General features: G+C 41.4%; 1 protein-coding gene across 2 annotated transcripts; it reads right to left on the bottom strand.

Annotated features, from left to right (window-relative positions):
• Window positions 1-129,653: 129,653 nt before the first annotated feature.
• ETV6 (ETS variant transcription factor 6) lies at window positions 129,654-429,749 on the bottom strand. Of its 2 annotated transcripts, none has more exons than XM_049882507.1 (8): window positions 429,491-429,749; window positions 307,370-307,496; window positions 197,365-197,529; window positions 179,523-179,657; window positions 155,074-155,619; window positions 138,932-139,074; window positions 137,492-137,592; window positions 129,654-133,560 (listed from the first exon to the last, which is right to left on the bottom strand). In XM_049882507.1, exons 1-8 carry the CDS (start codon window positions 429,521-429,523, stop codon window positions 133,455-133,457), a joined length of 1,356 nt encoding a protein of 451 aa, XP_049738464.1. In that variant the 5' UTR covers window positions 429,524-429,749; the 3' UTR covers window positions 129,654-133,454. The 2 variants fall into 2 exon arrangements, with proteins under 2 accessions (XP_049738464.1, XP_049738462.1); XM_049882505.1 differs by having other exon boundaries at window positions 307,370-307,499; window positions 429,491-429,748.
• Window positions 429,750-576,716: the final 146,967 nt, after the last annotated feature.

Genomic DNA, 576,716 nt, shown 5'->3' with positions numbered 1-576,716 from the left:
TTCACTCTGACTCATGGTGACCCCATGTGTCTCCAAGTAGAATTGTGCTCTCTTTTTGGGTTTTTTGGAAAAAAGATTGCCAGGCTTTTCTTCTGAGGTGCTTCCGGGTACACTTGAATCTTCAACCTTTCAGTTAGTAGATTTGTTCAATAAAACCCCTGAAAGCTTCTGGAATTGGAAACATTAGGACTGTGGAAAGGGCAAGGGCGAGGCACAGGGCGGAAGAAAGAAGATTGCTTGAAAATGTCTCTAAAGATCTATTAGATCCTGACGCCTGACTCACAGAATCAGGGGATGTCTGCAGGGAATTTCTGGAAAGCCTTTCCTTTCCTGATGCAAATGCAACCCTGTCCTCTTCTTTCCTTTTCCTCCTTATTCCTGCCTTGGATGTGGGTGTGATGGTTGGAGTTACAGTAGCTATCTTGTGCCCATGAGAAATCTTTGTCCTGACATCCTTGAGCGCCTGAAATAATGCCAGTCCAACTACCTTTCGACTTCTTGTTGGGAAAAAAAAAAAAAAAAATCCTAATTTGTTTAAGCTACTTTTTATTTGGATATTCTTTTACTCCTAATTTAATCATATTCCTGAATATAGAGAGAAAAGTTAAACAAACAAAAAAACCTAGATTATCTATTCAAGTGGTCCAATATTCAACTACTAGGAATTTCAGACAGAGAAAACAGAAATAATGGGTGGAAGAAAATTACTAAAGGGAATAATAGAGGTGAATACTACCCCTCCACAACTGAGCTTTCATATTTTGAAACAACACATTACCCCAACTCACTAAACATCAGTGGGAGGTAGAATGGAAGTACTTCACAGTTTGCTTTCAGATAAATGGACCAGAGGTCAGGAAATTTGCTTTACCAGAACAAAATAATGTCTAATATCTATAATATCTGTGGTGAAATAAGTTTCTTTATGTGGTCTTTTGCCTTGGTTCTGTGAAAAAGAGAGAAAAAGAAAACAGCTTGGGAGATTTTTCCCTGGGGTCCTGAGGTGTACTTACAGTTGCCCTAGCCCTTTGAAGAAGCTTGTTACAGTTACCCAGAGAAGAAGCCAGTCCCTGCTGGTAGAAAATGTCAGTTATTATGCAAATAGATGGAGCCACTTGAGAGGGAATTGGTCAGTTTAGTCCAGAGAGGGGACTGGTTGATTATTACACAAATAGGTTGTGTAAAATCCATCCAATAGGATTGAGCCACTTGCCTATATAAGCACCCAGCCCACAGAGGTTGAGGGGGACCTCACTATCACCAAGGGCCTAGAGTGGAGCCTGTCTTTTGGACCGGGGTCCTTGTGCTAAGAACCTTCTAGACCCAGGAGACAGAACTGTAACAAAGGAATGGTGGCAGCAGAACCAGGAGACCAGCACAAGACAGTGTGGTGGGCTTCCTGGCCCATGGAGTGAGGCAACTACAGTGGACTTGCTGACCTGCGGAACAAGGGAGCTGAGCGACTTCAGACAGGAAACTTTCTAACAGAGTGGGGTGCCTCAAGCACCTGTCAGTGGAGCTAAAAAGAGCTGTGACACTTGCCCTAGCAGAGCAGGGGCCTCGAGGAGGCCTGTCCTAAGGGGGCTGAGGCCAGGTGCTCGGAGGGGCAGAGGAGGCTAGGCCCGAGCATGGGCCAATACCATGCCCAAGAGGGGCTGAGAGGAGACCTGTCCTGAAGGGTTCTAGAGGAAGAGGCCTGCACAAGAGAGAGAGACAGAGGCAGAGAGAAAGTGAGAGATGGGCAGACAGACAGAGAGAAACAGACAGACAGAGAGAAACAGACAGAGAGAAAGAACTATCCTACACTAAAGAAGGGAGAGATGTGCTCTTCACTTTGGGGCAGTCTTCCAGACCTTGCCTGTGTGCTTTCTGACATTGAGTCTGTTCCTGCAACTTCCAAGTTGATGCCATGTTACTTCCCTAATAAATCATATAAATGTGAGTACGGTCTGTGAGTTAGGTGTGGCTACTGCAATGAATTATTGAACCCAGAGGAGAAGTAGAGAGTGCTGTCGGGAGGGTGGCTGGTGTCAGAATTGGAAAAAGGTTGGAGAGGTGAGGTATGTCCACTTTGTAGGAATCAGCTTTGTGCTGATGTTGATGGAGACTCTCATTCTCCCTGAAGGGATGACACTACCGCTACCCTGTTATAGTATCGCATAAATATTTAAAAGGTTTGTCAATAAACGCCAAACCAAAAAACTCTGTCCTTGAAAATGACCGGAACTTGTGAAAACATGGTACTGGAGCATGCAGAGTATCCAACACAGTGGTTTTATGCTGGGCTGTTGGTTCGTACCTGGAAATTGGTGTGCTTTATTTTAAAAGTTGGTTATTTTGAAAGATTACGTGTTCTGAAATGATCCTGACCTCGCATGATGCAGGCAGTTTTCTTAGTTTCTGTATGCCTATTTCCCATCTTCATTCCTACTTCAGAGGTTGCTGTGAGGGTAAAGGGGGACTCTGTATTAAAAACTCTGGGCACAGTGCTGGCATTTCTTGTGTTAATTCCCTGTAATGATGTCTTCTAAATTGAAATTCTACCTGTACATATACATCACAGTTGACCACCTTCCTCCATTTTAGTTCATAAGAGGTTGAGTTAAACCAGTTGTTGTTGAGTCCATGTGGACTCATAGCAACCCCACGTGTATCAGAGTAGAACGGGGCTCCACAGGGTTTTCAATGCAGATTTTTCAAAAGTAGATCTCCAAGTCTTTCTTCTGAGGCACCTCTCCGTGAACTCAGACCTCAGCCTTCTGGTTAGCAGCCGAATGTGTTAACTGTTTGTACCACCCAGGGACTCCAGAGTTTGACTTACCCTTAGGATTATCCAGTCTGTTGGTTCCCAAACTGGGATCTCCAGGCCTTGTAAAAAAAAAAAAGCCTGGGAAAATTATAACTCAAGTCTGTGAGCTAATATTCTATGAGCTCAATATTCCAAAAGCCTAACAGTGATCATCCATGTACCAGGGATCAAGATAAGAAGGAATCAAGTGTCTTTGTTTTGTCTGTGATGTAAACTCATTGTGGTAACCCTGGTTGTCTCGTGATGGTCAGAAAGCCCAGGCTGACATTTATAATTGGATCACTAAAGATAGAAAACTTATTAATGTTTTAGAAATGCAGATTTTTTTTCTTTTTTAAAAAAGGCAATATCTTTTTTTTCCCTACCAGCCCCTGATAAGCACTAATCTACATTAAAAAAAAAAAAAAAAATTTTGTTGTTGTTGAGAATATACACTGTAGGACATACACAAATTGAACAATTTCTACACGTACAATTTAGTGGCATTCATTATATTCTTCAAGTTGTGCAACCATTCTCACATTCTTTTCCCGAATTTTTCCTCCTCTGTTAACATAAACTCACTGCCCCCTAAGTTCCTATCTAATTTTTCAAGTTGCCGTTGTCAATTTGATCCCATATAGATAGTTCTTAAAAGACACAATGCTTAAGGCAGACATTCTTTACTAGTTAAGCTAAATTATTGTTTAAAGATTTCAGGGAGTATTTTTAGTTTAAGGTTCAATATTTAAAGCCTATTTTAGGCCAATAGTTTTGGGGATTCATCCAACCTCAGTGAGTCCAGACATTCTGGATTCCACCAGAATTTGAAATTCCAGTCTGCATTTTCCCTCTTTTGATCAGGATTCTTCTATAGAATCTTTGATCAAAATGTTCAGTAACCGTAGCCAGGCACCATCCAGTTCTTCTGGTCTCATGGCAAAGAAGGCAGTTGATCATGGAAACAATTAGCCACACATTCCATTTTTTCCTCCTATTCCTGACTCTCCTTCCTTTGTTGCTTCAGGTGAATAGAGGTCAATTATTGTAACTTAGATGGCTGCTTGTTAGTTTTTGAGACCCCAAGCACTGCACAAAAACTAGGAGGTAGAACAGATACACTAAATACCATATTAGGCCAATTAACTGGGGTGTGCCATAAAACCATTACCCTGAACTTCCAAATGAAGAAACCAAATCCCATGACGTGTTTGGTTGTACATAAGCAGCCTCAGCAGCAACTCTTTTTTTTTTTTTTTTTTAATTTTTGTTGTAGCACTAATCTACTTTTGTCTCTACACATTTGCCTATTCTGGGTATTTTGTGTAAGTGGAATCATACAATATTTGCCCTTTTGTGACTGACCTCGCCCAGCATGTTTTCAAGTTTCATCCATGTTGTCGCATGTATTAGCACTTCATTTCTCTTTATGGCTGAGTAAAATTCCATATATATATATACACACACATATATATGTATATACATATATAAACCACCAAAAAACCCAGTATAAATATACGTACATACCACATTTTGTTTATCCATTCATCTGTTGATAGGCTTTGGGTTGTTTCCACCTTTTGCTATTGTGAATAGCGCTGCCATGAACATTAGTGTACAAGTATCTGTCTGATTCCCTACTTTCAATCTTTTGGGTATATACCTAGGAGTGGAATTGCTGGGTCATATGGTAATTCTACGTGTAATTTCCCGAGGAATCTAGGCAATGTCTTTTAAAAACATGGAATTTATAGAGAAAAGAGTGAAGAGGACAGGAAAGCCGGGTACTAAGACCCAGAGAGGTTAAGTGTCTTGTCCAAGGTCACACAGCCGTTAGTACCAGAGTCAAGATTAGAACTTATTTCTCCTGATGCCTAGCATGTTCCACTACCTACTGTAGCTCTCCAGACCACCTTCCTTTCCACCACTGGTGTCCTTTAAGTTCACCAAACATTGCTTTGGTTGCTTGAAGAAACCCAGGATGCTGTGGTACCAGGGGCACTTTCAGCTTCCTGTATATTAGGATCCCTGGAATCATGGTAAGGAGAAAATACCCCTGGCAGCTCAATTTGTCATGATTTATAGGTACAGCCAGAAATTTTTCTCTTGCATCCCTTTGCCAGTAAGAGAAATTAGTACCTTAGAAGATTTTAAATGTTTTGTTACTTAAGAGAAAAAGAAAACTCTGTTGCTTGTTCATATTATTTGTGTCTGTGAAAAAACGGGACTTTCAGCCAAGATAAACCAAAGAGGTTGCAATTCCCATGAGAAAGTCGACCAGGTTTGAGAACTGAAGGTGTTCCTTCCTGTCTGGAAGCTGGAAAAAAAAAAAAAAAAAAAAAATTTTTTTTTTTTTTTTCCTGGAGCCTTTGATAAATACAAGAGGACCAGGAAGACAACTGTTTTGACAAGCTGTGATCACCAGGTGGCGCTACACCCACACTGTCAATGACAACAGTTTTTTTTCAGACCTGGGGGATTTTTCCTGATTTACTGGTGCAGGAGAAAAATATAGGTCCAGCACTTCAGCTTGAAACAGTTGAGCTGGAAAAAAAAAAAAAGGTGTTTGTTTTTTTTTTTTTTTGAGCTGAAAGGAGGAGGTAAAAACCCCTGAAGAGCTTACCCTCTTACAGAGAATCAATCGTGTGTGTCTTGGTTCACTGGGTTAATGTGGAGCTGAGTGAATAAGCAATCAGGAGGAAGTGAGTGGCTCCGCCCCAAGAAAGCCGGGAGGTATTCTCTGAGGACGGTGAACTTGAGGGTCAAGGCTCCAGCCAGGGCTGTGGCTGGACGTACTCCGCTCTACTGTTTTCTGTCAGACCGCCTGACCTTAAGGGAAAACGCAATTTCCATTTCTATACGGGAACTCATTTCCTTTGTTGCTTCTTTTATTTTATTTTCCTCCCAGGAACTGTGAATTGCCAACCCGGCTGGGGTCTGGGGGAGGGGAGGGACAGACTACGAACCAACTTCCTTCCCACCCCTCCCCCACGTCAGACCCTCCAGCAACTTAACATACTCCCTTCCTGAAAAGGAAAAATTCACAGGGTACATCCATACCCATCCGACGTCCTGGACTTTCCGACGTCCTGGACTTTCCGACGTCCTGGACTTTCCTGGCCAATCCTGATTTAAAATATCCTGAACGCTTGCCGAAAACAAACAAACCAAAAAAAAAAAAGCCAGTTGCCATCTACCACTCTTGGCGACCCCATGTGTGTCAGAGTAGAACTGTGCTTCACAGGGTTTTCAGTGGCTGATTTTTCAGAAGTCGATTGCCAGGCTTTTCTTCTGAGATACCTCTGGGTGGACTCGAGCCTCCAACATTTCAGTTAGCAGTTGAGCATTTTAACAATTTGTAGCACTCAGGGACTCCACTTGCTTTCAAGGGGCCACTTTTTTCTTAAAATAGAAAAGAAACCAAACCCCATGCCTCCAACCATAAAGCCTTCTCCTGATACCGTAAAAAACAAGCCAGCCATCAGCCCTCTGGCACCTTCAGCTCTAGGCTCAGTTGTGCAATAGTAACCGTCAATGTGAGGGGCCAATGCCAGGTCCCTCTCAGGCTCTGCGGACTCTTTGGTGATTCCTCTAGGCTCCGAGGGCAGCCCCCTCACAGTCAGAGCCATGCCTCCAGGCTTCTTGCCTTGCTGCAGTTTTGGGGGAATCAACCTTCAGGAGCGATTCTCAAACCTAGCGTGCAACAGAATCACCTGGGGGGCTTATTAAAGCACAGATTGCTGGGCCCCATAGAGTTTCTGGTTTAGCAAGTTGATAGCCCACTTGTTAAAAATGCAAGATTTCCGGTCCCAGTGGTCTGAGACTGGGGGCACTCTGATGGTCATGGTCCCTGGACCCTTTATTAGCCCAAGATTGGAACCATTCCCAGAGCAAACTCTCTAGACAGGGATTGGACTGGATTATAAAATAGACAATGATACTGGTGAGAAGTGAGCTTCTTGGCTCAAGTAGACACATGAGACTATGTGGGCAGCTCTTGTGTGGAGGAGAGATGAGAAGCCAGAGGGGGATAGGAGCTGGTTGAGTGGACACAGGGAATACAGGGTAGAGAGGAGGATTGTGCTGTCTCATTAAGAGGAGTGCAGCTACGAGGACATAGGCAAGTGTGTGTAGCTTTTTGTATGAGAGACTGACTTGGTTTGTAAACTTTCACCTAAAGCACAATAAAGAAAGAAAGAAACCAAAAAAAAAAAAAGATTTCCGGTCCCATCCTAGAGGTCTGGATAATCTGAATTGTTAACAAGTTGTTGAGGCTGCTGGGCTGGGGACCACACTTAACTACCGTTGGAGAGCTGGGGAAGAGCAGGAAAAACCGATGGCTGTGGTTTGACTGGTCTTTTCCCCAGGGTAGGGGGAGGAGTGTGTGATGGAATCCCCGGGGCACCCAGAGGGCCTGTCCTCTGGGGTTGCTGCAAATGCTATTTCTTTTTTCTAGACTAGTGGTTCTGAAGCTTGGCAGCACATTGGCATCACTTGGGAAGCTTAAAAAAAAAATACTAATGACTGGATTGCAACCCCAGAGATTCCAATTTAATTGGTTTGTGACGGCACTGGGTTTTTTTTAATATGGTTTGGGCATTGGAATTTTTAAAGGCTCCCTGGGTTTCTGATGTGCCCCTTGGGTTGAAAACCACTGTTCTAGGCTCTCCTCTCATTGTCTTCTATCTCATCCCCAGTGAGTGGAGGTGCTAATTACCAGTCCTGGAACCTGCCTCTCATACCTCGTATCTCTGCCCATCCTCAGCCTGCCATATTCTTGCATCAATCTCTGACTACTGAACTCCTATTTATCCTTCAAAACCAAGTTCAAATATCTCGTCCATTGTGGAGACTTTCCTGGCTTCCCCAGACAATTAATTGCTTCTTTTTCTATTCTCCTAAAGCACTTTGCACATGCTTGAATCGTAACCCTTATTTCACTGTATTGTCATTATTTGTCTTCATATTTCTTCTCTCTACTAAATGGTGTACCCCTCAGGGGGCTTAATCAAACTTTGTGATTAAATGAATCCTATAGTCGGAGAAAAGGTTTAAAATGCAAAATGTTCTGGTAAGGAAGTTTATGAATTTCAATTCTGTTCAACAAGCCAGTGCCTACTGGGTCAGACTCTGGGCAGTACTTGGGAAGCAAAGCTGAGTGGTCTCGTCATGCCCCCTGCTCTTCAAGAACTCCTCCTGAAGCTGGGCTCTCTGAAGCTAGTTGTGCGCTTGTCAAATCCAGTTTGGGAACCGCTTTAGAAGAGAGCAGCAACCCGGATCACAGAATGGACCTCGGCCTGCCTGTCTTCATATCCTTCCAAGGCACCCACTGCCCACAGCATGAAGTGTGAGTTTCTTGGCATGTTCATAAACTTGCCCTTGTCTACTTCTCTAGCCTTACAAACCCCCAACCACATTTAATGTGTGGATTGACGTTCCCTGTGCACACCATGCTATTGCCAGCTCACAGCTTTCTGTTCTACTGTGATGCCCTTCTCACCCTTGTTTGCCTGGCTAACAGCCATTGCCTTTGGGTCTTCCCTGACCCCCAGGCTGAGTGCCTTCTACTAGCATTTGATACATACCTCTACTGTTATGTTGAAATATTAGCCAATTTTTTATGTGCCTGGCACACTGTAGGTGCTCCATAAGTGTTGAATTGTATCCTTTCAAGGCAATTCTCAAAAATATTTGAGAGTATTTTTTATCTGTACACCATTTGGATGCAAAACACACTCCCATAGGTTACATCTCTCCTGGCACAATTAGGGAGGCCAGGCATAGTCAGAAACAATCTCCACTTGCCACGCTTGCCATCTATAGTCTAATATATGTTCTGCTTTCAAGTTGAGAGTCATTCAATTACTGTGGGCCAGGCAGTATACAAAGGAACCCTGGTGGTACAACGGTTAAGTGCTTGGCTGCTAACTGAAAGGCTGGAGGTTTGAACTCACCTAGCAACTCCACAGAAGAAAGACCTGGGGATTGCTTCCATAAAGATTACAGCCTAGGAAACCCTATGCGGCAGTTCTGCGCTGTCACATGGGGTCACTATGAGTTGAAATTGACTTGATGACACCCAACAGCAGTAACCATGGGCAGGGTAAGAGGCACTTCTAAAACCGGTTCTATAGTCCTCACAACAATCCTGCCCGGTAGTTATTATTAAGGGGAAGTAAGGTTTGCTTTACTTTCAAAGGGCGTCTGGAGAAGACAAAGTAAATATTATAATTACATGTGCAAAGAGCTGGAGATGGAAAACCAAAAGGGAAGAACACGCTCGGCATTTATCAAGCTGAAAGAACTGAAGAAAAATTCAAGCCTCGAGTTGTAATAGTGAAGGATTTTATGGGGAAAATATTAAACGACACAGGAAGCATCAAAAGAAGATGGAAGGGACACAAAGAGTCATTGTACCAAAAAGAATTAGTCGATGTTCAACCATTTCAAGAGGTGACATATGATCAGGAACCGCTGGTACTGAAGGAAGAAGTCCAAGCTGTTCTGAAGGCACTGGCGAAAAACAAGGCTCCAGGAATTGATGGAATATCAATTGAGATATTTCAACAAACAAATGCAGTGCTGGAGGTGCTCACTCGTCTATGCCAAGAAATATGGAAGACAGCTTCCTGGCCAACTGACTGGAAGAGATCCATATTTATGCCTATTCCCATGGAAGGTGATCCAACCGAATGTGCAAGTTATACAACAATATCATTAATATCACACACAAGCAAAATTTTGCTGAAGTTCATTCAAAAACGGCTGTAACAGTATATCAACAGGGAACTGCCAGAAATTCAGGCCGGTTTCAGAAGAGGCCAATGTCAGCTGGATCCTGGCTGAAAGCAGAGAATACCAGGAGGATGTTTACCTGTGTTTTATTGACTATGCAAAGGCATTTGACTGTGTAGATCATAACAACTATGGGTAACATTGCGAAGAATGGGAATTCCAGAACACTTAATTGTGCTCATGAGAAACCTTTACATAGATCAAGAGGCAGTTATTCGAACAGAACAAGGGGATACTGATTGGTTTAAAGTCAGGAAAGGTTTGTGTCAGGGTTGTATTCTTTCACCATACCTATTCAATCTGTGTGGTGAGCAAATAAGCCGAGAAGCTGGACTATATGAAGAAGAACAGGGCATTCAGGATTGGAGGAAGACTCATTAACAACCTGTGTTATGCAGATGACACAACCTTGCTTGCTGCAAGTGAAGAGGACTTGAAGCACTTACTAATGAAGATCAAAGACCACAGCCTTCAGTATGGATTGCACCTCAACATAAAGAAAACAAAAATCCTCACAATTGGATCAACGAGCAACATCATGATAAATGGAGAAAAGATTGAAGTTGTCAAGGATTTCATTTTACTTGGATCCAAGATCCACAGCCTTGGAAGCAGCAGTCAAGGAATCAAAAGACGCATTGCTTTGGGTAAATCTGCTGCAAAGGACCTCTTTAAAGTGTTGAAGAGCAAAGATGTCACCTTGAAGACTAAGGTGCGCCTGACCCAAGCCATGGTATTTTCAATCGCATCATATGCATGTGAAATCTGGACAATGAATAAGGAAGACCAAAGAAGAATTGACACCTTTGAATTGTGGTGTTGGTGAAGAATATTGAATATACCATGGCCTGCCAAAAGAACGAACAGATCTGTCTTGGAAGAACTACAACCAGAATGCTCCTTAGAAGCAAGGATGATGAGACTGGATCTTACATACTTTGGACGTTGTCAGGAGGGGTCAGTCCCTGGAGAAGGACATCATACTTGGCAGAGTACAGGGTCAGCGGAAAAGAGGAAGACCCTCAACGAGGTGGATTGACACAGTGGCTGCAACAATGAGCTCAAGTGTATCAACGACTGTAAGGATGGCTCAGGACCGGGCAGTGTCTCGTTCTGTTGTGTATAGGGTCTCTATGAGTCGGAACCGACTCAACGGCACCTAACAACAACAACAACAAGGTTTGCCTAAAGTCACACAAGTAAGTGGCAGATGGAATACAATGACCAAAGCTACACTGCTTTCTGATTTGTTTCTTTGACTCTTTTCCCAACTAGAATTGGGTATTTCTTGAAGGCAGAAACCTAGTCTTAGTTATTTTTTCACCCCTGCTCCTGACACACGGAGCCCCCATGGTGTAGCGGTTAAGAGCTTGGCTGCTAATCAAAAGGTTGGCAGTTCAAATCCACCAGCTGCTCCTTGGAAACCCTATGGGGCAGCTCTACCCTGTCCTGTAGGGTCGCTATGAGTCGGAATCAACTCAACGGCAATGGACTTCGGGCTGGCACCTGACACAGAGTCAATGATTTCTACAATGAATAGAATTACGCCAGTCCACTCCTCTGTCATTTGGCTACCAATGTTGTTTGGGACGAACATTTAGACTCGATGTTGCCGTGTTTCCATCCCCAGTGGCTTTACTTGGTCAAATAACCAGCTGTTTGTCCAACACATCCTACGAGAGCCCTGTTTTAATTGCTCTTTTCCCTATGGCCTATTAAAAACCTCATCAAATTTTAATTTTATGGTTACCTGCTTCATGTGTGTGATTATAACTTTCCTTTCTAGGTCCTCTGCCTTTACTTTCTTCTGTCACTCTGTATTTTCAAAAGACAGTCTTTTTTTTTTTTCTAGCAGGGCACTCTCTTCCTACCACATGTTCAGCATGAGCAGGTAGATTTTGAAACTTGTAAAATTGCTTAGCTCTGATTTTCTGGTTCCCCTCCTGTGGGGTAGACATCCAAGCCAAGTTCATGTGGTTGTTACACAAAGCCCAGAAAATGGTACCCATTAGCAGGACTCCATGCCCCACAGGTGAGAGTAGTACATAGCTGTGCATACCCAGAAAAATCAGCATGAGAAGGAGCATGGCCACTTAGAAACTGTTCTAATTTTCATTTCCCCAGGTTTACTTTTCCATTTCCTTAATTATTACCCTCCTCTCCTTCATCTTGAAACCCATTGCCAAAGCCTAACACCTGTTATAAGGGCAGCTTTATAACAGCGTTCCACTTTCATTATTTCCTTTTATTTTCACAACTCTGTGAGCTGGGCTGGATTTAAGTCTAGCATCTTGCTCTTTGTTCTTGATTTTCTGCATCTACTCCTTGTTCCTTTCCCCCCCCTTTCCTGTCTCATTTTGAATTAATCAAGTGTTTGTTAATACTGCATTTCATCTCCTCTATTGGCTTTTTGGAGTTCCTGGATGTGGTATAAATACTCGGCTGCTAACTGAAAGCTTGGCCGTTCTAGTCCACCTAGAAGTGATCTGCTTCTGAAGATCAGCCATTGAAAACCCTGTGGAGCACTGTTCTGCTCTGACACACGTGGGGTTGCCATGAGTTGGAATCAACACCATGGCAACTGTTTTGCTTTTGTTTTAATTGGCTTTTTAGCTACAGCTCTTTGTTTTGTTTTAGTGGTTACTGTTGTTGTTAGTTGCCTTTGAGTCTATACCAGCTCATGGCTGTAGGCATTTTAATATGCCTCCTTAGTTTATCACAGTCTGATTTGAATTAATATTATAAGACTTCATGGGTAATGTAAGAACTTTACGATCCACTTGCAAGAACTTCATGTGTAATATAAGAACCTTACAATACCCCTCTATTATGATGTAATTATTGTCATACATTTTACTCTACGTATATTATAAACTCTGAAATGCAGCATCATTTTTGCTTTAAACTGTCCATATATTTTAAAGAAATTAAAAATGAGAGAAAAGTGTTCTATATCTACCCTGTATAGTTTACCATACCTGGTACTATTCATTCCTTTGTGTATTATGGTTCTAATGTTTCGACCTGGTATCATTTCCCCTCAGCCTGAAGGACTTCTTTCAATCCTATAGTGTAGTTCCCGCTGGCGATGAATTCTCCCAGGTTCGTTTACCTGAATATGTTTTATTTTGCCTTCATTTTTTAAATAATTTATTTTATTTTTTGTTGTTGTAAATATTCATTGCCTTCATTTTTGAAGGACATCTTTGCTGGATATAGAATTCTAGGGTAACAGTTTTTTTTTTTTCTCTTTCAGAACTTTAAAGATGTCATTCTGTTGTCTTCTGGATTGTACTGATTCTCATGATGTCAGTGATATTTCCTATTATTGTGTCTCTGCCCACCTCCAGTTACTTTTAAGATTTTCTCGTAATCTTTGTTTTTCAGCAGTTATTATGCACTATTATGTGCATACGTGTGGTTTTTTTTGTATATTTATCTTGTGAGATTCTTTGGTCTGTGGATTGATACTTTTCATTATATTTATGTCACTATTTTTTTTTTTTTTTACTTCTTTTCTGCCTCGGTCTCTCTTTACTTACCTTCTGAGATTTTAGTTGTATGTATGTTAGACTGCTTAATACTGTCCCACATATCACTGAGGCTCTGTTTTTTCTTCAGCTGTTTTTTCTCTATGTGCTCAAATTGGATAATTTCTATTGCTTCTGTCTTCAAGTTTACTAGCCTTTCCTTCTGCAGTGTTCAATCTGCTGTTAAGCTTATCCAGTGAATTATTTATTTAAGGTATTTTATTTTTTAGTTCTAAAATTTTCATTTGGTCTTTTTTCAGTTACTGTTTTCTGATAAGATTATTCATTTATTCACCCTATGTCCATTTTTTTCTTTAATTCTTGAACATGTTTATTTTAGTAATTTAAAAATCCTTGTTTGCTAATTCCAACATCTGTATCAACTCTGGAACATTTTATATTGACTGTTTTTTTTTCCCCCTTCCTTATTACATGTCACATTTTCCTGCTTCTGTGAATGTCTAGCAATTTTTATTTCATGCCAAACATTGTGGGTCATATTATCTTCCTTTAAAGAGTGTTACTTTTTTTTGGCAAGCAAACTGATAGATCAACTTGATTCTATGGAGAGCTGATTTTTTGGCTTTTTTATTGTGGGCCTAGTGTACCCACCCCTCTCTAGGACTAGGGTGCCTCTACTCCTAAGATCTGGCCTTTCCTGAATCTCAGTTGAATGTCCAATGTTCATCAAGTTCTCTGTACCATGGCCACTGAGAACGCCAGTGTCTCCCAGCACTCTGTGACCTCTGGAATCTCTCTTAGTACACAGCCCCCAAGTACCTATTCTCTACCAGGCCTTGGTGCATATGTGCAGCTTTGTTTTCCACCAAAGACCCAGGTGGTCCCCTATACATATTTCTGTTCTTTTCTGGGCAGTTCCTTCCTCTCTAGTAGCCTGCCCTGCAAATTTCAGTCACCTCAGCAGCCCTAGATTCTGGTTTCTTTTTCTCTACCCTTGATTTAGGCTCTATTTCCCCACGCTGTGGTATGTAAAGCCTCTAGGCAGAGAGCCAAGATCAACGTGGATTTCACTTCTTGTGTTTTTCTTCTCTCAAGGTTCGTATGCCTGCACCATCTGTACACTAAAACCCTTTACTGTTGAGTCAATTCTGACTCATAGCGACCCTATAGGACTGAGTAGAACTGCCCCATAGGATTTCCAAATAGCACTGGTGGATTTGAACTGCTGACCTTTTGCTTAGCAGCCAAGCTCTTAACCATGGAGCCACCAGAGCTGTAGACTAGGACCTGGAAACTATCGTTTCACATGTTTTATCCAGTTTTTTTTTTTTTTTTAAATGGGAGGTTAAGTCCAATATCTGTAACTGTCATGGGCAGAACCAGAAGTTACTCTGAAGTTAGACAGATATTGTTAGCCTATTTTATAGTTGAGGAAACTGAGGCTTAGAGTACATAAGCACTTCCCTCAAGACTGCGTCAGAAGCAGTTGAGCAAGGGTAGAGCCCATGTCTCCTGGCTTCTAGAGCAGGGTTCTTAACATTACTTCCTCCTTTTGTTTCCTAGTTTCCTTTTCCGTCTTGTTCCTCTTCAAAGTAAATACAGAGGATGTACAGTAATCTCTTGTGCACCTTCATATTTTCATTTCGATCATATTTCACAGTCTCGTTTTCATGGCTTTTCACTTTGCTTCACCTTATCTGGCAAACTCTTTGTTTATTTTAAATATTCTCCCTTTCCTTTCTGCTTCTATTCTTATCAGACTATCCATCCGCATTTCCTACTTATTCTTGTATTTTCTCAGCATCAAGCACTTGTTCAATCCATAAGCCCCAAACCTACCACCACTGAATTGATTCTGACTCATAGAGACCCTGTAGCACAGAGCAGAACTGCCCCACAGGGTTTCCAAGGAGTGGCTGGTGGATTTGAACTGCCGACCTTTTGGTTAGCAGCTGTAGCTCTTAACCACTACACTGCCCTCTCTTTATGAATATTTGTGGACTGAATCAATGAAAAACTGAGTTTTTTTTTTCATCTTTTCACCTTTTTCCCTATATGCTATTGAAAGGAGTGCCCAAGGAGTTCAGGTTAGGAGTTGAAGCCCATAGGAGTCAGCAGGGAGACCTTCACACTCAGTTTGAAAATGCTTCTCTCTGGATAGGAGTTTTTGTCTGATAATTCATGCATTTAAAAAAATTATTATTATTATTCTTGGTACACTGAACTAGTGGAATTAGTCTACTGCCTTTTCTTCTCTTTCTATGCCTTTTCTTCTTCTGGAAATGATTTCAAAAAGATCCCCTTTATCATCCATTCTCAATCATGCCACTAAAATCTACCCACTTCTCTCTCTTAATTTTACCATTACTTTTTTTTCTAGCACACGGTAGAATTTTTGTATGCAATTTCTTTATTTTTGCTGTATCTTTGTCTTTTTTCCCAATTTTCTTTTTCTCTGTACAAACTCCTCCAGAAACCTTTCTAAGGTTTCATCACATTTCATCATTTCTATTCCAGTGTCTTCATCCTGGTGTCTCTGCTTGTTGCTTCTACTTGAGGAACTCCGATTTTCCCTTTAAATCCTTTGGTTTTAGGGCCACATTCCTTGAGCACTTCCTCATATCATTTTCCGACACACCCCACCACTGACACCCCGAGGTCAGAGGCCTGCCCTCTCCTTGATCTCTCCTCTTTTGTCTTTAATCTCTTTTTTTCCATTAGGAATTTTACCCCCTTCTTTATTCCTCTGCCAAAATCCTCATTTTCGAGACGTGAATTTTGGCTAGTAGTGCCTTCATGAAATAAAAATGGGGGTATCGTTTCTGTTCCATGTCATAACCTTTATTCTTTTTCATACATAAACAACGTCAACCCTTCTGGCTCACTTTTCCATTTTGGTAAACATGTAGCCAGCTGTTGGCATGTGCGCTTAAGCAAACATCTTTCAATCCTATGCTCTTACAACCTGGGTTATTTGGTTTGTTCAGGCACTTTTTCTTAGATCTCCAGTTTTATTCTTTTCTCAAAAAATCAGTGGAAATCTTCCCCTCCACCCCACATCTATACCCTTCTCACGGTGTTTAGGAAGTACAGTTTTATATGGTTTTTCTTTTTCAAAATTGTTTTGGGGGTTCTAGAAATTTCTTTTGGGGCATATACATATCCTTGAAGTAAAACATTTTGCTTCTTAAATTCACCAGCACCAGTATAAATCATCAGATTCAGATCCCATAGATCTTTGGAAAGTTCCCATTATAAACTGCAAACAAAAAATCTCACTCTTAAAATGGTCTGGTAAGGAAATCCCTGGATCCTGTTCTCTATGTTCTAGTGAATAATTTGCTCCAAACAGGTAATATCCAGACTTCTTCTGGCACAAATTTATGTCCAGCTTTTCTTTTCCTAGAGTCCTTTAAGTGGTACCTCTTGCTTTCTTTTTAGTTGTAATTTCTCATTTCTATTTTGAGTTATTATTTATCCTCTTTATATGGATTTAATTAGTCTTCGAAATTCTCTTTCTTTGCCTCTTTTTTTTCGGCCCATTTCTCCAGGGCCTAGGGTCCATCCACGATGAGTCTTGCCAAGCCTTTCTCTCTATCAGTTTCGATAGCTATTTCCCTCTTCTCTACTTCCTCTTTCATGGCCCTCAGAGAACTTTGCCCCTGGAGTCAAGCTACCTAGCTAGGTACCTTTTTTTCATTAGAAGCTATTTTCTCCTGGATATCTTCTTGTGGCAGTGATTGCCACACCCTGGCTTCCTTTCCTCTGTTTTTCTTTTTCCTTTTTCCCAATACCACCTGAAATCAATCCTTTTTATTTCTCCCTGCAGTTCTACTGACCACCTTTCCCTTCCCTTCCAGGCCCAGGTGGCTTCCTTGAATTCATTCGAGCAGATGTTCCCGGCTCACTTTTTTCATTTCCCCTTTCGTTCTGCACCTTTGAAGCCAGCCCAGCTGGTCCGGCCCCAATGTTATTATGACCTGCTCTTGTGCAGCGTGCCTATCCTCTCTCCAGTAAAGGCCACCCACTGCTGTTGAGTTGATTTTGACTCAGAGCGACCCTATAGGACAGGGTAGAACTGCCCCATAGGGTTTCCAAGGCTGTAATCTTTAGGGAAGGACACTGCCACATCTTTCTCCCACGGAGTGGCTGGTGGGTTTGAACTGCTGCACTTTGGGTTAGCAGCCGAGTGCTTTAAACACTACATCACCAGGGCTCCTTCCAATAAAGGCCACATGCTAGTTAATTATGATTTTATTCTCAACACCCAAGTGTTGGATGTCACATTCCGCTGATGATTTCTTGAACCTCATCTTTTTCATGTCTTTATTTCCTCTGCAAATGGAACGTACCTCCTATTTTTGCCTGAAGACTGTTTGATTTCATATTTCTCTAGTCTAAGACTTATAAGGGCCAACCATTGCTAGTGCTACCGAGATGGTTTGTACCTCATCAAACCTTATCAATTGACTCATTATGTCTTTTATTCATTTACCATTACCAGCTGCTGCCAGGTTGATTCTGACTCATGGAGACTCCATGTGTGGCCAGAGTAGAACTGTGCTCCATAGGCTTTTCATGGCTGTTACCTTTTGGAAGCAGATTGCCAGGCCTGTCTTCTGAGGCACCTCTGGGTGGTTAGAATCACCAACCTTTTGGTAGGTAGCCAAGTGCTTAATAATGTGCACCACCTATGGACCCATTGTCTTTTATACCCATTGTCATCTAGTCAATTCCCACCCATAGTGACCCTAGAGGACAGAGAAGAACTGCCCTATTGGTTTCCAAGGAGTGACTGGTAGATTTGAACTGCTGACCTTTTGGTTAGCAGCTGTATCACTTAACCACTGCTCCACCAGGTCTCCCTGTCACTGCTTTATTCTTTTTTTTTTCAATAATTTATTTTTCTTCTTGAGGATATACACAGCAGAACATACACCAATTCAACAATTTCTACATCTACAATTCAGTGACATTGATTACATTCTTTAAGTTGTGCAACCATTCTTACCCCCCTTTTCTGAGTTGTTCCTTCCCCATGAACCTAAACTCACTGCCTCCTAAGTTTCCCAGCTAATCCTATGAGTTGCTTTTGTCAATTTGATCCCATATAGATAGATCTTAAAAGAGCACAATGCTCAAGGCAGACATTCTTTACTAGTTAAGCTAAACTATTGTTTGGTTTTAAGAAGGCTTAAGAGACTGTCCCTGCTTTATTCTTGAAGAAAATGATCAAGGCCTTTAGATTTGACCTGCCCAGTGAAATTGCCAGAAAGTTCTTAGAGTATCATGTCCCATTTTTACTGATAAAGTCTCTGAAAACAAATTCAGTTGCTGTGATGGTCTAAACTTACATCAGACTCCTTACCACTCATTTCTAGGAAAGTCTACAAATCTGTACCTTGGGCTCATCCATAATGAATTGAAAATCTGGGTCTCTGTGATAGTCTCAGACTGCAGGAGACTTCAGAGGGCACTGCGTGGTTGCTGTTCCCAGAGTCTGACAGCATCTGAGTATCTCTTTGTATGTGCGGTTCCTACAGTATCTGGATCAAATCTGAGGCTTTAGTATGTAGCTATGTGCCCCTGTTTCTGATTCAGAACTTCTCTAATTTTGAGGCGATCATCTTTTTCAGTCTCTAAATCCACAAGATTGAGAATTCTTTGTTTACATTTATTGTTGGTTTTATGATTAGCAGAGCTTGTGACTAGTTGGTGGAGTAAGAAACTCCCACATTTCAAACTCACTGGGTCCTGTGTATGATTGCATCAACACATGTTGGTTATGGTTCCTTAGAGCACTGTTGGTGGGTGTGTTAGGCTTTGGCTTCAAGACACTGCTGTTAAAAAGCAAATGCTCCTGAGGACTATTATCAGATAATCTCTTAGGGAGGGACCTGACCATGCCATTGACTTTGGAGTCAGATGAACATGGATTCTCACCCTGGCACTTCTACTTACTAGCTGAAAGATCTATAAAGTTTTTGAGCCTCAGTGTCCTCATCTGTAACAATGGGTATAACAATACCTACTTCATTGGATTGTTCTCATAATTAAATGAGGGCATTGGAAAGGTGTTACTATTATAGAATGATATACTATATAAATGATAGGAATTTGTGTCTCTTTTGTTCTTTCTCCTAACCTTAACCTCTTGGGAAGGATGGGGGTTATAGCTAGGTCATGGTTCCCAGTATTGTATGATTGTCTACCATTTTGTCATCTGATGTGATTTCCCCATGTGTTGTAAATCCTAAAGTTATGATGTAATGAGATGGGTTAGTGGCAGTTATATTATGAGATCTACAAAATTTGATAGTGTCTTAAGCCGATCTTTTTTGAGATATAAAAGAGAGAAGCAAGCAGAGAGACAGGGGACCTCATACCACCAAGAAAGCAGCACTGGGAGCTCCTGCACAGAGACGCTCCTATACCATGGAAAGACTGACGAAAAGCACCTTCCTCCAGAGCCTTGCGAGAGCCTCACAGCTTTTCCTTTGAGTTCCTCTGGGTATGACACAACTTCTCCGTTAACATTCTTGTCCCTTCAGCTCACCAGTTTAACCCATCAAGTTCCGTTCAGGCTGGTTTCCATTCCCAGGCTGGTGACTAACAGGAAGATATTAAAATCAAGGATAAAACTAGGGTCAGCCCTAAGCAAAGTTGGTGAAAGTGCACAGTTTACCTTCAGCCATCCTCCCACCTACTGTCCACATTTCCATGTCTTATACCTCTGGAATCTAACACTCTACATTGTATTAATAGTGCCCTGACCCCTTCAAAAGAAAACACTTCAGTCAAAAACCCTCTGCTATAAACTACTGCCTGCATTACCATGAGACCAGAAGAAAAGGATGGTGCCCAGGATCTCCAACTGTGATGTGATTCAGTCTCAGAAAGCGCGTGGCTTCACCAGAGTTCATTTTGGTACCTGGGCAGACCTTTCTGATATCTGCTCTCTCCTTGGGCTCCAAAGGGCTTAGGGTAGTTGTATACTAGAGCTGGCTCATTCTGACTTGCAACAACCCAGTGTTAATTTTCAAGATTTTTGTGAGCCGGCTGGCATCACATTGGCAACTTGAAATCGACCAATATGGCAGTATTTACACTATGGAAATTGGCCTGTAAAAACCATTGCTATTGAGTAGAGCCCTACTCATAGTGGCCCTATAGGACAGTATAGAACTGCCCAATAGTTTTCCAAGGCTGTAATCTTTACAAAATTAGACTGCCGTATCTTTCTGCTGTGGACTGGCTGATGGGTTCGAAACACCCACCTTTTGATTAGCCACTGAGCACTTAACCACTGTGGAAATTGGCAAATACTACAAATCAGGGCCATTTTTCCTGGATAGCTGGTTGTTAAATGTTTATCAACACTAAGGTAACGCGAGATTCAGAATAGTCCATCGAAGTGGCTTCTAATCAAATTCCCAGGGGTCACCTGAGCTTCCCGAGAAGATCCAGTGGCAATACTCTAATTCATAGCATCCACCATCTTTGGTATTGGATACCTTGGGAGCGAGTGACAGAGAGAACCAATACTGAGCAATACTCTCAGCTGGACAGGGACTAAGTGCCTGCTGTCCCAGGCTCCTGGCCACCTTAGCCCTGGTGTGACTAGAGGGAACTGCTTTGGGGCAGAGTAGCCACATTCTTTAATGCGATGGCAGGGACAGGCCCAGGGCTCTGAGCCTACTTAGGACTTCATGCCAGGACTCTCCTCTTTCCTTTCCTTATCTTTGGATGGCAACCACACAAGATCCAGATGTCAAACTGTCACTAATTTTCCAACCAAGGCATCTGGTATTTGGCAGGTGCCCAGGCATCTGACTCTATGACTTTGAACTACCTTGACCTCCTTGTTTCATCAGACCTGGAGGCACAGTACATGGGCTTTACAATTTTTTCCCTCCAAAACTTTCTCTTCCAATCCTCACTAAAAAAAGCTACCACGAAACAACAAAAAATAAAAAAACAATCAATCAAACCCCCCTCTAAAATAGGAAACCCCAAGCAACATCCTCACTCACCACCCCAGGGGAAGCTAACTTGCTTCCTTCCAGAAATGATGGAAACACGATATATTCAGAACGCACTCAACACATGAATCATATATCCTCCCACTATCTCATCTGCATGAAAATAGACACTTCATCTGCTTCCATTTCTAGTTTTCCTGCCCAGAAGCCATTATCCTCTGATGACATCTGAACTGGTTGCTCCCAGGGATGGTTGCTGATGAGGGCAGCAGGCAGTGCCAAGTGGTACAGCGCCATTGTGTGCCAGTACTGCAATGTCGCAGGACAGGGGAAAGCAGATTGCTGAGCTGGGATATGGGAAGGCAGATGATACATTCTCAGAGATGACAAAGTCTAGTTCCCATGTTTGTACTTCCTGTGAGGGCCCAGAAAAGGTAATTAACCTGCCTAAGGTTGTCCTGTGAAGGGGTATGGGAATGGGACAGAGATGGAGGGCGTCACGTCCAAAAGTTCTATACGAGATGCTACAGTTGGCAGGGCTTGGACCAGGCTGTTGCCCTGGTAGTACAGGCACATTGTACTCAAGGGATGGGGACAACTGAAATGCCACTCTGCAGGGAAAGAGCACAACACTGGAATAAAAAGAGCTGGATTTTAATCCTTTGCTGCTTAGCCAATCTCTGCTTTCTTGGGTGTCAAATCTCTCACAGATGTAGGGAAAGGGTTATGCTAGATCAGGGGCTGGCAAAGTATGGCCCAAGGGCCAGTTCAGCCTCTGCCTGTTTTTGTATGGCTGCAGAGTTAAGAATGGCTTCTACATTTTTACATGATTCAAATATCAAAGAAAAAAAAAAAGAATGACACATGAAAAATTATATGAAATTCAAACTTTGGTGTCCATAAATAAAGTTTTATTAGGACACAGCTATGCCCATTCATCTTGGTACTGTCCGGCTGCTTTTGCACTAAGATGGCAGAGTGTGGCGGAGACTGTATGTGGCCTGTAAAGCTGAAAATATTTACTCTCTGGACCTTATAGACAAAGTTTGGCAACCCTTGAACTAGATGATGCTGTGAGGTCCTCTTATATTCTAGATGTTGTTGTTAGATTCCGTCAAGTGGTTTTCAACATGTAGTGACCCTATGTACAATAGAATGAAACACTGCCCAGTCCTGCACCATCCTCACAATCATTGCTATGCTTGAGCCCATTGTTGCAGTCACTCTGTCAATCCATGTCATTAAGGGTCCTCCTCTTTTTCGCTGACCCTCTACTTTTCCAAGCATGATGTCCTTCTCCAGGGACTGATCCCTCCTGATAACATATCCAAAGTACGTGAGACAGAATCTCACCATCCTTGCTTCTAAGGAGCATGCTGGCTGTACTTCTTCCAAGACAGATTTGTTCATTCTTCTGGCAGTCCCTGGTATATTCAATATTCTTTGTCAACATCGTAATTCAAAGGCATCAATTCTTCTCTGGTCTTCCTTATTCATTGTCCAGCTTTTGCATGCATATAAGGTGATTGAAAATACCATGGCTTGGGTCAGGCACACCTTTGTCCTCAAAGTGACGTCTTCGCTTTTTAACACCTTAAAGAGGTCTTTTGCAGCAGATTTGCCCAATGCAATACGTTGTTTGATCTCTTGACTGCTGCTTCCATGGGTGTTGATTATGGATCCAAGTAAAATGAAATCTTTGACAACTTCCATCTTTTCTAGATAGGACACTAAATTTGTCTTTGGGGTCTTCCCACCCCCTTTTCAGCATCAGTCCTAGCTGTGAATTCTCCATCTGTTTCTTAGTGCTTGTGTCTACCCCTTGTTGTCTGGGTTGAGGTTGGATTCAGCCAAAGGGAGATGGTATTCAGATCCCAAAGAAGATATGGCTTGAAAACTTGGGCTTCCCATAAAAGGTTTCTCAGCAGAAGGAGGGCAGGAAAAAGTGGGAGGAAGCTGTCTCTAGACAGTGAAGAGAAAAACGTTTCTTAGACGTCATGATTATGATTTTATCAACCAAAAATTTGAACCAGTGGATTGCAGCACTCACCTCCAAGCCTCTCAAAGCTTGGACTCATGGCAGAATTTCTAGTGGGGCTTGAGACAAGGGCCAACCCCTGGGAAGAACCTTTACTAGAACAGACTTTTAGGAAGGAAAAGGTCGTTTACCTTGAGTTGTCTCTTCTGATCCCTGCCTTCACATGTTGAAATAGATTAGGAGACACGAACATGGGAAGGTTTCTTCAGGCAGCCTGGAGGGGAGCCCCAGATGAAGCACTGCCCTGGAGTGCAGCGGAGTCTTATGGCCAGACCCCGCCCAGCTGTGTGCATCTGGGGTCTGACTGAGACCCTGGCCTTTCCTCTTGGTTCCCACTGTCCTGTGCTCTGTGCCTGTTTACTGCGGGAGAAGCTGCTCCACCTGGGGCTGTTTCTTCAGCCACAGAGGCTAAGCAGTTCTGGACACGATTCCAGCTACAACTTGTGGACAGCTTTTAGAACACAGCTGCTGCTCAGCACCTACTGACAAAGGAAAACGGACCAATAAATAGGTTTTGAGAGTCTACTGCCCACAAGACACGGTAATAAAGGGATGGAGTACGGGACCAAAAGGATACAGAACACTGCCTCCACCCCTGAAGCGGCAGCCAGTCTAAAGCAGATGGCATTTTAGAGCTGTTTGGACTGATTTTCTGCCCATTCAGGAATTCCCTCTGCACCTCACCTGACAAGTGACCTTGGGTCTCAGCACTGTTCTTCCTCTTTCATGACTGTTGTCATGTTCTGTTCACCTCCCACCTGGCCCTTCACACGTCTGGGTTTCTCCAGGCCAAACGTCTCACTTGTCGTGATTTCTAGACTCTCCACACTTCATTTGCCCTTTTGGGGACCCCCTTCAAAAGGCATCCCTGTGTAGTGGAAGGAACAGAAGCTTTGCCAGGGGCTATTCCTGGGTTTGAAGTTTCGGCCTTTAGCTGTGTGACTTTGGGGCTATTACTTGAACTCTGAGTCTCTGTTTCCGCAAATGCAAAATAAGTATAATAATCACATTATAGCATATTTGTAATGATTAGATGAGATAAATGTGTAAACTGTTTGGCACAAATCAAAAACATTTATATGCCCCTGAGAAGTTTTCTTTCCTTTTTTTCCTTTAACAAAGCGTCCAGAACTTAACACAATATTCCATATAAATGGCTGGAATAATGAAGAGTACAGTAGAGCCATTCCATCCTTTATTTAGAACAGTAAGTTTTTTTTTTAATGCAGCCTGGTGGAAGAAAGACCTGGCGATCTGCTTCTGAACTATCACAGCCACTGCACACTCTGCGATGCATGGTTCTTCTCTGAAACACATGGATTGCCATGAGTCAGAGTCGACTCAACAGCAGCTCGTTTGGTTTTTGGTTTTTCAATGTGATCCTGGCTGTTTTGTTGTTTGAACAGTCACTATTGGAAGAGCATGCTGGGTTGGGATCAAGATACCTGGGTTCTTTTCCAGTTCCTTCATTCATTCTCCCAACAAATGCTTATTGACTCCCACCATATACTATGTGCCAGGGACACAATGGGTGAACAAAACAGATGAAGGCACTCCAGTGAGGGAGCTGAGTGATGTACAAATAGCCAAACATATAGTACAATGCGAGAGAACGACAAAAACAATGATTAAATAAAGCTAATTTAATGGAGTGAAGGGTTTCAAACAATTCTGGCACTTACTAGCTGTGCTGCCTTGGATAGAGCAAAGAGGGTGACTCAGATCTGTTGTTTTCAAGTAGTGCTCAGAAGTCAGGAGTCTGGGAGGGTGCCTCAGGAGTCTGGGAAGGTGCCTCAGGAGTCTGTCTCCATAAGGTAGAAGTGAGAGGCAAATGGTAGGTGGCTGAATTTTCAGATCCTTTACCCCTACTCCTAACCAGAGCAAAAAAACAAAAACAAAAACAAAAAAAAAACCAGAGCAGCACCTTTTAAAATTTTCTTTTACCTACTTGGCCTCTGTGTGAGATTCTAACTGATGAAAGTGTTCTATTGTTTTTTAAAAAGATCCAGAGCTATCATATCGGACATTTCTAACTTCTAGCTCAAAGACTGTGAGAATTGTCAGATCTGCCTCACTGTTCTAGTGTGTAGTGCTACTACGAGTGCAGCATTTACACTTATGAGTGTGATATTTTATCTTCTTAAGTTTTCGTACATTGATCTAGTAGGCCAAGATGATTTTGGAGTATTGATCCTAGCATGCTACATATTGTCTATAGAAGCAGCAGTCAAGAAATCAAACAATGTATTGCATTGAGCAGATCTGTTGCAAAAGACCTCTTTGAAGTTTTAAAAAGCAAAGATGCACTTTCATAACTAAGGTACACCTGACCCAAGCCATAATATTTCAATTGTCTCATGTACGTGTGAAAGTTGGATAGTGAAAAGGAAGACGGAGAAGAATTGATGTCCTTGAACTGTGGTGTTGGCAAAGAATATTGAATGCACGATTGATTGCAAGAAGAATAAACAAATCAGTCTTAGACAAAATATGACCAGAATGTTCCTTAGATGCTAGGATGGCTAGACTTTGACTTGCTTACTTTGGACACATCCTCAGGAGAGACCATTTGCTAGATAAGGACATCACGGCTGGCAAAGTAGAGGTTCAATGAAAATAAAGGAAACCCTCAAGGAGATAGACTGGCATAACAGCTACAACAACGGACTGAAACATACCGATGGTCATGAAGATGGCGCAGGACTGGGCAACATTTCATTCTGTTATACATAAGGTCTCCAGGAGTCGGAGCCGACTCGATGGCAACGACCAACAACATCCTACATGTTAGTGATACCTCCTAACTTTGGATTATTTGCAAATCTGTTTTGTGTGCCTTTTGTATCTTCATCCAAGATGTTTATAAAAACATTGGTTAGGGATAGGGCCCAGGGCAGAGATTTGTGGCTCTCCAACAGAGACTACCTCCAGGCTGACTTAATCATTAATCAGTACCTTTGAATTTCAGATGTTCAAAATGACCATCTAAGTACAATAGCATCCAGCCAATGCTCTCCCTTCTTATCTCCTTTAAAAAGGCAGTGTTGGGTAGGAAACATAATTGTAGAAACAAAGTATAGCTTTTAAATCTAATATGCCCAGACCAAGACGGGTCTATGGGCCCTGGGAGGTAGTAGGGAGGAGCCCAGGCTGCCTCTGTGTGTCGTTGGACCCCATGGGGGTCACCAAGAACAGAGAGCTGCACCTCAGAGCAGAGGGGCTTGAGCGAAGCAGCAGGTGGGCAGCAGTCCGCTCAGCCACCTCTCCCTGGGGCTTAGTTAACGTAATGGAGAAATTTATCTAGCAATAAAACAAGAAGACACAACAAAGAATCAAGCAGGGCTCGCCATCCCTCAGACCACAGCTAGTCACATGCAGAAGTTTACTGGGAGCATTGCTTTTCCCGAGTGTTCTTTCTTGCCACCTGAGGACTCTGCTGCAGGAAGCTGGGGAAACAAAATAGCCAGAGCCACTGTCCTCTACAAAAAGCTCTGGGTCAGTAAGACCAAATGACGGAGGATATGCTGAGAGAAGTGGTCAAGGAAGGCATGTAGGGATTGCAGAAATGGCAAATGTTCTGTTACCTATATACTTACCACAATAAGAACACAATAATAATAAAAAAGAAGGCATGTGGGAGATTTTTACCTTTGTCTTCTCTTGCTGCCTCTACACACACACATCTCTCTTCATTTTCTTTATGAAGCATAAGAAAGTCTTTTGGGAAATCTAGTCCTAAATTTAGGAAACCCTGGTGGCATGGTGGTTAAGTGCTATGGCTGCTAACCAAGATGTCGGCAGTTCAAATCCACCAGGCGCTCCTTGGAAACTGTATGGGGCAGTTCTACTCTGTCCTATAAGGTCGCTACTAGTCAGAATCGACTCGAGGGCAGTGGGTTTGGCAGTCCTAAATTTACAGAATAGGCCAAATCCAGCAGCTGGCTTTATGCCCCTCCTTGCCCCCAAACACTAAATAGTTCCCACAGGGTGCAAGAAAGGGTTGTTGAAAACAGCAGGTTTTCTTTTTTTTTTTTTTTCCTTAACTTCAGCACTTCTGGTAAATCTGTGATCCAGCATCTAGTGGTTAACCACTGATACAGGAAATGACATTTAACGTTTTTATCACTCAGCCAGAAATGGAAGAACAAGGCAAGTCTGTGTTTGGAGAAGATGGACGGCTGCCCACTACCTTCATCTTAAAGGCACACGATCTCTTTTTCCGATCGCTTGGGTTGATAGGTGACTCACTTCCCCTCAGTCTACTTGCTTCACTGACAACAATAAGGCAGGAATGTTGGGAGAGCATTCATGCCTTGCTGTGCAGGATGGGAACTCAAATGCTGTCAGAGACTGAAAGGATTTAGACGAACAGCCCTGGGTTCCCCTTTTTCAGGAGCCCTTGTGGGTCAGTTGCACGCCGGGACCAGGACTCAGGAAATGACTTTCGATGCCCGCGGTTCCAGGCACTTTGAACCACAGCATCAGCCGGGAAGGCCACCTGGTCAGGATGAGACTTTGAACAGAATCACTGGCCGTCCATTGCTAAGCATAGGACAGTCAGTGGAGGTCTCATTAGCCCCTCCAAGACTCTCAGAAAACTAAGGGTATTGAACGCCACAAACCACAGTGAGAAACTACGTTCAGTTTCGCTTGCAGTTTTCTTTGGTCACTGAGCTCTTCCCCATTTCTTGTTGCCCTTTTGGGATGGGGGGTTTTCAGTGCAGCTGCTAAGTGGAGTCTTTGTAACAACAATAACAACATTAATAAGCACTGACATTTGTTGAGCAGTAAGTAGATTTCTATCTCCTGTATCTGGTCAAGGTCCTAAGCTGGTGTCAATAGCCTGCCTGGATTTGAACCCCGTGTATCCATTGCCAAAGCCTCCCTGCCTTACACGTATTTAATAGTGAGCACAAACCTGGGCCCCAGCCATTTGTCACCCCCACCCTCTGGGTAAGGAATTGGGACCCCGAGGATTAGGGAGAAGATTTGTGGATGCGCTGGTGGAACAGGGTGGGCGGGATCAGTCAATGCACTGTTGGCAGAGACCGCTGTCTTCCCACATTAATTAGGGTCCCAGCTCCTCCTGATAAATTTCCCCAGCCCTTTCCTTCTCTCAGCAGGAACTAACATGATCCTGTTTTATGAAAAGGGTCACCAGATGTAAAAGTGTCCTCTTTTTGCTCTCTGCCACATTATCTGCATGAATTCCTAGCCAGGCAAGTTCATGTTCATGAACACCAGGAGGCAGGATGGTACAGTGGGAAAGCCTGCTCTTGGCAGCAGGAGAGTGGGGTCAATGTCTACATTATCCATCTGAAGCTGACTACTCTTGGTGAGTCACCTGTGGATTTCTGCTCTGCCTTGTTCTTTGATGTGATTTGAGGTGAGGGCCACTCATGGTCTCTTGAATACTCAGTTTATTTATCTGCTTACTTGATCTGAAGATGTAATGAACTCTAAAGAGCTCTGAAAAGTAAATTTGTCTTTCCATGAAAGGGGAATAAGTTTTTGTTTGACATCAAAGCCTTTCTAGCATGATGGAGTTGCACATGGGAGTTGTGTCCTCAAGGGCTGTACCCACAACTCCAGCTGTGTGATTTTGTACCAGAACAACTGAAGGGTATGACTTCTACCCATGCTCTCTCAGGGGTGGGAGTTGGGTCCTCCCCAGGGCAAGCCTCTTCTTTTAGACCGATCTCATCTTCTCTATGCCCTCTCTGCAGAGGTTTTACCCTGCAGACCAAAGTGGAGTCATCAGGGACTGAGGGTGGTCACCTGTGCTAGGCACTGGGGAGCAAAGGCCAGTAGGGCATATTCTCCAAGCTCAAGAAACTTACAGTCTACCTCAGTGATGCCCATTCCTGGGCACCAGAATCGTTTAGGGAATTTACATAACATTGATGCCTAGAGCGTCTCATTTAATTGGCATTCATATATATTTTATAATAAGACCGCTAGGTGATTCTGATGTGTAGTCAGAGTAACAAATCATAATCTAGATGGAGAGACAGAGTAGTTAAAAACAAAACAAAAAGTACAACATAGTGTATTATATATAATACACTATGTTGTACTTTTTGTTTTTATATGCTCTGATTTTGACAAATACATGTAGTTATGGGAGTACACAGTTAGGACTACTTACCAGTCCTGTAGTAGTGGCCATCGAATCAAGTCTAGTAGATTCTGACTCACGGTGACCCCACGTGTGTTGGAGTAGAACTGTACTCCATAGTATTTTCAGTGGCTGATTTTTTGGAAGTAGGTCTTCAGACCTTTCTTCAGAGGTGCTTCTGCGTGGACTTGCACCACTAACTTTTTAGTTAGCAGCCAAACATACTTACCATATATGTACAACCTAGGGACTCCTAGGGCCATTTACCCAGCCTAAAAATTTTGTGAAGCAGGAAACAGTGCAGCTGAGATTTCAAGAGCGGGAATTAACCGGGTGATCAGGACAGAGCGGGCCAGGGATGAGGACAGGGGAGGTTAAGAGGATCTCCAAAAGTCCCTGGGTGGTGCAAACAGTTAGGTGCTTGGCTACTAGCTGAAAGATTGACAGTTTGAACCCACTCAGAGGCACCTGGGAAGACAAGCCTGTCAATCTGCTCCCAAAAGGTCACAGCCTTGAAAACCTACGGTGTTCAGTTCTGCTTTGCACACATGGGGCTGCCATGAGTCGGAATTGACCCGATAGCTACTGACAAGAGCAACAAAGAGGATCTCCAGGGAAAACAAGAAGCATTTTGAGAGTCCAGAAGTGAAAGAGGACATGGCACTTAAGTGAGACTGGAAGTAGTTTAGTGCGGCTGGAAAAAAGAGAGAGTGACAAAGCCAGAGATGTGACCAGAGGCCAGCTCATGAAGAGTACTGAAGGCAATAATAAGGACTTCACACTTTATCCTGAGGATGGAAGCGAGCTGACAAAGAGTTATGTTCAGAGAAAGGACTGTATCAGTTTTGTAGCATGAGTAACAGAAAGGGAGCCAGATGTAGGTGGGGAGAACGTTAGATCATGCATGCTTCAGAGATGGCTTCCTGAACTATGTTAGTGGTTACAGGGATAGCAAGAGGTGGGAGGATTTGATACATATTAGGAACTACAATCAATTAACCATAGAGAGTACAGTGAGGGAAAAGACCAGGATAACTTCAGGTTTTTGTGTTGGGTAACGGGATGGATGAATGTGCTATTCCTTGGGAAAGGCCATGCTGGAGGATCTACATGCAAGTAAGAGAGCCTCATGGCTGCTCACGCAGGGTCCTAGAAATAGCCAGACTGGGTGGGCCTCTGCTAGCTGCTCTGGGGCCCTGGGGCCATGCAAGTCTCCAGTGAGTGGACCAGAGCTCCTGTGAGCATTACAGAGGGGCAGGTGCATCAGTGAAATGACTGGGGCATTTATTGCATTCTTTTCAGCTTGCCAGCCTACTCAGATTTCTGGTATATACCTGCACTCAAGATGTTCATTTTCCCGATGAGACCAATCACAGATACTAGTGGAATCTCAAATATAAACAATAATAATTTCCATTTTCTGCGATCCATTACTTAATCCTACTTTACTCCCCTAAGTGAAATCTTAACACCTCCATCTGTCCATATAAGAAATCCTTTAATGACTCAGACACTTACAAACATTCTTTTTTATTCTCATTGACAAGTTCAGGTTCCTGTAGGCTCTTTATAGACTCCTATGTCTTTTCTGCCCCAGGGACATGCCCCCTCTAAAGACTCCCACTGATTTCTTATCCCACACAATTACATGTCTCCATTTCTATAACCTGTTGATGTCAACTTCAAAGGCCACCATTCCCTTTTCCCTGCATTGTGGGCCATTCATGCATTACTGACAGGCTATACCTTTCTCTTGTGACCCTTCATTTTGATTCTTCAGTCTTCTGGTCTTCCTCCCTGTTCCTCTGCTATCCACTTTTCTTGTCTTTTGTCAGCTTCTTTCCTTCCTTACTTGGTATCTTGTTTTCCACACATCTATAAAAAAAGTTATTCTGCAAAGATGTCAAAGTCTATCCTATGAGTTGAATCTTGATCATTAGGGTCATTTAGTGCTAAATATGACACTAAAGGAAAAATGCATTGTAAATGGAAAATCACCAAACAAATGTTAGATAAGGATAACAGTAACAGGCTTCGATGGTCTCTGCTTGTTTAAAGAAGTAGCGTAAATAACATCTAGAAGCAAAGGTTGAAACATATGAAATTATATTTCTAAACTCTCTTGGCAATTCAGTCTCCTGAACTGATTTTTCAAAATTCAGTTTCTAAACTGAGATGAAGCCCTGGAAGATTTATGCAAAATTTGGTTTACCTCCCAAGTGCCTCTTGTCATTCGTAAAACAAAAATTTGTTTCAGACCATATAAACCTTTGTGTCTTTTTCCCTGTTGTCCCCTTTACTTGAAATTCTTCAGTTCAACCAACAGTGAGCATCTCATTCTGTTCATTCATTCATTTTATTCATCCACCCTGTTCACCTAGTATGTGCCAGACAAGAACTGGGGATCCAATGGTGAGTAAAACTAGATATAATTCGTGCCCTCCTGAACTTAGAGCTTGAAGTCAAATGGGGGGAAAATACAGTAAAATAATCATACAAATAAAAGTGAGACTGAGTGCTGTGAAAAAGTCTGCAGTGCTATGAGAACATATAAGGGGGGCATGGGGTAGGATTTGATCTAGGCCAGGGGTAGGTGGTAAGTGGGTGGCAAGAAGATTTCCCTGAGGAAACGGTGCTTCAGCTCAGATCTGAAGGATGAGGAGGGGTTAGCTAAGTGAGGCAGGGCTTTGGAAGACAAGGACAAAGGCAAAGACTTTGTAGAGGGGTGAATACAACAGATTTGAGAAACTGAAAGAAGGCCAGAGGGTCTTGAAAGCAGAGAATGACCGGAGCATGGTGCAAATTGAGACTAGTGAGGGTCAGACCAGGTGAGCTTTGAAGGTTAAGAATTTTTAAATTTTTTATTTATTTTCTATTGAACTTTGGATGAAGGTTTACAGAACAAACTAGTTTCTCATCAAACAGTTAGTACACACATTGGCGTATGACATTGGTTAACAACCCCATGACATGTCAACATTCTCCCTTCTCAACTCTGGGTTCCCTGTTACCAGCTTTCCTGTTCCCTCCTGCCTTCCAGTCCCTGCCCCAGGGCTGGTGCACCCCTTTAGTCTTGTTTTGTTCCATGGGCCTGTTCAATCTTTGGCTGAAGTGCGAATCCAGTAGAGAATCTTGGGAAGAGAGTGTTCTCCTTGGCTTATTTCCCTATTTGAACTAGAGAACACGTGTCTGCCTTTTTAGAAGATGGAAGCACATCCTCTGACCCTTTATTTTATAGACTCTTCCCTTGGTACATATTTATATTTAGGCAAAGGTGAGAATGTGTGTCCACCCTGAGAGCTAAGCTTTAACTGAGGAGTATTAGTCAAGGGGTAAGCAAAAAGAAAGCCTCTTCTATGATTGCTGTGATGGAACAAAGTCCTTGAATGACTATTGGAAGATGAAGGCACTGCAAGGTACCCCATTTTTCTCTAGCTCTCTCCGGAACCCTCTATTGTGATCCCTATCAGGGCAGTCAGTGGTGGTAGTTGGGCACCATCTAGTTGTACTGGACTCAGCCTGGTGGAGGCCACGGTAGATGTGGTCCATTAGTCCTTTGGACTGATCTTTCCCTTGTGTCTTCAGTTTTCTTCATTCTTCCTTGCTCCCAAAGGGAGTGAGACCAGGGGAGTATCCTAAATGGCTGCTCACAGACTTTTAAGACTCCAGATACTATTCACCAAAGTAGAATGTACAACATTTTCTTTATAAATGATGTTATGCCAGTTGAGCTAGATGTTCCCAGAGATCATAGTCCTCAGAGCCCTCAGCCCAGCAATTCGGTCCCTCAGGGACTTTGGATGTGGCTATGGAGCTACCAGGACCCTGCCTTGTACAGGTTATTCTGGCTTCCCCAATATTGTGTACGGTCTTACCCTTCACCAGAATTACCACTTATCTATTGTCTGTTCAGTGTTTTTTCATCCCTACCCCTCCCCTCCCTCAAAACCATCAAAGATTGTTTCTTTTTGTATATAAGCCTTTTCATGAGGTTTTACAGTAGTGGTCTCATACAATATTTGTCCTTTTGTGATTGACTTATTTCACTCAGCATAATGCCCTCCAGATTCATCCATGTTATTAGATGCTTCACAGATTCATCATTGTTCTTTATTGTTGTGTAGTACTCCACTGTGTGTATGTACCACAGTTTGTTTATCCATCTTCTGTCGATGGGCATCTAGGCTGTTTCCATCTTTTTGCCATTGTGAACAATGCTACAATGAACATGCGTATGAATATGTCTATTTGTGTGATGACTCTTATTTCTCTAGGATAAGTTCCTAGGAGTGGGATTGCTGGATCATATGGTATTTCTATTTCTAGCTTTTTAAGGAAGTGTCATAGCGTTTTCCAAAATGGTTGTATCATTTTGCATTCCCACCAGCAGTGCATTAGTGTTCTGATCTCCCCTCAGCCTCTCCAACATTTGTTGTTTTCTGTTTTATTGATTCGTGCCAGTAGTGCCAGAGTAAGATGGTATCTCATTGTGGTTTTGATTTGCATTTCTCTGATGGCTAGAGTTCGTGAGCATTTCCTCATGTGTCTGTTGGCCACTTGAATGTCTTCTTTGGTGAAGTGTCTGTTCATTTCCTTTGCCCATTTTTTAATTGGATTATTCATCTTTTTGTTGTAGGGGTGTTGGATTTTCTTGTAGATTTCAGAGATTAGACCTTTGTCTGATTTATAATAGCCAAAATTTTTCGCAATCTGTAGGTTCTCTTTTCACTCTTTTGGTGAAGTCTTTTGATGAGCATAAGTGTTTAATTTTTAGAAGATCCTAGTCATCTAGCTTATCCTCTGGAGCTTGTGTGTTGTTGGTTGTGTATGTTAAGAATTTTGTTTTCATTGTTGTTTTTAGTCTTAAGGAGTAGAAATCCTTTGAAATATTTTAATCAAATGAAGTTAGGTTTGCAAAAAGGTAAATAAAAAACCATGGCACCATCATCTATCCTCCATGCTCAGGAGATCTTAGTTTACAAATGGAGTCAAGTTCATAAACCAGTACAAAGCAGTGGGTTCAATATTTTGATAGAGCTATATACAGAATGCTGTAGAAGCAATAGGAAGGGAGAGATTTTTTTCTGGGTCAACAGTGGTCAGAAAGGTGTTAAAAAGGAAGTAATATTTGAGCTAGATGTTGAAAAATAGTAATGGCTTTCCAGGCAATAATGGGTGGGGGAAAGGTTGGAAGCCTGGAGAAAGAGTACATTTCAAGAAGAAATTGCGTATTCAAATACACAAGTGTAGGAGCAGGGCAGATGTGCATAAAGACCAGTTACCTGGTGTAGATGGAGGACATTCTGAGTGCTCTGGTAGGACATTCCAGCCTCCTCCAGGGTGTGTGGTAGGGATGCATTTTCCAGCAGACTTGAGTTTAGATGTGGCTGATGAAAGTAAGCAGAGGGGAAGTATGTCACTTCCAGGAGGAAGGTTTAAGAGTCTGTTCTTGCTTTGTCACATTCTCTTTTGCCTTGGCCACTAGTAATGTTCCAGAGAACAGACACCTTGTCAGATTGTGTCCTAGAATGAGGACAGTATTGATGGGAGCAGAGCCACCAGCCAATCTGCAAACAATATGGAGGATGAGCAAGAAACAAATCTCTGTTATTGCAAGCCACTGAGATTTTGGGGTCATTTGTTACTGCACCATAATTTAGCTTGTCTTGACTGATACAGAGGCCTGAAGAACTGAAAATAAAACTGAGATTTTATTCAGTTTATAAGCTAACAAGCTGGCCTGCCACAGTTTCACAGATGCTGGCAAAAGACAAGACTCCTAAATCAGAGACAAAGGACTTTATTACTCACAGCACAGCAGACAGGATGAGCTTCACGTTTGCATAAATTCCCCTTTTCCCCCAAGTTCCACTAGGATAGTATGGAGTGGGCTTACATGCTCAGTAGTTTTGTTTCATAGCTGAGTAATTCCAAGCTTAGGAAACCCTAATCTTTTCTAGTGGACTGCAAGCAAACCAGCTCAACCTTTGTCCTGGATAGAAAACAAATCTTCCTTCTGCTCTGGAAGGAGTCACTATCTCTATCTTTGAAGGCTGCTCATGGTACATTCTTGAAAAGATAGTCCAGAACAAAATTATCGGTGCTTCTGTATGCAAGATGTGCAGAAACATGAAACTCATGGAGAATTATCTTCCAACAGTACCTTTGGGTAAGTGGAGGGAAATGAATGGTGGAAGTCGTTTGGAGCCAGATTAGGAAGATTTTGTGGGCCGTGCCAGGGAGATTGGATTCTATCCAGCAAGCAATGAGGAACCATCAAAGGTTTCAAAACATAAGGTGTGGAGAACAGTGGATGGATTGAAGAAAGGGACAGTAGAGCTAGGAGAAAGATGGGAACTTGGGAATTTTAACATTCTGAAAGAAAACCCTGGATAGTGCAAATGATTAACGTGCTTGGCTGCTAACCAAAAGATTGGGGGTTCGAGTCCTTCCAGAGATGCTTCAGAAGAAAAGCCTGGTGATCTACTTCTGAAAAATCAGCCATTGAAAGCCCTATGAACACAGTTCTCTGACACACATGGGTTTGTCATAAGTCAGAGTCAACTCACTGGCAACTGGTTTAACACATGGAAGGCAGGTGAAGCTACTGGATTTGATCTCTACTTGGATAAATTTTATAACCTTCAGAGCCCAGATCAAAGGGCATCTTGTTTGATTGCTAAATAAAATGTTTTCGTTTTCAAAAGCAGTAGCTTTTTGTCAAAAGAAGTCTTGTGCAAAACTTTAGCAAATACACTAATTAGATACTGTAGTAGGCAAGAATTATCTTAGGTGAAGGGAAGGACAACACACAATACAGGGGAAGTCAGCACAACTGGACTAAACCAAAAGCTAAGAAGTTTCCAGACACTTCGAGGGGCAGAGTAGCAGGGATGGGGGTCTAGGGGCCATGGTTTTGGGGGACATTTAGGCCAATTGGTGTAACAAAGTTTATTAAGAAAATGTTCTGCATCCCACTTTGGTGAGTGGCATCTGGGGTCTTAAAAGCTTACGAGCGGCCATCAAAGATGCATCAATTGGTCCCAATCCATCTGGAGCAAAGGAGAACGAAGAACACCAAAGATACAAAGAAAATATTAGCCCAAGACACAAAAGGGCCACATAAACCAGAGACTCCATCAGCCTGAGACCCTAAGAACTAGATGGTGCCCAGCTACCACCAATGACCGCCCTGACAGGAAACAGGTGGGATGAGAAGGCAGAAAGGGATAGGAGCTGATCGAATGGACACAGGAAATTCAGAGTGGAGAGGGGGAGTGTGCTGTCACATTGTGGGAATTGCAACTAGGGTCACATAACAATATGTGTATAAGTTTTTGTATGAGAAATTAACTTGAGCTGTACACTTTCACCTAAAGCACAGAAAAAAAAAAAAAAAAGAAGAACAAAAAGAAAGGGGACCACAGTCCAAATAAGTAACCTCTTCCAAGTTAATGTTAGAAGGTTGCCAGACCTTCCTCAAGTATGCAATCCATTCAGTCACCTGTATTTTTATCAGGTAAGGAAGGAAAGCCCTGTGTTTACTTGGCTAGTTTATGCCAGCAGAATTACTTTTGAGAAAATGGAATTATTAAAAAAAAAAAGTCAAAGCTGAATACGTTCTATCTAGCTGTTACGTATGTGTACTGTTTACAGGTGATTTGGTGAAAACAACAGTTCTTTGAATCCCTGAACACTTTGCGTATTCATGGGGCTTTATACTTGGTACTAAGTGAATCCTACTGACTTTTAATGAGAAAAACACAGGGGGTAGAATTTCCTGTCATCCTGGCCATCTTCTTTCTGTCTGTCTCTCCGGAAGAGGGTCAGTTCCAAGTCAGGGTGAGCAGGGAGAGAGGAACCCAAGATTCCACTGTGAAGGTGGATTCAGTTTGTAGGGCCGGAATTTAGATAAATTCTGGAGCCTTCTTTAAGTAAAAGAATATAACGTTCACATGTAAATGAATATTTATTTAGAATGAGAACAGAAATCAAAACAATAATATTTTTTATTATTCAACTACCTGACAAACCTTTAACATATTTTTACATTATTTTGGCTGCTTTGTACCCTTTGCTTGTGTTTTTATATGACAACAATTTTGTGATATTTTCTATTGAGAGAATAGAAGTTAATTCAGTCTTTTATCTAGCATGGGCAATCTAAAAATAATTTATTTTTTATTACGTCTAAATTCTTAGAAAAATTGCTTCTAGCTTCCCTGCTTGTGACTGGTAATGCCAAGAAAATCTTGAGAATTGTCAATTTGGGCAAACCACCATCAAGTTTCTTTCATAAAAGAGCTATAAGATTTCAGGGCATTTAAGGTTTTCTTGAGAGTTTCTACCTTAAATACTCTTTCAATTGATGACACTCATGTCCTCATTTTTGTGGTATATTACTAATTTTATGTTTTCATCCATGCCACTATTTTGTGTCAGTCAGGTCAGCAAGAAATTTAAATCTTTCCCCGGTTTATTCCGATGATTCACTTTTCCTCATTAATTGGATTATCAAATAATCTAAGAGTTTACTACTTATCATTACTTCTATTTGAATTGCATCCATTCCTCTTAATGAATTGCTTACTGCCTTTGGTATGGTCTAATTTTTTGTTATTGTTACAATTTGTTTCATCATGTTAGGGTAATATCTATTGATTTTATTACTCATCTTTACTGCCTTTTATATCTCATTATTTTTTAATCCGAATAAAGAATCTTGCAATTCTTTAATAAAGAAATTTGTTAAACTTTAATCAGAAGGAAAGCTGTACTTCCTCATTTGTTTTATTAAATCTTTTCAAAACATCTTTGGATGTTAGAGGGAGGGAGGAAGTAGGTTGGATTATGACCTTAATTCACCTGGACAGATAGAGTCAGAGAAAGCTTGCTGGATTTGAGCCCCGAGTGGGCCTTGGGAGGACCAGGTGAGGGCATTGGTGTTGCCTGTGAATATGAAGACTTGAAGGAGGTGGGGGAAGTTAATATGGGTTAGAATAACTATTACTTGATTGAACCAACCCAAAGAAAAGGAATATCGTGACCGGAAACCCAAGAAAGAAGATGATGAGGCTAGGACAGGAACAAAGTTGTTGTTTTTAGGTGCAGTTGAGTCAGCTCCGACTCACAGCAACCTGATGTGTAACAGAACAAAACATTGCCCGGTCTTGATCTTCCTGATTGTTAGTATGTTTGAGTCCATTCGTTTAGCCACTGTATCAGCCAATATTCTGTTGTGACCCATGGGGTTTTCATTGGCTAATTTTTATAAATAGATTGCCAGGCCTTTTTGCCCAGTCTGTCTTAGTCTAGAAGATCTGCTGAAACCTGTCTACAATGGGTGGCCTTGCTGTTACTTGAAATAGCTTCCAGCATCATAGCAACATGCAAGTCACTGCAGTATGACAATCTGACAGACGAGTGGTGGAAGAGCAAGATAGAGTCTCCTTAGACAGCTACAAGGCTGCTTCGGAGAAGGAAAGAGGCAAATGTCATAGAAAAGGCCTGGCTGGTCAGGAATTCATGGATGAACACTAGAGGGCCCAAGAGGGTGTTTAAGCCAGAGCATATTCCAGGTGGGAAGCAGGAACAAGATACCTGTAGGAGGCTCCCATGGGGCTGACAGCATTGCAGCCAGTGTGGTCTTGCTGATGGTTTGGTGCTGTTCCTCTCAGGAGCTTCTAACAGATGACTCCTTCCTTTCTCAAGAGCCCATGACTAAGTGAGAATCCCAGATTCTCCCCTCTGGCCCTCATGGCCTAGATTTTCTTAAGGAGATTGAAATATTTTGAAAAGAGGCCACAGTATATAATAGACCAAGAATTCTGGAGTCAGAAAGACTTGGATTTGAATCCTAGCCATGGACCTCTTTATTAGCTGTGTCCTTAGGTAAGGTCTTAAATGTCTCTGAAATCCAATTGCCCCTCTGCAAAAACCGGAATAATAGTACACACCTTTTGGGTAGATATTACATAAACCTTATAAAATACTATGATAAAGAGCATGATAAATTCCATCATTAGATAATCCAAAATACATGTGGTTGTTAAAAATGATATGGTTTTTAAAAATACCAGATTTATTTCCAAAAATTTGCTGTATTTTTGTTGATTTAATTCTTATTATCAAAATGAGGAAAATGACATCAGATTGACTTATCCCAGATCTTAGAATTCTTGATTTCTACCTAGTCAGAATCTTTGAAATAATTCCAGGATTTAAAGCAAAAATTATCTGAGCTCTGATCCCTCCAATTTTTTTTTTCTCTTAATATTCTTTTTTTTTTTTTTTTGGCATGTGATTATAAATAGATCTATTTTACTGATACGAGGATCCCTTGATTTTGGAAGAGAAATAGTCTGTTTTAGTTCTATGTGCACAGATGCTCACTGGCTATGATTTCTGGGATTGTTTTGTTGATATTTTTTGGATTATTACAGTATTTTCCTTTATCTCATTACTTGGATTTTTCTTTTGATGCGCTCTGTGTAATGTAATGTAATCGCATGTTCAGCTGTGAGGCATCAGGTGCTCCATCCTCTCGCAAGGAAGAGGCAAATTGGACCAATCCAGAGCATGTGCTCCTGGTAAGACAAGTTGGGATCAGGTGAAACAGAACCTCTCTGTCCCTTTCTTTTGCCCATTGGGCATCCTCACCCTCCATCTTACCAGGGTATGTGGGGGATTTCTTTGGGCTCTGTTTGTGATGGCCTCGCCTTGAGGAAGGAAGGCAAAAGGAACATAAGTGTCAGTTTGGGAGGATTTAGATATGTTAGGCCAGGAATTTCCCACAGAGTATTGTTATTAGACATCTGCTCTTGGAGAACAGTGAAGGAAAAGCCACTATGTTAGATGTAAACATTAAGTAAGATCAGGGTTTGAAATGAACAGTGACTTATTTAGCAGTTATTTGTCCTTACTTATTAAAACCCAGCCAGTTATGGACTGAATATGTCTGCCCATAATATGTGCTGTAATTGTGAAAAATCTCAATTCTACCCAAAGCAATCTACAAATAACGAGATGGAAAAACTAATCATTAACTTTATATGGAAAGAGGTGCTGGATAAGTAAAGAATTATGGAAGGAAAGGAACAAAGCAAGAGGCCTCACACTACCTGACCTCAGAACCTATTATACAACTACAGTAGTCAAAGCAGCCCGGTACGGGTACAACAACAGACACACTGACCAATGGAACAGAATCAAGAACCCAGATGTAAATCTATCTGTCTACGACAACCTGATCTTTGACAAAGGGCCAATGTCCATTAAATGGGGAAAAGACAGTCTTTAAAAAAAATGGTGCCAGCAAAACTGCATGTCCCCCCGTAAAAAAATGAAACAGTACCAGTATCTCATACCATACACAAAAATTAATTCGAAATGGTTCAAAGACCTAAATATAAAAGCTATGTGGAAGAAAAAATAGGGTCAATACTAGGGGCCCTAATATATGGCATAAATAGCATACAAACCGTAATTAACAATACACAAACACCAGAAGATAAACTAGATAACTGGGATCTTCTAAAAATTAAACACTCATGCTCATCAAAAGACTTCATCAAAAAAGTAAAAAGAGAACCTGCAGACTGGGAAAAAAAATTTGGCTATGACAAAAGTAATTTCTAAAATCTGTAGGAAAATCCAATACCTCTACAACAAAAAGACAAATAATTAAATTAAAAAATGGGCAAAGGATATGAACAAACACTTCACCAAAGAAGACATTCAGACACGTGAGGAAATGTTCTCAATCACTAGCCATTACCAAAACCAACCAAACCCACTGCCACTGAGTCAATTCCAGCTCATAACTAGTCATCAGAGAAATGCAAATCAAAACCACAATGAGATACCATCTCACCCCAACATTTCTGGCACAAAAAAAAAAAGAAAGAAAAGAAAATAACAAATGTTGGAGAGGTTATGGGGAGACTGGAACTCTTATGCATTGCTGGTGGGCATGCAAAATGATACAACCATTTTGGAAAACAATAAGGCACTTCTTCAAAAAGCTAGAAATAGAAATATCGTATGATCCAGCAATCCCACTCCTAGGAATATATCCTAGATAAATAAGAGCTGTCACATGAATAGACATAGGCACACCCATGTTCACGGCAGCGTTACTAGCAACAGCAAAAAGATAGAAACAACCCAAGTGCTTATCAAGAGATGAATGGACAAACTATGATACATACACACAGTGGAATACTATGCAACGATAAAGAACAGTGAGGAATCTGCAAAATATCTTATGACATGGATAAACCTGGTTGGCGTTTTGCTGAGTGAAATAAACCAATCAAAAATACTGTATTATAAAAATTCGTGAAGATGTTTCCACACAGGAGGAAACAACCTTTGATGTTTACAAGGAGAGGATGGGTAGGGAAGGAAAGACACTAGCTAGATGGTAGATAAGTCGTAACTTTAGAGAAGGGTAAGAGAGTATACAATACTGGGGAAGTCAGCACAACTTGACCAGGGCAAAGTCATAGAAGCTTCACAGGCACATCCGAAAGCCCTGAGACACTGAGCAAGCTACTGGGCTAAGGGCCTGGAGTCATGGTCTTGGGAAACATCTAGCTCAATTGGCATAACATAGTATGTAAAGAAAATGTTCTACGTTCAACTGTGCCGAGGTCTTAAAAGCCTGCGAGTGGCCATCTAAGACACATCTACTGGTTCCATCCTGGCTGGAGCAAAGGAGGATGGAGAAAACCAAAGATACACAAAGGAAAGATTAGACCAAAGGACTAATGGACCACAACTACCACAACCTTCACCAGTCTGAGCCCAGAACAACTAGATGGTGCCCTGTGACTACTACCGAATGTTCTGGCAGGGATCACAATAGAGGGTTCCAAACACAACAGGAGAAAAATGTAGAAAAAAATTCAAATTCACACACACAAAAAAGACTAGGCTTGTTGGGTCTGACAGAGACTGGAGAAACCCCAAGAGTATGCCCCTTGGACACCTTTTAAACTTAGTATTGAAGTCACTCCTGAGGTTCACCCTTCAGTCAAAGATTAGACAGGTCTATAGGGCCAACAGTAACACACTTGAGGAATTGCTTCATAGTTCAATCATGTATATGAGACTAATGGGCCCACCAACCCAAAAGTAAAGATGAGAAGGCAGGAAGGGACAGGAAAACTGTAGGAATGGAAACAGTGAACCTGGTGTGGAAAAGGAAGAGTGTTGACACATGGAGGGGTTGGCAAATAACATCACAAAACAATTCGTGTATTAACTGTTTAATGAGAAACTAATTTGCTCTGTAAACTTTCACCTAAATCACATAATAAAACAAAACAAACAAACAGAAAAGCCCAAAATATGTGTTGTAAATCCTAACCCCTATACAAGTGGATGTAATTCCGTCTGGGAATAGGGTTTCTTTGTATGTTAATGAGACCATATCAGTGTAGGGTCTTAACACCAATCACCTTTGAGATATAAAAAGAGCAGATTAAGCCCAGAGAAGTGAGCACAAATGGAGGGGAAGATACACGCCACATGAAGATCACCAAGGAACCGAGGAATAGAAGTTGTAAAGAGACAAGGACCTTCTCCCAGAGCCAACAGAGAGAGAAAACCTTGCCCTAAAGCCGGCACCCAGAGTTCAGATTTCTAGCCTCCTAAACTGTGAGAAAATAAATTTCTGTTCGTTAAGCCACCAACCTGCAGTAGTTCTGTTACAGCAGTACTAAGAAACTAAGACCTAGCCCTTCCAAAGATTCTATTCCTCAAGGTACAGGAACCTCAGTATAATAAACCGGTGTGGCCAATAGTAACTAGGTTCTCAGTTCCTCTGGTTGGATCTTAGAAGAAACTAGCCAATGAAGGGCCAGCCTTATTCTGATATCATGATCGTGGAAAGTGGACCAGCCAGAAGCTGGCCATGTCCTAGTCAACGGGTTGGGCTGGAAGTGTGAGCCCTGGCCAGGGTGAATGCTTTGGTAAACATTTCGTTTGGTTGGAAAATGCTTTAAGACCCAACCTTAGACTTTTAACTTCCCTTATAAAAATAAGGTAAGCGAAAAATAAAGAGATAGAAACGAGGGTCTGGCAGTAGTGAAGCCATAGTTTAAGATGGGTCATTAACATTTTCATGCCTCATCCACCCTGAGGGAGGAATACTGAATTGGAATACCCTGGGATTTAGAGTAGGATTAGATAGATTGACAGGTAGCTGCCACAAAGCCGACTTCAACTCATGGCGACTTAGTGTAAAACAAAACGAAACATTGCTCAGTCCTGTGTAATCCTTAGGATCACGGGCATGTTTGAGTCCGTGGTTGCAGCTATTATACCATTCCATTTCATTGAGGGTCACCCTCGCCCTCACTGATCTTCTACTTCACCAAACATGATGTCCTCTCCAGCAACTGATGCCTCCTAATGACATGTCCAAATCAAGAGCGTTGGTCAGTGTTCTGTTGTGACCTATAAGGTTTTCATTTGTTAATTTTTGAAAGTAGACCTACAGGTCTTTCTTCCTAGTCTGTCTTAGTCTGGAAGCTCTGCTGAAACCTGTTCACCACAGGCAACCCTCCTGGTATTTGAAATATTGGTGGCATAGCTTCCAGCATCACAGCAACATATAAGCCACCACAGTATGACAAACTGACAGATGGGCAGTGAAGGAGAATATAGTGATACTCTATGCTTTCCTTTTTTGTTTACAACCCTCGATAAATTGACTTTTTTTTTTTTTTTTAAAAAGTGGCTACTGTAGAGTGGCCAATTTAATTAAACCATGAAGGAGAACTAGGGAGGATTTGGATAAGCCATTCTGCAATTGTGTGCCACTGTCACCATGGGGGCCACATGGGAGGGAATGTGGATGGCTCATATCAAAACCCTCGATTACTGAGGGGAACAAACTCCCTGCCAATGTTGGGTCAATGGAATATTGACAGATGCATTGTAAAAAAATAGTTACTACCAAAACAAAAACAAAAACAAACCCAGTGCCATTTAGTTGATTCCGACTCATAGCCACCCTATAGAGCGGAGTAGAACTGCCCCATAGAGTTTCCAAGGAGTGCCTGGCAGATTTGAACTGCCAACTCTTTGGTTAGCAGCCGTAGCACTTAACCACTATGTCACCAGGGTTTCCAGTTACTACCAATAAGAATAAAATTAGAACAACAGTAAACAACACATTTGACTTCCCATCAGGATTTCTTATTCAGGAAAATAGATGTCTCTTACAGAAGACAGAATCAGACTGGAAGGAGTGCCTCCTCAGGTGAGACTAGAACACCTTCCTCAGGCATATGAATAGTAAGCACAATGCTTGGAAATTTAAAATGGACAAAAGGGAACATGTGGCTGTCCTCATGCTGACCTGTGGCATTTTGCAATCTCATGTCTTATCAGCCAGGCTGCTTTCTATTGCAACTGATAGAAAAAACAAAACAAAACAAAAACCCCTAATGGCTTAAGCAAAAGGGAATTTATTACTTATGTAACAGTCTCAGGCTCCAGGGGCCACTTGTTTCTCTCTCTGCACACCCCAACCTTGTTTGCCTCCATCATAGGCTTGTGTTTAGACAGCCTTTGCCCCTGGGGCTATAGGGGCCATAATGGCTCAGCAACTGTGGATCTCATATCTTTTCACCTGCAAATCCCAGGGGAAAAGACATCAGGTTGCTTCTCCAGAAGTCCTAGCAAAAGTCTCATTTCATCTCATTGGTGCTTGCTATTGGATTACATGCCCATGTGGCCAGAGAATGCAGTGCTTTGATTGACTAAGAGTGGGGGATAGGTGGCCATCCAAACAAAAATCAGAGGCTGGTGCCAGCAGAAGGAGGAATAGATGTTAAGGAGGCAAATCACAATCGTCCATTCTGTATGGGAACCCAGTGGCCACCAGCTCCTGTTGCTCTCTTGAGTCCTCCTGCTTCCTTGTCTGGGATAAATTCAGAGCACATAGGGTAGAAGAGGTTGCGCTGAGCTCCTTCCTGAAGGCAGGTTGGAAACCGGGCAAACTCCATATCCTGCTCCTGTCTTCAGTAGACAGCTGCCTGGAGGAGAAGGTTTGCGTAAACAGCAATTTCATATGTGTTGCTAAAACATGGGGAGAAAAATGAGTCTACAGATATTCCTGAACTACCAGTAATATAAGAATAATTAGTGTTCAAGTGGTCTGTGCCTCAGCAGGTGCTTGGTGGTTCATCAGAGGTCCCTGTTTTAGCATCGGACCATTCCCAGACCATTCTTTCCTTCTGATCTCTGTCCTCAGATGAAAAGCGTTAAAAAAAAAAAAAAAAAAAAACCGTTGCCTTTGAGTCGATTCCAACTTATAGTGACCCTAAAGGACAAAGTGGAACTGCCCCCCAGGGTTTCCGAGGAGTGCCTGTTAGATTTGAACTACCAACCTTTTGGTTAGTAGCCGTAGCTCTTAACCACTACACCACCACGGTTTTGCATGAAAGGCATGGGAGCTACAATACAGTGTCTGGTGGTGACTTCATCAACTAGGAATCTGGCAATGGCTCGTTTCTAGTTGGATAATAAAGTTTCAGGCCATTTGATTTGGTAATCACTGAAAAGCAAAGGGAAGTGATTTTTGCTCCCAGTTCCTGGGAGAGGGGATGTTACTACTTTCCCTTACAGTAGTAAGGGAATGTTGAGACAGGTTGGACCACTGGTAAAAAAAACCCACATATTTTTTCACACAGTTCAATTAGACTTTCTCTTGATTAATTACCTCTTAATTAAGTTCTCAATAGTCAGCTTGCACTGGTTATGGCAGAAGTGCATTTTCACTAGTGAGCTGCTGTGCTGGAATGGGCATACGGCAGCTGTTGACATCTTCAGAAGAACTTAGGGACAGCAAAGTAATCAAATTTTGGTGACACTTTAAATCTATCAGTTGTACAGCTGTTAGGCTCAACTTATCTACCAAACCCAAACCCACTGCTGTTGAGTCGATTCTGACTCATAGTAGCCCTATAAGACAGGGTAGAACTTCCCCGTGGAGTTTCCAAGGAGTGGCTGGTGGATTCGAACTGCCAACATTTTGGTTAGCAGTCAATTGCTTAATCACTCTGGTGGCTAATGTAAACAATGAGAAAGGTGCAGAATAGGAGGAACCGTTCTCAATCCTTCAGTCTACATCCACTTTGGGGAACACTCACCACTCCCTCCCACCACTAAGGATTGAATCACAAAGCACTGTTCCTGGCATTATTGGGATGTATGTGATGGCATGGGATGGCATAGCCAGAGGTGCTGTGTCCAGTTAGCCTCATGATGGAATGACTACAATACAAATTTTTTCCAGAAATAGAAGTGTAAAAATATTCATACATTAAAAATCAGTCAAAGAATCAGGCTACCTAGGAAACTTAGTGACTACAAAGCATCTCTGCAGAAGAGGAATTTATTCCATAACCTTGAGGGAGGCCTAATCTCTAGTTTATGTCATTCTAGAGAGAGAAGAATACATGGCATATATTCTTCAGTTTTAAAAACCTCCTTCAGTTTTTAAAATTCCATTTCCAAAATTAGAGAATTCACACATGTTCTCCATCACTAGGAAAATATAACAAAGAAGAAGAAAAAAAAATCTCAACACTTTTGCATTTATAAACCCTAATCTCTATATACCCATGGTTATAATCCCATTTGGGTTTTCTTTTTTATGTTAATGATGCAGGATTAGAGCAGGCTGTGTCTTAAGTAAATTTCCTTTGAGATATTAAAAGAATAGATTGAGCAACAGCCAAGCGATAAAGCAGAGATGGGGACGATAGATGCCACCCCACATGCAGATCACCAGGAACTGAGGAACAGAAGCTGAGAAGAGACAAGGGCCTTTCTCCAGAGCAGGTAGAGAAAGAAAGCCTTCCTCTAGAGCCAGTGCTTTGAATTCAGACTTCTAGCCTCCTAAACTGTAAGAAAATAAGTTTCAGTTTGTTAAACCCTCCCGCTTATGGTATTTCTGTTATAGCAGAAATAACTAAGACAATTGTATACAATTTTATGCAACTTGTTTTTCTCACGTAACAATTTGCTGTGGATATCCCTCCAGATCGAAATAGCTAAGTCATTCTTTTTAAGGTCTTCGCAGTAATCCATGACATAGGTGCACAAACATTTATTTAATCCCCATTTGATGGATATTCAGCAAGTTTTACCTCTAGAAAGAATGTTGAAATAAATATTCCTATAAATATATCATAGCAACCCTACCCTATAGGACAGAGTAAAACTGCCCCATATGGTTTCCAAGGAGTGGCTGGTGGATTCGAACTGCCGACCTTTTGGTTAGCTGCCAAGCTCTTTAACCACTCTTTAACCAGGGCTCATAGAAAGAATGCTGTGATAAATATTCCTGTAAATATATCATTATGAACTTGTGCTTTTGTTTCTATAGGATAGATTCCTAGACATGGGTTTGTCAGGTCAAAGATGATGTGTATTTAAAATAGTAGCTATTTCCAGCTTGTTTTCCAAAAAAGTACAGCAGTTCCCATTCCAACAGCAATATGTGAGAGTGCTTGCTTCTTCTCATCCTTCCTAGTACAGGATGCTATAGTTTTTAATTAAATTAAAAAAAAAATTGGCCAATCTGAAGGTTGGGAAAATGGCATCTCCTTATTTTTTTAAATTTTCACTTCCCTAACTACCAGTGAGGATGAGCATCGTCTTCTAGACTGATCTTTTCCCCTGGCCTCAGTGGCATGGCCCATGATGTGGTGTTTCTGGCACCCCCTTTGTCTCCAAGCATCTCTCCGGGTTCCCAGGATCCATGGATGGCCTACTCTCTCTAAGGCTATGTTTTTGACTGTGGAGAACTACACACACTCAAAGTGGAGCATTTGGTTGCCATCTTTGAGTGGGGCACCACTGTTTGTTTCCTACTCTTGTCAAAATTCAAAGGGCAACGGATTTGGTTGCTATGCAATGTGTACACTGCGCTTGTTTATGTAGGCAGTTATGAACTGTTCAGAACTGGTTCGAAGTCCTGGTTTGAACTGCCAACCTTTTGGTTAGCAGCTGAGCACTTTAACCACTGTGCTACCAGAGTTCCTTAGAATCCAACTAATGGGTAGAAATTATAGGGATAGTAATATGAGTTCAATATATATATAAAGGGAAATTCTAATAAGAGCTGTCTCAGAAGGTAGTGAGTTTCCTTTCATACATTCATAGCAATATTCTCGACAGCGATAGATGCTGAGGATGAGATAGCAAAGAAGATTTGGTTCCTGCCCTATGGCTCTTATAATCTAGTGAGGAAGACAGAAACTGATCAGATAATGACAAATATATATAAATGAATATTGTAGAATGTTACAAGTAGGTCTTTGGGCTCTGATTGCCGGAGAAGAAAAGGACAGTCAACATTTGTTAGCCTTTTTATAGAGAAGATTTGTGCTTATATAGGGTCTAGACAAATTACTTATGGTCTTTCTTGGCTTGTTTCTAGAGACGTACTTTGATGGAGTGCTGACCTGGGAAGAAAAGAAGAGACTCACTGTGGAGGGTGTTATGGATTGAATTGTGTCCCCCCAAAATATGTGTTGTAAATCCTAAACCCTATACCTTGCTCTTGAATGTTGAGCAGCTAAAGCAAATGGAAGAAATGGTGAAGTAAAAGAGTTGAACAGAAGATTTCAAAGGGCAGCTGGAGAAGACAAAAAGTATTATAATGACATGTGCGAAGACCTAGACTTAGAAAACCAAAAGTTAGAATACGCTCCGCATTTCTCAAGCTGAAAGAACTGAAGAAAAAATTCGAGCCTTGAGTTGCAATAGTGAAGGATTCTATGGGGAAAATAGTAGACAACACAAGAAGCATCAAGAAAAGACAGAAGGAATGCACAGTCACTATACCAAAAAAAATTGGTTGATGTTCAACCATTTCAGTAGGTAGCACATGATCAGGAACCAATCGTACTGAAAGAAGAGGCCCAAGCTGCACTGAAGGCATTGGCGACAAACAAGGCTCCAGGAATTGACGGAATACCAATTGAGATGTTTCAACAAAGGGATACAGTGCTGAAGTGCTCATTCACCTATGCCAAGAAATTTGGAAGACAGCTACCTGGCCAACTAACTGGAAGAGATCTGTATTTATGCCTGTTCCAAATAAAGGTGATCCAACCAAATGCAGACATTATTGAACAGTATCATTAATATCCCACAAATAAAATTTTGCTGAAGATCATTCAAAAGTGGCTGCAACAGTACATCGATAGAGAACTGCCAAATTCAACACAGATTCAGAAGAGGACATGGAACCAAGTGTATCATTGCTGATGTCAGACAGATCCTGGCTGAAAGTAGAGAATACCAGAAAGATGTTTATAAAAGCATCCAAATGTGTGTATCATAACAAATTATGGGTAACATTGAGAAGAATGAGAATTCCGGAACACTTAATTGTGCTCATGAGGAACCTGTACATGGACTAGAGGAAGTCATTCAAAAAGAACAAGGGGATACTGTATGGTTTAAAGTTAGGAAAGGTGTGCCTCAGGGTTGTGTCCTTTCACCATACTTACTCATTCTGTAAACCGAGCAAATAATCTGAGAATCTGGACTACATTAAGAAGAATGTGGCATTAAGATTGGAGGAAGACTCATTAATAATCTGAGTTATACAGATGACACAACCTTGCTTGCTGAATGTGAAGAGGACTTGAAGCAATTATGGATGAAGGTCAAAGACTACAGCCTTCAGTATGAATTATACCTCAATATAAAGAAAACAAAAATCCTTACAACTGGACCAATAAGCAACATCATGATAAACAGAAAAAAGGTTGAAGTTGTTAAGGATTTCATTTTACTTGGATCCGCAATCAACACCCACGGAAGCACCACTCAGGAAATCAAAAGATTTATTGCATTGGGCAAATCTGCTGCAAAAGACCTCTTTAAAGTATTAAAAAGCAAAGATGTCACCTTGAAGACTAAGGTGTGCCTCACCCAAGCCATGATGTTTTCAATTGCCTCATGTGCATGCGAAAGCTGGATGATGAATAAGAAAGACTGAAGAAGAATCGAAGCCTTTTAATTATGGTGTTGGCGGAGAACATTGACTATACCATGGATTACCAAAAGAACAAACAAATTTGTCTTGGAAGAAGTACAGCTAGAATGTTTCTTAGAAGCAAGGATGGCAAGACTTCGTCTCACATATTTCGGACATGTTATCAGGAGGAATCAGTCCTTGGAGAAGGACATCATGCTTGATAAAGTAGAGGGTCATGAAAAGGAGGAAGACCCTCAAGGAGATGGCTTGATACTGTGGCTGCAGCAATGGGCTCAAGCATAACAATGATTGAGAGGATGGGGCAGGACTGGGCAGTGTTTTGTTCTGTAGTACATAGGGTCTCTATGAGTCAGAATCAACTCGAAGGCACCTAACAACAACAACCTACTTATGGTTATAATCCCATCTTTGTTATTTTAATGAGGCAGGAATAGTATAGGATGCATCTTAAATCGGTCTCTTCTGATCAGATTAAGCAAGTAAATAAGTAAAATACAGGCCACGTGATCGCCAAGGAACCTAGGAATAGAAGCTGAAAAGAGACAAGGAAAGACCTTAGAGCCAAGAGAGAGAAAGCCTTCCCCTAGAGCCTTGAATTCGGACTTCTAACCTCCTAATTTAGTGAGAAAATTAATTTCTGTTTGTTAAAGTCACCCACTTGGGGTATTTTTGTTATAGCAGCACTAGATAACTGTCATGGATTGAATTACGTACCTCCAAAATATGTGTCAACTTGGCAAGGCTATGATTCCCAGTATTGTGTGATTGTCCACCATTTTGTCATCTGATGTGATTATCCTATGTATTGTAAATCCTACCTCTATGATGTTAATGAAGCAGGATTAGAAGCAGTTATGTTAATGAGACAAAACTCTATAAGATTAAACTGTGTCTTAAACCAATCTCTTCTGAGATATAAAAGACAGAAGCATGCAGAGAGACATGGGGCTCTCTTACCACCAAGAAAGAAGCACTGGGAGCATAGAGTGTCCTTTAGACCCAGGATCTCTGCACTGAGAAGCTCCTCAACCAGGGGAAGATTGAGAACAAGGACCTTCACCCAGAGCTGACAGAGAGCAAGAGTTCCCCTGGAGCTGGTACCCTGAATTTGAACTTGAAGCCTCCTAGACTGAGAGAGAATAAATTTCTCTTTGTTAAAGCCATTCACTTGTGGTGTTTCTATTACAGCAGCACTAGATGACTAAGACAATAACTAAGAAAGAAGATGAAGTGAATTTCAAATTTGTGAGACTTCTAAAGTGGACTTTCCATAGTAAGTCACCATGACTAAATCAGAGTGTGCTGATCTCTTGACTGCATATAGTAGATTGATTGAGACACATGTAAATCTAATGACTTAGAACTTGAAGATTTGAAATAATCATTTTGGGAGAAGTAGAGGCCCTCTAAAATATGTAAATTTTCTGAAAATAAAGGTTTTCCCACTGAGGACATTTTTTTCTTCTAAAAAAATCCGTTTTGCCCAAGAAAACAACAAAAAATAATATCATAAAGATCCTTTTTTTCCCCAGATCTCCCAATGTCTAAATATATCAATATATAAAACATGGTAATTTTATGAGTGAAACAAGTTATACATAATGCATTTTTATGTTCCTAAACGAACAGCGTGACTTTCTATCTGTAAAGGGCACTAAAAATAAGTCTTGCATGTATTTCAATCTCCTGCCCCTAAATTTTCTTTGAAGAAACATTGTTTTTTTGTTCTTCCGTGGTTTAAAATTTCTGAAAAGTCTATGTATCTAGTCTGTTCTTTTGTTCCTGCTACCATGTATCTTGTGTTCTATTCCTGTAAAGTTTAGGGGTGTGAAATAAATGGTTCTCTTAGCCAAACTGGTAATAGAAGTTTTAACTCTCTATAATAACTCGCATTAAACTGCTAGGTTGTCTAGAGAGCTAAGGACTGGGGATGAGTGTTCAGTCAATGGTTCTAACCAAGGTGGGTGCTTTATTTCATAGCTTTAATTTCCATAGGTGCATGCCACATACATTGATATGCAGTAGGTTTATCCAAAAGATGGAAGAACCTTACAGCTACTAGTAATCTGTCTTCATGACATTCCCAGAGGCATTCAGGCAGAAAAACTGTTACCAATGTGGAGCACTGGCAAGAGGAGCAGCCTGAAGTCTGGATAAGAAGGTTGGAGGCCAAGAGTTTTGAGCTCTGCCACTAACTGTGGGACCATGGGTGGGTCACTACACTCTCTGAAGCCTCCATTTGCTCACTAATGGATGAGGAGATTGGACAAAATTCCAATGGTCCTCGTAGGCTCTAACATTCTAGGAATTTATTATCCTGAGCCCCTCAACAGAGTAAGAAAGAGGATTTATATAATGTTATAAAATGGACTAACAGGAGAAATGCACTTTCTTGTTTCTGAAGGGCTTTGCAGTCTTTTGGATAAACATCTTCGCTGGTCACTCTTGGTTACTATGGGAAGGAGTGGAAATAAATCTGGGGGAAAGCAGAATTGAGGGGAGAGACAAAGTTCTCATGCCAACATGGCTCTGTTTCATAGCAGCAGTAATTTCAATACCTACTTTAGGTTATGTCACCCTGATATCTCCTGGGGAGTAGAATTTGGAGAATGAAAGGTACCTCAGTTCTGGTGTTGTTTTGTTGGCGGATGTCTTTCAAAAGCCTTCCCTTGAATGCCTGGATTAGGTAATAGTCAGCCAGCTTCATATTGGCTTTGTGTTATTCCTGACCAACATAATCATGCCTGGGCCACTCTCCCCTGCTGTGGCAATGGAGATGGGCAGAGGAGCTGGGTGGCATTTCTGTCCTCATGGCACTAAAGTCCATGGGGGCTCCTGTGCCCTTCCAGGAATGACTCCAAGGGTATATAGTTGCCAAGTGACGTTCAGAGTCTGGCCTGATTTTGTCTCCAGTCTGGTTGGCAGACCCAAGAGGCTGAGAGGAACATCTGAATTTAGGAGTGTTAATGCTGATTTGAAACTTGAGCTTCTTTCTGGAACTAACCTGTATGTATAAACTTTTGAGTGGACCACAATCACCAAGTAAAATGCATATACGTTCTTTTTGAAATATGACTAATCTCCACCCAGCCACACTACTTCCTTTCTTGATGCCCACATTCTAACACCACAAGGGTGGTTCTATTTATTGTCAATAAAGGCACTGCTTAGATTTCTTAGATCTGAAAATGAAATTAAGTGCATTAGTGTGTATATGAACTGGTGTGTGTTATTATGTATGCAGAAAGTAATTCTGAAAAATTGGAAATAACCTAAACTTCCATCCGTAGGGCATTGTTTAAATAATTTGTGGTAATTCATACATAAAATGATATAGATATGTCTTTGTTGATAAGGAAAGTTGTCCCGATATGTGAAATAAGGAGGTTAAAACTATATGTAATACATGATCCCAGTTTTGAAAAAAAAAATGTATATGCATATTCCATAGGCATGGAATAAAGTGGAGGACTCACCTAGGCATCTATAGTTGAAGGATGAGAAGAATTTCTGGTGTCCAAGTGACCTAGTCCCACAGCCAGCACAATGTCACCTTGATTTCTGATGTTCTGTAGTTGCCTATGTGTACAAAATTTGAACAGTGGCTAACTATGAGTGATGGAATTATGGGTGATTGTGTTTTCTGCTCTCTAGTATTGATTACTTTTCCACAGTGAACATGTATTGCCTCCATGATAAATTAATAAAAACAATTAAAATGGATTAGAGGAATGTTCTTTGCTTGGGGTGTTTTTGTGGAAATTAATGTGACCATCATATCTAGTTCAAACTGCTGAATCTACTTCCTCTCCTCACTCCCTTTTTGGCTCTCAGTTCTCAGCACTCAGTTATTTTGCATAATCATGTCCTCTTCCAAATAATGGCGGAGATGACTTTCACATACCATGTTGGACAAAGCTGTCCAAAAGAAAAGCTGTTCCTTCTCCTTGTGGGTGGATAATATTGACTTCTTGGCAATTTTGCTCACATTTTATGTACCAAGTATTGCCTGGGATGCCAAGGAGAAAACCAGAAGTCAGAGGTGGAAGAATTTGTTGATATACATGGCAGTTTAATCATCACTGTTGGAAATAGAATAACTGTTCTCAATTATTCCTCACAGAATTCTAAGAGAATTATTCATCAACACCCTTGCTATGGCCTCATAGTAGGTGGAGTGTATTTCCTGCCAGTTAATTCTGGGTTTGGCCAAAGAGATTAGTGGATGTGACAAGACAGAGGCTTGAAGAGAACTTACACATTAAGGCATGCTCTTTTTGTACACCAGTGATCCACCATGAGAAGAACTTCCCCCAGGTACCTGTTACCTGTTTAGCCTCAGCCCCAAAATGAACGCCTATGCCTATAGCCCAACCTACAGCCTAGAGCAGAGCTTCCTAGCCTTGTCCAGCTTAGATCAGGTGAACCACAGTCAACCTTACAGACTTATGTGTGTAAGAACAAATCTTTGTTGTTTTAAGCCATTGAGTTTTGGGGTGGCTTATTATGCAGCGTTATTGAAGCAATAGCTGACTGATACACTGGCCTAAGTTTGCTAAACAGACCCTCATAGGCCTGTGCTGGCTAGAAATAGGTTTTTGGCAACTTTCGCAAAATGGGTATGCAAAAAATTATTCAGTGAAGTTATGATGATAACCTGGAAAGGAAACAGTATGGTCAACCTGATTTCCCATTTTTGGTAACCAACAGCCACTAATTTTTAATTCAGGGCAAAGGTGGCTTTTTCTACCTGCTTATAAATGTGTTCCAATATCTCTTGGACTCCTCAAATTAAAGATTACATTGCTGTCATGGATTAAATTGTGTCATCCCAAAATGTGTGTCAACTTGGTTAGGCCATGATTCCCAGTATTGTGTGATTGTCCACCATTTTGTCATCTGATGTGATTATCCTATGTGTTGTTAATCCTACCTCTATGATGTTAATGAGGCAGGATTAGAAGCAGTTATGTTAATGAGGTAGGATTCAATCTACAAGATTAGGTTGTGTTTTAAGCCAATCTCTTCTGAGAAATAAAAGATAGAAGATAGCAGAGAGACCTGGGGACCTCATACCACCAAGAAGCACTGAGAGCATAGCATGTATTTTGGGCTTGGGGTCCCTGTGCTGAGAAGGTCTTCAACCAGGTGAAGATTGATGATAACAACTTTGCCCCAGAGCCAACACAGACAGAAAGCATTCCCCTGGAGCTGGTACCCTGAATTTGAACTTCTAACCTCCTAGACTGTGAGAGAATAAACTTCTGTTTGTTAAAGATCAAGATTCACAGTAATTCAGCTTGCTGTCAATGCCTGACCAATGAGCGAGTCACCATGAACATCTTACAAATGGGGAGGTCCAGATGGTCCCGCTGACTCTAGATTTTCATCAACCCTGTTTTTTTAAGGGCCCTCTCCCCTTCCTCCATTTTAGCTTTGCTCTTAGTGTGAAATGAAGTGGACTGCTGGGCAACACATAAGTCATTATAGAGAATGGTAGCAGAAAACTCACCAAATGGTGGCAGAAATATTGGCTGTATTTTGCTTTCTGTCCAAGAACTTTGCAATCTGGGTGGAGGTTTCCTTGAAGCCAGGATTGTGTTTGGATTTCCAAGTGGAAGCGTTGCCCAGAGCCACCTTCTCCTCTGTGCTAGGCATGAAATGCAGAACTCCTTTCTTGGATGCTTGCCTCACATGTATCAACTGATAAAGCTCATTAGAGAGCTGTTGCACAGACCCAGGACGGCATTCTAAGAGAACACAGACTTAGGGATATTAGTGTTTGAGAGGTCATTGAGTGATCTGACTCCTTCATGGTAACAACAAGGAAACTGAGGTCCAGTCAAATTCTCAACAGAAAGCACACCCAGAAAGTAGCAAGGCTGGTGCTGGAAGCCAGAGCAGCAAGACCCCGCATACACAGCTTTTCGACGGTGCCCAAGGATTTCTGTCATTCTCTTTTCTATGTGGAACACTCGCTGAAAGTGAACTTATTTGTGGGGCTATTTTGTTAAATTGATGCATTTAAAAAATTTATAGAAGTAGGGAGCACTGGGTTTATGTTATTGGTGGTGGAATGATTTAGAAAAGGAAAGCAATCCTGGTTGCACAACATGAAAAATGTAATTCTCGTCACTGAATTATACATGTAAAAATTGTTGAATTGACAAATGTTTTGTTATGTATATTTTTACCATAATAAAAAATATATGAAAATAATAAATTATAAGTCTGGAAAATACAGAAAAGCGCAAACAAGAAAATAAAATCACCTGTAATCCTACAACCCAGACATAATCATTGCCGAGCTGGTTTTGTGTTCCTGACCTAACAAACAATTTGGTATTTGACATACAGTTCATCTCATTTAAACATTTGTAGACATCATTTTTCTTTGTCCCTTCATATTCTTTGAAATCTGTCATTTTAATGACTGAGAAAGAATCCATCAGAATCTGTTTAACTCTTCCACTATTGATGAGTGTTATTTTTCTTCCAATTTTTGCTACCACAAAGAATGCTGTGAAGAGGATTCTTTGCTTAGTACAAATTTCTGGAAGAGGAATGGGATTTGCTTTGAAGAGTTCTCGTATTTTGTAGTGAGATGGGCATATTATATGCTGCTGTTACGATGCAAGTTGGTGTAATATTTTTGATAAGTGCTATGAAGATCATGAAATCATTTGATACCTTTTGACTACTTCCAAGGGAATCATTTGAAATGGGACCAAAAGTCTGCACTCAAAACTTTCTTTGCAGCATTTTGTTTTTAATTACCATAAAAGATTAAAAAAGATAAATGCCCTGTGTTAGGTAGATGAATTATGGTTTATTCCTTGGCTTGAATGTGACACTTTTGAAGAGTTTTAAATAATAATGGGAAATGCTGATGGTGAATGTAAACTAAGAATACAAAATTGTATGTATAGTGTGAGCTTAAGAACATGAAACAATGTACACAGGAGGGAACGTTACCAAATATCAGTGGTTATCTTTATGTGGCAAAATTGAGTGATTTTTTTTTCCACTCTTGTCTATATTTTCATGTTATCTTAAATATATTACTGTTATAATTGGAAAAAAAGAGTTGTTGTTTTTCTTATAAAACTCACATATCAGAGATGAAGTCACTTCCAGGGAAGGAAGGCATGGCTGGTCTGTGTGGGTTCTATTTCCTTCTTAGCAGGAAGCATTCTGAGCATGGTAAAAGTCATATCCAAGTGCTCTTACCCTTTTAAACAAGATAAGTGCCTTATTATTTTGTTCGACTTAACATAATCTGACCTCCGGTTTGGTTTTCCTGAGTGTATTTTCCCTAATTCAATTATTCTAGCTTTCAGAAATTTTGATGCTTTCTCCAGAATGAATGAAAGCCAGTATCTTGGATCTAACACCAAATTTTTTCTCTTAATTTTGTTTTTATTTCTAATCTCAGGTAATTTAGCTTTTCCAGTTAGTCTTTCTCTCTATATATACTAAAATATATACTAAAAAAAGTTTTTTTTTTTATGTACTAGATACACTTTATTCATATGTAATTCACATACCATGGAACCCATTTAAAGTGTACAATTCAGTGGTTTTTAGTATATTCACAGAACTTTGCAACCATCGTGACAATTTTAGAACATTTTCATCACCTCAGAAAGAAACTTACATCCATTAGCAGTCGCTCCTCTTTTCCCTCCCTGCCCTTCCCAGCCCTAGGCTACCAGTAATCTGCTTTTGTTTCTACAGATTTTTCTTCTCTGGACATTTTATATAAATTGAATCATATAATATGTGGGCTTTTGTGACTGGCTTCTTTCACTTAGCCTAAGTTTTCAAGGTTCATCCATGTTGTAGTATGTATCAATACTTTATTTCTTTTTATTGCCAAATAATATTACATTGTAGGGATATGCTACATTTTAGTCATTCTTCCATTGATGGACATTTGGGCTGTTTTTGGCTAAAATGAATAGTGCTGCTATGAACAATCATGTATAAGTTTTTGTATGGATATTGTTTTCATTCTTCTTGCATATATATCTAAGAGCGGACTTGCTGGTTCATATAACTCTATTTTTAACCTTTTGAGGAACTGCTGGACTGTTTTTCAAAGCGACTGCACCATTTTACATTCCTGTCAGCAACGTAGGATCATTCCAATTTTTTCACATCCTGTTTTTTTGATTACAGACATGCTAGTGGGTGTGAAATGGTATCTCATCATTGTTTTGATTTGCATTTCCTTATGGTAAATCATGTCGAGTATTTTTTCATGTGTATACTGGTCATTTTTATAACTTCATTAGAGAAATGTCTAGTGAAGTCCTTTGCCCATTTTTAAATTCAGTTATTTGTCTTATTATTGAGTTAAAGGTGTTCTTTACATATTCTAGATGCAACTCCCTTACCGTGTATATACATACATACACATATATATGTATATATATAATATTTTATTTCATTCTGTGTATTGTCTTATCAGTTTCTTGATGGTGTCCATCGAAGCACAAAACTTTTTATTCTCATGCCGTACAATTTATCTATATATTTTTTGTCACTTGTACTGTTGGTGTCATATCTAAGAAGGCTTTGCCTAACCTACAGTCATAAAGATTTACTAGTATATTTTCTTCTAAGAGTTTGACAGTTTTTGCTCTTGCATTTAGGTCTGTGATACATTTGAGTTAATTTTTGTTTAAAAAAAATTTTTTTTTTTTTGTTTATGCTGTGAGGTAAGAGTCCAACTTGATTCTTTTGCATGTGGCTATCCAGTTGTCCCAGCACCATTTGTTGAAAAGACTATTTTTTTTTTTTTTGCCATTGAATTGTCTTGGCTCCATTTACTCTTAAGCTAGCTCAAGACTGAGAATGGAATGTATCTAAATCACCTGTGAGAAGAAGAGAAACAGTGAAATAAATATTACCCCTCCCCTCCCCAATTCTTAACTTGTTGTTGTGTGCCATTGAGTCAATTCTGACACATAATGACCCTATAGGACAGAGTAGAACTGCCCCACAGGGTTTCCTAGGTTGCTGTGATGCTGGGTGCTATGCCACCAGTATTTCAAATACCAGTAGGGTCACATATGGTAGATAGGTTTCAGCTGAACTTTCAGACTAAGACAGACTAGGAGGAAGGACCTGGCAGTCTACTTCTGAAAAATAATTGACTAGTTAAAACCCTATGAATAGCAGCAGACATTGTCTGATATAGTGCCAGAAGATGAGCCCCTCAGGTTGGAAGGTGTTCAAAAGATAGTTGGGGAAGAGCTGCCTCCTCAAAGTAGAGTTAACCTTAATGAAGTGGATGGAGTAAAGCTTTTGGGACCTTCATTTGTTGAGGTGGGACTACTCAAAATGAGAAGAAACAGTGCAAACATCCATAAATAATTGGAGCATGAAAGGTACAAAGTATGAATCTAGAAAAATTGGGAGTCATTAAAAATGAAATGCAATGCATAAAGATTAATATCCTAGGCATTAGTGAGCTGAAACGGACTGCTTTTGGCTGTTTTGTATTGGACAGTCATATGGCCTACTATGCCAGAAATGACAAATTGAAGAAGAATGGCATTGCATTCATCACCAAAAAAAAATTTCAAGATTTATTCTGAAATACAACACTGTCAGTGATAGGATAATATCCATACTCCTAAAAGGAAGACCAGTTAATATGACTATTATTCAAATTTACATACTAACTACTAATGCCAAAGATGAAGAAATTGAAGATTTTTACCAATTTCTGCAGTCTGAACTTGATCAAACATGAAATCAAGGTGCACCAATAATTACTGGCGATTTGACTAGGAAAGGTGGAAACAAAGAAGGATTAGTAGTTGGAAAATACAGCTTTGGTGTTTCTATTGAAATAATGCCCCAGATCGCATGATAGAATTTTGCAAGACCAACTACTTATTCATTGCAGATGCCTTTTCACAGCAACATAAATGGCAACTATACATGAGGACCTCACCAGATGGAAAACACAGGAATCAAATTGACTACATCTGCGGAAACAGAAGATGGAAAAGCTCAATATCGTCAATCAGAACAAGGCCAGAGGCAGGCTGAAGAACAGACCATCAATTGCTCATATACAAGTTCAAGTTGAAGCTGAAGAAAATTAAAACAAGGCCATGTGGGCCAAAGTACAACTTTGAGTATATCCTGCCTGAATTTAGAGACCAACTCAAGAATAGATTTGACACATTGAACAAATAATGATTGAAGACCAGACGAGTTGTGGGATGACATCAAGGACATCATATATGAAGAAAGCAAAAGGTCATTAAAAAGACAGGAAAGAAAAAATAGACCAAAATGGATGTCAGAATAGACTCTGAAACTTGCTCTTGTGGGTAGAGTAGCTAAAGCGATTGGAAGAAATGATGACGTAAAAGAGCTGAACAGATTTCAAAGGGTGGGTGGAGAAGACAGAGTAAAGTATTATAATGAAATGTGTAAAGTCCTGGAGTTAGAAAACCAAAAAGGAAGAATACGCTTGGCATTCCTCAAGCTGAAAAAAGTGAAGAAAAAATTCAAGCCTCAAGGTGCAATATTGAAGGATTCTATGGGCAAAATATTGAACTACGCAGGAGGCATCAAAGGAAGATGGAAGAGTCACTGCACCAAAAAGAACTGGTCGACATTCAACCATTTCAGGAGGTAGCATATGATCAAAAACAGACAAAGGAAGAAGTCAAGTTGCACCGAAGGCATAGGGGAAAAACAAGCCTCCAGGAATTGACAGAATACCAACTGAGATGTTTCAACAAATGGATGTAAAGCTGGCAGTGATCACTCATCTATGCAAAGAAATTTGGAAGACAGCTACCTGGCCAAGCAACTGGAAGAGATCCATATTTGCGCATATTCCAAAGAAGAATGATTCAACAGAATTTGGAACTTATCAAAGAATATCATTAATATCACACACAAGTAAAATTTTGCTGAAGGTAATTCAAAAATGGTTGTAGCAGTACATTAACAGGGAACTGCTGGAAATTCAAGACAGATTCAGAAGAACCCACAAAAGATTGCCAGAAAGATGTTTACCTGTGTTTTATTGACTATGCAAAGGCATTTGACTCTGTGGATCATAAGAAATTTTGGATAGTATTGTGAAGAATGGGAATTCCAGAACACTTAATTGTGCTCATGTGGAACCTGTACATAGACCAAGAGGCAGTTATTCGAATAGAACAAGAGTATACTGCATGTTTAAAATCAGGAAAGGTGTGAGTCAGGGTTGTATCCTTTCACCATACTTATTCAATCTGTATCCTGAGCAAATAATCTGAGAAGCTGGACTATATGAAAAAGAACGGTGTATCAGGATTGGAGGACGACTCATTAACAACCTATAATATGCCAATGACACATCCTTGCCTGCTGAAAGTGAGGAAGACTTGAAGCGCTTACTGACTGATGAAGATCAAAAACCACAGGCTTCAAATCTCAACATAAAGAGAACAAAAATTCTCACAACTGTGGCAATAAGCAACATCATGATAAACAGAGAAAAGACTGAAATTGTCAAGGATTTCATTTTACTTGTATCCACAGTCAACGTCCATGGAAACAGCAGTCAAAAATCAAACAATGTATTTTATTGCATTGGGCAAATCTATTGCAAAAGACCTCTTCGAAGTGTTAAAAAGCAGTCACTTTAAGGACTAAGTTGCAGTCTGACCCAAGCCATGGTATTTTCAAATGCCTCATCTACATGCAAAAGCTGGACAATGAATAAGGAAGACTGAGAAGAGTTGATGCATTTGAATTATGGTGTTGGCAAAGAATACTGAATTTACCATGGACTGCCAGAATGAATGAATTTGCCTTGGAAGAAGTACAACCAGAATTCTTCTTAGAAGCAAAGATGGCAAAACTTCAGCTCACTTACTTTGGACGTGTTATCAGGAGGGAGCAGTCTCTGGAGAACGACATCACGTAGATGGTCAGCAAAAAGAGGAAGACCCTCAACGAGATGGACTGACACAGTGGCTGCAACAACAGGCTCAAACATAGCAACAATTGTGAGGATGGCCTAAGGACTGGGCAGTGTTTCATTCTGTTGTACTTAGAGTTGCTATGAGTCAGAACTTTCTCCACAGCACCTAACAACAACAAAGCTTAAGGGAGCAGATTGCCAGGTCTTTTCTCCCGAGGAGTGGCTGGTAGGTTTGAACCTCCATCCTTTTGGTTAGCAGCCAAGCGCTTACCCACTGCCCCAGCAGGGCTCTTCTAATTCTTAAGTAGATAAAGACATTCTATAGTTTTGGTCTGAAGCTTTGCCCATACTAAGTATGAACTTTTGAATCTCCCTTTCTTTGCCAACATTTGATAGTGCCTCAACAACCTTGCATCTGTTTCTGTTGGCAAGATAATCAAGCGATGTCAGGCACATAATACTTCAGCCCTTTATGAAGGCCATTCTAGCTTTCTGGAGCTTGGCTGATGCTCCTGGGAGGAGTCGGGGAGGGGAGGAGGGAGGAGGATCAAGAGTGTGCATGTGTATAAATGAACACGTGTTCAGTAATGATTTTAGTTATAAACCCATGGATTTTTACTGACATCTAACTCCCAAACAAGAAAGGCTTTGTCTATCCAGTTTTTTTCCCCCATCACCCATGGCCAAATTAAATTTCTGTTCCAAACTAACACTGAAAGAAAAAAAGAGAGAGAGAGGATAAAACAACAACAACAACAACAATGACAAAAACCCTTTTGGGCCCTGAAGCACACAATGGATTCATTGATGTGTGAAAAAGTTAGTTCAATTGCTTGCCTTACCTTGCTGCTAGGAAAAAACAAACACCTCCCATAAAAACATGGTTGTGGGAAAAGGTGGGATTACTCTAAAAAGCTTTTCTTTGTTTCTGTAGACACGGTACTCAACAGAGCTTGAGTTGTGCAGCAAGCAGGATACCTGGAAGTCAGGCGCACAGATAATTCCTGGTTAAGCTACTGACTCAGCCTGTAGCTCGGGCACACCCGGAGGTCTTCTCAAGTGACCCATAGGAAAAATGGAGATAAGCACAGCGGTTCCTCAGTAGGGCCACACTCTTCGATTTCTAACCTTCAGCTTCCCAGGAAACCACCATGATCTTCCTGGAGACATAGAGAGGAGGAATTTTCCCTCTGCCCCCTTCTCTATTCTTTGAGCTGAAGACAGAACTGAGAACTGGAACCAGCAAGGCTAGTAAGACTTCTCAGCATGCCAGAGATAGCAATGAGGCCAGGCATCCCCAACAAGGGGGAGGTTCTAGGGTGGATTCTTTGTTCACGTTCTCAAGACTGAGATAAAGTTTGCACAGAGCTTTTCTCCAGGGCATGGAATACAATTGAAATGTTTCAGGTCTTCACATGCAACGTGGATTGGCATCTTTAAGAAGGAATGTAAGGAAACTGACTGAGGCAGCCCTGGTAGGGTCTCTTCCTCCTCATCATGGGGGAAATCCTGGCTAAGTCTCCACTGCTAAACTCCTGCCCTGGATTATCAACACTGTGCTTGTGGAATCTGGTGGGGTGTTGGGCCCCAGCCTGCTATGAGAATCATCTTTGTGGGATTCAGTAGACCCAGGTTGTTGTTTTTTTTTTTTTCTTTTTTATTAAATTATATATAATTGGATGTTGAAATCAACTTTCCCTGTTGATTAGGAGATAGGTAGAGTCCCAAAAAGCTGAAAATACTGTGATAGGTGCTAATTAACTCCATAGTATAAAACAATATGAAGTTGAACTACTTCTCCAGGATGTGCTAAGAGGTGGCAGAACCAGGTCTGCTTGCACTAACAGTCACCCACATCCAACCTTTAAAAAGAGCTGAAATGAAGAGTCATATGAAGATTCCTTAGGAGGCGACTGTTACAGTGCTGTGCCACCTCTTCACCATAGAGAGGAATGAGGGGTACTTCTGCTCAATTTAAGCCAAGTGAGAGGGGCTTCAAGGTGACTTCCATGTGTTCCTTGGAGTATGAGGTATGAAGACTGGCAGGAGAAGGAGGCCTGAGGGAGAAGAGAAATGAAGAAAAAAAAAAGCGGGGAAAAGACTGAGCTGCAGTAGGTGAGAGCCTCTCTTTTTAGACAATGGTGAGGAAGGGGGTCTGTTTCCTGTGGAGACCAGATGCGAGCATGTGGGAGGGGAGCCAGCCTGGAGCCTTCTTGACAGGACTCTGTTCATAGGACTCCCTGAGGGATGAAGTGACCAGTAGGAGTGGACCACAGGAAGCCTACAGGGCTAGGGAGACATTAAAACTTGGCTGTTCATCGGAGATCTCTTCTGTGTTAAGTAGGGTGACTATATAATTTATTGTCGAACTGGGGCACTTTTGAGAAAGAAAGGGGGTGCTATTAACACGTATGCTGAGGCAATAGGTTTAAACTGGAACCGTGCCTGCAAATGGGACATATGATCACCCTCGTGTTAAAGTAACAAAAGGGTCAGCTCTGCATATTTGCCAATCCCAGCAGGCACCAACACCAGGTTGCCATAGTCCCAGGCATGTTAGATTGTTGCCTTTTCCTCTAATCCCCACTGCCCCTGAATCTGACAATGAATGGGTCACAGTCAGCAGTTGGTGTGGGAGGGTCCAGTAGAGGAGATAGGGAGGGAGATGGCCAAATACCCTTCCCTGACTGCAGGCAAAGAGTCAGGGCCTGACGTCCTGCCCAACTGGAGGAGGAGAGATCCTCTACATTAGATAAAAGTTCAGCAGTTTGATTATTACCACGGCCTGAACATTTAAAATACTGAAATCAAGCTGTTCTTGTGACAGAAAGCTACCCATGTGCCTAGGAAAGGCCAGAAAAGCTACTGGACCTGTCTGAGATCTCAATTAGGGGCAGAGAAAGAACCTTGCTACAAAGTGGGTTTGAGGGGTCAGAAAGAAAGAATAAGATTGCAATCGATTTCATCTGTCACATTCATTAGAAGAGGGCATGAAAATCTTATCTGAATTGTGCTCAAACAACTATTATACAAACCTAGTGTGAAGTTTTGCAGAATTGTCCAAGATGCTGATGATAACCATTCCTCAGGTCCTGAAATGATGCAGGAGTGTGTAACCACTCTAGCTCCAACCAAGTTAACTCAGGAAATGGTGTTTATCAAGGGCTTGGCATATGTCTGCTACATGCTCAACATCAATGAACATGAGCTAGTGTGGTGATTTACCGAACATCTCCTATGTGCCAGAGACATGCATTATCTCACTTAATACCGAAAACGACCCTATGACGTTTAAGGTCTAAGGTCCTACTCTTCAGTCGTAGAGTCAGAATTCCAACCCAGGTCTGTTAGCTGCTGTTGAGTCAGCCCCTGATTCATGTCAACCCCATATACAACAGAACGAGATGGTGCCCAGTCCTCTGCCATCCCCTTGATCAGTTGCAGATTTGACCTTTGTGATCCCTAGGTCTTTCACTGGCTGATTTTTGGAAATCGATCATCAAGGGCTTTCTTCCTGGTCTATCTCTCTTAGTCATCTAGTGCCGCTATAACAGAAATGCCACAAGTGGATGACTTTAACAAAGAAAAACTTGTTCCTGCAGTCTTGGAGGCCACGAATCCAAATTCAGGGTGTTAGCTCCAGCGGAAGGCTTTCTCTGTCAGCTATGTGGGAAGGTACTTATCATCAATCTTCCCCTGTCCTAGTTGCTTCTCAGCAGAGGGACCCTGGATCCAAAGGACACACTATTCTCCTGGCTCTTGTTTCTTGGTTGAATGAGGTCCCCCTGTCTCTTTGCTTTTTTTCTTTTATATCTCAAAAGAGAAGGATCTAAAACAACACAACCTACTCCCATAGATTGAGTCCTGCCTCATTAATATAACTGCCTCTAATCCTGCCTCATTAACAACACATAGGATTTACAACTTAAAGGAAAATCACATCAGGTGACAAAATGGTAGACAATCACACAATACTTGGAATCACGGCCTAGCCAAGTTGATGCATGTTGTTGGGGGACACAATTCAATCCATAACACTATCTTAGCCTGGAAGCTCTGCTAAAGCCTGTTCAGCCTCACAGCAACATGCAAGCCTCCACGTTAACAGATGAGGGATGGCAGTGCACAAGGAGCACTGCTGGAAATCGAACCCAGGACTTCTGCATAGGTGAGAATTCTACTCCCGAGCCATCGATGGCTCATTTCTTTCTGCTATACCTATTGCCATTCCAGGAGCTGCTAAAGTTCTTCTTAAAGAATTAGAGGAGAAGATACATGTTGCTAATCTTGTGGACTCTTTTGCAGTCAAGTATGGTGGATAAGAGCAGGAACGTTGGAACCAGATGGTCTGGGTTCAAGTCCTGCCTCTGAGCCTTTAGCAAGTTACTCAACCTTTCTGTGCCCTTAGAGGGGAGTGATAATAATAGTGCCTATCTCATAGGGCTGTTGTGAGGTTTAAATTACTTAGTACTTGCAAAGATTTTAAGAAGACTCTGATACTTTTTTAAAATGTTGACTGTCATTATTAAAATGCTCTGATTATTTAATTTCCTAGGTGCTTGGAGCACAAAACTCTCTGGCCCATGAGATTAATAAACAGTGCATCCCGATTTAAAGGGCTATAATTTCTCTTACCCATTTTTATTTTGTACAACTTTTCTCTTTGGTTGTCCAGGACCTTTCAACGCTCCTCCGGGAAGTCAGACACATCTTGCCTCTCCTCTGCCTGGGACTCCCGCCTCCCATCTCTGTGGGCAGCATCTAAGACAAAGTTCTTTCCAGTTTATTTAACCACAAAGATAAGATCTGCATCTGTGATGACCAATCTTTCGTCTTGTTGCTTCTCTCCCTTTTCATGTTGTTTGCTTTTCTTAGCAAAGGAAACTTGCAACTTCAGTTCAAATTTCCTTCAGCAAAATTTTCCCCAAAGACAAAGTCCTTCTCAGGAGGCTACTTGGAACAGGAATCTGGGAGCTTCCTTTTTCCTTTTGTTTGTTGGCAGAGTTTCCTGTTTGCCTTTAAGGTTGAGCTGGCTTAGCCCCCAAACTTTCTGGGGGAGGGAAGGACCCTCCAGGAGGCCTTCCCCCAGGACTTTTGTTAGAGATGCCCTACTGTGAACTCTCACTAGCCCAGGCCCAGAAGCTGCATTCCCCCCTCTCCCTGCATTCCCCGTTTTTACATTTTCAGTTTGTATCACCAGACTCAGTACTGGTTTCACAGCAGGCTGGAAGCCACAAGTAAAGCAATATATATTTAATCCTAAAACCGCTATGAACATGATCTAACTTTTTTGCCTAATGATTTAGAAGGCAGGAACTTTCTTAGGATTTTTTATATGTTTTTTTTTTTTATATATAGTTTCCCTGCTTTTTATACTGTTAAAGCACTCAGCTGCTAACCAAAAGGTTGGAGGCTCGAGTCCACTCAGAGGAACCTCAGAAGAAAGGCCTGGCTAGCTGGCAACCTGAATAACTTAATCTTAACCTTAAGTAACCTTAAATTACTTAATCTTTCTCTGCCTTACTTTCCTCATTTTTGAAATAGGGATAATACTAGTACCTACCTCTTAGGGGGAGTCCCTGGGTGGCATAAAGAGCTAATGCACTTGGCTGCTAACCTAAAGGTTGGTGGTTCGAGTCTACCCAGAAGCAGAAGAAAGTCCTGGCAATCTACTTCTGAAAAATCAGCCATTGGAAACTGCACGGAACACAGTTCTCTTTTGACACACATGGTGTCACCATGACTCGACTTGATGGCAACCGGTACCTCTTAGGTAGTTGTAAGAATTAATTGACACAATGCATCTTAAGTGCCTAGCAGAGGACCTGACACAGACTATGTACTCAATCCATAAATGTTAGCTAGTGGTAGTAGTTGGAGAGGCATCTACCGAAGTGATGTTTGGAATGAGCTGTTAGCCTAGCAAAGGGTAGAGTAGTGCTGAACACCAGAACTTCATATCAAGTTGGATTCATTAGTTAAGCTACGATTTCCCTCTGCATGGAGAGCTGTTGTTGTTATCTGGCGTTGAGATCAGCCACCTCCTCATGGCACACCTGAAGGAAATGCTGTCCAGTCCTGTCTTAGTCTGAAAGCTCTGCTGAAACCTAACATGCAAATCTCCACTCACAGCAACATGCAAATCTCCACTGACAGACGGGTGGTGGCTGTGCAGAAGTGCACTGGCCGGACTCGAACCCAGGTCTCCCGCATGGAAGGTAAGAATTCTACCACTGAGCTACCACTGCTCCCCATGGGCAGCTAGTATCCTTAAATTTCTTACAGCGTGGACAAGCAGATTTCTCTCTAACCAATCGATTATTGTGATAATCAACCTGGAGTAGCCAACTTCGATGGACATCAAGTTTATAGTCTGGACTGAAGAATCAACTTTAATTCCTTGGAAACAACTAGGGGGGAAGTGAGAGCCAGATGTGGGCATTTTTTGGATGAGTTCCTCACACTGCTTTTGTATTTGGATAGCAGGGATGTGGGGATGCACCGTAACACAGAGGTTAAGGGTGCCTGCTTTGAGCAGTGGTTCTCAGTCCTCAGTCAGCCCATCTCAAGGGCTCGTTAGACTACAGATTGTAGGGCCTTACCCCCGAAAGTTTCTGATCCTATAGGTCTGGGTTAGGGCCTGAGAATTTGCTTTTCTGACAAGTTCCCAGAAGGTGCTGATGCTGCCGGTCTGGGGACCAAACTTTAAGAAGCACAGCTATAGAGTCAGACAGGCTTGGTTTTAACTTTCCATCAGTGCCTAGTTTGATGACCTTAGGAAAGTTATACATCCTCTTTGAGCTACAGTTTTCCCATCTGTAAATAGAACAATAATAGATACCTCTGAAACTTGTTTTGAAGATCCCTTAAAATAATACATGAAAAGCACCTAGCACTCAAAAAATGGTAACTCTTAATGAGTAGATGTTAGGACTTAGCAGAAGTTGGAGGCTTAAGGATCTAAAAGAGCTGTAATTAAAAAGGACACTAAGAACTAGGGGCAGAGAAACTGTGCTGTTGTTTTCCCTTTTGTATTCTCTCTGGCATGCTGTCACGAAAGCAGGAAAAGCTGGGAGTTTGTCTGGGGCAGAGGCACCAAAGGCAGCATGGAGAACCTGGTAAAGCCAGGAGGACTTGGATGTTATTAGCAAAATAGGAATTTCTGGCTCTTTTTTTTTTTTTAAATCTTAGTAACTCAAGGCACAAAATCATATCTCAGACGTATTTTGAAGGCATAGAGGAAACCTCCAATGAGGGGCAGAGCCCCCTTCCCATCCAAAGAGGGGCAGACTCCCCTCCCAGAGCTCTTGGAACTGCATTTGGACTCTCAGAAGAACACGGCATGTCCAGGTCTCTGTGCTGTGGCTCAGGCAGTCTTCTCTGCTTGAAATAGTCTTCTCCTCTGGTCCGGTCTGTGGAATGTGTAATCACTCTCTAAGGTTCCTCGTCTCTGTGAAACCACCTCACTGACTCCTTACAGACTGATTCAACCTTTTTCCTCTTTTCTGGCTCTCTCTGTTGAGACTGTGAGGACCTCAAAAGTATGATCCATAACTTTTTTTTTTTTTTTGGGATGCCTTTTGTGGTCTCCAGCAAAGGACTGGCTCAATAAATGGTGAATGATGGAGTGAAGGAGAAAGGAAGGGAGGGAGGGAGGGAAGGAGGAAGGATACCCTCTTCTATCACTGGATTGGTAGGACTTCAGTTTCTCACATTTGGAAAGGCTGAGTAAAGAACAGTCTTTTTTCTGGAAAGATCATTCTGAGAGGGAATAAGATCAAGCCTATGAAATCATAAAGCATGTAGTGAAGAATCTTGGTCACTGTCTTAGCTATCTAGTATTGCTATAAGAGAAATACCACAAGTGGATGGCGTTACCAAACAGACATTTATTCTCCCACAGTTTAGGAGGCTGGAAGTCCAAATCCAAGGTGTCAGTTGTATGGGAAGGCTTTATCTCTATGTTGGCTCTAGGGAAAGATCCTTGCCTCCTTTCAACATCTGTGGGCCCAGCGTTTCTTGGAGATCTACCTATCCTTGGCATCAGTCTTCCCTGGATCTAAGAGGTCCTCAGCACAAGGAACCTGGGTCCAAAGAATGCTCTCTGCTCGTGGCTATTCTTTCTTGGTGGTAGTCAGGTTCCTTTTCTTTCTACTCACGTCTCTCTCCTTTTATCTCTTATAAGATAAAAGATGATGTTGGCCACAATCCAGGGAAACTCCCGTTATATAGGATCAGAGCTGTGACCTGAGTAAAGGTGTTGCATCCCACCCTAATCCTCATTAACATGTCCTAACCTTGCCTCATTAACATAATGGACAGCTCACTCCCAAATAGGACCATAACCATAGGCATAAAGGCTGAGATTTACAACACATCACAAAATGGAGGGTAATCAGATCACAAAATGAAGGACAACCACACAATACTGGGAACCATGGCCTAGCCAAATTGACACACATTTTTGGGGGACACAATTCAATCCAAGACAGTCACCAAATTCTGGAATAGTAGAATGAAGGAGAGTCAGATGGAGTTTCAGAGAAATGGTTTCAGACTTAACCATAGCCTGCCTGATCTCTTTCTCCACGCCTCCATCCATGCTCCCAGAAAGAAATGACATCTTTCTCCTTTGAACCTGAAAAGCACTTCATTTGTATTGATATAGTGTAACAGAGTGCTGGCAGTGCTCTCGTGTGGCCTGTGTGGGCAAAGCATTCATCCATGACTCTGAGCATCTCTGTCTTTCTTTTCTTCATCAGTAAAATCCAAGAGTTGGATGAGATTTCCAAGTTCTCCAATTCAATCTACAAACATCAGCTCCTGTTGGTTTAAACCAAAAAAGCCCAAACCCATTGCTGTTGAGTTGATTCTGACTCATAGCAACTCTATAGGACAGAGTAAAACTGCCCCATGGGGTTTCCAAGGAGTGGCGGTGGATTCAAACTACCAACCCATGATTACAGGGGTTCCAGGCCTTTCTGACTCTGGCTTTGGGCCCAAGTGGTCTCTCTGAAACTTTCATCCCCAACTGTGGACACAATGCTGGTCATGTTCTTCACTGTTTCTACCCCAAACTTCTGATCTGGTGCTTCTGCCTGCTTTCGTTCTCAGCTGTGGTCCTACACACACCCTGGCTCTTTTCACTCTTGATTAAGTAAACCGGTTCACACTTTCTCCTTCTCCCTGATTAGCACATTTGGGCTTTCTTATAGCACCCTCACCTTTGCCAGAGTATAGTGCCTCAGAAGATCAGTCAAAGGTGGTTTCCAGAATTTTCAATGGTTATTATTAATATTTGCATTAGGTTTCTAGAAGGCAGGATCTGTATCCTATTTGTTAATGCATCTTCCACACTTGACTCAGTACCCTGAAAACATCAGAAATTCAGGGAATAGTCTATGAATGTTCCTCCTTTCAACTAGAATTCATTTAGAATTAGAGTTCACACCATCTGAACTTTGATTTAAAGAGTACAGGGCTTTCTGTAACTTCTTTTAGTTTTCTTCTTTCTCCATGTGACTGTTTTCTTTCTTCACTCATTCTTTTGCTTTATTTCATTTCCTCCTTTCTCCAGAATACATCAATATATTGAACACATAGCTAGGGACATAACAAATTGCTTTCTATTTAAATTTCATTTTATTCTACTTTATCTTTTATATTTGCCTTAGTTTCCTAGGGCTGCCATAAACAAAAACACCACAAAGTGGATGGTTTTAAAGAACACATATTTATTTCCTCACTGTTTTGGAGGCTAGAAATCCAAATCAGTGCATTGGCCATAGGGGAGGATCCTTCCTTGTCAGTAGCCCTGGACGTTCCTTGGCTTGTAGGTGGTTACTCACATAGTCTCTTCTCCCTGAGTGCCTATCTATTTTGCTCTTTTTTATAAGCCCTTACTTAGAAGGGATTAGGTTTGGGACCCACCCTGCTCTGACATGACCTCATTAACATAAGAAAACATTTAAATATTTCCAAACACGGTCATATTTATGGGTACAGGAGGTAAGACTTCAACATAACCTTTAGGTGGATACAAACCAAACTATAACAATAATTACAGCATTAAATTATTTTATGAATCTGTCTATAGTGGGGAACTCTTCTTGCCCCAAGTTCTGTTTCAACCCATAAAGGAAGAAAATCCCACTAACAATATCACTCTCCTGGGGAACTGATATGCCTTGGTTGCTCTTCCCTACGGGAGGAGAAAAGGAGGAGTTATTGGATTGGTGAGTGCCTGACTCCCATTAGGCCATGTGTCTCGGGGCTGGGGAATGATTAAAGATTGGTGCTCCTGGTGCTCCACTTCCTGCTTTCCTGGCTTTCCAGGCTGAGGCTCAGTGGGCTGGCCTTGTGCTTCTGGGCTACACCCAGTGAGTAGGCCTGTGAAACAACTTAAGTGGCCCTAGCCAGACCCCTGCCACGTTTCTTCTGCTTCACAGCCTGCTGGTAGGCAGGTAAGTCTGGCTAGTGCTGTGTTATAGATCTGTCTGCCTGCAACTCAGGGAAGGAGTGGAAATGACCTCCACTTTGGTCCAAGCCATGTTCTCCAATCAAAGTTTGTGAGAAAACCCAGTACTTCGAGTTTTGAGTTACTTGACCTCCCTATTTTAAATTGCATCCCTTTATCCTATCTCTAAGAAGCTTTGGTGGTGCAATGGTTAAGCACTCAGCTGCTAACTGAAAGGTTGATGGTTCAAATTTACGTAGCATCTCTGCAAGTGAAAGACCTGGTAATCTGCTCCTGTAAAGATTCCCAAACTAGAAAATCATATGGGACAATTCTACTCTATCACGTGGGGTTGCCATGAGTCAAAAATCAACTCGGTAGTACCCAACAACAACATCCTAGTGCTCCCATTTCCTTTAAACCAGTTTCCATTGAGTTGATTCCAACTCATGGTAATCCCAAGTGTGTTAGAGTAGAACTGTGCTCTGTAGTATGTTCAATGGCTTTAAAAAAAAAAAAAAAAAATTTTTTTTTATTGTGCTTTAAGTGAAAGTGTACAAATGAAGTCAGACTCTCATACAAAAACTTATAAACACCTTGCTATATACTCCTAATTGCTTTCCCCCTAATGAGACAGCACAATCCTTCCCTCCTCTATTTCTTTTTGAGCCCATTCGGCCAGCTTCTGACCCTCTCTAAAAAAAAAAAAAAAAAAGTATATATTTTTTTATATACTCCTAATTGCTTTCCCCTAATGAGATTTTTTTTTTTCTTTAATGAGACAGCACAATCCTTCCCTCCTCTATTTCTTTTTGAGCCCATTCGGCCAGCTTCTGACCCTCTCTACCCTATCATCTTCCCTTCAGACAGGAGAAGCCAACATAGTCTTTTGTGTCTACTTGGTCCAAGAAGCTCATTCTTCACCAGTATCATTGTCTATCCCATAGTCTAGTCCAATCCCTGCCTGAAGAGTTAGCTATAGGAATGGTTCCTGTCTTGGGCTAACAGAAGGCCTAGGGACCATGACTTCTGGGGCCATTCTAGTCTCAGTCAGACCATTAAGTCTGGTCTTTTTATGAGAATTTGGGGTCTGCACTGCTCTCATGCTCCCTCTGGGGTTCTTTGTTGTGTTCTCTGTTAGGGCAGTCATTGGTTGTAGCCGGGCACCATCTAGTTCTTCTGGTCTCAGGCTGATGTAGTCTCTGGTTTATGTAGCCCTTTCTGTCTCTTGGGCTCATAATTACCCTGTGTCTTTGGTGTTCTTCATTCTCCTTTGCTCCAGGTGGGTTGAGACCAAGTGACGCATCTTAGATGGCCGCTTGCTAATGTTTAAGAGCCCAGGCGCCACTGTCCAAAGTGAGGTGCAGAATGTTTCTTAATAGATTTTATTATGCCAATTAACTGAGATGTCCCCTGAAACCATGGTCCCCAAACTCCTGCCCCTGCTATACCGGCCTTCAAAGCATTCAGTTTATTCAGGAAACTGCTTTTGGTTTAGTCCAGTTGTGCTGACCTCTCCTGTACTGTGTGTTGTCTTTCCCTTCACCTAAAATAGTTCTTATCTACTATCTAATTAGTGAAAACCCCTCTCCCTCTCTCCCTCCCTTCCCCCTCTCGTAACCATCAAAGAATATTCTTTTCTCCGTTTAAACTATTTCTTGAGTTCTCATAATAGTGGTCTTATACAATATTTGTCCTTTTGCAACTGACTAATTTCACCGAGCATAATGCCTTCCAGATTCCTCCATGTTATGAAATGTTTCACGGATTCATCATTGTTTTTTACTGATGCGTAATGTTCTATTGTGTGAATATACCATAATTTATTTATCCATTCATCTGTTGATGGGCACCTTGGTCACTTCCATCTTTTTGTAAACAGTGCTGCATTGAACATAGATGTGCATACATCTGCTCATGTAAAGGCTTTTATTTCTCTAGGATATATTCCAAGGAGTGGGATTGCTGGGTCGTATGGTAGTTCTATTTCTAGTTTTTTAAGGAAGCGCCAAATTGATTTCCAAAGTGGTTGTAGCATTTTACATTCCCAGCAGCAGTGCATAAGTGTTCCAGTCTCTCCACAACCTCTCCAACATTTATTAATTTGTGTGTTTTGGATTAATGCCAGCCTTGTTGGAGTGAGATGGAATCTCATTGTAGTTTTGATTTGCATTTCTCTAATGGCTAATGATCCTGAGCATTTCCTCATGTATCTTTTAGCCACCTGAATGTGTTCTTTAGTGAACTGCCTGTTCATATCCTTTGTGCATTTTTTAATTGGTTATTTGTCTTTTCGTAGTTGAGTGTTTGCAGTATCGTGTAGATTTTAGAAATCAGGCGCTGATCAGAAATGTCATAGCTAAAAACTTTTTCCCAGTCTGTAGGTGGTCTTTTTACTCTTTTGGTGAAGTCTTTGGATGAGCATAGGCGTTTTGATTTTTAGGAGCTCCTGGTTATCTTGTTTCTCTTCTGCATTGTTAGTATGTTTTGCATACTGTTTATGCCATGTATTAGGGCTCCTATTTTTGTCCCTATTTTTTCTTCCATTATCTTTATCCTTTTAGATTTTATATTTAGGTCTTTGTTCCATTTTGAGTTAGTTTTTGTGCATGGTGTGTGGTATGGGTCTTGTTTCATTTTTTGTAGATGGATATCCAGTTATGCCAGCACCATTTGTTAAAAAGATTGTCTTTTCCCCATTTAACTGACTTTGGCCCTTTGTCAAATATCGACTGCTCATATGTGGATGGATTTATGTCTGGGTTCTCAATTCTGTTCCATTGGTCTATGTATCTGTTGTTGTACCAGTACCAGCTGTTTTGACTACTGTGGCTGTATAATAGGTTCTAAAATCAGGTAGAGTGAGGCCTCCCACTTTGTTCTTCTTTTTCAGTAATGCTTTATTTATCCGGGGCCTCTTTCCATTTCATATGAAGTTGGTGACTTTTTTTCTCCATCTCATTAAAAAAGGTTGTTGGAATTTGGATGGGAGTTGCATTGTGTCTATGGATGGCTTTTGGTGTAATAGACATTTTTACAATGTTAAGCCTTCCTATCCATGAGCAAGGTATGTTTTTCCACTTATGTAGGTCTCTTTTGGCTTCTTGCAGTAGTGTCCTGTAGTTTTCTTTCTATAGGTCTTTTACCTCTCTGGTAAGATTCATTCCTAAGTATTTTATCTTCTTGGGGGCTACTGTAAATGGTATTGATTTGGTGATTTCCTCTTCGATGTGCTTTTTGTTGGTGTAGAGGAATCCAACTGATTTTTGTATGTTTGTCTTATATCCTGATAATCTGCTGAGCTCTCCTATTAGTTTCAATAGTTTTCTTGAGGATTCTTTATGGTTTTCTGTGTATAAAATCAAGTCATCTGAAAATAGAGATACTTTTACTTCTTCCTTGCCAATCTGGATGCCCTTTATTTCTTTATCTAGCCTCATTGCTCTGGCTAGGACCTCCAGCAAAATGTTGAATAAGAGTGGTGATAAAGGGCATCCTTGTCTGTTCCCGTTCTCAAGGGGAATGCTTTCAGACTTTCTCCATTTAGGATGATGTTGGCTTTTGGCTTTGTATAAATGCCCTTTATTATGTTGAGGAATTTTCCTTCTATTCCTATTTTGCTGAGAGTTTTTATCAAGAATGGGTGTTGAACTTTGTCAAATAATGGCTGATTTTTTGGAAGTAGATAACCAGGCCTTTTCTTTGAGGCACCTCTGGGTGAACTCAAACCTCCAACCTTTTGGTTAGCAGCTGAGCATATTAACAATTTTCACCACCCATAGATTCCCTTTACTCCTTTTCTCCAAAGCACTTTTCACCTTCTAACATTCCTCTGGCTCCTCCATAAGAATCATTTAATACAATTTCCAATGGTTTTCTGAAAAAGATACATTAACTGAAAAGTTATTGTATTGAGGAAGGTGGGGACATATTTAACTTAGGAAAAGCTATTTTTTCAGTGCAATGGAAGAGAGTTTATTTGGTTATCAAAAATCTAAAACATGGTTTGGAGCAGATTTGGAGGAAAGGAATTGCAAACAGGCTTTGGGACTTTAGCTCATGGAAGCTATGTAGGGAAATGGTGGTGATGATGGTGAGCATGGATGGAATCCTTCAGTGTGCCAGGCAGAATGCTAAGTGCTTTCCATGCAGTTTCTCTTCAAAGTATCCCTGTGATGTAGCTAAAACTGTTGATTTCATTTTATAGCTGGGGAAACTGAGGTACAGTGAAGTTACGTGGCTGGCCTAAGATTCTAACTCAGGTTTGCCTGATAACAGAGCCCATGCATTTGTTGTTCAATGTAGGAAAAGAACATTCTAACTATTAGAGCTGGCCAGCGATGGAATGGAAATGATTATCACGTGATTTCTTCTGGGCTATGAGCCTGGTCCCGGGGACACTTGATGACCATCTGTTAGGACTGCTGCAGAAAGGAGATCGATTTAGACAACTTCTGAGCTTCTTTCCAACTGTAAGATCTTATGAATACTTGAAGGGCAGTCCTGTGGGAAAGGAATTAGATTTATACTTTGTAGCTCTGTTCAATAGACTAGTCTTTCTCAGGCTTTTCCATCTAGAAATCCCCAATGTCAGAAGAAAGCGAATAGATACTCCTGGGAGATCTAAGGAATAGCTGCAAGTGGCTGCCTGAAGCAAAAATTCTGTGTCAAATCTGAAAAAGAAATCGTTTGAATTTTATAGCATACATTAAAACATGCTTGTTTGTTTTAAATGAGAAAATCTTTTTAAAAGCAGATATTCAATGCAAAGTTTAAATTCCCCCTCCCCAATAAATCTTCATTTAAATTTGGTTCATCAGAAAACATATCATATTTATTTTATGGGCTTACATATCCCCAGCACATCCCCAAGTCTCCCCAGGGGAACACTTACCCAAGTCTGAGAAGTAAAGCAGTAGCATGAAGAACAATGGGTAGAAGTTACAGGAAGGTGAATCAGATATTATCGAAATGCAAGGGAGATTTTCCTAAGAGCTGTGGTTATCCAACAGCGTAATGGGCCCTCTTGAAAACCACTAAGATTCTAAGCAAAGAATGGTCATGGGCCTTTGGAAGCTGACAGAGAGTTCCACTTAGCAACTATGAGCACCAGAGCAAATTCACAGCCATGAAAAAAGGAATGGACAAACACATGTTCTCCACCACTCAAAGAAGACTCCAGACTGATGGAGAAGCCATCATCAGAATAGTAACAGATAACACTTACATAATCTTTTCTGTGTGCCAGGCTGTATTCCCAAAGTTTTAACGTATCATTTAGCTCTTAAAATAACCCGTATTATTGCCACCCCTTTTTCCAGATAAGGAAATGGAGGCACAGGGAAATCAAGCAAAAGGACCACCAACTCACAGTTGCTGAGGAGCAGAGCTGGGTTTTGAATCCAGACTGTTGGAGTTAGGGCCAGAACTGCCTCCTAGTGCCCTAAGTACCCCTTCTGCCTGTCACCCACCATATGATGCCACATCCTCTGTTCCCAGCTCTGACCTAGAAGGGCTCTCCTACCATGGTAGGAGAGCTGGTGGCGAGTGGTTAGGACACCTGGACTCTTGTTCACACTCTGACACTAACCAGGTGACCTTGGGAAGGTTACTTTCTGTTATGGATTGAATTGTGCCCCCCGCCCAAAAGATATGTTGAAGTCCTAACCATTGGTACCTGTGAATGTGACCTTATTTGGAAATAGGATCTTTGCAGATATAATTAGTAACCATGAGATCTACTAGAGCAGGGTAGACTCTAATCCAATATGACTGATATCCTTATAAGAAGAGAGAAGAGACACAGACACACAAACACACAAGGAAAAAGCCACCTGAAGACAGAGGTAGAGATCTGAGTGATATCTCTATAAGCCATGGAACATCAAGGATTACTAGCCATCACCAGAAGCTAGGAAAGCACTGTGGAGCAAATTCTCCCTCAGAGCATAGATGGAATCAATCCTGCTGATACCTGGATTTCAGATTCTGGCTTCCAGAACTGTGAGAGAATGAATTTCTGTGATTTAAGCTACTGCAGTACCCAGCTTGTGGTACTTCATTATCACAGCCCTAGGAAAATAATACACTTAGCTTTTCTATTTTTTTCACACACTGACTCATTATTTTTGAGTCTGCCATGGAGACCATAGTTTTTTACATGGCTTTTACTAAATTGGGGAAACCCTGGTGGCATAGTGGTTAAGAGCTACAGCTGCTAACCAAAAGGTCAGCAGTTCAAATCCACCAGGTGCTCCTTGGAAACCATACGGGGCAGTTCTACTCTGTCCTATAGGGTTGCTATGAGTTGGAATTAACTTGATGGCAACAGATTTTTCTTTTTTTACTAAATTGGAGCCCTGGTGGCACAGTGGTTAAGTGCTACCGCTGTTAACCAAAAAGTCAGCAGTTCGAATCCACCAGGTGCTCCTTGAAAACTCTGTGAGGCAGTTCTACTTTGTCCTATAGCGTTGCTATGAGTCAGATTTGACTTGACGACAATGGGTTTGGTTTTTTTTTTTTTTTTTTTTAACTAAGTCTCAGGGAAATTGTGTCACATTTTCTCTTTCTCAGGGAGACCCTTCTGCACCAGTAGAACTGAGCCATAGTAAAACAAAACAAAGCAAAACAAATGACCAAAAAGCACATTTCCCACAGGGCACTGGACTCTGTATGGAGCATATCTCTTATTAGATCAGGGAATACCTACTAAGGGGTGTTCTTCCTGACTTCATAACCAACACTATAACAGGATTTTATTGGACTCCTTTTACTCACTGTGTATTTTCTGCTTCGTAAAAATATGGATAAATTGTGTCCAGATGGCTATTTGGTTTCTGCTTTGAATGGCCACACGATGTGTTGATGCGGGACAGTGATTTCAGTTATGACTTATTTCAGGAATCTCCACTGCTATGAGCTGGTAAGGAATCTGGAGTATCCCAGGGAATCTCTACTCTAGCCTCCGCACCCCCAACAAAGGGGATATAAAGGGTCCCCTGGAACGGAGCCACACTGACCACTGAGAGCTTTGTCTTGTCATAGCCTAGGATTGGCAATGCACTGTCAAAGGACTCTTTCCTGGGTGATTTTAAATCACAAGAGGATCCCACGAGGAAGTTGGACCACTGAAAGGATCTCGTCTGGATTTCTTCTTCAGAAGAGACTCATCTCCACACTCAGGCTTGGTGTTTTCAAGTATCCTGGAGAATTTGCCTGAGTGTCCTGAAGTTCTCACACTCTTCACATTCTGTGGGTGACAAGAGAAGGCAGTGTGATCTGGTGTCCCTGGCGATCCTTCCAAGTGGCCTAGCAAGACTGGAGCAAGCTTAGAAGAAATTCACTCAGTCGTTCCTCAAGCATGCCTTGAGTACCTACTAAACTCATTGCCGTTGAGTCAATTCTAACTCATAGCAACCCTATACGAGAGAGTAGACCCTATAGGACAGAGTAGCTGCCCCATAGGGCTTCTAAGGCTGTAAATCTTTATGGAAGCAGACTGTCACATTTTTATCCCATGGAGTGGCTGGTGAGTTTGAATCACTGACCATTTGATTAGCAGCCAAGCACTTAACCACTGTACTACCAGGACTCTCTTTGAGTATCTGCAAGGTAAGGATTAAAAAAAAAAAAAAAAAAAAAAAAAAACTCATTGCTATCAAGTCAATTCTGACTCACAGTGACCTTGTAGGACTGAGTAGAACTGCCCCATAGGGTTTCCAAGGAGCATCTGGTAGATTTGAACTGCCAGCCTTTTGGTTAGCAGCCGTACCTCTTAACCACTACACCCCCACAGTTTCCAAGGTAAGGATATATAGAGAAATAATACAGTTTCTTTCCTTCAAGGAGCTCAATGTGGCTAAGTCAATTACATAAACGAAAATGGCAATCTGGTGAGATAAGTGCAATGTCAGAGGTGGGTTGAAAGAGCTATGGAGTAAGGAAATGTTTATCTTAAGTAGGACTTAAGAAGAGATAAAGGGCATTCCAGGAAAAGTGCACAAAGAAAGTAAGGCCCAAGAAACACCAAAGAGTTTGCCACCACTGAGGCCTGGAAACAGTTCAGTGTGGCCAGCACAGAAGGTGAATTTATAGAGCAAGAGGGATACTTGGGGCCAGAAAGATAGATTGGGGCCAGATTATGAAGGCACTTGTCTGTCTGGCTAAAAGAGGTAAGAATGAAGGCATCAAAGAGAAAGAGATTGTGGTTGGTCTAGTGGATTGAAGGGCAAAAGGGGGTTAAAATGGGAGGTAATGAGTATTAAGAAATTTAAAGCCCAAAACCCATTGCCGTTAAGTCAATTCTGACCCGTAGTGACCTTACAGGACAGAGTAGAGCTGTTCCATAGGGTTTCCAAGGAAAGGCTGGTAGATTCAAACTACCTATCTTTTGGTTAGCAGCTGTAGCTCTTAACTGCTGCAGCTCCAGGGCTCCATTAAGAAATATATGGAGAAAATATTAATAGTATTACTAGCTGCTAATGTTTATTGCGTATACTTTCTACATGCCAGGCAATGTGATAGATCCTTCATGCACCTGTAATACTCATAGTCATCCGAAGACATGGGTGCTGTAATTACCGTTTATTTTACAGATAAAGAAACTGAGGCTTATGGAGGTAAAGTAACTTGCCCAAGGTCACACAGTAAGTGAGAGAGCTGGGATTTGGATGCTGGCTGTCCTATCCAAAGGAGAAATAACTCAAGATAAGTAATGTAAAGAAAGGAAAAGAAAGTAAATTTCTGTGTCTTGAGTTATTTCTCCAACCATTTAACTATACCCAGCACCCATTTAAAAATATTTTTATTTCTCCTCTGATCCCTCTTTCCAAAACCTTTGATAGAAAAATTATTTTCTCTTTGCCTATGCTTTTTACTTTTGCCCTCTCTCTGCCATCCTTACTGCATTTACACAGTTCATTGCGAAAATCTTTTGTGGGATGCAGTTGTAGTATGGAACCAAAAAAAAAAAACCAAACCCAGTGCCGTGGAGTCGAGTCGATTCTGACTCATAGCGACCCCATAGGACAGGGTAGAACTGCCCCATAGAGTTTCCAAGGAGCGCCTGGTGGATTCAAACTGCCGGCCCTTTGGTTAAGTAGCACTTAACCACTACGCCACCAGGGTTTCCGTTGTATGGAAAGCATAATGCAAAATAAAAATTAGCATTTAAAATATATTGACGGGGCAAGCAACAACTCTTTGCAGTTTTTCCTTCACAGGTGATTTGTTTCCCAGAGTCTGGGTTTGGAGAGGATATTCGCAGAGGAGATTCACAGTGTTTGTTTTGTTTTTCCACATTTCCTGAGCAGGACACCAGGCCTTTAGAATTCAAGCATATCCACCCATATCTCATTATAAACTGAGATGCAAAGTATTTAAACAGGACAACAACAACAGAAGAATGAAGTGTCTTCTCACCACAGTGAATCTGTTTTGTGAATCTTGATTTATAAATATAATAGGCCTTTTAATGTCTGAGTTTGTCTTTTTCTGTGAGTGAGGGCAGAGAGAGAAGGTTGCGGTAAGTACATAGATGGACAATAAAGGCGTCCTTTCACAGGCAAGGAGCTCTGGGAATGGTGTGTCCTCGTTCCTTCATGAGCCCAAAGTCCTTTCCCTAATGGGGATCTAAGCCTTTATTCATAGCCCCTTACAGCAAACTCCAACAAAGGTATGTTTTCAGGGGTGGCAGAGGTGGGGTGAAAAGCTATTCTTGGCCTAAACTACAGCACCTCTATCCTACTAGCAGCTAGAGACTTCTGGTTAGCTAAGTGTGGAAGCCAAGAGCAATTTGAGGGTAAACCAGTTGCAGTCGACTCAGTTCCGACTCATGGCGACCTCATGTGTGTTAGAGTAAAACTGTGCTCCCTGGGGTTTTCAGTAGATGATTTTTTGGAAGTCGATCATCAGGCTCTTCTGAGAAGCCCCTGTGTAGGCTCGAACCGCCAGCCTGTTGGTTAGCAGCTGAGCTCGTTAACCATTTGTACCACCCAAGGATTCCAAATCTGAGGGCAGGGCATCCTGAAAAGAGGCTCTTCCCTTTAGTTCACAGTGTTCACTAGGGAAGAAGAGCTCAAGGAAATGTTTATGCATCTCCTCGGAGTTGTCAGAAAAGCCTTCTGGAGTGGACATCTGTGTATGTGCAGCGTTCTTAAGACCATTAAATAGCAGAGGCAGCAAAATTGCCATCACCTTTAGGTAAGTAAAAAACCAAAAAAACAAGCCCACTGCCGTCGAATCGATTCCGACTCGTAGCTACCCAATAGGACAGCGTAGAACTGCCCCATAGAGTTTCCAAGGAGCACCTGGCAGACTCGAACGGCTGACCTCTTTGTTAGAGCAGCCATAGCACTTAACCGCTACGCCGCCAGGGTTTCCTTTAGGAAAGTAACCCAGAACCCAGTGCCGTCGAGTCGATTCCGACTCATAGCGACCCTATAGAACAGAGTAGAAAGCAGTCGAGTGCAAACCATTTGCCTACCTAGGAACCCGCAAAACAAGCAAACACACAAACAAAAATATCATTCTCATTATCAACAACAACAAAGGAATTCTCTCCTATCTGGATGATTTCAAATACAAATCTGCCAGAATATATGAGGTAGGGGTTATTATTCTTAAGGTCTTCTTTTCTATCCTCTTGGTGCTGTGAAAATAAAGTCATTCAATGCATATGTGTTGAGTGGAAAAATGTTCTGCTCCACCATGCCCTTTCCCACCATTAGGGGAATATTCTGGTATATGGGGTGATTGTGAGAAGAAGAATGGGTAATCTTTTTAGGATGGCTCATGTCAGTACAGTATACCTGTACCTTTTATGTGGAGCAATGTTGACTCAGTTGCTCAAATAATTTTGGAGGAGAAGTTAAGGTTATGGTCATGAGCTTGATCTGAGGAACATGTCTCTATCACTGGAAATGTAATGTTTATCCTTGTGGGTTTTACTTCTTACCTAATAAGCATCAAGAAGAAGGCACAACTTTCTGTTCCTTGATGTTCACAGCTGCTTGCATTGGCCTCTCCTGGCATTCTGTCTGTTATGCATGTGCCATATACGGCAATGAGAGAAGGTCAAGTGATATGAGAGGGGACACATGAGGGGCCACAGGAAAAGGGGTACACTGGAAAAACCATCTTAGAATTTATCAGGGTATGAGCCTAAGTATTCAACTTTTTAGAACAAGTCAGCAAACCAACAAACTAGAACCTTCTCTGGAGATAGATAAGGAGGATCTAGAAGGGAGAGCAGAGGCACCTGTTCCTCTTGTTTCTGTTGCCTGTATGCTGTATATCAGTGGGCCAACGGAAAAAAGTTCTACAGAAGTCAGTTTCCGTTCAATATAAGGAAGCCCCCATCCCCCCGCCCTCCAATAACTGAACTGTGTATCAGAGCAAGGGGCTGTAGTGGACTCCAGGAGGTTTAGACAGATGAAGCTGGGAGACCCTTTGTCCACGATGTCATGGGGCTGTTCAGATTCTCGTTTGGGAGGAATGTTGAACCAAGCCTAACTCCATGGGTGGTCTTATTCTTTAAAAAGTAGGGTCTCCCCCTCCTGCCCCCCACCTGGAAGGAGACCTTGTAGTGCAACAGTGAAGCACTCAGCTGCTAACTGAAGGGTTGGCAGTTTGAAACCACCAAGCTGCTCCACGGGGGAAAGACCTGGCAATCTGCTTCTGTAAAGATTACAGCCTACGATACCTATACAGGGCAGTTCTACTCTGTCACATGGGGTGGCAGTGAGTTGAAAACGACTGGACGGCACCTAGCAACAACTGACTCCCCCGTTTTCACAGTACTGTCTTCTTTTCCTACTGTTGCCACAGCATTACATTATCTCTGAGGACATTCTTTCTGAGGGTGGGGAATAAGAATGTTGCAATCTCCCCACCAGATACTGTGGGGATACTGCGTATGTGCAGATGAGGCAACTCTACATGATTTTGAATGAATTTGTTCTTGAAATTTAGAAGATAGCAGAACCAGTGAAATGATACTGGATGCTCACCCCTAGATATCGATTTGAAAATTACCTCCAGTCCTCTTTTAGGTGACTTGAGGTAACTAAGAAGTGAGAAAAAAGTCACAGTGAAGCAGTATTTATGAAACACCCCAAATTAACCTTTAAGGGCTGGGCTCTGTTTCCAATAGGTAAATGATTTTAGAGTTGGGCAGATAGATCAGTGGATTCACCTGTCACATCCATTCTGGTTGTTGAAAGAACTGAGATGCCAACCCAACTCTTCATGACCATCTCATCTGGAGCTCAGCAGCTGGCTGGTAACAGTTGGGCACACAGGCCTGGCCTGAGTCCACGATGGAAAGTTAGAGCGTTTGGCTTGAGGATTGCTCAGCGTGGAGCTCTTTGGAAGGACACCAGCCAGATGCCTAGGCCCACTCAGAAGGCTGGCCAGCTGCTGCTTTATGATTCTGTAACATGAAGCAGTGTTTCAGATCTGTGGGGCATAGTGGTCAGGACACAGTTACTCAGACACGGTGTCTGCCCTGGCCTCCGGAGACAGGGCCGAGTCACAGGGAGAAGCTTGGCAGGCAAAGACAGAGCTGGCAGCTGGGGAGGGTGATAGCACCTGGGGTGTCAGAGTACTCTTAATACATCTAAATACTTCAGGATTTCTAGTAAAATTTTAGAAATTCCTCCTTTCCCGCCTGGCTCTTTGTTAATGGAAATTACATAAACTCCCAGTACATGTTGGGCAATTCTCTGTCCAGAGAAGAGATGGGAAGAAGGAGCTGGCGTGGAAGGAAGCCTGACACTCATTTTCTTTGTGGCCTTTGCCTTTTGCACCACCACTGACCCTGCAAGACCAGAACCATGTGAGATAATGAATCCTTTACACAGTGGAGAAGGAGTTTGGAATATTCAAATGTTAATGGAGCCTCACAGATTGCTGAACATTCATACTATCCTGGGTTTGATCCCTTGACACGTAAAGGGATAATACAAACTAACATTTACTTAGCATTATTTTGGAAGCACTTTCTGAGAATCTCTCCCCGTACCTCTCTACTCAATAATATTCCTACTTACAAAAGAGAAACTGTGACTCAGTGGTTGAGAGGCCCACAGAAGTCAGATGCCTAGTAATGGTGAAGTCAGAACTGGACCCAGGTTTCCTGCCTTCAAATCCCTGTTCTGTCCATTTCCACACTAAGCTGCCGACTGCCTGTCAGCTCCTGGACACTCAAGTCTGGTGGGGCCTGCTTTGGTAATAGCTGCATCCATTGACATGGAAATGGCAAGAACATACGGGGATTCACCACCAAGAGCTAGTGCGTGGCCTGCAAGGCCTCCAGCACTGGATCTGCACCACACACATGGCATTCACCCCATTGTGGCTCCCAAGAGCAGTGCTTCGTCTCTGGTTTATCTGTGGATCCTTGGCACCTTGAACAAAGGCACTCAACAAATCCTTGATGTTGAATTAATTTGCTGCATTATCATTTGTCCTAGCAGATTGTAAAGAACCAAACCAAAACCCTGTTGCCATTAAGCTGATTCTGACTCATGGTGACCCCAGGTGTTACAGAGTAGAGCTGCTCCATAGGGTCTTCTTGGCTGTAATCTTTATAGAAGGAGTTTGTCAGGCTTTTCTTCCATGGCGCCGTTGGGTAGGTTTGAACCACCAACCTTTAGGTTAACAACTGATCACAAACCACTTGCTCTACCCAGACTCCTTTGTAAGGAACAGGAACCATGTTATGTTTAGTGCTGCATCTCCCATATGAATTATGAAGGAGAATATTATAGTGAATGTTTTGATGGCTTTTAAGAGAGAAATGTGCTTCAAGTCCTGGCTCTATACATTAGTAGCCTTGGGACCTTGGGTAGTTTACTTAAACACCTCTGAGCCTTAGTTTCGTTCTACATAGAGTGGGAAACACAGGGGTGCTGTGAGGAATAAAGAGGATGATGTATAGTAGACATTCAGCATTTGTACGTTTAACATTTTTGGTTCTCGTCATGAACTGGAATCATCTGGGCTGCAAGTCTGGCCACTGTGTAGCGGAAGAGTAAGCACAGCCTCTGTGTATGGTTTTTCGAAAGGAGCCTAAAAACCAAAACTGATTGAAGGTGAACTAAGAAAGCGATTATTCTTACATAGAGAATAGAAGCTTTACAGAAGAAACATAATTTCCCTACACTTTAGGGAATCATTCTTGAGATTTATTTCTCAGATATGGCAAGGCTCTATTGCACATGACACACACTCAGAAAGGGTATGAACATTTATTGGGGGAATGTATGAATTCTACAGGCACCCTCCCATCAAATTAATAACATTTAGTGGTCTCCCTTTTTTCTTATTGTTGTAAAAATATACATAACACAACATTTACCAATTAAATGCATTTCACATGTACAGTTTGGTGACATCGATTACATTAATCATGTTGTGCAAGCACCGCCAATATCTGTTGCCAAATTTCCACCGCCTCAAACAGAAATTCAATGCTTTCTAAACAATGACTCCCTTTCTCCCCCTCACTCCTGCTCCTGGTAACCTCTAATAAATTTTGGTCTCCATACATTTGCCTATTCTAGCTATTTCATATGAGTGAGACCATATAATATTTTCCTTTTGTGATTGATTTACTTCACTCAACACAATGTTTTCAAGGTTCATCCATGTTGTAGTGTGTATGAGGACTTCATTTCTCTTTATGGCTGAGTAATATTTCTGTTACATGTATGTACCTGTGGTGAAATGAGTTCTTTATGTGGTCTTTTGCCTTGGTTCTTTGGTAAAACAGCTTGAGGGATTTTCTCCCTATGCCCTGAGGAGTTACCTCTGCCCTAGTTTCTACCCCAGAAGGTTTGCTACATTTCCTGGGTAAGCTGTGAACAACTTGTTTGATATTTTTTTGTCTGGCTCTGGGCTGCAACCTGCCCTATGCTTGGTATGCACCTTGAGAGGATTGATCAATAAGCTATGCAAATGAGGTGAGTCGTAGCCTACTAGGCAAATAAAGCACCTGTGGCCTGCAGAGAGAGGATTGGTCAGTATGTGGCCCCGGTGGGAGCGCCATGGCTTGAAATTGATAAAGAGTTTGTGTATTTAAGCAGGCAGCCCCACAGAGGTTTTTCAGAGACAGACAGAAGCAGGAAGAGAAGCAGCAAGAAGACGCAGAAGGAAGAGAGAGGAGAGAAGGAGCAGAGAGAGGAGGCAAGGAACCTCCTAAAAGAGTTATAACACAGGTCAAGGGCTGTAACACTGAAGACGGCAAGAGGCTCAGAAGGGGCCCAGTAGCAGAGCTGACAGGTGACAGGACAAGATAGGGTCCAGTAGCGGAGCCAATGGCAACAGAAAGCAGGACCAAGAGGAGCCTATTCTGAGGAAGCTGAGAGGAGGCCTGCATGGTCTCCCACTGAAGAAGGGAAACTTTGCCCACATGCTTCCTGATCCTGATACTTGAGTTGTAGCCTGTTGATCCTGATCCTGAGTTGTACCCTGTTCCTTAATCAGCTACTTAACTGTAAATATGGTCTGTGAATTCTGTGTGGCCATTGCAATGGATTAACAAACCCAGAAAAGAAGTAGAGAGTGCTGTAGGAGGGACAGCTAGTGTCAGAATTGGTAAAAAAAGAGTTTGGAGAGTGGAGGTATGTCTGCCCTCCACCTCATGGGAATCAGTTTTGTGCTGATGATGGTTCTCATCATCCCCTCTGAAGTTAGACAGGTTCTGATGCTACCACTACTATCCCTACTTGCATTTTACATTTTTTTTAATTCATTCATCTGTTGATTGACATTTAGATTGTTTCCACCTTTTTGCAATTGTGAATAGTGCTGCAATGGACATTGGTGTACGTATGTCTGTATGTGTCATTGCTTTCAAGTCTCTTGGGTATATACTTACAAGTGGAATTGCTGGGTCATACGGTAATTCTATTCTTAACTTTTTGAGGAATAACAGTCCACATTTTAAGTGGATATGCTGCTGACAAACCAGAGAAAGATAAAATGCTATTTAATAACCAAAGGGATATTTGTGTAACTTGCACAGTGTATTTAAGTTGAATCATATAAAATTCCATTGGTGATTTCATATAGTTCAATCCAAATACCACAAAGTCTCTTTTATCTTATTTACCTTAATTCACTCAATCCATCCCAGTGCTCTTGCTGTTTGAACTCAGTTAACTTCAATTCTGATTTTTCTATAATTCCTTGCACTTGTTTTTTGTTTCTATAATTATTCTCATAACTCTATGATTACACCTACTAACTCTCACCAAAACGGTCACTAACACTCTCCTATTTAAGCCTCAGTGCAGTGCAATGATGTAAGCATACTTATTCCCATTTTATAGATGCAGAAAGGGAGGTTTGTGGATGTGAAGAGAGTTTGTCCAAGGTCACAGCCAAGAAGTAGCCAAGCCATTGAACGAGGGTGTTGTGACTTCTGAGTTCATAATTTCTTCCATTATACTCTAGTTGTCGTCTCTGTCACCACTGAAGTCATCATCATTGGGTATAGTATGATATTTGTATGAAGGTATCTACTTCTCTTTTTCTCTGTCGCCTCTTTACTTTCACTTATAGTTTTCCCTAGCTATTTCACCCATTTCTCCTCCCAAATCCTGCTCTAGTTGATTTATCTCATTAGTCCTGTGCTGTCAAGTCGATTCTGACTCTTAGAGATCCTATAGGATAGAGTAAAACTGCCTGATAAAATTTCCAAGGAGTGGCTGGTAGATTTGAACTGCCGACTTTTGGTTAGCAACTTAGCACTTAACCATTGTGCTACCAAGACTCCGTTTATCTTATTACATTCTCAAAAGGAGTATAAACCAAAAGACCTCAGCTATCACTTTTCCGAAGACCCCCAGTTCCCAGCTTTTGACCCAGTTATTTTCATCTTAGTAAAGATTACGATTTCAGAACTTGGAAGTGCCTCTTTGATTACCTGCATGTCCCCTGGCACAGCAGACAGACCATTTATGTAGGTAGAGTGCTTTTCACCTTAATTATAATAAAAATTTTAATTATTCATCAGTACAGTAGCTGTTAGACAAATGCCCAATTATTATTCATTCATAGCTAAGTAACCTCCTGCTCTTTTTTGGAGCTGTGACAAGCACAGCCCTTCCAGAACTGGCAGAGGGCACAGATCAAAGAGCTCTTTGTGTCTGCCTTCACCAGGAAAGGAAGGGAAGGTGGCGCTCCTTGTTGTCCCTCTGCCTCCTTCACAATTCCACTGGTGGAGCCCCTGGCCTAAAAGCCAGGAGGTAGGAGAGCTGGGAGTGGGGGAAAGTCAAGTCCTCCAGTCGTCAGGCCAGCAGCTGTGGAGGTATCTTGCATAGCTCCCTGGCTCACCTGGCCAAGGCTCTCAGCTTGGCGCACACAACAGCTGCATGAGGACTTTTACCAAAGGAGAAACTGAATTGCAAATGAGGATACAAAGAGTGGCTCTTGATTAAATCTACTTTGTGGCTTTTTCTTCACGGTCTGCGGCCCCATCCTCTCACCATCTCCTGCAGGCCCAGGTCACTGGAAGGGCAACACCAGGAAGGAGGAAGCATTCAGGGTTGCAGCCCCTTCACTTCCTGGTTTTCCTTTCTCCTTTCAACAACCCTCTCCCTGTCTAGCTGTTCCTCCCCACTCACCAAATCATCAGAACCCTTATGCTGACCCAGATCCCATAGGGCAGGGGGCTTCCCGGACTGGATAGCTTCCCAGGCTTCAATTATTCCCTCCCTACCTTTCCTCATCAAAACTTACCATGAGACAGTTCTTGGCCAGAACATTTCTTGCACTGCTCCTACTACCCAGGGTGCTATTCTGTACATTCTAAAAGATGTTCCAGTTTCTCCTATGTGTGCCCCAAATATGGTGGAACTCGAATCCTGTTGTTTTGACATTATATCACAGCTTGTGCCCAGAACTGTTCTCCACAGGGCAGCCCTTTGTGCCCTCTGCAGACCCCAGTGTAGCTCTCATTATGCTTCTGATTCCTAGCCCTATCCTGCCTCTGAACAGATCATTCCAGTCTGGTCTCTCACTTCTATAGTCTTGGGTCTCCAAGGGCCCACCTCCTGTCCTCCCTCTTGTTTGCTCATCCCCCTGTTGCTCTGCCCTTCCTCACACTGGCCTTCCCATGATTGACTGCCTCTTTACCCCACCTAACTCATTCCACTCAGCCCCTTGCTAACGAACATTGCCTTTTCAAACCACACTTTCTCTACAACTCCTGTAGCCCAGCAACCTGCCTTTCCCCTGAGGAACACCACACTGGTCATTCTCTCCCCTGTAGGTAGGTTTTTCCTGTTCACATATCCAGATCATGTCACTTTCTCGCTATTAATCTGAATGGCTTTCTTCCTCACTCAGAATATAAATTGAAGTTTTTACAATGTCCCTGCATGATTTGCCCCCTGTTTTACTCCAATGAAGGTAGCCCTGGTGACACGACCGTTGAGCACTTGGTTGCTAACTGAAAGGTTGGCAGTTGGAACCTCAGTGGCTCTGTGGGAGAAAAGACCTGGTGATCAGCTTTGTACAGATTACAGTCTAGAAAACCACATGGGGCAGTTTTACTCTCTCACATGGGGTCGCTATGAGTAAAAATCCACTCGGCAGCACCTAACAAAAACAACATGGAGTCCCTGGGAGTGAAAATGGTTAATGTGCTTGGCTGCTAATAAAAATGTTGGAGGTTCGAAGTCACCTAGAAGCACCTTGAGAGAAGAGCCTGGTGATCTGCTTCCTAAAACTCAGCCACTGAAAACCATGTGGAGCATAGTTCTACTCTGACACACTCCATGGCAACTGGTTATACTTTAATGACCATGAATCCTACCACTCTCCACCCTCTCACTCTCCCCTCGCCAGTTTCACAGGCAAAACCCAATCCTGCCTTGGGCGCTTTGCACTTGAAGCTCTCTCAGCTTCTAATGCCCCTTCACCAGATATTCCATGTCCCTATCTTTTTTCCTTCCTTCCACATCCGCTTTATACACAGTGGCACCTTGGCTCTCTCTACCATATACTTACCCTGACATATTATATATTTATTTTTGGTTTACTATCTGCTTCCTTCTACTAGAATATAAGCTCTGTGAGAATATGGATGTTGTTTTGTTCACAAAGAGTAGAGATTCACTATTTACTGCCTTGAATAAAGTCCCATATAGTAAGGAGCCAGGGAAGGGAAGCTGGGATTTTTTGCTATTGTTTTTTGTTTGCTCCCTGCTGCTACCTCTAGCTTGGAGTAAAAGTCCTTTCTGTTTTGAGGTTATTTCCACCTTGCTCTGTCTCCTCCTAGTTATTGTCAACCCCTGTCTCCCTGTCATTCCCTCACTGTGGACTTTGGAGTCTGGCTCCTTTCTTCCTCTTCCCCATCTTGGTTTTTAACATGCACATAAACGACCTGTCTCACAAAATGCTGCTTCTATGTCAAGGTCTCCTTAATGTGGCTGCACTTCACCCTTCCACAGGAGCATGTTATCCCCAGTGTGGTACACTGTGGTCACACCGCCTGTCCTTCCGGCTCCTCCGTGGTCACACTCCCAACACACGTGCTCTCTGACAGTGTGGAGACTTCACGGACCTCAGTGCTTCTATTTCTTCCCTGTCAGTAAACTCGGTGGCCACAAACGGCTGTGGCCTTTGTGTACTGCACAGAAATCTACCGCCTTCAGGGAGGGGGAGAGGGCTGAAACGGGTGGGGTGGTGTCCCCTGAAAGAAAGAGCACCTTTTTCTTCTCAGAAAGGACAGACAGCTTGCCAAGTCATGCTCCCACAGAATGGCATCTGCCCAGCAGGGCACATTAAAAAAAAACATTAACAGAGACATCTTGTGGGCCGGCCGCAGCCTTGATAGACGTTATGCTGGACGGCTGTCCAGAACCTCTTGAAGTCTTTCTCACTTCGTATACTTCTATACTTTCTATATTTTGTTGCTTCTCCACAGTGCAAATCCCAGTGGGGTATGGACAGGAGCAGAGACAAAAGACACACAGTTGATTTCTCCACCTCCCTTGCTCCCTTGCTGCCAGGAGGCAGATAGGTGATTTAGGTTGGTTACCAGCCTGATGCAGCTACATGAGATTTTGACTCAAAACGGAGTCATACATGGAAGGAAGTACAGGGTCGTCCATTTTGCTGGTGTGGCGTCTGTTTTACTGGTGTGGCTGGTGGCAGAGGGGATTTGGTTCCAGAGCTGGCATCCTGGTCACCAGTTTCAGAGTTAAAATTTCATGACTATTGCAGAGGCACGGCTCCTTTGATGGGCTAGTTTCTCAGCGTGTTGGGGGGTGCCGTTCCTGGAAACTCTACCAAGAGTCTGTTTCTTCCCACCTCACAGTGATTTTTTTGAGCTATCCAAAATTTTTTTTTTATATCCTTTTCTGCTTAAACTAGCTGGAGTGGCTTCTGTTCTAACTAGACCCCTGGCTAGCATAGCACCTTGCTTGCCTCTCTAGCATAAATCCTGGGACTGGTCATCTGAACTAGTTTCCTCTCATCACCTCAATGTTCTTGCCTGCCCCCACCCCATCCTTCCTCTGCACCCATCCAACAAAATATCTGCCTTGGGTGGTTATTACCCCACTGTCTTCTTCTACACCTGGGTGGCTGAGCAGTTTTGGAGGGACTCACACAACCATACAGGCTGCTGCCATTTGTGTCTCAGCCTCATCTGGGTCTTTGTCGGTCTCTAGTAATCCTTTTATTTCTCCTGTTGTCTCAGGGTTCTCTAGAGAAACAGAACCAGTGATATACATATACATATGTACATATACATAGAGAGAGAGAGAGATTTACTTCAAGGAATTGGCTCATGAGATCGTGGGGGACTAGCAACAGGCTGCAGATTTCTGCAGGCTTGTATCTCTAATTGATTACATTACATCATTGGTAGGTATGCCTGAGTCGGTTCCAACTCATAGTGACGCTGTGTACAACAGAACAAATCACTACCCAGTTTGAGCTCATTGTTGCAGCCACTGTGTCAATCCATTTCTTTGAGGGTCTTCCTCTTTTTTGCATTATCAAGATTACATTACATTATTGAAGGTGATCAATTAGATTACATTATGGAAGGTTTTCTGCCCTACCCAAGTCCAACTGATTTAATCACAAGCAACTCCTCTATGGCAGAAACTAGACTTGTGTTTGGTCAAACAACTGGGAACCATAGGCTAGCCAAGCTGACACACAAAATTAACCCTCACGCCTCTCATCTGCATCTTCCATTCTCGTCAGCAACCACTAAAAACATTCACCATTCTTTACATATGTGGCCTTCTTCACTTTCAGCAGACAGTGCTGTCACTTCTTGTTCTGCTCATCAGTGTCCCTCCTCCCTGTCCTCCCAGACAATCTATAAATGTATATACAGCTTTAAACACTCTTCCTGCCTTTCCTCCCATTTCAGAACACGGGGTGCTCCTTCTCCTATTTAAAGGCACTTTGCGGTGCCTCTGACCCTATCACCTCCACCTTCTCTGGGACCTTGCTTCACTCATCATAGCCTTGTCAGCAGTCATCTTCTGCCTTTCTTTCTCTTGTCAAAAATAACTCAAAAACACTTAGTTTGCATGTTGATTATTTTGCATGCAAATTGCTCCCTCATATGTGAGGTTAAACTGAGTTAAAGATTTATGAAAGAGACGGGGTTGAGAAAAAAACTGCAGAGTCTGTAAACAGTAAATTTTGTTTGTGCATTTTTTGGGGTAAACTAATTAGGTGACAGCCAGCTAAGGTGGTCAGTCTGGGCCTCCTGTCCTTGTACAGGCCAAAAAGGAATATCAAGGAGAGCAATGTCAGTTGTTTATGGAATCTCAAAAAACCTTGATAGTCTGGCTGAGGACCATATGTTCCAGGATTTCTGTGGGTAATGTCCACTAGTGTCCTTCTATCAGCAGTGCCATCTTGGTTAGGATTTCTATTGGATCTTTCCCCTGAGCCTCTCTTCATGCTCAAATATTATTCATCTTGAAAAAAAATATTTCCCCCTTTCCTCTCCCTTCCTAGCAACCCTCCAATTTCTTATTCAAACTTCTCTGAAAAGTCATCTCTACTCTTTGTCTCTGCTTCCTCATCTCCCTTTTGCTCCTTATTTCATTCTGGTCTGTCTTCCGAACCCTACTACTCTATCTTGAGCTAAGACCATTAATCACCTATGTGCCAAACACAAGCAACATTTTTCATTCTCTTCTTCCTGGCTTTTTCAGCTGACTCTGACACTTTGGATGGCCCAAGATACCCTGCAGTCCTGGTTCTTCATGTATAACCAAGACCACCATATCATGCATGGGTTTCTCTTCCTCACATCACAGCCCTAGAGGCTGGCATTCCCCAGGATTTTTCTTGACCAGCTCTGTTCCCTCTGGACTCTAAGTATCACCCACTGTCATTTTTGCAGCTAATGACTATGTGTTGGTGACTCTAAATTTGCCAAATGCTGCCAGAATTGTACAGAAGAACATTACAGTCTTGCGGGAGGGGAGAGGATTTGTTTTACCCTAAGATAGGAATACTAACACTTCACTGGACTCTTGCAATTTATTATTCATCTTTAACTGGGTAGTTACTCAAATACTTAAGGGAAGGTGATAAGGTTTGCTAAGGTGAGAGTGGAGTACCACTTTCCGTGAACTGTTCCTCCTTTCCTATGGCAGGGACCTCAAAATGAAGACTGTAAACTGGCTGTCTTTTTGGTTCATGCCATCCATCTGTTGTTTCTTGGGTTCCTCTATAAACATTACACTAGTTAGGCACATTAAAGACATGGGGACTATTCTCTGCCTCTGTGGAGCTGCCATCACTCAGATGGCCTGACCTGGCCTCGAGAATGGCATCTACCACTTATGTCCACAGTCTACTGGCCCAGTCAGGCTACCCATCAGCCATTTGTCTACCATTAAAGCATAATTAAGGGGTCCTATTTTGCAACTTCAGGTGAAAAGTCCCCTTAAGGGGCTCATGGTGCAGATTACAACCTGTGTACCTGAATTTGGTCTGGGAGCACCTGGCAGAATTTCATAGAGGTAGCTAAAGGGACATAATGCTTTACGAAGGGTATCCTTTCCCCACTGGCTAGCTCTTCCATCAAACTCTTTCCTCTACATCCTCACAACAGAAATTATCTCTACCACACATTTGGCACTCGATCACCCTTTGGTTTGGCATTTTCTTGTCCCCCACCATCTTGTATATATGACTTGCTCCTTGAAGGCAGAGGTCATGGAGGCAACATACAAATATGAAATGTTTCCATCTTGGAAAGATACAGAAGAAAGAGCCCAGGCTACAGAACAGAAAGAGCATGGACTCTGAGTTAGACAAATCTGTATGAGAGGTCTGTTTAGTTACAAACCGTGTGACCTTGACATAATTACTTCACTTATCTGAGACTGCACTTGGTTAACTTTAATATGGGAATAATAATTCACTTCATCACATGGTGGTTGAGAAAATTAGATGAGAAAGGACACGTAAAACATCTAGTATTTATTAAACACCCCGAAATGGCACCTGTTAACAGTAGCAATTAAAAAACAAAAACATAAACAACAACAAAAAAACCCAATTGCTCTCGAGTTGATTCCGACTCATGGTGGTGACCCCCCGTGTGCAGAGTAGAACTGATCCAGAGTTTTCAAGGCTGTGACCGTTTGGAAACAGATTGCCAGGCCTTTCTTCCCAAGTACCTCTGAGTGTGTTCAAACCACCGACCTTCTGGTTAGTAGTGGAGCGCTTAGTCATTTGCACTACCCGGGGACTGAAGTAGCAATATTGTTGTCGTGTGCTGTTGAGTTGATTCCGACTCATAATGACTCTGTAGGACAGAATAGAACTGCCTCGTAGGGTTTCCTAGGCTGTAATCTTTACTGGAGCATATTGCCATGTTTTTTTTTTTTTTCCTGTAGAGCCACTGGTAGGCTCGAACTCCCGACCTTTTGGTTAGCAGCTGAGGGCTTACCCATTGTGCCACCAAGACTCCTTGCAGTAGTAATAAAAAAATAGTATATGCTTAATAAATATTTCTTGCTCCTATTGCAGTCTCCTTTCTCCCTGGAGAATTCACTCAGGCTGCAGCTGCACAGTGGACGATTCCTCTTTTGAACTCTCTACCGACTGCACTCACTTGGGCATTTATTGTTGCTGGTGAAATGCATGTATTTTTATGTCTATGACTTTATGTCTTAAACTCTAGTGTAAGGTTCCTGAAGCAGGGATCCTACTTTACAGCTTTTTGAGTCCCAACTGGCTTGTACAGTGTCCCAGTCATAGTACATAAAAAAAAAAAAAAAAGTACATGCTCAGTAAATATTCGGTGACACAGCTGAATAACATTTCACTTTAGAATCAGGCACATAGTGATGTGAAAATCGACCCTTAACTTTCAGTCTATATTCCATCTTCTCTCCTGCCTTTCACATTCCTACATACAGTCCAGACACCACCCAAGCTGGGGCCTACTGTGGTAGCCCAGGCTGGAACTGAGTACTGTGATAATACTTGGCAAATAGTAATCTATTCATGCGTAACCAGGAAATGGCTGAATTCCCAGTAGAGTTATGTATAATAAATTTTTTAGAGTACTTTATTTGATTCAATACATGCTAAAAATATATACACCTCTTAGGGTTAGACAATTATGTCAAATAATTTTCTTCTCTGAATAATCTGTAGTCTGAACTGCTTAAGCTGAATTTTTAAAAAGGCAAATGATTTGCCACAATTTGCTGACGTACCTACTAGAGTTATGAACTGTCACTATTAATACCCATAAGTCACTAACTTCATGGTCAGTTGAGTGGTGTTTTCTACTAGGCTTATATGGCATATTGGATTAAAATCTCCACTGTCCCTCTGTCTGATCAACATCTGCTCCATTGATGTCACAGATGTTTAAATGAGCTTTTTTCTTCATGACCAAACACACAGGGGCTTTATGCAACCACAGGAGTCCACATGTGGATGAGGTCAGGGTATCAAAGAAGGAGTGTTGTTTTTTTTTTTTCTTTTCATGGCTTCCTGGTCAAGCTATGGTATGATCAGAGAAGTTGAGGAAAATTAGAAAGCACTGTCCCTTTGCATCTACTCCTCAAGTCAGATCATCAACCTTGTCTTCTGGAAACGGGAGGAGTAGGGCACTGGGTGAAAGGGTGTATGGGTGGAATGATCCTTAACTCAATGGAATTCCAGCCCCCAGAAAACTGAAGTTCATTGACCACGTGGCACCATTCCCATTAAGAATAAAAGAGAAATCTTTCAGGATCGTAACAATTTGGTAATCATTACGGCAAACATTTCTTTGAGTCTAATATGGGCAGGGCTCTGTTCTAGAAGCAACGGAAGATATAATTCTCTTGTTCTTAGAATATACGTCCCAGTAAGGGTATGCAGTCTTCAAAAATTACTTGAATTAGCCAACCAAAACATGAAAAGATTAATGCAATCATTAGCCACCGTTGTTGTTGTTAGGTGCTGTCCAGTTGATTCTGACTCATAGCGACCCTATAGGACAGAGTAGAACTGCCCTTCAGAGTTTTCAAGGAGTGCCTGGTGGATTTGAACTGCCGACCTTTTGATTAGCAGATGTAGCTCTTAACCACTGCACCACCAGAGTTTCCGATTAGTCACCGAAGAGGTGCAAATCAGAACTACAATGAGATACCATCTCACCCCTGCAAAAAATGGCACTGATTTAAAAAAAAAAAAAAAAACCCAGAAAATAACAAATGCTGGTGAGGTTGCAGGGTGATTGGAACGCTTATCCTTTGCTGGTGGGATTGTAAAATGGTGCATCCACTATGGAAAATGGTATGACAATTCTTCAAAAAGCTAGAAATAGAAATACCTTATGATTCAGAAATCCTGCTTCTATATATGTGCCCTAGAGATCTGATAGCAGTGACATGAATAGACATATGTTCATTACAGGATTATTCACAGTTGCAAAAAGGTTATTTATAATAGCAAGCTAACTGTCCAACAACAGACGAATGGATAAACAAAATGTGGTACATACATACAATGGAATGCTATGCAGCCATAATAATGATGAGTCCTTAAAACATCATATAACATCGTATAATGTGGACAAATCTGGGGGACATTATACTGAGTGAAATAAGTCAACCACAAAAGGACAAATATTGTATGAGCATACTTTTGTAAGAAAACAAGAATAGATACATGTACAGAGACCAACACTTATTGGTGGTTACTAGAGTTTGGAGATTGTATGGATCATAACAAATTATGGATAACATTCTAAGAAAGAGAACTCCAGAACACTTAATTGTGCTCATAAGGAACCTGTACATAGATTAAAAGTCAGTTGTTCAAGCAGAATAAGGGGGTCCTGCATGCTTCAAAGTCAGGAAAGGTGTGCATCAGGGCTACAGCCTTTCCTTTCACCATATTTATTCAATCTGTATGCTGATCTGAGAAGTTGGACTATATGAAGAAGAACGGTGCATCAGGATTAGAGGAAGACTCATTAACAAACCGTGTTATACAGATGACACAACTTTGCTTGCTGAAAGTGAAGAGAAGTTGAAGCACTTACTGATGAAGATCAAAGACCACAGCCTTCAGTATAGATTACACCTCAACATAAAGAAAACAAAAAATTCTCACAACTGGACCAATAAGCAACATCATGATAACCGGAGAAAAGATTGAAGTTGTCAAGAATTTCATTTTACTTGGATCCACAATCAACACCCATGGAAGCAGCAATCAAGAAATCAAAGGACTCATTGCATTGGGAAAATCTGCTGCAAAATATCTCTTTAAAGTGTTAAAAAACAAAGATGTCACCTTGAAGACTATGGTGAGCCTGACCCAGGCCACGGTGTTTTCAATTGCCTTATTTGCACACGAAAGATGGATGATGAATAAGGAAGACTGAAGAATTGATGCCTTTGAATTGTGGTGTTGGTGAAGAATATTGAATATACCACAGAGTGCCAAAAGAATGAACAAATCTGTCTTGGAAGAAGTACAGCCAGAATGCTCCTAGAAGCAAGGATGGTGAGACTACATCTCACATACTTTGGACATGTTATCAGGAGGGATCAGACCCTGGAGAAGGACATCATGCTTGGTAAAGTAGAGGGTCAGCAAAAAAAAAAAAAAAAAACTCCAGTGAGATGGATTGACACAGTGACTGCAACAATGGACTCAAGCATGACAAGGATTGTGAGGACGGCTCAGGATGGGGCAATGTTTCGTTCTGTTGTACATAGGGTCACTATGAGTCAGAACTGACCCGACAGCACCTAACAACAGAGATTGGTGGCAGGGAGGGGGAAATATCCTCAAGAAAGTAGACACTTGTGAGTTTTGGTGATGGGAAAGATAGCATTGAATATGGGTGAAGTGCACACAGCTTGACCAAGGTAAATGCAGTCACTACAAAGTGCACCATAGAAAAGCTTGTCTTTTGTAAAGGATATGACAAATACAATTTGGAAACAATACCAACAACAACCAAAAAAATTAGGGTGTAGTTACACAAATATGTGTATATGCATATAAGTACATGGATATGAATATGAGGCACATATGTATGCACAGATAGAAGTATCTATAGGCACAATATCTACAGGTATGTGTGTACACGCATGTATATCCACATACGTAATAATCCACACAGGGGACACAGGTACGGATACTTCTTAGACATAATCAAACAACTCGTGAGAGTGGTTTTCAGGATTTGAAGATTTAGGACCATGGTTTTGTAGGACAACTCAGTTAGTTGCATAACATAGTTCATGAAGTGTATATTCTACATCCCAATGTGGTGAATTAGTGACTGGGGTCTTAAAAGCTTGCAAGTGGTCATCTAAGATACAACTATCGGTCTCTACTTGTCTGGAACAAAAGAGAAAAAAGGAAACCAAAGACTCAGAGAAGAAAGTAGTCTACAGGACTAATAGTTTACAGGAAACTCAGCCTCATGCACTCTGAGACCAGAAGAACTAGATGGTGCTTGTCTGCCACTCCCGACCATTCTGATCAGGGCCACATTAGATGGATCCTTATAGACCGGGAGAAAAATATGGAACAGAACTCAAATTTTTAAAAAAGCCAAGACTTACTGGATTGGTTGAGACTAGGGACTTCCTGAGACTATTGCTCTGAGTTACAGTTCAAACCTTAAACTAAAATTATCCCTTGAGGTCACCTATATTAAATGTCAGCTAAATGACAGATTCACCCAAAAATTAAAGAATATCATCCATGAGTAATGAGCTTCTTAAAAAAAAAATCAACCTTAGGAGACCAAATGGTCAAAAGTTACTCTAAAGCAAAGATGAGAAGGTAAGGGGGCAGGGAAACTAGAGTACTGGAACTGGCACAACCAAAATGGAATGAATGAGAATAATGACACATTGTGAAAAATGTAACCAATATCACTGAATACTTTGTGTAGAAATTGTTAAATGGGAACTTAATTTGCTGTATAAACTCTTACCTTGAACACAATAAAATATTTTTTAAAAATTACTGGAATTAATTCTTTGTGTGGTTGGTACTGGATTTATATAGTTAGCCTTTTTTTTTTTTTTAATCTGCACTCAATTTTAGCTTTTTTTAAAAAAGTTTCTATGCCTATCGCTCTGATTCATACCCCTTCCAGTTCTTTTTCATTCACTCTTTCTAGGTAATCATTTTCATTTATTACTGATTTGTATTGCCTATGTTATTTTTTTGCAAAAATGATCAAATATCTAATACATACATATGTGCATTCTTATTTCCTCTTCATTCTTAAACAAAAAGTGGCATAATTTATATACTCTTCTGTACTTTGGTTTATTCACTAAACAATATATTCTGGAAATAATTTCATATCAATTCACAGAGATCTTTCACATTCTTTTTCATAGCTGCATACTATTCCATTGGGTAGATGTACCATAACTTATTCAACCAGACTCTTCTGGATGGGCATTTCCAGTATTTTAGTATTACAAATAATGCTGTAGTGAATAACCTTACACATATATATTTTTTATATTTATAGAACCTTATCGTCACTGATTATGCAACCTTCTTGGTGTCTTAGTTTTCTAGTGCTCTTATAACAGAAATACCACAAATGAATGACTTTAACAAACAGAAATTTATTCTCTCACAGCTTAGGAAGCTAGAAGTCTGAATTCAGGGCACCAGCTCCAGGGGAAGACTTTCTCTTTCTGTTGGCTCTGGGGGAAGGTACTTGTCATCAATCTTCCTCTGAGTCTAGGAACTTCTCAGTGCAGGGACCCCCCAGGTCCAAAGGATACGCTCTGCTCTTGGCTCTTCTTTTTTGTTGGTAGTAGGTCCATTTCTTCTCTGCTCCCTGCTCTCTTTAATATCTCAAAAGAGATTGACTCAAGATACAATCTAATCCTGTAACTGTGTCCTGCCTCATTAACATAACTGCCTCTAATTCTGCCCACTAACATCACAGCAGTGAGGATTTACAACACATAGGATAATTACATCAGATCACAAAATGGAAGACAATCACACAATACTGGGAATCATAGCCTAGCCAAGTTGACACACATTTTTGGGGGACCCAATTCAATCCATAACACCGGGCAAAAGTCATTCAATATTGCTCACTGTTTATAGAAAAAAAATCTATATTAGTATGCTGTACAAAACTCTTTATGATCATATCCCATCTCCCTGACTTAAGCCCTTCACTCCTAGGTACTTACGCCAAATATTTCTTTTTCTATCATGTCTCTAAACCTTTGTATATGCCATCCCTTCCCACTGGGATGCCCCTCCCCTTCTTCCCCTGCAAAACTCCTGTCCATTCTTCGAGGTCCAGTTCAAATATCATCTTATTGATAAAGCCTTTCTTAACTCCCTCAATAGAGCTAATCATCCCTCTTTGGTCCCATAGAACTTTGCAGCACTGACTTCTATAGCAGAATTCATCAGACTGCAGTATAATTATTTATCTTTAAGTGCATCTCTAGTACTCTTTGAGTCTAGGTACTTATTTTATGTATCTGCTCCCAGTTTTTAGTACCCATTATATAAAGCAAACTCATTGCTGTCGAGTCGATTCTGACTCACAGCAACCTTATAGGACAGAGTAAACTGCCCCATAGGGTTTCCAAGGCTGTAAATCTTCACGGAAGCTGAGGCTGCATCTTTCTCCCACAGAGCGGTTGGAGGGTTCAAACAGCCAATCGTTACGTTAGCAGCCGAGCACTTTAACCACTGTGCCACCAGTGCTCCTGCCAATTATATAATGAGTGCTAAATGAACGTGTATTTGGGTGATGAAAAAAATTTCATACATCCTGGTTTCTGCTGGTACAAATTTGATATTTTCTCTTTATCTCCTCTTAGCTTTCCTTTCTGTAGGTCATTGTATAGATTTAGGAGCCCTGGTGGCACAGTGATTAAGAGCTGGGCTGTTAACCAAAAGGTCAGCAGTTCGAATATACCGGTGGCTCCTTGGAAACCTTATGGGACAGTTCAATTCTGTCCTATAGGGTCGCTATAAGTAGGAATCAACACAACAGCAATGGGTTTTTGGTTTGGTATAGATTTAGCAGCTCAGTAAGTATGGCTAGGTTTGTGAGCATTTTACAGCTAAACACCACCCAATCTCCTAGGCTAACTTCCTTCAGCAAATGATAAGTCATTCAATTATTGAATCATAGAACTGGAAGTTATATTGGGAATCATTTGATCCTTCATTCTCCTTAAGGCAGGACTTGAGCTTCTGCTCCATGGTAAGCAGGAGTGAAGAGAAGATCTCAACATTATCAGAGTGCACAACTCTCCTTCCAAGTGTCCATCCATCCAACAGTGGTTGAGAGAGAAAAGCCATCATGATTTTGGGCAGGATGGACTGTAGGGGTGACAGGGATTGAATTCTGAGGCAATAAAGCAGATATTTCTTTCTGAGTTAGGGAAGTGCAAACACCTTGTTAGCAGCATTATCCTCACTACCTGCAGATTATTTGCAGATATCCAAAGATATTTTATGACTGTAAATATGCTTTTTGATAAAGATTATGGTTTAGATATCGTTAAAATGCCTGGAGACCACAGCCGAGGATATTTTAGCTGCCTATTTCTTTTTAAGGAGCCCTGGTATTGCAGTTGGTTAAGTGCTTGGCTGCTAATCGAAAGATTGGTGGTTTGAACTCATCGGCTGTTCCACAGGAGAAAAGGCCTAGTAGTCTACTACCAGCCTTTCAAACCCTATGGGATAGTTCTACTCTGTTCTGAAGTGAGGTTATGAGTCAGAATCAACACAATGGCAATGGGTTATCTCTTTTCAGGAATGCAAATTGTTAACGTGATCAGCCGTTAACCAAAAGGTTAATTATCACCCTCCTCCCCTATATCCTGAAACCCACTGCCCAAACCTAGCATTTGTTACGAGGGTTGCTTTATGAGAGTTCCACTTTCATTATTTCCTTATATTTTCATGACAACTCTATAAGCTGGGTTGGACTTAAGGCTACCATCTTGCTATTTGTTCCCAGTGTCCCCCATGGACTCTTTTTTCCTTTTCTCTCTCTTTCTTCTTTTTGGATTAATCAAGTATTTTTTTTTTTTTTTTGCTAGTATTCCATTTTACCTCCTCTATTGGCTTTTTTTTTTTTTTTTTTAAGGAGCCCTGGTAGTGCAGTGGCTAGGCGTTCAGCTGCTAACCAAAAGGTTGACAGTTCGAATCCACAGGAGAAAAGACCTGGCAGTTTGCTCCTGTAAAGACTACAGCCCTGGAAACCCTACGGGACAGTTCTACCCTGTCCTATAGAGTCGATATGAGTCAGAACTGACTTGATGGCACCCAACAACAACAACAAGGACTCAAAAAAGCCAATACCAAAAAGAAAAAACCAAACCTGTTGCCGTTGAATTGGAATTGACTCAAAGTGACCCTGTGTACAACAGAACGAAACACCGCCCAGTCCTGTACCATCCTCATAATCATGGTTATGCTTGAGCCCACTGTTGCAGCCACTGTGTCAATCCATCTCATTGAGGGTCTTCCTCTTTTCGCTGACCCTCTTAGAGTCCCTAGGTGGTAAAAACAGCTAATGTTCTCAGCGGCTAACCAAAAGCTTGGATGTTCGAATCCCAGAGAGGCCTCTGGGAAGAAAGGTATGGCAATCTAGTTCTGGAAAAATCAGTTATTAATAACTCTTTGGAGCACAGTTCTACTGTGACACACATGGGATCACCATGAGAATGAGTCTGAGTCAACTGAATCTCAACTGGTTATCTCTTTCATCCTCTGGTTTCCTGCTCTGTTGCATTATTATAATTTAAATTGTCATCATGGCAGCCAACAATGTGATTGAAATGAAAATTGGTATTTGACTTCCACTCCCCAAAGTCCATTAAGTCAGGGGCTCCTCCCTGTTATTTAAAGACTCATTGATGCATTTTAAAAAACAGCACTTTTCCCCCCTGAATCAACCTGTGTGTGTTTTTCCTGTTCTCTACTCCTTCACTATAATGGGGCTGTACCACAGTACCATAAGGGGTTTTCCCACTACAAGATTATAAAAACAAGTTCCCCTTGTTTTCTCCTAATATTTTTATAGTTTGATTTTTCACGTTAAAATCTTTCATCCATTTGGTTTTTACTTTGTTAATAGTTTTGGAGTACCAATTTAACTTTTTTCCAAGACAACAGACTAGTTGTCTTAACAATATTTATTGAATAATATAGATTTTCCTCAGTGACTTGAAATTCTATCTGTACATTGTACAAAACTCCCATATTAATATGAGTCAATTTCTTGATTTCGTAGTCTAGCCTGTTCATCTATTTATAGCCAATACCACATGGTTTTAATTAGCTAAAATATGGTAGGATAGATGTTTCATTACTAAATATTTTTCCAGATTTTTTTCTGGCAATCCTTGCATGTTTATTCTCCAAAGAAACTTTAGAATTACTTTGTCTAATTCTCAAAAAAATTCTGTTGACATTTTATTAGATTGACATACATTTTGCATTAATTTAGGAAGATCTGACATCTTTATGATGTTGAGTCTTCCAATGTAAGAACGCATTGTTTTTCATTTGTTTAAGATTTTTTTGGGGTCCTTCAGTAGCTTTTTCAAATTTTCTTGCACTCTTTTTTCCAGAGTTACCTCTAGGTATTTTCTTTTTTGTTATTATTATAAGTGAGATCTTTTCTTCCATTATAAATTCTAGTAGATGTTGCTTGGATACACAAAGACTTTTGATTTTCTAAATATTTTGTACCTAGAAACCTTCAATTTCTTATTATTTATATTCAATTTATAAATAAATATTTATATTTATAAATAATAAAATGTATATTTTTCATAAGATTTTATACTTAAAAAAAAATCCTTTGTTGTTGAGTCAATTCTGACTCTATAGGACAGAGTAGAACTGCCCCATACAATTTCCAAGGAGTGCCTGGCAGATTCAAACTGCCGACCTTTTAGTCAGCAGCTGTAGCTCTTAACCACTATGCCACCAGGGTTTTTTATACTTATCCATCTTTAGTTGTTATTGTTTATAATAGTTTTTTAGTGGATTTTTTGTGAATTCTCTGGTAAAACATCATAGTTTCTCCGAATTTTCTACCTTTCGTTTCTTTCTCTGGTCTGATTTGGACGCTTCCAGAATAATGTTAAACAGATGTGGTAATAGTTGACAGTCTTGTGTTATTTATGAATTTAACAAGGAATATGCATACATTGTTGTTAGTTGCTGTCAAGTTGGCTCCAACTCATGGTCAACCTTATGTTTAATAGAACAAAACGTTGCCCAGTCCTGTGCCATCTTCATGATTGTTGCTATGTTTGAATTCACTGTTTTTGCCACTGTGTCAGTCCATCTCGCTGAGGGCCTCCCTCGCCTTTGCTGACCTTTCACTTTACCATCCATAGTGTCATTTTCTAGCAATTGATCTTTCCTAATGATGTGTCCAAAGTAAACAAGCCAAAGTCTCATCATCCTGACTTCTGAGGAGTATTCTGATTGTAATTTCTCCTAAGACTGATTTGTTTGTTCTTCTGACAGTCCAAGGTATATTTTATATATATATATATATATATAAAGATATAGATGTCCCTCATTTCATATACATGTAATATATGTTTGTATGTAAATATGTATTTGTATATGTGTGTGTGTGTGCATGTGTGTGTAATGTCAAGGAAGTCTCCGTCTATTCCTATTATGGTAAAAGTTTTTGATTGATGCCTTATTTTGAAAATAAAATTAAGATATAAGTCTCTGTATTTTTTGATTGATTGACCAGATGGGAGATAATCCAAGCAATACAGAGGTGAAGTTGGTGAGCAAAAGGGATCTTACCCAGACAGTAGTGTGGTTATTAAGTTTATAAGAGGGCCGGGGGCGGGGGGGAACATTTTCAAAATGGAGCATGTTACAGTGAAACACATTTTTATTTACTGGTAAATGGTACCCATTTCTGAATTTCCCAGATAATCGCCAGAGAGAATGGCTGTTCATAATTGAGGGTTAAATCTAACATAGTATATTTTGGAATTACCCCATATCTTTCTACATACTTGCACTGATGAGATCTTCCTGGAAAGGAATACATTAAAAAAACAAAAAAAAGTAATGTTTCCTTTCTTGTCGCTACCCTTAAATTTTATCGATCCTTTTGTAAAACTCCTTTTTGGTGTGAAAAATAATAAAATTTCTGATTTGAAGTTAATGAAAGAGAAGAAGAATATAGAGGGGGAAAAATTGTGTTTTTTCCTTCTGGGAAAGGTTAATGTAGGCACAGCTATGGTAACTGAAGACCAAGGCCTCTTTTGATGGTGTTAGGTTTACAGAAGCAGTGTATACTATTATCACTCTAGTATTTGCAAAGAGGCTGCATTCGTGCTAATTTCCCCAGGTTTTGCTTTGGAGCTTGGGAGGCTGCCACAGATCTTTATGTTATTTTCTACTTCCTGGAGTGAGCTTCTAATGGACTTCAAACAAACACCAGTAGCAAAGAATAAAGAATGGCTGAACAAGGTTGAGCAACTGCTCCTAGGTGGCAAAGATGGGAGAGGAGGACCCAACAGAGTCAGTGTTGATAAGGATCCCATATGCATTACTGTAGTGCAAGCTTTTCAGGGAGTTCAAAGGATGTTACAAGTATGGTCTGATTACCTCTCCCAGCAATGCTGAACCATAGGTAATAAGTAGAAAGGAAGCTCTTGTCTTTGGTAGTTAAATGCTGGAAGTAGAACAATGAGAGCTCTGTTCTTCTAGCATTCCCCAGACCCTGCACAATGGAAACCCCAGTCTTCTCTGGGTTCCCTCTTCAGGTGAAGTGACACTGGCCAGGACTTGTCTTGCCCTCCTCTTAGTTGGGTCAGCTTCGGTTTCCCCCTTGTGTTGGAGAAAGTGAATCCCACATTCTTTTTAATCACAATCGACAATACTGGCTTTGTGGATTCACCTGTCCCTCCCATGCCTGCTCTTGATGAAGGGTGAAAAGTGATAAGTTAGAAACTGAACCTATTGAGTTGGGCTTGGCTACAAATCAATGACCCTAGGCAAACAAGTCTTATCAGCTTTCACTAGATCAATTCTAATTCCTGAACTGTGTAATTCTTCCTGAGCTAAAGTCCTTTCCACATTTCTAGATGCAAAGAAACATTGAAAAGTGACCTGCAGGTGTCTGGGAAGGGGAATTGGGGAGGAACGTGTCACTGATAGATGCAGGTTTGGGTGATTGTTAATAGTGACATCTATTATATAGTTTTGTTGATTCTTTCTATTGTCTTTCTATTCTCTATTTCATTTATTTCTGCTCTGATCTTTACTATTTCTTTCTTTTGGTGGCTGTGGGCTTCTTTTACTGTTCTCTTTCTTGTTCAAGTTGTGTGGTTATGTTTTGATTTTGTCCCTTGCTTCTTTTTTGTTGAGTGCATATATTGTTATAACTTGATATCTAAGGACTGCCTTTGCTATGTCCCAAAGGTTTTGGTTTGATGTGTTTTCATTCTTATTTGAATCTAGGAATTTTTTTTATTCCATCTCTGATTTCTTCTATTACCCCATGGTTTTTAAGCAGGGTGTTATTCAGTGTCTGTGCAATTGATTTTTTTCCCTTAGTCTTCCTCTTGTTAATTTCCACATGTGTCTATGAGGAAGTCAAGTTGGTTGATTGTGCAAACAAAACAAAACAAAACAAAACAAAACAAAACAAAACAGCCCTCGGGATCCCACCAATCTGGTGTTGCAGACCAAGGGAGTGGTTCCCCAGTCGAGCGGTGCTTCATAGTCTTTCAAGAGGAAGCAAAGATGGCACACGGAACCAGGTGTTTAGGAGAAAGGAGGGGGGAGATGGTGGGAGGCATGGAAGAAACCAGAAGAAATGGAAAAAATGGCAACAGACAAATGGCATTCAGGGAGCTGACCAGTGTGGGTGGGGTGAATCCAAGTGGCCAGGAGCTGAAGCAGTTGCCTCCAGGCTAAGAGACTGGCCAGTGGGAAGCAGAGGAGGACAAGGTGGACAGGTGGGAAAGAACGGCGGGGGTTAGGAAAGCATATATCACTGGTTACCGGGTGCTCTGTCTCCTACTGGGAACTTCGTGAAGCTGCTTTCCCACACTCTGTGTCTGCTGATCTCCAATGTGGGTGGCACAAATCCAAGTGGCATGGACACTGCATTTCCCAGCTGGCTGAGCCACCGCTGCCAGCCAGGAAGCACGGAGGTAGAGCAGCAGAGAGAGTATGGGGGGTAGGAAAATATGCATCACTGGTTACTAGGTGTTCTGTCTCCTGCTGGGAGCTCCTTGAAGCTGCTTTCCCGTGCTCCATGTCTGCTGATCTCTGACAGGAGTCCAAGGTGGTGAATTCGTGCTGTGTTAGCTGATAGGGTACCTCCTCACATATCTCTCCTTGGTCTCTGTTCTCTGTCAGTTTTTTATTCCATTTGTTGTTTGGCTGAGTTCTTTACCTCTTCATTTGACCCTTTGCGTTCCAGGATTGACATCTGTCTCTGTTTTACCTAGTTTTTTGGGTCTTGCTGCATGGTGCTTCTGTCCATGTTGGCTAGAAATCTCAATATGGACTTCTGATACTCACTTAGATGGACCAAGGAATAACAGAGTTATCCCTTAAACTTTTACATTGGAGTAATTCAATTACATTGTAGTAACTCAATGCAATGAATATTTACGAAAAACTAAGAAAAAGTTGGAGTCTAATGAAGTCTCTTTACCTTGTTGGATATGAACAGCTAAGATTTGTAAAAGATTATTTATAGGATAGAAAAGGGACTGACCAGTGGCAATTCAAATCCTATTTGGGAATGAATAAAATTAAATTCTTGAATGATACTTGCCCTTTAAAGTATGTTTATAATTTGGTTGATTCATCACTCTATGTGTAATTCATTGAAACTTAATATCATGGGCACTCTTTCCCATCATGCCTCCCTATGCTCCCCAAAGACTAGCAAACTTAGAACAGGGAGCAAAGCCTTTCAGTCTGCAAACAGAAAAAAAAAGATTGAATTTTCTGCTACTTTCTAAGTGCTGTACTGGACATCTACCATGTATTCCTTTAGTCATTGCACAGCAACTGAAGGAATTAGGTATTACCACCATTTTACAGAGAAGTTATACACCTGGAGAATTTCCAAACCAACTCCAAAGTTTACGCTCATTACCACTACATTATGTAAAAGATTTTGTAAAGGCGTCACCTTGAATTACACGAACTAATTTATTAAGTGGGAAAAAGGAAAAAATTAGTAGGATACTTCAATATAGGATTGTGGACTGAGGGTAGTGCGAAGAGCAAAGCAAATTCTAAAGGCAAAATTTACCTATTTAAAAATTTGCATAGGGCTATTTCTCTCTGGCAATACAAAATCTGAAAGCTGGGTGTTTCCAGGACCATAAGTGCTGTCCATTATAAGCTTGTTTGCATCTCAGTTGGGTGCAAATTTTCCGGTATTATGAAAAAAAAATTATGAAAAGGAGCAATGAATTCTAGTGCCAATTTTCAAAGTGTGATACTTTGGGCTAATACTTCCTAGGGCCTATATAAGTATTGTTGTTATTATTATTAACTGGATTTGGGATTTTTGTACCTAATTTGATGAATAAGAATGACCTATATTCCTATTTTTGCATTGCTTTATGTGGTTATTGGTATCAAGATTATGCTAGCCTCGTAAAATGGGTTAGAAAAGCATTAACTTCCTTTTCTACTTTATGGACAATTTTATATAAGATTGAAATTTGTGTTCCTTGAAGGTGTGGTAGAACTCTTCCATATGATTAAGCCCTTGTCTGCCTTCCACTGGGCTCCAGCCACTCTGGCCAAACTTCAATTTTTAAAAACTTCTGAGCTCTTTTCTGCCTATGTGCCTTTTCATACGCTGTTCCCCTGACCTCCCCACTCTGCCTGTGCAGGCTTTTCCTAAATGTCATCTCCTCAGAAGCCCTTCTCTGATTGTCCTATCTCAGATGGGTTTCCTCTCTCCTTTATTATTCTTTATCTCAGCATCATGAGTATTTTCTTTATAATAATTATTGTGATTTATAATTAGCTCAATGACTTTTTTTATAAATATGAGGTCAGAGGCTGTGCTTACATTGTTCATCCAATATCTAGCCTAGTGGTTGGCACATGGTGGGCACTTAATAAATATTTGTTAAATAAATGATTGATCATTCCCTATTTATTACAATTATACTAGAAAGTCCACACAGGTCAGTGTTCCCAAGTCTATGCTGTAGTTGAAGAGCCTATTTTTCTTTGAAATTTACATTTAACTTTTCCTAACCCAGGAAGTTAAGTGTGCTTGAATCAAGTTGTCCTAAATTATTTTCAGAATAAACTAGGGGGAATTTGGGGAAGTTGCTGTACATATTACATTATGTTTTCCCTTTGGCTTTTGTCTCTTTAAGTCATAGAGTCAACAAACTAATATCTATTTCCAGAGGCTTTTTTTTTAAATAATATTTTACTGTGTTTTGGTAAAAGTTTACACCGCAAATTAGGTTCCTATTTGACAATTTCTACACAAATTGTTCAGTGACATTAGTTACATTTTCCACAATGTGTCAACATTCTCTTTAATGGCTTCTGATTGTTCTGTTCCCAGTACTCTAGTTTCCCTGCCCCCTTATCTTCTCAGCTTTGCTTTAGAGTAATTGACCTTTTGCAGAGGCTTTTAAAATAAACACTTTATTTTTATTAATACATTTTGCCTTGAAATCTATCTATATTAATACAGCCATTTCAGCCTTCCTATGCTTACTGTTTGCATGGCATACTTTTTCTACTCATTACCTTACCTATAACTTTATATTTAACCTGTGTCTCATAGACAGCATATAGTTGTCTTGTTCTTTTATCCATTCTAACAATCTCTGTCTTTTATTTGGATTGTTTACTCCATTCACATTTAATGTGATTATTGATTGATTCAACTTAGGTCTATCTATTTGTATCATCTATTCTTTTTTCCAGGAACCCTGGTGGTACAATTGTTAAGCACTTGGCTGCTAACCAAAAGGTCAGGGGTTTGAACCTACCAGTAACTCTGTGGGAGAAAAGACCTGGTGATTTGCTCTGTTAAAGATTACAGTCTAGGAAACCTTATGGGACAGTTCTACTCTGTCCTATAGGTTTGCTATGAGTCAGAAATTACTCAATGGCACATAACAACAATGTTGTTTTCCCTCTGTTACTTCTTTCCTGGCTTTCTCTGGGGAGTTAACTGAATATTTTTTTAAATTTTCATTTTTAATTTATGTATTAGCCTTTTTGGAATTTTTTTAATGATTACTCTAGACATTACAATATATATTCCTAACTTTTCAGAGACTTAGCCTTAATATTGTATTGCCAAAAAACAAAAATCAAACCCACTGCCATTGAGTTGATTCCGACTCATAGCAACCCTATAGGACAGAGTAGAACTGCACCATAGAGTTTCCAATGAGCACCTGGTGGATTGGAACTGCCAACATCTTGGTTAGCAGCCGTAGCACTTAACCACTATGCCACCAGCGTTTCCAATATTGTATTACTGCATATAAAATATAAGAACTTGGCAACCATATAAGTCCATTTAATGCCCTCCTCTCTGTTATTTATGCTGTAGTTATCATATGTATTACATGTTATAAACTCTACACTCCAATATTATAATTTTTACTTGAATCTCAGTTTTGTTTAATGTTTTGCAGTTTTAGCATTAGTCTACCTAACCACTTTCTGGGGCAAGAGTGAAAACCAAGGCCTAGTTTAGAGCTTCACTGGACTCCTTGCTTCTGAAACTGTCCATATGCAGTTATGAATTACTGAGAAGCCTACAGAAAGCCACTTTATTGAAACATCCAATTGAAGACTTCACCTAATAAACTGTTTATTCATCCTCTTTTGATTTAAATTTCAGTGACCATCCAAGCCTTTTTCCTCTCACATAAACCAGGTTCTTATAACTTCTTCATGCAAAGTCAAATATTTGTGGCATACACTTTATTATAACATTCTGGCATCACACTGTCTATAAAATTAACCTTATCTTCATTTTTTATGTTCCCTTCTAGACAGTATCTTATGCCTTTTCTTCTTTCAGCATCTGTGTTTCCTAAGTCTACATTGTCTGCTCATGTGTGGTACCCGTCATATCTGTACCTATGCTTTCCAGAACATTTTCTTCTCTTACTTCATCGTTTTTTCCTCTTTCATGCTGTTGGTTGGTAGCTTTTGAGAGCTGGTTTCTATTCTTTGCCTCTGATATCTTGTGGAGATGTTTTCCTGACTCTTCACTCCAAGGCTGATGAAACATACAGAAGCATGCTAACTATGCCACTGAATAGCCGCATGACTTTAGGTCAGTCACTTGACTACTTTGAGGTCCAATTTACATTAAATGATGTAAGGTACCTTCTAGTTCTAACATTATATGTTCCTATGGCTTGAGCTGCATAATTAGTGATATATACACAAACACACACACACAACAGACACATGTACATTCAAACACACAAACATGTACTACCTCCTCTCTCACTATCCTCTGACACATGCCTCTGGTTTAGATCGTCCCCACTCTTAGAATCTACTTCTGTATATCTCCTGAATCTTAGCCCATATCTGGCTGTGCTTCAAACACTCCCAACATTTAAGTTTTTGAACCTGGTTTTTCACCCGTTTCAGCTACCTGGTAACAGTCATAGCTCTGCTCCTGGCCTAGTTCACCAGAGTTTTCTGGGTGCAGCTCCTCAATCCTTCCACCAGAGTCTCTCTTTCTAGCTGTCCTCATCTGGTCAGTAAATTCTACACTTTCATGCCCCTGGCCTTTGCTAGCATATGAATGAACTGGGGTAAATTCTTGTGTATAACCGTATTCCTGAGAAAAGGCCATGGAAAAAGTCAGGTTTATGAGGTCGTATAGTAAAGAAGAGAGGTGGGACAGGGCTAAGGTGAAATTATAACTTTAGGGAAATTCATTTTCAGTACTCTTCCATATCCCTTTCAGGTACATTTCCTCTTTGGTACCGACATTTCAAGAGATCCAATGCTCTCATACTACTCTTTGCATTCTTAGGAGACACCAATGGCACCCTCACCTAGCTTTTAGGACCCCAAACTCTTGATCACTGCTATGTCTAACCCTTCCCTCTAATCAGACTTGTCCTCTGTTCACCACTTCAGAGTTCTGTTTGTCAAATCAAGAAACATCTGTATCAAAGACTGACAGTGGTTTGAAGAGTTTCCTTTTCTAGATAACATGAAAAAAGGAATTGGAAGATCTTGGTTTGAAACCAAGTTCTGCTGTGTTCTATCTATGTGACCTTGACCAAGTAACTTAACCTCTCTTTAGTCTCTCAGTTTCCTTTTCCTTAAAATGAGAGAGATAATAATTCTCATGGGGTTGTTATGAGGATTTATAGTTATAGCACAAGCAAGTGCTCTTTGTCAGTACTGAGTAAGTATAAAGATTTTTACTTGAGGTTCAAAAATGCTTCTCAGCTTTCCTATTTCGCATTATTATTCAGAAAGAGATGAGTTCATTTGCAAAAAGTTCTAGAACAGTCACTATGCTGGAGTTGCTTCTTTTTTCTCCTTGAGTAATGAAGGCAAAAGAAAACAACATTGTGAAGAGAGAAGCTGGGTCAGATATGTTGACTTGATCCCATACCCTAACCATCTGCTTTCTGGAGAAAAGGCCAGTTCAGTTTAGTAATAACGGCTACTATTATTTGAACATCTACTATGTTCCAGGCACTTTACATACATTGCCTCTACTTTCAAAGGGACCCTGTAAGAACTGTAGAGAAGAAAATGGTTACTCAGAGGGGATGAGCCACTTTTGCAAGATGGAATGGCTACAGGTGGTAGACCCAGGCTCCAAACTCACTCTGCTTTGTCTGATTTCAAAGCCTGTGCTCTTTTCACCAGACCACCCTGATATTACTATCTGAGAAAGCTTAATAATGATCCTTTTCAGGAGCTACATACCACCCAGGTCACCCAGATCTCCTTCAAAATATGTTTAAAAAACAAAGAACAGACATGTTTCAAAATAATTTGAAGTTGATTAGCCTAAAAGCCCTTGGGCTAAACCTGTTAGGACTGAGCTGTGAGCTGAGTAGTCTCTCCAGAACCTGATCCTCCATGGAGCACCCAGTAGGGAATGTGCTTTGGCAAGTCTGAGCCCATTCAAAGGTTGAAATTCAAAATTATAAAGTGGGGGAAACTGAAGGAGTAGCTATATCATGACACCGTATAATCATTTTATATTGGTGTAATTCTTGCTTGGCTGCTGGTTAAGCCACATCGAGTGTCTGAAATGGAAGCCTTCATAGGTAAGGGTAGAGCTGAATGAGATATTCTTGACAGCAAAGGTCTCAGTCAGGTGCCCGACAAGCCAAGGAGTCCCTGAAGTCGTTAACTCTTCCTCCACCATGTCGAATTTGAGTCTGAGTTCACACTCTTAACAGGGTTGGGTAAGGACTCAGTGATCTTCAGAGTGGCTTTTCCTTGCACATGGTCAGGTGCCATGTCATCGTCGGGACCAAGGCAATATTTGAAGATGACCGTGGTGGTGAATACTGGGAGCAGAGGGACAGAATGAAGTATTCACTGGCAAGGGAGCTTTATTTGATTGTTTAAAATAGTGGCTACACCTAAGCAGGCCAAACCCAAACCAAAATTTCTTTTTAAATTGAAAATATTTGGTTTGGGAATAAGCCATTTCTAGAGTTTTTCCCAGGTCTCCTTAGTTTTCCTCAGCTTGGAACTGGTATTGGGAGCTGAAAGGAGAAGGAAAGGGAAGAGCTTCAAACTGAATTGCCCAAAGCAGATTTCAAATTCTTTGGAGAATTTGCATTCATCTACTGATTTGACTAACCAGCTTCCAAGCTAATGCAAATGGCATTTGCAGACTTTAGGGGGAAGAGGCTGAGGGAAGAGAAGAGCTTGGTGACTTCCAGTTTTGGTGGAGCTCCTCCTTTGAGAGGCTGATAGAGGCAGGATATTCTGACTTCCCAAGTTTGTTGAAAGGTAATCTACCTTGTTTTGGTCAAAGTCTTGACTGAGGGCCCTGTATGTCTTGAAGAGATAAAATGGCAATTCAGATGATTAGAAACGAAAGATCTCAGGTACTTCAGTAGTTGTCATTAGTGATTTCCTCTCTAGGAATTCTATAAAATCAGAAAGATAAAAATTTAGAGCTGGAAGGGCAGTGTGTGTGTGTGTGTGTGTGTGTGTGTGTGTGTGTGTGGAGGGGGGAACGAAGGGAAGGTTTAGCAGCCAGGAAAGAGGAACAGGAGCTAACATGGATATGCCACATTACACAGTTTCTTCATTTCATCCTTTCAGTGGTGCTTTGAGGAAAATAACTCTAAAGGAAGCTGTGGCCTGAAACTTAAATGAATTGCCTGAGATAGTGGTTAGGTGGAAATAGAATCCAGTCCAGCTGCTGCTCCTTCTATTGTTTCATATGAAGCTTCATCCCAGACTGGGAAGAGGAGATCCTCAACTGGGTCATGTGTAACTTTCCCTTTTCCAGCAAGGAAGCAGGAGAGCAGCAGCAGGGAGCAAGATGGTCAGGAGACTCTCACGGCTAGGCCTTCTGGTTTCCCAAACAGTTGAATTTCTAGGGCCTTACAACACAGCTCTCCTGTGCCCAGGGCTCTCCTTAAAAGTAATGCTCTATGGCCATCTAAGATAGAGCTAGTTGTCTTTTCCCATCTGGAGTAAGAGTAAAGAAAACCAAAGATTCAAGGGAGCAATTAGTCCAAAGGACTAAAAGGCCATATGTACCACAGCCTACATGATCCTGAGACCAGAAGAAATAGATAGTGCCTGGCTACCACTACTGATGGCTCTGACCAGGCTCACTGGCCTGATAGGCACTGGAGGAACCCAAAGACTATGGCCCTAAGACACCCCTGAGATTTGGAACTGCAGCCATTCCTGGAAACCACCTGCCGGTTAAACAATAGACAGGCCTATAAAATAAACAATAACACCCGAAAAGATCGTGTTCTGTAGAACAAACAATTATAGGCGACCAAAAGGGCAACACCTGCCCAAAAGTAAAGTTGAGAAGGCAGGCAAGGGTAGGAGAGCCAGACAATAGGAAAGGGGAACCCAGGGAGGAAATGGGGAGAGTACTGACATGGCATGAGGATTGCAACCAATGTCATAGAATACTTTGTGTACAATTTGTTGAATGGGAAACTACTTTGCTCTGTAAACTTTCACCTAAAACACAATAAAAAAAAAAAGTAATTCTCTAATTTCCCATCCCCTAAACACATACCTCCTGCGCAGCCACACCTGTCTGTGTATCGCGCTGTGGTAGCTTACATGTTGCTCTGCCACTGGTATTTCAGATACTAGCAGGGTCACCCTTGGTGGACTGGTTTCAGCGGAGCTTCTAGACTAAGATAGGTCAGAAAGAAAGACCCAGTGATCTACTTCCACACATTAGCCAATGAAAACCCTGTAGAACATTGTGTGAACCCCCACCGATCAGGGAACGGTACAGGACCAAGCAGCATTTTGTTCCGTGGTGCGTGGGGTCTCAATGAATTAGGGCCAACTCCACAGCAATAAATAAAAACTGAACCCAAATCACATCGTTTTATGCATATGTGAGCTAACACTTTCTTAAAAGGAAAGAAAAAACAAAATCAAGGAACCCAGCAAACCAATTTGAGATAGAATGAAACGGTCGAAAACTACATATTTTCTAAAGCTATTGAACTGGAACAAAACCAGATCAAAATACTCTCGGTAAACTTGAATCAAACCTGTGTTTCCCTTGTGTTGATTCCATCATCATAAGAAAATATCACTGAGTACTCAGATGCTTCTTGAAGCTGAGGACCTGGCCCCACTGACAGAAGTACGGTGAGGATGCCAGGCTGGGAGCCCTGACTCAGACAACCTCTGGGTCGGGGGACGGGGCGCCTGGGGTAGCTCCTCACCTGGCTGGGCCTCTGAACCCTCATTTGTAAAGTGAGGGAGTTGAACTAGTTCTATGATGTTCGAACTAAAACAAAATGAAACAAAAACAGTGGAAACTTTCTTTAGAAGGTTTCTTTTTAGGGATCCCAATGTGTAGAGCTGATAGAAGCACTGTTGCTCTGAATGAGGTAGCAGTTGGTGGCTCAGTAGATCCAGGTTAAAGATCCAAAAAATAACTGTCTGTACTTCATGTGCACCACCATCTGTCCGTTAGTTTATGGTGCTGTGGTGGCTTACGTGTTGCTATGATGCTGGAAGCTATACTACAGACATTTCAATATCAGCAGGGTCATCCATGGTGGATAGGTTTTAGTGGAGTTTCCAGAGTAAGACAGACTAGGAAGAAAGTCCTGGCAATCTACTTCTGAAAATTAACCAATGGAAACCCTATGTATCACAACAGAATATTGCCAAATGTAGTGCTGGAAGATGAGCTCCTTAGGTTGAAAAGACTCAAAACACACAGGGTTGAAATGATGGACTTGAGACCATTGTGAAATAGGTGTGGGACCAGGCAAAGTTTCATTCTATTGTACATGGGGTCGTCATGTGTCAGAGCCGATTTGACTGCAACTATCAACAACAGCAACAAAATATTTAGTTTGCCATGCACATAACTAATTTAACCTTCACAACCACCCCTCTGAGGTAGATTATTATGCTCTGAGGTAGGTGCTGTTATTATCAGCATCCTGCTTTTACTTTAGAGGAAACTGAGGCACAGAGAGGTTAAGTAGCTTGCCTGGAGTCATATAGCTAGTGAGAGGCAGTGCGAGGTTTGGATCCAGGCACTCTGATGACTGCAGATTATACACGTTTAAGCACTTTGCCTCTTTCTCCGGCCAGCTAGCCAGTTGTCTTGGGCACTAAATCAGAACGGAATCAATCAGAAACTTGTTGCTACTGAACTCAGGTCTCCATCTAGGACTCCTGATGTAACTGGCAAAGCACAAGTCAGCAGCCTGAGCCCTTAACCACTGCACCACCAGGGCCCCCACTAAAGCGTAAGTAGGTAGAATCAAAGAAAACCCCAATATCCCTACTAACGCCCCCCTTCAAAACTCCATGGCTATTGAGTCTATTCTAACTCATGGTGACCACATATGGTTCAGAGCAGAACTGTGCTCTACAGGGTTTTTTTTTTTACTGTAATCTTATAAAAACAGATTGCCAGGCCTTTCTTCTGTGGCGCTACTGGGTGGATTTGAACTATCAACTATTTGGTTAGTAGCCAAGAGAAGGCCATTTGCACCACTAGGGGCCTTACATCTCTGCTAGTACTGCCCTGTCTCTGATGAGTGTTGCTCTCCCACACATGCAGACCACACACTGAGCTTGCAGGCTGACCCCCAGCCCTGACACCATTTGTCTAAAAATGTTGCTTGTGTGTAGTCACAATAGGCTGCAATTCTGAGACCAAATGATTCAATGTATAATGCCGTTTACCAGGAATGAGTGATGTATTTTACTATCCGACTTAAAAACCCTTTAATACGCCTCCCAAGAGGCTGCTTAGTTCAGAAATTCACAAAAGAAAAGAGAAGCAGGAATATGAGCTATATATAGAACCGTGAAAAGTGTTTTGCCAACATGACAGACAGAAGAAATAATTTTAAAACACACCTTAAAGACAATATTACAATAGACATGTAACATACCTCTATCTTTTATGTGTGAGTGACTAACACTACCCACTGACGAATGAAAAGATAACTATCCTTCAACACAGCTTTAGAAAAAGTAGAAAGGTGAAGCTATGTTCACTGCGTGCAACAATTCTTTAACCAGTAATCAGTTGCCTTTGAGTTGGCTCCAACTCATGGCGATCCCATGGGTGTCAGAGTAAAACTGTGCTCCGTAAGGTTTTCAATGGTTGTTTTTTTTTTTTTAAATTTATTTATTGTACTTTAGGTGAAAGTTTACAAATCAAGTCAGTCTCTCATACAAAAAGCCATACACACCCACTGTGTACTCCCAGCAGCTCTCCTCTTAATGAGACAGCACATTCCTCCTCTCCACCCTGTATTCGCCGTGTCCGTTCAACCAGCTCCTGTCCCCGTCTTCCTTCTCATCTTGCCACCAGACAGGAGTTGCCCACATAGTCTCATGTGTCTACTTGAGCCACGAAGTTCACTCCTGACCAGTATCATTGTCTATCTTATAGTCCAGGCCAATCCCTGTCAGTAGAGTTGGTTTCAGGAATGGTTCCAATCTTGGGCTCTCAAAGGGTCCGGTGACCATGACCGTTAGGGTCCCTTGGGTCTCAGTCAGACCATTAAGCCTGGTCTTTTTACGAGAATTTGAGATCTGCATCCCACTGTTCTCCTGCTCCCTCAGGGATTCTCTGTTGTGTTCCCTGTCAGGGCAGTGATCGGTGGTAGCCGGGTACCATCTAGTTCTCAGGTCTCAGGCTGATGAAGTCTCTGGTTTATGTGGCCCTTTCTGTCTCCTGGGCTCATATTTACCTTGTGTCATTGGTGTTCTTCATTCTCTTTTGCTCCAGGTGGGTTGAAACCAATTTATGTATCTTAGACGGCTGCTTGCTAGCATTTAAGACCCCAGATGTCAATGACTGTTTTTTTGAAATAGATCTCATCTGGGTGGACTTGAACCACCAACCTTCCAGTTAGCAGTTGAGAACCTTAACCATTCTCACCAACCAGGGACTCAAATAAATTCCTTATTTTGTACATAAAATGTGGCACATCATTTTTATTAATAGAAAATCATTTTTCTCTCTGCCTTCACTGATAAATGTTAATCAAAAAGTTGAAGAGGAATGGTTCAAAGTTATGTTAAATTATCTCCCTGCCTGGTGCTCCAGCCCATTTCACTTTATTCAGACCCTTCTCAGCCCCCTACTTCATTCCTGAGGCATTTGTCACCTCCTTTCATCCCTGAGCCCCTCTATGAAGCCTCTCGGTCACTCAGAACACAGCTAAAAAACCACTGATCTAGATGATCTATATGTCCCTTTCCAGCTCTCAGAATCCACACGGTGAAGTTGCAGTGGCAAGTGGGCTTCTGATATCCTAGGCTATCAGTTCAAGTTAGGGCCACAATAGCCTGGAGCCATCTGTCCTGGTGGGGGATAGTCATCAAGGGCTGGGTGTTTCTGGGCTTTTTTTCTTGGGTATCAGTGGTTTAAAAAGTTTCTGAGAGTTGTGGCTCAGCTTAAAAAAAAAAAATTAGTTGCCATCTAGTTGACTCAGACTCTTGGGCCTTGTGCATGTCAGAGTAGAATTGCGTCACACAGGGTTTCCAAGGCTGTGATCTTTCAGAAGTAGATCACTAGGCCTTTCTTCCAAGGTGCCTCTGGGTGGACTCAATCTCCAACCTTTCAAGTTAGCAACCGAGGGTGTTAACTTTTGACCACCCAGGGACTCCATGGTTCAGCATGTTGATGTTTGTTGCCATCGAGTTGATTCCGACTCACAGTGACCCCATGTGTTGCAGAGTAGAACTGCAACATAGAGTTTTCAAGGCTGTGACCTTTTGGAAGCAGGTCACAAACCTGTCTCCCAAGGAGCCTCTGAGTGGGTTCAAACCACCAACCTTTCAGCTTGTAGTCAAGTGCTTAACCCATTGCACCATCGAAGGACTCTGTCATATCCTAGATACAAGTACTTTACCAGATCTACGAGTTGCAAATATTTTCTTCTGGTCTTTACCTGGCATTTCATTTCCTTAATGGTGTCTTTTGAAGAGCAAGTTTTAAGTTTTGATGTGTCAACTTATTTTCTTTTATGGGTATTGTTTTTGGTGTCCTATCTAAGAGATCTTTTCCCACCCCAAGGCCACAAAGATTTTCTCCTACGTTTTCTTCTAGAAATTTTATAGTCTTAGGTTTTACATTTAGTCTCTGATCCATTTTGAGTTAATATTTGTGTATTTTTTTTGTAAATGGTATGGTTGAAGTTTTTTTTTTTTGCATCTGGATATCCAGTTGTTCAGTCGTTTGTTGAAAAGAATATGCTTTCTCCAGTGCATTGCTTTTGCACCTTTGTTAAAAATCAATTGACCAGTCAATTGATCAAAGGACTTTTTTCTGTTTCATTGATTTATACTTCAATGTTTATGTGAAAACCACATTGTCTAGATTTTTCTAGCTTTATAGTAAGTTTTGAAATCAGGTGCTATAAGTCCTCTTATTTTGTTACTTTTCAAAGTTGTTTTGGTTATTCTAGGTACTTTGAATTTTCGTGTAAATTTTAGGATCACCTTATCAATTTCTACAAAAAAGATTTGGATTTTCACAGGGGATTGCATTGACTCTACAGGCTAATTTGGAAAAAATTACCATTTTAACAATATTGAGTCTTCCAATTCAAGAGCATGGAATATCTCTTGATTTGTTACCCATTGCCGTTGAGTTGATTCTGACTCCTGGTGACCTTATAGGACAGAGTAGAACTGCTCCATAAGGTTCCCAAGGAGCAGCTGGTAGATTTGAACTGCTGACCTTCTGGTTAGCAGCCAAGCTCTTGAACCACTGCGCCACCTCCCAAAACCAATAAAAACCCAAACCCATTGCCATTGAGTCGATTTTGACTCATAGCAGCCTTATAGGACAGAGTAGAACTGCCCTACAGAGTTTCTAAGGAGTGCCTGGTGCATTCAGACTGCCAACCTTTCGGTTAGCAGCTATAGCACTTAACCACTATGCCACCAGTGTTTCTTAGATCCTCTTTAATTTTGCAGAGTAGTTTTCAATGTGCTGTGCCAGTTATCTTTTTCAAAAGAGCAGGACATCTGAAACTATAAATATTTGTTTTAAAACTCTGCCACTCTCTAGCTATGTAACCTTGAGTTAATCACCGAATCTCATTAACATTCAGTTTCTTGATCTGTGAAATGGAGGATAATAATAATGCACCTGTCACTGGCCGTTTGAGAGTATCAGATGAAATAATACTTGTGAAACCACATTGTTAGCCATAAGGCATCACACAGCTACTTGAATTATTGTTTTTTTATTTTTTACATACACCCTCACTGGGTAATCTAGAATGTAGGTGGTATTTACAGAAAAGTTTATATATCCTGATATTAGGGATTCTTGTTCTCCAAGGTCTCAGCTTAATTGTCACCCCCCTTAAAGAGTTCCCTAACCCCTCTCTTAAAATTAACTCTCTTGTGTACTTCCCCTCCCCAGAACAGCACTTACTTAGTTCTTTAATAGTATTTATCACAGTTTAAAACTATTTGTTTTTAAAACTATTTGTTTTTTGTTTACTGCTAGACTAAAAGTAAGAGCCCTGGTGGCACACTGATTAAGTTCTCACCTGCTAACCGAAAGGTTGGTGGTTAGAACCCGCCCAGTGGCTCTGATGGAAAAGGCAGGGTGATCTGCTCCTGTAAAGATTACAGCTTAAAAACCCCACTGGGGCAGGTCTATTCTGTCACATGAGGTTGCTATGAGTCAAAAATCGGCTTTACAGCACCCAACAACAGACCAAAAGTACGAAGGCAGGGCAAACTTGCTGCTGTTGAGTCAATTCCAACTCACAGCAATCTGTAGGACAGATTAGTACTGCCCCAGAGGGTTTCCAAGGATTTTGTTTATTATGATTCTCCCTAACCCCCCAGAATTAACCCTATAAATTCAAGTCCTTGGGAATGCAGTTAGATTTTGTCCTGAGTCCACCAAGGATTCTGGTCTCCCTCTCCATAATTTTACCTGGAGCCTGGATCTTAACCAAAGCGGTGACAGTAACACTTCGAGATTGTGTAACAATTTATTACGCTTCTCCTAATTTGTAAGCCACAAAAACCTATCAAGTTAGTTGGGATGTAATTAGTATGTTATTTTTTTTAGATGAAGGACTCAGAGAGGCCATGTGGAATGCCCAAGATTACGCAGTGTTGATGGTGGAGCCAGCTCTAACATTTACCACCAGGGCTCCTAGCTTAAAACTCTTTCCGCTTCAACTAATATTAAAAGCTGTTTCAGGAGGACAGTATGCAGAGTGTAAGTCTTGGAGGGTAAGTTATTAATGTTCACAATGATTGGTCAGTTATGGGGCTTAGCTTCTGATACCTTTTTTAATGGAAAAGAGAGAAATGATTGGGTAAGAGTCTTTGCTGGCCTAGATAATTGGGAAGCTGAGACTTTGAATCACTGAAGTGTTTGCTGTCTTATTATAGTGCATTCTCCCTTAACAGTAAGAGAGGAGATGCATAAGAAGCTGACATCCAAACAAGAGGGCATCCTGAAGATGCATCTGGGATGAGTTTGAATTGCTCCTGACCTTCAGAGGCAACTTGATAGAGAATGCCAGCTGCTGGGTTCTTCTTCCTGAGGCTTCCGGATGGCCAAGGCAGGTGAAGGAAGTTGCTTTCTACACTGTGTCGACAGGGCTGCAGTGGAATGCCACGTAGCCTGCACCAGTGATGGAGCAGAAAACTGGGTTGTGAGGATGATAGTGACAGGTAGGCAGTGACCCATTTTTTACTTCAGTTTACCTCAATCCAAGGAAGGAGATAAGATTTCTCCACATTTCCAAATCACATTCCCCAGACTGTAGCTATTGTTATTGTCTCAAGTGCCTTTAGCCAAGGGAAAAAGATGGAGATTCTTCAGAGGTTAAACGCAATCTGGGATTTTTCTCTTTCCTGGCAGTGGAATGATATAATGTAGGGGGAATTCCCAGATTACATGGTAAAATTGCCTTGCCTTTAATTTTTAAAGAAAATACTGGCAAGAGAATAGTGCGTATATATGTGTATTATAAAAATCAGCAGTGATACATTAAGCTCCTAATTAGTCTGTGGTTGCTCCTGCTGATTAAACTCCGAGATACTGGCTGATAGCTAAAGAAGTAGAGCTGCCATGCCTGGCGTCTTCCACGGTAACTCTACGATGCGATACCTCTTAATGTCTTTTTCTTTTTTTTAATAAGAGGTTTTATTTATATTCCCTAATGATCTTTGAAGGATCCCTGGTAGCACAGCGGTTAAGCGCTTGGCTGCTAACTGAAAGGTCAACAGTTCAAACCTACCAGGAGCTACATGGGAGAAAAGACCTGGCAATCTGCTCCTGTAAAGATTATAGCCTAGGAAACCCTATGGGGCATTTCTACTCTGTCACATAGGGTTGCTGTGAGTTGGAATCAACTTGATGGCACACACAACAACAAGAACAACAACAAATGATCTTTGAATTCCTTGAACTGTGAAATACAGAACTAACAACTGAATGAATATTAAGTCCAGTTACTTCCCAAAGGTGTCCTGTGTGTGTCTGTGAATGGCAACTGTCCAGCTGGGTTCAGTGACATCTTTACTAACTAGCATGTAACTTGAGGGAATTGTCCAAAGGATGACTTTCTAGTACGCAGCAAAGTATTTTAAGTGTCTGGAATAGGAAAAAATTCCAGAGCTGAAGCTCCTTAGAGATTGATTGTGAAGCATGCTACATTGTAGATACTTAACTAAAGCTCTGAAGTGGTTTCCCTGTTCTACTGCTACCCCCATAATCCCTTCTCCTCAAAGCACCCAGGGTAATCTTTTAAAAATGTGGATCAGATAATGTCATTCTGCAGCTCAAAACTATTCGAGTATATGTACAGTAAAACCTGGCAAAGCTGGAACCTGTGTAAGGCAGAAACCTGTCAGAGAAGGAAAACTCACTGGGTGTTTATGAGGTGGAATTCTTAATAGAGAGTGATAGAAAAGTGGTAAGACTGCACCCTGTCAAAGGTGGAAAACTTGCAAGACTCGGAAAAGGCAGTCCCGTGGAGTTCCGGCTCTCACAAGTTTCACTGTATTTCCTAAAATTCTGCTTAAACTGCCCTGGCCCCTTCACGGCCCTCAGCAGGCACCCTCCTCCTTGCTCTCTACATTCCAGCCCAAGGGTCTTTCTTTGTTTCCAGAACATGCCAAGTTCATTCCCATCTCCAGGCCTTTGCATTTGCTATTTCCCCTGCTTGGGCTTCCTTTCTCCCGCACCCCCATCTTTGCAGGGACAGCTCCTTCAAGTCTCAACTGGGATGTCACCTTCTCAGCGACCTCTCCCCCACCACCCTATTTAAAGCTGCAGCTCTCTCAGACAGGATCATGTTACTCTGTTATACTGTCAAGTCCACAAAAACAGTAGCTGAGAATTATCGATGTCTCTACCAAAACCCACTCTGAAAGTTTGCAGAACGTGTCTAGCTCAGTTTCCAGGTTAGGGCTTAACTCCCTCATTCAAAAACACTAAGGATCTACCATGTGCACCATGCAAAGAGCTGATGGAGTTAAAGCGAATGAATACACTCTGCCTAATCTCGGAGAGCTCCAGCAGACAGAGGTGCAGGGACAATTCATTGCAGGGAGGCATCCAGTGCTTCTACAGAAGGGCTTGCAGTTGGAGCACCAAAGAGGGAGTGCTTAGCTCTCCCAGGGGTGTCTGAGGAAGCAAAGGTAAATCAGGTGGACTGTCCGATATGGAATCTCATGACAAAAACTCTGGTTGAGGGGAAAAGCACAGGGACCCTCTGAGGACTCCAGGAGTGTGTTATTGGGAGGGTTTGGGGAGAGGGAAGTAATTCTGTCTCAGAAGAGATTAGGCAGGATTTACTCAGTGGTTTTCTTTGGCAGAAATCTATCTCCTCAATCTAGCAGGGGCTGAGAGCCTTAGTTAAAAATAGAGAATTGTTTGTGAATCTTTAAATACTGATCGCGTAGACACTACCCCAGGATTGTCTGCCTTTAATGTCAACATCTCGGGCAGTTTGGGTGGAAGATCTGCTCTTCCGTCCTACTGCCTTTGGAAAATCAACAATGGCGTTGTTATCTCTCCATCTGCCTACAGTGATTAAGATGTATCTTCCGAGAGGCTGAGGGAGTGACTCTTGGAATTCTTATTTCTACTGTAAGGATGGAGCCCTGGTGGCACAGTGGTTAAGAGCTCAGCTGCTAACCCAAAAGATCAGCAGTTCGAATCCACCAGCTGCTCCTTGGAAACACTATGAGGCAGTTCTACTCTGTCCTGTAGGGTCGCTATGAGTCAGAATCAACTTGATTGCAATAGGGTTTGTTTGTTTGTTTGTTTACTGTAAGTGGTGGTTGAGGCATCTGGTTATGAGCTCCTGTTCAAGGTCCATACATAAGTAGCTGTTTCTTCACTCGGTGAAGAGGCTTTTGATCATGGTATTTATTCTTGTCGCTGCCTAAAAAGAGAACAAACAAACTTCTTGCAGAGTGGGACTGGACCCAGTGAGTCTTCCAGGGAGGAACTGGCAGAAAAATACTGTGAAGAGAGGCTAGCTCAGCTTTGCAGTTATGGTTAGAATCTCAGGGCTTGGCTCAAGATCATTGGTCTCTTGCTACCCAAAGCGTGGTAAGGACAGGCAGCATCATGGTCACCCGGGAGCTTGTCAGAAACACAGAACGTCGATCCTGACCCAGAGAGTAGGATAGAAGAGCAGTTCTTCCACCCAAACTTCCCAAGATGCTACCATTACTGAAGCAAAATCTGCCTTTTACCAAGAACTTCAGGTGATTCGCAAGCACTCTCAGGTTTGAGATGTCCTGGTTTAGTCCAACAGTGCTGGAGTCTTCTGCAGTACTATGGCTAAGTGGCCATCTGAGCTCTGCTTGACTAATTCCAGGAACAGCCAGCCAAGGTCAGTTAGTAGATGAGAATAATCTTTTTATTTTTCTTTTTGGATCAGCTGGTTAGCCAGGTAAGTGGGCGTAAATGGATAAATTGCTGTGCTCTAATTTGCAAGGGCAGGTGTTAAGAGTTGCCCTTTAAGACAGCTTGTCTTGATAGCAAACTGACTGCTAGAGGTTTGGAGGGAAAGAGTAAGACTTTGGTGTGCGAGTCCGTGTCTACTTAGCCTTATTCCACAGCATGCCTAGTATTAGGAAGAATGCAGCCTTACTGTGTGTGAGTGCCATTAATGCAAATTAGCCAGTTGTCGTCAATTGTTCTGTGTACTTAATTGGTTGAAACGCCACATGCTCTTTTTCATACTAGGATGAACGACTGGACGATAGCAGTAGTTCTCAAGCGTTTGCAGGCATCAGAACCACACAGAGAGCTTCTAAAACAGGTTGCTGGGCCCCACCCCCAAAGTTTTTAATTCAGTTTTTTGGGTGGGAACTGATAATTTGTATTTCTAGCAAGTTCCCAGGTGATGTTGATGCTTGTTTATAAAAATAGCAGCTTCAAATGCATTTTTACCACCACAGGAAATATCTAGACCCTTATTTGATACTGTGCTGTGATGATATGGAAAATGGGGCCAAATATCAGCAATCCATGGTCATGGAACACACTTGGCTGCTAATCGGAGAAGTCCACTCAGGGGTGTCTCAAGGAAAGGCCTTGCAATGTAGTTCTGAAGTATGAGCCTTTGATAGCCCTATGGAGCACAGTTCTATTCTGACACACATGGGGTCTCTATGAGTCGGTATTGAGGACAACTGTGTTTTTGGGGTGAGGGGATGGGGAGATGATCCTGGGAGACAAAGTACTGGGGGACAACTTAAATACAGAAATACTGTAACAACATTCCCTCAGGGGCCGATTTCCAATTTCTTCTTTACAAATCTATATCCAAGTGGCTAAAAAGCAATGTAATTGGCTTCATTTTCCACTCTTCTCCTTGTTTCTACCCACCTCTGATGACAGAGAGGTGGTCTAGTCAACTGCAGGATGTTTTAATCTCAAAATCATTAAGTGTCTGCTAGTTTGCACTGGACTCTACCAGCCATGTGGATGAGGCATTCTGATGACTGACTCTAAGCCTTTTAGGTCATTACAGTCCTGTGCTTAGTCAAGGAATCTATCCCCAAATTTACGTCCTCATCACCTGTAGGCTGAGACCTATGATCTGAGAATTAAAGAATAATTCTGTTGTGTGAGGACCCGAGGTCATTTAACCCTCAGCCTCCCTCAGCCCTCAGTGAACAATAAATCCTCGGCACAGCACAGGGCCCAGCGTCTTTGATTGGGGCTCCTTTGGGGAAATTTCTCTACCTGTGGCAGCTGCTCAAATCTGAACTGTTCACACTGACCTTTCTGGTGCCACTTGTCTAGAGACTGGCTGCAGACAGCTCTGTAATGAAGGCTTCCTGCCAGTGAAGCCATGACTACACTTTATACCATAATTGAGTGGAGACAGGATTTACCTCATTGGAGCACCTTGTCTGTCTGACTCCATTTCTTATGATTATGAACAGACACGGGACTACATATTTTTTTATAAAAAAATTTATTGAGATGATGTAATTATAGGCTTTTCTTTAAAAATTATTTGCAACTCACTGGCCCTGAGAAAAGGCATTTTTTTTTTGTTTGTTTTTTCTTTTTTGTTACATTCATTTGATTCAGTCCCTTATAAACCCCACACCTCATAAACAAGAGATTAGAAGGTAAAAAAGAAAAAAACAAAGAAAAAAGAAAAAAAACAAGAAGAAAAAAGAAATTCTAGATTCGTTCTGGTTTGCAGGTGGTTGCAGTCACAAAGAGAAATCTTCAAGAATGTTCACTTGGCATGTGTGTAAGATTCAGGGAGTTTGCACTTGATTAGTGTTGATGCAGATGAGGCCAAGAGAGTATCAGGTTAGTCTTCTGTGGTTTGTAGACAGGTGGGGATTATTGTGTGCCCACTCCCCACCCCTCCACCCCCAACTAGCTTCATTGTATCACGCCCTTTATTCCAGGTTTCTGCTCAGAAGAGGAACAGGCTGAGTGGGTGAAAAGCTTCTGTACTGAATGCCTGGGCAAAGAAACTGCCTTTGTTCTTTGTATATTTTACCAAATCTTTTGTCGTCAGCTTCCTGGGTGGGAATGGGTCAAATGGGGGTATGGCCAGGGCTGGCTCCCAATCCTAATTCTATCCCTGGCATGCTCTCTGCCCCTAAGGCAAGTCACATTACCTCTCTGATACTCAGGTTTCCTTTCTGCAAAAGGGAGTTCCTGTTTCAATGTATTCAAAGGTGGATCCTAGGCAGTGAAATGTGGGCATGGTGGTGACGTCGTCATTTAGGTAAATGCTGTCACAGCCATTTAAGTTTCAGCTAAAGCTACTTTCTCATTTGGACAAGCTATCAGTGTAAAAAGACAATGGATCAGGGAGTTCCAAATACACCATAAAAAAGAGAAAATCCACCAGTTTGTTATTCCTCTGTTCCTGTGGGGGCCCTTTCACCCCCAAAGGCTTTAGAATATTGGTGATGCTGTCTTAGGCTGGGCCAAGTTGCCTTGGGTCAAAAAAGATCTTACAGGTAACATCACCTTCAACATAGCCAGTCCAGCCAATTGTCACTATTTTCATCTGATGGAGAGGTGGTGACCTGGCTAATACAAGGTGAAGGGAAGGGAAGATGCCCAGGGGATTTCAAGATAAAATTGAGGTGTCCATCCTGACACATTCTAGGAAGCTCCCCTCTCTCTGCAGGCCTCTTCCTCTGCATTTCCCTTTCCTAGTGTTTCCTTTCCAAGAGTTCTCAGGATGGCAAGAGGGAGGCCAACTATTCAGAGGAGAGATGTGCTTTTAATTTGGTCCTGGGTGACATTTCCATCATCCCTAGCATTTAATGTTGAAGAAATTTCATGCCTGGTGGATTCTGCAGATCAAATGTAAGCTCCCAGAGGCCAGGAATACCACCTGATTCACCTTTGAATCCCTGACAGTATCTAGCAGATGCTTCACAAAGTTTTGCTCAATTGAATCTGAAATCTTTGGGGTCTGAAGTGTGCAAACACTGTAGCCCTGGTTTTAGCACTGCCCAAGCCTTCTCTCAAAGAATAGATGAGGAGGACTTTTGCAGTTAAGGGGATCAACAGAAAGCCATTATTGGTGATACCTGAATGGGAAGACTACATTGGAATTGGCACCTTCTGCTATTTCTCCTTCAAGTAGCTGAAGGTGTTATCCTAAGTCTTACATATACTTATAGGATATTGCTTTAAATACAGAAATCTTTGCAACAGATGGGCATTTCCTTCCATAATTCAACTGTAAGATTCTTTGAGTAAGAAGTGACTCATTCTTCTACTTGGTCAAGTGGCTGGAGTGAAATCCTAGGGAAGCAGCAGCATCATGCCCTTGTCTCTGACTTCAGACTCATACAAATGGCCTCAGTACAAACGCAAACTCTCTCTCTAGCCCTTAAACTCTGCTCTTAAGTAAAGACTCCATGAATTTCACAACACCCCAGGTATTAGGCTTACTATCTCCTCTTGATGTACATCATCAGTCATCTTACAGGCTGGACAATATATCACCGTGTGCTGCTGCAGGACACTTTTGAAATTCATCGGTGGCATGCTGGGATTCAGTTGAATTTCATCACCATTCAAGCAGATTGAGACCAAACTCTTCATAATGGGGCCCTTTAGCCTCACACAGAAGGTTCCTGACCTCACGGCACGCCAACATACCCAGAAGGTTAATGGGGGAGTGTTCGGCAGTGGGATTGGACTAGGCACCTCAGTGTGTCTACCTGTGGTCCTAGAAGAGGCAGGAACAGAGCAAGACTGAAGAGCCTTGATTATTAGCATCTCAATTCCAGTGTCCTTGGATCATAGTCAATCTACTTGCCACCCAGGCTGGTGTAACTGTAAGGCCAGGGGAGAATTCCTCCTGCCTATGTCTCCTCAACTCCAAAATGGCATGAGGAGAAGCCCAGTGTTCTGGCTGCTTCACTTGGGAAGGACACATTCGTACCCTGGAATAGCTGTAAGATTCTCCCCCAACTGGGTAGAGGAGATGGAGGCAAACGAGGAGGTGGTGCTTTATAAGGCAGGGCTAATCTTTTGGGTAAAAAAAAAAAAAGACTGTACTCCTAATACTGGATCTCTGGACCTATATTGGAAGAGTTAATTTAGAAGGCTAGAAAGAAAAAAAAGATATCTATAACAGCTCTCTGAAAATATCTGTTATCATCTAAAGCACTATGGCTGGCATTTCCCTCGTTTTATATTACCAACCTTAAGTTGAGGTGAAAAAGAGCCATGAATGGGTCCTTTCTCAAACACAGTTATGAAGGGAGGAAAGAAGGAAAGAATAATGTGTCTGAGGAACTTCCTGTCTGCCCAGGCTGGGCAAGCACTGGTAGCAACTGAGGCTGCACTCTGGAATCCTCCTCCTTCATATGTCCTGTGCCCAATGGGGAACAAGGAACTTAAAAAAAAAAAAAAAAAGGCTAGGAATGGAAAAAAAATCAAGTGAGGGCATGAAATTGACCACAAGATGGCCTTTGGGGTAGTGCAGAGAAGACCTTTCTTTCCTCTCAGTCTCAATAACCTGCTTTAGAAAAATAAATCCCCACAGCAGAATACTTTCACCCAGTTTCTGGACTGCCAGGCCTGTGTGGTCTTTTCATATTTTCCACTTTACAGCACTCGTAAGCTAATCCCAAGATGTTGGGGTCTTCCAAATATCTTGGACAGCCTTCCGTCCTTATCTTACATTCTGGAGAACCAGCAAGCTGAGTGGTCCTCAGCCATTTTCAGGGCAGCTTGTTGGACTGGCGCTTATCTTTCTGGAGTTCAGCAGCATCTGGGATGATTTTGGCCTCCCCCAGACGGTGGGCCCTATGCCAGGATATGGGTTTGACTTTGTGGTGCTGGTCACAAAAACACTCAGGTCATTGACTGGGTGCCAACGATTCCCAAGAGGCTGAACTCTGAGGACAGGCATCTGAAGCTCAATGGCAGCCAGGCAGGAAGAGAGGGGAGGAAGGGAAGGAGAGAAAATGAGAGAGAGAAAAAGAGAGCTCCCCTTTTTTACTTTATCTTTTTTAAAAGCAACTTTTTTTTTTCTTTCTTTTTTTTTCAGCCAAGACCCAACAGCAACAGGAATAAACCTGATCTACATGGCAGGACAAAGGGGAACCTGAACCTTTTAGCAAGTATTCCCTTTCCTGACCAGCTGGGCTTGCCGCACTTTGTGAGATTTGCAAAATATATATATATATAATAGATATATATTTCCATAGGAAAACAACATCAGATGTCTTCCCCTATATGAATGATGAAAAGTCAAACTGCGTGTTCTTAAAAAAACAAAACAAAAACACCATGAAACTAACAATAGGTGGAAGGGTGAGGAATTACAGATGGAGAGATTCCAAATGAGAAGGAAACGTGAAGCGTGAGTCCCAGGCTCGTGCCCTCGGCCAGAATTCCAGCCCCGCCTTTGCTGGGTGGTTTGTCTAAGGTGCTCTGGGGTCCCTCCTGATACGCAAGAGAAGTGTCACTCTGGTTTCGAGGTCTCTTCCTCTTCAGCTCTCCTCAGCCCCCTGCTCCATCACTCCACCAGCAGTCCTTTCGGGCAGGGTCTCTGCTGCTGCCAGCCGCCGCGGTGCTGGGTTGGCTCCTTCAGCATTCGTCTTCTTGGTATATTTGTTCATCCAGCTCCTGGGACTCCAGGTGCTCCAGACGGTCTGTCCGGCCACTCATGATTTCATCTGGGGTTTTCATAAACCTTTGGAAAAGGAAGTGAAGGAGTCAAGCAATTACACCTTCTTAAAGTTGTCTTTACCCCAACCTCTAACCTATCAAGAAAGGCCCCATCATCTCGTAGACAGCTGGAGAGCTACTGAACGCAGCCATTCACACTAACATGGTGCAAATTAGAAAAAGGTGCCCTTTCTTCTAACTGCCTGCAGATGGTGAAATAACTATCATCAAGTCTAGGGTGACTATGAGGTAGAGAGCTGTGCAGTGATTATCTGCATACCCACACGAGGAAACCCTGGTACAGCTCCCTTACCTGGATTTCTTATTTTTAGAGAGTTAGATAATACAAAGACCCGTGAAAGCTGTATATCCATTTTGATGCCAGACCGTGAGCCTAAGGAATGGTATTCAAAACTAGAATTTAACTCAAAGGATACAATTAAACTCTGAATGGAAAACTTGATAATAGGGCAAGTTAGTGGTGCTTTTGGAAAATTAGAAAGGCAAAAAGAAAGAGACTCTTCTTCAGTGTTATCACTGATCCACCCAAAATGCTAGCAATGAATCCCTTTTAGTCTATCTTCCTTTGTAGGTGGGTACGTATGGCAAGCCCTATTTTCTTGACCAACGGTTCACTTGGAAAGAACATCAGGGGCATGTTTTGACCACGATTTACATGGCCAAGGCAGGCAGCCTGATTGCAAATGTTCTGCTCTTACTTTGAGTGTGCCCTTCCCCAGCTCCATCCAACCTTGGCTCTGTGCCTGGACACCTTTCCCTGCCACATACTCTGCCCTGACCCAGATGAACTGTCCTAAAACATACATTTTAGTTCATCACTCCCTGTTCAGAAGCCTTTGATGACCACTTATCAAGTCAAGGATATACTCTTTGACTTGTCCATTAGGGTTTTCTATCATCTCTACCCAGAAAAATCTAATTTTCCACTTTTCACTGGCATGAAGCCCTCCACTCCACTCCACTCCGGCCAGTTTTTCTTCTATAAATTATGGCTCATGCCTTTCTCCAAATCTTTAGCTTTGCCTGTATCTTGAACACTCTTTACTCCTTTTCCTTATCAAAGTTCTACTCATGCTTTAGTTCTGCCTCATTGTTAAAGCATTGTTTAATGGCATCAGTCCACACTGACATCTTTCTTCCCTTAAGCAAACAAACAAAAAAACAAACCTACTGCCGTTGAGTCGATTCCAACTCCTTACCTTAATGCCTATACATTTTGTAAAAATTTAATACTTTGCTTGATTACACGCTGGTCTGATAACAAGAAGCCTTCATTTTGTGGCAAGTCTGGCTTCCAACCCTCATTTCCTTAGAAATTACCACTATTCTTTCCTCTTATCATGTTGAAAATCTTTCACCGGAAGCCTATGAACCTTCCAATAAAACTACTACTGCTTTTCTCTTCATTATTGGTGAATTTCTCCAGCAGTGTGATCTGTAACATCCACAGTCTGTCTGCTCCTCTCAACCCCTAGCTAAAACTTCTCCCTCAGCATCTGAGGTCACTAATGAGTTCCTCTAGGCCAAGTCCACAGATACGCGGTATGTGGCCCAATGAACTACCCCTTTATTCTTTGGACCACTTTTCCATATTGACCTTCTGGTATTCCTCACCAGGCTTGTCAAGAAATGTTAATTGAAAGACTCCACAGGGTATAAAATAGAATATAAAATATCATCCTGTACCTGCTAAGAGCTTACAATCTAATTGTGGGAAAAGGACTTTACACATACGTCTATCAGAAATGCAAAACACGATGTGTTAAGGGCCAAGAGGACCCAAGAAATGATGGAAGAAGATATTTCTCTGTGTAAGAGCAGTTGCAGAAGGACTCATAAAGGGCAGAAGACTTGAGTTGGGCCTTGAGGATGTACAGTATTAGAAAGGTGGAGGTTAAAAGGGATACATGTTTCTGGCATAGGGAATCATATGAGTGTTCTAGGGCAAATGGCAATGTATTATGAATTTGGGAAACCCTGGTGGCGTAGTGGTTACGTGCTATGGCTGCTAACCAAAAGGTCAGCAGTTCGAATCCGCCAGGTGCTCCTTGGAAACTCTACGGGGCAGTTCTACTCTGTCCTATAGGGTCGCTATGAGTCGGAATCGACTCGACGCCAGTGGGTTTGGTTTCTGGGTTTTATTATGAATTTGGGAGGCGGGGGGGGGGGTGGACCAGAGGTGGGTAGAGATTGTTAAATTATTCCAGAATCGAATCATGAAGTCTAGACATCAGCCTTCATTGTTAGAAAGGAGTAATAATGATTGTGCCTTTCTTCCATCTTCTAAACCTCATGTAAGAGTTTGTTGTTGGTAGATTCCAACCTGGGACCTACTGGCAAGAAATTCTGGGAAATGTAGTTCCCAGGTTTCTAGCCTGCAACATAGAACACAGTAGGAATGGTGCTGAATAGCCAATGGATAATCCAGCACAATGACTGACTTGAATATAGGAAAAGTCAAAAATAACCAGAGTTTCAAGATTGATTGCTTAAAACAATGTTGATACCACTGACAAACAACAAGAATTCTGGGTGGGATTTCCAGTTTGTAAGGAAGGCCCATTTTGAACACATGCTTGAGATACTAATGTGATATTCAAGTGGACATATCCTGTAAGAGGCTCTCGGAGATTCCGATTTGGAATTTCAGGGAGATTTTGGAGCTGGATATAGAGATTTAGGAGTCTAACGATTGATGTGATTAACAGAATCTGTGTGATAGGATCAATTCATCCAGGGAGAAGTACAGAGTTGGAAGAATAGGGAGCCAAGGACTAAGTAAACTTAGTGAAACAGGAAGAGAAAGTGTCAGCAGAGCCAGAGGAAGAGGGTTCTCTTTTTACTTCATTCTGTTTCCATTTCTTGAACAGTGTTTTCTGTTTCTTTTGAAGGTCTCAATTATTTTTACGAATCCTAAATTACCTTTCCTTTCCGACGTTAAAGTCTGGATACTCTGCTCTTTCCATAAATACTTATCCTGGTGAGCTCATCTGCTCATCCATGGTGTCAATCTCCACCTACACACAGATAATTCCAGATCCATGTCTGCAGCCCCATCTGTCACTCTTTCCTGTCTCACCTGCAATACTCAAGACCTTAAGTCATGTTTGTTGATTTCACCGATCTGCACTCAGACCGAGTCTGTGTCAGTGGTCTACTTCTACCTCCACTGACTGGTCCTTCAGATTCCTTCTTCCTCTTCTAACCCTTTCTCCCTTCTTGCATAGTACTTGAAATCCCAGTCTATGTGGTAGGTTAAATGGTTGGAAATCATTAACTGAGGAATTCTGGAAAGAGGAATGTCTAGCGTACAGTTTTCAGACTTTTTTTTGGCTATGATGCATTGTAAAAAAAACATTGTACATCATGACTAATCACGCACACATACACACACACACGACACAAAATTTTTATAAAGTCAGTCGCTCTTACGTTATGTGCTGCTATCTGATATTTTCCGTTCCATTACATTAGAAAAAAGTGTTAGTGACCCATTAAACTTATTTCATGACTCACTAATGGGTCATGACCCCAGTTTGAAAAACACTGGTTTAGAAATACCTCACAGGGTTGGTAACCTGGAAATCTAAGTTTAATTCTCGGCTTTGCCATTGACAATGAGACTCTGGTTCTCCCTTTAACCACACTGGACTTTAATATCAGATAACGCTATTTGATCACTGCACTATTTTAAAGGTGAGTCAGATTATGTATATTTAGTTTTGGTTTTACCTTAAAACAGATGAAAAAAATGGTTTTCAAAAGTTATTTTTTCTGAAATTTTAACAAACCAGTACCTGGTATCCAGTTCGTGGCAATGATAGCTTTGGGTATCAGAGAGGCAGGTAGAGCTCTTAATAGTCTTCCCCCTCCCTTTTATTTTAAAGAAAACAATATCCTCCCGGAAGAAGGAAAGGAGAAAAAGGAAGTGCTACCTGAACAAAAGCCTTTGTCCTGGCTCCTTCCTGATAATGTTTAGTTTGTAGTAGTGGCGCAGGGCTCTGGACATTTTCTCATAGGTCATGTTTGTTCTGTTCTGTTTGTTCAAAGGAGGAAGAGAAAAAAAAAAAAAAAAAGCACAAAGACACAATGAAATGAACCTCAGAAAAGGCACCGGGGGAGCTATTAAAATAAAAGCTCTTCAGCTTTCAGCTGCTCCATGAGGCCCTGCCCGCTTGGGAAAGCTACCTGCTAACCTGCCGCCTCCCAGGCCTTCTGGCTCCCACGTCTTGGCTTTGTGCTGAGGTGAATCCTCCTTTGTCAGAGCTCTAGCTAATAAAGCCCATCTCTCCACAATCTCCCTTATTTCCTTTTCCCAGGACTGCTCTCTGCTTTGCTTGAGGAATCTTCTGCATCTTTGGGTCATTTTCCCCTTTTGACCCACAGGATTTGGGGGTTTTTTTTTTTTTTTGTTCTAATGACCCTTCCCAAACTGGTGTTTCTGGTTTGTCATTTTCAGGAAGAACTTTTTTGTTTAAACGCTTATTGTAGATGCAAGAATGCAGCGGTTCCAAGCCCTGGGGCTCTGGTGCAATGTGGGAGTTGAAGAAGGATTTTTGTTAGTGACTCACAGAGTTAAGTGTCTGTCAGCAGGGCCTTGCCATATTTGGTCAGGGCCTGCATTCAGCTCTCCTCAGCGGAGCACCCCAGTCGCACTGTCTTCCTCGAAGGCTCCGAAGGCTCCGGATGGGCAGGGCTCAGCCATACCTCCTGTCCTCATTCTGACCTGGTGCCGGGCCACCCCCTTGCCTGGCAGACTTTGCCCAGATCTGTCTGTGGTCTGGCTTGGATTGTGGTTACCCGCTTTTTACATCTGCACACCTGAACAGCCTGCTTTACTATAAAAGACTTTCTTTTAAATTCCATTTCCTCTTCCCAGTTTGGGGCACTCATACTTCTTGCATGGTTTGCTTTTAAAGGATATGTTTTAAAGTCAGAATATAAGTAATTTTCCATGTCAAAATAGGCTTTCATGAATATGAAAGTTTCCAGCTGGGAAGCACAGACGCACCACTTCCCTAAGCTCCCCTGTGAGTCACAAAGTCCCACAGCGCTTCCCTTTGGCCCAGCCCCTAATGACTGATGGCAGTGGCAGGGCCAGGTCAAGGGGAGTGACGGCCAGGGTTCCTCACGACTAAGATCTATCCAACCAGGATGTGCTGAGTTAACAGGCACCTGGCATAAGTAACAAATAGAAAGCGGCATCTTTAATTATTTCCTTCCCTTGCAACTGTCTAATTGTTTGCCCAGTGAGGAATAAACTAAGTAATTACGGGCATATTTAGGAAGCAGAAGACAGACAATTGTCCTCCAATCGAGTGATAAAGACTTTATCTTGGCACTAGTTTATAGAGCAAATATCTGGTGCCCTTTACCTTATGGTTTCCCCACAGTCGAGCCAGTCCATTGGGATCCACTATCCGGAATATTTTGGATTCTTTGTCCTCCCATCGGATGAAGTTTTCGTACCGGCTGTCAGAAAGTAACTGATAGACGTAATCCCAAAGCAGTCTACAGTCTACAGAGGAAAAGGGCAAGAAAAGACTGTTGAAAATGTTTCTTGTTGCGGTACTAACGACAAGAACCCAAAATAATGTAGTAACCGCTTTTACCTATCTTGGATTGATTCTCTAACTTCCTCATTTTACAGTAAGAAAACTAAGGTCTAGAGAAGTTGGATAAGGTTGTGTTGGAGAAGTGGACCTTTGAGCTGTGGAGTCCTTAGAGGTCATCCAGGACAACCACCACTGCTTTTTATAGACATAGACACAATGACCTTGTCCACAGTCATGACTCAATAACCTAAACTTGTGCAGAGCCTATGTGAAAGACAGGGAACAAGGTTTACCCGCAAAGGAGCCAGCTCTACAGGTGGTCAAAAAACAAGCTGGAAGGCAAAAACATTGGGAAGAGATTCTTGATGCTCCAAAGCGAGAGGTGGTGTAAAAATGGTGGGGCTAAAGGATTACTTTGGAGTTGGTAGGTGGTGCTGAATGAATAAAAATGAGAAGACAGGAGTAGGCTAAAGAGTGGCAGGAGAAGCATGATGAGTGAACACTGTGGGAAAAGAAACCTATGCAGCTTGGTGACTTTGACTGTAAGGACTGTGGCTAGCATGGTTTTTAAAAAAGGTCCAGGTATATTCTCATTATAGCACACTTACAAAGTCTTTAAACGGAAGTGCAGAAAATCACTTTCTCCATCTGCAGAACTGAAATTCCATCATTTGGTGAGGCAACGACTATTTATTAGGTTATTTACTATGGACAGGACACTGTGCTAGAAATCCCTGGGTGGCACAAATGATTAACATGCTCGGCTGCTAACCAAAAGGTTGGAGGTTCAAGTCTACTCAGAGGCACCTTGGAAGCAAGGCCTGGCCATCTGCTTCCAAAAGATCAGCCACTGAAAACCCTGTGAAGCACAGTTCTACTCTGACACACGTGGGGTCTACACGAGTCATAATTGACTTGAAGGCAACAAGAAAGACACCGTGCTAGGCCAGGTGCTTGGCTGAGGACTGTCAAATTAAAAGAGAAGACATGTGACACATAGTTTTCTCTTGTTCTTTTGCTTTCTGGATTTGTGCCAAAAGGGTGTGGTTTGCCCTCTAGCAAAGCCTTGACGGGTAGGTGGTGATAGACCTTTAGGGTCCAGGTTTAGTTGAGGCTGGCCTGGTCTCCAGATGAGAATAAGAGGCACCAATTTCCAGGTGCTCACTGTATGAACCAAGGAGCTTTGAATGTCTTTAATGATCAGTTACTGACTGCCAGGTATGTGCTAGGCACTTTACATGCACTATTTCTAATCCTCAGAGATGTTAAAATAACCTGTCTGGGTTCACTGGGATTGGAACTCTGGGATTCTTGTACTATAGTGTGCTGTCTTTTTTATGTTGGGTGCAGCCTGGGCCTGGCACACCTGGGAGGGGGGTGTCTAATCGTGACTTGGAATATCTTAGAGCCAATGCATTTATATCCCAGAGAAGGAAACACATTCTTCTTTGGAGAATATTGACAAGGGGAATTCAGTCAGGTAACTTTGGGCAAGTTTTGTAATCTCCCTGAGGTTCTGTTTCCTCATTTATAAAATGGGAATAACAGCATTTACTTTATAGGATTATTATATGAGTAATGGTGTGTGTGAAGAGAAAGTAATAAAAATAACAACAATGATATTTAAAAACCAGTTGCCCTTGAGCTGACTCTAACTTATGCCAGCCCCATGCGTGTCAGAGTAGAACAGTGCTCCATAGGGTTTCCAATGGCTGCTTGTTTGAAGGTTTATCACCAGGCCTTTCTTCCGAGGTGCTGCTGGGTTAAGAGTCGAGCACATTAGTCGTTTGTACCACACATGGAGTATTTGCAGGTACTGTGTTCTATACAGCCCGGTTATGCTTGACCCTTACAACCCACCCTATGAGGCAGGTGCTATTGCTATTTCTACTTTACAGATGAGGGAGCTGAGGCTTAGAGGGCTTAATTAATAATTGACTCACTGAACGGGACAGCTTGTAAGTGACACAGGTAGAATTCTAGGCTCCGTGTGACTCCGAAACCTGTGATAAGCCATACTTCGCTATGTTGTCAAAGAAACTGGTTAATGGGTATGTATTTGTAAAATTTTCGGACTTTCCAGAGCAAGGTTTAATTAACTCTGTTTAGTGCATCCATGGTGAAATCCAGCTTTCCCTCTGAACTGCAGGTGGAACTGTCATAATACCTGCCATTTTCCAGGAAGATTTGTCTTTCAAGGAACTACTATTAAACTTAACCTAAACCAAGCCCGTTGCTGTCAAGTTGGTTCCGATTCATGGTGACCCCATGTGTTACAGTGTAGAACTGAGCTGCCTGGGGTTTTCTTGGCTGTAACCTTTCTGGAAGCAGATCACCAGGGCTTTCTTCCACAGCACTACTAGGTGAGTTCAAATCACCAACCTTTACGTCAGCAGTTGAGCATAAACTGCTTGTGCTAGTCAGGGACCTTCTTAAACTGAAAAAGGCCCTAAATATTTAGCATCCCTTACTGTATCTCTTTTCCCTCTATTATCTGTTTCTAAAGATTAATATGATACATGATTTGTTGTGTCTTGGAAAAGGTCAGTGTGGTATTGCTAAAACAATGTCACCATGCACCTAGAGTTTGAAACCCATCTTAACAACAGAAGCTGGCCAGCCACTTCCATTCCCACCCTTACCTGCTGGTTGCATTCTTTGCTGTCAGAGGGTGGGCTGTGGTGGGAGGAGAGAATGCGGGAGGACCAGCCCTGGCATCATAAATGCCTTGAGAAGTCACTTTTCCCCACCACTGCAGACCGAGAATAATCGAGCTCATTTTTAAGTCACTCTGAAAGATGACCACTCTAGTTTCTAGGCAAAGCAGTGAAGTAGGCAAAGTATCTAAATCCCTCCCTGCCTTGTATCATTTTTACTACAAATGGAAAGTAGAGAACTGAACTGTGGTTTAATTGCCCATTTTTTGTTCTAGCATCAAATGGCAGATACATTTTAATTTCCCACAATCTCTTCTAACTAGCAAACATCTGACAAACCAAAGATTATCGCATAAAATGCCAATGAATCAGACGGAACAAAGGTGGTTTGTGCATACCTTTCCTTGCTTCCCTACACAGGTACAATCACGTTTGCTACAAAGAGGCTGATGACACCTCTGGTTTCCTCTGAACTGGGACTGTGATTCTCTAGTGTATTCACTTTAATAAAATTTAATCATAAAGAAATTACCTGGTTGTCTTTTATACCATTGTCATTGAATCAATTCTGACTCACAGGAACCCTAAAGGACAGAGTAGAATTGCACCATAGGGTTTCTAAGGAGCGCCTGGAGGATTTGAACTGCCAACCTTTTGGTTAGCAGCCAAACGCTTAACCACTGTGTCACCAGGATTGTCTTTCATAGTCTGACATAATGATGTTTTGCCCATATGAAGGTGAGTGGTACAATGGTCTTCCTCTCCACTCTAGCCAAAAGGCATGCTACTCAGAGGCCTATTGTGGAGCCAGAATTTAAAGTAGAAGGTCCTTTTTCCAACCCATCTGCACAAGGATTTTCACTGCATTGTTTCTGTTGCTCGTCTTTCACTCTAGTGGTGTGTTCTGTTTCTCATAAATGGTGAAGCGTGAACCAGACCATTTCTCCAAGTAAGGCCTTAACCAGCACTGGGGTACCATGTTGGTTTTTCAGAGGCCTCAAACTGGGACCTTTAAGTAAACCTTTTACTGAAGATCTAGAATGTTATCTGCTCTTTGGATAGTAGATGAAGGCCAGGGCTTACCAGGGAACAAACTTTATCTATAAGCTTTAAGAACATTTGCATCTTGCAAACTTTTCCCTTTCATAAATGTGAAAATAACTGCAAACAAGCTGCCAACTCATCATTTTAAATGACATTTAATCCAACAAAGCCAACTTATAGCTGAGTAATAAAAACACATTGACATTCAAGAGATATTGAATTACTCAATCACTAACGGAGGTAGCAACAGAAATTTTGTGGTATAAAGCAGTTGTTTCCAGCTCACAGTATAAGTGGCTTTCATAACACTATTGATTGTTTTGTTTCTTTAGCTAAAAATTATGTCCAGATGATAAAAATAACTGCCCTGACCACACCACAGTTTTTTACAATTGAAGTTCAGGCTATGGGAGTTAGTTTTATCAATACTTCAATTCATAAAAGATAGATACTCTCTAGTTCTCTAAATCCTTTAGAGACTGTTACCATGGGCCACCTGGAGTTTTTCTGGATTTTGGTTGAAATCTATGTCTGAACAGACACAGCACTCCTTAATCATCAGTGAAAGTGCTTGGTACTGTATGCTAAAACTTATCAGGCTCTATAAACAAAGGTTCATCCCACTACAAAACTCTAGGACATGCATGTGAATTTTTTTTTTAATCACAAAGTATTCATTAATTCTAAGGCATTTTTCTTAATTAAACTAAAGGGCCTTCTACATAAAGGCATATGGGCATTTTATGCAAATGTTTCCCCTGGATGGCCCAGATGGTTAAGCACTTGGCTACTACCTAAAAGGTTGGTGGTTTGAAGCCACCTAGAAGCACCTCAGAAGAAAGGCCTGGCAATCTACTTCTGAAAGATCACGGCTATTGAAAACCCTATAGAGTGTAGTACAACTCAAACCGGCCTGCCAGCAACCGGTTTTTTTTTTTCCTAAATTCATTATGGGGATTGTCTCTGCTATGAAAGGAAGTATCTGAAAGGGTTTAGCTCCAATGAAGTACCATTTTTGAATTGAAGAGAGAGTTCTCTTTCCTGCTGGGTGAGGTACCCTGGTATCCACAGCTAAAAGGCATTGTAAAAAATCTCTTCCTGTGGTTAAGGAGAAACATTTTCACTCCCACGTCTGTCTCCGACCAGAGACTCATCGTATAAACTCACTGAGCAGAGGTTGCAAAATGATGGGTAATTCACACATAACAAACATGGTTTCTAAAGGAGAAAACCATGCTAGACAAAACTAATCTTTAGAAAATTTGAGTAGGCGAGTCAAGTTATTGATCAAGGAAATGTTTAATGATAGTGGTTAAGTTTCAGGAAAGCTTCTTAAAAAAGTAATTTTATGTTGTTTTAACTCTCCAAATGGAATTTTAGACAACTGATACCCTGAAACCCCTGAGTTCCATGGGTATAATCACCAACAGACAGAGAGAGTGGCTGAGTGTCTCTGGTTTCTTTAAACTATCTAAAAATTAGTAAGTGGATTTCAAGTTCAGCAACAAAACAGTTAAGTAACACACAGAACAAAAAGTAACTACTATACTTTTCCGCAGTGGTTCTAAACTGGGGGTGACACCCCCACCCCCATGATACTTGCCAGTGTTTGGAGACATTTTTTGTTGTCACAACTGGGGAAGTGGTGCTACTGGCATCCAGTGGGTAGAGGCCAGGGATGCTGCTAAACACCTTCAATGCACAGGAGAGGCCCCACAACAAAGAATTGTCTGGCCCCAAATATCAAAAGTGCAAGGTTGAGAAACCCTGCTTAAAGAAACCCTGAGTTTACTACATCAGGGGGCTATCTGTAGCTCTGTGTTTTTCTGTCCCCTCCCCACCCTCTTCCTCCACTCCTGGATAGGTCATTACCTAGAAGCAGAACGTTGATAAATCCCGCGCGGCTAAACCTGTGTGGATACCCAGAGGTGTGTTTACGGTGGGCAACTTCTTATGCTTTGCTGTGGCTTATGAAAACAGAAACCATATGCGCACAGTGGCATGCTGGCGGAGGGAGGAGCAGAGACAAAGGACACAAATCTGTGCTTTCTGGCTTCATCTCTGCCTGCCGAGGAACCGCAGCTGCAAACCAGGCCGGACCTTTTCACCCCTGGTTACATAAAGTATGGAGCAGGGCTGGAAAACGCTGCTATCTGAAACTCACACCGTAAGGTGGAGGTTAAGCCCACAGCTGGAACCTCATAATGCCCCAGCCTTGGCTTTGCTTAGGTTTGGGTGCAGCACGGGAATTTACATCCAGGAGAGCCAGAGGGGTCGGGACACTGGAGTCCAGAAATGTATACCCTGAAACAAACTGGAATTTCCAGTCTCACCAAAAAACCAGCTCCTTCAAATATTTTTCCACCCAGCCACCACGCTATTGCTGGTTTATCTTTTACAAACATTGTCCTGAAGCTTCCATCTCTTTTAGGGCCCTTTGATTTTTCAGTAGTTCACACTGAAAGTAAAGGGCATTGACTCCGGCAGGGTGGGAGACTTCAGAGGAATATTCCTGTCGGAGTGAAGGCTCCTTTTCTTCCACAGGGCTATCAGGCCCCCAAATCAAATCAAACCAGTTACCGTCGAGTTGATTCTGACTTCTGGCAACCCCATGTGTTGCAGAGTAAAACTGCTCCACAGGGTTTTCTTGGCTGTAATGTCTACGGAAGCAGATCACCAGGCCTTTCTTTCAGAGCACCTCTGGGTGGATTCAAACTGCACCAACCTTTAGGTTAGTAGTAGAGCAGAATTTGTTTCCACCACCCAGGGACCTTAATGAGGTCCTAGTTACCATCTTCTTTACTGCTTCCAAACAGAGACAATAGACAAAGCTTCAGAGGAGGTTAGAGGGGGAACACAAGGAAATAAAGAAACCAGAATGGCCTGAAGGGGCACACTCTGTAGGCCAGTATGCCTTGGAACAGATGGCCCAGAGACTGGCCTTCCCTATCAGTGCCCTGTGCCAGGTCCACGTGGAGCAGACGTATGGGCAGTCACTCTGAGGTCAACAGTACAGCAGCACCGGAGTAACGGAAAAAGGAGCAGAGGGACACTAAGGGTTAGTAAGTGACCTACCTGCACGTATATTCACACGCTCTCTCATCAACACTCACAAGTGTCCAGGAGTGGGCATCATTACTCTCAATGTTATAGGTAAGGAATCAGGCCTCGGAGACATTAAACACCCTTTCTTGGAGAGGAAGGAGCCCTGGTGGTACAGTGGTTAAGCGCTCAGCTGCTACCTGAAAGTTTGGCTGTTCCAACCTACCAGCTGCTCCACAGGAGAAAGATGTGGCAGTGTGCTTCTGGAGAGATTACAGCCTTGGGAATCCTATGGGGAAGTTCTACCCTGTCCTATAAGGGGGCTACGGATTGGATTGGAATCCGTTCAATGTCAGTGGATTTTTTTTTGTTTTTATTTTTTGGTTTCTTGGACAGGGGGAGCTAGATTCCAACCCTGAGTCCAGAATCCAGGCTTTTCCCTCTGGCCCACACTGCTTCCCAGGAACTTTCCCTTGAGTCTGCCGATTAGGACCCTGGGCCAGGAGCTCTGGGCAGTTCTGGGATGCAGGTGTCTGCAGAGGGTTATCTCCCTGCCATAGTGGGAGAGGAAATGACTCTTTTGGCTGATGCTAAAAACCTGAGACATCCACAGCCCTGTACTTTCTCTTTGTACACACAGACATTTGCACACATACGCATGCCTGTGTAGCACACACTCACACCCCATCACCCCCCCTCACCCTACACACACACCTTACCACAAAGGAGCCTCCTCCCTTCCATTCTAGTCTCTTTAGACTTCTCCTTTCCCTTCAGAGTTGCCCTTGAGGCTCATTTACAAAAGAAAAGAAGTTGCCCTTGAGCCTCATTTGAACCTAATCTCACCAGCATTAAATGCTGCTGGGCAGGAAGCAGAGAGAAGCAGCAAGAGGTAAGAACATAGTGTGACTCCCCTGGGCCTTGAAGCCCCTGAGGACAAGCCTCAAAGTACTTTCCCTGGAGTTTCACATTTCTTTTTCTTGATCTGGTTTAAGATTAGAGGCTTCCAGTATTGACTATTTTAGTTCTGTGTATATATAACTCATTCAGTCAATAAATCTAAATCGAGAAAATACATTATTCTAGTCAGGTGACAATAAGCAATACAGAGGACTCAATGTCTCTCGGATTAGAATCTTTTTCTTTCTGTTAAAGATGTAACCTTGATATATAATGAACATATATATCTTTTAAAAAACCCAAAAGGCTGCCTTTAAGGATCCAAAAGATTATGATGAAGTGTTATAAAAGAGTGTGGGAGTGAAGAGACCACAAACTGGAGGGAGTTCTGTTTCCTCTGTCGTAGGATCACCAGCCAGCCGCTCCTCGCTCCTTGAGAGAAAGATGTGGCAGTCTGCTTCTGTAAAGATTTACAGCCTTGGAAACTCTATGGGGCAGTTCTACTCTGTTCTATAGGGTTGCTAGGAGTCCGAATTGACTCGACGGCAATGGGTTTGGTTTTTTGGGGTTTAGGATCAACAAAAGTTCCCTGGGTGGAGCAGCAGTTTACAATCAGCTACTTTTACTAATCTAATGGTTGGTGGTTCAAATCCACCTAGTGGTGCAACAGAAGAAAGTCGCAGCAATCTGCTTCTGTGAAAGATTACAGCCAAAAAAAACCCCTTATGGAACAGTTCTACTCTGTAACGTGGGGTTGCCATGAGTCAGAATCAACTCAATAGCAACAGGTGTTTTTGTCTTTTAGGGTCAACCAACCAACGAAGAAGTTCACATTTGCAAAGAAAATTGAGAGATTTATGCAAAGGTTGTGGAATAAACACAAGAAAAGAAAAATTCTATATTTGGGTGGGCCATGGACTTTGAATAAACAAATACGTACAGATCTCTAACGTATAATACCTACCTTTGCGTGGCAAATGGGGGGCTCTCAATGGATTATAAAACAATTCTCAGTTTATCAATGAATCATGCTTCCTTAGCTGATGTTTGGACTAAGCCCAGGAAGGGACAACCAGACGACAAATCTGGTAGCTCAGGTCTTATCTGAATGAAGAACTTTAAGAGAAAACCAAAGTGTCTTAATTTTTTTTTTTTTTTTAAGACTTGGTAGGAGCTTCATTTGTTTGATGACATAAAGTAAGAGTCATATTGCCTTAGGTAAGCAAAGACACAAAATCTGGCATTTAAAGATGGTATACCTGGGTCACCGAGAAGAATGATGGGCACATAGTAGAATGAGTTATTTTTTTAAATAAATAAATGAGTGATTAACATATAATTCAAGTGTGCAAAGAAACAATTCTTTTTACTTAGCTGTATTTTATTCATGCTACTTATGTTATTGCAACTATTCTGGACTGGTTTGTGAACATACCTTGCAGCCCAGAACTTGTCCACTCCCTTACATCACTTGTTATTGTTCTGTTTCTCATGCATGTCTTAGACAGGCCTCATCACCCAACATGCAATAATTCCTTGAGAGCAGGATGGTATTTCCCACTTCCACCTCCTATATTGTACCAATGATTCCAAGAACACTGACCATACAAATACAAACACTCTAAAACAGGGAGCGGCAAGTTTCTTCTGTAGAGGGCCAGATATAGTAAATATTTTAGACTTTGTGAGCCATGTGGTCTCTGTTGCAGTACTCAACATTGCAGTGCATAAGCAGCCATACCAAAAAAACCTAACCTGTTGCTGTTAAGCTGGTTCCAACTGGTAGTGATCCTATAGGATAGAGTAGAAGTGCCCCATAGGGTTTCCAAGGAGCAACTGGTGGATTCGAAGTACGGACCCTTTGGTTAGCAGCCATAGCTCTTAACCACTGTGCCACCAGGGCTCCAAAGCAGCCATACCCAAAAACCTAAACTGTTGCCATCGAGTTGATTCTGACTTATAGCAGGACAGAGTAGAACTGCCCCATAGGGTTTCCAAGGAGCAGCTGATGGATTTGAACTGTCAACCTTTTGGTTAGCAGCTGAAGCTCTTAACCACTGTACCAAGAGGACTCCAAAAAAAAAAGCAGCCATAAAAACCAAAAACCAACACCATTGCTGCTGAGTGTTTCCAACTCATAGTGACCCTATAGGACAGAGCAGGACTGCCCTATAGGGTTTCCAAGGACTGACTGGTGGATTCCAACTGCCAACTTTCTGGCTAGCAGCCGTAGCTCTTAACCACTGCACCACCAGGGCTCCAAGCAGCCACCCACAGACAATAGTAAATGAATGGATGTGGTCGTGTTCCAACAAAACTTGATTTACAAAAACAGGTGGCAGCTGGATTTGGTCCGTAGGCCACAGTTTCTGATCCCTGCTCTAGAAGCCCAGACCAGAAAGAAACAAGCGTGATGGGAAGAACGCTGGACAGTGCTCCAGGCTGGATGAATTCTTGATGTGTCTGGTTTCTTCATCTGTAAAAGACCCTTCCAGCTTTGAAATCATCTAAGACTGAGAAAGAATTTCAATACATACTGAAAACATGAGTCACAGCATCACCAGTGTTAGGGACTGAACTGTGTCTCCTCAAAATAATGTGTTGGAATCCTAAGCCCTATAATGTCTATAGATGCATCTTACTTGGGAACAGGGTTTTCTTTACTGTTAATGAGGTCATATAAGTGTAAGGCGTGTCCTAAACCTAATCATGTCTGAGTTATAAAAGGAGATTAGACAGAGACAACTGAGCACAAATAGGGGAAGAGAGATGCCATGTGAAGATCCATAAGGAACCAAGAAACGCTGGGGCTACAGAAGCTGAGACAAGTATCTCCCCAGAGCCCACAGAGAGTGAGAACCTTCCCTTCGAGCTAGTGCCCTGAATTGGCACTTCTGGCTTCCTAAACTCTGAGAAATTAAATTCCTGTTCTTTAAAGCCACTCACTGCAGTATTTCTGTTAGAGCAGACTAGGAAACTCAGATATGTAGTATTATACCTCATCAACCTGCAGGTGCTTACTGCCCATATACTCTGCTGTGAAACACAGTGCGGGGACACAGGCCAGTAACACTTTTGTAGGCTGAGAAAAATGTTGGAAGATTAATAGATACTCCCCTATTCCCTGTCACAAGCAATCCTTTTCTGAGGATAATAAATGGAAAATAAACACAGAAAGGAGCAAATTACTCACAGTCACATACAACATAGGCTGTTAAATAAAAAAACAGACTCCAAGGATCTTGTCTTCACTCTGTCCTATGTTAAGCTCTCTCCCATAAACACTTGCCATTCCAACTTGTTAAATTCTTAATAACAGTCCTTCTTACCCTTTGAAGAGTAAGTCATACCTTTAAATATAAGCTAATGTTATATTTAAATAGATCTAATTTGTGGTTTGTATTTAAACTGTCAACCACCTACTAAATTTCCTTTATTGATTATTTTAGTTTTGCCACATGGTCAATACCTAGGCAAACTGTAAATTCCTAATTGTAAGATGCATACCAATTTCAGAGATATAAAAAGTGAAAAAAATGAGAACTGATGAAGAAATATGATAGATATTTAATGACCTGGATAAATTTTGTATTTATATTGCTACCTGAAATAGAAAAATATACTGGACCGTGTCTTGCCTTGTTCATGGGGTCTTCTCTGTCTAGAATGACTTCTTTTTCTCCAACCTTCCTGTGTCTGTCTTCTAAGCATTCATCAAACTCCTTGCTGCTGAGTTGATTTGGACTCACGGTGGCCCCATGTGTTACAGAGTACAACTGCTCCATAGAGTTTTCTTGGTTGTAATTTTATGGAGGCAGACTGCCAGGCCTTTCTTCTGTGAGGCATTCATCAAAGCCAGCTCCTCCATGCAGCCTCCCCTGACCTCCCTACTCTGACTTCCTACAGTATTATATAGGTGCCCCTCTAAGCCACCGATACATACTGCACTTTTATAGTTAACTCTGCTCAGCATTTTGGTGATAAAAAGTGTATCTTACACCTCCTTGAATGCCCTCAGAGAATGTACGACAGCACCTTAAACACAGATGGGGCCCAATGCATACATCCTAGTGCGCCTGAGCAAATGATATCTGAATGGATAAAAATTTGGCTTTGTTTTTGGATTCCCATCAGTAAGAAGCGTTTCCATCTTACCCTCCAGATACGGAATTCATCAGTGCGACATTCTGAGGCACTTTCATTTATTTTTGTGCTGTGCACATTTAAAATGCTTGAAGGAACTAAGTTTTCTTATCTAACAGCTGCTTTATGGAAATTTAAGGGATTTTTATGTCTGTTCAGTAGTGACAGAACTTTACATTGTACACAGGAATTATACAATCAATTTGACCTCCAATAAACAGACTCAATTTTACAAGAAAGTAGGTAGTCCAAAAACACACGGAATGGTTGGGGTGGAGAGGCAGGGGTATCTCGAAGAAAACAGAGAGCCCAGAATTGTGATGCATTCTCTCTGGAGGGTTACAGAATCAGGGCTAAGTGTTAAATCACAGAACTGTAGGGCTGGAAGGAATGTTAGAGACCTTCCAATATGATGCTGTTATTTTATCCCTGAGAAAACCAATGCCTTTCAGTTAAACTTGTTAATAAATAGTCTTGAAGATTTTTAAACTTTTGAATATACCTTTAAAGCATTAATAATGAACAGTTTTAGGGGACACTGTCATACTGAAAGAATTAACACAGTCTCGCCAATGTCTGGGTCCTGGGGACACTTTATGTGACTGTTCTGACTTCCTGGAGCCTACAGAGGGTAAGTTCAGGGGCAGAATTCTTGCCTTTCACGCAGGAGACTCAGGTTTGAGTCTGTCAGTGGAGGGTTATGTGTTGCTATGATGCTGAACAGGTTTCAGTGGAGCTTCCAGACTAAGATAGACTAGGAAGAAAGGCCTGGCAATCTACTTCTGAAAATTAGCCAACGAAAACCTTATGGATCACAATCGTCTGATCCCATTGTGCACAGGGTTGCCATGAATTGGGGGCCAACTTGATGGCAGCTAACAACAACAACAACAACAACGAGACTAAAGAAAAGTATAGGCCCTGGCCCCCTTCTGTGTGTTTTTGAGACGGGGGCATCTATAGGCACCCAATTTCATCACTTGTTGGTGCATTATTCCAAGGAGCTTCTTACTGATGAGACTGTATCTATCATCAAAAAATTCTGATGTTCAGGAATAAGATTTAAAAAAATGGTACTATGATTTTTAAGAGATTGATATTTTGAAATTTACAAACCTACTATACAAGGCAGAACTAACTCCATAAGTCTAAATGGCTAACTTTCTAGCTTTTATGGGCTTATCTTTGGTTCCCGAGGGGTCTGTGGAGAAGACAGTGTCACACAGGAGGTAGGCGTAACAAGCCTGAACACTGAAGTTTGGTTTACGAGGCAGCACTATGGACAGCAGCCACCGGGGCAGCAAGGGTTCTCCCTCCTGCAGATCCCATTACCCAACAACACCTATTGGACTTCGGGCGATGGCCTTTGGCCTCTCTGGGGCTGAGAGTTCCCTTCCACATAAAATAAATTTAGTAGTAATAACTAACCTAACTAACCCACTGCTGTCGAGTCAATTCTAACTCACAGTGACCCTATATAGGACAGAGTAGAAGTGCCCCATAGGGTTTCCAAGGAGTGGCTGGTAGATCTGAACTGCCAACCTTTTGGTTAGCAGCTGTAGCTCGCCGTAGCTCTTAACCACTGTGCCACCAGAGCTCCTTAGCAGTAATGAGCTATGTCAAAGAGCTGTCTTGAGAATTATAAACTAGTAAAAAGCATCTGCAAAATGTACACACTATGTGAGAAACGAGACAAGGAGGGTCCTGCCTGGATCGCACAAGAGAGGTCATGTCTGTTATTCACAGCAATATACTGACCCCTGCTCTTTCTGTAATCATCTGGGGGAATTTCAGATAATAAAGGGCTTTGCTGAGAGCTTTGCTTCTAAGCTACTTGCTTCATTATTCCTTGTTCTTTCTTTTCAGTTTATTTTTCTTAGAAAAATAAAACCTAATATATATGTAAAAGGGGGAGAGAACAATAATATGAACCCCCTGTATCCATTACCCAGCCATACAATCATCTGCTCACAGGTAATCTTATTTTATGTACATTCCACCCACTCCCCATCCCACCCCAGCGAGGTCATTTTGAAGTAAATCCCAGACATAAACCATTTCATTTTTCATGGTTTTCCTTCTTCAGAAAAAGCACAAATCATATTTCTTTGCCATATGAGTTTCTTGATTCCTCATCCTTGATATAATTATTTATAACAATAAAATGGAGGCAACATTGGAGGTGCTCTTGAGGCCAGAGAAAAATTTAGAAACAAATTATTTAAATAAAAAAGGGATGATGAGTCAAGACAAGTATATTTCCCCAGAGCCCACAGACAGAAAGAAAGAGAGAGAGAGAGAGAGAGAGAGAGAGAGAGGGGAAGGAAACAGAAACAAAGAGAGGGGGAGGGAAAGAGAGTCTTCCCCTAGAGCCAGTGCCCTGACTTGGGACTTTTTAGCCTCCTAAACTGTGAGGAATAAAATTTCTGTTCGTTAAAGCCACTCACTTGTGGTATTTCTGTTACAGAGACACTAGGAAACTAAGACAACTAGTATTACATCTCAGGTGCTTTTATAAAAAACAAAACAAAAACTCATTGCCATGGAGTCTAATTCACAGCGATCCTACAGGACAGAGTAGGGCTACCCCATGGGGTTTCCAAGCAGCAGCTGGTGGATTCCAACTGCCATCCTTTTGGTTAGCACCCATGCTCTTAACCACTGCACGACCAGGGCTACAGGTGCTTACTGCCAATATACTCTTTGCTATGAAACACAGTGCGGGGACGCAGGCCAGTAACACTTTTGTTGGCTGAGAAAAATGTTGGTAAAGTAGGAGTACCTGATGTTATGCTGTTACTGGCATTGCTCCACATGCTTAGCTGAACCATCAGCTCATGAAGGAGGGGCGTTTTTTGCTTTTCTCTTGACAGGCCTCTGCTCCTGTGACCTCCTCAGCCTGGCACGCCCTCAACGCCCACTAATAAAAAGCACAACTTCCTTCAGCTTAAGTTACCTCCCTGCAAAGCCTTCCTCAGTTCCTCCAGTCAAAATGAACCTTCCTTCTGTTCTGTTTCCACAGTACTTTATTATCTTGGCACACAGTGGGTGCTCAATGTGGCTTGCATATTCAACCAACAGGACATGGGACTTAAGTCAGTCTGCTCTATATGTTAGCCAGTGCTTTGCACATTCGTCTCTCCTACCAAATTTTAAACTCCTTGAGGGAAGGGATTGTGTGTTAAATCCAGCTCTGTATCTCCTACTTCCTAATGCATTGATTTGTACACAGTAGGTGCTCAACAAATGCTTCCTGAAAGCAGAGACACTCTAAGAAAAGAGCTAACCTTGCCAAGTGGTGGGAGGATTTAGCTTTCTGGAGGGATGGCTCCATGCAAATTACGGGCAGGCCCGCAAAAATACAATGCATAGATTGGCTCACTGGTTTCATTTCTTCCTTTAGGTAAGCAAATTGGGGCTTCTCATCACAAAAGGAAGAGTTTGAGAGTGGTTTACCCAGCAACACCTGCCTCAAATGCGATCATCCTGTTTTCTCCTCCGATCTCCTTCCAAGGTGAAGGCTCCACTGAGTTACTGCCCACAGGATGAGATTACAGGCCTGAATCTGAGACAAAGGTTCTTTATGCTGTGTCTGGTCATTAATTAGCTGCTGGGAACTTCAGGATGGGGCCGTTAACATCCTCATAAACCTTTTATTTTAAATGTTTTCGGTTAGCCATGATTCTGATGTGACACTCCTTGTCAGCTGAATGTAGGATATTTGTTTCTTAACATTTCTGAGGTTCACTGACTACTCCATCCCAGTGGTTCATTAACCATCCCACTAGGGATTTCGCCTCATCCAGGCAGAAGCCTCCACTTGGCCTCACAGAGCCCGTGAGGGCCCCTAATCGGGAACAGTGTGAGGCTAGTGACAAAGTTCTACAGAGATAGTGTGAGGAGCCTGAGTGGCACAAGCGGTTCATGATCGGCTGCTAACCTAAACGTTGGTGGTTTGAACCCATCCAGTGGCTCCATGGAATAAAGACCTGGCAATCTGCTTCTGTAAAGATCACGGCCTAGAAAACCCTATGGAGCACAGTTCTACTCTATAACACACAGGGTCACCATGAGCTGGGGGCTGATTCAATGGCAGCTAAAAACAACACGGAGAGAGTGGGACCTCTTCAGGTCTCCCCTGGTGCTGAGGTGGCGGTGAGATGGGCGTGCACTCACCTGCTATTCTCCCGATGGGCATGGCATGCTCCTCAGGCGGGGAGACAGAGACCATGATGTGGTTCATGTAGGCCAGGTCTTCCCGGTGAGAGAGGTTGATGGGTTTCCCTTCCCTATGCAGCCCATCCTCGGAGAGCCTGGACTGTTTGAAATCCATGGAGTGTCGGGGGTTCAGGATCAGGGGGTGCATGATAGGACTGGGCATCAGCTGGATCACTCGTGTGCTCTCCTGCCGGGGGCTGGATGGCTTCTGATGGGACTCTGAGGATGGCGGGCAGTGATTATTCTCCATGGGAGACACGGACAGAGGGTATGACTCCTGGTGGTTGTTCTCCTGGTGGAGCCTCGGTCCCTGGGCCCGCTCGGCGGGGGAGAGGCGGCGGATCATGTTGTCCAGGGGGGACCGGAGGGGTCGCTGCTCGGGGTCGGGAGAAGGCCGGTGATTTGTCGTGATGGGGGACCTGGACCTGTGCAACAGTTCAATGGTGGGTGGGTTATGGTGTACATTCTCCACGGATGGCCTCGGGGTCCGCTGGACACAATTATCTGTGGAGGAGAGGGAAGATAATCACAGACCCCTGTGAATTGTCAGGAAAGGGAATTCACTGTGGTTATAAATGTAGCAAACAGTGGAGTATGCGTGAGTACAGGGTAGCATCTTTCTTTCCAGGATGAGGAGTGTCTCTGCTTAAAAAAATGTTCAAGTATCCATACTTGAAATTCTTTTCCTACCACAACACAAGCTAGGCATGTCCACAAACATGCCATTAATTACCCACTAGTGGCTTACAATGAGAAGGAAGCCAAACTTTCATTGTTTATCTTTTTCTCACTTGATTCTTGTACGTGGCTTTCAGAGTTATTGACTTATATTTCTTACAACAAATTTTCATACTCTCTACCTCCAAGAGTTGTTGATGTTACTAAGGATAATAGCAATGATGATGGTGATTCAGCAATGACTCTGTATCCTAGGTACTGGGTTGCATTGTTTAAAACCCACAAGACATCTAAGCAAGTGACGCTACTATGACTCCTATTTTACAGGTGATAAAACTGAAGCACAAAGAAGTAACTTACTCAAGGCCCCATGGCCAAGTTAGGGGATTAGAACACAGACTCCAGTCAGATTTCAGAGTCTACGTGCCCACTACACTATGCTGTCACTTTGCTATGAAGAAATCAGGGACCAAAGCCATGCCAACACCTACTCTAAGTATGAACAGTAGCCCTGGTTTACAGAATGACAATCTTATTGTACTTGAAAGACCATTTAGTAGCACATTATTCCTGTACTCCCAGGCCCGCCAAATGCTCAGAGACAGGTAGCGGTAAGTAAGGATGGGGATGGATGGACAGCCCCAGCAATACCCCCATCCCTTCTACTTCAACTTTCAAACTGGTGACATCTGAGCAAGGACAGCATTAGAAGTGTACGCAGCCGAGCAACAGAAGTAGCTCTGGGGCTGGGTTGAGGGAGGGACCGGCACATATACCAGGAGTCCCTGCTAAGGCTTTGAAGGATAGAAATCTGCCCATGACAGTGGAATTTTCTCTAGAGTCCCACAAATCTGTTCCCAAAGCTGTCTCATCAAAAGAATGAGCATGGCTTCTATTCCTGTACTGGCCAAAGACTTATTAACCACAGCTCTACGTAAAGCAAGTCAAAGATATCACCTTTGTCCATTAAGACTATATCTACATGAACACCATTAAAATGGATTTGGGAATCTGATAGGGTCAGTAAACAGAGTCTGAAGTGGCGGCTTCTTAAAGTTTTACACAGGATTAACAGAGCTAACAGGAAAATGGACACTTTTTTCTTTTTTTAAGCTCCGCTAGACATTACCTATCAAATGAGAGAGTGAACAAAAGAAATATTGTTTGTGATCATTAAAAGATCATCTGCTTGAAGGCAAAGGGCTTATTTTGTGACTATTATATAACCTGATGCCAGGAACTCAAAAGCACTTAGGCATTGGAGTAGTTATCAATAGGGAACTGGTTTAATAAATTATACTATCTCTAAACAATGGAGTACTATGCAGCTATAAAAAGGCATATCTTAATACTCTACTAAGGACTGATCTCTAGGCTCTATTGTGAGATAATAAAAGAAAGATAGAGGAAATGTTTATGACAGGCTACCTTTTATCGAAGAAAGGGTGGATTTCCTAGTTTCAGTGATGGCAGAATGGCTCGTATTAGACTAACTCTCCCACAGATAGCACCTACAGAGTCTGGAGAAAATACATTAAAAAAAAAGTATTTGAAGGTACTTGAGAGTGACCAAATGCACGCAAAAATGGAAGGGGATTTAATTCTTGAAAGAAAGGAACTGCATAGAGTAAAATCCGTATTTATACAGCTTTTCTCCTGAGGGTACTGCCCAGTCCACGCAGTGTGGGGCAGCTAGAGAATTAACAGAAAGTTGTTTGAGATATCAGAGGATTGAGTATGGAGCTGCCAGAATGGCAGGGAATTGAGGAGGCAAATCCCATAAAGGAGGTAGTCTCGAAGGGGTAGCCACCAAACCTGCATATAAAGTTTCCTGAAATCATTGTCTGATTCCTGAACAACACATTTGCAGGGAAGGCCGTTAGGAACTCAGTGAAAATCAACAGCTGTATGGTTGAAAGAGTGAGAAGAAATCTCAGTTACTGGCCACTTAAGTAGAGACAGGGTTCAAGGTGTGAGTCCCATCAAGTTACAAGGGCCTCGTAGACACCTCAGGCTTTCCATTACCCCAGAATGGCCACACCTTAGTAGTAAAAGGCTATGCTCAAGGACTAAAGGGATTTGCCTCAGGAAAAGGCAAAAACTAAAGGAGATTTGTCCTAACACAGTGTTAAAAACAAGCCTCCAAAAATCCAAAGTGACTAGCTAGTAATTTAACTGCCTGCTAAAACAAAAGTCAACACTTCAACCAGAAGAACTAGGTGGTGCTTGGCTACCACTACTGACTGTTCTGACCAGGGACACAATAGAAGGTCCTAGAATGGGAGAAAAATGTAGAACAAAATTCAAATTCCTAAAAGAAGTTAGACCTACTAGACCAATAGAGACCAGAGGAACCCCTGAGACTATCGTCCTAATCCACCCTTTGGACTTGGAACTGAAGCGATTTCTGGAAGTCACCTTTCAGCCAAATAATAGGCTGACTTATAAAATAAACAATACCACCCATGAATATGTGCTCCCTTAAACAATGAAGTATATGAGACCAAACGGTCAACATTTACCCAAAGGCAAAGATGAAAAGAAAAGGAGGGAAAGGGAAGCTAGATCAATGGAAACAGAACAAACAGAATGGGAATAACAAGAATGGTGAAAGAATGTGAAAATTATAACTAATGTCAGGAACAATATGTATAAAAATTGTTAAACGGGAACCTAATTTTCTGTGTAAACTCTCACCTAAAACACAATAAAATATTTTTTAAAAGAATACAATGATGAGCAAAGGATGTGGATCCTGCTCTCATGAAGCTTAAATTTTGGTGAAGGATACAAACATTAATTATAAGAATAAATGTTGTATTATTGTTCCTTCAGAGGAACAGAACACGATTCAGAGTCTTAACAATGTATTATCAATAATATTTTTGTAAATGTGCAAAGAAACAGAAAAATGTGATCCATAATCAAAAGGAAAGGCAGTAAACAAAAACAGACCTTAAGATAGCCAAGATGTTAAAATGAACAGACAAGGACTTTAAAGGAGCTAGTAATTTTTTAGTATAAATAAGTTTAAGAATTTAAAGGAACCGATGATTGTAATGAGTCATAACAGATGGGGAACCTCAGAGGAGAAATGGAAACTTTAATAAAGAACAAGATGAACATTTTAGAACAGAAAAGTACAATATCCAAAATGAAAGATTCACTGGATGGACTTAGTAGCAGATTAAAGACGACAGAAAAGAGGGTTAGTAAATTTGAAGACAAATCAATAGAAATTTTAAAATATATAATAAATTTAAAAAGGAACAGATGCTCAGTGGTCTAATATACATATAATTGGTGTGCAAGAAGGAAAGCAGAGAGAGAATGCAGGGGGGGTAGTAAGAAAGAAAGGCCAACGAGTCCCCAAATTTAGTAAACAAAACTAAACAAAGCAAAAAAAAAAAAAAATTAATACAAAATAATTTTTAAAAGCCCTTGGAGATCCAAGAAACCCAGCAAACCTCAAGCTAAAAACTACATCCAGACATATCACAGTCAAACTGCTTTGAAAACCAAAGATAAAGTGAAAAATCTTGAAAGCAATCAGAAAATAAATGTTATATACATACAGGGACAATAACATAAATGATGGCTAACTTCTTAAAAATTGACGACGACAACAAAACAACCTGAAAGTCATAATATAATGAAATAATGTTTTAAAATTTAAAGTTTTGAAAGGAAAAAAAGAAAACCCAGAACTCTATGCCCAACATTCAACTACATGCTGTCTATGAGAAATGTACTTTAAAAGATACAGGTTGAAAGTAAAAGGGTAGAAATAGTCATATCATGCAAACACTAAACATAAGAAAGCTGGTGTGGCTGTATTATCAAAGTAATGATCAACGACAACTGCTAACATCAGGAAGACACAACCAGGAATCATGTGCTGCCTCATGAAGTACCCCTCATTACCTACGACAACATATTCTTGCCAAAACACAGAATATGAACCTGATCAAGTCTTTAGATCTAACTACTAATTTGCAGGAAAGATGGGGGTCAGAGGAACATGTTAAATGATACCACAGGGATGCAATCAATAAAATTCAGACTGTGAGAAACTCTATAGGACAACCAACCTGGTTTCTTCAAAACCTAACTTGCAAGAGAGAAGGTGGAAGGAGGGAGAGAGTAGAGGATGGTGTGTGTGGGGGGCAGAGGAGGGAGGGATTATATGGAGGGGACCTATAAGCTGAAAGAGACTTAAGACACATACCAATCAATTACACTGCAGAGACCATTGCCTGATTTAACAAACCCTGATTCAAAGAAACTATAAAAAGCATTTACAAGATAATTGGAAAAATGTGAACCCTAATAAAACATTTCTTGATATTGAGGACTATTAGTTTTTTAGGTGATGTGATGGTTCTGCGATTATAATTTTACAAACAGTGCTCATCTATTCAGACATACTGAATATATACTGATACATTTACAGATGAAACGATATATCTGGGAATTGCTTTAAAATAATCTGGGATGGTGAAGGAGAGAGTAGGTGGGATCACAGAGGAAACAAGAATAGCTGTGAGTTGACCATCAAACGCTGGGGAAGGATATGTGATATTTATGTGTAGAATTCTCTTTATTATTATTTTTTTTTATTGTACTTTAGATGACAGTTCACAGAACTTTCATTAAACGGTTTGTATACACATTGTTTTATGACTGGTTAACAACCCCACGACATGTCAACACTCTCCCTTCTCAACCTTGGGTTCCCTATTACCAGCTTTCCTGTCCCCTCCTGCCTTCTAGTCCTTGCCCCTGGGCTGATGTGCCCCTTTGGTCTCATTTTGTTTTACAGGCCTGTCTAATCTTTGGCTGAAGGGTAAATCTCGGTAGTGACTTCATTACTGAGCTAAAAGGGTGTCCAGGGGCCATACTCTTGGGGTTTCTCCAGTCTCTGTCAGACCAGTAAGTCTTTTTTTGTGTGTGTGTGTGAGTTAGGATTTTGTTCTACATTTTTCTCCACCTCTGTCTGGACCCTCTATTGTGATCCCTGTCAGTGCAGTCAGTGGTGGTAGCCAGGCACCATCTGGCTATACTGGACTCAGTCTGGTGGAGGCCATGTTAGATGTGATCCATTAGTCCTTTGGTTTAATCTTTCCCTTGTATGTTTAGTTTTCTTTATTCTTCCTTGCTCTCGAAGGGGTGAGGCCAGTGGAATATCTTACGTGACCATTCACAGGCTTTTAAGAGAATTCCCTTTATTTTTATATACCAAATCAAAACCAAACCCACTGCCATTAAGTCAATTCTGATAGAGGCCCCATAGTTTCCAAGGCTGTAAATCTCTATGGAAGCAGACTGCCGCATTTTTACCCTGAGGGGCCACTGGTGGTTTCGAACTACCAACCTTTGGGTTAGCGGTCGATAGCTTTAACCACTATGATATAAAGTTTTTTTTTTTTTAAGTGTTTAATCAATTTGGAAGGATACAGTTTGGGATGACAAGCACTAACTTCTTAACTTCACTTTAACCCAAATGCAAATAGATGCTTACAGGGTATTCACTGGGTAAAGGCAGTTGTTTAACAAAAAAAAAAATTTTTTTTTTTTTTTTGAGATTATTAATGTGATCAACAAGCTCTTGGGGATGAAGCAAATTTTCTTCTCAGAGCTAATACGGACCTCAATTCTGCTGCACGTAAAAACAAATTTATCTTTTGTCTATGGTTCATTTATTTGCCACAGAATATGAAACAAGATCATTGCAAACCACTATATAAGACCTTCATATATATATATTCTTTATACCATTTACAGACTGTCTATACTTACAAACTTATTATAGTTTAAAAATACTTGAGGACGATGAGGACCATATATTGAAAAATCCTATTTCCTGAATCCATTTCCTGTCTTACAAATTTCAAAACGGACGTAGGCGTTGGTCAGTAATCTGGTTACCTGCAGGCTTTCTTTGATGTCCTAAGCTTCAAGGCTCCGTGTGTGGGTGTACACTCAGAGCAAGCTCTAGGAAGTCTGGGAGGACTATGAGAGGAAGAACTTTCATGCCAAGGGTAAAAGAGGAACTGATGTAATGTCCTGGAGAGATTTCACTCTCTGTTCCTGCCTAGATCTTTGGGAACAATGAAGAAGGGAGAGACAGTGCTCTGGATAATCCAACTCAGATTTTACTTTTGACTCAAGATCCGGGCAGGAACTGAACATGGAGGAGCTTGATTTATTTATTTCTCTGCAGACACCACTCTAAGAGGAAGTACTTGATGGAGTTGATAGCATTAATGGTAGAGAACTGGATTGAGGGTATTTAATTCCAGGCTCCTGGTGGTCTGGGCACAACCACTGCCAAGACTGAAAGACCTGCAATGAGACCTTCTAAGCTTTGTTCAGTTTGCAAAGCCTGCGCCCACGTACGGCGTGGGGTATGACGTTCCTACCCTGCTGCCTGCTGCCTCTGTTATTATAAGTTGGCAGCAGGGTATGGAAACTTAGGAGACCAGAGCCGGCAGGCAGAGAAGCTCCGGACACAGGAAATGCACCGAGCGGACAGTGGGTGCATTAAATCCCCCAGATGTAGGAGTCTTCTGTCTAAAACAAGAAGATTTTTTTGGTCTGGCCTTGATGTCTGGGTTTGTTCTTGGTGAGCTGCCCAGCTGGAGAACTGGGAAATTATCCACGTTGCCCTTGTTTTTGAAGGTCTTGATATGGGCGGGAAACACACAAGGAAGAGGGAGGGAAAGCCAAACATAATTAGTCACTGTGGGCATGGAAGGAAGGGGGAGGAAAGACCAAGGAGTGGTAGGAAGCTGCCATTCTGGCTGAAAGTGTTTTCTGATCCCCAACCTTTTTCTTTGTAGACCTCTTGTAGACACAAATAATCCCTTCTTCTCAAGACCAAAGAGTCCAAAATAAATCTAGGCTGTATGCGTAATGATGACAAAAAAGGTTTGATTTTTTTTTTCCTCATCTTCTTTCCTTTTACTTATTAGAAAAGTTTCTCTACTTAAAATTCATCAAAAAATTGACTCAATTTAATGCCTTTGGTAAAAGTCATGGTTTTTGGCTAGGAAATTTCCAGGGTAGAGCAAAGGCTAAGATCACCTTTATATCTCACATACCAAGATCACATTCCCACCGTCATGCTTCCCCCAAGGCCATGGATGATGATGAAAGAAGTCAGTCAGGAGGTGCACATCAACAGGCCCAGCAGGTATGGCACTCATCAGCCTCAGTCCACTGTGTTCCATATTCTTCTGGATGGGACTACTTCCCAGCATAATTTCGTAAAAGATTAGCAGGAAGCATGAACAATATAAAGAGCTATATAAAAGTTAAAGGCTCTAGGTCTTGAGGTAGACTCAAAAGAGGATTCATATACACATACTCCCTTTCTGACAGGTTCACCTTCTGCTTGGTTAGGCTGAGTTCCCACCGATCCTCTGTTCACCTGTTTCATTCTATTCATCTCAACACTTGCCAGTGTCATTGGGCTCCTTTGTAGGGCCTGAGAGGAAAGCTGCCCTAGTCTGGAGCCTAGCCACATTTAAGGTCATAAACAATAAACCTTTAAGTAAGTTCCTGGTATTTTATAAGCATTTGGTGAAAGGGGCTGAAAGAAACAAGTAGGTAATGCAGGGCTCTGAGGTTTAACATTCACCACCAGGGGCAGGACTGCCTCCAAACAAGCCGTCTTAGTGGCTCACTACAGACAGCGTATGTAAACCAGCACCATGCAAAGGAGGCCTCCTACTCCTCCAGGCAGCACAGAGGACTCTCCTTTCATTGGCCTGGGAGGATAGCCACTTTTTTCTCCTTCTCAAACAAGTCCAAAAGAAGCAAATTAAGAAATTGACGGATCAGATGTCAAATAAGCCAATCAGACCTGGGGTTGGTGGTGGTGGTAAAGCATGTGAATCATTTATAGGAACTGGGATAAGGATAGCAGGAAGAGAAGTCAGAGAAGTCCTGGCGTGGGGAAAGAGCGAGATAACCATAACCTGTTGCCATCAAGTAGATGCCAACTCCTAGCAACCCCATGTGTTCTAGACTAGAACTGCTCCACATGGTTTTCTTGGTTTAATCTTCTATGGAAGCAGATCGCCAGGCCTTTCTTCCAAGGCACCGCTTGGTGTTTTCGAACGGCCAACTTTTGGGCTAGTAGTTCAGTACTTAACCGGTTGTGACACTCAGGGACCATTAAGACAATGACAGAGGACTTCCTTCCCTGGACATGAATATGAACTTCTCCAGTCCCCTTATCTAAAACAGATCAAATGGCATTTCCCTAGGGGTAAGAAGAAGCTTTTTGAAGAAGCCCTGTCTATGCTGGGAGCATCATTCATGCCTATTAGGGATCTCTTGCCCTTAGAAGGAAAATCCTGGTAGCCTAGTGGTTAAGAGCTACAGCTGCTAACCAAAAGGTCTGCAGTTCAAATCTACCAGGCGCTCCTTGGAACCTCTATGGGGCAGTTCTACTCTGTCTTACAGGGTCACTATGAGTTGGAATCGACTCAATGGCAATGGGTATGGTTTTTTTTTTTTCTCTTAAAACTTCTAGCTTAAGAGCATGAGGAAGCCCTAAGGCTAAAAGCAGCCTCCGTGGAGCCAGAGAAGTTGGAGGAGGCAGGGAGGGTGAGTGGCTCCTCCCTGCCATAGACTGACTGCCTAGATATAAGGAAAAGAGGCTCTGGACAAACCAATGACCCCACACTTCTCAACTACATACACGAAATTCTGCATCAGGGACAAGGGTCAGAGGGTAAAGGGGAAAGAGGTGCCAGAAACCTTCAGAATAGTAGAAGAAGCCTGATAAGGGAGAAAAGGTATTAATTGGTGCCCTGGGGGCTCCTTTACCAGGGAAAACAGGAAGTCAAGATGTGGGCCTGTTTCTCCTCCAGTGGGACCTCTAGTTACCTCCTGCCAGATTCTAGAATTACTGAATTGAAAGGGGCATAAAAAGGTTAATCTTACAGTTCTTAAATGTGAGAGAAGTCAAAACATTAATAGAAAGGTTCCAAAGGGCTCATTCATTCAAGAAACTTTGTGGAGGCCTTACCATGTGCCAGGTTCTGTGAGATAACATAAAATAAAAGCAGTTCTCATGTTAAAATTTGGTTGTGTACTGAAAGTAACTAAGGTTGACACTTAAAATGTATTTTCCCAAAAAATAACGCTACAGATGGTGCATGGTTAATCTGCAGAGGAGTTCTAGGATAATGGCGTGGGGTGGCAACAGGCCCTTCCTATGTACAGGATGGTCAAATCTGGTGTTTGCACAACTGCACGCAGTTATAATAATGTGAATGGGTAAGAAAACTGGAGGGGAAAAAAAAACCCAACGTAATAATGGTAATTGATATCAAATAATGGTAATGAATAACATTTATTGAGTGCTTGCCATGTGATAGGTATTTTCCATATTAGCTCACCACTCCTTTCTTACATCAACCCTATATGATAAACCAAAGGGGAAAAAAAAACCAAACCTGTTGCCGTCAAGTTGATTCTGACCCACAGGAAGCCTACAGCACAGAGTACAACTGCCCCACAGGGTTTCCAAGGATGTAATCTTTAAGGAAGCAGACTGCCACATCTTTCTCCCTCAGTGGGTTTGAACCGCCAACCTTTTGGTTAGCAACCGAGCAATTAATTGTGCCACCAGGGCTCCCCCTATAATAAACACCAAACTCGTTGCCATTGAGTCGATTCTGACTTATAGTGAGAGAAGAACTGCCCCATAGGCTTTCCAAGGAGCGCGTGGTGGGTTGGAACTGTCGAGCTTTTGGTTAGCAGCCGAGCACTTAACCACTGCGCCACCAGGGCTCCCCTTATGTGATAGGTACTGTTATTTTCCTTCTTTGACAGATGGAAACCGAGGCACAAGGAAGTCAAATAACTCACCTAAAGTTATATAATTGGTAAACTGGCAGGGCTGGGATTTGAACCCAGGTGGTCTGGGTCTGGAAACCCTGATGGCATAGTGGTTAAAAGCTACAGCAGCTAACCGAAAGGTCGGTGGTTCGAATCCACCAGGCGCTCCTTGGAAACCCTATGGGGCAGTTCTACTCTGTCCTATAGGATCACTATGAGTTGGAATCAACCAGACAACAACGGGTTTGGTTTGGTCTGGATCTAGAGCATACATACTTAACCATTACGCTCCCTGTCTCTGTCAGGTATTACACAATTACCATGTATAACAAAGATGTCAAACACCAGCCAATGGCTTCCTTGACATTTCAGTCACCAGCACCATTTGAGCAAGACTAGAGAATCTGAATGGTTTTTACAACAACCAGTAATAAGAGGTAGCTTGAACAGCAAAAAACTTCATCTACCTCGTGCCAGTGCCCAGGTGGCAAAATGGCTAAGTGCTTGACTACTAGCTGAAAGGTTGGTGGCTCTTCTGCTTCAGAAAAGTCACAGCCTTGAAAACCCTACGGAACACACATACGGTTGCCATGAGTCAGAGCTACCTTGACCACAACTAAACACAACAACCCTGGTGCCTACTCAGCAGCCATGACGAGGTGCCGGCTTTCCTAGCATGACCTGCTCGGAGGAGCTGGTTCCCAAAGGGAGGTGAGAGCCAGTGTTTCTGTTGTCAGGAGCCAGTGCGTGACTCAGAACTCACTTTTCTCACAACCTGGACATTTTCATCATGCCAAGTCCTTTTATCCTAAGGGAGTCAATGAGCTATATGGGGTAATCCAATCCAATTTAGTGTGTGCTTTTAATATATATATTTTTTGAACTGAGGATATACTTTGGGGCTCTCAAAAGTTATCTTCAACTTTTTTTTTTTATTTGGCAGTTCCAAGAACTGTGAAGTGGAAAAATTGTAAGCAGGAGTACTGGGACCTGCCACAGTGTACCCCAGCCAAGTGACTTGAAAACTGCCTTAGCACAACTCCACAACTTTTCTACTACAACTGCCGTACAGTCAATTATTTAATATGGACCTTCTAGCCATAGTCTTTGTGACTCCCACACAATGATTGGGTGGGACTATGCAAATAAGGTGTTTGTGGCCCACCAAGGGGACTGGACAGCTTGCTGCTAATGCAAGTAAGGTGTATGGAACCTGTGATGGTTAAGGTTATGTATCAACTTGGCTAGGCCATGATTTTCAGTGGTTTGGCAGTAATGTAATGATGTTCTATTTTGTGATCTGATGCAATTATCCTTCACTTTGTGGTGTGTTGTAAAGCCTAGCCTCTACGCCTGTGGTTATGATCCCATTTATTATGTTAATGAGGAAGGATTAAGGTGGGATGTATATTGAGTTATGGCCTTACTAGAGGGTGTGACTCAAGTCACTACCCTTATGCCAGTTACTACCCTTACCATCCTTATTCAAGTCATGCCCTTATTTGAATCACTCCTTTTATCTTACGAGGGATAAAAGAAGGAAGAATCAGAGAAGGAGGGGGGCACTACCACCAAGAAGAAGAGCTAGGAGTGGAGCATGCCCTTCGGACAAAGGCTCCCTGTGCCGAGAACCTCCCAGACCCAGAAGACAGAGAGAGAAAGCTGTAACACTGGAGATGGTGCAAGATGGCGAGAAGTGGAGGCAGAAAGACTGCAGCAGAACCAGAAGACTGGTATGAGACAGCATGGTGGGCTTCCCAAACCACAAAGCGAGGCGGCTACAGTGGGTGTGCTGACCTACGGAGAGGGCTAAGTGCCTTCGAGCTGAGGTTAACTGGTGGAGTGGGGTACCCCTGGGCACTTACTGGTAACACTAAAGAGATCTGTAACACTTGCCTGAGTAGGGCAGAGGCTGTGCTAAGGGGCCAAGAGCCCAAAAGCCAGAGACGCCTGCCTGTGAGCATGGCTAGGAAGAGGCTGTCCTGATTGAAGAACTGTATCCTGAGTCATTTCTGATCCTGAATTGTAACCTGCTACTTCCCTAATAATCCCCAACATTCTGAGTATTGACTGTGAGTTCTCTGTGGCCACTGCAATGAATTATTGAACACAACAGAGAAGTAGAGAGTACCATGAGAAGGGCCCCCTCGAAGTTAAAGGAGGTCAGACGCCTCGGTCATCACACCATTTTTACAACTCTTCTACTCATCTTTCAATCGTTCTCCCCATTTTCAGGGTGCTTGTACAAAAAACATTAATAAATATGTTATTTTGGTGGGTACATCCATGTTGTGGAGTCCCTGGGTTGTGCAAATGGTTAAAGTGCTTGGCTGCTCATCATAAGGTTGGAGGATCAAGTTCACTCAGGGGCACCTTGGAAGAAAGGGCTGGCAATCTACTCCTGAAAAATCAGCCCATTGGGGCACAGTTCTACTCTTGACAAATAATGGCTGCCATGAGTCAGAATCAACTTCATGGCAACTGTTTGGTTGTTTATTCATGCTGTAATTGAATGAACAAGGCACTGGAGTCAACCAGGCCTCAGTTTCAATCTTCACTTTGCTATCTCGCAGCTGAGTGACTTGGGGCCATATTACTTCCCTGCTCTGAGCCTAAGTTTATTCATCTATAAAGTGGGGATAATAATATTACCTTCTGTTATGGATTGAATTGTGTGTCCCCAAAATATGTGTTGTAAATACTAACCTCTACGCAATGGGTTTTTGTATGCTTGTGGTTATAATCTCATTTGGGAATGGGTTGTCTTTGTTACTTTAATGAGACAGGATTAGTGTAGGGTGTGTCAAGCAAGCAAGGAGAGATGGCATAAGATAGATGCCAAGACACATGGAGATCTCTGAGGAATCGGGAAGCAGAAGCTAAAGAGACAAGGACTGTCCTCCAGAGCCAATAGAGAAAGAAAGTCTTCCCGTAAAGCCCGCGCTCTTAATTCAGACTTCTAGTCTCACAAATTGTGAGAAAATAAGTTTGTTTGTTAAAGCCATCCACTTGTGGTATTTCTGTTATAGTAGCACTAAATAACTAAAACAGAATTTGGTATCGGAAGATCTGCTCTAACAGATACCTAAAATGTGGAAGTGGTTTTGGAATTGGGTACTGGGTAGAGACTGAAAGAGTTTTAAGGTGCCTAATAGTAAAAGCCAACTCACAGGGTTGCTATGAGTCGGAATCGACTTGATGGCAATGGGTTTGGTGTTTTCGAATAGCAAAAGCCTAGATTGCCTTCAAGAGATTGTTGGTAGAATTATGGACATCAAAGGCAATTCTAGTGAGGGCTCAGAAGGAAGTGAGGATAAGCATGGAGAAAGTCTCTGTCGTCTTAGAGACTAACATGGTGCCAGCAACAGAAAGTTGCTCGAAGTGTGGGTGTTAAATGTGCTTCTGGTGAGGCTTTAAAAGAAAATGGACATGTGACTGGACAATGGAGGAAGGGTGATGCTTTTTACACAGAGGCAAAGAACTTTTCTGAATTATGTTCAAATGTTTGGTGGAACATAGAATTTGTAAGTGATGAACTTGGTATCTGGCTGATGAGATTTCTAAGCAAGATCTTAAACGGGCTGTCTGGTTCCTCCTTGCTTCTTACAGTAAAATGCAAAAGGAAAGAGATGGGTTTATCAATAAACCATGCAAAATGAAGACAGAGTTTAAAGATTTGGAAAATTCTGTTGTATAATCTAAAGACATATGTCCTAGAATTTTCACTAAGGACGCAGCTACACAATCTTTTATTAATGAGATTAAGCCTGTGACTGATGGATCTAACCAACTACCACAGCAGAAAACTCATCAGCTGAGACTGAAGGAGACAGAGAAAGAATGAAAGAATGCTGTCTGCCTCTTGGAATTCTATAGGCAGGTTAACAGGCCAAAGAAGCTACACCTGCTGTCCTCCAAGAAAAGGACCATCCCTGGGGCAGCTCAGAGATCACAGGAACTGTTGGAAGGAGCATGAGAAGCAGGGCCTTCTCAGTTTCAAAGGGTGGAGCCACCGTCTCCTGGATCTCAAAGGGTCAGGGCAGATTAACCAGTGAGCAAACTATGCATGGGTTTACATTAAGCAAGGTATGCACTGGCTTACTTGTGCTTACTTGTTAATTTCTAGTGCACAATTTCACTTGGGTTCTCTAGGACACATGCAAAAAACATGTGAATTGTGCACTACAGATTAGTAAGTAAGCACCAGTAAGCCTGTGCATACCTTGCTTACTAGGCAATCTGTCCCTGGGTGGGGCCACAGCTTCCTAGGTTTCAAAGAGTTGGATCTTCACCAACTTTGTTCTGGAGTGTGGGGCTGCCGTTAAGGTGTGCCAGGGGGGCGGGGCTGCTGCCCAAAGCTGCTGGCGAGGGGCTGCCATGTCCAAAAGGCAGAAGAATGGGGCTTGTGGGGGCTGAGGAGGGGTGGCCACTCAGATGGACTAGGAGAATGAGGCCTCCTAAAGCTGCAGGAGCAGAGTTGCCATCCCAGAGGACCTGGAAGGCTAAGCTGAAGCCCAGGGCCAAAAAGCCTCCACCCAGAATCCAGAGGCTGTGGCCTGCATCCAAAGTTTGGAGGATGGGGGCCATTGTCCAGATGGTCTTAGTGAAGAGAGGATTATTTTCAAGCCTTGAGAGCTATTGTAATTTGTTCTGGGTTTTGGACTTGCTTGGTACCTGTTATCCCTTCTTTCCCTCTGATTTCTCCCATCTGTAATGGAAATGTCTACTTTGTGCCTGTTCCACTTTTGTACTTTGGAAACAGGTAACTTGTGCTCTGGATTTCACAGGTTCACAGATGAAGAGGACTTTTGACCCAGGATGGAACTTGCCTAAAGTTTCACCTATGGCATCACTAGGGTTGAAGTCACCCAATGTGGTAACTCATGGTGTCACCCCTCTCCGCATGGGCCTCCTCTTGTACCAGACCACACACAATCCTTAGTAATGTTTTCTGTACTACTGTTACTCATAAATTGTAATTCCCGTATACCACTGAATATAATGGCAAAAGCAGTGACATAAACAACTGGCAAAATTAAAATTACATCTTTAAAAACTACATCAAAATGATGTTCATTTTAACATTAAACTTTACCGTTATACGAGATACATTAATGGATTAGGTTTGCATAATCAATAATGGCCCAAACGATGTATAAGTTGTAGACATATGCATATAGGAATATATTCATAAATGAAATAGTGAAGTAATGAAAATAAACAGGAATAAATATACAAGCATTGCAGCACTTAGTGAACATCTTGACTAAATTAGAACTTTCCTTTCCTGGCATTCATAGCTGTGAACTTGTGAATCACTTTATCAAAATCGACTCACTTTTTTAATGTGTCACTATTTTTTAAACCATAGTTCAAACTTAAAACATGAAACTTTCCTTAAAGTCAGATACGTACCTGCAAGACAGTGATGTTTTTAAAGAAAACTACAAAAAGACTAAAAAAACCTGAATTTAAGATTTAAGTTATATTTCTAAACATACATCAAGAAACACAGCATTCCCCCACTTCATATTTTAAACTGTCAATTTCTCTATTTAGCTATCAGAGAGTTATATGATCAACAGTTGTTATATATGTAAGTTTATTATCGATTTTAATCATAAAATAATGTGATAAATATAGTTATAAATTACTTAAATGTAATATTTCTTAGATTATATGAATACCAACAAAGAAGTTGTTTTGTAAAAAATCTTTCTATATTGAATTACTACAGTATTAGTTACAACATCGTTAGTAATGGAGTGGAAGCCTTTTTTGGTTTTCTCCTTTTTTCTTTTACTACTTCATCCTCGAAAAAGTTATTGATATAGGTTTACAAATACTAATTACCACAATTGTAGCTAAAACGCCAGAAAATTTGACAAAATCAGCAGTTAGAAAACACTGGCAGCAAAGAAAATAACAGCTCAAAACCCTGTGATTTGAAGTGTCACTGTAATTAGGTAATAATGACAGCTCTGAGCAGAGCACATCAGAAGGCTCAAGAAGTAAATGAGCATAAAGTTTTAGGCCTGTAGGTACATTGGTAGATGTATGCTGGGCTTATAAAAAATTTTTGTTGTTATAACTAACTACAGATATATATATGTATATACATATATTTTTGTAAGAAATAAGTGTTTATTGTTGTTTTAAGATGCTACATATATGGGGGTAATTATTTTTATTTTTATTGTGCTTTAAGGAGAAGTTTACAAATCAAGTCAGTCTCTCATACAAAAATTTGTATACACCTTGCTATGTACTCCTAGCTGCTCTCCCCCTGAGACAGCGCGCTCCTTCTCTCCACCCTGTAGTCCCTGTGTCCACTCAGCCAGCTTCTGTCCCCCTCTGCTGTCTCATCTCCCCTCCAGACAGGAGCTGCCCACATAGTCTCATGTGTCTACTTGATCCAAGAAGCTCACTCCTCACCAGTATCATTTTCTGTCGTATAGTTTTTTTTTTAGTCCAGTCCAATGCCTGTCTGAAGAGTTGGCTTTGGGAATACTGAGATATTTTTATAAAAAATAATAAATTTCTGCTGAAACACTGCACAAAAATTTTATAGACAGTCATTCTGGTGTCACCCCTCGGACAGTGTCACCTGGTGTGGTCCACACTCCGGTACCCTCCTAGTGAGGCCGCTGAATCTCACCCATATTTGATTTAGATGATACAACAGATGAGATTCTGGACTTGGAGTTGGTTTAAGACTTTTGAGATGATGTGATGGGGTAAATGTGTTTTGCATATAGAAGGACATGAATTTTGGGGGGCCAAAAGGTAGAATGTTATGAATTGTACTGTGCCCCCCCAAAATGTGTTTTAAAGTCTAACCTCTACTCCTATGGCTATAATTCCATTTGGGAATGGGCTGTCGTCTTTATGTTAATGAGGCAGAATTAACGTAGGGTATGTCTTGAGTTATTCTCTTCTGAGATATAAAAAAGATTAAACAAGCAAGCCAGTGAAGACAGACAGGTAAGATCTATGCCGAGCCACCTGGAGATCTCCAAGGAACCAGGAGGCAGAAGCTGAAGAGACAAGGACCTTCCTCCAGAGCCAACAGAGAAAGCCTTCCCCCTTGAGCTGGTGCTCTTAGTTCGGACTTCTAGCCTCCTAAACTGTGAGAAAAAAAAAAAAATTTTTTTTGTTTGCTAAGGCCATCCACTTGTGGTATTTCTGTTACAGCAGCACTAGATAACTAAGACAGCTTCTTAACAGGCTGGCTGTAGAGGTTAAATGATTTAAACATTTAAGTGCTTAGATCAGGGCCCGGCACACAATAAGGACCCAATAAATGTTAGCTATTACTCTGTTATTACAAAATAGATTCATACACCTCATCTTGTTTAATTATCTCATTAAAATTGTATAAGAATTCCCTCCTCCAAAGCAGTCTTTGGGCACTTGGGTTTGTTGGGAGAGTGATCAGAGTCCCCTCAATAAAATAATTATATAAAGAAATGCACGCCACCACGCCCCTCTCCCCCATCTCCTACAAAGAAATGATTTCTCTTCACATGTGTCATTATCTTGTGCTAGTTGCAAGGAGAACAAAGACCAACAGTGTTTTGACACTTAAATTTCTCACCACCATTCCCAGTTTCCATGTCCACGTAGGACAAAGGCTGCATCAGAACTGAACTGCCACCTTAAACCTGTGTCCATTGTTGCAGAAATAATCACAGCACCAAGTATGCATATTTTTTAATTAAAGTTATTAAAAATCCCTCCCACTGTCTTGTGGAAAGAGTTTGGGAGGGAGTGGAGCTGAAGAGTTGAAATTATAGGACAGTCCATCAAAGAGGTTATGGGATGAGAATATTTGAAAAACACAGACCTTGTACCTGTGAGCATGTCTAGTCCTACATGGGGTCAATGGAGCAGGCCCATTTAGAGACTTTAGCCCAGGCTGGAAGCATACTTTAGACTTTCAATCATTCTCTCCATTTTCATCTTTTAATCATTCTCCCCCTTTTCAGGGTGCTTACACAAAAAAAAGTTAATAAAAATGTTATTTTGATGGATGCACCCACGTTGTGGAGTCCCTGGGTTGTGCCAACGGTTAATGAGCTTGGCTGCTTAAACATAAGGTTGGAGGATTAAGTCCACCCAGGGGCACCTCGGAAGAAAGGCCTGGCGATCTACTTCCAAAAAAAACAGCCTTTGAAAACCCTATAGAGTGGAGTTCTACTCTGACACACATGGGGTCCACATAAATCTGAATCAACTGGATGACAACTACTTTTTTTTTTTTTTTAAGCTGAACCACAACTCTCTCAGAAACCTTTTAAATCACTGATACCCCCCCCCAAAAAAATCCAGAAACAGCCCTTGATGACCATCCCCCACCAGCACAGTGGTTCCAGGCAGCTGTGGCCCTAACTTGAACTTGTGGCCTAGGATACTGGAAGCCCACTTGGAGCTGCCATTCCATGTTGTGGATTCTTAGAGCTAAAAAGGGAACATAGAGACCATGTGGATCAGTGGTTTTTAGCTATCGTTCTGAGTGACTGTGGTGCTTCATAGAGGGGCTCAGGGATGGGCTGACAGAAACCTGAGTAGTCTGAGGCTAACATACTTCTACAGAACACTTTTATACAACTCCGTATCCCTAAAATAAATCATCAAGGAAATAATATTTGATATGTATAATTTCACCTTACAGAGTTTTTTTCCCAAGCCCAGCTCTTTCAGTATACTGACATATGCCTAAGTTTATCATGTATTACCACTCATAAGCATAAATATAACATCATTGCTTCTAGAGATAATTCATTCTGAGCTGGGTTTTTTCCCTCAGCATAGAGCATGAGAAAGAGGGGAGGGTTGGAGGTAGGGAATTTGTACTGATTCATTTACCTCTCTACTTGGTCTCTTTGCTACTGTCTTGATCATCTAGTGCTGCTATAACAGAAATACCACAAGTGGATAGCTTTAATGAAGGGAAATTTATTCTCTCACAGTTTACGAGGCTAGAAGTCCAAACTCACAGTGCCAACTTTAGGGGCAGGCTTTCTCTCTGTCTGTTCTGGAGGAAGGTCCTCGTCACCAATCTTCCCTGGTCGAGGAGCTTCTCAGCACAGGAACCCTGGGTCCAAAGGACACACTCTGCTCCCAGCATTGCTTTCTTGGTGGTATGAAGTACCCCTGTCTCTCTGCTCACTTCTTTCTTTTATAGCTCAAAAGAGATTGATTTAAGACACAACCTAATTTTGTATACTGAGTCCTGCCTCATTAACTTAACTGCCAAGAATCCCACCTCATTAACATTATGGAGGTAGAATTTACAACACATAGGAAAATCACAACAGATGACAAAATGGTGGACAATCATACACTACTGGGAATCATGGATTAGCCAAGTTGACACACATTTTTTTTGGAGGGACACAATTCAATGGCACCCTGTATCTGAAGGTCTGGAGGTAGGTAGCTTCTTTATATAACTTCTGTGCCTTTTACAGCTCTTCTCATTTGACACCAAAAATCATACCAGTTGCCATCAAGTCAATTCCCATTCATGGCGGCCTCATGTATATCTGAGTAGAACTGTGCTCCACAGAGTTTTCAATGGCTGTTTTTTAGAAGTAGATCACCAGGCCTTTCTTCTGAGATACCTCTGGGCGAACTCAAACCTTCAACCTTTTGGTTAGCAGCTAAGCATGTTAACCATCTGTACTATCCAGGAATTCATCTTATTTGATACCACCTGATAAAGAGATGGAGGAGCCCTGGTGGCACAGTGATTAAGTGCTCAGCTGCTAACCAAAGGGTTAGTGGTTCGAAACCACGAGCCACTCCGCAGGAAAAAGATGTGGCAGTCTGCTTCTGTAAAGATTATAGCCTCAGGAAACCCTATGAAGCAGTTCTACTCTGTCCTATGGGGTTGTTATGAGTTGTAACCAACTTAACGATGCCAAATATATATATATATATATTTTTTTTTTTTTAAGATAAAGAGCTATACTTCACATGGGATAAAGTTCTCAGGCTCAAAGGCAAAGGACCATAGACTTGGGGGACATCTATGTCAATCAGCACAACATAGTTCTTAAAGACAATATTCTACATCCTACTTTGGTGAGTCGCGTCTGCGGTCTTAAAAGCTTTTGAGCGGCCATCTAAGATATAACTATCAGTCTCTTCTAGACCGGAGCAAAAGAGAGGGAAAAATACTAAAGACTCAAGGGAGCAATTAGTCCAAAGGACTAATAGAACACACGAACCACAGCCTACACAACCCGAGACCAAAAGAACTAGATGGTGCCCGGCTATAATGACTTACCGCTCTGACTAGGATTAAAATAGAGGGTACTGGACAGAGTGGGAGAAAAATGTAGAACAAATGATCAAATTCACAAACAAGACCAGACTTATTGGTCTGGCAGACACTGGAGGAACCCCTGAAGCTATGGCCCCTGGCACCCTTCTAATTCAGATTTGAAGCCAGTCTTGAGGTTGACCTTTCAGCAAAGATTAGGCAGGCCTACAAAACAAACAAAAACACATGTGAGGAACATGCTTCTTAGATCAATCAAGTATACAAGATCAAATGGGCAACACCTGCCCAGGAACACAGATGAGAAGGTGGGAAGGGACAGGAAAACTGGATGAATGGACATGGTGAACCCAGGGTGGAGAGGGAAAGAGACAGAGTGCTGACACACGTGGGTTGCAACGATGCCATGAAATGATTTGTGTATGAACTTTTGAATGAGAAACTAACTTGCTCTGTAAATTTCACCTAAATCACAATAATAAAAAAAGAACTACACTTCTCTTCTTTTCGCATTCACCTGTTCATCTGAGAGCATGCACAGTGTCTGAACAGACAAGGCAGCAGGGCACATGCTCTCAGGTCCTGCTTCCTGGCAGCGGCTTTAAGGAGTGGCTTCTGAGAACACACTGCTTTTAAGAGCTGGGACTGAAGCACTGCTAACTGGTCCACAGGGCAATGAAGCTCTTGACCTCCGCCTCATTAGCTCCATTCTCTTACCTACTGAGCTCACCACCACTGACATCTTAACACTTAGACAGCACAGCTCATTACAGTGTATGTGGTGGCACATCTGAATTTACTTGGTTTGAGAGTAACTCACAGTAACCGGGGCTTCAAACCGGTTTGTTCCGGTTCAAACCCCTGCTGAGAATTTGCATTTCCACCCCAGATATACCGAATCAGAATTTATATTTTAACAAGATCCCATGGTGATTCTTATGTATAACTTCCTGGGAACTTGTTAGAAATGCAAATTCTTAGCAGGAGTTTGAGCTGGAAACTGGTTCAAAGTCCTAGATTAGAACAGCTTTCTCTACTGATGAGCTCCTGCAAACGAGAACAACAACAAACCCATCTACTTATGAGTCAAATCAGGCCAAGGGGAAGGACGGAAGATTTGTGATGAGGTGAGACCAGTAAGCCTCCAATCACATTCGGGAATAAAAAGGGAAATAAAAATTCCAAGTGCGTTTTTTCCCTTTCTTTTAAATAATGAGAGAAAGAAAAGGTGAGAGAGAGAGAGAAAAAAACAAAACACTACAATTATCACACACCCTTTGAATTGGAGGAGCCAGGCTAGGTAATACACTTCTTGTCTTAATGTCAAGCTTCAGTAAACCCACCTCCTCTTCTCTGGAGTGGCTGTTGGCTATTATGCAAGCCGGAAATGCACATGGCAGGAAGAGCAAAAGAATGTAGAAACCATGTTGGGGGTGGGGGGCAGCTGCTAAATTTAGCAAGGGTGAAGCTAGGGGAAGAAAGGATGAGAGAAGCAGGCAGGAAGCTTCCAAGAAATGCTAGTTTATTCTCCATCATGGAAGCAAGGGGACCTGCTGTGGAACACTTGGCACAAAGAAGGGATGTCACTGCCTGGAGTCAGGCTCTCTTTTGTGAAGTGTTAATTAAGAAAACAAAAACCTTCTCATTTTTTAATTTGCCAACAGCAAAACAAAAATATTAACCCTGCTCTTGGGGATGATCCATCAATTTAAGGAAATGCCTCAAGGGATCAGGGTTTTAGGCCCCTACTAATCTGGTCCTAAGGAAACGTATGTGTAAAAAGTACTGGAGTATTGTGAGTTCCCACATCTGTGGTCTAACCAACCCCACCAGGACACAGTAATGATCCTCAGAGGCATGGCTCATCAAAGACTGCTACTATATACTCAGCTGTTAACTGTGAGGTGCTCATAGTAAGATTTTTATATCCTATTTCTGTACCCAAACACCTGCTTTGGAACTATGTCCAGGGCCACACTTCAATTCTGGTCTTTTGTTCTGTTTCCTACCAGTTACTTTCTGACTGCTGTGAATGGCAAGACAAGAGCAGCAAGGGCTGAACTGGGGCATGTGAAATCAGCACCAAAGCTGAGTCCACTGTTATCAGCTTCTTTCGGTGCACGAAGGAGACATCCCTGACCTAACAGAGTTCATATGGTTTTGCAGTGTTTTTTTGTTTCCCCCTTCTCTCCCTCATTTTATTACCCCCTGCTCAAAAATCTTCAATGACTACCTGTTACTTTCCTCCACAGCCCCAAAATCAGAGGCTACTACACTCTGGCTCCAATCCTAGAACTAATTTTAGGATTAGGTCTGCAATGACAAAATGTTGACCATCATCAAAGCAGGATGATGGCTTACAGGGGTTAATCTATTTTATTCTCTTTAACTGGAGTAAATGTATAAATTCTACAGGCACCCTCCCATCAAATAATTAGCATTTAATGGTCCTTTTTTTGGGACTCCCTGAGTGGCATAAACAGTCAAGTGCTCGACTACTAGCCAAAAGATTTGTGGTTCGAACCACCCAGCGGCACCTTGAAAGACCAAAACCAAAAACCAAACCCACTGCTGTTGAGTCGATTCTGACTCATAGGGATCCTATAAACAGAGTAGACCTGCCCCATAAGGTTTTCAAGGCTATAAAACTTCACGGAAGCAGACTGCTATGCCTTTGTCCCACAGAGCAGGTGGTGGGTTCGAACCGCCAACCTTTTGGTTAGCTGCCAAGTGCTTTGACCACTGCACCCCCAGGGCTCCTTTCCTGGAAGACAGGCCTGGCTATCTGCTTCTGAAAGATTACAGTCTTGACAACTCTAGAGAGGAGTTCTACTCTGCACACATGGGGTTGCCATTAGTTAGAACCGACTCATGGCAAGCGCCAACGACAAATGGGGTATGTTTGAAATCTTTCGTAATAGAAGTTGGTGGGGGAGGAGATAAACTGTACAATCCAAGCCATCTGACTGTTCTCTATTCCAAGAATTTACCCCATTCTTCTGTCATTCTATCTGGAATGTTCTTCGCTTCACCCCTGCTCAACAGAACCCTGCCGGGCCTTCAAGGAACCCTCTAGAGCCACCTCCTTATTCGTTGAAGCTGACCGTGTTCCCTGTACCTGGATACGACTTCTCCTTCCACTACCTCTTTGTGGTGCCTCTTATTAGAGTTATGCTTTTACACTTATGCATTTATCTATGTCATTTCTTCACTTCGATTATGAGTTGCAGAGAACTGGGACTATATCTTGGCAGGTCCCCCAGTGCCTTATACACATGGTAAAACCCAAAAAACCCATTGCCGATAAGTTGATTCTGACTCATAATGACCCTATAGGACAGAGTAGAACTGCCCCATAGGGTTTTCAAGGAGCACCTGGTGGATTCAAACTGCCGACCTTTTGGTTAGCACCCATAGCACTTAACCACAACGCCACCAGGGTTTCCATATACATAGTAAATACTCAGTAAATATTTGCTTAAGGAAAAATGAATTACGCGAATAAGAACAATTTCTCAAGTTAGCAATTAAACTTCTTGGATTTGTCTAAATGGCAAGCAAGGAAAACAGAAGCCTCCTGGGGTACCTTCCTCGTGGTTCTGGTGCAGGATGACCTCCGGCTGTGTGTGTATAGAGTTTCCGGGGTGGAAGAATGGTGAAAAAAGAATCCGAGGTTTCCTCTGCTTCAGAATATGCTGAAGGAGTTCATAGAGCACATCACCTGGAAAGAAAAAGGAAATAGAGAAATGGGAATACTTCATCTGACAGCTGTTTACTGAGCCATCTATCTACTATATGCCTGGCACAGTGCTGAGGATACAATGGTGATCAGAACAGGCATGCTACCTCCTTTCATGGAGCTTACAGGGATGACAGGGTGTAGCACCCGAAACTCGAAAGATCAGAGCTATGTGATCTTTTCACCAAACCTTTTTCACTATGAAAGTAATATTCATTAATCGTACAAATCTGAAAAATGCAGAAATCCAGAAAGAAAACAAAAACCACCTATGACCCCATGGCTAAGAGAGAGAAGTCCTGTTAATATTATCTAGAGTTACATTATCTGCAGTTATATAATTGGAAGCTGGCTTTTTAGTGTCTTCTCCAGATTAGGTTTTAAAGATTTTTTTCACATTACTGAACTGCTTCAGTAGCTGCATATTAATGGCCCATCACAGGGATGTACTAGGCTTTATTGGAAATTTAAATTGTCTCAATTTTTGCTGTTTTTTTTTTTTTTTTAGGAAAATATCCTTTCCACATGTATCTTTGCTTGCATTTCCGATTACTCAAAGAAGAATCATTAAGTATGAACATTTTTAATGTTCCATTGACAACTCACAGATTCTTCAGAGAAATCTTCCCCACAGAGAAAAACATATCTTTCTAGCCCACCCCAATCCCAGCAGGAAGGGAATAAATATGAAGAAGAAGTCACCAGCACAGTCAGAAATGCTAACTATTAAAGATGCCCTATAAGGGACTGGCACATTCTGGGATACTCCCCTTCTTTAAAAATACATACAGGCATTTCTCCAAGGCTCTACAACCTCTGGATAATCATCTTTAGATGCCAGCCCCTTTGCAGAGGGTGGTAGGGGATGGTTTGAGCAGGAGGCCCTCTGTTCTGATGTATTTGGTATTGAAAGTGTCCACTGAGTACTTAATTAGCAAAAAAAACTGCCATGGTCTTGTTCCACCCCTTTGGCTGAGATCCAAGTTCAAAACGCAGGTGGGTGCCTCAAAACCCTTTACGGGTGGGTGATTAATCTTTAAAATACCACAGGCTTCTGGCTGTCTCCCCATGCCCTGCCCCACACACAGATATCCAGTTCACAATTGTACCACACAATAGGCCTTTGTTGCTAATTTTAGCCATTTTTTAACAGATACTTTAATTAACAACTTAATTTAATGGCATATTTTGGGCTGTAGATATTGCTTTATTTATTTATTTTTCCTTTTAAACTCAGCACGAACCTTAGACATGCTCCATATTCATTTCTATCTTCCTGCAAACCTCCACTCCTCTACCATTTGTCCACAGACACCAAATAAAGTTTCATGGATGCCCTATTCTAAGTGATTCCTGAGGGAACGCTGTGACCTTGCCTTGACTTTGCTGCAGCCTCTCCTTTTGAATTTTGATTGCTAATGTACTGCTGCTATTTACTATTACGATTAAAAAAAAAGCAAAAGGCTTTAAAAAGCTGAAGGCAGAGTATCACGTGAGCATTTCATTAAAAGGAGATGGGCAGGAAGATGCAGAGGTGTTCTGAGCTGGACTTTTAAGAGTGCGAAGTAGAACAAAGAACCACAGCGCACATAGTACGGTTTTAGATCTGGGAAGGGCTTCAGAACTCATCTACTCCAAACCTAGTAGTCATGGTGATGTTGTCTCTGAAACGCGGATACGGAGCCTGAAATACAGTCCTATTTTAATGATTCATATTTTAATCTTTTACAAAAATAAGCTCCTAATCAACACTTTGTTTCTTTTGGTTTACTGTAATGTCATTCTGAACTTTTCCTAATTTACATGGCCTCACGCTTGCTGGGTTTTATCCTGTGGGTTTGATTGATGTTTTATTTCAGTAGTATGCAGAATAGAAAATGAAAACATTTAAAAACGTGCTCCTGATGACTACTATTACTAAAAAAAAAAAAAAAAAAGGGTCAGTAATTACTGTATTCATTTTGGAAGGGGAGGCCAGGAAATATAAATTTAGTGCCTGTGAGGGAGTTCAGCTCTGTTCATTTAGAAAGGCAACTGGATGGGTGGTGAAGGGCAGCGAATGCAGAGGCGGTGGTGGGGGATGGAGCTCCAGCACTACAGCACCAGGTGACCTTGAGCAAGCCCCTGAATGTCTCTGCAAATGCAAATAATCACACTAACCTCATAACTGTGCTGTGCTGATCAAACGAGGGAAACGTTGTGAAGCATCCAGAGCAGAGTTTGGTGCTCTTGTGGCACCGCCCCACCCTTTGGAAGCTGTGCTCCTGGGCCTGGAGAAGCTCGGTGGTGTAGGGGTGAGGACAGTGGGCTAGAGACTGGGCAAGTCCCTTTCTCTTCCCTGTTTCCACTTCTCTGCCTACATACAGAAAGTCAGGGAATGTAGCAGAACAGATAAAGAGTCTACGCTCTGTGGTCAGATGGCTGCCACCTTAGGCTTGTTTCTTAACCTCTCTAGGACTTAGTTTCCTGGTCTATAAAATGGCAATGTTAACAGTATCTACCTCCGAGGACTACAGTGAGGATTCAATGAGGTAGTCCATGTTATAAACTTATCATGGTGTCAGGCAAACAGCAACAGCTCAGAAAACACTAGCTGTTGATGTTACCACCACCGCCACCACCATCACTATCATTGTTGATATTATTAAAGTGGTTTAGGACAGACCTATAAATCTCTAAGGACATCTTGGATGGTGAACAAAGGGGGTAGGGGATATCTGGGTCAAGACTAGTGTTTGGTTCCTCCTCCACAAAGGGCAAAGACGGTTTACTGAGGCCACTCTCCTACCCTTGGTCTCTGGATACCTCACCCTCGCCTGGTGGGCTAAACCCACAGTGGGGCTGACATGTGCTCTAGCCCATACTTTCCCAGGCCTTCTGTGCTGGCTCTCTTCAGGCTCTCATCCTCCTACTGCCAAAGTGAGCTGGGCAGAGAAGGTTCCTTTCCTAGTATGTCAGGGAAAACAGGAGCCCTCAGAAGGAAGGGGCAAATCAAGCCGAACACTGCCAGTTCCTTAGCTAAACCATAAGCCTATCATGACAACCAGTAAGATAACATTCGTAAGTGCCACTTGAGGGCTGGCTAGTGGATGCGCACATGGCCCCAAAGCTGAAGGCTCTAGGCCAGGGAACAACTTAATTCTAAGACCCTAGACTGTGGTCAGAGCTGGACCAGTGCACTCATAGATGTGTCTTGTCAGTAACCATGGGCACAGTCAAGGAATACAGCTGGCTCAGAACAAAGACATCACTACTATGGGGGAAAAAATAACCTACGGTGCATGCCCTATGTGTGTATGATTGTCAGCAATACAGTAAAGCCTGCAAAAGCCAGGAACTGTGTAAGGCAGAGACCCGCCAGAAGGAACACTCAAATATTTTCCACTAAAACAAGTGATAGAAAAGTGGTAAGACTGCACCTTGTCAAAGGTGGAGAACTTTCAAGACCTGGAAGAACTAGGCAGTCTTGTTGAGTTGACTCTCACAAGTTTCACGGTAGTATGTATATGATCAGGCTCACAGTTTGGAATCTTAGACCTGGAGAGGATCCAGAGGCTCTTTAAGACTGACTCAAATTTCTGCTCGGTAAAAGGTCTCTTATCTCCCTCACCCACCGTGAAGCAGCTTTGGCTGAGCACTTCCAGTGACAGGCATCTTACCACAGCATAAGCAAATACCCAGGCTTAATTCCTGGCCAAAGCACCTCATACGCAGCCAGCACTCATTTATCAGCAGAGGCTGGCATGTTGCTACGATGCTGAACAAGCTTCAGCAGAGCTTCCAGACTAAGATGGACTAGGAAGGAAGGCCTGATGGTCTACTTTGAAAATCAGCCAATGAAAACCCTATGGGTCATAATGGTCCAATAGCAACCAACTGCGGGGATGGCACAGAACCAGGCATCGTTTTGTTCCGTTGTGTGTGGGGTTGCCGTGAATTGGGGCTGACTCGATGGTAACTACAAACAACAACAGTTGATAGAAAGTTCTTCTGTTGGGTTGGAATCTGGCCTCCTGTGTAATTCCACGTGGAGCAACACAGAAGATGCGCCTTATTTACAACAGTTTTCTAAATAAATAAAGATGGCCCACCCGTCCTCCTCCATCTCCATTCCCCCTGTAGTTCCTCTAACACCCAGCCTGTTCTCCTCTTGATACATTCTTAAGAGCTTTATATATGCAAGAGATCACATTTAAAAAGTACTATTAACAGAAAGATCTTCGGAATAAAAAAGCTATTTAAAAATGTTATATTTATTGGCCTATGAAAAATAAAGAACATGGGCCACAGCACTGTATACTTAGCTAATGACCATTGGGTTGAATTCAAAAGGCACTTTTCAAAAATATTCTTGACCCATTTGATTCTTGATAAATTTTCTCCATCTTCCCAGAAAAGAAATAGCTGGTACTAACTGTAAAAGGTGCTTCTATTGTGCTAGGCAACAAAACCAAGGCCTGTTGGTCAAGGGACAATAACTTCTGTTGGTCCCTCTACATATCTCCCTGCATACACAGGCACACGTTCAGGTGGATGCGCCATGAAGCTAGTGAGCTTCAGGGCCCCCCCGCCTGTATCAGCCCCTGAGGGGCCGTAGCAATATTTGCATTCATAATTTTATATTCTCTTTCTAAAAGCAATTCCTCTAAATTACAAGCTTCAGGCCCCACAACACCCAGATAGACCCAGGGTGCATGCACACACACACAGTTTTGTATTGGTGATCTTGATCTGAAAAGCCAGGGACCTACTTTGAGGACCCCACATTTTATTATTTTACTTGCAACTTACTTCACATGGTCAGCAGACAGAATGAACGAAAGTGCTGCAAGTTGTCTTATCAGTCTTTGTTTCATAAAGCCACATTCATATGTATTTTTTCCCCCAGCTGATACCATTTCATACACAAACATTTCCCCATTTCAATGTAGCTCACAGTTCTGTCTCTCACAATCTCTCTCTCCCTAACCTATAGTCCTATATTCAACCCCTTTCTATGGGTTTTTTTTCCTTTGGCATTTAAAAAGTTTCAAGTTTTTCCGGTCTACACAGACATGCACATACACACACACATTTTTCTCTCCAGGTTCTGCTCCTGTTTCTCTCCTCCCCATCACAGCCAAACTTCTCTGAGGAGCTGGAGCTGGCCAAGTCTGTTATCGCCACATCCTCACTCCCACTTCTCAGGTCCCTTCATTCTGGCTTCCACTCCAATCCTTTTCCAAACTGCTCTTGCTGAGGTCACCTCCCTGTTGTCAACTCCAAATGGCAAGGGTCAGTAATTGGGGACTTGTCTGATCTCTCAGGAGTAACCATCACCTCTCTCCTCTTAGAACATTCTGTGGTTTCCGAAATGCTTACTTTTTCTTCCCACCTCTCTGGGCCTTCCTCCTTATCCAACCCTTCAGTATTAAGGCTCCCAGGGCTCTCACTGTTCTCTGTTCCTAGGCAATCTTAACTACTCTTATTTCTTCAATTAGCATGTCTATGCCAGATCTGGAGCCCTGGGTGCAGTGGTTAAGAGCTATGGCTGCTAATCAAAAGGTTGGCAGTTTGAATGCACCAGCCGCTCCTTGGAAACCCTATGGGAAAGTTCTACTCTGTCCTATAGAGTTGCTAGGAGTTGAAACTGACTCGACAGCAACAGGTCTGGTTTTTGTTTTTTTATGCCAAATCTACTTCAGCCAGGCATTTCTTCTGAACTCAAGAACCATATTTAGTTATCTCCTAGATACTTCCACTTGGATGTCATACAGGACTACGTATTTAATATATCTAAAAGTCTTTATAAACCTAATGTAATGGTGCTCCCCAGTTCATCAGGTGAGAAACCTGGGAGTATTCCTTAACTCTTCTCTCCCTCTCACGTACCATGTAGTAATTGGTTACCAAGACCTGTAGACTCTGCCTTCTACATATTCCTGAACGACCTCCTTCTCTCTGTGGCCTCACCACCGCTCCTAGACTCCAGCCAAGCTGACTACCCCACATCTACTTCTCAACTCTGCACCTTGTCATGGCAATCCTCTGCTTAAAACCTTGAATGGCTTCTACCTGTCGTTAAAAGTAACATTTAAAATCCTGAACATGATATACAAAGCCATGCATAATCTACTGGATAAATATCAAGTGAGGGATGGAATGAATGGTTATAAAGCTACGGTATATTCCATTATATTTACATTCCCTGAGTTTGTTTAGCTAGTCCCCTATTGGGGGTGGTTGGGGTATTTCCAGGTTTTTACTATTAAAAATAGAATTGTTAAGGGTACTTTCCCCCTCTATTGGATTGTTTCCTTGGGATAGCTTCTGCAAAAAACAGAATTATCAGTGAAAGGGTATGATTAGTTTTAAAGATCTTATTATACACTGCTTATTTTCCAGATGGCTGGAACTTATGTATACTGTCATTTGTATTGCTACCCACAGCCTCTCCAATGGGGTTTACAACTTTGAACTTTCCCAGGTTTCGTAGATTTAAAGTAGAACCTTAACATTGTTTAAATTTGCATTTTTTCAGGTGAGCATTTACTATATTGCTGCTGTTCCTCGGTGCCACTGAGTTGGTTTCAAGTCATACTGACCTCATGTACAACAGAATGAAACATGGCCTGGTCCTGTGCCACCTTCACAATCGTTGTTATGTTTGAGCCCATTGTTGCAGCCACTGTGTCAATCCATCTCGTTGAGGGTCTTCCTCTCTTTCACTGACCCTCTACTTTAACAAGCATGATGTCCTTCTTCAGGGACTGGTTCCTCTTGATGACATGTCCAAAGTATGTGAGCCGAAGTTTTGCCATCCTTGCTTCTACGGTTGTACTGGCTATACTTCTTCCAAGACAGATTTTCTTGTTCTTCTGGAAGTCCATGGTATATGCAATATCCTTCGCCAACAGCATAATTCAAAGGTGTTGATTCTTCTTCAATCTTCCTAAATCATTATCCAGCTTTTGCATACACATGAGGTGACTGAAAATACCATGGCTTGGGTCAGGGGCACTTTAGTCCTCAAAGTGACATCTTTGCTTTTTAACCCTTGAAAGAGGTTTTTTGCAGCAGATTTGTCAGATGCAATACGTCATTTAATTTCTTGACTGCTGCTTCCGTGAGCATTGATTGGATCTAAGTAAAATGAAATCCTTGACAACTTAAATTATTTCTCCGTTTATCATGTTGCTTATTGGCCCATTTGTGCAAACTTTTGTTTTCTTTAGGTTGGGGTGCAAACCATATTGAAGGCTGTAGTTTCTAATCATCAGTAAGTGCTTTAAGCCCTCTTCACTTTCAGCAAGCAAGGTTGTGTCATCTGTGTATCGCAGGTTGTTAGTAAGTCCTCCTCCAATCCTCATGCTGTGTTCTTCTTCATATAGTCCAGCTTCTTGGATTATTTGCTCAACATTAGACTGAATAAGCATGGTGAAAGGATACAATCCTGATGCACAACTTTCCTGACTTTAAACCACACAGTGTCTCCCTGTTCTGTTCAAATGACCGCCTCTTGGTCTACGTACAGGTTCCACATGAACACAATTAACTGTCCTGAATTCCCATTATTCACAATGTTATCCATAATTTGTTATGATCTACATAGTTGAATGCCTTTGCATAGTCAATAAAACACAGGTAAACATCTTTCTGGTTTTCTTTGCTTTTGGCCAAGATCCATCTGACATTTGCAATGATATCCCTTCTTCCACGTTCTCTTCTGAATCTGGCTTGCACATCTGGTAGTTCCCTGTTGATGTACTGCTGCAACTGCTTTTGAATGATCTTCAGCAAAATTTTGCTTGTGTGGGATATTAATGATACTATTTGATAATTTCCATATTCTGTTGGATCATCTTTCTTTGGAATGAGCACGAATATGGATCTCTTCCAGTCTGCTGTCCAGGAAGCTGTCTCCCAAATTTCTTGACACAGGTGACCGAGCATTTCCAGGTCTGCATCTGTTTGTTGAAATAACTCAGTTGGTATTCTGTCAATTCCTGAAGCCTTGTTTTTTACCAATGCCTTCAGTGCAGTTTGGACTTCTTCCTTCAGTATCATTGGTTCTTGATCATATGGTATCTCCTGAAATGGCTGAACAGTGACCAATTCTTTTCGGTACAGTAACTCTGTGTATTCCTTCTATCTTTTAATGCTTCCTGAGTTGTTCAATATTTTCCTGGTAGAATCCTTCAGTATTGCAACTTCAGGCTTGAATTTCTTCTTTAGTTCTTTTAGTTTGAGAAATGCCAAGCATATTCTTTCCTTTTAGTTTTCTAACTGCAGGCCTTTGCACATTTCATTATAATACTTTGTCTCCTCAAGTTGCCCTTTGAAATCTTCTGTTCAGCTTTTATGCTTCATAATTCCTTCCTTTCGCTTTAGGTGCTCTTCATTCAAGAACAACTTTCAGAGTCTCTTCTGACATCCATTTTGGTCTTTTCTTTCTTTCCTGTCTTTTTAATGACCTCTTGGTTTTTTTATGTCTGATGTCCTCGATGTCATTCCACAACTCTTCTGGTCTTCTGTCATTAGTGTTCAATGCGTCAAATTTACTCTCGAGATTGTCTCTAAATTCAGGTGGGATATGCTCAAGGTCATATTTTGGCTCTCATGAACTTGCTCTAATTCTCTTCAACTTGAACTTGAACTTGCACATGGGCAACTGATGGTCTATTCCGAAGTCGACCCCTGGCCTCGTTCTGACTGATGATACTGAGCTTTTCCACTGTCTCTTTCCACAGATGTAGTCGATTTGATTCCTATGTATTCCATCTGGCAAGGTCCATGTGTAGTCGCCATTTGCATTGTTCAAAAAAAGATATTTGCTATGAATAAGTCGTTGGTCTTTCAAAATTCTATCATGCAATCTCCAGTGTCATTTCTATCACCAAGGCCATATTTTCCCACTACTGATCCTTCTCTTTTGTTTCCAACTTTTGCACTCCCAACTCCTGTAATTATCAGTGCATCTTGATTGCATGTTTGATCAATTTCAGACTGCAGAAGCTGGTAAAATATTCAATTTCCTCATTTTTGCCGTTAGTGGTTGGGGGGGAAATTTTAATAATAGTTGTATTAACTGGTCTTCCTTGTCAGCTTATGCGTATTATCTTATCACTGACAGAGTTGTACTTGAGGATAAATCTTGAAATGTTCTTTTTGATGATGAATGCGACTCCATTCCTCTTCAATTAGTCATTCCTGGCATAGTAGACCATACGATTGTCCAATTCAAAATGGCCAATATCTGTCCATTCCAGTTATGTACGAATCCTTAAATATTGGAACACATTCTTAAATTTGCAAACAGTTCTTGGTCTTTTCATTCTCTCTGCTGGGTCCTTTCTGCCCATGGTAGGCTCAGGATGAAGCCCCAGGTTTCAAGACCCTTCGGTTTTACCTTAAATTCAACAGTGAACACACTGGCCTAGGGGGATCCCACTGGTGGCCATAACAGGCCCATTCTTGTAACAGGGCTGCTTGGCTTTCTAACTGTATGCAATCCTATTTTTCCAAGCATTCCATTCAATCCATTTTTGCAGGCTGATTGAATTACAAACCTTTTAAATTTAATACTGAGTGCCTTCTATGCCCATAACAAAAACCCAGTCTTTTACTTAGGAATTAATATTTGAAACGTGGCTTAACATCTATGTCTTAGACACAAAGACTTCGAGAAAAAAGAGGCAGGTTGTGGGGAAATTTGAGTGCAATATTTAAAACAAGAACAAATCAGTTAAAAAACAGACAGAGTAAGACAACTACATTTTGCTGAATAAGAAACGTAAGGTAAAATAAACAGTAAGTTCTTGAGAAAATAAAAAATACTGTGAAATGATAAGCATACGCTTATGTTATTAAACATCACTTTGGCACAGGAATCACTTATCACCCTTTCACAAATGGGATACGTGAAATGCTAAGAAATTAAATGGCTTTCCCATAGTTGACTAATGCAATCTCTGGCATCTAATACATATTTTGCTTCGTTCAATGACGTAATGGATGAAGAAGAGCCAACTCTGGGTGTCTTCAGTCATGGCTCGTGCCTGTTGCAAACTCCCACACTTCAGAGCTACAAATCCCCTTCTTCAAACCAAACCCCTATACGCTGAAATTTAATTCTAAAACAGCCCATTGACCCAGCCATTCAATCTAGCCAACCTTCTAGTATTGTTTTAATGGAAATTAACAGGCAAGTTGGCCCAAGTAACTGCGTAAATAAAGACAAGTATTTTCAGTTTAACCTTGAAAGGAAACTTTATCATATTTACCGTTTGAAGGACAGAATCAAAGCATATGTCCAAAGAAAAAGGTTTTGCTGCATTGTAAATGGAAGAAATAATTTTCAAAATCAGGCTCCAGTGTATGAAAAGCCTGATTTACTTAATCTTCAATATATTTTTGCTGAACTGAAAAAAGTCTGAAAATGTTTTTTTAAATCCTTGAGAGAGAGTAAACATGAATTAAATGGATAATAACTTGTATTTTCTCTGTTCACACAAATAATGGGTAAAAAAATCCATTCTACCTGAATGTTATGCAGCGAATAACTCTAAATAAGAGTTAATATAAATGTTAACTTCCTCTGTTCCTTATTAATGAATTTTCTCAGACTATCAAAGAGGCCATGTGACCAAATACATCTCTGAATTTAAATGACCCCAGAAACATTTAATGAGGAACCTATCTATTATTAAAAGCACTAGTTAAAATTATCTTGTCTAGGTGAGATTTTACAAAACTGGAATCTCTTTATATTTGTTTTTTAGCTTTGCAGATGTTGTAAATTTATTATCTTATTGTATTCCTCAGGTTGGGGGAATATTCCAAAAAAGAAAAAAAAAATACTCCAGTTATCTTGAACCTTAAAATCCTCTGTTTGGATTTAAATATAGTGATCTAATACACATTCTGCAAACTCTGGTGGCATAGTGCTTAAGTGCTATGGCTGTTCGAATCCATTGGGCGCTCCTTGGAAACTCTATGGGACGGCTCTACTCTGTCCTATAGGGTCGCGATGAGTCAGAATCCACCCGATGGCAGTGGGTTTTCTGGTTTTTAATACACATTCTAAATATTCTCTGCTTTATTGGCAGAAAGTGGAGGATCCTTGCCCTGGAAGCAGAAAGGATGAGTGCAGTTTGTTCAACTGGTGAAGGAATGTGGAATTCAAAGATGTTACTCTATTTGGATGGGGGGCAGCAGTTAAATTCTTGCTTCCATGCAGGAGTCTCAAGTTCAGTTCCCAGCAAAGTCATCTCATGTGTAGCCCCTACCTCTCTGTCAGTGAAGCTTGCATGTTGTGAGGATACTAAACAGGTTTCAGTGGAGCTTCCAGGCTAAGATGGACTAGGAAGAAAGGCCTGGCAATCTATTAGACTCGATGACAGCTAACAACAACAATCGTATTTGTTGAGGTATATTAGTATTTCAGGTAATTATAACTCATTGAGTCCACTTTTCTCCTTTCCATATTTGAAATGAGTTGTGTTAAGGAATGTCATTTCCGTACAGACAGCATGCCTCTGGGTGTAGCCAGGCAGGAAACAAGGCCAGGTGAAAGGTATAAACACCCATTTATACAATGGGGGCAACCAGATACTTCCGTTTTTGTCCGGTAGCCTCACAACTAGTGAGAAGCTGCTGCTGATTCTTCTTAGGCAGCAAAAAAGATGCAAGGAAAGCCAATGGGAAAAATTGGGTGAAGTGTAAACGTCACAAGTACACAGGCCAAAGGAGATCAAAGTAATTGTTCACTGCCTGCAAGGTGGGAGGTTGTACTGTTCACTGGAAGCTTAAAATGTCTTTAGTAGTTACAGTTGTGCTGAACTGTTAAGAGTTGAAGGGAACTGAGGATCCACATGGTGAAAACCCCATTTCATGGATGAGGAAAATAAAATCAAATGAGGTGATGTGATTTTTGGAAGAGCCACATATACAACCCGGGCTTCTGGGCTTCTATTACACCCAAGTGCTAAAGCAGAAAGCCCGTGTCAGAAGGAGCAGTAGCAAAAAGCTACATCTGACAAGTTAAAATGATTTCCTAGCTATTCCTTGTCTCTGCTTAAGGAGAAGGCTTCCATCACCCTGCCGGGTGGTCCCTTTGAAAGAAAGGTCTCCTCTACGCCTTCCTAGTTCTGTCCTCCAAACTCTGTTTTCTGAGTTTTCTTGTGGTCCGTATTGGAAGGTATCTCTTTGAAGGTCTGTTTATAAATTTCTGGTGGATGCCTTAATTAAATTAGCTACAATATAAATTTATTATCCCAGTTCATAAATATCAGCTTGATGGGATGACACACATACCTATTATTCCCAGCTCAGGTCTGGCTCTTTTTTAAGATTCTCAACTGAAGAACAAGACAAATCTTGAATGTCCTGGCACTGAATGCCCCCAAATGCACTCTTACCACTACTTCCAAATCGGCTCCCCATTTTAACTAATCACTTTGTGCCTTAAATACTATTATTTTGATCTCATTGATCCAGTTCAAGACTTCACTGTCTTATATCAGGACTGCAGCAATAGCGCTCAGCTAGCTTTCCTGCATTTATTGACCCAATGAATCCACCCTATGCACTACTGCTGAAAGTCACTTCCCAAGGGAGCACTCCAATCATATCATTCTCCTGATCAAAACATAAAAAATAAAATCCAAACTTCTTAACCTGGGCTTTAAGATACTCTCAGTCTGAGTCATAATTCAGCCACTATTTACTGAGTGACACAACTGGATACCAGGCCTTGTAGTAGATGCTGGAGACATGGTAAGTTCCTGCCCTTCTTGAACCTTCTATTCTAGGGGAAGGATGTTGCTGTTGTTAGGTGTGGTCATGTCAGTTCCAACTCATAGCAACCCAACAGAAGGAAACACTGCCATGTCCTGCACCATCCTCACAATTGCTGTTATATTTGAGCCCATTGTTGTAGCCACTATGTCAGTCCACCTCGTTGAGGGTCTTCCTCTTTTTTGCTGACATTATACTTTACCGAGTATGATGTCCTTCTTCAGGGACTGGTTCCTTCTGATAACTTGTCCAAAGTACATGAGACGAAGTCTTGCCATCCTCGCTTCCAAGGAGCATTCTGGCTGTATTTCTTCCAAGACTGATTTGTTCTTTCTTCTGGAAGTCCATGGTATATCCAATATTCTTCCCCAACACCACAATTCAAATGTGTCAATTCTCTTTCAGTCTTCCTTATTCACTGTTCATCTTCTGAATGTATATGAGGTGACTGAAAATACCAGGGCTTGGGTCAGGCACACCACAATCCTCAAAGTGACATCTTTGCTTCTTAACATGTTTAAGAGATCTTTTGCAGCAGGTTTGCCCAGTACAATATGTTGTTTGATTTCGTGACTGCTGCTTCCATGGGTGCTGTTGTGGATCCAAATAAAATGAAATCTTTGACAACTTCAAGGTTTTCTCCATTTATCATGATGTTGCTTATTGGTCCATTTGTGAGGATTTTGGTTTTATGTTAAGGTGTAATCCAGACTGAAGGTTACATTGTCACTGATCTTCATCAGTAAGTGCTTCAAGTCCTCTTAGCTTTCAGCAAGCAAGGTTGTATCATCTGTGTATTGCAGGTTGTTAATGAGTCTTTCTCTAATCCTGATGCTACATTCTTCTCGGATTATTTGCTGACCATACAGACTAAATAAATATGGTGAAAGGATACAACCCTGACACACACTATTCCTGATTTTAAACCATGCAGTATTCCCTAGTTCTGTTCAAATGATGACTGCTTCTTGGTCTATGTACAGGTTCCTCATGAGCACAATTAAGTGTTTTGGAATTCCCATTCTTCACAATGCTATCCAGAATAGAAAACAATCACATATAATATAGTGTATGTCTGTGTGTGTCAGCGGCAGTGACAGAAGAAGTAGAAAATGATCCAGGATAAAAGAGGAATAGCACCTAACCCAGAATGAGGTGGGGAGAGGTAGAAGAAAGGAAGGCAGGGCAGGATTAGGAAAGCAGGAAAGGGGTCAAAGAAGGCCTTCCTGAAGAAAGTCAACATAACTAGAATACAAAAACGCAATCAGACAAGTAACGAGGGAGGAGGGTGATGGGAGTGGAACAGAGCATTTCAAATAGAGAGTCTAGCAAGTGTCGCCTTATCTCTGAACTCCTCTCCCACACGTACTAGCTTACATTCCTCCATAACAAGCCCTTCCACATCTCCCTACTGTCTACCTTTCAAAGCTTTCAAAGTCTGGCCCTAATTACCACTACTTTCAGCTTCCTTTGACAACCCAGCTAGAAATTGCCTCTTTCATATCTGAACTGGACTCCCTGGGTGGCACAAACGCTTAAATGCTCAGCTGCCAACCTGAAGGTTGGTGGTTCGAGTTTACCCAGAGGTGCCTGGGAAGAAAGGCCTAGTGATCTACTTCCAAAAGAACAGCCACTGAAAACCCTATGGAGCAGTTCTACTCTGATACACATGCGGTTGCCAGGAGTCAGAATCAATCTGATGGCAACTGGTCTGGTTTGGTTTATACTTGAATTCCTTTAGCGTACATCTCTGTACCTCTGGGAAAGGTGAGCTTACTGAATAGTCATGAAATGAATTTCTACTGTACCGCCTGACTGTGCTCTACAACACTCAAATCTGGACTATACATTAGCCTTAGCTGGCCTTCCTACCACCTGCCACTTCCATTCCTTAGGTGAAGTTTCTCACAGTCATCCATATATATTAGGCTGATGCTGTTCCAAGGAGCCCTGGTGGTACAATTGCTAAGTGCTCAGCTGCTAACTGAAAGGCTGGTGGTTCAAAGCCATGGGAGTAAGACCTGGCAATTTGCTCCCATGAGGATTACAGCCTAGAAAACCCTATGGGAACAGTTCTACTCTGTCACATGGGGTCACTATAAGTCAGAATTGACTCAGTGGTACCTAACAATGACGACAATGCTGTTCCAATCACCCAGAATGCCCCCTTCCACACCCACTGAATTCAATCCATCCTTTTGGAATCCCTGGTGGCGTAGTGGTTCAGTGCTACAGCTGTTAACCAAAGGGTTGGCAGTTCAAATCCGCACCAGGCACTTCTTGGAAACTCCATGCGGCAGTTCTATTGTCCTTTAGGATCACTATGAGTTGGAATCGACTCGACAGCAACAGGTTTGGTTTTGGTTTGGTTTCATGTTCCAACTGACTTAATTCCACCTCCCGTGAGACTCAACCTATTCTGCTCTTTCCCTTCTCCAGCTTTCTTTTGCCTTTAGGATCAATGTAATCCTGCCTCTCTGACAAGGAACTTTCTGGAGGGCAGGACTGTTCCATGTGGCCCAGCCCAGCAAACACCTGACAAAGTGGCAGAGAAATACTGACAGGCTTTCCATACCTTTGTTTCCAGCTTTGAGCAGAGAACCTAGTTTCATAAGTAAAGTTGAAAGGTCAAGTGGAAGAGAAAGAAACCAGCAATAAAAAGACGCACCTAAGATAAGGTGAGGAAGGAATTTACAAAGACTCTGGGAGGAAAGCTTGCCCAGGGCCTAAGTCAAAACGTATCATTATGTTTTCCACTGTTTGCTTCACATGAATGGTTTCACCGGAAGACTGAGGAGTAGGGTTTTTTCCTCTTCAGATACGAAACTTTGCCTCTGTGAGAGTAATATCTTTTAGTTTCCACTGTACCAAACCAAAAACAAAACAACAAAAAAATAAACTCGTTGCCAGTTGAGTGGGAATGAGGCCCTACAGGAGAGAGCAGAACTGCCCCATAAGATTTCCAAAGAGCAGCTGGTGGACCCGAACTGCCAAACTTTCTGGTTAGCAGCTGAGCTCTTAACCACTATGCCAGCAGGACTCCACTGTAACAGAAAAGGAAATTATTTTGCAATAAGTTAACATGAACGATTTCCACCCACTGCCATCAAGTCGATTCCCACTCATAGACACCCTACAGGACAGAGGAGAACTGCCCCATAGAGTTTCCAAGGAGCGCCTGGTAGATTCAAACTACTGACCTTTTGGTTAGGAGCTATAGCTCTTAACCACTACACCACCAAGGTTTCCAAGGAACTATTTAGGGGAGTTTAATTTATTTATTTTGGTTGTTTTATGGTTTTCTTATTCTGAAACTATTAAAAAAAAAATCAGTGATTTGAGGTAAACTGTTTCAGGTATGTTTGTGTGCCTTATAAAACCTTAAAAATTATCCATTTTCAGAGACAGAAACTATCAAGTTTCAATAATATCTATACTTTCAGGAAAACTTCCTCTTGAGAATGTTCTCATATAAAACGGTCTGCTGCAATAGGGAAAAGCAGGGGAGATACTGTTCTACATCCTTATCTCATCTCCTGCGATGGGGGACATTTCCTCATGACTGTTAGTTTATTAACTTCTCGCAAGCCACCAGGAGTAAATAAGGGTTGAATATTTTGGGGACTGTGCCAAGACCTTATGCAAGATCTCTGCCCTTTGTCAGTGAAAAAAGGGACTCTGCCTGACAAGTTACATCAAAGCTGGGGGCTGCAATGAGACTTGACAGAATAAGGTCCTTTTGGTACTTCAATAACCAGCCCCAAAAGAGCACCCTTTGGTACTTCAATAACCTGAGACCAAAGCTTCCCTATGACATACGGAGTTCCCAGGTACCTATTGTCAAACGTCCATAAGGTTTAAGAAATGAAATTGAGAAGCGTATTTGAAGTCTTACCCACGTCAGCAACACACTTCACAGGTACTAATGCTCACTACTGAATTAAATCTTCCTGTGTGGTCTTACACACACACACACACACACACACCAGTTACCTTGAGTTGACTCCAACTCATGGCGACCCCACGTGTGTCAGAGTAGAACTACGTTTATTAGAGTTTTCAATGGCTGTTTTTTGGGGGGGAAGTAGATCACCAGGCATGTCTTCCCAGGCACCTCTGGGTAGGCTTGAACCACCAACCTTTCGGTTAGCAGCCAAGAACATGAACCATTTGCGCCACCTAGGGACTCCTAATGTGGTCTTAAAAAAAAAAAAAGTGGTCTTAGGGGCCCTTATTCTGTCAAATCTTCCTAGTTCAATGCGCCTGAGGAAACTTCCACTCGAATTTTTCAGTATTTCTACCAGCTATAAGATATACTACTTCAAAAATTCAGTAATTCCAAAGGAAATCACCCGAAGCCCCTTTGAATTTATTTCAAAACTTACCTTGGCTGTAAGATTTCCACATTTCCCAGTCCTTGTATCTAGTTCCCTTGTCTCTCCTTTCTACCCTGTTTCCCTCTTCCTCTCCCACTTTTTTTGTTAACTGAGCAGTTCACATCCTACATTCATTTTCCTCCCCAGGAAAAAAAAATTAAACCACTGCCGTTGAGTCGATTTGATTCTAAGGGATCTCTTTTAGCCCTTAGAATTGGGGCAAGGAGGGCGGGAGTGCAAGAATGATATTTTCTTCTTTATTTGGTGGCACAACCATACCTCTTACGTTTCAATGTATGTCATAACTGGGTCACTTCGAACCTTAAAGGTTTCCTTTTGACCCGGAAGCTTTTTCTATTTTCCCCTTAAAGTAGCTTGTGTCAGCAGATCTTTCTTCTACCGAGCTGCCATTGTCCTTGTGCTCAGGGTGATCTACTGTGGAGACTACTTGGGTATCGATGAGTGCGGTGCCAAGGACCAACCACAGACTTAGAGATTTTTCAGATTGAGCACATGTCAAGAGTCCAGACTCTCACCTGAATGAGGCGATCGATAGCGAAAGTCCTCTTTGGTCAGCAGCAGGAGAGCTTTGCCATTCATCTCAAACGTGTTGCTGTCAATTGGCCTTAAAGAAAACTCATTTTCAGCCCACTTGAGCCACTGGGCTACGTCATCCCTGCTCCAGTAAATTGGCTGCAAGCCTGTTGGAGAGAGAGCAAGGCAGAAAGAGAGAAGGGGTAAAAAAAGGTCTTGTCAGTTAGACAGTTGGAATAAAGGGGAAAGATAATCTGAATAGTTAACCAAACTGAGTTTCCATGTCTAAAGAGACCTTATGTTCAACTTTGAGTCCCAGGTTAAAGCTGGAGCTCAGAAGTGCCAATGTGTGCTATCAGATTAACTTCTTATTTCGAGGCAAAATGAGAAACAATTTTTTTTTTTTATCTTTCAGAGTTGGCAGGTCTGGGAGCCCTGCCCTTCCTTGCCAGCCCCAGGGGCTGTCTTGATTCCAGGTTTGCCCTCAGGGAACAGCTCATGGCGGACTGAATCAGGCGAGGAAGCTCAATTCACAACAGATCTCAGCTTGCTCTGGAGGGGACCTTAGAGTCAGATGCTGATCAGATTCTAGCCCAGAGTCCTTTTGAAGTGAGAATGTCCCGGAGCTGGGCTTGACCTTCCAGAGCTGCCACATAATGAAGTGTTCCCTGAAACTTCTTCCAGGAAGGGCAATTCACTCAGCCTCTGGGAAGCCATCAGGCAAGCCTCTGGGAATGAGGGTCTTCTGCCTGATGCTAGAACTTCCTATGGGGGAGGCACTTGGACTCTGAGTAAGGCAAGAAGTGGGCTGGAGAGACAGCTAGAGTGGAGGGTAAGAGGGTGGCCCAGGCCAGATCTCTGGAATCCTAACCATGAGTCTGTATATTTATTTTATTTTGCTGCTGTGGGAAACCTTTGATATATCATTCAAGTGTTAGAACAGTGGTTCTCGAAGTGTGGTCTCAGGACCTCCTCAGGGTTCCCAAGACTTTTTTTTTAGGACACCTATGAAGTAAAATCTATTTTCACAATAATATTAAGATGCTATCTGCCTTTTTCACTTTCATTCTTTCACAAGTGTACAGTGGAATTTTCCAGAGACTACATGGTGTGTGATATTGTACCGGATTGCATGCAAAAGCCGATCTAAGAATCTAGTCATCTTCTATTAAGTAAAGAAATGTGCAAAAATATAAAGCAATGTCATTCTCTCACTGCATTTTTTTTGGAAAATACATTCATAAATACATATTTATATAAATTATATAGTTGGATTATTGTTTTTCAATTAATTAGTATTTTTTAAAATTCTCCATTTTAATTTCCAATATGGTAACTATTGATAGATATAGCCCATATAAGCAAAAGCTCTTGGGAGTCTTCAATAATTTTTAAGAATACAAAGGGGTGCTAAGACCAAAAATTTCGAGATCCATTGGATTAGAAGAAGCGAGATGCTCAAAGAGAATCAGTCTGTAAAATAGTATTGTGCTCATGGAATCAGTGTTTGCTAAGAGGAGCTTCCATCTCTCAACATAGGCTACTTAAACTTGCTAAGGAGACTCTACAAGTGTCCTATAAAAGTGTCCCTCAGTTTGATCCTGGAAAGAATCACCCTTGATCCTTAAACCAGTCTGCCAGATGGGCAGCTGGTCTTCCCTGTGAGTGTGGGGAGCAAAGGGCTCAGATTCCCTGGAGAATGTCCAAAGACCCCAGGCATGATTGTTGGCTCTCTCTTTAGAGAGGCTTTTTTGCAAAATGTAGTTTTGAGGAATGGTAGCTGGCTTCCTCTAACCCCAGGAAATCCCTTCAAAATGAGTCCATCTTGTAGGGCACCAATAAAAAACTACAGGCAATGAAATAATTGGAAGTGGGCCATTAAGGGAGCTCTGGTGGCACAGTGGTTAAGAGCTCAGCTTCTAACCAAAAGGTTGGCAGTTGGAATCCACCGGCTGCTCCTTGGAAACCCTATGGGGCAGTTCTACACCGTCCTATAGGGTTTCTAAGAGTCAGAATTAACTCAAAGGCAATGGGTTTGTTTTTTGTTTTGGGACATTAATAGTTTTTCTTGGTTTTGAAGTTTTATGACAATTTTTTTTCACACAGGAAAAAAAAAGTGGTATTACAAAAAATAATTTGTAGTATGCTATTGCTCTACGGTCATTATTGTAAAACACGGCCACCAAAGTAAAGATGGTCCATGGACACAGGAGGTGCCCCCAACTCTTTCCAATCACCTTGAAATGCATATCCGGAATCACAGTGAGGTGGGAGTGGGTGTGAGATGGCTCAGCAAAATCTCAATGTCTGAACTGGAAAAACACCTTAGTGTTTACTTCCTGCTGCCAATGGTGTCATCTTTGAACAAGAACAGCATGGTGATTTGATATTATGGACTTTTACCTTCCTCTCCTTCACATGAGGAGTATGATTACTGTCAGCCATTAAGGACAAACAGGGGGTTCCAGGCAAGCTCAGTCTAGGAAAGCACCTGGTGGTGAGAGGGCCACAGAGCAGAAGATGCTCCGTTAGAAACAGGAAAAAGGATGAGGTAGCTTATTGCTTAGAGCTTACTTGGGTGCCAAAGCAAATACAGAACCGAATCCCGCTTGGGAGGGGAAATGAGAGTAAAATGCTGAAGTTTCTGCAGAAGACACACTGAAACGGAGGGAGGCGGGTGAGAAGGGGGTGGGGGATGCAAGTAGTAATTTGAGGTTCTTTATATTCTATGGAAGAAAATACTCATGAGTAATCTTTTCCCTAAATACAAGAAGAGTCACACACTCCAAACAGCCCTGCCGGTTAAGCACAACCAAGTTTCTCTTTTCACTTCCCATTAATCTCTCCCACAGCCCAGCGACTGAAGCAACCAGGGTCACAGCATGGAAATCCCCTCACCAGGAAGCAAGGCGAATGCTCCGGCTTCCTTTGCAAGAGGGACCCAGTAAGTGATAGTCACTCCAGGAAAGACTGCAGCAATCCTAGGAGTTACACAAATGTGAGCCTGACTGAGCGAGAGCTACCTGCTCAAGGCCACTCAATAAATTCACCAGAGTCACTGCTCTTCTGTTAGTATAAAGAGAGAAGGTGGACTCCTTCACTGAGCTGGAAGGGGGCCTGATAAACTTTGGTGTTCAAAGTCTCACTGCTATTTCCTTTTTAATTCAATAGAATAAAAAAGTTGTGGTATAAGGTGTGCTTTGCAATTCTGATTGAGGAAAAATAAATCTTTTCCCCAAACTGAAGGATCGTGTGGCCTTGGGCATTATAGCGTCTGAATGGAATAGAGTCTTATTTATACCTGGGGGCAACTCTGGTCTAGTTACCAGTTGCCAGAAAGTCGATTCCGACTTATGGGGACCCTTTCGTGTGTCAGACTAGAACTGTGTTCATTAGGGTTTTCAACAGTTGATTTTGTGGAAGAAGGTCACCAGGCCTTTCTTCCAGGCACCTCTGGGTAGACACGAACCTCCAACCTTTTGGTTAGAAGCCCAGTAGGTTAACCATTTGCATTACCCAGGGACTCTCTGGTCTTTTTAGGACGGTTTAATAGCTTAATAGTAATTTATTAAGCATATCTATGCATTGGCATTATTCTAAGTGCTTTATCATTATTAGTTCATTTAACTGTGTGTTCACTACAACCTCGTAAGACAGTTTCAGATGAGGAAACCAAGGTCTAGAGTGTTTAAGGGACTTGCCCAAGGTCGCACGGCCAGAGTAAAAAGAGGAGCTGAGATTCAAACCCAGGCAATCTGGTTCCAGAGTCTGTGTTCTTAGCCATCATTCTATTCTTACATAATGCCTTTCTCAATCAGCCTCAGAAGTAAGATTTGCTTTCACCATCTTCTAGGGATTCAATAAAGACTTGGTGAACTGAGTCCCCCCTCCATCCAATACTTAGATCCTCGGAGCTTTCTCAAGTTATCAATACGCTAAAAATACAGCAAAAAACCTGCAGATCCCTGGAGAAATAGATTTGTTAAGGGGAAAGGGAAGGAGATGAAGGTGAGACTCTGCTTTTAATGTATCCAGGAATAAAGTGCTGCTTTCACGGGCTACTGGCTCATAGGCATTCACAGCTCATAGGGGTCCCTGATGCTCTGTCTTGAGACATGGCTCATAGCTGCTAATGTGATAGACGCTGTCAGATGAGGGAAGGACATCATTGTGAACACATTCTGTACATTAATTCTTTTAGAGTTATCTTCTGCGACTATGACTCAACAAAGCTGAAGACTTTAGATGTTAGCGATTATTAGAAAATTTTGCACCTATGTTTTACTAATTGCTGTGCATACAGCAAGCCTGTGAAGGTCACATGAAGGCTGGTGTTTTTAATGCCAATTAATTTCAGAGACTATTTGAGAAGAATTTTGTACAGAGGAAAGGACTGCTCTGATTAGGAATTACTAAGAATTCAACTGTACTTTTTTCCTCGAGTGGGTCAAGTTGAGTTCATGGTGTCATACCCTTCAATGACTCACGCAGGCCCTTAAGCCTTCTTCTAATATTTCCTCAATTCCATGTTTCAGGGGGCAGCCACATTCAGCCATATGTTCTTATCCTCATTTTTGACTTTCTGAGATACACTTAAACTAACGATGAAAACTGTGCTGGGAGTCAGGAGCCAGGAGCCAGGAGCCAGGATCTTACTCCCAGATCTGTCATTAATTAACATGCAATTCTGGGCAGGCCACTTAGCTTCTCACTGGCTCAGTGCCTTCATCTGTAAAATGAGGAGCTTACAGTATGTGCTCTCTATTCACTTCACTTCTGGTTTTAATACAGTCAATATTCTCCTATTTAATTTGAATCCTCACAACCAAAGAACACAGACAGCCAGGGTCCTTTTTCTGCAGAACTACTTCATGCTCCCCAAAGTGACCCTGAGATTTTGTAACTTCATGAAGGATCTTCTGTGTCACAAAAGACAGGTCAAATTTCTCTACATAAGAGTGTAGTGCTTAAGAGTGTTCTATTAGATTCTAATTATTTGAAAAGTTATATCCCAGCTATTGAAATAATAAACATAACAGTTTGCATCTGTATAGTACTTTATAGTTTAAAAGGTACTTTCGCATGCACTACCCCATGTAATTTTCACAAAAGTCCCGAGAGAAGTCACGTTCTCACTCCAATTTAATAGATGAGGAAACAAGAAGCTCAGGGTCGATAGATGATATTACTATTGGTTTGAGCAATATTCAGCTCAAGTTCTTCTGCTACAGTATGTATCCACCAAAAACACTATCCCAAACTTTCTGTATAAACAGAATTTGCTCTATATGCCACTGCTTGGTGGACAGAATCATAAAATGTGGAAGATGGAAGATACCTTGGAGATGGCCTAGTCCAACCCCATCCTATCTTTACTGATTAGGAAAATGAAGCCCAGAAAAGTTAAGAGATTGAACCAAGCTCTCCAGCCAAGTATGGAAAACTGGCCTCAGATACCAGCTCTTTCCAACATCCTATGTTGGCTCATAAATTAATTCAATGACACAGAACAATTTTATAACCCTTCACGTAAGCGAGGACAATTATAATCTTGCTTCCAGATTAAGTGTTCTTAACTCCTACATTATAGTCCTTAAACCCTCACCACCTGGGTTACCCTCTTCTGAAGTTCCTGTCTGGAGTCCTAAACATAGCGGCAGGAGCTGGAGTAGAACCTTTCTTTCTCTGGACGAATACATAGTACTTCTACGAATAATAATAGCTAGCAGCCAAATGCTCCTTGAAAGCGAGGATGGCAAGACTTCGTTTTATATACTTTGGACATGTTATCAGGAGGGATCAATTCCTGGAGAAGGACATCATTCTTGGTAAAGTAGAGCGTCAGGAAAAAAAGCTGAAGACCCCCAGCAAGATGGACCGATGCGGTAGCTGAAACAACAGGCTCCAACATAGCGACGATTTTGAGGATGGTGCAGGAGCAGGCAGGTTTCGTTCTGTAGTGCCTAGGGTTGCTGTAAGTTGAAGCTGACCCTACAGCACCTAACAGCTACACTAGGTACTTCCGTTTCACAGCCCTTCTTTCTACTGTAATTAACTAGTTACTTCTATAAGTTACTAAAAGCCTGGCTCCTAGCTAAGACTGCAGGGACCACGTCTGTGGAATTCCCAGGGACGAGCCCAGTGTTAACACAGAAGAGATGTTCAATGAGTTCTCCTTGATGACAGAGGGAATCAGTAAACAGAAATATGTGATTGACCTGTCGGACACCAGGAAGCTCGGGGCACGTTGTGTGAGGGCACATGGATGCTGGCACCATCAAGGGATGAAACAAGCTCCTCTCCATGGCCACAGGGTCTTGACCCTCGTGAAGCCAGGGAGGGAGGTCAGAGCTCTTCAGATGAAGACAGTTGTGACGGATGAACTTCTTGAGCTTGACAGCACCTAACAACAACAACAACGGAGCCCTTACAGTGAAGCTTCACAACAAGATTATCATCTCCATTTTACAGATGAAAAAACTGCGGCACACATCTGTGGAAGTCGTAGTACTAGGATTTGAAACCCAGGTGATCTGGCTCCAGAGTTCCAACTCTTAACACCGAACTGTATTCTCAAATAACCGAATTGTAACAGCAAACACGAGAGCCTGCTGTGTGCCAGGCACTGTTCTGAATGCTTTACATATGTAACTCAATTCCTAAAATAATCCCGTTAAATAGGAATGACCACTACACCCAAAGGCACAGGGAAGTGACCTGTTGAAGTCACACAACCAGGAAATGGAATAGCCAAGACTTGAACCCAGGTGGACTGGCCCAAAGTTTGCCTTATGAACTAAATGCTTCTCTGTCTAAGCTTATTTGGTGTTTTGGCAACAATATCAAATTATATTCATGATTTTTTTTTTAAAGGGAAAAGTTTCAGTGATTTCTGAATTTTAACAGTAGTTAGGCATGTAGGCTTTTAGCACTGGCATAAAACCTTGATTTCCTAGCTGTGTAATCTCAGGCCAGTTACTTAACTTCCCTGTGCCTCACTTGCCTCAACTGGAAAATGGGTACCTACCTTACTGGGTTGTTGCGAGGAATAACTTTTCCCTGTGAAGTAAGTACTGTCAAATTACAGATGACCTGCTTATGAAACGTGCAGGTGACATAAAGGTAATATAGAGTAAGATTATAAAATTGGTAATGATGATATAAAATACATAGGACAACATTTAGTAAATATTAGCTATTATTTTCGCTACTGTTATTATTACCATTATTTTTACAATCTTACCCTACCCTACACAGTTGGAACCCAACTAAAAGAATGTATGTTAATTACTATTAGATTTCATCTTCTTATTTTTAACCATCATTCCATTTTGGTGCAGTTTCTCCAGATTTGGATCTATTTGTAGCATCATCTAGACTTTGTAGCTTTATGTCATACGTAGCTTTGATAAGCATCTGTCACCTCAACAAGTTACTGACCAAGTGCTGAGCAGGTGAGGGCTGAGATGTGAGCACTCGGCCACTCCTCCCAGATGGGTACTCATCAAGTCACTGGCTCCCTTTGCATAGAGTTGTCCAATTATGAACCCATCTAAACACTCTGGTATTTGTATTACATCTTCCAAGCTCATCCATAAAAGCACCATCAGAGATTCAAGGAAATATTTTCCTGGTGTCCAGAAATATACTAACTAGAACATTTACAGCAATCTTACTGAAGAGGAAGAAGAGGAGGAGTAGGAGCAGGTGGTTTGTTTTTGAGGGATAATTTTTCCTAAGTGCTTATAACATACCTCTTTGAGAATCTGTTCTGAATTTCATCTAGGCATCTATCAGGCTAGCTATGTCTTTATTTTCCTTTATATCCTGAATATCAGGTAAACAATGGCCCATATTCTTTCTTGTAGTACCTCTTCCATTCCCCACAACCCTTAGGGGTCACTGTCAGTGCCTTATCTTTTGAGTTCTCTATCCTGGGATGTCATTTTTCTGGGCCACAAGCCTTGGTTTTGGAACAACTTAGATTCACTTTTATAATCAATCCACCCACTTTGGGCTTCAATTCCCTTATGTCAATGTTTATATGACCTGTTTCAGTCTGACAATAATTCTCCTTGATGGGAGAAAGAGAAGAAAGACAGAAGTGGAACAGTGTTGTTTTCTCTTTGCCACTTATTAGTATTACCCTATCCAACCGATTTAGCATGCTGATACGATCCTCATTCTCCACTCCCTGCCACCAAAGAAAAACTTTTTCTTAAGCATCTTCCACAGGTTTCAGCTGACTTGGCTTTAACATTCTAGATCTAAGAAATTCTCCTTTACATTTTTCTTGTCAGTAAGTCTTTCTTTCATCCATTACACACATCTTTTAAAAAGCTGAGCGGATGAGACCAGAACTCACAAACCTTGAGAAGGTAAATTGGCATGATCTTTCTGGCAAACAACTTGGTGGTATTTTATAAGCCCTGCAAGTGTTAACTTCTGAGAAACTACCTTAAACACATAATTTAGGATACAGAAAAATCTTTTGTACACAACGATGTTCATTGATTGCAGTGTTATCTACAATGGTGAAAAAAGGGAACATCAATAAGGAAAAGTGAAGCAAAGTATGGCAACATTTATGATAGAAAATTATGCAGCCTACAAAATAATAAAGAGTATCTATTAACATGGAAGAGCACAAAGTGTAAGTATGTATGCACATAATCTCAAACAATGCACAGAAAAACACTAATGAAACAAAATTAACAGCAACTGTCGCACAAAAGCAGAATTATAGGTGATGGTTATCGTCTCCTTTTTATTTTTTTATTTCCCAATTCTCTATATTAAGCATGTGTTACTTTTATGTTTAGAATAACAATCTATTTAAAAACTGAGCTCATCAGAGAATGTCCCAATGGAGTCTCATCATATTCTTTAGCTGTCTCCCTCCCTTCTCATCCCGCTACGAGTCACGTGCAATTTATATGCTAGAATTTCAAGAACACCCGGGCTCTCCTGAGTTGTGTTTTAGGATTTCCGACCACGGGATCATAGGTACTTTTTCTTTAAAGTTTTTGAAATCTGCCTTCTACAAGCCAAAGGAACATGCCTGATCATGCCTTTCATTTCCCTTCCCCAAATTCTAAGATGATGTTTTCATTCTCACCCAAAACTCCCATCATTTCTCTTTGCCAACCACTCCCCCTTACTTGCCAGACTTGAGTCCAAATTAGCAGTGCCCCTCATTGCTTCTTCTACCCTCTGGGAGATAAAATTGCTAATCATTAGGGTAAGGGTTTAAAATGTGCATGCATGTACCTGTAAATTTCTCAGTGATTTTCACATCCTACCTGGCATACAATGGCCCCCTAGGTAAAGCCTGTAGAACAGGCTGTGGGTACAGCCAAAGATCTCCATTACCAGGTGATCCACCTCTGGGCCAGCTCTGCAGCCCCTCTGCTCCCCGACACCATTCTCAACCCTTACTCCTGCTCTGGCTTTGATAGTCAGGACACTTCAGATTTGGGCAGCTCTTTTTTTTTTTTTTTTAGCATTATCAGATGCTCCCATATCCATGTCATTCTGGCAGCCATTCTGTGAACAAGCCAAGGCTGCCACAGCTGTATGTGCAAAGAAACAAGCTCAGAGAGGTTGGGGGACTTTCCCAAGTCACAATGGGCCTACGACCAGAGCTCCATATCAGCCTAGTGAATTTCTTCTGAGTCTAAGGAAATCATGGAGATAAAATCCCTTTGCACTCTAAACTGCACTGTAAAAAATGCAAGGGAATTAGGCATAGTAACCATAAACTCTACTTCTCATGGCAGGTTTGGCTTAGCTGTAGGTCCAGAGCTCTGACCTCAGCAGAGGGGTTGCTGCAGACAGGGTTTACCTTAAAATTGTTTCCTGTGTGCTGTACCCTCCAAAATAAAACCAATAAAATATCATCATAGTCCTTCAGGCTGCTTCCCAGGGGCACTGCTACAGGAGATCCTTCTGACTCCTGTCCCTTCCCCATTCACCCCTAGCCCCTGGCACTCTATGCAGACCCTCACATTTCCTACGCCTGCCTGGGATGCTTTCTGACAAGTCCCAGCACTCTCATTCCTCTGGGTCTGCCTCTAACCTTGGATGAGCTATTTGATCAAAACTGCTTTCTGCACATAAATTCTGCCCCTAGAGAATTGAAAGTTCCAAAACATTTCCTATTTTTGTCCTCAAGGTTACCCTGTATCTTAGCACTTAGTTTCGAAGTAGAGGTTGGAAGGTTATACTCATTTGTTTTTCAGCCAAAACCCCAAGAGCAGGAATACTATATGTTCATACTCAGTCATATTCAATTCCTTCAAATATATTTTTTTTTCTTATAAACTTCATTTTGTGGAATTTTCTAGCTTCTATCCAGTTTCAGACACAAGTTTTTTTTTTTTTTTTTAAATCAGAAGACCTGTTAGCAGCAAAATTGGCCCCAGGCTTGCTTTTTACCCTCACAAATATGACTGATAAGATTCCTTCTTATTTCTGCTGTTGGACAACATGGCCCAATGTGCTGAAAGGCATATAACGTTTTAGATAATGACTTGCGTTTTGGAGTCAGAGAGTCTCGAGTTCAAATACTGGTCCTGTCACCTACTAGCTCAGAAGGCCGTGGTTAAGTTATATCTCTGAACCTCAGCTTCCCCAGCAGTACAATGGTGCTAAGAAGGGTACTTACCTCTTCCAGCAATCTAAGTATGAAATGAGATAATCCATATAATGACTCTGTACTGTACCTAGTATACAGGAAGTACTCGATACATTTTGGGTGGTTGGGTGTGACAGGGGCTGGATAGCAGATTAGTTGTACTTTGCCATGCTAGGAGGCTGAAATATTCTCTGCAGCTCACAGGAGCCACAAAAGCTGGAGCAGGGGCCTTGTTGGCAGTATGAAGGCTCTGGCAGGAGCTATAAGACCAGTACAGAGTTTTAAATGAAGGGACTGGTATCATCAATGTGCAAGTTGGGAAAAACAGCTCAGGTGGAAATATAGAGAATGGACTGGAACAGGTGAGAAGCTGGAGGCAAGAAGCATGGATTAGAAACCCCACTGAGATCTGGGATTAGGGCACAAATTTTACGGGGTGCCAGAAACTCAGTAATGGAGATAAACAATAATACCCTAATTCAACATTTAAAAAATAATGTAAAAAATTCATGAGGAATAACACGTCAGCATTTTAATTAAAGTTGTACTCAAAAGAGAGATGATGAGGGGGATGCAGTGATAATGGGGAAGCTGGGGAGATTAGAGCTGTGCTTTCTTAAAATACAGTGGCAAAGGATCCCTTTGAGAATTCAGTGAGAACTATCAACCCTCTTCTGAAAGCCACAGGCACACGCACACAAATATTTGCCTACAATTTCTAAGTTTATGGACGACCTCAAGTTTATCCATGGAGTCCTGGAGAATCAGTTTAGTATTTTTTAGCCTCGTGTATGCAAATTAGCCTGACATCATGCACTTTTGATATAATGCAAAAACTAAACTGGGTTTGAGAAGAGAAAAACACTTGTCCCTCCTGATATTTTGGGGAGAAAAACAGAAGAGAGAGGCAGAAGGTTGCTCTCACCTCAGTCAGGAGTGCAGGGCGTGGGGGGCAATAAAACTATGAAAGCAGATAAGGTGTCATTTCCTTATGAAATGCAAACACCTGACCTTAAATATGGAATGTCCCTTCTCAGTTATTTTATGACTCATTGCTAATATAGTGCAAGTTTTTATACATACTGTGGTTGTTGTTAGCCGTTGTTGAGTCAGCCCCCGATTCATGGAGACCTCATGCACAACGGAACAAAACGCTGCCTGGCCTGTGCCATCCCCACTAGCCGCGGGTAACTCAACCACTGTAATCCATAGTTTTCACTGGCCGATTTTTGGAAGTAGATTGCCAGGCCTTTTTTTCTAGTCTTAGTCTGGAAGCTCCACCGAAACCTGTTCAGCAGCATAGCAACACCTGTTATGAATTGACTTATGTTCCCCCAAAATATGTGTTGTAAATCCCAACCTCTATGTCTGCGGTTATAATCCCATTTGGGAATGGGTTGTCTTTGTTATGTTAATGAGGCAAGATCAGCACAGGGTCTATCTTGAGTCAACTTCTTTTGAGATATAAGATTATACAAACCAGCAGAAGAGAGATGGGGTAAGACAGGTTCCAGGACATGGAGATGTTCAAGGAACCAGGAAGCAGAAGCTGATGAGATAAGGACCTTCCTCCAGAGCTAACAGAAAAAGCCTTCCCCTAGAGCCAGTGCTCTGAATTTGGACTTGTAGCTTTCTAAACTGTGGGGAAAATAAATTTATGTTTGTTAAAGCTATCCACTTGTGGTATTTCTGTTACAGCAGCACTAGATAACTAAAACAACACGCAAGCCTCCACTGATAGACAGGTGGTGGCTGCACAAGAGGTGTGCTGGTCGGAAACTGAACCCAGGTCTCACACATGGGAGGTGAGAATTCTACCACTGAACCACAGCTGCCCCTTACTTAGTACATTACTAAAACAAAAACAAAAACTGTTGGCTTCGCATCAACTCCAAGTCATAGTAATCTCATGTGTTTCAGAGTAGAACTGTGCTCCATAGGGTTTTTAATGGCTGTGATCTTTCGGAAGTAGATTGCCAGGCCTTTCTTCCAAGGTACCTCTGGATGGACTTGACCTGCCAACCATTCAGTTAGTAGTAGAGTACTTAACCATTTGGGACTTAACCCAGGGACTTCTTATACATACTAGTGAATGTTAATCACTGGCAAATTATCTTAATTATTAACAGTGAGGTAGCTCTGCTATACAAGGAGAGATGATAGATGAGTTTCTAAAGCAACGAGGAGATAATAAAAGCAGAATTTCCCATATTGCCAAAAAAAAAAAAAAAACTATAAATCTGATAATATAACTTATCTATACCCAGGAAGAAGCCCGACTTCAAGAAGAAAAAAATGTAGGAAAATAGATACTAAGAGTTTAATGTTCCTCCAACTGATTTAGTGAGCAAATTTAAGCTGCTGGTGGAAAGCTTGTGCACGAATGTTTTTGAATCCTCGGTGGCAATGCAGTACAGAGAACATAAAGGGCCTGCTGGATCTGCATGACCCACAGAACACAGAGGATCAACTACTGGTGTCTGAGTAAAGAAGAATGAATATCCTTTCTTGCCCCTCTTGCTCTTTTAAGCCACACAGGATCGTCTCGTGTGTCCACCACAGTCTGCAGAACATTCCTTTGCAAAGTGTGACAAGAGTGAAGCTCATTCTCATTCTGAACGGGGACCTGCTCTGCCCAGTCACTGGCACGGGAGAGGCTTTCCTTTGTCTGGTTCAGCTGTGCCTGTGCCCTCTCTCCTGGCTTCCCTTTATTCCCACATCTAAAAAAAAACAAGCTGCCTTTACTCAGAATGGAGACAGCCCCTATTATTCCCGAATCCCCTGAGGTAAACAGGAGGTTTAGGGATGGCTGGGAGGTAGAAGGGCCAGGAAAAAGGAGACTGAAGGAAGCGTTTAACTTACAGTGTTAACTCCACAGACCTCAGAAAATACACACAGGGCTGAAAGGGCAGATTTGACCAGGGGTACGAAGCAATCTCAAACTCTTCTACAACAATGCTTTTCTTGAAGAATGTCTTCTTTTGAGGAGAATTTCCCCCCCTTCTTCCTCCTCCTCCTCCCTGACTCTTTGGTGAGTGATTCCAGTGTTTTCAAAGGCTGGTTGCCTTTGGGTGCTGAATTAACTCCTTTGAGAGGCTGTCTGTGCTGACGCTGAGTCAGCATTTGAGGGGCAGACTGACTGAGGCAACAAAGGCAGGATGAAATCATCTTAACTGCGTTGCTGATGGCTCATGAAACGAAAAAAATTGAACGTGGAAAAGCAACTTCTATTTAAAGATAATTGTGCACTTGTATATGTGTGTATGTGTCACGGACTTCTCTCTATTCCTTACCCTCTTGGAAAATGGCTTTCATAGATTTATCCATGAACAAAATTGTGACCTTTTTTTTTTTATTATTATTACTGGTTATATACTCCCTGGGATCAGAGTCGTAAAGGTTAGTAATCAATCTCCTGGCTTCTGGGCTTAAGATGGTCAGTTGGAGTCAGGTAAAAGACAACCAAGAAAAAAATCAAAAACCTCTGTCCCTGCAAAATCCTTGGCTCATGTTTTCTTTCCTTGAGTAACTTAAATATGTTATTCCATTTGCTTCTGGCATGAAGACTTGCTGTACAAAAGGCTGATGATAATCTAATTTCATTTCCTTTAAGTTGCCTGCTGTTTTTGCCTAGATGCCCAAAGCACCTTTCCTATTTCTTTTAAAGTTGAGCCATTTTACTAGAACATACCTTGGTGTTGGTAGTTTCGGGCTGATATTTGGGTTAACACGGTGTGCTGTTTCAACATGTAGTTTCAAAGTTTTCTTGGCTTATCCCTTGCTCTCGTTTTCTTCTTCACAGGCTTCTATTATCCAAAGTTGAAATTTCCTTGCCTCTCTTTAATATTTGTAACTTTCTTTTAAATGGTTTTTTTTTTTTAATTTTTCTGTTTATTATCTTCGCCTTCTTGTTTTCTCTTAAGGAATTATATTTTGTATATATTCATCTTGTACTCTTGTTAACTCACTCCATTTCTGAAATAATTTTTTTTTATTTCTAATTCTTTTCTCAGTTCTGTGATTTCATTCCTGAATTTTTCTAATTTTGATTTACGTTCTTTTCCCCTCATATCTTATATCATTTTCTTAGGGTCTGTTACCTTGTTTGGTAACAGGCTACAGTTTTGAGTGCTCCAAGCCACATCTTTTTAGAATGCTTCCTTTGGGGATGTTATTCTGCTCCTTATTTTTTTCTTATAAAAATCTGCAAGGGATTTGACCTCCCTGCTTTCTATTGATCATTTTCACATGAAATTAGTTTTCCTGAACTTTTAGAAAATGGTGTGACTCTAACTTTACCAAGCTCCTTTTTTTTTTTTCCACGTAGTATATATGTGACTTGCTTTCTGAAATTTCTTGGTCCTGTTCCCATTTCCCACTTTTATTAGGACCTTTTTCCTAAGTCTCTGTTATTCTTATCCTGTTCAGCTTGATTCCACTCCCAGCAGTTTCTCCTCAGTGTAGCCATCTTGGAAGGAGGACTGGGCTGGTTAGTTCCAGAGCTCACAGTGCCTAGGACGCTCTACACCCTTGAGACCTCACCACAAGCCACTTGAACTCACCTGCCCTGAGAATGAGCAAAACAACTCCTACTTCCAGCCACTCTTCTCAAATAGACCCCCATGCTTTTCAGTGAATGTCTCTTGGCTATCTTGAGGTTTACCTGCTCTCAGGCATTGAAAACCCTGGAGTATCTTGGGAACATCTTGTCACCTTGTTTTGTTGTAAATATTGTTCATGGGTTTTTTGATCTCGCTATTGAGTTGCTCTGCTTTCATGTGGGGTTCTGAGAGATTAAAAACTATGCTGCGGCCCCTGCTGTCTTTCCAGAGGCCATTCCAGAATATATCATATTTGAAAGGACAGCATCCACCTAGGTCTGATAAAAAAAGAGGACTAATCTTGTGTCTCTTGGTGAACTGCTGCTGGTATTTGTGGTAATAAGGGCAAGAAGTGTGATTAATCTGAGGGGTCTGGTCACACCAAAGGGCCTACAGTGCAAAGGGCAGGAACCACTACACCCAGCTAGCACAGAGTGAGTACCCAGAGCAAATACACACAGTAAAATGGCTTCAAGGCTCAATGGAAACTGGATGTAAAGGCTTCTCTCATTTAAAGAATGATGAGATGATTCTAGTGAAAATAAACTTCCAAGATGGAAGGCATTTCTAAGGAGATTAAAACAACAACAATAATAAAACCACAACCTTATACTGTCTGTTCACACTTCCTCTCACAAAAAGAGGAGTTCTCGTGGTGCATTGGTTAAGAGTTCAGCTGCTAACCAAAGTGGTTAAGAGGTCGGCAGTTCAAATCCACTCCTTGGAAACCCTATAAGGCAATTCTACTCTGTCCTATACGTTTGCTATGAGTCAGAATCAACATTGGATTTATCACAAAAAAAAAGGAGCCCCACTGGCACAGTGGTTAAGCGCTCTGCTGCTAACCAAAAGGTTGGCAGTTCAAACCCCCCAGCTGCTCCATGGGAGAAAGATGTGGCAGTCTGCTTCTGTAAAGATTTATAGCCTTGGAAACCCTTTGGGGCAGTTCTACCTTGTGTTCTAAGGAATTGACTTGATGGCAACAGGTATTACAAAAAGTCAAGACTTTTAGATGTCAGAATGATAACAATTTTTAAAAACTCACAAAAATCTCAAGTGACTCTGCCTATAGGCTGAACACCTCGGTAATTCTACATCAAAAGTGAAGACCTTCCTAAGTTGGTCTTGTGCATGCTCAGTGACAAACTGGAGCATCAAAGAAATATGGAGGAGTCCTAGCGGTGCCATGGTTAAGCGCTGGGCTGCTAACTGAAAGGTTGGCAGTGCAAACCCACCCAGCAGCTCCCGTGCGAGAAAGACTGGCGATCTGCTCCCGGAGAGATTACAGCCAAGAAAACCCTATGGGGAAATTCTACTCTGTCACATGGGGCCACTATGAGTCGAAATCGACTCAACGGCACCTCACAACAACAACAAAGAAATACAGAGTTATGTTGTAGTCACAGATTTCCTGTGTAAGCTGGAGAAGCAGCGAGTCAGCTGCTTATCTCAGAAAGAGCCCCACAAAACCAATGAGGTGTGAATACCAGAGGCTCTGCAGGTGTGCCTGGCCTTGCTGTCAGCTCTAACTCTGCTTTCCTGCTTCTAACCGCCTCCCTTCTCACTGGAGTTTTATCTGTTTGGAAGACCCTGTTCATCCCTGACACGCCAGGCTCATCAGAGGATGCCATCGTGTAACGATAATTTTTAAAAATGGCTTTTCTAATGCAGCCCTTGGAAACTTTGCAAGAAATGTATCGATTTGAAATACTCAAGCTGAATTATTGAGCTTTGGCATAGGGAAATAAATCTTTCCCATTCCCCATGCCTGCTGCCAAGTGCGGCTTCCAGGAAGCAATGACAGTCCTTTCTGGAAATGAAGCAAAACTCATTCTATCACTTTCCCTTTACTTCATCCTTCCATCTTCCCTTTACTTGCGATTCACTGACAAAAGCACTTTACATTCATTGCTCATTTGCCTGAATAGGCATTCGAATTAGTAACGCCCAAATTAGTAATGCCTGGCTGAGGCAGCTTCCTAAATAATGAGGCCTGATCACTGGAAAGCAAGCTTGCGGCACGTCATTAGCTTAAAGACGCTTCTGGTTTTATAACTAAAATTTCCCCTTCCAACCTGGATGTGTAATGTAAAGGGTATATGCTTACTGATTCTGGAGATTAACAAGATCAGGAGCCAGAACTGGGCTACGAAGGTGGGAAGAGTGTGCAGGAAAGGGGAACTATGCTGCAGTGTCCTAGTGTACATGTCAGGATTAACATGAAAACTTCCTGACATCTGCTGTTTCTTCCATTTCAGTCTGGAGTGATCATCTCACCTGGCAATGTTCCAGGGGAATTCCCACCATTACCATCAAACAGAGTTTGGTATAACTGTGCTGAGTGCTCATTTGTCCATCTCTTCACCTAGTCACCTACTCACCACCCACATATTAACCAACCAGTTGCCTCTGAGTTGATTCTAACTCATGGAGACCCCACATGTGTCAGGGTAGAACTGTGTTCCATAGGGTTTTCAATGGCTGATTTTTCAGAAGCAGACTGCCAGGCCTTTCTTCCAAGGCACCTCTGGATAGACTTGAACCTACAACCTTTCAGTTAGCAGTTGAGTACATTAACTATTTGTACCACCCAGGGACTCCAAACACATATTAGGTACCCATTATGCATTGCATCTTGTGTTAGGTACAGGGTACATCAAGGTGAATGATACACGAATCTTACAGGCTGGTAGGGAAGAAAGAAGTGTAAATAGATGTTTACGAATCAGTGTATTAGTGCAGGACCAGGGGAGATTTTCTGAACTGAAGCATGAATTGAGAATGAGGATAATGGCTTTCCAGGTATGGGGACAGCACATGGAAAGGCTAGACATAGGAAAGATCACAACCAGTTGGGGAAACTGAATCGTTCAGTAGGACTAGAACATATGAGAGGTATGTGAATGTGTGTCTTAGTTATCTAGTGCTGCTATATAACAGAAATACCACAAGTGGATGGTTTCAACAAAGAGAAGTTTTATTTTCTCACAGTAAAATAAGCTAAAATCCAAATTCAGGATGTCAGCTCCAGGGGAAGGCTTTCTCTCTCTGTTGGCCTTCTCATCAATCTTCCTCCAGACCAGGAGCTTCTCCATGCAGGGACCCCAGGTCCAAAGGATGTGCCCTCCTCCTGGCACTGCTTTCTTGGTGGTATGAGGTCCATCCCCTGCCCCATTCACTTCTTTCTTTTATATCGTAAGAGATTGCCTCAAGATACAATCCAATCTTGTAGACTGAGTCCTGCCTCACTAACACAACTGTTGCCCATCCTCCCTCATTAACATCATAGAGACAGGATTTACAACATGCAGGAAAATCATACAATACCGACTGGGAATCACGGCCAGCCAAACTGATACACACATTTTTGGGGGGACATAATTCAAATAAAAAAAACAATTCAAATCACAACAATGTGTATTTAAAGGGGTGCGGGGTTGGTGGCAAGAATCTCCATTTTGATGTTTAACAGGCATTTTAGATTTACTATGTTCTTCAGGTTATGCCCCAAACTAAGGAGCCCTGGTGGTGCAGGGATTAAATACTCGGCTGCTAACTGAAAGGTCAGTGGTTCAAACCCACCAGCTCCTTTGTGGGAGAAAGATGTGGCAGTCTACTTTCATAAAGATTACAGCCTTGGAAACCCTATGGGACAGACCTATAGCGTCCTATAGGTTTGCTATGAGTCAGAATCGACTTGATGGCAACGGGTTTGGCTTTTGGTTATGCTCCAAACTGCCCTCCTGATATTGTTGTTGTTGTTGTTGTTGTTAAGTGCCGCCCAGTCGCTTCCGACTCATAGCAACCCTAGTTACAATAGAACGAAACACTATCTGGTCCTGTGCCATACTCACAATTGTTGTTATGCTTAAGCCCATCATTGCAGCCATTGTGTTAATCCATCTCCTTGAGGGTCTTCCTCTTTTTCGCTGACCCTCTAATCTACCAAGCATTATGTCCTTCTCTAGGGACTGGTTCCTCCTGATAACATGTCCAAAGTACATTAGATGAAGTCTCACCATCCTCGCTTCCCAGGACCATTCCAGTTGCATTTCTTCCAAGACAGATTTGTGTGTTCTTCTGGTAGTCCATGATATATTTTTCGGTCTTCCTTATTCATTGTCCGGCTTTCACATGCACTTGAGGCAACCAAAAATGCCATTGGCTTGGGTCAGGCACACCTTAGTCCTCAAAGTGACATCTTGCTTTTGAACACTTTAAAGAGGTCTTTTGCAGCAGGGTTGCCCAAGGCAATACATTGTTTGGTTTCCTGACTGCTTCTTCCAATGGCCATTGATTGTGGATCCAAGTAAAATGAAGTCCTTCTTAACAACTTTAATATTTTATCCGTTTATTTTCTCTGATGTTGTTTGCTGGTCCAATGGTGAGGATTTTTATTTTATGTTGAGGTGCAATCCATACTGAGGGCTGTAGTCTTCGATCTTCATCAGTAAGTGCTTCAAGTCCTCCTTACTTTCGGCAAGCAAGGTTGTGTCATCTGCATATTGTAGGTTATTAATCCTGATGCTGAATTCTTCACACAGTTTAGCTTCTTGAATTATTTGCTCAGCATACAGTTTGAATAAATACGGTGAAAGGATACAACCCTGGTATATACCTTTCCTGACTTTAAACCACGTGGTATCTCCTTGTTCTGTTCGAACAACTGTACAGGTTCCACATGAGCACAATTAAGTGTTCCGGGATTCCCATTCTTCGCAATGTTACCCATAACATTGTCCAAATTTGCTGTTCCTACTTTTCCCCATCTCAGTGAATGTCAACTCTATTCTTTCAGTTGCCAAGGCCCAAAACTTAGCTGTCATCCATGCCTACTCTCTTTCACAACCTCTTCCAGTCCATTAGCAAATGCTGTTGGCTCTGCCTTCAAAACATATCCAGAATCTGACCACTTTTACCACATCTTTAGTCTAAACCACTACCTTTAGTCTAAATCGCCATCATCTCTTGCCTGGTTACTGTTACTGGACCCTAACTGTTCTCCCAGCTTTTATCCTTGTTTCCCTCCAGTCTATTCTCAATACACCAGCCAGGCTGCTCCTTTTAAAACATGCTACTCTTCTGCTTGTAATTTATATCATGTCAGTTGTCTGCTCAAAATCCCCCAGTAGCTTCCCATTTTGCTCAGAGTAAATATTCAAGACCTTAAAACGACCTTTTGGCCCCTATATGATCTGATCCCTTTCTGACTTCACCTCCTATCATCCTACTTCCTCACTCTGCTCCAGCCACAATGACCTCCTTGCTGTTTCTCAAACATGCCAGGTACATTTCTACCTCAGGTCCTTTGTACTTGCTGTTCCTTCAGCTGGAGTATTCCTCTCCCAGAGAGCCTCACTTTCTTCAAGTGTTTCCTGGACATTCCATCTGAAACCATACATCCCTGCTTTCTGATTCCTTCTTATTCCCTTTCTTGCTTTATTTTTCTTTTTAGCATTTACTCTTTATTTTGTTTATTAATAATTTTCTTCACTATAATGTAAAGGAATCTTCGCTTTGATTACTGTTATATCCCTCATGCCTCAAACTATTTCTGACACATTGTGTGTGCTCAACAAACATTTGTTGAATGAATAAGTTATAGCCCACGAAGGAGAGGCAGGGTAGTGACTTAGTTATCTAGTGCTGCTATAAGAGAAACACCACAAATAGATGGCTTTAACAAAGAGAAATTGTCTCACAATCTAGTAGGCTAGAAGTCTGAATTCAGGGCAGTAGCTCCAGGGGAAGGGTTTCTCTCTCTGTCAGCTCTGGAAGAATGTCCTTGTCACCAATCTTCCCCTAGTCTAGAAGCAACTCGGTGCAGGGACCCCAGGTCCAAAGGACAGGCTTTGTTCCTGGTACTACTTTCTTGGTGGTATGAGGTCCCCCTGTTTCTGTGCTTGCTTTTCTCTTTTATATCTCAAAAGAGAATGATTTAAGATACAAACGGATCTTGTAGATTAAGTCCTGCTTCATTAACATAACTGTTGCTAATCCCACCTCATTAATATCACAGAGGTAGGATTTACAACACACAGGAAAATCACATCAGATGACAAAATGGCAGACAATTGCACACTACTGGGAATCATGGAGTAGCCAAGTTGACACACATTTTTGGGGGGACACAGTTCAATCCATAACAGGTAGCATGTGGTTAGGAGTACAGCCCTAGGGTAAAGCTTCTTGGGTTTGAATCTTGGCTCCCCAACTTACTAGCTATGTGGCCTTGGGCCAGTTACTTACCTTTATGGGCCTCAATTTCCTCAATTGTAAAACTAGGGTAGTAACAGGACCTACATCAGAGAGTTGTGAGCATTAAATATGTCAAGACACATGTAAAGCACTTAGAACAATTCCTGGTATAGATTAAGCACTTGATAAATGTTAGCTATTATTAGGAAGGGCCTTGTCTGCTGTACTAAGGAGTTTAGACTTATCCTGAGGCTACATGGAGTCACTGAAGGATTTTAAACAAAGGAGTAACATAATCAGATACTGTTTTCAAAGGATCATTCCAGCCGTAAAGTGGAAGATGAATTAGAGCAGAGCAAGACTGGTACAAGGAGACCAGTTAGAAGGCTGTTGCAGAAATGGAGATGACAGATATTGTTAGCCTGAATGAAAGCAGAAGGGATGGAGAAAGAGACGGACTCAAGATGTTATGCAGGTAGAATTGATGGGGCCTGGTGATTAATTCAATGGGGAAGAAGCAGTCAATGATGAAACCCAGGCTTCTGATTCTCGTAACTAGATGGATGATGGTGCCCATCACTGATGAGGGTGGAGAGGAGAGGAAATACATTCAGTTTTCTTTAATAAGGTGACTGTGGGACATCTAGGTATCTAGGTGAAGAGGCCCAGTAGGCAGTTGTATACATGCATCTGGTACTTAAGAGAAAGATATAGACTACAGATTAAAAAAACAAAAAATAAAATTGGAAGTCATCATCATACTGATCATTGTTGAGGCCATTGGAGTGGATGAAATTTTCAGAGGCAAACATTTAAGGAATGGAACTGCAGGAAATAAATCAGGAGAGAGTGTTATCTTGCAGGCCAAGACAGAAATGAGTTTCAAGAAGCAAACAAGTTGTACTGATACATTACATGCTATGGAGAGTAAAGATAAGGAGGGCCCAGGTATGTCCTGTAGATTTAGCAACTGGTGATTCTAGCCAGAGCAGAGGTGTAATGGGGGTAGCATGGTCATGTGCTAAGAATTAATGGAGAGTAAGGATGCAGAGAGAATGTATGGACAACTCTTAAAAACTTGGCTGTAAAGGAAAAAAAGAGATGAAATGGTAGTGATCAGTCATACAGCACCTGGGCAGGTTTCTTCTAATATGGAAGGGACCTAAACGCAAATGAGAAGGAGGATACATATAGAAAGGGGAAGAGTCTGGGATGTAGGAGCCAGAACTCCTGGCCCCATTACAGAAGGCAGGAAAGACCTCTTCCACTGCAATTTGAATGAATGCAGATAAACTGAAGCTGATGAGGAGAGGAAGGAGTGCTGGCTGGTTGCTCCCTAAGAAGTAGGAGGTGAGGCTGTCTAGGGGCGTGCTGAGGGGGCAGTGGGACTGTCGGTTAGAAAACACGGTATCCATGTGCAACAGCAGCAGTAGGGAATAGGAGACAGCTGACCAGGGGCACCCAACATCTTGATGAGCAGTGTCCAGGGCCCAGCTGAGGAAAGCATATTGAACTAAGCAAAGACAGACATTTCCATTTTTCTCTGGAAGCATAAACTTCAGGCTCAGAGATATCAAGATCCATGTTATAAATGGTATGAAGCCAAAACAACAACAAATATTCAGTGAAAATGTACAGTGCTCCCAGAGAAATCTTCTTTGAGAACCCTTCCCATTGCTTCTTTGATGAAAAATCTTCAAGGCCCCTCACCAAAGACATACAGAATAAAATCATAGTCTTTAAAGAAGCATCCAACACTCAAATCTGGCACTTTTCAAGACCTTTTCCCAGGACTTTCTTATATAACCAAAGAAACCTGCCATGGTCCAGGTGCTCCTCGGTATGCCTTAACTCACCCACTTGCTTCATCTGACTGCAATATGATTTTCCTCCATCTCTGCCTGTTGAAACTCACCCCTTCTTCAAGGCCAAGAACTACAGTCACTTGTTCTATGAAGCTTTCTTCTAAAAATATCTTTCCTCCTGTCTTTTTGTTTCCAGGGCATTTTGAAGCTCTGTATCATAGAATTTGCAGAACTTTGTGTTAAATTAGAGTTATCACTGCATGTGTTGTTCTTCCCTAGACAAGAAGCTCCAAATGCAAGTGTTGGACTTTGTACTCCCCAGGGAAGCCATCCTGGTTAAGTGTTAATGCACTTGAGTTTGGCATGGTGGCTGGTCGGGCCAAGATGTGTTATTTGTGGCCAAGAAGAAGAGCAAGAAGACTTTTGGATGAGTAATAATGACTTGTGTATTAAAATTGAATGCGTCCTACAAATGGTGTATTTCTGGCTAGAGAAGCATATTATTAGTTAGGTAAGCATTGAGATCATCAGCGGAAAATAGTCCTTAGAGTTATAACGTAAGACCAGTGTCCAGGACATTTTTGACCCCTAATCCACTGATTTGTTTATTGATTCCTCTTCCTTCCTAAGCTTTCCTTGTTTGTATCTCAGAGACATTTTCCTTTCTGATATGCATCATTTCACGCTAACTGGATCTCTCATTTCTAAGAGAATGATTACTTGAAAGAATATGAATTTTTGGCATTTAAGGGCAAAAAACACAAATTGAGAGTCTACTATATACCTCGAGCTTTGGAGATATAATATAGTTGATCCTCAAAACTTTGGAAAGTAAATATGACTATTCCATTTTCCAGATGAGAAAAGACAGACATGGCCAGAGAGATCAGATGATCTGTGAGGATCGTGAGTCCAGTGAGTGGTGCACCCAGGACCCAAGCCCAGCATGCCTGACTCTGAAGCTCAAGCTCCCTTCACCACGTCACAGCACATCACCAGATGCTTCTAAGGGCTGGACAATTACTCCCCTCTCCACCTATTCTGAGGAAGTAATGCCAGATGCCATCCCTGGCTTGGGACTTTGAACGTCCGAATTCTAAGTAGGCTACGGGTCCAATATAAGGATGGGAGAAAGTTGGCATCTAGTTAATGTCTCCGTTTGCTACAGGGAAAAAAATCAAAAGTAAAGCAAGAGACAGTTTAATTTGACTAATATTAATGCTATTAAATTGTTACCAGCTGTATGGACCCTTCAGCCTACTCCCTCCACCTTTTCCAACTCAGCTTTGTGTGGCACCCACCACCCTTTGGCTCACATGGAGAAAGATGGCTGTGTGCAGGCTCACAGAGGGAGTGACCATAAAAAGGATGAAGAAGACTTCTGATTCCCTGCTCATTACTCTCGGTGTACCTTGGGATCTCTCCTCTACCCAGTAAAAACTAAAAAAGTCAGGTCACTGAGAAATGGGTATGACACAATGATTTTTAAAACATAAAGTTGATGTGTATTCCTTTCTTAAAATTTTTCAATAGCTTCCCAGGGCCTCTCAAGCTCCTGCTAACTTCCTACCTCGCTCTCTGGCAAGGCTGACTCCAGCCACACTGTCATGCCTGCAATTCTCAGAGGCACCACATTCTCTAGTCTTTGTATAAGGTGTTCCCCCTTCCCTGCCTGGGATGGGATGCTTCTGTTTTCTTTTCTGCCTGGTAAACTACATACACTGCAAAATGTACTAGTATTCCTCAAGGGCAACCTTCCGTGTGAAGTCTTTTCTGATAACGCACCACCCCAAGTGGGATTAGACATGCTATCCTCAGAGGTGGCCAATAGCAGAAAAAACAAACAGTGATGGAACTGTCTCTTCCATCATTTTACCTTTAGAACCCTTTACCAACTGCAGAATTCGGGAGTCTCTATTACACGCAAAATACTGTTCTCTGTCCCAGTCAAATGCTTTTATTTGTTGTGTCCTGTTCACACACAAACAGAAGGAGGTTTGTTCAACGTTTCCCAACTAGTTAGAGGCAGGGGCAGGATTAGAACTGAGATCTTTTGGCTATTCTAATACATCAAATATCCTTGGGGGGTGGAGGGGAGGTATAAGTGGTTGATGTACTTGCCCACTAACTGGAAGTTGGCAGAGTCCACCCAGAGGTGCCTGGAAAGAAAGGACTGGCAATCTACTTCCAAAAAATTAGCCTATGGAGCATAGCTCTACTCTGAGACACATGGGATCACTGAGTCTGGGCTGACTCGTCAGCAAATGGAAGGAATAACTGAATCTTTGGCTATTCTCACACACCAAACTTCCAAAGTAGAGGTGGCACTGGGGGTTACTCTCTACCAATGGTACTTTCCATATGCATCAAACCTATTTTCTTCCAGGTACCTACCTAGTGCCGTTGAGTTGATTCTGACTCATACCAGCTAGTGGGGGACTAATCACTTTAAAGAGTGACCTTATTCTAGCAGGGCATCAACGGATCATGGAGTGAGCACTGGATAAGAATTAAAAGCCTTGTCTTTAATCCTGGCTTTGTCACCTGCTTGTTTGGATAGGACCTAGTAAGTCGCTCACTGTCTTTAAACCTCATTTCTCATCTGTAAAGTGGGAATAACTATTTCTATCCTGCCCATGTTGCCGGGCTGTTGTGAGATCAACTATAAAGCACCATTAAATGATGAGTAGATATCCTATTTTGTGGCGTGATTTGATCTCTTCAGCTGACTGTGTGAGCTGATGAACTCTAAGAGTAGGGTATATCTTTTTCTGTTGCTTTAGGTCCTCTGTTTTCTTCTCCACTAGGCTCTTGATGGGCTCAAGCTCTCATCTTTCTGATGAGAAACCTAGGTCCCTGTCCCAGCAGCATGTCGACCTTGGAATATAATTTGCATCATGCTTCTCAGGGAAGGGCTTCATGCAAAGGAGAGGCAGTAGGGCAAGGGCCATTCTACTCACATTCCTTCCCTGGCGGTGCATGTGTCTCAACCTCTTTCCTAGATACCGTAGGGTTTCGATTCCTTGGTTAAAATCTCCTCATGGTATATTCCATTTATTTTTCTGTGCAAGGTTTCTTTCAAGGAAAATGATGGCAAGCCACATCTCATGAAGCCTGGAGAAAGAGTCGCAGAGCTCAACAAGGAAGGTGAATGACCTGAGCCATTTTTGATGTGGATACTAAACCACTGTCAGCCTCTGAATGCTGTTGTCAAATCCTGGCACAACTCAAAAACCTGTACGATTGGGATATGATTTCAAAGTAACAGTGGAGAGTGTGTGGAGTGATTTGTTCCATACTTTGGTGATCATATTTATGATATTTCACATCTGCAACAGCTACTCTGAAAACTAACTTGTTTCCCTGCCAAGTTTGTATGTAATCACCTGTAGTTGAGACCCAAAATATTAACATTTTTTTTGCAAGATTTGATTTACAAGGTGTCATGGATTAAAATTTGTCCCCCAAAGATATGTGTTGACTTGGTTAGGGCATGATTTCCAGTATTGTGTGGTTGTCCTCTATTTTGTGATTGTAATCCTATGTTAAAGAGGATTAGGGTAGGATTATAACACCCTTACTAAGGTCACATCACCGAACCAATGTAAAGTAAAGGGAGTTTCCCTGGGTGTTGCCTGCACCACCTTTTATCTCACAAGAGATAAAAGGAAAGGGAAACAAGCAGAGAGTTGGGGATCTCATACCACCAAGAAAGAAGCACCAGGAGGACAGCATGTCCTTTGGACCCAGGGTTCCTGCGCAGAGAAGCTCCTGAAGGGGAAGACTGACTAGAGGACCTTCCTCCAGAGCCAACAGAGAGAGAAAGCCTTCCCCTGGAGCTGACACCCTGAATTTGGACTTTAAGCCTCCTTTACTGTGAAGAAATAAATCTCTCTTTGTTAAAGCCATCCAACTGTGGTATTTCTGTTATAGCAGCACTAGATGACTAAGACACAAGGCAAGAAAGAACAAAATATTTTGAACTGGTACTGCCCTGGAAAACCAACATGGCTATATACTTGGGCTCCCCTATAAAGAATTTGAATATCATAAGACAGACACTTAAAATGTCTATTGAATACAATTTAATCTTTCTTTGATTTCTGAGTAGCCAGTTCAGGATCTTATAGAACTTTGGGGTCACCATTATAAACACCAGCAGTCACCGTACTGGTAAAAAATATAATGTGCCAGTTAATATAGCTTTACCATTCACAGAAAATCAGATAATAGAGGTTTTACTGTAACTGGGATCATGATGGTTAAAAAAAATCAATGCATTTTTCAAAAGAGCCTAAATCATTTCTAGGAAATAATTCATGCTCTGTGAGAATGGGGCAGAATTTACAAAGAAGGGCTTGGTACTCCCTGGAAGAAAACCGCTATATAATTGTTAAGCTGTTCTCCATTACAAACTTTTCATTTTGCATGTGTATTTCTTTTATTATTGTTGTTGTCAATCCTGTGCCCAAGGCCCTATCAACTAACCATACAGCCTTTCCTTAAATGGAGTGGAATAATTCTCTGCCCTTTCCTAAATCCAGCGAACAACATGCAACTCTGGATGAGCATATCACAAGAAAAAATCTTTTCTTTTTTTGTGTTTGGGAGGACCCCTGGGTTAAAGGAATTTGGACTGGATTTATAGTTCTCAGCTCAGTTCTGACTTGAAGAAAGCAAGAAATGGATGGGTATGTGAGTGAGAGAGAGAGTGTGTGTGTGTAAGAGAGAGTCAAAATGAGAGAGAGTACTCACACCACACATCACTTAGCCACCAAGGACAGAATTTCTATACTGTTTCATTAGAACATGAAACCCGTTCTGTTGCCTATGAGTCCGCTGTGAGCCGAAAAGAAGTTAGTTCACTTCCTTAGCATCTGAGGTCCCATAATTCTGAGTCATGGCCACATTACCTCTGCTACTGAAAATGCAGGAGCTTGGCAGCCCAGCCAACTCCACGGCTCACAGTGCCTGGGACTAGCAGGCCAGGAAGCAGGTTTCCCTCACGTGCGGGGCAGAGGGATCTTGTGCCCTTACAATTAGGTTGGGGATTTCCTCTGCAATGCTTGCTACTTTCTTTGTAAAATCCAATTCTCCTTGGTGGGGAGGATGCAAAACTCGGATTTCTTTTAACTCTTCTAAAACGATGAAATCTGCCATCTCTGAAGGGCAGATCAGCTGCGGGTGTCCGCTGTGGCTGGAGAGAACAGGCCTGGCTAAGCAGCCACACAGCAAGGAGAAGATATTAGCACAGTGGCTTTGCAAGTGACCTGGGGGCAAGGACACAGAGCCTGTCCCGGCCGGGGCTCCTGTACCCCGGGTCTGAGGCAGACACAGCCACATTTCCTGGGCCCCTTAATGTCAGGAAGCCCTGCTGCGCGGGTGGCAGGAAATCACTAAGCTATGAGGATAAAGACCAGTTGGGGTCCTGGTGCAGCTTTAGGGCAAATTTCTATTTCCCCTTGTGGTGGAGAAGCAGATTCCAAACTGCATTCAAATACAATACTGTCTCCAGCACAGAAGAAATGAAACCCTTTAAATCTTCGGTCCTTCATGCTATACCCTCCCCTACTGGTTTCAAGCTCACAGAAGCCCTTTGTTATAGTCCCAGGAATGTGTACTTAAGAGAGAAAGCGTGGTTTTGTGGTTGCTGTGAAAGAATACCAAATGGGTTGAAGAGACCCACCCCTGGCAAGATTTTCTCCCAAAATCTGATCACAGTCTGCTTCAGGAAAACGGTGTAGCTCCCTGGAGGACAATGTACTCCATTACTCTCCAAAACTATGAGAGTGAGAGGCAGGAAATAATCCCGGACAAGTATTAAACAGGTTTGAGTGTATGTGTAAATACAGGTCGGTAGGGGAGTCGAGGGGTTTTGCTACATTGGTTGTAGTGACTAATTTGGAAGGATATCTAAGAATTAATCCTCTATCATTCCCAAAGGGAACCACTGCAGAAAATCTGTAGTTTGTTTTCTGTGATCTAGTGCAACAGCTGATAGCCAAAATATTGCAAGGAATAAGATGTAGAAAGGAGTCCCTGGGTGGCCCAAATGGTAAGCGTTTGACTCCTATTTGAAAGGTTAGCCAACAGTTTGAATCCACCCAGAGGCGCCTCTGAAAACAGGCCTGGCTATCTGCTTCTGAAAGGTCACGGCCTTGGAAACCCTATAGAGCAGTCCTACTCTGCACACACGGGGTCGCCATGAACCAGAATTGACATGATGGCAACAAACAACAATAACAAACGTAGAAAGAACCTTAGAGCTGATCTTCACCAACATTCCGGTAAAAATGCAAGATATGTGCACGGTTCATGTGAAGAGTGTGAACACTGTCTATTTCTCAAAAAAAGGGGGGAATTATCTATAAAGAATAAAAAGTATTCAGAGCAAGTGGAGAGAGGCTCCTTATAAACAAATACCTTACTACACGTAAAATATTTTACAGTGCTATATAAATTTAACTGATGTAAAGCCAAGGCTTAAAATTAGCTAGCTTTAAGGCATTTTTATTGCCACATGTGTATGATTTCAAAGTGTCAGCCGTACGCACAATTGGGAAGAGGCAGATTCTGTCTCAGCTTTCCAGCTCTCTGCCCTTTTCCTTTCAATGATGGCACAAGGTGTCGCAGGATGATAGAAAGAGCACGGATTTGAGATTAGGCAGCTTTGGTTTAAATCCCAGCCCTGCCCCAACTAGTTTATGACCCTGGGCAGGTCACTTTGTCTTTTGTCTCTGTTTCCTCATCTGTAAAAAGTGGGTCCCAATTCACAGGGATTGTTGTAAAAATTATCTGTGAAAGTGCTGGGTCCTCAGCCAAACCAAAAACCAAACCCACTGCCATCGCATCATAGCGACCCTATAGGACATAGTAGAACTGTCCCATCGAATTTCCAAGGATCGCCTGGCAGATTTGAATTGCCATCCTCTTGGTTAGCAGTCATAGCACTCATCCACTATGCCACCAGGGTTTCTGGGCCCTCAGTAGGCACTCAAAAATGTTACCTTTCTTATATTTTTTCCTCCCTGTTGTTGCTAGCTGTCATCTAGGCGGCCCCCAGTTTATGATGACCCCGTGCACAATGGAACTAAACATTGCCTGGACCTGCACCATCCTTATAACCGGCTGCGGACTATACCATTGTGATCTATGGGGTTTTCAGTGGCTGATCTTTGGAAGCAGATCACTAGGCCTTCCTTCCTAATCTATCTTAGTTTGGAAGCTGCACTGAAACCTGTTCAGCATCACAAAAACAAAACAAAAAAAACCCACTGCTGTTGAGTCGATTCCGACTAACACGAAATCTTCCACTGACAGATGGGTGGTAGCTATGCGTGAGGTACGTTGCCCTGGAAATTAAACCCAGGTTTCCCGTGTGGAAAGTAAGAATTCTACCACTGAACCACCAATGTCTTCTTCCTATCCCACTTCTACCCATCTCTAAAACGTGTGCCTTTGTGATCTACACTTTCCTCCTTCTTAACTCCCTTAGCCCATTTAAAATTTGCTGCCAGAGAGGGACCTCAAATGATGAATGCTAAGTGAGGTGACCACCAAGAGCTTAAAAAGCAGTCTTGTGGTCTGTGTGCATTTTTATAAAAATCCAAAATCAAGGAGGAAGCTGCTAATGGCAGAAATCCTGGCACCAACGGAGGGGTTGGGAAGTATTCTGGAGGCAGCAAGTCTTCTCTGGAAACTCTGAAACCCGAAAGATAAACAGATAGCTCCAGTGGCAGGATCATCGTAGAATGTTCCAAAAGACAATACTTCTTAGAATTATTACTGGCCTCTGCTAAGCTGCCTTTCCTTTTCCTATTGATTGATAAGCTTTAACATTTATGTAAGCAACGCATTTCTCATTTCTAGTTAGATTCTAAATGAGTCCTGTAATCTAGATAACCACCAAAACATGAGGTAAAAGCAGAACGATTAGCTGAGGCTGAGCTCCTGTTATAAACAATATCCGGGCAATGATCAGAGCTGGAGAAGAAAAAACACACAGGGGAAAAAACCATGAAAAGAACCAACCGTTTGCTGTATCATCACTATGAAAATGGTATGAGGTTTTGTGCTAATAAATGTCATGTATCTAAGGGTTTAAAGAACTTTCTCGAAATTGGTGTCGTTTACAATGGGATACTGCGCAACTATAAAGAACAATGATAAACCCATGAAACATCTCATAACATGGAGGAATCTGAAAGGCATTATGCTAAGTGAAATTAGTCAGTTGCAAAAGGACAAATATTGTATGAGACCACTATTATAAGAACTCAATAAAATGTTTAAGCACAGAAGAAAACATTCTTTGATCATTATGAGGGTGGGGAGAGGGGTATTCGCTAATTAGATAGCAGACAAGAATTATTTTAGGTGAAGGGAAGGACAACACACAATACAGAGGAAATCAGCATAACTGAACTAATCCAAAAGCTAAGATGTTTACTGAATACAAACACTTCAAGGGACAGAGTAGCAGGGGCAGGGATCTGGGGACCATGGTTTCAGGGGACATCTAGATCAACTGGTATAACAAAGTGTATTAAGAAAATGTTGTGCATCCAACTTTGGTGAGTGGTGTCTGGGGTCTTAAAAGCTAGTAAGTGGCCATCTAAGATGCATCAATTGGTCTCAACCCACCTGAAGCAAAGGAGAATGAGGAATGCCAAAGACACAAGGAAACTATGAGCCCAAGAGAAAGAAACCGCCACATAAACCAGAGGCTCCATCACCTTGAGACCAGAAGAACTAGATGGTGCCTGGTTACTAGCAAGGACTGCCCTGATAGGAAACACAACAGAGAATCTCTGATAGAGCAGGAGAAAAGTGGGATGCACTTTCTAGTAAAAAAGACCAGACTTAATGGTCTGACAGACTGGAGGGACACCACCCAGACTCTCTGTTAGCTCAGAACAAAAACCATTCTCAAAGCCAACTCTTCAAACAAAGGCTAGACTGGTCTATAAGACATAAAACGATACTGATGAAGAGTGTGCTTCTTAGCTCAAGTAGACACATGACACTATGTGGACAGCTCCTGTCAAGAGGCAAGACGAGAAGGCAGAGGGGGACAGGAGCTGGTTGAATGGACATAGGAAATACAGGGTGGAGAGAAGGAGTATGCTGTCACATTGTACGGAGAGCAAATAGGGTCACATAACAAAGTGTGTTTAAGTTTTTGTATGAGAAACTGACTTGAATTGTAACCTTTCACTTAAAGCACAATAAATAAGAAAAAAAATTGATGTTATTTAAAAATGGCAAAATGAGCTGTGGTGGTGCAATGGTTAAACACTTGGCTGTTAACCAAAAGGTTGGCTGTTCAAACCCACCAGTTGCTCCATGGGAGAAAAGAGCTAGTGATCTATTTTCATAAACATTACAGCCAAGAAAACCCAAGGGGATAGTTCTATTCTGTCACACGGAGTTGCTATGAGTAGAAATCGATGCAGTAGCCCAAAACAACAACACAATAAAAATGACAAGGGCTGTCTGTGAGACACTGAGTATCTCATTCTTAGAAGTTCTTAAAGTAGCATGGTCATCACTCAGCAATGCCACAGACAGAACGCAGCATTGTGAGGTGGCTGGACTAGGTGACCTGGAAGGTCCTTCTAAGAATCCTACTATGAATCTATAAAAGCAATTGCAAAGAAAGCAATAATTTCAAATCTTCTAGAAGATGGTAGGTATTATTAAAGATGAAACCACTCCCACTCTCCAGGTTAATCCTAATCAGGAACAGAGGAAAATCTGATATGTGGATGTTGCTAATGGTAATACTCATACGTGTTTTAGATTGGATCTTGTCAACCTGAATCTCAAGACCCCAAAGATATTTTTGTTCTAGTGTAGTTTGTTATACTAATTCACACTTAAAATTTCCCCCATCCGTCACATTTAGAAGCCATGGTAGTGGCGCACAGATGTTTGGCTCTGAGCAGTACTGCACTGACACAGACATAATTACACACACACCTTCCATATCTAAGACACCCCCAGCTCTTTCAAAGTCTTGAAAATGCACTTGAATGACTGATCTTTTGTGCTTTTTCGAAGAAATGCTGATGTAATGGGTATATGTTCAAGGGTTTTCTGGATGGACTATGATTTGGAATTAACTTGACGTCAACCAAAAAAAAAAAAAAAATACAAAAAACCAAACCCATTGCCATTGAGTCAATTCTGACTCTTAGCAACACTATCAGACAGAGGAGAACTGCCCATAGGGTTTCCAAGGCTATAAATCTTTATGGAAGCAGACTCACATCCTTCTCCGAGGAGGGGCTGGTGGGTTCAAATTGCTGACCATTCCATTAGCATTCGAGCACTTAACCACTGTGCCACCAGGGCTCCTTTCAACAGCAATGGGCTTGGTTATTTTTGGTTTTATATCTGGGGTTACAATCCCATTTGGGCATGGGATGTTTTTGTTATGTTAATGAGACAGTGGAAACCCTGGCGGCATAGTGGTTAAATGCTACGGCTGCTAACCAAATAGTCAGCAGTTCAAGTCCACCAAGTGCTCTTTGGAAACTCTATGGGGCAGTTCTACTCTGTCCTATAGGGTTGCTATGAGTCGGAATCGACTTGATGGCACCGGGTTTGGTTTGGTTTTTTGGTTAATGAAGACAGTATTAGTATAGGGTTTGTCTTAAGTCAATCTATTTTGAGATATAAACAAGCAAATGGGCAAGCAAAGATGGGGAAAAAGATGTCAAATCACATGAAGACTGCTCAGGAGTAGGGCTGAGAAGAGACAAGGACCTTCCTCCAGAGCCAAAACAGATAGAAAGCCTTCCCCTAGAGCCAGCACCCTGTATTCAGACTTTAAGCCTCCTAAAACTTTGAGAAAATAAACTTCTGTTTGTTAAAGTCACCCATTTGTAGTATTTCTGTTATTGCAGCACTAGGTAACTAAGACATGCTTCCTACCCCCATGCTCAAGGCCAGTTCATAGAAATCTGTAAGTAAAATGCTCTATTCCTCCCCCAGTTTCTAAGCAATCGTAAAGATTGGGGTGTTATGGTGTGCAGGAAGGCTGGGAAGGTGAGTGGGCATATGCCTTAATTATGGACTAAGGACATCTGCTGATACAGATCACTCCCAGCCCAAAGGAGGGTGTAGAAAGCAACTGAACTTGGGTAAAGAGCTGGGTAGTGTTCCCGGCTCTACTGAGTCAAGTCTGCATCTTGTGGCTTCTTTGCTTTATTACAAAAAAATTAAAACCACACACAAAAAAGACAAGTACATAGTTCCATGTAACATAAAAGTGAACTTCAAGTCAAAATACATTAATGGTTTGGAAATTATTCATTATTTTGGATTATCCATATTATTCTCCTCTTCACTGGGATAGAAAATTAGTAGTTGATTATACGCTTTTAAAGCTATGGCTGAACTAATCTGAAACATAATTCCTATTTTGTTATTCTCATTCCTCCCCTCTTACATCAGCTTTTCTTTTGTTTTCCTTCACGTCTCTTAGTTTTCTTTCCTATATTTGTTTTGTGTTTACCATTCCTCTTTTATAGTGCTTTCCTTCCTTCTTCTTCTTTCTTTCCTCTTTGCTGACTATTATACATCCCACTAATCCCTTTACCTACCACTTCTCTTTCACCCATTTCCTACCATTTTTAAATAGGTTATTCAGTTATGCATGGATTCCCTGAAGTCGTATTTTTCTACTTGCTCTTCTTTCTCTTCCAAGCACTCCTTTATCTTTTCATAGTTACCCCACTCTCCTCTATTATTTTCTTTTATTACTTTACTGGCTGCTATTATGCTCTTCAGGAGCCCTGCTGGCACAATGGTTAAGCGCTTGGCTTCTAACAGAAGGGTCAGCAGTTCGAACCCACCAGCAGCTCTTCGTGAGAAAAGGCCGGTGATCTGCTCCTGTAAAGATTATAGCCTTGGAAACCTTACCGGGTAGTTCTACTCTGCCCTATAAGGTTGCTACGAGTTGGAATTGACTTGATGGCAACGGGTTTTTGGTTATAACGCTCTTCAGTGTAGAATTACTCTGCTTTTCATTATACCTTGTTGTCAGGTACTTTTCTTATTGTATCCATGAGGGAAAGGTGTGGTGGATGGGTGGAAATGATGGTAGCTGGAATTGTAGAGACAAATATAAAACTCAGAATAAAGCTGGAGTTACTCATATGGCAATAATAACTTATGGGATCTAATTCTACTCTCCCTGCATCTGACATAGAGTTGAGATTTTGGAATGAACTACATATGCCACCCTTGTTAACAAATATTTGAGAATAATTCATTTGGATGACAATTTATATTGAAAATTCTAGGAATGCCTTGTAGTTCCTCTTTTTCAAGTGAGTTTTATGTTTCTTTTTCATAATCTCATCACTGATTTGTGAGTGGGTATACTGTTGATGACCACTGGGGGAGGGGACTTGATGGTATGAAAAAGAAAAATATATGCTTCTGTTACTTTAGAAGAATGTGCTAAGGTACAAACGATGTAGGTCAAATAACTGGTTTCTCAGGTTCAAGAAATAATTCCTATTTTTGTGAAACTTCTTGGTGCAAAAGAAAAAGTGATTTAATTTCCACCTATACCTTCCCTTCCCACCCTCAAAGGAAATAGTTTGTCATTCCAATCGAAATTTCATGGCTAGATCGACAAAAACACCTCTAGACAGGTGCCCACCGTTTCATTAAGAAGGTAGTTAGTTTACATAGATACATTTAGGTAAAGCCCCCCACTCTTTATATATGATGTGGTCCTGCCTGCCAGGGGGTAAAACCTGAAGTGGGTGATTTGCTTAGTCTTTACACATGATTTTATTATGAGGCTGTGCTTCTCATCTACCTTTCAACAGACTAAGAAATAACAGAACTTTCATTTCTGTGTTTTCACAACATAGTTGTCACAATCTCAGAGCTGGAGCCTCACCTGTGCACTGCCAAATGAGCCCTGAAAATGTAAAGATCCCAGCCCCCTGCCACTGCTTCCTGACTGGAAGCCCGACCCTGCACACGTCAAGTTAAAGCCCGTGTGGATCTCCCTATACTTTTCTTCACTCAAGCAATTTTCTTTACTACTACACATTTCCACAAGCGTTAAAAAGGAAAAGTCATGTTGAAAATATGCCCTCAAAATCTACCTACTCTCTAGTGTACGTTTATTTTCTTTGAAATTCTTTAAGACCAAAATTAAGTAGATGCCTCTTTCTACTACAATTTACAACCGCCAAGTAGTTTCTACTGAGCTGTAAAAGAACAATACAATTATATCTAATTACATCAATCTCATTTGAACCACACTGCCTTTTCATGAATAACTTTACAGCCTAAAATGACTTGGCAACCTGGAGATGTAGGCCTCAGAATCTATCTGCTTCTTCAAAATCCAGTATAAATTCTAGAAATCCAAGACAATTCTCCAAGGCAGTAATTCTGATCCACTTGCTTGGCGGGATGCCGTTGATGAGACCTATTAAAAGTCACTGCTTTCTTTTAGGAGATGTTCAGCACATTCAGAAATGTCAGGTCTTGAGTTAAGGCTGATTCCCAGGCTCAAAGGGTGAGCTCATTAAGTTGAGCTCAACAGTTTCTTTTGTTCTGAGTAGCAACCGGCATAGCAACGGGCAGGATGAACAGCATTTGTGTGTGTTGATGAGTTCAGAGACCAGAAACTGGCCAGTTTACTTCTACATTGAAGGTGTAACTTTCTGGCCAATTCTTTAGAATAATAAATACAATTCAAATAAAAGTATATTAAAGCTTGAAAGTCCTTGAGAACAAGGGCCATCTCTTTAATACTTTATTATGCATTATCTACAGTGTTACTGCTAGGCACATCATTAAGAAACTTTTTTACATGAAAACCTAAACTGCTTCATTATCAACCTACAGTCACAGGACAATGTGTACAGAGGTACCCATCTTTTCTTGGTGCCAACTACAAATAAATGTCTTAATCAGCCTTAATTCAGTATTCCTCTGCAGTACAGCTGGTGTGTTACCCAATTCTTATACTTTAACCTTTACACCATTCTTGCAAGTTTACCTTAGTCTAGGGTATAAACTAAAACTTCTCTGTTACTAGACTTCTGGGTCCCAGGACAAAAAGCTTCTCAACCGTTTTTTACTTTATACCTTTGTCTTTGTTAACCTCAAAGATTACCCCTCGACTTGACATCTTAATTATACTGTTCTCCTGAGAGGTTGCAATGACTTGTCATTGTCCAAAAAGATAGAATTCAAGATTACAAATTTCACTTTCAAAGGTTTTAAAAATCTTGTCTAACTGATTCAATCAGTAAACAAATCTGACAGTTTTAAGCCAATGTGACACCTCTATGAGGTAGATATTCCTGAGCATGGATTATAATAACGATTTTGAGAGGTCCGAACTTAGATAACACAGTCTCATTACTCTTAGGATAAAGATCAAAATCCTTAACGTGATCTTGTCTCATTTCACCTCACTGTTGTCACCTCTTGCCATTCTATGATGTGGCACTCTGGTTTTCCACAGCAAATTCCCCAAATGCCAGTTAGACTGGCCTTTCCAGTCTGTGTATACCAAATTCTCTCCCAGTCTCAGGGCCTTCACACACTCTAGTCCTCTTCCCAGGAATACCCTATCTCCTCTAACTGATGAACTCCTACTGAACGTTTAATTCTCATCTTAAATATATGCTGTAGACTAGGTCAGGTTTCCACATTTTATGCTTTCAGAGTACAGCGTCCTATAGTGTCACACCAATGCACTTACACACAAGCATACCTAGATAAATGAGTCATATCTGTGTCTATCCTGCTCCTGTCCCAGGTCCCAATAAAGCACAGTGGAGGAATAACAAAGACACATACCCAAATGGAGAAATAGAATGGGAGAGGAAACAATGGCAGATGAGAGGTACACAAACTTCTAGACGATAGAAAGCAGGTAGACAATTGGTATCTGACTCAGAAGAGTAGAAAAGCTGAACCTTAACTGCCTGCAGGGGGAGACACCAACAAGAAACAAGCCAGTTTTTCTGATAAACCCAAAACCAAACCCATGGCTGTTGAATTCATTCTGACTCATAATGCCCCTATATGATAGCGTAGAACTGCCCCATAGGGTTACCAAGGAGTGGGTGGTAGAATTCGAACTGCCAACCTTTTGGTGAGCAGTCAAATTCTTTTTTTTTTTTTTTTAATTGTACTTTAGATGAAGGTTTACAGAACAAACTAGCTTCTCATTAAACAGTATACGTATTGTTTTATGACACTGGTTAATCACCCCACAACATGTCAACACTCTCCCTTCTCAACCTTGGGTTCCCTTTTACCAACTTTTCTGTTCCCTCCTGCCTTCTAGTCCTTGCCCCTGGGCTGGTGTGCCCCTTTACTCTTGTTTTGTTTTATGGGCCTGTCTAATCTTTGGCTAAAGGATGAACCTCGGGAGTGACTTCATTACTGAGCTAAAAGGGTGTCTGGGGGGCCATGCTCTCAGGGTTTCTTTAGTCTCTGTCAGACCAGTAAGTCTGGTCTTTTTTTGTGAGTTACAATTTTGATCCACATTTTCCTCCAGCTCTATCTGGGACCCTCTATTTTGATCCCTGTCAGAGCAGTTGGTGATGGTAGCCGGGTGCCATCTAGTTGTACTGGACTCAGTCTGGTGGAGGTGGTTCCCTTGTATCTTTAGTTTTCTTCATTCTTCCTTTCTCCCAAAGGGGTGAGACCAGTGTTGTATCTTAGATGGCTGTTTATATGTTTTTAAGACCCCAGATGCTACTCACCAAAGTAGGATGTAGAACATTTTCTTTATAAGCTATGTTATGCCAATTGAGCTATATGTTACCCGAGACCATGGTCTCCAGAGCCCTTAGCCCGGCAATCTGGACCCTGAGGGAATTTGGATGTGTCTATGGAGCTTCCATGACCTTGCCTTATACAAGTTGTACTGGCTTCCCCAGTACTGTGTACTGTCTTACCCTTCATCAACGTTACCACCTAACTATTTTCTCTTTAGTGCTTTTCCATCCCACCCCTCCCCTCCCTCGTAACCATCAAAGATTGTTTCTTTTTGTGGGTAAACTTTTTCATGAGTTTTTACAGTAGTGGTCTCATACAATATTCGCCTTTTTGTGATTGACTTATTTCACTCAGCATAATATCCTTTAGATTCACCCATATTATGAGACGATTCACAGACTCATCATTGTTCTTTTTCGCTACTTAATACTCCATCGTGTATATGTATGATAGTTTGTTTATCCATTCATCTGCTGATGGGCATCTAGGTTGTTTCCATCTTTTTGTTATTGTGAACAATGCTGCAATGAACACGGGTGCAAGTATGTCTATTCCTGTGACAGCTCTTATTTCTCTAGGATATATTCCTACGAGTGGGACTGCTGGATCATACGGTATTTCTATTTCTAGCTTTCTAAGGAAGCGCCATATCATTTTCCAAAACGGTTGTATCATTTTGCATTCTGACCAGTAGTGCATAAGAGTTCTCATCTCCCTGCAGCTTCTCCAACATTTGTTATTTTCCGTCTTTTTGATTTGTGCCAGTAACGCTGGGGGTGAGATGGTATCTCATTGTGGTCTTAATTTGCATTTCTCTAATGGCTAGTGATCGTGAGCATTTCCTAATGTGTCTATTGGCTGCTTGAATGTCTTCTTTGGTGAAGTGTCTGCTCGTGTCCTTTGCCCATTTTTTAATTGGATAATCTGTCTTTTTGTTGCAGAGGTGCTGGATTTCCTTGTAGATTTTAGAGATTAGACCTTTGTCTGATCTGTAATAGCCAAAAATTTTTTCCCAGTATGTAGGTTCTCTTTTTACTCTTTTGGTGAAGTCTTTTGATGAGCGTGTTTAATTTTTAGAAGATCCCAGTTATCTAGCTTATCTTCTGGAGTTAGCGTATTGTTGGTTATGGTTTGTATCCTGTTAATGCTGTGTATTAGGGCTTCTAGTGTTGATCCTATTTTTTCTTCTATGAACGTCATAGTTTTTGGCTTTATATTTAGGCCTCTGATCCATTTTAAATTAGTTTTTGTATTTGGTGTGAGGTCTGGGTCCTGTTTCATTGTTTTGCAGATGGACATCCAGTTTTGCCAGTACCATTTGTTAAAAATACTGTCCTTTCCCCATTTGATGGACTTTAGGCCCTTGTCGAAGATCAGGTGACCACAGGTGGATGGATTTACATCTGGGTTCTCAATGCTGTTCCATTGGTCAACATATCTGTCATTGTACCAGTATCAGGCTGTTCTGACTACTGTAACTGTATAGTACATACTGAGGTCAGGTAGTGCGAGTCCTCTTACTTTATTATTCAATAGTGCTTTACTTATTTGGGGCTTGTTCCCTTTCCATATAAAGTTAATGATTAGTTTTTTCCATCTCTTTAAAGAATGTTGTTGGTGTTTAGATTGGGATTGGATTGTATTTGTAAATTCCTTTGGGTAGAATTGTCATTTTCACAATGTTGAGTCTACCTATCCATGAGCATGATACGTTTTTCCATTTACGTATATCTCTTTTGGTTTCCTGCTGTAGTGTTTTGTAGTTTTCTTTTTTATACCCCTGGTTAGATTTATTCCTAAGTATTTTTTTAGGGGCTATTATAGATGGTATTGTTTTCCTGATTTCCTTTTCATTGCTCTCTTTATTGGTGTATAGGAATCCAACTGATTTTTGTATCTTTATCTTGTATCCTGTTATCTGTTGAATCTTTCTATTAGTTCCAGTAGTTTTCTCATGGAGTCTTTTGGGTTTTATATGTATAGTATCATACTATCTACAAATAGGGACAGTTTAACTTCTTCATTACCAATTTGGATGCCTCCCCCCCTTTTTTCTTGCCTTATTGCTTCAAGATAGGACTTTGAGCCCAATGTTAAATAGGAGTGGTGATAAAGGGCATCCTTGTCTTGTTCCTGTTCTCAAGGGGAATGTTTTCAGCCTCTCTCCACTGAGAATGATGTTGGCTGATGGTTTTGCGTAGATGCCCTTTATTATGTTGAGGAATTTCCTTTCTATAACTATTTTTTTTGAGATTTTTTAACAAGAATGGGTGTTGGACTTTGTCAAATGCCTTTTCTGCATCGATTGAGATGATCATGTGATTCCTTCCTTTTATTTATGTGGGGGATTATCTTAATCGATTTTTAATATTGAGCCATCCTTGCATACCTGGTACAAATCCTACTTGGTCGTGGTATATTATTTGTTTTGATATGATGCCGAATTCTATTGGCTAGAATTTTGTTGAGAATTTCTGCATCTATATTCATGAGAGTTATTGGTCTGTAATTTTCTTTTTTTGTAGTGTCTTTGCCTGGTTTTGGTATTAGGGTTACGCTGGCTTCATAGAATGAATTCCAAAGTATTGCTTCCTTTTCTATGTTCTGAAATACTTTGAGTAGTACAGGTGTAAGCTCTTTTCTGAATGTTTGATAGAATTGTCCAGTGAAGCCATCTGGGGCAGTGCTTTTTTTGTTGAGGCAGCCAAATTCTTAATCACTGTGTCATCGGAGCTCCATTTTCCTGGTAGAACCTCAAAAATCTCAGAAATTGGCAGTTCCAAGTACCTCTGTAGGCAGAGGGGGCAGGGGAGGTTAAGAACAAAGATATCTGTGGTATGTCTGTATTCCAACCCTCTCCCATCCAGCTGCTGCCCCTCCTGGCAGAAGATGGGACATTTGCTTCCTTGAATCAGGCTGAGTCCAAGAGTACCCAGGTCCAGGAAAGAGTAAGGGTGAGTTCTCGAACACCAGGGAATTTGGTGGAAGTTGGCATAGCGAATGATCAAAGCTCCGGCCCATCCTCAGCTTGGCTTTTAAAGTAGGAGACCACAGGATTCCTTTCTGAGCAACTCACCTGCCCAAAAGAAAAGACTTCTCGGGTCCCTATGAGAAGGTTAGCCCCTACTCAATTATCCCAGAGCTGGACCCACCAGGCATCAAGCCCCTCCTGTGCACAAAGAACTGCCAGTTGCCTTTTTTGAACAGACTCTCTAATAATAAAAAAAAAAAATTATAATCAGGTGTTGAAAAGTGCTACAAAGGAAAATAAAGCAGGGGAAGGGGATGGAGAGCAAAGGAGGGAGCTATTCTACACAGCGCTGTCAGGGAAGCTTCTCCTGGAAAGTGATATTTGAGCAGAGACTTGAATAAGGTGAGAGACTGTGCAGGGCATATCTGGAGGAACAGTTTGGTGGGCAGAAGGACAGCAAGTGCAAAGGCCTTGAGGTGGCAACATGGTTGGGGTGTTCCAAGAATAACAAGATGCTTTCAGGGTATCCTGCAGTGCCATATCAATGCACTTACCACAAGTGTAACCAAATAAGTGAGCCACATACGATTGAAGAGGAAAGAGCAGAACAAACTGCAACAGAAAATAAGGTAGGAGAGGCTTACAGGGTGAGGACCACACAGGCTGGTGGTTCATACTGAGAACTCGGAACGTTTCTAAGTGTGACTGGGAAGCCACTGGAGGTTTTGGAGCAGGGAAGTGACATGATTTGATTTGTACTTTACCACAGATTACTCTGGTTGCTGTGTGGAAAATGGACTAAAGAGTTGGTATAATTGCTTGGTAGGCATTTATCATCTCCCCTATCTGTAAGAAACATGAATGCAGGGGCTGTATCTGTCTTGTTCACTGATATATTCCTAGAACCTCACAGTATACAACAGTCATCCAAGAAGTGTCTGTTGAAAGAATGAATCGAATGGCAAAACTAGAAGTAGAAATCAGGTTTGAGAATTCAAAGCCCCATGTCCTTCTACTACACTAAAAAGCCCTGCAAAAAGATACAATGCCTAGCAGAGAGTTCTCTAGTGCTTTAATACACCTTTGATGAGGACCATGATGTAATAAAAATATCTTGGCTCAGCCTATAAACCTATGACATCACTGTGATAGCTTTTACCGCAAACATGCATTGAAATGGCAATTATTCTCATGTAGACAAATGATGCTAATCAGTGTTCACAATGACAGTCTCTCTCTATTCATAACATATTCCAATTAATCCTGTTCTATAATATAAAATCAAACGTAAAACCAAAAGTAAGTCATATTACAAAACGTAAACATATTCTAACTTTTCTTCCAAGTGCCCCAAACTATACAATTGTTTTGCATTTCCATATTTAATGCTTATTCCAGGGTATTTTCCCAAAGATATCTTTCCTAGCCTATGTAAGTATTTACTATATGTAGCACTCGGAAACCCTTGTGGTATAGTGGTTAAGAGCTACAGCTGCTAATCTGAAGGTTCACAGTTCAAATCCACCAGGCGCTCCTTGGAAACCCTGTGGGGCAGTTCTATTCTGTAGCATATGGTCGCTATGAGTTGGAATTGACTCGATGGCAGTGGATTTGGTTTTGATTTGAGCATCACTCATCACTGACAATTTACCATTTTGAAGATTACTTAATTCATGAGGACAGCTTATTTTTACAAATAAGTTGAAAAGATTCACAACTCTTATATATTCTAGAAATAAGTTTAATAACTTGCCCCCTTTTACTTTTAGGATTCACATATTCAACAAGTTCTTGTTGAGAGTCTACTACGTGCCAAAATTTATAAAATATTAGGGATATAAAGATGAATAATGGTCTCTGTCCTCTAGGAGCTCATTGTCTAACAGGCAGATTTCTTATCGGCTAACGAATTTCTTCCTGGTTAATTATAATTTTTCTCATGTGTCCCAAATTTGCAATGTGGACCTGAAATATAACCACAAAACCTCACCTAAAAATATGCCCAGTTCATTGCTTTATTCTGGTGCTGATATGATCATTTCCTTTGAACAAAGCAAGAAAGAACACAAGGCTGTGGCAGAAGTTTGGGATGGTGGGACTGGTAATTAGAAGCTTCCGTTAAGTCTAGTGCATTTTATAAAGGAAGACCATACTGACGCCCTAAACCAGGAAAACAATACATATTAGAAAACTCGCAGAGAAAGAGACTTGGGATGCAGTATATCAAGTGATTAAGAGATGTCATTCAGGTAACTGTCTAACCATGCAGAAAGGGATATAGAGAGGACAGGGGTCAATTATTTTCTTTATACAACAAGGGCAGGGCAAGTAATAATAGGCTTACAAGTCACCAGGGAAAATTCAGGTTAATTAGGGGACCAAACTTTTAACTATGAGCTGGGGTATGAAAGTTGCCAAGGGGACCTACAAGATTCCTGCCATTGGAGATATTCAAAGTTGAGTTCAACCACAAGGGATGATTTAGGAATAACTAACTTTGTCCTAATGCTGGCAAACAACAAAGCAATCCTTTAGTGTACCAGAGTAGGCCAAATGATTCTAAACTCTATGGAGAGTTTTGTGCTATGGCTCAAGATTGGTCACCCTGCAATACATACACTAGATGATTTATACTTGGTGTTAAGTGAACCATATCACACACATAGTCAACCGTGACTGCCAATGACAAGGGTTCATTAAAATTCCCAGTTCATGCCTGAAACTTAGATAATAAGTGATAGCTGAAAATAAATGTCTGCAGTACTCATTAGCCCATAACACTGAAGAGTAACAGAATACGGTTTAAAATGGAAGAATCAAGCCCAGAACCCTGAGACAATTTCCAGAACCTTCTTTCTTCTACCAGACAATATGTTTCAACTTTCTCATTAGAAATCTAAGCAGTTCACTTAACCATGAGGGTTCATCCTCCCAAAGAACTTGCTGATCACAGCTGTAGTTTTTAGCTTCTGGAAAATACCACCCCAGAGAAACTCTTGAGGTTTCTGTACATTTGTGCTCTCTTGCCCTCTCAGAACTTGAAAAGGCCGTGAAGGGCCATCCCACCCCCTTCAGCAGCTGAGGTTTGGAGGTTTTGAGTGGTTCATGTTATCACTCCCCTGCAGTGTCCTAACCAACAGGAAGTTTCCCCAGAGTTTCCATCACAGGAAATTTCCTGTGAGGAAGCCATTACTGCACAAACAAAGAGTTCTTCAGCCTACCACAGACACTGCAGAGAGGCCAAGGCAGCGTGGGCAGAGGGGATGGGTATGAATAGCGGTAGAAGGTGGCAGGGGCAGAGGGGTGGATAGCATGGAGAGAAATGGAGAGGGACAGTGAAGTCATTTTACTTCCCTTGGCCTTGGATTTGTCAGAAAATTGCTTAATAACTGGCACAAATTGGCTTTTACTTCCTAGCCAGTTGCCTACCATCCTATACTAGGCTGAACTTGGAACGTGACCTACTGGGGGTGCAGGTTCTGCTGGCTGACCTTCATCCTTAACAACCTCTCTGAGTCTGTTTCCTCATCTGTACACCAAGGGGCATTGTGAAGATCAAATGAAATAGATTAATAAATAGATTAATCCTAGTAAACTGCAAGGTATCAGATAAACACAAAATAGTACTAGCTTAACCATTGTTATGGACTGAACTGTGTCCCCTAAAAATATGTGTTGTAAATCCTAACCTTTATGCCTGTGGGGAAGCCCTGGTGGCACGGTGGTTAAAATCTTGGCTGCTAACCAAAAGGTTGCCAGTTCGAATCCACCAGCCACTTCTTGGAAACCCTATGGGGCAGTTGTACTCTACGCTATGAGTCGGAATGGACTCCACAATGGCAACAGGTTTTTTTTTTTTTTTTAATGCCTGTGGTGATAATCCCATGTAGGAAGGGGATGTCTTTGTTTTGTTAATAAGACAGGATTAGCAGTAGGGTGTGTTTTGAGTCAATCTCTTTTGAGATATAAAAGAGATTAAACAAGCAAGGGCGGAAGAAGAGATGGGGGAAGACACATGCCAAACCAGCAGCAGCTCAGAAAAGACAAGGACCTTCCTCCAGAGATAGAAAGCCTTCCCCTAGAGCCAGCACCCTGAATCGGACTTCTAGCCTTGTAAACTGAGAAAAAAAAATTCTATTAGTTAAAGCCATTCGTGGTATTTCTGTTACAGCTGCACTAGATAACTAAGATGACCATAATACAATTTTTACTCTAGGATGACAGCACACTATCTACAGAATAATCAGGTCTGTCTCCGAGAGAGGACAATTCTATCTCCCGATCTTTTTCAGGGCAACTTGATCTGAACTGAGTGAGCATAGGCTGCGCTTCAGCTAACCAGAATGCTATGGAAATGGACTATCCTGATTACCTGGTTTTTCTTTTGTTATAATTAATTAAATAAGCTTTGACTTTTCCAGCCCTAGGAAACATTTTCAAAATGTAGGAAATAGTCTTAATTGCCCTAAACCAGAGCCAGAGAGTTGCTTCTTGAATTAAATCAGGTAACTTTTTTTTTCTTTAATTTGCCTTTTTCTTCTAAAGGCCAAGGTGGGGGTTAAAACAAATGGCCAGATGAAAAGTCTATTTTGTTCTCTTCCAGTTAATTTATATATCATATCTGTCACTGTGATGCTGGGAGTCTCCTCAGAATAACGTAAAGCAAAACCACATGGGGTGAGGAAAGACAAATTTTCAACTAACGCACCTCACTTTTTGTTTAACCTGTAATTTTGCTTTTATTTTTAAAACCATGATGCAGTTATACTACTTGGAGGGTAGACATGATCTTGCATTATTAAGAAAACACTCAAAGTTTGCTGCAAATTACCCTTGATTTTTAATTTTTTTCAGTGAGCAGCTCGTCCTGTATTCTTGGGGAACATTTTAAAATTTGAATCCTATTTTTTCAAGATAAATTTGGGAGCTCAATGTATCAGGGGGTCAATATTATTTTTTGTTTATAGGCCTACTGCAGCAACAGGCTTGTATTTCAACCTTCTAGAGAATGAAGAAAAGAGGAGAACCAGATAAAGAAGAAATCACAATTTCTAAAGAAATGGAGGCGATAGAAATGGCAACGCAAAAGTGTGACAGTGGAGCCTGAAGATCAAAAGGCAAAGGAAGAGAACACACATATAGTAAGCAGAGCACACAGACACATATTTTTAATAATAAAATAGAGCATTCGATCTGGCTAGTATATGTTGTACAACATAGTATCACAGAAGTCTTTTGCTTAAGTCCCATGTTAAAGGTCTCCCAGAACCCTGACTCTGAAATCCATTTGAATCAATCTCACGAGCACTTATTAAGCAAATAGCATGTGCCACACATGGCACCTGACCTTTAGGAATCACTGAAGGTTACCCAGACATACAAATGGGTTAGCTGCTGTTGAGTCAATCCAGATTCATGGTGATCCCATGTGTGTCAGAGTAGAACTGTTCCATAGGGTTTTCGATGGCTGTTATTTTGGAAGGAGATTGAGAGGCCTTTCTTCTAAGACACCACTGGGTAGACTCGAACCTCCAACCTTTCAGGTGGCAACTGAGCATGTTAACCGTCTGCACTACTCAGGGACTCCAGACATGTAAATAGCTACAATATAATAATAAATTCATGTTTAAGGATCAACCTCAGATGTGAACAGGGGACATGTATATTCGAAGAGTAAGAGGGATGGCTGAGATGGATGATGCATTGAGGGGAAGATGAGAGGGACAGGTTTATTCCTACATGAGCCAGAAAATGGCTTGGGATGTCTTTCAGTCCTTACATGGCCACTCTTCTCCCTCACCTCTGCTGGAGATCCCCAAGGCCATATTTATAGTCAGACCTGCCACCAAGCAAAGACTTTGGTTTTGAACTCCAAACATAAGCCCTGCTCTTCTGAGATGGACTCCATAAAGGCAGTGAGTGAGGGTTATAAAGAAATAACAGACACTTGGAAGGAAAGTAGAGGCCCTAGAGAAAAGCTTCCTCAAATATAAATCACAGAAGCTGAGGGAAGGCTCCTCAAAGCTTTTCCAGTGGACTCTGGCTAGAACCACACCTAAGTCATTTCTCATTTGTAATGATGACAGGCTCTAAGGAAAGCTTGATCTAAAACTCTCAGCATTTACTTTGGGTCATGCACTTTTATATACGATGATTTAATCCTCATACCAATCCTCAGAGGGGGGAATTTTTCCTCCAATTTAGACAAAGAAACTAAAATGCAGTGGGATGAAGTGACTTGCTTTCTGACACAGCTAGTCAGAGCCCTGTGGTCAGTCCCAGACTTGAAACTCCAAGTGTTGCCATCTATACCACAGCACAAAAAACTCCAAGTGTTGCTCTATACCACAGCACAAAAGAAACTTTCCCATGGAGTGGGATCCAGCCATGTAGTCCTCTCAGGAAAGAGTAGGGGGCTGAGAAGTTTAGGAGTGGCGGACATAAACAGGACTGCATTCCTGAATGGCACTGTAGCACAAGAATGCAAGGTTCTTTCTGGTTAATCTTCATGTGCATATGAACTAGATTTATTAACCTCGTCTTTCATTTTAATTCTGCAACATCTCCTTAATGTTTTCTGAGCCAAATGAAGGTGTGTCAAAGAGTCAAGAGTTTCTCTTCTCTTTTCCATACCCAACTTGGGATGAAAAAAGATCAGTAACTACAAGGTTTGGACACGAACAGACCCAGACACAAGTGGTCCAGAAGTCCGTTGGACTTTCAACCAGGTGGTGAGGCTCAAGAGGAGACTGGACACTTTATGAGGCTTACCAGGGATGGGGGTGGGGAGGTGGGGGGAAGTAGGACGACATACATGGGATAAAACAACAGTGAGTGGTTGTAGGAATCCTAAGAGAGCATCTGGGATGCCCTGGAAGTTAAGTGATAAAAAAGAAAACTGGACACCAGTGAGTCTCTGGTGGTACAAATGGTTGATGTGCTTGGCTGCTAACTGAAAGGTTGGAGGTTTGAGTCCATCCAGGGGCGCCTCGAAAGAAAGGTGATCTAATTCCAGAAAATCAGCCAATGAAAACTGTACGGAACGCAATTTTACTCTGACACACATGGGGTCTCCATAAGTTGGAGTCAACTCGAAGGCAACTGGTTTGGGCACTGGTGATCTTGTTATGCATTAGACATTTCGTGCACCTGGAAAATTCTGAATCTGAATTAGCCCATTCTCTCCTCAAGCTACACAGATAAAAAATGTCTCTGGGTAGCTGTCTCCTCTTCTTCCTCTCCCCTCCCCCTTTGCCTTTAGTTAATTGCAGCTGTGGCCAAGGGCCTACAGCCAAAAGTCCCACAATGCACTCCTCCACAGGAAGTTCCCAAGATCTCTTCCTGAACAGGAAATTTCCTGTGGTCCAACAGACATTCCTCTCAGCGTTTATCACTCACATACATTTGTTTTGGCAGATACTGGGTCTTGGGTAAGAACAACAAGAAACGGTTGGAGGGAAAACTACCTCAGGAAAAAAAATGCAGTTATTGTCAGGGGAAAGTGTGACTGAATTAACTCCTATCTCAAAGGAAAACAAATACTAGCAGAATGGACTCAAGAGATCTGAAATGTGTGAGACTGTAAATACCACGCACACAGCTCTGCAGTATTTGAATTTTAATTGTAACTCACACTGAAGGTATGTAGTCTTTTTGGGCCAACTTCAAATCACTTAGATTTGAAGTGGGCCCCAAATTTGGGTTTTTATAAATATTGTGGCTACAAAATGATTTAGATTTTTAAACTCCTAAGTAATTTTCTTACATATGTGACCTAATATAACTTAATTTCCTCATTACAGAATCATCTCAATCTCCCTCACTTCTAGCAGTACTGGTAGCCATCAACTCCTGGCGACCCCATGTGAACTCAAGTGTGCTCTATAGGGTTTTCAATGGATAATTTTTTTGAAGATCATAGGTCTTTCTTCTGAGGCACCTCTGGGTGGACTTGAACCTCCAATCTCTTGGTTAGCAGCCACCCAGGGACTCCTTCCCAATTCTAAGCACCAGCACAGCCCTTCCTTAAGAGGAGACAGCTACCCATATGTGGCTCACAAGCCAATATTTTATATCCATGTTGCCTTTTTTTTTTCTCTGTAGTTGAGTCTATACTTTTGGAAGTTATAATAGGTAGTATGAGAAAATCGCAAGTACTTGGCCATCACCAGCATCGTTTTCCCTCGTAAGTGGCCTTTCTGTCTCCTGTCTTATAAGCCATGTTTCACACGGTTTCCAGAATATTTTTTCTAAACACAAATGGAATCACATCACTTCCCTGCCTAAAATCCTTCAATGGTTCCCGGTCGGTTTTGGGGTAAAATCTAATTCTTCAGCTTGGCACAGCAGGTCCTCCAGGCCTATCTTTTTCAGTCCTATTTGCCCCCAGCTTCCTGCAGTTTCTAGAGCCAATTTTGCATCTTCACTTCTGTTTGCCTTCCTCTGACCCTTCTGTACTTTTAATTTCCTTCACGATCCAACTTAAATACTCTCTCCTCCTCTACGTCCGTCAACAGCTTCTCTTCTGTGGGACAATAACATTATCAATCACCTTATATTCTAATTGGCTGGTTAATTATCTGTCTTCTCCAAGAGACTGCAGGCAAGTTCCTTGAGGGCAAGAACTATCTTATTTGTCTTTGGAATCCCAGTACAAAGGACTGTGCCTGACACATAACAGACAGTTGATAAATACTGGTTGGAAAGACAATCTTCTTGAAATCTTATCCTTGTATGGTAATAAAAACTAAAAGAGTTTTGTTTCTACCATCATATTTACAAACTCAGATTGACCAAAACTATCTTGTGTCATAAGCCTTCTTAGCTATCTGATTACTTAGCCTACTAGCTCCACGGAACTGAAATCCTTTCTTTCAAATCATGTAAACTCAGAATGTCCATTTTCCTAGTACAACGGATTTGTGTACAACATTAGTCCTATTTATTTTACTTGACTTTTAGCTGTAATGAAATACTTGGCTGTCTGCCCCTGTGGCCGTATAACCTTTCCAGCTGGGCTTACTTAACCCTCCCTCTATAAGTTCAGCTCTACCCCAGACTCTAGGCCCAATTCTGTCCTTTATCAAGAGAAAGCTTGGAACCAGTGGTTTCACTAGGGTGGGTATCACGCCCTCATGCTAATTTCCACACAATTGTAGCTAAAACACCAGAAAATTTGACAAAATCAATGACTATAAAAACCTGGACAGCAACAAAAACAACAGCATGTGCTTGTAGCACGTGCAGATGAAACCATGTGATTTGAAGCGTCCTTGTAATTGGGTAATAGCTACAGCTCTGACTGGAGTGTATTAGAAGGTTTAACAAATAGATTGGCACACAGTTTTAGCCTTGTAGGTATATTGATACATGTAAGCTGGGCTTATGAAAAAAAAAATTTGTTGTTGTTGTAACTACAGGGATAGTTTTATAAAAAAAAATAATAATTTCTGCTGAAACACTGCTCAAAAAATATTTTTTAGATAGTTATTTTGGTGTCACCCCCTCTGACAGTGTCACCTCCCTAGCGACACCACTGTTTGGAACCAGTTGTTCAGGGACTTAGTATTGAGTCACCCCTACTGCTGGCTTTTTACTTTACCGTAAAAAATCCTTTACTGTAAATAGGTCTCTACCTTGGTTCCCATCCAGCTCTATCTTCCTATGACTGAATCCCAGTTTCTGTGGCTGGCTTCTGCTATCTGCTCCTGAAGTGCTCATGTTTCCAAGGTTAATGCTAAACCCTAGCTCCCAACTGCCACCCCCACCCTGCCTCCCTGCCACACTCACCAACAAGCAGCCCTGGCCTTCGTCCCATTGTCTGATGCTGAAACTTCCCTAACCGCCCTGACTCTGTGGGCATGGTTGAGGTTCTGGAACTGTGAATTTCTTGAAGAGAATATCCTTTCATTTCTGTGTTCCCAGTGCCTGGGCTAGTGCTAGGAATATTGTATAAATAAAAATAATGGTGTCTGCAAGAACAAATGTCTTTTCAAAAACTGAGCTTTTTTTTTCTTGTCAATTGATTTTTCTTTAAATTATGGTAAAAGGATACGTAAGAAAACATTGGCTGTTTCAACTATCTTCCCATGTACTATTCAGTGATAACAATTATGTTCGTCGTATTTTTCAACCATCAGCCTTTAACAGAAGCTCAGTGTTCCCTAAACAGTCCATCTTCTTTTTCCCCTCCCTCCTTCCCACCCCTGATAACCATTTAAAAACTGGGTTTTATTTATGGCACAATTTGGAGTTGTTAGGAACATTATAGCAAAGAACCTACAAATTATTTCTAGGTTCTTTATAGGACAGAAGAAATCTTTCATCAAAGAAAGGACATCCAATAACTGTATGAAGAAGGAGGTAAAGCCCTAATTCAATAAAATGTCTCTTGGTGCTATTCAATTTTTTAAAACAAAAGGAAGTTTATAGAAAGGAAACCTGTCAGTGTACAGCCCTGATGTCCTTGATGGGCTCCATGCACGGGCAATACTCAGCAAGAGCTCTGGTTTCAGTGGTAAATGATGTATAAGTGCCACCTTTAAGACTGTCAGGACCTTTAATGCCCATACACATTTTAGGAGGACTGGATGTTGTGTGTCCACTGTTTTAGTCCTACTTCATTGGCCTGGGAATCAGAAGATTTGGGCTCAAATTCCTGCTCTGCCTCTCACTAGCTTGATGACCCTGGACAAGTCATTTCATCCTTATCTGCAGATTGCAGATAGTATCACCCAACTTACAGGTTGCTGTGAGGCTTAATGAAATGGTAAGTGAAACAGGGGCAGATATAAATATGGCACGTAACAGATCAATATGAATCTTGGCTAAGGACCAGAGGACGATACAGTGACATGCTTATCCCCTCTCCTTTGTGGTGTGTGTATCAAAACCTACAAATTAATCTATCCTATTGACTCAAATGCATCCTAATTAGTCCTCTTCACTTAAGTCTCACTCACAATGTACTTTCTTCTTTACCTGAAAGTGGCTAGTCTGGAGGCTGATGTGTTTGCAATTTATCTGTGTAAAGTGGATGCTTCATTCAGGGGCAGAGGGAAAAATCTGAAGAATGTGGCAGAAATAACTTGAGCATTCTCAACTAAGGGAGTAGCTTGCTGTGGTCACTCAGATCAAACTCACCATTTTTTTTGCTAGGCTTTTTCAAGTTGAGCTAACAGGGTGGCAGGGAGCCTCTTCCCAGTTTAGCTAACATTTATCGCATCCTTACTATGTGCCAGGCATGGTATTGTCTTAAATTTATTCTCCCATTTATACCTTGGAACAACCCTGTAAGGTAGGCAGTATTATTACCCCATTTTGTAGGTCTTTAGAGAATCTAAGTAACAGTCCAAGTTATTGCATTTTATACAAATAATGTGTACCTTCTGTGCTTGCCAGCGCCCTCCCCCTGTGAGGAACTTTTGTAAGCACACTATGCTTTTTTTTTTTTTTTTTAACAACATGTAGAAGAGGATTGGCATGGTAGCACTTGTGAGGGTGCCTTGCAGGGGGAGGGCACAGCCAGCAAACAAACACAGAAGGTATGTGTTATTTGTGTAAAAACATGGTACTTAGAAGTGGGAAGTGGCAGACCAGAATTCAAATGCTCTTAACCACTACACTAGTAAAACCAGTTGCTGTTGAGTTGATTTCAACTCATGTGACCCCGTAAGTAAGTACAGAGTAGAACTGTTCCATAGGGTTTTTAAGGCTGTGACTTTTTGGAAGTAGATTGCTAGGCCTTTCTTCCAAGGCACCTCTGGGTGGATTCAAACCTCCAATTTTTCAGTTAACAGCCAAGTGCTAAACTGTTAGTGCCACCCAGGGACTCCTAAACCAAAAAAATAAGAAACTAAACTCACTGTCATTGAGTTGACTCCGACTCATAGCGACCCTATAAGAACTGCCCTATGGGATTTCCAAGGCTGTAATCCTTAAGGAAGCAGACTGCCACATCTTTCTCTCACAGAGTGGCTGGTGGGTTTGAACTGCCAATCTTTCGATTAGTAGTTAAGTGCTTTAATCAATATTACCTTTTTATATACCATGGAAAACGTACTTTGTTCTCTAGACTATGGATGAGTCTGGCCCATGCTGCCCATGGGTTAGAGACATAGTGATAAAATTAATGTAGATAGAAGCCTTGGAGGCCAAAACAATAAGTCCTGAGATGAGTCTCAAAGACTAAATGAACGGTTCTTAGGAAATCAATCATTGAAGTTCTGCAAAATCTGTGACGGCTCCTAATTGTTACTCAAGATGTTCACCTTGGCTCTATGAAGTCTTGCACGTAGTGGCCTGCTTACCTTGAAGAGTACTCTTTCCCCTACGCTTCATTACCAAGGCCAAACAGCTGGTGCTCTCCTGCTAACAGGGCTCCAGTTCCAAGGATAGAGGATTGGAGGCAGGAGGTTTGGGGAGGAAGGCCCTGTTCTGGGGCACTCTGGCCACCAGAGGACTGGGAGTGCTCCAAGCTCTCCAACTTCAGGGTCTTCCCTAAAGGATCCATATTTAAATTTAATACTCTAAATATACTCTGTTTTTAAATGCTCTTGCTTTATTTTAAGAAATATTATACCCTGAGGTTCAATTTTAAGGAAGCAGTCTTAGAAATAAAAAAAAAAAAAAAACCCAGCAATATCACTCATATTCAATGAAACAACTGAAAACACACAAATGCATATGCTCAGCACACTTAGACAACTGGCGAACATAGGACCTTAAACAGTTCAGTATTAGGAGAATAACATGCTGTTTGTGCCATTTGCTAGAGGATGCCCATGGACATGAAACAAAGGTTGCTGTGGTCAGTTCAAAATACGTAAAGCACATTAAGAAGTATAATATGATTCATTAAATTTTGTGGGCAGTAACAATGAAAGTAGAGGACATGGCTCTTTAAAGTATTTTCCATCGAATGAGAAAACAAATGTATCAATAGCAAATACTATTGATGCCTGCAAGGAAAAGTAACCAGACACAATTTATTTCTGGGAATCACTGAGTAAAATATGTACTTTTATGCAAATAATGCAAGCCTTCTATGTTTGTTTGCTGACTGCCCCCCCCCCAGGTATTTTCCTAAGTTATGCCAATTTTTTTTTTACACGTTGCTGTAAAAAAGTTAGCACAGCATGCTTAAAAAAATACCTTGTGGAGCGGGGAAGGGCTGGCAAACAAACGGAGAAGGTGCGTGTTATTTATGTAAAAATACAGTAATTGTCGTCTTCTGCCAAAATCCAGACGCTTAAGGATACTGATAGCCTTGCGGCTATCTCAGGGGTCTGTTTTACCTTGCACAGCCACAGAAAATGGGCCAATATCATAGCACAAAGCTAAAAAAACCTCAAAAGATTAAACACTTGGTGCCATGTAACCCACAGGTATGAGAGTCAGGCCCCTGGAGTAAAGCTGACTTCTCTGCTCGCTGAGTATCTATCCCTCCACTCCACTCAGGAGGCTATTTTTAATCCCAGGCCCTAGACAGCTGAGTTGAGTTAGAATAAGATATCTGAGTATGGAGGCAGCAGAGAGGCGCCAAATGGCTGGGGCTTACATCAGAAAACCTACTTGTGTTCAAGCAGCTGAACTTCGAAAGAACGTGCGCCGGAGATGCCGGACCAGAATGGTCAAATAGCCCTGGGTCTAAGGGTCAGGACACAGCCAGTTTTATAGGTAGCATCTTCCCTGTCTTCCAACTTAGCCAGCGTCCAATTCCAAGAGCTATTTTAAGCGTTCCCTTAGAGCTGCTTCTATCCTCACACCCACACTAAGGCCCAGGATGGGAGAAAAGAGAGAGAGATTGACTGGGCTTTACTGCTCCCGCCTTGACTTCTGTGGGTTCCCATTGTGCTTCTAAGAAAGCAAGATTCAGCGGGCGTCAGTGCCGTGGGCTATATTTATACTCATCCAGCTGCCCAGTTGCTGAGCTTTCCACAATTACAAGCAGCAGGAGAACAAGGCTCCTTCCTGAGGGACCATTTTCTCATGGTATTTATTCTAGATTTCTCTGAGATGATCTCAGCATTCATATCTTTTTGATGATGGAAGAAAAAAAAAAGTTAAAGGGGAAGGATAAAAACAGAGTTGGTGGGCTCCGTTTTCTGCTGCCAATGTAAAAGAGTGCTATTTCTTCCAGGCACAAAAGGAGCCGGCTGCTTCCTCCCTGTGCTTTATTTACCATGCACCCAGCTCTGGGAAAAAGAAGCATCCCACAGCTCCATACAAGGTAATCGTGAGTAGAGATATCTATTCATCCCTGATATTTCTTTCCCACCTCCTCAGAGACAAAACAGAACAAAAGTTAACACTAAGAGAAGGAGGGAGGCATTCCACTGGCTTTGGAATCTGACCCGGATGGAATCCTAGCTGCCACCATCTCTCTGTGACCTTGAGTAATCTACTTGAGTTCTCTGAGCCTCATCTTTCTTAACAGCTCCACCAGAGTTAACTGTTGGTTTTAAATGAGACAGTATGTGGAAGGAAACAGATACGTGGTAGGCATGTGTAGATTTCCCTTGGCTTATGTCTAAAGCACCTTCTTCAGCCTTGCCCAGCCTAGCCCAGACCAGAACATAAAGTTCTCCAGGCCGAGCATCTGTGGTAAGCAGCAAAGTCCTTTAACAATCAAGGGAGATCCACCAGTTACTAGCAAAATAGTCTCTCCGTGCCTAGATTCCCCATCTTACATTGGGGGTAATAATAAGATCCCACTTAAAGGACTGTTGTAAGGATTAAATGAGTTAGCAGTTGTAAAGTGCTTAGAACAGTGCCTGGCACACAGTAAGTACTCAGTAAGTTTATTGCTATTTTACCGTTGCTTCAACACTGGAGTATAGGGAGAAATTGGAGATAAAATTTTTACAAATTAAAAATGAATATTCCTTATAATCAAGTATTGTTGCTGTTAGGTGCCATCAAGTTGATTCCAACTCATAGTGACCCCCTGTGACAGAGTAGAACTGCCGAATAGGGTTTTCTAGGCTATAATCTTTACGGGAGCAGATCGCAAGGTCTTTTCTCCCGCAGAGCTGCTGGGTGAATTCAAACCTTTAACCTTTTGGTTAGTAGCCAAGAGCTTAGCTGCTGCACCACCAGGGCCCCTTTAATCAAGCATCAGAATCTTATAATTCAAATACTAGTAAACATCAATTTAGTCATTCTATAATTTTGCATCTGCATTTTCCCCCAGCCCCAAACTATGATTTCTACTAAATTATTCTAACACTGACTGTTTTAAACAAAGGGTTACTATTAATTCTTAAATAAAATCACTATTTAGAGCTTTCTGAATCACTTATATAGAAGTAAAAATGCTCTTTTATTTTCTCCCTTCTCTCCCTCTTAGTTTAGCTGCAAATAAGGGTTGTTTGGGTTTACAGTGGATGAATAAAAACTCACTAGCAGATGAGACCTGCATCTGAGCAAGGATTAATTTAAATGTAATCCATTTCAGAATTGTGCAGGTCCCATTCAGGAGTATGGATTTTGTCTAAGGCAAATGCTTTGCTAACTCTGGCCAACACTTCAAAAATGTCTGCACTGGGACAACAGCAATAGGCACACATCCCATGGGAGCCTCACTGGGGCAACTTAGCCAATAGGCAAAGTAAGCACAGGTTAACTTGAGCTTACTTACTAATCTGTAGTGAACAATTTCACATGGGTTTCACCATACCACATCGAAGTGAAACCCATGTGGAACTGTTCACTACAGATCAGTAAGTAAGCCTGTACTTACATTGTTTATGAGATAATCCACCCCCATGACTCTTCTGCTAACTCTTCTACCTACATGAGATCTGACTTCAACAAGGAGCAAACAGCACAGTCAGAGGGCAATACGCTTCCTTCTGTAGAGACGAGGGCCACGCACACTGCCTTGGTTCCAGGTTTACTGTATATGTGTATGCTCTATGCTTTTTGTCTCAGCTCTCAGAGCTGGCTCCTTAGCCTTACCTTGCACCTTCCTAAACTACCATCCACATGCTAAGTCCATCAGTGTTGTGACAACTCCCAAAGATCAAGACCAATGCACACCAGGGTCTTGGGACTGGGTGAGAGAAAATGGATGATTCCATATAAACTGTCATTATGTCTGAAAACAAAACAAAACTCAAAACATATATCCCATTAAGAGGAGATCAATATCATCTGAAGACACAAGAGACAGTACAAATGTGCACAGTGGCCAACTGAAGTTACAGATCCTGAACTGGGGTGGCTGACTGTGGCATTAGAGCTTTGTGTGGCTGGAAGGAAATAAATAATTTTGTAATGAAAAAAACTTAAAACTTTTGTGATAGGCCACCTTTTCAATGGACAGCCACTCAGTCAAGGCAGGGGTCTTTTCTAAGAGGCCTTCTGCAGACGCTGCCCAACCTTGCTGGGAGCTGAGCACAGCACAGGGTTTGGGGGGTGGATGTGAGGCACTGCCTAAGGCTGCCCTCAACCCATCTGTCCAGCCAGAAAGACACAGCAAAGATTGCTAAACATGAGAGAAGGTCACTGCTATTATGATTTGCTCTAGACTCACATTCTTGCCAATCCATGGTCTTTGGACCTTTAGATAAAAGTAGGGTGTGAATCTGGTCCTAGGCCTGCATGATCAACCTAACCGGACATTCCGAGAGTTTGGCCTGAGTTCTGGCTCCCAACACCTGCTTCCCTTTCTGCTCTGAGCCTAGCAGACATTCTGAATAAAAGGAGCATCATTAGCCTGCCTGATAATCACTCATTCTCTCCACAGACTTCTGTTGAGCATCTACTATGAGTAGCAGACATGCTTTAGGCCCTGATAACACAAAAGTGAACAAGATAGCAATGTTCTTACTCTCATGGAACTTATGAACTTCTAGACAGAAACAGAGTCTGAGTGAATATACACATATGCATTTTGTTTCAGATTCTTCCATTGATTTCCTAATAACAAAAGAGAAGTAACAATTTGTTTCCATCACTGGGATACAGAAATACAAAGATACAAGGACCCCTCCTCCAAGCAGCACCTTACAGGAATTCTATGCAGGCAACACAAGCTACATGAGTTGTGCTTATCAAAGAGCAAAAAAAGTAATCAACGATTATAATAATTTTAACTGAGAAAGAGTTGTCCTCCTGAGAAGTTCGAGTTTGACATACACAAGATCACATTTATTTTGGACAATCTCCGTATGGCAGGGAAAGTGTCAAAATTCACCAGAGGGGTAAAGGGAAGTGAATTATAGCTCTGTTCTCTTTCTCCCAAACTCCTTTAAAATAACAGCAAAAAGGTTTTTTTTTTTAAAGGCATAAACCCACAAGGACAAAGATACCAGGACAGGTGATAATGACAAAAGAGGAAAAAAAAAAAAAAAACCAGAAACTTGAAAGCAGATGAACCAGTGGTAATTTACTTAGCTGACCCGAGAACGTGAAATTCAGAACTTATAGTTAGGACGGCTGTGAAATAACCAGATTTACACTGCGGAACCCCTAAAGGGCTGAGGAATTGGTGGCACTAGCTACACCTGAAAATCTGGATAGGCCACTGCTCCTCCACTACCATAGCAAATTAGAAGTTTATGCTCTGGAGAGAGTAAAATGTAGCAATATCAGAAAGAATGGATACCAAACTGACTAAAAAAAAAACTGACTAGGTAGAATTAATGGAAAGTTTACATATGTGAATTAAAAGAACATATATGTATGCTGACGACTGAGACCAATCCCCACCTTCTTCCCCCACTGTGCTCCTAGGAGGCTGGCAGCTAAACTTACCACCTTCAGAATGACAATGGAAGAGTCAGCATCTCTGGAGAATCTGAATAGCCAAAGATAAAAAGCCTGGAGATACTCACATCAAGGGGATCCCAAGGAAATGCCCAGGTGGGCCCACCCAAGCAAGCAGAACTTCCAATGAGTGGCTAAGTGCTCCACCAAGTCTTAAATATGAGCAGACAAGTTGAGATCATCAGGCATTTGAGTATGAAAGGCAGATAGCAAAACAAAAAAGAGGAAAAAGACAACCTGGAGAAAACAGAGTGTGGTATGATGTGTCCCTTTTATGTGGCCTTTCTAACCATGGTCTTATAAATCCCACCAGAAGATTGGGTGGGACTATGCAAATAACATGCTTGTGGCCCACCAACGGGATTAGACAGCTTGCTAATAGTACAAATAGGGAGCATGGCACGCTTGTGGGGGTGGGACCATGCAAATAAGATGTAAGAAACCCTACCGAGGGGATTGGTCATTTTTGCCATCCTGCTAGGCTTAAAATGAGCCATCCCAGAGGTAGAAAGGGGGACCTGACTACCACCAGAACGAAGGGATGGTACCGGAATGTGTCCTTTTGGACCTAGGATCCCTCTGCTGACACCCTCCTAGACCCAGGAGACAGAGAGAGAGAGAGGGAGAACTGTAACACTGGAGGTGGGAAGAGAGCGAGGAGTAGTGGCACGGAAATGGTGGCAGAAGAAATGGCAGAATCACGAGACCAGCGGGAGACAGTGCAGTGAGCTTCCTGGCCCATGGAGTGAGAAAGCTGAGCGCCTTTGGGCAGAAGGCTTGCTGGCAGAGTGGGGTGGCCCCAGGCACTTGGCAGAGCTAGGCTCAATGGCCCACAGAGTGAGAGAGCTAAGCGCCTCTGAGCAGGAGGCCTGCTGGTGGAGTGGGGCACTTACTGGCAGAGCTAAAGTGCTTTGTAACACCTGGCTGAGCAGGGCAGAGGCTAGGTCAAGGGGCCAAGGGCCAGAGAGAGGCCTGCCTGTGGGCATGGCTGAGGAGTGGTTGTCCTGATTGAAGAACTATACCCTGAATTGTAACCTGTTACTTCCCTAATCAACCTCATAACCGTGAGTATGGTCTGTGAGTTCTTTGTGGCCATTGAAATGAGTCACTGAACCCAGGAGAGAAGTAGAGAGTGCCGTGGGAGGGATGTCTGGGGTCAGAATTAGTAAAAAGGCTGGAGGGCATGTCTGATCTCTGTCTCATCGCAATTATTCTTGGGGTGTTGATGCTGATTATGATTCCTCCTCCTTGTGAAGTTAGAGGAGGGCAAGCACCTCCACCAAGTCATTTTTACAGTTGGCATCAGAAGCAGGATTTGCTGCAACTGGTCCAGACTCATGGAAGTATGGGAATTTGTAAGACAAAGAAGGAAGGGGAACGGAAAGTGAAAATTCTGATTCCTGGGTGGTTAATTGGTGGTTGTTACCTGTAACGGCTGAAAGGAAAGTAAGAGATGTTATGCTTAAGCAGAGGGGAAAAAAGCTGCATCTGGAGCGGCGTGGGGCAAAAGCCAGGTGAGATAAGCAAGATGAGTGATAGGGGGTCAGGGTCTTTTGGTTGCATCGAGCCAGAGGCCCAAGGCCATATTCATATGAATGGGAGGATAGTCAAGGTGTGGAGAAGAGAAGATGAAACTGCAATGTTTTAAAAAGGGTTATGTGTTTATTTGAATATACTATGGATCCTGAATACTTCTCCTACCTAGTATTGTAAAACAGACCTACATGTATAATGGAAACGAGTATTGGGTATTATAGGTAACAGAGAGCATGTAACTCTGCCTTCAGCCAACACGTGATTGGATATGCTAAAAGGGGAACCAAGATTTGCCTGAAAAAGACACAGCCTGTTGGTTTGAATGCAGTAGCCTTGTGTATAGAGTATTGGGGGCTTAGGTCTAAAACCTCAGCCCCACCTAAATCTTTCCAGCCAGGAAATTTACATTTGAAAAGACATACAGACCTACTCAGAACTGCTGGGAGAAGGGGAAATTTGCATTTGAAGGAAAGATCTGCAGGAAAAAAAAAAATGACTATTTTTTGAATTTCTGGCAAGTAGTTTGCCACTGGGTGCACAGAGGCAGGAAAAATCAGTGACCATCAGAAGAAGCACCTTCCAGGACTGGAAGTTAAAGGGAGATGGCGAGTAGACAGCCTGATATCTCACTTGTGGTGACCACCTGGGTCTACTCCATGAGTGGAAGTTGGGAAGGTGCAGCAATGAAGAGATGGGCTGAGTTTGGACACGTTCCATTAGCACCTACTGACCTAGCCCACAGGGACTAGGCATGAGAGAGAGAGAAAGAGAGATGAAGAGAAAGGGAGAGAGAGAGAGGAGGGGCTGGCTGGTCTGAAGTGCAAGGAGTTTTGTGGACTCTTGAGCCTACAGGTGGTACCTGCTGACCTAGCCCAGAGGGGCTAGGGATGAGAAAGAAGGGGCTGGCTGGCCTGAAGTGCAGGGAGGTATGTGGGTGCCCAAGCCTAAGGCTGGCACTCATTGACCTAGCTTGGGTGGCTAGGGTTGAGCAGACCAAAATCTGACCGAATGAAGAAAAAGATGTTTGACACCGTGAGCTGGTGTAGATTGCTGCAATTTGATGGCTTGTTCTGAACTGGACTTTGCTTATGGACGCAGATGCTCCAACTTCCAACCGTTAAAGAAGATTCTTCAGATCAAGGAACATGCTTGTCTCCTCAGAGTGCTGGTTTGATAGGGATGGGCAATTTAAGCTAAATTTAAACAAACTGGCTACCTAAAATGGAGAAGATAAAGGCATGAAGTGGCTGGCTTACACATTTTTATGGTCATGGTTACATTCAAAATGAGGGGGACAAGGGAGGGTCCCCACTGAATAGTTTCCTCTTTTCCTGATGGATCTGGGGAAGAGAGGGTGGGGGAAGATGTAGATATGATTATATAATTCAGCTGTGAGTAATGATTGAGGGTTCATTGTTGGGAAGAAAGCTGAGGAATCTCTGTGTTATGGATTGAATTGTGTTTCTCAAAAATATGTGTTGGAATCCTAACCCCTATACCTGTGGAGGTAATTCCATTTGGGAATAGGGTTCTCTTTGTTATGTTAATGGAGCCATGTTAGTGTGGGTTCTCTAGTAAGGGGCCAGTCCTACTCTGTCACACTTCTGAGCTATAAAAAGAGCAGATTAGACAGAGAAGGGAGCACAAATGGGGAAGGGGGTAGGGGGGTAATGCCATGTGAAGATCACCAATGAACAGAGGAACAACAGGGCTACAGAACTACTGAACCTGAGACAAGGATCTCCTCCCCTCCCCCCACCAGCAGAGAAAGTGCCTTCACCTATACCTAATGCCCTAAATTCGGACTTCTAGCCCCACCCCCAGCCAAAAACAGCCAAACCCGTTGCCATCCAGCTGACTCCAACAAACTGTGAGAAAATAAATTTCTGTTCTTTAAAGCCACCCACTTGCAGCATTTCTGTTATAGCACTGCTGGGAAACTAAGACACGCCCAAAGAATACAATCAAAAATAAATAAATAAATAAATAAAAGCAGATGGAAAATAAAAGACAAAGAAATTATAGGACCAACATCCTAATAATGGGAGTTCCAGACAAAGAACTGAGAAGAGAGGGGATAAAGTTTCCCAAAACTGAAGGAAATGAATATCCGGATTTGAAAAATCATCAATGGATTAATACAGACCCATACCAAGGCACATTACTGTGAAATTTCTGAACTCTGGGAATGAAAATGCTTCTAAAGCACAAACAAGCAAACAAACCAACAAGAAAAAGTTTCATACAAAAGGTGAAGGATCAGAACGGTGTGGTCTTCTCAACAGCAGCACTTAAAGACAGAATACAATGGAGGAATGCCTTTAAAATTCTGCGGGAAAATGATTTCCTGCCTAGAATTATATATATTCAGTCAAACTATCAATCAAGTATGGAAAAAGAATAAAGATATTTTCAGACATGAAAGGTCTCAAAAAATTTACTTTCCTGTACCCTTTCTCAGGAAGCTTTTGGCAATTGTCCTCCATTAAACCAGGGAGTGAAGTAAGGAAGAGGAAAGCATAGAATTCAGGAAACGGGGAATCACACACAAAGGAGAAGGAAAAGGGAAGAAAGGTCCTAGATGGCAGCTGGGCACCAAGCTGGAGACCAGACCGAGGAGGTGAAAGACTCTGGAGACTTTGCTTCAAGATTTATGATACCTTTTTTACTACCTCTGAATTACTGAGAGGAGGGGGAGGTAGAGAGTTTGGGGATGCATTGGTGACGCTGTTGGGTGCTACTGAGTCAATTCTGACTCACAGTGACCCTATGTGACAGAATAGAACACAGTGGTTTTCTTGGTTGTAATCTTTACAGAAGCAGATCACCAGGTCTGTCTCCTGAGGAGCCACGGGGTGGATCTGAACCGCCAACTTTTCGGTTAGCAGCTGACTTAACCATTGCGCCACCAGGGCTCCTTGAATTAATAAGTACATAGAAAACTAGGTAGTAAGTACACTAAAACAATCAGGATATTATAGAAACACCATAGTTATTAACTCCAGGGAAAACTAAAAGTTACAGGAAAGGAAAAGTAATCTTCATATAATACTTGACTCAACTGCAAATAGCACTGATACAATCATGACATGCAAACACTAAATATCGATCTATCCAAACTTATGATTACCAAGATGCTTCTATGGTAGGGGCAGGTGGTAAAAAGAATAAACTGTCATCTTCTACAATGAGATAATATCTTAGAACTGAAAAATAAAGGAGTAGCAACATGGGTTTGTGATTTAAGAATCAGAGGTGAGTGAGAAAACAATCAGAAGATTTGACAGGCGTTGCCTCTGGCAAACAGAAAATTAAGAGGAAATAAGAGTGGGGACAGGGGACTATAGAGCAGTGATGGGTTTTGTAACTGACTTGTGGAATTGTTAGATTCTCTAGGCATAATAATACTGACAAACTCTATACCTCTGGTGCAAAGGTTGGCGAAAAGTTGATAATTTCCAAAGTGACCCAGTGACTCCAAGGGAGAGAGACCTGGTGATCTGCTCCCGTAAGGACTACAGCCTAGAAAACTCTATGGGACAGTTCTACTCTGTCACATGGGGCCGCTACGAGTCAAACGGACTTGATGGCACCTAACAACAACAACATACATAATGTATACTATAAAATCATTGCCATCAAGTTGATTCTGCTCCATAAGGTTTCCATGGCTATAATCTTTTTGGGAGCAGACTGCCACATCTTTCTCCCTTGGAGCAGCTTGTCGGTTTGAACTGCTGACCTTTTGGTTAGCAGCCAAGCTCTTAACCACTGCATCACCAGGGCTCCTTTGATGTATGCTATACGTAAGAACATCGAGAAATATAAAAACCAAATAAAATTATCATTGGAGAAATGATGGCTTAGAGGAAAAGGGATCAAGGACCAAGAGCACTAGATGCTGTTTCCTTTCCCTTCAACTACACCACATTCCTTAAGTGCTCATGATGTTGCTATACTTCATAGACTGCTCTTTACCTTTTTTAAGGCAAAATTGTTGAATTTGGTTACACACCATGAAGGCAAGAAAAGACCCTACTTGTGGGCAAAATATTATTATTACTAGCCACATTAAAGTCTTATTGGTTCAAGATTTAAAAAAAAAAAAACTTCAGAATAATACCGTGTAGTTAATATATCCCCATGCTAAACACATTTTGTTTGGGTCCTTAATCCTGTGAAAACTGTGTCAAATGAACTGCCTGGGGACTAAGAAACAATTTATTCTTAGTCAGCTTTAATCTCTTAATGGATATCTGTTAAAGAGATTCTTGCTGTGTTGAGGGGGAAAGCATGATGAATGAGGGCTGGATTCCTTGTAAATGTTTTCTTACCATGGTTTTCTCCAGCAATTAATGTTCCACGGCAGGGTGTTGACGTCAAAGAAGTCTGCTCAAGAAAGTGGGATTTCTCACTGGGTTCTTTACAGGAGGTCCTTTTCTCTTTCCTTTCCTTCCTTCTTTTCTCTTTAATATATTTTTGGTTGGATTTGTTATTGGATTGGCAAAACTTAGAGCTTGGGCTTTGGAAAACTGTGCTTGGAGAGAACTGTTAATATTCTACACAAGAGCCTGAGCTTTTACTCAGAGCAGCAATTTTACAGACTCCAGGTAAAACAAATCACTATGATACCTTCAGCTATTTTTGGTAATTGAAAGTATACCGGCCTCATCCTGGCTCAGCCACCAACATGCTGTGTGATCTTGAACAAGTGGCCTAACTTCTCTGATCTCACTTTGCTCATCTGCAAAATGAAGAGCTGGACTAATCAGTGAGTTCTAGTCTTTCCACCACCCAGAAATCTCACACTATAGACCAGTGCTTCCAACAGAAATACAATGTGAGTCACATAATATAATTTAAAATGTTCTAGTAAAAAGAAAACATAAACACATAAATTTTACAGAAATATAAAAATCATTAATGAGATATTTCACTTTTTTTGCATTAAGTTTTTGAAATCTGGTGTGTATTTTACACTTATAGCTTATTTCAGTAGGAGCAGACACACGTCAAGTTCTCAATAGCCACATGTGAGCAGTGCCTACCATACTGGACAATGCAGCTATGGACACTGCTTTGGAAAGATTTTTGTCTACCCCATAGCAGTTAATAGAAAAAAACATTTAATTTTACATTTACAACTCCAGCCAGAAACAAGGTGACTTCATGCTTCCACAGCGTGTTTAACCTTATAATATTGTACTCAAATACAGAATTATCATGTGGCATTTGGAATACTAAAACTGGCTCACAGACCTACCCCCATGACTCTTTTCAGACTTCTAGGGGCCTGGGGGGCATAATTGGACTGGATAATACCTTAGGGTCTCTGCCAGCTCTACCATTTGGTAATTTCAGCATTTAACCACAACTGTATCAATTATACAGCCACTTATTAGTGAAGTAAATATTCGGGGTTTTGAATAGGGAATGGGTCACCTGCCCGGGGAGAATATTAGAGGGGATTGACAACTGCTGTCTCGATAGGGGCCATTTCCCTCTAGGGTCACAGTGCTCCAGGTAACTCCTCCCCAAAACAAAACAAAAACAGTTGCCATCAATTCTGACTCATGGCCATCCCAGGTGTTGCCCAATAGAACTGTGCTCCGTAAGATTTTCAAGGCTGCGATCTTCTGAAAGCAAATCACCAGGCCTTTCTTCCAAGGCATCTCGGAGGGGAGTTCGAACCACCAACCTTTCAGTTAGTTATTGTTGTTTGGTGCCACTGAGTTGATTCCAACTCACAGCAACCCCATGCAACAAAGCAGAGCTGCCCCACAGGGTCTTCTTGGCTGTGAGTTTTACAGAAGCAGATCACCAGGTCTTTTTCCAGCAGAGCCATTGGGTGGGTTCAAACTGCCAACCTTTCAGTTAGCAGTTAAATGCTTAACCATTGCACCACCAGGGCTCCTTCAGTTAGTAAACTCATTGTCATCAAGTTGATTCTGACTCACGACGACTCTATAGCACAGAGCAGAACTGCCCCATAGAGTTTCCAAGGCTGTAATCTTTATGGAAGCAGCCTGCCGCAGCTGGTTGGTTTAAATTGCCGACCTTTTGGTTAGCAGCTGCCCAGGGACTAGTGCTGCTGATAGCTCTCATAACCTTCAGTGCTGTGAAATGAAGCAGCAGGCATGGATGTGTGTAAAGAATTATTCGACTTTAATGCTGGATGAGGCTTTAGATATCATCTGGTCCAATATTCACCACACATCCCTCTTCCCTATGACCTGCCTAAGATCCCACATCTCTTTAGGGGTAGAACCACTGTCCCTACTCTCAGTGCAGTGCTTTTTTCACTTACAACTCAAATCTCACATGTTCAAAATGAAACAAAACAAAACAACTGGACATCAAACTCTCTTCTCTGGAAATGAACTGAGGGTTCTTAAAAGGTGTCCTATTTGTCCATTAAGAATAGGAGAACTCCTCCACTGACCCACGACGAAGCTGTAGGGAATAAAGATAAAAATTCTATGCTTGTATTTTGGAATTATATCAATTGCATGTGCTATTTTCAATTATTTCATCCTTATCAGAAGTTCTGAATAGCAGTTTATGTCTTTAATAAGGGGCAGTGGGAAACAAATTAATCTGCACATAATTGATAATGAATTTCATGGTAGATAAAATATTCCAAAATGTGGAATTCATGCATGAAAAATATAATAAAAATGGAGATTTGGTATAAAAAGATGAGAGATGATAGCATCATACTATACTCCCTAAAGGAATTAATATTGGAGTGATGGTTGATGCATAAGGTCCATAATAATCCCAAGGGTATTGGAAATAAAGGTATATTTTAAAAAACAAAAACCCTAGCCCATCTCCTGAATCCCTAGAATAGTTCCATCTTGCGCCTTCAAATCCTCCTTTCATCCCCCAGGATATGTGGTCATTTTTTGTAGCCAATGGCTGAATTATCCAAGCAAACCTGCTATAACAAGTGCCAAGACTAGATGCCAAGCACATAAGGCATGCTGTTGGCAGTACCCTTCATCTGGTTCTCAAGTTCCCAGCTAACTCCAATGTCCAGAGTCACTCAAGAATTTAAGCTAGAGGACTGTGAGGAGCGTGAGCAATGTGACTAAAAAAAGATACAAAGACTGACACAAACCAAATGCAAAGCTGCTCGCTAACCAGGAGCCAAAAAATCAACTATATGACTTAGTGATATACTTCTACTCTACATAGTAAGACATGTGAGGTTTGATTTATCAAGTCTCCCAAAAAGAGACATATGGTAAATAAAAAATTATATTAGCACTGTTATTATCCTTTCTAATTATAATGGAAGAGGTGGTATTGATGATAATGGAAATGGAAGACCTTTATTCTCTAACTGACTGAACCAATACTTACTAAGCACCTTCTCAGTTCAGGCATGGTTACAGGTATCAGGAATACAGCAATGTACAAAACAGGAAAATCCCTGTTCTTATGGAGCTTATATCCTAGTCAAGAAAAAGACAATAAACAAGCAAATATTTAGACTATGTGAAATAGTGATAGGTGTTATGGAGGAAAAAACTGGCATGATGGGTATGATAGTAATGGGGTGAAGGATGCTATGAAGACTTCACATTTGAATAGACATCTGGGGGAAGGAAGGGAGTGGGCCATGTGTATATCAGGGAGAAGGGCACCCTCTGCAGAGAGAACAGCAAGTGCAAAGGCCCTGAGGTAGGGACATGCTTGGTCCGACTCAACATCATGTCTTGCCTAACTTACTGTTAAAAGGCTCTTAACAGGCCTCTCTGCTTTCACAATCCCCCGTCACTTCTCCTACCCCAACCATAGTTTAGTCTCCACAGAGCAACTACAATGATCTTTTCAAAATCAAACTCAGACTGTGACAGTTTTCTGTGCAAAACCTTCACTGGCAAATTAAATGACAGTCTTTACAGTGGCCTACAGGACCCTCCCAAATCCTCACGCTCTGCCCTCCTTCCAAACCAATTCTTTCCCATTTGACACACAACGACTTCAGATACTACTTGCTTCCTCACTGTTCCTGTAATTTACCTCCAGGCCTTTCTTGCTCCCTGTGGCTGGAACACTTTTAATCCAGATACCTAGATAGCTTGCTTCCTCACTTCTTTAGTCTCTATTTTGTTAACTGCTGTGTCTTAATGGTGTAGAACATACCTGGCACATAGTAGGCACTCAATTAATACTTACTGAAAGGATGATTCTCATCATGCTGTTTCTCCCCTGCTACAACATGGCACTGAATAGCACAGGGGAAAATCACACAGACAGACTTGTGTCAACACACACTCACTGTCTCCCATTGGGAGGCAATGCCAGGCCCCACTTGTGAAGCAATCTTAGGGTCAATCAGCTGCTGTCTCATTTCCTTCACCACCATCTCCTCCAACTCTGACTTCTCAGGATAAAAATGAAGGCAACGAAGTGGGGATGCCTATAAATTATTAAACTTACCCTCACACAAACGATCACTCATTATTTCTTTAGGCCTTTCCTCTAGTTTTGGTGGGCTGAGCATCCATCCTCCTATTGAAAGCTAATACCTCCATGTTTACTTTGGATCTCTTCCTTTCCCACTTTCCCAAGGACCTTGTTCCATAAAATCACTCCTTATTTCTCCTATATTTTCAACCCTTCTCTTCTTCCAGCATACTTGCATGGTCAAATATCTTCCATTAAGAAAACAAACAAAACCCGACCAAACAAATAACTCTCTTTACCCACTATTGCCCTCCAGCTCCTATCTTATCTCTATTCCAATTCAGAGTCAATGGAAGAGTAGTCCAGAATCCTTTTTTCCACATTTCAACTCAGGCAATTAGGTTTCCACTCCATCTTTGCTGGTGTCAAGGAAGATTTCCTTACTTGTAAAAACCAAAGACATCTTCAGTCCTCATCTTACCAGACTTCTCGGTAGCATTTAATTCTGTGGATCATTCTTTCCTTACTGAAATTCTCTTTCCTTGGTCTCTCCATGGTTTTCCTCCTACTTTTCTGGTTGTTCCTTTATAGGCTCTTCTCATCTTGCCTCTCTTGAATGAGGTTCCAAGGAGAGTCTGCTTTACCCTTTCTTGTCACTTATCCTCCTCATTTTATCCATTACTAAACCTTATCTATCCAATCTACTTAATACCCCTTGAACATTTCCTCTTTGCTCCATGCCCACTTGGAAACTCTGGTGGCGTAGTGGTTAGGAGCTACGGCTGCTGACCAAAAGGCTGGCAGCTCAAATCCACCAGGTGCTCCTTGGAAACCGTACGGGGCAGTCCTACTCTGTCCTATAGGGTCACTGTAAGTCGGAATCGACTCGACAGCAATGGGTTTGGTTTTTGGTTTTGGTTCCATGCCCACTGATGTTCCTTAGCTTGGACTTCTATCTTTCCTCAACTGGACCAATGCAACAGCTTTTTACCTTGTCCCATCTTCTGTGTTGCCACCTACAAAAGCTTTCTAAACAAAATCTGATCATTGCTCTCCCTATTTAAATTTCCTCAACGATACCCTACGACTTTCAGGATAAAATATAAATGCCTTAGCATGACATGCACTAGAGGCCCTTCAAAGACTAGCTTCAGAAATAAACACACAAACAACAACAAAAAAAGACAAAAAGACTAGCTTCAACTTTCTTCTTCAGTCAATAGATTTGCACTTACTATGTTGCACATATGTATACTTCCCATGTATTTCTTACATGTGGAAATAATTGAATTGCATTTCTTATGTCAACATACCTAAGGTTATCTTCATATATAATCCTATACACCGCCACAAGCCATGACTGCATATTCTTTTGATGTTTATAGTCATAAATTCCTTTCTGAGAATTTTCTTAAAAAAATATTTAGATAGAAACAGCATCAACCGAGATAAAGCTCTTTCCTTGTGAACTTGTCACCTTGGACATCTACATAATGGATGGATCCCAAGCATTTCCCAGTCATCCCCAGATCCCTAGGCCTTTTCACCACAGTAGCAGACATTCCATGGGGCTGATTTTAAAAAATAAAAAACAAAATATGAGTATCCATTATCACAAGTGTTCGATAGGTGAAAACACACATAAACATACATGCGTACTGCCATGAGTAAAAGAATAAAACATACTCTCTCTCACTAAATAGATTTCAGACACGGTCTAGCTATCTTGCCAGACTGAAAACTCCTCAGACAAGCCACAACTCTTCTTTTTCTCTGTTGAAAGCCCTGAGAGTAGACAAATCGATCAACCATCTGCAGATTACCACTGACTCAAGACCTCTTACATAAGCCTAACTTTAAGGTTTTAGGTTCGCCACGAGTAGACAAGCAAAGCAAAAGAGGGCATTCAGTAAAGATTTTAAGAGAGCCAAGCAGTACATCTTGATTTCACTGAAAAATCTGACAGTCTGTCTTGACGTATTTTTACGGGTTAAACTGAAATGCGGTGCCATTGTGCATGTTTACAAGTGCTCATGTGTGTGAGAGAGATTTACATGCCATTAAACACTGAATAAACATGATGTATTTGTTAATTATAAACATAGGTCTATGTCTACCTAGGAGTCTTGGTGGCGCAAAGCTAAGCACTCAGCTGCCAACCTAAAGGTTGGCAGTTCGAGCCCACCCATCAGCTCAGCAGGAGAACGACATAAAGATTATAGCCTAAGAAACCCTCTGGGGGCAGTTTTACTCTGTCACATGGGGTTGAAATGAGTCAAAATCCACTCCAAGGCACTTAACAACAATAACATGCCTACTTGGAAAGCAGTCTTTAGTGGTATGCCACAGGGCTCCTTCACTGACCCTGTCCCATTCAATCTTTTACCCTGCTAAATAAATAACATACTGGCATAAAGGGAATACTCGACTAATCTGGATGACATGAGGTAGGGAAGAAGGGACTCCTAGAAAAGGATTATAGACATAAGAATTACCTCAGCCAATTTAAATAAAATTTGACAGAATTAAATGTTAAGGCCTACATTTAAATTAAAAAAAAAAAAAAACTTGGGAAAGTATTAGGGAGGAGAACTCGGATTTTGGTTATAGCCCAAATAAATTGACCGATATAACACGTACTAAAATGCTAATATAATCTTATGTTTCATTAATTAAAAAACTGCTTATTTATTCATTTAACAATCATTTCTGCACCTTTGGGAAGTAACAGTCTTATTCCACTTAGTCCAGTCAATGTGCAGACTGCATTTTCACATGAACATTAATAAAATAAGGAGAACAGGGACAGGAGGGAGCTTAGCGGGGAGATTAGAATGGTCTGTTACTTAGGAGGATACATCTCAAGTGAGGGGGGGTAACGATAATGCAGTTTAACATGAAAAATAGAATGCTAAGGGGACAAGATAATCCAATGTATGGCTACTACTAATAAGGATGTTCTTCCTGTGTGCAGTCAAGTTGATTCTGACTCACAGTGACCCTATATGACAGAGTAGAACCGCTTCATAAGGTTTTCTAGGCTGTAATGTTTTCTCCCGCTGAGCTGCTGGTGAATTCGAACCACTAACACTTCCATTAGCAGCCGAGTGCTTAGCCAATGTGCTACGAGGGCTCCATTATAAGGGTAAACCAAAAAAACCAAACCCGTTGCCATTGAGTTGATTCCAACTCATAGCAACCATATAGGACAGAGTAGAAATGCCTCATAGGATTTCCAAGGCTGTAAATCTTTATGGGAGCAGACTGCCACATCTTTCTCCCAAGGAGCACCCGGTGGCTTGCACTGCCAACCTTTTGGTTAGCAGCTGAGCACTTAACACTTGCCACCAGGGCTCCTATAATAGAGATTAAAAAAAAAAAAAACCATTGCAGTCAAGTCAATTATGACTCATAGTGACCCTACAGGACAGAGTAAAACTGTCCCACAGGGTTTCCAAGGAGCAGCAGGTAGATTCCAACTGATGACCTTTTGGTTAGCAGCCGAGCTCTTAACCACTGCGCCACCAGGACTCCACAATAAGGATAAAAAAAAGTTAGTATTTATTAAGGATCTACTATGAGCCAGGCATAGTGCAATGTTCTCTATTATATTTTAATTCTTGCAAAGTTGGTATTGTTTTTCCCATTTTACCAATAAGTAAAACAGCAGCTAAAAAAAGATTAAAAGATTATGTAACTTGCCTAAAATTCATCTACCTGGTAAATGGTAACGCTGGGAATTGAACCCATATCTGATGCTAAAACTGTCTGTTTCTACAATTAAACTAGTGTAGAATTAACATGTTCAGCTGCGAATCGAAGGGTGGACAGTTCAAATTCACCCAGAGGCACCTTGTGAGGAAAGGCCTGGCAACCTACTTCCAAAAAACCAGCCATTGAAAACCCTGTGGAACACAGTTCTACTCTGATACACATGGGTTTGCCATGAGTCAGAACTGACTGGACAGCGAGTGGAAAAAAAAACTGGAAACATGTCCTATGTGGCTCCACTTGGCAAAACCAGAACCAAAGAGCAAAGTGACAATGAAAAGAATTCCAGCTCAATTCAAGAAAAACCTTTTCATATTCACAGTCATCAAAGAATGAGATGCAAAAGGGGCAATGACATATCCTCAAGTGAACATACTCAAGCAGAAGCTGAATGTTCATCTTACTGTATCTCGGATGCTGTAGAGGCATCCCCAACTTGGGTGACAAGTTGAAATATATTATCTCTGAGGTCCATTATAACTCTCAGACTCATTGATATTTAAGAGACGTTACTAAAAGCAATTTTTTAAAAAAGTAAATAAATACTTCCAGAGTTGGACACTATATGTTATAAAGCTAGGTTCATCTTTTTTTTTTTTTTTTTAGATAAAGGTTTACAGAGCAAATTAGTTTCTCATTAAATAATACACATGTTGTTTCGTGACATTGGTTGCCAATCCCGCGATGTGTCAACATTCTCCCCTTCTCGACCTTGGGGTCCCCATTTCCATTCGTCCAGCTTTCCTGTACCCTCCTGCCTTCTAGTCCTTGCCTGTGGGCTGGTGTGCCCATTTAGTCTCATATACATGGTTAAGCTACCTGTATTACTGTTCGTTTTACGGACCTGTCTAATCTTTGGCTGAAGGGTAAACCTCAGGAGTGATTTCAGTACTGAGTTAAAAGAATGTCTGGGGGCCATACTCTTGGGGTTTCTCCAGTCTCCCATCAGACCAGTAAGTCTGTTCTTTTTTTGTGAGTTAGAATTTTGTTCTACATTTTTCTGCAGCTCTGTCTGGAACCTTCTATTGTGATCCCTGTCACAGCAGTCAGTGGTGATAGCCAGACACCATCTAGTCGTGCTGGACTCAGTCTGATGGAGCCTGTGGTTGTTGTGGTCCATTAGTTCTTTGGACTGATCTTTCCCTTGTGTCTCTGATTTTCTTCATTCTCCCTTGCTCCAGATGGCTGGGACCAGTGGAGACTCTTAGATGGCCATTCACAAGCTTAAGACGCTAGACACTACCCAACAAAGTAGGATGTAGAACATTTTCTTTATAAACTATATTATGTCAATTGAGCTAGATGCCCTCTGAGACCACCGTCCCCAGCCCTCGGGTTGGTAAGTCAGTCCCTCAGGGAGTTTGGATATATCTATGAAGCTTCTATGACTTTGCCTTGGTCAAGTTGTGCTGATATCCCCAGTACCGTGTACTGTCTTACCCTTCACCAAATTTGATGCTGCTGTTGTTAGGTGCTGTCGAGTCGGTTCCAACTCATAGCGACCCTATACGACAGAGTACAACTGCCCCATAGGGTTTTCAAGGAGTGGCTGGTGCATTTTAACTGCCAACCTTTTGGTTAGCAGCTAAGCTCTTAACCACTACGCCACCAGGGCTCCTCATCTATTGTCTAGTTAATGTTTTTCCCTCCACACCCCTCCCCTCCCTGGTAACCATCAAAGACTATTTCTTTCTGTGTGTAAACCTTTTCATGAGTTTTTATAATAGTGGTCTCATACGGTATGTGTCCTTTTGTGATTGACTTATTCACTCAGTATAATGTCTTCCAGATTCATCCACGTTGTAAGATGTTTTGCAGATTCATCGTTGTTCTTCATCATTGTGTGGTATTCCATTTTGCGTATGTACCATAGTTTGTTATTCATTCATCTGTTGATGGGCACTTAGGTTGTTTCCATCTTTTTGCTATTGTGAATAATGCTGCAATGAACATGGGTGTGCATATGTCTATTTGTGTGATGGCTCTTGCTTCTCTAGGATATAATTCTAAGAGTGGGATTGCTGGATCATACTTCTATTTTCTATTTCCAGTTTTTTAAGGAAGTTAGGCCCATCTTCTTGAAGGAGGGTTTTGCCATTGTTTTATGGTGTAGGCAAGGCTTCCAGCATGTTAACGGAATTTGGAAACAAAAAAATCATTGCAATTTGCACAACTTGCTAAAGCCTCATACACATAACTGAAAACAGAGAAAAGTGCAATCCATTCACCTTCAGTGTTCTGATCTGGGGGAACACAAATTTGAAACCACGTAACTTTACCATGGATAAAGCTCACTCAGGACACAGGAAAACCACGACGAAATACACTGCTGTACAACAAGTTACAATCTTATACTAGACTTCTAGATTTTTTGTCTGCTCAGCATTCACACACCCCTTCTATCTGGGGAGGTCCCTATATTGTCAAGGCTTTCTCATCGGCTCCCTGGAACACAACCTGGGCTCAGGATCAGATGCACCTGCCCTGATCTTTGAATCTTAAGGGAGTGACCAACCATGCGGGGAAGGTGAGATATTACTCACAACAGTGGTGCCAGCCTCATAAATTCATGTGTCTACTGGTAGCCGCACCGAAGTGACATCCTAAGAGGACTGTCCCAATGGCATGATCTCAGCTGAGGTCTTGGCTGCCAAGCCTCCCTTGGTTTCTGTCTTTTTTTTTTTTCTTTTCTGAACCAACAGGCTACCTGATAGCTTTCCAATAAAAGCTCTTTTTGATTAGGTTATTTATAATTGTTTTTTTGTTATTTGCAACTAAGAACTGGCACACATCTGAAAGGCTTCTATCACAGAGTGAGTTTGGGTGAATACCTGCTCTTGTCCTAGTGCAAAAAGGATACTGGCTCTACTGAACCACTACCCCCCTCCGCCGCCAAAAAACAAAACAAAACAAAACTATTTCTCATATAAAACCCAAGATGTTTGTTCTTCTAAAAGGCTGATATTCCAGTGACAGAGAAAATCTCAGCTTTAAAAGGTCAGCTACATCTAATAAAACTAAAGGAGATAATAGTTATTTTTCCATTAACCAACTGTGTGATACATTAAGACTCACAGACTGGTTCATTCAGCACATATTAATTGAAAGCCTCCTCTGTACCAGGAAGACAAAAAGGAATGATTCCTAATTAAACTCTTTTGTTTTTTGGTATTCATGTAACTAAAAACAGAAGACTAAAGGCAGGGCATTTGTAATGTTATGTTGTTGTCATGTTGTTAGGTGCCGTCAAGTCATTTTGACTCACAGTGACCCCATGTGATGGAGTAGAACTTCACTGGAGCAGATCATCAGGTCTTTCTCCTGCAGAGCTGCTTGATGGGTTTGAACCACCAACCTCTCAGTTAGCAGCCAAGTGCCACCAGAAAAAAATATTATGGGCAAAGACTTTTCTAAAGTCATGCTATCCATTTGATATCACATAACTGCTTTATTTCTTAGAGTTCTGAACCACCCATTGAATTATACAGCACACTAGGCAAACGCAGAGAAGAATAATCGGCCACTTCACTTCTCCGCAAGTCTCTTTACACTTTTTACGACTGTGAAGAAAAAATTCTCGTAATATACTAAACTGTAACAGTGGGAACCTTCTATGCCTACCAATTTTTGAGTAAAAATTTAGCTATCTGGAAAACCTCAGAAATGAATGACTCTAGAGATCCAGGGCCTTTTTCAAGTGTTAAAAAGCAAAAATGTCACTTTAAGGACTAAGGTGAGCCCTATCCAATCCACCATATCTTCAATCACCTCATACGCATTCGAAAGCTGGACAATGAATAAAGAAGACCAAAGAAGAACTGATGCCTTTGAATTATGGTGTTGGCAAAGAATATCGAACATACCATGGAGTGCCAGAAGAACGAACAAATCTGTCTTGAAAGAAGTATAAGCAAAATGCTCCTTAGAAGCAAGTATGGCGAGACTACATCTCACACACTTAGGACATGTTATCAGGAGGGACCAGTCCCTGGAGAAGGACATTATGCTTGGTAAAGTAGAGGGTCAGCAAAAAAAGAGGAAGACCCTGAATGAGATGGATTGACACAGTGGCTGCAACAATCGGCTCAAGCATAACAATGGTGAGGATGATGCAGGACCGGGCAGTGTTTCCTTCTGTTCTACACAGGGCTGCCATGAGTCGGATCCAACTCAACGGCACCTAACAACAACAGAGATCCAAGTTTTCCAGAGTTTATCATACTAAGCACTAAAGGTTATTTCAGTGATTATTTCAACAACCTTGGAGAAATTTCTCTATATTATATATTTTCCTTCTCGCAGAAGGGGGAGAAATAGCAGGCAGCCAGTTGTTACATCACTTGAACTATGCCATTTTAATCCTGGAAATGTTTCTGTCTTGATTCCCTAGGTAGAAATGGAAGCGTGCCTTCTTATGGAAACTATTATTAGCTCCTGACTTCTTTTTTAGGAAATCCATTCCTTTCTTGATGTGAATGATTACCAAGTCTAGCTTTGAACTACAGTTTCAGATCAGGAATGAGCACAGCACAGGGAAAGCCAAGGGAATAGGGAATTTCAAGTTTTTAAGATGAGAACCCGGCAAATTCAGAACGGAGTTCTGGGAAGGTTTTGTGTGTTATTAACTTTCTGCCAAATATTTGCCGCAATGATCCTCTCAGAGCCATAAAAAGTACAAGCTGTGAAACAGCAAATTGTTTCTGAAAACACTGAAAGGCTAGGTTCAAAGGAGGACTTACTCAGGAAAGCACATGCACGCACGCACACACACACACACACACACAGATGCGCCTGTGTGTACACACAGGGGGAGATCAACAGGCCCAAGTTTCATGTCTGGCTAAAGCCCAAATTCATGAAAATATACAGCACAGTCTTTAATCCAGTTCTGAGCTTCTCAAGGCACAGATTTAGCAAGGACAAAAGCCACACTAATATTTGCTTATAACGTAAATCTGGTTTGTTTGGAAGATAAAATAACCACCAGCCCACGCCTGACAGTTTGACAGTGCTCAAGAAGCTACAATAAGGGGACAGCCTTAGGGCTGTATCACTTGAAAAAGTTTTATAGAAGAATAATGTGTCTGAGCTTCTAAGGCCCTTTTATCCTGAAATCACCCACATAGAGGGCTGCAGCCTCAAAGAACAAACTTGGCTCCTATGCCATGCAGTACAAGTGCACACAGCAGAGCTAGTTCAATGCTGTTTTAAAGAATAGTGATTTTTTAGAAATGAAAAATTAGATCTCTTTGGCCCAAGAGGGAAGTTATCTTTCTCTTCTTCCGATAAGGTATCAAGTAGTTTCAGGCAGAGCTCAGAATAGTTTGCCGTCAGCAAAGACAGGGGAGCAGGATGAACTCACAGGTTTTCAGGCAGTGACTCAGTCTGGTTCTTGTTCACTCAGCACACACATATAGAGGGCCAAGCACTGTGCTTGGCCCCAGGAATCTCACATAGTTAAGATAAAACATTGCTTCCCAGGAACTCGCAATGAGTATTAACCAGAACTCATTTTCTGGAAAAAAAAAAAAAAAAAGGTTTCTTCTGGGGAAAACTCTCCTCCAGTGACTCAAAACAGACAAGGTCATATTAAAACCAGGCGCCTTGAAAACAACTCTCAAAAAGTTAAACATAGAACTACCATAAAAAAAAACAAAAACCAAACCCAGTGCCGTCAAGTTGATTCTGACTCATAGCGACCCTATAGGACAGAGCAGAACTGCCCCATAGTTTCCAAGGAGTGCCTGGCGGATTCGAACTGCCGACCCTTTGGTCAGCAGCCATAGCACTTAACCACTACGCCACCAGGGTTTCCAGAACTACCATATGACCCAGCAATTCCACTCCTATGCATACAACCAAGAGACTTGAAAGCAGAGACTCAGACACACGTACACCAATGTTCACTGCAGCACTATTCACAATAGCTAAAAGGTGGACACAACCCAAGTGTCCATCAACAAATGAACAGATGAACAAAATGTGGTACAGTAAAACCTGCCAAAGCTGGAACCCGTGTAACACGAAACCTGTCAGAGAAGGAAAACTCAAATATTTTTCACTAAATAGAGAGCAACAGAAAAGTCATGACTATGCCCTGTCAATGGTGGAAAATTGCAAGAGCCAGATAAAAAGGTCCTGTCAAGTTCCGGCTCTCACAGGTTTCACTGTATATCCATGCAATAGCATATAATTCAGCCAATGAGATAAATGAAATTGACACATGCTACGACATGAATGAACCTCAGAAACATTAGGCTGAGAGTGAAACAGGTCAGACCCAAAAGGACAAATATTGATGATCCCACTTATATGAAATATCTTGAATAGGAAAATGCATAGAGACAGAAAGTAGATTAGCAGTTGCCAGGGGCTTAGGGGAGGGAGGAACGGGGAGATATTGCTTAAGGGGTACTGAGTTTCTGTTAAGGGTGATGAAAAAGTTTTGGAAACAGATAATGGTGGTGGTTACACAATATGGTGAATGTAACTAATGTCATTGAACTGTACACTTAAAAATGGTGAAATTGTTGAATTTTATGCTCTATATATCTGACCACAATAAGAAAACAAATCAAAAACAAAACGCAGATGTGTGCCAGGCCTGGCTACACAGATGTGCGCTGAGGTCACCCAGGACGATAGTATCATTTATTGAGAACCTGCCACGTGTCAAACACTGTCCTAGCCCCTTTTGGTCTTCTCTAAGCAGTGACTCAGATAATGTCACAACAACAATATAAGATAGGCATTGTGATTGCCACTTTAAGGAAGAGGAAAATGAATCTTTGAGACATTCAGCTCTGTAGTAGTCCAGTCTATGCATTTTCCACTACTTGGCATGGCTTGCTCTGAGAACAGAATTCCAGTCCACCTAAGATGAGATCCACCCATTCATCAAATACTTAAGGACCATCTAAAGTGAGGACATTGGTGGGCCAGTGGTAGAATTTTCACTTTCTTTGGGAAGACCCAGTTCAATTCCCAGCCAAAACCTCTCATGAACAGCTACCACCTGTCTGTCAGCGGAGGTTTGTGAGTTCCTATGATGTTGAACAGGTTTCAGTGGAGCTTCCAGACTAAGACAGAGTAGGGAGAACAGCCTGGTGATCTACTTCCAAAAATCAGCCAGTGAAAACCCTATGAATCACAACGGTCCAATCCTGTTGTGCATGGGGTTGCTGTGAGTCAGGGCCAACTGGATGGCGGCTAACAACAACAATATATATGGTGAGCCAAGCCTGTGCTGTACTCTGGGGAAGGTAGACAGGACCCATCTAGCACAGGCCCAGCCTAAGGGGCTTGCAGGTACATGGTGAGGATAGACAAGGAGTCTGTGTTATAAGAAGGGATGCTGAGAGCACACTGGGAACAGAATGGGGGTGCTGGTGAGCCTTCACGGAAGCCCTGCCTGAGTAAATGACATTTAAACTGAGGCCTCAAGGATGAACTTGAATTATGTTGAATTTATCTTGCTAAACTGGGGAGATGTTGAGGAAAAAGGGCTCAGCACAGAGGAGAATGTTGTAGCCAGAAGGAAGACGGGAAAGAATACGATCAGTACAAAATAAAAAAACCAAACCTGACCCATTGCCGAGGAGTCAATTCTGACTTGCAGCAATCCTATAGGATAGAGTAGAACTACCTCACAGGGTTTCGAACTGCCAATCTTTTGGTTAGCAGCCGAGCTCTTAACCACTGTGCCAAAAGATGATCAGTACAAGGAATCAAAAAAGGCCCAGCATGGCTGGGGAATTGACAGAAAAGAGGCAAGTGTACAAAATAAAGCTACAGAGGTGAACGAGGCCCAGAGCATGAGGGGCCTTGTGGGGTGCACCATTTATTCTCTCTGTGCAGTGAGAAAGAAGGCTTTGAGAGGCTTTAGGGAGAGGAGGGAAGGGGAACAATGGGAAGATTTGTATTTTAATACAATAAATGTAGGTGCAAAGCTGGGTACAGAAGTGACCACTATTTCACAGGCTCCTATGGATGTCGTTAAGAGCTCGGCTGCAAACCAAAAGGTCATCAGTTCAAATCCATCAGCTACTCCTTGGAAACTTTTTAGGGTAGTTCTACTCTGTCCTATAGGGTTGCTATGAGTTGGAATCAACTTGATGGCCAGAGGTTTGGTTTCATGGATAATGCTAGAAAAAAAAAATATATATATATAGTAAAGAAAATGAAACAAATAATCCTTTCACCTAGAGAAAACCAAAATAACCATTTTTCCTGCATTTCCTTTGAGTCTATTTTTATAGATTAAAAAAAGTTGGGATTGTTCTGAGCAGAGAGACATGTACCCTACATTTTCAATTATATTAGACAAGCATTCCAAACCATGATTTTTAATTACAGGTAGTCCCTGACTTACGATGGGGTTCCATTCCAACAACTTTTGTCCTAAGTTGAATGCTTCTTTTCTTTTTTTTTTTTAAATTACTGCCTTTATCAGCAGTATCTTTATAAATCCAATCTTTGTCTTTGGGGGTTGGAGACATTACATATAAACTTACAGATACATTTTAATACATACAAAAAATACACAGATCATAAAAATTTACTCTGATGATGAAGAAGAGTTGGATGACGTTGGCATTTTGTTGGTTTCAGTAATAACTCCACTTGTAGAAGGTTCTGGGTCATCTGGATTATCCCTGGGAATGGAGATGGTGTTTCTAGTCAGAAAATTAGTTAGAGTTGTCTGTATGGTCCTTTTCTTTTTTTTTTTTTCTTCATATTCTTCATAGTAACACCTCACTTCTTTCCAAATCTGCCTACCAACTTTAGCAAAGTGATCAGCGTTTGGGTCCATGTTTTCAAGCAACTGAAGTCCCTGATTTAGTTTAGAAAAAACTCCTGCTAATCCTTCCATTGTAAGACTTTTTGACAACTTCTCTCCTTCTTCTTCCTCATTATTTTTCTTCTTCAGCATTTCTTTCCCTCTTTAAAACCCATTAAGTCCCGATCTGTCAATTCCCCACCTTCGTGATCTATGAGCTGTTCCACATTGGCAATATCAAGTTCTAAATTCAATGTCCTTGCCATATGGACGATTTTTCCATCAATCTCCATCATACTATCTTGATCAAATGCTTGGAGCATGTTCACATAACTCAGCAATCTTTTCCATATCCCTTGCATGCATTTTCCTGTAACTTCCTCCCAGGGAAAATGCGTAACAATAAGATGTACAAAAAAAAACAAACACGGGTGGTCACAAGGGTGGTTCGTTGTAACTCAAATATGTCATAAATTGGGGATTACCCATACTGCATAATATTCCAGCGTAATGACTTGCCCTAAATGATTTAACCAGTTCCTTACTGTTGGTCCCTGCTGTGCTGCAGACCCAGGTGCCAGAATCTTTGTCAGCATCTGGGATTATTTCCTAGCAATGGATTATTAGAAAAGGAATTAGTGAGGCAATGAGCAAAACTGTTCTACAGTTCTTTATCCATGCTGTCAAAGGGCTTCCAGAAAGGTTATGCTCATCTGATTATGTTTTTGTTCTCATATTGCTGCTGGTGTTTTCTTTTTTTCATTTCACTTTTATCTGCATGCCTCTTGTGTGAGGTGCTGAAAGTTTGGGGTGACCAGCTGTGTTAGGTATAAATAACTGTGTCCATCTCCCCATCTGAATTAAGAATTAACATAAAAAAAAACCTCTGCCAATTTTAAAAAGCAAAAACTGGTATATTATTGTTATAATAGTTGGCATTTCTAGTATATATTGGTATTTATTCTTTGATGACTCATCTAATTTTAATGTTCCATCTAAGGTAGAAGTGGGGTCCCATATTAGGACATTTTTCACGCTGCTATGCTGCTAAGGTATTGTTCTGGCATACTTGTCTTCACCTCACTGGGGGTTCATTTTAATATAAGGAGTCACTCCATCACGCCACAACCTCCCTGGGCTTAGTTCTGAGCTCCTTCTCCCATGCAGCCAGAAGCTCCCGGGCTGAGGCCAGAGAATTCCATTGCAGGCAACCTGGTTTGCAAACCTGGTGCTGGAATAATCATCCGTTTCAACAGCAAACAAAATTAGCAGACTTGGTGGCCAGCCCTGCGGCAGACATGGCAGGAAGTAGGCTAAACAGACCTGTTCCCTAGAATTCTAGAAATTTTAGACTGAGACAGATTATACTAGCTTGGACAGACGTAAAGAACTACATAAAACTAAAACAGATTGGCACTATGAAGCAATCCATAACATATCAATGTGTCCATAACAATAAGAACAAATTGCTCAGTGCAAGGAACTCTTGCTGCCCCAGTGGCTGCCCAGAAACCATTTCTTGGATGCAATGCTGGTGTGGTTTATCTGACCACCCTGATCCTTCAGTGGCTCACACAACAAGAATATTTATGAACATGGAAAGTGACCTGAGCATAAGATTCATAAGTAGGACAGTGATGCTGTCTTCTGTACACCTCTGGTGGGCTGGGCGGCATCTCCTCTGTAGACTGTAAATTCCATGAAGGCAGAGAAAAATGACTGTCCTTGTTCACCACAGTATCCGTGGTGCCTAGCATGGACTTGACACATGGTAGGTTCTCAATAAATATTTGCCAAAGAAGTAACTGAACATGAACTTACATAAAGACATTTTAATAAATACTAAGGAGAACAGTATCTGTGTTCTATTTATAGTATAACCCCAGCACTCATCACAGGGTCTGCCACAAAGTAAGTTCGATAAATGTTTGCTGTGAATGGCTACATTTTCTTCTGCTCTCAACTTCCTAAGACTAGAACCTGTGTGAAGGAGACACACAGTATCAGCATCTTCACTTCTGCAATCGAGGACAGTGGTGGTTCAGTGGTAGAGTCTTACCTCCAGGAGAGAAACCTGGGTTTGATTCCCAGTCAGTGAACCTTATGTACAGCCACCACCTGTCCGTCAGTGGAGACTTGTGTGTTGCTATGATGCTGAACAAGTTCCAGCGGAGCTTCCAGACTAAGACAGGCTAGGAAGAAAGGCCTGACAATCTATTTCTGAAACTCCGCCAGTGAAAACCCTATGGATCACAACAGTCTGATATGTAACCAATCATGGTGATGGCTCAAGGCTTGGTAGCATTTTGTTCTGTTGTGCATGGGTTGCCATGAGTTGGGGGAACAACAACAAGCCTTTGCCATTAGTTCTGTCTTCTACCATCCAATCACCTCCTTTAGTTTAAATTCCTAAGAACAGAGACTTTACCCCTCCATTGCTCATGTTAGCTGGTGTCGAATCATATCTCAAAATTTTTCATTACACTGATAGGCTAATAGCCAAATCCTCAAACCATAGTTACGACGAGAGAAAACAAATTGACCTCTGGTGCAAAGCTTCACTGAAGGTATAGATCATACATAGGTAAAGAACGATAGATAAAGCATAGAGTGATGGCATCTAGCTATGCCCAAATCTGATGATGAGCCTTCCTTGCAGAGGTGTTTCTATTATATATGGAGTTTCTGATTAGAAACATTCAATTAGTAGTGAGCCACACATAGGAAGAGAGAGGTCTGATTCCATAGCCCTGCCCCATAGCACCATTTTCCTCTGCTGCATAATGCAGAAGCCTTGGAAGTTGTCTAAAGTAGCATCCTCCCTCATTCAGAGGCTGGTTTAACAAGTTACTAGCTGTTCATTTTCCCAAGTTCCTTCAAGGAGGAGGGAAGCAGTAATGAACGGCTCCTCTGTACCATGGTTGGAATCTGGACATGTATTTTGCCAGATAAATTATGCTAGAAAATGTGGTTGGTTGAAACAGGTCTACCAGTATTACACTTAAGCCAGATTATAAATTACGTAGGCTTTTGTGAGCTAAATGAAAATATGAACACCATATATCAGTATTTGGGGGAGAAAGGATGCTCCAGGTGCCAACACAGTTTCGGAACACATACTCTGAAATAAAGATCATCCTCCTCAGGTCATAGCCCTACAGGACCTAGGACAAGCAGGCGTGCAGGACACGTAAACTGACGACACGAAGACAGAGTGTCCGTAGGCTCCTTGCCCAAATCCAGCCTTTGACTTTCTGAGTTCTTCTGTCTGCACAAGCCCCCATCTTCCAACTATAAACCCGCTCGGGTAGTTAAAGCTCAGATCTCTATGCATGATGTTCCCTGGGTGCTAGGGTCCATTTCAAAACGAAATCCAGATAGTTGGTTGACTAGGAAGAACATCTCTCAACCCTGGACCTGAAACTGTCCAGAACTTTCCCAACTCACCCTCTATGCTCATTTAGCTCTCCCTCTAAAGACAATAAAAATGAAACAAACAAAAACACCTCTCCTTTTCCTTCCTATTCTGAAATCTGCCAGCTTCCCCTTCTACTGTCTGGTCAGCTGGATCCTGCTCCCAACAGCCCTTCCCCTCAGCCATCTGGGCGCTGAGTCCCCCTCGTTTGTGGGACAGCCTCCGTCTGTGTTCTCTTCACGCTATCTCACACTTCTCTGTATGAGATGGAGGAGGACAGATGCCAGCACAGCAGCAGGTCATATCCCGCTTCTCTGCCTTTCACGTCTATTATATTGTACTATACTCCCTGAAGCAGTGGTGACTACAACGTAAGGTGTGGGGAGAGGGCTCCTGACAAGCCTTATTATACTGACAGGACTTCCTTCCCAGACCTGGGATTGTGAGTCTGGTTTTTTGGTTTGTTCGTTTGTGTTTTGAAGGGAAAGTATTTTCGTACAAACATGTGCACTGTTTTCCCCAACTGCCCTCTTTTTCTCCTAGAACCCTGCTTATTTCTGACAGTCCTGCCAGCCAAAGCATAAAGAAAGTGCTTCAAATACTGGCTTAGCTGGATTGACCCATGCATAAATAAAGTTTCTTATAAAAGGGCCCACGAGTATCAATTATCTCTTCATTACAAAAAGAATAAGCAATTTCAACCAGCAACTAACAATAAAATAATGTATATTTATATTTAAACCCAGATGATGCTAATGTTATGGACTGAGATTTCACACACACACAAAAATTCTCTAAAATTCTAACTCTTTATCAAGTTCATTTTGACATTAGTTCAAGAATTTTCTGTTTTCAACTGAAACAGTCTCAGTATAGTTGGGATCCAGGCAGAAATATCTTTAAATTATATATTTATCTTTAAATGTATACACATAAATATATATAAAGAAGAACATGGCATCAGGATTGGAAGAAGACTCATTAACAACCTGCATTATGCAAATGACACAACCTTCCTGCTGAAAGTGAAGAGGACTTGAAGCACTTACTGATGAAGATCAAAGACTATGGCATTCAGTATGGATTACACCTGAATATAAAACAAAAATCCTCACAACTGGACCGATAAGCAACATCATGATGAACAGAGAAAACACTGAGGTTGTCAAAGATTTCATTTTACTTAGATCCACAATCATTGCTCATGTAAGTCCAACTTGAAGGTGGTATCTCTGTTTTGTTTGTTTTTTTTAACACTTTAAAGAGGCCTTTTGCAGTAAATTTGCCTGCTGCAATACGTTGTTTATTTGAAAGGTGGTATCTTTGTTTTGTTTGTTTGTTTAACACTTTAAAGAGGCCTTTTGCAGTAAATTTGCCCGCTGCAATACGTTGTTTGATTATTTGACTCACGTAAACTCACGTAAGCAGCAGTCAAATAATCAAACAACGTATCGCAGTGGGCAAATTTACTGCAAAAGGCCTCTTTAAAGTGTTAAACCAACAAACAAACAAAACAAAGATACCACCTTCAAGACTAAGGTGCACCTGACCCAAGCCATGGTGTTTTCAATTGCCTCATATGCATGTGAAACGTGGACAATGAATAAGGAAGACTGAAGAAGAACTGAAGTCTTTGAATTATGGATGCTCCCTGAAAGTGAGGATGGCAAGACTCCATCTCATGTACTTTGGACATGTTAACAGGAGGAATTGTCCTTGGAGAAGGACATCATGCTTGGTAAAGCACAGGGTCAGTGAAAAAGAGGAAGACCCTCAAGGAGATGGACTGAACACAGTGGCTGCAACAATGGGCTCAAATATAGGAATGATTGTGATGGTGTAGGATTGGGCAGTCCTGTTCTGTTGTGCATAGGGTCGCTATGAGTCTTGACAGCACCTAACAACAACATATGTATCTTTTGGCTCTTGCTGAATTATATTAAACAAAACTTCTTTTTATATCAACATGTATTTACTTAAGACAAAGAGGCGGCAATGGAAATAGTAAAATGAGGCCAAGATTTTTCATACTTAAATCCTGAACTTGGACCTCCCTGACAATCTTAGAAGCAGCATTACAGTATGAGCAATCTAAAGATCTTCCAACATTCTGGTTCTAAAATAAAAATTCTACACTCTTTTTTTGGTTAAAGATAGAGTGAATTGTAAGAGAAAAAAAAGTTGAGCTCTACCATTTTTAGCTGTTCTTTGTCAAAGAGTGGTAAAGAAATACCCCTATTCTTTATCATTTAGTGGTTCTACTCTTTGTAACCAACAGGCTGTAGAAAAAGAGCTGCCATTTTTTTTTAGTAAATAGCAAATCAATAGTTGTTTTTTATAGAAAATATACAATCAGTTACTTCCTTGGCTCACAGTACATTAACTCCCCAGCTCCTCCTAGGATTAACTTCCTCAGAAAAGCAATTTCCATTTTGGGGAAAAACTGGTTCCCTTTAAATGTACACAACAGAAACCGTCACCCAATCATTCTGAAGGTCTTGACCACAGAGTCTCATTTCAAAGTGTACCCAAGCCCAGCCACAGGCACAGACCTGACCACTGAAAACGATCTTTACTACTCTGATACCTTTGATCATTGAGTCCTAAGATTCCCCAGGGAAGAGGCTCATGAAATTATCAAATTACATAATTGTTCTTCCGAATTCACAAATGTTCTCTTGTGGCTTAAGATAAACCACTGATTGCTGAACCTTTCTGCAAACCAGTAACCTTTTGTAACCAAGACTCTAGAAAAACTACCCCTCTGTTGACCGCCCTGTCTCCAGATTTTAGTTGTTACAGTCAGAGATGAATCTTTAACAAGGATGAATCCCACCTTCTCCTTTGCAGGTGTTTGAGTTTTCAAACGCAAGATCACAACATTGTCATATCTGTGATGGAAATGGGAAAGGCACACTATATATTATATCCAATCAGCTACCCTTTTTTTTTTTTTCCACTGCCAATGTATCACACTTATGATTTAATTGGATAACTGGCCAAACTCGTGGGAATTTGAGAGTCTGGAAAATAAGGACCTGAGAGGTGGTTTCCTGACATCATCAGTGTCGAAGTTGGGTCTGCAGACCAGGCCTCCTGGCTCTGAGTTACATTCTCTTATCCAGTGCAATATAGATAGTTCTTTGCTGTGGAAAGCAGTTTATATGTTGTATGACTTTAGTTGAAACTTGAAAGGACTCTGCATTCTGTGAAGAGTCCTCGTTTACTCAGAGGAACCCAAGTGGTTAAACAGGACATGCTGGCAATATGAACTGAAACTTCATGGCTAGAACTCTACAAGGAAGGGGCGCATGTATCCATATTTTTTGATTTCTTCCTTTCGATTTGCTATGAGAATCCACTTTCTCATGGGAACCTAAAGCGCTGAGTGTAGAGCTGTCACTGGCGCCATGTTGATCTGTTGCCATGGAGATCACTCTGGTAACATACAAATCTGCCACCAGTCCAGACACAAAAGCATCTCATTCTGAGTCCCAGGAGGACTGCTCTACCCCCACTCCCACCCAGCTTAAAGTTCATCTCTCCTGGGATTTTGCTCTAAATTGTTTGGAGTCTGATTTTTAAATATCATTAAAAGTGTAAACACTCAGATAAAGAGAGAGGCAAAGAAAAGGTGTCCCAAGATCATGAAACAACAAAGTTCACATATATAGCAGTTCCTCCCCAGGTTAGGGTCCTGGACTCAGTTACTCTATCACCTGACAAAGAAGTGAAAGTAAAATGTGGAGGGAGGGACACAATTGGAATTACTGCCTAACACTCACTGATCATCCGCAAGACATTGTTTACACACTATCTAGCTCATTATCGAGAGCTGTGAAATGTTAATGCTTTACTCAGTGTAAATTCCTACGAAGTCTTGCTACATTTTCAGGAACAGGAGTTCTACATGTGCCAGGTCTATGGCAATACAGTCACAATCAGTCTCTAATGGGAAAGATAAATAGACTCAATGTTGGTTATCAGTTAAACCATGTCGGAATCACCCTGGGTTTTACCCAAGCCCACATGAGGGTGCAACATTGCCATTGAAAAAAAAAAAAACGAAACCCACTGCCATCAAATTGATTCCAACTCATAGCGTGACCCTGGAGAACAGAGTGGAACTGCCCTTTAGAGTTTCCAAGGACTGCCTAGTAGATACAAACTGCCGAACTTTTGGTTAGCAGCCGTAGCTCTTAACCACTATGCCACCAGGGCTCCTAACACTGCCATTATCCACTCTTTATTCACAGGAGTCCAACAGGCTATCTTTTTTCTAGTGTCAAAAGAGGCTACATTTACACATGGGTCCTTGTTATCTTTCTAGAAAGTGGTCTGTCTTAATTTCTTCTAAATCTTAAGGTTATTGGAGGATAGAATGAAGGCCAGAGGGAGAGGGGCTATAGGCTCACCAAGCAAGTTGTCAGAGGGCAGATATGACCCTGGCTGCTGGCAATTCCCAGGAGTCATGGCAGGAAGGCTGGAACCACCATGGGTGTGTTCAACCCCTCAGGTTTCACAGTGGGCCTGTACTACAAAGAGACACGAGGTTCTCCGGTTCCCTTAAAGATGGGCAGGGGCAACTGCAAGATCCAACAAGGGTGAGGTGGACAAAGAAAGCAGGGCTTCCTTTCTCTGCACACCCAGTGTTAAACTTGGGCCACTGCCTTTGTCACTTGGGGTCTCGAGGGTGCAGGGAAACTGTTACACACATGGGAAGACACGGTCAGCTCCCAATATCCAAGGCCTGGTGGTCAACTTGGGGACCTCGGGGCCCAGTGGGGTATGTTCCTTTGTCCCCTTGCTGCTTGCTGACCATCAGCACCTCTGTCTGAAGAGCAGGGAATATTAAAAAAGAAGATATAAGTCAAGCTTACTAATTAGCAACTTCCCTTCTTTTTCATTTGAAAGGGAATGATATTGAATTTACCCACCTGTCAGTCACCTTGTTCCCCTTAGCACCTCTTCAGCTTCTGCTACTCCTCTATTAATATGATCCTCCTCCTAAGGTATTCTCTCCTCCTGAGAGTACTGGGGTAAGAACACCCACGTAACCACAGGGGTGAAATGCAGGAGAGTGCTCAACAGTTCTCACAACAGCACTTACTCCACACCTTCCTCCTTCTCTCTTCCAATAATAATAACAATCAATCAATTAATCAATCAATAAATCTCTTCCACTTCCTCACCAGAGGAGCAAAGGAGCATACTAAAGTGTAGATTTGGTCATAGAATTCCAATAGTACTTTTTTTTTCCCACCTTAAGCACAAATTGGGAATACTGATAACAAGATTTTTTTTTTTTTTTTTTTTTAAGATCCCGCTGGCTCCTAGAGGACAGTGAAAGATTAAATTTCTCTATAGAAGAAATGGAGCCCTGGTGGCACAGGAATTAAGAGCTCGGCTGCTAACCAAATGGTTGGCAATTTGAATCTACCAGCCACTCCTTAGAAACCCTATGGGGCAGTTCTACTCTGTCCCAGAGGGTCACTATGAATAGGAGCTGACTGCATGGCAACAGGTTTGGTTTTCTTTTTATAGGAGAAACGATACCATTTCTCTACTTTACTATGAACTTGAAATGATTCCTATGTAGTGTTTTGCTATAGATGCCAAAGAATGCCTTAGTACTAAGTGTCCCATAATTTTGTTGTTGTCAGTTGCCATCAAGTTGGCTCTAACTCATGGAGACCTTAGGTATAGCATAATGAAATGCTGCCCTAATTAGATACCACCAAAATCGTATTTTCTCCTGAATGCTATCTGTGCTTTAAATATAAATAAATTAAGACGACATTTTGTCCTTTATTGAAAAATAGTTTTAAAAGTCTATATATTCTTTGGGGGGAGAAATATGAGATTAAAAATATGAATGAGAAGGATAAATTAATTCCAGAGCTATTTAAGCTACAGTCAAATAAAGGAAAAGTAATGAAATTTTGGCTTAAACAATACAACACACACTAAACGCTTACTTGCATAGAGGAAAGTTAATAAACGCAAACAGAATTGAGAATAAGTGTATATTCCATGGTAAGTTATACCCGTTTTTGTGAGTTTTACATATTTAATTCCTGTAATTACCATTCTACTGGGCATAGCTGTTATTGAGTGCCACTGAGAGTAGTTGCTCAGTAAACACTGGTTTTGTTGAATGACTGTTCAAGTTTGCTTTCTTAAACTGAGCTCCTACTTTGGTCATCATTGTATTCCTAATGCTAAGCACAGTGGTTATTCAATCAATGCTATTGAATACATAAAAAATACATACAAGATTTGAATTTTCTCCAGGGCACACTCAAGCGGCCACAAATGGTATTTCCAAGGAATTTCACAAGGTGAAGGATGCAATCAGACACCTGTCACTTTTCTTGTCCATACTGAATGTGACCGGTAGATTTTTGTCTAATATGCACGGTGTGGCCAGAGCTGGCCAGTGGGGTTCCAAGCCAAGCTGGCTCTAGGATGAACCGGAATACGTTCTCTTCAGGGTGAGGGGCAGGGTTATGTCTGCTCAGCTCATCACCCAGTGTATTTTCCACAATGGGCTGCCAGCTTTGCTGTCGTTACGAGTGCCTACAGACGAGGAGGTTCATTATGTTTCTTTCCAGGGGCCTAGTATGGGTTTGACTTCACTTCTAAGTATTGAGATCAGTTTAGTAACAACCAACAACACAGATGGAATCCACTGAAGTGAGGAAGAGCACAAGCTCTGGAGAAGACAGACCTGAGTTCAAATTCTGGCTCAACCACCAACCAGTTCTGTGGCCTTGAGCAAGTTACTTAGCATTTATAAGCCCCAGTTTCTGTATCTGTAACGATAAGACCACCTACCTCTCAGACTCTGTTGGAAAAAAAAAAATCAATGACATGATTTATTAAAGTACTAGTGACACACAGTACACACCTAATAAATGTCAACGTTTTAATCCAATACTTGGGTTGTCCCCCCCTTGCAGTGTGACTATATACGTGGTATCTAATTTTTCTGATACCTCAGTCTTCTCAACTCAAATATGGGTACTTACAAGGTTTTCTTGAGGCAAAATTGTATTAGTCCTTTGCTAGCATAAACCTAAAATTAGAGGAAGGATAATGGAACAGTCCTAAAATTATGTATCAGCACATAATAAAATCTCATCAGTAGGACCAGTCAGCATTGTGCCCTCCACCCTGGAAGCCTATTAGGACAAGGACATCCATGATGCGAGTAGCTTAAATGAACAGCCATTTGGAAATATCCGAGTATCACCTGAAGGAGCTGTTGTGTGCCGTTGAGTCAGTTTCAACTCACAGTGACCCTGCAGGACAGAGTAGAACTGTCCCACAGGGTTTCCAAGGAGCAGCTGGTAGATTTCAACTGCCCACCATTTGGTTAGCAGCCTAAGCTCTTAACCACTGTACCACCAGGGCTCCTCTAAAACAGCTGGGAGAAGGTAAATTAAAGCCCTTAAGACAAATTCTCTTAAGGAAACTGCCATGTTCAAACCATGATCCCAGATATCTCCAAGTCAACATTCACTTAAAAACCCTGAAAAAACAAATTGGTACAGCTGACATATCTGACAATCATCAATTTTTCCTGTTTACATCACAGATACCAATAAGAAATGTCTAGCTTTTGATGTAGGTTTTCTTTATCAGATAAGTTATTACATAGTGAATATTTCTTCCTCGCTCTTCAGACTGAATCCTATAAACAACTGTAAAAGGCAGCGACCTCTTAAAACTGATTGTATAACGTTAGAGTTGGACAGAACTTATCAAAGGTCATAGAGATTGATTTCCCCCAACTTTACAGATGAGCAACTGAGGCTCAGAGAGGCTAAACAGCTTGCCCTAGCCACACGGAGCTACTAAGTGACAGCCAGGATTGAACCCTGGTCTCCCGACCCCAAGTCCAAGATTCTTTCTGTTACACCATGTGGCTGCTCCAAACTGCACACTTCTGTTTATTTTTCTCCACAGAGCCCAACCATGCTGCACACATAAAAAACCTCTAATAAATATTTGTTAAATTGATTTTCAAATTTTACAACTCTACTCTCTCAACCTAATATTATTTCAATCCCCAAAGATTCCAATAGTGGCGAAATAACAAATGCCACTATATTTATAATATACATGGCTTTATAATAGTTTACAAAGTATTTTTTAAATCATAATCTAATTTCCTCTCAATAACGTGAAGAAGGCATTATTGTACCATTTTAGAGATGAGGAAACCAGGGCCAAGATGTTAAGTAACTTTATCATGGTTATACTATTTCGGTGTATACTGAACTTAGAAATCTGATTCTAAAACCTGATTCTACTTCTTTAGTGTAGGCGATGTTGTTCGGTGCTGCCGAGTCGGTTCCAACTCATAGGGACCCTATGTAAAACAGAATGAAACCCTGCCCTGTCCCGTACAATCCTCACAATTGTTGCTATGCTTAGGCGATAGCATATGATTATTATATATTAACACTGGTTGGTCTCAAATACTGCCCCAAAAGATACTGCCATCGTTCTTTCTCCTAGTCTGGGCCATGAAAAAAAAAAAAAGGAATTTAATTCCCAAGGCATCTTCATGTCAACGTTCAAAAACATGAAGTGCAGAATATAGTATGTTCAAGTACAAGAATACTGTCTGCCCAGCATAGAGCCCTATTTCCTTCAACAAAGCAAAGACTTCAGACCCAACTCCCTAGACCAGAATAGCATTTGATGCCTGCAAGATTTTAAAGGCCAGCCTGAGGAAATGGCTGCATTCTTCCTCACTGCGAAGATAATCTTCAACCATTGCTTTCTGTCAAAGGGGGAAGGGAAGAGGTCATTTTTGTGAATCCTGGAGCATGAGGCTGCCACATAACCTACAAGGTCTCCGCGTAGGTCAGGGATGAGTGAAGTCATAAAGAAAGGCAGCAAGAAAGAAGCTCCCAACCTCCTTGCTGGCTGCTGCTGAGAGCTGTTAAAGATAGAGATGGTGGCAGCTAATGGCGGGGGTGGGAGGAAGGGAGAATGAAGAAGACTGTGAAGGAAGGTGCGGGGGGGACGGATATAATCCAGCATACAGAAACCTGTCAGGATGGGATTTATTTTTGTTCTGTGAGGGAGTATAATAGGGCATTGCCTGCACTCTCAATAGCTGTTTTGAAGTGAACCCGGCTGGTATGTCTTTAATTTGTCATTTCATTATGAAACTGTTTCCCTTCCAAGAAGCCTTCAAGTCAGGAAGCTCTGTCTGCCCACACAGGAAATTCCTTTGCTTCAACTTCCCCAAAAAGGAAATTTCCCTCAGAAGTGAGCCCAGCATATGCCTTTGAGCAGAGCTGTTTCAAGAAACTTTGGCAGCTGAGTCCTGAAAACACCCATGGATTTCTGCTGCTGCTGGGATGCCGGGATAAACAGTTCAACTTTCACAGGGGGGTGGGAACCCCACCGAAACTGGCCCTGGTCCACCTCTTCCTCCCTCCTCTTCATTCTTCTGTGCCCTTGCCCTCCCTCAAGTGCTGTGTAACACAAAGAGTTTTAACTCTGCAAAAGGGGATCAGTGCCTGTAGCTTTCATCAAGAAATGGCATATCCACACACACATATGTATCACACACCCACAAACACACACCCCACAGTCGTCATGTACACATGGCACTTCTACATGAAGCACCTACTCTTGTTTCCCTCTTGGTCTCACACACAAACTTGAGTCTGCTGGTAGAAAGACGGCAGGATTTCAAATGAAGAAGGTATGAGAAAATAAAATAGCACATTATAGTTCCTAAAGTATGTTACTGCCAAATGAACTCTTATCTAGGGTGGTGGGTTTTTTCCCAGTGATGATTTTAAGTAAGAGATGAAGGGAGAAATATCTCAAACCATGGGCTTATAAAAATTAATCTCTGAGACATATCATGAATGACTAAGTGGGTGAGAGCCCAGAGCAGCTGTGAAGGGAATAATAATATATAGAGAGAATTTTATGAAGTTTCTTAGCAAGGGGCATTAGTGGGAAACTGTCAGGCTTAGTTTTTTTTTTTTTAATTTCAAATCACTTCATTAAAAAAAATAAAGTTGTGAAAAGGAAACAACACAGAGACCTAAAGCTCAAAAAGAGGGAGTGGTATTGAACTTGAAACTGTACATATCAAGCACTGGGACAATGAAAGACACAAACAGATGAGGAACTAAGACAGCCCTGGATTTTCACCCTGCAATTACATTGCACTAGAACAGCAGGGCGATAGGATCTGCTCTTATTACACTATTCATGTGCCAGGGCCTTGAAAGGGATATTATTTACCAGGAAACAGAGCAATATTTAAGGGACCAGAGCGAGTCATACAGCTCACTGAAATCTGAATATACTACCCCTGAGGTTTTGGGTTGTGGTAAATGTTTTCTGTGGGGTAGCTTTAAAATTTTATTTAGTGGGTTATTCTATTTTTCCAAAATTTATAAGGTTTTAACCACAGTTGGTTCTCAAAGGGGATCCAGTGCTATCTGGTGTGTTCTTAACAAGAATGGTCTAGGAAAAAGGTCTTTGGCTGATACTGGGAGGGCAGGTGTGGAGCGGAAAGATTCTGACACATCTGCTCTGCTGCCTACCAGCTCGGTGACTTTGACCAAGTTCCTTAACCTCCTTGAGCCTAACTTTTCATCAGTAAAGACAGAATAATAACACTCAGCTCACAGGACTGCTGTATTAAAGGATATAATGCATGTAGAAACTGCCTACCATAACACTCAATAAATGGAAGTTATTACTACATATGCAAAGCTATGGAGGATCTTTCTCTCAAATTCAACACACATACCCCCTCAACACACACACAAGCAATCCATCTCTGGCTAGCTTCTTAAACTTTCCCAAGGGTGAAGATACTTTTGACCACTTCACTTCAAGACTTTGATTAACAGGTTCCCTTACACATCTGCATGGTCTTGGCACTATGATAAAGAATTTAGTCACCTAAAACAAAAAACCCAGCCCATTGCTGCTGAGTTGATTCCAACTCATAGCGACTCTATAGGACAGAGCAGAACTGCCCCACAGGGTTTCAAAGGAGCAGCTGGTGGATTCAAATTACCGACCTTTTGGTTAGGAGCCAAACTCTTAACCACTATGCCATCCTAAGAGATCAGAATGGCTACATTTTGGTAAGAATGGTGGAAAGGCTTAAGGGTTCAGATTTATACCCCAAAATTCACTACTCCTCTCAAGGAAATGACTTGCACATTCTCAAGCTAGTACTGTCCTAGAGGGGTCCAACTTTATTCCACCCATACTAACGCTGGTGATGTCTCACAACCTACACCTGTTAAGTAGCAGACTGCTCATCTTGGCCTCAGAGGTTCAGCTTCACAATGTTTTATCTAAATCAAGGAGCACGGACTCTCCATGTAGTCTGATGTCTATCTCCAACATGGAGAAAGCAAAATTATGGAGTTTATTTCTAGTTCTGTGACTTCCCCTGCACTTCTACTCTGACCTAGGTCCTTCCACTTGAAAAGATGCAAAAAATTTGATAAACTAATTTTCAGTAGGATATCAGAGACTTAAATATTAATTATCCCTATCTAAGCTATTTACTTTTTTAAGCTATTTACTTTTAAAAGTGGAGGTTGGTAGAAACAATGCCTGATCCAAAAGAAATGTATCTTAATGGAATTTCAGGCATCTAGGTAATTCTTCTTGGAAGATATTTTAAGTTCAGGGCACTCTTTAAATCACCACATCTGGGTGACCATATACACCGCCTGTTTAGAGACCACTATAAGCTCTCTGTCCTGGGGCCTAAAGTAGTACTAGCTGGACAATAAAAATTTAGAAGCCGGTCACTTTCTGAATCTCAATACTCTTTCGGCAAATAAAGAAGTACCAGACATGGGATTGCTATACAGCTGGATGTACAATGTCAACGGTACAAGGCCCAGTTGTATTTATTCAAGTTTTTTCCCTGGATCACTTTGGGTGGTAGGAAGCATCAAAGAAGCCTTGTGAAGCAGACATTTAGAGTAATAGCTGTGAGACAATTCAAACCAAAGCATGCTCTCATGCTTGTTTTCTCTCTCTCTCTCACACACATATACACAGCCATTTCATGGGAAGAAAAATTTTGTCTAAAATTTAAAAAGAGTTTTATAAAAAATTTATTTCATAAAAACAAATTTTATACCTTTTTTAAGTTTTTAAGAGACTCCTCTCAGCACCTGATCAGGGAATTAAAGTGTATTTTAGAAGAACATTTATAACTCATGAGTCTGAAGTGAGGACACTCTTACTCAGGGGATTTCTACTCTTGTGTTCCTAAAAACCCTTTAAATAAAACCCTAAATATCTGGGTAATATTTGAATCTTGGCCAAGTTTTAAGGTCACCAAGAGCCCTATACAGACGCCTGACAGAGTTGTAACGAGGGGAACAAGAACTATCTGCCCAGGAAGTGGATTTTGTGAGGCGGCTTCACTGGCACCTCACACAAGAAATGAAAAGTCTAAGTGTGGGAGTTCAGTCCAAAAGAACAACTGTGTGGAAGAAATCAGAATGAAAAGGAAAGGAAAACATTTTCTCTTCCATTTTGTTCACATTTAGTAGGAAAATAACGCCCAAACTAGATTAACCTCCAGGTCATCAGAGTAACAGGTTTGGGAACTTGCACTGCCTTAGGGCTACTTCCTGAAGTAAAGCATGCAAGGAGGAAGGAGAGAGTTGTTTTGCTTCCTCGAGGGGGTTGTCACCAAATCATCTGCTCATATTTGTTTCTCTACAAAGAGCTCTTGATGTTGATGACCCAAGAGCTACTTAAGGGGACAAAATAAAACCCCTCATCAGCTTTGTTTGTGAACCACTACTGCTCTAGGCAATTCTCTTCTCCGTAATCCTACACCCCCTTTTCACAGCCTGCGGCACCAAGGACATGATTCTACTAACTAGTTTGGGGCCTCTATTTAGAAACAGTTCTTGGGTGTGAGTTTTCATGCCCAGGGGATGGTACAAGTGTCACAGATTCTCTCTGCTGGCTGAGGCGGATGGAAATGTACTTTAAAGCTCCGCATCAAAGCCTTCACTTTAGAAGCTGAAAGCCTTCGTTCTCTTGCCAACTGCTTTTTTTTTCCCCCATAATTAATTAATGCAGTATTAATTGTGCATGTGCTATGGGGCTGGCTGGAGGAGGAGGAGAGCGTGGCCTATCCGCACAGATCAGCTGGCTCTGTAAAGCCAGAAATCCAGTGGATGCCACCGAGAAAGGGAGGGAACTGCAGATTTTATTTTTATAGGTTACATGAAAGGCAAACATGCCTCAAATCGTGGAGGGGATTCCCACAAATCACACAGTTTGGGGTCAAGTAGATCATTACCAGAGGCTACACCTGTGTGTAATGGAGTAGGCAAAAGGCCAGCTCACAGATAACGCTCAGGCCAGAGGGGAACGGGGAGGCAGCCTGTGATTTAGCTGCCAGGTCCAGGGAATGAGCATAAGGACAGAGTGGCTGAGGCTGCCTTCAGGAAACCAGCAAGGCTTAGGAGCTGGCTCCAGTTCCCATCCCATAAAAGCATTAACCTGATCTCAAGCTTGGGCAGCATAGGGAAGCATCCAACAGAGTCAGGCATTGAATTTCCATATTTCCTTGCAGGAGGGCATCCTCGAAAAATAATCACAGCTAAAGTATAATACAATTTCCTGCATCATCGAAATATCACCATCTACACTAAAATTTGATGTTGAGCACTGGAAATCAAGTGAACGATTATGATACTTAGCATTTATAGATAATGTGTCACTGCTAATATCCCTTTTATTTTTCTTCTGGAGTTAGTGAACAATGAAACATTTGAGCTGGGAAGAACCTCAGGAATCATGTAATCAAGACTACTTTGCTTTACAGATGAGAAACTGCAGCCCTGGAAGAAGGAATGACGTGTTAGGAGTGACACTGTTAATGGCCACACTGGGCCAGAGCTCAGAGTACTGGTCCCCAGAAAAGAGTTTTCCAGCACATGTGCTATCTGGGTAAACTAAGGCAGCAAAATGTTAGATAATTCTTCTGAATATCAGTTTAACAAAAAGTAATAGGAAGTTGTGTTTTGTGAATCCATTAATATAATCTTTATTTCAGCATGTCATCTTTCTTACTGTTTATTAATACCTAGGAAGTAGATGATCTCTTTTGAAAAGATGGGAAACAGTAGACAAAAGGAACTTTTTTTTTATTTCACTTAATTTTGTTCTAACACTCCAGAATTTATGCAAATATCTGAAACTGTTGCAGATAGCAGTCTGCAGAGAGGATTGGATTTGACAATTTATCTTCCTCTAAATTCAAAAGATAATTTAGTTTATGTCTCCAATTATATCCCTTTGGACCTTCTTGTCAGTAGTTTATATAGATTTCACTTCAAATTGTTTTTAACCAATCTGTTAGCTTAAATCTTCTTCTAATAAACAGCTAAGAAGTCCTAGTGGTTCAGTGGTTAAAGCACTTAAGAAAGATGTGGCAGTCTGCTTCCATAAAGATTTCCAGCCTTGAAAGCCCTATGTAGTCGCAATTGACTTGACAGCAGTGGGTTTGGTTTTTGGTAACCAACAGCTGGAAAGACATGACTTCATCAGTTCTTAATACTTTTAAGAGGACAACATTGCGGAGTGAAAAAAAATCTTGAGCTTTAGAATTAAATCTGGATTCAAATCATGGCTGCTCCACTCTCTTTCTCAATGACCTTTACCAAATCATTTGCCACTTCTGAACCTCAGTTTCTTCCTCTATAACACAGATATGTAATATCTACTTTACAAGTACTTGTGATTATTCACAATAACAAAGTTCCTAGTACACAGGAAGTGCTCCATAAAGAGTAGTGACTATTATTACTTGGAAACCCTGGTGGCGCAGTGGTTAAAAGCTACAGCTGCTAACCAAAAGGCTAAGGTTGGCAGTTCAAATTTACCAGGCGCTTCCTGGAAACTCTATGGGGCAGTTCTACTCTGTCCTATAGGATCACTATGAATCAGAATTGGCTCGATGGCAAAGGGTTTGGTTTCGTTTTTTGGTTTATCATTACTTATCCCACACATTACTGCCACAGAGATTCTCTGAGGTAGCCTTATGATCTTAAACACAGCTGACCTCAGAACAGCCCCTAAAGAGAAATGCAGCTCCAGTTAGCTGGCCTTGTCCTGGCATAGCTTCAGGTGGGGAATGATGACAAAAAAAGTAATACATTTACAAAGGTAAGCCACTCCCAGAAAAGAAATGGGTAATTAAATCCTAACACTGTTCCTTCTAAAGTAGGGTCACATAAACTCCCTGATACTGCTGTAATTTTTCTTAAGATAGAGATATCCAACACCCTTTAATACTTATTCTAGGTACCTTAAAAAAAAAAAAATGAATGTATACACCATTGTTCACTGCAACATCATTCACAATAGACAAAAGGTGGAAACAACCTAAATGTTCATCGATATATGAATGGGTAAACAAAATGTTATATATATATATATATATATATATATATAACACATATAAAATAGAATATTACTCAGCAATAAAGACAAATGAAGTCCTGATACATGGTACAGCATGGGTGAAACTTGAAAATATTATATATACTGAGCGAATTAAGTCAGTCAGTCACGAAAGGACAAATACTATATAGATCCCATTTATGAGCTGGGCAAATGTAGAGAACAAAGCTTATTAGTGGTTACCAAGGGTGGGAGGGAGGGGAAAGGGAGGAGTCATTGCTCAGGGGCAACGTTAATGGTGGTGGAACAATTTGGAAAAGGATAGTGATAATGGTTACTCAACATGATGAACATAACTAATGTCTCTGAATTACACACTTACAAATTATTGAATAGGCAAATGTTTTGTTACATATATATTTTTTACCAGAATCGAAAAAAAAAGTTTACTGTGTTTTTCCTTATAAACCTTCACTCAGTGAATGTTAAAACCAGAAAACCCAGTCCCGTTGAGTCGATTCCGACTCATAACGACCCTATAGTGCCTATACGCTAACAGTAAATAATTCAGCCCCAGCTGAACTGGTGATATAAAGTGTTTCCTATGCTGCCCTACATGGGTAGACTTTTCTTTCTAGGCATCCAATCTGCACCTACCACACATCTACAGCTCTTTATCCATTATCTATACGTGTAATATACATTTCTATCACTGGCATCTTAGAGCCCCATTTGAGGGTTACTAGTATCCATGATCTATAGAAAGAAGAAATAGAGACTAATTTCAAAAAGGTTGGGGTTTAGGCCACTCACCCAAGACAAAGCAGTAAATTCTGGGGCAGGGTGACTCATTATAGTCAGGAATTTACTGTTAGCATGTGGCTGGAGTCAGGAACCATTTAAATCTCTCAAATCCTGTTCTACCCTTACGCTCAGAAAATACTAGAAGAAAGAGCCCTAAAATACTCACACATGGTATAGGCAACCGGGAATCAAAATCCACCTATGCCAACAGTGAAATCAGTAATGTCCAAAGGTCCTTGGTAACATTTACCTCGGCAAAAGTATAAGGATGATGCTGTCAGTGTCATTCTAGCCAGAAACTCCAGGACTCTGAGTTACTGATGAGGCTTCACTCAGGCAAAATGGGAGAAAATATCTATTATTTAAGAATGGAAACTTGATCATATTTTATATATATTCAGCTCAAACAACACTTGGTGATAATCAAGAGGAGGTGGGGCGTAACTGAGGAAAGTATAGCTCAAACCAACATCATACTGAATCTTTATCATACCAACTCATGGTGATCCCATGTGTGCCAGAGTAGAACTGTGCTTCGTGGGGGTTTCATGGCTGTGATCTGTTGGCAGTGGATCACCAGGCCTTTCTTCCAACATGCCTCTGGGTAGACTCTAACCTCCAACCTTTTGGTTAGCAGCCAAGCACCTAAACTCCCGTAGTCCATCAGAAACATTCAATGTTGGGTCTAGAATACATCTGGACATCTCTGGGCTCACATAAATAACCCGTGGCACTAGTCAGGGAAACCAATTGCCAGTAGCTTCCCAATGTCTGTTTCAGAATTCCAAGGAAAGCGAGAGCTAAAGAGACAGCTCTGCCATTCTTCTTCCTCATGTCCCCTCTCTATTCCCCCCAAGATCAGAGCCACTTTGTCAGAGCTTCTGCTGGAGGAACTGCCTTAAATGTACACAGAGCTCACTGCATGAGATGTGAAGTAAAAGAAAAAAGTCAATAAACCTCTATGTGTGTGTGTGTGTGTGTATTTTTTTAAGGCATCTATAAATAGCTGCATCTATTGAAGCCGCTTCCTTATCAGGAAGCATGGAGCTAGGAATTAATGTCTGCCTGCATCGGAAATTCTTTCAGACAGCAAACCCAAAAAGGAAATTTCCCTTCCAAAGTATCCTGGCTGTTCTGTTGCAGGCTGTTTTTTCTCTTCAAGCTGTTTGAAGCCGTTAACCAGGGCCCTTGTACAGCCCCATGTGTTGCTGGTAAAGTAGAAATCCTTCCAACATTTGAATGTAAAAAAGTAAAGGCACCCAAAAGAAGGCTTAAGGGGGAAAAGAGTATAAAATATTAATGGCTGTCCAATTTTGGTAAAAGTAATTATTGCTTTGTCAAGAGCCTGACCGAGAATGAAGCCCTCTTCCCCATGTCCCTGCCTCAACTCTGTTGGTGATGTCACCACACGTCACAGGCAGCTGTGTGAAGAGAGGCCATTTTTGGAACACTGATAATGGCAAAGGACAGCGGGTGGGGGGGTGTGGATTTGATAGGTTGTAGAAGAAGGTGGGGAAGGCTGAGGAAGAAGACTTACTGACAGATTCAGGCAAGACTAGTGAAGACAAAGTTCCAGACTGAAGCACAGATGTGGCATAGGTATTTATGTAACTAAATAAAAGACCCTGGGGTGAAGTGTCCTAGAGCAGAACTGAGTTCCCAGAAATCCTAAAAAGCCCTTAGAAAATCAAGATTATTTCCATTGTAATACTATGTAGACAGAACTCCAGGCCCTTTCTTTAATGAAACAGGCAAATAAGGACTTACATGCATCCCTTGGCCAAAATGTGCTTTGAAGATGGGAAAGCCACCTCCTAAATAAACTATTTATGAGCCTTGAAAACTGCAATAGTATTCTAGTGTGTTATCTGGCCACCACATGCCACACACTGTGTTAGGTGTTATACAGAAATTAGCTCTGATCTTACCTTCATCACTAAATGCTGTTAGAAATCTAAGAGAAAGGCAGCCCTGGAGTTCAAGTCCACCCAGGTCTATCTGACCCCGTGCCCTTTCTATTAGCACGTTTTGTTTGGGAACTCCAAAAAGCAATGGGACCCTGCTTCCAGGAAGACATCCCTGGTGAAATAACAGAAAACGTGGGTTTTAGGGTAAGCCCCACTCCCACAGCTGGCCTCTGAGATCTTCATAACCAGTATTGTCTCTTTAGTTGCAGAGATAAGTTGAAGCTCAACCTGAGCTCACAAGAGAGTAAAGAAGGAGGAACAGCAGAAACACGTGAGCAAAACCAGAATGAACTGTCCGCAGTAACAGGCTCCTGGCACTTTCTCCCTCATCCTATTGAGTGGGGGAAGCTGGCTTGCTGGAGGTTTATGCAAATTAGCGGTCAAGTGACATCACTAAAGCCATACCTACCCCTAAGCTCTGCTCCCATATTTGCCCAGGCACCAAGAGTCAGCAGGGCTGCTAAGGCTGCTACTTTCAAGTCCTACACAAGACTCTGCCATTCTGTTCCCTCCTAAGAAAGCCAAATGGTGACGTGTTAAGTGGAAAAAGCATTAGGACCTTCCTGTGTCATGTGAACCTGGATAATTTAGTTAGCCTGTCTACGCCACAGTCACCTCACCAATCAAAGAGAATTAATAACACCCACTTCAAAGACTGCTGAATGATTAAATGAGCCAATAATATATATGAACACATTATCAGCATACCAACACGAACTATGATTATACTGAACTCCCATTTTTGCTTCTTTCTCTGAGAACCAAAATAACTTGAAAGTATATAAAATTGTTGTTTCAACCAATGAAAAAGAGAGACACTGAGTCCATTTTTGCCCTCCCCTCCTAATAGAGCTTTGCTGGTCATGTGACTTTTAAACGCAATTACTCTGCTGAGAGTGCAAAATAGCCAAGTGAGTGAGCAGCAAGGTAACATTTCCAAAGGAAGGCATGAAATTAAATTATTAAACACACACAAGCCAGAGTAGTAATATAAGAATATTGAAAGATTCACAAGGAAAGGAAGTAGAGCCAAGGGACTATTTCTGGTGTTCCGATTCTAGAAAACTCCAAGCAGCTATTATGGCTATTTATTAACCTGTAATTTTTTTTTTTAATATCACTAACCATAGCCCTATTAAATATGATGAATGAGTTCTAGGTTCGGACATTGAAATATCAGTTCACAGGGTTTGTAGAAGGCGAAAGTGGTGCCACAAAATGCAGTCTTTGGGCAAATGGTATAATGTCAACTTGTGATCAGATGTGATTAAATCTAGATGTGACTAAATCAACTAAATATGAAATGACAATGTGAAAAGAAACTTAAAGACAAGACATTTAATTAAGTTCTGTCTAATGAATCTGAAATATACTTATTTTCGTATGGGCAGGCCTGGTATCACTGTTTGTGGCTGAGTGTCACACAAATGGCTGCTGAGAATACCGTGTAGCTCTCTGCAAATATGCAGGTTAGCACTTTGTGTGAATTTCTGTCCCCCTCAGGCCTAACTACCTCGTGAATTTATAAAAAAGCAGCCTTTGGAGCAGACAAATTAGAAAAAGTCCATCCTTTGAGTGGAGGCTTGGCCCCTAGTGAAAAATGGAAAAAGATACCCCTTGTTCCAGATAACAGTCCGTCAGAGAGCATGATCTTGCTTAGGCACCCTTGGGGGTCCTTGGTCCTTTAAAGGTTCACTGTACCATGAAAGGCTAATAGTCCCTTTAAAGAAGAAAACATCTTTTTTTAAAATCTACTTGTTACAACTGCTGTATTTCAGCCCTTCTATAACCTCAAGCTTAAAAAAAAAAAAATCAGTATCCTTTATGGAAAAAGAAGAAAAAAAAAAAAAAAGCCCTTTTTATCCTCTCAATAAGCATACTCCCAGACTCCTGCTTGCTCTCCTGGTAAATCAGGGCAGTTTCAGGAAACTACTGCAGAACAGTGTTCAAAAAATTTGGGCATTGTGTGAGTCAGTCCAGGCTCGCATGGGCTGGTCCTTCTCCCCTTAGTTCTCCTCCTTTCCTAGTCCCCGACTGCCCTGCCAGTCTTGAATCAAGTCCTCCATAATCACCACTTAACACTTAGTTCTATTTATCACTTTGCTTTTATGTAGGCAAACACAGGGGAGAGGTATCACTTTCTACTTCTCAATAGCCTGCTAATTTGTCACAGAGTGTCCTCAGTTTGGGTATAGCATTGTATTTGCAGAACAAAACTATCAGAAACCCTCAGTGTGAGAATCTTAAATGTTATAATCTACTCCCCTATCTCCCACCCAGAAGGAGCCCTGGTGGTGCAGTGGGTAAGCGCTTGTCTGGCAGGAGAAAGAAGTGGCAGTCTGCTTCTGTAAAGATTAGAGCCTTCGAAACCCTATGGGGCAGTTCAACCATGTCCTATAGGGTCACTATGAGTTGGAATTAACTCCACGGCAGTGGGTATCCCCTACCCAGGAAAGGATATATTTTGATTTAAGAAGTAAAGAAAAGAGAGAATTAAAAGAAACGGTTTATCTGGAAATTACTGAGGATAAATGGTGACAAGAAGTCACTCTGCGGCAGGCCAGTCTGGTGAGTTATCTCTTTAAAACGTGCAACTAAAAATGCCTTTAACCTAGTAATACCATAAATGTCCTGCTGCTGTCTTGGCTTCCAGATTCTTCCCCGTACTTTCCATGAGCATTCCACTGGGAACTGTCTGGAATCTCAGATTAAAAGCAATAACCCTATTCCCTTGTTAGAATATTTATTTTCTCTTAGGTTTGGAAACCCAGCTGAGATGCTTCTTCAAGTGTGTGGCACAGCCACAATCATCACAGGGGGTACATGAGATGTTTCTCAAGCAGCATGACGAGCAGCCGAGAGCCCTGGAACAGCAGAGAGAGGAGGGGAGCTCAGCCTCTTTTGGAAAGCCCCGCTGAGGGCAAACAATAAAAGCCTGGGAACCTCCACTTTCAGAGGATTCGTTCCAGATGTCGGAACCAATGGTGTCACAGCAGGGCTCATGTGGATTACCAAGGAGAGGTATCTAAAGTTAGGCCATCAGAGTAGCCACTCAGGCAAAATCCTCACCCTGGCCTGAATCCATAATCTGACAATTATATTCCAAGATCAGCAGTAATACACCACAGCCCTAAATCTGATAATTATCTGTGCAGGGATCCAAGCATCCATCCAAGGGTGATATGCAAAATATTAAACAACTGATTGACCAGTTAGAACAGATTCTAGCCATAAACTACTGCTATGGCCACCATCAGTGAATACCGGCTAAATGACACCCTAAATTCATCCATCCATATAAAAAATATTTATTAAACACATACTTACATAGTGGCATACTGGATAAAAACTTAGGCTCTGGAGTCAGACAGACCTGAGACTGAGACCTCTTACTAGCTGCGTTACCTTGGCAAGTTACTTAAAGTCTCTAATCCCTAAATTTCTTATGTATGACATGGGGACAAAAGCAATACCTACTTTACAGGTATTGTTGTGGGAATTAAATAATTTATGCATAAGACTTTACATAATGCCTGGTACAGGGTAATTCCACAATAAACGTTCGGTATTATTATTGTGCATTAGGCAAAGAGTAGGGTCTGGTAAAACAGTGGTAAGCAGGACAGACATGGCTCAATTAGGCAACTGTTTAGTCAAGAAAAAAACTGAAGTGTTACTATGGAAGAAACAGTTGTGAACAGGGAGAATGTCACTTTAGATGAGAATCAAAAATCTTTAAAGTTAGGAGGGCTGTTAAAGATTCTCTTATCCAACCATAATATTGTACAGGACGAAAACTGAGTTTAATGACTGACCCACAGCCAAACAGCTAGTTTACAGCAGAACTAGTTAAGAGTTAAGGTCTCCTGACTGCCAGTTCAGTATCATTCACCATGATAATTTCTTATGGAGGGGCTATGTACTGTGGTCAAAGAGTACTACGTACTATGGTTTTAAAAAAAAAAAAAATGGTAAAAAAGCTTACATATGTAATGGCATCCAGAGGCAAACTAGGAGTTAGGGTCCCCTTGGAGGATGTCTCAAAATATAGGAATAAAAAGTTATGAAAGAAACCTTAGCCTGTTAGAAAGAAGTGTTCACAATTTTTTTTTTTTCCTCCCCCTACAAGAATTTAAGCTCTACAAGGATTTTTTCTGTTTTGCTCATTTCCGTATCTTGGTACCTAGAGGGCTTCTGGAGGAAATTTTGCTAATATCTGACTGCTGTTTCTTTTTCAGTCACATCTGCTTCACTGGTGCCTTAACACTTGGGTTTATAAAAGTCATGACCTTGGCACCTTTGCAGTCCCAGGCACTTCTTTAAGAAGGTAGTAGAATGGGAGCATGAACTTTTACCTCCCTGCCCAGGTGAAGCAGGAATGCCTTGACCACATCATGTAACAACTTCATAAATACGGAGGGACACATGGAGCTGGGGAGGGGAAAGGATTCTCAAGGGCCCCAACACCTCGTAAAAATCACTGTGGGACAGAAGGGAGCAGGTAACAATGTTCCCCTGGTACCTCCGACCACCACAGTCATCTGATTCCTGTATTATCACACCGAAAGAAAAGAGGAGCCTGCATCCTCTGTCTCCTATTGCTCTCCACGTCCAACAAGCAATCTTATGGCTTCTGAGAAAGGGTTGGAACAAGAGAAGAATAACCTGGGGAGCACTACCATGCCAGAGATGGCAAGCACGACCATGGTACTATCTAGGTCATTGGGAAGGGCCAAGGTGACCCCCCCCCCCCGCACCAGTGTCCTCCACAACCTGGACTTGTGCCCTCGGGATAATATTCAAACCAAAGAATCTGGCATTTTCTTGGATACCTTGATCAGGGTGGGAATCAGGAGACTCATTCTTCCCAGCTGCCCCAATCACATTTATCACCTGGGCTGGGTGGCAGCACAGGGAAGAAAGACAAAAAGGAAAAGACAGGTGTCAGCAGCTTTGGAGACTCTCACTAGTAGCACAGGTGTGTTGGTCCTGATGATCTGCCAAGTTGCCAATTGCAGTTTCAAACCCTGGAAGTGGTGGAGGCAAGGGGTAGGGCTAGAGAAAGGTGGAAATACTACAAACCAAGGCTTCAAACCGGTTCTTCCCAGTTCAGTCATGGCCCAAGAAGCAAAACTGGAACAGGAAAAATTATGGGCTGAAGCCCTGCTAGAAACCTAATCTCCCTCTTAGATAACAAGGGCAGCGTAAGCGTTGCATAGTAACCAAATCTCTTGTCAGATTCAAAGATGGCAGCCAACTGCACCGCTCTGAATGTGTGTCGCTCTCCACAGTCCAGCCAATAATCCAGTCTCATCCATCAGGCTCCTGAAACGGTTCACTATGCGTCTTCTGAGTCTCCCATTCCAGGGCATATTCCAGAGCAACCAAATTGTAAAAATTTGTGTGTGTTCCGGTTTTGCGTTGTTGGCCATGACTAAACCGGTTCAAAGCCCTGTTACAAACTGACTAAAGTTGTTGAAGCAGTGCAACTGCAAGAGAAACGAGAGAGGGAATAGAAGAAAAGAGAGGACTAGAGAAAGGACTAGGAATATCAAATGAAGGAATGAAAAGTACCCAGCATGGAAAAAGAGAGAGGCTGTGAAGAATGGAGGAACACACAGTCTGCTTAAAAACAAAGCAGGGAGTGAGCCTGAACACTAAACAGAGAAACTGAGCAAAATTAGGGTCGAAGTAAATAATTATGGGGAGCATGTCTGAACTTAGAAGACAAACTACCCCCCCCCCCCGCCCCATCATGTTGCCTACTGGGAGATTCAGTTGATTCTGACATACATTGCACTCTCCCCCTGATAAATTTTTTAAAACGTATCATAGCCAGAGATGAAATTAACACAGCATTACGAAACAAGGGGCAGGAATCTCCAGTTTATCAAAGCCATTTTGGAACGGGGGCGAAAGTTTCCAAAGCAGCTACACAACGCAGCAAACTCGTTTGAAAACAATCTCAGAGCTCGCCCCTCTCTGCCTTGAGGCGCACTTCCCCCTCCCCCGCCCCAACCCGGTGCCTTCAGTCATTCCGGCGGTCGGTCCTTCGACTTCCCCTTCCCCTCCCCCAAGGCAGCCATGGCCTTGCAGCGAATACTCACGCAGGTGCGCTGGCAGGCGGATCGAGTCTTCCTCCATCCTGAGCGCTCGAGGCACTGGCACATGAAGTGGAGTCGAGGAAGCGTAATTCGGCACCGGGCTCTCTGGAGGTGTATATGAAATTCGTTCCTGCTGTTAAAAATAAGGGCAAGAAGAGGGGAGGGGGGGGGGAAGACAATGAAACCTTGGAATGGAGGTGTGAAATCGAGGGGGGCTGGGAGCAAAAGGGTGATAGGGGCACGCAGAGCACCGGTGGAGCAACCTGCTTTCTCCCTCTCTAGAGGCTCCATACAGTTGTTTTTCAGATCCCTAGCATTTGGGGTTTATAACATCAACTGGAAAGGTTTAAAATAGGGCTTTCCTTTGGACAGGGTCAATAGGTATGCATCCCAGTGGTTTGTTCACGTGAAGAGGAAGGAGGAGGCTGAGTGAATGAAAAACTGTGTCCAGGGGAATGGCTTAAACAACAACTCTCTCAAAAAAAAAAAAAAAAAGTTTTTCCAAATCACATAATTAATGTCACCAATACATTAAATCCAAGTTTCTTCTTCTCTAGCAGTATCCTAGCATCTAATCAAAAGTATGATTCTGTACTTAGATCTAATGAGAGTGAGCTAAATGGGCTAAGTGGTAGCTTAAAAGGCAAGTTTTAGATTTAGTTAATAAATCTTTGGGTAAGATTTCTCTGCATATTTTCACTATACAACAAGAACAACCAAAAAGACCCAACGTTTAGTTTTTTCCTCCTTGTTCCTTCATTCTCCATCTCAAAATCAATTTTTTCCTTCTTAAAATTTCAGAGCTTGTTCAGAGAATCATCTACATTTAGGGACCAACCAAAAACCCAGCCAGTTGCTGTCAAGTCAGTTCCAACTCATGGCAACCACATGTGTGTCAGAGTAGTACTGTGTTTCACAGGGTTTTCAATGAGTACGATCTTTCAGAAACAGATTGCCAGGCATTTCTTCTGAGGCACCTCTGCGTGGATTTGAACCTCCAACCTTTCAGTTAGCAGCTGAGCCCTTAAACATTTGCACCACCCAGGGACTCCTACATTTAGGGATACCCAGAAACCCACTGCCATTGAGTCGAATAGTACTGTTTAACTAAAGATACTTACTCAACTTAAAAAGAAGGGGGTGGTGCTTCTGCAGGTCCACTGTTTAAACTCAAACAAGCAGTGTTTGCTAGATCAATTACAGTGGATAGGGTGGGAAGGATTATTGTTAGTTTTGAGTTAGAACACCACAAATAATAGCAAGGAACCAACTAATGTGTTCAGCTAGGACAGCAGGACAATTTTCACTGCAGATCTATATACCAATAGTTTGACTTGCAGTTGTCTATATGTATACATAACTTCCATTAGTTTCTCTGGTTAAACTGTACAAAGTGGGGCACACAGATACCAAAAATAAGGCAAAAAAGACCAGTAAGATGCCATTATGAAAATTAAAACCAGGAGCAAAAGAAAATCATAAATTAAAATAACGTGAAAGGGGTGTTTATGTTTTGGAAAGAGACAAAAACCCATTCCCCTCAAATCGATTCCGACTCATAGCAACCCCACAGGACAGAGTAGAACTGCCTCAAGGGGGTTCCAAGGCTATAAATCTTTACAGAAGCAGACTGCCACACCTCTGTCTGGAGGAGTGGCTGGTAGGTTACAACCACTGACCTTTTGGTTACCAGCTGAGCACTTTAACCACTGTGCCACCAGGATTTCTTTTTGGAAAGAGTTTTCTAATTTTACATCTCATCAAATATGTGCAAAGGAAAGCAGGAGAGTCCCACCCTCTCTCCCCAGCCCTATAACCAAATTAAAGCTTTCCTATAACCCGGCCCTGTAAGACAAATTAAACCTTTCCTCATAGCCTGGAAAGTCTGGTAGTTGTGGTAGGAAGTTTTGATTTTAAATGAATATATCCATATTTTTGTAATTTCCAAATGGAATTGCTATGCCTTCCCTGAGGCATCTACCACCAGCAACTAGGGCACTTGGAATATTTCTATTTAAGCATATATCCTGAAGTTTCCTGGTGAATTCCTTGATTAAGGGCAGGCACATATATCCTAACATTCATTTCTGTATCAGTCTAGATATCTGGTAAAAGATCACCCATAGGCAAAATCTTCAACTTCAGCTTTTTTTTTTTTTTTGAAATTTACCAAACACCACGCATATTTTGTGCAATTCTAACTTAAGGATGGGTTATACTTTTTGGTGTTTGGTTAGGGGTTGTTTTGGGTAAAAGAGGCAAAATCATATAAACACACATGAGAAACACATATAAAAAATCTGTTTCCGGTTTCAGGGTGAGATGGGCTTTTAAGCATTTCTCATGTAGTCTGTTTTTCAAGTTTAACAACTCCTCCATACTCTTCAACCTTTGCATAACCCCCCAATCCCATTGTGTGTCTAGATATCTTATCTACGGTTAACTTTATTGCCAGAAATAGCCTTCTGTTAGGTTGTTTTTTGCAGAAGTGAAACAGTGGGTGAAGAAGACTTTGCAGAGACAAAGGGTCTTCAAATGGCATGACACAAATGCAAGAAAGAAAGATGGCTTTTGTAATATGATGACTTTCTATTAAAGTAAGAAGCTTACAGGATTCTCTAAGGAGTCCGTAAGAATGAGAGGCCACCTCACTCACCCAACCTCACCAACTCCATCAAGGGCAAGCTGGGAGGAATCCAACCCTCAACGCTGATTTTATTTCTTGATAAATCTACTGCCAACCCACTGACAAAAGAGTCAAGCCAAGTATCACCTTTAAATTACATATATTTCGACTTGCTAAATTATCATTGTGTTTTACCTTCATTTCACTGTACTTTCTTTGGAAGCAGCCCCCTAGTATGTTTACACTTTTACGTGGTTCCCTGTCCTTACTGCTACATTGAAAGCCCAAACATCAGTGCTTGCCCTGGGAGTATTCCTCCTGTCCAAGTAATTCCAGATGGAGACAAATATGCTATTTGATGATGGATGGTCCTAACTGAAAAGGAAGGTCAGGGACCCAGTGATTGTGGACCTCAAACTCCTCTCATTCCTGATGGTGGTTCCCACTCGGCCAAAGGTCAATATTGGGACGCCAAAGGCTTCGGTTGGGAAGCTCTTTCTAAAAGCTTTAAAAGAAAACACCTGTCAGTAACAAGCGAGATTACCTTGACCAAGAAGGGAAAAGCAAAATGGCACTTCCAGAGCCTTGAGTAGAGTCCCTGGGTGGTACAAATGGCTAACACACCAGGCTGTTAACCAAAAGGCTGGAGGTCTGAGTCCATCCAGAGTTGCCTCAGAAGAAAGGCTTGGGATCTATTTCCAAAAAATCAGCCATTGAAAACCTCAGGGAGCACGGTTCTACTACAACACACATGGGGCTGCTGTGAGTTCGAATCGACTTGATGGCAACTGGAAAAAAAGGGCCTTGAGCAATTTGCCAGCAGCCATTATACATAACCCTGGGCTCAGTGGCCAGCAGAGCCCTCAGGACCCCAGAAAGGATGAGCTCCTTTCCCAGGAGAAGAAAACCTACATGTGGGAATCCCATGCTACAGATTTAAATCCTTTTGTTAATCTCAGGGTGACTCACGTGGTCCTCATTTTTTATTTTAACATAACCATGCACATCTCATCTGTAATGGCACTATCGGCAATCAGAAAAATTAAACAAATGCAGCTATCTCAGATGGACGCATGTAGACAGAGAGCCTTAAGGAGACTAACATCCAACTTCCCAAATAAAGGGAGCCCCTTTATTCTCACGACGGATTCTCTGGTCTGACTCCAACAAAGGGGAAGTGCCAGCTTACAGTTCATTCACCTCTAAAGCAAATTGTCAGACAGATGAAAACCAGAGGTGCTTTATTTTAACATTACAGGGGGATAATGGTTTTCCCGAGAGGATTATAACCGCTGCTCTAATTAAATTAAAATGCCACAGACAGTGATATTAATGTATTCAAACGCCGTAGTGGGATAAACTGCCAGGGGAGGTCAATGATGGGACCAAAAATGCCATGATGTGGTTACGTTATTGTTTTGATGCTGGCGGGGGTGGGGAATACACCGCTTTCAAATTTGCAGACACAACCTATCAAACCAACCAGCTAAACAAAAGGGAAGCAATTTCTGAGGCTGACTGTAAAACCTGTGAGAAGGATATCAGGTGGGGGGGAAGGGGAGCAGCACAAAGCTCTGAAAAGAGAAAATAAGGTTAAAAATTGTTTTAGGGAAGGGTTGAAACGCAGATTTTACTAACCATTATAGAAAGCTTTCTTAAAAATTTTTAATGGAGTATGGAGTGGGGTTATCTCCTGCAAGCACAGCTATGGAAACCAAAATGAGCTGCATGGTCTCTGCAACTTCTTCCCACTAACCATGAAGGGCCAATGAAGGAGACCGATCTAATTCTGCTCATTTTTAAACTGAACTCTTAGGAACCTGTGACTTCCACATAAATGAGCACAAAGTATACACACAAATGTGCTTGGTAGGACAATGGCATTTCTCCCCTCCACTGGCTGCATTTTACAGAATAGAAAAGTACAAACAGAAAAGAAAAAAAAAGGGTATTATCAAAAAGTCTTTCCTTTCCAAAATTATTCAGCTTCTATAAATCACTGGGGACATCACTAGTGCATTTAAGCGTTTGCTGATAGACCATTAACTCTTTGAAAAGGCTGAGGGGTTCAGAAACTTAAAGCCTATTGTTAATTAAATATTAACCTCCTGGAAATAAAGCATTTCTGGAATTTAGAAAAACAAAGTTTGGTTGTCCTTGCAAAAAAAAAAGGTTGACATGTAATTTCAAAGATTCCTCTTCTGCAGAGCTGAGATGTCCTTGAATTAGGAACTTTCTAGAAACAGAGTAGTGACCATTTCCCTGGGAGCTGTGGTTAAACATGCCACAGACACCCTTTTATCCTGCTGTATTCGGGTGTCCCAGCGTTGCAAGAAAAAATGCAAACCAGACAAGATGGAAAACAGCTGGCACCAGAGGTACAGTGGTCATGCTGATAAAATTCAATATTTTGAGGGAAGAATGTCTTTTCCACCCCACAGGTTCTTAAGAAGGCTGCCTGGGAAAGCTTATGTTTGTACTACAATCACCTTCTATGGACTGAACAGAAGATAGTCTCCTGTGAAAAGTTATTTATTGAGCTCTACTAAAGTCTGAATACATAATTAGTCAAGTATACTTTTCTGGCTGCAAAATGATTCAAGGTGGTGGGGTTGGCTTTCACTAAGTCAGCTTTTGTTAAATAAGCTTTATTAACAAGCTAATGGTCTCTGGCTGCTGCGGAGATTACATAAGGGCAGTTTGAACCCACCCAGCAGCATTGCAGAAGAAAGGCCTGGTGAATGCTTCCATAAAGATTACTGTCAGGAAGACCCTATGGAGCAGTTCTGCTCCGTAACACATGGGGTCAGGGGCACCATGAGTCAGAATCAACTCGACGGCAGTGGGTTTGGCTTTTTGTTTGTTTTATTAACAAGCTATATCTCTATATTGACAAAAAATTGAACAAGGTTAAATTTTCTGGATTTACCAGTTTTCTAGGTTTTTGGCATCATGGTTGCAAAAACACAAGAACCTAAACTAACATGCTCTTAAAGGTCAATTTCTTTCACTTGAAAAATACACTGAATATTTCGTTCACCCCAATAATCAGTGAGATAAACTTAAAAGAACTTGAGAAAAGATACAAATGGCAGTCTTTTCTAAACATTCCATAATATAGAAAGCCATAGACAACAACATATTTGGCATGTCCACAAAAAGAAGCAGTATACCCTGGGTTCTGTGGTGAGAAGGAACACCACAAGTATTCGAATATGAATTCTGAAGTAGGATAGCAGATCTATCAAATCACAGAAGTCAAGATGCAGCAACGGCAGTTGAGTTCTTTCCACCCCCAGAGAGGCCCTAGAGACGTCTAAACCAGGGCTTTCCCCTTGGTGTCTAGCTTGTCCTCTGACAGACACATCCCTCTGGATGCTGAGTCATTAGATTTTTACAATTCAGTGTTGTCTGGCTTTTTAACATGCTTACAGAATGCATATCAGTACTTTCACAGAGAAAAAAACACTGGGAGTAAAACCAAAACACCAAACCCAACCCATTGCCTTGGAGTAGATTCTGACTCTTAGTGACCCTATAGAACAGAGCAGAACTGCCCCATAGAGTTTCCAAAGAGTGCCTAGTGGGTTAGCACCCCTGTGAAAATTAGGATGGGTGGGAGCTACATTCCTAGCCCCTTCTGCCCTCAGGGGAGAGGGTATGCTGAACCACACTCAACACGCATGTGAGAATCTTTTCTACCTAGCTTGGCTTTACCAGTCTAAAGGAGTAGTGCCCTTTCTTTGGAAGTTTAAGATGGATTCAGGACCTGAAATATGCCAATTCCTGTTTTAGAACTGAAAAACACACACACACAAGAAAACAGTTGTCCTCTTGTCAATTCTGACTCATGGCGACCTCATGTGTGTCAGAGTAGAACTGTGCCCCTTAGGTTTTTCAATGGCTGATTTCTCAGAAGTACATCGCTTTTTGTCTGAGGTGACTCTGGGGTGGACTTAAACCTGCAACTTTTCAGCTAGCAGCCCAGTGCCCTAACCATTTGCACCAACAGGGACTCCTACAAGTGAAACAGACAGTCCCTTATAGGGTCACTATGAGTCGGAAACAACCCAACGGCAACCGGTTTGGTTTTGGGTTTTCCTTACCTTCATGGTCTATTATATCCTGAAATCAGATGACAGTGTGTTGTGTCTGTCAAACAGATACAATTAAGTCAATGTGTCTTACATCTCCTTTTACCTTGAAATGTGTTATCTATCCACAGTAAGGTGAAGGGGGGGGGGGAAGGCATGGGCAATAGGTCCTGTAATCAAGACTGCTATAAACGTCATTGAAAATTTTTTTTTCCCTGTGAATGTTATGAAATATTTCAGCATTCCTCGAGTGTCCACTACAAGGCAAGGCTTGTTCTACGCATTACGGATTCTGCAATTGTAAGTACTAGAATTTCCAGAAGGGCCCCAATATTAAAAATTCTGTCTTATTTTACCTCTAAAACATGGGTATTCATACATAAGTACTCGTACCTCTCTGAACATACATTTTACTTGGAAAATACAGTCACTGCAACAATCAAGAAAGGGAGCTAAGAGGGAGCTAACAGGGAACGCTTGGTATGTGCTTCCCAAGAAGTCTTCATTGTATGTCAACACAATAACCCTGCAAGGAAGGTGTCACAATGAGGAACCTAGTCTGAAAATGGCAGGGGTGAACCTGTTCGAGTCACTAGCTCAGGAGATGGTACTGCTGGTATTTGGGCTCAGGCTGATCTGACTCCATGCCTCTGAACTGCTACTAATGAAAAAAAGAAATAAGAAATATTTAAGTGGCGTCTGCCAGTCAACAATGGCCTCACAACTTATGACGAATCCCATGAGATAAATTCTAACTTATAAGAATCATACCAGCCTTGGAATATTTCATGGCTTTGCACCCTCCCTCCTCACAGGATGCCAGTGGGGCTCCTAAGGGTCACTCAACAGAGCTGCCTAAGCTGGAGTTGCCACTTTCTTAAGCCTGTTCCTTATCCTATTGGAAGCGCAGTAAACGCATTCAGCTGAAGGGGACTACCTATGATGTCTGAGACAGGTTCTCCTTGCATGCCCTCTGAGCAGGTGTGACCATTAGGATTCATCCAAGGATATCTATTAACTGTGGGATGCAATCAGCAGGGCCACTAGGGTGTTTACAGATTGCTGTGCATATGATAACTTCACCCTGTATAGAAATCTCATCTTGGGTAATTTTTGAGTAAGCATGATGTTACTTTTATCCCTAACATTTTCTTTAACAACAACAAAAACATTTCCCTTATTCCATTCCTTTCCATTCATCCAAAAGCAGCAACCAAATCTAAATATACAGGTAAGAAAAATAGGAGCTGCAAGAAGAAAAGGCCTTGTCAACACTGATGGCCCCTAGAGTGGGTGAGTCCTCAACCAAGATGCCAAGTCCACTTCCAGAAATCACAGTGGCCTACCGGCCATAGTTGAAACAAGGCTCTCCAACTATCTGAAGATGCAGAATGCTATTCTCTCTAATTAGGAAAGGATGAAGGCATTGAGGATATGCTGCCCACAGTGGCAGGGGTGGCGGGGGGCAGGGGGATAAAGGATCCTCACACTGTCTTCAACACTGGAAGAACCAGTGTAAGGAAGAGTCAAGGCTTACTTGTGTTACCAAGGAGGGTAGAGCCAGCAGAATATATCCATGTACTAGAAGAAAGGCCTTACTAACAGCTGAAGCCTCCAAATATGATTGTGATTTATTGCTCCCCTAAAGTAGAAGGAGTCTCTGGGTGATGCAAACAGTTAACACATTTGGCTGCTTACTGAAAGGTTGGTGGTTCAAATACACTCAGTGGCACCTTGGAAGAAAGGCCTGGTGATCTACTTCTGCAAAATAAGCCATTGAAAACCCCATGGAGCATAGTTTTACTCTGACACACATGAGGTCACCATGAGTTGGTGTCAACTCAACAGCAACTGGTTTTTCTAAGGCAGAAAATATTTAAACTGAGGTGAATGGTTACTGAGAATGGACTCAACAATGACTGGTCTCTTTGGATGGTTACCGTAAAAGAGGTCCTCTACTGGGAAGGAGTTCAAGCGGGAGAACTCAGAAGTTCCTTATAACTCCAAGATACTGCTTCTATACAATCCTATATTCACTGGCAAGTCGAAGCTTATCACAGTGTGGGTCGAACTGAAGCAAATAAACATGAACGGCACAATCCCCTTCTCTATCACTTAGTTCCCAGAGTCCCCTCACAGCATCCTCGGGTTCTACTCAATACAATTTGAAAAAGCACTAGTTTATAGAACTAGGAGCAGCCCTTTAAAGTCACAGAAGCACCTGAGCAAAGAACGCAAATAGATTTCTTTATTGTACCAATTAAAATAATTTTTTTTCCTTTTTTTAAAATTAAGATCCCTTCCAGCCCTGTGATGCTCTGAATGTCTTTTTCTGAACGTCTAAAATATTTCTGACATGAATAAATAGCAAGCAGAATCTAAAGCCGTGATTCCTCTTAGTGCCAGGTCGTGGTTTCCAGGGTGGTCTACGAAGATGGCCCAGCTTTAAGGATGCGAGGATGACTAGCTCGTTTGCCTGGGACCCAGTTCTGATGCAGGCAAGGTCACAGAGTTTAGACCTGGGTGGGAAAATTGAACTCACCCCATTCCGTGGCCCCAGACTATATACCCCTTACCCTTAGCATGATGTAGATTGCTGCTTTTGCTCAAAGTAGAGGTTATATGAGCTCAGCAACACACATCACCACTCCTGGAAATGCCATAAAAATGCATGTCCCACTGATGGTGGGTCAGCAGTGTCACTTCAGTAGAGGAAAGGTGACGTGACTTTATTCATGCAGAACAGCAGGTGTCACCTCTGGAGAAAAGTTGTGCTCCTGGATTTATCCAGAAATGCCCTTATGATTTTGATCAACCTTTTGGAAGAGGGTCACTAAATCCTTCCTATTGCTAACAGCAGAGGAAACCAGTACTTAAATTAAAAGCAGCTTATATTCTGGACACAGCAAAGTGGCCAAGTTCAGCTTTTTATTAGCTGCTTTCTCCTCCATTAAGGCTATTCCCTTTAATGGTTTGGCTATTATAATTAGCCAATCTGCATTGTCCCTGCCCGGGGCTAAAAGTAATGAACTGAGAGAGTTGCTATTTAGTTGTTATCAAGGGTGCCATTAGAGAGTGCTTCTCAATTTCGACCCCAAATGAGAGATACCTTCCAGGCAAGTACTACCTGCCACGTGACTGCCCTCATACAGTACACGGAGTGCCCATGAAGTGGGAGCTTCCCCGGGGACTCATGGGACTTAAAACCTAGGCAGAGGAAAGGACAAGGGGCAGAGTCTGCAGAGCTTCAGCCCTGCCTGAGCCCCGGGAGCCTGGAGGTAAGAAGGCAGTGGCTGTCCAAGGGGTTGCTTCTGAGCCTGTATATTAACTCCTCCCTTCCTTCCCACCTGCTTTCTCTGGCCTCACAAGCCCTTCACCTCCTTCTTAAGCAGCTTTTTTCTTTCTGTTACAGCATCACTCAAGGCTTTGCTCTTTTTCATTTATTTCTTTAATGGCTATATCCTGGAAGTCTTGTAAAAGGAAGAGTGAGTGAAGCTACGGCTCAAACCCAGCTAGTTGATAGGGGGAGGAGAGGGCAACTCGGACCTCTTTTCAAACTAAAAACATTTTTGGCCCTTGTGATTTATCTCTACAAATGTCCACAGCTGATATGAACCACTCACCTAAATAGGAAACTAGGTTTTAAAGACCTAACTCCAGAGTACAGTGAAAAGATTTATACTCCAATTCAAATAAGGGTAATTCAAAGAAATGCTGAATAATCCTCTGTAGTTTATTACTACTATATTATTGGCCCGTCTCTAGGCAGCCCCAACAAAGGTGTTTGTGTGAAGCCCTACACACATACACACACACTCCCATACCTATCAGTAAGGAAGAAGGCTGGGTTACAATCACTACCATGGTCAAACTGAACCAATTCCCCTGTTCTAAATATATCAGGAGGAATCCCTGGGTGGTACAAATGGTTAAAAACTTGACTACTTGTCAGAAGGTTGGTGGTTCAAACCCACCAAAAGGTGCCTCAGAAGACAGATCTAGTGATCTGCTTTGGAAAGGTCACAGCCTTGAAAACTCTACGGAGCAGTTCTACTGTGCACATATGGGGTTGCCATGAGTCACAATGGACTCAACCACAACTAACAACAGCAACAAATATATCAGGTAATTCCAAGTCTACCTCAAGATGAGAAACAGACAGGAAAATCCTTGTAAACTGGACCTAGATCAATAAGCACAAATTAGATCCATAATATGAGATCTCTGGAAAATATTTATTACCAAAATAATTTTCAACAAAAGCATATGATGGCACTGTACCAAAAAAAAAAATTGTAAAAGAAGTCGACACCTCCTCAGTACTACCGTCTGAGAAACTAGCATAAGAATACCACCTCCTTACTGTCATACAGTATAATCATAAAGATAAATGAGATGAAGCTTATGAAATATTTTGAGTTTTCGAAACAAAGGCTCTCTATAAAAGCAAGGCATCATTATGATGAGGAATATGAGAAGCCCTACAAATCATCGCTGTTAGCGTATGCTTTAAGAACTAAAGAATTAAATTCATCTTTATGTTATAAGGGGAAACCCTGGTGGCATAGTGGTTAAGTGCTATGGCTGCTAACCAAAGGGTCGGCAGTTTGAATCCGCCAGGCGCTCCTTGGAAACTCTGTTGGGCAGTTCTACTCTATCCTGTAGGGTCGCTATGAGTCGGAATCGACTCGACGGCACTGGGTTTGATTTTCTGGTTATGTTATAAGGAGCCCTGGTGGTGCAGTGGTTAAAAGCTCAGCTGCTAACCAAAAGGTCGGCAGTTCAAATCCACCAGCCACTCTTTGGAAACCCTATGGGGCAGTTCTATTCTGTCCTATAGTATCACTATGAGTCAGAATGGACTAGATAGCAACAGGTTTGTTTTGTTTTTTCACTGGTCAGGAGCACCATGCACTGCATTTCCTCTTTTAGAAAAACTCTTCCAGAAGCAATAACCCCTTGGTAAGTAATTTCTACCTATACCCAAACCGAACCCACTGCCGTCAAGTTGATTCCAACTGATAGCAACCCTATGGGACAGAGTAGAACTGTCTCATAGGGCTTCCAAGGTTGTAAACTTTTACGGAAGCAGACTGTCACATCTTTCGCCCTTGGAGCAGCTGGTGGCTTCGAACCAGTGACCTTTTGGTTAGCAGCAGAGAGCTTTAACCACTGAACCACCAGGGCTACTCTTCTACCTATATTCATCAAAAATCATGGGAACCCCCTGACTCTTAGTTGTAAAACTCCTTATAGGAACTCAGAGATGGCATCTTCCCCTTCATCACAGTATGGTTAGGGAATCCTGCGAATTTTGATTTTTACAACAAATTACTAAAATCAAGTTCTGTTGACAAGATGAATATTACCACGAGAAATGCCACCAGCATTAACACCATTCTAAAATCTAAAGGACAGGAATGAGAAAGAAATACAGAAATATGTATGGGCATTTTGACAAGAGCAGTTAACAGAAATAAGGCTACTCTTGTAGCCCTAATAAGAATAATTTATTTTATATAAGATCCTGTGCCTTCATTAAAACTACCAGTGCTCAACAGTAAACGAAAAAATATGCTTGAATTTTCACATACTTCAGGGACTCGGGATCAGCTAACAATTTAGGATGCACATTTTTTTTAAATCATGCTTTAGGTGAAGGTTTATAGAGCAAATTAATTTCTCATTAAACAATTAATGCACATATTGTTTTGTGACATTGATTGTCAATCCCACGGCATGTCAGCACTCTCCCCTTCTTGACCTTTGGTTCCCCATTTCCATTGGTCCACCTTTCCTGTCCCCTCCTGCCTTCTCGTCTTTGCCCCCAGGGCTGGTGTGCCCATTTAGTCTCGTGTATATCGTTGAGCTACATGTATTATCATTTGCTTTATGGGCCCGTCTAATCTTTGGCTGTACGGTGAACCTCAGGAATGACCTCAATACCGAGTTAAAAGGATGTCTCGGGGCCATACTCTCGGGGTTTTTCTAGTTTCCGTCAGCCCAGTAAGTCTGGTCTTAAAATTTTTGAGGACACGTACATTTAAATCGGTGATTCTAAATCTTGGCTGTACATCAGAATAACCTGGGGAAGCTTTAAAAAAAATCCTAGTATCTAATTAAATCAGAATCAGTGGGACCCAGGCATTAATATTTTTAAAGTTCCCCAGTTGATCCCAATGTGCAGTGAAGGTTAAGAGTCACTGTCTTAAATCAAGACATAAATAAGCAGAATAAATCAAAATGCATGAAGTTAAATGATTATCTTTCACAACAGGTTTTTAGAAACCTTATTAATCAATTTGCTAATTGTCCTTCCTTCACAAGTAAATTACCATAGCTCTGCCTTAAACCATAAAATAGAGATTATCAGTGTAATACAGGGAGTTCCTGAATGATGACTACCTGACCTATATATGAACAACTGTTCCAGACAGGTGTGTCTACAGTAGTTCCTCTTCTCTCTCAAGTGCCTCTGGAGTTCCCTCCACCCTCGCACCCAGGAAGGTTGTTCAGCCGCCCTTTCTGTAGCTCCACATGGAGGCTGCGTCCTCAGCACTGGCGACACTGGAACTATGTGACAGAAGCACGGGAGGGTTAGTGAAGAAGAGGCAAGAGAAGGGAAACCCACGTCAACTTATACTTGAGGCTTTAAAACCATTCCATACCTGCTCTCCCTTCTCCTTCTCCCACCCAGAAGGGTCTGTCTGCAAGTGCTCAGACCCCAGGCCCAATTCTCCTGCTTAAGGACTGATCCACATCCAGTAGCTCAGAGTTTGGAGGGTTGCTGTTCCCTGGATAAAAGAAGGGACCCTGGTGATGGCTGTTAGGACTGCTACAGGGATATATTTGTGGATATTCTAAAGTGGCTAGTGGGACACATTTTTTTTCCCCCAGAGAAATTTTGCTACTAATAGTTAGATCTTTATTTTTGTGCACTGAACATTCAACTGATTACAATCTGAAGAAATGCCTTCAACTCCAAGCAGCTGACCTCTTAATAAAATCTTAGAACCCTAAGCTCGTAGAAACCTTGGGTTTGCTAAGGCTCTTTACCAAGATAGTTTAAAGTCCTTTGATTATATGCTGCTTTATGCTTCTAACAAACACTCCTAGGAATTATGTCACTAGAGTTAACACAAAGCCCATTTGACAAATATAGAAATCAAAGTTAAAGGGTTAACAACTTCCTGGAATGAGTCACATAACAGCTCTAGATGGTGCTTCTTCTTCTTGTTGTTAGGTGCCTTTGAGATGATTCCAACTTACAGAAACTCCATGTGACAGAGCTGAACTGCCCCATAGGGTTTTCTTGGCTGTAATCTAGTACTGGAAGAGTAGGGTGCTGCTCTAACAGATACCTAAAATGTGGAAGCAATTTTGAAACTGAATGGATAGAGGCTGGAAGAGTTTTAAAGTACGTAACAGTACGTAACAGTAAAAGCCTAGATTGCTTTGAAGGGACTGTTGGTGGAATGATAGACATCAAGGACAATTCTGGTTAAGACTCAGAAGGAAGTGAGAAGAGCTGTTACACTGGAAACGGTGCAGATGGCAAAAAGCAGCAGCAGAGAACTGGCAGCAGCAGAATCAGGAGACCAGCACAACACAGTGCTGGAGCCAATCCACAGAGCAAGAGAGTTGGGTACCTGTGCGCAGGAGGCCTTCTGGCAGAGTGAGGTGCCTATGGGCACTTACTGGTGGATCTAGGCTTGCCGACGCACAGAGCAAGAGAGCTGAGTGCCTTCCGGTAAAGTTTACTGGCAGAGTGGGGTGCCCCCAGGCACTTATCAGTAGAGCTACAGAGTTTTGGAACACTTGTCCCAGCAGGGCAGATGTGGGTGCTGAGGTCCGAGGGGCTGAGAGGCCAAGGAACCAGGAAGAAGCTGAAGAGACAAGGAACACAGGAAGTGGAGCTTCCTCAGTCTCAAAGGGTAGGGCCATGACCTCTGGGGTTTCAAGGGGTAGAGTTGTCACTCAGGAGAATGGAGCCACCTAAAGCTGAGGGAGCAAAGCTGCTGTCCCAGTGGGCCTAGAAGGCGGAGCTGAAGCCCAAGGCCAAGGGGCCTCCAACCAGAATCAGGAGACTGTGGCCAACACCCACAGTCTAGGAGGCACAGTCATTGCCTAAATACTCTCAGCGAACAGACGATTATTTTCAAGACTTGACAGCTAATGTAATGTGTTCTCCTGACTTGCTTGGTGTCTGTTATCTCTTCTTTCCCTCCAATTTCTCCCATTTGTAAGGGAAATGTCAAGCTTCTGCCTGCCTACTGCACCACTGTACTTTGGAAGCAGATAACTTGTACTCTAGATTTCACGGATGAAGAAGAATTTTTGGATTTTGGACTTGGAGTTGATTTAAGACCTTTGCTATGATACGATGGGGTGAATGTGTTTTATATGTGGTAAGGGCATGAATTTTGGGGGGCCAAGTAGTAGAATGTTATGGATTGAATTGTGTCCCCTTGCCTAGGCCATCATTCCCAGTATTGTGTGACAGTCCACCATTTTGTCATCTGATACGATTTTCCTATGTGGTGTAAATCCTATCTCTATGATGTTAATGAGGCAGGATTAGAGGCAGTTATGTTAATGAGCCAGGACTCAACCTACAAGATTAAATTGTGTCTTAAGTCAATCTCTTTTGAGATATAAAAGAAACATGTGAGCAAGAGAGATGTGGCCACCTCCTACACCAAGAAAGGAGAGCTGGGAACAGAGCGCATCCTTTGGACCCAGGGTCCCTGTGCCTGAGAAGCTCCTAGACCAGGGAATGATTGATGACAAGAACCTTCCCCCAGAGCCAACAGAGAGAGAAAGCTTTCTCCTGGAGCTGGCACCCTGAATTCAGGCTTGTCGCCTCCTAAACTGTGAGAGAATAAATTTCACTTTGTTAAGGCCATCCACTTGTGGTATTTCTATTATAGCAGCACTAGTTTTTTTTTTTTTTTTAGATAACTAAGCAGAATTTGGTACCAGATTACCAAGTCTTTCTCGTGCGGAGCAGCTGGCTGAGTTTGAACCACCAATCTCTCGGTTAGAGTCAAGCACTTAACTGTCCCACCAGGGTGTGCAATCCTAAACTCAAAGTAGTCTTCTTTCACCAGAGCACACTATCTATAACGGGTTGTTTTGTTATTGTTTTTAAAGTTTTTTACGTGGTAAAATATATAAATAACTTTGCTGAATTCATTTATTAGCTCTAGTAACTCTCTTGTGGATTCTTTGGGATTTTCTACATACAGGATCATGTCATCTGCAAAAAGTGCAGTTTTACTTCTTCCTTTCCAATTGCATGACTTTTTCTTTCTTTTCCCCCTTGCCTAATTGCTCTGGCTAGAACTTCCAGTACAACACTGAATAGCAGTGGTGAGAGAGGCACGCTTGTCTTGTTCCAGATCTTAGGGGGAAAGCTTCCAGTCTTTCCCTACTGAGTATACTGTTACTGGGGGGTTTTCATAAATGTCCTTTATCAAACTGATAAAGTTCCCTTCTATTCCTAGTTTTTAAAATGTTTTTACCATGAAAGTGTATTGGATTTTGTCAAATGCCTTTTCTGCATCAATTGAGATGACATTTCTTTTCCTTTGTTTTATTAATGTGGTACATTACATTGATTTTCTTATGTTGAACCACTCTTGGATTCCTGGGATAAATCCACTTAATCATGGTATATAATTCTTATATGCCCTTGGATTTGGTTTGCTAGTATTTGGTTGAGGATTTTTTAAATCTATATTCATTATGGAGGAAACCCTGGTGGCATAGTGGTTAAGTGCTACGGCTACTAACCAAAGGGTCGGCAGTTCGAATCCTCCAGGCGCTCCTTGGAAACTCTATGGGGCAGTTCTACTCTGTCCTATAGGGTCGCTATGCGTCGGAATCGACTCGACGGCACTGGGTTTGGTTTTTTTGGTTTATTCATTATGGATATTGGTCTGTAGTTTTCTTTTCTTGTCATGTCATTATCTGGCTTTGATATCGGGGTAATGTCGGCCTAACAGGATGAGTTAGGAAGCACTCCTTTTCTCTTCTATTTTTTGGAAGATTTTAAGAAAGACTGGTGTTAATTCTTCTTCAAATATTTGGTAGAATTCACCAGTGAAGTCGTCTGGTCTTGAATGTTTCTTTGTTGGGAGGTTTTTGATTACCGAGTCAATCACTTATTTTAAGTCTGTTGAGGTTTTCTGTTCCTTCTTGAGTTAGCTTAGGTAACTTGTATTGCCTGTAAAGTTTAAAAAACTCTTGGCCATCATGATTAAGTCTGTGTACAAAGTGGCCCTGAAGGGTAAGGGTAGCTTACCCAATATTTTAGCTAATTTATTTACACTTTCCTTGATTAAAATATTCTCAAAAAAACGCTACTGGAAACTTAAATTTTTCCCGTAAAACCAAATTTTCAACAGTTTCCAGGCATCTTGATGTTATTAGTATTTTTCTCTTCTTCCTTTAAGCAAAACACAATTCTAAAACCGTGACAGAATTGTGGTATCAATGTTGCTTTGTTATCTGAAATCTACTTGGTGTTAAAGCTACCAAAGTCGGTAGTAATTTTCTTTACATCTTTAGAAAGCAATTTGCAAACCAAACTATGGAAGCATGCTACAGCATCACCAGTCAAGCCTTACCAGTGGCTTCAACAATAGTTCTAGCATGTACCTGCCAGTAACTGAAATCTATAAATAGAAAGATTTGGAAAGTTTAACAAAAAAAGCTGAAGGAGGGACTCTAGAACTCACTTGGAGCTTGTGGAGTTGAAACAGAAGCTGGAAAAGAGTTAATATTTCCTTTAATGCTATGGAATTCCCCCTTTGGCTATATTACTTTATATTACTTTTCACAAGCAAATCAAATCCTTACTCATAATCACCAACATTTCTGCCTGAAGAAAAGGTGAAAAGACCCAACAAACACAAATGACAAAGCACTAATGTAGTTCTTTGTTCCCATTAGAATTAGTGGTTTCTAAGTGGGTGAAAATGCATTTAAAAGTCATTCTGATTAACACAAGCAAAGCTATCTTTTCAATTAAGTTATTCTTATTAAAACCTATTTTCTAACCCTCAGTTGTCATAAGCCTATCCGTGTAAAACAGCATGTTAACACAATGGGAAAAATGTATCTCTAACTTTCAAAGTCTAGCAACTTTCCTTAGAAAGTCCTAATAACACTTTCAACGGACCCCACAAAGCATTGTGTAGACCGGCATTGTCCAAGAGAAATATGTGAGCCAGACAAATAATTAAAATTTTTCTAGAAGCCACATTAAAAAATTAAAACAAATTAATTTAAACAATATATTACATTTAAACCAATATATTCAAAATATTCTTTCAATATATAATCAATATATGAAATCACTGAGATATTTTACTTTTTTTTCCATACTGTCTTTGAAATCTGGTTGCTAGTTTACATTACAGCATATTTCCAATTGAACACCAAATTTTCAATGGAAATACTTGATCTATAGTTATACTTCATAATAATGAAATCAAGTATGAATTTAACTGAATCGAGTATGCTTTTAAATTTAAATTTTAATTAAATAAATTAAAAATTCAGTTTCTCTGTTGCATTAGCCATTTTTCAAGAGCTCATTAGCCACATGTGGCTAGTGGCTACCACACTGGACACAGCAGCTTAGACACTAGGGCAGTTAGCACCTCCCAGAGATAAAAGTGGAGGCCACAATATGTGATGTTATCCCACATTCTTTCAGGAACATCATAAGCTCTTAAAATACAATAACTGCAGATGAGCCATGTTCCTCTTCATTTCTCTAATCTCAACAGTCAGTGACTAGAGGCTTCCAAACTGGAAGCCGTTCATAGAGAAGGACAGAGGGTATCCAGGTACCCGCCGCCCTCTGTGTTCAGAGGCAATGAGCTTTTGAGCACTCAGCAGAAAGAACACAGAGGAGTTTCGGCACCGTCAGGTCTTTTCCTTTCCTCTTCTTTTCCTTTTTTTTTTTTAGAACTACCAACCAAACTTCCCTAGGAGCTGAAAAACAAGTTAGTTCAGGACGCCACTTTGCAAAGTTTCAGCTCTCCTCCCCAACACAAATTATCACTGCACATTGCAACCTTTCCCCATTTGGATCATTCTTGAACTTGGCCACAACACTGCTTAGCAGATACTGGAAATATAACCCTGCTGCATCTCCTAAAGTTAGGGGCACTCTCTTTAATACTAATTATTTCTACCATCTAGAGTTTTGAACCATAAACTAGAGGTTTAAACTTTTCTAAAAGTTAACTTGCACTCACTGGAAGAAAGAGCTATTGAAGCCGGAGAAAATGGCACTGAAACTGGAGGAAAGCGCTATAGAAAGTTAAATGACACGAGCAACACTGTGTCTGACGGGTCCTGATCTGCCTGCCGACTCCCATGCTGTAGGTAAAGCAGTTGCTCAAAAGTCATGTGGCCATCGTAGGCTGTAAGCGATGCTCCACATGAAGGAACCCTTCTGAAAAGGAAGAATGCCACATTAGGACCCTTTATAAGGTACATACAAAAAAAAACCCCAAACCCACTGCTGTCTGACTCATAGCGACCCTCTAGGACAGAGGAGAACTATCCCATAGGGATTCCAAGGAGTGGCTGGTGATTTCAAACTACCGACCTTTTGGTTAGCAGCCGAGCTCTTGACCACTGCGCCACCAGGGCTTCTTATCTTAAAAAGATAAATATATTCCCCTATATAACCAACCTCTTCCTAAGGATAACCTTACAGTTTTAATTCATGCAAATCACATGTATTCTTTTACCAATTCTAGTCATCCTTACCTGCTTTCCTTCCCCTACCCACAAGGCTTAAAAAACAACAAAAATACAAGGCTGGAAAAACACACTCCATATTCCCTCCGAACTGCTTCTTCCCACTAAAACTACAACAATTACAAAAAACTACCTAAAAAACGAAGGGATGGATCTGAGTCCCAGTTTCCTTGGCCATGAAATAGAGACAATCACAAATGTGCTGCTTGATCGATGAGGTCTTGAGTAAGTCAAATGAGTTAAGATATGAGAAAAACGCTGTGCACATCATGATGTATTATTGTTATGCAATGCTTTCCATTTCTTTTAGATGTATGTTCAAGGACTAAGGCTGCTTCTCTAGAACACTCCTTTCATCAAGAGCTCAAAAAATGTATATAATAATATGCATTGCTTCACTGCTTTACACCATTTTACATACATCAGATTATTCAGAAATAGAACAGGTAGTATTTTCTTCAGTTCAGACCAGAAAAATTAATCTAGTTTTGTGAGACTTGCCTTGAGTGTGCCACATCTAGACTACAGAACTAATATTGATGAAATGAAAATCTCCACATAACCCTGAGTATCCTAAGACCTACACAAAAATCCCACTCATTTCAGACCACTCTTAATAAAATACTTCCAAACTCAATGAAAGGTGTTTAGGAAATTTCTTACAGGAGAGTGTAGGTTTTAACTCTATCATCTCAGCTCAGTGCCTTACATAATTCCCTCCCCACCCATGCACTCAGCTACAGGTGCTACCTTCAAGGCACCTTGTCCTGCCACTTGGGATGACCCAAGCCAAGCCTCCGTAATCGTACTTGCTTGACCTGCCTTTGAGTTTGATCCACGCCTCGTTCTACACAGTTCCTTTTTTATGGGTCCACAGTTTGCTGATTCTCGGACTTCGACTTTCCTGTGCCCAAGTCCACAGTTAGGGGGCCTATCTTACCCACACTTGTTTCCAAGAACCCCAAATCACACTCCAGTCCCAGGCTCTCCCAGCCAGGGACCTCGTCTGCCTGGCTCTCCACCATATGCCTTACATCTAGAGCTGTGTCTGCTGGCTCACTGTAGGAACTTGGAAAACATACACTAAATGAATGAATGAGCCTCATTAGACAATCACACTCAAAGAATTTCTTTTTTTTTAATTTTTTACTGTACTTTAGATGAAGGTTTACAGAACTAGCTTCTCATTAAACAGTTAGTACACATATTGTTTTGTGACACTGGTTAACAACCTCACTACAGGTCAACGCTCTCCCTTCTCAACCTTGGGTTCCCTACTACCAGCTTTTCTGTCCCCTTCTGCCTTCTAGTCCTTACCCCTGGGCTGGTTCGCCCATTTAGTCTTGATTTGCTTTATGGGTCTGTCCAATCTTTGGCTAAAGGGTGAACCTCAGGAGCGACTTCATTACTGAGCTGAAAGGGTGTCTGGGGGCCATACTCTCAGGGTTTCTCCAGTTTGTCAGGCCAGCAAGTCTGGTCTTTCTTTCTGAGTCAGAAATTTGTTCTACATTTTTTTCCATCTCTGACAAGGACCCTCTATTACGATCCCTGTCAGAGCAGTAAGTGGTGAAAGCCGGGCAAAATCTAGTTGTACTAAACTCAGTCTGGTGGAGGCCATGGTAGATGTGGTCCATTAGTCCTTTGGACTAATATTTCCTTTGTATCTTCAGTTTTCTTCATTCTTCCTTGCTCCTGAAGGGGTGAGACTAGTGGAAAATCCTAAGACGGCTGCTCACGGGCTTTTAAGACCCCATATGCGACTCACCGAAGTGGACTATAGAACATTTTCTTTATAAACTATGTCATGACAGTTGAGCTAGCTGTTCCCCAAGACCATGGTCCCCATAGCCCTCAACCCAGCAATTCTGTCCCTCAGGGAGTTTGGATGTATCTGTGGAACTCCATGACCTTGCCTTATACAAGTTGTGCTGGTGTCCCCAGTATTGTGTACTGTCTTACCTTTCACCAAAGTTACCAGTTATCTATTGTCTATTTAGTGTTTTTCCATCCCCACCCCGCCCCTCCTTCATAACATCAAAGATTGTTTCTTTTTGTGTGTAAACCTTTTCATGCGTTTTTATAGTAGTGGTCTCATACAATATTCGTCCTTTTTTGATTGACTTATTTCACTCAGCATAATGCCCTCCAGATTTATCCATGTTATGAGATGCTTCACAGATTCATCATTGTTCTTCATCATTACGTAATACTCTATTTGGTGTATGCAGCACAGCTTGTTTATCCATTCTTCTGTTGATGGGCACCTAGGTTGTTTCCATCTTTTTGCTATTGTGAATAATGCTGCAGTGGGCATGGGTGTGCATATGTCTATTCATGTGACTACTCTTATTTCTCTAGGATATGTTCCTAGGAGTGGAATTGCTGCATCATATGACAATTCTATTTCTAGCTTTATAAGGAAGCGCCATATTGTTTTCCAAAGTGGTGGTTTTATCATTTTGCATTCCCATTAGTGCATAAGATTTCTGATCTCCCCACAGCCTCTCCAACATTTGTTATTTCCTGTTTTCTTGATTCGTGACAGTAATGCCAGGGTGAAATGGTATCTCATTGTGGTTTTGATGTGCATTTCTCTAATAGCTAGCAATCCCGTGCATTTCCTCATGTGTCTGTGGGCCACCTGAATGTCTTCTTTGGTGAACTGGCTGTTCATTTCCTTTGCCCATTTTTTAATTGGATTATTTGTCTTTTTGTTGTAGAGGTGTTGGGTTTTTTTGGTAGATTTTAAAGATTAGACTTTTGTCTGATTTTTAACAGTCAAAAAAAAATTTTCCCATTCTATAGGTTCTCTTTTTACTCTTCTGGTGAAGTCTTTTGATGAGCATAAGTGTTTAATTTTTAGAAGATCCCAGTTATCTAGCTTATCTTCTGGAACTTGTGTGTTGTCAGTTGTGGTTTCTATCCTGTTAATGCCGCGTATTACGGCCCCTACCATTAATCCTATTTTTTCTTCTATGAACTTCATAGTTTTTGGCTTTATATTTAGGTCTTTAATCCATTTTTCATTAGTTTTTGTATACGGTGTAAGGTACGGGTCCTGTTTCATTTTTTTTGCAGATGGACATCCAGTTTTGCCAGCATCATTTGTTAAAAAGACTGTCTTTTCCTCATTTGATGGACTTTAGGCACTTGTCGAAGATCAGGTGACCACAGGTGGATGGATTTACATTTGGGTTCTCATTTCTGTACCACCGGTCAATGTATCTGTCATTGTACCAGCACCAGCCTGTTTTGACCCATAGCTGAGGTCAGGTAGTACGAGTCCTCCTAATTTATTCTTCTTCAATAGCACTTTACTTATCCAGGGCTACTTTCCTTTCCATATAAAGTTAATGATAAGTTTTTCTATCTCTAAAGAATGTTGTTGGTATTTGGATTGGGATTGCACTGTATTTGCAAATCGCTTTGGGCAGAATTGTTATTTTCACAATGTTGAGTCTACCTATCCATGAGCATGGTATGTTTTTCCATTTATGTAGAGCTCTTTTGGTTTCTTGCAGTAGTGTTTTGTAGTTTTCTTTGCATAGGTGTTTTACATCCCTGGTTAGATTTATTACTAAATATTTCATTTTTTAGGGGCTATATAAATTTTTTTTTTATATATAAATAGTATTGTTTTCCTGATTTCTGTTTCATCATTCTCTTTATTGGTGTATAGGAATCCAACTGATTTTTGTATGTTTATTTTGTATTCTGCTATCTGCTGAATCTTTCTATGAGTTCCAGTAGTTTTTTTGAGGAGTCTTTTGGGTTTTCTTTATGTATAGTAGCATATCATTTGCATATAGGGACAGTTTAACTTCTTCATTACCAATTTGGATGCCCTTTATTTCTTTTTCTTGCCTTATTGCTCTAGCTGAGACTTCCAGCACAATGTTAAATAGGAGTGGTGATATAGGGTATCCTTGTCTTGTTCCTGTTCTCAAGGGGAATGTTTTCAGCCTCTCTCCGTTAAGAATGATGTTGGCCATTGGTTTTGCACAGATGCCCTTTATTTGTTCAGAATTTTCCCTTCTATACCTATTTAATTGAGAGTTTTATGTTAGACTTTCTTGAATGCCTTTTCTGCATCGACTGAGATGATCATGTGATTCTTTCCTTTCATGTAGTGGATTACCTTGATTGATTTTCTAATGTTGAACCATCCTTGCATATATGGTATGAATCCTTCTTGATATGACGCTGAATTCTACTGACTAGAATTTTGATGAGAATTTTTGCATCTATATTCATGAGAGATACGGGTCTGTAATTTGTTTTTGTGGTGTCTTTGCCTGGTTTAAGTCTCAGGGCTATGCTGGCTTCACAGAATTGATTCAGAAGTATCACTTTCTTTTCTATGTTCTGAAATAGTTTGAGTAGTACTGGCGTAAACACTTCTCTGAATGTTTGGTAGAATTCTCTAGCGAAGCCATTTGGGTAAGGGCTTTTTTTTAATTGGGAGCTTTTTTTTTTATTACCTTTTCAATCTCTTCTCTTGTTATGGGTCTGTTCAGATTTTCAACATCATTTTGTGTTAGTTTGGGTAGGTAGTGTGTTTCTAGAAATTTGTCCATTTCCTCTAGGTTTTCAAATTTGTTGGAGTATAGTTTTTCATAATACTCTGTTATGATCCCTTTTATTTCAGTTGGATTGTTGTAATGTCCCTGATTTCATTTCTTACTTGGGTTCTTTACGTCCTCTCCTATTTTTCTTTTGTCCATTTGGCCACTGGTTTGTCAATTTTGTTGATCCTTTCAGAGAGACAACTTTTGGATTTGTTGATTCTTTCTATTATTACTCTATTCTCTATTTCATTTATTTCTGCTCTGATCTTTATTGTTGCCTTTCTTTTGGGACCTGCAGGCTTCTTTTGCTCTTTTCTTTGTATTTGTTCAAGTTGTGTAGCTAATGTTTTGATTTTGTCCCTGTCTTCTTTTTTGATGTGTGCATCTATTGCTATAAATTGACCTCTGAGCACTGCCTTTGCTGTGTTCCAAAGATTTTGGTAAGATGAGTTTTCATTCTCATTTGATTCTAGGAATTTTTTAATTTCATCTCTGATTTCTTCTATTACTCAGCGATTTTTAAGCAAGGTGTTATTCAGTTTCCATATAATTGATTTTTTTTTTCCTTGCTCTTCCTGTTGTTAATTTCTACTTTGATGGCATTGTGGTCAGAGAAAATACTTTCCATTATCTCAATGTTTTGGATTTTGTTGAGGGTTGCTCTGTGGCCAAATATGTGGTCTATTCTGGAGAATGTTCCATGTACATTGGAAAAGAATATGTACTTTGCAGCTGTTGGGTGGAGTGTTCTATCTATGTCTAGGAGGTCAAGTTGGCTGTCTGTGCCCTTTAGCTCTTCTGTATCTTTGTTGAGTTTCTTTCTAGATGTTCTGTCCTTTACCGAGAGTGGTGAGTTAAAGTCTCCTACTACTATTGTGGAACTGTCAATTTCTCTTTTCAGTACTATCAGTTTGTTTTATGTATTTTGGAGCCCTGTCATTCAGTTCATAAACATTTATTATGGTTAAGTCTTCATGATGGATCGTGTCTTTAATCACTGTATAGTGCCCTTCTTTGTCTTTTATGGTGGATTTTGTTTCAAAGTCTATTTTGTCTGGGACTAGTATTGCCGCTCCTGCTCCTTTTTGATAATTGCTTGCTTGATATATATTTTTCCATCCTTTGATTTTTAATAAATTTGCATCTTTGTTTCTAAGGTGTGTCTCTTGTAGACACCACATTGATGAATCCTGTTTTTTTTTTTTTTTTTCCCCAATTCATTCTGTCACTCTCTCTTTATGGGTGCATTTAGGCCATTTACATTTACTTGTTCCTGTTCTCAAGAGGAATGTTTTCAACCTCTCTCCATTAAGAATGATGTTGGGTAATTATTCAGTGTAATTATTGACAGGTATGAGTTTATTGCTGTCATTTTGTAGTGCTTTTTTTGTGGTGCTGACAATCTCTTTGTTCCTCTTACTCTCCTGTGCCGAATTCCTTTTGTTTGTGGATTTTTTTTTCATTTGCTTTTGTAGAATTTCCTTTTTATTGAGGCTGTATGTTTTTCTTCTTTATTTTGATGAGTAGTTTTGTTAATTTTCTTTGTGGTTACCTTGAAATTTACCCTTATCTTCGTAGGTTTGAACCAGTCTATTATTACTTGGTATCACCCTGCCTTCCTCTCTATTGGAAAGTTCTATACCTACACCATTTATTTCCTCTTTTATTGTTTTGACATTGTTGTCGTTTACAGATTACCCTCTCTGGTTCCCTGTTGTAATTCTTTTGGTTTGGGATAGTCTTTGAGAGTTCATTTCCTAGGTTGGTATATGGCTGGTATAATCTTGTGTCCTAGATTCAGGCTGTGGTCTGATGTTGTTTGTTCTCAGACTGAAGGACTCCCTTTAATAATTCTTATAAGTTTGGTTTGGTTTTTACATACTCCCTTAATTTCTGTTCATCTGGAAATGTTCTAATTTCACCATCATATTTGAATGAGAGTTTTGCAGAATATATTACTCTTGGTTGGCAATTTTTCTCTTTCAAGGTTTTAGATATGCTATCCCATTGCCTTCTTGCCTGCATGGTTTCTGCTGAATAATCAGAGCTTAGTCTTACCGTTTCTCCTCTGTGGTGACGTTTCATTTTTCTCAAGCTGCTTTTAGGATTTTTTCCTTGTCTTTGGTTTTAGCGAGTGTGATTATGATTTGCCTTGGTGATTTTCTTTTGGAGTCTATCCTATGTGGGGTTTATTAAGCTTCTTGGACGGTCAGCTTTTCATCTTTCATGATACCAGGGAAGTTTTCTGTCAGCAATTCTTCAACGATCCTCTCTGTGTTCTCTGTTTTCTTCCCCTGTTCTGGAGCTCCAATCACTCGCAAATTTTTGCTTTTGATCGTATCCCACTTAATTCTCAGGGTTTCTTCATTTTTTTTCTGATTTTTCCTCAAATCGAGCTGTATCTAAGTGTTTGTCTTCAATTTTGCTGATCCTGTCTTCCATCATTTCAAACCTGCTCCTCAGCCCTCCTATGACACTGTCCATTTCTGAAATCTCATTTTTTATCTTTTGGATTTTAATTGTTTTTGTATGATTGCTACTTGCAAATTTATGTTGGCATTTTGTTCCTGTATTATTTTCCCGAATTCTTCCTTTTTTTTTCTGTATTTTCCATGAATTTGTCTGCCTTTTCCATGAATTTGTCTATTTCTTCCTCATTTTTGTCTGCTTTTTGCTTCAACTCTCACATAGCTCTGAATATTAGAGATTTGAATTCCCTGTCAGAGAGTTCTAGTGCCTTTTCTTCTCCTGGAGACTCATCTGGTGTTTTATTTTGGACACCTACTGGAACCATCCTCTCCTGTTTTTTCAATATGTTTTGATGTTGTCTGCTGTCTTCAGAACATTCAGTAGTCATTTTCTTTGTTTATTGGTTGTAGATCTGTTTCATCCTGCTTTTTTGTTTTATTTGGTTATGTCTGAGCAGGTGGGCTGTGTGTTCTTTGTTGTTTGCTCATCTGTGATCACGATACTTTTCACCTCTTTGTCCAATGGGCAGGGCCGGTCACTCAGCTATGGTGCAGCAGGGCAAGACCAGCTGAAGAGGAGGGGCTGGGATGAGTTCTTTGTGGCATATACTAGGGCCGAAAGGGGAAGGTGGGGATCAGTGCTGAGCAAGTTCCAGTGGGCTGTGCCTGTGTGATGTTCAGCACATGGTGCAGGTAGACAGGAAGGAGGTGGGAGGTTGTGATGTGTGGAGCTAATATGGATACGGGAAAGAGGAGAGAGAGGAGAGAGAAACAGGAGCCAAAAACAAACAAACAAAAAAAGAGTGTTAAGGGAGCATGCTGTTGGACTGGGGAGATGAGAAACTGAGAAATGGAGAAAACAAAAAGGAGGGAAAAAGGACAAAGAAAAAAATAGATAAAAATGTTGGGGGGGGGGACAAAGAAAAGCCCCCAGGGGTCTTACCAGTGTGGCTGCAAAGACCAACAAAGTGGTTCCCAGGCTGCACAGTATAGCCTTGCTAGAGGAGGTATAGATGTCACACAGCTCCAGGTATTCAGGAGACAGGAAGAGAAGGTAAGTATAGAGAGACGAGAACTGAGAAATGAAGCAAGACAGAAAGGAACAAAGAAAAGAAAAAAAAAAAAGAAAGACTAGAAAAAGAAATGCCCCCAAGGATCCCACTGACGTGGCTGCACAGACTGGGGAAGTGGCTCCTAAGCTGTGCAGTGCAGCCTAGCTAGAAGGGGCTCCCAAGGTGTGAAAAGAAAAAGAAAACAAACAAGAAACAAAACAGAACAAAGCAAAGCAAAAAAAAGTTCTGGTAATTCCGCCAGTGTGATGTCACAGGCCAGGGGCGTGGTTCCCCAGTCAAGCGGCACTTCACAGCCTTTCAAGAAGTAAAGATGGCACTCAGGGCCAGGTGTTCAAGAGAAAGGGGGGGAAGGTGGTGGGAGGCATGGAAGAAATGAAAAGAAACAGAGAGAATAGCAACAACAGAAAAATAGCACTCAGAGAGCTGGCCAGTGTGGGTAAGATGAATCTAACCGGCCCAGGGCCAAAGCAGTTGCCTCCAGGCCAAGAGTCTGTGGCCGGCAGGAAGCAGAAGAGGCCCGGGGGGAGGGTAGGGGGGAAGAGGAGTGGGGCTAGGAAAGCGTATATCGTATATCGCTGGTTACCGGGTGCTCTATCTTCTGCTGGGAACTTCATCAAGCTGCTTTCCCATACTCCCTGTCCATCGATCTCTGATGTGGGCAACGTGAATCCAAGTGGCACTGGACGCTGCACCTCCCAGCCAGCTGAGCCACTGCAGCTAGCCAGGAAGCACGGAGGTAGGGCAGCAGGGAAAGGATGGGGAACGGGAAAGCGGGTATCACTGGTTACCGGGTGCTCTGTCTCCTGCCAGGAACTTTGTGAAGCTGTTTTCCCATGCTCCCTGTCTGCCGCTCTCTGACAGGAGTCCAAGAGGGTGAACCCGTGCTGCATTAGCTGATGGGGACCTTTGCGCATCTCTCTCTTCGCTCTCTGTTCTCTATCGGTTTTTTATTCCATTCAGTGCTTGGCTGAGTTCTTTCTCTTCATTTGACACTTCAGGTTCCAGGATTGACATTTGTCTCTGTTTTGCTTGGTTTTTGGGTCTCTGCTGCGGAGGGACTGCGTGGTGCTTCTGGCTATGGCACCATGTTGGCCAGAAGTCCAACTCAAAGTATTTCTTAATGCCAACAAAAACTCATCTTTTGCCCAGTGTTTTCTCCTTACCTCCTTCCCTAGGGCCATCTAGTCATTTATTGACAGTTTAAAGTCCAGCTGTCTACTTAAAAATCTTGCTACAATCTGCCAGCACTGCCCCCTCCTCTTCTTCTTTCCAGGAGATGTGTTCGCTGCCCTTTCCTCCAACTATTTGACTTGTTTTTAAAAGCTTTATCCCAGGCCATTCCAAGTGACTGAAACACTACTCTTATTCTACCCTATGAAATTGGTTGTCCCTCAATGTAGATATTTTATAATGTGTTTATGCTTATTCCAATAATGCCATCATTCCTCAAAACACTTTAAAAATGCCTCTTTTAGAGTTTTCAAATCCAGTTATAGGTAATAGTTTATTGCCATTTCTTGTAATTGACCAAAAACAGCATCAAGTATACCTTGAAACCCTTACTTATCACACTTGACTCCAAACGATTTCACCCATCCCAAAGATCGAATCCCATCTCAAGAACCAAAGTTGTTCCACCTGTAAACCAATATTCATTATGGCACTTTTCACAATAGCCAAAAGTTGGAAACAATCCAAATGTCCATCAACAGATGATACATAAACAAAATGCGGTATATTTGTATGACTGAATATTACTCAGCCATAAAGAAAAGGAAACCACTGATGTGTGCCACAACGTGCACAACCTCAAAAACATGCTGAGCAAAACAAATCAGCCACAAAATGACAAGCACTGTATGATCTCATTTATATGAAATAAACAAATAGATAGAAATCAAAGATTATTAGTGAGTACTGAGAGTGCAAAGGAAGGGGAAAGGGGAGCTTTTGCTTAAGAGTCACTGAATATGTGTTAATGGTGGTAGAATAATTTTAGAAAATGATAGTGAAAATAGTTGCACAACATGAAGAATATAATCAATATCACTGATTTATACATGAAGATTGGTGAGCTGGTGAATAGTTTGTTGTATGTATTTTCACCACAAATTAAAAGAATTAAAAGTTATTTATTACAATAATTACCTATGTAATGATTCTCTGCCTGCTAGACTAAAAAAAGGAGGGACACAGACTATGCCTGTGTTGTTGACTGCACTACCCCAAGCACAGTGCATGACACACTACAGATACTCCATTAATAATGGTTTGGTGAATGAATAAATGAATGATCTGAAGATATTTGAAAAGATTTTTCTCTGGTTCAACATGTATGTGCATGGCACTGTCAGGTGCTGAGAACATGCAGATGAGTAAGGAGAAAAAAAATCTCTATCCTCTTTAAGGAGCTTAAAGTCTAGACAGGGTGAAAAAACTTAAGGGGAAAGGAAAAGAAACTATCATTTATTGTCAACTTCTTTTTGACAGATGCATACATTATTTCAATTAAACTTCCCACCAATCAAATAAGCTTGCCATTTTAATCCTCACTTTGAAGACCACAAAATTGGGATTCAAAAAGATTACATACCTTGCTAATATTACTAAGTGACAAGCCAGGCTTGGAATACATACAGCAAAACCTAGGTCATTTCTTCGATCATACCAAGCAATAGTTATAAAATTCAATTTAAAGGTTTGTTTTTTAAGGTGAGTATTTTTGAAACTCTGAAGGAGAAAACACTTACTTGGATATCTGAGTACTGGTATGAGAGTTAAGCGCTCAGTCACACCCTCTTTTAGCCTTATGTGATACTACTCAATAAATCACTTTAGGTGACAAACTTTGATCTCACTACCGACAAAGTCCAAGAAGTACTCAACACACCAGTTTCCGCAGCCCTAACTTACATGGGTATCAAGAAGCCAAACCCTTACTCAACTGGAGCTCTGTGCTAATGTGGGGAGAAGGTACTTGTAGTAGAGGTTGTCATGTGAATGTTGGTGGGGAGTCTACGAACACCTATGGAGGGGTGAGTAGATTATGCAACAGATAAACCTTGGTACACATGGAATTGGAAGGAAGACGATGACTTGGAAGCAGAAATCAGTATCACTAAAAGGAGTAAACTTGCCACCTTTGGGACATATGTCATAAATTACCAAGATTCTTTGCCCATTCTTACCAAGTAGATGATAAAGAGCAGAATCTTTCAACTTTCACTTCACTGACATTTTAAAGAGTGATGAAAGGTTACATACTGTTATTACGAAAGACCACTAGAATTTAGGGACCACATTTTCCTTTTCCTAAGATTTCTTCCTCCAATCCTGATGCCTCATTTTGGGGGAAGAAAAGAAAGCTTAGGAATCTTAGGAATTTTCAATCGCTTCATACACATGTGAAAGCTGGACAACGAATAAGGAAGACCCAAGAAAAATTGATGCCTTTGAATTCTGGTGTTGGCAAAGAATATTGAATATACCATGGATTGCCAGAAGAACAAACAAATCTGTCTTGGAAGAAGCACAGCCAGAATGCTCCTTAGAAGCAAGGATGGCAAGACTTTATCTCACATACTTTGGACATGTAATTAGGAGGGACCAGTCTCTGGAGAAGGACATCATGCTTGGTAAAGTGGTGGGTCATGGAAAAAGAGGAAGATCCTCAAGGAGATGGATTGACACAGTTGCTGCAACAATGAGCTCAAGCATAGCAACAGTTGTGAGGATGGTACAGGACTGGGCAGTGTTTCATTCTTTTATATATAAGGTCGCTATGAGTTGGAACCAACTCAACGGCACCCAACAACTATCATAAGATTTCTTTATTCTGTTCTACAGAGTAGTGGTTAAAAGCTATGGCTTGGAAGCACCCAAGCCTGTTCTGAATTTTGGCTCTGGCACTTACTATCTGACTTTTAAAAGTTACTTAACCTCCCCAAGCCTCAGTCTCTTCATCTATAAAATTAGAGTAACAGCAACACTGGCCCTACCTCATAGGGTAGACATGAGGGTTAAAGGAGATAATACACTAGAATTTAGCATAGAGCCTGGCACATAAAAAGCTTAATAAACATCAATGACAAGTACATGAGCCAGCGTTATGGTAAGCCTTAAGGACATAGTATCGTACAGACATATGTTATAGTTGTTAGCTGCCATCAAGTTGGCCCCCAAGTTACGGTGACCCTGTGCACACCAGAATGAATGCTGCCCAGTCCTTGCCAGCCCCATGATCAGTTGTAAATACGACCATTGTGATCCACAGGGTTTTCTTGGCTGATTTTTTACAAGTACATCACCAGGCCTTTCTCCCTAGTCCATCTCAGTCTGGAAACTCTGCTGCAACCTGTTTAGCATCATGATAACACCCACTCCCATCTCCCACCCCCCAGCCGCCTGCTGACAGACACGTGGTAGCTGTGCATGAGGTCCACTAGCCAAGAATGGAACCTGGGTCTTCCCCATGTAAGGTGAGAATTCTATCCATTGAACCATTAATACCTCATATGTAGAAAACATATAGACATAGAGACATGGTCATTTCTGAGATGGCTGGGTGGCTCTGTCTGTGGTAGGCTCAAAATACCACATGATTATGCTGAGGATTGTGTAATAAATGAAACAATGCTCGGCACAAAACAACAATAATTACAGAGTTTTAATCTCTTTCAAGTGCCTCTGCAAATCATGTTTCTAAGCAGGGGGAAAAAAGGAAAATGGAAATCAAAAGAACCAGTTCCTATAAAGATGCTGCAATTGGAGAAGTGGCCACTTCCAGGACTACATACATATCCAGGCTTGATCAGATAATCCATCTACCTGCATTGGGTAGACAGAATATTTCAAAATAATTTCTGTAATACTATTACCCTTTGCTCTGCCCAAAGGGGAAACATGCTTCTTTTGATTAACATGCTAGTGGCTGAAGTTGAAACATGAAGCAGTCTGCTGAGCAGCGGCTTTCCTGCTGTCTGCTACGACAACCAGTACAGCGGGCCATATGTCACGGTCAGCTTCACCTGGAATTACACATCAACTCTTCTAGGTCATCAAGTAGTGGTGGAGCGGGGGAAGGGGGAGATGGGGGGGATGGAAGGTGCCTGCATTACTCTAATAATGAACACATTCGTTCTGGCACTGACGTTCCTGGCTCTTTGCTAGCGACACTTCTTTCTCAGTTGGTTCCATAAACATTCAGGGGCAGCACGGCCTCATATAAGTTGTCAGGAGGAGAGCCTGGTGTAATTATTCAATCAGCACCCACTCACTTTGCGAGCTTACTCTCCTTTAGCTATAACTTACACCTTTCCTGTAACCTCTGGTTTTAAACAGAAGGGAAAGAGTAAAGACAAGATGTTATGTCAGGGAGCAAGGTGCGAGGGGAAGGGCTCAAGGTAAATGTATTAAGTGCCTTCTGTGTTCCGAAACTTCGATATCATACCTCTCAGTTTTATAAATGAAAAAAACTGAGCCTCAGTGAGGTTAAAGAGCTTGTGTTCCAGTGTCATAAAACAAGTAGGGCTAGAATTTGAATCAAAATGTTTCTGATTCCAAAGCCACAATCTTCTATGTTTTCGCCCAAAAAGGAGGGGTAAGGATCTTTGGCAAAATGAAAGTGGTACAATGAACTCATGGAAGATAGTAGAAAAGGTATTAGAAAGTCTTTCTAAAGGTCTAGCATGTCATACGATGCTTTGGATTGAATTGTGTCCCCCCCACCCCACCAACATAATGTGTTAGAATCCTAACCCTTATACCTGTGGATCTAATGTAATACAATGTAATCCCCTTCCATAATGCCAGCTGATGTTATGTTAATGAGGTCATAGCAGTGTAGGGTGGATTCTAAACCTAATCACTTCTGAGTTATAAGAAGAGCTGATTAGATACAGAGACAAGTACTGGGGAAGGCAGATGCCATGTGAGGATCACCAGGAACAAAGGAATGCCTGGGGCTATCAACAAAGATGGAATCCACATGGCTGAGACACTGGTTTGGACTGTCAGCCTCCAGAAGGGTGAAATATAAATTTTGGTCTTTAAAACCACCCACTTTTGGTATTTCTATTACAGCAGCACCAGAAAACTAAGACAAATGTAACTGCAAACCTGGAGTTGGGCCATTTAAACAGAAAAGACCATTATTTTGACAACCTGGGTAATGTACTTAGTCCCAGTGACAGGGCCGTCCTAAGAGCAAGGGGTGTTCTTGGGTTTTCTAGAGGCAGAAGAAGGAAGGGATATCTGTCAGTCAGGTGTAGGCCAGGCTGGAGTCCATGGCAGCCCCAGGCACTAAAAAGCAGTGTATTCAAAATGCATCGTGAGCTGCTAGTAAAGGATGGGGTGGACATACGATGAGTGGAAATGTCCTAAGTGTGTCAAAAGGTTTGTACTTGAAGGAAAATGTCCTCCTCCTGTGTAGAGTTATTAAAGGATATGGAGTCCATTTTCTCTTTGACCTCTACTGCTTTCTACTTCCTGCTTCTTTCCTCACAGTAAGTTTGAGCAGGAAGGGGCCTTAGAAATCAAGCCCAGCATCCTCATTTTTCTGATGAAAAATGTGAGACCAACAGAAGTGCATGAGTTCACACTTCTTGTTTCAGAAATCAGGTAATTATCAGTTCTCGTTTCTGTTTTTCACCATAAACTGTAATAAGAAGAGAAAATGTTAAGGGGAAAAAAAATCCAGAAATTTTACTTAGTAGACACAAAGATTACCCCTTAAAAAAAAAAAAATTACTTATCTCAAATTTCCCTAATTCTATGACTGTGTGCTTTGAGTCTTTCTCTACCAAGTGGCACTGAAGGTTTGCTCCGAACCATTCATTTCTGAGAGCTGGCCAGGTTTAAGGTAAGGACTGTGGGGTGAAATGGTTTCTTGTTATGTAGGGCTACTGAACTGGGTTGCCTTCTTGGGTAACCAACCACCCTCGCATTCCTGAGATGTGTGACTTCCGCTGCTAAAACAGAGCAAGTCTCAGGGAAATCGGGACAGGTTGGTCACTCTATTGCCTTTAGTAGAACCGTGTTCCCAACTGAGCTAATGGATCCAGACAGATAACATGCACTATTGGACAGTCTGAGCTGCTGTGGTACATCAGTTAACATTTCAATTTTTTAAGAAAAGAAGCAGGATGAAGATTAATGACTATAAAGGGCTTTGAGCCCTTGGAGAGGAAGGTATTCTCAAAGTAGGAAGTGTTGAGTCCATAAAAGAAACAATATGAGAATGCAGTGGGGCTTTTTCATACCTAACAAGTATGACTAAACCTCTAAACACTTCCTCTTCCGTCCCGTGTTTGTCTGAAATTTGCTTTTCCTTATTGGCCAAGAAGATAGGGGGGAAAAAAATTGTTCTTTCTCTTCTCTTCTTAAGAATGACAGTGGAGAATTTAAAAACCTCCAAGAGGTTTTGCCTTGATATAGAAATATTCTGAAAAAACAACATTCACTTTTCTCCACAAGCATCCTAAGTTTTTGCTACATGTAATTTTGGGTAGGTAGAAAACCAGCCAATTAGAAAAGAAATACATATGTACTTAAGTAGCATCCACTCAATTCGGCCATCTAGTCATATATGCAATCAATTTTTTTTGTTCTTAAACACTTTGCTAGGTACTGAGAATAAAACACTAGATAACGAGAATATATTTTTATTTTAGATACCACAGTCTCTTAAGGATCAACAACTGCCTTTCTGGACTTACTGCAGACTCTTCTTACTGCTGTGGAGAAATAGAGCCCACCCTAAGGTAAAACCTCACAATTAATTTCTCCCAGCAGCATCTCCCATTCACAAAGAACAGTGGCACAATAGGCAATCTCATTTTCACCTTTTCTGGGTTACCAAAAACACTGGAGACTCGACCCAGAACAGGGTAGAGGGGATGTGAAGCTGAGGAGGGGGCTACACCTCGGAGTGTGCCTTCCCCTACTCAAAGGACAAGTTTTTACACATCTGGAGAAGGTATTCTCCTGCCTTCTCTGGTTTCCTGGAAGTATGACTTTAAGGATATAAAGTAATTCTCTGGAGAAGGGCAGATGGCAGTCCCCCAAACGGACAGAGGGCCTTGGGAAAGGCTTTCTTTCCTTCTACTTCCTCTGTAAAGGGTTGGTTGTTGTACCCTCCAAAGCCAAAGGGGAAAATCAAATGAAGCTCACAAGTACACCCGTGCTCTGCAGTGGAGAGTGCCATGACACCCTGGCCTGCACCTGTAGGATGAAGTCTAGAGGAACGAAATGAGAAAGTCACAGGACAGCAGAGCAGGAACAACTGTCAGATGTCTAGTCAGCAACATGGCCAGGACAGTAACAATGCCACCTCACCAAAGAGTCCACAGTCACTGAACTCGACTCTCCCCTGGGCTGCGATGGACCTTCAGTCCTTCGTCAGAACTCTGGGACCTGCCCCTGCGCAGGCCTCCTCAGCGCTCTCCGGGGGCCTTGGCGACTTCCACCTTTGTGCACACCACAATTGGCTTCTTTGAGCTTGAAAATCCGAGACCAGAAGCCTTACTGGACTTCCTCTGTTTACACAAGACTTGTCAAGCAGGTTATGCTGGTTCTCTGCTACTTTTCTTTCCAGACACCCCTAAAATGCCAAGATATCAGGAAGTAAGCGAAGGATAAAATTCTCTCACCACAATCCTGAAGACCTACGAAGGCATGCATACACCACAGACTTCACTGATGGCTTGCTGCTAGTCTCTGAAAGGGTAGGGTGTGTTTTTAAAGATTGTAGGGAAGAGCTGTCAAAAGTAAGGCCAAAGTCAAATGCACTGTGTTTCTATCATTACTGCTGGACTCTTTCCAGAGAGAATAAAATGCACCCCTTGAAGCTGGCAGCAAGTCCTATGGTTGTATCAGTAATAATTTTCACTTGCACAGAAAAATGCTCCAACAGTACATAGATGGTCATGAACTCCCCTCTCTATTTTACAGGCCTAGAAAACATAGGAGAGAGAAGTTAAGTGCCTCTGTGAATCAGCTAAAAGCCTAGGAAAAGAACAGGACAGCTGATCTTCCTGCTTTAACCCACGCATCCAGCACACCACAAGGAAAATGGCTATTTTTTCCAATACAAAAGTGATAACCTTCTACTTTGGAAGTGTAAGGTTAAAAAAAAAAAAAACCTTAAAACACACCGAGTTATTCTGTGGGGAGAATCAATAAACAGTAATTCAGGGTACAGTTCGTCCCAGAGGTCAAGATGGTATCTAACCAAGGTTAAGGCTGTATCAAACCAAAGATTCAAAGGCCACTATCTTCTCCATAGTATGAGTCAGTCACCTTGTGAGTGCTTCACATTTAAGGGGAGAACCATCAAACTCCTAGCCATCACACCAAACGGGACTGGGAAACTGGCTACTCCTGTCACATTTCCCTTTCCAATGATAGTAAGTAGATGACCCAGGGAACAATCCTCTCAGATTCTGGGAAAGTCAGCTTACTAGGCATGACCACACACCTACCATACAGCAAACCAATTCCTACCTATTCCAACATGGCTGCCTAGCAATTCCAAGGACTTTTAAAAAGACGTTTCACTTAAAGGTAGGAAGCCTTTTTTTCTCCTAATTATTTTATACATATATAAACACTCTGTCCTATACGGTCGCTATGAGTCAGAATCGACTCGACGGCACTGGGTTTTTTGGGACACACACACACACACATATATATATATATATATGGAAACCCTGGGGGGCATAGTGGTTAAGTGCTATGGCTGCTAACCAAAGGGTGGGCAGTTCAAATCCACCAGGTGCTCCTTGGAAACTCTTTGGAGCAGTTCTACTCTGCTCTATAGGGTCACTATGAGTCGGAATCAACTCAATGGCACTGGGTTTGGTTTGGTTTTTGGTTTTTTATATATATATATCTCCATATACATATCACAACATTTGCCAGTTTGACATTTTTCACATATGATGTTTCTGATCCTAGTGTTCCCACCTACATAGGAGTGCTCTCATCCAGAGATCAGATAAAACCCTGAAAACACGGGCAAAGTTCAACTGACAGCTGCTCCTTCTAGGCCAAGAACGGGCACACCTGGCCTTTTGGCAACCGTTCCTTACTTTAGCAGATCTTACCTGCCTGAGCAGGAAACAATGATAAAGCTAAAGCTAGTTTATGTTGACTGTCACGGTTTCTCACACTTGAGAAGAATCCAGTTTTAAAAACAGAACCTTAAATTGTTGAATAGCAATCCAGTGGAATGTCACAGAGCCATTAAAAAAAAAAAAGAGAGAGATAAAGTAAGTCAAAATGTTTTGTAACCTATAAAGCCCGGCAACACGATATTGTATATTATTATTGTGATATAAAATTTTAAATAAACACTGGTAACAACTATGTGAGGACTATGTGGGCGTAAGGCTAAAGACCTAAAGAAGTCAAGGACACGTAACTGGTGACTACATAAAAAGACTCAGTTTTTTAAACATTTTTGAAGTGGCTTAAACATTTAATTCTGAATGTCTATGATACAATTGGACACTAAAACGAGCAAAGAGTCTTAATTTGAAGGGGATCTCCAGGTAGCCCCAGGGCCAGTCCCACCTCCTCTATCACCACAAACTAAATGAATCAAACTGTTAAAGGTTTTATTAGGGAATTTTTTAAGACAAAATTTTTATGAAGAGTTTTATTCTCTTGCTGCCAATTGCATAATCCATCCCTCATTTGTTCCTCTTTGCTGAACTCAGCTTGAAGGAGGAGTGGATTGGCAATCGAATCCTTTACGGAAGCTGTACTTTCTGAAGTACAGATCATCTTATAATGGGAAGGGCCATGCTGCCCTCCCAGGGCCACCTCCTGTGGAGCCATCACAGGAGCACTTGGCACAGACCTGCACACACCTGTGGACCACCAAGCCCTAAGGCTTCTTCCCTGTGATGCAGCCCCTACAGGCTACGTGCTGTTACACTGCCTTCGCTCTTTATGACGATATAAACCATTCATTCCCATCACACCTTCAATCAAGCCTCTTAACTTGAACACCAGCTCCAAGTATGTTCGAAGCTTTATCTTCTTAGCTCTTCGTATTTCTTATTCTCTGAATCTTTTCTTAGGATTATTATTCCTTACAAGTGACTTCACAAGCAACATTGATGAGAGAGATGAGCGACAATGCAATGTAAAATGATCGAAGGGGATACAGATACCACAAATAGAACAGGAAGCTCCCTGGTGCACTGCCACTAGGCAGGAGGGAGCCTAGAAGATGGTTTTTATGCAGCTCCTATGTCACAAAAGCTAGTTCAGTGAGATGTGCTGTTGACCTGTGTGTGAGCACTAATAGGCTCTGTAGCCTACGGAATGCAGGGCACATCTGTGTTATATAAGGTTTCTTCTGTACTGCTGCTCTCCCTGTTGGGAGAGTAAAACTCCACATTCAAGAGTCTGCCATCGGGGGTGATGTTAGTCTACATGCAAGGGCAGGCTACCTCCTCAGGGCTAACAGGCAGGACTCTGCATATTGGCGTCCTTCTCCCTCTGACCAGCCTCCACAGTGCAGACAATGTTTCTTCCCTGACTACAAAAGCCACTGTGTGTCCCTTTCTCTACTTTTATAGACGCAGGTTCAAATCTTGGCACTGACACTTACTAGCTGTTCGATCTTGTGCAAGTGACTCGGTCCCTGAAATTCAGTTTCCTTGTCTGTAAACTGGAGATAAAGACAGCTATTTTGAAAGGCTGTGCAGATTAAATGAAGGTATAAACATATGCGCATTACATGCTCCTACTGTAGTAGTATACAGCATCTGGCATATAGGAGGTGTTTCTCTTTCTCTCTCCAGCCTAAGAACCCATATGCTTAATCGTGAACTGGTTTGTGCTGCTTAATTATTTCACATTTATATATTATCTCCCCACTTACATTATGAAGGAATCATGCCTTTTAAATTGTACTATTCACTACACATGCAGTGGTTAAGAGCTACAGCTGCTAACCAAAAAGTCAGTAGTTCAGATTCACCAGCCACTCCTTAGAAAACCTATGGGGCAGTTCTCCTCTGTCCTAAAGGGTCACTATGAGTCAGAATTGACTTGACGGCCAACAGGTTTGGTTTGCTTTTATCCACTGTATGAGCTGTGCACAGAGCGGGTACCCAATAAATAACTATGATCTAAGATGTTGCATAAGTGGGTCATTTCTCCATATCCAGTAATAATATCTGGTAATGTTTCCTGGATACAGTTGATCTTCCCTCAATCTCAGCTTCTCATGTCCCTTCTTCCAAACATATCCTCTGCCGTTTGGAACTTTCATAATCCAAGTCACTCATTCATTCGATCACTTAAATATTTCTTGTGTATAGACTATACGCTAAATATGCTAGGTGCTGGATACATACTTGGATATAGAGATAGATAAGGAATGATTACCTTGAGGCAAATGGAAGGAGTCAGATGAGAAGGTAACAAACACTCAAAATAACCTAGTGTAATAGATGCTAAGATGTATACGTTAAGTCCTATGGGACAATGAGGAAGTACTCCTAATTCAACCTGAGAATGCTACCCTGAAACTTGAAAAGTACATATTGCCTTTTGAAAAAATACTTACCTTTGTTGAAAGAATAGGTAAAAGGGAAATCCCCAATTGATCTGTTGTAAAATAGGTCAAAATGTATTAAAGCAAATGTCATTCCAAAGAAAATCTCAGGACTGCCAAGTCCTTGTCAGTGCTGTTTTCATTTGAACCCATGTACAATGCAAAATAAAAGAACCGTTTTACAACTAAAATTTTGGAATTCCGACCGATCCTTTCACACACATATTCACAGCATGACTTGTAAGTACTTAGCACCAGACTAGGAGCTGAGTAAAAAGAAAGAAAATCTAAGTCTTGACAGCTCCCCACCAATTCCTGGCAGGGAACGGAGCCTAGAGAAAAGATGTGCCCTGACCCAAGGTAAACCTGATGGGGAATATGGGCAGAGAAGTGGGTGGTAGCCAGTTCACCATAGAAGAAATACAGAGTTGTAGAATTCCAGTCTCAAATGGGAAGTCAGAGAACCCACAAGCAGGAGGATATGACCTATCTGTGTGGGTATTGGGGTAGCCTCTCCCTGAACCTTGGCATTATATAGTAAGGAGGGTCTCCCCTTTACAGTTCTATGCTAATACACAGCACCCAGTCAGGGAGGCTGGGAAGTCAGCAAGGGCCTCATGTATGGAGCACATGGACAGACAGGCTCTATTCCTAGCTGTAGATCTACTACAAAGACCTTAATGAACTGTCTAAATTTTCCAAATTAAGACTTTCACCCTACGTGTCTAAGGCTTAACATTTTTTGTCTCTCCCTCCTTCCAACCTTCTATTCTTCCTATCAACTCAATTCTCTATCGATCCACAGAACAAAACAAAGGCTTCCTGAAGACTTGGTCTTATTTACCTTTGTATCCCACTTGGATCGCTGCTAGTACCTAGATTTCTGGGTTTTTTTGTTAGTACCTAGAAGCGTAACTAGCACGTAGCAGGCCTTCAGTTGATGCTTATTGAATGAATAGATGCCCAGTCATAGGTCAAGGAGAAACAATGAGGAAATGGACCGCTGAAACGTCACATAGTTTACAGATTCTCCTCCCAGTTTTAACTCTCCTGGTCCTCACTGGCACCAACCCACTGCACATGATTAGCTCCAAGGGCTTGAACACGCCTTGCAGCTTCCTTCCAAACCCTCAGAACATACTTTTTCTCTGGGAGCTGCCTGCTAAGAAGGCTGTTTATGGAAACTTTAAGCCTTGCTATAAGCTCTGACCACATCAACTGTGCAAAACTGCCCCCTATCAGGACCTACTGGAGGGAAATTTGATCCACAAGAGTAACCAGAGACTCAGACAGCTGACCTGCTTGCTCTCTGGAGGCAGTCACAGTTGAGTTGTGGGTTTAAACCAACTGTAACTGGGCAATACCCGACAGTCAACTTCCCTACAAGACCAAGAGTTACGTGAGCTGCAAGTAAACATCCCTCATACTGGGAAGGGAATGGGTGAAGGAGCTGTAGCAGACAAGCATCAATTCTGCTGGGTTAGGGAACACAGACTTGCTGCTTCTGATGGCCTGCTTTCACTCCAGGAACCCTCAGGAGTAGAGGGTTCCACGCTCCCCAACCACAGGTCCTACATTCTTCTTAGAGGCTCTCAAGGAGACCTGTCTTGTGTCCCAGTGAAAACTCATTTTTAAAGAATTTGACAGGTGGTCCAGCCAGTGAAATAAATAAAAGCTTTATAGATGGTTGGCGATACCACCTTGTCTTGGCGTGTGTGTGACTACAATCAGGGGGAGGAAAGCGCAAAGGGCAAATTTACCAATGAGACAGTCAAGGAGAAGCCAGAATAGGACCAAAAGCTAGAAGGAATCCCTGATGGATTAAATACAAAAACGAGCATCGTCGAGTCGATTCCGTCCAGTTTAATTCGTAAGGATAACAGGATTCATGCAATAAATATTCCCTAATCTCCTATTGATGGAGTGGTTAAGCATTCGGCTGGTAACCAAAATATCGGCAGATGGAGCAGTTCTACTCTGTTCTATAGGGTGGCTGTGAGTCAGAATCAACTCAACGGCAGTGGGTTTTGAAACTCCTCTATGTGCCTGGTCCTACACTGGGGAGAGAGATGAAGAAGAGGTGGACATAGCTCTCAAAGAATTCATATTCTTGAAGGTCACACTTTATGCCAACAAATGCATGTTTTTAAAATTTAGAATTTTATTAATATTGCTACAATATGGTTTATGAACAGCCAGAAAGAGTAGGAAGAAGAGGAGGAAGAGAAGCAGGATGACTTAGAGGGAAGGAAGGAGGGTGGGAAGACGAAAGATAAACGGAAGGAAGAAGGAAGGCAGCAAGTGAGAAAAGAAGGAGAGAGGGTTGTTTTGTAGGTATTAAATGTGACAATCCTTATAAGTGCTTTGTCAGTCTCTAACATACAGGAAGTGCCCAATAAATATTAGTCACTATATTCACTGCTATTACTACCAGTGGAAGCCAAGTCATCCTAGGCTAATTAAAAGGTATATACCCAATTCACACAATGGACTACTACGCATCGATAAAGAACAGTGAGGAATCTGTGAAACATTTCACAGCATGGAGGAACCTGGAAGGCATTATGCTGAGTGAAATTAATCAGTTGCAAAAGAACAAATATTGTATAAGACCACTATTATAAGAACTTGAGAAACAGTTTAAACTGAGAAGAAATCATTCTTTTGTGGTTACGAGAGGGGGGAGGAAGGGAGGGTGGGAGAGGGGTATTCACTAATTAGATAGTAGATAAGAACTACTTTAGGTGAAGGGAAAGACAGCACACAGTACACGGGAGGTCAGCACAATTGGACTAAACCAAAAGCAAAGAAGTTTCCTGAATAAACTGAATGCTTTGAAGGCCAGCATAGCAGGGGCTGGGGTCTGGGGACCATGGTTTCAGGGGACATCTAAGTCAACCGGCATAATAAAATCTATTAACAAAACATTCTGCATCCCACTTTGAAGAGTGGCATCTGGGGTCTGAAACGCTAGCAAGCAGCCATCTAAGACGCATCAATTGGTCTCAACCCACCTAGATCAAAGGAGAATGAAGAACACCAAGGACACAAGGCGATTACGAGCCCAAAAGACAAAAAGGGCCACATAAATCAGAGACCACATCAGCCTGAGACCAGAAGAACTAGAGGGTGCCCGGCTACAGACCATGACTGCCCTGACAGGGAACACAACAGAGAACCCTTGAGGGAGCAGGAGAGAGGTGGGATGCAGACCCCAAATGCTTGTAAAAAGACCAGACTTAATGGCCTGTCTGAGACTAGAAGGACCCCGGTGGTCATGGCTCCCAGACCTTTTGTTGGCCCAGGACAGGAACCATTCCCAAAGCCAACTCTTCAGTCATGGGTTGGACTGGACAATGGGTTGGAGTGGGATGCTGGTGAGGGGTGAGCTTCTTGGATCAGGTGGACACTTGAGACTGTGTTGGCATCTCCTCCCTGGAGGGGAGATGAGAGTGTAGAGAGGGTTAGAAGCTTGCAAAAAGGACACGAAAAGAGAGAGTGGAGGGAGAGAGCAGGCTGTCTCATTAGGGGGAGAGTAACTGGGAGTGTGTAGCAAGGTGTATATGGGTTTTTGTGTGAGAGACTGACTTGATTTGTAAACTTTCACTTAACGCACAATAAAAATTATTTTTTTTTAAAAAAAGGTATATACCCAGTTATGGGAAACCCTTGTTGAGTAGTGGTTAAGTGCTACGGCTGCTAACCAAAGAGTCAGCAGTTTGAATCCGCCAGGCGCTCCTTGGAAACTCTATGGGGCAGTTCTACTCTGTCCTATAGGGTTGCTATGAGTTGCAATCAACTCAACGGCACTGGGTTTTTTTACCCAGTTATAGGGAGCCTAAAGAAGAGAGAGCAGGCAGCCTAAGAGACTTATTTGCATCATGCTGTATTGAGTACTTACAATACAGCAAACAATATTGTAAGAGTTTATCATGTATTAATTCACTGAACGCTCACAACCCTATGAGAAATTAGCATTTTCATTTTACACATGAGAAAACTTACATAAGAGATTATGTAAAATACTACAGTAAAACAGATATAACTTTTACGTGGCCTTTCTCACCATGGTCTTGTAACTCCTGTGGAATGACTGGATGGGCCTATGCAAATAAGGTGCTTGTGGCCCACCAAGGGAACTGGCTGCAAATAAGGTGCATGGCACCCTTGTCGGGGTGGGACCATGCAAATAAGGTATATGGAACTTTAACAAGGGGATTGGCCAGTTTTGCCACACCGTTAGGCTTAAAGAGAAACCCTGGTGACACAGTTGTTAAGTGCTACGACTGCTAACCAAAAGGTCAGCAGTTCAAATCTACCAGGCGGTCCTTGGAAACTCTATGGGGCAATTCTACTCTGTCCTATAGGGTTGCTATTTCTCAGAATCGACTCGATGACAACAGGTTTGGTTTTCGTTTATTAGGCTTAAAGGAGAGCCAATTCCAGAGCAAAGGGGGCCTCACTACCACCAACAAGAGAGGGGGGTAGAGGGTGTCCTTTGGAATTGGAGTCCCTGTGTTGGGAACCTCCTAGACCTAGGAGACAGAGCCAGACCTATGAAAAAGAAGATGGTACAAGATGATGAGGAGTAGCAGCAGCAGAACCAGGAGACCGGCACAAGACAGCACAGTGGGCTTCCCAGCGCATGGAATAAGGCAGTTATAGTGGATGTGCTGACCGAAACAGCAAGAGCTGAGAGCCTTTGGGCAGGAGGCTTTCTGGAGGAATGGGGTGCCTCTGGGCACTTGTCACAGATAGGCTTGCTGACCCACACAGTGATAGAGTTGAGTGCCTTTGGGCCAAGGCTTACTGGTGGAATGGGGTGCCCCTAAGCACTTACTGGCAGAGCTAAAGAGCTTTGTAACACTTGCCAGAGCAGGACAGAGGCCAGGCCATGGAGTCAAGGGGCCAAGAGGCTGAGAGCCAGAGAGATGCCTGTCTGTGGGCACAGCTGAGAAGAAGCTATCCTGATCGAAAAACTGTATCTTGAGTTGTTTTTGATCCTGAATGGTAACCTGTGACTTCCCTCATAAACCCCATAACTGTGAGTATGGTCTGTGAGCCCATGTGGCCATTGCAATGAGTTATCAAACCCAGCAGAGAAGCAGACAGTCCCATGGGAGAGACAGCTGGTGTCAGAATTGATAAAAAGACTGGAGAGAGGAGGTATATGTCTGACCTCTGCCTCATAGGAATCAGCCTTGGGCTGCTGATCTTCATTCTCCTTCCCCCTTGTGAAGTTAAGAGGTCAGATGCCCCTGCCAAGTCAGGCCGTTTTTATAGCAATACAGTACCCAGTCACACAATTATCAAGTGAGAGAGAGATCAGGGATTCAAACTGAGGCAGTCTGACTTCAGAGCTCATCTTCTTACCCCTTATACCCATGATTCTCCAAGTGTGGTCCCTGGAACCTAGAAACTTCTTGGATTTTAAAATTCTTGGTCCCTACCCCAGGCCTATGGAATCAGAAACTGGGGGAAGGGCCCAGCAAACTTTTGAAAAGCCCTCCTGGTGATTCTGATGCACACTAAAGTTAGAGCATCGGTGCATCACACGGTACTGCCTGTCCACATGGAGGCTAAGTTAAAGCTGGCAATAAAACATCTCTCTTCTACTGTATGTGACCTGGCAATGGGCAAAGGTCAAAATACTGGAATCATTCATTTCTCTCAGTTTAGGGAGTGGCGAATGATTGGAGCTTGGAAAAGCAATCTTGTTTGGTCTTTATTTTCAGATAAGTCAATTTTGCTTCTTTGACTGTAACTATTATACTTTGATGTAAAGAGGAAAGGAGGGTGATGAGAGTCCTGGAGATTCTTAGAACAGTTTAACTCCTTCATGGCATCCCAATATCAGTAAGTAGACTTAGTAGGTCACAGTGGCCCTATTAATAGCTACCACTAGATTAAAAATGAAACTTAAAAAGGAAAGCTTTGCTTCTCATGTTAATTTGGTTTCTGACAATGCATTGCAATTGAATTTATTTGTTCTTCCTACTAGAGTTAACTCAATTATTCAAACCAACTATCCAGTTTGAGGATTAGCTAAGCCTTTTGCTTCTCTTCCCTGGAGCAGCTCACCTTTCGGCCATTTCCCTGTTCATTAGCACCTCTACTGGGGATAAGCAGGGGAGAATAAAAGGTGAGGAAACTCAAACCAGTCAATTTTGCTCCTTGTTAGCAGTTCCAGTAAAGGCTTGGTAGGACAAGAATTGTTATCGGCTAAATGAGACACTGGGATTATCTACAGGCTTCAATTTTCTATGATCTCCCTGCCCCTAATTATCAGATACAGTCAAGCCAGCCTAACTTTATAGTGTCTGCTCAGTCTACAAGTAAATAAGAAGCATAAAGTTCAGATTCTTGAATTTCCACAGAGGCAACCTATGGTATCTTCTAACCTTAAATTACAGCTCTTAAAACTGACAAGGCCACGGACAATTTTGATAACAGGTGAAACTGATTACATCTCTATGGATCCCATTTTAATAGCTGACTTTCCCCACCATTCCAACTTTTTCCACTTCACAACTGAACACAGTGTATCTTTATTCACGTAAGAAAAATAAGAAACTTAAAATCAATTAAAAAAAAAAACCTGAAAACCCGTTGCCATCCAGTCAATTCCAACTCATAGTGACCCTTAGGACAGAGCAGAACTGCCCCATAGGGTTTCCTAGGAGTGGCTGGTGGATTTGAACTGCTGATGTTTTGGTTAGCAGCCAAGCTCTTAACCACTGTGCCACCAGGGCTCCAATTAAGCACCTACTACATGCTAGGACGCCAGACTTTTGCTGGATGTCTTACAAACACTGCCTTATTTAATTCTTAAACAACTTGGGCAAGTCATTCTTATCCTGACTTTACAGACAGGGAAACGGAAGCTCAGAGAATTTAAGCCCCAGAGTTAGTAAATGCCAGAGCTAAGACCTGAACACAAATCTGACTTTTTCCCTCCAAATCTATGTTCTTTCCACTACACAACTCAGCCTCACTGACAAACACTAAGTCAGACTACTTACTTACACCCAGAACTCTTGCTCCAACAGTGTGTTCAAGTGTCCATTGGAGGATGACTGTGCCGACTGCTCTCTGTGACTTTTAAAGATTAAGGCTGCACCTGAACATGCTAATAACACCCTCAGGACCCCTCATAACATGTTCAGATATCTACTCTTTGCCCTTCTATCACCACTAATACAAATAACCACCAGCTTCCACTCCTTTGCTACATCTGTACAAATTACCACTAGTCCTCCTTGCTCATAGCTTCTATTAGTGGGAGACCAGGCACCTCCTGTATGCTGGAAGCCTGAGGCCACAGTGCGAGAGGAGGCAGTAAGAGAGGTCTTCACTTCCCAGATGACTCAGAGCCAGCAAGTGTGCAGGGTGCCATGCAGCAGAAGTCCATGAACTTGACATCACCGCATGACCGCTTCCCATTTCAGCGGGGGAAGTAGCGAGTGGCCCAGTGTGGGGGCATGAGGAAGGAAGGACCAAGGGACTCTGTTAACAGTCCTAATCCCAGCATGCCACTCTGCTGTCTGCCACTGCCCCTTTTCCCCCTTGCTGGATTTTAGAGCCTAGACTTGCCCTTCCCCTCCCCAAGTCTCACTCACAGACTGCTCCCCGTGACTCTTCCCTAGCACCCCCAAAGAAGCCACAGCACATCTAGCTCTTCACCGAGAGAAACCCTGAGGCCTCTCAGTATTGGCCAGAGATAAATCCATCTTTATTCAGAGCCCTGTAAAATTATAAATGGGCTCACTTCATTACTTGCCAGCCAGCCCTTCCTCGCCCTCATGGGTAGTGAAAGACAGGCTGGCGTGATTCATTCTCAGTGCAGAAAAGCACTGTCCTTCTGCAAAGAAAATCTCCTCACTTCTCTATCCTACAACACTCATTGTCTCTACCACATTCTGGACCTGAAAGATCAGTAGCTTCTGTGGGTCTAAAGTGTGCTGGCGTTTTTAATGTGCATTCCATTACCCAAAGAAATTATAAGATAATTGGGGGCAAGCACCAAAGAACATACCTAGGATTGTAGACAGCCAGGCAGTGCCTCCTAACCTGAGATACAGGCCTCCTGCCTACAGCGAGTGGATTCTAGATTTCAGTCATATGGCTCCCCACGGCCCAGGCTCCAGCTTCCCTCTGCAGTGGGCTCACTGGCAGGATGGGTAGCTTCAACATCTTTGATTTCACGTAGTCAGCTTCCGATTCTGGAGGTTCCAGAGAAGCCATACTAATTGCCCTAACATACTGAACAAAACACTAAGCAAATACATTCTGCATAGCCTCAACAGCTTCAGAAAAGTGAGAAAAACCCAGGCCCTGGGCCATTACTGTCTGAATGACTCTTTCTGAATCACAGGCCAGAGAGCTGCCAAGGACCCTCACAGTGGCTGTGTCTGAGAATTGTGCAGCCCTAAGACCAACTCTGGTTTATTCCAAAATACAAGATTGAGCCCCAAGACCAGATTCGCAATGTGCAATCTGTGCAGCCACCCAGGGTCCCATGCTCAGAAGCACCTTGTGCTTGGCTTAATGCTCTGCTATCACCATCTTGAAATTCTTTGTAATTTTCACACAAGGGGCCCCACATTTTCATTTTCCACTGTGACCGAGCTGATCCTGCCAAGCACTCTAACTCCAAAGAGTCAAAGAAAGGGTCACTTCAAAGACTCTAGTAAGTCTGGGAAGCCAGACCAAGAAAAGTAGGGTGTGGCCAAGCAGGAAAACAGGGCGTGAGACCGTGGGCTGGCAGTGATGAAGCCAAGGGCTGGAGGGTGATCTGCTCTGCACAGAGCAGGGAGCCGGCCACACGACAGGTGAGCGCCAGGTGCGTGGTATGGGCACTGCCGCCAGCATGATCGCGGCACCAGAGTCTCTCAAGTTGACATACCAAGTATCACTTATTTTGGAACACTATTTTTGGACACTCCCCAAATCTATCTCAAATTTTTGGTTATGGACCTTACTCTTTTCTTTTGTTCTCTCATTTATACCTGTCTGAATTTTTCCCAAAGTTTTATAGAAAAAAAGCCATTTGTCGTCAAGTCAATTCTGACTCGTGCACGTCAGAGTAGAACTGTGTTCCAGAGGGTTTTCAGTGGCTGATTTTTTGGAAGTAGATCCCCAGGACTTTCTTCTGAGGTGCCTCTGGGCGGACTTTGGTTAGCAGCCAAGCACCAGAGGAGCAGGTTAACCATTTGTACCACCCAGGGACTCCACCTTTTATGGAAGGTTGTTTTAAAAGTTGGTATTCCTTTTGTTTGTTCTTCTCTCTTGTGCTTGAAGGAAATCTGCATGAGATAAGGGCTGCTGAGATTGAGAGCGCTCCACTTCCAGGCTGTTAATTACAGGACTTTGAGCCAGTTCTTTCCAGTTTGACCCCTGCTGATAATTTGCATTTCTACCCCCACAAATACTAAATCAGAATCTACACTGTAACAAGATCCCAGGTGATTCACCTGAGGATCTTGTTACAGTGTGGATTCTGATCCAGCATATCTGGAGTGCCTGGGAGTCCTGTTACAATATAGATTCCGATTCAGTATATCTGGGGTAGAAATGCAAATTATCAGCACTGGGTCAAAACTGACCGAATCAGTTCGAGGACCTGGTTAATTCTCTGCCTAATGTCCAGCCTGACCTAATGAGCAACAGAACTGGTTGCTGCAACAAGTCAGATACCACAGAGGAGGAAGACAGGTGGGGAATGTCAGGGCTACTCATAGTCTAAAGTCTGTTTGGGTGCAAACTTCTCTATGAGCACCAACAATGCCAAACTACAGGAAGAGACCTATGCCAAAGTATATTCTCTTAGTGGATTTGGGAAAGCATGCCCCAGTTTTTTTTCCCCCCCGCAAGAAGTCAGAAGACAAACATTATTTCTTTGAATGATTCAATAACTATCTTGTGATCACCTGCAGGCACATGGGGTTGAGCCTTTTATTAATATTCTCAGACATGACAGTTAGAGGTGGATGGATTCTCCTTAATCCTACACACAAGACACACACACACATCATTACAGTACTACACAACGGGTGAATACAGCTGTGTTCCCTTTGAAAAGACACCTCTTCCCTTTAGCATAAATATATATTCCATAGCACCCCTGTTTGTTACTCCAGTCTATCTTAATCCCTGTGCATGGCCTCTCCTCCGGAACTGTGAAATCAGCAGGAAGCAGGTATGTTTTCTGGGCTATGTGTCATCTAGCGTCGCCTGTGCAGCCTAATCGGTGATCAAATAAGGGAGCCAGAGCACTTGTCATCAAAGATGAAAATGCGGCACCCTTGCCTCCAGGTTTGTCCACTCTACGGAAGGCAGATTTCCTGGTTGCCTGCTTCTTGGCAAAAAGAAAAAAAAAAAAGCAGCTGAGCAGACACTGCTGTATTGGGAGTAGGAGAGCAACATTAACATACATAGTGCAGGAAGGGCAATAACACAGGTAAAATACAAAGGTTTTCCCTAGGGCTCAGGGGAAGCCATCTACCTATGTGCACTGAAGGCCAGGGCACCCCAGCATCACCTTCTGAAATACCTGCTCGGATGAGAGCTTGCTTACCACACTTGGCCCTTTGACCTAGTTATTTTAGATCCAAGAGATAAGAATCTGCTCCTACTCAGAAGACTGGGATAAGTGGCTGAGCAGTGTATGGACTTACACAACTGCTTTAAGGCCGCTCACATGTTCTTACAACTGGACTATATGAACATAGAGTGAAATCAGACAGATCCAGGAGGAATGAAGCAAAATCTAATACAGCAGCTCAGATGGCCATTCCACTCACTACGTGGAAGAAAAATCATAGAATTTTAAAGCTGGAAGGGAACAGAGCAATCCTTTTGTGTGGGTCTCTTATTTTCCAGATAAAGAAATGGAGATATCTATAGTAGTCCAGCTTTGGGTCTGAATAATAAGTCTTCTAGAGGATTCCTAGGACAAAGGACGGGAAGGAGAAACCAGTTTTGCTCTGCCCACGTCCACCAAATTTCAGACGAAAGTGGACCAACTTCCACCAAATATTAGTACTAATACCAAGGCTGAAACAGAAGCAGTCTGTATGAACCTCACACATTCAGGTCAGCTCACCTAGGTGACATAAGTCAGTCTTAATTCCACAAATCACAGCCCTGGTCTCTGCTTATTTGGTTCCAGATGGTCTTAAACACAAAAACGTAACAAAGCAAGAAGTTGTTTTCTTCAGTTTTTCCCTTTCACAAAGATTGCAGGCTTAATACGGTTAGGTCAAAGGACTCCATTCTTCCCTGGGAGCTCCTATTTATGTGAAGAGAGAAATGCTGATTTTTTTTTTTAATTATTATTCTAACAAACTTGATAAAGAAACCTGATGGTGAGTCTCTGATTTAGATCATTTTTCCTCTATCATCTCTCACAATTTATATATTTTAAGGGACTCAAAGCCGTTACTTCAAAGGTCGCTCTGACTTTGTGACCAGAGTTACAGAGAAAAATCAGCTGTCTTAAATCTACAACTTATAAGAGAGAAAAAAACTTTGTTCAAAAATAAGGAAAACAATTTCTGACCTTCCTCTATAAGGTTGACTCATGGTCAGAAGGGATTGGGAGTGCTGATTCAGGAGAGAGCAGGACACAGCAAGAAAGTGCACAGCTTAGGAGGAACGGATCTGGGTTCGAATTCCAGATAGGCCACTGATTAGCTGTGACTTTGCATGAGTTACTGAACACCTCTGAGTCTTGGTTTTCTCCTCTTTAAATGAAAATAACATCACCTACTTCACAGAATTGTTGGGAGGATAATGACAATGTATACATTAGCTATAGGAAACATCCAATAATGGTTAGCACAAGTTCCAGTCATAGCTCTGATGATCATTTTATTTCTTGGTCTCATTCTCTTCATCTTCCAAATAAAGTAGTCAAAATATGTAATCACTAGGGTTCATCACAAATCTAAGAGAAGAATGCTCAGCTCTCAAGTAATCCAGTCTATCTGATGACCAAGAGAAACAACTTATAATTATACAATACTGTAATATTTTCAAAGTATATGCTTATATTATAAAATTATCAAATTTTGTCACCGCCAGAATCCCTGCTCCTTTGGATTCAATAATAAAAACAGGCATAATCTTCCACAACTGAACCAGAAAACCAGTTGCTGTTGAGGTGATACCGACTCATGGTGACCCCATGTGCTGTCAGAAAAGAACTGTGCTCCATACGGTTTTCCATGAGTGATTTTTTGGAAGTAGATGGCTGCGCCTTTCTTCTGAGGTACCTCTGAGTAGACTCAAATCACCAACATTTTGGTTAGTAGCCAAGAATGTTAATAAGCCTCTCCAAACCATTTCCTCATGTTATATCCTACTGCCTCTGCCCAAGACCAGGGCCCCACCATCTCCCTTTTACATTATCTGTAATCATTTCCACACTGGTTTTGATGTGTCTGTGGTCTCATTTTTCCAATCCATCTGTCAGAGCCACCAATCACCTTCCCAAAATACAGAACCGATTGCACTCCAACACCTCCACCGCCTTCTATATTGCTTTTGCCGGGGCCCCACTCTTGAGCATGCCTCATACCACAGGCCTTCAAGGACCCTGTGTTCTACCTACTCGTATTCCCCCCTCAAATGTCCCCCTCCATAAGGAAGTCTACTCTGATCCCCCCATCTGAAATAATCAGTCCTTACCTTCCACAGTAGCCTGTTCACATGTCTATGTGTATCTGATCACGCTGACCATTTTTTGTCTTAAGTTATAATTACTTACCTACATGACTGAGGGGCAGATTATCCAATAGGCAAGGTAAGCACGGTGCTTACCTTGCTTACCAGTTCACTACAGATTAGTTAGTACAAGTTAAGCCTGTGCTTACCTTACTTATTGGATAATCTGCCCCTGTTCTTAGCTCTTGAGCCTGTGTCAAGCCATGCATGTAGGAGGTAGTCCATAACATCCTGCTGAGTAATTAGTTTCAGCAGACCCCTAATCAAATACATGCTTGAAGAGATGAAGCAGGGCTGGGTAGTTAGGAAATTCATTATCACAATATCTTTGATTAGTCAGCTATCACCTTGGAATGCACAGAGAGAAGGAGCCAAGTCCATGAGATGTTGGACATGAGGCTGGTTACATTTTAATTGGGAGTCAAGGGCAGAGAAGAACAGCACTGGTTACACCTGTGCCCAGGGAACATGAACACAGCAAAGCTGTTTTCTCTCTTTCCCTCCCTCTCTTTTTCTGGCCTCTCTCCTTCATCACCTGCTTATCTCCAAATTTAAGCTCATTCTTCATTTAATAAACATTTATTGAGTGCTTACTAAGCACTAGGCACTGTTCTGGCACTAAGAATACAGCAGCAAGCAAAGCAAACACCCCTACTTACATCCTAATGTGTACATCTCAAATATTAATGCCATACAAGTCATCTAGGAATCTTGCTAAACAGCAGAGTCAGATTCAGCAGGTCTGGGGTGTGGCCTGAGATTCTGCATTTCTAACAAGCTCCGAGGTGATGCTGATGCTACTGCTCCCACTCTTTCAGAGAAGTAGGGTGTTAGACTAAAGCACTGGTTCACAACCTTGGCAGTGTATTGGAATCACCTGGGGAGTTTTGTAAAATACTGATGCCTGGGTCCCTTCCCCAAAGTTCCTGATTTAATTGGTCTGGAGTGCACATGGAAGTTGGGATTTTTTGAAAAAGCTTGCATGGTGATTCTAACAAATATCCCGGGTTGAGAACCACTGTTCTAGTGGGAGGATGTAAGCAGAAAACGTAACTCCTCACTTATTGACTATCTCATTATCCAATACTTCACATTTATGACAATAGTAAAAAATCTACTATCTATTTTGCACATTAACGATGTATGTCTGGCAGTAACGAACACTGAGGTGCGAGGCGAGAGTAATGCTGGCTGTGATGGCTAAGGTTATATGTTAACTTGGCGGGACCATGATTCTCAGTGGTTTGGCTGTTATGTAATGACGTAATTTGGCAATTACATTGGTAATGTAGTCATCCTCCATTTTTGCATAATGCTGATTTTTGCATAATGACCTGGTCTTTGGAACCTAACCAGGTCACTAAGTGGAGTGGGTATATTAATAAAGCAAGGTAAGCGCAACAAAAAGTGAGAGTGTATATTATTTTATATGAAGTAGTCAGGGAAGGCTCTTTCTGAGTAGGTAACATTTGAGCAGATGCCTGAAAGTGCAGAGAGACAAGCCATGCAGATATGGGGGGGCAGGGAGGCTTCATGCAGAGGCAATAGCCTGTGCAAAGGCCCTGAGTAGAAGAGTATGTGACATGTTTGAGAAATAGCCAAGGAAACCAAGATACAAGAAAATTCATTAGGAGACGTCATTGAAACAATGGCTTACAATCGCAGTAAAAGAGGTAATGCGATCTTTAAGGGGAAGTCTAGTACCCAAGGTCTGAAGAATGTAAATGAGTAATGTTTTAAATCTAAAAAAGTCTGAGATAAGCAATCACAAAACACTTGGAAACAAGGAAAATGAGCATGTATGTTAGGCCATTTAATCACCCCAAGAATTGTATTAACTAAATTTCATTACCCACGTATTAGAGGTAAATGACCAGAGGCTCAGAGGGCATATTCATTTGCCCATGGTCATGAAAGAGCTAGATGGAACCCTAGCCTGACTGACCCCAAAATCTATTTTCTTTCTACCATAAGTTAATCACCTATCTGGTTACTCTTCCTTATTCTCACTCCACGCATTTCCCTCATCTCAGGCAGAGTAGGTGGGGAGAGGGAGAGCAGGATCAGAGAAAAGAGGGAAGGGGAAAAGTAAAATTCAGGAAGTAAAGGGTGCAGAGAGAGAGAGAGAAGACAAGAGAAGCACTGAAGGTTTCCCTCTACTTTACATACCCTCAGGTCCTAAATACTCACATCTGATGCTTTAACAACTCTGTGAGATGGGCACAACCAGTACCATCACCCCATCTATGATGAGCGATGCCTCTCTGAGACGGCTCTCACGGTCAGACTTCTAGGAAGGGTCAGGACTGGGACTGAAACCCTGGTCCTTTACTCCCCTCCACAATGGACTCTAATAGAGCTGATATTTCATCTTCAGTCTCAGGCCAGGTTAAAATGCTAAAAATGTCACCACACACTGAAGGTTTTCAATAGCACTTTTAACCCTTAAAACATTGGATGAATGAAATCAGGAATGAGGCAAAGGCAAATAGAAGGAATGTCCTTCACTTTGCCTACAACCGAAGCCATCACTGTGCTCAAATTTCTGGGGTTGCTACGAAATGAGACAGGGGGGTCTACATTTACCAGGTTTCAAACCCCTACCTGAGGATTAAACAACTGCTTTGTTTTTGATGAGGTATCCCTAATAGACCAGAAAATAATGATGGGAGACTGACACAACAGCAGACGCCAGGCTAAAATTTCTAGGTCTAAAAAACATGGAAAAAAGAGTGGGAGCTCGCTGAAGCCTTAACAAAGCAGGAGACAGAAAGCGGAAAAAAGAGAGAGAGGGAAAAGTGAGTCGGTGATGCAATTCCACCCACACAGGGAAGGTTGGGAAATACCATATAATTCCTCCTCAAAAATGTTGATCAAAGTACTTTCTGGTTCAAATATAACGATGTTGAAGAAAGCAAGGAAATGACCACTAAATCACAACTTCAGATGAGAATTCCTTTATATATATTTTTTTCATTTCTAATTAATTAAGAATGTGCCCCTAAAAGGACCCAGACACCCACTGTTTCCTTGTTTGACTGACATTTTGGAAATGCTTTAAGGAGAAACGTTTGGAAGGCAGAGGGAGTAGCACGGATCTCCTAGAGAAAGCAATGACGCCCACCGTCTCTTTCTTTCAAAAAATAAATTTGGGATGAGAAACAATGTCTCTATATACCAGTATCTACCCAAGAGTACAGGAGAGAGGGAGCGAGGACATATGCTGAGAAAAGAAGGGAGGTATTTTTAAAAGAAGGTTTCCACACTTAAATGGAATACCTTCTGCTGACACCATAGTCAGAATAAAGGAAAGTAACCTTGTAAGCAGAGAAACTCCTAGAATTCTTGGTGTGTGATAGTCCTCCCGTCGAACTGACATTATTTAAAGCAAAAACTAGTCTCCTTGAGAATCAGTTTTGGAAATTGAGTTGTTCTGTACCATTTCATTTCTTTCCAGACAGAAAAAAAAAGAGTTAAAAACACTGAGCAAAGATGAATGATGGGGTGAGTCAGTGTCAAAAACCTGGAGATATGGCAACCAACGTCACAAAACAGTATGTATATTAATTGTTGAATGAGAAACTAATTTGCTCTGTAAACCTTCATGTAAAGTGCAACTAAAAAAATTTAAAAACTGAAGCTATAATACGGTTGGGAGAAGACAAAGAAAAAAAAGCAAAACTTAATGCCAGGCTCAATTCATCGGGGAAATCCAGATCCCCAGAAGAACTGCAAAAACCTTTCCTGCAATTTGCCAACTCAGTCAATTAGTAGCGGTCACACTGAGTTATACATGGAGAGCACTGGAGAGTGCTATGACTATTTAAAGACCTTTGCTGTGATCCTGGGAAGGAGGAGAACTGCCATTCCTGGCTGAGGCCTCTGACCATCCAAGTAAAGGTGTCCTTGCCAGAATCAAGTATGGAACTTCTCCAGAGAGAAGTCCAACTCCATGGCCTGTTTAAACATAAAGCAGGCAGTAAGGCTCATGCCCTAACCCACCCATTAACCATCACATCCTAAAGACTCCTTGTACAACTTCTCCTTTGGGCTGAGGAACTGTGGCCACCAGAATACTTCTGTTAAAGAACCAGACCTCTCCAGGAAGGGAAATAAGTTCCTACCAACAACCTCATGGGCCTAGGTCAGCTCCCTAAGCGCCCTAGCTATCAACTAGCAGAGTCAAGACCCCAAGGCAAGGGGCCCATTTTAATAACAGCAGTAACTTATATTTGTAGAGCACTTGCCTGTTTATAGTGTTTAAAAACTGTTACAAGCAGGGCCTCTGAAGTCGGACTGCCTGGGTTCAAGGCCCATTTCTATGATTTTCTTGACATTTTCTCACTGCAAGTGAGCGTGATGATAGCAGCTACTGCCTGAGCTTGTCATGAGGACAACATGGGATAAGTAAGTAAAGCTCTACATCAGTGTCTGGCACATGGTGACACATAACATACACTGACAGACAACTCCCTACAACCTGGAGCAGGGGCTCAGAGAAGCTAAATATCTTTCCCAGTGGCAAGTGGAGCCCTGTGGGTGCAGTGGTTAAGACCTCAGGCTGCTAACCAAAAGGTTTTGGCTGTTAGAATCCACCAGTTGTTCCTTGGAAACCCTATGGGGCAGTTCTACTCTGTCCTATAGAGTCACCAGGAATCGAAATTGGCTCGACAGCAAGGGGTTTGGTTTTGGTTTTAGCGGCAAGCAGACCAGGGCTCCACTTGGAAGGTAGGGGTGCAGGGGGGGGAAGGGGCAGATGTGTATGTGTGTGCATTGGGAAGGGGCAGGTGTGTGTATATGTTGGGAAGGGACAGGTGTGTGTGCATTAGGAAGGGGCAGGTGCATGTGTGTTGGGAAGGGGCAGGTGTGTGTGTATGTTGAGAAGAGGCAGGCGTATGTGTGTTGGAAAGAGGCAGGTGTGTGTGTGTGTGTGTGTTGGGAAGGGGCAGGTGTGTGTGTGTGTGTGTGTGTGTGTGTGTGTGTGTGTGTGTGTGTGTGTGTGTGTGTGTGTGGTGAAGATAGAGAGTATCTGAGTGACCAGAGACAACCTTAAAATCAGAGGGCTGTGGGAGAGAAATAGAGTACTAAAAAGGAGAAAGAAATGAAAGAAATACCCCCCTCCCCAAAAGAAAGCTGGCTTTCCTTCCACAGAAATCAAGGTTTCTCTTCCAAGGCCTACGAGGAATCATCCGAATACCCTAGTGGCACATGACTAAAGAACATACTACTGGCCCCCTGGGGTGAGAATGCTCTGCAGTCAACTCTCCAGAGCTACCTGCGTGGCACTGACTGGGCTGTGCTATACCCTAGGCGTTCTGTCTTCAGACACCCTGCACCACAAAAATAATGCCATCTCCAAAGAAAAAAAATGAAATCTAGGAGGCCACTCTCCTCCCACCTCCCTGCAAAAAGGCCGGGAAATAAAATTCACAAAATTCAAGACAGTGGAGGGCTCAGTCAAAGGCAGGGGCAGGGTGAGGGAGGAGTGCATAGGTAAGCCCCTAGTCCTGCTAATGTTCTAGTTCTTCACTTGGACAGCGACTTCGTAGGCGTTTGTTTTGTCATTTTGCTTTGTAACTAACAAACATATTTTTGTATCCATCAAATAGTACACATAAAAGATAATTAAGCGCATGTGTGGGGCAGGGGGATGAGGCTCTCAGGCCATGTAGCAGGCCTGCGTCAATGCGGTCTCCCCTGCACAGAAATCTCCCCTTCTCTGATCATACTATCTACTCCACTCACGGCTGATAACTTTTCGTCTGCTTAGGCCTTGCCTTCTCAAATGGATTGTAAATCTGTTAAGTGCTGGGACAGTTCCTTCCGCATCTTTTTATCCACCCCACCTCCCCACCCCCAGAGTCTGGCCAGGTATCTGAGTGATTCAATAAATACTCACTGATGCTGAAAAATCACCTACACTAAACAGGGTGGGTGAGGGCAACAATAACAAAAATAAACCAGGGGAAGAGTAGGGCTGCTCGAGCAGCACTGAGTTTCAGTAACTTTATGGAAGTCATTAAGAGTTCAAAAAGGAATCCTGGCAGCACAATGATTAAGTGCTTGGCTGCTAACCTAAAGGTCACAGTTCGAACCCACCAGCCACTCCTCAGGAGAAAAGACCTCTGCCGATCTGTTCCCATAAAGATTTCAGCCTAGGACACCTTATGGGGCAGTTCTGCTTTGTCCTATAGGGTTGCTATGAGCCAGAATCCACTCAATGGCACAAAAACAACAGCAGCTCAAAAGGTAGCTTGAGCGATCACAAGCCAGCCAAATGTCACATGGACAGTTTTCAAACATGTCTAAAATGAAACAATGGCTATCACACGTGGTGGTGTGCTACAAACAGTGCCCGTGTTAACACAGTGAGGCTTCTAGAAGAGGATGCACATGAGAAGGGTGCGAGCCTGGGCCACATGCAATGTGCAGACTGCAAGCATCAACAGGAAGCCCCTTCTAGGACATGGCACCTCAGCCCCAAGCCCCTTTAAGAAAATACAGGTATGGTATGGCCAAGCCCCCGTGCAAATTTCCAATCTTTCAGCAGGCTTCCTGCCTAGTCTTACTAATAGTTAGAAAAGACAACAGGACTCCCCAGTAAAGCCAACAGTGAGGACTGCTTTACCTGTCTTCAAACCCCTCCCCAACCTTAAACCTGAGTTGTGCCCATTTGTCCCATGAACCCAGCTCTGACTTATTCCCATTTATGGCAAAGGAGCTCAAGGCTGCATGTGGTAGAGAGAGCTCTCTACTGTTGGAACTAAAAGTTAACCTTGGAGAAAAATAGAATTCTTGATGTATGCTCACCACATAGATCAGGATAACAAAATACTGGAGTGAGAATAATTACTCACTTAACTTAGGATAAGGTTGGGAGAAACTTAAATACAACTGCAGAGAGATCAACGGATAGATTTCAAATGGTTTATAATTTGACCCCATTTTTTTTTTTTTTTTTAAAAAGGTCACATTACATGCTATAATATAGACTAGGAGGCTGGGATTAAAATTTCTGTAGCCATGATCTAGCCCAGCCTCATCAATTAACAGATGAATTAATCCCTTTGAGGTGATACAAATTGCTCAGTGACATGTCAGCCCGTTTACAGGATCAGAGTTAGAACCAGGTGTCCCCATTCCATGGCGAATGCTCCTTCTGCCATGACGTAGTCTAGGATAGATTTTGGTCATTTGACACACAAAGGACTCAGAGCTCGTGTAGCTGGCACTGAATCAAAGAAAAGGCCTAGAGTAGAATACATAAACCTACAGAATGGAGTTTGGAGGGCAGTAATTGAGCAGAAAATAATTCTCTACTTACACTAAGAGAAGAAAAATCATGAGGGGGCTAAACCAAAGTGACAGCATGCCATGGACCTACCACTAGGGCCTATACATTGGTGAACAATTCCAAAATTTCACACATTTAGATGAGAACTCTCCTTCATAATGATGGAATTCCCAAGAACAGCCTGCTGTCTGCAAACAGAGTGAACCAGTAAGCATGTGTGGATGGGTCAAAGGAAAGGTATAGGACAACTAGAATAAAAAGTTTATGTCTATCCAACTGAGGTGGAGAAATCTTCCTATTCCAATCGGGTGTGATTCCCCCAGACATGCTCCACCTCTGAGCGAGGATGTTCTTAGCTGCCGACAAGTTGGCCTTTGTCTCATGGCAACCTCACCCACAACCAAACGAAAGCTGCCCGGTCCTGCACCATCCCTTTGATCAACTGCAGATCAGACCCTTGTGATTCATAGGGTGTTCACTGGTTGATTCTTGGAGGTAGTTAGCCAGACATTTCTTCCTTGTCTGTCTTAGTCAAGAAGCTTCGCTGAAACCTGTTCAGCATCACAGTAGGACCCAAGCTTCCACTGACAGATGAGTAGTAGTGGTTATTCTTGAGGTGCACTGGCCGGGAATCCAACCTGAGTCTCTTGCACAGAAGGTGAAAATTCTACCACTAAATGACACTGTCCCCCTGACCTAAGGATACCACCTCTAAACTGGCCACATCAACCCTGCTAATGGAAAATGGGCCCACAATTCATGATTTCTTTATTATATTTAAGATTTCTCACTTGAGAAAGTAGGAATGAGAAATTTTTTTCTTTACCAACATTTTTTGCATCTCTACCTTCTTTTACACTACAGCTCTTCTTCTAGAATCTGAAATTGAGCACTTTTGTTTACTTTCTTATTAGTTCCCTGAGGTTTGAATGTTGATGTCTGTGCAAGTCAGTGATTAGCATTCTGACTTCAATTCCTTCTTCAGAGTCAGCCAAAGGAGACCAAGAAGTTGGCCACAATGGTTCCCTGTGAACAATAGGCCCTTTCTACAAAATACAGGTTTGTCTTCCTTTTCCAATACACAGGAGTCAGTCCTCTGGCGGAGAGACCTACCTGACTGTACAAACTGTTCACCGAAACAGAGGACTCCTCAAACAAGAAAAACAAACTTGCAGGTCGAATGTCCAAAGGAATCAGGATTTTACCCCAATTCCACTTTTAGAACTCGAAAGGTAAATTATATACACCATCAGAAAGCAAACAGATACAGCCACGAAAGTAATCATCCTGGAAATACCCAGCTCTTAATAGTCTGAGACTGGAAGGGTAGCTGGACTGCGAGAACCTGTTGCCATAGAGTTGATTCCAACTCATAGGGATCCTCTAGGACAGAGTAGAACTGCCCCATAAGTTTCCAAGGAGTGGCTGGTGGATTCGAAATGCCAACCTTTTGGCTAGCAGCCTTAGCTCTTAATCACTGTGCCACCAGGGCTCCGGACTGCAAGAAGCAAACCTTACAGGGACTTTCCCGCCCCCTTCACCCATCAATTTAAGAATTCCTCAATGTTCAGTTCACATAAGACTTATCCTTGTATCTGTCCTGCTCACAAGACAGTCTGGTTAGCCCCAGTGTATCTTTAGCCCTGACTTAATGTCATTAGAACACTCAATGCCTATCTAGATGAGCTCTGCTTACCTAGAAGGTAAGAGGCTCAGAGCACGTTGATCACTATTTTACTGACAAAAAAACAAACATTACCCTCTAATAAGAGATAAGTTCAAAGTATCAGGCTCTCAACTTCTAAAAATTTTTACTCAAGGCTGGCTCATGGGCAATAATCTTGCAAGGTAGTAGAGTCAGACTTTCACAGTGAAAAACACATGGATTCTAGCCCCTGCTCCGTCCTTTATTAAGCCAGGCGACTTAACTGCATTGTGCCTCAAAGTCTTTGCACGTGCACAAGGATAATAAGAACACAAGGTTACTACCAGGACAGAATGAGATAACAAAAGCAAATGTTTTAAATCCTGCTTTACAAATGAAAGGCATTGTTATTTTCATTCCTTTCACCAGCATGGAAAGAGGGGCCTGAGGACATCAAGAGCTAGGATACAAGGCTGATGTACTTTAGCAGGGATCATCCCTGTCTTAAGAGGTCTTCGAAAGAGACCTCCCAGCCATTTTAGTCCAGAGCACACCAAAAACTTATAAAACCGTGGAAGCTGGGGGCAGTAGTTCCAAAAGATGGGATCCCACTGCTACAATAAGTCTCTCAAAAGGATTCAGGAAAAGTCAATAGGTTCAAGACTCTCACTTTCATCTCTCTGTGCTTCCATAGACATTAAAAGTACTTAAACATGGGGAGCTGAGCACTCCAAACAGACTCCCAACCTGCTTTCTCACAGTCATGAGGAGAAAAATGGTGAAGAGTCTGGGTGGGCAGACAAGGGGTCAGAGTTGTCTTGACTGTCCTCTAATCTCCCCTTGGGAATATCCTTCTAGTTAGGAGGGAACACTGTGCTTCGAGTCAAGTATTTCCTGAAAAGTTCCATCAACATGGGACAGTTTGGAACGTGGAATTATTTGGGTTTGGGGAGAAGTGTTTGTTTTGGGAAGAGTGTTTTTTTCTTTTCTCTTGCACTTTTGCTAACATGTTAACGTTTTAAGTGAAAATGTCCTAAAGTCTCGGATTTCATGTCCTCCAATCAGGCTGGAACAGACTAGACCAGACGAAATCAAGATTATTTTTTCGGCTACTCAGGCTGAGAGGAGTTGAACAATCCAAAACACAGAAGCAGTTTGCTACAAAATTGCTCCATTATCCCCACGCAGATAATCTAATCTAAAGCTGCTCAAAAAACATCTGAAGGCCAGGGCAGAAAATCTAAATAAAGGAGTCAGATGCTTGTAACACTCATGCACACAAACACACTACTGAAATCTCCACATAACTGACAAAGCAGTTTTTAAACCCTGGTGGCGTAGTGGTTAAGAGCTATGGCTGCTAACCAAAAGGTCAGCAGTTTGAATCCACCATGCACTTCTCGGAAACCCTATGCAGCAGTTCTTCTCTGTTGTTTAGGGTTGCTATGAGCTGGAATTGACTTGATGGCAAGGGATTTGGCTTTTGGTTTTGGTTGGCTACTTTAGAAATAATTAACAAACCTTGTTGTTAGCGGCCACAGAGTCAGCGCCAACTCATGGGGACCCCCATGGACAACAGAACAAAACTCTGACTGGTCCTGCGCTATCCATTGTAATCTAGAAGGTTTTCACTGGCTGATTTTCAGAAGCAGATCACCAGGCCTTTCTTCCTAGTCCATCTTAGTCTGAAAGCTCCCTTGAAACCTCCAGGAGGGGAACGTCTCATCTTCCAAGGGATAGCTGTAAGGCAATCAGCTAAGCTCTGTCGATGACTTAAAATATCTCCCATAACTTAACATATACTTCCTTCCACTTAGTGCTCTTGGGAAATAAAAAAGTAACTGATCATTCCACTGCACCGTGAAAACCTTTTCTAGACTTTCAAAGCCCCATAAGAACAGAGTACATGTTTTAAACTTCTTGGTATCACTTACATTGGCTTGCCCATAAATATTCTTTTGATTTTCTGCTATTGAAGATAATGAAGTCAGCCCATTTTAATCTCTAAATTTCTTTAAACTTTCCTTTTTAAAACCCATGTTCCAAATCTCAAATTATTTTTATCACACATCTCTTGATCTTCTATATTTATACATTTTTTTAGAGTAGTGACTAAAAGAGGAAAAAAATAATCAGGAACTGACTAATGCAAAGGTTAGCAGAATAATTATTTTCCCCGAAACTCATATTATTTTTAGTATATTTCAGCACTTTTCCTTCAGTCAGCTTTTAATCAATTAATCATTCTTGGGTATTTTCTCTCAGTACACCATTAGTGTTTTCCCTTTCTATATTTGTACATTTTAACCTTATGTCACTTTTTAAGAGTACTGATTGAATTCATTTTTTTCCTAATTTTCCACAGCACTTTCTGACATTTTGCCTTAGATAATAAACTTCATACTGACAGAGAGTATGTATTTTCCTGTTAAGCTTACTAGCAAAGTACTTCATGAAGAACCAAATTCCTCATGAGCTGTTAGATAGGCTACCATGGCTGTACCGATGACTTTTGAGGCCAATTTCGCTTTGTTCTTCAAACTATGAGTTTATACACTTGTATAAAGGTTTTGTCCCTGGGTGGTGCAAATTATTTATGCTCAACTACTAACCTAAAGGTTGGCAGTCTAAATCCACCCAGCAGCACCACATAAGAAAGGCCTGGCTATCTGCTTCCATAAAGATTACAGCCAAGAAATCCCTATGGTGTAGTTTTACTCTGTAACACATGAGGTCGCCATGAGTCAGAATCAACTCGACAGCAATGGGTTTCACAAAAGATTTGTTTGTGTTCTTTTGTTACCAAGAGATCATGGGGGGGGGGAGCACACTTCTAATGTAACGTGGCTAATCTCTTCTAATTATGGTTGTATTCCAACTATTCTATACTACACATAACCTTAACAATTGCATCTTTCTCTGTTTTAAATAATATATCGCTTATCACATGAATGACTAATTCAAAACTATTCTAAAAAGTATATTACCGAGTGGAAAGCTTGGCGGTTGGAACCTGTCCAGTTGTCTTTTATAAATTGATTCATTCTTGCCACTATGGTTACAATAAGAAAAAAATCTGTTAAATTTTTTCAAAACACAGAACTCTAAAACTGGAGTTTAAATTATAGGAATTTCAGAACATTCAAAGGCATGGTAGCGGGGGTGGTCCAATGGACTCTGCTGTTGACCATGAGAAAATATTCTTCAATGGCTGTCTTGGTTCAGGACCTCATGATCCATTGTCTAAAATGTTGCAATGACATTGCCACTTCCCCTATACACACACACACACACACACACAGATCATTAATCCCCATCTCTCTTACTCCAATCTAGCCACCACACTGTCAACTCACAGATCTAATAAAATCCGTTAAACTGCATGAGGCCTCCAAACTTCCTATGGCCAGATGCCTGCAGGCTCCTCTACGTACCCCTTTTGGTGGCATGGACTCAGGGGTCCTCTAGCCTCCCACCACTCCTCCACACTTGTCTTAGTCATCTAGTGCTGCTATAATAGAAATACCACAAGTGGATGGCTTTAACAAACAGAAGTTTACTCTCTCATAGTCCAGCAAGCCAGAAGTCCGAATTCAGGGTGCCAGCTCCAGGGGAAGGCTTTCTTTGTCAGTTCTGGAGGAAGGTCCTCATTATCAGTCTTCCCTTGGTCTGGGAGCTTCTCAGCGCAGGCACTTCAGATCCAAAGGACGCTCTCTGCTCCCAGCACTGCTTTCTTGGTGGTATGAGATCCCCATGTCTCTCTGCTCGCTTCTCTCTTTTGTATCTCGAAAGAGATTGGCCCAAGACACTGTATCTAATCTTGTAGACTTCATCCATATAACTGCCGCTAATCCATTTTATTACATCACAGCATAGTGATGAGATTTACAACACGTAGGGAAATCACATCAGATGATAAAACAGTAGACAATCATACAACGGAATCACGACCTACCCAAGTTGAAAGATATTTTGGGGGGACACAATTCAATCCATGACAGCACTCTTTATGCTTTTTTCTTACATAGCACTGCTCCTTGCTGTTCTTTCAACAAACCACGCATTTTCAGCTGCTTAGCTCAGGCTGTTCACGGAATGCTGTCCCTTTTTTCTCTACCTTATATACCTATTCATCCTTCAAGGCTCATTTGAAATACGATCTGTTCTTTAAGCCTTTCCTAAACTGTCCCCACGGTCTTCAACAGATTGAACTGATTCCTTCCATTCTTCAGCACTCAGCATATAGTACTATATTAGCTAAGTATAAGGTGGTCTCCTCAATAAGACTGAAGACTTGCTGGTCACTGGCAGAGTCCCTGACACACAGTAGGCATTCATTTGTTGCACTGACCTTAGTTGGTTCAGTTTGGCCACTTAGCTCCCCCAAAGAACACCACTCAGGAAGACAGTGCATGTCCTTGGTAGTTTCATTCTAAGAAAAGGCCAAGGACAGATCTGGAAGAAAAATTTACCTCTAGTTACGAAGACTAAAAACCCTAAAATTCTTGAGTCTTAAAATGCAATGGCTGACAGCCAAAAAAAAGACCTTTTTTTAATGCATAGGAACATGAAGGACAGTGACATGTAGAATCTGAATTTGTTCACTAACTCCCAGATTCCTCAAATGAAAGGATTCCCTCAAAGCCTTAAAACAGAAGTTTTAAAATTAATGAATGGAAACCCTGCCTTCCACAGTAGGAAACAATTGTGTGGAATATATTCAAATACTTCTCATTCAATTCAATCAATATATATTGAGCAGTTACAGTGTTCCAGGTCTCATGCTAGAGTACTGAAAAAGGATCAAAGTTGATTAAAAATAGCCTAGGGCATAACAGAAAGAACAAGACATAAACACAAATAACTAATGCACTGGGCTAACTTGGATTAAGGTTTATATGCTCATGTGCCACATAATGTCCATTTGGGCAACGTCCCACTGCATATACATCTGTGGTCCCTACTTAACCCGTGTATTACCTTGCCAGTAACATACAGCTTCTACATTAGCTGAAATACAATACTGGATGTGTACAGAATCTTGGCTTTTTAGTCTTAATACAGGTATACTACAGTATCCCATACAGCTTTGCTAAGCACAGACAATTCCCAGGTTACAAATGTCTTAACAACCCATAGTTACAAGGCCACCCCCATAAAGCCTAAAACCTACTATACTAAAAATGTGAGGTACAGAGAGTGATTCATAATAACAGGTGCTACTTTTTGACATGCATCAAAACATTATTATTATTACTGTATTATTATGTTAAAGATGTTTTAGTGTATCTGGAGCACAGAAAGGTACACTATATACTAAGACAAACATCTGACTATCTGAAGTTAGATATGAACTGTACCTAACTGTTCCACTTACTTACGTACATATTCGACTTAAAGACAGACTATGGAACAGAACTCACTCATAATCCGGAGGCTGCCTATACATAATATGGAGTTCACAAAATATCCAGATCAGGTAACGTCCTATTTCACACAAGGTATTGTGGACGTTAAGTGATGCATGACTGTAAAAAGAAATACAAATGTAGTATATGGGAAAGGACAACAATTAAGCTCAAGAAGGGCTTCCAACATGAGTTCAAGGAAGGCAAATTCATAACCATTTAATGAAGGAAGTCAAGTGTATGCCATTAGCTTGCTTTGACCTTTGCATCCTCACTAGCAAATGAAAAGGGAGAACTCAGTATTCTCAAAGGCCCTTCCAGCTGAAGGACTCTGCCATTCTATATTCTGAATGACATGGAAGAGGGCCACAACACTTTCAGATATTTGGCTAGATCTGACCCGTATGGCATTTTTCTATCCTCTTGACATGTAGCCTGCAGCTACTCATGAAAAGACTGAATCACCAACAAACCTTCTCTGTGTTTTACTTCTCCTTTGTATTTATAGAGAAACGCTGGTGGTGTAGTGGTTAAGAGCTACAACTGCTAGTCAAAAGGTCAGCAGTTCAAATCCACCGGGTGCTCCGTGGAAACCCTATGGGGCAGTTCTACTCTGTCTTATAGGGTTGCTGTAAGTTGGGATTGACTCTATGGCAACAGGTTGTATTTACAGATTTTAAAGTCTCCTGCAGGACAGCTCTCTGTGTTTCCAAAAATACAGAAAAAATACACATATTCAACTGGATTTTTTTCTACTCTAATATTCTAGTTTCTAATATTCAAGCCAAATCTTCTACACTTCTGAAAAAGATCCACATATGTAAATGGTTTTATAGGATGTGAAATAGACCTATTCTACCTTTCCCGGATTATTAGTGTTTTATAGAATAAATAAAATGCATGATGCTTAATTACAAGGACAAGCTGTGTTCTATCAACTTGGAGTTTGTAAGTTTGAGTCTTTAGATGTATATGCAAAAGCATTATTAATACATGCAGATCCCACTAAATTCTGGTTTCCTTCAATGTGTTCCGTATGTCTTTAGAAAAATGAGAAAGCCTGGCCAATGACTAATAGAAGATAAAGAACGGTGTCCCTCCATGTTATTAATGCACTTTTTTTTAAAGGAGCAACCCGTCACCATTATCCCTTTGCAACACCACAGTGACTTAAATAACTGACAAAAGAGAGAAAGGGAGAATCCACACACGAGCAGCATTATACCCCAGTGGAAAGATCTTCAGCGTGCAATGATGGTGGCCTCTGGAGCCTGGCTGCCTGCTTTCAAATCTGGGCTGTGTACTTTCTGTGTATGAACCTTGGGCAGGTTACATAACCTCTCTAATCCTCAATGTCTTCACCTGTTAAATAGTTTTAAAATACTACTACCTACCATAGACGGCTGTACTGAAGATTAAACGAGAGTATACAGATGAAAAGTCCTTAGCACAGTACCTGGCACATAGTAAACACTTAGTAAATGTTAGATTTTGTTCTTAATCAACTTGTGTTCTATTCCAGTGTAACCACGGGCTGTTCTGCAACATCAGACATTCCATCTAATATTTTAAGATCTTGGTTCCTCTTACTTTTATCTTACCTTATAAGGATAACGGGAAAAATGGAGTTGGGTCTATAAAGAAATCTGAGCTACAGGAAAACATTAGCACAAGGTCCCTTACTGACCTTAAAGAAGCAAGCTGCCATGTTGTGGGCAGGCTGTGTTGGGAGGTCCATGCAGTAAAGAATTGAGGGGGGTCTCTCAGAGCCGAGGGCAGCCTTCTTGCCAGGAGCCAGCAAGAACTGAAACCCTCTGTCCTACAACCACAAGGAACTGAATTTTGCCGACAAAAGCAGATTCTTCCCCAGTCACGCCTCAGATGAGACCACAGCCCTGACCTGATTGCAGCCTGTGATACCCTAAGCAGACAACCCAGAGGAACCGTCCTTGGACTCCTGATCCACAGGAACCATGAGACAATAAATGTACGTTGTTGGAAACCACTAAGTTTGTGGTACCTTGATATGCTGTAATAGAAAACTGCAGAGTATTAACTGATACAGGGGTTGGGAACACAAGCAGATATCACGCATATACATGTCCACACACGCATGCACGCATACACACACACTGAATCTTATGATTTGAGTACTACTGCTGTAATGATTTAGCCTTATTGTAACACACTGAAGAGCAGGAAACCAATGACAGATATTTAGAAGTCAATGGTAAAAATCTCAGTAGTTATAGTTTGGGGAGGGGAGAGGATGATAATTTTCTGTATCATTTCATCAAACAAGTAACAGAAAAAGATTTTGTTTTTAATTTGTTTTCCATTTATTTTCAAATTGGGCAAGTCAGGCTTTCTGGAAACCAAATTGGGCAAGAGATTTTGTCAAGGTCCAAATCCTCTTGCCAAAATGCATTACTTATGGGCATTACTGGAAATCTCTTGGGGCCTAGTTAAGAGAAAGTTCACAAATCAGACGCCTAGACTACAGAGCCAGCATGCAATTTAGTTCACATTAAAGATACTGGCACAAACCAGACCAGAAGAGCCATTTGTTAAAATATGAGTTCTGAGTTCATTTTCTATTTAAATGCTATTATTTTCCAGCTACTTTCACAAACAGGCACTACATGCTATTGAGCAGCTTGCCCAATCCTCCTGCAATAACATCCCCTTCCATTTTATCAGTATCTCCACTTACACCTCTGCATTTAAATTCTTAATCGGTCTGGAGCCTTCCTGAACATCTTTCACAGAATCAGGAAATTTAAAAAGGAAGACGGTTCCTTGGAGATTATCTAGTCCCATTCTAATTTTACAGGAAAAACTGTGAGGCTCACAGAAACCAAGCGACTGGCTCAAGTTTTAAAGCAGAATCTTTTTTACACTGTTTCTTGAGAAGGGAGATGAGAAGTGTGTTTCTCTCTTCACCTGCCCTTTCATCTTTTTCCTCATCTGTCTGCTCAGATGCCTGTAGCCTCCGCTAAGTTCCCCCTCTGCCAGGTAACCATTTCCAACTGAATGAAGAGTTCTCAAGTGACTTCCATGTATCTCACAGGCCGGGATGACATTCAAGAGCCACCATTTTTCTGCCACTGCTGTAATCCCCAAGGAACTTCAGCCAAGTCATGACAACAGAAATAAATGACTGGTCCCGCTACCGAAGCGATGAGCCAGGGCACGACTTAATCATACTATTCCACACAGATTCACCCACTGCAGCTTGGGGTGAAAGACAGGAAGGAGTCTATTCATTTAACAAATACTTACAGAAGCATTACCTACAAATGCTGCATCATTTATTCAGCTAGCTAATCAACAAACATTGAATATTATGTGCCAGCCAGTTGGTACTAGACATGAAAAGATCACACAGGAATCAGTCTCTGCCCTCAAGGAAATTACAGTCTAGTGAGAATGTCAAATAGTTAATAATTATTACAATAATAAACTCGCTGTTGTCAAGTTGATTGCAACTCATAGTGACCCTACAGGACAGAGTGGAACTGCCCCAAAGGGTTTCCAAGGCTATAATCTTTACAGAACCAAACTGCCACATCTTTCTCCCACGGAGCAGCACTTTAACCACTGCACTCCATTACAAAATAACAACAACAAAAAAAACCGGTTGCCGTTGTTTCCGACTCACAGAGACCCTACAGATAGGGAAACTTTATTCAGCATTTACTATGTGCTAGGCTGGGTTTTTGTTTAGGCTGGGTTTAAGGAGCCCTGGTGGCACAGTGGTTAAACCGCTTGGCTGCTAACTGGAAGGTCTGCGGTTTGAACCCATCAGCCACTCTGCACAAGAAAGATATGGCAACCTACTTCTGTAAAAGATTTACAGCCTTGAAAACCCTATGGGGGCATTTCTCCTCTGTCCTACAGGGTCACTATGAGTCAGAATCCACTCAACAGCAATAGATTTGGTTTCTTGACTAGGCTGGTCTTAAGGAGCCCTGGTGGCACAGTGGTTCGATACTCGGCTGCTAACCGAAAGGCTGGTGGTTTGAACCCAGCAGCTGCTCCATGCGAGAAAGACCCAGAGATCTGCTTTCATAAAGATTACAGCCTAAAAACCCTATGGGGCAGTTCTACTCTGTCACATGGGGTCTCTACAAATCAGAATCAACTCAATGTCACCTAACAACAACAGGCTGGTTTTAGGTGTTTCAAGTGGATTAATTCCTTTAGCTTTAATTACAACTCAGTGAGGTAGGCACTATTTTTACTGGTGAGAAAACTGAGGCACAGAAAGGTTAAGTTACTTAAGTTTATTCATTCGAATATGTGCCTACTGTGTTCTAGGTACTGTTCTAGGTGCTGGAGACACAGCATGAACGAAAGAGACAAAAATCCCTGTCTCTGTAGAGTCTACGCAGTACTGAAAGGAGACAAATATTAAACAAACAAACAAAAAAACTGGAATTACTGGCAGAGAGTGACAAGCATACTACAGAAAAACAGTGCAGCGAAGGGGGCCCTAAAGGCTATGTGGAGGGGGCTGGGTAGTTGCTATTTTAAAAAAGGGTGGCCAGGGAAGGCCTCACTGATAAGGGGTCACTTCAGCAGAGACCTGACATGGTTTGTGGGGCCAGAGTCCAGATTCTCACTCAGGCAGCCTGGCTCAAGTCTCTCCTCTAACCACTATGCTTCCTGGCTCTGCACTGTAAATGTACAAAAAGGGCTGGATGAGCAAACTCTGTCCTTCCATCAATCTCTTTAATGGAACTTTATTTCCTCTTCTCCTGATAAAAGTAATACATTCTTATTGGGAAAAAAAAATTGGGTTAAAATTGGGTTTTCATGGAAACTTCTATCCTTAAGGAGATTTGCAGTTTATCAACTGAAAACATTAGAGGAGTTTTCTAAGTCTGACAATACAAAGAGGAAGAGGGAAAAGGCGTAAAGTAATAGAAACAATCTTGGATTGGTGTCTTAACCAGGGGTCTCTGGAGAAACAGCTGACACATAAAATTAACCAACACAAGTAGGATTCTAGAACTCAGGCCCTGGTCCTAGTTCCGCCTCTAATCAAAACATGATTCTGGAGACCTGTCACTTTACCTCTCCAGGCCTTATTGTCCTCACCTCTAAAATGAAGCAGTCAGACTACAGGAACTGCAAGGCCCTTTCTAGTCCTAAGGATGATTAGGAGGAAGAAGGGCGTTGCTGGTAACATGGGTAAAAGCCAACTGAAAACACTAAGGGCTGCTGAAGTCGTGAGATTCCAAAGCTCCCTGGCCCCCGTGGCTAGGTCAGGGGGCAAGGGGAATAGTAGAGGCTCCTCACAACCCTTCAGGATGCGCTATGTCTCCAGTACTAGAAGAAGAGACGGTGAGGAGGTGCCATTAGAACACACACACACCCCCTACACATGCAAACCCTCCACCTAGATGTCTACTAGATAAGGATGAAATCAAAAGATGGAACTTCTCAAAATCCGATTCCACATTTTATGGAACACGTCAGATAAAACATAGTTAAGTAGGGAAACGACAGCCCTGCCAGGTCTTGAGCCACACTGACTAAACTAATCCTTCTCCCTCCAGATTGCACCATTAGTAATCGCTCCATTTCACCTCCATGAAGTGGAAAACTGGGCAGGCAGGACTATAACACATCTTATTTCAACTAGGTGCCCAGAATCCAGTAGAAGTATTATTTTAGTCACACGGAACCCAGGGCAAAACCCAACAGGAAAAATCCCAATGATTGATGAAAGAACTTGTTACTTAAAAGCAACAGCCTTTGCAACTGCTGCTTCCTTCCCCTCTTCAGTATTCCTCTCTCCAGCTTCTTCCATCTTGTTCTCACTAGCTGTCCATACAGCTCCCCGCTTTGTTTAACTCTCAAAATGCTAATCATATACAATGGAGAAATATCTATTCCACTTCATTAAACTCTGTTCATAGCATAGTAATTTTCTAAGGAGTCCTTTGAAATTGGGTTAGATTTGATACATCATTAAACGGAAGGACAATGTACCTCCAGTTCACTACAAATCAGCCTGGCTTGTATGAAAATGCCAGAAAATTAAATGTTTCAATGGGCCTGTCCTCAGTACCCTTTGACAGATATCAGTGAAATTCGGCACACGGAAGTGACAGAGATAACATACACTGAGGGAGGTCTACCAACTTTACATGACCTGTTCCACGTTTTATTTTCTTAATCACATGGCCAGTCTAAGGGAAGAAAAGCACAGTGATAAACTGATACATAAAGAATGTTAAGTCAAATTCTTTCCTAGCTCCTTAAGGGAGGGGAAAAGTAGCATTTCCAAGGGGAGGGAAAGAACATCTTATTCCATGCACCAGCAAGAATTTGTCTTCTAAAGAGACAGATGGACAAACACACACAAAACTACATGTGGATTAAAAAAAAAAAAAAGTACATGTGGATAAATGATTACAGTTTTGAAGGGCTGGATATATGAAAGCAGAGGGAAAGCTGTAACAAAGGCAGAGACAATAGCCAGGTGGGAAAAAAAGGGTTTCCACTGGGAAAGTTTCACAGGGGAGGAGATTTTTTTTTTTAATTGCACTTTAGATGAAGGTTTACATAACAAACTAGTCTCTCATTAAACAGTACACATATTGTTTTATGACATTGGTTAACAACCCCAGGACATGTCAACACTCTCCCTTCTCACCCTTGGGTTCCCTATTACCAGCTTTCCTATCCCCTCCTGCCTTCTAGTCCCTGCCCCTGGGCTGGTGTGCACCTGTAGTCTCGTTTTGTTTTATGGGCCTGTCCAGCCTTCAGCTGAAGGATGAACCTCAGGAGTGACTTCATTACTGAGCTGGAAGGGTGTCCAGGGGCCATACTCTCAGGGTTTCTCCAGTCTCTGTCAGGCGAGCAAGTCTGGTCTTTCTTTCTGAGTTAGAATTTTGTTCTACATTTTTCTCTAGCTCTGTCTGGGGTCCTCTATTGTTATCCCTGTCAGAGCAGTCAGTGGTGGTATCCAGGCACCATCTAGTTGTACTGGCCTCAGTCTGGTAGAGGCTGTGGTAGATGTGGTCCATTAGTCCTTTGGACTAATCTTTCCCTTATGTCTATAGTTTTCTTCATTCTTCCTTGCTACTGAAGGGGTGAGACCAGTGGACTATCCTAGATGGCCAGTCACAGGCTTTTGTGACCCCAGACACTACTCACCAAAGTAGAATATGGAACATTTTCTTAATAAGCTATGTTATATCACTTGAGCCAGACGTTCCCCAGACCATGGTCCCCACAGCCCTCAGCCCAGCAATTCAGTCCCTCAGGGAGTTTGCATGTGTCTATGGAGCTCCGTGACCTTGCCTTGTACAAATTGTGCTACCTTCCCCACTATTGTATATTGTCTTACCCTTCACCAAAGTTACCGCTTATCTAGGCAGGAGATTTTTAAAGCACTGATTTGAAAGTGAGAGAGAAAGCCACACTTAGGCAGATGCCCACTCTGTCTGTGCATGACTATCCTCCCACTTACCCTCTGCACTAAACAACATTAAAATCTATTAAACATTACAGAAGACAGTCCATTTGGTTCTAGATGGTTATCTGATTGACACAACTGAAAAGGTGAACTGGAATTTTTAATAAAACAACGCATGGGTTTAAATTTCAAATAATTTCTTAAAAAGTTATTGCAAAATATTTTACATGCAGTGTATCTCGTACAGAGCCCTGGCAGTGCAGTGGTTAAGACCTACGGCTGCAAACCAAAAGGTTGGCAGTTCGAATCCACCAACTGTCCTTAGAAACCCTATGGGGCAGTTCTATTCTGTCCTACAGGGTCACTATAAGTTGGAATCAACTCAACGGCAATGGGTTTTTGGGTTTATATCTCATAGCAACCCTACAGGACAGAGCAGAACTGCCCCATAGGGGTTCCAAGGAGCAGCTAGTGGATTTGAACTGCCAACCTTTTGGTTAGCAGATAAACACTTAACCACTGACCCACCAGGGCTCCGTATCTCATATAACCCTCATGATAACCCAATGTGGGAGCTAAGTATTAGTGGTCCATTATTCAGCTGAGGAAACTGAGCATCAGAGGTTAAATAATATGTCAAAGGTCACAGAGCTAATAAGTCGCAGAGATAGAGCCCATACACAATCCTATCAAATTTTAATGTCTATGTTCTTAACCACTGTGTTAGATAGGTTCAAGAATACAAAAAAAAAATTCAGTGAACTCTAATTTTAAAGCTAACCAAAAAAAAAACTTCCAAAAAGTCACCCAAAATATAACATCAAGCTCAGCATAATATAATCTACTTCTCTACTGCTATCCGTTCCCAATAAAAATTTTATTTGGTACAACTCCATCCTATCTTCCCCAGTGTATGTGTGTGTGTGTGCAGTGGCTGTATAATTTCTCTAGTTAGAGGGGAGAATTGGTCACAGAGGACTAGCTGTTTTCTCTAAGAAGAGAGACTCCTGCTGTCCACCCATCCTCTCTGGTACTCTTCCCCGAAATCCTCACTCCCTCTGCTAGTCATGGAGTCTCTCAGAACAGACGGTCAGGGATGGATGTGCATGAAGCAGCCATCCCTACTGCTTCCCCCAGTGCTTCGTCACAAGAAAGCAAATGGATGAAGGCGGCTACGGGTAGAGAGAGCACCGGGGTTCAATGACATCAGAGGTAGGAGGTGGAATTTCCCAGCCAGCATGTACTTTTGCTACCACTGCGATGGACTAGCAGTTATCTTAGTTTAATCTCTGAACAGAAAAACACTACTCCATGACCCCAGACTGTTCCTGGATTTTAGCTTGCGTGTACTCGCTGTCCAAGCAAATAGTCTGACAAGGACCGTAAGCAATCAGGACTTTTTCCCCTACTCTGGGCATGTGGTCAGGCCTGCCCACCTAGCCAATTGGAGATGCTAAAAAGGGAAAGGGTAAGGGGATATCACCAAGTAGCATAAACCCAGAAGGCTGGTCTGAGATAGAGGTGGGAATAACTGAAAATGATTTTGGTCTATCTACAAACCCCAAAATTAAGAGAGCCATAAAAACGTAAGCACAGCACCAGCTCTGCCTCATCTACCTCCACTTAACTGCTTATACTCCATGTTAACTGCTCATGTTTCATGCTAACTGCACACGCTCCATGCTTACTATACATGCTGCATACTAACTGCACACACTGCATGCCAACTGAACATGTTCCATGCCAATTGCACACACTCTGTGCCAACTACACATGCTCCATGCTAACTACACATGCTCCATGCCAACCGCACACATTCCATGCCAACTGCACACACCACACTAACTGCATACACGACGCTAACTGCACACACCATGCTAACTGCACGCACTCTGTGTTCCAGTCAAAGCCAACCACTCACCATGTCCTGAGTGTGCCATGTTCTCCCACGCCTGTAACTTCCCTGAAATAGTCCACTCCAGCCTCCCTAATCTATCCGATGAACTCTTAACTCATTCTCCAAATATCAGGTCCAACAAGAGCTCCCCCTCCTGCTCCTAAAAGTCTTCTCTCCCAGGAAGAAGGTAGCATCCTGTGTCTAGGTGTTACAGCACTGAGCGTGGGGCATTAGCATTCTCAGTTTGTACATACCCTCTCCCCACTAGATACAAAGTTCTTGAAGGGCAGGAACCACGCTTTATGAAGATTGTGCCTGCCTAGTGCCTTTAAAAAAAAAAAAAAAAAAACACAACCAAACCCATTGCTGTTGAGTCAATTTTGACTCATAGGGACCCTGTAGGACAGAGTGGAACTGCCCCATAGGGTTTTCAAGGCTGTAATCTTTATGGGATCAGACTGCCACATCTTTCTCCCACAGAGCTGCAAATGGGTTCCAACCTCAGACCATTCAGTTAATAGTCGAGCACATAACCACTGGACCACTAGGACTTCCTACGTGGTACATACCAGTAACCAGCTGCCGTCGAGTCAATTCTGACTCACAGCAACCCTACAGGACAGACAGAATTGCCCCATAGGGTTTCCAAGGAGCAGTTGATGGATTCAAACTGCCGACCTTTTGGTTAGCAGCTGCGCTCTTAACCACTGCGCCACCAGGGCAAATCAAAAACCCAAACCTGTTGCTATCGAATCGATTCCAACTCATAGCGACCCTATAGGACAGAGTAGAACTGCCCTGTAGAGTTTCCAAGGAGCACCTGGTGGATTCAAACTGCTGACTTCTTGGTTAGCAGCCTCAGCACTTAATTACTACACCACCAGGGTTTATCCAGGGCATACAGTAGATGCTAAATAAATTATTGCTGAATTAAACTGAACAGATACATGGAAGAACGAAAAAGACTGATCTCACAAGGAACATGGTTTTATCTTCAACAAGCATTGACTGCAAGATAGCATGTTTATAGAATGCCTACTGTGTGCCCAGAATTTTTCCAAGTACTGGGCAGGGCTGGGAAGATGGTGGGAAGAACAAAATAAAAAGCTGGTGTCTTACCTTACGCAAAGTTTATGTGCTATTTCTTTACACCCAAACTGAAATAATCCCTGAGAATTTATCTCCATTGTGCTTTCTACAAACGTTCTCCCGGCTTGTAGTACTACTGCTGATTTAAAAAAATGGAGTCCAACAACTCCACTCTGAGGTATACACATAAAGGTATCTCTTGAACATGGAAACTGTTTATACTGGAATAATATTTACAGCAAGCCTGTTCGCAGGAGCCAAAAATCTAGCAACAACCTGAATGCCCATCAATGTAAGAGTGAACGGATAAACTAAGTATTATCACACAATGGAACATTACCAGTATATGGCAGACAAAGCAAGTGAACCTCAGTGACATACAGCAATGTAGATGAGTGACAGCAGTACAATATTAAGTTTAAAAAATCCCAAAAGATTATATGCAGTCTGATGTCCTTTTTATAAAGTTAAAAGACAATTAACATTAAATATATCTGTATATATATGTACTTTTTATGTGTACATGTTTTATGTATTTGTTTTTTGTGGTCTATTTTAGGACTACAGTCACTAGGAATTGTAATCAACTCGACAGCAATGGGTTTGTTTTTTTGTTTTTTACAGATGAAAGAAAGAGTTGTACAAAGGAAACTAAGGGAATGATGCGCACAGGATTCAGATGACAGTTACCTTGAGCAGGGTAAAGAAGAGGATGAGATGTTTGGAGGACCATCTGATTAGATGCAGGTTATTTTTAAGATATTAGCTTTTGTTTGGGGAAATAGGTTGTTTATGCTTATTACCAGTTGCCACTGAGTCAACCTCAACTCATGGCAAACCCATGCGTGTCAGGCCAGAATTGTGCTACAGAGGGTCAGGGTTTTCAATGGCTGATTTTTTCCAAAGTAGATCACCAGGCCTTTCTTCCAAGAAGAAAGGTAAACTCAAGCCTCCAAGCTTTCGTTTAGCAGCCAAGTGCATGAACTCCTTTTGCTTATTACAACACAGGATTAAAAATAATTAAGTAAATAAAAATCTGAAGAGAATGTATCATGAAGTAAGGATTATGATTAATTCAATTCTATGCATACAAAAGGAGTCCCTGGATGGCTCAGATGGTTAAGTGCTTGACTACTAACCGAAAGGTGGGCGGTTGAGACCCACCCAGAGGTGCCTCAGAAGAAAGGTCTGGAGATCTGGTTCTGAAAGGTCACAGCCTTGAAAACCCTTGGAATCGACTCAACAGCAAGTACTCTCATATGATTTGGTTTTTATGCATATAAAATCCAACAACAAAACAAAAAATGAAGTTACAGATATAACATGGTACCCGAATCTATATAAAATGGACAGGCGTCCTACAAGGTGTTGGCACAGGGGGCAGTTCATTCCACCATTGCCACTAATTGCTTTACAGACGCCAGCTTGGATCTAGATAACCAACTGAAAGGAGGCAAGAAACATGCATTCACACACCCCTTCTCAATTCACAGAGCCACCCCTTTCCTCCTGGCATTTGCTGGAAAAACTTGAACGCTGGAGAACACCAGAGACATTTTAGTTACCTCAGTACTGCAAGGGACTCATAGACCATCATGAAGCTTATGATATTGATTACGGAGAGCTTCTGGCAAGACTATTACTTTAAACCACTATTTGCACATGAAATCAATCAGTTCTATATTCTTCCAGAAGTTATACTAAGCAGATGAAGCTCTCCCCAGATGGTCTGGACAGCATGCCCTGAAGAAAGTGTGAGACAGATGTCTGAGAAAGAGACAAAGGGGATTAGGAGGGAAGGGATCCCAGTGGGAGACAAATGATTCTGGAGAGAAACTGCCCCAGGGGAAAACGTGGTCAACCAGGATGGTGAAATGCATCCAATGTCCACAACAGACACGGAAAGGAACTCCCACTTCTCAAACATACTCAAGCCATGCCTATAACCTGAAATTTCAGTTGATGACTGCTTATAAATTCTTTTATAAAAAGCTAGGTAGTCAACTGTTGGAACCAGAAAGACTGATTTTCTCTGCTCACCTAAGCTTGGGAAAAAGCCTAAGCTTGCCCCTTAGCATCACTGTGGATATGTGTATGCCAAAGTGACTGCAAACAAGAAGGCTTTCCTTCTGGAGGAGACTGAAAAAGAGTGAGCCATGGCTTAAAATAAAAGAAAATTAAATCAAAAAGCAAATGTACTGTGCTGGTCTTTAAATATTCAAAGCACATCTAATGAGCAGTCTACCCATGCATTAGGTCCATCCTCAGTCCAGTCTCTAACTTCAAGCAAGCCCCCTTCTCTATTTATTTCAGCTTTTGCAGGGATCCTTTAACAGCACACAACTATGTTATAGCACCCCTCATAGGTATAAGAGTTCAGTCTACTTCCATACTAGAAATGTTCCTTGTTTACAATCCCGGCGAGTAAACACCCTACCATCTTCCCTGCCTGGCTGAGTCCTGGGCCTCTTTCCCAGTAAATAATCTTGGTGACATCTTGCCAAAACATTTCTTAATCACATATTTTCTTTGTCTAAAGAGTTGGAGATATAGTAAGTAGCCTCTGCTCCCACTTTTTCAGGAGCACCATGTTATTTAATGTTAAACTTAATGCAATTTGTATGCTGAACAAATAATCTGAGAAGTTAGACTATAAGAAGAACAGAGCATCAGGATTGGAGGAAGACTCATTAGCAACCTGCAATACGCAGATGACACAACTTTGCTTGCTAAAAGCAAAGTAGACTTGAAGCATTTACTGATGAAGACCAAAGACTACGGTGTTCAGAATGGATTACACCTCAACATAAAACAAAAATCCTCACAACTAGACCAATAAGCAACATAATGATAAACAGAGAAAATACTGAAATTGTCAAAGATCTCATTTTACTTGGGTCCACAATCAACACCCATGGAAACAGCAGTCAAAAAATCAAATGACATGTTGCATTGGGCAAATCTGCTAAAAAAAGACCTGTTTAAAGTGTTAAAAAGCAAAGATGTCACTTTGAGAACTAAGGTGCACCTGACCCAAGCCATAGTGTTTTCAGTCGCTTCATGTGTGAAAGCTGGACAACAAATAAGGAAGAAAAGAAATATTGACACATTTGAATTATGCTGTTGGCAAAGAATATTGAATATACCATTGGATACCAGAATAAAAAACAAATTTGTCTTGGTAACAGTACATGAATGCTCCTTGGAAGGAAGAATGGCAAGACTTTGTCTCATGTACTTTGGATATGTTATCAGGAGGACCAGTCCCTGGAGAAGGACATCATGCTTGGTAAAGTAGGTCAGCGAACAACAGAAAGATCCTCAACAAGAGTGACTGACACAGTGGCTACAACAATGGGTTCAAACAAAGCAATGACTGTGAGGATGGCACAGGACCTGCCGGTGTTTCATTCTGTTGTACGTAGGGTCATTATGAGTCGGAACCGACTCGACAGCACCTAATAATAAAAATAATAATTGGTTTGTTTCTTTAAGCTAGCACCATTTACTCTTTATTTTGGAGCCTGTATTGAAATCCTAGATTCACTGGCATGGAATAATAAAAACGTGGTTACTCACCCTAACCTTGTTCCCTAAATATCTGCGGTCTTCTTCAGGTGATCACACGGTATCCATCTAATCAGCCCCTGGGTACCCAGAGCCAGGCCTTGAGGCCTGGAAGGGTTACCATGCACCACTCTCTCCTCCTCAGTTTCCAGGGTTACCCTGAAATGTGGTTTTGCATTATTTGGGCCCAAAATCCAGAGAAGAGCAAAGAGAGCCCCGAGGGCAAGTAACACCACCTGGCTTTACCTTCTGACTTCTAAGGCCTTATACCAGCTTTGGGAACCCCAGCTGATCACCAGTGGGGAAGTAAGCTCACAGTGCCTGACAACTAAGCTTTTGTAGTTTTTGATTCCCCAAGGCCAAGGGAGAGAGGGTTAATAGAACATCAAACCACTAGAAACCACCAGACTGAAATAGAATTGATTAGAAAGTCCAAACTGGAACTAGAGTAGCTGCCCCTCAACATACTCAACATTTCTGTGAGATCCACTATCCCAGGATTTTGTGTGATCACATTATGTTCCTGGTAAATTCATTCACTAGTTCCCCAACTGCTTTCAGGATAAAGTCCAAATGCTGTTACCCTATCCCACTAGGCCTTTTAAACATGTCACTGAAACCACCTTTCACTCTTTCCCTGTATACGCTGGCCTCCTGTGTCCTAATGGTTCTTCCTTCTATTGAGTCTTCCTAGACCACCCTGGTATGGGTAAGACCCTGGCTCTGGCATCAGATAGCCCAGAATCTAATGTAAGCTCCACCACTTCTTTGGTATGTGGCCCTGAGCAAGTTACCTAACCCACTCAGTTTCATCATCTGTAAACAGGGATAATAAAATAGAAATGTTTATCTATGGCTGATGTGAAGGCTGACTGAGTACCTTAGAATACTAGAACAGTACCTAGTACATGGTAAACACTCAATAAATATTGGCTACTGTCACTGTTGCTATCATTATTCTAGTTCATACTGACCCTCCCTCTTCTAAACTCCTTTAGCACACGTTTGCATTTGGTATGATCACATACTACTTTGTGCTATTATCTTTTTTACACCCATGTAATATCTCAGCTAGGGTACCCATTCCTTAAAGGTAAAGACTACAGCTTATGTGCTTTTCTTTCCCTATAATGCTTGCGTGTGTCTTAAAATGCAAGAACATAACGCTTGCTATTTAATTTAAAAAAAAAAAACAATAATAATTCAGCTCTGCTCTGCTAGAACTGTACTAAGTCCTCGCATGCATTATCTCATTTAATTTATTGATTTCTCATACTGAGTGACCTTGACTAAAAGAGTAGCAAGCCACCAAGGCTACCTGCTTATTTTCTTACTAAAAAAAAAAAAGTTATTGCCAAGCAAACTTAGAAAAAGTTTACAAAAACAGCTACAACAGCACACTGAGTTATGGCAGGCTAACTTGTTGATGTGCAATCTCTGCATCATTCCAGATAATGTTATAATGTTCCAGACCCTAGTGGCACAGTGATTAGGAGCCTGACTGCTAACCAAAAGGTCAGCAGTTCAACCTCACCAGCCACTCCTTGGAAACCCTATGGGGCAGTTCTACTTTGTCCTCTAGGGTTGCTATGAGTCAGATATTGAGTCAACAGCCAACAGGCTTAGTTTTTATTTTGGTTTTTTGACAGTTAAGGTGTGCAGAATGGTCTCTGAAGTTCACAAAAGCTCACAAAGGAGAGAACAGTGACTTCCTGACAGATGTAAACAATAATTTCCTGGTTCGCCTTTGACAGTTCCAAGCTCTGGACAAGTGGTTGAGTAAATAAAGACATATTGAATCTACCATAAACTCCCTATCCCACCTACTGATATCCTACTTACTGGGAAGGAAAATCCAACAGTTAGTCCCTAGTGAACTCAGGGGCACAGATGTTTGGCAGATTATGAAGACAATTGAGGAACAATAATAATTTCATACATGGCAAAGCTATGCACAGCCTTTAACGTAGCTGATGGTGAAGGCTAAAATACCAGAACCTTCTTCAAGAATGATGGTAAAAGAATCCTGTAGATTAAATCAAAGACAACCTTTTAAGCTGTTTTAGAACATCATGGAATTTTACTTTGGGTTGAATTCAATACTGAATACTAACCTTGAAGATATTCTTGTAAAAAGAAAATATGTGAATCAACAAATATCTCCACTGTGGATGAAATGAAACGTCTACCAATGTTTAGTCTGACTGTGGCTGATGGTGTCTGAAGAAAGGCTGACAAACTCTGTATGTATATGCAAAGACTGCTTCAAATTCTTCTTTTAATGGCTGAGATGAAAAGGCTGGAATCGTTTCTGTTCAATCCTATGATTATGATACACCGCTTTTTCTTTATTACAGAAAAGATTAAGAATGGACTTTTAAGTTGCTGTTATATTTAAATCAAATTTGATAGAAACCACTTTCTCTACCCATCCTTTCCCTCCTTCCTGTCATCCATACGTTTTCCTATGCACCTGAAAATACACACACATTTTTCATGCACAGTGTGTGCGCTGTTGTTGTTGATTTCTAAACATCTTCCCCACTTCCTGGTTTTTATGCATTGGAGAAGTATTAAAAAGTCACAAGAAAAAAAAGTTGTCGCCTTTATTTTACCCAGAACGAATAAGGAAGTACCCGAAATCTCAACAGGGATCCTGCTCCACAGAAATGAGAACTGTATTATTATGAAGAGATAAGGGTCTGTGCCCTTATAAGTTTATATATTTTGAAGGGTCTTTAAGTAGCCTGAATTTTCAGCTCCTTTTTGTCTAAAATGCTTTGAGGCAATTAAAAATAACTGATAAATAAATGAGAAAAAAATTATCAGAAAGTTCAATATCAGTATATTTCGGGTGGTTCTTTTCATCCTGTAGAAAAGTTAGACACTGAAAAGTTACACACTACAAATGATTATAACTAAAGCCGGCATTGACAGCGAATTTCTACTAGCAAAAAGTTTGCCTGAATGATGGACGCACTCTTCAGACCCACCAAATACTTAGTGCACTGGTAAATCCCTCTCCCCAAGGAAACTGTGGTGGCGTAGTGGTTCAGTATTACAACTGCTAACCAAAAGGCTGGCAGTTGGAATCCACCAGGCACTCCTTGGAAACTCTATGGGGCAGTTCTACTCTCTCCTATAGGGTTGCTATGAGTCGCAATCGGGTTTTGGTTTGAGGGAAACTCTTCCCTGGGCCTCTAAGAATCAGCTCCTTCTCCTCACCTGGTCTCAGCTCTCACGTCACCTCCTCAGGATTTCCCTGACCACCTTACCTGGAATAACCCCACCCTTGGCCAGGGCCACTCTCTTATTAACCACTGTATTTCATGTTATCCATTGTATTTCCTTCAGAGCACTCATCTATAACAGAAATGATCGTTTTATTTTATTTATTTTTTATCTGTCTCCTCACACTAGCATATTGGCTTATGAGTACTGAATCTTTACAAGTCTTATCTTTTTACGCTGTATCCTCACAGAGCCTAAAACACTATGTATTATGGATGAATACTAGGTATTAATCAGATAATACAATGGAACGACTGTTAGTTTTGTTAGGTATGATAATGACATTTTGTTTGTTTTTTAAGTCTGTTGAAAACACATCCTTAAGAATTTACAAATGAAATTTTATTAGAGATTTACATTCAAAATAATAGAGCGGAAGAGGGAAGAGAAGGGCAGCAGGATGCAGGTAAAACAAGATTAATCCTGTACTGATGAGTTTAGATAGTTCCATTATACTCTTCTCTTTAATTTTGAATATGTGTGGAAATTTATCTAATTAAAACCTTAAAACTTAAATGGAAAAATGAAAGAGGAAATATTTCATATAGTCAACTGAATATTTATTCAATCTTAGGCTGAGAAAGCTTTTCTAAGCAAAAGAAAAAATCACAAAGAACAAGGGAAAAAGGTACCTAAAACTAGATGCTCACTGAGTCTATCGAATGAGCAACAATTAAAAACCGCAACACTACTGCCAATGACTGCCCTGACAGGGAACACAACAGAGAGGCCCTGATGGAGCAGGAGAAAAGTGGGGTGCAGAACTCAAATTCTGGCAAAAAGACCAGACTTAATGGTCTGACTGAGACTGGTGGGACCCCAGAAGATACGGCCCCTGGACTCTGTTAGCTCAAAATTAAAACCATTCCTGAAGCTGACTCTTCAGACAAAGATTAAACGGGACTATAAGACATAAAATGATACTTGTAAAGACTGCGCTTCTCAGCTAAAGTAGAAAAAGGAGACTAAATGGGCAGCTTCTGTCCAGAGGAGAGATTAGAAGGCAGAAAGGGACAGGAGTTGGTTGAATAAAAAAATGGGAAATCCAGGGTAGAAAGGAAGAATATGCTGTCACATTATGGGGAGAGCAACTGGGGTCGCATAACAATGTATGTTTAAATTTTGTAGGAGACATTAACTTGAGCTGTAAACTTTCACTTAAAGCACAATTTAAAAAAAAAATAAAAAACTGCCATAGATAAAAAGCCACAGAATGTAACATGTACCAATTTATCTGCCACTACTAAAAATTACCACTTTCTTCATCATTTAGAATTATTTTATACTTATTGGAAAAACTTTTAAATGTATATGTGATTTTTACATCGACCTTGTGTACACATTAAAGGGAAAATAAGTGCAATTAATTAGTCACGGTGTTCCCAAATCTTCTTACATGCAGGGCCAACTCCCTTGGACCACTCCTGACTCAGTTTTCAGTGTCTATGACAACCGTCCTTATTCTCTGTTTATGTGGCAATATGCATCTATTGAATTAATTATCAATTCACTTTACAAAACAGTGTTTACAAAGGCCAGGCTTTTGTCTTTATGCACATTTGGGTGGAATAAAGAAATGCCTTTCCCAGAAAAGGAGCTCAAAGGAAGGTCTGGGAGGCAACTTTATGAAGCACATGTTACTATATGGAATCCCGTAAGAAAGAAGGTAATATAAGAAAGAAAAAAAAAAGCTCTTTAGGGAATTTTTCTTTAGAAATCTGTTTCTGAGATTACATTCTAGTGATATTTCCAGGAAAACAAACTTGAAACTCAGGCTTATAAAGTTCCTCGAGACATGGGAATTACAGAAGAGTAATAGCCAGGCTTGAAAAGAATACTTGAAAGGAAACCGATGTCCTCTCTCCTCTTTCCATTCCTAGTACTCTGAACCTATGTATAAATTAAAAAATAATACTGTCTAGTGGTATATACACCCCAGTTGAAAAAAAACCCCTCTGCCGTCAAGTCGATTCCAGCTTATATCAAAGTTTGGGTCCATCAAAAAAAGAATATGTAAATTTATTTATCAGAATTTTTTTTTTTATCGTTTTATTTTACCTCAGTTGCCTACAGTTTAAATATTTATTATGGAGACAGTCTGAAAATCACGGCTAATTTTATGTTACCTGTGGAATTAAAACACTCTTACAGAAATTCAAACAAATTTTCATGTGTTTATGTCTACTACAGATTACTAAGTCAAATCAAGGCAGATTATTTAAATTAAGACAATTAGGCTTGACAATGAAAGTGTCAACAAAAATATCTCATATAGATTAACTCGCTGAATTTTGGTCTAAAGCCCTTCAACAGTTGTAGGAACCTCTATTCGTAACGTTAGTCTTACCTCTTGGTTTTCTGCATCGTCCCACGCAAATCACCGGACCTCTTTGCAGTTTAGGATTCATGAAAACAAGACTTACCAGGAATTTGCCAGAGGGGGGCACAGAATTAGCGAAAAAGTGTAAATAGCTAACTTTAACCTCTAAAACATTGAAATGTATGTAAAAGACTGCCTATGGCCACAGAATCCAAACCTTTAAAAAAAAAAACCTTTAGCACATTTTTATGAGAAAGAAAAGGTGGGGCTGTGTCTTCCATCCAATATATGAGCTAAACAAAAATTATCCTGAAAAACAAACCCAAAGAACTCAATGGTGCTCCGGCTGTTAAGGAACCCATATGCAGGTGGCTTAGAGCTGCCTCGGCATGACAAATGACCATTCCTATCCTCTATCCATATGGTAAGTATGCTGGCCATATTAGATAAAATGAAGATTCAGTGGCAAGCAGAGGGGAGACGGTGGACTGGCACAGGAACTGGTATCCATACTTTGAGAACCTTAACGTCTCCTAACTACCTATGTATGATATTAAAGATGATGCACGTTTTACTTGTCAGCCCTAGGATCCAAAAGCAAAGATTCTGAAGAACAAAAAGCAAGAGCATCATGGAAGAATTAAAAAAAAAAAAACTTCTTAATCTACAAGTCTGAAATAAAAGGTCCCATTTGGTTTGAAGGAGCCACTTTTCACATTCTGTTAGAGGGAGGCAGGCTGGGAAGATGGAGAGATGGGTGGCTGCTTTATAGCCAGCTCCTGATACGTGGCGCAACTGTCTAAGTGACCACAGGAGTGTTCAAATTATAGCCAGGAGAAGTAGATCATCAACACCATTGGGGAAATGCTCTAATTAGTTTCTAAGCAGATCACTTTGCTGCCAGAAAGCGAAATAGGGACAGTCCATCATTTTAACAAACACTTTGCTATCTATTCTTCCCCTCACATGAGGGTTCAATGGACGGAGTTAATCCCTGGCTACAAGAAAATCAATGTGTTAAAGCTGAGTCAAATTACATGAGGATGTCTGCTCTGATCCATTCCCTGCCTTAGCTGGACATGTCATATGGACTTTCTGGGACAAGGCTGGCTGCAACACCATCACTAAGGGGAGGAAAGGAGTATTCTCAAATAAACAAAAAAAAGAAGCAAAATGCTCCATCAGTAGTAGTTTATCAATAAGAAAAATATATATCAATGATAATATAAAAATGCATGGGTCAACTCTGCAATTTAGTTTTTAGCTTATTATCAGTAAATCTGAAATAAATCGGTTGCCCTCCAGCGACTATACGCTCTTTACTGATAGCAGCTTCTATCTAAAAGGGTCAGTGTGGTTGCCTTTGGTTCTCAAGGGAACACAGGATTTTTTGAATCATCACTCAGATAGCTGACCAAAATGCCTGCAGAAAGCATAAAGTATAAAAGATTCTGAAATCCCACCTGTATCCTTTCAGCATTCAGAGAGCATCCATAATGCCCTTACAACACTTAAGCCGGATGCATCAACTTCCAGAGAGGAGAAAACTGCAAACTGGCAAGGCTGAGTGCTTTATCTAAGGGCACAGCTAGTCTTCACTTCCCATAGGGTCCTAGTTCTGCTACACCGTGACACCAATCTCAAATGTAATCAGTGAACACAGATTTGTAAACTTGAGAAGAGTAATATGCTAAGAAGGTGGATGTCATAAAGAGGGATGTCAAGTGTGGTCACTCTTTTAGAGTGTTGATGGACTGTAGAACAAGGTACATTCAAAAGTAAGGAATGGTCCTTGTCCATAGCTCTGACACTAGGAGAGACACAGCCTATGGAAGACACATATAATCGAATTATTACAAATGATGGGAACTCTTCCTAAATGTGCAATTCCTCTGTGGAAAGAGAATGACAAGAAAAAAGTCAGATCCCATGATGGCCCCATTTTAAAAACTATTTATTTATAGATTGGAAAAGCATCAAGATTATTTAACATTCTACAAAAGAACTTTGTGGCAAGACCGGTGAGGAGGGAGGAAGAGATCACTCCATTGCCACAGTTCACAGAAACTAGAGAATGATTGAAAGGAAAGCTTAAGGGAAGATGAGAAGTAATTGCCCATCTTTACCCATGGAGGAATGTTCTCAAACATTCATTCACTCATTCAGCAAGCATTATGAACTTACTGTACCTAGAATACTGCATACAACTACTAATTCTTTCGAAAAAACCATCTGGCCTTACTTTGATTTCATTGCTGGGAGTCAAAGAGGTTGTTAGGTGCCACTGAGATGGTTCTGACTCATAGCGACCCCATGTACAACAGAACGCAACACTGCCCGGTCCTGCGCCATCCTCACAATCGTTGTTATACTTGAGCTCACTGTTGCAACCACCGTGTCAATCCAGCTCATGAGTCTTCCTCTTCTTCTCTGTATATATGTATAATATACACACATATATACCTACATATACTTTATATATATAGACAAGAATATCCTCCTTTCAACCCAAATGTTATTAGTAATAATATTTATAGTTAATAGTAACCAGTAACCAGTTGCCGTCAAGTCAATTCTGACTCATGGCAACCCCATGTGTGTCAGAGTAGAACTGTGCTTCACAGGATTTTCAGTGGTTAATTTTTCAAAATAGCCAGGCCTTTCTTCCAAGGAGCCTCTGGGTAAACCTGAACCTCCAAACTTTTGGTTAGCGGCAGAGCATATTAACTGTATTACCTAGGGACTGTATTATTAATAACTCATATTTCTCTAATTCATATGGACAATAGAAACAAAGGTATAATCAGAGCAGAATATGAAAATGATTTCAAGAAGATGTGAAACACATTTCTTTCTGCAAGGGGAGAAGAAGCCAGGGGGAGAGATGTACCACCACATGAGTTGTGAAGAACATGGTAAAAATGAGCCTCTGGTTGCCAACCACCTAGATCTGTTAATTTTGTTAGCTAATGAAACCATGTACTGACCGCTAGATTAAACATATGGGGTAGACTTCCTTCTATGACTTCAAGAAGTTTCTTTACACTGATGTCTGATCAAACAGGCCTGAGCAGTCTTTCGGCATCCACAGTTAAAGCCGCATACATTTACAACCTTAAAATGGGTCTTTGGTATGCCAGAATCTCCTATCTCCAGGGACTCAAAGCACACTCTCTTTTTGTTCTGTGTCCTTGACCAAAGTCCTTATAATAACAATGCCAGTGTCTAGGACTTTCCCATTCATAAACTTTGTCCTTTAACTTACTCAGCAACAGACGCCTATCAAGGGCTGTGGGCTGGGCACTGGGATTACAAAGATGGGCACCAACTGGCTTTTGATCCAGAGGGATTCTTGCACAGGTGTGGACACCAGAGCAAAAGATGTTTATAGCAAGGAGCAAAGTGTCACAGCAGAGACTGCACACAAGACTGTGGTATGCTGAGAAAGGGAGCCTACCTCTGCCAGAGGTCAGAAGAGGCTGAGGCGTCTCTGCACGAGAGGCATCGAAGATGAACAGGTGTTTGTCAGGTGGAATTTTACACACATTATCATAAGATGCTATTAAACCAAAAAAACCAAACCTGTTGCCATTAAGTTGATTCTGACTCATAGCGACCCTGGAGGACAGAACAGAACTGCCACATAGGGTTTCCAAGGCTGTAATCTTTATGGAAGCGGACTGCCACATCTTTCCCGCATGGAGCTGCTTGTGGGTTCAAGCCGTTTAGCATCCAAGCGCTCAATCATGGCACCAACAGGGCTATTAGCAACTCTATAAAGTAGGTATTACTACCCTCCTATGTTGTTGTTGCTGTTGGTAGGTGCTGTCCAGTTGGTTCCAATTCAGAGCAACCCTATGTACACAGATCAAAACACTGTCCAGTTCTGCACCACCCTCACAAACATTGCTATGTTTGAGCCCATTGTTGCAGCCACCGTGTCAATTCATCTCATTGAGTCTTCCCTCTTTTTCACTGACCCTCTACTTTACCAAGTGTCTTGAACTGAATAGTGTCCCCAAAATATATGTGTCAACTTACTTAAACCATGATTCCCAATATTGTGTGATTGTCCTCCATTTTGTGATTGCAATTTTATGTTAAAGAGGGTTAGGGTGGGATTGTAACACCCTTACTAAAGTCACATCCCTGATCCAATGTAAAGGGAGTTTCCCCAGGGTATGACCTGCACCACCTTTTATCTCAAAAAGGAAAGAGAAGTGAGCAGAGAAGGAGACCTCAAACCACCAAGAAAGAAGCACCAGAAGCAGAGCACGTCCTTTGGACCCAGGATTCCTGCATGAAGGAGCTCCTAGTCCAGGAGAAGACTGACGAGAAGGACCTTCCTCCAGAGCTGACAGAGAAAGAAAGCCTTCCCCTGGAGCTGACGTTCTGAATTCAGACTTCTAGGCTACTAGACCGCGAGAAAATAAATTTCTCTTTGTTAAAGTCATCCACTTGGGGTATTTCTGTTACAGTAGCACTAGATGACTAAGACACCAAAGCCTGATGCCCTTCTCCAGAGACTGGTCCCTCCTGATAATATGTCCAAAGTATGTGAGGCAAAGTCTCGCCATCCTTGCTTCTAAGGAGCACACTGGTTTTACTCCTTCCAAGACAGATTTGTTTGCTCTTCTGGAAGTCCATGGTATATTCAATATTCTTTGCCAACACCAAACTTCAAATGAATCAATTCTTCTTTCTTCTTCCTTATTCATTGTTCAGCTTTTGCATGCATATGAGGCAATTGAGAATATCATGGTTTGGGTGAGGTACACTTTAGTCCTCAAAGTGACATCTTTGCTTTTAACACTTGAAAGAGGTCTTTTGCAGCAGATTTGCCCAATGTAGTATGTCCTTTGATTTCCTGACTGCTGCTTCCATGGGCGTCGATTGTGGATCCAAGCAAAACGAAATCCTTGAAAACTTCAGTATTTTCTCTGTTTATGATGATGTTGCTTATTGTTCCAGTTGTGAGAATTTTTGGTTTCTTTATGTTGAGGTGCAATCTGTACTGAAAGCTGTAGTCTGATCTTCCTCAGTAAGTGTTTGAAGTCCCCTTTGCTTTCAACAAGCAAGGTTGTGTTATCTGCATATTGCAGGTTGTTAATAAGTCTTCCTCCAATCCTGATGCCATGTTCTTCTTCAAACCCTATATAGATGTTACTAACCTCATTTTTAACTAAGAAAGAGAAAATTTAGAGACGTTCAATGGTTTGTCCCCCAAAGCTACAGAGGAAGTAGCATTACCTTGATCCCACTACATAACAAGCTTCTTGAATCTGAGGCCTTGTCTTTTTTATCTTGGTAATTTCAGAAATATCTAACACATCATAGGTACTCAGTAAGTATTTCGTTAATTAATCCACGTCAGTGGACTCCATATCCCATGTTCTTTCAACTACATTCCAGTTAACTAACCGAGAAAGACTCGGATAAATATAAACAAAAAAACATAGCTGTCCATTAATTTAAGAAACAACGAACAGATCTTCCTACAGGGCCATCATTTCAGGCCAAGGGCAGAGAAAGAGTGTGTATGTGTGTATCCACAGTCAAGATACATATGCTATCTACGTTCTCATATTCAGAACCAGGAAAAAACTTGGATTCTCCGTAGCAGTTCAGTTCAGCTTTATAATTACTGGCAGAGAGAGAGGGAAGAGGCAAGAAGAGAGAAAAAAGGTTCCTCTCAAAGCCAGACCCATCTATTGCCCTCTCCTTTTTCGGAGGCAGCAACTAGATTGATCTGTGATCACTTTTTCTTGTCTCACAGGAACATCCAGAGAGCCACAGAGTCCTTGTAAGGAGGAGCAAATGATAAGGGAGACCCTCCTTTAGTTGATTTGGTCGGCATTTAACAATAAACAGAAACTCAATTTAAATACCAAGGTACCACAGCTCTTGTATAACTGAAGATTCAAATTCTAAAATAAAAATTAAAAACGCGATGTTGTTCTCTGCGTAAGCAAACTTCTCTTCCAACAATGTGACTCAAAATACCGAAGACACGCATTATCCTCAGCTAACACCCCTGCAGAGTCTTACGGACTGATAAAAAGGATGGGTAAAGTATCAGATGCTGAGCCAAACACAGACTTAGGGTTTTCTCCGTGTTCTTTCATTTGATAAACATTTCTGGAGCACCTACTCTATGCCCAACACTGCGGTCAGAGGCAAAAAACTCAAGATGCACCCTGACTTAATAGGCTTATCGTTTAGGAAGGAATAAAAATAAATAGCTATAATATAATGTGATAAAAGTTTCAGAATGGGTATTATGAGGGGACATGTCATCTAGGCTCAGAGAATTAAGGAAAAGACTCCTAAGGAATGAGACCTGAAGACCAGTTGGGAGAATAAAGATGGCTGAGTCCCAAGGAGAGGGAATGGCATGTGTAAAGGTCAGGAAAGAAGGGAAAGCATGGTACTTTCCTAGAACCATGATGAGCTGGTGTGGTAAAGGGCAGTAAAAGAGAGCGTGGCAAGAATGGGCAGGAGAGGTAAGCAGGGTCAGAGCATGCAGGGTTCTGTAGCCTTGTCACAGGTATTCGGGCTTTAATCTGACGGCGATAGGAAATAACTGAAGGCAGTGAGCAGTTTGCATGAAGGAGGACGATGGTGTGGAAATGAGGTGGGAGGGGGAGGACTAAGCCATGTCCCTACAGTTACTGAATTTCTAATTTGACAGCAGATTAAGAAAAAGGCATAAAGCTTGTGTGCTCCATCACATCACATCACATCACCTCACTCAGCAGCTCCCACTCATCCCTAAAGATTGTTTACAATCATCTGCAAAGCCATCTCCCAGGCCAGGCCCACTCCAAACTAATATGGACCGTGGCATGAACAAGCAGAAAAAATGGCCACAGGTTGTGGCAAGAAACGTGGGACAAGGAATGAAGACTTGCTTTCGATGACTTTCTTTACAGCAGTATCATTTCACTTAACGATTTCAAGGCACATGTAGCTTCTTTACTGCTTTTTTTTAGGAAAACAAAATCCAGGTCTTAGCTTTAAATTTACATTTCCTTTGAATGAACAATATGTGCTCACTAATTTCTTAAAGGAGCCCTGGTGGTGCAATGGTTAAGCACTTGGCTACTAACCAAAAAGGTCAGCAGTTCAAACCCACCAGCAATTTTGGGGAGAAAGATGTGGCAACCTGCTTTCGTAAAGATTTACAGCCTTGGTCTCAATCCAGCTGGAGCAAAGGAGAATGAAGAACACCAAAGACACAAGGAAAAATGAGCCCAGGAGACAGAAAGGGCCACATAAACCAGAGACTCCATCAGCCTGAGACTGGAAAAATTAGATGGTGCCCGGGTACCACCACTGACTGCCCTGACAGGGAACACAACAGAGAATCCCTGATGGAGCAGGAGAAAAGTGGGATGCAGTCTTCAAATTCTAGTATAATGACCAGACTTAATGGTCTGATTGAGACTAGAGGGACCCCAGAGGTCATGGCCCCCAGACTCTCTGTTAGCCCAAAATTAAAACCATTCCCCAAGCCAACTCTTCACACAAAGATTAGACTGGACTATAAGACATAAAATGATACTGGTGAGGAGTACGCTCCTTACCTCAAGTAGACACATGAGATTACATGGGCAGCTCCTGTCTGGAGGTGAGATGAGAAGGCAGAGGGGGACAGGAGCTGGCTGAAGGGACACGGGGAATACAGGGTGGAGAGAAGGAGTGTGCTGTCACATTGTAGGGAGAGCAGCTAGAGTCATATAACAATGTGTGTATAAGTTTCTGTACGAGAAGCTGACTTAATTGTAAACTTTCACTCAGAGCACAATAAAAAAAAAAAAAAGATTCACAGCCTTGGAAACCCTATAGGGCAGTTCTATTCTGTCCTATACCGTCACTATGAGTCAGAATCAACTCAAAGGCAATGGGTTTGGTTTGGTTTGAGGGACTATACCTTTCCTTCAGCATTAGGTAGGCTGTGGTTGCCTACCACCCTCTGGGAAGCAGGCAACTGGCTTATCTGGACACAGCCAAAGTCCTCCTCAGCATCAGGGGCTTCCACTCCTGGGGACCACGGGAGAATACAGGCCTGAGTGTCTGCAACCTGGCCCCACTCCCCATCACGCTGCGAGATGGACATCCACACTCTCCTGGAAATGAGGAGCAGGAAGCAGCTGGCTTCCAAATGGAGGGTTGCACAACTCAGCCATCGTGGGAAAAACACCAAAAACAAACCTTAAAAAATCCCCTAGGCCCAGAGCCACAAAACACATTTCAGAAGGGCCCTGGAGGGTGCCGAACACAGGGAGTTCCCATCTTCTCCGGCTGCTTTATGCAAATTTTTATTACGATAAGGGCATGGTCTCCTCTTAGGATTTGTAAACCATTGAGGCCCTCTATGATCACCTTTAGGATTCTCCAACTTAAAACCACGATCCAACTTAATGAAAGCCACACATTAAAGAAAATAAAATAGTACAATTTTTAAGCTAAAAGCCTGGGCTTCCCTTTCCAGGTCACTGCCAGCCATCTGCTCTCTGGCCCAGAATTCCTACTTTCCCTCTTCCTCCACACACCCATCTGAACATCCTCTGGCATTTTATATTGCTATGTCCCATGGCCTAGGGAACTAGCAAGCAAGGACTTCCCAAAAATCAAGGCAAAAAAGGAAGGAAGCTAACGATCTGGCCACGCGAACACACCGCTCTTTATTGTTTGCCTAATTCCGTGCATTGTGTTTACTGGGGTGGTCTGCCCGTCCCCAAGGTAAAAGCAGAGCCAATATGTCAAATCTGTATCACTACTCACTTTTACCTTTTAGGGGAAGCTGGTATGGAGGCCATTCTTTCTAAGTAAAGAAAAATTCTCTGGGGCAGATTTACATTGGCAGAGGAATAAAAACTACACCTGTTTCAACCAAATTCTATCATATGGCCATTCCATTCCTGAGTCTTATTACTGAACTCCATTCACAACAGTCATGAATCAGTGCCAGATCTCAGCGTGGAGACCACGGGACATAGTCTGACTCGGCTGGGGGAAGGAAAGGAATCATTCTAACAATAGTCACTGACAATATCTGGCCGGGATCAAATACAGGGCCATCAGGCAAGAAAACAATTGAAAATGGAACACAGCAATAAAATGAGTCAAGCTCTGTTAGATGAGAGATAAACTGCTGTATTTGGGACAACGGAGTCCCTGGGTAGTACAAACGGTTCATGTGTTCGGCTGTTAACCAAAAGGTTGGAGGTTCGAGTCTACCCAGAGGCGCCTTGAAAGAAAAGCCTGGTGATCTAATTCTGAAAAATTAGCCATTGAAAACTCTATGGAGCACAGTTCTACTCTGACACATGGCAGCACCATGAGTTGGACGTGACTCAAAGACAGCTGGTTTATTTGGGACAACTACAAATTTGAAGGGTTTGGGGAGGGAAAAAAATGTTGATTTCTGAAAGAATGCATTCATTTATTCCACATACTTTTCCTCTAGTCACTACTCTCTAGACACCTCATATATGAACTTTGTATGACTAAATAGTTTGGAGGATAGACCAATTTTACTGCCTTTTCATGTCTCCCCTAAATTCCTAAATTAAGACTCTTCAATGGTCTCCCCTAAGTTACTAAGCAGAAGGTCTAATATGCTCACAGTGAGTTCCTTTTGCTACGAAGATTATTTCTTTTATTCTGCTCTGCAGTATGAGCTATTCTCTTATACAGCAGCCCACTCTGAAATTTCATCTGGATTTTCTTCCCCACAGACATCCCCAGATTGATTCTCAGCAGAGCAAACTCATGGCACATTCTGCCCCACAGCATCCCCTTGTCATTCACCACTCCCACCTGCTCAGAAAGCAGCCCTTCTGCAGTTTGGATCAGCACCCTCTCATACATACACCCTCAGAGCACTACAGCTTGGCACCTCAGGGCCACAAATGGCCTGCTGGGAGAGCAGCTACACAAATACTCAGCTCCAGCAGCTGAAACACTCTCCCTTTCCCTTCTGTCACTGAATGCTCAAGTTCAAGGTTAATGAGAAGTGCCAGATTTTAGTGTCTGCAAAGTCCTCCATTCAATGAAGCTGAGGGAATGCAGAGGCTTTCTTTGTCACATTGCCTCCCCCACAACAGTCCTTGTTGTTGTTGTTAGCTGCCGTCGAGTCGATTCCAATTCACGGCAACCCCATGTGTGCAGAGTAGAACTGCTCCGTAGGGTTTTCATGGCTGGGACCTTTCAGAAGCAGATAGCCAGGTCTGTCTTCTGAGGCGCCCCTGGGTGTGTCTGAACTGCCAACCTTTATGGCTAGCAGTTGAGCACTTAACTATTCCAGCCACCAGGGACTCTCCCACAGCAGTAAGATGGCAATAACTCCATCCTAGCTATCTCAGGGTTTCGCACAAAGCAACTGCTACGGACTCTTCTGATGTTCTGAGCTGTTCTGTTCACCACCTCCCTTCCCTTACCCTGAGGACATTTTGCTTCTAATCCAAAGTTCAGTATTGCTGGGTGGTCCCTTCTCTTAAGACCTGGCAACTCCATAAAAGCAAACATTTCATATTGGTGACCCCACTGTTTACTTACATGTGGTAGGCATCAGTGAGATTTCTGTAAGGTGGCTGTCTGCTTTGAGTAGTATGGTTTACGGGCTATTCTGCTGATTACCTCTTAAACGCTCTGTTAGCTCTGCATTTTGGTGAATGGCACTGTATATTATATGCAAGCTTTGTTTCACCCCATTAACAGAGGACAATTGTATTAGCCATATGAGTCTGAGTTCCCATGTTATTTAATTGCTACACTGCTGTGTTAACGAAGTTAGAAGGGGGTTTGGCAAGAGCGTAGATCACCTTCATGTACAGATATTTGTGGTTTTATTTTTCCTTTTGCCAGCTTGCCTCTCTGTTTCAATTGCCTACCATCTGCCTTTGAACAATCTAAGTGCGAGCAGATAGATTTTATTTGGAGGATGAAATGCTTTGAGCTCACTCTAGGAAAGCATTTTCATACACTGGTGTTCAGGGCATTTGCTGTTTAATAGGATCTCAGAGGCGATTTGGTTTGGGTTGGGAGTTGGTTCCTTCCCACAGTCAGAGTGCACTGTGTCATTTTTCAGCAGAAGGAACAGAGTGGTCCAAGGATCGGAAGTAACCTCTCATCTTCAAATGAGCCCTGAAACACCCCATGGTAGTACAGGTTGCAAGGCAGGGAGTGGATATTGTGTTACATACACAGTCTATTTCTACTCTACCACCCTTAATTCATTTTGAATTTTATATATATATCAGACCCAAATACAAATCATTTAGGACTTTCCGAGTTGTGATTTTTTTTTTTTTTTTAACATGACTTGTCTTGGTTATCTAGTGCTGCTATAACAGAAATACAAGCGGATGGCTTTAACAAACAGAAATTTATTCTCTCACAGTCTAGGAGGCAAGAAGTCCAAATTCTGGGTGACAGCTCCTGGGGAAGGCTTTCTCTCTGCGTTGGCTCTGCAGAGAGCTCTTTGTCATCAAACTTCCCCTGGTCTGGGAGCTTCTCAGCACAGGAACCCTGGCACTTCTTTCTTGGTATGAGGTCCCTTCTCCTTTCTGCTTGATTCTTTCTTTTATATCTCAAAACAGATAGACTCAAAATACAATCTAATCCTGTAGATTGAGTCCTGCCTCATTAACATAACTGCCTCTAACCCTGCCTCATTAACATTACAGAGCTTAGAATTTACAACACATAAGATAATCACATCAGATCACAAAATGGAAGACAACCACAGGATACTGGGAATCATGGCCTAGCCAAGTTGATACATATTTTGGGGAGGCACAATTCAGTCAGTGACAATGACCTTTTAAAAAGCACTGAATTGAAAGTGGATAACATTCACTGAATGTACTTGGTTGATTTATACGTATACATATGTATACTAACCAGAATGATTTGACTTGAACTGATTTGTTACTTTGAAGATGCAGTCTAAAGTAAAACTAAGTGCTGAGTCTAAAAGGCAGTAAATTGGCTGGGAGTCAGAAGATCTGAGTTCTATTTCTCACGTGGCAGTAATAGCCATGGACAATGGGTAGGTCACTCGACTGAGTTTTTTGAGCTTTAGCGTGAAATTGCTCAAAACCGTAGCTCTGAATTTCTAACTTCTGTTCTTCTAACAGCTATCTTTTGAATTACAAGTGCCCAGTGGTGAGAACTGATTGGATAGATGTCATGATGCTACACATTACGATCCTTTATTGATGAAGCAAAAGACCCAAACACTGTACAGCAAACCCTAGATTTATGAGAGAACTGAAAGAAACAAGGCTGCCAACTCAGGCCTCTCTTTAAAAGCTCTCTTGAGGGCTGGAGGGACCATAGTCTTGGGGAACGCCTAGCTCAACTGGCATAACATAGTTTATAAAGAAAATGTTCCACATTCTACTTTGGTGTGCAGCGTCTGGGGTCTTAAAGGCCTGTGAAGGGCCATCTAGGATACTCTACTGGTATTACTCCCTCAGCAGGAAGAAGAATGAATAAAACTAAACATACAAGAGAAAGATTAGTCCAAAGGACTAATGGACCACATCTACCACGGCCTCTAACTGACTGAGTCCAGCACAACTAGATAGTGCCCAGCTACCACCACTGACTGCTCTGACAGGGATCACAGTAGCGGGTCCCAGACAGAGCTAGAGAAAAATGTAGACAAAACACTAACTCGAAAAGAAAGATCAGACTTGCCGGCCTGACAGACACTCAAGTAAGCCTGAGAGTATGGCCCCCAGACACTCTTTCAGCTCAGTAACAAAGTCACTCCAAAGTTCACCCTTCAGCCAAAGACTGGATGGGCCAATAAAACAAAATGAGACCAAAGGGGCACACCAGCCCAGGGGCAAGGACTAGAAGGCAGGAGGGAACAGGAAAGCTGGTAATAGGGAACCCAAAGTTGAGAAGGGAGAGTGTTGACATGCTGTAGGGTTGTTAACCAATGTCATAGAACAATATGTGTACTGTTTAATGAGAAACTAGTTTGTTCTATAAACCTTCGTTAAAGTACAATAAAAAATTAATAAAACAAACAAAAAACAGCTCTCTTAAGAGCTAGAACCCCAATTTTCTACCCCAAAAACTAAAACTCCACTGGACTCCCAACATCTGCACTGGTGAGGGCTCATTGTTTTGGAATTGCTGTGGCAGCTAAGGCTGAGTTCTAATGAATTAACAGCCTTCTACCCACTTCCCTTTTCAGGAATAGTTGGGATGGGAGCTAGGGGGATCTCTGGCCTGGGAAGGAGAAAGTCACAGTAACCTTTAAGGCTTGCTTATTCACATCACGTCTTAGGAGCAAGATACATGAAGAAAACAAAGAATGACCCACAATCCCTGCTCACTTTCCTACCCGCCTCCAAAAAATATACATGGTTTTAATAAAATGCTAACGGTTCTTTGTTTTATTATAAATTATTAGAACCCAGAAAAGAACATTTTAAATACCCCACAAAAACAAGTTCTGAAGTATAATACTTAAAGAAATGTCATGTTTTAGTGGAATAAAATTTCACCCCCTTACCTACCCATAAAAAAATCAAAACCACAGTGGTTGCCGTAAAGTTGATTCCAACTCCTAGTGACCCTGTAAGACGGCAGAACTGCCCCATAGGGTTTCCAAGGAGCGGCTGGTGAATTCAAACTGCTGACCTTTTGGTTAGCACCCAAGTTCTTAACCACTGTGCCACCAGGACTCCTCGCCTACCCATAAAAAAAGTAGCAGACTACTTCTCACCTACAAAGAGGGACTTAGTATGTATGCCTGGCCTGGTCTTAAAACTGATACTATAAGTTGCCTCCCTAAATCTTCTCTCCATAAAGTTTAGAAGAATATGAACTTCTCTGCTTTCATTCCTAAAATGATTCTGTCCTATGGTGGGGGGTGACTCACACAGCATTCTCTCAGCCCCTTCCATCTATTCCCAGAACAGGGTGTGTGCTAAACAGGAAGAAACTACCCTCATATTGAAAAAATCTTACAAATAAGTATCAGTAAAGGGTCAAAGAATATGGCTACCTAAGTAAAAGCTTAAATAAGAAAGTCTATTTAAAGAAATACAGTTTCACTACTTAAATAAAGCACAGTACACACATAGACTCTGCTATTAAGTGAGAAAATTGTAATTCCCCATAGGCCAACACCACACAGTAATGTCTCATAACATTAAAATGCAGCATATAAAAATTAATTATTAATTGTCAAAATTAAAGCAACAAGTAGTTTGTAAGGCCAGTATTTGAAAAACTAGTACATTTAGACTGTGTCTCTTACCCAAATTGAGTGAGATCCACATAAATTGGAAAGAGTACTTTTTAAGTTTATATTCTATAAGAATCACATAAACTACTTCTCAACTATTTAAAAAAAAAAAAAACCCACTGCCGTCAAGTCAATTCCAACTCATAGCAACCCTACTGGACAGACTAGAACTGCCCCACACAGTTTTCACGGAGCGGCTGGTAGATTTGAACTGCCCACCTTTTGGTTAGCAGCCAAGCTCTTGACCACTGTCCCACCAGGACTCCTCAATTATTACAAATTGGAAAATACTGGTATACCCAAATCTGCCAAAAGTCTACTTTTTTCCCTACTTTTGAAAGACATGCTTGATCGAAATACCAGATATTCACTATTTCATCCACTTAATAAATCTGTGTAATGAAAACTGGCAAGATCTCTAATTAATGGGAACATCAGTGTACCCCCAAAGAACAAGAAACACTTAAAGGGGAAATAGAGACAATAAAATACAAAGTGACAGTAACTTGGGGGAGAAAATGTCAGTGGGGTAGAATCATGAAAGAGCAGAGACGGGTGTGAGGATGGTATGAAGACCAGTGAAGAACCGCCCGCTGGGGCAGAGGAGCCCACAGACCTGGGGATGCAGGAAACCTGTATCTGGGGTACTCACTTCAGCACATCCTGCCTCCAAGCGTTACATGCCAGACATAATATGTTGGAGAGCAATGGTTTCTATTTTGGGAATGTGAATGAATGCATGATGAAATGAAGGATACCAAACTGATTTTATTTTAATAAAGGAAAAAAAAAAAAGGCCCACATCTGAATAGAACATGAAAGGTGCTCCCCAAAATAACTTCACAGAGGTGAAGTGAAAAAGAAAGACTGGAGGAAGATGAGGAGGGAACCAGGGAGAGGTAGGGAACTGAATGGTAAAGCTAAGAATAGAGACAGAAGGAAGTACTGCGCCACAGGAGATAGAAACGCAAAGAAAGGCAGGCAGGCCAGGCAGGGAAACACTGTTAATTTTTCTATTGCACAAGAGGTGGTACAGCCAGGGCCTTAAAAAGAAGAAAAAAAAGGTAGAAAGAAAAAGGTTTCCACCACCTCTCCCTTCTTTTGGATGGGACTACGAAGTCACTTACAACAAGCACAAGCTTGAGACTGGCGGCTGCAGGCCTTATAGTTAAGAATTCTGCTGTCATTTGTGAATGTTATTTTGATGTTCTGGGAATATGGGTTTGATGTGGTGGAGGAACTAAAGTCCAGGAAAGGGACAGCAAGTTTACATAAAACTTTTTAAAGCAGTATGTGCATGCATGTATCGGAGTGTACATACTTGTTGCTATTAGTTGCTGTCAAGTCGATTCCCACTCGCGGCAACCTCCTGTGTGTAGAGTAGAATTGATTCATAGGGTTTTCAAGGCTGTGACCTTTCAGGAGCAGATCACAGGCCTGTTTTCCAAGGCACCTCTGGGTGGGTTGGAACCTCCAACCTTTCAGCTAGTAGTCGAGTGTTTTTATTTGCACTACCCAGGGATTCCTGTGTATTTACTGAGACCCAATTTGAAATCTCCCACAAAGTGAGAGTTGCAAAGAGTTGTAGTGGAACAAAGGAGAAACAAACTGATTTTATTTTAATAAAGAAAAAAAAGAAGACATGAAGACATGGCCCAAGTTCAGTGCAGCACACCTGGGGGAAAGCCAAGTGCAGCAGTGTATAGGGCAGTTGCCTTCCCTCCTGAGAGTGCAAGGACTTGCCCAATGGATTAGGCTGCTGGCCCACAAAGTCCAGCACCTTGCTCCGAAGATGGCCAGTAAGAGGGAGTGTGCTTGTGTGTGTGTGTGTTTGCTTAATAGGTAGCACACCTGGCTGGGCAATTGTGCAATACGATATCAGAGGGGAAAATGTATTCCTGATCTCAACTTATGATCAGATTCTGCCCTGAAGCATAAGGCTTAAGTGTCCTTGAAACTTTTATCCAGAAGAAAGACAAACATACTAGCCAGTTCTTCTCAATAGCAGCCAGATATGAAAATAGAGGAAGTTCAGAAAAGACCTATGGCATGATTTATTTGGTAAATGAGTGACAGGTGTACAAACCAGCCTTCACCATGCTGGAAGGCTGGCTGGAAGTAAGGCAATCACAACTGCCCTGATCTCACGTGGTTTTATTATTTTCAGTAAAAGTAATTTGCTAAGGTATATTACCGTACCCTTTTGTAGGAGTCCCTGGGTGGTCCAATGGTTAATACGCCCAGCAATTAATCAAAATGTTGGCAATGTGAGTCCACCCAGAGGCATCTCAGAAGAAAGGCCTGGCAATCTATTTCTGAAAAATTAGTCATCGGAAATCCTATCAGGCAGAGTCGTACTCTGATACATATGGTGTCACCATGAGCTGGAGATGATTTGATGGCAACAGGTTTGGTTTTTCGGTTTCTGGTTTTGTAAGAGTTATCATATAAACAAAACATGAGAAAACTTTATCAATCACATGTCACAATTTAGGGTTTGAAAAGTATGGTAATTTTTGCTGGGGGAGGTGCACCCTCCCACATGGCTGCACAGAGCACTTACTGTTCACTCCTATTTCCATTTCAACAAATGGTTAAGAAAACCGTCCTGAAAGTTTCCCCCAGGCAGGTCAATTTTTAAGCAACTTTGAGTAAAAAAACAATTACTGAGAGCCCTAACATAGTCATTGCATTTCAAAAGTTTGTCCTTAAAAGTAGGTTGCTAGAACTAAGACCATAATTTTCCACAGAAATAAACAGGGAATGGTCTCAAGGTTAAACTAATATATTAATTATCAGAAACTCTATGTCTCATGAGCACTAAGCCCTAAGTCCCCATCTTCCCCAAAGAGTTAGCTTACCGTTGGGTCTGGTAAGGCTGGAAGGAAGAGAAAGGAAGTGCAAGGGGAAGGAAATGGCCTCTACATCAATAGCCTTGGCAGCAGAGTTGTTGAGCAAGGGTTTCAACAGTAATGGCGGGAAGAAACATGGCAGCAGCAGTTGTACGCGGTAAGTCCACTCCTCGCTTATTGACATGGTTAGGTCACAAACCAGGTCATTATGCAAAAAATTAGGGATGTGCAAAAATGGAGGATGAACACATCAGATCACAAAATATTATATAGAACATATATGTCCTTCTTGGACACAAGAGGTGGAAAATGTAGGTAGGTGCTACATGTCCTACTGGTCATGAAAGGGTTACTTCCAGATACAAGTTATTAATGTGCAAAATAGCCAGATAGTAGATTTTTTACTATTGTCATAAATGCAAAATGTCAGATAATAAGATAGTTGATAAGTGAGGAGCAGGTATATATATACATTGAATGTTCCCATAAGGACACACCTTAGTGGACGCCCCCTACCTAAAAAAAAAAAAAAAAATTTTTTTTTTTTTTTGCTACCTAGCAGCTCATAAATGTGTATTTTCACTGGGTAGACACGTGCCTGTGGTTTGCTGCTCCCTAAGGTGCTCAGTCTGCTCCTGTAAAGATTTACAGCCTCAGAAACCCTATTGGGCAGCTCTACTCTATCCCATAAGGTTGCTACGAGTCAGAATCAACTCAACACTAGTGAGTTTGGTTTCGACTCAGGGTAGTCTAGATCAGCGCTCCCGTAACAACTCCCAACCTGCGTCACAAGCCCTCTCGGAGTTCATTTTCAGAGGACGCTGGACAACGAGAGCAATTCCTTTGGAAGACTGAGCCAGTTTAAAGTCACGAAAAGATTAAGCTAACAGGTCCTACCTTCGCAAAGTAAGGCTTTTGTTCTGAAAAGCTTGCACTTGGGAGAAGTAACTAGAAAAACTTTGCCTCCTCCCCTCTACCACCCACTTTAACTGGGGTTAAAAAACAAAGAGATAAACATCTGACTGAATGACTGAATGTGCTCAGCTAAGGAGATCAGTCATTTCTCCCACTGAATGAAGCTTAAAGCCTGGTACAACAGCAGACCCAATGATCTACAAAAGAGAAGCAAGGGAAACCTTAGACTCCCTGAAAGGCCAGAGAGGCCTAGAGAAACCACGTGCAGACAAACTTGCCTGCAACCATGATGAATTAAAGGCCAGCAGGGCTGGCAGGCAGCTGCAGCCTGAGTCTGGAAAAGAGGCACTGGCAGGTAGTCAGGAAAACTGGTGACAATTTTGGGAGAAGCGAAATGGTCCCTTGCTAGAACTCGGTTGGATTCAGGAAGTTGAAACTCTTCACGAATCCTGATGCCCTAAAGCCCAGCTGTATGTCAGAGGCAACAAGAGTAAGGAGGAAATGAGCCATTGGCCTTGGGTGGGAGAACCTAAATAAGTGTGTCTACTTATATCTGAAAATATCTTTTTCCGACTGATCCATTTTACACTTACCACACTGTTGATAATCCTAACACACTCTCCTAACAGTATCCTCTTGAAACATTGAGTTGTCCACTGTAAACAGAAATAATGAAGCTGTCATACCATCCATAAGACGTGACTTTGATTTGTTTTTCTAGTCCTGTGGATGCGTGTATGCTCAGTCATTTTCACCAGTTTAGTCCTCCAGGACAATGCACTAAACTTAGACATTCAAAGAGAGCTTCATTTCAGGTTAAGTGTAGAAGAGAAGATGGGATCTAGAGAAGGTTGAAAGTAGTGACAGAAACAGAAATTTGTGCATCAGTGTTCACTGCAGCACTATTCACAATAGCCAAAAGATGGAAACAACCAAAATGTCCATCAACAGATAAATGGATAAACATAATGTGGTATGTCCAGACAATGGAATATTACTCATCCATAGGGAAAAATGAAGTCCTGATACATACTACAGCATGGAAGAACCTTAAGGAGCCCCGGTTAAGTGCTCAGCTGCTAATCAAAAGGTCGGCAGTTCAAGCCCACCAGCCGCTCAAGAGAAAGATGTGGCAGTTGGCTTCCATAAAGATTTATAGCCTTGGGAACCCTAAGGGGCAGTTCTACTCTGTCCTATAGGGTTGCTATGAGTCAGAATCAATGCAATGACAGTGGGTTTGATTTTGGTTTTTGGATGAACCTTAAAAACATGCTGAGTGAAGTAAGTTAGTCACAAAAGCACAAATACTATATAATCCCACTCACATGAAATATTTAGACTAGGCAAATGTATGGAGACCAAAGCTTACTAGTGGTTACCAGGGGTGGGAGGGAGGGGACAAGGGGGAATCGCTTTTAGGAGGAGGAGGATGAAAACAGTTGACCCAATAAAGGGTCAGATTCCTTCCTTTACTTAGAAAGGCAATGACAGACTTCATGGAAGCTCAGAAAGCGATGCTGCTCGTTCAGGTCATCTCTACTGACCACCTAGTAGGCGCATGAGGTAAGGGCCATGTGGCAGTCCCATAGAGAACTGACAGGCCTCTGGCTCCCAGGGTACCATAGGCAACTACATTAAGACTGCACAGAGCAAGAGCAGGCAGCCATCAAGTCCCTCTCCTTGCCCCAGGAGGCATCATAAGCCAAACCAAGAAAGAAGATGGGTCCATGAACAAGCTCATTTATTTTTGGCTGTCCGTGCTGCTTCTCAGAGCCAGGCTGAGGTTCTCGAGCTTTTCGTCTTGCTGCCTATGTTCAAGAAACCCTGGTGGTGTAGTGGTTAAATGCTACAGCTGCTAACCCAAGGGTCAGCAGTTCAAATCCGCCAGGTGCTCCTTGGAAACTCTATGGGGCAGTTCTACTCTGTCCTATTAGGGTCGCTATGAGTCGGAATCGACTCGACGGCACTGGGTTTGGTTTTTTTTTTTTTTTTTGGTCTATGTTCATCTCTGGAAGGTGGGCAAATGAGAGGGAAAGAGTGAGTGAGTGCTGTGTGTGTCTGCGTGAGTTCAGTCCTTAGTTGCACAAGATTGTCTTAGGTATTGGGGTGGCAGTGTGTTGAGCCCTGCCCTATGGTCCCGACACTGGTTCATGAAATATGTCTCTACCTTTCCTCCTTCCTCTACCCTTAAGGGCTATTTGCTCAGGATTTCAACTGCAGGAGATCTTTACCTTAGGCTTCTCTTACATATCACAGAGCCTAGCACCCATAACAATCCCTGGGGTCACTATGGGTCAGACTTGACTCTTTGACAACTGGCTTTTAGCACTCGTTAAGCCCAAAATAAGGAACCCTGGTGGTATAGTGGTTAAGCGCTTGGCTACTAACTGAAAGGTCAGCAGTTCAAAGCCACCAGCCACTCCATGAGAGAAAGATGTGGTAGTCTGCGTCTCTAAAGATTACAGCTTTGGAAACCCTGTGGAGCAGTTCTACTCTGTCCTATATGGTCACTATGTATAGGAATTGACTCAACAGCAATGGGTTTGGTCCCAAAACAACAACAACGAAAAAAACCAAACCAGCTGCCATCAAGTCAATTCTGACTCATGACAACTCCATGTGTTTCAGAGTAGAACTGCGCTTCACAGGGTTTTCAATGGCCGTGACCTTTCAGAAGTAGGTCACCAGGCCTTTCTTCTTAAGTGCCTCTGGGTACATTTGAACCTTTAGCCTTTCATTAGTAGCCAAGTGCTTAGCCACTTGTACTACCTAGGGATTCCAAGCTCATAACAGAAGCTTAATACTCAGCTGATCTTAAAAATTCTATTCAACTAACATACATGGGGCCTCCTCTGCTGGGCACTGTACTGGACACTAGAAACATACTGGACTCCTGCTTTCAGTGGGTTTTCACTCTACTAAGGATGATAAACTATTAAACTACAACCAGATCACTGCCAATAACAGAGGTGCATTCAATGAGTTGTGAAAATAACAGGAAAGGGTGGAGAGATGGACTTTAAATGACAAGCAGGTTGCCAGGCGGGAAAGGGGTTAGGGGAAGATTCCAGGCACAAAGGTTCATTACATGGTTTCAGAGAAGAGCAGGTGTGAGTTGGAGCATAGGGCTTGGGGGAGGTTGGAAATGATACTAAAAAGCTAGGTTGTAAAAGGCCCTGCATGTCATAAGGAGCTGGTTTCATCCTGAACTATAGTGTGATCAATTTTTTTTTGCAGAGGGATCATTCCAGGTTGGATTGGAGGGGGCAGGGAGTGGAAGTAGAAAGGCCAGACAGGAGACAACTAAAGATTCTGGGGCCAGAAGAAAGATAGTGACAGGGTACAAGAGAGATATGAGGTGTGGAGCATGAGATTGCCTTGTAGGTTGGAGAAGACAGCACTTCTGTCCTCCAGAAGCTTAAGATCCAAGAGCTTAAGAAGCAACAGTGGACGAGTCTATTAGTGGACAAGAGTGTTACTGTGCAAGGGACCACGGAAGAATCACCACTCACTCCTCTGAGTCCTGGATGGCTTTCTGTTGGCCTTTGAAGAATGACATAGAAGTGACTTGGCAGAACTATGCATTTACTATCCTTCTTTTGGCTGTTCTACCCGAACAGTTTTTTTTTGCTCTATCTTTATGGTATAAGCTCTTAGACGGATTCTTGTAACAGAGATCTCCACCAAGAAATGCGGTCTCCTCTCACGTTAATCTTGCTCATCAACATCTCTTGGCAGTATCTGACCCGTGTGGGACAAATAAATAAATAAAAACAATAATAATACAGCTTTGCCAGGCTAGCAAACTGATCCAGTCAGAGGATTATAAGAGACACCTGTTTTTTACCACAGCAGCTGCTAGCACAGTAGAAACATGGCATCCTGGTAACAAGTCAGAGCTTTCTTCCATTAAAACTCAAGAGTGGCAGAAATTAGCATGGGCCAATTTTCAGCTATGTCACCAGAATGTGAAAGGAGATTCAAATAAGATTAGACACATAATCAGAACTCTGCTTTGCTGAACTTGGGAAGCTGAATGGTAGTTTGTTTATGGGAAAGTGATTTACCTATTCATCTGTCTTAGTCATCTAGTGCTGCTGTAACAGAAATACCACAAGTGGATGCCTTTAACAAAGAGATGTTTGTTCTCTCACAGTCCAGTAGGCTAAAAGTCTGATTTCAGGACGCCAGCTCCAGAGAAAGGCCTTCTCTCTCTGTCGGCTCTGGAGGAAGGTCCTCGTCACCAGTCTTCGCTTGGTCTGGTAGCATCTCAGCGCAGGAAACCTCAGGTCCAAAGGACGTGCTCTGCTCCGGGCACCGCCTTCTTGGTGGTACGAAGTTCCCAACTCTCTGCTTGCTTCCCTTTCCTTTAATCTCTTAAGAGATAAAAGGTGGTGCAGGCCACACCCCCAGAGAAACTCCCTTTACGTTGGATCAGGGATGTGACCTGGTAAGGGTGTTAAAATTCCACCCTAATCCTCTCTAACATAAAATTACAATCACAAAATGGAGGACAACCACAGAATACTGGAAATTATGGCCTAATCAAGTTAATACACACATTTTGGGGGGGGCATAATTCAATCCATTACATCATCCAAATATTCTATGGCAGAAATCCTTAAAGTAGCCATTATATACTTAGGGTTTTATCACGGACATACTGAAGCTTTTTGAAGTTTGGTTGGTTCCTACCAAACACCTCTTCATTTAAGCCAGCTTAAAAATCAAACCTGAACATAGCCCAGTTTCGAACGTAGAGACTAGCATAAGAGAAAATAAACAACACTTTAAAGTTTCTTTTCAGTTCATTCACTACTAAAGACACATACACACATTATACACAAAATCCACCGACGTATAAACACCACAGGCAAATTATTTCATAGCTGCAATATGTACCCATTACCTTTACAGACCAGACCAGGGAGATGCTCTCAGAAACAGCTTGTTAACAGCCCCTCACATTGCTGCTTAACAATCCGTTTATAGCCCATCAAAAAGCCAATCCTCCAAGGAGATATATTTTACATTTATACCTAAGGTTTCTTTGCCACCGCAGGGCTTAGTTTTGTGTAATTTTTCACTCTATAAGCTAGAAAACGGATCATGCCATAATTTCTGTGACTTACAATCCTATGAGCATGCGATACATGTGCACATATACATACATAGTCACAAGTACAAACCCTCAGAATAGAAGCAGAATGGTGCCCAGGTAAGCACAAGCAATACTATACAGTCTTTTCTAGAGCTAAAAATAGTGCACAAAAGGCATTGTATCAGCTACCCACTCACTGTTCTACTCAGAATGTGCTAATTCTAACTAGTGTTGGTTCTTTAGGTTGGGCCTCTAATATTACTTTACCTAGGAACCTTTCCCTGACCCAAAGAGGCTACTTTCTGAGCATTGGAATGGGGAGAAATCTTTCAGTGGACTAAATTTTGAGACCATTAACTGCACACAAATGCAGACCAAGAGTGTATCTGAAATTGTAAATTTTCACCTAAGCCTAAAATTTGTGCCCTGGGGACACAAGGGCCAGGTGAAACCAAAAAAAACCAAACCTGCTGCTGTCAAGTCGATTCTGAATCCTTTTTGGCAAATGGTAGACCAGAAGTACTACACATGGTGAACTGTCCATATGCAGCCAGCTGAACTAACACCTGCCTTACGCCGCCCACTGTGCCACCAGAACTTCACCAAAGAAGCATCATCTTGCCAATGCAGAACTCACTTGGAATCTCATAAGGATTAAGGGGACAGGACCCTACTAATATGAGACTCCAAGAAGAATCACAGACACAATTTGGGGGCCAGAGCTGTGAAGTGAATCTGTCCGATGATCCATTTGGCATTAAGCCTCATAGTCCTCAAGCAAGTACATCAAGGCAAGCCAACTGGAATTGCCCAAAGTAGGTACTGCAGGCCATCCTAAAAAGCACCCAAATAAGAAATAGGATGTGTTGTGAACTTGCTTTCACCTATAACCTAGATATGATCCAACCAAGAGGCAAGAAGACTACATTCTCATCCACCCACACCTTCTCCATGGTAAACCTTTAAATACCACAGCTGAAATGGAAATATACACAAAACTCTCTTTCCCTTAAATCAGATGGCTCAACATTATGGCTAACCACAAAAATACACAGGCATTCCCCCTACCTTAGAGAAACTCCATTTGATCATTTTACCAAGTTTTTCAGGACAAACAAATTCTCAGAAGAGCTGGTTAACATTAACAGTGACTTGGGCCACTGGGCCCACCTCTTCCTCCTTTGTTAGAATAACAAGGCCTTCCAGTGGGGTCTACATGGCTCTCCACCTCTTTTCTTTCTCACATGTTTAAGGATCTTTTCCCTCTGAGACCCTGTAGCACATGTCTCCAGGCAGAGTATACTGCCCTGTACCCAGAATGTGATAAACAGACTGCTGTTGATGTCAGACTCCCTGTTCATACTCTAAGGGTAGCCAGCTTAGACAAGCCAACGTGCCAGGAAGGGTGGAAGCACGTAAGACGGATGTACTCATAGGTGCTCTAACTGAGATGTAACCCAAAACCTAGGTCCCCCTGCCCATCCCCTGCCTGTCTGGGTGAAAGTTAAAGATACCCTCAGAGCATGCTGAAAAAGATTAGAGGATCATCACTCCAGCCTTCCTGTGCTCGCCAACATTCCCTCTGGATTCCATCGTGTTCAAAAGCTGTGTCTGACCTACAACTGACTTCTGCCCGAGCACAGTACGCCATCACCACCCAACTCAGGGCCCTGCCAAAAGCACAGAGCCTCAGAGATGCAAAAAGTGGAATCCAAAATTCAGAAAATGAGCCTTTGTTTCTCCGGCTCTCTGAGGGAAAATACTCTTACCTTTCTAACTGGTCTTGTTGCTCCCTCCACCTCACCCTGAACTATCAGAGTCAGCAGACTAAGGGAAGCACTAAATGGCACAAAGTCAAATAAGGCACTGGAGGTGTTCCAGGGGATTTGAGGTGTAGTCAGCCAAATCAAGTCATTCAGGTCTCAAAGTCGGGGAGAGGAGGAGACGTACCCAGACTGGGGATTTATGCTGTTCACATTTCATCACAAGAATGACGACTCTCCCACCACGTTCACCTCACTTTGCAGAAAGACCAGATCAAAAGGCGAAAGTGAGAGTAAGTCCCAACCTACCAACCCCACCTACCCCCAGCCATTACTGTCACTCAAGACCCGTTATTCAGGAGAGTGACAGGTCTCAACAGCACAAAGCACCAGTCAAGTGAACTCACGACACAGGTTTTTCTAATCTCCCAGATCTCGAGTCAAAAGGAAGACACAAAAATGCACCAAGTATCCAATCCTTCAGATTTTCCACTTCCCAAAATCAGGCGTGCCAACTCCATGGCAGGGACTTGGGCACAAGTAAACAAGGAGGACCAAAGAAAAGAGAAGTCAGTTCTGCCCCTTTGGGTGCCCGGCCTGTGATCTAAATCAATACATGGAAATAATTAGCTGGACCATGTGGGTGAGTCAGGAGAAGCTACAATGTGGTTTGCTCTGGCAAGAGTGATCTGATAGTCAAGAACAGTCTGGGAAAAACAAACGGTGTAGAAATAATGAATGAATAATGAAGGAAGTAATGTTGAGAGGTTTCCTTGCCTACTCTAAGCTCTTTAAAACAGTTAAGAGTTTACCAAACTCCCATCCTCCCCCCTTTGCTCTTGCACCCTTCCTAATGAAATCTCCATTACGCTTCCTCTTGCCCATACCTGTGCTGATATACTTGCCTGAGTATTAAGTATTAGGCTTCAGACAACACAAATTCTAAATTCCTAAACTGTCTCTTGACCTCTAATGTTCATTAAAGACCCCAGGGCTCTTCTGTGCCACACCCACAGGGAAGTGGGCTGACTGGGGCCCTACCTCCTTCCTTCTCATTGCTCAGCAGTGCCAAAACTTCAGCTGCCACACCTAGATTCACACTTTCACTAGGGGACAAGGGGGAAGTTTTTGAGGAAATAGGTAACTTCAGAGACAAACTGTTCTTTGGGGGTTGATTTTTTAACTACGAGGCTGATTTATATCTGTAGCTCATTTCTTCCAGGAAACACTTTAGAATCAGCATCTCATCTTTGGTTACTGCTTCCTCACGTATAGGAGGTGTGAGCGAAGCAGGGATTACTGACCTCATTAAGCTGATGTCTTAAGAAAGATAAAGTTAAACACCCATCATGACCTGCTAGAGACAGCACAAGGCAGCTCTGAAGAAAATCACAAACTTCCACGTGGATTTTCAAGGAGGAGTGCAGATGAATGGTTTTCCCCAAACCCACTGCCCTTTCTAGAACACAATGAGGGTTCCCAGATCTGTTTCATGGGGTCAGAGGAAGAGGCAGCTAACACTCCACCAGTCATCAAAAAGGATGATTTTCCAGTCTATATTTCACCTTCTCATTTAATATGTACATACACGGGAAGATCCAGAAATGCATTTCAAGTCTATTAATGAAAAGACCATACCAACTACCTAGAGAGACTTCAGTCCCTTACCATCTACCAAAAAGGAAGTTTCCCTCATGCCCCAAAGTAACAAATTTGGCTTTCTCGAACTCTTCTGTATAATTAAACTTCTACTAAGAGGTATCTACCCCCTCTCTTGAAACTGGAAATTCACCACCCTACAGCAAACAGTGTCTGTTCTGTGGTCAGACAGACATAGCATTGCCTGTTAAACAAAAGCAGACTAAAGAATTGATGCTCTTTTTCAAGTTTCACCCTGGTCATAAATAATAAGCAACTGTATGAACAAGAGGATCCCTGAATAGGTTTGAATACTTGAGTGCTGAGTAATAACGCTAGTTAGATTCCCTGTACAGTACTTCCAGACTTAGGGTTTTTTTTTTTTCTTTCATCTCTGGAAACTTACTCGGAACCATGCCAGTTGCTCCCTCAAAACTTTGCTGCAAGATGCAAGAAAGCATTTGTTGTTACCATGTAATTGCAGTTGGCTCGTCTCTCCTGTTGTTGATGGTTGTACTCAATTAAAAGAGTTTTTCTGAGCACCAAGTGATCTTGGTCTTATGAGAAAGTCAATGGGGTAGTGACAAGAGCACTGTGTGGCGAGCTGAGACACTTGGGAGCCCTATTTTGAATCAGATGGTGCCATGAACCAGCCATGTGAGATTGTGTAAGATGAACATCCCTGGTTTTTTGTATTCTTAAATGTATAATGAAGGTGCAGGACTAGAAAATCTCTAGCCCCTTCTAGATTCATATGTTGTGGAGATTATGTAAAAGGGTAAAAGAACTAACTAACCGGGCACTTAGAGAAGAACTAACTTTAGGAAACTAAGTCACTGCATCAGGCAATTTACGTATCTCACATAATCATCCCAACAATCCTAAAAAACTTGTTGCTGTCGAGTCAATTGCGATTATGGTAGCCTACGTGTTACAGAGTAGAACTGCTCCATGGGGTTTTCTTGGCTGTAACCTTATGGAAGAAGATCAGTAGGTCTTTCTTCTATAGTGCTGCAGAGTGGGTTTGAACTGCCAACCTTTAGGTTAGTCAAGCACAAACCGTCTATACCACCCAGGGACCCAACAACCCTAAGAGACAGGTATTCTTACTACCACTTCAGATGGGTTAACAGGCTCAAGATTGAGTAATTTGAACAAGCTTAAGTTCAAGAGCCAGAATTCACACTCAGTACCGTCTAACCCTGTGGCTACACTCTTCCCAAAGAAGCACTCCACAAAACGGCAACGGCATAGAGACCTCTTCTCAGCAAATTATAATCCCCTTAGCCAAACTGGGTTTGCAGGTAAGGACCAAAGAACAACATAAGACAGACTAAAATTCAATATCAAAATCTGAAGTACTGGCAATTGGAACTACACTGTGGCAACACTTATATCATTGAGCACATTCACTGACAGCACTCAGACCAGCAGGGCAACGCATCCTTTTCAGGTCATTCAGGAAATGAGATCGTTTTCCGTATGTCTGGCTCCCACTGTACAAACGGAAAATACCCCCAGGGAGTATACAAGGTCTGGGAATGCACAGACGTGTTGGAATAGCTCTTTGGTGTCTTCACTGGGGAGTAAAGGACTTTTCATAAGTCATTCATCCAGATAACCGAAGGTTGGCTTTTTAAAACTTAACATTTTTATGTCATATTTTTATGGGTATCTTCCCAAAATGGATTACATTCTTTCCTCACATCTTAAATTTCATAATTTAAACTTTGTCTTTAACTTAAAAGTCATAATTATGAACATCAATAATCATCAGTCACTGTGTGGTACAAGCAAAGGGGTTTAAACCTACATATGAGTCCTAACTATGAAGCTAATGCTTTGTATCATTTCTTAGCTGCTTTGTATCATTTTTTTCTCTGCCTATTGTTGGAGCATCACTGACCCTGAACAGAATACCTGATTTTGACTCTGGCTCAGCCACAATCACCAAAATGAGCCCAGGCAAGCTATTTAAATTCCACAAGACTCAGTTTCCTCATCTCTTTCATGAGAAATGTGAACTACTCTTTGCAATTACCTCCACACCCTCTCCACTTTCTGTCCTGTATTTGCTCTGAAGACACTCTTCCTTAAAGTCATCTAAATTCAGGTGGCCAAAATACTCTCTTCATTCAAGTATGTTAGAACAAAACTCTGCATTACAGTCAAGAGCAATTTTAATCATGTGCTAGGCAAAAGTCCAGTAGGTTCAGGCCACCTTGACAGAGGAGAGGAGAAAAGATTATTCTTTTGGTGGTAGAAGCAAAAAATGGAATACCTGAAAAGATTTCAAACAAATTTCTAGAAATCACATAGTATTAAAAATGTACACGATCAGTAGTTTCAAAAAAAACACTGGGGTTCATGGATCTAGGCAAAAACCTTAAAAGACAGAATGGCATGGAAGGAGAAGAGTCTGACCAGTGTGTGATGCGGCAAGGACAGGCGTCTGGCCCGAGGCTGGGCAGGACGAGAGGACACAAGCTTACAGACTTTCCACCACTTAATGAAGGAATAATCAGGCATTGGGGAAATACGAGAAAAGCAAAGAGAGAAAATAAAGATTTCTGAGAAAAACCTGAAGGGCCTAAAATGGAAACCATTAAAAGAAAGCCACAATATCACTAGAGAGCATGAGGGATTGTTGTAAGAAGGGAAAGCTCGGGCATTCGTGCCAAGGTGGGTGGCTCTGTGTGACCACTGTGTTGTCGCCGTAACCAGTGGAGCAGCTAGGAACAAACCACCTTCAGAAGAGACCTGAGAGCCAAGGGCATTCAGGACCATCTCTGCCAGCTCTATCCCTGCCTCTCATCTCAACTTATGTGGCATTCCACACCACCCCCATTACTCTTAGTCTCCTAATATTCTTCACAAAGATGGTGGCACCTCAGAATAGTATCGTGGAAAATACTTTGGAAGTACAGTCAGATAATATAGATTCCAGTCCTAGCTTTGCCACTTACATAGTGTGAGATCTTGGGCCGATACATCACTTAACCTCTTTAGGCTTCAGTTTCCTCATTTGTAAAATGGGGCAGAAAACTGCATCCCTGAGTGGCTTGGGAAGATAACATGAGACAGTATAGATAAAACACCTAGCATCATGACCAGCATGATGATAATGATGATGAAGTAGAAGGGGAGAAGGAGAAGGAAAGAGGTAGGAGGTAAAAAAGGAAGAAGAAAGGAGGAAGGAGGAGGTGGTAGAACTAGAATATGAGGAGGAAGAGGAAGATGAGCAAGAACAAGAAGAAAATGCCTTTAAGTAGTAAATCACTACACAGCTGTAAGCTGATGGTTTAGGAGTACTAACTGCTAAACAGTAGACAAACACTATTAATTACACAGAATTGATAAAGCTCCCAAAATGCAAGTGTTCCACAGTTTTCCATAAGCATAGGGCTGAGTGAGCAGTTCTGCTCATCTGGGAGTCCACACTTAATAAACTCCTGGTAAGGCCTTCCTTAGCCAGTCCCCACCCACACTTTATAAGAATCCCAGATCATGTAGACAAAAGCCAGGTTGACCTGTACATTTTTACTATCTCAGAAGAAAGGGTAATCAAGCAAATTAGCAGAGCAAATAATATATTTGTGGTAATATTTCAACACTAAAGGAACAGACTTCAAGCACATGATAACACTCAGCGGTAACCAGCCGATGATGTATCACAGAAGTCATCTTTGCCTGTTTATTGAGGTTCATCCTGAGATGCCCCAGTAAGCAACACTTTATTAGTCTGGTTCCTATATCTTCAGAAAAATCAATGAAAATGTGCTTGTGTTTTAATAAGCTATAATTCTAACTCCTCACTAATTTAGACTAGTCTTTTCCTCCAGTCATTTCGGTGTGGGAACCCTGAGAAAACTCACACTCCTTCTATTCAACAAATACACACAGAGATTGGTTTCTTCCACACATCCAACAACAAATACAACAGTGATGGCCTCTGTTGAAACCAAACTCCAGTGCTTTTTCTAAAGTGACATTCACTTTGTATACCCCATGCCCCAGGGGGCTTCATTTGACACTGACTCTCTTGACTGGGAGATCTACACCAAGGGCAAGTTTTAAAAATTGGCAATAAAACAAAACTGCTCTTCACTTAAGTCCCAGAAACCTCTTGCACCCTTGGCCCCTGCCCTTCCTTGGTATGAGTAAATGCAGGTCAACTAGGATTTATAGAATTTATTTTAGTTCTACCTGCCTTTGATGCCCACAATTGGGATATTTTCTCCCTAGATCTACTCTAAGGAGGATAATTTCCACAGCTACTTCTCTAGGACCAGCCACCAGGTTTTTAGCTTTCACTGGTTTACACAGGAAACTTTACCACACATAAATGGAAGGTATGGGTTTGGCTGCCCCTGGGTAAGAGCCTATGGCCCATTCAAGGATTCCTCTGAGGTACCCTAAGAGTGGGACCACTGCTTCAGCTCAGTGGAAAAGTACCAACCCTTCATAAGCTGTAAACATTACTGTTGCAAAGAGTGGTGCAAATACAAGTCCATCAGGCCCTTCTCCACTCATCCCCTACCTCCTACTACTTCCTCTTCTCGTACCTGACAGTACCCTCTCAGCCCAATGCTCCCCACACACCATCTTCCTTGGCACATACCTCAATGCCCTCATACCAGCTGGCTTGTGATTAAAATGGACCAAGCTAGGAAATGCCAGAGAGGGTGAAGCCTGTTATATCAAATTTCCTTGACCTTTTATAGAGATGCACCAAGAACCCAGAGAGTGCGGTAAGGTGGCCTGAGAACTAGGAGGCCCGTATTACTCTAAACACAGCTTAGGCACCATTCAGCTGAAGCAAACCATTCAGCTCTCTGGACCTCCTCTCTGTAAAAATAGTTTGACCCAGTAGATCTCCAAGGTCTTCCAATTCTAAAGTCTAATTAACTCTAAAAAAAGTTCTCTAATTTATTGTCAGAAAAACTAGGGGAAAAATTAGAAGCCTGCCAATCTGAACCTTTTAAGGTGATTTCTCAAATCCTTTTGTTGTATCTTTACTCCGATTTTTTGTTTGTTTTTGATCTGGGTTTTGACAAAGAAACAGTTTTTTAATTTTTTATTAAAATAATAAAAATTATTGTTATACGAAATTTCTATTTTTTTGGACAGACACCCAAGGAGTGCTCTAGCTCTCTCTGTGACTGCAGTGTGGCCCTATGAAGTACTTGATGCAGGCTAGTGGATGAAAGTGGTAAGTCAGCCTGAGGTACACAGGGACAGAGAGGAAAGAGCACTGACCAAGCTTCGCTTCTAATCAGCAAACACCACTGGGAACATTTCATGTAGATCCTGGGACACAGAGATAATCATCACTAAACCCAAGGAGTTCAGAGTCCACTGGGGGAGACCAAGAGAGTCTCAGTTAATAGACAAAATTTTAAAACAAAGTTTCTATCCTGCTAAGAAAGATGACCATAAGGAGGGCAGAGAAAAGAGGTGACAAGGAAAATTATGTGACTAGTTTTCGTATTCTGGAAAGCCCTTGCCGACTAAAGCACTGTGCCAAGCCTTACGAAGGACTGCGTCTGCTGGGCCATGAACACTTTCCGCTGCAACTTGGCTGAACTTAAAACTGAGCAGGTGACCTAAAGGTGAAGGCTGTAATGGAAAAGACAGGTTCTTCCTTCCTCCTGTGACCAGCACAGTCAGCTAGGCAATCCTCTGAAAAAAATCATTTGTCTTTCTGTTTAGATCAGTGACCTTAGCCTTATATTTTAAACAACTGAGGCATTTCGACGCTCATGATGACAGTGTAAGAACACACCAAAGACCAAGCCCACTGCAGAGAAACAACGGAGCTGAAAGTTCCCATCCTGCCACAGTGACAGTTTGGGTGACCTTGGGCTAGTCCTTCACCTCCCTTTTGATCCTACTGTACAAACTGTCTGATATTAACTTCCCTAAGTGATGGGAAGATGCTTATAAGCCAAAAATAAATATAAAGGCCCTTACAGGCATTCACTGTCAGCCACCACCACATAGGAAACCATGACAAAGGTGTCACTGATCAACCGATTCAGAAGCTTTCACCTTGAAAACTCCACCTAAAGCATACACTGCTCTTTCCTAGCAGAAAAGGTCTTGCTCAGAAGTAAACAAAGCATTTCCCTCTGTGGCTACCCCTGGTCAGGCTCCTCTGGGCTCCATCGCACCAACTGCTGAGGAATTTACTGCCTGCTGACCAGCTGCTTTTAAGTAAAGAGAGCAAGTGAGGAAGGTTTAGGGAGTGGACAGGAGTGAGAGGAATCTCTCTACATATAGAAAGCCCTCTGTCTCACGTGTCTTTGGTACATCAGCTTCATCAGCTGATCCTTGAGAGCTTCTGACATTCATTCTCCTCTCTATAGAGAAGTTCATTGTTTACTGGACTCTAGAAGCAATCCCAGTACTTGCTTGTGGGTTACTGCAAATATTTTTTACTATGCAGTCACTGTACCACATCCCAAGGACTAAATGAAACACTGTACACATCACCAGAGCATTTTCAGATGACCTGGAATAATCCTAGTTCTTGGTCCCCAGCTCTTGTAACAGTGTGAATTAAACCAACTCCTTGGAAAGATAAACCTCACATATGTGCACCTAAACATAAGCACCGTCTAAACAAATACTCGTATATTGTATCCATGAAGAACAAGCTGAACTAAAAGTGATACCTTCATTACCGGTGAAGAACATTCAATCTAGTTTAGTTACCTAGAATTACACAGAAATGAAAGGAAGCACCTGAAAGAACAGTAACAAGGAAAAAAATAACAGACACAATTATGTCAACCATGGACATAATGTTGATGTCACATGTAAGAAAGTGTTTTGTTTTGGCTGGGGGTTGGTTCTGTCTGTGTAAGGAAAAGGGCTGCTAGGTCTTTTCCCATTAGAGTTCAAGGAGAAGAGCCACTCAGTAGCACTTCTGCCTCCAGCACACAACCACAATAAGCCCAAGGACAGCGGGGATATGCAGTGTCTTTATTAAGAGGTACCATTAAAAGTCACAGAAAGGATGGCCTTTTTTGGAGTTTTTGCCCAAAAATTACTGCCCCACTGTTGGTCCAGGATTTTCTGATGTCAGATTTATTGCCATAGTGCTAAATACAATTTATGAATTTAATACCCTATTACTTAGTTATCTCCATTTGTTATGAAATGTCAAGTAAATGAGATTATCCATACCACAGATTTTACCAAGATTGATGTAGAATCTAATTTACGTAGCAAAAGAAACTGCGTTTGAAGTACCAAAATACCCTCAATTTTTTACTGTAGCACCCTCTCCATTCCCACAGACATACTGTACCCCCACATATAGACAAACACAGAAGCCCAAAAGTTCCGTTGGGTATTTTTGTGAGGCAAAAACAAAGAAACCCTACCAGTCTTTTCAGTTCACGTTAGCCCTACCTCAACCCCATGAAAATCTTTCCTGATAACAAACAATAACATCTGAGTATGATTACAAAAACCTAGCAAGTGTGTCTCCCCCAAAAGAAATCCTAATGGGAAGCAGTACGAAAATAAGAGAGATTTCTCTAACTTTCCACAAAAAAAGAAAACGGTTCATTTGTACATTGTTTCTGTAGTGTCCACTCAATGAACACACATATTAAATAGGGGAAGTCAGAAACAAACTTCAACAGCTTCAGCTTCTCACTGAAGCAGAAGGCTCTTCCACGCTGGTACTGATTGAACAGTGAAATGAATACAGCGGACAAGAAATGCAGCAATGGGAAAAATAACTGGGGGACAATCACAAATCACCCTGCCTCCCCCACGGTGGCAAACTTTACAACAACTTTTTAAAAGCAACAAACGGCAGCACCACCAAACCTTCATAGATATAAATACGGGCACACACAACACTACTTGGAAGCCAAGTACTGTGTTTGCAAACATTCAACATTCTGCATTTACGACACTGCAAAACATGGCCAGAAAACTGGGTGATTTCTACTCAGAGATATCCTTCCTGCACTGTCAAACAGAGAAGGTCATTTTGCCTGGACATTTAGATAGTTCTTTCTTTCCATGCATCACAGGAGTTTTCTAATTTGGGATTGCTCGGCTTTCATATACATCGGAATAATAGAAGCATTTGGCAACTTTATTCTCTTGGGTTTTAAAAAAAGAAATTCATTGTGCAATGCTCAGGAAAAACTAACACCAGGACTGTCTCTCCGACCAGCACTTGTAATTACGATCAGAAGAGGGGGTGGGGGGAATCCTGTCTGATCAGACCCAGGCTTGTCCTGGAAAAAAAAAAAAAAAAAGGCTCCATCCTCAGAAGGGGCTGGAGAACTTTTCTTCTAAGAAGACCACCCCTCCGGAACAAAAGTTACATTTCAGTCACATGTTGGGTGTAGGAATAGGGAGAAGATTTTTTCAAAGCACACTAATTACCAGGGTGTTTTACAGTTCTGGAAACAACCCGGGTTCCTCCTGACCAATTGTGACGGACATTTCATTGTCAAAAAGAAAGGGGGTGGATGCTGACCGAGTAGACGACAGGGGGCTCGGCGGGGGGAGTAGCAAGGTTACATTAAAGGGTACACCAGCCGCCGCGAGCTGCATCTCCTTCCCTCGCGCCCCAAATAATTTACTGCGAACAGAGCAGCTGCAACAGCCTACTCTGAAGAGCCCAGCACGACTGCCCCTGGCCGGTGCAGCTCAAGGTTTTCGACCAGGAGAGGGAGAGGGAGAAGATTTTTACCTTAATGCTACACTGAGCAGGAGTCTCAGACATGTCTCACAGCGAGAGAGATCAGGAAGTTCTCAGTTTTTTTCCACTTTCCTTTCCTCTCCCCAACCCAGAAATGCTCCACGGCCAGCCGGACGCGGTCATTTAAGAAGTTTCTTCCAGCATCTCCCCCGGCAGCCGCCCCGGGGGTCTGCGAGCGCGCGGGGCGGGGCGGGGCGGCGCGGCCGGCAGAGTTGGGCGCGCGGGGCGGCGGGGGCGTGGGACCCGGGCCGGACCGCCGCCGCGGGGTCTGCAGGTCGCGGCGCGGCGCGGCGCGGCGACCCGGGGCGCAGCCCGGCCTCCCGGTCTCTCCTCCCACCCGCGGCCGGCGCCCCCGCCCCCCGCCCTCCCGCCGCTCTCCCTCGCTCTCTCGAATGTTTTCCTTCCTGGAAGAGAGAAACTGAAAGGCAGAACTGAGAAAGCTCTTTGCTCATTGATCTTGAGAGTTTCAGTGCAGAAACTGACGTGAATTCCCAGCACTGAGCTCTGCCTCTTAAAGGAGCCACCAGGAAATAAAAGCTCGGGTTACATCCCGGCATCGGGGAAATAAAAGCCGGGCGGGGGGAGGGGCCGCGGCGGGGCGCGGGCGGAGGGGACCCGGGGAGCGGGGCCGGGGCAGCGGGGCGCGGGCGGAGAGGACCCGGGGAGCGGGGCGCGGGCGGAGGGGACCCAGGGAGCGGGGCGCAGGGGAGCAGGGCGCCGGCGGAGAGGACCCGGGGAGCGGGGCCCGGGGGAGCGGGGCGCGGGCGGAGAGGACCCGGGGAGCGGGACGCGGGCGGAGGGGAGCCGGGGAGCGGGGCCGGGGGAGCGGGGCGCGGGCGGAGAGGACCCGGGGAGCGGGCCCGGGGGAGCGGGGCCCAGGGGAGCGGGGCGCGGGCGGAGAGGACTCGGGGTGCGGGTGGAGAGGACCCGGGGAGCGGGGCCGCAGCGGCGGCAGGGGAGGGACGCGCGGAGACCAGGCGCGGCGGGCGCCCTCCACCCGCGAGACCCGGTGCCAGCCCCGCGAGCAGGATTGTCTAGGCTCATCCAGACAATTGTTTCACTCAGGGAAGACACGTTTTAAAAACGTTACATTGTGGCCCCAGAATCTACAGAACAGGCTTTACTAAACGCCTGCGACCTCCCCTGGCGCTGTCTCTTAGAGACAGCATTTAAATGCACAAGGGTTTTTTTTTTTTTTTTCCTAAGCGCGGAGGCAATGAAAGTAATTATAGACAGGGGACATTCCGGTAAGGACAAGAATCCAAAGGAGGAAATAAAACAATAGCCTTTGTTCTGCTTCTCGACCGCTGCCTCTTTAAGAGAATCCACCAGGAAATGGGAGATCGGGTTACAGACTGCACACGGGGAAATGTGGGGAGAGCGAGCGCCCGAGCGCGACGTCGGAGACAAAGCCGGGCAGCCGCGCCGCAGATGCAGGAGCGCGGCCGCGCGGGGGGATTCCCCGGGAAGGGGGGCGCCCCGAAAAGAAGAGCCGCGGCGAGCGTCCGCGGGTGGGTGCGGCCAGCAGGCGCTCGCTCAGCCAGCACGCGTTCGGGGGGAAGGCAAGGCTACTGGGCAGTTATCAAAAGGCAGTTGAGTTCCTTTTCCTGAACCCCCCCGCGTGCCGTTTCGAAATCCACTGTCCATTTAAAGAAATAGCGGCCGCTACCAACCGAAATAGGTGACTCAACTACAAAGTTGACAGGACGTGTTCCTGAAGATAACGCCCCTTCCCAAGAATTCTTTTCTGAAACCGTCATTGGCCGCTGGCCGGTCCTGGGATCCTGCAGGGAGTGGAGGGTGGGGGGGTTGGTGTTTGGTTGGAAAAACAGCTGAGGGGAAGTTAAAGCCAGTGGGGCTAAGGTTCTGGGCATGAACACATGTGGCCAGATCCCTGTATTATTTTTATTATTATTTATAGTCTCTTAACATTTTTTTAACATGTCTGTGTGTCCACCGTAGAATATATTATAATTAATTATAATTATGTTTAAATTCTAAACCCTACTAATACATGCTTAGAGATTTAATGTGTGGATTTGTATTAGAGTTTCTGTATATGTAAATACATAGTATAAATGTGTGTGTCGGTGTGTGATGTTCCCTGCATCAGACCAAGATCTTTCCCAGATCCTCCTTAACGTAGGATTTTTCCTACCCACTTTACTTCACCTACCCGTGTAATAAAATACGTTCAGATTTTTACAAAGAATACTTAGGTTCGCATATCATTGGAACACTCCTAACCAAACCAAACCAAACCCGGTGCTGTCGAGTCCATTCCGACTCATAGTGACCCTATAGGACAGGGTAGAACCGCCCCATAGAGTTTCCAAGGAGCACCTGGAGGATTCCAACTGCTGACCCTTGGGTTTGCAGCTGTAGCACTTAACCCCTATGTCACCAGAGTTTCCAGAACACTCCTAAAAAAAAGGGGGGGGGGGCTGGTGCGGAAAAGTATCCTGTTGCTGAGAAGGTGGAAATAGCTTTTTTATTTTTTGAGCTGCCTGAGACCTCAGCAGCTTTTGTCACTTGGTAGTCCTGTTCTCTCCAAGAGAATTCAGTTCTGTCCATGCCAACTCTTCTGCCTTTGACATCAGTCTCATCAAGTATCGGTTTTTTACATTCTCTACTGCTTTTGCTGGCATTGGTTCTGATGTTCCCCTGCTGAGTTAAATCCTATAAACCTCTACACTTATTTGTCAATATGATCTTTGACAACTCATTTTCTAAGCTTCTATAAAGTGGGAGGAATAGAGCTTGTAAGATTGTTGTATTAAGTGAAAAAATACATACAGAGTGCTTACTTAGCAGAGTCCTTGCCATGTAAAAGTTAGCTACAATTATTATTTACACAGGACTGAATTAACTCAGAACTTCCGTGCCTAATTCCCCCTTGCTTTCTCCCAGTGACTCCCCAGAAGTACTAGTTTGTGCTAGCATGCAGTGTGATTCCAAAGGAAAATATTCAGTAGCAACTGTGGCAGAAGCTGCATTTAGACCAGAGGTTGGCAATCTTTCTGTAAATGCCAGATAGTAAATATTTTAGGCTTTGTGAGGCAAAATTGAGGATATTATGTAATTATACAACAACAGAGCAGAAAATAAATGTCTCCAGTTTTTATTGTTAAAAATCAAAATATAGTACTTTTTTTTTGTAATAAGGTCTAGGAATGAGAGGAATAAAACTATTTTTTTTGGAGGGAGTAACATTTTACTTAGTTTGGGTTCAAAGCTAGTGTTCCCTGTTATCAAAATCAATTGCAAGTGTCCCTCTGTTAATACTTATCTATAAAGAGAATTTACGTTTTTCATTTTTAAAACTGTCTACACACAGGTACTGCCAAATATATCAATCCATGAACATATGATTTCAATAGAGCATATTCATTGCTTGGAAGATGCGTTAGTTTCCTATTACTGCCGTAACAAATTACCACAAACTGGTTGGCCTAAAACAAAAGAAATTTATTCTCTCACAGTTCTGTAATCCAGAAGTTGGAAATCAAGGTGTCAGCAGGGTCATACTCTCTTTGGAGGCTCTGGGGGAGAATCCTTCCTTGCCCCTTTCAGCTTCCAGTCAGTGTCTGTCAGCATTTCTTAGCTTCCTTGGTTTGTGGCCACATCACTTTCAATCTCTCACTTTATCTCCCCATTGCCTTCTCCTCTGTATGTCTGTGTCTTTTCATCTTCTGTCTGTGTCTTCTTCTCCTCCATCTCTTATAAAGACACTTGGCATTGGATTTGGGGTTTACCCAATTAATCCAGGATGATCTAATCACAAAATCCTTAACTAGATCGGGAAAGGTTGTTTTTCCAAATAAGGTCACACTTACAGGTTCCAGGGATTTGGATGCGGAAATAACCTTTTGGGGACTACCATTCAACCTACTACAGAAGACATTTATAAAATTCTGTTAGAGTCTTCATTTGATATTTCCCTGTTAGCACACCATTGCATTCCAGACTAATCGTTTCCAATTGAAGATTGGGTAGAAGCTCTTCAGCTGCACAGTTAAGTAGACTTAAAATAGGAGAATTTCTTTTGCACTTGTATAAAGATCAAAAAAACACTGTTGGAACAGTAGTTTAGACCCAGAAAAATATAAATACTTCAAGTTCGAGTGGGAATGGAGATCTTGTTTCTTGTGTTAACCTTTGAGAGCAGTTGACATTACTTGAGACTCACAAAATATTACCTGTTGCCATTGGGTTGATTCTGATTCATAGCAACTGTCTTAGTCATTTAGTGCTGCTGTAACAGAAATACCACTAGTGGATGGCTTTAAGAAAGAGAAATTTACTTCTTCACAGTAAAGTAGGCTAAAAGTCCAAGTTCAGGGCATCAGCTTCAGGAGAAGGCTTTTTCTCTCTGTTGGCCTTCTCTAAACTAGGAGCTTCTCTGCTCAGGAACCCCGGATCCAAAGGACAGGCTCTGCCCCTGACACTGCTTTCTTGATGGTATGAGGTTCCCCTCTCTCTGCTTGCTTCCCTTTCATTTTTATCTCTTGAGAGATAAAAGGTGGTGCAGGCCACACCCCAGGGAAACTCCCTTTACATTGACTCAGGGATGTGACCTTAGTAAGGGTATTACAGTCCCACTCTAATCCTCTTTAACATAAAATTACAATCATGAAATGGAGGACAACCACACAATACTGGGAATCATGCCCCAGCCAAATTGATACACGCATTTTTGGGGGGACATAATTCAGTCCATGACAGTAACCCTATAGGACACAGTAGAACTGCCCCATAGGGCTTCCAGGGAGCAGTTGATGGATTCGAACTACTGACCTTTCAGTTAGCAGCTGAACTCTTAATCACTGTGCCACCAGGGCTCCCAAACAATGTCAGTTGTATCAAAATTACTGCAGTATAAGTTTTACATATAAACTATATTTTGCTTTGTAATATTAGGTTGAATTCATGAAGAAACATATCAAGGCTGCTGCAAAAACTAATTTCCAAAGTCATTCAGGGTCCAATAATGATGGTTGAGGGCAGTTCTTTTTATTCAAAAAATTTCAATCTTGGCCCTGAGCTCAAAAAACCGCAATAAAATTTTACCAATGCTTAGCCATCAAACTACTGTGTGTTAGGGCAAGCCAGGATATTCAGTTTCTGTCTCTGACAAAAATTCACAAAATTGATGATGGTGTTGGTGAAGAATATTGAATATACCATCGACTGCCAGAAGAACAAACAGATATGTCTTGGAAGAAGCACAGCCAGAATTCTCCTTAGAAGCGTGGATGGCAAGACTTCATCTCATGTACTTTGTACATGTTGTTAGGAGGGACTAGTCCCTGGAGAAGGACATCGGTCTTGGTAAAGTAGTGCATCATCAAAAAAGAGGAAGACCCTCAACGAGATGGATTGACACAGTGGCTGCAACAGTGGGTTTAAACATGGCAGCAGTTGTGAGGATGGTGCAGAACTAGGCACTGTTTCGTTCTACTTTGGGTCAGTATGAGTTGGCGCCGACTCCACAGCACCTAACAACAAGGTCACAAAAGCAAATGAAGTTCACCGTTGATACTACCAGTTAAGTAACACATGATAGACTCAAGTATTTTTCATAGAGTCCTTGCTGATGAGTCTAAATAATGAGTAAATTAAATAACCATAGGCTTTAAACACCTTACATTTTCATAAGCTTGTAAATTTGTCCAATTTTAAACCCTTTTCTGCTCCACACATATTTTTACCATCATCGGTTGTAACACATCTTAGCAGATTCCACTTCAGGTTGTACTAAATCAGTGTTTTCTCAACTTCTTCGAAAATATTTTCTCCTGTAGTTGTTCCATGCAGACAATTCATATAGGCTAGTTCCTCAGACAGTTCAAACTATACATTGATTCCTTCCTTGAATAAATAATGGAGCAGCATCAGTAACATCTGTTGACTCTTCAAGAGCCAGGGAAAATTTACTCAGAATCATTTGCCTTGTTCTTAAATTCACCACTGAGGTTGTTTCTAATGCCCTCAACTCTTTAAGCTACTGTTCTCACCAAAAGTCTAATAAGGCACAAGTTTATTTTCTCTGGACACATTTCTTCAGCTGAAGCAATCAAACACAATTTAATAAACTTACCATCAATACATGGCTTTCCTTGCATGGTTACCAAAGATCCACTTGGAAACTTATTTTGGTTGCAACCTCATTCTGTTTTTTATTTTTGTGAAAAATTTTGCTGTAATTACATATTCTCTTTTAAATTTTTGTTACAGTTGCTTTTCTGTAAATTGGCAATAATGTGAACAGTGCTTAGTGCTATCATCGATGTACACTGTGGTCTTTTAATTTTTTTTATAGTATAGTGTCAGTGCGTAACAAACACAATACTTTTTCTATCTTATTTGATAACAAAATAACCCATACTCCACTGTGCCTTAAAAAAGTGATATTTGAAGTCCATTTGTTTTGACATGATGGGTAAGCGCTGGTAAAATAAATAAATAAATAGTCCTAGTATGGGATAAAAGGTTCCTGAGTGGTGCAAGCTGTTTCTACTCAACTACTAACCCAAAGGTTGCTGGGTTGAATCCACCCAGTAATGCCATGGAAGAAAAGCCTGGCAATCTGCTTCCATAAGGAACTGCCCAAGAAACCCTATGAACGGTTCTATCCTGTAACATGTGGGGTTGCCATGAGTCAGAATTGACTTGATGGCAATGACTTTTGATTTTTTTTAGTATGTGATATGCATGGCACTTGAAATGTGTCACCGATCTGTAGTATACTGAGCAGCAGTGCAAAGTAATGAGAGCATTATATGATACTCTGTTACAACTATCAACTCTGGCGTTGTAACACAGAAGAAGCCATGGATGATATGCAATAGAACAGCCTGTGGCTGTGTTTCAATCAAATTTTTTTATGAACACTGAAGCTTGAATTTCAGATCATGTTCATGCACCATAAAATATTAGTCTTCTTTTAATATTTTTCAACCATTTAAAAATGTGAACACCATATTTAGGTCATGGTCTGTACCGAAAAAGGAGGTGGGCCAGATTTGGCCTGTGAATTGTAGTTTGCTGACCCTGATTTAGACTGTTGGAGGCAGAGGAATTGCCTTGTTGAAGTGAGAAGCACTGGGTAAAAGACCACAGCCTTCTTATATGGTTGTAAAGTGTCTCAGGTCTATCAGAACTTTGAGAAAGTCTGTAGCAACACTGAAGTAGAATTTGTGCAACATAGCTGGGGTAGAGAGGTAAACAGTTAATCAATATTTAGGGATGGAGTCTATATCAAACTAAGCTTCATTATGGAGTTGCACTGACTTCAGAATCACTTCCTTCCATCCACACTTTCCTTTAACGCAGGCTCTAGATTTCCGTCATCCATACGTCATGTTCAGATTAGTACCCAAATCCCAAAATAGTTTGCTATTGAGCATCCCTCCATCTTGTGTTATTGTATCTCTTATTCACATCTGGCTGGAGGGCAGGTCTAATCTTTTATAGATAGATTAAAAACAGTGGCATGTGTGTCTGTGTAGGACTATGCTCCATAGATTTTCTTTGTTTTTCTCTCTTTTTTTCAATTGTGCTTTAGATGAGGTTTACAGAACAAATTAGTTTCTCATTAAACAATTGATACACATATTGTTTTGAGACATTGGTTGCAAACCCCATGATGTGTCAACACTCTCCTCTTCTCAGCCTTGGGTTCCCCATTATCAGCTTTCCTGTCCCCTCCTGCCTTCTCGCCGTTGCTCCTGGGTTGGTGAGCCCATTTAGTCTAATTTTGTTTTATGGGCTTGTCTTATCTTTGGCTGAAGGGCGGATCTCCATAGCATTTTCAATGGCTGATTTTTAGGAAGTAGATCACAAGACCTCTCTTTCAAGGCACTTCCGGTAGGACTCAAACCTTCAACATTTTGGATAGCAGCCAACCGCATTAACCTTTTGCAGCACCCAGGGATTCCTAGACAGATAGATAGATGATAGATAGATAGATAGATAGATAGATAGATAGATAGATAGATAGATAGATAGATAGATAGATAGATAGATAGATAGATAGATAGATAGATAGATAGATAGATAGATAGATATAGATAATTTATAATAAAATACACAGATACAAGGTGTTCTGTTAGATGAATTTTGACAATTGTATGCACTCATGTGATCAACACTCAGTAAAAATACAGAAAACATTTCTATCACCTCACCACACAAAGTTCCCTCCTGCCCCTTTCTAGTCAATTTCTCTCTCCTCATCCAACAGACAGCTTCATTCTAACTTTTATCACTACAGATTAGTTTTTCCTATTTATTTAGTGATTAGCCTTGAAATTTTACTAATCTTATTTAACTTAAAGTCTAATGTTAAATAATATCTTAGACTATTTCTGGTTTTATTGCAGTGCAATGGCTTTCTCTTATATATATGGCCTTTCTGGCCTTAGGTTGGAAACCCTGGTGGCGTAGTGGTTAAGGGCTATGGCTGCAAACCAAAAGGTCAGCAGTTCAAATCCACCAGGCGCTCCTTGGAAACTCTATGGGACAGTTCTACCCTGTCCTATAGGATAGCTATGAGTCGGAATCGACTCCATCGCAGTGGGTTTGGTTTTGGTTTGGCCTTAGGTTTATAATTCTGCCCAAAATGATTGGCTGGGTCACAATCTTGCAAGGGATTGGCCACTATACTATGGGATTGGCCAGTATACTCTGCAAATAGGCTGCAAATAATTGGGACATTGGTTGACTACTATGCAAATTGAGTGATTGTGATTTACTGAGGAGATTGGTCAATTTGTGGTCTGGCTTGGAGGGCCATGCCTTGAAATTGAATATAAGGGCCAATCCCAAAGAGGTTGAAGGGGGCTCACTATCATCAAGAAGAGCCTGGAGAAGAGCACATTCTTTGGGCCTAGGGTGCCTGCGCTGAGAACCTCCTGGACCCAGGACGGAGAGAGCTGTAATAGTGAAAAAAGGCCCAAGACAGTGACTAATGGTGGCAACCACAGCAGAGTCCAGCAGCAGAGAAATGGCAACAGCAGTACAAGCATAGAGAACCACGGGACTGGCAGATGGCTGTGATGGTGCTTGCTGGCCCCCAGAACAAAGTGGTTTGTGGCCCACAGATCAAGAGAGAGCTGAGAGCCTTCAGGCAGGAGGCTTGCTGGTGGGGTCAGGTGCCTCTGGGCACTTAATGGTGGAGCCAAAGATCTGCAAAAATTGCCTGTGCAGGGTAGAGGCCTAGAGAAGGCTTGTAGTCTGGCACAGCCAAGAGAAGGCCCTGCAGTAAGCAGGGCCGAGAGAAGCGCCTGCCGGTGGGCACCACTGAAAAGGAGGTGAGAGCCATCCTGGTTGAGAGCTGTCCTGACTGATGAACTACGTCCTGTCTCCTGAGCTATATCCTATTACTTCCAAGTTGTAGCCTGTTACTTACCTAATAAACCACATAATCATGAGCATATTCGTGAGTTCTGTGTGGCCAGCAGAATTCAGCAGAGAATTAGAGAGTGTCATGGGGAGAGTGGCTGGTGTCAGAAATGCGGAAAAGGTTAGAAAGTGGAGGTATATCTGACCTCCATCTGCTAGCAATCAGCTTTGTACTGATGGCAATTCTTATTCCTCCTCTTGAACTTAGCCAAGTTCAGATGCTAGATTACATCTGTACAAAGACCTTTTAAAAGGTCTTTCCTGTCAACTTGTTTTTTATTATGGTCCAATACTTACTATTGTTCTCTTTCTTTTTCAGCCCACACAGTAGGCATAATAAATTATTTTTATTTACACATTTATCATTTTATTTGCTCAACATTCCGTCTTGTATCTCCAACTTTTCCCTAGGGTCATTTTTCTTCATTCTTTAGAAGTTCTTTAAATGAAGGTTTCTCACTTTTTGTTGGCCTGAAATTGGCTTTATTTCATCCTTATTCTTTTTGGTTGTTGTTATTGTTATCAGTGTTGTTACTTTTATTATTATTTTCTGTGTTTACTCTAAACACAATTCAGAATATTAACGTGACCTCAAATTGAGGGAAACAGTACACTCAGGGCAGTGCTTGGGTCTTTTCATAATAAAAATTGCTTATCATTGATTTGCTTATGTCTGATTTCTGAATCAGTCTACTGTTTATTTAGACTTTCTCTCTTCAGTCTGATTCTCACCCTGTTGAAGTAAAGTCTGAAGTGGTCAGGCTTTTTGACACGAGGGCCACACAGTGGTTTCTGACTGAAACTCTGGCATGCTGGGCCTTGTCTGCCCGCAGACAGATCACACTGCCTCAGGATATTGACCCTTTGCCTGCAGGTTCATTTTATCCTTTCCTCTGTTTATGAGGCAAAATTTATCTATCGCTTCTAAATTTGGGAAGCAGATTTCATTCTTGGAAGTCATAATTATTTACCCCCCAATAAATCCACTAAAATGGATTATACTGAAAATTTAGAGGAATTCAAATTGTAACGTAAGCATTAATGTGGTTTAATCGGCGCACGATTACCTGAACTGCTGCCAATGTTTAGTCAATGTTATGGGTGCTCAGTAGTTGTAGCAAGCTACCTATGACATCCCTTCCGTGTTAGCAGCTGCTCACAAATAATGCCACTATACAGCAGTATGAAGAAGGCAGGCAAAGTGTTGTCGTTTTACATCACATAATTTTTTTTAATATATTATAAAAATTATGTTAAAATTTTGATTATCAGTTTGGAGTTTGTGTTTTTCAAAGCAGAGATTATTTTGAAGTTTGCCTTTAAAAAAGAGTTTTACAAAGCAAATTAATTGTGTTGGCCTAAAAAATTTTTGTCCTCCTTATAAAGCAAGTTTTTTCCAAGCATTAGATAGCTGAGTATTTGTAAATCATTGATATGTTAATTATGTTTTACAGCATTTACTGTGTATAAAAACCAAATCAATTGCCAGGGAGTCAACGTTGATTCATGGTGACCCCATTTTTGTGTTAGAGTAGAACTGTGTTTTGAGGGTTTTGTTTTGGTTTTAGTTTTGTATTTATTTTAATGTGTGTTAGAAAAATACATGACTATCACATTCAATCTATAATTTCACCAAAACTAAAAAAACCAAACCCGCTGCAGTCGAGTCAATTCTGACTCATAGCGACCCTACAGGGCAGAGTAGAACTGCCCCATAGAGTTTCCGAGGAGCACCTGGAGGATTCAAACTGCTGACCTTTTGGTTAGCAGCCATAGCACTTAACCACTACACCACCAGGGTTTCCCTATAATTTCACAGTTGTGTATAAAACCAGTCGAAACAAGTTGCCCTCAAGTGAATTCTGACTCATGGTGACCCCATGTGTGTCAGAGTAGATCTGTGCTCCAGCTTCACTCCATTGTGGTCAGATAAAATGCAAATTGATTTCAATCTTTTTAAATTTAACGAGACTTGGTTTGTGATCTAACATGTGGTCTATCCTAGAGAAAGATCCATGTGCTTTGAAGTAGAATACATATTGTGCTGTTGTTGAGTGGAGTGTTCTATATATGTCTGTGAAGTCTAGTTGGTTATAGTGCTATTCAGGTCCTCTGTTTCCCTGTTAATCTTTTTCCTAATTGTTTTGTCCAATATTGAAAGTGGTGTATTGAAGTCTCCAATTATTATTGTAGTGCTGTCTACTTCTCTGTTTACTTCTATCACTGTTTGCTTTATATATTTAGGTGCCCCGATGTTGGGTCTATGTATATTTATGATTGTTAAATCTTCTTGGTGGATGGATCCTTTTATCACTATATAATGTCCATCTTTATTTCTTCTAACAGATTTTGTCTTAAAGTCTGCTTTGTCTGATATTAAGACTGCCACCCCAGCTCTTTTTTGGTTATTATTTGCATGCAATATTTTTTTCCATCCTTTCATTTTCAACTTATTTGGGTCCTTGGGTCTAAACTGTGTTTTCTTGTAAACAGCAAATTGTTAGATCATCCTTATTCTTGAAAGATAGTTGGGCATGTTGATAGTTATTTTTTCTCATCGTTTTAAAGATACTTCACTATTTTCTAATTTCCATTGTTTCTGTTAGGTACACTGTCAGTTTTATTGTTCTATGGATGATTTTAGGATCGTATCTTTGTCTTTAATGTTTTTCCCTTTGCCTACACTGTGCCTAGGTGTAGGTTCATTTTTATTTATCCTGCTTGGGATATGCTGTGCTTAGCAAAGCTATGGAGTCTTGTCTTGCACTAGTTGTGGTTAATTCTAGCTGTTAATTTTAAATATTTTCTTTCTTTCGTCTACTTTATTTCCAGTACTCTGATTAGATGTAGGTTGACTACCTCATTTTATCCTCCATTTTCTCTATTTCATATACATATATATACGGCTAGTAGTTTTAGTTATATAATTATAGTTACAGATCTTAGATATGTATCTCTCATAGATAGACAGATATACTTCTTAGATATATATCTGTATCCCTATATACTTATATACCTATATATCTATAGGAGCCCTGGTGGCGCAGTGATTAAGAGCTCAACTGCTAACCAAAAGGTCGGCCGTTCAAATCCACCAGCTTCTTGGAAACCCTATGGGGTAGTTCTAGTCTGTCCTATAGAGTTGCTATGAGTTGGGATTGACTCAACAGCAATGGGTATTTATATATAGTATTCTAGGTAATTTCTTTTGCTATTTCATCCTGTTCACTATTTCCTTCTTCTTCAACTGCATTTAATCTGTTGTTTAAACCATTCACTGATATATTTTGTTTAAAAATTTATTTTTCATATTTACAAGTTCCATTTGCTTGTTTTTCATTTATGATATTCTCTTATACCTCGATTATCTTTGTGAGTCCTTTCTTTTTTCTGTAAGCATTTCATTCATGACTAGTATATATTCTGTATTTGACTATTCCATTATCTGAAGTTACAGGAGATCTAAATTTGATGCTTGTTGTTCATTGACACTTATTCATGACGGCTTGCTTCCTCAGGAGCTTAGTGTTCTTTGATGTTTGTTCATGTTTGCTGGAGCTTTACCCAAGAGACTCTTGTGGGGCATGCTTTCTTCCAGAGAGAATCTGCATCTGCATTTGCAAGGTGCCAGGCCGAGCTATCAACCAAAGATTACTATAACCTCTTAAGGGTCTCAGCTGAACACTAGAGTCTCAAGTTTACCTCCAATGTCTTTGCCCTCCAAGTCCCTCTGTCCCAATTGCAGTGTTGCTGTGGCATTTTCCCTCAGAGCGACCCTACCTTTGTATTTGACTACTCCTTATTGCTTTCAGTTTGTGGGGTAGTTGGGGTAGGGTGGAGACACGTTACTATTTATGTGAACAGCATGGCATTAAATGTATATTTTCTTTAAGACCTAATTGTTTTTATTTGTATTGAGGGGACCTTCAGAGCGTCTGATGTACCACACTGCTGAAAGTGGAATCCTTTTTTTTTTCAAATCACAGATACCCACTAACAATCATATGTCAACATATAACAAGTCCATAGTCCTTTAACCAAAATTCTCTGCTCTGCATAAGTTTTGGAATTTTTTTTTTTTTAGACTTAGAAAGGTGGTATAGTGTACCCACAATCAAGCACTTAAATAATCAAGCACTTAAATAATTTAGCAGGCAAATGTTTAGAATAAATAGGGTAAATACAGGTAATAGACAGAATCCAGTGGTTCACATCTGGTTCTACCACCAAACCAGTTGTGAAAAAACTTTTGGTTTTGATGGTTTCTTTGAATTACGGATAAAGGGGGATTCTTGACCTGTATTTCTTTTAACAGGCTAAAAAAATAACTGATTAACATTGCTTTGTTAGTTCTAGTCTAGTCCTAAGGTTGAATTCTGGTCGCTTCAGTTGAAATTGGTGTTTTGCAAGACTCTTCAGCAATGATTCATTTCATATTAGTTTTTAGTAGAAAGAGCAACCTCACCAAATTGAGGCCATTTCCTGAAGACCCCATATCAGCATCGTGTTAAACTAATTATAAGTTTTGATGTTGGGAGGAAAATTTTAAGGAAATTCCTTACATCATCTTGCTTTCATAGCAGGTCAACTAAGGTAGTAAAAGCAATTGAAAGCTATAGCATATGGAAAACATTTGAAGGAACCAAAAATGTTATGGAGTAGAAAGTCATGGGGAATCTCAAGTATGTTATAGACTTTTGGAACTTTAGAGGCCCTTTAATATAATCCATCCAATATTAGAATCCTGTGCTAAAGTTTTCTCAGTGGGTAGTCACTGCTTTCTTCTGGAGCACTTGAGGTTCTATTACAAGGAAGTCACTCCTTTTTAAGGAAAACTTCCATATATTTAATTGCTAAACTAATAGTTTTTTTCTTACACTGTGCAGCTTATTATTCTTACCTCCAATCCAACTAGGACACATCTATTCACCCATGTTAAATATATACATTCCCTCAAAATTTTACAAGGAAAGAAATCTTCAAATGTTACATGTGATGTGGATATCAGAGCCAATACCTAAAAGTGAAGGTTTTAAAGTGACAGAGTAAAACTCACAATAAGAAAGAATTTTCTAAATTGAGCTTTTCGATAATGAAGCATACTGCTTTCTAGAGCCAAGAGCACCCCATTTTTGGTGGTAATAAAATAGAATGGGGGACCATTTGAGCTGAAAAAGAAACTTCTGCCCTGGGAGAAAGGCTTAATTTGCTGACCTGTGAGTTTACTCCCAGCCCCCAAATTACATGATTCTCTGATTCTAAATGGTTGGGAAAAAATGAAACAAAACTTCTTTTCCAGTCTACTCCTCCCCCCCTTAATGAATAATTATTCTCACATTAAATCCTCCTTCCTAAGAAAAGTTCTGCATTTGTTATACCCAGCTTTTTCTTTTCTTTGTAGACACAAAATACATTACGTACTATTCAATCAGTTTAAATTTAAAAGTTAGTTTTTACAAAATTCCTAGCACAGGCACCAAATATTGATGGGGTAGTTACTAGACAGAACATGTGTCTTGTTCTGATATGTAATAAAGTACTTTTCATAAAGTCAAATTGTATTTGGATTTAAAAGAATATTTTTTATATTTTGAGTTGACATAGATATGTCTTTGTTACTGAGTATGACTCTTTTCTCAAGTGGTACATTATTGCTTTGTTGTCATATATATATTATTACCAAAGGCAGAGTAATATAGGATACTTAAATTTACATCGAAAGGTATCACAAAGGGTAAAGGACTGCTATAGCTAAATTTAATTAAACACCAGATAAAATGCCGTAGAAGTTTTTTTATATGACATAATCTGGGCTGGGCATTGGAGGATGATTGATTAATTGGAAAAACTGATGGATAAAATAGCACATACCTATCTTAAGCATTGTATTTTACCTTAAGACACATAAATGTATGCTTTTTTTATATAGGGCCAGAGCTTTCTAAACAATTTTTAAATTTTCAATATGGGTCTGTGTATTACAGTGCCACATCTTTCTTTCACATACCACACCCATAACTCATGGTCTATGATTTCTAGCTCAGTTTCTTCAAAATGAATCAAAGACTTAAAATCACATCTCAAGCTGTTTGAGTACAGAATCCTAGACACTGCATTTTTCTTTTGGCAAACTTTTGAAGCTGCTTCCCTACGATCGAATCAATAGTTATTTCTTGTACTCACCTTTCCCAGTTTTTTCGGTGCTGAACGTAGTTTTCAAAGAAACCAAACTTCTTTCTTTTTACTCTATCATATCAGTTTACTCAATATTTAATTAATCCAGATAATTAAAATAACAAGTACAACTGGCAGAAACTGGGAACAAATGAGAGTGCTTGATACGCATGGAACATAACTGAATGGAGTGGCCATGCCCAGTACAGTCAAAGAGCAGCCTACCACGTGCCAGCCTGGGGTACATGGGCAGCGGTCAATGCATTCTACAGAGGGAACAAGAAGCATCATTTAATCTAGAGTGTACGTACGAGGAGCTTCATTAAGAGAACTACTGTAGTGTCAAATGTGCCAAAATATACAACACAGGAATTACTGGCAGGGTGTGGCTAGCTCATAGGGCATCTTTGCGTGAGTTAGAAAAAGGCAGTCCCTCTAGCACAGGGTTTAGTGAGAGTAATACGGCTGGATTTCAGCCTCCATTTACCGCTCCTGCAGGGTGACATTTACGCAGGACCCTTTGTGGCGGGCACAACCTGCAGAACCATATTACATACAAACCAAAAAACCAAACACGTTGCCATCAAACTGATTCTGCTTCATAGTAACCCTACAGGACAGAGTAGACCTGTCCCATAGGGTTTCAAGCACTGTAAATCTTCATGGAAGTAGACTGCCACATCTTTCTCTAAAGCAGTGGCTGGTGGGTTTGAACTGCCAACCTTTTGGCCACAGCCCAGCACTTAACCACTGCCCCACCAGGGCTCCTGGTACAGAAGATGAATTACTATCAGGGGAAGGGAGAGAGGAGCTGACCTCTACTCATGTATGAAAGGATGGAGTAAAGAGGGAGGAAGGGAGAGAGCTGTAGGGTAGGAAGACTTCAATCCTGAAAGAAACACCATTTCTTCCAGATTTTATGATAACTGATACAGACTGTCTTGCTTAGCTAATCTGCAGATTGTTCTTCCTGTGGCAGAAGGTGCTTTAGGCAAAGAAGCCAGAATAAATAAACCAGTTGCCGTCCAGTTGACTCTAACCTATGGCGACCCCATGTGTGTCAGAGCAGAACTGTGCTTCACAGGATTTTCAGTGGCCGATTTTTTGGAAGAGGATTGCTAGGCTTTTCTTCTGAGGTGCCTCTGTATGGATCCAAGCTGTCATCTTTTTGGTTAGCAGCTGAATGAGCTAACTAGTTTTGTTTTTTATACTGTGCTTTAGGTAAAAGTTTACAGAACAAGTTGGATTCTCACTCAACAATTTATACACAAATTGTTTTGTGACATTGGTTGCAATCCCTGCAATGTGTCAACACTCTCCCCCTCTCCACCCCGGGTTCCCTGTTTCCATTCCTCCTGTTTTCCTGACCCTTTCTGCCTTCTCACCTTTGCTTTTAGGCAGGTATTGCTCATGTGGTCTGATTTACATGATTGAGCTAAGAAGCACGTACTTCACATGTGTTATTGTTTGTTTTGTAGACCCGTGTAATCTTTGCACTTGTGAAGTTTGGGAGTGACTTCAGTTCTGTGTTAAAAGAGTATCTGAAGGCCATAGTCTTGGTGGTCCCTCCAGTCTCTGTCAGAACAATAAGACTGGTCTCTTTTTGTGAATTTGAATTTTGTTCTACATTTTCTCCCACTCTGTCTGGGACCCTCTATTGTGATTCCTGTTGGTGGTGGTAGCCGGGCACCATCTAGTTATTCTGGGCTCGGGCTTGTGGAGGCTGTGGTTCATGTGGTCCATTAGTCCTTTGGACTAACATTTCCCATATGTTTTTGGTTTTCTTCATTCTCCTTTGTTCCAGGCAGGATGGGATCAGTAGATATATCTAAGATGGCCCTTCAAAAGCTTTTAAGACCCAGACGCTACTCACGAAAGTTGGATGCAGAACATTTCCTTTATGAATTATGTTATGCCAATTGACCAAAAAAATTGACCGAGATGTCCCCTGAGACCATGGTTGAATGAGTTAACCGTTTGCACCACCCAGGGACTCAGAAGCCAGTATAGTCTTTTCATTTCACCACAAGTTCCTGGATTTTCCTGCCTTCACTTCAACTCAACCACTACTCCCAATTACACTAGGGTCACTAAATCAGATCCATTTTCAGAGCTCTCCTTAGTGACACTGGAGGCCTTTCTGCTCCTTTTAAAAATTTCCTTCCATATTAGATATTAGATGGAGGAGCCTTGGTGGCGCAGTGGTTAAGAGCTCGTCCTCTAACCAAAAAGTTGGCAGTTTGAATCCTCCTTGGAAACCCTATGGGGTAGTTCTACTCTGTCCTGTAGGGTCTCTGTGAGTTGGAATCGACTTGACAGCAACAGATTTTTGGTGTATTAGATGATCCCTGAAGCTCCTATCGCAGATGTCAGAATCTTTCATTTGCGAATTTGTTATAAAAAACAAAATGAAAATACCTGGTTGAAATAGCACATTGTGAAGTTAATTCATATTCATGTGTTAACAGTCAATGAATTAACAAACATAAATGACTGATAAGGAAAAGGAATTAAAGAGCTAGCACCTGAAAGGGAAAAGACCAGAAAGGGGAGGCTGGAGAAATCAAACTTAAATTTCCCAGTTTTGAAGTCTAATTTATCTTCAACTATGTCTGACTGGAGAGAAGTCGATTATGAAAGTATTTTTCTTATTTATTTTGCTTCTGTGCTTTTTTGTTGTTTGTTTTTTGCTTTGCTTTTGCTATTGTAATAATTTTAAGCCCTATGACACCACTAAAATTTCCGATGAGCCTCAATGATTTTATTTTTTAAATATAAGCAATCTTAATATTAAGTAGTTATTTACATAGCAGTTCATTACCTGAGCTTTAAGTGTACTTTTAAAAAAACTGTAGAGCTTGAATACTGAAAGGAAGGATTCTCTTCCCTCTATTGTCTGCACACTGAGCCCATCCTAAGGTGCATGTGTCCTGACATGGAGACTACCGCCAGTTCCTTGCAATGTTATCCATAATTAGTTATGATCCACACAGTCAAGCGCCTTTGCATAGTCAATAAAACACAGGTAAACATCCTTCTGGTATTTTCCGCTCTCAGCCAGGATCCATCTGACATCAGCAATGATATCCCTGGTTCCACGTCCTCTTTTGAAACCAGCCTGAATTTCTGGAAGTTCCCTGTCCATATACTGCTGCAGCCACTTTTGAATGATCTTCAGCAAAATTTTGATTGCGTGTGATATTAATGATATTGCTCTATAATTTCCGCATTCGGTCGGATCACCTTTCTTGGGAATAGGCAAAAATATGGATCTCTTCCAGTTAGTTGGCCAGGAAGCTGTCTTCCATATTTTTTGGCATAGATGAGTGAGCACCTCCAGCGCTGCTTGTTGAAATATCTCAATTGATATTCCATCAATTCCTGGAGCCTTGTTTTTCGCCAATGCCTTCAGAGCAGCTTGGACTTCTTCCTTCAGTACCATCAGTTCCTGATCATATGCCACCTCTTGAAATGATTGAACATATACTAATTCTTTTTGGTATAATGACTCTGTGCATTCCTTCCATCTCTTTTTGATGCTTCCTGTATCGTTTAATATTTTCCCCATAGAATCCTTCACTATTGCAACTCGAGGCTTGAATTTTTTCTTCAATTCTTTCAGCTTCAGAAACGCTGAGCGTGTTCTTCCCTTATGGTTTTCCATTTCCAGCTCTTTGCACGTGTCATTATAATACTTTACTTTGTCTTCTCAAGACGCCCTTTGAAATCTTCTGTTCAGTTCTTTTGCTTCATCAATTCTTACTTTTGCTTTAGCTGCTTGACGCTCAAGAGCAAGTTTCAGAATCTCCTCTGACATCCATCTTGGTCTTTCCTGCCTTTTCAATGACCTCTTGCTTTCTTCATGTATGCTGTCCTTGATGTCATTCCACAACTCATCTGGTCTTCGGTCACTAGTGTTCAATGCATCAAATCTATTCTTCAGACAGTCTCTAAATTCAGGTGGGATGTACTCAAGGTCATATTTTGGCTCTTGTGGACTTGCTCTGATTTTCTTCTGTTTCAGCATGAACTTGCATATGAGCAATTGATGGTCTGTTCCACAGTTGGCCCCTGGCCTTGTTCCAACTGAAGAAATTGAGCTTTTCCTTCATCTCTTTCCACAGATGTAGTCAATTTGATTTCTGTGTGTTCCATCTGGCGAGGTCCATGGGTACAGTCGCTTTTTTTTTTTTTTTATTAACTTTTATCGAGCTTCAAGTGAATGTTTACAAATCAAGTCAGTCTGTCACATATAAGTTAATATACATCTTACTCCTCACTCCCACTTGCTCTCCACCTAATGAGTCAGCCCTTCTAGTCTCTCGTTTCGTGAAAACTTTGGCAGCCTCCAACTCTCTCTATCCTCCCATCCCCCCTCCAGACAGGAGATGCCAACACAGTCTCAAGTGTCCACCTGATATTATTAGCTCACTCTTCATCAGCGTCTCTCTCCCACCCACTGTCCAGTCCCTTTCATGTCTGATGAATTTTCTTCGGGGATGGTTCCCGTCCTGTGCCAACAGAAGGTTTGGGGACCATGACCGCCGGGATTCTTCTAGTCACATCCAGACCATTAAGTATGGTCTTTTTATGAGAATTTGGGGTCTGCATCCAACTTATCTCCTGCTCCCTCAGGGGTTCTCTATTGTGCTCCCTGTCAGGGCAGTCATCGATTGTGGCTGGGCACCAACTAGTTCTTCTGTTCTCAGGATAATGTAGGTCTCTGGTTCATGTGGCCCTCTCTGTCTCTTGGGCTCTTAGTTGTCGTGTGACCATGGTGTTCTTCATTCTCCTTTGCTCCAGGTGGGTTGAGACCAGTTGATGCATCTTAGATGGCCATTTGTTGGCTTTTAAGACCCCAGACGCCACATTTCAAAGTGGGATGCAGAATGTTTTCGTAATAGAATTATTTTGTCAATTGACTTAGAAGTCCCCTTAAACCATGGTTCCCAAACCCCCGCCCTTGCTCCGCTGACCTTTGAAGTATTCAGTTTATCCTGGAAGCTTCTTTGTTTTTGGTCCAGTCCAGTCCAGTTGAGCTGACCTTCCATGTATTGAGTATTGTCCTTCCCTTCACCTAAAGCAGTTCTTTTCAGCTAATTAATCAGTAAAAAAAAACCCTCTTCCTCCCTCCCTCCCTCCCCACCTCGTAACCACAAAAGTATGTGTTCTTCTCAGTTTTTTCTATTTCTCAAGATCTTATAATAGTGGTCTTATACAATATTTGTCCTTTTGCCTCTGACTGATTTCGCTCAGCATAATGCCTTCCAGGTTCCTCCATGTTATGAAATGTTTGACAGATTCATCACTGTTCTTTATCAATGCGTAGTATTCCATTGTGTGAATATACCACAATTTATTTACCCATTCATCCGTAGATGGACACCTTGGTTGCTTCTAGCTTTTTGCTATTGTAAACAGAGCTGCAATAAACATGGGTGTGCATATATCTGTTTGTGTGAAGGCTCTTGTTTCTCTAGGGTATATTCCGAGGGTGGGATTTCTGGGTTGTATGGTAGTTCTATTTCTAACTGTTTAAGATAACGCCAGATAGATTTCCAAAGTGGTTGTACCATTTGACATTCCCACCAGCAGTTTATAAGAGTTCCAATCTCTTCGCAGCCTCTCCAACATTTATTATTTTGTGTTTTTTGGATTAATGCCAGCCTTGTTGGTGTGAGATGGAATCTCATCGTAGTTTTAAACTGCATTTCTCTAATGGCTAATGATCGAGAGCATTTTCTCATGTATCTGTTAGCTGCCTGAATATCTTCTTTAGTGAAGTGTGTGTTCATATCCTTTGCCCACTTCTTGATTGGGTTGTTTGTCTTTTTGTGGTTGAGTTTTGACAGAATCATGTAGATTTTAGAGATCAGGCACTGGTCGGAGATGTCATAGCTGAAAATTCTTTCCCAGTCTGTAGGTGGTCTTTTTACTCTTTTGGTGAAGTCTTTAGATGAGCATAGGTGTTTGATTTTTAGGAGCTCCCAGTTATCGGGTTTCTCTTCATCATTTTTGGTAATGTTTTGTATTCTGTTTATGCCTTGTATTAGGGCTCCTAGGGTTGTCCCTATTTTTTCTTCCATGATCTTTATCGTTTTAGTCTTTATGTTTAGGTCTTTGATCCACTTGGAGTTAGTTTTTGTGCATGGTGTGAGGTATGGGTCCTGTTTCATTTTTTTGCAAATGGATATCCAGTTATGCCAGCCCCATTTGTTAAAAAGACTATCTTTTCCCCAATTAACTGACACGGGGCCTTTGTCAAATATCAGCTGCTCATACGTGGATGGATTTATATCTGGGTTCTCAATTCTGTTCCATTGGTCTATGTGCCTGTTGTTGTACCAGTACCAGGCTGTTTTGACTACTGTGGCTGTATAATAGGTTCTGAAATCAGGTAGAGTGAGGCCTCCCACTTTCTTCTTCTTTTTCAGTAATGCTTTGCTTATCCGAGGCTTCTTTCCCTTCCATATGAAATTGGTGATTTGTTTCTCTATCACCTTAAAAAATGACATTGGAATTTGGATCGGAAGTGCATTGTATGTATAGATGGCTTTTGGTAGAATAGACATTTTTACTATGTTAAGTCTTCCTATCCACGAGCAAGGTATGTTTTTCCACTTAAGTATGTCCTTTTGAATTTCTTGTAGTAGAGCTTTGTAGTTTTCTTTGTATAGGTCTTTTACATCCTTGGTAAGATTTATTCCTAAGTATTTTATCTTCTTGGGGGCTACTGTGAATAGTATTGATTTGGTGATTTCCTCTTCGGTGTTCTTTTTGTTGATGTAGAGGAATCCAAGTGATTTTTGTATGTTTATTTTATAGCCTGAGACTCTTCCAAACTCTTCTATTAGTTTCAGTAGTTTTCTGGAGGATTCCTTAGGGTTTTCTGTGTATAAGATCATGTCATCTGCAAATAGAGATAATTTTACTTCCTCCTTGCCAATCCGGATGCCTTTTATTTCTTTGTCTAGCCTAATTACCCTGGCTAGGACTTCTCGCACAATGTTGAATAAGAGCGGTGATAAAGGGCATCCTTGTCTGGTTCCCGTTCTCAAGGGAAATGCTTTCAGGTTCTCTCCATTTAGAGTGATGTTGGCTGTTGGCTTTGCATAGATGCCCTTTATTATGTTGAGGAATTTTCCTTCAATTCCTATTTTGGTGAGAGTTTTTATCATAAATGGGTGTTGGACTTTGTCAAATGCCTTTTCTGCATCAATTGATAAGATCATGTGGTTTTTGTCTTTTGTTTTATTTATGTGATGGATTACATTAATGGTTTTTCTGATATTAAACCAGCCTTGCATACCTGGTATAAATCCCAGTTGATCGTGGTGAATTATTTTTTTCATATGTTGTTGAATTCTATTGGCTAGAATTTTGTTGAGGATTTTTGCATCTATGTTCATGAGGGATATAGGTCTGTAATTTTCTTTTTTTGTAATGTCTTTACCTGGTTTTGGTATCAGGGAGATGGTGGCTTCATAGAATGAGTTGGGTAGTATTCCATCATTTTCTATGCTTTGAAATACCTTTAGTAGTAGTGGTGTTAACTCTTCTGTGAAAGTTTGGTAGAACTCTTCAGTGAAGCCATCCGGGCCAGGGCTTTTTTTGTTGGGAGTTTTTTGATTACCGTTTCAATCTCTTTTTTTGTTATGGGTCTATTTAGTTGTTCTACTTCTGAATGTGTTAGTTTAGGTAGGTAGTATTGTTCCAAGAATTTATCCATTTCTTCTAGGTTTTCAAATTTGTTAGAGTACAGTTTTACGTAGTAATCTGAAATGATTCTTTTAATTTCATTTGGCTCTGTTGTGATGTGGTCCTTCTCGTTTCTTATTTGGGTTATTTGTTTCCTTTCCTGTTTTTCTTTAGTCAGTCTAGCCAATGGTTTATCAATTTTGTTAAATTTTTCAAAGAACCAGCTTTTGGCTTTGTTAATTCTTTCAATTGTTTTTCTGTTCTCTAATTCATTTAGTTCAGCTCTAATTTTTATTATTTGTTTTCTTCTGGAGCCTGATGGATTCTTTTGTTGCTCACTTTCTATTTGTTCAAGTTGTCGGGACAGTTCTCTGATTTTGGCTCTTTCTTCTTTTTGTATGTGTGCATTTATCGATATAAATTGGCCTCTGAGCACTGCTTTTGCTGTGTCCCAGAGGTTTTGATAGGAAGTATTTTCATTCTCGTTGCTTTCTAAGAATTTCCTTATTCCCTCCTTAATGTCTTCTATAACCCAGTCTTTTTTCAGGAGGGTATTGTTCAGTTTCCAAGTATTTGATTTCTTTTCCCTAGTTTTTCTGTTATTGATTTCTAGTTTTATTGCCTTGTGGTCTGAGAAGATGCTTTGTAATATTTCGATGTTTTGGATTCTGCAAAGGTTTGTTTTATGACCTAATATGTGGTCTATTCTAGAGAATGTTCCATGTGCGCTAGAAAAAAAAGTGTACTTTGCAGCAGTTGGGTGGAGAGTTCTGTATAAGTCAATGAGGTCAAGTTGGTTGATTGTTGTAATTAGGTCTTCCTACAGTCGCTTTTTATGTTGGTGAAAGAAGGTATTTGCAATGAAGCCATTGGTCTTGCAAAATTCTATCATCCGATCTCTGGCATTGTTTCTACCACCAAGGCCATATTTTCCATCTACTGATCCTTCTTTGTTTCCAACTTTCACATTCCAGTTGCCAGTAATTATCAGTGCATCTTGATTGCATGTTCCATCAATTTCAGACTGCAGCAGCTGATAAAAATCTTCTATTTCTTCATCTTTGGCCCTAGTGGTTGGTGCATAAATTTGAATAATAGTCCTAGTAACTGGTCTTCCTTGTACGCATATGGATATTATCCTATCACTGACAGCATTGTACTTCAGGATAGATCTTGAAACACCATTCCTCTTCAAGTTGTCATTCCCAACATATTAGAGTGTATGGTTGTCTGATTCAAAACGGCCAATACCAGTCCATTTCGGCTCACTAATGCCTAGGATTTCGATGTTTATGTGTTCCATTTCATTTTTGACAAGTTCCAATTTTCCTAGATTCATGCTTCATACATTCCAGGTTCCAACTACTAATAGATATTTGTAGCTGTTTCTTCTCATTTTGAGTCATGCCATATCAGCAAATGAAGGTCCTGAAAGCTTTATTCCATCCACATCATTAAGGTCAACTCTACTTTGAGGAGGCAGCTCTTCCCCAGTCATCTTTTGAGTGCCTTCCAACCTGGGGGGCTCATCTTCCAGCACTATATCAGACAAAGTTCCGCCACTATTCATAAGGTTTTCACTAGCTAATGCTTTTCAGAAGTAGACTGCCGGGCCCTTCTTCCTAGTCTGTCTTAGTCTGGAAGCTCAGCTGAAACCTGTCCTCTATGGGTGACCCTACTGGTATCTGAATACCAGTGGCATAGCTTCCAGCAACACAGCAACACGCAAGCCCCCACAGTACGAGAAACTGACAGACGTGTTGGGGGGCAACTAGACTAGTGTTTGGTCAAATCACTGGAAACTACAGCCTAGCCAATTTGACACATAAGTTAACCCACACACTAAGGAAATCTAATTATCTTTCCTATTTAATTTAACATCATAGTGTTTACAGTTATAGTGAAAGCTGTGAGAGCCGGAGCTTGGCGAGACCGCCTGGTTTTTCTGATCTTGCAAGTTTTTTGCCTTTGACAGGGTGCAGTCATCAATTTTTCTGTCGCTATTTAGTAGAAGAATAAGGAAGACCAAAGAAGAATTGATGTCTTTGAATTATGATGTTGGTGAAGAACATTGACTATACCATGGACTGCCAGAAGAACGAACCAATCTGTCTTAGAAGAAGCACAACCAGAATGCTCCTTAGAAGCGAAGTTGGCGAGACTTCATCTCATGTACTTTGGACATGTTATCAGAAGGTAACGGTTCCTGGAGAAGGACGTCATGCTTGGTCAAAGTAGAGGGTCACCAGAGAAGAGGAAGACCCTCAAAGAGATGCATTGACACAGTGGCTACAACAGTGGGCTCAAACATAGAAGTGATTGTGAGGCTGATGCAAGACTGGGTAGTGCTTCATTCTGTTGTATATAGGGTCGCTATGAGTCGGGACTGACTCGATGACACCTAACAACAAATTTAGTGGAAAATATTTGAGTTTTCCTTCTCTGACAGATTTCCTCCTTAAACAGATTCTGGCTTTTGCAGGTTTTACTGTATAAGGAACATAGAGATCATCTAGCTCAATGGCTTGTTCAGTTGTTGTCAAACTTCAGTGGGTTTCTCTTGAGGAGGTACTTGTTAAAGCATACATGGCCAGGCCCCCCCCCTAGAGTTTCTGACTCAATGGCTGTGGGATGGAGCCTAAGAATTTGTATTTCTAACAAGTTCTCCAGTGATACTTTTGCTGCTAGTCTCGGAATCACACATGGAGAATCAGCCCAAGCCCCTTACTTCAGAGTTGTTGAGGAAACCGAGCCTTAGAGAATAGAAGTATTTGGCCTAAAGTACCCAGTCAGTTAGATCCAAGACAGCACCTAGCTCTTCTGACATTTGCACACTAATTACACACACATCCCATTGTTTAAGGTTTATCACCTGTCTACACTACTCTTTGCCTTTTGTTTTGGCACAGGTCAGGATCTCAAGTATTATTCTGCTATTTCATTCTCTTAATCTTTACAATAAATTCACACAATACTTTTTTCGGTACGAATTCTATAGTCTTGCAGCAGTTCCAGTCCTGAGGTCCTCCCTCACCTTAAGCAAAAGAGCCCTTTGCGCCACAGTCTTTGTTGATTTTTCTTTCCAGAAAAACTTTTGCTGAAACTTAAACAGCTCTTGGGTAGAATTCTCTGGTTTTAATATTGGCTTCAGGAGGAGTCTTTTTTTTTTTTTTCTTGGAGAACTTTATTCTTTCTTTCAGATAACGGTTTTGATCCCTTTGTGTTAACTTCTCAAGCAACCTCCAAACCTCCCCTGCTTTTTTCTCACTTTTTTTTTTTCAAATAGATAAATCTGAAGAAGAAATCTCTTATAATTTCTAATTATTTTTTCTGATTCAGTTTTGATTTTGGAGTCTATGTTTGGCAGCTGATGCCACGATGATAATTCCTCCTTTTTTCACTCAGCTGCCGCTTTTCGATCATTTTAACCTATATGCAGGAGCAGATCAATTTGGTGCCTTCTTTGCTCTTTATAGAAACCCTGGTGGCGTAATGGTTAAGTGCTACAGCTGCTAACCCAAGGGTCAGCAGTTCAAATCCCCCAGGTGCTCCTTGGAAACTCTACGGGGCAGTTCTACTCTGTCCTATAGGGTCGCTATGAGTCGGAATTGACTCGACGGTACTGGGTTTTTTTTTTTTGCTCTTTAGCCTCACCTTCTCTTAGCTCTTCATATATGCTTCTCTAGTTTGTTCTTATTACACATGTAATCTCCCTCTTCCTTCCACTTCCACCCATTAATAATTTCCTATTGAAGCCTTTTGAGTTCCAGTTAGTGAGCCTCTAAATTATCCTGCTGTTAACATCCCCTTGGTCTCTTCCTGCTTTAAGCACAGCTTCCTCAGACTGTGTGCTTACTTTCCAAATCTCTTTTCCTTTGCTAAAGAAATCCCACCCTTTGAGGGAAAAAGTACAGGATGGAGAAAACAATGTCTAGAAAGGGCACCAGTGTACGCGTTAAATTAAAAAAAAAAAGTATTGTGGACAGGGAAGTTACTTCCCTTCTTCAGGCCTCACTTCTTTAACTGTGAAAACAAACAAGTCATTAAACCAAAACTATCCCCTGAAGTCTTTGAACCAAAAAAAATTGCTTATCTTACTCAGTAAAGTACCTCTGCTTTGAGCATTGTGTTCTTTTAAAGAGAGATCTATGTGAGATTAAATTGACAATAGCAACTTGAAAGATTGGATGGGAAGTTAGAGGGCAGTGAGTTTAAGATAAAAAAAAAAATTAAGATAAAGCGGTGGAATAATTACGAAAAAGATAGTGAGAATGGTAGTACAGCTTGAAGAATGCAGTCAATGTCACTGAGTTGTACATGTAGAAATTGTTCAAATGGTGTATTACAATTATAATTTAACTTTAATAACTCTGATTTTAAAAAAACTACTTGAAAATTCCAAATAAATTGTAAAAACTAACATAGAAAAAAGTGAACAAGTCAATCTAGCAAGGTTTGCAAACTCAAAAGGCTGCCAACAGGGTCCAGGTAGGTTATGTAAACAAATTGAAGCAGGCCAGGAGGGACTGTGGGAAACTGGGGAACACTGCAATGTCCAAAGGGCACAGTTGCTGCTCAGCTTTAGTTACTGCCATGTGGAAATGCTAGCTGCTCAGAGTAGCCAGATCTTCTAATTCTTTGAGTGGTTAAGAATCTGGATTTGTAAAACTGCAAAATCTCTGTTTTAAATGTTGACAACTAATTCAAATTGCAAACCAAACAAAACACACCTGTGGGCCAGATTATTCCCTAGGCCACCAGTTTGTGACCTCTAGACAAGAGGGTGTCTTTGAGTTCCTTGTAATTCTGAAATTCTAAAAACCTCTGACTCTTCAGCAGTGTGTTTTAAAAGTAGCTAACTCCCCCTTCCACCATCTGTCTATCAGCTTGTTGTGCTGTGGTGGCTTGCTTGTTGCTACGTTGCTGGTATTTCAAATACAGCAGGTTCACCCATGGTGGAGAAGTTTCAGTGGAGCTTCCAGACTAAGACAGATTAGGAAAAAAAGGCTTGTCTGTCTCCTTCTGAAAGTTAGTCAGTTGAAAACTTCTGGATCACAACAGAATATTGTTTGATATCCTGCCGGAAGATGAGCCCCCTAGGAAGGTACTCAATATATACAGTGGCTGCAACAATGGACTAGAGCATATCAATGATTGTTAAGATGGTGCAGGACCAGGCAACTTTTCATTCTGTTGTACATGGGGTTGCCATGAATCTGAGCTGACTTGACAGCAACTAACAAAAGCTCTTCTTCGGTGCATCCTCTAAATTGCTTCCTTGCGTCAAAATCATGCACAGACACAAACTTATGTGGGGACAGTGTTGGAGGGTACCGACATGTTATGAACTGAGGTACCCTATGAGGAATTCTTTAGTAATGTTATTTAAATTTCTCCCTGCCACTAAACATCTACTATTCAAGATTCAACCCTTATCTTCTTGTATCAGAGACAGCCAACCGTTCAACAAAATTTGTTCTTCCCCTGCAGAGAAAAGAGTTATCACTGGAAGCAGCACCACCCCCTCCCCACCCTGCCCCAGACAAGGACTACACTTCCTGGTTCCTTGTGCATCTGAGGTGGCCTTGCTTCTAGTTTTCTCGGTGGAGTATGAACAGAAGTGATGTGTGGTATTTTCAGGCCAAGGCTTTTAAGAAGGAAGTATGTTTTCTCCATCATCTTTCTCCTTTCACTAGCTGGATTCATTTGAAGGTGAGACTGTAGGAGAAAACTGCACCACAGGATAGAAGGAGACTGGACCCCAGAATCACAGCATGGGAGAAGGCTGCCCACAAACTCGGGGCACCTGCTTTCATGGTTAAATGAAGGAGAAATAGACCTCTATTTTGTTTGAGTCGTATATTTTAAGGTCTATTATTTACTGTTGCTAACATTACCCTGGAAACACTGGTGGCATAGTGGTTAAGTGCTATGGCTGCTAACCAAAGGGTTGGCAGTTCGAATCCGCCAGGCGCTCCTTGGAAACTCTATGGGGCAATTCTACTCTGTCCTACAGGGTTGCTATGAGTCAGAATCGACTCAACGGCACTGGGCGCTGGGTTAACGTTACCCTTATAAATATAGAAATTAGCACCTTGAAGGAAGTGCAGCTACAACAAAAGCTTAAGTAAGTGCTATTGACTAAATATTTAGGTAGGAGGTGGCAAAAAAACAGATGTTGGGTGTTGGAAAGATGGAGACCCACGTTAAGCATTGGCAAAGCATTTTTTAAAACTGTCTAGGATAACTTTACAAGACAGAACCCATTACTATAGTGGACCAATGACTACTCTGTATTTACAATTCTTCCCTTATCTTGTTCATGTTTTATCATTATATAATGGGAGGTGTAGATAATTTCTCTCTATGTTGTATATCACCATACTGTGCTGAACTTTTTCTGGACTGGATGAGATAACTTCATATCGCCCTGAGATCCTGGACTTTGATATAAATGCTTTAATGAATCATACATTAGGATGTCTCCTTCAAGTGTGGGAAGAAGAGTAAGCATAGGTATTTGGTGAACAAAACAGCAGACTTAGAAAGAATCAACATTTGTGCTCTTGCTTCCATATTACAGTGAACCTGTGAGGGCCAGAACTCAACAGGACTGCCTTGTGTTTCAAGGTCTCACAAGTTTTTCTGCCTTTGACAGGATGCAGTCTTACCAGGTTTTCTATCACTTGCTTTAGTGGAAAATGTTTTAATTTTCCTTCTCTGACAGGTTTCTGCTTAACACAGGGTCCGGCTTTGGCAGGTTTTACTATATATTCTGAATTCTGTCTAGTCTACAATTCCATTGATTGCCAGACACAATTTTTTTTAATTTAATTAATTTTTTTATTGTGCTTTAAGTGAAAGCTTACAAATCAAGTCAGTCTCTCGCACCAAAACCCATACACAACTTGCTACAAACTTCCAATTACTTCTCCCCTATGAGACAGCCCGCTCCCTCCTTCCACTCTCTCTTTTCGTGACCATTTTGCCAGCTTCTAAGCCCCTCTACCCTTGCATCTCCCCTCCAGGCAGGAGATTCCAACATTGTCTCAAGTGTCCACCCAAACCAGGTAGCTCACGCCTCACCAGCATCCTTCTCCAACCCATTGTCTAGTCCAATCCATGTCTGACGACCTGGCTTCGGGGATGGTTCCTGTAGAGGGCCAACAGAAGGTCTGGGGGCCATGATCACTGGGGTCCTTCCAGTCTCAGTCAGACCATTAAGTCTGGTCTTTTTATGAGAATTTGGGGTCTGCATTCCACTGTTCTCCTGCTCCGGCAGGGGTTCTCTGTTGTGTTCCGTCAGGGCGGTCATCGGTTGTGGCCGGGCACCGTCTAGTTTTCTGGTCTTAGGATGATGTAGTCTCTGGTTCATGTAGTCCTTTCTGTCTCTTGGGCTCGTTATTATCTTGTGTTCTTCATTCTCCTTTGATCCAGGTGGGTTGAGACTCACTGATGCATCTTAGATGGCCGCATGCTAGCATTTAAGACCCCAGATGCCACTCTTCAAAGAAGGATGCAGAATGTTTTCTTAATAGATTTAATTATGCCAATTGACTTAGATGTCCCCTGAAACCATGGTCCCCAAACCCCTGCCCCTGCTTTGCTGAACTTTGAAGCATTCAGCTTCTTCAGGAAACTTCTTTGCTTTGGTTTAGTCCATTTGTGCTGACCTCCACTGTGTTGAGCATTCTCCGCCCCTTCACCCAAAGTAGTTCTCCTCTACTATCTATTTAGTAAATGCCCCTCTCCCATCCTCCCTCTCTCCCCACTCTCGTAACCACAAAAGAGTGTGTTCTTCTCAGTTTAAACTATTTCTCAAGATCTTATAATAGTGGTCTTATACAATATTTGTTCTTTTGCAACTGACTAATTTCACTCAGCATAATGCCTTCCAGGTTTCTCCATGTTATGAAATGTTTCACAGATTCATCACTGTTCCTTATCGGTAAGTAATATTCCATTGTGTGAATATACCATAATTTATTTATCCATTCATCCTTTGATGGGCACCTTGGTTGGTTCCATCTTTTTGCTATTGTAAATAGTGCTGCGATAAACATGGGTGTGCAAATACCTGTTCCTGTAAAGGCTCTTATTTTTCTCTAGGATATATTTCGAGGAGTGGGGTTGCTGGGTCGTATGGTAGTTCTATTTCTAACTTTTTAAGGAAGCGCCAATTCGATTTCCAAAGTGGTTGCACCATTTTACATTCCCACCAGCAGTGTATAAGTGTTCCAATCTCTCCACAACCTCTCCAACATTTATTATTTTGTGTTTTTTGGATTAGTGCCAGCCTTGTTGGAGTGAGATGGATTCTCATTATAGCATTGATTTGCATTTCTCTAGTGGCTAATGATTGAGAGCATTTTCTCATGTATCTGTTAGTGGCCTGAATGTCTTCTTTAGTGAAGCGCCTGTTCATATCCTTTGCCCATTTTTTAATTGGATTGTGTGTCTTTTTGTAGTTGAGTTTTAGCAGAGTCATGTAGATTTCAGAGATCAGGTGCTAGTTGGAGATGTCGTAGCTGAAAATTTTTTTCCCAGTCTGTAGGTGGTCTTTTTACTCTTTTGGTGAAGTCTTTAGATGAGCATAGGTGTTTGATTTTTAGGAGCTCCCAGTTACCTGGTTTCTCTTCAGCATTTTTAGTAATGTTTTGTATTCTGTTTATGCCATGTAGTAGGGCTCCTAACGTTGTCCCTATTTTTTCTTCCATGATCTTTATCGTTTTAGTCTTTATGTTTAGGTCTTTGATCCATTTAGAGTTAGTTTTTGTGCATGGTATGAGGTATGAGTCCTGTTTCATTTTTTTGCAGATGGATGTCCAGTTATGCCAGCACCATTTGTTGAAAAGACTATCTTTTCCCCAATTAACTGACACTGGGCCTTTGTCAAATATCAGCTGCTCATATGTGGATGGATTTATATCTGGATTCTCAATTCTGTTCCATTGGTCTATGTGTCTGTTGTTGTACCAGTACCAGGCTGTTTTGACTACTGTGGCGGTATAATAGGTTCTAAAATCAGATAGAGTGAGTCCTCCCACTTTGCTCTTCTTTTTTAGTAATGCTTTACTTATCCGGGGCTTCTTTCCCTTCCATATGAAGTTGGTGATTTGTTTCTCCACCTCATTAAAAAATGTCATTGGAATTTGGATCAGAAGTGCATTGTATATATAGATGGGTTTTGGTAGAATAGGCATTTTTACAATGTTAAGTCTTCCTATCCACGAGCAAGGTGTGTTTTTCCACTTATGTAGGTCTCTTTTGGTTTCTTGCAGTACTACATTGTAGTTTTCTTTGTATAGGTCTTTTACATCTTTGGTAAGGTTTATTCCTAAGTATTTTATCTTCTTGAGGGCTACTGTGAATGGTATTGATTTGATAATTTCCTCTTTGATGTTCTTTTTGTTGATATAGAGGAATCCAACTGATTTTTGTATGTTTATCTTGTAACCTGATAATCTGCTGAACTCTTCTATTAGTTCTAGTAGTTTTCTTGAGGATTCCTTAAGGTTTTCTGTGTATAAGATCATGCTTTCTGCAAATAGAGATAATTTTATTTCTTCCTTGTCAATCTGGATGCCCTTTATTTCTTTGTCTTCCCTAATTGCTCTGGCTAGGACCTCCAGCACAATGTTGAATAAGAGTGGTGATAAAGGGCATCCTTGTCTGGTTCCTGTTCTCAAGGGAAATGCTTTCAGGCTCTCTCCATTTAGGATGATGTTGGCAGTTGGCTTTGTATAAATGCCCTTTATTATGTTGAGGAATTTTCCTTCTATTCCTATTTTGCTGAGAGTTTTTATCATGAATGGATGTTGGACTTTGTCAAATGCCTTTTCTGTGTCAATTGATAAAATCGTGTGGTTCTTGTCTTTTGTTTTATTTGTGTGGTGGATTACATTAATTGCTTTTCTATTGTTGAACCATCCTTGCATACCTGGTATAAATCCCACTTGGTCACGGTGGCTTATTTTTTTGATATGTTGTCGAATTCTATTGGCTAGAATTTTGTTGAGGATTTTTGCATCTATGCTCATGAGGGATATAGGTCTGTAATTTTCTTTTTTTTTTGTTGTCTTTAGCTGGTTTTGGTATCAGGGTTATGCTGGCTTCATAGAATGAGTTGGGTAGTATTCCATCCTTTTCTATGCTTTGAAATACCTTTAGTAGTAGTGGTGTTAACTCTTCTCTGAAAGTTTGGTAGAACTCTGCAGTGAAGCCGTCAGGGCCAGGGCTTTTTTTTTGTTGTTGTTGTTGGGAGTTTTTTGATTACCTTTTCAATCTCTTTTTTTTGTTATGGGTCTATTTAGTTGTTCTACTTCTGTTTGTGTTAGTTTAGGTAGGTAGTGTGTTTCTAGGAATTCATCCATTTCTTCTAGGTTTTCAAATTTGTTAGAATACAATTTTTCACAGTAATCTGATATGATTCTTTTAATTTCAGTTGGGTCTGTTGTGATATGGCCCATCTCATTTCTTTTCTGGGTTATTTGTTTCTTTTCCTGTATTTCTCTAGTTAGTCTGGCCAACGGTTTATCAATTTTGTTAATTTTTTCAAAGAACAAGCTTTTGGCCTTGTTAACTCTTTCTATTGTTTTTCTGTTCTCTAATTCATTTAATTCTGCTCTAATTTTCATTATTTACTTTCTTCTAGTGCCTGATGGTTTCTTTTGTTGCTCTCTTTCTATTTGTTCAAGTTGTAGGGACAGTTCTTTGATTTGGCTCTTTCTTCTTTATGTATGTGTGCATTTATTGATATAAATTGACCTCTGAGCTCTGCTTTTGCTGTGTCCCAAAGGTTTTGATAGGAAGTGTTTCAGTCTCATTGAATTCTATGAATTTCTTTATTCCCTCCTTAATATCTTCTATAACCCAGTCTTTTTTGAGCAGGGTATGGTTCAGTTTCCAAGTATTTGGTTTCTTTTCCCTGGTTTTTCTGTTATTGATTTCTACTTTTATGGCCTTGTGGTCTAAGAGGATACTTTGTAATATTTTGATGTTTTGGATTCTGCAAAGGCTTGTTTTATGACCTAATATGTGATCTGTTCTAGAGAATGTTCCATGCGTACTAGAAAAGAAAGTGTACTTTGCAGCTGTTGGGTGGAGCGTTCTGTATAGGTCTATGAGGTCAAGTTGGTTGATTGTAGCAATTAGATCTTCCGTGTCTCTATTGAGCTTCTTACTGGATGTCCTATCCTTCACCAAAAGTGGTGTGTTGAAGTCTCCTACTATAATTGTGGAGGTGTCTATCTCACTTTTCAATTCTGTTAAAGTATGTTTTATGAATCTTGCAACGCTGTCGTTGGGTGCATAAATATTTAATATGGTTATACCTTCCTGGTAAATTGTCCCTTTAATCATTACGTAGTTTCCTTCTTTATGTTTTGAAGACAGAATTTTTTTGTAGAACTCTTTTAGTTATCTAGTGCTCTCTAACATAAATACCACAAGTGGTTGGCTTTAACAGGCAGGAATTTATTCTCTCAGTCTAGGAAGCTAGAAGTCTGAATTCAGGGTGCCAGCTCCAGGAGAAGGCTTTCTCTGTTTGCTATGGGGAAAGGTCCTTGTTATCAATCTTTCCTTGATGTAGGAGCTTCTCTATGCAGGGAACCAGAGTTCAAAAGATGTTCCTCTTCCAGCTCTTCTTTCTTGGCGGTAGAAGGCCCCTCCCCTTGCTGCTCACTTTTCTCTTTTATATCTCCAAAGAGATTGACTCAAGATACAACCTAATTGTGTAGATTGTGTCCTGCCTCATTAACATAACTGCCTCTAATCCTGCCTTATCAACATCATAGAGGTTAGGATTTACAACACATAGGATAATTACATCAGATCACAACATGGAGGTCAACCACACAATATTGGGAATCCTGGCCTAACCACATTGACACACATATGGGGGAGGGCACAATTCAATCCATAATAACTACTAAGAAAGAAAAAAATGCTGCCAAGTAAACCTGAGTTTACGTTGAATAATAAAATTGTCACTGATTGAACAATGCATTCCAATTGAGATGTTAAAATGTGCAGATTAAGATCAAATAAGATTGAGGAAAACACTAATTTTACAGAGCACTGACTGCCCCATCTGAGACTATATTTCCTAGTCTCCCTTGCAACTAAGTGTGGCCTTAAGACTAGCTCTCATCAATGCAATATGAGTGGAAGTGAGGTGTGTCACTTCTGGGACAGATTTTTAAGATGTTTGTCCCTTCTCCACACTTTCTGTTTCCTTCTGTGACTAGATGCAGATGACAGTGAGGTCTAGGAGATGGCAGAGTCACAAGAAAAAAAAAGCTTGAATACCAAATCACCAACTAGATAAATGCCACCCATAGACCAGGAACACACATCCTGGCTTGTGATGTGAGAAATAAATTATTTTGAGGTATATATTTTGATTATTTATTTGGTACCACAGTTAGTATTACCTTAGTCAACATACTTCTTACCTGAGTTTTTTGTGAGGATTAAAGAAATTACATATGTAAAATCCTTAGAAGAGTGTCTGGCATAAAATAAACACAAAATAGATGGTAACTGTTTTTGTTATTTAGAATTCTCTTTAAAAATACAAATAGCCTTGGAGTGGTTATCTTTGATTTTTATCTTTGGGATTTAAAAAGTTATCCTAGAAAAGAACTTAAGAGCCAATTACTCCAAACCCTGTTGTTTTAGAAATAAGTAGACCAAATCCTGGAGGGGTTGAATGACTTGCTCTAAAGTCGCTTACTTCATCAATCATGAGTACTTTACTATGAATTAGTTTCTCTCTGTTTCAGCCAGGAAAAAACAGCCTGCTGTAGGAATAAGACTGTGGATGGGAGAAGTGCAGATGCTTTTGGAGGGTATTGGGAGGCCTGCAGATGGGTATTAGCCAGGAAGAAAGGCCTGGGGCTGGGACTCTCAGCAGCCAAAGCAGGAAATAACAAGACCCTTGGTAAGAGGGTTGGGAAAAGTAAGTATGAACTACAGGATAACATTTTCATCCTCAGTTACTAAAAATAATGACTTACCCAAAGTTGCTTAAACTCATTACCGTCAAGTCAATTCCAACTCGTAGTGACCCTACAGGACAGAGTATAAGGCTGTAAATCTTTACGGAAGCAGACTGCCACATCTTTCTTCCGTGGAGCAGCTGTTGGGTTCAAACTGCCCACCTTTTAGTTAGTAGTGCTTAAACATGGTGCCACCAGAGCTCTTTCAAAGTTTCTTGGTGAAAAATAATGTATTTTTGGATACTTACTGGCACAAAGTTCCTTTCTCTGGAAACTGCCTCCACAAGAGCCTCTTTAAAAGGGGTGAGCCTAGGTGGCCATGCTGATACAGTGTTATCCCGGTCCCTTTAGTGTGGCAGATTGCAACAGGGATGTACACCTTACCCAGCTGAGCCAATCAGCATCTTCTCTTGAAGCCAATGTGGAATGGGCTCTCAGAGCTTATGTTTGCTGTGAGGAGCCCGTCTGTCATGTAACACCAAGGCTGGAGTCAGTTTTACAACCCAGAAAATGTAGTGTGCAAGCCAAAATCATGGGAGAGCAGAAATTTTGCATAAGTGAAAGGATCTGGTCTGCGGAGATAAGAATGAGGCAGAGATTCAGAAAATAGCAAACGAGAGACACATCTCCTGAGACTTACGGAGCATGACCTCCAGACCAGACAGTTTACTAATTCCCCTCCACAGCATCCATGAGGTTGAGTTGAATACTGTTTTTTCATGAGTCCCATGTGTTCTTAGAAAGCCCTGGTGGGGTAGTGGTTAAAAGCTACGGCTGCTAACGAAAAGTTTGACAGTTCAAATCCACCAGGCACTCCTTGGAAACTCTGTGGGGCAGTTCTACTTTGCCCTATAGGGTTGCTATGAGTCTGAATCGACTTGATGGCAACGGGTTTGGTTTTTGGTTTTATATGTCCTTAAGGAACCCTGGTGGTGTAGTGGTTAAGAGCTTGTCTGTTAACCAAAAGTTGGCAGTTCAAAACCACCGGCTGCTCCTTGGAAACTCTATGTGGCCATTCTACTCTGTCCTATAGGGTCTCTATGAGTCAGAATTGACTTAACGGCAATGGGTTTGTTTTTTTGTTTGGTTTATGTGTCCTTAAAGGAGCCCGGTTGTGTAACAGTTAAGTGCTAGGCTGCTAACCAAAAGACTGGCGGTTTGAACCCACCTAGCAGTTCTTGTAAAGATTACAGCCTAGAAAACTCTACAGGGTGGTTCTGCTATGTCACATGGGGTTGCTATGAGTCGAAATTGACTGGATGGCACCTAACAACAACAACAACAACAATGTGTCCTTAACAATAAGCCCCCTTTATAAAGATCTTAGCTAGCTAAGTTAGCTTCTGTTCTTTTCAGTCAATGAAACTTGGTAATAACATATTCAGTGACCAAGTCGACTAAAATTAAAATTTCAAGTAGGCCTCTGCCCAGAGGGAAGAGGTTATTAGCCCCCTGCTATTACTAGAACAACATCTTCCAGCTTCCAGCTCAAAGAATCTGGATTTGATGATCTTCTGAAAAATCTAATTTCCTAGAGATTATCTTTCTATATCTGCCACAAAAGATCAAACCAACCAAAATTTTAGATGTTATCCTATTCACAAACTTTTTTGGGGGAGGAGGGGAAAAGGGTTGAAGGCGGTTTTAGAAAAATTATAATAATAATTAATAAAAGATCATTATAGAGACTTTTAATAATATAAGTAAAGGAAAATAAATATAAAAACCACTTAGAATTTTATCATCAACAGATAACAATGGGCAGCTTTTGGATACAATCCTAATGATTATCAAAATATAATCACATCAGTATCCTGAATTATTCTTAAGAATTCACATTATTTTATCGGTTGCATTTCTTCATGTTCTCTCCAAATAGATGTTCTCTTCACATGGTTCGCTGAAAACCGGAATTTGATCCATGGGAAAATACTTCTGGAATCAGGCTTCTTTATTCTTTCTGATGACCAACAAACACATTTACTTTGTTCAGTTTCTTTGTTCTCTAGGAGATCAATAGAAATCATTATCTAACTGAGACATACTCTAGTCATACCAATGAGCAACATCATGATAAACAGAGAAAAGATTGAAGTTGCCAAGGATTTCATTTCATTTGGATCCACAATCAACAGCCATGGAAGCAACAGTCAAGAAATCAAAAGACGCATTGCATTTGGTAAATCTGCTGCAAAGGACCCCTTTAAAGTGTTGAAGAGCAAAGATGTCACCTTGAAGACTAAGGTGCGCCTCACCCAAGCCATGGTATTTTCAGTCGCATCGTATGCATGTGAAAGCTGGACAATGAATAAGGAAGACAGAAGAAGAATTGATGACTTTGAATTGTGGTGTTGGCAAAGAATATTGAATATACCATGGACTGCCAAAAGAACCAATAAACTTGTCTTAGAAGAAGTACAACCAGAATGCTCCTTAGAAGTAAGGATGGTGAGACTGCATCTTACATATTTTGGACATGCTGTGAGGAGGGATCTGTCCCTGGAGAAGGAAATCATGCTTGGCAGAGTACAGGGTCAGCAGAAAAGAGGAAGACCCTCAACGAGGTGGATTGACACGGTGGCTGCAACAATGAGCTCAAGCATATCAACAATTATAAGAATGGCTCAGGACCAGGCAGTGTTTCGTTCTGTTGTGCATGAGGTCGCTATGAGTCAGAATCAACTCGACAGCAGCTAACAACAACTAATCATACAAACAAGGAGATTTAAATCATGCCTCTTGTTCCTTGTATTCCCCCACCTGCTTTTGATGAGCAGATTAATGGAAATATGTTCTTTCCTAACTGTCCTCTTGTGTTAAGACACCGAATCTAAAATGACTTCAGTTCCAGAAAGGTCTGCTTGGCCCCTCTAGAATCATGATCTGTTTTATCCTTTCCTTATTTAGGGGCTTTCATTGGGCTCACCTCTGTTCATCTTCTAAGATGCAACCTTTCGTTCTTTCTACCTTTAGGGCTAACATTAAGCATCTTTGTTCTTCTTATCACTTTTCCTTGTTAGATTTAATTGACCCTCCCTTGTTTATTTATCATATATTTAAAATGAATTATCCTGTACCCATGTTACTTGTGCCTCACACCAATGATTTTTCATTTTGGTGAAGTCATACTCTACTAATACACGCAATAGGAATATAGCTATGTGTTTTAGAGATCTTTGCTTTCTTTCACCATTAGCCAGATTTGTCTCTGTTTTCCACTAATAAAGACGATAAGTCAATATACTAAATTTCCTAAAACCTGGTTATTCTCCACTACAGCTTTATGTTTTCTGAGGTTTTTTTTTTTTTTTTTTCCAGTTTTCATTCCAAACTTTTTCAGAAGGGCTGTTTTAGGAGCATTTTTTGGGTAAACTTCTCTTGATTGGCTGCTGGAGGCTTATGTTCCCATTCTGCTAATCTATATCACCTTCCCTTAACCTGGGCAGACTCACATTTTACTTGTTATCTGAAGATTTAGCTAAGGTTTTGTCAGAAGATTAGAGGATACTTGTTTAATCTAATTACATTTGACTGCAATCACTATAACTGCAGCCCAGAGCTCTTAGTAACCCTCAGCAGCTGGAGCAGGTGAACTGGAGGAGAGTTCTGTGATAATTTATGGAGTTTCTACTATGTTTCAGGCATAGCCACATATGAATAGGATAGACATGCCCCCGCTCTCAAGGAAGTTGTGGTCCAGTGGGGAAGACTGAACAGATATAATGTTTTATAACATATTGCATTGCCATCTGTGATGGGGATGAGCAGAGGGTGTTAGAGGGGTACAGATCAAGTCGGGGATGGCAGAGAAAGTGCCCATGTGTGGTGACTTGAAGGGCTAGAAGAGGTAGGCCAGGGGGTGAGTATTCTAGAAAAAGAAAAGAGGTAAGCAAGTCACAGAGACATGAGAAGAGATGTTTGGGGAACTCCAAGGACTGAATATCACTGGTGATGGTGTATGTGCGTTGGGGTAGGGAGTGGGGTTGGGAGTGTAGGGGAAGATGAGACCAGATTATGAAGGGCTTGGATGCCATGCTGAAGAATGTGCACTTTATCCTGAAGATGCTAAGAAAACATTGACCAATTTTAAGCAGACATGGAATGATTAGATTTGTGATTCACAAGGAGTACTCTAGCATGGGGGGTTACTGACATAGTTCAGAAGGTCCTTTTATCACATGTGTAAGGGGTGTTTCTCCCACAGGCTGAGACTTACATCTAGTAGAGGCCAGACTAATCAGGGTTGCCCACCAACACTTGAAGATTTACTTCTTTTTCTCCCTCTTCTCTCTCCTACTTCCTCCTCCTTCTTTCAAACATTCTCTTAAGAAACTCCTAAAACCTGAAAAGTTCATGGGCAGTCTTAAAAAAAAATTTTTTTTCAGTGAAAGCTTTCCAGTTTAGTTGTGGGTATCTTCTTTTCTACAATGGTCAACTTTAAATCAATTATGGGCCAAATTTCCTTTCATAGATGCTCAAAGCTTTTATTTTCCCTTTCTTTACCTGTAATTCTTTATCACTACCTATCATCGCCTTTAAAGGGAGTGAAAAAATTGAAATTGAAGTTAATTGATTTTACTATTGACTTGTGGTTCTTGGAGAAAGTTTATTAGTAGAATATAAAAGCTACAAGTGACTTTAATACTTTCATAATGTTCTGTAAACTGTAGTTTGTGGTCCACGTGTAGGTCATCAAATCAATTTAGTGGGTCACAACCCGCATTAAACAAACAAACAAAAGAAACAGGATATAATCTAATAGAACAGAAAATAGCAAAGTGCACTGAATACACTAAACCCATCGCTGTTGAGTCAGTTCTGACTCATAGTGACCATATAGGATGGAGTAGAACTGCCCCATACGGTTTCCAAGGAACAGCCGGTAGATTTGAACTGCCAGACTTTTATACCAGGACTCCACTGAATATACTAAGGGTCAATAATGTTTTGTGAAATTTTTGTTTCTATTATATGCATATATGCTTGTACGTACACATATTTAACTATATGTCTTACTGCAGGTCACAATTTTAAAAAAGTTAGAAAAACATTGTCCAAGATCAACTTTTTTTCTCCACCATGAAGATGGAAATAACTGACAACCAGAGAAGGTGACTTGTTCAAGTTCATGAAATTAGCAGCAGATGCAAGATTTGAATTTAGGTCTCCTAATGGTCTGATGTTCCCTGAAGAAAAGTCGATTATTGCCTAATGAGGGTTGGAGATTATGGATTTCATTTACTCATATTATCCTCGACTCCATGTTGTGAAAGATAATCAAATGTTCATGATGGTTTGCTATCAAGTAGATATGAGAAAACGTCATGTTTCTTTTTGCTTTATATCATAGATGCAAAGTTTATTGCTTATTGTCAGTTTACATCTTTGTCTTAAATTTTTTGTGGACAATTTTCATATATATATTTATCCTTAAGTTTATGAATAAAGATAATCTATATTGCCTAGAGGGCACTGAGCTCCTATTAAAGTTAATGGAAAATTCTGAAAACAGATAGTGGTGATGGCTGTACAACAAGATATACATAACTAATGTACATAATTAAGGTCAATGAATTGTACATGGGGCCCTGGTGATTAGTGGTTAAGAGCTCAGGCTGCTAACCAAAAGGTCAGCAGTTCAAATCTACCAGCTGCTCCTTGGAAATCCTATGGGGCAGTTCTACTCTGTTCTATAGCATCACTATGAGTCAGAACAGACTCGATGGCAACAGGTTTGGTTTGTTTTGGGTTAACCATTTGGGAAGGAGCCTTGGTGGCACCATGGTTAAAGCACTAAGCTGCTAACCAAAAGGTTGGCAATTTGAACCCACAAGCCGCTCTGCAGGAGAAAGGTGTGGCAGTCTGTTCCGGTAAAGATTACAGCCTAGAAAACCCTATGGAGCAGTTCTACTCTGTCCTATAGGTTTGCTATAACCCAGAATTGACTCGATAGCACACAACAACAACCGTCTGGGAATTAGGGATTCTTTTTGAAACCTGGGAGCCCTGGTGGCACGGTGATTAAGTGTTTGGCTGCTAATCAAAAGTTCAGCAGTTCAAATCCACCAGCCACTCCTTGGAAACCCTATGAGGCAGTTCTACTCTTTCCTACAGGGTTGCCATGAGTTGGAATTGACTCATTGTCAATGGGTTTGGTTTGGTTTTGGTTTTGAAATCTGATAGAGACTGTTGCCTACAAAATTGTACATGGACATACAGAGACACATCTTTGTGTACAATATTTGGGGTCCTTGGATTTTTGGAAGCCCATTCATAGATTCATAAATCCAAAACCCTATTTAACATAGCTTCCTGTTCATTTCCTTCCCAAGGAATTTCTTTTGTTTCCTTCCTGTTTGCTTTGCTTTTCTTAAAAATATCCTCCATAGTTCAAGGATGTTGTCTTAGTCATCTCATGCTGCTATAACAGAAATACCACAAGTGGATGGCTTTAACAAAGAAATTTATTTTCTTACAGTAAAGTAAGCTAAAAATAGGCCAGATTCAGGGTGTTAGCTCAGGGGAAGGCTTTCTCTTTCTTTCGGCCTTCTCATCAATCTTCCTGTAGACTAGGAGCTTCTCTTCACAGGGACCCTGTGTCCAAAGGATGTGCTCTGCTCCTGGCACTGCTTTCTTGGTGGTATGAGGTCCCCCTATCTCTCTACTCACATCTCCCTTTTATATCTCAAAAGAGATTACCTCAAGATACAATCCAATCTTGTAGATTGATTTCTGTCTCACTAACACAACCGCCACCTATCCTCCCTCATTAACATCATAGTGGCAGGATTTACAACACGTAAGAAAATCACACAATACCAGGAATCATGGCCCAGTGAAATTTATACACATATTTTGGGGGGACATAATTCAATTCAGGACAGACACCTAGAGTTGGAAGGAAATTTGAGTCAAATCATCCATCTCATTTACTTCTGGTCCATTACCTTCCCTCATCAGTACCTCTGGTTTGCCCATTTGGCAATTCCATAGTGCCGTACTTGATCACGAAGTGGACAGCACCACTTTAAAACTCATTTCCCATATAAACAAACAACAACAACAAAAAAAACCTAACCCGTTGCCATGGAGTTGATTCAGACTCATAGCGACCCTATAGGACAGAGGATTTCCAAGGGGAATTTTTAGGGAAGGTTAGTCTTTAGGGAAGCATACTGCCACATCTATCTCCTGCAGAACGGCTGGTGGGTTTGAACTGCTGACTTCAGTTAGCAGCCCAGCACTTAACCACTGTACCACCAGGGGTCCTTATTTCCCATATATATCCAAAAAAAAAAACCAAACCCATTGCCATCGAGTCGATTCCAACTCATAGCAACCCTATAGACAGAGTAGAACTGCCGCATAGAGTTTCCAAGGACTGCTGGTAGATTCAAACTGCTGACCTTTTGGTTAGCAGCTGTAGCACTTAACCACTATGCCACCAGGGTTTCCTCCCATATATATATATAAGAGCCTTCTATTCAACCATTCTACAAATATTTATTGGACATCTTCTTGGGTCAGGCACTGTGCTCCATGCTGAGATAAAATAGTGAACAAGACAGATCATTCCCTTACCTCAAGAGAGTCATATTCTAGTGGGGAGACAGACAAAAAAAAGATGCCAAGGAAATTAATAAAATTGTTTTAAGTTGTGATAAGTATTGTGAAAGAAATAAACACAGAGATGAGGAAGAGAATTATAAGGGGGAAATCTTTATATAGAGTAGTCAGGAAGGTCTCTGTGAAAAGATAACCTTAAGCTGGGACTGAAAGATAAGAAAGAGTTTGCCAGCCAAAAGAGGAAGAAAAAGCATTGCATGCAGAGGGACTAACGCATGCCAAGGTCCTGTGGCAGGAAAGGATGCTGTGTGGTTTAGGAACTGAAAGAAGAACACTATGCCCAGAGCTTAAAAAACCCTTTGACTTCGAGTTGATTCTGACTCATAGCGACCCTAGAGGACAGAGTAGAACTGCCCTATAGGATTTCCAAGGAGTGGCTGGTAGATTTGAACTGCTGAACTTTTGATTAGCAGCTGAGCTCTTAACTACTGTGCCACCAGGGCTCTGCCTGGAGCTTAGTGAGTGAGAAAGAGAGTGGTGTAAGGTGGAGGGGGCAGATCACATAGGGCATTGTAGGACATGTGAGGGGTTTGGATTTTATCCCAAATGGCAGTACATCATAGCAATGAATGATATCATAGTATAGAGTATCATGCTACAGACTTTGAGGCTGTTGGAACTTGAATCCCAGCTCAGTTACCAGCTACTTCTTATACACTACTTCAGATACTCTAGCCTCGCCCATCTCAAAGGCTTTTTGATATTTATTCTGCTCCAGATGCAATGTGACAATGAGCTCCGCCCGGGTTCTGACAGACCTCATGTGGACCAACCCGAAAGTACTTTTCCTTGTATCCACACTGTGCACCTGTCATCTTGTGCACAGGTGCTTTTCTATTGGTGCTAAGACATGCTTGTGGGCACAAGTGCAAGGAAGCTAATGCCCCAGATAGCAAACCTCTAATGGGAGAGAAGTACCAAATAAATGATTTATCCCCTTCCTTCACCCAGGTAGAGTATTTTTTTCCAGATACATTTATTCAGGCAGATTCTGAGAGATGGTCAAGCAAGATCGAGCAATCGGTTGTACTTGCTACCGTACAGTGGCCATCATCTGGATCATGTACCGCTGGGTGTTGGCTGACCTCCTTGCCTGCCTCAGCCCCTCTGCCCCCCCTGCCCATTCCCCTCACTTCTGCTTTCCTGGGATTGCACTTCCTAAGAAACTAGTAGTGTATGTACTTTTGCTGCGTTCTGTGGTTTCTGGGAAACCCAGGTTGAGGCAGGTCTCTTGAACAAACTACCTCTCAGTGCCTCAGTTTTCTCCTCTGAAAAATAGAATTTATAATACCAATACCTGCTTCATAATGTTGAATACTAAGCAAATTAATATATGTGCTGCTCGTTATATAGTGCCTGGCACGCTACGCACCATATATATGCTGGTTATTATTACAATTTACTCTAAAGTGCAGTCAGAAGCCCTTGAAGGATTTTGAGAAGGAGTATGTTATGTTCTGATCGACATTTTAATAAGCTCTTTCTTAGATCTGGGGGAAATAGATTAGAGGGAGGCAAGAAGAAAAGAGGAGAGATATTTAGGAGGCTATTACAATAGTAAAGAGAAGAGATTTTAGTAACCTAGAATAGAGTATTAATAGTAAAAACCAAAAGAAGTGGGCAGATCCAAGAAATACTTTGGAGGTAGGACCTAGAGAACTTAAAAGTGGATTGAATGGGAAAGCAAACAAAAAGGAAGATCAGCTAAAAAATAAATTGCTGGTCATATCACATGCAGTGGAGTCACTTAGGGGTGTGGGAGGTGCAGCACGCACCAGGTGACCCTGTCAGATGGCGTGACACCAAAATGTCTATAAAAATACTCCTGTAGTTATAACAACAAAAACATTTTTTGTAAGTCCAGCTTACATGTATCAATATACTCACAAGGCTAAAACTCTATGCTAATTTACTTTTTGAATCTTGTAATGTGCCCTGGTCAGAGCTGACATTATTCTCAATTATAATGACACTTTGAATCACGTGGATTCGTCTGCACAAGCTACAAGCAGGCGCTGTTGTTTTCGCTGTTGCTGGTGTTTTTATAGTTGCTGATTTTGTCAAATTTTCTGATGTTTTAGCTACAATATTGTCACAATTAGTATTTGTGAACCTATATCAATACCTTTTTTTGAGACTGGAGTAATAATTAAAGGAAAAGGAATGATATTCGGGAATTAGGATTTACGAGTAACGTTAGTATAAAAAACATGACTAAGGATTCTGTGGTCTGCTCCAAATGGAGGTCCATGGTGCGTGGGGCGACAATAAGAGTTACTGCAATGGGTGATACCAGCCCTAGTGATGTCACTGGCCACATAGATGGTATGTTCTAAACCCAGCCCTTTTTCTTAAGATAGAAACTCAATTCCCCTCCATCCATGCACCACAGACTTAATGGTCTCTTTTTACCTGGGTTGCCTTTGCCAAAATTCTTGCCTGCTCTTTACTTACCCTATGGCTGCCACCAAAATGGAGCTGGCTGTCACATATTCTTAACCCAGCCCTCTCCCTTGGCCTCAGTGATGGAATCTTACTATAGCAAGGATTAATCTCTCTGCTTCTAAGTCTTTACCTTGTGCTACAATAACTCCCTGGATTTTTCTTCCTAATCATCAACCATTCCCTCTCCACCCTCATCAAGTGGGCCCATCTTCCACTGTTATGTTAGAATTGCGTCCCTCAAAAATCTATGTTGTTAATCCTAAACTCTTTGCCTGTGGGTTGTCTTTGTTATGTTAATGGACAAGATTAGTGCAGGATGTATCTTGAATCAATCTCTTGAGATGTAAAGATTAGACACAAGCTAGCAAGCAGAGATGAGGGAAGAGAGATTCCAAGCCACGTGAAGATTGCCCAGGAGCAGAAGCTCAAAGAGACAAGGACTTTCCTCCAAAGCCAATATAAAGAGAAAGCCTTTCCCTAGAGATGGCAACCTGAATTTAGACTTCTAGCCTCCTAAACTGTGAGAAAATAAATTTTTGTTTGTTAAAGCCACCCACTTGTGGTATTTCTGTTATAGCAGCACTAGATAACTAAAACACCCACCCATCATATTTTTGCATCTGTGGCCTTCAATCTATTCTTGGAATGCCTTTTTTATTCTAACTGGCTAAGTTCTTTCTCCACCTTTACTCATTAAATCCTAACTCCCCCAGTTAATACATTAAGAAGAGAGGTAGAAAAGTTATCTTTGACTTCTCAAACCAACCCTAGTCCTCCCACAGATACCCTTCAATGTCAATTGAGCCTTCTAGTTGTTTCAGGTAAAAAAAACTTGGAGTCTTTCTATTTATCTCTCTTTATCTTATACTCTGCATCCAATTTGTCAGCAAATCCTATTGGTGTAACCTTGAAAATATATCCCAAGTCCAATCGCTTCTCACCTCCATTGCTACCACCCTGGTTCAAGTCACCATCATCCCTTCTCTGGATTGTTCCAGTTGTCTTTCACTGATCTTTCTGCTTCCACTCTGGCTCCCTGAAGTCTGTTGGAACATTCAGATCATGTTGCTTTTCTGCTCAACCTCTTTCACCAGATCACCATCTCATCCAGAGTGAAGGCCAGTGTCTTCCACAGCTCTTACAACAAGATGGGTTACCTCTCTGATCTTACCTTTTTATAGACCTGCTCTACCACAGTCTCACGGACTTCCTTGTTGTGTCTCAAACACACCAAGCCTACTCCCAGACCAGGACCTTCATTGATGTTTCTTTGGCTGGCATGGCTCCCTCACCTCCTTCAAGCCTTTGCTCAGATGCCACCTTCTCAATGAGGTTTTCCTGATTATAGGTATCCTCCATCCCACCAATGATGCCACTCCCTTTTTCCCTTCACTATATTGCTTTTGTCCAGTGCACACATTACCACCTAACATATTATGTACATTAAATGTTATTTAATACAAGATATAAGGCACTTGGCTCCCATCCTCTGCCCAGCTCTGTTTTCAGTTCTTAACCAGCTGAAGTTCTTATGAGCAGGCATGGGGTTGAGGGTGGAAGGGGGTGAGGTGGGTAGGAGTTTGGAGTGACAGTTAATTTGTCTGACAGTTTTGTATACAATTTAACTTTCACTACTTTTTGTGGTTTTTGTGTGCTTATCAACTAAAAAAATCATCTTATACCAACTTCACAAAAATATAACCCCCAATTTTAGACGAGTGAATTTTCTGAGCCCTCCTTTGTTTTCACTGCTTTATTTATCATCTATATTCCTTGACTGGAATATAAACTCCACGAGAACAAGAATTCCTATCAGTTTTGTTACTGTTATATTACCAGTGCCTAGAATGCTCTTGACACATAGTAGGCCATCAATAAGCATTTGTGCTGAATTACTGAATCACTCACCCTGTCTACACAGATCCTGTTCATAACTCCCCTGCTTTCAGAAACTAGTAATAAGAACGATTTGTTTAATCACAGCATTAACATATCACTCTTTAACAAGTTTATAATGTTAGCTTCGTAATACCCTATACTTACATAACATTTTTAAGACTAAAAGATGCCTTCACATGCATTATCTCATTTCATTTTCACAACTTTATATTCCAATTGTTTACAGGAATTGGAATCTGACAAATAGACTGTTTTGTTCAAGCTCACAAAAAACTAAAAAATCGAGTGATTTGCTCCAAGTCCACAGAGAGTCAAGATTCAAACTCGGATTTTTTTCTGATTACAAATCTGATGTCATATTCTAACTCTTCGGTTCTGTATTGGATCAGTTGCCTATACAGTCTTCGACTCTGTATCAGTAGCATCTGTCTACTGCCCTTAGCCAGCCAAGCTCAGGATTTATAACCCAGTTGATCAGGTTTCTTCCTGCTCTTATTGACTATGCACACCTAGCAAAACTGGGCCGGCTGAATGGCTCTGACTTGTTGAAAAACCAGAATTAGGTAGTCCATAAACAGATGTTCCCAATGCAGACTCATCGTCAAAAATACAGATTCTAGATTCAGGCTGTAAAACACCTGGAACCAAAGACTCCCTAAGAGGCAGTTTATACAGAAGTGCATACAGATAGGGAATTAACTGCGTTCCGGTCAAGCCATTTAAGTAAGTCACCCTCAGCCTTAAATTTACCTTGGCTCTACTCAAGGTAAGGATTTTCTTCTTCATTCTCAATTCTAAGAAAGAAAGCCCTCTCTTTTAAGCACTGTCCAAATCCTTAAACAAATGGCTGTAGACTACCTACTATGTGAAAGGCACAGTGCTATTTCTTCCCTTCCTGTTCATCCAAAGGCAAATATTTAGCTTTCTTGGGTTTCTTTGTAAACCCTCATTACTCTCAGTCATTTATCTCTATTCTTCTTCTCTGCCGTCTTCGGTAGCCCACACCCACTCACAGAAAATTCATTATTATTATCAGTCCACTCTGTTTTTTCTCCCCTTATAGCTTTCCCACTTCAACTATAGACTGCTCAGAGTTCAAAACCCAATTCTTTGTACTATCACAGGTTGTAAATATGCAAAAGCTGGTGACTAGGGGAAGGGAGAGGAGCCCCATTCATGATTTGAACTGGAGAAAGAGAGCAGATGTTGTCAGATGCCCCATTTTAATGGCACACAAATAACACCACTCAGACTGGTTCAGGTGAAGTCTGTGTACATCGCAGAGGAGGAGGTGAAGTGCTGACTTGGCAAAGGGGGTGCAAATAAAAGCTGACTTGGACTTGACACCTGTAATTATACCCAAGCCACAGCCTGCGTTTTCATTGTCTTTTAGGAAGAAAGAGGTAGGAAAGGAAGGAAGGAAGGAAGGAAGGAAGGAAGGAAGGAAGGAAGGAAGGAAGGAAGGAAGGAAGGAAGGAAGGAAGGAAGGAAGGAAGGAAGGAAGGAAGGAAGGAAGGAAGGAAGGAAGGAAGGAAGGAAGGAAGGAAGGAAGGAAGGAAGGAAGGAAGGAAGGAAGGAAGGAAGGGAAGGAAGAGAGGGAGGGAGGGAGGGAGGAAGGAAGGAAGAAGACAGATGAAATTTTTGCTTTTTCTTAGTGGGATAGACTCAGACATTCAGTTTCCTTACATAGTTTATTTTAAATTGGGACTTCTTACAGAGGAAATTCATGAGAATGTTACACTAGAAAAGGATGCAATTACCTAGATCTTCATAATAAATGTTGCACAGATTCATAGGAAGCACTAATTCTAGCACTGAATTAGAATTTGAAGTGTTAAGAGGAGAGACAATCCTCTGTCTTAGTTATCTAGTGCTGCTACAACAGAAATACCACGAGTGGATGGCTTTAACAAAGAGAAATTCATTCTCTCACAGTCTAGTAGCCTAGAAGTCCAAATTCAGGGCATCAGCTCCAGGGGAAGACTTTCTCTCTCTGTTGGCTCTGGAGGTATCTTCCCTTGGACGAGGAGCTTCTCTGTGCAGGAACCCCAGGTCCAAAGGATGTGCTCTGCTCTTGGCACTGCTTTCTTGATGGTATGAGATCCCCCAGTCTCTCTGCTAGCTTCTCTATTTTATATCCCAAAAGAGATTGGCTCAAGACACAATCCAATATTGTAGATTGAGTCCTGCGTCATTAACATAACTGCCACCTATCCTACCTCATTAACGTCATAGAGGAAGAATTTACAACACATAGGAAAATCACATCAGATCACAAAATGGTAGACAATCACACAATACTGGGAAGCGTGGCCTAGCCAAATGGATACATGTATTTTTAAGGGACACAATTCAATCCATGACACCCTCTACCCAATTCTACATGTCATATCTAGACCAATTTAAAAAGCGTTTGATGAAAACTTACTAGGTACAGAATACTATATTGCTACTAACAGTTAGAAGGAACGCTGGTGGTACAATAGTTAAGTACCCGGCTGCTAACCAAAAGTTTGACGATTCTAATCCACCAGCTGCTCTGAGGGAGAAAGATTACAGCCTTGGAAACCCTATGCGCAGTTTTACTCTGTTCTGTAGGGTCACTAGGAGTAGGAATTGACTCAATAGCAATGAGTTACTAATGGTTCCTGCCTTCAGTAAACTTTCTAGCCTAAAAGAAAAATAAGATTCATGAAAATAACTGCAATACAAAGCAAAAATGCATTAGTGCATTGGTAGAGGTATAAAGTGCTGGGGAAGGAAAGAAAGTGTAGAGCTTGCTGCTGTTTGAGAAACCTTAGGTTTTTCGAAGAAGGTGTCTGTTTTAATTATCTAGTGCTGCTATAACAGAAATACCACAAGTGGATGGTTTTAACAAAGAGAAATTTATTTCCTCACAGTAAAGTAGGCTAAAAGTCCAAATTCAAGGCGTACTCCAGGGAAAGACTTTCTCTCTCTGTTGGCTCCGGAGGAACATCCTTGTCCTCAATCTTCCCCTAGTTAAGGAGCTTCTCAGGCTCAGGGACCCTGGGTTCAAAGGACTCGCTCTGTTCCCAGCGCTGCTTTCTTGGTGGTTTGAGGTCCCCAACTCTCTGCTTGCTTCCCTTTCTTTTTATATCTTGAGAGATAAAATTTGGTGCAGACCACATCCTAGGGAAACTTACTTTACATTGGATCAGGGAGGTGACCTGAGTAAGAGTAGTGTTACAATCCCACCATAATTCTCTTAACATAAGATTACAATCACAAAATGGAGGACAACCACACATACTGGGAATCATGGCCTAACCAAGTTGATACACACATTTTTTGGGGGACATAATTCAATCCATAACAGTGGCATTTTAAGAATGGGTAGGATTTGTACCCCTGAAGTGTGCAGGCAGATATTCTAGGTGGAGAGAAAATGGCACAGAGGCAGGAAAGTTCAGAAAATATTTAGCAATAGGCGAAGTGGTCATGTTTGGTTGAAGGACAGAGGGAACTGCGAAAGATGAAACAGAGAAGAGAGCAACTGCCAAATCATAGGGGATTTGAGGCTGTTTAAACAGTTTCATTTTCATTCTTTAAGTCCTAGGGAGACACTGAAGATGGTATTCTGTACCTAGTAAGTTTTTATCAAATACTTGTTAAATTGATCTAGATATGACATGTAGAATTGGGGGAGGGGTTGTCTCTCTTCTAATTGTGTTTGGGAGGATGGCAATGCCCTTAAGAGATGAAGAAAGGAATTTGGGGTAAAGTGATGAATTTTATTTTAGACATCTTATTTTTAAGGAAGTATTAATCTGACCCTGTGGCATCTTGTAGGAGGCCCTTAGGAGTTAGGGCCTTGAGCTCTTCGGAGAGGTTTTAGAATCTTGGTAGTCATTAGGATATAGGTTGGAATCCCACTGTGGTGCAAACAGTTAATGCCAACTGAAAGGTTGGAGGTTCACGCCCACCCACAGACACCTTGGAAGAAAGGCCTGGTGATCTACTTCTGAAAAATCAGTCATTGAAAACCTTACGGAGCACCGTTCTACTCTGACACACATGGGGTCACCGTGAGTCAGAGTCAGCTCCGCTGCAACTGGCTAGCATAGAGGTATGAGGAAACCTAGATAGATAAGATTGCTCAGAGAGATAGTATTCAGAGAGAAGAGGGTTGAAGGCAAAATCTAGAAAATTTATATCATATGAACGATTGGCTTTAAAGGATAAAATGGCGAAGTAGATTTAGAACTATTGACACAATAGGAAGAACAATGGACTCAAACATACCAACCATTATGAAGGTGGTGCAGAACTGGGCAATGTTTTGCTCTGTTATGTATAAGGTTGCTATGAGTTGGAGCTGACTCGATGGCATCTAACAAAAACAACATCATCCTATAACAATATCCAAGGGAAGGAAATGTAAAAAAGAAAAAAACCACTGTGCGTCTTGCAGGTTCTACTTATTTTCTTTATCAAGTCAACAAGTAATCTCCTGAGTACCCATTATGATCATTGATCTTAGATAAGGCACCAAGGGAGATATAAAAGAAATAGAAGACATAGGCCTTTCCTGAAGTGAAGAAAGTTTGTAAACTCTCATGAACAGAGTAAGGTAATGGTTCGCTATTTGTGAATGCTGAGGTAGGGACCTGCGGCATTGGCTGGTCAGCATACTGATACTACTTCATTCATTTGCCATCTTTGGCATATGTGCCAGAAGTTGCAATAAGGGAACAAGGGGAAGAACTGAGTGTGGTAGCCTGTGGAAGCACTTGGCTTGTTTGTTTGTTTTAATGGAAAATTATATATGAGACACAATTCCTAATGAATAGGTGGTTCTACATTCTCAAACATTGACTACCCCTCCTGGCTCAGAACAATGCTCGGCTTAAAAATACCGGGTAATAATTTTCATTATTTTAAAGAAAGTGACCCCCTTGTCAATTTGGGCAGTAATTTTGTTTTGTTTTGTTTTGCTTATATTTTCTTCTTTTTTCAAGTTGAGTATCTGCATTGGATGACAATAGATTAGTAAGAGGTGTCATCATGTGGTGGAAGGAGCATGTATAAGAAGGTAAGAGACCAGAATTTCAGTCATTACAATAGCAATCACCCCTCCAGCCTCTGCCTCTATAGCATACACACCTGTCCCTTACTTCATCTGTTAAGGGCATTACCATCCTAGCTTTGCAACCTTAAGTAAATCACCCACTCTCTGTGTTTCCGTTACTTCAACTAATAAAATGGGAATGACTACATTTTATTGGCTCAAAGGCAGGGACTATATGTATGCTTTCCTGAGTATCCTTTCGCTGTAAATAATAGGATTCTATAATTATGATAATTCATCCATGTGACACGTGTGCTACAAAACTAAATGGACTGGCTCCTGCCCTCAAGGAGCCTACAATCTGTTTCTGGGAGGAGAGATGCTGTAGCTGAGATAAATGAGATGCACACTGGGCCTTATATGAGGACTAGGATACTCATGTCAATCTGGGGAAGCTAGGGAACTTCCCCAGGGGAAGTAACATTTGAGCTGATCCTGAAAGGAATTTCCATGCCAATCAAGGGAATGAGAACGACAGGCAAAGAGAACAACACATGTTTTTAAAAGGAGATACGTTTTGAGAAAGAACTAAAAGTAGTCTGTATTGCTGGGATATAATGAACACAGCATAGAGTAGTTAAAATTTTGGGACTAGACACATGGGCAGGTATTATTTAATCAAAGTGATTATCAAGCACTTACTGGTTGAAGTGGTGAATGCACATAACCCTGACACATACTTTTCCTGATTTTAAACCATGCAGTATCCCCTTGTTCTGTTTGAACTACTGCCTCTTGGTCTATGTACAGGTTCCACATGAGCAGAATTAAGTGTTCTGGAGTTACCATTCTTTGCAATGTTATCCATAATTTGCTGTGATCCCCATAGTTGAATGCTTTTGTATAGTCAATAAAACACAGGTAAACATCTTTCTGGTATTATCTACTTTCAGCCAAGACACTTCTGACATTAGAAATGATATCCCTCATTCCACACCCTCTTCTGAAGCTGGCTTGAATTTCTGGCAGTTTCCTGTCTCTGTACTACTGCAACTGCTTTTGACTTATGTCCAGCAAATTTTACTCACTGAGCAAATAATCTGAGAAACCGGACTATATGAAGAATGTGGCATTAGGATTGGAGGAAGGCTAATTAACGACTTGCAATATGAAGATGATACAACCTTGCTTGCTGAAAGTGAAGAGGACTTGGTGCACTTACTGATGAAGATCAAAGACCATAGTCTTCACATGGATTACATCTCAACATTAAAAAAAATCCTTACAACTGGACCAATAGGCAACATCATGATAAACAGAGAAAATATTGAAGTTGTCAAGGATTTCATTTTACCTGGATCCACCACAATCAATGCCCACAGAAGCAGCAGTCAAGAAATCAAATGACATATAGCATTGGGCTAATCTACTGCAAAAGACCTTTTTAAAGTATTAAAAAGCAAAGGTGTCACCTTGAGGACGAAGGACTAAGGTGTGCCTGGCCCAAGTCATGGTAATTTCAATCACCTCAGATGCATATGAAAGCTAGACAATGAATACTGAAGACTAAAGAAGAATTGATGCATTTGCTTTATTGTGTTGGCAAAAAACATTGAACATACCACAGACTGCCAGAAGAATGAACAAATCTGTCTTGGAAGAAGTACAGCCAGAATGCTCCTTGGAAGCAAGGACAGCCAGACCTTGTCTCATGTACTTTGGACATGTTATCAGGAGAGACCAGTCCCTGGAGAAGGACATCATGCTTGGTAGAGGGTCATCAGAAATGAGGAAGACCCTCGATGAGATGAGTTGAAACAATGATGTGCTCAAACATAGCAATGATTGTGAGGATGGTGCAGGACCAGGCAGTGTTTCATTTCATTGTGCATAGGGTCTGTATGAGTCAGAACCAGCTCAAAGGTACCAAACAACAGCAAACATTGGTTGAAGGCAGGGCTTTGAACCAGTTCCTTCGTCCTACTTTGAACCCCTGCTGAGCATTTGCATTTTTAAAAGGTTCCCAAGTGATGCTAATGCTGCTGGTTAGGGACCATTTCTGAGACCCACTAGCAGAGCAGTGCTTCTGAAAATTTATTATGCATAAGAATCACCTAGGGATCTTGTTAAACTCTAGATTCCGATTCAGTATATCTTGGGTGGAAATGCAAATACTCAGCAGCAGTTTGAACTGGAATGAACTGGTTGGAAGCCCTGGTTGAAGGGCACCATGCTAGATGCTGGGCTGCTAAGGAATTGCATGATTCTGGACAATGGTTTTGGAAGGCTTCAAATTAGAGGTACAGAGAGAACAGGAATAAAGCTATGGCTAGAGTCCAGGAAAAAGGTCTGTAAAGTCCATGATAAAGGTCTGTAAAGGCAGCAGCCATAGGAAGGAGAGGTGAGGTGAAATTTAAAAGAGATGTTAAGGAAGTAGAATGCAATTTATTGAATGAGGCATAAAAGCAATTGGATGAGGCATAAGGAGAAAGGAAGCATGTAGGATCTCTTTCAACTTTCTGGCTTGGGAAACGAGGTGAATGAGGGCAGCATTTACTGAGACAGGAAGTACAGGAACAGAAACAGGCTTGTGGAGAAACATGACGTTTTGGAAATCATAGCTTTTATCTTGCTCTTGTTTCATGAATGCAATACCATCCTGAATATTTCTGAAGGTACTTATGTAATTTTTGTTTACTTGTTTATTTTTTTTAGTTCTGTTTTACACCCTGAATTATCTCCGTTTCTTCCAGGGTCAGGTTTGTTTTGTTTTGTTTCTCTTGTCCTTTCTTCTGTCACATTTCCTCAAAAGCCTGTCTACTTTTATGCTAGGAGCCCTAATACATGGCATAAACAGTATACAAAACGTTACTAACACTGCAGAAGAGAAACTAGATAACTGGGAGCTCCTAAAGATCAAACACCTATGCTCATCCAAAGACTTCACCAAAAGAGTAAAAAGATTACCTACAGACTGGGAAAAAATTTTTAGTTATGACATTTCCGATCAGCGTCTGATCTCTAAAATCTACATGATACAGCAAAAACTCAACTACAAAAAGACGAATAACCCAATTAAAAAATGGGCAAAGGATATGAACAGGCACTTCACTAAGGAAGACATTCAGGTAGCTAACAGATACATGAGGAAATGGTCACAATGATTAGCCATTAGAGAAATGCAAATCAAAACTACAATGAGATTCCATCTCACTCCAACAAGGCTGGCATTAATCCAAAAAACACAAAATAATAAATGTTGGAGAGATTGTGGAGAGACTGGAATACTTACATACTGCTGGTGGGAATGTAAAATGGTACAACCACTTTGGAAATCAATTTGGCGCTTCCTTAAAAAGCTGGAAATAGAATTACCGTAAGATCCACCAATCCCACTCCTTGGAATATATCCTAGAGAAAAATAAGAGCCTTTACACGAACAGATATATGCACACCCATGTTCACTGCAGCACTGTTTACAATAGCAAAAAGATAGAAGCAACCAAGGTGCCCATCAACGGATGAATGGATAAATAAATTAGGGTATATTCATACACTATTCACGCAATGGAATACTATGCATCGATAAAGAACAATGATGACTCCATGAAACGTTTCATAACATGGAGGAATCTGGAAGGCATTATGCTGAGTGAAATTAGTCAGTTGCAAAAGGACAAATATTGTATAGGACCACTATTATGAGAACTTGAGAAATAGTTTAAACAGAGAAGAAAACATTCTTTGATGGTTATGAGAGGGGGAAGGAAAGGAGGGAGGGAGAGGGGTTTTCACTAATTAGATAGTAGATAAGAACTATTTTAGGTGAAGGGAAAGACAACACACAATACAGGAGAAGTCAGCACAACTGGCCTAAGCCAAAAGCAGAGAAGTTTCCTGAATAAACTGAATGCTTCGAAGTCCAGCATAGCAGGGGCAGGGGTTTGAGGACCATGGTTTCAGGGGACATCTAAGTCAATTGGCATAATAAAATCTATTAAGAAAACATTCTGCATCATACTTTGGAGAGTGGTGCCTGGGGTCTTAAAGGCTAGCAAGCAGCCATCTAAGATGCAACAATTGGTCTCAACCCACCTGGAGCAAAAGAGAATGAAGAACACCAAAGACACAAGGTAATTACGAGCCCAAGAGACAAAAAGGACCACATAAGCCAGAGACTACACTGGCCTGAGACCAGAAGAACTAGATGGTGCCTGGCTACAACTGATGACTGCCTTGACAGGGAACACAAGAAAGAACCCCTGACTCCAAATTCTCATAAAAAATGACCAGACTTAGTGGTCTGACTGAGACTAAAAGGACCCCGGAGGTCATGGTCCCCAGACCTTCTGTTAGCCCAAGACAGGAACCATTTCCAAAGCCAACTCTTAAGACAGGGATTGGACTGGACAATGGGATAGAAAATGATACTAGTGAAGAATGAGCTTCTTGGATCAAGTAGACACATGAGACTATGTTGGCATCTCCTGTCTGGAGAAGAGATAAGAGGACAGAGGGGGTCAGAAGCTGGCCGAATGGACACAAAAATAGAGAGTGGAAGGAAAGAGTGTACTCTTCTCGTTAGGGGGAGAGCAATTGGGAATATATAGCAAGGTGTATATAAATTTTTGTATGAGAGACTGACTCTATTTGTAAACTTTCACATAAAGCACAATAAAAATTAAAAAAAAAAAAAAAAAGAAAGCCTGTTCACTTTTATTTAAGGATTGGGCAATAGATAAGTCAAAAGTGAACTGTCTGTCCATGGGGGAAGCTTTACTTAGGATGAGCAGTCAGAATGCTGATCATTATGCAACAATATACTTAAATGCCAGAAAGAAGAGAATTAATCTCTGGAGTGCTGGTATCCAAACTAGATGCTTTAGTTCTTCCTAAATGGTAAATTCCATTTCTTAAAGGGAGAATTTACCAATTTTTTAAAAATAATTTTTATTGCGCTTTAAGGGAACGTTTACAAATCAAGTCAGTCTGTCACCAATTTTTTTTTCTTGATCTGGCAACGAATGCATGTTGCTGAATAGCCTGCAAGGAGGGAGGAGGGGAGCCAGATAGGAGGGTTGACTTTCTTCAGCCCCAGTTCCCGCTCTTGCCTTCTGTGGGAGTCTCTAAGTTGAGAGGGTTTCTTCTAGACAGATGGACTCCCTAATTGGCTGTGGTTCCATTCTCCAAGTGCTCTAGGCTACAGCTTCCTCTGCTCTCTCTGATCATCACTCGCCCCTCTTCACCCATCTTCTGACTTCCAGAACTTTGTTGCAATGGTTACTCCTCTAATAGTTTCTTTCTCATTCTTTTTGTTGAGTTGAGGGACCTGTACCTTTTAATTTCTTTACTATGATTTCAATGAGGCTTTTGGGAAGCCACAGTCTAGCATCTTAAACCAGAAGCTCCTGAATTTGTTTTTGGGTAGGATATGTTCAAGGTAGCTACGGTACTTCCAGGTGAGATTTCCAGTAGGCAATAGGCTATATGTAACAGTTTGGAATTTAGGTGACAAATCTAAATTACAGATAAAGTGCTGGGGGTACTGGTATAGAAACCATGGGTAGAGGTGAGAATACCTCTGGAGAGTATATAGAAAGAATGAGAACAGAATAGAAATCAAGCCTGAGGTTGTGGACCGTCAACATTTAAAATTTTTTTTTTTTTAGGTTGCATTAGTCCTCTAGAGTTAGGGAGGCTAACAACAACTCAGAACTTTCCCCCTATTGATAAAAAGGACTCAAGTGCGCTCTTTGAGGTCAGGACAACTGCACTGAATATATAGTAAAGGTGTACAAACTGTGGGAAAATAATTAGGTGTAACAAAGTTGAATAGGTTGAGAATAGGAGTTCCTAAGATGAGAGATAATCAAGGGTGTCACCAATTCCAGATGCTATCTAATGTTTTTGGATGTGGGCCCATTCTTATGAGTCTGCTGAATGATGGCACCCATGACCTGCTCTCCCATTCTTTACTTCTGCTGAGAAGGTGGCTCTGATTCAACTACCATTGTTCAGTGAGATATGTCTCGGTCATCTCCACACATTCAGTAAATATTTACTAAGGCCCTTAAAATACGCCAGACACTGGGTGAGGTTCCAGGGACATGGAAATACATAAGCTAACATCACTACCCTCAAAGAACTTATATATGTATGCATGAGCTGTCCCTCATGCCCCAACCCAGTATTCAAGGCCATTAGTTTACTAGCAAAAGTTTTGCCATTAGCTTTTAGGGAAAGTCTGGCTACTTCTCATTCTAACTAGGTATGGAAGGGTCTTATTTTGGTGCTCAGTGTGGTCATCCTGTGTACCTGCTTAAGCACAGACTGAGGACTTTTCACTCTTTCTCAAGAGTGATAGGAAGTCATCGCCCTAACCTAATATAGCACAGTGCTCATACAACACAGTCAGTTTTTGGTATATATTAGTTTTTGCTGTTGTTGTTAGGTGCCGTCGAGTCGGTTCCAACTCATAGCGACCCTATGTACAACAGAACAAAACATTGCCTGGTCCTGAGCCATCCTTACAATCATTGTTATGCTTGAGCTCATTGTTGCAGCCACTGTGTCAATCCACCTCGTTGAGGGTCTTCCTCTTTTCCGCTGACCGTGTACTCTGCCAAGCATGATGTCCTTCTCCAGGGACTGATCCCTCCTAACAACATGTCCAAAGTATGTAAGATGCAGTCTCGCCATCCTTGCCTCTGAGGAGCATTCTGGCTGCACTTCTTCCAAGACAGATTTGTTCGTTCTTTTGGCAGTCCATGCTGTATTCAATATTCTTCGCCAACACCACAATTCAAAGGCATCAACTCTTCTTCGGTCTTCCTTATTCATTGTCCAGCTTTCACATGCATATGATGTGATTGAAAATACCATTACCTGGGTCAGGCGCACCTTAGTCTTCAGGGTGACATCTTTGCTCTTCAACACTTTAAAGAGGTCCTTTGTAGCAGATTTGCCCAATGCAGTGCGTCTTTTGATTTCTTGACTGCTGCTTCTTGGATCCACAATCATATTAGTTTTTAGCCTTTGTATTTTTATTATTTCAAATTATTTTTATTAAGCAGGGATTTTGAAAAACACCAGACACTGCACAATAGCATATTTCAGAGAGTACCAATGAGAAAATAGATTTTAAAAGAGTAAACACTTAATGTAAGCACAGCCCACACCAAGTCGTTGGCTAAAAGATACAACAAAGTCACAGAACAATAGTCTATTGATAAGTGCCTCTCTCCAAACAACAGCATCCGAACACAGACAATTCTTTTAAACCTGACATTTTAACTTTTGTGCCTCTAGCCTCAAGGTTCTGTTATTTATTTATTTATTTGCTATCCGAAAGAGCAAAATTTTTAATTAAGTAGAGAATAAGAATGTGGGCTGGCATAGGGGTGAGTAGAGAAGGATTGATCTAGTTAGTGTGGGTCTTTATTATTATTACTCAAACTAATTAAATTTGTAATTAAAATGACAATAGTGGTAATGGGATAAAAAGGAGGAGAATGTGACCATTTCAAATGATGGCTATTTTCTAGTTTAGGCAGATTTTCAACATTTCTTTATTCATTCATTCAATCAACAAATATTAAATATCCACCACGTGCCAGGCACTGTGCTGGGTGAAGTAGATGCCTCTTCCTTCTTACAAGATATCCACTAATAACTAAATGAAATGCCACCAAAGAAAGTTCCAGCGCAAAGTACCAACATGAACTTCCTTAGAGTTGCCTTTCAGTCGTATTTTGTTCCAGTTGTATTTTGTTCCAGTTATCTGGTGCTGCCACCTGCTGGATACTTTTTTTATTTTACAGTATAGAGGAGAGGGAAACGAGAATTTCCTGCGAAAGACGTATTTAGGTCGCGTAGACTCCCAATTCCATCGTTGCATGCTGGACCATGCACATTTTCTTGATGAATAGAACTTTCCCTCCTTCTCTCCACCCTATGCTGGCACCAACCCTAACTCCTCCAGAATTACAAGCTCCTGTTTTGCCGGCTTGCTGAGTCATCTTGTTTTTAACCCCGGGGCAATTCCCTAGCTACTCTCCCTCCCACAGTTTTGCTGCTGAGCTTCTGTTTAAAGGTTTGGCCTTCTTTGGCCTTTTGCCCACTCTTGTGGGAGTTAATTTCTTGCCAGGACACTGGTGGTGTGTGCCTGAGTTGCTGAATATGGGCAGGAAGAGGCCAAAGGGCCTTGCAGTAAGCACTTCTACCCAATTTTGAACTTCCTCTCACTTCTGTGTGGGAGAACAGTATCCTGGGTGAGGATAGTTAACTTACTTCCTCGTGGGTAGTCTGGGTCCAGGCCCTTCGTGCTTCTTCAGAGTGCTGAGCAGGGGATTAAGCATTAAATAGGCCAATTGTTTTGCATCATCAGTTCTTGAAATGAGTTGAGTGCATCCTGGGATGGTTGCATCACTTACAAGGAGTGCAAGTGTACCAAGTCCACAACTGGGGCAGTTGTACAGCCTCCTGTCTCATTTTGCCCTGCTTCAAGCCAAGGGCATTCCATGAATTGCTAATGTTTTGCCCAGAAAAGATGAATTAAATGTGGACTACATTGGTTTGACACAAAATCATGGAGACCACCTTCTCCCACTGCTTGTCATTATACCACAGATTACTTTAGATTTATGGTTTTTAAAAATGTAATGCCTACTTTTTTTTGTTGTTGTTGTTAGTTGACATCAGGTCGACTTTGACTCATGGCGACCACATGTACAATAAAATGAAAGGTTTCCTGGTCCTGTGCCATGGTTACAATCATTGGCCATTGTAGCAGCCACTGTGTATTCTGAGTGCCTTCTAACTGAGAGGGCTTACCTTCCAGCACTGTATCAAACGATATTGTGTTGTGATCCATAGTGTTTTCCTTGGCTAATTTTTGGAAACAGATCGCCAGGCCTTTCTTCCTAGTCTTAGTCTGGAAGTCCACCATGGGTGACTCTGCTGGTATTTGGAATACTGGTGGCATAGTTTCTAGCGTCATAGCAACACATAAGCCTCCACAATTAAGAAACTGACAACTAGGTGGTGATTATGCATTTTCACTCTAAATTAAATCACGTAGTGGAAAAAAAAAAAAAAGTCTTGTGGACCGCACCCCCCCCCACCATCTCTCACAAGCTTCTCTATAGGAATCCCAGGTTTTTGTCCTTCTTTACTCTCAAGCTTTAAGACCATAGCCTGAGCTCAGCAATGTGCCCCGAACCATGAGAAAACAGGGCACAGTGGACACAGTATTAAACGCATTAGTTCCCGAATTCCATTTCTGACCCTTACTCTATTTCTTGGTTCATTTTCTTTCTTCTTTCGGTTTGACAAAGCATTCCAATCAACTCTCTTCACTATCACCTCTTTTCTGATCTAACTAGTGTTCTCCTTCCTGGCAAGGTGTTTTGCTAGAATTACCAGCAGTTAAGAACTCCCTTTAAACAATGTTCAAACACTCCATACCTGAATTGTTCTTGGACGAAAACCAACCCTGTCAGTCCTGTGCTCTACTATTTTCCCATTTCTCAGGAAAAAGTGATTTTCATGAAGAAAGTCAGTGTGGAACTCGGTGTGGACTCCAGATCCTTCACAAGGGCTCTATCTGTTAGACTAATGGTTCTCACCACGAAGTTATGATCTTCAGTGTGTTCTTGAGGGCAGAAGGCACTGAGTAGGGAGGGCGAGGAAGGTAGAGAAAGCAGGAGTAAGAGATCTGGTCAAGGAGATCTGGTATTTGAAAGTGGATGGTAAGGGAAATAAGAGGAGGGATGGAGCATGAGATGGGGTGAGGCTGAAGAGAGTGAAGGAATAGAGGAGCTTGCAGGTGAAGGGGTGTTAGTGACGAAAGAAGGGATCCACTCCTAAAACTGGAAGTGGGCCTTCAAAATTAGGACTCGAAACAGCTAAGATCAAATCTCAATTCTTGAATTTTGTGAATGATTAGTTTAAGATCCCCTCCCTTTCCCCCTATTTCACTACAAAAAAAAAAAATTTTTTTTTTCACTACATTTCATCAATTTCACCAGAGGTACGTAATTAAGAGACAATAGGCAAGAGAGAAGACAAAGTCTAATATTTCAAACTAATATTCATTTTTCCATAGAAGTTTTTGAGAGTATCATTTGCAACTTAATGTTAAACTGACGTTTTCTTCTTCTTAGATCCATTTTTCTCTTTCTATATTCTTATTTTATTGCTTAAGAAATCTGGCAAAATTAGAACATATTTCCATAATGAGGTATATAAATAAAAAACGAATGGTTTCATCTCCTGCTTCTTCCAATACCAACCAGTAAAGAGCTAATGTTAGCAGCTTGATATATCTTTCTACATCTTTATACTAACATATGTAACAACCCTTACCTTTTTTTCTTACAAAAATGAGATAATATATACACGCATTGCACCTTATTTTCTTCATTTAATAATATATATCAACATACGAATAGCTATATATTTCAGGCTATGTATGTATACTTTTTATTTCCCCTTTCTCTACTGATAGCCATTCAAGCTATTTCCAGTTTTTTGCCACTACACAAAATGTAAAAATAAAGATCTTTCTGCACATCTCTTTGCATACTGATTCTTTCACTTTGAAATGATAAATTCTTAAAATTAGAATAGCTTCGTTCAAAGGGTTTGTGCATTTTTAATTTTAGTAAATACTCTTCCAAAAGCTTGCAGTTCATTCTCCCACAGCCATGTATGGGAGGAATGGCTTCCCCATACCCTAGCCAGTAACATTTGCTTTAAGTCTCTGTGCATTCTTCTCAATCTGGTGAGCTAAAAAATGATATTTCATACATTTCAATTGGCATTTTTTTGACTGCCAGTAAAGTTGAGTATCTTCATTAATTTATTGGGAATTTTTATTTCCTTTTAAGTAAACATTGTTCATATTGTTCGCCAGTTTTTCCCTCCTGTTGGGTTCCTTGCCTTTTTTTTTTTTTCAATCAATTTGTGGAAACTTTCTGCTTTTTGCTTATATGAAAACTCTATGTGCTGCAAATATGTTCTGCTCATCTATTTTTAACTGTTTCTGTTATCATTTCTGTATAAGATATTTTAATATAATCATATAGATATTTTATCCAGTCATATTTTCCAGTATTTTAGAAACTGTGTCTAGGGTCCTTGTCCTGGTTAAGATGCTTGCCTCATCCTGATGTTATACAAATATTCCACTATGTTTACTTTTTACATTCACATCTTTAATCTAGCTGTAGTTTTTATAAAATGTGAAGCTAATGAATTAATTTTTTTCTAGGTGAGTAGTAAATCATGCTCTTACCACTTATGAAATAATATTTGAAAATCCTTACTTTCCCACTAAAATAAAATGCCACAGAGAGGTAAACTGAAGTGTTTCCATTACCCATCAGAATAATTTATTTAGGCTTTTTAACATGCTTAAAAAAACTTAAGAAAATATAGTACTTCCAAAATAGGTATAAGAGAAATATTTTTGTTAAGTTTTTATAGGTATAGATTTTTAAACTTTAAAAATGTACTTATCCATTGACAGTTATTCTACCTAAAATTTATTCAACAGAAATAATCAGAAATATTGACAAGAATTTGTGCATGTAGTGAGTATAACTTTTTCTTTGTCATAATATTGCTTTTATAAAAATTTGATGGTTTTTATTTCTCTATAATTGAAACCTGAACCCTGGTGGCATAATGGTTAAGCGCTCTGCTGCTAAATGAAAGGTTGGAGGTTCGAACTCACCTAGCGCCCTGGGGGAGAAAGACTTGGCAGTCTGCTCCCTTAAAGATTACAGTAAAAAAAAATCCTATGGGGCAGTTCTACTCTGTCCCATGGGGTCTGTAAGAACGAGAAACAACTCAACGGCACCCAATAACAACATAAGCAAAACCAGCTTAGTATGTGAGCCTCTATTTCTACTTGTTTCCTGATAATTTGGTCACAATCACTCTTACTCGAAAACTTAGCCTCTTATGTGTAACTACTCAATAATTCAAATTAACCCTCCATTCCAACTGTTTTTGTTGTTTTGTTCCTGGATGGTCCCTAAGTTTGAATGTCTATTTTTTTGACCTCCGTAACCTAGTTCTCCAGCCTTAGGCATTGCTCTCTGTTCTGGCCAAACCCTCCCATGGCCCTCAGCTGTGAGGTCTAAATTCTGTATCTTCCTTGTCCTAATCTCATAGCCTCACCTGGTTCACTCACCTTGGCCCACATCCCTCTCAGGAACCCTGGGAGATTCCACCTCCTTTCCCTGTCTAAGAGGACCTGTGAGGACACCTCAGGCCCAGCCTGATCATTATTGTTCTACTAGTCAGATGGGCTCAGGGCTCCTCTGTGAGGTTTGCAGTGGCTCAGGGAAGGCAGGCGATGGTTCTATTTGTTCTGGAATGACTCAAATTTATTTGGACTTAAAGCAAAATTTTACTCTGCCTCTCAGCCAGGACTGGCTTTGGGAAAGGGAGTGGCAGCACTGGGCCAACCAGACACTGAACCCTCAGTACATCTCCACAATCCTCTCTTTCTTGTATGCTGGTCAAGCTCTTAACCTCCTTCTGAGCAGGACCTGGCTCTCATGACATCACACACTCCTCTCTGTGGTTTATGTTATAAATATTATGTTCTTGGTCCTCCAGGCTTTGACTCTGGATATTTAAAGCCAGCCTTTGGGGATCTAAAAAACAGGTTTCTCTCTCAAGTGCCTGGCCCTTGTAATTGTAAGTCATGGCTTTTAAAACTTTTGTGTCCACTATGCCCTTTCCAAGATTATTTTCAAGAGCTTAAAAGCTAAGTATTTAATTGTTCTCTCTGTATCATCTCTACTCTAAAAACTCTAATGGTCCTTGAATGGTGAGACAAAAGAGATAGGTAAGAGGAATTAAAACAAACAAAAAACCACGTAGTTAAATATAAAAATATTACCTGACCACTAGAACAAATATATTCATTGCATAATTAATTAAGGTGATGAAATTTTATTCACGACAATTCCATCTTGATGGAGAAATCTGTTTGGAAGAAAATCCTTAAATCTACTTATGGCAAAGACTGAGAACCTAGGGGTATGTTATAGCAAATGTTGGTCTGTAAACTATTGTGCAGAAGACAAGGGGAGGAATTTGTACCAGAGAAGGATCAGGGAGGTTAATTAGGAGAGGAGACTGAGGAAAAGAGAGGCAAGCAAGGTGATGGAATGCTGTGCACTGCAAAGCACCATCATGCTTTATGCCTTCCCAAATCTCCAGTATAATTTTACTAAAATTCAGGCAATGTTTGATCAAAGTGGTAAAGAGCTGAAGTTTACACGGAGTGTGATACAAGGCTAAACAGAAACAACACAAGCAGACAGAAAAGGCCTGTTTCTCAAAAGTGACACCTGGTCCACAGACAGCCCTCATCATTGCCCTGGCAACTCACTGGCTGTTTCCATTGTTTGGAATCTTCCATCTTCCCTGTACCTTCTTCGCCTCGTCAGGTGGGGTGTTTTCATACATACCCACAAATCTGATCCTAGGATTGCTTAGGAGAAACCCTCTTGATTTACCTCCAAGATACATAGATATATTTTTTTACTTTTACTTCCAGCTTCATCAAGTGAAGTAGCATACATATTTTACCTACATAATTATGAGGTTTTTCCACAGGCAATATAAGTTTTACAAATATAATTCATATTACATATCTCGAATAATATATTATGAATGTATCTCCCAAATAGTGTTATGCATATTATATGTGTACGTATAAGTTTTAAATACTGTATGTACACAAGTCTTTCAAATAATTATATTTATACATGAGGCAGGCAGACTCAGAGCCCAAGCCTTCTAAGAAACACCTGCTCTGGCTTATCCTCCAACACGAAGGAGAATAGGCCTGCATTCTTCTGAAATTGTCCTTGACAAGGTAACCACAGAATGGGCCAGAGATGGCCTCAACCCACCTCTAGGTGGATACTTAACATGAAAATTGACCTCTTCCTCTGTGCCAGAGACTCTAACACTTGGATACACAATCAACACCCATGGAAGCAGCAGTCAAGAAATCAAAAGATGCATTGCGCTGGGCAGATTGGCTGCAAAAGACCTCTGTAAAGTGTTGAAAAGCAAAGATGTCACCTTGAAAACTAAGGTGCACCTGACCCAAGCCATGGTATTTTCAATTGCATCATATGCATGTGAAAGCTGGACAATGAATAAGGAGGACCAAAGAAGAACTGACTCCTTTGAATTGTGGTGTTGGCGAAGAATACTGAATATACCATGGACTGCCAAAAGAATGAACAAATCTGTCTTGGAAGAAGTACAGCCAGAATGCTTCTTAGAAGCAAGGATGGCGAGACTGTCTTACATACTTTGGACATGTCAGGTGAGATCAGGCCCTGGAGAAGGACATCATGCTTAGTGAAGTACAGGGTCAGAGGAAAAGAGAAAGACCCTCAACGTGGTGGATTGACACAGTGGCTACAACCACGAGCTCAAGCATAACAATGACTGTAAGGATGGCTCAGGACTGGGCAGTGTTTCGTTCTGTGGTACCTAAGGTCGCTATGAGTTGGAACTGACTCGACGGCACCTAACGACAATGACAACATCACAACAAAGTAGTCAAAGTTTAGAGTTTTTTCCATAAGAACAATCTAAAATTATTTCAAATTTTAGCAAGTGTAAAATATGACTACACTTAAGATAAATGTATCTAAAGAAATAATACTCAAAGTCATTAGTTATTAGGGAAATGCAAATCAAAATCACAATGAGATAGCCACTAGGATGGCTACGATCAGAAAAACTGAAAAAACAAAACAAGTGTTGGTGAGGATACTGAGAAATTGGAATCCCCATCCATTGTTGGTGGGATTGTAAAATGGTTCAGCCACTGTGGAAAACAGTTTGGTGGTTCCTCCAAAAGCATAGAATTACCATATATATGACTCAGCAGTTTCACTCGGAGGCGTATACCCCAAAGGCCTAAAGCAGAGACACAAACAGATACTTGTATACCAATGTTCATTGCAGCGCTATTCACAATAGTGGAAACAACGTAAACATCCATCAGCAGATAAAAGGATAAACAAAATGTGGTATATCATTACAACGGAATACTGTTGTTGTTGTTAGTTGCTGTTGAGTCATTTCCAACCCATAATGATGCTATGTACACAGAACAAAACACTGCCTGCCCTGTGCCTTGCTCACATCGTTGTTATTCTCGAGCCCATTTTTGCAGCCAGTTTGTCAATTCTTCTCATTGAGCGTCTTCCTCTTTTTCACTGATCCTCTACTTTACCAAGCATGATGTCCTTCTCCAGGGACTGATCCCTCCTGACAGCATGTCCAAAGTATGTGAGACATAGTCTCGCCATCCTTGCTTCTAAGGAGCATTCTGGTTGTACTTCTTCCAAGACAGATTTGTTCGTTCTTTTGGCACTCGTGGTATATTCAATATTCTTTGCCAACACCACAATTCAAAGGTGTCAGTTCTTCTTTGGTCTTCCTTATTCGTTGTCCAGCTTTCCAATGCATATGATGCGATTGAAAATACCATGGCTTGGGTCAGGTGAACCTTAGTCTTCAAGGTGACATCTTTGCTTTTCAACACTTTAGAGAGGTCTTTTGCAGCCATCTGCCCAGTGCAATGCATCTTTTGATTTCTCGACTGCTGCTTTCCTGGGTGTTGATTGTGCATCCAAGTAGAATGAAATCCTTGACAACTTCAATCTTTTCTTCATTTATCATGATGTTGCTCGTTGGTCCAGTTGTGAGGGTTTTTCTTTTCTTTATGTTGAGGTGTAATCCATACTGAAGGCTGTGGTCTTTGATCTTCATTAGTAAGTGCTTCAAGTCCTCTTCACTTTCAGCAAGCAAGATTGTGTCATTTGCATAACACAGGTTGTTAATGAGTCTTGTTCTTCTTCATAGAGTCCAACTTCTCGGATTACTTGCTCAGCGTACAGATTGAATCGGTATGGTGAAAGAATACAACCCTGATGCACACTTTTCCTGACTTTAAACCACACAGTATCCCCTTGTTCTATTCAAATGATTGCCTCTTGATCTGTATACAGGTTCCTCATGAGCACAATTAAGTGTTCTGAAATTCCCATTCTTTGCAATATTATCCATAATTTGTTATGATCCACACAGTCAAAATGCCTTTGCATAGTCAATAAAACACAGATAAACACCTTCCTGGTATTCTCTGCGTTCAGCCAGGATCCATCTGACAGCAGAAATGATATCCCTGGTTCCATGTCCTCTTCTGAATGCAGCCTGAATTTCTGGCAGTTGCCTGTAGATATACTGCTGCAGCCATTTTTGAATGATCTTCATCAAAATTTTGCTTGTGTATGATATTAATGATATTGTTCGATAATTTCCACATTCTGTTGGATCACCTTTCTTGGGAATAGGCATAAATACGGGTCTCTTTCAATCAGCTGACCAGGTAGCTGTCTTCCAAATTTCTTGGCATAGATGTGTGAGCACTTCCAGCGCTGCATCCATCTGTTGAAACATCTCAATTGATATTCCGTCAATTCCTGAAGCCTTGTTTTTTGCCAATGCCTTCAGTGCAGCTTGGACTTTTTTCTTCCATAACATTGGTTTCTGATCCTATGTTACTTCCTGAAATGGTTGAACATTGACCAATTCCTCTTGGTATAATGACTCTCTGTATTCCTTCCATCTTCTTCTGATGTTTCCTGCGTTGTTTAATGTTTTCCTTGTAGAATTCTTCACTGTTGCAACTCGAGGCTTGGCTTTTTTCTTCAGTTCTTTCAGCTTGAGAAATGCTGAGCACGTTCTTCCCCTTGGTTTTCTATCTCCAGCTCTTTGCACAAGTCATTGTGATACTTTTCTTCTCCAGCTGCCCTTCAAAATCTTCTGTTCAGTTCTTTTACTTCATCATTTCTTCCTTTTGCTTTAGCTATTCGAGGTGCGAGAGCAAGTTTCAGAGTCTCTTCTGATATCCATTTTGGCCTTTTCTTTCTTTCCTGTCTTTTTAATGACTTCTTGCTTTCTTCACATGGAAACCCTGGTGGCATAGTGGTTAAGTGCTACGGCTGCTAACCAAGAGGTCGGCAGTTCAAATCCTCCAGGTGCTCCTTGGCAACTCTATGGGGCAGTTCTACTCTGTCCTATAGGCTCGCTATGAGTTGGAATCAACTCAACGGCAGTGAGTTTTTCTTCACATATGTTGTCTTTGATGTCATTCCACAACTCATCTGGTCTTAAGTCATTAGTGCTCAATGTATCAAATATATTTAGATGGTCTCTAAACTCAGGTGGGATATGCTCAAGGTTGTACTTTGGCTCCTGTGGACTTGTTCTAATTTTCTTCAGTTTCAAATTGAACTTGCATAAGAAGAGTTAATGGTCTGTTCCACAGTCAGCCCATGGCCTCGTTCTGACTGACGATATTGTTTTCCATCGTCTCTTTCCACAGATGTAGTCAATATGATTCCTGTGTATCCCATTTGGTGAGGTCCACGTGTATAGTCGCTGTTTATGTTGGTGAAAAAAAGGTATTTGCAGTGATGTCATTGGTCTTGCAAAATTCTATTGTGCAATCTCTATCACCAAGGCCATATTTTCCAACTACCAATCCTTCTTCGTTTCTAACTTTTGCATTCCAATCACCTGATTGCATTCCAATCACCTGATTGCATTGCAATCACCTGATTGCATGTTCAATCAATTTCAGACTGCTGAAGTTGATAAAAATCTTAAATTTCTTCACCTTTGGCATTAGTGGTTGGGGCATAAAGTTGAATAATAGTCGTATTAACTGGTCTTCCTTGTAGGCATTTGTATATTATTCTATCACTGACAGCATTGTACTTCAGGATATATCTTGAAATGTTCTTTTTGATGATGAATGTAATGCCATTCCTTTTCAAGTTGTTATTCCTGGCATAGTAGACCATATGATTGTCTGATTCAAAATGGCCAGTATTGGTCCATTTCAGCTTACTAATGCCTAGGATATTGATGGTTATGCATTCCATTTCATTTTTGATGATTTCCAATTTTCCTAGATTCATACTTTGTACATTCTACTTTCCAATTATTAATGGATGTTTGCAGCTGTTTCTTGTCATCTTGAGTCATGGCACATCAGCAAATGAAGGTCCTGAAAGCTTGACCCCCTGCATCTACACCCTTAAAGTTGACTCAACTTTGAGAAGGCAGCTCTTCCCCAGTCATATTTTGAGTACCTTCCAACTGGGGGGCTCATCTTTCCGGCACTATATCAGACAATGTTCCACTGCTATTCATACAGTTTTCATTGGCTAATTATTTTCAGAAGTAGACCGCTGGGTCCTTCTTCCTAGTCTATCTTAGTCTGGAGGCTCAGCTGAAACCTGTCCACCCACATGTCTGTTAGTTTGTCATACTGCGGGGACTTGTTATCTTGCTCCTTAAGAGTAGATGTCTGCTGCTCCCTACACAATGCTGTCATTATGACGAATTGGTTCTTGTTGCGTCTGCCCATTCTGCTTCCACTTCTTTTCCCACTGCTTGGTAGCTCAGAGAGTTTCCAGATCAACTATTAGTTCTCTACAGCACTCTCTACCTCATTGCTTTCTGCTTTCTCTCACTGTTCAGTCTCCTGATACGCTTCTGATCATTAGGCATTCTAATTCTGGGGCTATGTGAGGGCAATATAATAGAGACTGAAGTTAAACATGGACCACACTGAACTGCTTACAAAAGTGTTTACTCCTTAAATATTAATGTTCTTGAAAGTATTGCTTGTATTTTAGATGACTGTTTTAAGGTTTCATATCACTGTATTTCAATTTTTTCTTATAGGAACAAGACATGCTAATTATAGAGCCCTTGGAGGTCTGTATGTGGGGGGCAAAAGAATAAAACCACACACAGTCCAAAAATAACCAAATCTCAAATTTATATGTAACTGCATGTTGATATTGCTGTTTTGATAGTTGGTTTTATTGATATTGATAAAAATATCAAATACATTGGTATTGTCAGTGTTTTTGATATTTGCCATTTTACTGATATCAATAAAACTATCAAGTATATTGATATTTTTGGATTTCTCTTAGGAAAAAATCTTTTACCTGGGATAATTTTCTTCCTTTTTCTCCATTTTATGAAGACAAACAAACAAAAAAAACAGTCACCCTGTTATTTAAGTAACCAAGAATTAGAGAGCATTTATGCCAAAATGTAAAAACAAACTAACTAAATAGTACATTTTTAGATAATATGAACAATGTGAGACCCGATATGAACAAAAGTGGGTTATCAAATGCTATTAGTGTCTTTTCATTTAAAATAAAGCCTTAGGATTCAGCCTCTGTAATTGTTTCTACAGAGGCAATCTGAAACTCACCTCTCAACTGCAATATGAAAACAACATTTGCCAAGCAAATTCTTGGTGTAAGCAAGATGACTAGGGGACATGTTTGACCCATATAAGGGCTCTTAAGATTTTTAAACACTTTAACACACTCATGAGTATTTATATTTTCATTAATTATAAGTTTTCAATGAGTCTCGTCTGCTCATTAAAGTTTGTCAAGTAGAGCAAGGAATAAGTGAGTGAGGAAAATACATTTACGTTTTGAGTCATGCTTCATATCTAAAACCAGAACGTGCAATCTAGTAGTTCTTTTGCTTTTCTTGATGGTCCTAAGAGTGTTTACTCTTTCTAAGTAAATATTTGTTTAATGAAAACAAATCATTAAATCTTGGAGGTCATACTCAAGATGAAGATCATAGCTTGAGATTTTGCCCTCTCCTAAAGGAAGTATTCTTTGACTTACAAACAAGCTTTATATTCTTTTACTGTATTTCTCATGTCATTTATCACAGTCTATTATTTTGATTTCTCTGTAAATCTTTCTTAGCAGATTTTAATATAAGTGATATATATATAAATAGTAAAGTCTTTATTGAGCCAAGAACATAGATTTTTACCAAAGGCCTAACATCTGATAAATATTTTTATATTCTTTATTTCTTAACTTCTCAGTACATTTTATACTGCTTCTATGGCATTTTCACAATGATCAATTGTTTCAAAAATGAACAATTGAAGGGCAAGAACCATTTTTTATTCATATGGTACCATCTTTATCCCCTATCTGAATACATTGCTCATGTAAGAAGCATAATCATTTTAATTGAGCCAAAACAAATTCAATTTATTGCAGAAAATCACTATCAAAGAGGAAAGTGATCTTCTATCTACTTTACATTTTAATATCTCCTGGGATTCTGCACATGTTCCCGTCTCTTCTTATCTGGGATGATCTTACAATGAAAATGAAGAAATTTAGGCACTGTGAGTGAGAAGTCCTGGATTCGAAGTCCTCTCTCTTACATTGACTAGCTGTGTGACTCTGGATGAAGCACTTAATTTTCTGGTCTTGTTTCCTCATCTGTTAAAAAATTTTGAATTAGTTCACGTTACTATTCCTTTCAGGTCTTTCTGTGAGACACTATCAATTATCCATATTCTTCAATTCATCTTCGCTCTTCTTATTTATAAAAGCATGTTCTTTTTGCCTCCACCCATGCTCAGTTACTATTTTCTTAAAGTTTCTGAATACCTTGAATTGTCTGGTCCTATTATCCACGAATCTTTCAAGAGAAATGTTAAGCAAATCACTCCAACTCTCTGGCCCATGGATCCTCATCTGTAAAATATGGGAATGCTAGACAACCCTGATAATCTGAGCAAGTCACCTCGGCTCCCATTTCCCCAAGAAAATAGATGTCATCAGGCAATATGATCACAACTTCCTGTTTCTGAAACCACATATTTAGCTGCATCAACTTAACCCCTCTAACTGAAGGAGTTCCACCAAAAGGAAAAACAAAATTATAATAAAAAATAAAAGGGAAATGGAAAGGCCTGCAGTTGGGTCAATAACCAACAAATCCTGTGTATTGCAAAAAGCAGCAAGCACAAAGTTAGCCCATAAAATTTCAGCTAAATTATGTCTAATGTCTTGTGAAAACCACATTCTTGCAAACACTGGTGGTGAAACACTAGCCATATTTAAATAAAAGGTAGTAACTGAAAAATGCTTGCAGATAAATTATGTTGGTAAACACATAATAATTGTGATTAAGTGTCTTTGTCCTAAAAAACAGAATAAAACAACACCACCAACAAAAAAAACCCAGCTGCATACTATTAGAAAAAAAAACTGGCTATTCAGTGTATAAATTAACAAAGAATTATAGCTGACATGCTTCAAGCTCTGTAATATATACTACCACACTGGAGCTGCAAATTTAATAGGTTTGAGTGTTGTCTCATTTAGTACAGCCAGTTGTAGCTCAAAACAACGAAACCACCCAAAACATTGTTCCACATCATTTGTTAAATAGTCTATACTTTCCCCACTGATCTGCAATTGACTTTTCAATGTCAGCCGCCTTGTATCTAGTTGCCATATATGTGGGTTTGTTTCTGAGATCTCTGATCTGTCTTGTTTATTTGTCAATTCTTGCACTAATATAACACTATCTACTTTTTTAAAAAAAATATCTTATATGACGAGTACCCTCTTCTCTCCCTGCCCCAGCCCATTGCCAGTCTTCTTCAGAAGTGTCTTGTTCTTTTGTTCTTGCATATAATTGTAACACTACCTTTTGAACTTCCAAGGAAAAACCTGACTTTATGGAGAAAATTACAAAACTTCATTGAAAGATATTATAAATATCTATAAAAAGTGGAGAAAGATGCTCTTCATGAATAGGAAGATGCTATATCAAAGAGATACCAATTTTCCTCAAATATAGATTCAGTACAATTTCAATCAAAATTCCAGTTAGGTTTTTTCTGAGGACTATTAGTAAATCTACTTGGCCCAGATTTAAAACACCTGCTTTAAATAACTTTATCAGTATTAAGTGTGATATTTTGTTCTTCTTAAGTGAATTCCAGAGCACTTAATTGTGCTCATGCAGAACCTGAGCATAAACCAAAAGGTAGTAGTTCAAACAGAACAAAGGGTACCGTGTGGTTTAAAGTCAGGAAAGAAGTATGTCAGGGTTGTATCCTTTTACCATACTTATTCGGTCTGTGTGTTGAGCAAATAATCTGAGAAATAGACTACATGAAGCAGAACACAGCATCAGGGTTGGAGGAAGACTCATTAACATCCTGCGATATACAGATGACACAACCCCGCTTGCTGCAAGCAAAGAGGACTTGAAGCACTTACTGATGAAGATCGAAGACTCCAGCCTTCAGTATGGATTGCACCTCAACATAAAGAAAACAAAAATCTTCACAATAGACCAATAAGCAACATCACAGTAAATGGAGAAAAAATTGAAGTTGTCAAGAATTTCATTTTGCTTGGATTCACAATCAACACCCATGGAAGCAGCAGTCAAGAAATTAAAGGACCTATTGCACTGGGCAAATCTGCTGCAAAAGACCTCTTTAAAATGTTAAAAAGTGAGGCGGAGCCAAGATGGCGGACTAGGCAGACGCTAACTCGGATCCCTTTTACAACAAAGACACGGAAAAACAAGTGAATCGATCACATACATAACAATCTACAAACCCTGAACAACAAACAGATTTAGAGACGGAGAACGAACTAATACGGGGAAGCAGTGATTGTTTCCAGAGACTGGAGCCAGCGTACCAGTCAGGTACGGCACAAGCACAGAGAGCTGCTCCACCCCCCTGAACTAACCCCGGGAGGGGGACTAGCCGGTTCTGTGGGCGGTGTGGGACGCAGCTGGTAGGAGAAGTCCCCGGGAGGCAGTGACTGGTCTTGGAGCAGGAAGAGCAGCGTTCCAGCCGGAGAACCGTCCCGCCGGGATTTGGACTGGAGGCAGGTACGGCATAAACACGGAGAGCTGCTCCACCCCCCTGAACTAACCCCGGGAAGGGACCCAGCCGGGTCGCGTGGGCGGTGTGGGGCGCAGCCGGTAAGGGAAGTCTCCGGGAAGCAGCGACTGGTATTGGAGCGGGGAGAACAGCGTCCCAGCCAGGACACTCGGTCACGGCACAAGCACGGGGAGCTGCTCCACCCATCTGAACTAACCCCGGGAGGCGGCCCAACTGGTTCGCAGAGGCGGCACGGCCACGCGGCTGGAGGGACGAGAAGTCCCCGGGAGGCAGCGACTGATTTTGGAGTCGACAGTGCACCGTCCCAGTAGGGGAGCCTTGACGCTGGGCGTGGGGCTGGAAGCGGAGGATCTGACCGTGACTCCAGCGGGCCAGACCCCCCGGGCAATCTCCACACAGCCAGCACACATAGGCGACGCACCCGCGGGAATCTCAGATATAATAGTCATTCCAAGCAAGACAAGCAACTCTGGCTATATTCTGAGGTGCTACTCTCCTATCTCTCTGTTCCCTCCCCCACCCTCCCCAGGCAGCTTCATTAACATCCGAATAGCCTGAGCCAGAGGGAGAACTCTGATAGGGATCTGACTGCATTTTTTTTTTAGCGGATTTTCTGGAAAAACCAGTTTCCCAGTGATGGCTCGGAGACAACAATCCATATCAAACCACTTAAAGAAGCAGACCATGACAGCTTCTCCAACCCTCCAAACAAAAGAATCAAAATCTTTCCCAAATGAAGATACAATCCTGGAATTATCAGATACAGAATATAAAAAACTAATTTACAGAATGCTTAAAGATATCACAAATGAAATTAGGATAACTGCAGAAAAAGCCAAGGAACACACCGATAAAACTGTTGAAGAACTCAAAAAAATTATTCAAGAACATAGTGGAAAAATTAGTAAGTTGCAAGAATCCATAGAGAGACAGCATGTAGAAATCCAAAAGATTAACAATAAAATTACAGAATTAGACAATGCAATAGGAAGTCAGAGGAGCAGACTCGAGCAATTAGAATGCAGACTGGGACATCTGGAGGACCAGGGAAACAACACCAACATAGCTGAAAAAAAATCAGATAAAAGAATTAAAAAAAATGAAGAAACCCTAAGAATTATGTGGGACTCTATCAAGAAGGATAACCTGCGGGTGATTGGAGTCCCAGAACAGGGAGGGGAGACAGAAAACACAGAGAAAATAGTTGAAGAACTCCTGACAGAAAACTTCCCCGACATCATGAAAAACGAAAGGATATCTATCTAAGATGCTCATTGAACCCCATTTAAGATTGATCCAAAAAGAAAAACACCAAGACATATTGTCATCAAACTCACCAAAACCAAAGATAAACAGAAAATTTTAAAAGCAGCCAGGGAGAAAAGAAAGGTTTCCTTCAAGGGAGAATCAATAAGAATAAGTTCAGACTACTCAGCAGAAACCATGCAGGCAAGAAGGGAATGGGACGACATATACAGAACACTGAAGGAGAAAAACTGCCAGCCAAGGATCATATATCCAACAAAACTCTCTCTGAAATATGAAGGCGAAATTAAGATATTTACAGACAAACACAAGTTTAGAGAATTTACAAAAACCAAACCAAAGCTACAAGAAATACTAAAGGATATTGTTTGGTCAGAGAATCAATAATATCAGATATCAGCACAACACAAGGTCACAAAACAGAACGTCCTGATATCAACTCAAATAGGGAAATCACAAAAACAAATTAAGATTAATTAAAAAAAAAATACACATAACAGGGAATCATGGAAGTCAATAGGTAAAAGATCACAATAATCAAAAAGAGGAACTAAATACAGGAGGCATTGAACTGCCATATGGAGAGTGATACAAGGTGATATAGAACAATACAAGTTAGGTTTTTACTTAGAAAAATAGGGGTAAATAATAAGGTAACCACAAAAAGGTATAACAACTCTATAACTCAAGATAAAAACCAAGAAAAACGTAATGACTCAACTAACATAAAGTCAAACACTATGAAAATGAGGATCTGACAATTTACTAAGAAAAATGCCTCAGCACAAAAAAGTATGTGGAAAAATGAAATTGTCAACAACACACATAAAAAGGCATCAAAATGACAGCACTAAAAACTTATTTATCTATAATTACCCTGAATGTAAATGGACTAAATGCACCAATAAAGAGACAGAGAGTCACGGATTGGATAAAGAAACACGATCCATCTATATGCTGCCTACAAGAGACACACCTTAGACTTAGAGACACAAACAAACTAAAACTCAAAGGATGGAAAAAAGTATATCAAGCAAACAATAAGCAAAAAAGAAGAGGAGTAGCAATATTAATTTCTGACAAAATAGACTTTAGGCTTAAATCTACCACAAAGGATAAAGAAGGACACTATATAATGATAAAAGGAACAATTGATCAGGAAGACATAACCATATTAAATATATATGCACCCAATGACAGGGCTGCAAGATACATAAATCAAATTTTAACAGAATTGAAAAGTGAGATAGATACCTCCACAATTATAGTAGGAGACTTCAACACACCACTTTCGGAGAAGGACAGGACATCCAGTAAGAAGCTCAATAGAGACACGGAAGATCTAATTACAACAATCAACCAACTTGACCTCATTGACTTATACAGAACTCTCCACCCAACTGCTGCAAAATATACTTTTTTTTTCTAGCACACATGGAACATTCTCTAGAATAGACCACATATTAGGTCATAAAACAAACCCTTGCAGAGTCCAAAACATCGAAATATTACAAAGCATCTTCTCAGACCACAAGGCAATAAAACTAGAGATCAATAACAGAAAAACTAGGGAAAAGAAATCAAATACTTGGAAAATGAACAATACCCTCCTGAAAAAAAGACTGGGTTATAGAAGACATCAAGGAGGGAATAAGGAAATTCATAGAAAGCAACGAGAATGAAAATACTTCCTATCAAAACCTCTGGGACACAGCAAAAGCAGTGCTCAGAGGCCAATTTATATCGATAAATGCACACATACAAAAAGAAGAAAGAGCCAAAATCAGAGAACTGTCCCTACAACTTGAACAAATAGAAACTGAGCAACAAAAGAATCCATCAGGCACCAGAAGAAAACAAATAATAAAAATTAGAGCTGAACTAAATGAATTAGAGAACAGAAAAACAATTGAAAGAATTAACAAAGCCAAAAGCTGGTTCTTTGAAAAAATTAACAAAATTGATAAGCCATTGGCTAGACTGACTAAAGAAATACAGGAAAGGAAACAAATAACCCAAATAAGAAACGAGAAGGACCACATCACAACAGAACCAAATGAAATTAAAAGAATCATATCAGATTATTATGAAAAATTGTACTCTAACAAATTTGAAAACCTAGGAGAAATGGATGAATTCCTGGAAAAACACTACCTACCTAAACTAACACATTCAGAAGTGGAACAACTAAATAGACCCATAACAAAAAAAGAGATTGAAACGGTAATCAAAAAACTCCCAACAAAAAAAAGCCCTGGCCCGGATGGCTTCACTGCAGAGTTCTACCAAACTTTCAGAGAAGAGTTAACACCACTACTTCTGAAGGTATTCCAAAGCATAGAAAATGACGGAATACTACCCAACTCATTCTATGAAGCCACCATCTCCCTGATACCAAAACCAGGTAAAGACATTACAAAAAAAGAAAATTATAGACCTATATCCCTCATGAACATTGATGCAAAAATCCTCAACAAAATTCTAGCCAATAGAATCCAACAACACATCAAAAAAATAATTCACCCTGATCAAGTGGGATTTATACCAGGTATGCAAGGCTGGTTTAATATCAGAAAAACCATTAATGTAATCCATCACATAAATAAAACAAAAGACAAAAACCACATGATCTTATCAATTGATGCAGAAAAGGCATTTGACAAAGTCCAACACCCATTTATGATAAAAACTCTTACCAAAATAGGAACTGAAGGAAAATTCCTCAACATAATAAAGGGCATCTATGCAAAGCCAAAAGCCAATATCACTCTAAATGGAGAGAACCTGAAAGCATTTCCCTTGAGAACGGGAACCAGACAAGGATGCCCTTTATCACCGCTCTTATTCAACATCGTGCTAGAAGTCCTAGCCAGGGCAATTAGGCTAGACAAAGAAATAAAAGGTATCCGGATTGGCAAGGAAGAAGTAAAGTTATCACTATTTGCAGATGACATGATTATATACACAGAAAACCCTAAGGAATCCTCCAGAAAACTACTGAAACTAATAGAAGAGTTTGGCAGAGTCTCAGATTATAAAATAAACATACAAAAATCACTTGGATTCCTCTACATCAACAAAAAGAACATCGAAGAGGAAATCACCAAATCAATACCATTCACAGTAGCCCCCAAGAAGATAAGATACTTAGGAATAAATCTTACCAAGGATGTAAAAGAGCTATACAAAGAAAACTACAAAGCTCTACTACAAGAAATTCAAAAGGACATACTTAAGTGGAAAAACATACCCTGCTCATGGATAGGAAGACTTAACATAGTAAAGATATCTATTCTACCAAAAGCCATCTATACATTTAACGCACTTCTGATCCAAATTCCAATGTCATATTTTAAGGGGATAGAGAAACAAATCACCAATTTCATATGGAAGGGAAAGAAGCCCCGGATAAGCAAAGCACTACTGAAAAAGAAGAAGAAAGTGGGAGGCCTCACTCTACCTGACTTCAGAACCTATTATACAGCCACAGTAGTCAAAACAGCCTGGTACTGGTACAACAACAGACACATAGACCAATGGAACAGAATTGAGAACCCAGACATAGATCCATCCACGTATGAGCAGCTGATATTTGACAAAGGACCAGTGTCAATTAATTGGGGAAAAGATAGCCTTTTTAACAAATGGTGCTGGCATAACTGGATATCCATTTGCAAAAAAATGAAACAGGACCCATACCTCACACCATGCACAAAAACTAACTCCAAGTGGATCAAAGACCTAAACATAAAGACTAAAACGATAAAGATCATGGAAGAAAAAATAGGGACAACCCTAGGAGCCCTAATACAAGGTATAAACAGAATACAAAACATTACCAAAAATGATGAAGAGAAACCTGATAACTGGGAGCTCCTAAAAATCAAACACCTATGCTCATCTAAAGACTTCTCCAAAAGAGTAAAAAGACCACCTACAGATTGGGAAAGAATTTTCAGCTATGACATCTCCGACCAGCGCCTGATCTCTAAAATCTACATGATTCTGTCAAAACTCAACCACAAAAAGACAAACAACCCAATCAAGAAGTGGGCAAAGGATATGAACACACATTTCACTAAAGAAGATATTCAGGCAGCCAACATATACATGAGAAAATGCTCTCGATCATTAGCCATTAGAGAAATGCAAATTAAAACTACAATGAGATTTCATCTCACACCAGCAAGGCTGGCATTAATCCAAAAAACACAAAATAATAAATGTTGGAGAGGCTGCGGAGAGATTGGAACTCTTATGCACTGCTGGTGGGAATGTAAAATGGTACAACCACTTTGGAAATCTATCTGGCGTTATCTTAAACAGTTAGAAATAGAACTACCATACAACCCAGAAATCCCACTCCTCGGAATATACCCTAGAGATACAAGAGCCTTCATACAAACAGATATATGCACACCCATGTTTATTGCAGCTCTGTTTACAATAGCAAAAAGTTGGAAGCAACCAAGGTGTCCATCAACGGATGAATGGTTAAATAAATTGTGGTATATTCACACAGTGGAATACTATGCATCGATAAAGAACAGTGACAAATCTATGAAACATTTCATAACATGGAGGAACCTGGAAGGCATTATGCTGAGCGAAATTAGTCAGAGGCAAAAGGACAAATATTGTATAAGACCACTATTATAAAATCTTGAGAAATAGTAAACCTGAGAAGAACACATACTTTTGTGGTTACGAGGGGGGGAGGGAGGGAGGGTGGGAGAGGGTTTTTTATTGATTAATCAGTAGATAAGAACTGCTTTAGGTGAAGGGAAAGACAACACTCAATACATGGAAGGTCAGCTCAATTGGACTGGACCAAAAGCAAAGAAGTTTCCGGGATAAAATGAATGCTTCAAAGGTCAGCGGAGCAAGCGCAGGGGTCTGGGGAACGTGGTTTGCCGGGACTTCTAAGTCAATTGGCAAAATAATTCTATTATGAAATCATTCTGCATCCCACTTTGAAATGTGGCGTCTGGGGTCTTAAATGCTAACAAGCGGCCATCTAAGATGCATCAATTGATCTCAACCCACCTGGAGCAAAGGAAAATGAAGAACACCAAGGTCACACGACAACTAAGAGCCCAAGAGACAGAAAGGGCCACATGAACCAGAGACCTACATCATCCTGAGACCAGAAGAACTAGTTGGTGCCTGGCCACAATCGATGACTGCCCTGACAGGGAGCACAGCAGAGGACCCCTGAGGGAGCAGGAGATCAGTGGGATACAGACCCCAAATTCTCATAAAAAGACCAAACTTAATGGTCTGACTGAGACTGGAGGAATCCCGGCGGCCATGCTCCTCAGACCTTCTGTTGACACAGGACAGGAACCATCCCCGAAGACAACTCATCAGAAATGAAAGGGACTGGTCAGTGGGTGGGAGAGAGACGCTGATGAAGAGTGAGCTAATTATATCAGGTGGACACTTGAGATTGTGTTGGCAACTCTTGTCTGGAGGGGGGATGGGAGGATAGAGAGGGAAGCTGGCAACATTGTCAAGAAAGGAGAGACTGAAAGGGCTGACTCAAGAGGGGGAGAGCAAGTGGGAGTAGGGAGTGAGATGTATGTAAACTTATATGTGACAGACTGATTGGATTTGTAAATGTTCACTTGAAGCTTAATAAAAGTTATATAAAAAAAAAAAAATGTTAAAAAGCAAAGATGTCATTTTAAGGACTAAGGTGTGCCCGACCCAGGCCATGGTGTTTTCAATCACCTCATACACATGCGAAAGCTGGACAATGAATAAGGAAATTGGAAGAAGAATTGACACCTTTAAATTATGGTGTTGGACTGCCAGAAGAATGAACAAATGTGTCTTGGAAGAAGTACAGCCAGAATGCTCCTTATAAGTGATGATAACGAGACTTTTGTCTCATGTACTTTGGACACGTTATCAGGATGGGCCAGTCCCTGGAGAAGGTCATCATGCTTGGTAAGGTGTTTGTTAGTTGTTGTTAGGTGCGGTCGAGTCGGTTCCGACTCATAGCGACCCTATGCACAACAGAATGAAACGCTGCCTGGTCCTGAGCCATCCTTACAATCGTTGTTATGCTTGAGCCCATTGTTGCAGCCACTGTGTCAATCCACCTCGTTGAGGGTCTTCCTCTTTTCCGCTGACCCTGTACTCTGCCAAGCATGATGTCCGGCAGGGACTGATCCCTCCTGACAACATGTCCAAAATATGTAAGACGCGGTCTCGCCATCCTTGTCTCTAAGGAGCATTCTGGCTGCACTTCTTTCAAGACAGATTTGTTCGTTCTTTTGGCAGTGCGTGGTATATTCAATATTCTTCGCCAACACCACAATTCAAAGGCGTCAACTCTTCTTCTGTCTTCCTTATTCAATGTCCAGCTTTCACATGCATATGATGTGATTGAAAATACCATGGCTTGGGTTAGGTACACCTTAGTCTTCAAGGTGTTAGGTACATCTTTGCTCTTCAACACTTTGAAGAGGTCCTTTGCAGCAGATTTGCCCAATGCAATGCGTCTTTTGATTTCTTGACTGCTGCTTCCATGGCTGTGGATTGTGGATCCAAGTAAAATGAAATCCTTGACAACTTCAATCTTTTCTCCATGTATCATGGTGTTGCTCATTGATCCAGTTGTGAGGATTTTTGTTTTCTTTATGTTGAGGTGTAATCCATACTGAAGGCTGTGGTCTTTGATCTTCATTAGTAAGTGCTTTAAGTCCTCTTCACTTTCAGCAAGCAAGGTTGTGTCATCTGCATAACGCAGGTTGTTAATGAGTCTTCCACCAATCCTGATGCCCCATTCTTCTTCATATAGTCCAGCTTCTTGGATTATTTGCTCAGCATACAGATTGAATAGGTATGGTGAAAGAATACAACTCTGACGCACACCTTTCCTGACTTTAAACCAATCAGTATCCCCTTGTTCTGTTGGAACAACTGCCTCTTGATCTATGTAAAGTTTCCTCATGAGCACAATTAAGTGTTCTGGAATTTCCATTCTTTGCAATGTTATCTATAATTTGTTATGATCCACACAGTCAAATGCCTTTGCATAGTCAATAAAACACAGGTAAACATCCTTCTGGTATTCTCTGCTTTCAGCCAGGATCCATCTGACATCAGCAATGATATCCCTGGTTCCACGTCCTCTTCTGAAACCAGCCTGAATTTCTGGCAGTTCCTGTTGATATACTGCTGCAACCATTTTTGAATTTCAGCAAAATTTTGCTTGAGTGTGATATTAATGATATTGTTCTATAATTTCCACATTTGGTTGGATCAACTTTCTTGGGAATAGGCATAAATATGGATCTCTTCCAGTCAGTTGGCCAGGAAGCTGTCTTCCTTATTTCTTGGCATAGATGACTGAGCAGCTCCAGCGCTGCATCTGTTTGTTGAAACATCTCAATTGATATTCCATCAATTCCTGTAGCCTTGTTTTTCGCCAATGCCTTCAGAGCAGCTTGGACTTTCTGCTTCAGTACCATCGGTTCCTGATCATATGCCACCTCTTGAAATGATTGAACATCAACTAATTCTTTTTGGTATAATGACTCTGTGTATTCCTTCCATCTTCTTTTGATACTTCCTGCATCGTTTAATATTTTCCCCATAGAATCCTTCACTATTGCAACCCGAGGCTTGAATTTTTTCTTCAGTTCTTTCAGCTTGAGAAATGCTGAGCGTGTTCTTCCCCTTTGATTTAGGTAAGGTAGGAAAAAACAAAAACAAAAAACCATTGCCATCGAGTCGATTCCAACTCTTAGGTGACCCTATAGGACAAAATAGAACTGCCTCATAGAGTTTCGAAGGAGCTACTGGTGGATTTGAACTGCCAACTTTTTGGTTAGCAGCTGAGCTCTTAACCACTGAGCCAATAGGGCTCCTGGTAGGGTAGAGGGTCAGCAAAAAAGAGGAAGACCCTCAAAGAGATGAACTGACAAGTGACTGCAACAATGGGTTCTAACATAGCAACAATTGTGAGGATTACGTGGGATCAGGCAGTGTTTCATTTTGTTGTACATAGGGTCACTATGATTTGGAACCTACTTGAGAAGAGCTAAGAACAACAACAAAATATCTTACTCTCGTATCTGTCTCTCAATTAGTTTTAGGGAAAAGATGTGTTATGTACTAACCACTGAAACCCCAATATCTGATTGAGGTAGACATTGCATTATTTATCTCTAATTATTTAAATTTAGAACATCAAATAAAATGCCTTTTAGGCATGAGGTGGTATCAATATTATTATTATTTTTACTACATTTTCATGTATTTCTATTGTTGCCCTGGTGGTGCAATGGTTAAGCACTCAGCTGCTAACTGAAAGATTGGAGGTTCAAATCTATCAGTGGCTCTGCAGGAGAAAAGACTTGGCTATCTGCTCCCACCCCCACATGTTTGTCAGCTTGTCATACTGTGGGGGCTTGTGTGTCACTGTGATGCTGGAAGCTATGCCACCAGTATTCAGATACCAGCAGGGTCACCCATGGAGGACAGGTTTCAGCTGAGCTTCCAGACAAAGACAGACTAGGAAGAAGGACCCGGCAGTCTACTTCTGAAAAGCATTAGCCAGTGAAAACCTTATGAATAGCAGCGGAACATTGTCTGATTACCGGGAAGTGTTTCGTTCTGTTGTGCATAGGGTCTCGATGAGTCAGAACTGACTCAATGGCACCTAACAACAACAACAATGATCTGCTCCAGTAAAGATTACAGCCTAGTAATCCCTATGGGGCAATTATACTCTGTCATGTAAGATTGCTATGAGTTGGAATCAACTTGACGGCACCCAACAATAGTGTTTCTTGGCTGGGTATGCAGGTGATACCTTTAAACTGCAAAGGTAGCCGCATTCTGGCTCCTATCATAGGCAGGATGGGAGGGCAGAAGGGGACAGGAGCTGGTTGGATGGACACGTGAAACCCAGGGTGAAAAGTGGGAGTGTGCTGTCACATTATAGGGATTGCAACTAGCGTCATATGACAATATGTGTCTACATTTTTGTATGAGAAATTAACTTGAGCTATAAACTTTTGCCTAAAGCACAATTGGAAAAAAAAAAGGTAGCCACGTTCTAAGTATACAGTAGCTGTGCTAATCAAAACGTGGTCTAGTAGAACAACACTATCAATATCCCGGGGAGCTTGTGAGAAAAGCAGATCCCCAGATTTAGTGAATCAGAATCTAAATCTTTAACTAGGTCTCCAGGTGATTTGTGTGCACACTAAAGTTTAAGAAGCATAGTACCAGGGATTCAAACTGATTCACCCTGGTTCAGTCATGGCCAACGAAGTGGCACCAGAACAGACCTGAATTTTTTTAAATGTGGGTGTACCAGAACAATAACTGGAATGGGAAAAACTCCTGGGCAAAGCCCTGATAGAAACTTAATCTCCTTCTTAGAAAACAAGGGCAGCATGCGTGTCGCATAGACACCAAATCTCTTGACCGGCTGAGTGGAAAACAATGATTCCCAGCTCAAAGATGACCACCAACCATACCACTCTGATTGTGTGTCACTCTCCATAGTCCTGGAAATAATCCAATGTCACACACTAGACTCTTGAAAGGGCTCACTATGCATCTTCAGAGTCCCGCATTCCTGGGCTTTGACCTGCAATTTTTCGTGTTCCGGTTAGCATTCTGGATCGCTCAAATTTTAAACATTCGAGTCTGTTCTGGGTTCACTTGGTTGTCCACATCTGAACTGGTTCAAACCAGTTAAAGCCCTGCATAGTACCACAGAGCATTTTGTGTGAGTTCTTCCACACAGACTATTCCATAGGCTGATTCTTCAGTCACTTCGAACTCCGGGTTGATTTCTCACATAAACAAGAAGAACAGAGCAGTATAAGTAACATCTGTTGACTCATCAAGAGCCAAGGAAAACCACTCGAAATCATTTGTCTTGTTTTTTAATTGACTATTGATGTAGCTCCCAATGTTCTCAACTCTTCAGGCAACTATTGCTATGGAAAGGCTAATAGTCTTAAAAGAGTTTATTTTCTCTGGACAGTTTTTTTTCAGCTGCAGCATTGAAACATGATTTAATTAACTCACCATTGGTAAATGACTTTCCTTGCCTGATTAACAAATAAGCCACTCAGAGGCTTCCTTTGATTGCAGCCTCATTTTCATGTTTTACTTTCGTGAAGGAATTCTATGATGAGATATTTCATTCTAAATTTTCTAATTTTTTTCTAACCATTGCTTTCCTGTGACTTGGAAATATTGTAATGATTGTTTAGTCTGCTAATGTTGAAAATAATATATTCTTTTAGCAGAGCTGTCATAACCATTGCATAATTAACACAATGCTTTTCCATCTAACTCAATAACAAAATAGTCCACACTCCACTGTGCCTTATAAGTGTGACATTGGAAGTCTGCTTTTCTTGTTTTGACATGATGGGTATGCACTGAAAATAAACAAACAAACAAATAAAATCTTGTGGTACAGCAATGTGTATGAAATGCTGTCAACCATGCCACTGAGATTTACACTGTGCTGATGGGGGGTTTTAAACTAACTTTATCCAAAGAATTTGGTCTTTGGGCTTGGTTTCTGAGAGATAACCTCTAAAAATCTTGGAATTCCCCCAGTGTCTGAAGCAGGGCTTCGAACCAGTTCAAACCGGTTCAGTCATGGCCAATGCAGGGAAATCAGAAGAACCAAATTTGTAAAATGTGGGTGTACTAGAATGATAACTGAACAGGAAAAATTACAGATTGAAGCCCTGGAATGGGAGACTCAGAAGAGGCATAGTGGGCATAGTGAGCCCTTTCAGGAGCCTGACGTGGGAGACTGGATTATTGCTAGGACTGCAGAGAGCAACACACAATCAAAGCTACACAGTCGGTCGCCATCTTTGAGCTGGGCACTGCTATTTACAACTCTGCCAGTCAAGAGATTTTGTTGTTATGCGATGTGCACACTGCCCTTGTTTTCTAGGAGGGAGATTAAGTTTCTAGCAGGGTGTCAACATGGAAGCTTCCTGGTCTTTCTGTTTGGTGAAAGACATTGATACACGTGGGAGGATAGTGTGTCCTTTTTGGGATGCAGAAGTTCTGCATTTGGGACCATCCCAGACCTTGCCCTATACATCTCTTCATTTGCATTTATTTTGCTATAATAAAACTATAATCATGAGTATAGTGCTTTCTGTGAGTTTTTGAGTCGTTCTAGTGAATTATCAAATTCAAGGGAGTAGAGGGAGCAAGCAGGTCAGAAGTTGGGGGCCCTGGGGACCCCTGAGATTATGGCTGACATCCTGAGGGAATAAAAGGAACTCTCATATTTGTAACCAGTAGGTCAGAAGTGAGGGGGGCCCAGAAGACTCCCAAGCTTTCTGCTGGCATCCTGAAGGGGTAGTGAGGGTGTCCTAGGAATTCCCAAACTTGCAGCTGATATCTGAAGAGTTGGGCAGACTTGGCATAGTGGAAGAACTGTGCCTCCACTGACAGAGCCTAGAAGCAATGACACCCCAGTATAGGATTGCCAGATAAAATGCAGGATGCCCAGTTAAATTAAAATTTCAGATAAGCAATGCATATACACACACTCACACACTCAAGCCTACAACTGAGTGAAATATCTTTGGAAGGATACACAAGATAATTGGAACTGAGGAGGGAGGGAGATTTACTTTTCACTACGAACTGTTGTACCATATATATGCATATGTAAGAAACAAAAATACTTCTTATAAATTGGAAAATTTACTACCTAATTAATTTTTATTTAACTGTTTTTAAGTGAAACCATTTAAACTTTATTTAATTGCTTTTTAAGCTCCAAATTTCTTCTCTTGCCACAAGCTACTCTTCTCTGCCCTTCTGCAGCCCAGCTGGTGGTGGAAGGTGAATGTACCTTCTTTTTCCTGTACGCTTTCTTCCGTGGTGTAGGGGAGGGAGACCTGCAGAGAACCTGGAAGAGAAGAGCTGAGGAGGACATGCTTCCTGGGGTAATGGCTTTTTCTCACTTTAATCAACATCTCCTGCTGAGTTAGAGAGGTGAGACTGTTATTCTCTGCTGTTGACATATGAAAATCCTTTAATTAACTCACCCCAGCTGACTGTGCCAATCATCACCAGGCCAGCTACAAGGCAATGCTTTAAATGATTACGAGAAAACCTTTTTGTTCTTTTTAATGGAGGGGATAATTAACCTGTGGAGCTCACTGTTACAGAATTTCATAAAGACAAGGTAGCTTATTATGGTCCCAGGAAAAAATAATAAAAAAAAATGCTTTCATTCCTATGCTGGATAAGAATGCCCTCCACAGCGACACTGCAAAGGCAGGATGACATTTCCAAGGTCCCTTGAGGCATGTGGTGATTGTCAGAAAGGAATGCTGAGGTCAAGAAGGAATTTCCTTCCACTGAGCAAACTCAAAAAATAAAAAACAAAAGATGGTAGGCCAGAAACCCCATGAGGAAGTGGGAGAGAGCAGTCCAGTCTGCCTTCTGCAGCATCAGGTGCTGAGCCTGAGACATCGTAAGAGAAGGAAAGTAAAATACTGTCAGGCTCTGCATAACATCCATTGGAACAACGTCTGTCTGAATACACATCTATGGTCCCATAAATTTGTTATAGAGTTCAGAAATCCCTGTCGGAGAACAGGGCATAGCAAACGCAGCAGCTTCCCACACGCGTGTCTCTTGTATATAAAGAAATTGTGCTGCCAGGCTTACAATGGTACATATATATGTATATAACCTATAATACATATGTCTTGATAGAATAAATGCCTGTTACTGGCTTTTTTTTTTTTTTTTTACTGGCTTACATATATACTGTACTGTACTTTCTACCTAAAAAGTTTACCGTGTAACAGAGTTAACTTCGACTCGTAGGGAGCAGCATCCAGTCTTGTGTACCCCGTTATCTCTCAGTTTAATTTTCTTTCAAAAATATTACTGTGAAATGCATCATGACTCCCAAATTCAGCAAATCCAGTGCTAGTGATGACAGCAGCAGCCAGAGGCAAAGGAGAAGTATCAATTTGGAAGTGAAACAAAAGGTTTTTAAACAACACGGAGGTGGAGAATCAGTGAACGCTGTTGCTCGCGATTTAGGCAGATCACACTCAACAATCACCGTGATCCTCAAAAATGAAGGAAAAAAAATTCTCCAAGCTGTTAAAGGATCGACTCCACTGAAAGCTACTAGGCTAACGAAAATGCCAGAGGGATATCTCAGATATGGAGAAATTGCTAATGACGTGGATTGGGCACCAAACACAAAAGTGAATCCCTCTCAGCACATAGATGTTGACATTGACGATCACTGCTAAGGCATGAAGCTTCTTCCAGATGCTTAAAGAAAAAGCAGGACTAAACCACTATATGGTGTTCCCATAATGTTCAAATCACATACTGTCCTATCTCGCACATGCCGTGCATGTTAAACGGCGTATAGTGTGCAAGAAAACTCTCTTTTGGTTCAGCTCTGCCAAAAAGAAAGGACCTGGCAACACTTTGTCAACAGGTTGGGCTAACAAACCCAGCTTTCTCTCCTGTCCACATACCTAAATGGGGCTGGGAAGTCATTAGGGAAATGGAGTCTAACAGCCCTGGTCTCTCTTCTACTTTTAGATCAGCAGACAGGGATCTTGGACCAAGCTTTCTTCCTACCTGGAAGGGCCAATGCTCTTCTAATGAGAGACTTCTATTTAAGGGACAATACCCTTAATTTGAAGGAGCCCTGCTGGCACAGTTGTTAACTGTTTGGTTGTAACTGAATGGTCAGCAGTTTGAACCCACCAGCAGCTCACTGGGAGAAAGATGTGGCAGTCTGCTTCTGTAAAGACTAAAACCAACCAAACCCATTGCCATCGAGTTTGTTCTAATTCATAGCAACTCTACGGGACAAAGCAGAACTGCTCCATAGGGTTTCCAAGGCTGTAATCTTTGTGGAAGCAGACTGCCACATCTTTCTCCCACCAAGCAGCTGGTGGGTTTGAACTGCTGACCTTTCGGTTAACAGCTGAGCACTTAACCACTGCACCATCAGGGCTCACTGTTAAGATTACAGCCTTAGAACCCTATAGGCCTGCTCTACTCTGTCCTATAAGGTCGCTGTGAGTCAGAATTGACTAGATGGCAATTAACTTATTTTGACATGAAAGCTATAGTCCTGACGAGTATCTTACGATTCCTCTACTTCAGTCTTGTTTCCTGAACCGCAGAAAGTAATGAAGAAAGATGTCAACTTCATGAAGATTTAGGAAAAAATTTAAATGTCGTCCATAGTCATGTCTCCCTTCTTTGCTCTTTTAAGTGAACCCAGAGCTTACCAACCAGGTGGTCAGAACTGGCTGCCTTGATAAGAATTGCCTGAAATAAGTCAACATCCTGCATTAGTTTATGGGCAGGAAAAAAGCACTTAAAGATAACTCCCACCCTACATGGATCAGAGAATTCACTACCTGTTCCATCCCTTAAACAAACAAACAAACAAACAAACAAACAAACAAACAAACAAACAAACAAACAAACAAACAAACAGTATTTGGCACTGTGGTGAGCTTCAGCCTAAGTTCCTCAGACAATTTTTGCTTTCTCTGATTTGGACTCGGGAGAATGGAAGTTACCCTTCAGCTTAGCCTTCCTTGGGTTGCTGTTTGTCAGTGATTTTATACTGTTCTTCCCCCCTTCATTTGCTGCTGATTAGTGAGGTTAAGCATTGCACTGTAGAGGGCAAGTGACTGTGTGTGCTACTTTGTGGGCACACACCAGAGTCTTCTGTGCTGGATGAAAAAAAGAATAACAACTGTGATAAGGAGGAAGACAATGAACAGCTTTAACAAGGATGAAGGAAACTGTTTCATAGCTTCATGATGGCCTACCTGCGAGGTGTAAGTAACCAATCATATCCTCCATCTTGGTGTATTGAAAAGAACTGGACTTAAAATCAACAGACCTGAGTTTACTTATATGAAATATCTAGACTTCCAAATTTATAGAGGCCAAAGTTTATTAGTGGTTACCAGGGGTGGGAGGAGCCAGGAAGGGGAAATCATTGCCTAGGAGGCACTGAGTTTCTGTTAAGGATGATGGAAAAATCTGGAAATGGATAATGGTGATGGTTGCACAACGTGATGAACATAATTAATGTCACTGAATTGTGCGTGCAAAAAATATTGAAATGACAAATGTTTTGTTAAATATATTTGTACCACAATTTAAAAAAGACTGAGAGGAAAGATCTGGGTTTGAATTCTGGCTTTGCCACTTATTACTACAAATTGCTTAACACCTCTGTGGTTCTGTTTCATCATCTATCAAAGGGCATAACAAATACCTACCAAGAGAAGATTTGTGAGGATTAAATAAGGGAATTAAAATTCCTGCCAAATATTGATTTCTCAAGAAGAGTTTGTTGAATCTGAATGGTACTGAGAGATTTGAATTGTACCACTAGATTCTACTCATCATTCATCATTCTTAAGTATCTAGATTTGTTCTAGAAAATATACTGAGCTTCCCAAAGACGGAGTTTCTGACTTTTAAAAGTTGACAGTGCCGGGGAATACCCCGCAGAGACGCTCAAGTGAGTTTACAAAGAGTTTTGCAATATTTGTCAGGAAAGTTCAATGGTAAATAAAAAGGATTGTTTGGGGAACACATGGTGTGTCACTCGTTGTATGTGTTACTTATAAACAGTTACTAAGGAATCTGTGATATCTCAATGACAGTGTTTGATGATCCTATGTTCAATAAGTGTTGAGTTAATTTATTAGTATACAAAGATAGCATACAAAAATAACATAAAGATAGTAGTTTTTCTATCTGCTAACAGCTTAATAATCTTTTTATTCTCATCTACTTTGATCAGTCTCATAAGAATTTTATTTTCAAATTAAAAAAAAAAAAATCCAGCATCTTTGAACACCTTCAACATAAGTGACCGGAACAGCCTTCCTCCCAAATTAGCACTTGCTTTAACATATTTGGCTAAAATATGTGGGACTCTAAATAAATTTCACTTTGGATAACACAGACAGTCATACAGGATTTGCACTTTTCATGTTAAAGAGCCCTGAGGGGTTGAGTAAAGACGAGAACAGAAAATGTGTATGACTTTTGCTTTGGTCTGACTCCCCCTCATCTCTAATTTTCTAGCCTAGATGTCATAAGCAGAACAACATTGTCTGAGGGGGCGACTTCTCTAGTTCTTCCTGCACCCTAGCCCTTTTTGCATCAAGCACAGGATAATCTCTTCTCTGTGCTTTTTTGGTTTCCTGCTGCAGTACCACCTCTCCTTGTCATGCACAAGTATGGACATGAATTCCTTGGTTCCATCTAGTGGTCACTACTCAAATAATCAAAAGTTGAGAATATTTACAGGTAGATTATATGACATTTAATCCACTGCTTGTTTTTACATGTAGGGAAACCTAGACCTAAAGAGGTGAAATGAAGCATCCTTGGCACGCTGTTAGTGGTGGAACTGGTGTAGAACCTTGTCTCTTGATGCCAGTCCACTTTCTTGGCCATATGCACTACATTCCTCCTTCTCCCTCCCGTCTTCTCCTGACATTACTGTAGTAGGCACTGTACAATGCTGTTTAACGATGCATTACTTCCAGGAACTTAAACAGCTTGGCATTCAATTCTAATGTAAAAATAAGCAGAGAACATAAAAATGAACAATTGTAATGATTATAAATGTAGCAATAGAAAAGATTATATACTTCTATCAAATGTATTGTAAAGGTTACCAAAAATCCAAAACAAAACCCACTGCCATCGAATTGATTCCGACTCATAGCGACCTATAGAGCAGAGTAGAACTGCCCCCGAAGAGTTTCCAGGGAGCGCCTGGTGGATATGACTGCGGACCTTTTGGTTAGCAGCCGTAGCACTTAACCACTATGCCACCAGGGTTTCCATTGTAAAGGTTACCCAACCCAGTAAAGGTTAGTGTGCTTTAAAATCTAACAGTAAAACTTGTTGAATGCACGAAAGATACAACTGATTTCTGGTAGGAAGAGTCAATGGAGAAGAGAGAAATCCATTATCATCTTGAATATAAAAGAGTAGATAAGAAGGAGAAAGAGCCTGGAATAGGGTATCCAGGAATACAGAACATGACAAAAAATGTATTAATATGACTAATAGGGTATTAGATTTCCTCAGCAGGAAACGGGGATTTTTTTAAAAAGGAATAATTTTTTTCTATTATCTTACTTATCAGCACATTTTAAAAGTATACAATATAGTAAGTTTTGACATAAGTATACACCAAGGAAGCCATCACCACAATCAAGGTAATGAACATATCCATCACCCCCAAAAGTTTCCTCATGCTCCTTTGAAATCCTAATTCCTCCCTCTTGCCCCTTGCTTTAGTCACCTAGGACTGCTATAATAGAAACACCACAAGTGGATGGCTTTAACAAACGGAACTTTATTCTCTCACAGTTCAGGAAGTTAAAAGTCCGAATTCAGGGCACCAGCTCCAGGCGAAGGCTTTCTCTCTCTGTCGGCTCTGGTGGAAAGTCTTTGTCATCAATCATCCCCTGGTCTAGGAGCTTCTCAGCCCAGGGACCCAGGTCCAAAGGATGTGTCCCGCTTTGTTTCTGGCTCTTCTTGCTTGGTGTTAATGAGATCCTCCTCTCTCTGCTTGCTCCTCTCTCCTTTTATCTCTTGTAAGAAAAAAGGTGTTGCAAGCCACACCTCAGGGAAATTCCCCTTACATTGAATTAGGCCTGTGACCTGAGTAAGGATGTTGCATCCCACCCTAATCCTCTTTAACATAACCCAATCTCACCTCATTAACCACAAGTAGAGATTAGGATTTACAACACGTAAGAAATTTATATCAGATCACAAAATGGAGGACAACTATACAATACTGGGAATCATGACCTAGCCAACTTGACACATATTTTTAGGGGACACAATTCAATCCATGATGACACCCCTCCTCATCCAGACAACCACTGATCTGCTTTCTATCATTACAGATGAGCTTGCTTTTCTAGAATATCAATATGTTTTAAATTTTGGAACCATTTCAATTTACAGAATAGTTTCAAGAATAGTATAAAGAACTTCCATACACCCTTCATCCAGACTCCCCAGTTGTTAACGTTTTACCACATTTGCCTGATCAATCTCTCTCTCTTTCTATATACATATATATCACAGAATATCATGGAAGTGATGCTGTGTTCTTCTCAGTTCATCAGGAGTAACTTGATGTCAGTTTATCCTGTTACTGATAATGTTATATTTTATCACTTGATTAAGATGGTGTCTGCTAGATTTCTCCAAAGTAAAGTTAATTAGTAAGTAATTTTTATGTATTAATTAATAAGTAATTATTTTAATTTTAGGGAGATATACGTTGAGACTATGTCCACGTCTTCATCATACTTTCACCTACCAGTTTTTGCATCCAGTGATTCAATTTGAATCAGTTTCTACTATGACAGTTGCCAAATGATGAGTTTCTAATTCTGTCATTCCTTCTACATTTACTAATTGGTAACACTCTACAAAGTAGAGCATTTTCTTCTCGTATGTATATATTTATTTATATCAGTATGAACACATTTTTATTTAAGTCAATTGATTATATAATCAGTTACTATCATTATTAATTTTGATGCTTAAATTGTCCCAGATTTGGCCAGTGGGAGTCCCTTGCTGGTTCCTGTGCCCTTTTGACATGTCCCATGATTCTCTGAGCCTTACTCTCTGGCACAACAAAAGACTCCAGGTATCTTGTTTCCCTGCCCCTTCCCTAGAGACAAGCTTTTCTCCAAAGAGCCTGGTTACTTTTAGTGAAGAATGGTATTTAGAAACTGAGATCTAAATGTTAAGATGTTTGTTACAACTTGGGTGTCATTGTTTCTAGGCCCTCTCAGTGGACAACTAAGTGGATAAGTTAACATTCCTAAATAATAGGCTCAGAGACTAGCATTGAATATATACGCGGCTAGCCATATTCCTGGAAACCCCGGTAGCGTAGTGGTTAAGTGCTACGGCTGCTAACCAGAAGGTCAGGAGGCACTCCTTGGAAACCCTGTGGGGCAGTTCTCCTCTGTCCTGTAGGGTCGCTATGAGTCAGAATTGACTCGATGGCAGTGGGTTTGGTTTTGTTTTGGTTTAGCCATACTCCTGGTCTCTGAAGTTACACAATACACGATGAATTGCAATCAGCATAGGTTTACCTTGGCCATGGAGATAACTCTCTGTGACCTTAAAAGGCCTGCCAGTTGAACTCCCCTCTGGTATTTCCTCCCATGGGCACTTTCACTCCAAATCCCAAGCAAAGTCTCTTAGTCTTTCAGACTGCTTCTTTAACAGGCAGAAATCTGTTATGAACTGCTCAAGGGCTGTAGAAGTGGTGCTGCTGTGTGGACAAGGCCGGGAGGAGCTACGGGAGTAGTCAAAGCTTACCAAATCCTGCCCTGAGGCATCTTTTCTGGCCACCGGCCATCCTGGCAGCCACCCAGGAGCAGCCAGTTCTACTATCATGAACACAGGAAGTGGGAGTGGGAACCTTACCACTGAGGATGTGGAAAGTGATGCGACAGGGATCAAAGGTAAAGAACCTCCCAAGCCATTTGAGAAATTACATTCCTAAGGCTTTCACTAAATGGATTCCATCACTAGCAGCAGCAGCAGTGGGGCAGTGACTCCCATCACTAGCAGCAGTAGCAGTGGGGCAGTGACTCCCTGTAGTCCAGAGAAACACTAGTCTGTGGAATGTTGATGCTATTGTCCTGGGAATACTTTCCCAAAGAAGGTTGAAGGCAGGTGGTTCCCTGCCAAGGGCACTGAGCAGCAGGGAAAGGAAGGGTAGGAAGCCCTGCATTGTGTTCTGCTTGCTTATCAAGAGTCACGGTGCTTCCTGTGTGAAGGAGCCATGTGGTCTCCGTGGGGCACTAGGAAGACTTGGATGGGAGGGTTTCTACTTCTTCCTGCTCATCGAGAGGCTCTGAATAGTTGTTGCAAGCTGTATTCGTTTCATCCTAGAATTATTGAGTTTTACTGTGTTTTGGGTTGGTGCTTAACCTTAGAAGCTTCATAGAGATGAGTAAGACTCCCATTGTCCTGAAAATGCTCACAGCACACATGTGGTTGGGACCAGGGTTCGCTTTCCACCCACAAGACACACCAAGAAAACACTTGGGAAACGAGAAAATCAGGGAAGCCAAGTTTTCTTCTTCTTTTAAAGAATACATATTTTCTTCCAAAAGCATTGTTGTTGTTGTTGCTAGCTGCAGTCCAGTCAGCCCCCGACTCATAGTGACCTCATGCACAGTGGGATTAGACTGGTGTGAGCCACAGGGTTTTCACTGGCTGATTTTTAGAAGTAGGTCTCTAGGCCTTTTCTCCTAGTCTGTCTTAGCATGGAAGCTCCTCTGAAACTAGTCTAGCATCACAGCAATGCGCAAGCCTCCACTGAAAGACAGATAGTGGCACATGAGGTGTGTTGGCCAGAAATCAAACCCTAGTCTCTCACACAGAAGGCAAGAATTCTGTCACTGAACCATCCATGCCCTTTCCGAAAGCATAAAAGCTGTGATTATGGAAACTAGGAATGTTACTGGAATTTCTTATGCTTACTTTATGGTTTAGCATTGCTTTAATTTTGAATCATAATCTTTAAGGCACCTAAATATTTCAAGTTTTGTAAATTTCAACCTGATGCTATAGAGGGTGCAGAAAATATGTACATAAATAATTCTAACACAAGACAGAATGCCATAAGACAGTGGCAAAGTACTAATGTATTAAGAGACAGAGGGACTGTAATGTCTTTATACAGATGAGGTAGTTCTGAAGCAGACTTTGATGGATATGCAGGAGGGGTTGGAGCACCTAATCCCTAAATCCATTCAAACTCCATAATACTGATTTGTTGTGTGTGTGGGGGGGTGGGGTGGGGTGGAAATGTGTGGGCAAAGATGCTCCAGGCAAAGGGATTATCGTGATAGCAGAGAGGCATGCTGGAAGAATTATGAGCTTTCTAGTGTGCCCAGAGAGAAAGGCACGTGTGAGGTCAAGGGTCTCAGGGCCCAGGCTAGCCTGGTTTGGCTGTGGCAAGAAGGGTTCCTGGTGTATCTAAGGTATGGCAGGTATAGCACCTGCCCTGGCACCACTTGAAGGGCAGGTTCCACAGAGCCGTTTCTACTAACCGTCGAAGTTTGCATCACCAGCTGTGAGAGATCGTTGGGCAAGTTAAAACTAATACTTTTCTTTGGGCCAAGACAGACTGTGTGATCTTTGCTGAGCGTAGAAAGAGATGAAAGTGAAAAAAAAAAATGACTGAGCACATTGTAAGCCAGTTTTCATCAGTGAAAGCAAGAAAAGTGCAGTAGTAATTTTCACGTAGTGCGATAATGTATTAAGTAAAAGATTATAGAGCTTAACTTGTATTTTTGAGTTGATATTATGGTAAAGTTATCTAAAAGATGCGTGTCGGGTGTTTGGATAGGTGCACAATTTCAGTGCTTGCCATAGGTGCTATTTTCCGTAGATACACCTTTGCTTAAAAAAAAAAGAAAAAACCCATTACCATCGAGTGGATTCTGACTCATAGCGACTGTATAGGACAGAGTAGAACTGCCCCATAGAATTTCCAAGGAGTGCCTGGTGGATTCGAACTGCCAACCTTTTGGTTCTCAGCAGTAACTCTTAACCACTGTGCGACCAGGGCCTACCTTTGCTTTTAGACTTCTTTTATTCTCCTCAGTCCCAGTCACTGCTTCAAACAGGACATGAAAGTCAGGAGAGTTGCTTTCCTTTCCACAGGCCAATTTGCCCAAGAGCCAACTCCATGCTAGTCCCTGACCCTGCTCAGGGCAGAGGGAAACCACTCCATGGCTTTCTTATTTGCCGTGCCGAACGTGTCCATAGGCTTCGTCTACGTACTTAGAGATGACTTTTTTTTTCTAATTTTTATTGTGCTTTAAGTGAAAGTTTACAAATCAAGTCAGTCTGTCATACAAAAATTTATATACATCTTGCTATATACTCCTAATTGCTCTCCCCCTAATGAGACAGCACACTCCTTCCCTCCACTCTCTATTTTCATGTCCATTTGGCCAGCTTCTGACCCCCTCTGCCCCCTCATGTCCCCCCAGACAGGAGATGCCAACATAGTCCCATGTGTCTACTTGATCCAAGAAGCTCACTCTTCACCAGTATCATTTTCTATCCCATAGTCCTGTCCAATCCCTGTCTGAAGAGTTGGTTTTGGAAATGGTTCCTGTCTTGGGCCAACAGAAGGTCTGGGGACCATGACCTCCGGGGTTCTTCTAGTATCAGTCAGACCATTAAGTCTGGTCTTTTTACAAGAATTTGGGGTCTGCATCCCACTGCTTTCCTGCTCCCTACGGGTCTCTCTGTTGTGTTCCCTGTTAGGACAGTCATCGGTTGTAGCCAGGTACCATCTAGTTCTTCTGGTCTCAGGCCGATGTAGTCTCTGGTTTATGTGTCCCTTTCTGTCTCTTGGGCTCATAATTACCTTGAATCTTTGGTGTTCTTCATTCTCCTTTGCTTCAGGTGGGTTGAGACCAATTGTTGCATCTTAGATGGTTGCTTGCTAGCTTTTAAGACCCCAGACGCCACTCTCCAAAGTGGGATGCAGAATGTTTTCTTAATAGATTTTATTAGCCAATTGACTTAGATGTCCCCTGAAACCATGGTCCCCAAACCCCCACCCCTGCTACACTGGACTTCGAAGCATTCAGTTTTTTCAGGAAACTTCTTTGCTTTTTGTTTAGGCCAGTTATGCTGACCTCGCCTGTGTTGTGTTGTCTTTCCCTTTACCTAAAATAATTCTTATCTAATATCTAATTAGTGAAAACCCCTTTCCATCCCTCCCTCCCCCCTCTTGTAACCATCAAAGAATATTCTCTTCTCCGTTTAAACTATTTCTCGAGTTCTTATAACAGTGGTCTCTTACAGTATTTGTCCTTTTGGAACTGACTAATTTCACTGAGCATAATGCCTTCCAGATTCCTCCAAGTTATGAAATGTTTCACGGATTCATCATTGTTCTTTATCGATGCATAGCATTCCATTGTGTGAATAGTGTGTGAATATACCATAATTTATTTATCCATTCATCCATTGATGGGCACCTTGGTTGCTTCCATCTTTTTGCTGTTGTAAACAGTGCTGCAATGAACATGGGTGTGCATATATCTGTTTGTGTAAAGGCTCTTATTTCTCTAGGATATATTCCAAGGAGTGGGACTGCTGGATCGTATGGTAGTTCTATTTCTAGCTTTTTAAGGAAGTGCCAGTTCGATTTCCAAAGTGGTTGTACCATTTTACGTTCCTACCAGCAATGTAGAAGTGTTCCAGTTAGAGACAACTTTAGAGGATGACATTTGAGCATTCAGTGCCGAGCTTTCTGTGCAAAGCACAATGGGTTTATGACTGTGTCTACAGCTACAGACATTTCCTTTTGACTGTGAGTTGCATGACCAATGTATGTGGCCTCATTAAAGATGAACCGGGCACATGGGAACATTTTCAAGGACATCAGCTTGTGCTTGCTTGGACAGAGTAGAGTCCTAGGGTAAACATACCTGGAGGTTTCTTCCTCTGAAGGGCAGACTCTGGCTCAAATTGTGACCTTTGTCCTCAGCATGTCCCAGTGCATCCTGGCACTGACTCACCCTCCAACCTACCACCCTTATGATGCTCCTTCTACCTCTCCTGGAAGCCCCTTCATTTCAGAATCCCAGTATACTCCTCGCTTCTGCTCCTATAAGTTACTGAAACTTTAATGTGGCTTTAATTCACAGGATTATGATGAGTTCTTCCTATCCAAATTTATTTCCTCCTTGACATCTATTACAGACAAAACTGTGTCTCCCAGAATGTGTATTGCAGTCCTATCTGCTATATCCATGGATATAATCCTGTTTGGAAATATAGATTTCTTTGTTATGTTAATTAGACCATGCCAGAATAGGGTGGGTTCTAAATCCAATCACTTCTGAGTTACTAAAAGAGCAGATTAGGCAGAGGTACCCCTACACAGGGAAGGAAAGATGAGAAGGGGGCACACAGACAGAAGTCATGTGAAAATCATCTACAAGCCAAGGAACCAACGAACATCCGGGTCTACCTACAAAGAAGGAATTTACAATGCCCAGACCTTGATTTGAACTTTCAGCTTCCAGAACTGCGAGAAAATAAATTTCTTTTTTTTTTTTAAAGCCATGCACTTGTGGTAGTCGTGTTACAGCAGCACCAGGAAGTAAAGGCAACCTCTTTCCTGACACATTTTTCTGCCCTGTTTCTGCCAATCAAGTTGATTCCAACTCACGGCGACCCAGTAGAACAGAGTAGAACTGCCCCATAGGGTTTCCTAGGCTGTAATCTTTACTGGAGCAGATCATCAGATCTTTTCTCCTTCGGAGTCTCTGGGTGGGTTCAAACAGATGAATTTTTAGTTAGCATCTGAATGTTGAATTGCTGCATCATAGAGAAGTTAATTGTAACTCAAAGAGTACAGTTCTAGGAGCCATTTAAACTGCTACAGGAGTGCTGTGTAGTCACAGGAAGAGAAGGAGGTATGTCCATACATACCACAGCAAACTTAACAGAGCCTTTTTTATAAAGAGAGATTGATAGTTACTGTTTAAGCAGCTCAAAGGAGAAACATCTGTAAACTTAAAGTGTACTTACACATATATCTCTTTTGGGCACTTTGAAAAATAATTTTGCAAAATGACTCTGGCTGCCAGTTAGCATAGGAGGAAAAGTGTGAGATGTTGAAAACTGTTAATCGTTCATGAACCAGCACAAATTTAATCTTTGGGATGTGGGTGTTTTTGTATTTGTTATATTCACTCTGGATGAATATTTGGAATTATCCAGCACATTGCTGTACGTGCACACAAAAACTAGGTAAGAGAAGCTTGGGTTGGTGTTAAAAGCCAACTGTGGAACCTTGGGCAAATTATTGGACCTCTCTCAGTATATCTTTCCTCACTTTTAAAATGAGGAGGTTGGACTAGATTATTTTTAAGCGTCCCCCCCATATTTAACAATCCAAGGATAATAGAAGAGAACTTTGTATAGAATAACAAATACTGTCTCAGAATCCAGTATTGGCTTTGATCCTTATAGCTGTGTGATCTGTGTAAAGTAATTTCTCTCTGGACCTCACTTTCTTCATCAGTAAAATTGCGGGATTGGCATCTATGTTTTTTATTGTTCCTTTAAACTCTAATATTTTGTAGTTTTCCTCGTTTAGGGTAGAAATATTATCTTTCCGCCTTTGCATTTTCCTCTCATCTTGGGGGAGAGGGGAAGAAGTTGGGAGAGGCGCTGATAGCAATTATTAATTTTCTCCCTCTCTCTGTTTTGACCTTTCTTTGTCCTTTCTCTTCCCTGTCCCTCTCTCCCCTTTTGTTTTTCTAGAAAACTGGGAAAGTTTTCTCATAATGTGTTTTGCAGACCCAGTTTTTCCACAGAGTGTGTCCTGAAACCTAGATCTGGGCTGGGGTAGAAGGGGTAGAAAACCTTCGATCTTTGCCTGCTTTGTTTTCAATTCAGTTTACTCTGAGCCCTGTGGTTTGTGTGTGACTAGGCTCTCCAGGCTATTAATACTGTGAGCCCTGTTTTATTTAGGAATAGATGGGATTTAGATGATAAAGAAAGTCGAAAATAACAGAGGCTTAAACAAATATGTTTACTTCTCTCTTAGGCAATAGTCCAGAGTTTGCAGTGCAAGGCTAGTGTGGTATCTCTCTACTCTGTGAAGACTCAGGATCCCAGACTCCTCTGGGCTCCCTGCCCCACCATCCCTAAGAAGTAGCCCTTCTTCTTTTGATGCAGACAGGAAAATGAAGGAGAGAAACAGATGAAGGAGCCTAGAAACTGCCACACTGCACTTATGCTTACATCCCATTGGCCAGAACATAGTTACATGGCCACTCCTAGCTGCAAGGGAGGTTGAGAATTGAAATCTCCATTCTGGGTGGCCATGTATCTAGCAAAAATTGAGAACTACATCGCCATGGAAGAAGAAGAGAGCAGGTTTGGGGACGCGATTTCAGCTACCATCTGCTTTTGGCTAGTGAATCTTGGTTATGTTCTCTCAGTAGCAAGAAACCAGGGGGGAGGAGCGGTAAGTCCTAGAATCTCCAACATCCACAACTCTCTTATTTCTCTTGGCTCTTTCTTGTTCTAAAAGACTCCTCCTGTCCACTCCCACTAGGCATTGCCATACCCCAAGATCTGCGAACTATGCATGTATTTACTCATCTAACAAATGTTTATTGAGTACCTGCTCTGTGGTAGGCACCGTATTAGAAAGGTAGATGGGGCACAGTCCTCTCACTAAGGAGTTTGCAGTCTAGCAGACAGAAGTACACATATAGACCAACTGCCCTAAAATGTTATAGAGGAACAGGTAGAAATTTGTATTGGGTACGTACAGTAAAATAAAAAATATTATTTTTGGGTATGTACGGTAGGCTATTAAAAAAAAAAAGGAGGTGGTTAACTGTAACTTCAGAAATAGATGGGGGAGTATTATGGGTTGAATTGTGTCCCCCCAAAATCTGTGTTATAAATCCTTACCTCTATACCTGTGAGGAGCTTGCTGGCGTAGTGGTTAAGTGCTACAGCTGCTAACCAAAAAGTTGGTAGTTCAAGTCCACCAGCTGCTCCTTAGAAACCTATGGGGCAGTTCTACTCTGTCCTGTTGGGTCTCTATGAGGCACCTAACAAGAAGCATACCTGTGGCTATAATCCAATTTGGGAAAAGGATTTTCTTTGTTAGTGAGACCATATGTAGGGTGTGCCTTAAACCAATCACCTTTGAGATATAAAAAGAACAGATTAGGCACAGATAAGGAAGCACAAAGGAAGAAAATACAAACCACATGAAGATCACCAAAGAACTGAGGAACATAAACAGAAAAGAGACAAGGACCTTCCCCCAGAGCTGACAGAGAGGAAAAAAGAGAGTCTTTCCCTAGAGCTGGTGCCCTGAATTCAGACTTTTAGCCTCCTAAACTGTGAGAAAAATTTTTGTGTGTTAAAGCCACCCACTTGTGGTATTTCTGTTACAGCAGCACTAAGAAACTAAGACAGGGAGGAATCAGGAAATGTTTCATACAAGAAGTCTCAATTAAACTGAGTCTTTAAAGACGAATTCATTGGATGGAGGGACAGAGCAGGGTTTCTGCCTTTCTTCCTTCTTTTTTTAGTACCCCCTCCAATATGTTTTGCGTGTAACCACCTGTGTAAACAGATCAACCCAGCAGCTGTCCTATTAAAAATACAGTGACCTCTGCTATAAACTCAAGCTATTAATTTACCTATTCATTTACATGCAATTCCTGTGATCTTGCCTCTTCAGAAAACTTAAAGTTAATTACTAAAGACAACCAAGCGCAAAAATCTTGTCACTAGTTGCATTCAAGTAGATTCCAAGTCATGGTGACCTCATGTGTTAGCCAAACCTTAATTCTAGGTAAAGGTTACAGAATACAGCAAAAGGTAAACTCCAGTGAGAGTCTGTAAAAGAGGTAAAGCCAATTGTTTTTACACTTTATCTGGTTCTGTGTAGATGTAATTTTAAGCAAGATAGTAGAATATATTACTGGGGCAGAGAAAGTACATAATGAGTCCAGAGTATCTTGTGCCCAAAAGCAAGGAAGTTACCCCTTCCCCCCACCATACACATACCCCAAATGATGGTAAAATAGCGTAAGGACAAGTACAAATTGAAAATAAGAAATTTTAATTCTCCGTATTGAAAATATCTGAAGAGGTGCCCCTCCTCCCTTGTTCTTTCAGAATTCATTTTAGGTAACTTATAATTGTAAATTCTTTCTCTGTCTCTTTGAAAAGTATGTAAATCAAGGATGTTTACGCAAGGATTTGGGAACCATTCTTCTGAAATGTAATCATCAAGATCATACCCCTACCTCCTAGTTTCTTAGGAGGACATTAGCATAACTTCAACTATCCTGCCATAAAGATATCAGAAAATTAGTGATTTTATCTTGAAAACAGGAATGTAATGGGCTGTACCCACTTAGCTATATAAAGGGTCAGATTCCTTTCTATCTTTGCAATCTCTTTAGTGGATTGCCTGTGATGTATCATGTTTAATGACTACTCAGTAATAAAGCTTTTCTTTCTCTTCTATTTTTGTGGAGAGGTTTTCTCTGTTGGGAGCAGACTTTATTTTTAGTAACTTTTCGCCAACAATAGCAAATGGACACAGCAGCCAGTGTGAATGAACTCCTACTGGCCAAACCTAAAGAAGCCCTGGTGGTGCAGCAATTAAGCTCTCAGTTGCTAACCTATGTAGGTGGGTGATTCAAATCCACCAGCTGCTCAGCAGGACAAAGATGTGGCAGGCTGTTTGCGTAAAGATTTACCGCCTTGGAAACCCTGTGGAGCAGTTCTACTCTCTCCTATAGGTCTGCCATGAGTGAAAATTGACTCCGCTGCAATGGGTAAAAGGGGCCAAATCTAGAACAACTTGAACATGAAAATAAACATTGATAGTAACAGAGTATAACTCATTGAATAAGTGGTCATAAAGATATAAATAAATAAGTGGCTAATTTGATAGCTTGATGAGAGATGACATATTTACTTAGTTCCAAATTGCCTTCTGTACATAGTTTGAAAATTACATTAAAAAAAAACTTATAAATTGCAAAGTGTGCAACGATGAACTCGACAGTGCAATAGCCAAGCAACACCTTAATCGAGCGACAAAGTGAACATTGTCAAGAATGGGACAAACCGAAATCTGTGCACCTCAAAGAAAGTGGGAAAATATGTGATCTTCATGTCTCAGCTGCATGACCTGAATCCATTCATGGAGAGGCACCAGTCAAATTCAAGTTGAGAGATATTCTACAAAATAACTGGCCTGTAATGCATGAGAGTTTCTATTTCCCCACATCCTCACCAACACTTGATATTGTCTGTTTTTTTGTTTTGTTTTGTCTTGTTTTGATAATAGTCATCCTAGAGGGTACTGAGTGGTATCTCACTGCGGTTTTGGTTTGCATCTCCTTAATGACTGATGTCGAGCATCTTTTCCTGTGCTTGTTGGTTATTTGTATATCTTCTTTGGAGAAATGTCTATTCACATTCTTCGTCTATTTTTTAAATTGGATTGTTTGTCTTTTTATTGTTGGGACTTTACTTATATTTGATTGCCCAGCTTTCATTTCCTGTATCAGTTCTCTTATTTCTTTCAGAGGAATTTTCTCTTTCTCATTAGATATAGCCTGGTGGCAGTGTGAAAAGGTACCCCTTCCATTAACAAGGGGCAGGCATATGACCCTAGGCAAATCATAAAAAAAGGACTAGTATGCAGAATATATAAACATACAAATTAAAGTCATAATGAGATACTATTGCATGGAAAATACTCACTAGAATGGCTAAGGAGCCCTGGTTGCACAGTGGTTAAGAGCTATGGCAGCTAACCAAAAGGTTGGTGGTTCAAATCCACCAGTTACTCCTTGGAAACCATGTGGGGCAGTTCTATTCTGTCCTATAGGGTTGCTATGAGTAGGAATCAGCTCAACAGCAAAGAGTTTGGTTTGGTTTTCGTTCAGAATGGCTAAGTCTCTGGATGGTACAAATGGTTAACATGCTCGGCTGCTAACAAAAAGATGGGAGATTTGAATTCACCTAGACGTTCTTTAGAAGAAAGTCTTAGTGATCTGTTCCCTAAAAATTAGCCATTAAAAACTCTATGGAGCGCAGTTCTATTCTGATGCAAGTGGGGTCGCCATGAGTTGGAATTGACTCTATGGCAACTGAGAACTAGAAAAAATGGCTAAAATTGAAAAGACAGGCAATGCCAAATGCTGGTGAGAAGGTGGAGAAACTGGAACATTTGTGCATTGCTGGTGGGAATACAAAATGGTACAGCCACTTTGGAAAGCAGTTTGGCAGCTACTTATTAAGTTGAGCATAAACTTTCCATATGGCCCAGCAATCCCACTCCTAGATTTTTATCCAAGGAAATGGACACATATGTCCACACAAAGGCTTGTAGGACAATGTCTTTAGCAGCTTTGTTCATAATAGCCCCAAACAGGAACAGCCCAAATGTCCATTAACTGGTGAAAGGATAAACAAGTTGGGGTATGTCCATACAGTGACATACACCTCAGCAATAAAAAGGAACAAACTACTGACATATGCAACAACATGGATGTATCTCGAGCATTTTGCCAAGTGAAAGAAGTCAAACACAAAAGACTACATATTCTACGATTCCATTCATGTCCTATTTTGGAAAAGACAAAACTAGAAACAGAAACCAGGTCAGTAAGTGCCAGGAGTTGAGAATGGGTGGAGGGAATTGACTGCAAAGGTGCACAAGGAAATTCTTTAGGGTGTTACGAAATGGTGTAGTGGTTATGTGCTGTGGCTGCTAACCAAAAGGTTGGCAGTTCAATCCACAAGGCGCTCCTTGGAAGCTCTTTGGGGCAGTTCTACTTTGTCCTATAGGGTTGCTATGAGTTGGAACCAACTTGATGGCAGTGGGTTTGGTTTAGTTTTTGTGTGTGTGTGTGTTGAATAATTTCTAAGAGTTAAAACAATGTTAGAGATTTATTAGTCAAACATAAAATTCACAAATTGAACAACACACAGCATGAGACTGGATGCTGCACCGGAGATGAGGCACTATGGGGGAATGAAGAAAGCCAGGGAAGCCCAAGAAGTTTAAATGAGTCTTTTGGATATCCTTCAAAATGTCTCTTGAAATCCTTTTTTCCTCAGAGCTGTGTTTGACTAAGAAGACAAATGAGACTCAGGTCTGAGGGGCCAACGCCTGTGGATGCCAGCTCGTCTAGAATGTAGAGCTATTCTAAGAGGATTTGCTACACATAAACTCAAAGAAATGAGCTAGTTATTATTCCTAAGGTTTAGGTTACTTATTATGTTAAACATTTGCCCTGTGAGACCAGGTAGCAGCCATGCTCTTCCAGGCTTGGCACAAGTGATTTCATGTTGTTTCAGCTTCCACAGTCACAACTGATTGTGATGATGGTTACACGACTGTGTACAACTGTCAAACCTCATCAGGCTGTACACTTTTAAAAAGGTGAATTTTATTGTATGTAAATTATAACTCAATACACCTAAATTTTAAAGAAATAATGACCAAAGCGGAAGAGAGACAAAAGTTTTGTATTCTTCCAGAACTTTCTTGGGACAGTAAAGTTATATGCTAGTTATTCTTCATGTGGCTAAAAATTATTCATGTCAGCCCATAGGATGGATATTTGGGATTGAAAATGTTTATTATATTTGTACAGGAGGAGTCTGACATGTTGAACCAACTTTACTCACAAGCATCCCACCCATTGTTGGCTATGAAACAAAATTGTTCCAGTTTGCTGTGATGACCATTGTATGTAAGTTTGTCTGGCTCTACAGAAAGCCCCAGACAAAGGCAGGGGTAACAAATCTGAGGCCCAATTGTAAGCAGTGAGTTCTTATGGAATAGCCTTTTTCTGTCATTTTCAACTGTCTTTTAGTGCTTCCTCACCCTCTCCCTTCAAGTAGGAAAATGATTTGGAAAATGTACTACCTGAGATATTGGGAGCTTAGTGGACTATTCCTTCAAGGGACAACCTCCAACCCCAAAAGAAATGCTTAAGACAAATAAGTTTCTAGTTAATAATGCCTTGCCACTTCTTAGGGGGAGGGAACCCGACTCCCTGTTGGCCCTTGAATTTTATCACGTCAGGGATAATCTAATTTGCTGATGCACTCACTCCAGGCATCATTTACATAAATTTTTAGATTTCTGTCTAGGAAGTGCCTTGGTATTCAGAGTCTTTATTGGGGGGTCCTGATCAATTGCTCAAGTGGCTAACCTTAGTCGCCAGTGTCTCTAGAGATCAAGCTAATAACACGTCTCTCAAAATCCTCACCTTAAGTCACATTGTTAGGCCTTCTGGCCTGGACCAAAGGTGAACAAAGATACTTTTACCAGGCAAAACACACTAAGGACCTAGAGATCATCTCTCAGTAGATGAGGGTAAAGACCAGATCTCTTTGGGGCAAGATTAAATTCTTTACTACACAGTGGCCCTGTTACCAAGTGGAAGTGAGATATGCAACTTCCAAGTTGTGTCCCTAAAAGAAGGAAGCATACCATCCTGTTATGGATTGACTTGTGTCCCCCCAAAATGTGTGTAAACTTGGCTAGGCCATGATTCCCAGTATTGTGTGATTGTTCACCATTTTATCATCTGATATGATTTTCCTATGTGTTGTAAATCCTACCTCTACGACATTAATGAGGCAGGGTTACAGTCAGTTAAGTTAATGAGGGAGGACTCAATTTACAAGATTAGGTTGCATCTTAAATCAATCTCTTTTGAGATATAAAAGAGAGAAAAAGCAGAGAGAATTGAGGACCTCCTACTGTCAAGAATGAACCAGGAGGGGAGGGCTCCCTTTGGACCCGGGGTCCCTGTGCTGAGAAACTCCTAGGTCAGGAGAATATTGATGATGAGCACCTTCCCCCAGAGCCGACAGAGAGAGAAACCCTTCCCCTGGAACTGGCACCCTGAATTCAGACTTCTAGCCAACTAGACTGTGAGAGAATAAACTTCTGTTTGTTGAAGCCATATAGTTTTGGTACTTCTGTTATAGCAGCACTAGATAACCAGGACAGAATTTGGTACTGGGAGTAGGGTGCTTCTCTAACAGATAACTAAAATGTGGAAGCAGTTTTGAAACTGTGAATGGATAGAGACTGGAAGAGTTTTAAAATGTCTAATAGTAAAAGCCTAGATTGCCTTGAAGAGACTTTTGGTGTAATTACGGACATCAAAGACAATTCTGGTGAGAACTCAGAAGAAGGTGAAGACAGCTGTTAACACTGGAGGTGGTACAGACTAAGAAGCAGCAGCAGAGAACTGGCAGCAGCAGAACCAGGAGACCACCGCGAGAGAGTGCTGGGGCTGACCTGCGGAGCTAGACAGCTGATTGCCTTTATGCAGGAGGCTTCCTGGTGGAGTGCGGTGCCTCTGGGCACTTACTGGTGGAGCTAAAGAGTTTTGGAACACCTGCCTGAGCAAGGCAGACCAGGAAGCAGAAGCTGAAGAGACAAGGAACATAGGAAACAGAACTGCCTCAGTCTCAAAGGGTAGGACCATGACCTTTGGGGTTTCAAAGGGTAGAACCACAGCCTCCTAGGTTTCAAAGAGTCAGATCTTCACCAACTAGTGATGTCTGCACAGCAGAATCCCCTTGGTCAGACTGTTCCAACTATGAGACAGGTGTGGTAACTTTTTCAAACTGCCTTTTCTCTTGCCCATTTCCAAGCCCAGCCTTTCAGCTTCTTGATCATTTGATGCATCCCTGATATCCTTCCAGTAACTTCTCCTTTTTATTAAGCGAGTAGAAGAGGTTTCTGTGACTTGCAGGAAAAAAGAAAAACCCAAATTGATGCAGTAAATCCAATCTTGCTTTCTTCCAATTCATCCCCTATACTAGTGCCCAGGTGATATTTGCATCCTCCCCGAATAATACCCATAAGTGGTTCCCTAGTTGTTGTCTCAGAATAACTTCCATAATCTGGCATGTGAAGCCTTCTATGATCTTCCTCCAGCCTCCTTCCCCATCTTGTGTCTCTTTGTATCTATCTCTATACCTTCTTCAGCCAAACCAATCACTTTGCAGGCACAGACACGCTTCTACCTCACTTCTCCTGCCTGGAATTCCTATCCCCTCCTTCTCACACCTGCTTGTCTATTCGTATTTGAAGAGACAATTTGGGTTTTCTTGCATCAGTAAAGCTTCCCTAATTGCCTCTAGTAGACTAAATAGGCTAGTAGACCGACCGCCCTGTCCTTTGGGATTAACCCATACTTAATCCATGCTCCCACCACCACATCAGGATCTCTTCTGAACACTCACCTGTTTGCCTCCCCATCGTGTGTTATTTATTGTTCTGTTCCCAGCATCTCACATATGGTTGGTACTTAATATACATGAATTAAATGAAAAGTAAATCATGTTTCCACAAAACATTTGAAAAATTCGAAAATTAAGCGGTAGGTGGCAGTAGAGTCTGTTAAAACCAACCCGCATATCTAGTTTTTTTGTTTCTTAAGCCCCCTTGAGCCCAGCAGGTGGTGCTCTCTAACACAGAAAGCCTTTCTCACATTGTCTTTTTTCTCCTGCTTCCTTTTCTCCCTCCCTAGCTCTTTCTAGGAAACAATGGATGCACAGAATATGCACGTACAGAAATGAAACCATCTACACAGCTTACAAACTACCAATATGACTTTACTGTTCACTGCCTGGGAAACCTTTGTGGAGTAAGTGGTTAAGAGCTATGGCTGCTAACCAAAGTTGGCAGTTCAAATCCACCAGGCGCTCCTTGGAAACCCTATGGGGTAGTTCTACTCTGTCCTGTAGGGTCACTAAGAGTCGGAATAGACTTGATGGCAAAGGGTTTGGTTTTTTTGTTTTATTCATTGTCTGTATCCAGGAGCCCTGGTGCTGCAGTGGTTAAGTGCTCGCTGTGCTGCTATCCTTAAGGTTGGTGGTTCAAACCCACCAGCCACTTCGTGGGAGGAAGATTTGACAGTTTACTTCTGTAAAGATTTACAGCCTTGGAAACCCTATGGGACAGTTATCTTTGTCGTATAGTGTCACATGGGTCCAATTCTACGGCTATGGGTTTGGTTTAATTCTTTTGGTCTTTACCAACACTTCTTTGCTATTCCAGGAAACTCTTGGCCAGGAAGATGTAAGTTGCAACTAACTCTGTTGCTTATTTCAGGGAATTCTTGAAAAACCCATTTTAAAAAATCTGACTGTTCAACTTTCCAATCAATAGCACCAGACAAACAGTTCATACCTCAAGACCCTGAAACCTTTACTGTCCACCAATCCTGAACCATTATATCCTGTCCTCAGCAGGTTCCTGTCTTGAAAGACTTCCCTTAAACCAGACCCCAAAACTTCATAAACAGTCTCCCTGCTTTGAGATGCTACTCAGACTTAATCTAGGTGGTGATCTCCCTTGCGGTGGAAAGCAATAAATACCACTTTGCCTAGTCAACAGACCATTTCAGTGGTATTTGAAGGAAACCAACATTTGACAATATAAGTAAACTTGAGCATATGAATGTTTTCTAGGCCTTTGCTAGGAGTCCCTGGGTGGTGCGAATGGGTAAGAGTTTTGGCTGGTAACCAAAAGAAAGGTTGGTTCAAGCTGCTAAAAGTAAAATTTTCACCATATTAAATTTGTGTATGAATCAGGGACCATCTAGTCTGAGAGGCTAGAGTTCTGAAGTGCAGTACAGGTGGAAAGGCTTTTGTAAAGGCAGTTAAACAGTCTTGATTAGCTGGCTTAGATTACTGTCTCCATGAGAGTCAATTGATTGACTTGGATTTTGGCTCCTGGGAAACCTAGGTATTTTTACATGAAATGGAAACTTAGGTTTTGGTTTGCTCCCGTGAGGCTCAGCATATGTGACTCCATTTTAGGCCTAGCTTAGTGAGGTTATCTGAGTTCATCCCGTGGTGCTTAGTAAGAAAGGCCTGGAGATCTACTTCTGAAAAGTCAGCCATCAAAAACCCTATGCAACCCAGTTCTACTGTAACATACATGGGATTGCCATGAATTGGAAGTGATTTCATGGAAACTTTTTTTTTTTTTTAATATACCTGAATTAAATGCTACTCAAAGTGTAGGATTTGTTAAAAACGTGGAATTTGTAGGGCCATCCCTGTCCTGCAGAATCAGAACCTACATTGTAACATGATGTTCAGGTGATGCATATGATCAAGAACCACTCGTTCTGAAGGAAGAAGTACAATCTGCATCGAAGGCATTGGGGAAAAATAAGACTCCAAGAATTTATGAAATACTGATTGAGATGCGTCAACAAACAGATGCAATGCCGAAAATGCTTGCTCTTCTATGTGAAGAAATTTTGAAGACAGCTACCTGGCCAGTCAGCTGGAAGAGATCCATATATGCACCTATTCCAAAGAAAGACCATCAAACAGAATGAGGAAATTATTGAGCAATATCATTAATATCACATGCTGGCAAAATTTTGCTGATGATAATTAAAAAATGACTGCAGCCACGTGTTGACAGGGAACTGAAGTTCAAGCCAGAATCAGAAGAGAATGTGGAAAGTGAGATATTGTAATTTACTAGCACCAGACCTTATCTACATCCATGAGGAGGGACAAGAAGAACCAAGATCAGCACAAAGCTGGTTCCTACAAGGTAGAGATCAGACATACCTCCACTCCCCAACTTCTTCACCATTTCTGACACTAGCCCATCCTCCCACCCATACCTCCCACCCATACCCCCCCACCCTCCCAGGGCACTCTCTACTTCTTTGCTGGGTTTGATAATTTGTTGCAATAGCCACACAGAATTCAGACTGTACTCACAATTATGTGGTTTGTCAGGGAAGTAAGAGGCTAAACTCAGGATTAGGATCAACTTGAAAGTAACTGAATACAACTCAGGAGACAGAATGCACTTTGTCAACCAGGACAGCTCTTTCTCCTCCTCTCTGTCATGCTAGCAGGCCCTTCTCTCGGCCATGCACAGCACAGCTCTCTGCCTTACGCTACTGCCACACTGCCCGGTGAGGGATGGGGGGGCTGGCCTCTACTGCTTGGCTTTGCTGGGCCTCTGCCCTTCGGGCAAGTGTTACAGCTCTTTTGGCTCCACTGGCAAGTGTCTGGAGGCACCCTGCTCTCTCAGCAAGCCTCCTGCATGAAGGCGCTCAGCTCTCTCTCTCTCTCTGTCTTCCCATGGGCTGGCAAGCACCACTGCAGCTGTCTCCAGTCCCGTGGTTCCCACTGCTTGAACTGCTGCCGCAGTCTCATGCTGTCTCACACCGTCTTCAGTGTTAGAGCCCTTGTCCCATCTTACAGCTCTTTTAAGAGATTTCCTTTCTCTCCCATTGCCTCTCTCTGAAAGCCTCTGTCAGGTTGGCTGCTTGTAGGCAAACTTCGTTTCAATTTCAAGGCACGGACCTCCCAGCTGGGCCACAAGCCAACTAATTCCCACATGGTTATGTAATCCTATTGAGAGTTTTTATGCACCCTATTTGCAAAGTAAACCAGCCAGTCCCTGCAAGGTGCGTAAAAATAGACCAATCGCAGAAGCAGGCTGCTGCCCAACCCATCATTTTTGGGAGAATTCTAAACCTAAGGCCAGAAAGGCCATATGTAAGAGCTGATGTCAGATGAATTTGGCCTGAGGAACAGAGTTTTTATTTCTCGTGGAACTCAAATTAATGGATCCTATTTTTTTATGGAGGTTGAGGTGACCCACCAAAGCTATCTCCCTTAGATGATCCTTGTACCTTGAGCCATGAGAAAACTGGTTCCTTAAAAGTCACCTTTAAGTCAAACAATTAAAAAAAAAAAAAAAAGTCAAACAATAGTCTGGCTTAATTAGAAAAGACATTTTGCCTTGGGGTTTATAATCCTTTATAGAATTATCTGTGTGCAGTCAGTTTCGACAAACAGCAATTCCAAAGTTCGGACTAGAAGCTGTGTTTTAGGGTATTATCAGTAATTACCTCAGTTACTCTTCAGTAAAATGCTATATGAAATTTTGCATGGCCACAGAATATTTTAATTCTATTCTGACCATGTTTCCATGATGATGTGTAATTACTAGTGGTAAGCTGGAGTATGAGAATCTGTAAAAGACTTTTTTCTTGGGAAAGTTTTTGACTCTACTCAGAAATCTTGCTCTGTTATGGAAATCTTATATTAAATAAACTTCACTCAATTTCTATTATGGATTAGTATTATTTTTGTTTCAACAGGACAAAAGCAGAGAATACAAGAAAGATGTTTACCTGCATTTTGTCAACTACGCAAAGGTGTTCAGCTGTGTGGATCATAAAAAATTACAGATAACATTGCCAAGAATGAGAATTTCAGGAAAACTTAATTGTGCTCAGGTGGAACCTACACATAGATCAAGAGGCAGTTCTCTGGACAGAACAAGGGGATACTTTGTGGTTTAAAACTGGAAAAGGTGTGGGGCAGGGTCTGTATTCTTTCACCTTACATTCAGTCTATATGCTGAACAAATAATCTGAGAAGCTGGGCTGTATGAAGAAGAACGCAGCAGCAGGAATGGAGGAAGACTGTTTAAAAACCTGAGATATGCAGGTGACACAACCTTGCTTGCCGAAAGTGAAGAAGACCTGAAGTGGTTACTGATGAAGGTAAAAGACTACAGGCTTCAGTATGGATTACACCTCAATATAAAGAAAACAAAAATCCTCACAACTGGACCGGTAAGCAACACCATGATACCAAACCAAAAACCAAACCCAGTGCCATCGAGTTGATTCCGACTCATAGTGACCCTACAGGACAGAGTAGAGCTGCCCCATAGAGTTTCCGAGGAGCGCCTGGTGGATTCGAACTGCTGACCCTCTGGTTAGCAGCCGTAGCACTTACCCACTATGCCACCAGGGTTTCCAACATCATGATAAGTGGCAAAGAAATTGAAGTTGTCAAGGATTTCATTATTCTTGGATCCCCAATCAATGCTCATGGAAGCAGCAGTCAAGAAATCAAAGGACATATTACATTGGGCAAATCTGCTGCAAAAGATCTCTTTCAAGTGTTAAAAAGCAAAGATGTTACTAAGGTAGGCGTAAGGTACTAAGGACTAAGGTACGCCTGACACAAGCCGTAGTATTTTCCATCAGCACATATGCATGCGAAAGCTGGACAATGAAAAAGGAAGGCCGAAAAAGAATTGATGCATTCAAATTGTGGTGTTGGCAAGGAATATTGAATATACCACGGATTGCCAGAAGAACGAACAAATCTGTCTTAGAGGAAGTACAGCTAGAAAGCTCCTTAAAAGTGAAGATAGCAAGACTTCATCTCACTTACTTCGGACATATCATCAGGGACATCATACTTTACCAGTTGGAGGGACCAATTGCTGAAGAAAGACATCATACTTGGTAAAGTAGAAGGTCAGCAAAAAAGAGGGAGACCCTCAGTGAGATGGATTGACACAGTGGCTGCAACAACCAGCTCAAATATACCAACAATTGTGAGGATAGTGCCAGACAAGGCTACAATTTATATAAGGTTGCTATGAGCCAGAGCCAACTTGATGGTACTTAATGACAACAGTTTATGTTTGGTATGGCACTTAATGGCCTTCAGAATCTCATGTTTTACTACTTGCTCTTATCTGCACCTCCAAAGCACACCTTCAGACTGTCCACATAGCACAGAAAGCGTCCTCCCAGCTCACCATGCTTTTTTTTTTTTAATAATTTTTATTGAGCTTTAAGTGAACGTTTACAAATCAAGTCAGTCTGTCTCACCACGCTTTTACAAGTGAACTTTTCATATTTCAAGTTCTAGCTCGTGGGTCATCTGCTTTAATCACTTCATTTCCTCTGCTTCCATTGCACACATCACTTTGCATTGTAATTGTTGTTTTCCTGCCTAGTTCCCCAACTAGAAGATGAACTTCAGAATGGCAGGCATCTTATTTTTCTCTTCTTTATTTCTTCCAAATTGCACAGCATACCTCCCTAAAAATTATAGTGCTTAGTGCTTGCTGAATAAACAAATACACTCAAAAACCAAAGCAGGAGGAAGGGTCCCTTCGCTTCATCTTCCTTTCCTGTTTTTTTATAAGATATTTTTGAAGTTTTCTCTCAAAGCTCATTTTATACATATATATATTGTTTTAAGTGAAAGTTTACAGCTGAAGTTATTATACAAAAATTTATGCACACATTGTTATGTGGCTCTAGTTGCTCTCTCTATAATGTGACAGCACACTCCTCTTTTCCACCCTGGATTTCCCATGTCCATTCAACCACTTCCTGTCCCTTTCTCCCTTCTCATCTTGCCTCCGGCCAGGAGCTGCCCATTTAGGCTCATGTATCTACTTGAACTAAGAAGCACACTCTTCAGAAGTATCATTTTATGTCTTATAGTCCTATCTAATCTTTGTCTGAAGAGTTGAATTTGGGAATAATTTTAGTTCTGGGTTAACAGAGAGTTTGGGAGCCATGTCTTCCAGAGTTCCTGCAGTCTCAGTCAGAGCATTAAGTCTGGTCTTTATACTAGAATTTGAGTATCTACACCCTACTTTTCTCCTGCTCCATCAGGGTCTCTCTGTTGTGTTCCCCGTCAGGGTAGTCATTGGTGGTAGCCAGGCACCATCTTCTGGTCTCAGGCTGATGGAGTTTCTGGTTTATGTGGCCCTTTCTGTCTCTTGGGCTCACATTTTACTTGTGTCTTTGGTGTTCTTCATTCTCCTTTGCTCTCGGTAGATTGGGACCAATTTATGCGTCTTAGATGGCTGCTTGCTAGCTTTTAAGTCCCCAATTGTCACTCACTAAAGTGGGATGCAGAACATTCTCTTAACAAACTTTGTTATGCCAATTGACCTAGATGTCCCCTGAAATCATGGTCCCCAGACCCTCTCCCCTGCTACTCTGTCCCTTGAAGTGTTTGGTTGTATTCAGGGAACTTCTTAGCTTTTGATTTACTCCAGTTGTGCTGACTTCCCCTGTATTGTGTGTTGTCCTTCCCTTCACCTAAGATAATTCTTCTCTGCTATCTTTTTTTTTTTTATCTAGTTAGTGAACACCGCTCTCCCTCCCTCCCCACCCTCACAACCATCAAAGAATGTTTTCTTCTGTGTCAAAGCTCATTTTAAAGTATTTCATTTGTAAACAAATTAGGGTGAAACCAGTAGAAATAGTCCTGTGTGCAGCAGACATTAAGTATATAGCTTTCTCACATGCAAGAGTTGGGCTCCAGTTGTAGAGGGTGTATGAAGTCAGTATGGCCATTTGGCTCTGGCCTTCTATTTGCAAAGGTCCTGAAACTGAGAAATTTGATGTTATCACCAAATGAGATTCGTTGTAGTTATTGTTAGGTGCCTTCTAGTCAGTTCTGACTTGTAGCCACCCTGTGTACAACAGAACGAAAGGCTGCCTAGTCCTGCACCATCCTCACTATCGTTGCTATGTTTCAGCCCATTGTTGCAGCCACTGTGTCAGTCCAACTCCTTGAGGGTCTTCCTCTTTTTTGCTGAACCTCTACATTACCAAGCATGATGTCCTTCACCTGGAACTGGTGCCTCCTGATAACATATCCAAAGAACATAAGACATCCTTGCTTCCAAGGAGCACTGGCTGTACTTCTTCCAAGATAGATTTGTTCATTCTTCTGGTAGTCCATGGTATATTTAATATTCTTCACCAACGCCGTGATTCAAAGGTCTTCCTTATTCATTGTCCAGCTTTCACATGTATATGAGGTGATTGCAATACCATGGCTTACATCAGGTGCGCCTGAGTCCTCAGAGTGACATCTTTGCTTTTTAACTTTTGACAGAGGTCTTTTGCAGCAGATTTGCTCAATGCAATATGTCCTTTGATTTCTTGACTGCTGCTTACACGAGCATTGATTGTGGATCCAAGTAAAATGAAGTCCTTAACTTCAATCTTTTCTCCGTTTATCATGATGTTGCTCATTGGTCCAGATGTGAGGATTCTTGTTCTCTTTATGTTGAGGTGTAATCCATACTGAAGGCTGGAGTCTTTGATCTTCATCGGCAAGTGCTTCAAGTCCTCTTCACTTTCAGCAAGCAAGGTTGTGTCACCAGCATATTGCAGGTTATTAATGAGTCTTCCTCCAATCCTTATGCTGTGTTCTTCTTCATATAGTCAAGCTTCTCGAATTATTTGCTCAGTATACATATTGATTAAGTATGGTGAAAAGATACATCTCTGGCACACACTTTTCCTGATTTTAAACCACACAGTATCCCCTTGTTCTGTCCAGACAACTGCCTCTTGATCTACGAACAGGTTCCTCATGAGCACAATTAAGTGTTCTGGAATTCCCATTCTTTGCAATGCCATCCATAATTTGTTATGATCCACACAGTCGAATGCCCTTGCATAGTTAATAAAACATAGGTAATCATCTTCCTGGTATTCTCTGCTTTCAGCCAATATCCATCTGACATTAGCAATGATATCCCTCATTCCACATCTTCTTCTGAATCTAGCTTGAATTTCTGACAATCCCGTGTTGACTAATAGTAATCCTCACAGTGACTCCTGAGGTGGTAATGTTCCATTTCTTCATCTGGTGGGCATTACGAGAGTATTTACTGCATTATTTCTTATTAAATTAAATATATAGTTTTGGTTTTTGGTTTATGCATTTTTCTATATATTTCACAATCAAAGCATTTAATTCAACATATGTTCATTGGATTTTAAAACGTTAAATTAGTGGTCTTTTAGCCTAGGCTTAATATTAACCAAATAATACATAGAAATATTTTCTAGCTTCTGTTTATTTCTATAGATATAATGCATAGAAGCAAATTAAACATCACTATTTTTTTTTTTTATTATTATTATCTGCTAAGTGAGATGTAAAAGGGAAAATGGTCAAAACAAATAGAGATCTGGATGCCAAGTGGGTAGATAAATGAAGAAACTGGAACCTTGAAGGGGAGGGCTGCTTACTGTGAGGGTTTTGTGTACCCCTGATGGTCCTGGAGTGGTGGCTGCATGTGGCCGGCTTAAACCCATAGGCAGACACTTAAGGAAGGAGCCTGAAAGGCCTGCACGGTCCTCTGAAGTTGTCAGGGTAGAAAAGAAGGAATGACACTGTGCTCTCCAGGCTTTCCTTGACTCCAGATCAATGCATCTTGGCTTTTCTTTCACTCTCTCAGAATTACAAATAGTGATAAGACTCTCTTGAGGCTTCTTACAACTCTGCCCTTGGCATCCAGGGGCGCTTTCACTATCTCTGGGATTTATGAGCTAGCAAACACTCATTATCTCGTTAAAGACCCCACGTTTACATTTTACAACAGCATTTTATTCCCAAATGTTTTTTTTGATTCACATATACGTTTGAAGAGAGGGTTTTTGTGGCAGATGTAAAAATTCCAGATTTAAGCTCTTCTGTTTGGGATGTCCACTTTGTAATACAGTACCAGACATTGTCAAACAGCATGGGCCCTGGACCGCATTGCAAACTAGAGAAGGTGGCATTTGGAAGCTTCCTATACAATCTATTGTGACTCCACTCTTTGCACCTGTAGCGTTGCCTGGTTTCTGTTTCTTCCATTCACTCATTCACTCACTCATCCATTCATTTACTCATCCATTCATTCCACAAATATTCTTAGCACCTTGCCTGTTAGGGGTCTTTGTTAGGCACACACACACACACACACACAAAAACACAAAACAAACCCATTACCTTTGCGTCGATTCCGACTCATAGGGACCCTACAGGACAGAGTAGAACTGCCCCATAGGATTTCCAAGGAGCGGCTGGTGGATTTGAACAGCCAGTCTTTTTGGTTAGCAGCCGTAGTTTTTAACCACTGCACCATAAGGGTTTAGGCACAAGACTCCTAAATATTTGAGGGCTCCTGAAAGCCCTCAAAATTAAAGAGATGATTGTGTCTTGGTGTGGCTTCGAGGCCCATACTAGGCAACGTGAAATAAGTTTAGGGGGCAAATAGCCCTTTCTGGGAGCCCTCATAAGCTCATAGGGACTGGCTGGTATCTGTGGTAACAAATGCAAGAACCTTCCCCCCAACCCCCACTTTTGTCTGACAATAACTTTTTTGTCCTTTTCCTTTTTGCTTTGGATGGAAAGAGGAAAGTCCAAATGCTCAGGTTCCTTGCCAGGGTTCCTGCCCCAGAGTGCTGTCTGTGCCTCTGACCTGCAGCACAGCCTAGCTGGAGCAGTGGGACCTGACTTCATCAATCACAGCTTGACTCACCTTGAGCCCATCACATGGTGCTCTTCTGCAGAGCCTTATGGCCTCTGAGGTTAAACAACAACAGCAACCACAATGACCAGAGTACCTTTTGGAAGCCCTAGGCTTGCTCTTTGGTTTTGTGCTATCTTATCGAAGTCACCCAGGGTAGAGAGTCCAACTTGTCTTCCTGGCAACTTCTGCACCATCCTATACTTAAAGACTTTTGACTTTTCTAAAAGTAAGGGAACTTCTAGGAAGAAATGTGGTATGGCTATAAAAACTTGGAGAGTTAGGAGAAAGGTTTTTTTTTTTTTTTTTGTATTGAGTAGAGCCAATAAGCGAGCAGGGAGGGTTTGGAAATAGATGGAATGAGTTGTGCATCATGGGAAAAGCATATCTATCTATTCAAAAAATGAATAAGCATGTAATATGAGAGATACTGAGATAGTTATAAGGATCACAGAATAACTAAACATTTAATTTTCATTCTATCAAGTGTTTAAATTATTCAACAAATACTACTGACTGCATACTATGTACTAGAAACTGGTAATAAAGCCATGAAACAAAAAGGAGCTTGTGCGTATACAAACAGGTAAATACTCTATGAAAGCACACAGAGAGGCATCTGGTCCTCTCTTGGCAGGCCAGGGAAGCGACGACATCTAAACCGAAACTGAAAGAGCAGAATTTAGTGAATGGTAGGAAGGTGGACGTAGGGTGTAGGAAGGAACACAGCAAAAGGAGTATGGTGTTTTGGAGAACTGAAAGTAGTTTGGTGCGTCTGCAAATGAGATTGTGTGTTCATGGGGGGTGGTAGTTCTGGTGGAACAAATGGTTTGCACTCGACTACTAACCTAAAGATTGGCGATTCGAACCCACTCAGTGACTCTGTGGAAGAAAGGCCTGGAGATCTGCTTCCGTAGAGATTACAGCCAGGAAAATCCTATGGTGCAGTTCTACTCTGTAACACATGGGGTCGCCATGAACTGGCATAAACTTAAAGACAACAGGTTTGGTTATTTAAGGTTATTGGGGGTGGGCCCTGATGGCACAGTGGTTAGAGAGCTCAGCTGCTAACCAAAAAGTTAGTGGTTCGAACCCACCAGCCACTCCACGGGAGAAAGATGTGGCAGTCTGCTTTCATAAAGATATACAGCCTTGGAACCCCAATGGGGCAGTGCTACTCTGTCCTGTAGGGTCACTATGAGTGAGAATCACCTCGATGGCAATGGTTTTGGCTTTGGGTTAGGGGTGGGCACAGTGACCATGGTGTTAGAAGGTTGAAAAGATTCAGTGCCAAGAAATGAGCTGGTGGAAGCAGCCAAGTCTTTTTTATTAAAGTGTAAACTTCATCCAAAGAGCAATGGGAGAGCCAGTAAAAGGTTTTAAGTGAAACAACGAGGTCAAAAAGATTTGCACTTCAGAAAACATCACTCCTATACTATGTTGATTCAATTGGAAGGGCGCAAGATTCAAGCCAGGGAGACAGGAGGTTTTCACTGGTGGAAAATGATGGCACTGAGGTGGAAATGGGAAGAAACTACAGATGGTAGTGAATTCAAGGGAATTTAGAGCTGACCAAGGAGGAAGAAATGACCACAAGATAGAGTTGCACAGCAAGCTATTTACTGGAGTTGAGGCATTGACAGCTGCAAGCAGGGGGTAGTCTCCAAGGCAGGAGATCTTATGGAGGCAAGCTGCAGGGCAGGGAGCTACCAGATGGGGAAAAGGGCATGAAAAACCCCCATGGAACAGAAGAAGGGTGGGGAGCGTACATATCCCTAAGTAATGTCCTCCTATAGCAAGGTTGGGAGACTCTGGGTTAGATAGCCCTGATAGGCAGACACAGCTGTGGGTCCTTGCAACTACAGGGTTTTATCTTATTTAGGGCTAGTAGATGTTGGGCACATTTTCACTGGGTATGTAAAGCAGGTAAACCCTGGTGGCGTAGTGGTTTAGAGCTACGGCTGCTAACCAAGAGGTCAGCAGTTTGAATCTACTAGGCACTCCTTGGAAACTGCGTATGGGGCAGTTCTACTCTGTCCTATAGGATTGCTATGAGAGTTGATGGCAATGGGTTTGTTTTTTTTTTTTATTATTTTATGTACAGCAGGCAGGCTCTAAGTGGTGAAAATTTGCTTATTTGGGCTATTTTTAAAACAAGTGGATACGTACAAATTCGAGCTGGCACCGATTGGCTTTTTTGGGCTAACGGGCCTCAACTTGCTATGAAGAAGTAAACAACTTGGGATCGATACACAGAGATTGTCTTTGACTCATTACATAACACATGTTTAAGAATTAGTTAAGAGCTAGGATCAACAGGATTTAGTTCATTAGATCTAATCTCTATGGAATAGAAAGGAGTCAAGGGTGACTGGACAAGCTTATGGCCTAAGCAATTGAGTAGAGCATGGTGACATTCACTGAGAGGTGACACAGGAGTGGGAGCAGGTTTTAGGGGGGGAGAAGATGAGTCCTGTATTCCACTTGTTTGATTTGAGGCCCTGGCAGAAAATCTAAGTGTCCATTACATATTTGGGCGTGTAGGTCTGAAGTTGGAAGACTGATTTGGTCTAAAGATATAAAAGCCATCTTTACCATGTGCCCTTGTTGCTGCATCAAACTGGGACCCTCTTCCTTATACTGCAGGGAATTTTCAGTGTTAGTGTTTTAGTTATTAGTATTTTGGGTAGAAGAGATCTGAAAGCTTGTTGCGTCAGGAATAGTTTACCAGTCAAGGCTAGTGGTATTCCAGTGGAGAATGAGTCCCACTATAATCCCAGGACAGCCCCCACAACAAAGAATTATCCAGCCCAAACTGTCATTTGTGCCAAGGTTGAGAAACACTGATTTAAACTGAAAACAAAGTTATCATTAAACATGTTATTAAATGTTATACTTGCCAATATGTGTACTTTCATGTAGTTTTATTCAGAAATTAGAAATTAAAATAATGCTGTGAGTATAACAAAGTCCCTAGGTGGTGCAAATGGCTAAACGCTGTGCTGCTAACCAAAAGGTTGAAAGTTCGAGTCCACCCAGAGGTGCCTCAGAAGAAAGGTCTGGAAATCTACTTCTGAAAAATTAGTCATTGAAAACCCTATAGAGCACAATTCTACTCTGACATGCATGGGGTGGTAATGAGTCATAGCTGACTCGGCTGCAACTGGTTTTATGAGCAGTAACATTCTTTTGTCTCTGCTTTGATAGCTAAAATGCGTGGTAAATCTCAGTCTGATTGTAGGAGAGCCAGATTCCCAACCGTTGTACTGTTCAAGTTCACCAAATAGAAAAAGATGATGTATCAGAAAAGTAGGTGGGGATCTTATAGAGATGGGCATTTCATGCTTTACCATGGGATTTGGACTTTTCCCTAGATGATGGAAAGCCATTAAGGAAGAAGGAGTGCCATGATTAGATTTTTCAGACTTAGGAGCAGCCCTTCGATGCTGGAACTTTGGGTGAGTTGCTCAAGATGCTGGAACCTGTTTAGATAGATCTGAGAGTGAGCCCTCCAGGTCTCCAGGTCTTAGGAATGACCTCCCTCCCTCCATTTCCCAAAACCTAGCCTTGAAGATCAACATTGAGACATCATTGGCTGTGGTCAGAGAAGGGGATAATTAGCCAGTTGAAGATATAATTGGGGTAGGAATGATCTTTCCCTCTTAAAGGGGAAAATGAGATATTCACACATGAAAAATAGTTTTGAACTAGTGCAAAGGCTAGATGGGAAACACACGTACAAACTCACACATATGCCTGTTGCTGCAGAGTTGATTCCGACTCATAGTGACCCTAAAGGACAGAGTGGAACTGCCCCATAGTGTTTCCAAGGAGTGCCTGGTACATTTGAACTGCTGACCTTTTGCTTAGCAGCCGCAGCTCTTAACCACTACGACACCAGCGTTTCCATATTACTTACACATATAAAAAAACCAAAAACCAAACCCAGTGCCGTCAAGTCGATTCTGACTCATAGCGACCCTATAGGACAGAGTAGAACTGCCCCACAGAGTTTCCAAGGAGCGCCTGGTGGATTTGAACTGCCGACCCTTTGGTGAGCAGCTGTAGCAGTTAACCACTACGCCACCAAGGTTTCCTCTTACACATATAGTATGTATAAATGTAATATTTTTACAATGTCAATTTATTTATGTTCCTTTGAATGTTTTCAAAGACTCGGCTTAGCTTAGCCATTGTTACCAAACTTAAGTGTAAAGAATCAGCTGGGAAGGTTGTTAGAAAATGTAGACCCCTCTCTCTGGAGTAGGGTCCAGGAATTCATATTTTTACCAAGCAACCGTGGTTGATCTGAAGCGAGGGTACTTGACCACTGAGTTACAGAATGGAGCCCAAGCTCCTTAACATGGCGTTCAAGGCCTCTTTAAAAAAAAAAAAAACAACAAAAAACAGTTGCCATTGAATCAGTTCTGACTGATGGCAACCCATGTGTGTCAGAGTAGAACTGTGTTCCATAAGATTTTCAGAAGTAGATCACAAGGCCTTTCTTCAGAGGCACATCTGGATGGACTCAAACCTCCAAACTTTTGGTTAGCAGCCTAGTGTGTTAACCATTTGCACCAGCCAGGGATTCCTCAAGGCACCTTATCTCTCTCTAATCTAGTCTCCCAGCAAGTCCCCAGGCCTGAAATGTGTGCTCTTGCCTCACCAAACTCATTGTTTTAAACCTACTTTATTCCTCTTCAAATGGTTCTACACTCATCCCCCTCTCCCCGCCTCTTTTTGGGACATCCCCTCTCTGTGAAGGGTTCAGGCCAGACTCATCTCTTTAAGGTCTTCCTTCTGTCCCACCGCACACTTATTTAATTTTTACTCTGTATCTCCATGGATTTTATTGCAGAACATATTATATTTCTTATTTCTTTACATGCCAGAATAGAATATTTTGGAATATGTGGGAGGAATCACATAAAAATCCCTGTTTTGTGACCTGAAGAAAGAATTAAAAAACAACAACAACAACAACCATTTCCATCGAGTCAATCCTGACTCACGGTAGCCCTACGTAAAGACTCGTTATCCTTTCTGTGCATTTAGCCCCGGGCGAATTATCACCCTCACCCAAAGGCTAATCACCTATCTTATCTTACTGGGTAACCTTAATAGCAAGGAGCCCTGGTGGCTCAGTGGTTAAGCACTCAGCTGCTAACCAAAAGGTTAGCTGTTTGAACCCACTAGCTGCTTCTCGGGAGAAAAATGTGGCAGTCTGCTTCCATAAAGATCACAGCCTTGGAAACCCTGTGGGGGAAGTTGTTCTCTGTTCTATAGGGTCGCTATGAGTCCGAATTGACTCAATGGCAAGGGGTTTAACATTTATAGCCTGGTGAAACAGGTCTGGGCTCAGAATGTTCTCCCCATCTCTAAATCCACAATCTTTCAAAGTTCAATCAAATGCTATCTTCTCCAATAACTCGTTGCCATAGACTCAATTCCAGCTCATATTGTTGTTGTTAGGTGATGTCAAACCGGTTCTGACTCATAGTGACCCTACGTACAACAGAACGAAATACTGCCTGGTCCTGCGCTGTCCTTACAATCTTTGCTATGCTTGAGCCCATTGTTGTAGCCACTGTGTCAATCCACCTTGTTGAGGATCTTCCTCTCTTTCCTGACCCTCCACCAAGCATGATGTCCTTTTTCAGGGGCTACTCCCTCCTGATAGCATGTCCAAAGTATGTGAGATGAGGTCTTGCCATCCTTGCTTCTTTTTTTTTTTTTAGGACTCCTTTTTTTTTTAATATTTAATTTCTTTTTTTGTAGTTGAACTTTAGGTGAAGGTTTACAGAACAAAATAGTTTCTTATCAAACAGTTAGTACACATATTGTCGTATGGCATTGGTTAACCAACCCCATCCCTGCTTCTAAGCAGCATTCTGGCTGTATTTCCAAGACAGATTTGTTCGTTCTCCTGGCAGTCTATATTATATTCAACATTCCAACTCACAGCAAACCTATAATCTTGATGAGCTATGATCTCTTCCAATTCAAGCCTCCAATTCCTGATTTTAGTCATGTGTCCTTAGGAGATCCCATAGCATTACTTCTTCCTTGCTTTGTGCTTTATAAGGTACCTGTCTCCTAAATTAGTTTGTAAAATCAAGGCCTCAGACTATGTTTTTCCTCTTCTCCTCATTTTTTTTTCTAAAATAAGGATGGGAGTGGATTAGAAGGAGAAACTACTCTTTCCCCTTGGGATTCCTTTGTACGTAATAAGTTTATCTCTTGCAGTAGATTAACTCAAGACACACCCTCCAGTAATCCTGTCTCATTAACACAACATAAATTTATTCCCAAACGGGGCTACAACTGCAGGCATTCCGACTCATAGCAACCCTATAGGACACAGTAGAACTGCCCTCCAGGGCTTCCAAGGAGCGGCTGGTGGATTCGAACTGCTGACCTTTTGAGTAGCAGATGAGCTCTTAACTACTATGCCACCAGGATTCCTTTGTACATAATAAGTGCTCAATAAACATTTGTTGGAGGGAAAACATTATCATCAGTGTTTTTTGTTATATTTACCTGGTTCCAGCCTTAGGAATGACCATTATATGAACTTGGACTTGTTAACTGAACCAAATCATAGAGAATTGTTAGTACTAATGTTGTAGTTATTTCTACTTTGGATAGAAGAGGTACGAAGACTTACTGAATTTAGGAATATGTTACCAAGTGATAGCCCACTGGAAGCCTACACTCTTAAATAATGTTGAATGGTGATGATTTCTGCTACAAATGAAGTGGATCATTCCATCTTTTCACATAATGACATCTATGGGATAGGTTTAGCATCGTTTATGCTCCAAGGTTTTTGCAGTCTTTCTTGCTATGGTTTCCTTAACTTCTTTCCTAAATCCTCTCACCTGTGTCTCTGCTTTTTCTTGCTTCACTTGTAAGGTTCTTTCACAGCTCTTTCTGGCTGGTCATCTCTTCCCACCTGTCTTAGTTATCTAGTGCTGTTATAACTGAAATACCGTAAGTGGATAGCTTTAACAAAGAGAAATTTATTTTCTCATAATTTAGAGGGCTAGAAGTCCAAATTCAGGGTGCCAGCTCTAGGGGAAGACTTTCTGTCTGTGTCGGCTTTGGAGGAAGATTCTTGTCTCTTTCAGCTCCTGCTCCTGGGCAATCTTTCTGTGGTTTGGCATCTCTCTTCCCCCATCTCTGCTTGCTTTGGGTAGCAGACGATCTCTTAACCGCTACGGCCACCAGGATTCCTCTGTACATAGTAAGTTTATCTCTTACAGAAGATTAACTCAAGACACACGCTCCAGTAATCCTGCCTCATCAACACAGCATAAAATTTATTCCCAAATGGCACTACAACCGCAGGCATAGTGGTTAGGATTTACAACACATATTTTTGGGGGACAATTTAATATATAATGCCACCCTTCATGAAACCACTTAACTTTCTCTTCTAGTTTACCTAGTAATTGCTCAAAGGTACTTACTGAATAAATGAACCAATAACTGCTTAATCTTTGTTTCCTCTTGCTGTCTGTATGGTTTGTAGTTTTGGTCTTTTGTGTTGATATTGAACTGTTTCCTTCATCCACGGATTGTATCTAATCCTTCTTAACCCTTCTTTGTGATCTCCACACAACCTCGCTCAGCAATGTGTAAACTGGTTTATAATGAATACTTGTGCAGTGGGAGAATGAAAGAACAGAACTTGGCTGGCTAGGTGGCTCTCATTAGGCTGATATGAATGCTAGACATTGTCAGGCTTATTCTCCTGGTGACTTGATATTGCCCTGATTCTTCTCCCAAGTAGATGCGGATGCATTTGGATTGGGGCTCCTGCCCAGCAGAAGGGGTTATCTTGATATTTCCAATATTTTAAGGTAGTTAGGAGCAGTGGAGCTCCCTAGGTGATATGGTTTTCGATAGGCTGCTAACCTAAAGGTTGTTGGTTTGAACACACCCAGTGGCCTGACGATATGCTTTCATAAAGATTTGTTGTTGCTGTTGTGGCCTCATGAGACTCATACCAGCCCCAGGTAACTCAGAGCAATCCCAGATAACAGGGTAGAACTGCCCCATAGGATTTTCTGGGCTGTAATCTTTATGAGAGCAGAGCACCAGATCTTTCCTACACAGAGGGCTGGGTGGATTTGAACCAACAACCTTTCCATTAGCAGTCAAGCAAATAACCACTGTGCTACCAGGGCTCCTTACCATGAAAACTTATGGGGTTGCCATGGCAACAGCTTTGATTTGGTTTTTGGTTAGAAGCAGTGGACCCAGCAGAATTGAGGAACTATCCACCGGATTAGAGCAGGAATGTCTGTGGGCCTCTATGAGGATGCAAAGGAGCCCTGGTGGCACAGTGGTTAAGAGCTCAGGTTGCTAACCAAAGGGTCAGCAATTCAAATCCACCAGCTGCTCCTTAGGAACCCTAGGGGGCAGTTCTACTCTGTCCTATAGGGCCGCTGTGTGTGGGAATTGACTTGATAGCTGGGAATTGACTTGATAGCAAGGGGTTTTCTTTTTTTTTTAAATGAGGATGCAAAGAAAGGAGCCCTGGTAGGGCAGTGGTTAGAGTGCTCAGCTGCCAACTGAAAGGCCAGTATTTGGCATCCACTAGTAGCGCCATGGGAGAAAGACGGGGCAGTCTGCTTCCATAAGGATTACATCCTTAGAAGCTCTATGGGGCAGTTCCACTCTGTCCTATAGGGTTTCAATGAGTGGGAATTGGCTGGACAGCAATGGGATGCATGAGGATGCGTTTTATAAAATCTGGCTTCTGAAGTTCTTAAGGCCAGATACACTTCATTATGAATTTAGTTTATCTGTGCTATTTAAACAAAGATGTGATATATGTAGCCATGAACAACAGCTAGCACACAAATATTGTATTGAGAAAGGACCAGCTTGGGAATTAGAACATTTGAGACCTGGTTTGGGGCCATTCATTCCATGTTTCTAAGCTCAGGGTATGTGACAAGATTTCTTTCAAAGTTAGAAGGTTAGTCTTTTCAAGGGCTAACATTATGCGATCCTAAATCATCTTTATTTTGCCATGAAATTCATTATATATGTTTTTCTCCTTTGATCTGTAAGTGGAAGCAGATGCTAGGTACCTTGGATTTGTGTTTCAGGTTCAGCCATTTACTAGCTGTGACCTTAAGTAAATGGGCTTATTATTTTGTTCATCTGTAAATTGGGAATAATTGTATCTACTTTACCAAGTTGCTGTGCAGATAAAAATAAATTTTATTTATATAAATTAAATGTATATATTTCTTAGAACAGTGACTGGCACAAAGTAAGTGTTCAATAGATAACTAGCCGTTATTCTAAAAGATTTGACTTCTTAATTATGCTTCGCTTAGGCTAAGATGACTATGAGAGGGCAGACCGTGAGTACATGCCAACTGAGGGGCAGATAGCTCAAAGTTTTTCTGTGAGGGAATATATGCAACACACTAATAAATAGATTTGGAGCACTTTGTTGCCGTTTTGAAGTTGTTATGATCTTTATCACTATGAAGCCTCCCTGAAGCACTAATTTCAGCATAGGAAAGCCAGCTGTGTGTCCTTTGTTCTTTTTGACTCACTTGTGTTCCTTTTGGAATCATCCAAGTTCTTTGGCTCTGGCCTCACCCACACACACGATTCCTGTCCCTCTTCTCTGCCTTGCTTTTCTCCTTAGCACTTACATACATTATATAGCATACTATAAATGTACATATTTTTACTTTAACTTATTAGTCTCTCCCACTAGAATGCTATGCTTTGTTAGGGCCAGATTTTTTTTTTTTTTTTCTTTTTCTGTTTTGATCTCTGCTTGGCCCCTAGCACCTAGTACATTGCTTGGTGTCTTATAGGTACACGATAAATATTTGTTGAATAAATTAAGTTTGGTATATGTGTATTTGTCTTATGAAAATTGCTGTGTGGTGGCTCTTAATTTTACTCATACTATAGCAGTTCCAGAACACTTAATTGTGCTCAGGAGAAACCTGCATACAGACTAAGAGGCAGTCATTTGAACAGAACAAGGGAGTTGTGTGTGGTTTAAAATCAGGAAAGTTGTGCATCAGGGTTGTATCTTTTCACCATACTTATTCAATCTGTATGTTGAGCAAATAATCCAGAAGCTAGACTGTATGAAGAAGAATGGGGTACCAGGATTGGAGGAAGGCTCATTAACAATCTGTGATATGCAGATGACACAACCTTGCTTGCTGAAAGCAAGGAGGACTTGAAAAACTTACTGATGAAGATCAAAGACTACAGCCTTTAGTATGGATTACACCTCAACATAAAGAAAACAAAAATTCTCAAAACTGAACCAGTGAGCAACATCATGAGGAAATGTTAACATTGTGAAGGATTTCGTTTTACTTGGATCCACAATCAACACCCATGGAAGCAGCAGTGAAGAAATCAAATGACCTATTATATTGGGCAAATCTGCTTCTAAAGTCCTCTTCAAAGTATTAAAAAGCAAAGATGTCACTTTGAGGACTGAAGTGCACCTGACACAAGCCATGGTATTTTTAATCACCTCATATGCATGCAATAGTTGAACATTAAATAAGGAAGACTGAAGAAAAATTGATGCCTTTTAATTATGGTATTGATGAAGAATATTAAATATACTATGGACTGCCAGAATAAAGAACAAGTCTGTCTTGGAAGAAGTACAGCCAGAGTGCTCCTTGGAAGGAAGGATGGCAAGACTTCGTCTCAGGTACTTTGGACATTTTATCAGGAGGAACTAGTCCCTGAGCAAGGACATCATGCTTGGTAAGGTAGAGGGTCAGCAAAAAAGAGGACGACCCTCAATAAGATAGATTATCACAGTGGCTGCAACAATGGGCTCAAACATAGCAATGATTGTGAGGATGGCGCAGGGCTGGGCAGTGTTTCATTCTGTCGTATGTAGGGTTGCTATGAGTTAGAACTGACTCAACAACATCTAACAACAACAACAACAACAACAATAGTGATTTAATGGTAAAATACTACCCTTCTATGTGGGAGACCAGGATTTGATTCCGGCCAATGCACAGCCACCACAGCCACGGCCTGTCTGTCAGTGGAGACTTGCCTGCTGCTATGACTCTGAACAGGTTTCAGTGGAGCTTCTAGACTAAGATGAGTTCGTAAGAGAGGCCTGGTGATCTACTTCTGAAAATCAGCCAATAGGAACTGTATAGATCACAATTGTCTGTTCCACAACCCATCATGAGGATGGTGCAGGATCAGACAACATTTTGTTCCATTATGCAAGTGGTTGCCATAAGTCGGGTCCAACTTGATGGCAGGTAACAACAACGAAAAGACCAGTCACCAGTTCATGAAGAAATTTAACCAAGCTGGTTCCCATTCTACCCCAGGGCCTTTGCACTTCCTGAGCTTGCTGCCTTGAGCACTCTTTCCTCAGATGGTACATGGCTCTCTCCCTCACTTTGCTCAAAACCTGTCTTAGAGAGGCTTTCTTGGAGCCCCTCTGTAAAACATCATACTCATAACTTCCCCTGGACCTGCCACACCAGCATTCCCTATGCACCTTCAGGGTTGATTTTTCTCCACAATACTAATCCCATCTAATTTATTTACATTTACTTGTCTATTTATTGTCTTTCTTCCGTCACCATGATGGCAGGGACTAAGCCTATTTTATTTTTTCCTAATGCTTAGAACAATGCCTGATACTGAATATATATTTGCTAAATAAGTTAATATGCATGTCAGAACATATGAAAGGGATGGCAGCATTTATACTTTCTTTAAAAAATTTACTCCTTATATAAAGGTGATATAAAAGTTGAATCATGCTTACTCAATACAATTATTATTTAAAAAAATGACAAAAATCCAGCCTTATTATAATAGAACCAAAGCTGGTAATTTGATAATGTTTCCTAGTATTATATTAATTCCTTCATAATATTGTATTAATAGGCATTGTCCGGAGTCCCTGGGTAGCACAAATGATTAAGCACTGGCCTACTAGTCGAAAGGTTGACGTTTCAAACCCACCCAGAGGCATCTGGGAAGACAGTCCTGGCAATCTGCTTCGGAGAGGTCACAGCCTTGAAAACCCTGTGGAGCACTTCTGCTCTGCACACATGGATGGGATCACCATTAGTCGGAATGTATCAGACACGAACTCTAATTAAACAAAAACCTTCCAGAATAATGCTGAGTGACTTACAGAGAAAAAATCTGGGAAGAAAAGCTTGGGGTAACTTATTTATAAAATAAAAACATTAAATCTTCCATCAAAGCTGCTGTCACAGTAGGGTAGGGAGGTTGTGAGGATGCGTTTGCCTTTTAAATCTTGGCAAACTTAAGCTGTTTGGGGCCCTGAAGAATAGTAATAATAACATTTGCATCTTTTGTTTTAGAGATCAGCGTAATCATTCTTTTTGAGTAAAGTATTATTGTGCTTCTTTTTGCCTAGAGGAAACTAGCTTAAGGTCCCCATAAGTAAAGGGTAAAATGGGGGAATGGAGTCTAAGTCCTAAACTTACTGTGGTTGTTGCTGAGTTCTTGACTCCTTAACTTGGGAGGGCCTCTGACCTCAGCTCTGGGATAGATGGAATGAGAGCCACCTCTGACGGACATAGAAAAGGCTGTCCTGGAAATCACTAACAATAGGAGATACAGGAGAAAAGGGTAGGAACATCCACTCTTCTTTAACTGGCTCCCGTATTCACTCAGATGACTCATCAATCACGCTTAGTAAATATTTTTCTGATGAGTGATAATTTCTTTCAATGAGATGGCAATGTGAAAATATCTGGAAAACCCACAAAGGTAAATGTTCTGTGTTGTTGTTATTAGGTGATGTCCGGTCCAGTCATGGTGACCCTATGTAACACAGAAGCAAACACCAGCCAGTCCTGTGCCATCCTCACAGTCACTGCTATGCTTGAGCCCATCGTTGCAGCAACTGTGTCCATCTATCTTGTTGAGGGTCTTGCTCTCTTTCCTGACTCTCTACCAAGTGTGATGTCCTTCTCCAGGGACTGGTCCCTGCTGATAACATGTCCAAAGTACATGAGAAGAAGTCTTGCCATCTTCACTCCTAAGGAGCACCCTGGCTATACTTCTTCCAAGACAGATTTGTTCTTTCTTTATATTCAATATTCTTTGCCAACACCGTAATTCAAAGGCATCAATTCTTCTTCATTCTTCCTTGTTCATTGTCCAGATTTCCCATGCATACGAAGAGATTAAAACACCATGGCTTGGGTCAGGCACACCTTAGTCTTTAAAGAGATTTCTTTGCTTTTTAACACTTTAAAGAGGTCTTTCGCAGAACATGTGTCCAATGCAATATGTTGTTTGATTTCTTGACTGCTGTTTCCAGGGGCATTGATTGTGGATCCAAGTAAAACGAAATCCTTAACAACTTCAGTATTTTCTCTGTTTATCATAATGTTGCTTACTGGTTCAGTTGTGAGGATTTTTGTTTTTTTATGTAGAGATGTAATCCATACTGAAGGCTGTATGACTTTCTTCAGTAAGTACTTCAAGTCCTCTTTGCTTTCTGCAAGCAAGGTTGTGTCATCTGCATATCTCAGGTTGTTAATGAGTCTTCCTTGGATTCTGATGCTGCTTTTTTCTTCATATAGTCCAGCTCCTCAGATTATTTACTTAACATCCAGATGGAATAAGTATGGTAAATGATACAACCCTGACACACACCTTTCCTGATTTTAAACCATGCAGTGTTCCCTTGTTATGTTTGAATGACTGCCTCTTGATCTAAGTACAGTTTCCGCATGAGCACAATTAAGTATTCTGGAATTTCCATTCTTTGTGATATTATCCATAATTTGCTATGATTCACACAGCTGAATACCTTTGCATAGTCAATAAAACACAGGTAAACATCTTTCTGGAATTCTCTGCTTCCAACCAAGAGCCACCTGACATCAGCAATGATATTCCCCCTTCCATGTCGTCTTCTGAATCCAGCTTGAGTTTCTGGGAGTTCCTTGTCAATGTACTGCTACAACTGCTTTTGAATTCTCTTCAGCAAAATTTTACTTGCATGTGATATTAATGATATTGTTCGATAATTTCTACATTCTGTTGGATCACCTTTCTTTGAAATGGGCACAAATATGGATCTCTTCCAGTCTGTTGGCATAGAAAACTGAGCGCTTCCAGAGTTGCATCCATTTTTTGAAACATCTCAATTGGTATTCTGTCAATTTCTGGAGCCTTATTTTTCACCGATATCTTCAGTGCAGCTTGCACTTCTTCCTTCAGTATCATCAGTTCGTGATCATACGCTACCTCCTGAAGTGGTTGAACGTCGACCAACTCTTTTTGGTACAGTGACTCTGTGTCTGCCTTTTACCTTCTTTTGATTCTTCCTGCGTTGTTCAATGTTTTGCACGTAAAATCCTTCAATATTGCAACTTGAGGTTTGAATTTTTTCTTCTGTTCTTTCGGTTTAAGAAATACTAAGCATCTTCTTCCATTCTGGCTTTCTAACTCCAGGTCTTTGCACATTTCATTATAACACTGACTTTGTCTTCTCAAGCTGCCCTTTGAAATCTCTGTTCAGCTCTTTTAGTTCTTCATTTCTTCCGTTAGCTTTAGCTACTCTATGTTCAAGAGCAAGTTTCAGAGTCTCTTCTGACATTCATTTTGGTCTTTTCTTTCTTTCCTATCTTTATAATAACCTTTTGCTGTCTTCGTGTATGATGTCCTTGATGTCATTCCACAACTCCTCTGATCTTTGGTCATTAATGTTCAATGTTTCAAATTGATTCCTGAGATGGTCTCTAAATTTAGGTGGGATATATAAGAGGTCCGCAGTTTGAATCCGTCAGGCGCTCCTCGGAAGCTTTATAGGGCAGTTCTACTCTGTCCTATAGGGTTGCTATGAGTCGGAATTGACTTGACAGCAGTGGTTGGTGGGTTATACTCAAGGTTGTGTTTTGGCTCTTGCAGAATTGTTTTAATTTTCTTCAGCTTCGGCTTTAACTTGTGTATGAGCAATTGATGGTCCATTTTGCAGTTGTCAGGCCTTGTTCTGGGTGATGACATTGTGCTTGTACATCAGGTCTTTCTACGGATGTAATCAATTTGATTCATGTGTATTTCATCTGACAAGCTCCACCTGTGCAGTCCATTTTAGCTCACTAACGTCTAGGATATCAATCTTTATGCATTCCATTTTGTTTTCGAAGACTTCCAATTTTCCTAGATTCATACTTCATACATTCCATGCTCCAATTATTAATGGAAGTTTGCAGCTGTTTCTTCTCATTTTGAATAGTGCCACATCAGCAAACATAGATCCTGAAAATTTTACTCCATCCACGTCATTAAGGTCAATTCTACTTTGAGGAGGTAGCTTTTCCCCAGTCGTATTTTGAGTGCCTTCCAACCTGGGGGGTTCATGTTCTCGCACTATGTCAGACAAAGTTCTGCTGCTATTTATAAGGTTTTCACTGGCCGATTTTTTCAGAAGTAGACCACTAGTTGCTGAGTGTGTCTATTCCAACTATGCATTCTGGAACTGGGGAAATCACTACAGGATGGGTTCACGGACTCAGTGGACCCACTGTAAGATGGACATGAGTTAAGACTCCGTTAATAACCTGACCTCCCTACAATCCCACTCTGACTGATGCACCACAGTGACATTTTGGGTCTTTTGGAATAGTGTCAGATCAAAGCCATTGTCCAATAATCCTTGAAAAGTCTGATTATTTCCTTTTCCCCAATGAACAGTCACTCTAGTAAAAGGCCATAGATCCCTTTGGGGAGGGCTGGGAAAAAGATTAACAGTATCAATTTTTTGGCAATTCGTTAGGGTCCTTCTTCAAGGGAGCTAACCTCCCCTTCATTCAAGGGGTTTGGGTCTGTAAACTGGCTCAGGTTTGGGAATTGATTCAGGGACTGTGACTCTCTATTTTGGCGATTCAAGATAGACTGCAATTCACTTGACCAAGAATTCTTCTGCTTGTACTGATCAAGTAAATATTTAGTAGATTTTCTAAGAGAGGTTTTTCAAGGAGGGGGACTGGATTTATCTCAAGGAAATGGCTCACGAGATTATATAGAAGCTGGCAAATCCCAAGTCTGTGGGTCAGGTATCAGGCTGGAGGCTTCTCCTAACTCACATAACTGCAAGGACTAATAAACCCAAGATCAGCAGGTGAGTTGCTAGCTCAGGTGCCAAGAACCAGGGGTCAGGTGATAATGAGCCAGATGCAGGATCCAGAATGATAGCCTTGCTGGAATATCCATTTATATACAGGAAGCAGGCCACTCCCGTAAGGAAACTTCTTTTCAACTGTTCGGCTGCTCATAACAGATCTCATCATGGAGTTGATCACATCATTACGTGACTGCTAAACTACATCATAACTGCCAAACCACTGAGAATCATGACCCAGCCAAGCTGACATATACAACCTTAACCATCACACCCTCCATTTTCACATAAAGGACATTGGGAAATGAGTGACTGAAAATGAGGAGGAAAAATTATGCATTTTTTGACCACTGCATCACTGTTATTGTTTTTTCTTTTGTAGCTCATATGTCTGCAAATGTATGACTAATAGATTTCAGATCAAATGATTGCACCTTTGTACGTGGTTATGGTTGATGTTTTTCTGATATCACACTTTTTTTTTGTGGTGTACACATACGCGCGCACACACACACACAAATGAAAACATTTGCCAATTCAACATTTTCTGTGTGTACAATTCAATAACATTGGTTACGTTCATCACGTTGTGGAACCATCACTCTTATTCATTTCCAAATTATTCTACCACCATTAAAAGAAACTCAGTGCCCCCTATAAAAAGGCTTCCCCTTCCCTCTACTCCTGGCCCCCAGTATTCTCTAATCTATTTTTTGCCTCTATAAATTCACCTGTTCTAGATATTTCATGTAAGTGGGATCACACAATATTCGTCTTTTTGTGATTGACTTATTTCATTCAGCATAATGTTTTTAAGTTCATCCATGTTGTAGTATGTATCAGAACTTCATTTCTCTTTATGGATGAGTAATATTCCATTGCATGTATGTACCACATTTTGTTTTGCCTTCATTTGTTGATGAACATATAGATTTTTTCATCTTTTGGCTTTGTGAACAGTGCTGCAATGAACTTTGATGTACATGTTTCTGTTTGCTTCATGTGTTCCAGTCTTTTGGGTATACTTCTAGGATTGGGATTGCTGAATCATATAATAGTTCTATCCTTAATTTTTTGGGAAATGGCCAGATTGTTTTCCACAGTGGCTATATCATTTTGTATTAGGAGTACCTGGGTGGCATCTACAGTTGAGCTTGACAACTAGCTGAAAGTCTGACAACTTGAACCCACCCAGAGGAGCCTTGGGAGATAGGCCTAGTGATCTGCTTCCAAAAGGTCACAGCCTTAAAAGCCCTATGGAACAGTTCTACTCTGTATACATGGAGTTGCCATGATTCAGAATTGTCTCCAAGGCAACTAAGAACAACAACAACGGATGAGGGTCCTAATTTCTCCACGTCTTCCCCTAAACCTGTTATTTTTTTTCTTTTCTTTCTTTCTTTTTTTTAATCATTACTATTCTAGTGGGGTGAAGTGTATCTCATTGTGGTTTTGATTTGCATCTCCCTATGACTAGACTTTGAACATCTTTTTGTGTGCTTATTGGCCATTTGTATATCTTCTTTGGTGAAATGTTTATTCAAATCCTTTGCCAATTTTTTTATTTAGTTGTATATCTACTTGTTGTTAAGCCTGATACCACACTTCTTAGACACTTGTTCCTTCAGCATTGCTCTGAATCCAGTTCCTACTATGTATTTGGGTGTGGAGAACAAGAATTTACCTTTAAATGCCTTTCGGGCTTCAAGGAGAGCAGAAAAGCTTTACCACAGAGATAAATAATGGCCTGTCACGGAAAGAATACTAGATTTAGAGTGAGATCCCAGTCTAAACTCTTCTAGGTATGCTAGGGTGATAAAGACAGTAATCGTAGTAACCTGTTGCCGTTGAGTTGATTACAACTCATAGCAACCATATAAAAAATGCCCCACAGGGTTTCCATGGAGCAGCTGGTGGATTCAAACTGCCAACCTTTTTTGTTAGCAGCCAAGCTCTTAACCACTGACCCAGCAGGGCTTAGGCACTATCCTAATACAACAATCCCATAGGATAAAAAAAATACCACAATCCCATAGGATAGGTATTATTATTTCCATACTACATATGGGAAAACAGAGGCACAGGGATTTTAAGGAACTTGCCAAGAGACAGAGTTGGAATTGTAACCCAGGCAATCTTATCATATCTTTCTGAACCTTAGTTTCCTACTTGTTAACATGAACACACTGGACCATGTGATCTCTGAGTTTATTCCTGTACTAAAACTCTATGAGTCTTTGAGGTTTTAAGGATGGAGACACCACTGCGACAATTGCAGAATACTTTGGTTTCATGTAGTGACCACGAAAAGAATGTTGGGTGGGTGGCTGTTTTTCTCGGGGCTGCAGGAAATTTTTTTTCTGACCCCTTCCCCCCACCTTTTTTTTTTTTACAGTATGAAGATGGTATCACCTGAGACAAAGGAATCAGTTTTCTGTTCCTTAAAGGGAAGCATGAATCAATCTATTTCTCTCATCTCTAGAGAATCTGTATTAAGTAACTGTACTGACTCACCAAAAAAATCTACTGCCCTCTAGTCTATTCTGACTCATAATGAACTTTCTCCTCTGGAGCAGCTGGTGGGTTCAAACCGCCGGCCTTTTGGTTAGCAGCTGAGCGCCTTAACCACTGTGCCACCAGGGCTCCTGTTTGCACTGAAGATGTTTAAAAAGGTTGGGATAATAACTTTTATCTCCTCCCACCCCTTGGGAAAGGTTTGAGGCTCAAATAACATAAGTCTTTGGAAACTGTAAATTGTCAAATTCTGTATAAACGCAAGGAATTATTGCTATTGCCCTATAACGCAGAGTTAGTTAAGAAACTGGGGGAAGTAGTTTTCCTATTTGTTTCCTATGCAAATTACACTTAGGAAGCCCTAACAGGTGGTCCGTCTGCTCAGGTAGGCAGATGCCTGTGCTAATTAATATCCTCAGCTTTGCTGTAGCTTTTCTAGAGTTAAGATACAATAAACTTCATTTCTCATTAAATTTCCCTAGCTGTCCAAAAAAAAAAAAAGTAGATAGGGTCAAATTCCTTTTGGTTTCATCTAAAATGCTACTTGAGATGTGACTTTAGATTCTGCTCTACTCCAGGTTTCTCCCCCCAGTCCTTATTGCCCATCTTTATTTTCTTGTATGGAGAAGTAGATTACATTCATGAGTTTCCTATGCTTCTTTTTCTTGCCTCCATAATCTTCCAGCCTGTGTCACACACCCATATTTCTTGTTTTTGGGACACCCACTGGGGAAGCACAGAATGGCTGCCATAAGATAGCCCACTGAATTGAGAATATCTAAAAAATTGACTTGAAAAGATTTATTTCTTCAATTTTTTCATTCATTGGTTTAAGTATTCAATGAGTATTTATGTTATGGATCTCCCACTATGTGAAGAACATGGCAAGGGGTATAGAAAAAGGGACTGATTTTACTGGGTGAAATTCCAGCCTCAGGATAGAAAAGCACAGAGTGGCAGAATTGAGAAGGATGTAGCTCCTTGTTCCCACTCCTGGCTGGGGAAGAAGAGGGCAGACTACAGGTGGGGCTGGTATATACTCTTCCCAAGAGAAGACAAATATCACATGAGGCCCATGTGTAACTAAACCAAAAAAAAAAAATCAAACTCGTTGCTGTCGAGTAGATTCTGACTCATAGTGACCCTATAGAACAGGGTAGAACTGCCCCATAGTGTTTCCAAGGAGCACCTGCTGGATTTGAACTGCCCATCTTTTGGTTAGTAGCCATAGCACTTAACCACTGTGCCACCAGGGTTTCCCATGTATAACTAGCCCAGAGTAAAAGGTACCACAGAAATCGTATACAACAAAACACCTGGACTTGACCAGAGGGCTGTGCAACCAATGATTGTTGTGTGAATGAATTAATAGAAAATATGTTAGTAATCTACGTACAATTCAAGAGTAGATATCCTTGTGGTTAGGGGAGAGCGGATAGCAGGAGAATGACTTGGAGGGGTAAGAAGATCTTAAGGAGAGAGAGGTGGGCCTAGCTTTCCAGAAGATTTAGAAACAATGTGGTGATTTCACAAAGCCCCTGGGCACCCTGTGGACTCTTTTTGTCCTTCCTCACTGGGGATTCACTGGGGATTGAGAATTGGAGACTGGGAGTGAGGGGATGGTGCACAGAAAGCTTTCTTTGTCATTGATATTGAGTAACTGCCCCCACAACGAATCTGGTTGAGGCTCCTTAATGAAAATCTCAAAGCCCTAAATGCAAGAGAATACCTGCCTTGCTGTCCTTCCTGATGATGAAGCATTCTATAGATTCTTGCTATAAAAGGTCCCTGGGCGGCACAAAAACAGCTACTAATCTAACAGTTAAAGCCACCCAGCAGCGCTGTGGAAGAAAGGAGTTTCGATCTGTTTCTGTAAAGATTAAACCAAAACCAAACCCGTTGCCATGGAGTCGATTTCGACTCATAGTGCCCCTATCGAACAGAGTCAGAACTGCCCCACAGAATTTCCAAGAAGCACCTGGTGGATTCGAACTGCTGATCTTTTTGGTTAGCAGAAGTAGCGCTTAACCACTATACCATCAGGGTTTCCGTTTCTGTAAAGATTACAGCCCAGAGAATCGTATGGAGCAGCTCTACTCGTTAACAAACACATAAGGTAGCCATGAGTCAGAATCAACTGGACTGCAAAAACAGCTGGCTTCTTGCTGTAGTTCTCTAAAAAAAAAAAAATGCTTTAGTTAATTAAACAGATAAATATTTTTCAGTACCTCAAGGAAGAGAGGAGGAAGATGAACAAGGTGTTCGATGTTATTATCTGTACGGGCTGCTTTTCATGAAAGCAAAGAGGGACGTAAGTTGAGAATGTATTCATCTCAGTTACTTGGAAGTGAATGAAAATTCCCCTTACCTTTCCTCATTTTGTATTATAAGTATAAAATAAATCAGGAAAATGTATTTTTTGTTATTTCTAATAAGTTCTAGTTAAAATAATATTAATTATGAGACATTTTGGCTTTCAAAATGGGATGAGGGGTCGAATTTCCAGAGACACCTTATCCAGCAGTGAGTCAATGGAGTTTCTCCAGCAGTTATTAGCCATTAAGTCTCACAAGGTAGGCTTTCCACTCTACGGCCTCAACTTTTCACAATCTCTGCAACATCCACTAAATTTAACACAAATTGTATTAATTCAGGACAGACTACCCAATAAGCAAGGTAAGCATGTGTTTAGGGCATCAACAAAACAGGGGCACCAGTTGTCCAAAGCAAAGACCTATAGATGCCAAGCAGACAGGACACAAGGCAAAGCAAGCCTCACAGTGAAAGGAAAATGACAGGGCGCTACAAGACACTGAACCTGGCTCCAGCGCATGAGAAAATGTGCCAGCCGGATATAAAGTTCAAGCAGGGTCACAAGGGACTCCATGCAAAAAATTATTTAAGCTCTGAGGCCCCTATCACTTCAATACCTTCCTTGACATCTGTCTCCTACAGTCCTCTCCTGTGTAACTGAAACTCCTTATCCAGGTGGGTCTCTTGGACGTATACTATTTTCCAACAAACAAGGGTGGGGGGTGGGCTGTTGAGTCTAACTTTTGCTACACTCACCCAGTATGTAACTGGATCCAACATGAGGTGTTACTGGGCAAGGATGGATTACATTAGTAGTTAACAGGTCTCTGGTCCATTTTGAGAGAACCATCTTGTACCTCCACATCTGCTGATCCAGCAACTCCAGCCAGAAGGGCCAGCAATGCTTTTTGCCATGATACAAACACAAGGGTATGCTCTTGCACACATCCTTGTGAACAACTAATGGGAACTCCAGTCCCAGATGGACGTGTAAAAGTGAGGGAACTCAAGTAAGTCGATCGTTGCAATGAATTCAATCAAGTTCCTTTTTTACTGTATAGCATTTATGTACAGAGTTATGTCCTAAATTTTGTAAACAATAATATTTATAACTTTAACTTTAAATTGTGTTTGGCATACACGTGGATGCAATCTAGCATACATTTAATGTGATACTAACATGGGTAATAATTTATTACTAACTTAGCAAAAGTAAACAAAAAACTGGATATGTTAATATTTATCTAACACAAAAGTTTTAATTTATGTATCAAGAGAGTTTCATTTTTTATTGTCTGTTGCATGGGACACAGTGCTTGATATCACTCTATATATGCTGATAAATGAGGTATTAGGCACACTAAGAGGACGAAAAATTCAATATTTATTTATCGTGCAAAATATATTTCTGTTTTGCAACAATGAGTGTGTTTCTAAATTTGTCTTCCAAAAAAAGCAAAAATCGATGTGGATATACCTGATGAAGGGTACATGAAGGCATCCAAAATATTAGTGCAGTCTTCTCCTGGTGACTTAAATACAAACCTTTATGGAGAAGTGTCACAATTTCATTCTCATGTCAGAACTTTTACTCATGTAGACATGTATGATTTCCGTAGAAAATAAAGTACAATGAGTATTTCCCAATGTTGAAATTGCTTTACCCATATTCCTAACTGTAGTGATTCAAAACTGCACAACAGAACACTCATTTTTTGTTCTAAAAGACACTCAAAAATTTCAATGTACAAAAATGGCCCAAGAAAGACTCAATTCTTTATCCTTATTATGTATGGAAGTAGACATTGTTTGACAGCTTAATTGTGACATTTGAAGAATTAATTATAATCATTGAAGACTTTGTCAGAGCAAAGAATAGAAAGAAATGTTTTTAATTATAATGTGTTAGAGATGAAAGATCTATTTGAAAATAAAATATAGTAATTCCTTGTAGTATTTGTTTTCTGATCATTAAATTTTCTTTTATGACATCTTTTCATTTACATAATTGTAGCATTTATTATGAAACAAGAATCAACATTGAAGTATGAGTCATTTAAAGCAAAATTGGTGAAAGTCAATTTTTCATTATAGGAGATGAGCAGAATTTTACATTGTTGAAACAATGAAGTTCACTGACTCTTTTCCTTTGTTGTAGAATATATGGAATATTCTTTCTGTAGAAAATGTGGTATAAAATAAAAATCTTAGTACCCTGCATCCACTAAAAATTTTATAACTCTGTTCATCTCATTTCGCTAAAACGGCATAAGCCAATTTTTCATTCAATCGCTTGTATTATAATGGCATTTAAAAAGAAAGTATATCATGGATAGCTAAGACACACACCTATATACATGTATGTGTATAAAACTCACATGTCCTGTTCGAATGTGTAAGTAAGCAGAGGAGGGGCACCACAGATTATCAGTGTTTAGGGCCCTCGCATGCCTTAATCTGACCGTGGATTAATTTCTGTTTCTTGAATTTGTCCTCTAATTTCCTATCTTTAGCTCTGTGTGCATTTCCTTGGACTATTCCTTCTTCCTGATAATCATCCCTGTTTTACCCAACATTTTCCCCTGATGAAATCATCTTCATCTTTTAAGGTTCAATTAAAATATATCATATTTTATGAAGGCTCTTCTGAACTTCTCTTAGCCAGAAATATCTTTAGAGTCAGAAATTTATTTGTCTTTGTGTTGATAATGTACGGTATAATCCCTGACACATTGTAACATTACTCAGCAACTGTTTGTTGACTTCATGGAGCTCCTTTAGTTGAATATGATCTTTATCCCCTTGGAACCTCTAGGATATTTTGTACTTCTCTATGGTTCATGTCATAATACACCTTCTACTTCATTTGTATCCACAACTTCGGGTCCACAAGTTTGAGTCTTTGGAATAGTAAAGGATTTTGGATATAACAGATGATCTACAAATGTGTGTTGAATGAATGAATTTTAGGGAGTAGAGACGTAGGGAGGAGGCTAGGTTGTTAATCAGCAGGTTTGCTCAAATGGGTAGAACTGGTGCTAAGAATTTATTTCCCCTGGGTTTATATTCTATAACTTTTCCACCTCCCTACAAGATTGTGAGATTCTTGGAGGCAGAGACCATTGAACTCTATCTCCAGTACCTCTTCTAAAGCTTAGTATTCATTCAATTAAATGCTGGTTCAACTTAATTGTTTGGGTAATGGTGGTGATGGTGGTGGTGGTGGTGATATGCTAAGGAAGGAATAGGGGACAGTCTGGGTGGTCAATGGGCTTGCAGTACTGCTGGGAGGAGCCCCTATCTTACTTAGGCTCTTCCTAAGAGACCAACGGTACTCACGTTCTTCTGAGATTCTCTTAATGGCTTGTTTCAGAAAAGGGAAGAAAGGAATATTGCTGGAGAAAATTACAGTGATCAAGAGAGAAAAAAAAAGTTGAATGTGAAAGATTTTATGATTGTTTGCATAGGATTTCCTTGGGGGAGGGTATCAAATCTAATAGTGAGCTCTTCCATGGGTTCCTTTATTCTTTAGCCTAAATGAGTGTCTGGATAGTATTTTAGTGCTCTAGTGCTGCTGTAACAGAAATACAACAAGTGGATGACTTTAACAAACAGAGATTTATTCTCTCACAGTTTACGAGGCTAGAAGTCTGAATTCAGGGCGCCAGCTCTAGGGGAAGGCTTTCTCTCATAGGGGAAGGTCCCTGTCATCAATCTTCCCTTGGTATAGGATCTTCTCAGTGAAGGGACCCCCAGTTCAAAGAATTTGCTCACCTCCTGGCTATTCTTTACCTGGTGGTAATGAAATCTTTTATATCTCAAAAGAGATCAATTCAAGATACAGCCTAATCCTGTAGATTGAGTCCTGCCTCATTAACATAACTGCCTCTAATCTTGCCTCATTGACATCATAGAGATTGGGAATGACAACACATAGGATAATCACATCAGATCGCAAAATGGTGGACAACCACACAATACTGGCAACCGTGGCCTAGCCAAATTGACACACATTTTTAGGGGACGCAATTCAATCCATAACAGGCAGTTAAGGGGAGGCTTATTTGTTTTTTTTTATTTGTAGGAAAAAGAGTGATGAATATGATGCCACAGTGGGTTTTCATTAATCCTCTTGAAGAGGTCAGCAAAAGATACTTGAATACTTTTATAAAGTTTTCTATTTGACTTAAAATGTGAGAAGGGAAATTGAAGGTCATTTTGTTCACATCCTATAACCTCTCACTGGGGTCTCTACCCCAATCCAGTGACAGAGAAAGAACAGTTTTTAGAAATATCTCAGTGAGAATAGTGAAAAAGGACTTTTGGTTTGAATCTTAAATGGATGGAATTTTGCTAAGCTTGAATGTTGTTTTTTAAAGTGAATGCACTAATTCGGTTCAACAATTTTGGACAAGGCACTTAGTTAGGTGCTGTTGGGGAGCACCAAAAAACCAAACCAAACCCAGTGCTGTCGAGCTGATTCCTACTCATAGCGACCCTATAGATATAAAGTTGTATAAGTCTGGCCCTGGCCTTCTGAAGCTTTGAAAATAATTGGGGCAGGGAAAGGAGGATAGGACTAAGAAAACTACATGCAAGTGTAACGTGTTCTCTATATTCTTAATTCCAAATTATCAAAGGAATTAGCCTTGACACAAAGAGTAGAGACGAACCCGTATAGAGAAAAGACAGGAATTGACTCTGGAGCCAGATGGCCCCCTCTTACTAGCTGTGTAACTTTGGACAAATTACTTAAATTCTCTGTGCCTCAGTTACCTCATGTGTAAATTAGATTCAATAGTAATAATTTAAATATCTCTTAGGATTATCGTGAGGATTAAAATGAGCAAATATTTGTAAAGTACTTAGAATTTGTGTTTAGAATAGTGTTATAATTATTCAATTTCCTATCATTTAGCTGATGGAGCCCTCTCCCCCTCCCCCCCCATGGCCTAAAAGTTCTGATCTTGAGGCAAAAATATCCAACAGAAAAAGACTCTGGAGTCAGTCTCAAAATTTCCCATGAGGCATA

The sequence above is a fragment of the Elephas maximus genome, chromosome 4 (genome assembly GCF_024166365.1).
Source record: "Elephas maximus indicus isolate mEleMax1 chromosome 4, mEleMax1 primary haplotype, whole genome shotgun sequence".
NCBI classification, from domain to species: domain Eukaryota; kingdom Metazoa; phylum Chordata; class Mammalia; order Proboscidea; family Elephantidae; genus Elephas; species Elephas maximus.
This window is presented reverse-complemented; position numbering and strand designations above follow the sequence as displayed.

Coding starts and splice junctions, on each gene's coding strand:
- ETV6 (XM_049882505.1), bottom strand. CDS start 429,523: ATGTCTGAGACTCCTGCTCAGTGTAGCATTAAG. Junction 307,500..429,490: donor CTGCTCAGTGTAGCATTAAG/GTAAAAATCTTC, acceptor TATTTTTAACAG/CAGGAACGAATTTCATATAC. Junction 155,620..179,522: donor GCACCAGAACCACGAGGAAG/GTACCCCAGGAG, acceptor TCTCCTCCACAG/ATAATTGTGTCCAGCGGACC.